The sequence below is a fragment of the Bos indicus x Bos taurus genome, chromosome 5 (assembly GCF_003369695.1).
Source record: "Bos indicus x Bos taurus breed Angus x Brahman F1 hybrid chromosome 5, Bos_hybrid_MaternalHap_v2.0, whole genome shotgun sequence".
NCBI lineage: Eukaryota > Metazoa > Chordata > Mammalia > Artiodactyla > Bovidae > Bos > Bos indicus x Bos taurus.
The window spans coordinates 77,237,542-77,802,554 of record NC_040080.1 but is presented as its reverse complement, the minus strand read 5'-3'; the positions used below and the strand labels follow the sequence as shown (position 1 = coordinate 77,802,554).

The 565,013-nt window shown below is 40.0% G+C and overlaps 2 protein-coding genes and 1 pseudogene across 8 annotated transcripts; all 3 read left to right on the top strand.

Annotated features, from left to right (window-relative positions):
- Positions 1 to 138,050: 138,050 nt before the first annotated feature.
- Positions 138,051 to 412,336, top strand: PTPRR (protein tyrosine phosphatase, receptor type R). Of its 5 annotated transcripts, none has more exons than XM_027542556.1 (14): positions 138,051 to 138,492; positions 163,813 to 164,111; positions 288,133 to 288,246; positions 292,496 to 292,651; positions 300,834 to 300,944; positions 312,903 to 313,165; positions 360,439 to 360,625; positions 363,553 to 363,637; positions 370,683 to 370,762; positions 371,189 to 371,326; positions 384,571 to 384,681; positions 385,994 to 386,151; positions 390,864 to 390,977; positions 411,155 to 412,336. In XM_027542556.1, exons 1-14 carry the CDS (start codon positions 138,435 to 138,437, stop codon positions 411,246 to 411,248), a joined length of 1,968 nt encoding a protein of 655 aa, XP_027398357.1. In that variant the 5' UTR covers positions 138,051 to 138,434; the 3' UTR covers positions 411,249 to 412,336. The 5 variants fall into 5 exon arrangements, with proteins under 5 accessions (XP_027398357.1, XP_027398358.1, XP_027398359.1 ...); XM_027542558.1 differs by lacking the exon at positions 138,051 to 138,492 and adding an exon at positions 178,322 to 178,383 and having other exon boundaries at positions 164,025 to 164,111; XM_027542557.1 differs by lacking the exon at positions 288,133 to 288,246.
- Positions 216,995 to 217,114, top strand: LOC113893880 (annotated as a pseudogene).
- Positions 412,337 to 412,939: 603 nt separating the features above from the next.
- PTPRB (protein tyrosine phosphatase, receptor type B) lies at positions 412,940 to 543,396 on the top strand. Of its 3 annotated transcripts, XM_027542553.1 has the most exons (34): positions 412,940 to 413,068; positions 414,309 to 414,704; positions 424,944 to 425,194; positions 449,101 to 449,374; positions 462,444 to 462,719; positions 463,400 to 463,651; positions 465,233 to 465,496; positions 468,726 to 468,995; positions 470,372 to 470,632; positions 475,369 to 475,635; positions 479,577 to 479,840; positions 484,323 to 484,586; positions 485,120 to 485,383; positions 486,192 to 486,455; positions 489,859 to 490,128; positions 493,806 to 494,069; positions 497,522 to 497,785; positions 498,760 to 499,041; positions 503,057 to 503,335; positions 503,877 to 504,026; positions 506,576 to 506,819; positions 512,159 to 512,265; positions 515,533 to 515,632; positions 516,972 to 517,055; positions 517,156 to 517,173; positions 517,294 to 517,375; positions 517,978 to 518,068; positions 518,782 to 518,858; positions 521,370 to 521,504; positions 523,621 to 523,743; positions 524,150 to 524,313; positions 525,846 to 525,981; positions 535,715 to 535,835; positions 538,026 to 539,450. In XM_027542553.1, exons 1-34 carry the CDS (start codon positions 413,014 to 413,016, stop codon positions 538,046 to 538,048), a joined length of 6,636 nt encoding a protein of 2,211 aa, XP_027398354.1. In that variant the 5' UTR covers positions 412,940 to 413,013; the 3' UTR covers positions 538,049 to 539,450. The 3 variants fall into 3 exon arrangements, with proteins under 3 accessions (XP_027398354.1, XP_027398355.1, XP_027398356.1); XM_027542554.1 differs by lacking the exons at positions 412,940 to 413,068; positions 414,309 to 414,704; positions 424,944 to 425,194 and adding an exon at positions 448,502 to 448,696 and having other exon boundaries at positions 538,026 to 543,396; XM_027542555.1 differs by lacking the exons at positions 412,940 to 413,068; positions 414,309 to 414,704; positions 424,944 to 425,194 and adding an exon at positions 448,777 to 449,008 and having other exon boundaries at positions 538,026 to 543,396.
- The last annotated feature ends 21,617 nt before the right edge of the window (positions 543,397 to 565,013 follow it).

Here is a 565,013-nt window from a genome sequence, read left to right as displayed (position 1 = left end):
AACAGACTAGTTCCAAATTGGGAAAGGAGTACATCAAGGCTGTATATTGTCAACCTGCTTATTCAACTTATATGCGGAGTACATCATGTGAAATGCTGGGCTGATTCAACCACTTGAATCAGGATTGCCGGGAGAAATGGCAATAACCTCAGATATGCACATGACACCACCCTTATGGCAGAAAACGAAGAGGAACTAAAGAGCCTCTTGATGAAGGTGAAAGAGGAGAGTAAAAAAGCTGGCTTAAAACTCAACAGTCAAAAAATGAAGATCATGGCATCCAGTCCCATCACTTCACAGCAAATAGATGGGGAAACAGTGGAAACAGTGACTATTTTCTTGTGCTCCAAAATCACTGTAGATGGTGACTGCAGTCATGAAATTAAAAGACGCTTACTCCTTGAAAGAAAAATTATGACCAACCTAGACAGTGTATTAAAAAGCAGAGACATTACTTTGCCAACAAAGGTCCATATAATCAAATCTATGGTTTTCCCAGTAGTAATGTGTGGATGTGAGAGTTGGACAATAAAGAAGGCTGAGTACCAAATAATAGATGCTTTTGATCTGTGGTGTTGGAGAAAACTCTAGAGAGTCTCTTGGACTGCAAGAAATCAAACCAGTCAATCCTAAAGGTAATCAAGCCTGAATGTCATTGGAAAGACTGATACTGAAGCTGAAGCTCCAGTACTTTGGTCACCTGATGCATAGAGCTGATTGATTAGAAAAGACCCTGATGAAGGGCGATCCCATAATGGTGAAGGAATAGGACAGGGAGATACTTTCTCCCCTACAAATTCATAAAAAGATTATTTGAATGCAGAGCGACTTCCATAAAACAACTTCTGAACACTGTCGGAGGACACCAGGCACCCAGAAAGGCAGCCCAGTTGCCTCAAAAGGAGGTAGGACAAAATATAAAAGATGAAAATAGAGACAAAGGATTTAGGGATAGAGGGCTTATCCTGGGGAGGGAGTCATGAAGGAGAAGTTTCCATGCAATAGGAAACCCTCTCACAGGCATGTCAGTGGAGAGATTTGGAATCTCAGAGGGGCTACATAACTGGAAAAATAAAAAACCACAGAGTATGTGCCTAACTGCAACTACCAGTGGAGAAGCAGCTCAGACACTCGCATCCACCAGCAGTGAGTGAGGGCTGGGCAGAGAGGCGTGGGCTGCATCATTGGTCTTTAGGGTAAGGATCAGGCTTGAATGCCCTGAGGACAATCTGATGGGGCTAATGTGACATAATAACCCAAACCATAGGATCACCAGAGACACAAAGAAAAAGAACCTTTCTGGCAAAAGGCTCTAACACCACATGGTGACCCCTGGCATGCTCACAGAAGAAAGACTTGTGCCCTACCAAATACCAAAGGAGAGCAAGCCAGCTACCATTTAGGGCCCTCTCTCCCTAGAGGCAGAGAGGCAGAAGTGCAGCAGCCAGAGCCAGAAGGCAAGGGGCTGCTCCAATTTCAGCCCCAGAGACTGCATTTTCCACCAAACTGTGAGCAGGCTGCCAGTTGCTAAGCACATCTTCCTGGGATCCTGGAAGGCTCACATCTGCCAGGAATATCACAGCCTTAGATCAGCTCCTCAGAGGAGACACACACCACACCTGGGGCTGTGCCCTCATGGCACACCCAGGAAACTGAGCAGCCAAGAATAGGGAGATGCATAAGACTTCACAGCCCACCTGGGACAGTGCGCTCATCAAGCACCCAGTTGCCTGAGCAGCTTGGACCTGGGAAGGGCGAAAATTGCCCAGCCCATCTAGATCTGTGCTCTTGTGGAGCACCTGAGAACCTGAGTGACTCAGACCTGGGAAATGCACAAAACTCAGGGCTCACTTGGGACAGTACCCTTGCAGAGCACCCTGGAGCCTGAGCAGGGTGGACCTGGGAAGCACACACCACCTTGGACTGTAGCAAACCCACTATAGTACCACACATGCCCGTGGTATTTGTTTGCAGAGTCCATCTCCACAGCACAACTGAACAAGTGAGCCTAAATAAGGGGCCACATTTGTCCCCTCTTGTGAGGGCAGAAATTAGACACTGAAGATACTTGCAAACAGAGGAATCCAAAATAAACAAATAAGGGTGAACTGCCCTGGAAGTGCGGAGAAGGCGATGGCACCCCACTCCAGTACTCTTGCCTGGAAAATCCCATGGATGGAGGAGCCTGGTAGGCTGCAGTCCATGGGGTCGCTAAGAGTCGGACACGACTGAGTGACTTCACCTTTCACTTTTATGCATTGGAGAAGGAAATGGCAACCCACCCCAGTGTTCTTACCTGGAGAATCCCAGGGATGGCGGAGCCTGGTGGCCTGCCCTCTATGGGGTCGCACAGAATCGGATACGACTGAAGCGACTTAGCAGCAGCAGTAGCAGCCCTGGAAGTGACAGGTGCAACAGATTAAAACCCTGCAGATAATGCTGGGATTATGCATTTAAGGGGCAACTATAGAACTTTAGAACAAGTACAAGCCAGAACAAGGGACTATCTGCCGCTGAATTGACCCCACGCTTCCCACAACAGCTCCAAGAGAAATTCCTAGATATATTTTTGCTATTATCACTTTTTAATTTTTAAAAAATTTTAATGCTTTATTACGCCTTTAACTTTCATGTTTATAACCTACTATTGCAAGGAGATCCAACCAGTCTATCCTATAGGAAATCAGTCCTGAATATTCATTAGAAGGACTGACGCTGAAGCTGAAACTCCAATTCTTTGGCCACCTGATGCCAAGAACTGACTTATTTGAAAAGACCCTGATGCTGGGAAATATTGAAGGCGGGAGCAGAAAAGGACAACAGAGGATGAAATGGTTGGATGGCATCACTGACTTCATGGACCTGAATTTGAGTAAACTCCAGGAGTTGGTGACAGACAAGAAAGCCTAGCATGCTGCAGTCCATGAGGTCACAAAGAGTCAGACACGACTGAGCAACTGAATAGAACTGATTACCTTTCTTAAAAAATAACCTTATTTAAAAAAAAAAATCCAAATATTTTTATTAATCTTTGTGACCAATTTTGTTTTGTATTTTTATATTGTATTTTTGAGAGTCTAACCTCTATTCTAGGTTTTTAATCTTTGCTTTTTGATATTTATTATCAATTTTGTACCTTTAAAAATCTAATCTTCAGTAACCATTTTCACATAAGGATTTGATTACTAACTTGATTGTTCTCTTCCCTTTTGACACTCCATTTTCTCTTCCTGGTCACCTCTGTCTCCCCCCTCCCTCTTCTCTTCTCTTCTCTTCTCTATGAATCTCTCTGGGTGTTCCTGGCTGTGAAGAGTTCTTTCACCATTAACCTAGGGGTTTTATCTTCAGTGCTGTATAGATGGAGAAGTCTCAAGGCTACTGTAAAAGGAGGACCAAAGCCCAGAGGCAAGAGGCTCACTCCAGAATTTTAGAACATCAGACAACTCCTGTCTATAGGGAGCATTAATAGACAAGAGCCCAAGCAAAAGTCTCCATACCTACACTGAAACCAAGCTCCTCCCAAGAGACAGCAAGTTCCAATGAAAGACACACCATACTAATTCTCCAGTAAAACAGGAACACAACCCTGAACATTAAAAGATGGGCTTCCCAAAGCCATATCAAAACCATATACAACCAAAAGTCACTACTGGACACTTCACTGCACTCCAGGGAGAAGAGATCCAGCTCCACCCACAAGAACACAGGCACAAGTTCCCCCAACTAGGAAACCTTGAGAAGCCACTGGTCCAACCCCAACCATAAGAGGCAGACTCCACAAAGAAGAGGAACCACAACCTTCTAGCCTGTAGAAAGGACACCTCAAACACAGCAATCTAATCAAAATGAAAAGGCAGAGAAATATCCAGTAGCTCAAGGAATATGATACGTCAGTTCAGTTCTGTTCAGTCACTCAGTCACGTCCAACTCTTTGCAACCCCATGAACTACAGCACACCAGGCCTCCCTGTCCATCACTAACTCCTGGAGTTTACCCAAACTCAAGTCCTTTGAGTAGGTGATGCCATCCAGCCATCTCATCCTCTGTCGTCCCCTTCTCCTTCTGCTCCCAATCCTTCCCAGCATCAGAGTCTTTTCCAATGAGTCAACTCTTCGCATGAGGTGGCCAAAGCATTGGAGTTTCAGCTTTAGCATCATTCCTTCCAAAGAACACCTAGGACTGATCTCCTTTAGGATGGACTGGTTGGATCTCCTTGCAGTCTAGGGGACTCTCAAGAGTCTTCTCCAACACCACAGTTCAGAAAGAATCAATTCTTCAACACTCAGCTTTCTTTAAAGTCAAACTCTCACATCCATACATGACTACTGGAAAAACCTTGACTAGATGGACCTTTGTTGACAAAGTAATGTTTCTGCTTTTTAATATGCTGTCTAGGTTGGTCATAACTTTCCTTCCAAGGAGTAAGCATCTTTTAATTTCATGACTGCAATCACCATCTGCAGTGATTTTGGAACCCAAAAAAATAAACTCAGCCACTGTTTCCCCATCTATTTGCCATGAACTGATGGGACCAGATGCCATGATTTTAGTTTTCTGAACGTTGAGCTTTAAGCCTACTCTTTCACTCTCCTCTTTCCCTTTCATCAATAGGCTCTTTAGTTCTTCACTTTGTGCCATAAGGGTGGTGTCATCTGCATATCTGAGGTTATTGATATTTCTCTCAGCAATCTTGATTCCAGCTTGTGCTTCATCCAGCCCAGCATTTCTCATGATGTACTCTGCTGCTAAGTCGCTTCAGTCGTGTCCAACTCTGTGCGACCCCGTAGACGGCAGCCCACCAGGCTCCACCATCCCTGGGATTCTCCAGGCAAGAACACTGGAGTGGGTTGCCATTTCCTTCTCCAATGCAGGAAAGTGAAAAGTGAAAGTGAAGTCGCTCAGTCGTGTCCGACTCTTAGCGACCCCATGGACTGCAGTCTACCAGACTCCTCTGTCCACGGGATTTTCCAGGCAAGAGTACTGGAGTGGGTTGCCATGATGTACTCTGCGTATAAGTTAAATAAGCAGTGTGACAATATACAGCCTTGACGTACTCCTTTTCCTATTTGGAACCAGTCCGTCGTTCCATGTCCAGTTCTAACTGTTGCTTCCTGACCTGCATACAGGTTTCTTAAGAGGCAGGTCAGGTGGCCTGGTATTCCCATCTCTTTCAGAATTTTCCACAGTTTATTATGATCCACACAGTCAAAGGTTTTGGCATAGTCAATAAAGCAGAAATAGATGTTTTTCTAGAACTCTCTTGCTTTTTCAATGATCCAGCAAATGTTGATAATTTGATCTCTGGTTCCTCTGCCTTTTCTAAAACCAGCTTGAACATCTGGAAGTTCATGGTTCAAACCCACCAAACCAAACAAAATAGGGGGAGATAAGGAGTCCACCTGAAAAATAATTCAGAATAATGATAGTATAGATGACCCAAAGTCCTGAAAATAAAATGGAGTTACAGATAAATAGACTAGAGACCAGGATTGAGAAGATGCAATAAATGGACCTAGAAGAAGTAAAGATGAGTCAGTCAATAATGAACAATGAAATAACTGAGATTAAAAACGCTCTGGAGGGAGCCAACAGTAGAATAACTGAGGCAAAAGAGAGGATAATGAGCTGGAAGATAGAATGGTGGAAATAAAGGAAGCAGAGAAGAAAAAAGAGTAAAAAGAAATGAAGACAATCTCACAGACGTCTGGGACAATTTTAAACACCTCAACGTTTGAAACATAGGTGTCCCAGAAAAAGAAGACAAAAAGAAAAGCCATAAGAAAATACTGGAGGAGATAATAATCAAAAACTTCCCTAAAATGGGGAAGGAAATAGCCACCCAAGTCCAATAAACCGAGAGAGTCCCAAACAGGATAAACCCAAGGTGAAACACCCCAAGACACATATTAATCAATCTAACAAAAATTAAACACAAAGAACAATTATTAAAAGCCACAAGGGAAGAGCAGCAAACAATACACAAGGGGATCCCCATAAGGATAACAGCTGATCTTTCAATAGAAATTCTTCAAGCCAGAGGGAATAGCGAGACACGCATGAAGTGATAAAAGAAAAAAACCTAAAACCAAGATTACTATAACTAGCAAGGATCTCATTCAGATATGAAGGAGAAATCAAAAGCTTTACAGACAAGCAAAATCTGAGAGAATTCAGCGCTACCAAACCAACTCTCAACAAATGCTAACGGATCTTCTCTAGACAGGAAACACAGAAAGGGGTTATAAAAATGAATCCAAAGCAACAAAGTAAATGGTAATGGGTTCATTCAGTTCAGTTCAGTTCAGTCACTCAGTCGTGTCCGACTCTTTGCGACCCCATGAATCTCAGTACGCCAGGCCTCCCTGTCCATCACCAACTCCCAGAGTTCACTCAAACTCACGTCCATCGAGTCGGTGATGCCATCCAGCCATCTCATCCTCTGTCGTCCCCTTCTCCTCCTGCCCTGAATCCCTCCCAGCATCAACGTCTTTTCCAATAAGTCAACTCTTCACATGAGGTGGCCAAAGTACTAGAGTTTCAGCTTTAGCATCATTCCTTCCAAAGAACACCCAGGACTGATTTCCTTTAGAATGGACTGGTTGGATCTCCTTGCAGTCCAAGGGACTCTCAAACTTATCAATAATTACCTTAAGTATAAATGTGTTAAATGCTCCAACCAAAAGACAAATTCTGACCAAATGGATACAAAAAAAGACCCCTATATATGCTCTCTACAAGTGACCCACCTTAAACCTAGGGACACATACAGACTGAAAAATAGGGGCAAAAAAAGGATATTTCATGCAAATAGAGACAGAAAGTAGGAATAGCAATATTCATATCAGATAAAATAGACTTTGAAATGACCATGACAAGAGACAAAGTAGGACACCACATAATAATCAAAGAAACAATCAAAGAAGATGTAACAATTATGGATGCAACATATATGCACCCAACTTAGGAGCGCCTCAATATGTAGTGAAATGAAAGTGGCTCAGTCGTGCCTGACTCTTTGTGACCCCATGGACTATTCAGTCAATGTAATTCTCTAGGCCAGAGTAGTGGAGTGGGCAGCCTTTCCCTTCTCCAGGGGGTCTTCCCAACCCAAGGATTGAACCCAGGTCTCGCTCGTTGCAGGCAGGTTCTTTACCAGCTGAGCCACAAGAGAAGCCCCATATGTAATGCAAATGTGAACAAGTATGAAAGGGGAAATTAACAGTAACAATAATAGTGGGGGACTTCAATACCACACTCACACCAACAGAGCAGAAAATTAGCAAAGAAACACAAGCTTTAATTAGTACAGTGGACCAGTTAGACCTAATTAATATCTATAGGGCATTTCAGCCAAAAACAATGGATTGCACCTTTTTCTCAAATGCACACAGAACATTCTCCAGGATAGATCCCATCCTGGGCCACAAATCTAGCCCTAGTAAATAAAAAATAAAAATAAAAACTGAAATCATTTCAAGCATCTTTTCTGATCACAATGCAGTAAGATTAGATATCAACTACAGGGGGAAAACTGTAAAGAAAACATACATTTGCAGACTAAACAACATGCTTCTGAATAACCAACAGATCACAGAAGAAATCAAAAAAGAAATCAAAATATGAATAGAAACAAGTGAAAATGAAAACACAATAACCCAAAACCTATGGGATTCAGTAAAAGCGATGCTAAGAGAGAGCTTTATAGCAACACAAGCCTACCTCAAGAAATAAGAGAATCTTTAAATGACCAACCTAACCTTACACCTAAAGCAACTAGACAAGGAAGAACAGAAAAACCTCAAAGTTAGTAGAAGGAAAGAAATCATAAAAATCAATGCAGAAATAAGTGAAAAAGAAACAAAGGAGGCTATAGCAAAGATAAACAAAACTAAAAGCTGCTTCTTTGAGAATAGGAATAAAATAGACAAACCGTTAGCCTGACTCATCAAGGAAAAAAGGGAGAAGAATCAGATCAATAAAATTAGAAATGAAAATGGCAGAATCACAACAGACAACACAGAAATACAAAAGATCATAAGAGACAACTATGAGCAACTATATGCCAGTAAAATGGACAACTTGGAAGAAATGGACAAATTCTTTGAAAAGTATAACATTCCAAAAATGAACCAGGAATAAATACATAATCTGAACAGACCAATCACAAGCAAGGAAATCAAAACTGTAATCAAAAATCTTCCAACAAGAGAATAAGATGGCAGAGGAGTAGGTGGACATGGGGTAGGTGGACATGGAATACATCTCTCTCCACGGATACATCAGGAATGTGCATTCAGACACAGAAGTGCATGCATGGAGAACACCAGTTGAGAGCGAACAGGAGTACCTGATCATCGGGAAAGAATATATAGAACCAAGCAAAACTCGGTAGGATGAAGGGACTAGGGGGAAAAACAGGAGCGTTGCTAGAACTGGACCTGCCCTCAGAGGACTGGGGAACTGAAGGAGGGGTCGGATCCCTACATTGGGACAATTGTCTGAGTCAGAGGAGAAACATTTAAGGCTAAGAGTAAAACAGCTGATCTGTGGCAGCCTAAATGGAATGAGAATTAGACAGACCTTGCCACAATCATACATACCCTGGACAGGGATGCAGGTCCCCTAGAAGGTGCAGTGGCTGGGAGCTGGAGCTTAGGGATTGTGGAGCAATCCCAGGGTGAGGGATGCTGTTGACTGCAGAGAGCCAGACCAAGGGGACATGAGGGAAGAGATGTGGTGGAAAATGCCTGTGGAGGAAAGCCAGGCAGCCATGGAAGCAAGGTGATACTGCTGAGTCATGTGTATGGGGTGAAGCCATCACCATAACCTCTCTCTTCCCACATGCCAGCACCTGGTGGCTGAACAATAGAGAGGCTGGCCCACCAAACGCCTGACACACTGAACTACAGAGTAGGACCCACCCAGACAGCCCCTTTAGGTACCCGAGGCACTGATCTACAGAGTAGGAAGTCAGCCAGAGGGGCCCCTCCATGTGCCTGACGTGATGAACAGCAGAGAAGGACCCCAGGCGAGGGAGCCCTCTAAGTGCCTGAACAGGCGGAGCTACGGAGAAAGACTAGCCAAAGAGGCTAAGTCATGTCTGACGCTTTTGTGACCCCATGGACTATAGCCCATCAGGCTCCTCTGTCCTTGGGATTTCCCAGGCAAGATACTGGAGTGGGTTGTCATTTCCTTCTCCAGGGGATCTTTCAGACCCAGGGATTGAACCCAGATCTCCTGAATTGTAGGCAGATTCTTTACCATTGAGCCACCCAGGAAGTGCATTCATAACATACCACAATTTGCTGGATTTTTTAAACCAATGATTATTGGAGTTATTTTAAGCTTTAGAATATAATGAAGAAAACTTTAAGGCTAATACTGTATATGACTTTTGATAGAAATATGCATCTATTTCTTTACTTGGGGCTTCCCTGCTGGCTAAAAGATAAAAAAATTCACAAGCCAATGCAGGAGACCCGAGTTCAATCCCTGGGTTGGGAAGATCCCCTAGAGGAGGAAATGGCATTCCATTCCAGTATTCTTTCCTGGGAAATCCCATGGTGGGCTACAGTCCATGGAGTCACAGAGTTGGACATGACTTAGTGACTAGACAGCAACAATTTTTATAATTGGCCTAAAATTATAATAAAATAGCTAAGCTACACTTCTTTTGCTAAATGTTCTCATGGTTTACATTGTTTTGCATTTTATTATTCAGTCTTTTGTATCTTTGCTTGCCAGGGTCCAGCCCCGGTGGATCCAGGGAATTCAAAGCGGGGACGGCGTAGGCGTCAATCAGGAAACAATAGCTTAATTAAATATTAACTAGAAATATTAAGAATGGTTAAGTAAGGATAGCTCAGTAGGAAAATTCAGTGGAGAAAAGAGGCTGAATAACTTGGTTTACGTGGAAAGCCAGTAAAATCCCAAGACCAGGAATTTGCATCACCTACATAGGCCACAAGCGTCCTCCCGTTCTCCCGAAGCAGAGGAGACACTAAGGCCTCCGCAGTCAGATCTTAAAAGCCCAGGCATAATTAGTAGGCTTGACGAGCCTCCACGTTCCAGATGGGAATTCAGCCAGAAGGTGAGAGAAAGAACGACATGGGGAGACCAAGCTTCGGTGAACAAGGCCCGCACTTTATTTTCCAAAGTAGTTTTTATACCTTAAGTTGTGCATAGAGGATAATGGGGGAAGGGGTAGAGTCATGCAAGGTCAGCAGTCCTTGATCCCTATCGAAGCCAAGCTTTCAAACTTATCATATGCAAAAGTTTAGGTGATTTACATCATCTTCTGGGCAGGAGGCCCGTTAACATTTTAAGATCCTTTCTTCAGAAAACTTATTTTTCTCTAAAGGTGATTATTCTAAAGTCAGGCGCCACCCTCCGAAAGCATATCAAAAAGTTGCATTCCTATAGGGCAAAGGTGTGGTGGGCTATAACAAGAAAAGAATTAACTAATGGGTCCAAGGTTACAAACATTAAAGCTACTACTTACATTCTTATACACCAATTATATTAATCAATACACTCCCAGGGACACAGTAGGTAAGGGATATGGAAATTTAGCAGCAAACATTGGCCCAACAAGTGAAAAACCCTTCACCAATACAATTTCTAATCAATCTTTTAACTGCTCAAAGGAATCTGCATTTTAGACAGTTTAGAACATCTCACGCCTCTCACAGTTGGGAGGCTGTGAACAATCACATGTGGCCGGAAGAACCTGTTCAGGCAGGCTAGAGGACTTCCAAAGGAGTTTGTAGGTTGAAACACTCTTGTCACGCCCAGGAACTTTATTAACTGGAGCTGTAAGTTAACTCTTTTTCAGAGAGAGGTGGTGGGGGACAGCCCCCCATAAAGTCAGAGGTGTAGGTGAGAGCACAAAGCAGTAAAGTAGGCAGACTCTGGTTTTGGGGATAGATGCTTGAGAATTTCCAGGGGGACTCCTGAAGCTCGATCCTGCCTTTGCGTATGCCAAGCCTCCTTCCTCATGACCTTTGCCACGGGCAGAGTTCCTCATACTGGCTCCTGGCATTTCCTTATATTTAAATTTTCTCTTTTAATATCAGTATCTACTTGGGTTTAAATTTGTGCTATTCTCAGTACAGGCTTTGAATTTTCAGTGGGGAGGCCTGCCTGGGTTAGTGCTGTGGATAGGTAATTCTTTCTAATTCTGAGATTAGGGAGTCCTCCTGCCGGAAGTCACTTTCTCCGGTGGGACTGATAATGTTATCAGTTATAAGGGTACACTTTGGGTTTCCAGATAAATACATTATGCTCAGTGAAGTTAAATTTCAGATATAAAACAAATGATGTTTTAGTATAAAGATGTTCCAAATATTTCATGGGACATGCTATGCTAAGTCACTTCAGTCGTGTCTGACTCTGTGCGACCCCATAGACGGCAGCCCACCAGGCTCCCCCGTCCCTGGGATTCTCCAGGCAAGAACACTGGAGTGGGTTGCCATTCCCTTCTCCAATGCATGAAAGTGAAAAGTGAAAGCGAAGTCGCTCAGTCGTGTCCGACTCTTAGCAACCCCATGGACTGCAGCCTACCAGGCTCTTCCGTCCATGGGATTTTCCAGGCAAACTTATACTAAAGCATTATTTAATATTTATCTGAAATCCAAATTTACATGAGTGCCCTGTACTTTCACTTGATAAATCTGGCAACCTTAGGTATTTAGCCTGACAAACATATGTCTGTGTTTTGCCCATACTAATTATTGTAATTACTGATGTATTTAGATTAATATCTGCCATCTTACTACTTTTTAACATTTGTTCCACTCATGTGTATAATTTTCTGTTTTTATCCTTACTTGACTTGCTTTGAAGTGAAAGTAGCTCAGATGTATCTGACTCTTAGTGACCCCGTGGACTGTAGTCCACTGGGCTTCTCTGTCCACAGAATTCTCCAGGCAAGAATACTAGAGTAAGTTGTCATGCCCTCCTCCAGGGAATTTTCCAGACCTAAGGACTGAACCCAGGTCTCCTGAATTGTAGGCAGATTCTTTACCATCTGTCACCAGGATTTGCTTTAGATTAATCAAATATTTTTATTATTTCATAATAAAATTACCAATCTAATAGTCTCTTAGTTATATATTTTTTACTATTCTCTTAGTGTTCCTAGAGACTATGTTTCCTGATTTATTAGACTCTAAAGAAATTAGTATATATATGATATCCCTGCTAATGTCAGAACATAGACTCTTTTAACTTTGAACTTTTGTGATTTACTTGAAATGTACTGTAAGTCTACATATATGCTAAACTCCACAATAAACTGTGTTTATTTTGTAAAATTAACATTGTATTTACCCACAAATCTTTTCCATTTTTCTCTATAATTTTATGCATTTCTGTGTTTCCATCTGGGGCAATTTTCCTTTTGCCTTAAGAATTCTCTTTATTTTTTTCTTTATTGAGTCTGCTGATAAGCTTTTTTGTTCGTTTTTTCTCAATTTTTGTTTTTCTGGAAAGGTCTTTTTATAATCACTTGTGGAGGGAGTTTTCTCTGTGCAAAAATGTTTAGGTTAACATTTTGTTGCTATTCTCCTTAAAGTGGTCATTTTATTGTCTTCTTACTTCCATTATTAAGAAAATAATTATCTAGAACTTATAGTTTATTTTTAAAAGTGATATGCCTCATTTACCACGTAGAAACATATTCTTTCCTTTGGTATTCAGCAATTTTACTGTGATGTTCTTAGGTGTGGTTTTCTTTGTATTTATTTTGTATGGGTCCATAGAGCTTCTTAAAATTGTGGATCAATATTTTTGATAAATTGGGGGAAATTATTATTTATTATCCATTTAAATATTGCTTCTGCATCATCCTTTCTCCCATTCTGGGATTTTTATTTACATGCCCTATACTGTGCCTCAGCTGGTAAAGAATCTGCTTGCAATGTGGGAGACCTGGGTTCGATCCCTGGGTTAGGAAGATCCCCTGAAGAAGGGAAAGGTTACCCACTCCAGTATTCTGGCCTGGAGAATTCCGTGGACTGTATAGTCCATGGGGTCACAAAGAGTTGGACATGACTGAGTGACTTTTATTTCATACATTATTATGCAATTTTTAAGTATACTCCATTTTTCTCTATGTACTTCTGCTGAATATTTTCTATTAATCTATTTTCAATTTTATTAATCTTCTCATGAGTCTAATTTCCTGTTAAATGTATCCATTACATTCACAATTTTGATTATTGTACTTTGTCTTTCCATTCAATTAGATTTTATAAATTTCAGTTGCTCCGTGAAAGCTTCCAGCATCTTCTCTATTGTTCGAGCATATTAACCACAGTTACTTTAAAGTTATCTGATAACTTTAAAACCTGGCATGTTGTATTTTTTGCTTAGTATCTTGACCTTACTTTTTATTTCATTGAAGTTTTCACTTTTCTCTTTTCATGCACTGGAGAAGGAAATGGCAACCCACCCCAGTATTCTTGCCTGGAGAATCCCAGGGACGACGGAGCCTGGTGGGCTGCCGTCTATGTGGTCGCACACAGTCAGACACGACTGAAGCGACTTAGCATAGCATAGCATAGCATAGTTAATTTACAACGTTATGTTGAAACTGAACTGAACCGAACTGGTTGCTCGAGAAAAGAGGTGGACATAAAAATGCTGCCTCCTTGTGGACATTCCCTGTAACTACAACATGACCACCAAGGCTCACTGCCGCCTCTAGAACTCTGTTAATGACAGCTATTCTCAGGTAATGTCCTGGAATGGGAACTGCAGAAATATATTCCAAATACAACTGACTTTCAGGAAGCTAATTGCCAAAAGTAAGTTTTTTTCAAACCCTTTAAGGAGAAAAAAGAACTCAAACATTCACCACAGGACAAGATGCTCAGCATTCCTAATTGCTGTAGGAATGTCAACAAAATGACAATGAGATATCAAAACCCACCAGTCACAATGGACACACTCACAACAATTGTCTGTGGCAACAGCCAGTGTAATGGACAGTCTCTGAATGCCTGGGGTGGGGGGGAATGGTCAAGGGGAACAAAGCCTAGAATTTGCATTCCCACACTGAGGCCTATATAAAACCATCAATGAAAAGGCACATGAACCCCAAGGAACACTAGTACAGAACTATATCCAATAGCTAAGACACACAACCAGCAAAATCTCCACCGAGAGATTAAAGCTCAGACTAGATGTGGTACAAGTATACAGTGAGCTATTTCTCACTCATAAAAAGCTGCCACTGAAATCAGGGAATTATGACACTGGTAGCCACAGGGATGAACCTTGAAGGATCATACACTAAGCATAGTCAGTCAGGCAGATGAAGACTATAGTATGTGAAGTACCTTCCAGGCAAAGTAAAAATAGACATACAAGGCAACAAATTTACAATCCAAAAAGAGATTCTGAAAATTCAAAGTCAAACAAAGGGTTCCCCATCCCCAAAAAAGTGAAAGGCCAACCCACTCCAGTGTTCTTGCCTGGAGAATCCCAGGGACCGGGGAGCCTGGTGGGCTGCTGTCTATGGGGAAGCACAGAGTCGGACACAACTGAAGCAATTTAGCAGCAGCAGCAGCAGAATGAATTAGGATCTCCAGACTAACATAAACATAGAAACCTGTATCTGTAATAGATAACCCATAAGAATTATCCTCTTCCTTTCTTCCTTCCACATATATACAAAAATCTGTATCGCTACCTATACACAGAAATCTGTATCTCTAAGAGATAATCTACAACAATTATTTTGTTCCTTTCTCCATTGTATACACAGAAAAGTGTATCTGAGATAAATAATTCACAAGGACCTGATGCTTAGCACTCTGTTAAACCTTCTATGGGCAAAAAGTCCAAAAAAAAGGCTATCCCGTGGATAAATGATACCTGAATTTGGTGCCTATACACTGAGCACAATATTGCAGATCAGTTATACTCCAACATAACATCAGCATAATGTTAAGGACAAAAAAGCGGTCCCTACTCTATTCCAACCTCCCTGACTTGGGCTGTCTTCCCATTCCTGGAGTCTGGGCAGGCTTGGGTCCCATGGCTGCACTTGGGTAGTGTCAACATGTCAGGCTAGGTGCACTTAGTTGAGCTCCCTCTTAAACCTGTACTGTCTGATTACCTCTCTGGGACCAGAGTACCTAATGCACCCAAAGGACGGTGCCCCGACCCTCTGGCCTTAAGGACCTTGGGGGAAAGTCACCCATCCTCAGTCCCCAGCTCAAGCCTCCTTCCTGCCAGTGCATCCTCCTAGGCACCTGAGCACCCTAAGTTGGGTGCTGTGGCCCCAGTTGGAATGCACCTGCAAATAAGGTGTGAAACTTTATGGGGAAGAAATATGAAGACACAAACCTAGGCACATTCCACTCTATTTCGCAGCCAGGAAGCTGACTTTCCCTAAGGCTCTGGTTGCCCCAGTAACCAAAGCTGGTCATGAAGAATTGCTGCTGACTTGTGGACATTTCCTGTAACTACAATTTAACCACGACAGCTTACTTCAGTTCAGTTTAGTCACTCAGTCACTCTTTGGGACCCCATGGACTGCAGCATGCCAGGACATCCCCTGTTTGGGTGGCAGTTACTGGGGCACAGTGGGCTGTGGGCCTTTAGAACACACCAGAGAGTAACCCTGGGCAGAGTTCCTCAGTTGTTTCTGTCATGCCGGGCATGGGTTGGAAAAGAATTTCCCAAAAGGAGACAGAATGAAAGAAGGATAAAGTTTATTAGAATGGGAGACGCTATTAGAACAGCAGGCCAGCTCAAGGGAGAACTGATGTGAATGGGGGGTCCTGAGTCCACTTTTATACCCAGGGTACAGGAGTGGGACAGGGGTCTTGTGGGTCATTTGCTGATTGGATGAGCCACGTATACTGGGTGGGGGGAAAGAGTAAGGCAAATACCTCCTCCCTATGGGGTAGGAGGGGAGACAGGTTATACTGCTCAGGAGGACCTGAAATCCATTAATTGTTACAACATGGGGGAGGGAAGGATGATAGGGTCTGGTTTTTCTGTTCCTGCATTCCAAGACCCTCCTTGGTTTTATCGGCTCTTTCATCCCTCTCTTTATTTTTAGGGCCAATTCTTTGGCCCCTTTAGATACCCTGCTCATGTCTAACTATCTACTTATTTCCCTTCTCAGGCATTTGGGAACCCAGTCGCAGGGGAAAAGGGGCGATGACCACTCTGGCTTCTTCAGATTGTACAGAGGCCTTGTGGGGCTCTGGGTTGGTTCACTTTGCCTGCTCTCTGTCAGGGTGAATTTACAGAGGGAGATGGGAGTGCATGGAATGATAAGATGGCTTGTTTCAGCATTGTCTGGGTGTTGGCCAGGGAATATTCCTGTCATACTACCACTTGGAGATTTGTTGTATTCTAGAAGAAACAAACTTAACAAGAAAGTTAAAGGTAGATGGGCCAAAGATTAATAGAAGTAGAAAAGCTGCTGAGCAGCTAGTCAGGAGAATCAGAACTAGACATGGATTTGTGACATTAGTGTTTCTCTAGGTATGAGAAGATGCAAGAATTTGGGCTCAAAAATCTTTACCTGAAAACATCTGATTATCTGAAGGCCAGTTCTCATGGGTTTCCTCCAGAGCACAGAGTGCCTTGTTTCTGATCTCCACCCTGAACTCCTTTCAGGGGATGTTGAAGGTCAGCAGCTTGCAGTGGTCAGGATGTAATCCTTGTAGAGGCAGCCGGCAAATGCCAACTTCCAGTCAGCAGGGTCCTTTCAGAGCCACTTACTTGACCATGTTTGGGGGCATTTCATGGCCATTGTGTCCCGCGGTGCTGGGAAGGCTCATTCCCAGGTTTAACGAAGATTCCATTGACAGGCCACTCAGTGTACGGTTATTGGACCAGGCCTTGTGAGTAGCAAAAGTCTCTGGACCATACCTGTCTTAATAGCCTCTTGGTCCAGGAAAACATTCCCTCTTGTTGCTTCTTCCCATATCTAGAGTTACATTATTACAATCATTAATGTCATATGGAACAATCATTAACCTCATAAAATGCATATCAGCATTTTATCAGAGGCTCAGTCACACATTTGGTAATGTAAGAAACAATCTTCTGAAACAAGTGACATAGAAAATAATACAGCGAACAGCTATTAGTAAGGTCACAAGCAAGAATTATAAGTCAAGACCTTTCATTGGGTAGAGCCCAATATACCCCAGGTCATCTGACTTTGTTTGTTAAATAGCTATGCTATGCTATGCTAAATCACTTCAGTCGTGTCCGACTCTGTGCGACCCCATAGATGGCAGCCCACCAGGCTCCCCCATCCCTGGGATTCTCCAGGCAAGAACACTGGAGTGGGCTGCCATTTCCTTCTCCAATGCATGAAAGTGAAATAGCCTGGTGTTAATCTCCCGGTTGTACATCATGGAACATCTGACCTTTATTCAAAGATTGGTTATTGAGATAAGCTTTAGAAACAAACTTAGAGTGTCCTTTTTAATAACTTAATTAAGTCTTTTAGCAGTATAACATAACAACAAGGAACTAGCTCAGAAGTGAGCCTTAGTAAACGCTAGACCTTAATAATACTAGAAACTCAGTTTAACAATTAACAAAACTTAGTATTCAGTGAGACATGACATTTTTCATTATGAGGGCATTAACTCTGTAGCCAGGGAAGGCTTTAACTCATCAAATAAAAATGAGGTTTGTCAGGGAGCTGTGAAAAGCCCAGCAGTCTTAGATTTCCCATAGACTTGATTCTTTGATTTACAGCTATTGTTCACCTATTTTTAATTCCCTGATTTAGTAGTAGAAGACTGTTGGCATGTTTTAAGGACATCAGGATAGCAAAAGTCTAAGCATGAGAGCTTATTTTTGTAGAAGCAGAATGAACTACATGTACCATAATCTTAAATAATGCTTCTTTACTTTACCAAAGTAACAAAAGATTTTAAAAACAAATATAAGTCACTTAAAGCCAAAGAAATTCATAATCTGTTGTTGAAAACGTCATTCTAAGAAAGCTTTGTTCTCTTAAGAGTGAGTAGACTAAATTCCAGTCTATTACCAGTTTACCAGACAACAAACGAATGAAACAAATGAAAATTTGTTTATCGCTTAATCTTAGAAAAGTCTTTTCCATAAATCTTGAAGTAGCAAAATTCTTGAAAAGGCATCAGAGTGAAACCATAGAAGGCGTGATTAAAATCCTACTAAACTGGTAATCTGGTCATTGCTGTGACTTGTAACACTTTAACATGATAACTAGAATTATAACTGACAACATTTTATCAGGGCATATCAGATCTATATGAATTTCACATAATTTTAGGATATCTATATTAGTAACATCAACCATACAGTATAACCTGAAATGTTTCACCCCTTCAATAGTACTTCCCATGTAATTTAACATGTCCAATGAACCCAGGTAGTTTAACAGCTCTTTGGGATGTCCCCGGGGCCCTCTGAAGCATCCCAAAGTTAGCTAGAAGTCAAGTTATTTAGAAAGTTTCGTTGATAAATATCAAAAGGGTTTACAACACTCAGTCAGATAGAATCTCATAGATCAGTGTGAGACTATATATTCACTTAGCCAAAGCAACAAAGATTTCAAAGGTAAACACAGAACAGATTACTTCAGAGGTAAAGAAACTTAAAATCCATTATCAAAGGCAGTTCAATGTCTCAAGAAAGCTTGTACTGATGCACAAAACTCTTCCCTTGGGGTGCACTTTCCATAGAACCTTCTCATCACTTTCTGTACCCATTACTTTGTTCTCGCATCCCGAAACAGCCACCTGTAAGTCAGACCTACTTCTTTTTCCCTTTATAAAATGTAATTTCATTCCTCATACCTTCTTTACTAAAAAAAACACATCGTATTTTCCTTAAGCAACCAAAAACTGACCTTTATATTAGCATTCTATAGATTGGTGAACATAAATACGTGATAATTTCTAAAAACACATTTGCTTTCTTATAGAGAACATCTCAGGATGGTATCAAACGTTATTCTTTAATAGTCCAAAATCTTTAGTTTCTTTGTAAGAGGAAGTTCAGTTCAGTTCAGTCCAGTCACTCAGTTGTATCCACCTCTTTGCAACCCCATGAATCGCAGCACGCCAGGCCTCCCTGTCCATCACCAACTCCCGGAGTTCACTCAAACTCACATCCATCAAGTCAGTGATGTCATCCAGCCATCTCATCCTCTGTCGTCCCCTTCTCCTTCTGCCCCTAATCCTTCCCAGCATCAGAGTCTTTTCCAGTGAGTCAACTCTTCGCATGAGGTGGCCAAAGCATTGGAGTTTCAGCTTTAGCATCATTCCTTCCAAAGAACACCCAGGGCTGATCTCCTTCAGAATGGACTGGTTGGATCTCCTTGCAGTCCAAGGGACTCTCAAGAGTCTTCTCCAACACCACAGTTCAAAAGCATCAATTCTTTGGCGCTCAGCTTTCTTCACAGTCCAACTCTCACATCCATACATCACCACAGGAAAAACCATAACCTTGACTAGATGGACCTTTGTTGGCAAAGTAATGGCTCTGCTTTTGAATATGCTATCTAGGTTGGTCATAACTTTCCTTTCAAGGAGTAAGCGTCTTTTAATTTCATGGCTGCAGTCACCATCTGCAGTGATTTTGGAGCCCAGAAAAATAAAGTCACCCACTGTTTCCACTGTTTTCCCACCTATTTGCCATCAAGTGATGGAACTAGATGCCATGATCTTAGTTTTCTGAATGTTGAGCTTTAAATCAACTTTTTCACTCTCCTCTTTCACTTTCATCAAGAGGCTTTTTAGTTCCTCTTCACTTTCTGCCATAAGGGTGGTGTCATCTGCATATCTGAGGTTATTGCTATTTCTCCTGGCAATCTTGATTCCAGCTTGTGCTTCTTCCAGCCCAGTGTTTCTCATGATGTACTCTGCATAGAAGTTAAATAAGCAGGGTGACAATATACAGCCTTGACATACTCCTTTTCCTATTTGGAATCAGTCTGTTGTTCCAGGTCAGTTCTAACTCTTGCTTCCGGACCTGCATACAGGTTTCTCAAGAGGCAGGTCATGTGGTCTGGTATTCCCATCTCTTTCAGAATTTTCCACAGTTTATTGTGATCCACACAGTCAAAGGCTTTGGCATAGTCAATAAAGCAGAAGTAGATGTTTTTCTGGAACTCTCTTGCTTTTTCCATGATCCAGCGGATGTTGGCAATTTCATCTCTGGTTCCTCTGCCTTTTCTAAAACCAGCTTGAACATCTGGAAGTTCACGGTTCACATACTGCTGAAGCCTGGCTTGGAGAATTGTGAGCATTACTTTACTAGCGTGTGAGATGAGTGCAATTGTGTGGTAGTTTGAGCATTCTTTGGCATTGCCTTTCTTTGGGATTGGAATGAAAACTGACCTTTTCCAGTCCTGTGGCCACTGGTGAGTTTTCCAAATTTGCTGGCATATTGAGTGCAGCACTTCCACAGCATCATCTTTCAGGATTTGAAATAGCTCAACTGGAATTCCATCACCTCCACTACCTTTGTTCATAGTGATGCTTTCTAAGGCCCACTTGACTTCACATTCCAGGATGTCTGGCTCTAGGTGAGTGATCACACCATCGTGAGTGTTTAGTAATTAATGTTTCAAAATCTTATTTTATTTGGAAATGACCTAGCTATTCAATAAACTTCTGTCACTTAGTTTAGCACAACTCTAGAAATTCAGGTTACCAAAATCTAGAGAGACTGTTTTAGACTGACATTTCTAAAATATAATTATTCTTAATAGAGTTTATCTAAAAGCTCATATCTTATTCATATTTTTTTTGAAGTTTCTTCACTCAAGGTACTTTCCTTGCTGACAAACTTGTAACAGATATAACAATATAACAACATTTAACTTATAATAAACCTAGGCACAATGAAAATATGCTTAATGTTAATGACTCTTAGACATGTCTATATTAGATTAGCGAACAAACATTAATACTAGATATTTAATATCGAATATTTCCCAGTTCATGTGAATTTGATATTCATTTAAGTTAATTTCTCTTGTATTTAGAATTGTTTGATTTGTAAGTGCTAACTTTTCTTCAGGCCAATTAAATTAGAACTCATTTACAACTTCATCAATATTTTAAAAAGAAAAAAAAAAAAAAAGCCAAAGACACACACTGAGACATACATAAATCCAGACAGATAGAGATCTCATAGTTTTCCACTTGAGATTTAAAATGTTTCTTTGACTCCCCATGCCGCCCCCAACCCTTTTTTTTTTAAGTTCTAATTTGCCCAAGGCTGAGGTCTCAGGCAAAGTGGACTGTGTATTTCTGGGACATGGAAAGGATTAACTTCAAGCTTTCCTTTAGGCAGGCTTTTAAATAACCTAGTTGTTTTTACTTGCATATGCAAAAAGAACTGGTTTTGAAGCACAGAGGAGAGTTTTTGATCTTTCAGGCTTTTGAATATAGAAGAAAGACCAGGACCAAAGGGAAGCTCAGAATCCTTTCCTAGAGATCATGTGGCTATGAAAGGTCTAGTAAGGGTCGTCTAGGAAATCTGATGGAGAGAGACAGAGGGGGACAGGAAATAGGGAAGCAACAGAAAGACACATGCAGCATGAGTCCCTCAAGTCCAGATTCTGACTGAGGACCATAAAGGACTCAATGTAAGGCAATGCCCTGGTTTTGGCAAAAGCATTTGGCAGGGGGAGGGGGGGGAATCCCCAAGTTAGTATTGTGGCCAGGAAATTTTCCAGTTTCTGGGAATATAGAGGCTCTGGGATGTACCAGAACCCATCCTTAGCCTATATGCCAAAGAATGGGGGTACTGAGAGTCACTGACTGGCAAAAAGGTGTCCCTTTTTGTCTCAGTGACATCTCCGTGCAACTAACGGCACAAAATGGCCAACCATCCCAACAGTCACATCCAACAGTGACAGGTGACCCCTGAGAACCGTGCAGCTAAGGCACCATGGGCAGAGAAAGACAGAGATTCCCAGGAGCAACCAGGGAACCTGACTCACCATTTGGCGATTCCCTGAAACATGGAAGGCACTCTTGGGATAGCTCAGAGGCAACATCTAGGCTCCTATACATCAATCCGGATGGAAAGGGAAAGAAATGAAAGTGACAGGGAAGAAGGCTGAGGAATCCACCTTACAATCCTATTGGGGAGGCGGTGGCCAGGGCCTGATGGTCTCTGTTTTGCTTCAACCACTATGCGCCTGACATGGTGCATGGAAGTTGTCTTGCTGGGGGTGGATGCCCTTGTGGCCTGATCCGTTCATATCCCCTTATCCTCACATGGGAGTCTTCATGTGGCAGGCTCCCTAATGGTTTTTAAGTGCCTGACCCATACGCACATAATATTTGTTGGCCTAGTTCTCAGTTGGAAAGAAGACAAAGGAGACACCCTCACCTGTTCAGGCAGCAGCTACTGGGGCGCAGCGAGCAGTGGGGCCTTTGGAATACACCAGAGGGTAACTCTGACCAGTTGCTTCCACAGCACTTGCCTATTTGCAGAGGGTCCCTATGAAAAAGGAGAAGCAAGGAGGTGGGGGAAGAGACCCCAAGTTCCCTGTACAGGCCACCAAAAATGTCGTGGTCCGGGTGCAGGTTGGAAAAGAATTCCCAAACATGAGACAGAATGAAAGAAGAATAGTTTATTAGAGTGGGAGACACTGTTAGAACAGCAGGCCAGCTCAAGGGAGAACCAACGTTGACCTTAGTCCACTTTTATACCCAGGGTACAAGGAGTGGGATAGGGGTTTTGCGGGTCATTTGCTGATTGCATGAGGCATGTATACTGGGTGGAGGGAAGAATAAGGCAAATACCTCCTCCCTATGGGGTAGGAGGGGAAACAGATTATATTGCTCAGGAGGATCAGAAACCCATTAATAGTTACAACATGGGGGAGGGAAGGATGATAAGGGTCTGGTTTTTCTGTTCCTGTATTTCAAGACCCTCCTTGGTTTTATCTGCTCTTTCGTCCCTGGGTCACCAGTTTCCACAGTCACTCACCGTCACAGAGGGTTTGAGGAGAAAGAAATGAGAAAACTGTAGAGGAAGCCTTAGAGTAAGCAGTTAGTTCCAGATGTCTGCCCATTACCAAAGTAACCAGAATAAACCAAAACCTAGCCAGCCATAAAGTCACATTAACATGACTTTCCAGTCCCATTAAACCAGTAACCTTTCTCCAAACTGCCTTATAAACCGAGTTTCCCTTCACAGGGAGAACACCCCTAACTGAAGTCAAAGCCCCCACATGGAAGCCAAAGCTCCCCAGATTGGACAAAGTCAAAAAAGGCCCCAGTGGGACTGTGATATCAAGTTGTTCTGGGGAAAATGTTATTTGAGCGTTTGATTCACAAAGGAGAGTAGTATCTATCACAGAGTCAATCAACTTGTTCCCCACTGTCAAAGTTATCCAGGGCTCCTGTAGGGGAAATTAGAATTGGATGCCTCATGTTCAAGGGAGCCTGCAGGCCTGTTCATTATCAGAGTGTTCCTCATCTTTGTGTAGCACTTCTGACTGCCAGATTAATTGTGAGCAATTGCACTTCTGATCTTAACATATCTAATATGCACCCCAAAGATCTTTCCTTCTAGATAGATGAAATATTTCCCATGTTTATAAACTTTGTAACACAAAAGACACAGACAAATTCCAACAAAGACACCAGCAAACAGATTCCAGCACTAATGCATCCAGATGAACCGATTCCCAGAGATGGTAAATAAATCTACCCCGTAAAATAAATAAACTAATTCCAACTAGGCTACCCACCCCCACAAGAACTAGCTCCCAAATGAACCGGTTCCAACTGGACCAGTTCCCAAAACAGGGAAATAAATTTACCCTACAAATGAGCTAATTCCTACTAGGGAAGGATTGCCTCACAAGGACTAGTTCCCAATGAACAGGTTCAGGATTGAGTCCAATAACACCTCCCCTCTTCGAATGGGTAGCCCAACCAATTTGACTTATCCTGTAAAAGAAAAAAGGGGAAAAAATGTTCCCGGTGTGCATACTGGGTGACTTACCCTCCAAAATCAAGCCCCTTGGCTTTTAACACAAAAGGACACACAAAACAAGCAAACTGGCTTGAACCAGCTATGGAGTTGGATAGACTTACCCTAGAAACTCCGGGAGTTGGTGATGGACAGGGAAGCCTGGTGTGCTGCAGTCCATGGGGTCATAAAGAGTCGAACACAACTGAGCGACTGAACTGAACTGACTACAAGCAAAACTGAGTCCGTTGACTCTAGAAGTTTGTCAGTTCCTTGCCTCAACTGCCAAGAACTGGAGGCAGCCGGTACCAATTCAGGAAATCTCGAAGCAAAGAACCTCAGGACGACAAATTGTCCCAGAAGCTGCTAGAGTCTTGCCCCAATATTCCCTCATCAGGGCTGGCTAGACAAGAGCCGCAAGGCTCCTGGCTGGCTAAGCCAAATTGTTACTGAGTCCAAGCACACTTTGCTCACCATAAAATAGGCTAATGAATCCAAGAGATGAACTGTTGAAGCAAGGAAGAGACTTTAATCAGGGAGCCAGCAGACAGAGAAGATGGCAAAATAACCATCTTACTGGGGCCTCGATGCTAAGTTCTTTTATAGGTCAGAGAGAAGCGACAGGAGCTAAAGTCAAAATGCTGAATAGAGAGGGAAATGCAGTGGGGAAGTAAAATAAAAGGGTCTTCAGTCTTGGAATGGAGAAGGCAATGGCACCCGACTCCGGTACCTCTGCCTGAAAAGTCCCATGGGCAGAGGAGCCTGGTGGGCTGCAGTCCATGGGGTCGTTAAGAGTCAGACACGACTGAGCGACTTCACTTTCACTTTTCACTTTCATGCATTGGAGAAGGAAATGGCAACCCACCCCAGTGTTCTTGCCTGGAGAATCCCAGGGACGGGGGAGCCTGGTGGGCTGCCGTCGATGGGGTCGCACAGAGTTGGACACGACTGAGGCGACTTAGCAGCAGCAGCAGCAGTCTTGCAAAACATCTCCAAGGTAATGTCCAGCCTTCAGAAGGAGTGTGTTAATTTCTTCTACTCACAGATGAGCAGGGACAAACTATCTCTCCAAGAGCTGAACAAAGGCACTTTAGTTACAGTCAAGCAGAGGGCAGGGTCCTCCAGGCAAGCCATTGAGTATGATTACAATAATAAAAGCAAGTCAAAGAAACAGTTTCCATCATGGAGTCAGAATTGGCTTCCTCCCTACAACACCTTGGCGTACTCCTTTTCCAGTTTTGAACCAGCCCGTTTCATGTCTGGTTCTAACTGTTGCTTCTTGATCTGCATAGAGGTTTCCCAGAAGGCAGGTAACCGTAGTCTGGTATTTCACCTTTCTTTCTTCCTGTGAGAGATCTCATGGCTTCATTTAAAAGCTTAGTTATGAATTAGGAATTACCATATAAACTCACTAGTTTATAAGCAGTTGGTATACATTAAGGTTGCATGTTCAGATGACTGAGGCCAGCTATCTGTAAGCTTGGGTGAGGAACATTTTAGTCTTTTACATTTAAAAATGTCACTTTTATCCTGGGTTGCAGGTCCTTGAGGCCTATATTTATATTCTGGTTTAGACATTTACAAGACAAAGACACTGTTTACTTTTTCAAAGAGCAGTTCTGCTGCCTAGAGTTACTAAAATCAGGGACAAGATTTTTAATCAAACTGAAATTTACTTAAGGAAGTTCTATGTTCTATAACTTCAGAGTTAAATTATCATGCCTTCAAAGTTTGTATAAGGCATTCAGTACAAGTCTTTTTGAATTTATAAACTGAGCCAAAGCAAAATTCCTATTTTTTATATAAGAGGCTCTGGGATCCCGAGTCAGGTAGAACTAAGGAAGTCGGGTCCTTTTTGCCTAACTGTTCCAAAATTATTGCTGGACAGATATCTCAGTATAAATTTTTCTAGCCCATTAAATATATAACTTAAAACTAGGATAAATAGAACACACACACTTATTTGGCTTTTACTATTGGGGACCAGTAAGGAGCCTCTCTTGGCTCATTAACTTTAGGTAGTGTAGTAATGTCAAATCTTGTTTTAATCACATAATGCCCATTCTATTTATCCCATACCAAATAAACATACAAAATTTTGTTTATTTATTAGTGGAGTTTTTGTTTTTGTTTTTGTTTTTTACTTTACCTGTTTGCAATAATTGCTAGATTTTCCTTCCAAATTCTTCCTGTTGATATTTTTAATTGTTCTTAATCACACCTGTAAGAGACATTCAGGAGAACATCACAATGATACTTCCTAAACCAGTGTCTCTCCTTCTCAGGTTAATTTGACTTTTGCTTTATCAGTCAGTTCAGTTCAGTTGCTCAGTCATATCCAACTCTTTTTGACCCCATGGACTGCACCATACCAGGCTTCCCTGTCCATCAGCAACTCCTGGAGTTTGCTTAAACTCATGCCCATTGAGTCAGTGATGCCATCCAACCATCTCATCCTCTGTCATCCCCTTCTCCTCCTGCCTTCAACCTTCCCTAGCATCGGGGTCTTTTTAAATGAGTACGTTCTTTGAATCAGGTAGCCAAAGTTAGAGTTTCAGCTTTAGCATCAGTCCTTCCAATGAATATTCAGGACTGATTTCCTTTAGGATCAACTGGCTTGATCTATTTGCAGTCCAAGGGACTGTCAAGAGTCTTCTCCAACACCACAGTTCAAAAGCATCAAGTCTTCAGTGCTCAGCTTTCTTTATGGTCCAACTCTCACACTCATACATGACTACAGGAAAAACCATAGCTTTGACTAGACAGACCTTTGTCAGCAAAGTATGTCTCTGCTTTTTAATATACCGTCTAGGTTTGTCATAGCTTTTCTTCCAAGGAGCAAGCATCTGTTGGTATCGTGGCTGCAGTCACCATCTGCAGTGATTTTGGAGCCTAAGAAAATAAAGTCGGTCACTGTTTCCATTGCTTCCCCATCTATTTTCCATGAAGTGATGGAACGGGATGTTCGTTTTCTGAATGTAAGGTTTTGTTTCTTTTTTTAAGTTACTTTTAGTTAAAACTGTTACATATGTTAACATTCGTGTGTTCCAGTCTTCTTTTCTTTTTTTTTTAATTTTATTTTATTTTTAAACTTTACAATATTGTATTAGTTTTGCCAAACATCAAAATGAATCTGCCACAGGTATACCTGTGTTCCCCATCCTGAACCCTCCTCCCTCCTCCCTCCCCATACCCTCCCTCTGGGTCGTCCCAGTGCACCAGCCCCAAGCATCCAGTATCGTGCATCGAACCTGGACTGGCAACTCGTTTCATACATGATATTATACATGTTTCAATGCCATTCTCCCAAAACTCCCCACCCTCTCCCTCTCCCACAGAGTCCATAAGACTGATCTATACATCAGTGTCTCTTTTGCTGTCTCGTACACAGGGTTGCTGTTACCATCTTTCTCTCTTACACTGTTGGTGGGAATGCAAACTAATACAGCCACTATGGAGAACAGTGTGGAGATTCCTTAAAAACCTGGAAACAGAACTGCCTTATGATCCAGCAATCCCACTGCTGGGCATACACACTGAGGAAACCAGAAGGGAAAGAGACACGTGTACCCCAATGTTCATTGAAGCACTGTTTATAATAGTCAGGACATGGAAGCAACCTAGATGCCCATCAGCAGATGAATGGATAAGAAAGCTGTGGTACATATACACAATGGAGTATTACTCAGCCATTAAAAAGAATACATTTGAATCAGTTCTAATGAGATGGATGAAACTGAAATCTTTTTTTCTTTTTAAGTGTTTATTAGTATATGCATTCAGAGAAGGCAATGGCACCCCACTCCAGTACTCTTGCCTGGAAAATCCCATGGATGGAGGAGCCTGGTAGGCTGCAGTCCATGGGGTCGCTAAGAGTCGGACACGACTGAGAGACTTCACTTTCACGCATTGGAGAAGGAAATGGCAACCCACTCCAGTGTTCTTGCCTGGAGAATCCCAGGAAAGGGCGAGCCTGGTGGGCTGACATCTATGGAGTCGCACAGGGTCGGACACGACTGAAGAGACTTAGCAGCTATCACCTTCATCAAGAGGCTCTTTAGTTCCTCTTCACTTTCTGCTGTAAGGGTGGTGTCATCTGCAAATCTGAGGTTATTGATATATCTCTCGGCTATCTTGATTCCAGCTTGTGCTTCACCCAGGCTGGCATTTCACATGATGTACTCTGCATATGAGTTAAATAAGCAGGGTGACAATATACAGTCTTGTCATACTCCTTTCCCAATTTTGAATCAGTATGTTGTTACATGCCTGGTTCTAACTGTTGCTTCATGACCTGCATACAGGTTTCTCAGGAGGCAGGTAAGGTGGCCTGGTGTTCCCATCTCTTTCAGAATTTTCCTTAAAGACTTTGAGCTTCCCTGATTGCTCAGCTGGTAAAGAATCTGCCTGCAATGCAGGAGACCTGGGTTCAACCCCTGGGTTGGGAAGATCCCCTGAAGAAGGGAACTGCTCCCCACTCAGTATTCTAACCTGGAGAATTCCATGGATTGTATAGTCCATGGGATCGCAAAGAGTCACACATGACTGAACAATTTTCACTGAAGTATTTTCCACAGTTTGTTGTGATCCACACAGTCAAAGGCTTTACGTAGTCGATGAAGCAGAAGTAGATGCTTTTCTGGAAATCTCTTGCTTTTTCTATGATATAGAGTATGTTGGCAATTTGATCTCTGGTTCTTCTGCCTTTTCTAAATCCAGCTTGAACTTCTGGAAGTTCTCAGTTCACATACTGTTGAAGCTTAGCTTGGAGAATTGTGAGCATTACTTTGCTAGCATGTGAGATGAGTGCAACTGTGCCATGATATGAACATTCTTTGGCATTGCCTTTCTTTGGGATTGGAGTGAATATTGACCTTTTCTAGTCCTGAGGCTGCGTGGATCATAACGAACTGTGGAAAATTCTTCAAGAGATGAAAATACCAGACCACCTTACTTGGCTCCTGCGAAACTTGTATGCAGGTCAAGAAAGGACAGTCAAAACTGGAAATGGAACAATGAACTTGTTCAAAATTGGGAAAGGAGTATGTCAAGGCTGTATAATGTTACCCTGCTTATTTAACTTATAGCAGGGTACATCATGCAAAATGTCAGGCTGGATGAAGCACAAGCTGGAATCAAAATTGCTGGGAGAAATATCAATAACCTCAGATATGCAGATGACACCACCCTTATGGTAGAAAGCAAAGAAAAACTAAAGAGCCTCTTGATGAAAGTGAAAGAGGAGAGTGAAAAAGTTGGCTTAAAACTCAACATTCTAAAAACAAAGATCATGACATCCAGTTCCATCACTTCATGGCAAATAGATGGGGAAACAATGGAAACAGTGAGAGACTTTTTTTTCTTGGGCTCCAAAATCACTGCAGATGGTGACTGCAGCCACGATACTAACAGATACTTGCTCCTTGGAAGAAAAGCTATGACAAAACTAGACAGCATATTAAAAAGCAGAGACATTACTTTGCCAACAAAGGTCTGTCTAGTCAAAGCTATGGTTTTTCCAGTAGACACGTATGGTTGTGAGAGTTGGACCATAAAGAAAGCTGAGTGATGAAGAACTGAGGCTTTTGAACTGTGGTGTTGGAGAAGACTCTTGAGAGTCCCTTGAACTGCAAGGAGATCAAGCCAGCCGATCCTAAAGGAAATCAAATCTGAATGTTCACTGGAAGGACTGATGCTGAACTTGAAGATCCAATACTGTGGCTACCTGATGCAAAGGGCTGACTCATTAGAAAAGATTCTGATGCTGGGAAAGATTGAAGGCAGGAGGAGAAGGGGACGACAGAGGGTGAGATTGTTGGATGGCATCACCCATTTAATAGATACGAGTCTGAGCAAACTCTGGGAGATAGTGAAGGAAAGGGAAGCCTGGTGTGCTGTAGTCCATGGAGTTGCAAAGAGTTAGTCGTGACTGATTGACTGCACAGCAACGACAAAGTTAATGACCCGTGAGGGACACCCTACTGGCCTTTAACATTAAAAGCTAAACAACTCTGTTTTATTTACCCCAGTTCCATCTATTTAAGGGACTAGAAAACTTTACACTGAGATATCTGACCAATTATTTTGGGACAGTTAGGCCAAAGGGCCTGACTTCCGGTTCTTTACCTGACTCTGGGGATAGGATATCCTGCATAAAAGTAGGTAAAATAGACAGGGAACAACGACAAGAACAACAAAGCCTTTTAAACTCTCTCCTATCTCCTATCTCCAATCAAAGGTTGGTGATTGGATCCTTATGAAAACTAAAGCTAAAGGTAAAGAATTTGGTGGAATTTAGATAGAAGTATATAAATTGGTATATTTAAATAGGCTTTATATAAGGTGATTACTGCTCTTAATAAATTATATTTTGGGAAAGACAAGGCATATAGATTGCCACTAAGGAAATATTAACTAAAGGTGCTGAGGATACCAATAGTTCCCTGTAAACTGGGAATTAACATGCAAGGGTTAATTTTAAAAAATAGTGGTTTTGCTTTGGTTTAATTTATAAACTCAGAAAAGTCTTTGCTAAATGCCTTATACAAACCTTTGAAGACATGATAAATTAAAACTCTTAAGTTCTGAAACAGAATTTCATAAATTAAATTTCAGTTTTATTAAAAATCTTACCACTGATTTTAATAACTTTAGGTGACAGAACTGTTCTTTGGAAAGCTAAACTGTCTTTGTCTTGCAAGTATGTAAACCAGAATATGAATACAAGCCTCTAAGAGCTGAGACTAAAGCAAATTAAACAGGTAAGTCCTGGGAAACCAAGAAAAAAAATGGCAGCTTTAAATCAAAACTGCTGAGAATGCTCCCTCAGCCAAACCTTACAGATAGTAAGTCTTAACCATCTGAACAAGCAACTTGAAGGTATTTCAACTGTTTGTTAACTAGTAAGTTTATATCAATATTGTAATACCTGGTTCATATCTAAGCTTTTAGTAAGTCATGAGATCTCGTAAATCTCTGCAAATTGTAGCTCATGTACATCATAGCTACCATATAAAGAACACAACAATCGGGGGAATAACAGTAGGTAAGGTATTATTTTGGGGTTTCCCAGGTGGCACAAGTGGTAAAGAACCCACCTGCCCAAACAGGAGAAAAGAGATATGGTTTCGATCCCTGGGTTGTGAAGATCCCTGGGGAACACACAGTACAGCAGTTTGGTTTGCCACACTAGTAAAATCCTGTGTTAACTACACAAGCCTCTGAGCTTCCATCTCACCCTCTAGAAAATGTGATTAATAGTGTCTACATCATAGATACGAAATTTGAAAGGGAGAACTACACAGAAAGCACACTGTGCTGTCTGGGAAGAGTATATACTCACTAATGCTAGTGCTAAGTGGCTTCAGTCATGCCCAACTCCCTGCTACCCTACGGGCTGAAGGCCACCAGGCTCCTCTGGCCATGGAATTGTCCAGGCAAGAACACTGGAGTGAGTAGCCATTCCTTTCTCCAGGGAATCTTCCTGACCCAGGGATTGAACCTGTGTTTCTTAAGTCTCTGGCATTGGCAGGCAAGTTCTTTACCACTAACGTCACCTGGAAGCCCAGATGCCCACTAAGTCATAATATAATTTGAATTCGGTTTTTTTTTTTTTCCTTTAGGAGCAAGAAAACATATTGAACCACTATTTCTAATAGATGGCTCACAAGTTCATTTTTAAAAACTTAAAGAAGTTCAAGAGGCTGCCTTTATCATCATTTTTATTTTTCACTCAGAAATCATGTTATTTCAGACCAATGGGATCAATACAGTAGCAGCACCATAACTAGAAGCACAGAGTTGAGCGCCTCATTTCCATAATGGCCATATTGACCCCCTACACTCAGGGCCACCAGGAAGAGCATGCCAAAGGGGGTGAGGTGGGTTGCTTGGGCAGAAAGAACTCTGACTGAGGCCTCCAGTCCCATCTAGTTTATATTAGTATTCTTCAGACACATCACCATTTTCTGTAAGCCTTATGTGGAAAAGGATGAAAGATGAGAGTTTCCATTGCAATTCTGCCTTTGACCAGTGGGACAGTATATGCATATTTGGAGAGAGAAGCCAGGATAGACTGATTATGAGGAATTGACCAACACAGGTATGAAGGCTTAGAAGCACCATGATGTGCCATCTGATTCTGGACAGCCAGGGAACTATAGAGCCGATGATGTAAATCCCAGTCTGAGAACAGAAGATGACATGAGATGAGCCAGCTCATCAGAGGAGGGAATCCTCCTTCTTCCATCTTGTTATAGTCAACCCCTCAATTGATTGGACCATCCCCACCCACAAGGAGTGAGGGAGGTTTACCAAGTCCACCAACTCAAACACCAGTCTCCTCTAGAAGCACATCGAAATAATGTTCAATCTGGGTAACGCATGGCCATCAGTTGCCCCATAAGATGAACCATCACAACTGCACATTGTTGATGGAAGTGTAAAATGGTACAATCACTTGGAATATTTGTTCTGCAGTTTGTCATAAGATAGGCTCAGCAACCCTACTCTTAGATATGTCCTCAAGGCATGTGAAAATATAAGCCCATAAGAAGACTATTACAAGAGTTTTTGATTCACAACACTTCAAACTGTTCAAAACACTGCAAATAGTTCAAAACTGGGAACAATTCCAATTCCATCAAACAGTGAGTGTATCTACAAAGTGTGATACAGTCGCATAGTAAAACACTGTGTGTGTAACAAAAAGTAACAGTAACAAGAAGGAATAACTGCACTCAGTAGCTGAGATGAACCTCAAAACCACTGCACTGCATAAAAAACAAAAAAAAAAAAAAAAAAAAACAGACCTGGAGCAAACTCTCTGCCCCAAACTGTGTGTCACTCTCTACCTAAATGACCACTGGAGTGTCTGCAGGTGCATGCCCTCAGCCCAGAGCCTGGACCAGAAAGGCTGGTGGTGGAAGGGTCCCAGCACCCGTGTCCTGATACAGGATCTCCTCCATTACTGTCACATTCATCCTTCAAGGGCTTGCCTAAAGCATCTCTACTTCCCACCCTGCCCCCACCCACACCCCCTGTGATGGCTGACAGGCAAAGGGGACACTTCAGGGGGTGGATGGGGGAAGCAAAACCGGGAAAGCAGAGAGGAGGCAGAGGAACCCAGGGAGATAAGTGAGGACGGAGTCACGCAGTGCTGGCAGTCACTGGAATCTGGAAGGGGAGAAGGAAGCATTGTTCCAGGCTGGAATTTCAAACTCTTGTTCCCAGAGGGCTTGCGACAAGGACTAAGCTGCTTTCTTGCTTTACTCTATCTTCAGTGAGGGGAGGTGAAGGGCAGGGCTCTGGGCAGGGAAGGCAGCTCCAACCAGCCTTGCAGATTTGGAGGCATGGGGGGCTCGGGGCGGGGCGTGGGGGGGTGGGTAGGGGAGGCTGGAGAAGGCCCTCCATCTCAACGTTTCAGGGTCACACTCAGGCTTCTAGGGGCCAGCAGGTGATACCCCGAGATGTGAGGGCCCCTGAGGTGGGGGGGGGGGGGTGTCTGTGCTCTTCCCTCCCTCCTTCCCCCTCCCCTCCTGTCCTCTAGCAGAACAGTTCAAAATTTGGGGATCTCAAACTGGGAAGGAATGTCAAAGAAGGGACAAAGAAAGAAGGCCGGGTGATCCAGAAGGCTCTTTCTTGCTCTCCAAGTCGTGGTCCTGCCCAAAACAAGCTCTGATTCTTGGCAGGGTGGGTGCAGGGTTCATCGGTACCTTGCAGATATGTAGTCTGGAAGGTGCCATGGCTCGAGGAGCCCCAAGAAACGGCCAGCACCCCACTGCTGTGTGTAGATACATCCCTTTTTCTGTCGCTGTGGCCTGAGGGTCTCTGCTGGTGAAAAGCAAGCATCAACCCTGCGCCGACCCCCTACCCTGCATCCAGTAATAAGCCAGCACACCTCAGAATTGGGCAGTCAACACCTTCACCTTGTCATCCGGGGACCCACTAGGAAGATCCGGGTCGGGGTGGCAGGGAGGGTCGGGTCTGGGCTCTGGGAATTCTATGCTGAGCCTTCTGAGCCGCGGAGCAGGAGAGGGGAGGAGAGGGAGGAGCCTGCAGTGGACAGAGGGGCTCAGCCCAACCCGACCTACCGCATTCCCTGCTTCAGCTCCCTGAGGTTTCTGGAGCTGTGACCCCACGCCCCCTCGTCAGGATGCTTCCTTTGCCCAAGGTCATTCCCACCCTCTCAGGGAAGATGGCAACCCTGACCAATCCATTGGGCTGTTCCCCCACCCCTGACCGCTGCCTTTCCCTCTCAGCAGGACGCTGATTCCCACTGTATCTAGAACTGCGGAAACGGGGTGACCGCCCGGTGTCCACTTCCATTCACACCAGAAGGACGTGAACGCCTCTCTGGGCAGGAAGAGTCCCCACTCCTGCCCAGGGACACCTCGGCTACTTTGTAGTCTCTGCTGCCACAACCCGCAGACCCACCTCCCCGACTTCCAGACCCTCGACAGGGCGCCTGCAGGCGGCCACCTCTGCTCCTGGGACCCTTCACGCGAATTTTGCACAAATTCTGGTCTGTGTCTGCAGAACTCCAGCTGAGATGCGCGCGCTTCCACTTCCCAGACCTCTCCCCGCTGGCTGTGGTCACGCAGCTGTGACCCAGGGGACAGAAGTGTATCTGCTCCAGGGCCTTCCCCAGAACCCCCCAATCCTGTGGGGTTTCCTTGGTGCTGGGAGCGCCTTTGTTCTAATGAAGTGGCTTCAGGACACGGGGCGGCGCGGGGGGTCGGGGTGGGGGGGTGGGCAGGGGGCGGAGGGAGGCGCTCCAAAATTACTGAGCCGGGATTAGAGGAAAGAGGCTGGAGGCTGAGTTCGTGATGGATCGTGACTGTGCCTACGTGATGAAGCCTCCATCAAAGCCCAAAAACTACGGGGTTCAAAGAGCTTCCAGGAGCGTGGGCATAGCCCAGCTCCTCCCGGCGGCGGAAGCTCCTGTTCGCTCCCCCCTCCCCACCAGACACTCCCAGACCTCACCCTCTGCGCCTAGTCATCTGACTGTCTGTATCCTTTAACCTCATCTTTTCTTGTATTAGGTAACAAACCGGTAAACGTAAGTACTGTTCCCTGAGTTCCATGGTTCCCAGAGCAAAATACTGAACCCAGGGAAGGGAGGATCCCGGGTCAGTCAGAAGTGGCAGAGAGGTCTGGGCTAGTGTGAGGAGTTGGACATCTGTGGGACCCAGCTCGTAACCACAGTGTCCCTCTCTTCATCCTAATTGTAATCCTCCAAAAATAACCCTGCTGCTGCTGCTAAGTCGCTTCAGTCGTGTCCGACTCTGTGCGACCCCATAGACGGCAGCCCATTGGGCTCCCCAGTCCCTGGCATTCTCCAGGCAAGAACACTGGAGTGGGTTGCCATTTCCTTCTCCAATGCATGAAAGTGAAAAGTGAAAGGGAAGTCGCTCAGTCTTGTCGGACTCTTAGCGACCCCATGGACTGCAACCTACCAGGCTCCTCTGTCCATGGGATTTTCCAGTCAAGAGTACTGGAGTGGGCTGCCATTGCCTTCTCCAAAAATAACCCTAGTCTTTATTTAAAAGGAGATGTTTGCTCTGGAGAATGAGAAGGTGGTGAATTCTGACAACACCAAGTGCTAGCAAGACTAGGGCAGGGGCGGTGACTGGAATTCTCGTGTTGATTTTGCTGGTGCAGATAGAACATTTTATCAGGAACATCATCTGTAGTCTCATAAATTAAGCGTGTAATCTGATCCAGCAACTCCACTAGGTATTTATCCCGACTGCATAAAACGTGCATCTACAAGACTTGTACAAGGAGTATTCTAGGCAGCTTTATTCAAAACAGCACCTACGGAGAGACACCCCAACAGCAGGTAACTAAATAAACAAATCCTGTTACATCTATGCAGTGCAATGCTGTTGCTGCTGTTTAGTCGCTCAGTCGTGTCTGACTATTGCAACCCCATGGACTGGAGCCTGCCAAGGCTCCTCTGTCCATAGGATTTCCCAGGCAAGAATACTGGAGTGGGTTACCATGCCTTCCTCTGCTACCTGGTATTTTAAAAAGAACAACGTTGATAAATCTGAAAGAAATAAAATACCTAGACTTTCTATTCCCATGTATGTGAAGTTCTTGAACAGGCAAAAATAATCTTCAGTGAAGCCTAGGATGAGACGCAAGATCTGGGAGGAGCCCTGAGGTCATTTGGCTGTTGGAGATTTTGGCTTGGCAGCTGGGGAGCATTTGTGTTTTTCTAAACTCATCTCACTGTGCAATTAAAAGGGACCCATTCATTTGATAGTATGCGTATTGTCCCTCAAAAGAGTCTTCCCCCCCACCCAAGGGAGTTGGATATCCAGGTAAAGAAGCAGAATTTGAAGTAAGTTTTGACATGATCGAAAAATACTGTGAATGTCCAAGTCCATCATTCCTTTGGGTTCTTTCAGACTCTCAAGGTTCTCCTCTGTCTTCTTTAATTGAACTTACTTGGGCGGGGGGTGGGGGGGGAGCAGCAACATTTAATATAAAATTTAATAATTTGACAGAGCTTCCCTGGTGGCTCAGAGGTTAAAGTGTCTACCTGCAAAGTGGGAGATCTGGGTTCCATCCCTGGGTCGGGAAGATCCCCTGGAGAAGGAAATGGCAACCCACTCCAGTATTCTTGCCTGGAGAATCCCATGGACAGAGGAGCCTGGTAGGCTACAGTCCACGGGGTCGTAAAGAGTCGGGCATGACTGAGCGACTTCACTTTCTTTCACTTTCACTTTAAATAATTTCATGTTTATTTCTACTCTTTTCAATTATTTTCACTTTGGTCTACTTGTGTGTATAGAAACAGTGTGTTTCATATTATAGTTCTAAATGCATGGTATTATAGCTTTGTTAGGTTTTGTGAGCTTGCCTGGATAGAAGGCAACAATCAGAGCAATACTGTCACAGATATTAACTTCATCTAAGGCTCAGGATGTGAAGTTCTGTGTCAGGAGCCACTCTCAGGTTAGGGACACTCAGTCCATCAGATTCTCCCCGATACGGTTCCAGTCCTCTGGCAAGCCCTCAGTAGCAATAGATTCAGTTTTCTTCCTACATCCAAAACCAGACCTTTAATTAGCTTTTATAATTTTTTACCTTTTTGGATTTCACTTAATTGTCCCCAGATTTAATCTGACTGAATTCTTCAATAAGCAGGCAACAAAGAATCTATTCTCAAAAACAAAGAGCCCCGCCATTTCTAGCTCCTGGCCCCTAGTGGGTCAACTACAGCCAAGATTTGAAAGCATTTGTGGAAAAGCTATGATTCAGTGTGTGCTCGCTATATTGTTGTTTTCCGGTTTCCTTCCCAAGTGAAACTTAGGACAAGACCACCGTGTTGAAGATGATGAATAAAATGAAGACACTAATTTGAGGTGGGGAAATGATACCACTTTCTAAACTCTGAAACATTTCTTTCCTTTATTTGTACTACTATTTATTACTTGTATCACTATTTATTGCTTGTAGCACTATTATTTTCACCGAGGACTTGCTGAGAGATTCCATTTTGCCAGACACTGCAGCAAAGTGAAGCGGATTCCTATTTCATTTCTGCTGAAACTGGCCTCCAGTCCACTTCCCCAGTCTGCTCCCTTCTCCCTTCATGAAGCCTTAGTTTCTAGAGCATGGTCCAGCCCTTCTCCCTAAATCCACACTTATGGAGTCTCTTCCCTATACAAGGTTCATCACTGTCCTTCTTGCAGTCCACAAAGTGGAAGTACAGGGCTTGGTGAGTGGAGCTCTTGGATTTCAGCTGCCACAAGTTCCCTGTGTAGTCATCAATCTGCACATCCGAACAGGCCAGACCTGTGCCCTCAGGGCTCCCATCTAACTCCAGACTTAAGTCTTATCTGCTTTGTAGCCCCCACAGCCTGGCGGTTTCTTCTTCCTCTAAACTCCTTTGAGTCAGGTTGCTTACTTACATGACACTCTAAAAAACATTTTAAACTTTGCTTGTATGAGTTTTAAAGCCACTCTTGTTCCTGAGATTCTGATCCTCAAAAATGCTGGCTGTCAATTTAAAATAAAAGATTAAGTCCAGGTATATTCAGTACTGGATTCAGTTGGTATATTCAGTTCCAACTCATTCAGTACTCCTCCGAGGTTGGATTATAAAGAAAGCTGAGCACCAAAGAATTGATGCTTTTGAACTGCAGTGTTGGAGGAGGCTCTTGAGAGTCCTTTGGACTCCAAGGAGATCAAACCAGTTCATCCTAAAGGAAATCAGTCCTGAATATTCATTGGAAGGACTGATGCTGAAGCTGAAACTCTAATACTTTGGCCACCTGATGCAAAGACCTGATTCATTTGAAAAGACCCTGATGCTGGGAAAGATTGAGGGCAGGAGAAGAAGGGGACAACAGAGGATGAGATAGATGGTTGGATTGCTTCACCAACTGGATGGACATGAGTTTGAGCAAGCTCTGGGAGTTGGTGATGGACAGGGAATCCTGGCTTGCTGAAGTCCATAAGGTCGCAAAGAGTCAGACACTAGTGAGGGACAGAACTGAACTCATCGGAGGCTTTGCTCCGGGTTGCCATAGAAGAAGGCAGGCAGGAGACACAGTCTGTTTCCTCACAGAGTCTGTTAGTAGTGAGGCCAGGTCTCAACCTCACAAACCAATGTCTCTTGGTGGCTCTAGTCCCTTGATCAATGCCATGTCTAACACCTCCTTGGGGGCTCACCTGCCTGGTTTGGGGTGAGATGGTTGAGCCTGGATAGAATCACTGATCCTTTAGCTGGGTCTGCACAGACCTGGAGACCTTGTGACGTTTGGAGGCCTGGAGCCTAGTTGCTCCTGCGCACAAGGACCACTAGGCACCTTTTTATAGTCGGGATTCCGGGCCTCCCCCGGCTACCTGTGCCTCCCAGGTTCCCCATGCCCCCCAGGTTCCCCACGCCCTGAGTCCCCACCCCCATGCTCTGCCTTCACACATCCATGCTCCCCCACGCCCTGCCATCCCCGGGTCCACATCCCCCCGCTCTGCGTTCCCACGTCCACACAGCTCTTGTCAGCTGTCAGTCACCTGTTTCCGGTCACTTCTCTGGGTTTCACTGAGTGAGGTGTTTTGGAAGCTTGTCATCCTTTCTCGTCGTCCAGTTGTGAATAGCCCCTTTCCGTGCTTCACCTGTTTGTTTATGTCGAACAAAACTAACTTGGTGATTCATTTGGTGATAAATTTGGAAGCGGGCTGAGAAGGAGGGGGTACAGGAGACTTCGGCCAAGGACTTGGCCCCTCACGGGGACCGAGAGGCCTAGTCTGAGCCTTGGGTCTCTCTGCTCCAGGGCCGCCCCCCGGATCCCTACCCTGTACCCTGACCTCCTGTGCTCGTTTTCGTTTTGTGGCAGAAAAGCAGTTTTGGGGTTCTGGTAGGAAGACGTCTTCTGGGTGTGTAGCCTAGTTAAAGAGACGCTCCTGTGCCAAGTCGTCTGATGGTCCTGACAGGGGCAGGGCTGGAGGCCGCCTGGAGGGGTTTGGAGACAACTGGGGAAGGTCTGGCGGCTGAGGGGCTTCCTGGGGGCTCAGGGGTAAAGAACCTGTCTGCCAATGTAGGAGAGGCAAGAGACCCAGGTTCGATCCCTGGGTCGGGAAGATCCCCTGGAGAAGGAAATAGCAACTCACTCCAGTATCCTTGCCTGGAGAATCCCCATGGACAGAGGAGCCTGGCGGGCTACAGTCCGTGGGGTCGCGAAGAGCGGGACACGACTGAGTGAGCACACCGCCGCTGAGGCGCTGGGGCTGGAGGCCCAGGCACTGGTGTTTGGTCTCCTGTGTTCACGTCTACGTCTGACTGTCCTAACTGTTGAGAATTGGCTTCTGGATTATTGGTGATAAAAAATGGCCCCAGATACTGTTTCTGTGCAAGAAACAGTTATCCAAAATGGTAATAAACTGAATACGCCCCTCAACTCTGAAAGAGATAAAGTTTAGTCAGGCGGTCCAAGGCCCTTTAAGGCGGAGGTGAACATTCTGGCTCATACTTTCCTTAAGCCTTGTGCACCAATGGATCTTGCCCTAGAAGTGGCTTTTCTTTAGGAGCTGGTGATCACACAGCTTAATGTCTTACTCATGGAAATGCTTATCTTAGGCTCTATATTAGTAATTATAATTGTAACAAATCTTGCCTGGGAATCTCTTTCTCAAGACTTGTACCCATGATTACACAACAGTATATCTTGCCCAGAGACATTGCCCGGAACCCGTTCTCCCTGGCTAATGTTGTGCCAAAGTTATCTCAGGATGTATATCTTGCGAAAGGGTCTGGTGGAACTCCTACAACCCTGAGGTATTCTTTTCATCTATTCTCAGTAGCCAGTTGAGAAGTATGTAATGCCCTGCTTAACTAGTGAGGGTGGATATCCTCCTACCCACTTCTGATGTCTATGTCATAAGCTTCTTCTGTCGCTTTCACTTTAAATAAAAATCTGCACAAAGCTCTAAGTGACTGAGACCTGACTTTGGTTCCAGAGTTAAATCTTCTCCTTTGGAGACCATGAATCCGGTGGCACCAAACACCTTAAGCCATCAACTCTAAGAAAACTATACAAATTAAGAAAATACACTTTAATCTGAGTGAGGTTGTCTAGAGTACAGAAGTGTGTGGATGAAAGGGCTGATGTGGAGAACTTCTTTTATTAATCTTTGTATTTGTGGATAACTGTTGAACAGTTGAAATAATACGGAGATCCTGTATGCCCTTTACCCAATTTCCCTCATAACACCCGTGAAAACCTGTAGTTAAACATAGTAACTAGCATATTGACCCTGATACAGTCACATGCTGTTGCTTCAGTCATGTCTGACTCTTTGCAACCCCATGGACTGCAGTCCGCCAGGCTCCTTTGTCCATGGGTTCTCCAGGCAAGAATACTGGAGTAGATTGCCATGCACTTCTGTGGATCTTCCTGATACAGGGATCAAATCTGTGTCTTTTTTTTTTTTTTTAGGTTCATAGTATATATATATATATTTTTTTTTAAACTTTACATAATTGTATTAGTTTTGCCAAATATCAAAATGAATCCATCACAGGTATACATGTGCTCCCCATCCTGAACCCTCCTCCCTCCTCCCTCCCCATACCATCCCTCTGGGTCATCCCAGTGCACTAGCCCCAAGCATCCAGTATCGTGCATTGAACCTGGACTGGCATCTCGTTTCATACATGATATTTTACATGTTTCAATGCCATTCTCCCAAATCTTCCCACCCTCTCCCTCTCCCAGAGTCCATAAGACTGTTCCATACATCAGCGTCACTTTTGCTGTCTCGTACACAGGGTTATTGTTATCATCTTTCTAAATTCCATATATATGCGTTAGTATACTGTATTGGTGTTTTTCCTTCTGGCTTACTTCACTCTGTATAATAAATCTGTGTCATTTATGTCTCCTGCATTGGCAGACAGGTTCTTTACCACTAGCTCTACCATGCAGTCACATACAGAATATTTCAGTGCCCGCAAAGATCTTCTTTCTTGGCTGCCTTTTAACAGCTACACTTGCTTTCCTCCTGTCCCTCCTGCTACCTCATTCATCCTTATCTCCATTTCTGTAATTTCCCCATTTCACAGATGCTGTTTATAAGCAATCATATGGTATGTAACCTTTGGCTTTTTTCACTCAGAATAATTCTTTGGAGATTCATACAGATTGAGGGCTTCATTAGTCTTTTCATTTTCATTGCTAAGTAGTGTATCATTGTATGGACGTATTACAGTTTATTTACCTGATGAATGACATCTGCATTGTTTCCTGTTTTGTGTTATAATAAATAAAATTTCTGTAAGAAAAACAAAATTTGATACTGGGGACTGAGCTTCTTGGTGACCACGGCAAGGACCCTTACACTTCATTGCTGTGACCACTGGAAACAAAGCTTTGCAAGGTTCCCCCTTGTGATTCCCTTACACACACACAGACACACACACACACCCCATCCTTTAGACTCCAACACACACACACACACACACACACATACACACACCATCTTTTAGACTCCAACAGCCTGGAAATGGATTCTTAAGTTACAATACAACTTTTCAACCAGATTTATGTTGTAAACGGGAAGGTGAAATGCTTTTTTAAAGTCTCCTATGTTATATCAGAATAAACCTGTGCCAAGAAGATGTAAAGTCTCACAGGGAAGGAAAGAAACCTATTTCACTTGGTCCTAATGAAAAAGAGAATGACTTTCTCTCAGTCAAACCCACCTGGGCACCCAACTGGGCCAGAAAGCTACCCAAACTCACGTGGAGCAACATCCATTAAGGCAGGTTCCTCTTGGGGGTGTGAATGTGAGGTGGATGGGATGGATCTGAGTCCACACTTCTGCAACTTTGGATTTATTTGGAAGAACAGTATGCCAACTTACAGAGATGACCCCAAGGGAATAGAAAACATTTTTTGAATCTTTTTTTCCCTCTTGCAACCTGCAACCTGACCTGGGCAGTTGTTCAAAGTGTATTAAACACCTTTCTCACTTCAGAAGAACATAGAATAGTGCAGGATGAAGCTCAAAAGGAGGCAGATGGGCTTCTTACAGAAATGCCTGGTGACCCAGCTTAGACTGCAGCAAGTGTAGCTGTGTTAACAGCAGATCCCAGTTGGGATATGAATGCTGGGGACAGCCTGAAATGTGAACATGATAGAGATTGCATTGTTGCAGGGCTGTGAAGAGGGGGGCAAAACAAAGAAGCCTTAATGAACTACAGATGGTAAAACAGAAACCAAAAGAGGAGCCTTCAGAATTTCTGGGCAGGGTCTGTAAAGCCTACTGGCAGTACAGATACAGACGATGAGGACCCAGAGAATTTCAAATGGTCCCTATGATTCTCATTGGTCAGAACAACTCTGACAAGCGGAAGAAGCTGCGAAAGATGGGAGGAGCTTTAAGGATGTCAATGTCCCAACTTGTTGGAATAGCCCTCAGTTTGTAATTGCAGGGACAAGTTTCAGGAGAAAAGGAAACCACGAAGGATAAAACAGGCCATTGTGCTGGTGGCTGCCTGAACCCAGGGAAGAGTAGACCAAATCAAGGCCCTAGTGAGGGGCTTGGCAAAAGGTAGGAAGCCTCAAACCCCAACTTGAAGGGGGCACCCAATAGTGGGACCACACTAACGTGCATACTGCAAGCAGGAGGGACCCTGGAATAGTGTCCCACACTGAGACTCTTAAAGAAAGTAAGCAGGCAGCATACCCAGTGCCCCAGGTAACTACAATGACAGTGACCAAGGGTGATGCTGCCTAGTCATCACTGCTTCCCACATGGAGCCCTGGGTGACTTGGCAGAGGGAAATCACTACTTGGGAGTCGGGGAACTGATTTTAAATACCCAGCTTTCTAAACTTTCTTTTGAGACTGTTAGTAGCAAGGGCTGTCAGAGGACCCCAGGGAAAAGCTTTTCTCCAGTAGGGGAAGAGCCCTTGATGGCTTTCTCTCTATGCCTGATGGCCGCACTTCTCCTCTGAGGTGAGACTGACCGAACTAAGTGTCAGGGTAGCCTCTGCACCTGGATGCTGGGTGGACGTTAAAGCACCACCAGAGCAGTTCTGTGAGTGGCAGGCTCTACCGCAGTGGTTCTGGGAGAGAAACTCCAGAGGATGAGTCTGGGGGATGGGCAAATGGGGGTACTGGGAAGACGGAAACGACCACAGCTGTACAGGTCAGGCTCTGCAGGGGGCAGGCATCTAGATTTTATGCGGTATCCGTGAAAAGGAGGAAGCAAAGCTGGGGGTTGACTCCTAACAGCCTTCCTTCATTGTGACCCATATGCTCCTGCTGGTCACTTTGTGATTGGCTGGTCCACAGCTGAGTGTTTGTACCTAACTGAAGAACACTCAATAGGTTATAGGAATACTTTGCTGTCCCTAACCAGTACTCTGCTCATGACTTTGTCCAGGGATTCCTGTCAGGTGACTGTTTTGGACTTGAAGGAGGCCTTTTCTGCACACTCTTGAGTTTTGAATCCCAAGTCTACTTTCGAGTGGGAAGATGGAGATAAAGGAGTTAGACTACATTACTACTGGACAGTGCTTCCTTGGGGACTTACACACTCACAATACTTGAAGAAGTCCTGGCCAGACTCAGGAGACCTTGAACTAAACAGGGAGGCCCTGCTCCAGGACATGGACGATGCTCTGATCACCAGTGAGACAGAGGACACCTGAGACTAGGATATAGGTCTGACTTCAGATTTCATGGCTGAATGAGGCTGTAAGGTGTCCAGGAAGAAGGCAGACTCTCAGCCCTTATTAAATATTTGGGGTTTTGAACTCAAGGACAGAGAGCTGCCCACTGACCCGGGAGGTGGAGCTCTAACCAGGATTGCAGTTGCCACCAGAAGACACTGTTGGGGTCCTGGGAGTGAACAGGCTCTACCACATCTGGACCCCCAACTTCAGATTCACAGAAAACCCTTCTAGTGATGCTTTTAAAGGAGGAGACAGGGAACCTCTAGGCTGGAATCATGGAAGATGACCATCCAGAAGGCTGGCTCCATCCCTGCTGGGCCCTCAGGAGAACTGGAATGGCAGATGGAAACCATGCTGCAGAAGAACCTCGACCAAAGTTGCCCAAACCTTGCTGGTTCCAGCCCCGCCCCTGGCATTGGCTGCTCCCAGGGCGGGGCAGCTCTAATAGATCTCAGGTTGCTTTTCAGAAGCTACAAGAGGAGAAAAAAAAAAGCTGAGAGAAAGAAACCAAAGTGAGTGGGTTTGCTGCAGTGGTGCTTTGTTCACGTCAGACCGTTCAGACGGCAACGTAATGACTTGCTAGGTTATGAGGAGGATGTGTTATTTTGGGAGTCCTTTGTTTCTAACCTCCCAGACTTCATCCTGCTTTGGTAGAAATAGGGATTGATGAGGATTTCTGTTGCTTTGGTAGAAGAGGGTAATCTCTCTGGCAAGGGTTCTGTCTTCTAAAACCTGTTTCTGGACCAGATTGTGGTGACCCCTTGGTTGTGCTGGTCAACTTTCTGACCACAGCTAACTTCACTGACTTCAGATGTAACCTATCAATTGGTCTGATCACCTGTTTCCTCCTTTCCCTGGATAAAACCCCTAAACATCCTGAATATTAGCCATGGCTGGCATTCTGTGTGCCACTTGAGGGTACATCTATGCAGTTTCAGTTACCAGCTTTGGGCCTGTGCCTTCCTTGACAGCTGGTGCACAGGAAGTATTTGTTTGTTGGGGTCAGTTTTAACATGAAACCAGAAGTAAGAAAATACACTCAGAAGAGTGCTGAGCAGTTTGACTCTTCAAGCCCTTGTTGGGTCTACTCCCCTTACAGCAGAAAGTAGCCAGAGCTGTCCTCACCCCTCTCCCCCAGACTGAGGCACAATCATAAGATGAGGGGAGGAGACTGAACCTATTCTACCTGCCATCCCTAATCAAGGTTGTGAAGGCTTGCATGTCCTCCAAGCAGTTTGGAATCTAATCAGTAAGCTTTTTACTTGAGTTGTCCTGTAGGAACTTGGAGGCGGCTCTGTGGAGTTTGGGCTGAGTTGGTTGACATGGGATAGGACCACCAACCCCTCACCTGGGTCTGCATGTGTGCTGGTGACCTTGTGAACATGCAGAATCCTGGAGCCTAGTCACGCCCATGCACAAGGATGGTTAGGCACCTTTTTAATCACGGTGCCCATGGGCCACTGTCCCATCAGTACCCCAGCCCCGTGCCTCCTGGGAGGCAGACCTGAGATTTGTTCTCCAGTCTCCTCGCTTGGCTGCCTCATGATAAGCCCTCTTTGCTGGTGACCTTGGCATCCCAGCGTCTTGGCTGGCTGTGCACAAGGAAGAACACACCTGCTCTATTAGCAGTGACAGTACTTCATTGTGATGTGTTGTCTAGGAGGGAGTCTGCACGCTCCATCCCCAGAAAGCCTCTGATGGGCAACCCGGTGCAGCTGGGCTCAGCATCCTCAGACACCAGGCCTTGCCAATCAGTCCTGAAGACCATGTAACTCGTTATCAGAAGTGGCTAGTCTTCCAGGTGTTCAGAACTTGGAGGCAGGTCTGTCTTCCCTCCTGGCTACAGCACTTCCTGAGTGGGGGTGGAAGGTCAGGGAAGCCCAGGGCAGCCGGAATTCTGTGTCCAGGATCCAGGGGGTGTGGACAAGTGTCAGTAGTGCTTTTCCAGACCCAGCTGTACAGAAAGGGTGGGATCTGAACTTGAAGGACAAGGGCCGAGTCCTCTGACCACTGTGGGAAATGCCCACAGTGTTTGAGGGGTCAAGCGGTGAGGGGCTGTCCTGCAGTGAGAGTGGATGCTCCTCAGGGGAACCTGGGTCAGTGAGCAAATGTCTCTCACGAGCAGCTGCTGCCCACACTGGGGGTTTGCCATGGATGTAGACACCATCTGCTCTGTGCTCTGCAGATGCTGTGTTTCTTACCAATTGAAGGTTCGTGGCAAGCCTGCATTGAGCAAATATGGTGCCAGTTTTCCAACAGCATTTGCTCACTTTGTCATATTTTAGTTACATCTTGGAGTATTTCAGACTTCATTATTTGATTTGTGATCAGTCATCTCACTGTTCTGACTTGGAAAGCTCAGGTGCTGGTTAGCATTTTTTAGCAGTGAGGTATTACGGTGTGTGCACTGTTCAGATTTAAGTCTATATACATAACAGACCAAAATGTAGTGTCAGCAAGCTGTATATGCACTGGACACCAACCAGGTCACATGACTCACATTCTGTGATCAAGTCCTGGTGATAGACTTGAACCCAAGTTCTCTCCCATGTTTGCTTGTCATTCGCCTCAGCGGGAGCCTGTGGAGTTCTGTGAGCAGGACTGGGGGTTCAGGCATACTGTGGAGCCCCCTCCACTGTGGAGAATGGACAGTCTGGGCCAGTGTGATGGTGACAAGTGGGCTGGAGCAGGGGAAGGTCACAGTCTCCCACCGACCAGACTCTAGTCGGGCTCCTCTGAGTGGCTCCCAGCAACGTCCTGACTCCTCAGGCTTCGGGGTCTGTCTCTTTATTGTCCAATTTTAGCAAGATTCCTGTTTAGTCAAATTAGCCAGAGCTCCCCAGCCTCAACATTGACCACACTGCTCATCCACCTTCCCCCACTCATGAGGTCTGATCCCCTGCCTGCCCCCAGCATGAATCCTGTACGTCGGTTTAGTGGGGTCTTTCTGTTACAGTCTGACGGTGTATCTCCCCAAAACTCAGGTTGAATCCAATTGTCCAGGGTGATGGTGTTGGCTTTAGGTGGGGTAATGAGGTCATGAGGGTGGAACCCCCCATGAATGGGATCAGAGTGCCCCCAGCCCTTCGGCCACTTGTGGACAGAGGGAGATGGCACCATGTGTGAACTGGGAAGGGGTCTCAGCAGACATCGAGTCTGTGGCGCCTTGATCCTGGACATCTGTCCTCCAGACTCTGAGGACTCAGCTTATGGTTCTGTTGTTACAGGAGCCGGACAGACACTCCCACACCTGCTATTTCCTCTCATCGACTTCCTGTTGGTGGCCCCACCCTGCTCCTGGCTGTCACCCTCAGAGTGGGAGGTGAGTCTGACTTCACCTCCACATCAAAGTCCACAGCAAGAATGAATCCCTCTTGCCTGGATTTTCTACTGTCCTGACAAGCACTGGAGGGTGGACAAGGATGGGATCCAAGGATGGGATCCAAGGATGGGATCCAAGGATGGAGGGGCGGCTGCCATGCGTCCAATCTGGCAGCATCCTCACATGTGTGCTGTCAGACTGGTTGCCTCCTGACTTCACAGAGGAGAGCGTGGGGCTGAGATTTGCTGGGCTCTGTCCATGCTTGTCTCGGTTTTCATTTGTGCTGCTGCATTACTTCAGTTGTGTCCGACTCTGTGTGGCCCCGTAGACGGCAGCCCACCAGGCTCCTCTGTCCCTGGGATTCTCCAGGCAAGAATACTGGAGTGGGTTGCCATTTCCTTCTCCAATGCATGCATGCATGCTAAGTTGCTTTAGTTGTGTCCAACTCTGTGCGACTAGTAACCATTAAAATATAGTAAACCCATTATATTTTGGCATAACATTTCCTGTCTTATGAGAACTGCTTTCTAAAACCAACCATTCACTGATCTGTTCCTCTGCTTCAATCTGTTGATGTCTTCTACTGTATTGATTTCAGTTATATTCTTCACCTCTGGTGGGTTTTTAACATTTTTGTTTAAAACTTCTGTCTTCTTACTCAGTTAATCTATTCTTCTCCTTAGTTCTTCAGTCAGCTTTATGATCATCATCCTCAGGTAGATTCCCTGTCTTCACGTCACTTCTACAAAGAAGAACTGATTTCTTCATTTGGAACACATTCCTCTATCTCCTCATGTTGCCTAAATTACTCCCCTTTGTGTCTGTGATGTTTGGTTCAGTTTCCCAAACTTGGGAAAGTGGCCCCTGTAGGAGACACCCTACATGTCCAAGAAGCACACTCCCCTCTTGCAGCCAGAGCTGTCTGCTCTAGGGTTCCCCCCGAGGGCTGCATTGGTCCTGTGAATAGTGTTCACAGGCTGAATACTATGGGTGGTCTGGTAGACGTGGCTGGCTGTCCCATCCATTTGGTTGCCAGGCCCTGCCTTGCACAGAGGTTGCTAGATTCTGGTTGGAGGGGAAGGTCCTGAGAAAGTGGCTGCAGAATCACAGGGGGTCCCCAGGGCTAGTGCTCGCTCACACCGATGAGATGAGTCGGGGTCCAGGTGGTGACACCAGGTCCTGGGGCTAATGCTGACCCACTGGAAGAAAGGGTCTGGATGAGGGCCCATGGATCCAGTGGCTCATGTTAGACTGCTGATGGGTTAAGAACAGGCATCCTGAAGCTTGTGTTGGCCTGCTGGTGAGTGGGCTGGCTCCTGTCACAGCTGGCTGTGGCTGTCCTGGGGCTGGTGTCTGGTCCACTGTGGGTGAGGATGGATTCAAGGCTAGAGCAGGCTTGCTGATGGGCAGGACTTGGTCTGGGGTCTCTGGATACTGGGCTCTGGGTGTCCATGGTCTAGGGACTGTGCGCTGCATGTGTATGGGGTCAAGTCCTGGGGCCTGTGGTTGGGATGGCCAAGGCCATCTATGGGTGGGGTTAAGGGGGTGGAATTTAAAGCAGCCTGTCTAGTGGGTGGGGTCCCTGCTCAGTTGGTTGCTGAGCCTGAGGATACCAGTCATGGTGCCCACAGGCTGTTGGATAGGGGCAGGGCTGGGTCCTGAGGCTGACCAGCTAGAGGGAGGATCCCACAGCAGTGCTGGCCAGCATGAGTCCTTGTGGTACAGTGAGATCCCAAATGGCTATTGCCAGTGGCTGTAAATCCAGGGCAACCAGTCTCCTGAAAGTAAGCCCCACTGGACTTCAAAACCAAATTGTGTAGGGTCTTGTATTCCTATTATAAGACCCAAATTTTGGGGAGCCTGATGGGGACCCAGACCTCCTGCTCCTTGGGGAGAACTTCTGCAACTGTAACTATTCTCCCACATGTGGATGACCCACTCTGGGTTCAGTTCAGTAGCTCAGCAGCTCCTGTCAGGCTCTTTGCAATGCTATAGACTGCAGCACACCAGTCACTGTCTCCCAGAGTTTGCTTAAACTCATATCTATTGAATGGGTGCTGCCATCCAACCATCTCATCCTCTGTCATGCCCTTCTCCTGCTTTCAATCTTTCCCAGCATCAGGATCTTTTCTAATGAATCAGCCCTTTGCATCAGGTGGCCACAGCAATTGGAATTTCAACTTCAGCATCAGTCCTTCTAATGAATATTCAGGACTGATTTCCTTTAGGATTGACTGGTTTGATCTCCTTGCTGTCCAATGGACTCTCAAGAGTCTTCTACAACACCACAGTTCAAAAGCATTAATTCTTCAATGCTCAGCTTTCTTTAGGGTCCAACTCTCACATCCATACATGACTACTGGAAAAACCATAGCTTTGACTAGACAGAACTTTGTTGGTAAAATAATGTCTCTGCTTTTTAATACACTATTTATGTTTGTCATAGCTTTTCTTCCGAGAAGCAAGCGTCTGTTAGTACCGTGGCTACAGTCACCATCTGCAGTGATTTTGGAACCCAAGAAAATAAAGTCTCTCACCGTTTCCTTGTTTCCCCATCTATTTGCCATGAAGTGATGGGACCAGATGTCATGATCTTCATTTTTGAATGTAGAATTTTAAGCCAACTTTATCACTCTCCTCTTTCACTTTCATCAAACGGTCTTTAGTTCCTGTTAGCTTTCTGCCATAAGGGTGGTGTCATCTGCATATCTGAGGTTAGTGATATTTCTCCTGGCAATCTTGATTCCAGCTTGTGCTTCGTCCAGCCTATCATTTCACATGATGTACTCTGCATAGAAGTTAAATAAGCAAGGTGAGAATATGCAGCCTTGACATACTCCTTTCCCAATTTGGAACCAGTCCCTTGTTCCATGTTTGGTTCTAACTGTTGCTTCTTGACCTGCATACAGATTTCTCAGGAGGCAGGTAAGGTGGTCTGGTATTCCCATCTCTTTCAGAATTTTCCACAGTTTGTTGTGATCCACATGGTCAAAGGCTCTAGCATAGTCAATGAAGCAGAAGTAGATGCTTTTCTGGAATTTTCTTGCTTTTACTATGATCCAGTGCATGTTGGTAATTTGATCTCTGTTTCCTCTGCATTTTCTAAATGCAGCTTGAACATCTGTAAGTTCTTGGTTCATGTACTGTTGAAACCTAGCTTGGAGAATTTTGAGCATTACTTTGCTAGCATCTGAGATGAGTGCAGTTGTGTGGTAGTTTGAACATTCTTTGGCATTGCCTTTCTTTGGGACTGGAATGAAAACTGATGTTTTCCAGTCCAGTGGCCATTGCTGAGTTTTCCAAATTTGCTGGCATACTGAGTGCAGCACTTTAGCAGCAGCATCTTTTAGGATTAGTAATAGCCCAGCTGGAATTCCATCACCTCCACTAGCTTTGTTCATAGTGATGCTTCCTAAAAGGCCCACTTGACTTCACATTCAAGGATTTCTTGTTGTAGGTGAATAATCACACCATTGCAGTTATCTGGGTCATGAAGATCTTTTTTGTATAGTTCTTCTGTGTATTCTTGTCACCGCTTCTTAATATCTTCTGCTCTGTTAGGTCCATACCATTTCTGTCCTTTATTGTGCCCATCTTTTCATGAAATGTTTCCTTGGTATCTCTAATTTTCTTGAAGAGATCTCTAGTCTTTCCCATTTTATTATTTTCCTCTGTTTCTTTGCATTGATCACTTAGGAAGGCTTTCTTATCTCCTTGCTGTTCTTTGGGTTGGTGATACCATATAGTATTTGTCTTTCTCTGACTTGTTTCTCTAAGCATAATATTATCTAGCTCCATCCATGTTGCTGCATGGCATTATTTCATTTTATTTTAGTCTTTTTTTCCATTGTGTGTATGTGCCATATCTTCTTTACCCATTCTTATGATAATGGACACTTAGGTGCCTTCCATATCTTGGCTATTGTAAATAGTGCAGCTATGGACAATGTGTGCACGTATATTTTCAGATTAGTGTTTGTTTGTTTTTTTTTATTTTGAAATGAGCCCAGGAGTAGAAATGCTGAATCATGTGGCAGTTGCATTTTGGGCTTTTTAAGGAATCTCTGTGCTGTTTTACATAGTGGCTACACCATTTTACATTCTCATAAAAAGAGTACAAGAGTTCCCTATTCTCTACATCTTCCTTAACATTTATTATTTGGACATTTTTCAATGGTGGCCGTTCTAACTAATTTGGGATAATACCTCATTGTAGTTTTGATTTGCATTTCTCTGTTAATTACCAGTCTTGAGCCTCTCTGCATGTGCCTCTTTGACATCTGTGTGTCTTCTTTGGAAAAAGTGTCTATTGGAGTCTTCTGCCCATTTTTTGGATTGGATTTTTATTTTTTTGGTATGCAGTTGTACCAAAACTGTTAGTGCATTTTAGATATCAACCTTTTGCTGGCCGTGCCATTTGCAAATAGTCCTTGCTATTCAGCATTTTTTCTTTGTTGATGGCTTTTGTGCAAAAGCTTTTATGTGTAATTTAGTATCATTTTTTTATTAGTTTGTTTTGTTTAATTTCTTTTGCATTAAGCAAATGAATCAAGAAGTAGTGCCACCATTTATGTCGGAGATTCCTGTATTCTCTTATGTGAGTTCTATGGTTTTATATCGTACATTTAGATTTTCAAATAATTTTGAGTTTAGAATGTTCTGTCACCTCACATAGTAGAATAATCTTTCTTTAACATGTGGCCTTTCAGCTTTCCCAGCACCACTTGAAGAGATGGTCTTTTCTCCACTGTGTAGTCTTGCCTCCTTTGTAGATTAATTGACTGTAGGTATGCCCGTTTATTCCTGGGCTCTATAGTCTGTGACATTGCTATATGTGTGTTTTCCTACCAATACAACACTGGTTTGATTACCGAGCTTCATAGTATAGGCAGAAGTCTGGGAGTATCATACTTCCAGCTTTGCTCTCTTTAACATTGCTTTGGGAATTTGGAGTGTTTTTTAGTTCTCTGTCAGTTTTGGGATTTTTTTTCTAGTTCTGTGGATAATATTCTTACAGTTTGATAAGGATTGACTTAAATGTATAGATTGATTTAGGTATTATGGCCATTTTAATATTCTTCCAGTCCAAGAGCATGGGGTATCTTTCCATTTCTTTTGATTTGATTCCATATCTTTTAACAATGTTTTATATTGTTTTTCGGAGAAGGCAATGGCACCCCACTCCAGTACTCTTGCCTGAAAAATCCCATGGACGGAGGAGCCTGGTAGGCTGCAGTCCATGGGATTGCTAAGAGTTGGACACGACTGAGCGACTTCACTTTCACTTTTCACTTTCATGCATTGGAGAAGGAAATGGCAACCCATTCCAGTGTTCTTGCCTGGAGAATCCCAGGAAAGGGGGAGCCTGGTGGGCTGACATCTATGGGGTCGCACAGAGTCGGACACGACTGAAGAGACTTAGCAGCAGCAGCAGCATATTGTTTTTAGCATATAGTCTTTTCACTGCCTTGTTTAAGTTTATTCATAGGGTATTTTTCTCAATGCGATTTTAAACGGGATTGGTGGTGATTGTTGGTTTTTTTTAACTTTTGCATTCGGATATTTCATTATTAGTATATAGGAATGCAACTTATTTCTGCATATTAACAAGCCTTCTGAATTCATTAATTGTCATAGTTTTTAGGTGGAGACTTTAGGGTTCTTGATACAGTGTCATCTGAACCTTTGCACCTCTTTGCTTCCAGCTGGATACCATTTACTTCTTACTGCATCTGATTTGCTCTGGCTAGGGCTTCCAGTACTGTGTTGAATAGAGCTGGTGACAGTAGGCATTCTTGTCTTGTTCCTGAATTTTGCAGAAAGGTTTTTAGCTTTTCACCATTGACCAGTATGTTGACTGTGGGTTTGCTTTAGTAACCTTTTTTATGTTGAGACATGTTCCCTCTATACCCACTTTGTTGAGAGGTTTTAGCCTGGATGGATGGTGAATTTTATCAAAAGCTATTCTGCATCTATTGAAATGAAGATGAGGTTTCAGTCTTTCTTTTTGTTAGTATAGTTATCACACTGTTTTTGTTTTCATTTTGCATATGTTGAACCATCCCTGAAGCCCTCAAATGAATCCAGTTTGAGAGTGGTATTTGATCCTTTTTGTGTATTATTGGATTTGGTTTGCTAATATTTTGTTGAGGATTTTTGCATGTATGTTTGTCAAAGGTGTTGGTCTGTAATTTTCTTATTTTGTAGTGTCTTTGTGTCAGGATGATGGTGGCTTCATGGAATGAATTTGGGAGTATTCCTTCTTTAGTTACTTGGAAGAGTTTCAGAAGGATAGATGGAAGTCCTTTGTGTGCCTGGTAGAATTCCCTTGTGAACTAGACTAGGTTAGATTTTCTTTGCTGGGAGATTTTTGTGAGGTTTTTTTTTGCTTTTTGTTTTTTTAATTACAGATTGAGTCACTTCGGGTGATCAGGTCAGATGGTCCAATTCTGCTTGACTCAGTTTTTGCATTTTTACATTTTCTAAGTTGTCCAATTTGTTGGTCTATTCAAAGAATATGATTTTTTTCTTTTTTTGGATTTTCATGGTACCTGTTATGTACCCTTTCATTTCTCTTTTTGGGGGGATCCTTCTCTTTTTTGTGAGTCTGGCTAAAAATTTTTATCAGTTTTAACTCTTAAAATACTGCATGCTTTCTTTGATCTTTTATTTTCTCTCTGGTCTTCATTTCATTCCTCTGTTCATGTTGTGTTGTTTTTTCTTTTGCTAATTCTTTTAATTGGTAAGTTAACTTGTTTAAGTGTTTGTTGTTGTTGTTGTTTTTTCCATGAAAGTCTGTATTGCTATGAACTTCCCTCTTAGAACTAATTTGGCAGAGTCCAGTAAATTACATAGAGTTGTGCTTTCCCCTTCATGTGTCTGAGGTATTTCAGTTCTTTTTTGATCTCACTGTTGACACATTTATTCTTTTCAGCAGCATGTTTAGTCTCCAGGTGTTTGTTCTTTTTTCAGTTTTTTTCTTCAGTTGATGTAACAGTCAAAAAAATGCTTGATATAAGTTCTATCCCCTTATATTTGTTGAGGCTTATTTCTTGACCTAGTAGATGATTTATCCTGGGAAATATTCCATGTGCACTTCAAAAAAAAATTGAAATTCTGCTTTGTTAGATGATATGACCTGTGGATATCAAGTAAGTCCAACTGATCTATTGTATCATTTAAGACTGTGATTGACTTATTAATTTTTTTATTCTCTTATCTGTTTGTTTTTGTGTCACTGGGCTGTTAGTCTCCACCTACTATCAATATCTGTCTTCATGTCTATTCACATTTGCTTTATGTATGTTGTTGATGTTTAGTTGCTAAGTTGTGTCTGACTCTTTGCAACCCCATGGACTGTAGCCTGCCAGTCTTCTCTGTCCATGGGATTTCCCAGGTAGGAATACTGGAATGGGTTGCTATTTCCTTCTCCAGGGGATCTTCCCAACCCAGGGATCAAACCAGCATCTCCCGAATTGGCAGACAGGTTCTTTACCACCTAGCCACTGCTGCTGCTGCTGCTGCTCAGTCGCTTCAGTCGTGTCCGACTCTATGCGACCCCATAGATGGCAGCCCACCAGGCTCCTCCGTCCCTGGGATTCTCCAGGCAAGAACTCTGGAGTGGGTTGCCATTTCCTTCTCCAGTGCATGAAAGTGAAAAGTCAAAGTGAAGTCGTTCAGTCGTGTCCGACCCTTAGTGACCCCATGGACTGCCACCTACTAGGCTCCTCCGTCCATGGGATTTTCCAGGCAAGAGTACTAGAGTGGGTTGCCATTGCCTTCTCTGACCTAGCCACTAGGGAAGCCCTTTTATATGTTATATGATCTTATATTAGATGTGTCTATAGTAACAAACATTCTCTTCTTGCACTGATTCTTCAATCATTATATAATGCTCTTTTTTTCTTTTTTGTTCTTTGATTTAAAGTCTGTTTTGTCTGATAGGAGTATTGTTACTCCTGCTTTCTTGGTTCCACTGGATGAAATCTTTTTCTATTGCTTTCTGTCTCTGTGTCTTTCACCATGAAATGAGTCTCTCATGGGCAGCCTATTGAAGAGTCTTGTTTTTTTCAGTTCAGTCAGCCACTCTATGTCTTTTTGCTTTTCAAAGCTATTTTTTAGCCACTAAAGAGCATATAGCTATTTACTGACAGTAATTAACTCAGTGTACATAAAATGACTAAATTCCACAACTCTTGCTAGTTGTAACAGCAGAATGTGTTGAATAATGTTGATTCCAATTGTGCATGCATTGATGCATATTTTAGGTAGGATTGGCTTACCTGGAAATAAACTATTGCTGCTGAAGGTAAAAGAACATTATTAACCCAGGTCTCTTGCATTGCAGGCAGATTCTTTACCATCTGAGCCACCAGGGAAGCCCAAAGAATATAAAACAGCATCAATGTTTGGGCTTCTCAGGTGGCGCTAGTGGTAAGGAACCTACCTGCCAGTGCAGGAGACCCAAGAGATGTGGGTCCAATCCCTGGGTCAGGAAGATCCCCTGGAAAAGGGAAAGGCAACCCACTCAGTGTTCTTGGCTAGAGAATCCCATGTACAGAAGCCCTGGTGGGCTACAGTCCATAGGGTCACAAAGAGTCGGACATGACTGAAGAGTCTTAACACACAATGTCAAAGTTAAAAGAATATAATGATTTGGGAATTTGGGGGCAGTTTTTCTTTTTCATTTAATTTTTTATATTCGGGTATAGTTTATTATCAATGTTATGTTAGTTCAGGTGTAGAGCAAAGCATTCAGGTATACATACACATATATCCATCTCTTTCAGATTTGTTCCTTGTATAGATAATTACAGAGTATTGAGTAGAGTTCCCTGTGCTACACGGTAGGTCCTTGTTAATTATCTATTTTATATATAGTAGTTTATATGTATGTTAATCTCAAACTCCTAATTTATCCCTCCCCTGCCTGCCTTGCCCATTGGGAACCACTAGTTTGTTTCCAAAATCTGTGGAAAATCCCATGCACAGAGGAGCCTGGCAGGCCAGAGTTCATGGGGTCACAAAGAGTCAGACACAGCTTAGCAACTAAACAACAGAAACAATTACAACCTTATTTACTGCTAAATGATATTTTTAGAGTAAGTAAGAATCTATATTTCAATTAATTTTCTAAACACCTTGGATTTTGACCAAAATTAATTATTCATTTAAGTGGGCAGTAAATTTTCTAGTTGCCATTGGACAAAAATCAAAGTATATTTTAAAATACACATTAATCTGTGTATTTTAGTTTAAAGGACTGCTCTTTTAAGGAAATTTAATATATTATCTTAATAGTATGTCAGTATGTTTATTTTAAAGCTATGATTTCTAAATTTCTATACATAATTACATACATGCTTGCAGAGGAGAGTAGATAGATAATAAATAGATGATAGACAGATGATAAATAGATGATAGGCAGAGACAGAGTAGGAGGAGAGAGCCAGCACGGGCTGAGGGTCAGGAGGAGAGAGAAATGACAACACCAAGGCTTCACTGTGCTGTAAGCTGCAGAGAGCAGAATGTCAGTGATCTATAAATCTCCTGTATTCTCAATTTGAAGTAGTAAACTAACTTTATAGCCATTTCCAACTCTTTTGCTCTATTTCCTTAGACACACATTTTTAGGCTACAATGGACTTACTAATGGACTAAATCCCATTTCACCACATGTCTGCCATGAGCCTGAAACACCAGCCAACACAGACTTTGTGAGCCATTGACCCTCCCTCCTTTGGCTACACCGTGGTATACACCTGCCATCTGGGATTCTTCCTCTGAGGTGGATTTGAGCACAGGACGTGTAAAGCAGACATGAAATGGACAGGGAAGTCCCCTGTCTGCAAAACTAAGTCACTGTTGAGAAGTGAGATTGGATCCCTGCAGAGCAGGATGAGTGTCATTTGCCCACCAGGCTCATGTCCAGGTGGAAGACCCCCAAGTAGTAACCTCTTGAAGGTGCTTTTGTCCGGCAATCCCCCACCAGCTCAAATCAGTGCTTGCTGTGTGTGAACTGTGTGTGAATATGTGTGCAATCTGTGTTGGATGCAGAGGAGGCACAGGCTAACAAGAGGTGCAGATCTCATTATTTGTAAATTACATTTTAAATCAAAGAGAATCCCACTATGAGTTAAAAGGAAAATAAAATACAGTATGTCTTTGGAAAAATGTGTTTTTTAATGAAAGTAGGCAAATATCACCAGTGTTGGTGAATATACAACATAGGCCTGTTATTTTTGAGACCATAGCTATTTAGTGGTAGAATATAAGTTTGTGTCCTTGACATTGGTTCTGCTTTTTAAATTTACAAATCTATGAACACCAGAATGATGCACTAATGACTAACGAAGTTGTGTATTTACAAATAAAAGTAACACCAAGTCAGAGCTGACAGCATCACACCTTCAGCTTCTCCACCAAACCACGCTTATACCTGATGGTTAAGCAGCAGAAACAGACATGACAGAGTGTGACACAACCCATGCCTTTAGTGGTAGCTTCTTAGAGCTTCTTTTAGTTCTCACTTCTCAATTATGAAAGAAAGGATTCTCCTTCTGTGAGTTAGAATGCAAAGATGGGCTCAATAAAGGACAGAAATGGTAGGGACCTAACAAAAGCAGAAGATATTAAGAAGAGGTGGCAAGAATACACAGAAGAACTGTACAAAAAAGATCTTCATGATCCAGATAATCACGATGGTGTGATCACTCACCTAGAGACAGACATCCTGGAATGTGAAGTCAAGTGGGCCTTTGGAAGAATCACTATGAACAAAGCTAGTGGAGGTGATGGAATTCCAGTTGAGCTATTCCAAATCCTGAAAGATGATGCTGTGAAAGTGCTGCAGTCAATATGCCAGCAAATTTGGAAAACTCAGCAGTGGCCACAGGACTGGAAAAGGTCCGTTTTCATTCCAATCCCAAAGAAAGGCAATGCCAAAGAATGCTCAAACTACCGCACAATTGCACTCATCTCACACGCTAGTAAAGTAACGCTCAAAATTTTCCAAGCCAGGCTTCAGCAATATGTGAACCGTGAACTTCCAGATGTTCAAGCTGGTTTTAGAAAAGGCAGAGGAACCAGAGATCAAATTGCCAACATCTGCTGGATCATCAAAAAAGCAAGAGAGTTCCAGAAAAACATCTATTTCTGCTTTATTGACTATGCCAAAGCCTTTGACTGTGTGGACTACAATAAACTGTGGAAAATTCTGAAAGAGATGGGAATACCCGACCACCTGACCTGCCTCTTGTGAAATCTGTATGCAGGTCAGGAAGCAACAGTTAGAACTGGACATGGAACAACAGACTGGTTCCAAATAGGAAAAGGAGTTCGTCAAGGCTGTATATTGTCACCCTGCTTACTTAACATCTATGCAGAGTACATCATGAGAAACGTGGGGCTGGAGGAAGCACAAGCTGGAATCAAGATTGTTGGGAGAAATATCAATAACCTCAGATATGCAGATGACACCACCCTTATGGCAGAAAGTGAAAAGGAACTAAAAGCCCCTTGATGAAAGTGAAACAGGAAAGTGAAAAACCTGGCTTAAAGCTCAACATTCAGAAAATGAAGATCATGGCATCTGGTCCCAGCTTTGTCCTCATCACCTTGTGGTCACAAGTGCATTTGCTAAAAAACACACTTAAGGAGACAAGCATCTTTCTTTCTACCTGCTGCTGCTGCTAAGTCACTTCAGTAGTGTCTGACTCTGTGCAACCCCATAGACGGCAGCCCACCAGGCTCCCCCATCCCTGGGATTCTCCAGGCAAGAATACTGGAGTGGGTTGCCATTTCCTTCTCCAATGCATGAAAGTGAAAAGTGAAAGTGAAGTCACTCAGTCGTGTCTGACTCTTAGCAATCCCATGGACTGCAGCCCACCAGGCTCCTCCATCCATGGGATTTTCCAGGCAAGAGTGCTGGAGTGGGGTGCCATCGCCTTCTCCATTCTTTCTATCTAGGAAGTCCAAAAATACAATCTGACCAGTTCCACTCACAGTGGATCTCAACCAGTTAAACACTTTACAAATATCATGAGACGATTTAAAGCAGAGAGAAATTGAGTGCATTCACTGATGTAGATTTACATCAGTTTCCCTGTAAATTGTTATAGCAATATTGTAAAAAAAAAAAAAAAAAAAAAGCAGGATTTTATATATGTTAGCAGAAACGTGAAAAAGTTTAATTTTTTTTGTACCCAGTGAAAAGAGAGAATAGCTCAATAATCTTTGTAAGAAATCCCATCCCAGATGAATTGTAATGTTTTTCGTTTTTTTTTTTTTGCTTCATCACATTTTCACCATCTGAAAAATTTGCGCAAATTATGATTACCAAAAAACTTAAATTTCAGAAACTTTTGAAAATGTAGAGAAAAAAAAATGGAGGCAGGGATAATCAAGGACTTTGTATGGTTTTATACTGAAAAATACATTTTAAATATCTACAGCAAACACATTTTTATTTATTTATTTTTGTTTGTTTTGATAATCCCTTTATTATGGGAGTCTGGAACCAAACCCACAATATCTCTGAGGTATACAACTTCTGATTAGAAAATTATATTTGTGTTAGAAGTTGTAGAAAAGATAGAAAAATACAAAGATGAAAATTAATTTTACTCAGCATCCAAATCTCTAAATATAATCTTTCTTGTCTCCTTCCACATATGTGTGTGTGTGTGTGTGTGTTACCTCTGTATATTTTCTTTTTTTTTTTTTCTTTAATAGAAAATTATTTAATTAGTATACATGTGTTCCCCATCCTGAACCCTCCTCCCTCCTCCCTCCCCACACCATCCCTCTGGGTCGTCCCAGTGCACCAGCCCCAAGCATCCAGCATCGTGCGTTGAACCTGGACTGGCATCCCGTTTCATACATGACGTTTCACATGTTTCAATGCCATTCTCCCAAATCTTCCCACCTTCTCCCTCTCCCACAGAGTCCATAAGACTGTTGTATACATCAGTGTCTCTTTTGCTGTCTCGTATACAGGGTTATCATTACCATCTTTCTAAATTCCATATATATGTGTTAGTATACTGTATTGGTGTTTTTCCTTCTGGCTTACTTCACTCTGTATAATAGGCTCCAGTTTCATCCACCTCATTAGAACTGATTCAAATGTATTCTTTTTAATGGCTGAGTAATACTCCATTGTGTATATGTACCACAGCTTTCTTATCCATTCATCTGCTGATGGGCATCTAGGTTGCTTCCATGTCCTGGCTATTATAAACAGTGCTGCGATGAACATTGGGGTACACGTGTCTCTTTCCCTTCTGGTTTCCTCAGTGTGTATGCCCAGCAGTGGGATTGCTGGATCATAAGGCAGTTCTATTTCCAGTTTTGAACTGTAATGTTTTAAGAAGGTTTTTTGCCTTTTGTTTTTGACATTTAGTCTAGCTTTCTTACCAATTCTGGACTATTTCTTATAAGGGGGATTAGAGTAGAGCAGAAGAGCTAGATGAGAGATTGGCTTTACTTACAAAATAAAGACCTAGAAAAAATAAAGCACCTTTGTTTCTATAAGCTGGGTCTGTGCAGACAGAGTGGTGCTATGAAATGCAGGCTTTCTGAGGGCAGAAGCCCTGGCAGATGTCAGCTCCTCTGAGCCTCCTAAGTCTTCCCACAGTAAGTGGTCTTGGATATTGAGTGAAGGAGTGGTAGTGATTTTCCAGGTCAGCCTGACTGATGAGATCTTACCTAGTATCCGCAGTCCCATATCACCATGCACCCTGGCCCTGCTGGATCTGGTAACACAGGTGCGCTGGGTCCACCCCAGTGACAGATGTGTGTCTGCATCTCACAGCAACCTGCAACCTACCTGCTCCTGGCTTGGCTCACCTGACTCCTATAAACTGCTGTGAGGCGACACGGAGACAGGTCATCTTTGTCGTCACCATCACTGTCATGATGTCTTACTGAGCAATACTATGCCTCTGTGTATTAAAATATCTAAGTGTAATTGTTTGTGTGCTAATATTCATCTCTTTCCCCCTCATAGTTCCTTCAGATGTATTTTTCATCCTTTCAGTGTGGAAGGGATATTATGAATATTTAGGGAAAAGACTACCCGCAATCTTAACTCTCAACTGTTTCAACTCAACGAGGAGCAAGGAGAACCTGACCTTCACTGAAGCCTCCCAGTGGGAGCTGAAGTTGACAGGTAGGCACCCAGTGGTCTCCCTCACCAGACCCTCCCTCAGTCTTCTGACCAAGGGGGCGCCAATGCCGGGCCAGGTGCTGGCCGACGTCACCCGGGCTTTACACCTGCTCCCTCTCACTAGGTCATCTCAGTGACCGGAGCAGGACGGTCCTGTTTCCTCACTTTGAAAGTTACGAAACCAGTACAGAAAAGTGAATTAATTTGTTCCAGATTACACACAAATCATGTTACATAATGTAAGATTTTCGTCCATATATTCACATCTCCAAAATTCAGTTTTGATATCCTCTCTCTGTCTTTCATTAAAGCTGTTTGCTCCTGGTGAGCTTTTATTGATGTGTCTCAATTTAGAAAAGCAATTAAAAAAAAAAAGCACCAGCTCTGGTTTATTTTTAAGCAACAGACGCTATTTTAAGTGCTTTATATGTATTGTCCTTTTCCTTCTTACATCAATCTTATGATTTAAGTATTATTATTAAACATATTTTTTTTTACTGGTTAAAAAAGAGAGACACCCTGGAAAACTAAGCAGCTTTCCTAAGTGACAGGACAGGAGTAAGATTTGAGTTCTGGGCTCAGAATCTCAGCAGTTAGAATCTGGAACCCACACTCTCAACCCACAGGACACAGAATCACCTTGAGACTGAATCTACTGCCTTCTGTTTTTTTTTTGTTTTGTTTTGGTTTTTTAATTATCTCACTTTTTGTAACAATGTATGCTTTTTTATAGACTAACTCCTAAAGGGTTCAGCCTCTGAGTTATCCACAAGCCCCTGCCCTAGTTCTGAACATAAAGGTCCCCAGGGCCCTTTATGACTAGGCAGATGCATGGTTTAGCTCGAGCAAGTATGAGAGCTGCCCAGGACTCCTCCCATCCCTCATTTCTCACTTTCCTGCTTCTCTGTCCGGGGAAACATCTAAAAGCCGTGCACGTACTCTAGGTTTAGGAAAAGAAAAATAATTCATACTCACAGTTTTTTAACAGGTCCTTATTCATGAATTTATGCTCTAGGGTCCCCAAAATTGCCCTGCACCTTGACCCTGTGAATGTGTAAATGAGACAGACCAGGTGCTCAGATCTCATCCTGTGTCGGAATAAGCTGAGACTTTATAAAATATTCATATTTCTTAAGCTTACCTAGGTCCTTTGGATAATATGTCTCTTCATGGAGTTAGGATTTATTTCCCCCAAAGGAAATGCTCTCCAGTGTGACTTTGATGCAATTAGGTTTGGATTTGGGAAAGAGGTTGGATCAAGAGTTGTTCAGATTGAGTCCCAGTGGACAGAAGTCCCCCTGCCATGTACAGCCTGATTGGGAAGGATCTTAGAGGAGGAAGCGGAAGTCCTGCTCATGGAGGACCAGCCAGGACCTGGTGTCCTGTGGGGTGCTGTAATTTAATCACCATAAAAATCTTCTGAATACATGTATCTTATCTCTACTGATACACAGCCTGACCCCCTGGACAAAACCATTCAGCAGTCATTCTGAGGACCTTAGTCCACCATGCCATTCACTTCATTTTAATAAGTGCAGCTCATCTGTATACGTAGCTATATTTGGGGCTATTTTTATGGTCTCTCTCTTTTTTTATATTGAGAAATACTTGTTTTAAATTTTATAAGAATTTTGTACAAACTCTCCACGTTTTTGACATAGCTGTCTTTATGACAGCTTTTTAGTTATTCATCTTTTTTTTAGTTATTCAGTATTTGTATAGATTAGTCTCCATTTAATATTATTATAAATATTTTGTATATTCCCCTGTGCTATATAATATATCCTTGTAGCTTGTTTATTTCATACACAGTAGTTTAATCTCCTAGGCTATGTCTGTTTTTCTTTCCTACAGTACATACCCCTGTCCTCAGAAGTGAGTAAAAACTGAATAAAAACATTGGACTTAAAAAATTAATATAACTGAACATATATTACTTTTGTTCCTTCTGTAGAATAAAAATGTTGAATTGAGTGAAGTAGGTGGTACTTACTCGAGACAGATGAGGACTTCAGTAAGAGGTGATTTTAGGAAAAAAGGACTGCAACTAAACTTTAGAAATAAAAACATTAATCTCTGTTATTGAAAACACTGTCCTCTCTGTATCATATTCCACAAAATGGGCCAAGTGCCTACTTCCCTGATCATGACCTTTCCTATGATGTAAGAATAACCCCTGATCCTTTCCTAGGTGTTTACGAGGAGGAGGAGGCCCACTTACTTCTGAAAGCTTTTCAGATTAAAGGCCCAGTGGGTATCTTCGTCAGCACCTTTGAGTTCAACAGCTGGGGACTGGCTGGTTATGTGAGTACTTCCTGGAGGGTTATCTAATCATCATGTCTGCACATGAGGAGGGTACCAACAGAGAGATTCCTTCTAAGGCACCCTGGGTCCTGTCTGCACCATGAAAACTCAGGGCCCTCGTCCTGGCCTCTCAGCCACATCACCCCTTCATCATCTGATGAAAGAAAGCCATCTCTGAGACGAGGAAGAAACTATCCAGGAACGACAGTCTGTTCCTTCTGGACACACAAGAGCTTAGGTGCAGACCACACCGCACTGTTAGAGTGGGGCCAGACTCTTCGCAAGGCCATGGTAACCACCCTGCATACGCTGAGAAAGGGAGATTCCAGATGTCCCTTCATAGTCTCTTTGCAAGTTAACCCTTTGCTTCTGTGCTAATTCATCATCAAACTTGAGCATAAAGGGCCTCACGTGATACTCAAGAGACAGTAGCTGTGACACAGTGAGTTTTACATAATGTAGGCTCTGAAGTAATTCATACGTGTGTCCCCCCTTTACAAAGGATACTCAACCTATAAATTTAGTGTTAAATTTACTACTGTTTTTCAGATCAAAATGAGACAGAGTTTGTTAGTTGAAGTTCAAGTCTGTATTTTTCAATTTTAACTGTAAATGGAAAACTCCAAAGAACAACCAATTTTTAAAAGAATTAACCATTAATGTCTGGGGCTTCCCAAGTGGTGCTAGTGGTAAAGAACCCACCTGCCACTGCAGGAGACATAAGATACGTGGGTTCGATCCTGGATCAGGAAGATCCCCTGGAGGAGGGCATGCATGAACACATGGATTCACTCCAGTGTTCTTGCCTAGAGAATCCCCATGGACAGAGGAGCCCAGCAGGCTACAGTCCACGCGGTCGCAGAGTCGGACACAACTGAGGCAAGTTGGCATTAGTGTCTAACTAGGAGAAATTATATTTATATTATGATAAAGGAAGAGGTTATGATTAATCATTGTTTTCTTCCTTTTCATGTGTATCAAGTATCATCTGGACTTGAAAGGGGAGGGTTTACTTTGGGAAATTCAAGCTGGAAAGGCATTGTATGCTGTACTTATATGATTTTGCAAAGCAAATATCAGGTTGGTCTGCAGATGACTGAGCTGAGCGTGATGGAAAGGACGTGACACAAAAGAAACAGAAACAAAAATATGAGAGAGACTCGTGTATTTTACAACTGGCCGAAAAAATTCCCCTTCACTGGAAAGCAAATTGGAAAATATCAGCTGGCATAAATGCACTAAATATGCCAGACACAGAATTAATATCCTTAATTTACAAAGAGATATTATGAAAAATGGGAAAAAGCAAAGTGGAAACTCAAAGAATAAACTACATTACCCTAAGAATATAATTAATTATAAGTAATTAAAAATGGGCTAATAAATTATGAAAAGATCTTAACTTGAAAAATATGTATTATGACAACAAAGATCATTTTAAGCTATGAGAATATTGAAGTTTCTTAAAAATGATTTGGGGTGGATTAGAAAAAGCACCTGAGTGTTCATTTTTGGTGAGTGTGTGAGTAGATATGTACAATTTGACAACATTCTTTTATCAACAATTGTACCTCTGAAATGTTTCATCAGACAAGTGTGATCATTATTTTTTGCATATTCAGGTAAATGTATAGCAGGACTATTTTCAACAGTTGAAATTAGAAACAACCTGGGTATCTTACATCTATCATAAATGAATTGCTTCTTATATCAATCTTATACAATGTGTTACATTAAATAGAAGACAGTTAATTCAGTATATGTCATTAGAGAACAAAGTTTGCATAATGATGTAGAAAGGTCTTCATGACGTATATATGAGAAAGAAGTTTGTTCTAGATAGAAGAGACGGATGTGTCTGCCTGCCTTCTTTCTGTCTTTCTCAAGCGCTAGACAAGAAAAATGTCTGAAAAAAAAAACCCTAGATGTGATGTTTACATCATCCACTTCCTAGTTTTGTGATCCAGGAGGAATTAAAACATTCTTGAGCCTATTTATTCATCTGAAATGTCAGTAGCGTTCCTGGTTGCTGTGAAGATTGAGAGTCAATGTGAGGGTTTGCTTTGTGCTAAAGCTCTTCTCACAGACGTCTTTACTCATGTTGGGACTAACACAGATGAGAAGAGGCATCTCTCATGGAGATGAGATGATGAGCACCACGTTTTGTAATGAGACGAGCACCACGTTTTTCTTGAATAGTATCGGCTACTTCCTACTTTACTTACAGAATGCTGCTCACATACGAATTGTACACACAGGAGTACTGCTACGTACAGTTTAACGCTGAGCAGCCTCTCATGAGTGTGTTACTTGGTGATGGGTGTCACTGATGTACTCATCTCACAAAACTTTATCAATATCCTGAGGGATTCCAAAGGAAATATATACCACCCTGGATAACAATCACACTTGAAAAACAAAAAACTTGACCGAAAAAGATAAGTAATCGTAAAATATTCTAAACCCACCTTTCCAAACTAAGACCTGTACATAGAAGAGTTTCAAATTACAATGTCAGCCATGGCCAAGATGGTGCTTTCAATGGGGTTATATTATTTTGAGATAATGAAAACAGGCCAGATCTAATGTTGGTGAAGTTTTCTCTTGCTCTGAGCCAAATCCTGTGGTTATCTGCCCTCCTTTCTCCGACGCACAGTCTCTAGTAATTCCATCTAAGGACACCCCAACCAGCCTTGCACTGTACTCTGTGAATGTCGGAGTTTACTGATCCAGTCAGCCTGACTGGAACCATCACTCTGCTGTTGAGAATTTTCTTTGCACTGCCCCATTTCTTTTTAATCTAACAAAATAACAGCTTGCTTTAACAAGTAGTCTTTCTTCTCATGTGATAATGAGCTTACTGTCAGGGAAAACAATCTGCCTCACAAAATAATTTGAATCACAAGCAAGTCTCCCATTCAACTAAGGAGAAAAGGCTATGTGTAAGTAATGCTTCAACAACAGCCATTCATTTCTGAGTCATGGCTACACTCTGTTTTTATGGATATAAATAAACAACCTCTTAATTGTCTCCAGTCAGTAAATAAACTGTAAAAAACAAAACAAAACAAAAAACACTCAGTAGATAAATAGAAACTTTGTGCTCCAGGTTCCCAGGCTGAAAGAGGGAAAAGTTCCTATTTCAGGCTGGCAACTGTGGGCTGAAAGGTGAACATTGGGTCATTTCACATTATACTATTCCTGAAAACTGTACTTCTTGAGGGAAATTTATGTACATATTCGCATCTAAGTCAAAGTTGTCAGAAACACAGAGAAAACTGCCATAGGAAATCACATTTAAGTTCCATCTAAAATAAGACACAAATGGATTTACCTATGAAACAGGAAAAGACTCACAAATCCAGAAACTAACAGATGCCTGTGGGGATTTGGTTGTGGGTGTTGCCAGGTTGAAGCAGAAACGAAGAAATGAAAATCACTGTGTATAATGTAAGAAAAATAATAGGATATTGTATGCAGCAGAGAGAAATATAGCCATGATTTTTCAATATCCTTAAATGGTATATATTCCATGAAAATACTGATCACTCTGTTGTATCCCAAAGCAAACAGAGTAATGTGAATCAACTGTAGCTCAACTGAAAAAGAAAGAGTGGATGGATGGCTACAAACACAAGAAATAATCAAGGATGAAGGTTCGCAAAATAAAAATGGGAAAAGTTTAGGAATAAAAACTCCCATCAAGAAATTAATTTGGATGGGATTACCTAAAATCTCCATTGGTTCATCCACTAGAAAGCACAGCATGGAGGATCTTCAGAAAAAGAAGCATGGAAGTGCCGGAGGAAGCAGCAGTCACGCCTGGGCACACAGTAGGGGAAAGACACATTTTTTAAGAAAAGGGCACCCATGCCATCCCTGCAGGACCAGTTTCCAAAGGAAGGACACTGCTGCAACCTAAGTGCACAAGAACATGGAAATGAATAAAGAAAATGGGTTCTATATACACAGTGGTAAATGAATCAGCCGTAGGAAGAACCAAACAGTGCCAAGTTCAGGCACAGGCAAGAAGGTAGAGATGATCATAGCAAGTGAAGTGAGGGAGACAGGGAGCGACAAAGAGAATATGATGTCACTTGTAGGTGGCATCTAATAAGGGTTACATAGGCGTTCTTTGAGCCAAGATAAACCGTTCACAGACTTAGAAGAAACTTGTCTCCCTTACTGTTAGCAGAGAAGAAAGGTGTTGGGCACATACAAATAAGGTACTTGTGTGACATGTGCACACTACTACTTAGAAAATAAGCCCCAAAGACCTACTGGGTAACACTAGAAATGATACTCCACTTTCTGTCATAATCTGTACAGGAACAGTTCCTGAAATACAGCATGTACACATCAATGTGTGCGGGAATCAAGTGACTATGGATTAAAAAAAAAAATCCACTGCCTTGTAATTCACCTATATACTCAAGTTCAAATAACTAGGTAAACACAGCAAATATAGAAACATATGCTGACTCTATTCCCCTCATCCCATGGCTCTCATTTCTCTGGAGACTGAGCAGGCTTGGGTCCCAAGGCTGGATTGTTTTTGGGCTCTGGGTCCGGGAAGGATGTGGCAGGCAGTGTGACCCCACGATGTCCCTGGGGTGCCTCTTGCCCTCTGCGGGAGCCTTCAATCTCTACCTACAGGCAAAGTATATGAAGAGATTTGAGTTAACGTAGACACACATATGGGTATGCAATAGATGATCCAAAACGACCTACTGAGTAGCAGGTGGAAGTTTATTGAATAGTGGAATAGGTGGAAGTTTATTCAATAGTTTATTGAATACCTAGAAGGGAACAAGAACTTGAAAGAGAATAGATAAATGTTCATCCATGAATGTATCAACTTCCTGTACACCTGAAGCACACGTAAGATCAGAAATCACTTCTATTCCAATATAAAATCACACTGAAATGACGGCCGGGGGCGGGGAAACTTGTGGGACTGGGTAATGTTGCCGCCTTGTGGCCATTTTCTGTAACAACAGCTTGAAAACCTGTGCGGATGAGCATTGAGTATTCTCAAGGCCAAAAGGTCTGCAAGTCAAAAACTGCTGATCTGAACAAACGACGTGAAGGAGTCCTTGGGCCTAGAAAAGAAAACAGAGGGTCTCAAAAGCCTTTGTTGAATCATCTAACTTCGGAAAAAACAAAACCGAACTTTAATCAGGCCCTCCCTGATGCTCGGGGCCTGTTACATCTACCTGGGACTTATCACCCTCTGCCCAAAACCTCCCACCCGCTGTTCAACTACAAATGCCATCTCAACTAAAGATTACCCCAAACTTCCCACCTGGCTAACGTTTCCCTTATCGCTTCCACAAACCCACCTTTGAATATGAAGTTTCCCTGATCCCTCTCGCACTCAGCCTGGTTGTCGCCCCTCCTTACCTGAATAAAGGTATCCTACCTCCATTGAGGTCGTCTCTCCTTTTCTGCCTCAGTCGAAACTGTTCTCACAGGGGTGGTTATCAGAAAAGAATTTAAAACAGGGCTAAGTTACAGGAAGCTGCATTAAGAGGTAACATGAACTCACCCTTGAAAAGAAAGCACATGAAAAGAAGTCAGTTTCGCTAAATAAGAGAAATGCAAATCGAAAGAAACCACAGGAAGGAATCATATCACAGCCCTCAGAATGGCCATTGTCAGAAACTTGATAAACACTAAAGAATGGAGAAGGTGTGGACAAAAGGGAATATTCCTCCCCTGATGCTGTCCTCTTTCACTTTCATTAAGAGACTCTTTAGTTCCTGTTTGCTTTTTGCCATAAGAGTGGTCTCATCTACATATCTGAGGTTATATATACTTCTCCCAGCAATCTTGATTCTAGCTTGTGCTTCATCCACCCTGGCATATTGCATTATGTACTCTGCATAGAAGTTAAATAAGCAGGATGACATATACAGTCTTGATGCACTCCTTTCCCAATTTGGAACCAGTCTATTGTTCCATGTCTGGTTTTAACTGTTGCTTCTTGATCTGCATACAGGTTTCTCTGAAGCCAGGTAAGTTGGTATGGTAGTCCCATCTCTTTAAGAATGTTCCACAGTTTGTTGCAATTCCCTCAGTCAAAGGTTTTGGTGTAGTCAATAAAGCAAATGTTTTTCTGGAACTCTCTTGCTTTTTTTATGATCCAGTGGATGTTGGCAATTTGATCTCGGGTTCCTCTGCGTTTTCTCAATCCAGCTTGAACATCTGGAAGTTCTCGAATCACGTAGTGTTGCTTCGAAAATTTTGAGTATTACTTTGCTAGCATGTGAGAGGAGTGCAATTGTGCGATAGTTCGAACATTCTTTTGCATTGCCTTTCCTTGGGATTGAAATGAAAACTGACCTTTTCCAGTCCTGTGGCCACTGCTGAATTTTCCAAATTTGCTGGCATATTGAGTGCAGCACTTCCACAGCATCATCTTTAGGACTTGAAATAGCTCAGCTGGAATTTCATCACGTCCACTAGCTTTGTTCATGATGATGCTTCCTAAGGCCCACTTAACTTCAGACTCCAGGGTGTCTGACTCTAGGTGAGTGATCACATCATTGTGGTTATCTGGGTCATTAGGATTTTTTTGTATAATTCTTGTGTATTCTGTGTATTCTTGCCACCTCTTCTTAATATCTTCTGCTTCTGTTAGGTCCATAACATTTCTATCCTTTATTGTGCCCATCTTTGCATGAAATGCTCCCTTGGTATCTCTAATTTTCTTGATGAGATCTCTAGTCTTTCCCATTCTATTGTTTTCTTCTATTTCTTTGCATTGCAAGAAAGTCTCTACTTTCCTTTTCTCCTTTGCCTTTTGCATCTCTTCTTTTCTCAGCTTTTTGTAAGCCCCCCCTCAGACAATCATTTTGCCTTTTTGCATTTCTTTTTCTTGGGGATGGTCTTGATCACTGCCTCCTGTACAATGTCACAAACTTCCATCCATATGTCTTCAGACACTCTATCAGATCTAGTCCCTTGGATCTGTTTGTCACTTCCACCATATAATCATTAGGGATTTGATTTAGGTCATACCTGAATGGTCTAGTGGCTTTCCCTATTTTCTTCAATTCATGTCTGAATTTGGCAATAAAGAATTTAAGTCTGAATTTGGCAATAAGGAGTTCATGATCTGAGCCACAGTCAGCTCCCAGTCTTGTTTTTGCTCTCTGTATAGAGCTTCTCCATCTTTGGCTGCAAAGAATATAATCAATCTGATTTCAGTGTTGACCATCTGGTGATGTCCATGTGTAGAATCATCTGTGTTGTTGGAAGAGGGTGTTTGCTATGACCAGTGTATTCTCTTGGCAAAGCTCTGGCAGCCTTTGCCCTGATTCATTTTCTACTCTAAGGCCAAACTTGCCTGTTACTCCAAGTATCTTCACTTCCTACTTTTGCATTCCAGGCCCCTATGATGAAAACGGCATTGTTTTATGGTGTTAGTTCTAGAAGGTCTTGTAGGTCATCATAGAACTGTTCAAGTTCAGCTTCTACGGCATTAGTGATTGGGGCATAGACTTGGATTACTGTGATATTGAATGGTTTGCCTTGGAAATGAACAGAGATCATTCTGTCATTTTTGAGATTGCACCCAAGTACTGCATTTGGAACTCTTATTGACTATTCTTGCCCACAGAGGTAGATATAATGGTCATCTGAATTAAATTTGCTCATTCCAGTCCATTTTAGTTCACTGATTCCTGTAATGTCGATGTTCACTCTTGCCTTCTCCTGTTTGACCATTTCCAATTTATCTTGATTCATGGACCTAACATTCCAAGTTCCTATGCAATATTGGTCTTTACAGAGAGGACTTTACTTCCATCACCAGTCACATCCACAACTGTGTGTTTTTTCTGCCATGATCTTAGTTTTTCTTATTAGTTTTAAGCCAGCTCTTTCACTTTCCTCCTTCACCCTCATCAAAAGGCTCTTTAGTTTCTCTTCACTTTCTGTCATTAGAGTGGTGTCATCTGCATATCTGAGGTTATTGACGTTTGTCCCATCTACCTTGATTCTAGCTTGTAACTCATCCAGCCTGGCATTTTTCATGATGTGCTCAGAGTATAGATTAAATCATCAGGGTGACAGCAGACTTTCTCAATCTTGAACCAATCAGTTGTTCCATACAGGGTTCTAACTGTTGCTTCTGGACCCACATACAGGTTTCTCAGGAGACAGTTAAGATGGTCTGGTATTCCCATCTCTTTAAGAGCTTTCCAGTTTATTATGGTCCACACAGTCAAAGGCTTTGATATAGTTGATGAAACAGAGGTAAATGTTTTTCTGGAATTCCCTAGTTTTCTCTATAATCCAGTAAATGTTGGCAATTTGATATCTGGTTCCTCTTCCTTTTCTAAATCCAGCTTGGCCATCTGGAAGTTCTTGGTTCACATAATTCTGGAGCCTAGCATGCAAGATTTTAAGCATGATCATACTAGCATGAGAGATGAGTGCAACTGTCCGATGGTTAGCACATTCATTAGTATTACCCTTCTTGGGAATCGGGATGAGGATTGATCTTTTCCAGTCCTGTGGCCATTGCTGGGTCTTCCAGATTTGCTCGCATATTGAATGCAACACGTTGATGGCATCCTTCTTTGGGGTTTTTAATAGTTCTACTGGAATTCCATCACATCCACTAGGTTTATTAGCAGCATGTGCTTCCTCAGGCCCACTGGACTTCACTCTCCAGAACATCTGGCTCTGTGTGGCTGACCACACCATGTGGTTCATTTGGATCTTTTTTTATGCAGTGCTTCTGTGTATTCTTTCCAGCTATTCTTAATCTCTTCTGTATTTTTACTAGGTCTCTACCATTTATGTCCCTTATTGTGCCCATCTTTGGGCAAAATGTTTCCTTGATATCTCCAATTTTCCTGAAGAGATCTCTGGTCTTTTTCCTTCTGCTGTTTTCTTCTAGTTTTATATACTGTTCATTGAAGAAGGCCTTCTTGTCTCTCGGTGCTGTGCTTTGGAAATCTGCATTTAGTTGGATATGCCTCTCCCTTTTTTCCTTGCTTTTCACTTCTCTTCCATCTTTAGCTATTTGTAAGTCCTCCTTGGATAACTACTTTGCCTTCTTGCTTTTCTTTTTCTTTGGGATGGTTTTGTTCTCTGCCTCCTGTACAATGTTGTGGACCTCCAGCTATAGTTCTTCAGGCACACTGTTAACTACAGCTAGTCCGTTGAATCTATTTGATACCTCCACTGCATATTCATAGGGGATCTGATTTAAGTCAGACATGGATGCCCTAGTGGGTTTCTCCACTTTCTTTAGTTTAAGCCTGAATTTTGATATGAGAAGCTGATGATTTGAGCCACAGTCAACTCCAGGTCTTGTTTTTCCTGACTGTGTACTGATTCTCCATCTTCAGCTACAAAGAATGCAATCAGTTTGATTTGGGAATTGGCCATTTGGTGTCGTTGCATGTGTCTGGTGCTAGAAGTAAAGTATGGATTAGGGGGTAGGAGGAGAAGGGGACGAAAGAGGATGGGATGGCTGGATGGCATCACCGACTCGATGGACATGAGTTTGTGTAAACTGCGGGAGTTGGTGATGGACAGGGAGGCCTGGCGTGCTGCAATTCATGGGGTCGCAAAGAGTTGGACACAACTGAGCAACTGAACTGAACTCATGATGCTGCAAAGGACAATATTGCATAGGGACCTGGAATGTTAGGTCCATGAATCAAGGTAAACTGTGTCAACTACAAACTGGCACTTACCAAGAGCATTGCCAATGAGTGAACAGCAAAGGCGTTTGCCACCTGCTTCTATGGAGATTGAACCCCATGCTGCTATAGCTGCTGCCCTTCAACAACCCAAGAGGGTGTTCAGGGTGGAGTGAGGCACTCTGTGCTCCAGGGAATCTGGTGGGGCAGGTCTTTAGATAGTTGGATGATTTTAGGAACAGATTTTATGATCTCCATCCCTGCATCTTCTCATATCTAGAGAAGCACTAAATCCCTTCATGGTGACATCATGTCCTCATGACTAACAAAAACTCTTTTGTAAAATGAATGCTTCACGATACTGAATTTCCCCTTCACCAAAGCCTTATATATTGACCTTCCCCCGCTGCCGCTTTGGAGCAGTCTGTCACAGCTATCTGAGATGCTGCCTCCCAGTCTGCAGCCCTCATTTTGCCCCAAATAAAACTTAACTCACAACTCTCAAGTTGTACATCTTTTTTAGTCAAAAACTAGAAGTGGTCAAACAGGAGATGGCAAGAGTGAAAATTGACATTTTAGGAATCAGTGAACTAAAATGGACCAGGATGGGTGAATTTAATTCAGAAGACGATTATGTCTACTACTGTAGACAAGAATCCCTCAGAAGAAATGGAGTTGCCCTCATAGTCAACAAGAGTCTGAAATGCCAGATTACCTGCCTCCTGAGAAACCTGCATGCAGGTCAAGAAGTAACAGTTATAACTGAACATGGAAAAACAGACCGATTCCAAAGTGGGAAAAGAGTATATCAAAGCTGTATATTGTCACCCTGCTTATTTAACATATATGCAGAGTACATCATGTGAAATACCAGACTGGATGAAGCACAAGCCAGAATCCAGATTGCTGGGAGAAATATCTATAACCTCAGATATGCAGATGACACCACCCTATGGCAGAAAGCAAAGAGGAACTAAATAACTTCTTGATGAAAGTGAAAGAGGAGTGTGAAAATGTTGGCTTAAAACTCAGTATTCAGAACACTAAGATCATGGCATCCGGTCCTATCACCTCATGGCAAATACATGGGGAAACAATGGAAACAGCGAGAGACTTTGTTTTCTTGGGCTCCCAAATCACTGCAGATGGTGACTGCAGCCATGAAATTAAAAGATGCTTGCTCCTTGGAAGAAAAGTTATGACCAACCTAGACAGCATATTAAAAAGCAGAGACATTACTTTGCCAACAAAGGTCTGTCTAGTCAAAGCTACGGTTTTTCCACCAGTCATGTATGGATGTGAGAGTTGGACTATAAAGAAAGCTGAGTGCCAAAGAATTGATGCTTTTGAACTGTGTGTGGTATTAGAGAAGATTCTTGAGAGTTCCTTGGAGCAAGGAGATCAAACCAGTCAATCCTAAAGGTAAGTAATCCTGAATATTCATTGGAAAGACTGATGCGGAAGCTGAATCTCCAATACTTAGGCCACCTGATGCAAAGAATGGACTCAAAAAAGACTCTGATGCTGGGAGAGATTGAAGGCAGGAGGAGAAGGGGATGACAGAGGATGAGATGTTTGGATGGTACCACCGACTAGATGGACAAGAATTTGACCAAGCTCCAGGAGTTTGCGATGGACAGGGAAGCCTGGTGTACTGCAGTCCATGGGGTCACAGAGAGTCAGACCCGACTGAGTGACTGAGCAACTGAACTGAACTGAACTGAACTGAGGGTGGGCTTGCTCCATGAGAACTCATTCCCAATGAATCAGTTCAGGATGGAGTCCAACAACACCTCTCCTCTGCAAATGGGTACCCAAACCAAATTGGCTTGTCCTGTAAAGGAAAAGCCCAGATTGAGGAGGAAAAAAATGTTCTTGGTGTGCATACCAGAGCGACTTACCCTCCAGAATTGAGCCCATAGGCTCTTAACACAGAAGGACACACAAAACAAATGAACTGGCTGAACTGTCTATCGAACTGGGTAGACTTACCTTACAATCCAAGTCTGACTCTAGAAGTCGGTCTGTTCCTTGTCTCGACTGCCAAGCGCTGGGGGCAGCTGGTGCTTCTTCAGGGAACCTTGAAGGAAAGAACATCAGGACAACAAGTGGTCCCACCAGCTTCTGGGTCTTGCCCCAACATTCCCTGTTCGGGGCCAAATAGCCACAAGTAACAATGCTTCTGGCAGGCTAAGCCAAATTTTTACTGAGTCCAAGCTCACTCAGATCACTGCATGACAGGGCAATGGATTCGTTGAGAGATGGGGTGTTGAGGCAGGAAGAGACTTTAATTAGGGAGCCAGCTGACTGAGAAGAAGGCAGGCTAGTGCCCCAAAATAACCATCTTGTCAGGGCCTGGTTGCCAGGTCCTTTATAGGAACAGAGATGGCAGGGAGGTGAGGTAACAAAGAAAAAAGACTATCCAGTCTTTGCAAATGTCCCCTAGAATGGCAAGCCTCAAGCAGGGGAATGTGTTAGTTTCACTCCTCCAGTCATTCACAGGAGGGCGGCTCAGGTTGCAGGCCATTTTGTTTGCTTACAGTAACAAAAAGGGTTAGAGTCACAGAAGCAGATGCAGTGTCAATTTAAAATTAACCCTTCCGGGTTACAATTCCAATAGCAAACACGCACAACCAGAAAAATCTCCAATGAGAGGTTAAAAGCTGGAACAAGACGTGGTACATATATACAGTAGACTATTTCTCACTTGTTAAAAACAGCTACTGAAATTACGGAATTAAGACACTGTTAGCCATAGGGACGGACCTTGAAGGATCATAGGCAAAGGGAAGTCAGGCAGAGGAAGACTATGGTATAGGGTGTACCTTCCCAGCAGAATAAAATTAGACATACAAGGCCAAAATTTTACAACCCAAAAAGAGACTCAGAGAATTCAAAGATAAACAAAGGATTCCAGGGGAATAAAATATGTGAATGGCCTTGAATGAATTAGGACGTCCTTACCCTCATAGACAAGAAACATGAATCTGTAATGGATAATCCACAAGGAATATTCTTTTCTCTCCTTCCATCTGTTAGGTAGGTAGAATAGGGAAAAGGAGTCCAAAATGGTGATGGCTAAAAGATAAGGAAGGGAAAAGCCCACGAAAATAGAACAAAGGAAGGTCCGAGGACCAGAGTGAGGACCTCAAGTAGAACAAACAGCACTCCTGGCTGGCCCAGTTACATAAGGCAGCCCAGGGAGAGATAAACATATAAAATGAGGAGCCAAAGCTAGCTGTCTCTCTCTCTTTCCCCCACGCGCTGGGGCGCTCTTCTCTTCTCATCTTTGGGTCGACGTGCCCTCATGCCTCGAAGATGGATTTTCCTGCTATCTTCTAAATAAAATAGAGCTGTAACACTGAGCTGTAACACTGTTTTGTCTAAGAGCCATAACATGGTCCATTTGAGACCCGAGAGCTATAACATGATCTATCCAAGACCTGAGAGCTGTGACAGGCCGAGGGGGCTTTAATGTCCATCACTCCAAATCTTTGTTGTGACATGATAAGGAACCGAGGAGCATACACTCACGTGACACATCCTTGCACAGATACACAGAAATCTGTAACTCTAAGAGATAACCCACAATAATTATCTCCTAAGTTTTTTCTATCAGTTCAGTTCAGTCTCTCAGTTGTGTCTGACTCTTTGTGACCCCATGGACTGCAGCATGCTAGGCCTCCCTGTCCATTACCAACTCCTGGAGTTTACTCAAACTCATGTCCATGGAGTCGGTGATGCCATCCAACCATCTCGTTCTCTGTCATCCCCTTCTCCTCCCACCTTCAATCTTTCCCAGCATCAGGGTCTTTTCAAATGAGTGCTCAAACTACTGCACAATTGCACTCATCTCACACACTAGTAAAGTAATGCTCAAAATTCTCCAAGCCAGGCTTCAACAGTACATGAACTGTGAAATTCCAGATGTTCAAGCTGGATTTAGAAAAGGCAGAGGAACCAGAGATCAAATTGCCAACATCTGCGGCATCATGGAAAAAACAATTGAGTTCCAGAAAAACATTTCTTTCTGCTTTATTGACTATGCCAAAGCCTTTGACTATGTGGATCACAATAAACTGTGGAAAATTCTTCAAGAGATGGGAATACCAGACTACCTGACCTGCTTCTTGAGAAACCTATATGCAGGTCAGGAAGCAACAGTTAGAACTGGACATGGAACAACAGACTAGTTCCAAATAGGAAAAGAGAATATACATCAAGGCTGTATATTGTCACCCTGCTTATTTAACGTATATTCAGAGTACATCATGAGAAACGCTGGGCTGGAGGAAGCACAAGCTGGAATCAAGATTGCTGGGAGAAATATCAATAATATCAGATATGCAGATGACACCACCCTTATGGCAGAAAGCAAGAACTAAAGAGCCTCTTGATGAAAGTGAAAGAGGAGAGTTAAAAAGTTGGCTTAAAACTCAACATTCAGAAAACTAAGATCATGGCATCCGGTCCCATTACTTCATGGCAAATAGAAGGGGACAGTGGAAACAGTGGCTGACTTTATTTTGGGGAGCTCCAAAATCACTGCAGATGGTGACTGCAGCCATGAAATTAAAAGATGCTTACTCTTTGAAAGAAAAGTTATGACCAACCTAGACGGCATATTAAAAAACAGAGACATTATTTTGCCAACAAAGGTCCATTTAGTCAAGGCTATGGTTTTTCCAGCAGTCATGTATGGATGTGAGAGCTGGACTATAAAGAAAGCTGAGCACTGAAGAATTGATGCTTTTGAACTGTGGTGTTGAAGAAGACTCTTGAGAGTCCCTTGGACTGCAAGGAGATCCAACCAGTCCATCCTAAAGGAAATCAGTCTTGAATATTCACTGGAGGACTGATGTTGAAGCTGAAACTCCAATACTTTAGCCACCTGATTAGAAAAACTGACTCATTTGAAAAGTTTTTTCTATGTATACACAGAAAAGTATAACTGAGATAGATAATTCAGAAGGACCTGATGTTCAGCACTCTTCTTATCCTTCTATGGCAAAAAAAAAAGAGAGAGAGAGAGAGGCCACACCATAAATACTTATGCCTGCATCAGGAGGCTGTATGCTGACAATAACCACAAGATTTCACATTCAGTGTACTGCACTGCAGCATCAAAAAGATGGTAAGGAAAGGAGAGAAAAGCAGTGCCTACTCTCTCATCTCTGACCTCCCTGGCTTGGGATGCTATCACTTCCCTGGAGCCTGGACAGGCTTGGGTCCCACTGCTAAATTGGAGTGATTGACACCACCCGGCAGGGTGCTCTTGGTTGACTCTTTTAAAGGTCTACTGTCTCCTACGTTCTGGCTGGGACCAGAGTCCCGCATGGCATCAAGGCCTCAAGCGATTTGAAAGCACATTTCAGCTAGCCTCAATCTCTCCTAATGCTGGGGATCCCCGCTCAAGCCTCGTTCCTGAGTGCAGCCTCCTAGCACTAGCACCTAAGCACCATCAGCAGCATACTGTGGTCCTGGAAAGATTCGCCAGGGCAGGCTGTTTGTGTGATGCTTCAGGGGGAAAGATTACTGAGACTCAAGCCCTTTCAGGTTAGCTCATGAGCACTCATCCCTATTTCGTTGCCAAGAAGCAAACTTTCCCTAAGGTTTTGGTCACCCCAGGAACCAAAGGTAGGCCTGAATAATACTGCCGCCTTGTAGACATTTTCTGGAACTGCATTTTCTCCAGCGTTCACTGGCAACTCAAATCACGAGGGCTGGATTTCTGTTGATGACAGAAATTAACATTACCCACCTCAGGAAATGTCCTGCGGCAGGTAACGGAAAAATTCCAAACACAGCTGGCTTTCAGTAACCCAACTGTCAAAGGCAAGTTCTCCTGACAAGCTTTTAGGGAAAAAAGAAAAAAAAAAAAAGCCAGAACAAAATCAAACCTCCACAACAGGACAAGATACTAAGGATCCCCAATTGCTGGAGGAATGCCATTCAAAACTACAATGGGAAATCAAATCCCACCCGTCACAGAAGTCATCATCAGCAATCTACAGCCACTAAATGTGGGAGAGAGCCGGAGGAAAAAGAATCCCCCTAAGCTGTCTCTGGGACAGTCAGATTGGCAACAGTCAGTATAATGGACAGTTTCTAAATGCCTGAAAAAAGACTCTCAGATTAAAACTAGGGTCTGACATTCCCACACCTTGGCCTATATCCAATGAGAAAACCATTGATCAAAAGGCTCGGACACCCCAACAAAGCTTCAGCACTGCTTCTTATAACCGAGACACACTACCAGCAAAATCTCCACTGAGGGATTAAAGCTGAAACAAGGTCTGGTACATATATACAGTAGACTATTTTTCACTCATAAAAAGCCATCACTGAAATTAGGTAATTATGACAGTAGTAGCCACAGGGATGGTCCTTGAAGGATCACACACTAAGGGAAGTCTGTCAGGTAGAGGAAGACCATGGTGTATGAGGTACCTTCCAGGCAAAATAGAAGAAGACATACAAGGCAACAAACTTACAACCCAAAATGAGACTCTGAGAACTCAAAGTTCAAGGGAGGGTTCCAGAGAAACATAAGTGAGGGCCCGGGAATGAACTAGGATGTCCATGCCTACATACCGGAGAAGGCAATGGCACCCCACTCCAGTACTCTTGCCTGGAAAATCCCATGGACTGAGGAGCCTGGTAGGCTGCAGTCCATGGGGTCACGAAGAGTCAGACACGACTGAGCGACTTCACTTTCACTTTTCACTTTCCTGCACTGGAGAAGGAAATGGCAACCCACTCCAGTTCTTGCCTGGAGAATCCCAGGGACAGAAGAGCCTGGAGGGCTGTCATCTCTGGGGTCGCACAGAGTCTGACACGACTGAAGCGACTTAGCAGCAGCAGCATGCCTACATACACAAGAAATCTGTATTGTAATATATAATCAACAGTGACTGTCCCCTTCCATCCTTTCTATCTTCCATATATAGGCAGCAATCTGTATCTCTAAAGACAGAAATCTGTATCTCTAAGAGATAATTCACAAAAATTATCTCCTAAATTCCTTTCTTTATGTACACAGAAAAGTGTATCTGAGATATATAATTCACAAGGACCTGGTGCTTGGCACTCTTCTCGACCTCCTATGGTAAAAAGTTCAAAAATGCAATAGAGATACACCATGAATATATTATACCTGAATCCGGCGGCTGCACGCTGAGGACAAGCACAACACTGCGAATGTACTATCCTCCAACATAGCATCGGCATGATGTTAAAGAAAAAGAAAAGCAGTGCCTGCTTTATTCCCTCCCATCTCCCTGACTTGGGGTGTGATCCATCCTGGAGCCTGCGCAGGCTTGGGTCTCCAGGCTAGACTGCTATGTTTTTGAGACAGCCTGGCAGGGTGTTCGTTGAACCCTTTTTAAGCCTATATAGTCCGCTGTGCTCTGGCTGGGACCAGAGACCCGAGTGGGATCAAGTCCTTGGAGACCTTGGGGGCAGTAGTCACCTAACCTCCACGTCTGCTGATGCTGAAGTTCCCAGCTCAAGCCTCCTTTCTGAGAGTGCAGACTCCCTAGGCACTGAAGCATAGTCAGCAAGGTGCTGTGGCTCCGGTTGGGATTAGTCTGGAAGCCGTCTGTGGGTGTGTGTGTGTGTGTGTGTGATGCTTTAGGGGAAATAAGTAGTGCGACACAAGCCCTTAAATGTTCGCTGAGGTACATTCCACTCTATTTCACAACCCTGGAAGCCGACTTTCCCTAATGCGCTGTTTGCCCCAGGAACCAGAGTAAGCATCAAAAGTGCTGCCACCTTGTGGAACTTTTCTGTAACTACAACTTAACCAAAGGCTCCTCCAATTCACAAGGGGGCGGGGGTGCTGTCAGTGACAGCTTGCCTCAAGAAAGATCCTGAGGTAAATATTAGAGAAATAAATTGCAAACACGCCCAACTTGCAAGATGACAATAGAAACGTAAAATTTCCACATATGCCTAACTAAAAGAAAAAGAAAGAAAAAATACCCTAACCACCATAAGACAAGATGCTCAGCATCCCTAATTATTGCAGTAAGAATGCTAATCAAAACAACAAGAAATCAAATTCCACCAGTCAGAATGGCCATTCTCACAAGTCTACAAATGATATATGTGGGAGAGAGCAGAGAGGAACAGGAAACCCCCCACATGGTTGGCGGAAGGATCTACTGGCAACAGCCACTAGAACTGACAGCCTCTGCGCAGCAGGAAAAACAAAATTTAAGAGAGCTAACCCTAGGATCTGACATTCCCACATCTAGGCCTATATCCTGAGAAACCCCTTATTCAAAAATTCACATCACCCCAACATTCACTTCAGCACTACTTAAGAGCCAAGACAAAGACCCCGCAAAATGTCCACTGATAAATTAGCTTTAAAAAGGCCTGGTACTTATAGACAATAGATGGTTATTCAGCCATGAAAAACTGGCAATGAAATTATGAGATCATTCCACTTGTAGCGATAGAAATGGACGCTGGAGGATCACATACTAACTGAAAGCAGCCAGACAGAGGAAGACAAGAGCACATAACGGCCCTTCTAGGCAAAATTTTAAAAAAGATAAAAAGGAACTAAATTACAACACAAAAATTGACTCAGAATTCAAACACAAGAATTTTTTAAAAATAAAAAAGGAAAGGCCAAGGAATTAATTAAAATGTTAGGAGTAATACGTACACAGAAATTTGTGTCTATACTAGATACTCCGCCAGGACCTGATGATCAGCACAGGGAACTATGATGACCTTCAGCAGAAACCTCTATGGCGAAAGAATATAAACAACAGATATGCTGTATGTATATGTCAAAAATGAATCAGGCAACTGTACACGGACGGCAAACAGAAAACCGCAAAATTAATATACTCCAACATAGCATAGGCATGGAATTAAAGAAAATAAAAGCATCGCTTTGTTTATTCCCTCCAACCTTCCTGATTTGCACTGCTATTCCATCCCTGGAGCCTGAGTAGGCTTGGGTCCCATCACTGGATTGGGGTGGAGTCGAGACCACCAAGCAATGAGCCCTTAATTGAGACCCCCTCTTAAACCTCTTCTGTCTGGTTTTCCTGACTGAGACCAGAGTCCCTAGTGCTCCCCAATAATGGGGACCCAAACCTCTATCTTCCAGGATCTTGGAAATGTTACCTAGCCCCCAGGACCTCTGGGGCTGGGATTCCCAACTCAAGCTTCCTTTTTGAGAGTGCAGCCTCCTAGGCCCCTCAGCAGGGTGCTGTGGACCTGGTTGGAATGAATCTGGAGGGAAGGGGTGATGAAGTTTTAGGGGGAAGAAGTGAGACACAATCCCTTAATTTGTTGCTCAGGCACAGTCCACTCCAATTCACAGCCCAGGAAGCCAGGTTGCCCCGATTCTGGTTGCCTAAGGAGAAGGCAACGGCACCCCACTCCAGTACTCTTGCCTGGAAAATCCCATGGACGGAGGAGCCTGCAATCCATGGGGTCGCTAAGAGTCGGGCACGACTGAGCGATTTCACTTTCACTTTTCACTTTCATGCATTGGAGAAGGAAATGGCAACCCACTCCAGTATTCTTGCCTGGAGAATCCCAGTGACAGAGGAGCCTAGTGGGCTGCTGTCTATGGGGTCGCACAGAGTCGGACACGACTGAAGCGACTTAGCAGCAGCAAGGAACCAGAGGTGGCCCGGGGAAAGTGCTGCCATCTTGTGGACACTTTCTGTAACTACAACTGCACCTCCAGCGCTTGCCGCTGGGGCTGCTGCTGCTGCTGCCAGCGCTTACTGGCACCTCTATCCTCAAGCGTTGGGGTCTGTTAAGGACAGCTGTCCTCAGGACATGACCTGGGGCAGGAATTGCAGAAATAAATTCCAAACACAACCGGCTTTCAGGAAGCCAACTTCCACAGGTAAATTTTCCTCAAACTGTTCACGGAAAAAAACAAAGACCCAAACTTCCACCACAGGACAAGATGCTCAGCATCCCTAATTACTGCAGGAACGCCAATCAAAATGAAGACAAGAAATCAAGTCCCATCACTCCCATCAGAGCATCCTCAGTTCAGTTCAGTTGCTCAGTCGTGTCCGACTCTTTGCGAGCCCATGAATTGCAGCACGCCAGGCCTCCCTGTCCATCACCAACTCCTGGAGTTCACTCAGACTCACGTCCATGGAGTCAGTGATGCCATCCAGCCATCTCATCCTCTGTCGTCCCCTTTTCCTCCTGCCCCCAATCCCTCCCAGAATCAGAGTCTTTTCCAATGAGTCAACTCTTTGCATGAGGTGGCCAAAGTACTGGAGTTTCAGCTTCAGCATCATTCCCTCCAAAGAAATCCCAGGGCTGATCTCCTTCAGAATGGACTGGTTGGATCTTCTTGCAGTCCAAGGAGCTCTCTAGAGTCTTCTCCAACACCACAGTTCAAAAGCATCAATTCTTTGGCGCTCAGCCTTCTTCACAGTCCAACTCTCACATCCATACCTCAGGAGGCTACACACACTAAGGGCAGGAGAGCCTGAGGAAAGGGAACGCCCCTACACAGCAGGTGGGAAGGCACACTGACAACACCCAGTATAATGGACAGTCTCTAAATGCCTAAAAGTATACTATCAAGACAGGCTAGGTCTAGAATCTGACATGCCCACATCTGGGCCTAGATCCCAAGGAATCCATCATTCAAAGAGGTACATGCGCCCAGACTAGCACTGAGACAGCAAAATCTTTATCGACAGATTAAGCTTAAACAAGATGTGCTACATATATACGATGGACTTATTAGCCATAAAAACCAAAACTGAAGTAAGGAAATTATGTCACTGGTAGCCACAGGGATAGATCTAGAAGGATCATACCCTAAAGGAATTCAGCCAGACAAAGGAAGGTAATAACACAAAATGCCCCTTCTAGGCAAAATCAAAAAAGTGAAACAAAAGAAAGACTTCACAACCTGAAGACAGGCTGAGAATTCAAATTCAGACCAAGAGTTCAAGAAAAAAGTGAAGGGCCTGGGTTGAATTAGGAGGTTGGGACAAATATATACACAGAAATCTGTATCTGTAATAGTAATCCACAAGAATTATCAGCTTCCTTCCTTCCTTCCTCCCTTCTGCATACACGCAGAAATCTCTCTCACCTATCAACAGAAATGTGCATCTCTAAGAAATACTACACACAGACTATTTTCTTCCTTCCTTCCTCATATACACAGAACACTGTATGTGAGATAGATAACCTGCAAGGACCAGATGCTCAGCACATTTCTTGACCTTCTGCAATAAATTCTATGGGTAAAGAACCCAAAAAAGATTAGATATACTCCGTGGATACGTCATACCTGAATCAGCCAACTGTACACTGACGAGCACAGGGTGGCAGATGGCCTCTACTCCTACACAGCATCGGCATGAAGTCAAAGCAAAGGAGAGAAAATCAAACCAACTTTATTCCTTCCAACCTCCCACATTTGGGCTTCTATGGCATCCCGGGAGCCTGAGTAGGCTGGAGTCCCAAGCTGGACTGGGGTGGGGTCCAGACAGCCTGACAGGGTGCCCTTCATTGAGCCCCTTTTTAGTTTTATTATTATTTCTGAGCCCCTTGAAAATCACTGTCTCCTTGTCTTGGCTGGGACCAGAGTCCCGAGTGGGATCACAGCCTGGAGGACTGTGGAGGCAATAGTCACCCAGCCTGCACATCTCCTGGGCTGGAGCTCCCAGTTCAAGCCTCCTTCCTGAGAGTGCAGCCTCCTAGCACCTAAGTACCTTCAGCTGGGTTCTGTGGCCTCATTTGGGATTAGTCTGGGGGTCAGGTGTGTGAAGCTTTAGGGGGAAGAAGCAGTGAGACACAAGGCTGCAGGTATTTTGCTCTGGCACATTCCACTCCAATTCACAGCCCAGGAAGCCCACTTTCCCTAAGCTCTGGTTGTCTGAGGAACCAGAGGCAGGCAAGAGAAAGTGCTGCCACCGCCTTGTGGAGACAAGGCACACCACCTGTGCTTACTGGAACTTCTACTTCAAATGTCCTTGTTGTTCAGTCGCTCAGTCGTGTCCGACTCTTTGGAACCCCATGGACTGCAGCACCCCAGGCTTCCCTGTCCTTCACCATCTCCCAGAGCTTGTGCAAACTCGTGTCCATTGAGTCAGTAATGCCATCCAACCAACTCACCCTCTGTCGTCCCCTTCTCCTCCTGCCTTCAATCTTCCACAGCATCAGGATCTTTTCCAATGAGTCCGTTATTTGCATCAGATGGCCAAAGTATTGGAGTTTCAGCTTCAGCGTCAGTCCTTCCAATGAATATTCAGGACTGATTTCTTTTAGGATTGACTGTTTGGATCGCCTTGCAATCCAAGGGACTCTCAAGAGTCCTGAGAATGGGGACACCTTTTCTCTCAGACCTTTCTCCTCGCTTTCCCTTGCTCTTGTCTAATCTCCCTATGCGGCCGCAATGGGAAATTCTCAGTCCCTGTCCTCAAAATCTAGTCCTCTAGGATGCCTTCTCCAAAACCTAAAAGCCTTGGGCTTCCAAGGGGAGTTTCGACCAAAAAGACTTATTTACTAATCTAACACTGTCAGACCACAGTACAGATTTGATAATAGGTCCCAGTGGCCAGAAAACAGAACTCTCGATTTCTAATACTCTACAGGACCTCAATAACTTCTGCCGTCCAAACAGCAAGTGGTCAGAGATCCCTCATGTCCTGTGAATCCTGTTCTACGTCTCAAATACTCTTAGCCCACTCTGGGTGACATATTCCTAACACAGTATCTCCTGATCTCTGTTCAGACTTTTCTTCTTCTTTCGACCCTTCGGATCACAGCCCACCCCCTATCGCTCCCAATCCCCTTGCCGCCGCTCCAGATCTAGTTCGACAACCTCCACCTTATGTCCCCTCTTCCCTGTCTCCTCCTCTAGAGCAGGCCGCTGCTGCTCCCAACCCCAGCCCTAAGACCTCAGCCCCACCCTTTACCCCAAGGGTCCCAAGGCTTTACCCCAAGCTCCCTAGAGCCCCTCCCCATACCAGCTCAGAACAACTTTAAAACAGGAAACTTCGCAGCAGGACTGCGCTCCTTTTCCTGCTCCGCTTCCTAAGGGAAGCAGCCGGAGCAGGAGGCATTGTCCGGGTTCATGTCCCATTCTCCCTCACCGATCTATCTTAAATCGAAAAGCAGCTTGATTCCTTCTCTTCAGACCCTAATTATCTAAAAGAACTCAAGTACCTCATCCAGTCTTACAACTTAACCTGGCATGATATTTACATCATATTTTCCTCCACTCTTCTCTGAGAAGAGAAGGAACGAGTATGGCAAGCCTCGCAGGTGCATGCTGATGAGATACACAGGACTGATGACACTAAGCCCATGGGGCCACGGCTGTCCCCCTAGATGATGCCAACTGGGATTATAAGGGAGGGAGACCTGGAACGGCAGTCCATAATCATATGGTTGCTTGCCTCATTGTGGGCCTTCAAAGGCAGGACATGAAGCCATCAACTTTGATAAGCTCCGGCTAATAATTCAAGGACTAGATGAAAACTGCGCACAATTTTTAACCAGGTTATCAGAAGCCCTACAAAAATATACAAGATTAGACCCCACTTCAACAGAGGGCACCGTTGTCCTTAACACCCATTTTATCTCCCAGTACTCCCCAGATATCCGAAAGAAACTAAAAAAGGTAGAAGAAGGCCCTCAAACCCCTCAACGAGACCTTTTAAATTTAGCCTTTAAAAATAAAATAAAATTTAAAAAAATAAAATAGTTCAGCAAACGTAAAAAAAAAAAAATTTTCTATAACTAGGAAGAGCAGGCAAATCTAGAGAAGGACCAAGGAGATCAGGCTAATGCCATCTTTGGCTAAGAGCCACTGTCCTACATGGCTCCACATTTCCATCAACAAAGACAGGAAGCAGGTTCGATGCAGGATACAGGAGGCTTGGGGCTGGTGCACTGGGATGACCCAGAGGGATGGCATGGGGAGGGAGGTGGGAGGGGAGTTCAGGATGGGAACATGTGTACACCTGTGGCGGATGCATGTTGATGTATGGCAAAACCAATACAGTATTGTAAAGTAAAAAAAAATTAATTAATTAAAAAAAAACAAACAGACAGGAAGCCACCTGGGCCCTGCTTCAAATGCAGCAAAGAAGGTCACTGGGCCCGCTCATGCCTAAAGCTGAGGCCCCCACCAGGTCTGTGTCCCAGCTCTGGCATAAAGCGACATTGGAAGGTCAACTGCCCAAATCTCCCTCTAGGGTTCTGGACATCCTTTCCGGGTCCTGAGCAGGAGTCCTCTGACCCAGCTCTGCCCAGCCTTCTCGGACTTGCTGCTGAAAACTGAAGGTGCCCAGGGCCCCAGGCCTTGATGCTCATCACCTCTACAGAGTCCAGGGTAACTCTCACCATGGCAGTTAAGCCAATCTCTTTTCTCATCAACCACGGGGGCCACTGCTATGCCTGCCCACTCTGGAAAAACCAAGGTCTCTCAGGTCTCTGTTATGGGGGTTGATGGTTTAATATCTACACTACAAATAACCGAGCCTCTACTTTGCACACTTCAAGATACCCCATTTTCCCATTCTTTTCTCCTACTCCCCAAATGCCCCACTCCTATTCTTGGAGAGACCTTCTCTCAAAATTCAAAGCCTCTATTACTATCACAAACCCACCTTCTGATCTGTAGCCTGGCTACTGCTCCTCAATCTCAACTTCTCTTCCCCCATCCCATTGCCTCCTCATCCATAAACCCCATAGTTTGGGATACAGACAACCCATCTGTCACCTCTCAACATGCTCCAGTTCATATCCTCCCCAAAAAGGCCTCTAAATCCCCCAATCAACCACAGTACTCAGTCTCCCAAAAACTCAAGGGTTAAAGCCTATCGTCACTAAACTCCTACATCAGAGCCTCTTGCACCCAAGCCACTCTCCCTATAACACCCCTATCTTACCCATCAAAAAGCCAAATGGCTCCTATCAACTGGTTCAGGACCTGGGACTTATCAATGCAGCTTTTATCCCCATACACCCAGTAGCTCCAAATCCCTATACTCTTCTCTCTCTCATTCCCTCTTCCACTGCCCACTTCACTGTTCTATACCTCAAAGATGCCTTCTTTACCATTCCTTTACACCCAAACTCTCAAGACCTCTTTGCCTTTATCTGTACTGATCCAGACAATCATTGCACCCAACATCTGACAGGGACAGTCCTCCCACAAGATTTTCGTGGTAGCCCTCATTTCTTTGGCCAGGCTCTAGCATCAGACCTAACCTCTCCTGACCTTACTCTGAGTACTGTCCTCCAATATGTGGATGAGCTCCTCCTTTGTAGTCCTTCGTTTATACACTCTCAACAGCACATTATACAACTCCTCAATTTTCTAGCCGATTGAGGCTATCGAGTGTCTCCCACCAAGGTCCAGCTCTCTCTTCCTAGAGTCACCCATCTTAGAGTCATTTTATTACCAATCAAAAGATATACTACTACCGATAGAAAGCCCCTTATATCCACCCTACCAATCCCAACATCAAAAACAGAGATCCTCTCCTTCTTGGGGTTAGCTGGATATCTAAGCCTCTGGATTCCTAATTTCACCCTCTTGGCACAACCCCTATATCAAGCCACCCAAGGAGATCTTTCAGAATCCCTAGAGCTAAAATCAAATATCCATTCAGCCTTTAAGACCCTTAAGCAAACTATTCTCTCGGCTCCAGCTCTCACACTTCCTGACCTTTCTTGCCCCTTTATACTCTACACTACTGAGAGAGACAAAATCGCCCTAGGAGTTTTGGGACAAAATCAGGGCCCTCCTTCACCCCTGTCACTTATCTATCAAAGCAACTAGATACCACAATTCAAGGATGGCCAGCCTGCCTACACACTCTGGCAGCAGCTGCACTCCTCACTCAGGAAAGTAAAAAGCTTACTTTTGGAGCATCCACAGTCATTCTTTCATTACATGACTTTAGGGACTTACTTTCTCACAAATCCATGACCCTTCTATCTCTTTCACTCATCCAACTAATTCATGTCACCCTTCTTGAATCTCCTGAGTTCTGCTTTGAATGCTGTCCTGCTCTCAACTCCACCACCCTTATCCCTAATTCTTCTGAGCCTCCCCAACCCATACTTGCAAAGACGCATTAGAAGACCTGATGCCCCATTTCTCCCACATTTCCTAACCCCCTTTAAATAACCCTGACTTTACTTAGTATATTGATGGCAGTGCCTCTATGACATCAAAAGGAAAATGGTAGCTGGATGTGCAATTGTCTCTGATACCGAAATTATTGAATCCCAACCTCTTCCCTTGGGAACCTCTTCCCAAAAGGTGAAACTTTACCAGAATAATAAACAACCCAAACAAAAAGTGGGGAAAAGACCTAAACAGACTCTTCTCCAAAGAAGACATACAGATGGCTAACAAACACATGAAAAGATGCTCAACATCACTCATATTAGAGACATGCAAATCAAAATTATAATGAGATATCTCCTCACACCAGTCAGAATGGCCATCATCAAAAAGTCTACAAACGATAAATGCTGGAGAGGTTGTGGAGAAAAGGAAATGCTCTTGCACTGTTGGTGGGAATGTAAATTGATATAGCCACTATGGAAGACGGTATGGAGATTCCTTAAAAAACTAGGAATAAAACCACCATATGACCCAGCAATCCCACTCCTAGGCATATACCCTGAGGAGACCAAAACTGAAAAAGACACATATATCCCATTGTTCATTGCAGCACTATTTACAATAGCTAGAACATGGAAGCAACCTAGATGTCCATCAACAGATGGATGGATAAAGAAGTTTTGGTACATATATACAATGGAATATTACTCAGCCATAAAAAGGAACATATTTGAGTCAGTTCTAATGAGGTGGATGAAACTAGAACCTATTATACAGAGTGAAGCGAGTCAGAAAGAGAAAGATAAATACCGTATTCTAATGCATATATATGGAATCTAGAAAAATGGTACTGAAGAATTTATTTACAGGGCAACAATGGAGAAGCAGACATAGAGATTAGACATGGACATTGGGAAAGGGGAGGAGAAGGTGAGGTATATGAAGAGTATCTTGGAAACTTACATTACCATATGTAAAATAGATAGCCAACGGGGATTTACTGTATGGCTCAGGAAACTCAAACTGGGGCTCTGTATCAACCTAGAGGGGTGAGATGGGGAGGGAGATGGGAGGGAGGTTCAAAAGGGAGGGGATATATATATACCTATGGCTGATTCATGTTGAGGTTTGACAGAAAACAACAAAATTCTGTAAAGCAATTATCCTTCAATAAAAAGTAAATAAAAATTTTAAAAGACAGAATTTATTGCACTAACTAGAGCCCTTACCCTCACAGCTAATAAGAGAGCAAACACATACACTGATTCTCAATATGCTTTCCACATCATACATTTCCATCCTGCCATCTGGAAGGAATGAGGCCTCCTATCTACTAAAGGCTCTCCCATAACTAACACTCCCGCTTATACTCTAGCTTTTAAAGGCAGCTAACATGCCAACTGAAGTAGGCATCATACATTGCCAAGGTCACCAGGTGGCCTCAGATCTCATTTCACGGGGCAACAATACCACAGACAGAGAAGCAAAACAAGCCTCATTCCAATTATCAGCACAACAACTTATAGTAATCCCCAACATAAAGCCCCTTCACCTCCCCGAAGAAAACACATGATTATTACCAAAGGGAGCACAACCAGAAGGAGACTGTTTACAAAAACAGGGTGTTATATCCTTCCCCAATCTCAGGTCACACAGATGCTTACGGACATTCATCAGGCCCTACACATACGCACTAAACCTTTGTCATCTCTTAAGACCTCTTATGGCATCACCACTTGATGGACATGAGTTTGAGCAAGCTCTGAGAGTTGGCGATGGACAGGGAAGCCTGGTGTGCTGCAGTCCATGGGGTTGCAGAGTCAGACATGACTGAGCAACTGAACTGAACTGAAGACCTCTTATCACCTACCCTAACCTTCTTTCACTCCTACAACAAATCACTGCCTTTTGCATTATCTGCTCCTCAGTCTCCCCTCAGAGAGCCCTAAAGCCTATTGCTTCATTTCCAACACATCAGGCTCGAGGGCATATCCCAGAAGAGAACTGGCCAATTGACTTCACTCATGAAAATTAAAACTCATGCTCACTTTCAGAGACACTTTCTCAGGGTGGATTGAGGCTTTTCCTACGAGATCAGAAACTGCCCCAGAAACTAAGCAACACAGTTTCTCATAGGAGCAACCATCCCTCGCTTTGGCCTCTCACTCTCTCTCCAATCGGATAATGGGCTAGCTTTTATCTTCCAAATCACTTAACAAGTAATCCAATCCCTTGGCATAACCTGGAAACTACATATTCCTTACAGACCCTCCCTATCCAACTAATTCATAATCGACCTAAATAGGCGATTCAATTCATTCCTCTGTTAATAACTATAGGAATAGCGGCTGGATTGGAACAGGGACAGCAGGACTCACAACTTCTTTAAATTATGACCAAAGGCTTTCTAAAGATCTCACCGAGAGCTAGAAGAAATAGCTACCAGCCTTATCACTATCCAGAGCCAGATAGATTCCCTGGCAGTTGTGGTCCTCCAACATAGAAGAGGATTAGACCTTCTCATGGCAGAATAAGGGGGCCTGTGTCTATTTTTGGAGGAAGCTTGCTGCCTCTAGGCCAACAAATCAGGCACTGTAAAGGATGAGAGTGAAAGTTGCTCAGTCATGTCCTTCTCTTTGCGACCCCATGGACTATACAATGCATGGAATTCTCCAGGCCACAATACTGGACTGGGTAGCCTTTCCCATCTCCAGCGGGTCTTCCCAACCCAGGGATCAAACCCAGGTCTCCTACATTGCAGGCAGATTCTTTACCAGCTGAGCCGCCAGGCTGTAAAGGATGCAGCCAGAAATCTGACAAACAGGGCCTCAAGAATACATCAACACCCCAGTAATTCATGGGAAAACTGGTTAAGCAATTGGAATTGGATGCCTTGGGTCCTACTTCTTCTAGGCCTTCTTCTTCTACTTACCCTTATTTTAATTTTTAGCCCATGTTTCATGCATCTTTTTTCAAAATTTCTTCAGGACCGCTTATGAGCCTTCCCCAACTGAACTATCCATGAGCTACTTCTAACTCGCTCAAATTAACAAAAACTTTGACCCCACACAAATCCCCTTGACCCACGTTCCAGGCTTTTCTCATCTCACCTCCATGACACCCCTGTTCCATGGGAAGCAGTTACAAAAGATTGACCTTCAGCCCTTATCCCAGATCAAAAAGGCTGAATGATAAGGGTCTACATATGGGCTGATGGTAGATATGGCTCACGATGTTGACCTCGCAAACAAAGAATAAAATCGCAGTGACCCTTGAGACTGACCAAATTGCCCAAACAGCATTCTGTTTTCCTGCTGATACCTACCTTCTCAAGGCTACAAGACCACTGGATTCCAGACTTCCACCTATGTGACCACAGGACTCAACTACAGGCTAAAAATCAACCTCCTTTCAGGGAATTTTTCATTGGTGGGGTGTAAGAAAGACTCTGTCAGAAAGGGAGGACAATGGTTCTCCTTAAGGGTCAGTTACCTTCTCGATTCCCTCCCATAATTTCCCTTTTCTTTGCCTGACTGCAAGCTTACTCTCTTTCCTCTCTCTGCACTTGCCTTACGGTAGCCACAGGGACAGATCTAGAATACTCATACACTAAGGGAACTCAGCCAGACAGAGCAAGACAATAACTCAAGATGTCCCTTCTAGGCAAAATAAAAAGAAAGTGAAAAAAGAACTAATTTACAACCCAAAGAGATTTTATTGAGTCCCAGATTGTTCTGCTCACCACAAAGTGATGTCTCCGCTTTTTAATATGCTGTCTAGGTTAGACACAGCTTTTCTTCTAAGGAGCAAGCATCTTTTAAATTCATGGTTGCAGTCACCATCTGCAGTGATTTGGGAACCCAAGAAAGTGAAATCTGTCACTCCTTCCACTTTTCCCCCTTCTATTTGCCATGAAGAGATGGGACCAGAGTGATCACACCATCGTGATTATCTGGGTCGTGAAGATCTTTTTTGTACATTTCTTTTGTGTATTCTTGCCATTTCTTCTTAATACCTTCTGCTTCTGTTAGGTCCCTACCATTTCTGTCCTTTAAAGAGCCCATCTTTGAATGAAATGTTCCCTTGGTATCTCTGATTTTCTTGAAGAGATCTCTAGTCTTCCCCATTCTATTGTTTTCCTCTATTTCTTTACATTGATTGCTGAGGAAGGCTTTCTTATCTCTCCTTGCTATTCTTTAGAACTCTTCATTCAAATGGGTATATCTTTCCTTTTCTCCTTTGCTTTTTGCTTCTCTTCTTTTCTTAGCTATTTGTAAGCCCTCCTCAGAGAGCCATTTTGCTTTTTTGAATTTCTTTTTCTGGGGGATGGTCTTGATTTCTGTCTCCTGTACAACGTCTCACACCTCCATCCATAGTTCATCAGGCACTCTGTTTATCAGATCTAGTCCCTTAAATCTATTTCTCACTTTCACTGTATAGTCATAAGGGATTTGATTTAGGTCATACTTGCAAAGAGTCGGACACGACTGAGCAACTGAACTGAATGGTCTAGTGGTTTTCCCCACTTTCTTCAATTTAAGTCTGAATTTGGCAGTAGAAGTTCATGATCTGAGCCACAGTCAGCTCCCGATCTTTTTTTTTTTTTTTTTTGCTAACTATATAGAGCTTCTCCATCTTTGGCTGCAAAGAATATAATGAATCTGATTTCAGTGTTGACCATCTAGTGATGTCCATGTGTAGAGTCTTCTCTTGTGTTGTTGGAAGAGGGTGTTTACTATGACCAGTGAGTTCTGCTTGGCAGAACTCTATTAGCCTTTGCCCTGCTTCGTTCTGTACTCCAAGGCCAAATTTGTGTGTTACTCCACGTGTTTCTTGACTTCCTACTTTTGCATTCCAGTTCCCTATAATGAAAAGGACATCTTTTGGGAGTGTTAATTCTAGAAGGTTTTGTAGGTCTTCATAGAGCCATTCAACTTCAGCTTCTTCAGCATTACTGGTTGGGGCATTGACTTGGATTAGCATGATAATGAATGGTTTGCCTTGGAAACAGAGATCATTCTGTCGTTTTTGAGATTGCATCCAAGTACTGCATTTTGGACTCTTTTGTTGACTATGATGTCTACTCCATTTCTTATAAGGGATTCCTGCCCACAGTAGTAGATATAATGGTCATCTGAGTTAAATTCACCCATTCCAGTCCATCTTAGTTCGCTGATTCCTACAATGTCCATGTTCACTCTTGCCATCTCCTGTTTGACGACTTCCAATTTGCCTTGATTCATAGACCTAACATTCCAGTTTCCTATGCAATATTGCTCTTTATAGCATCGAACCTTGCTTCTATCACCCGTCCCATCCACAGCTGGGTGTTGTTTTTGCTTTGGCTCCATCCCTTCATTCTTTCTGAAGAATGAAAGAGTCCTCACACTCACCTAGAGCCAGACATCCTGGAATGTGAAGTCAAGTGGGCCTTAGGAAACATCACTATGAACAAAGCTAGTGGAGGTGATGGAATTCCAGTTGAGCTATTTCAAATCCTAAAAGATGATGCTGTGAAAGTGCTGCACTCAATATGCCAGCAAATTGGAAAACTCAGCAGTGGCCACAGGAATGGAAAAGGTCAGTTTTCATTCCAATCCCAAAGAAAGGCAATGCCAAAGAATGCTCAAACTACCACACAATTGCACTCATCTCACACGCTAGTAAAGAAATGCTCAAAATTCTCCAAGCCAGGCTTCAACAATACATGAACGATGAGCTTCCAGATATTCAAGTTGGTTTTAGAAAAGGCAGAGGAACCAGAGATCAAATTGCCAACATCTGCTGGATCATCAAAAAAGCAAGAGTTCCAGAAAAACATTTATTTCTGCTTATTGACTATGCCAAAGCCTTTGACTGTGTGGATCACAATAAACTGTGGAAAATTCTGAAGGAGATAGGAATACCAGAGCACCTGACCTGACTCTTGAGAAACCTGTATGCAGGTCAGGAAGCAACAGTTAGAACTGGACATGGAACAACAGACTGGTTCCAAATAGGAAAAGGAGTATGTCAAAGCTATATATTGTTACCCTGCTTATTTAACTTATATGCAGAGTATATTATGAGAAATGCTGGGCTGGAGGAAGAACAAGCTGGAATCAAGATTGCTGGGAAAAATATCAATAACCTCAGATATGCAGATGACACCACCCTTATGGCTGAAAGTGAAGAAGAACTAAAGAGCCTCTTGATGAAAGTGAAAGAGGAGAGTGAAAAAGTTGGCTTAAAGTTCAACATTCAGAAAACTAAAATCATGGCATCTAGTCCCATCACTTCATGGGAAATAGATGGAGAAACAGTGGAAAACAGTGGCAGACTTTATTTTTAGGGGGGTTCAAAAATCACTAAAGATGGTGATTGCAGCCATGAAATTAAAAGACACTTACTCCTTGGAAGGAAAGTTTTGACCAATCTGGATAGCATGTTAAAAAGCAGTGACATTACAAAGGTCAACAAAGGTCCATCTAGTCAAGGCTATGGTTTTTCCAGTGGTCATGTATGGATGTGAGAGTTGGACTATACAGAAAGCTGAGTGCCGAAGAATTGATGCTTTTGAACTGTGGTGTTGGGGAAGATCTTGAGAGTCCCTTGGACTGCAAAGAGATCCAACCAGTCCCTCCTAAAGGAGATCAGTCCTGGGTGTTCATTGGAAGGACTGATGTTGAAGCTGAAACTCCAATATTTAGCCACTTGATGCAAAGAGCTGACTCATTGGAAAATACCCTGATGCTGGGAAAGATTGAGGGCAGGAGGAGAAGGGGAAGACAGAGGATTAGATGGTTGGATGGCATCACCAACACAATGGACATGGATTTGGGTAGACTCTGGCAGTTGGTGATGGACAGGGAGGCCTGGCGTGCTGCGGTTCACAGGATCGTGAAGAGTCGGACACGACTGAGTGAATGAACTGAACTGAACAGATGGGACCAGACGCCATGATCCTGGTTTTTTGAATGTTGAGTTTTAAGCCAGCTTTTTCACTCTCCTCTTTCACCTTCATCAAGAGGCTCTTTAGTTTCTCTTCACTTTCTCAAGTGAGTGGCTTATCTTTAGGAATGCAACCAGTGCGATTTATCACATTAAAGATCAGAGGGGGGAACCACTGTAATTTCTATCAAGAATTACACTTGAACCAGAGTAATTAGGCTACAAAGAAGAGATGAAAGTCGTAGGAATTGAAAAGTAAGAAATACAAAGCCATCATGTATTGTATACAATATGATGATGTCAAAAATCCAAACCATTTTTAAAATAAATTTGAATTTAAGATGATCACTGATTATAGGCCAGTGATCCATTGTGTTCCTTTATAAAAATAAAAAGAAACTGAAAAGAAAATAATTTAAAATATAATTTACCAAAAGTGTGTAAAAGACCAAACACTTAGGAATAAATCTAGTACAAGTTAGACTGCAAACTACAAAATACTATTTTGCACTAAGAAAATTAAAGGGGAAACATTTAAAGACATAAATAGAGGATATATCAGATTTGTGGATTAAAATTTTCAATATTGTAAAGCTATCAGCTGTACCCAGATTCATCCATAGACTTAATCTTAATTAAAATCCCTGTAGAATACTCCAGTAATTTTTTTTAAATCCCAGTAGAAGTTGTTGTGGAAATTATCAAGATGGCTGTAAAATCATATGGCAAGTCAAAGGGTTTAGCATGTTCAAGCAAGAACAAAGCTGGAGAATTTACATCATCATCTATGGAGAATTTTTATTATAAGATGATTAACACAGTAGGAAATTGGGAGAGAAAGCCCAACTAAGGGAACAGAATTGAGAATTTAGAAGGAAATACACACATACAGAGAATTACCTGATTTATGATAACAGAGACAGTGTAATGGAATGACTTTTTAATGATGGTTCTGGGTTGATTGGCTCACTATAGGGGAACAAAATGCCTTGAAACCCAGCATAAAAAAAATCAATGTCCAATGTATTCCAGGTGTAAAAATGAAACATGGAATCATATGACTAACATCCTGGGAATATTAAATATGCCATAAACATTGTTGTATTACATTGCTTCTCCATTTTTGTTTATGAAGTGTGCATGGGTGCTCAGTCGTGTCTCTTTGAGGTACTTACTAACTACTTGTTAACTGCATGAAACAGTGGTTTAACTCAAAATATGAATTGAAGGATTACATTCTTTCTTTGTAGAAAATATTTATAACTCCAACTATAACATTATAAGTCTTTTTGCTATAGACATCTTTTCTGTGTGGTATTTAATGAGGTAAGCCATCCATTGATGTAACACATGCAAAAGATAGGCATTCTACTTTAAATTACATATTAATCACATTAGAATGGTTTAAGAGAAAAATGTTAATGCCTTTACAAATGTTGCCATTTTTATACGTTTCTGTACACTTAAGAGGAATTCAGGAATGCTGTATTTTCCCCATCTAGAAAGGTCTGCATTCTCTTATCCCTGTACGGTATCCAAGAAATCTATCAAGGTTATCCTTTCCTGAATAACATCAAGGAAATGATTTTTGCTTCCTTCCTGAACTTCTGTACTCTCTGTACTTATTGGTCACTTATTAAACACTGCCTCTCTTTGTTAGAAAATTAAAGTGTTAGTCTCTCAGTCATGGCCAACTCTTTGCGACCCCATGGACTATACCCCGCCAGGTTTCTCTGCCCATGAGATTTTCCAGGCAACAATACTGGAGTAGCTTGCCATTCCCTTCTCCAGGAGATCTTCCCAATCCAGGGATCAAACCTGGATCTCCCACACTGCAGGCAGATTCTTTATCAACTGAGATACCAAGTGTAGTATAAAGCTGTGTGGCTCCACATGAATTTTAAACCCTTTTGCTGGAGATAGAAATCACACCTATTTACCAATAATCTAACATAGCATAATTTAATTAACTAGTTACAAAGACTGATCAAGATTGAGCTCTCTAATATATAATATATGAAACAAATCTTCAAATATTAAGAATAATATCTCTTGAAGATATAATAAAAGTTATAATTAACGTCCAAGTAATGGAATTCACAAGGAAGTCTGGGGTTGAAGAACAAAAACAAAACCTATTCAAGGAAGTCTGGGTTTAAAGAACAAAAATAAAATCTATTCAAAAACAAAGGTCTTGTAGGTCTAGAAGGTCTTGTAGGTCTTCGTAGAACAGTTGAATTTCAGCTTCTTTGGCATTTGTGGTTGGGGTATAAATAAAACTGCTTATAAACCTTCAGAGATGGTAGAATGCTAAAATATTGTGAAAAATCAAACCTATTCCACTTAGTTCCCAACATATTCAGAAAAGGCAAAGAGGAGATCCAATAGTTTTCATCAACCAGTCAGTTGCTAAGCAACTCATCACTAAGATGGATGTAAAGTGCCTTGATAATGATAATGGGCATCAGGGGATGTCCTTGCAGTAGTCCAGTTACACAATCATAGGGAAATACAAAAATAAAGAAGGATAAAGCCAGGTAGCCCTCAGACGCTAACCTCAAACAACTGACCTTTGAAAAGGTCTTCTGTCATAACATAAACATAAGTACTAAACACTTGACCATTTCACAGCAGATATTCTTCATTACAGAAGTACTTCATGAGTCACAAGAGTACTACGAAAATAATCTGATTAATGATGTGCTTAAAATAAAAGAAAAATCTTCATTTTCATCTTCATTTTCATCTTTTCAATTTATGTTGTAACGTAGTATGCTTAAAATTAAATCCCAAGTTCTTAAGTTATTATCACTGTCATTTTCACTGCTGATGAGTAAAATTTCATTTACAATTAAAAAAAAAGTTCTAAAAAGTACTAGTTGCATGGGAAGTTTCTTGAAAATGCACCAGGTACCTTTTATTAACTAGTGGCAATTAAATTTTTTATAATTAGACAGTCATGCAGAGAAATAAGAGCATACTGAAATTAAAGAGGATAATAAAATAGTAGAGGTAAAATAAAGTCCTAATTGTTGAAAATCTCAAAAATGACAGAATGATTTCTGTTCATTTCCAAGGCACACCATTCAATATCACAGTAATTTAAGTCTGTGCCCCAATCACTAATGCCGAAGAAGCTGAACTTGAACAGTTCTATGAAGACCTACAAGAACTTATAGAACTAAAACCAAAAAAAGATGCCCTTTTCATTATAGGAAACTTGAAGGGCAAAGTAGGAAGTCAAGGGATACCTGGAGTAAAAGGCAAATTTGGCCCTGGAGTACAAAACGAAGCAAGTCAAAGGCTAACAGAGTTTTGCCGAGAGAACACACTGTTCATAGCAACACCCTCTTCCAACAACACAAGAGAAGACTCTATACATGGACGTCCCCAGATGATTAATACTAAAATCAGGTTGATCATATATTTTGCAGCCAAAGATGGAGAAGCTCTATACAGTCAGCGAAAACAAGACCAGAAGCTGACTGTGGCTCAGATCATGAACTCCTTATTGCCAAATTCAGACTTAAATTGAGGAAAGTGGGGAAAACCACTAAACTATTCAGGTATGACCTAAGTCAAATCCCTTATGATTATATGGTGGAAGTGACACATAGATTCAAAGGATTAGATCTGATAGAGTACCTGAAGAACTAAAGACGAAGGTTCGTGACATTGTACAGTAGGCAGGGATCAAGACCATCCCCAAGAAAAAGAAATGCAAAAAGGCCAAACCGTTGTCTGAGGAGGCCTTATAAATAGCTGTGAAAAGAAGAGAAGCAAAAAGCAAAGGAGAAAAGGAAAAGTATACCCATTTGAGTGCAGAGTTCCAAAGAATAGCAAGGAGAGATAAGAAAGCCTTCTTCAGTGATCAATGCAAAGAAACAGGAGAGAATAATAGAATGGGAAAGACTAGCGATCTCTTCAAGAAATCTGGAGATACCAAGGGAACATTTCATGCAAAGATGGGCTCAATAAAGGAGAGAAATGGTATGGACCTAACAGAAGCAGAAGATATTAAGAAGAGAAGGCAAGAATACACAGAACAACTGTACAAAAAAGATCTTCATGACCCAGATAATGATATTGGTGTGATCACTCACCTAGAGCCAGACATCCTGGAATGTGAAGTCAAGTGGGCCTTAGGAAACATCACTATGAACAAAGCTAGTGGAGATGATGGAATTCCAGTTGGACTATTTCAAATTCTAAAACATGATGCTGTGAAAGTGTTGCACTCAATACGCCAGCAAATTTGGAAAACTCAGCAGTGGCCACAGGACTGGAAAAGGTCAGTTTTCATTCCAATCCCAAGGAAAGGCAATGCCAAAGAATGTTCAAACTACTGCACAATTGCACTCACGTCACACACTAGTAAAGTAATGCTCAGAATCCTCCAAGCCAGGCTTCAACAGCACATGAACCATGAACTTCCATATGTTCAAGCTGGATTAGAAAAGGCAGAAGAACCAGAGATCAAATTGCCAACATCTATTGGATCACTGAGAAAGCAAGAGAGTTTCAGAAAAACATCTACTTCTGCTTTATTGACTATGCAAAGCCTTTGACTGTGTGGATCACAACAAACTGGACATGTCTTCAAACAAAAAAATCCATCTCTTCAAGAGATGGAATACCAGACCACCTGACCTGCCTCCTGAGAAATCTGTATGCAGGTCAGGAAGCAACAGTTAGAACTGGACATGGAACAACAGACTGGTTCCAAATTGGGAAAGGAATAAGTCAACACTGTATATTGTCATGCTGTGTATTTAACTTATATGCAGAGTACATCATGAAAAACGCTGGGCTGGAAGAAGCACAAGCTGGAATCAAGATTTCTGGGAAAAATATCAGTAACTTCAGATATGCAGATGACACCACCCTTATGGCAGAAACCAAAGAAGAACTAAAGAGCTTCTTGATGAAAGTGAAAGAGGAGAGTGAAAAAGTTGGCTTAAAGCTCAACATTCAGAACACTAAGATCATGGCATCTGATCCCATCACTTCATGGCAAATAGATGGGGAAACAATGGAAATAGTGACAGACTTTATTTTCTTGGGCTCCCAAATCACTGCAGATGGTGACTGCAGCCATGAAATTAAAATATGCTTGCTTCTTGGAAGAAAAGTTATGACCAACCTAGACAGCATATTAAAAAGCAGAGACATTACTTTGCCAACAAAGGTCCATCTAGTCAAAGCTGTGGTTTCCATTAATCATGTATGGATGTGAGAGTTGGGCTATAAAGAAAGCTGAGTGCCAAAGAACTGATGCTTTTGAATTGTGGTGTCGGAGAAGATTCTTAAGAGTCCCTTGGACTGCAAGGAGATCAAACCAGTCAATCCTAAAGGAGATCAGTCCTGAATATTCATTGGAAGGACTGATGCTGAAGCTGAAACTCCAATACTTTGGCACCTGTTGCGAAGAGCAGATTCATTTGAAAAGACCCTGTTGCTGGGAAAGATTAAGGCAGGAAGAAAAGGGGACGACAGAGGATGAGATGATTGGATGCCATCACCAACTCGATGGACATGAGTTTGAGCAAGCTCTGTGAGCTGTATGCGCCTTTCCTCTTGATCATAAATTCTCAGGAGCTACAGATAACGACCCTCTACAAACTGATGACAGTAGATAATCTTGTGATTTTCCTGTTGGCTCAGACGGTAAAGAATCTGCTGCAATGCAGGAGACCCAGGTTCGATCCCTGGGCTAGGAAGATCCCATGGAGGAGGGTATGATAACTCACACCAGTAATCTTGCCCTGAGAATCCCATGGACAGAGGAGCCTACTGGGCTACAGTCCATAATCTGGTTGTGTGAGCACACACCATTAATGTCATGAGCTGTTTCTGCTTTCAGGTTCAGCCCAGAGTGTTCTACATGTGAGTGTCTTATGTATAACAGAGCAGACTTCAAAGGGAAATGAATGGTACTCTTCAATTTTCTTCCTCTCAGGGTAATTTTAAAATTATGTTCCCTCTGTTTCATTTATGTCCTCAAAGTAAGTTAGACCCTCTTACTACTGACAAGACTTGCCAAGAGCTACACAAAACAAGGTTGAAAAAAGTTGGGACTAAAAGAAAGTGCAATATTTTTTGACTAAATATCTTTCACTGAACGTTTTCTAAAAGTTACATTTGTATCTCAATTTCTGAAGATAAATTTTATAATTTAACAAAAACCTAAATTAAAAGTAAAATGTCTTTGATAAATTAACTATATGAACCCTTGAAATGCATAAAAGTGATAAGCTAGTTCATGGTGCTGATTGAATTCACATGTCAACTGTCAGGTGCGGTGTGAGTGGCTCTGAGCTGAGAGCTCTGTTGTTTTTCAGTCATTCAGTCATGTTCGACTCTTTGTGACCCCATGGACAGTAGCCCCCCAGGGTCCTCTGTCCATGGGGTTCTCTAGGCAAGAATACTGGAGTGGGTTGCCATTCTCTTTTCCAGGGTATCTTCCCGACCCAGGGATTAAACCCACATCTCCTACATTGGCAGGCAGGTTCTTTACCATTGAGCTACCTGGGAAGCTCCTCCCACTCACCCCAACTCCTTTAAGCCAAGGTTACTGGCCTGCTGTTTATTCTGTGGAAGCTGAAATAGAAACCACAGCCAGCTCCCTGCCCCTCCTCAGCACAGACCAAGTAGGCAGCTCACCCCTCCCACCATCATGCCTCACCGAGCATCCTCTGGCCAGTATTTTTCCAATGGAATCACTGAACAGGCCATTTTCATATATTCTGTGTAGATTAAGTACAAAGAGCATTGTGTACCTTCATTAAAATAGAAACCTAATTGTTCCGACATAACAAACAGAAATGAAGTGTTATTATTAACAAATAAAAAGACCAACACCTTTGGCAGTTGCCAAGGGTTTTCACAGATGTCTACCTTCAAAGAGTCAGTTCTTTCTCCTTTTCCACTCCATTTAATCAATCGGAAAAGGCAAGTCTGCTTTTTTTAAAAGCCACATTTCCCAATAGGAAGTCAAAAGCCCAGGAAACAACTATGGAAAATGGGGCAGAGCAAAATGCAACAGCCATTCATGCTGTTTAAAGTTTTCCTGAACATCCGGAACACGATAGATCAGTTTACAACAAAGCTGCTAAGGGAATACATGGACAAAAATGGAAAATGTACATATCAGCAACTCCAGATGACATGGTTTTGAAGATTAACTGATAGCCAAGAGAATAAAAACAATGGGTCAAATGACAAGCTAAAGGGAAAAGGGAAGTCACTGAGTCGTGTCTGACTCTTCGCGACTGCATGGACTGCAGCCTACCAGGCTCCTCCGTCCATGGGATTTTCCAGGCAAGAGTACTGGAGTGGGATGCCATTGCCTTCTCCATTTGTATATATAGCCCCAGGTAATTTTAATTTCAGAACTACTGGTATAGAAAATATTAATAAGATTCTTTTCAACTCTAAGATACCAAGATTTTAACTAAGTGGATGTCTAATAATTGCTAATGCTTTAGAAGTCAAACAAAAACCAGGGGAAGTAGAAAACACAGGTTCAAAAAAAGAATCAATGTGGCAAAACAGAAAACAAGTTTATCGTTGCCAGAGAATGGGGTGGGGCAGACAATGATAAATTGGGAGACTGGGATGGCATATACACACTACTGTATATAAAACAGGTAACTAATAAGAGCTTGTTGTATAACACAGGGAACTCTACTCAATACTCTGTGATGGCCTATATGGGAAAAATTTTTTTTAAAAAAGAGTGGGTATATGTATACATACAACTGATTCAATTTGCTATATACCTAAAACTAATACAACATTGTAAACCAACTGTACTCTGTTAAAAAATTTTTAAAAAAGGAAACGCGTACTTTTGGAATGACTATTAAATGCTTCCCCGCTAAAAAGAAAACAAATGAGAAATCCTGCTATACCTCTTTGAATAACTTGGAAAAGAAGCAAATAAGCAATAAAGGCCCAAGGGCCTTTAGTATGTTCAGCTATGCAACTTGTAAATAAGGAATCTTACAGTTAATACTGTTCACATATTAAAGCACTTAATATAATGGACAACATTGCTGATCTATCGATGTATATAATTATTGGGCGTTAGAAATTGGTCATATCAAAGTTTCTGGAAAAAATTTAAATATGACCTTTTTTCTTGAGGTAGAAAATAAATTTATGGATTTTTAATGTCTGGAACCTCATGGGAAATAATAAATAATAAGATGCATGTTTAAGGAATGTCACTCCAGATAATTACCAACGCCTTTCTTTAAAAAAAATGATCTATCATAAAATGATGATATGAAACCTTTACTAATTGAGTATTGTATTCTACTGGAAATTAGGCAGCTCAGGTCACTTGCTGCTCATTATTATGCAAATTTTGCAAGTAACTTAACCTCAGATCAGATCAGATCAGATCAGTCGCTCAGTCGTGTCTGACTCTTTGCGACCCCGAGAATCGCAGCAGGCCAGGCCTCCCTGTCCATCACCAACTCCCAGAGTTCACTGAGACTCACGTCCATCGAGTCAGTGATGCCATCAAGCCATCTCATCCTCTGTCATCCCCTTCTCCTCCTGCCCCCAATCCCTCCCAGCATCAGAGTCTTTTCCAATGAGTCAACTCTTTGCATGAGGTGACCAAACCTCAGTGAACCTCAATTTCCTCATCTATAAATGGGGATGATAAAAGTATTTGCTCCATAGCGTTACGTCAGGGAATAGCATTGGCAGAGTGCCTAGATCATGTCTTGTTAGCATGAAACACTGGGTAAAGTCAAACTTTATGGACTTTGGTGTTATGGTTTTAAATATTGGCTTAAATATTGAAATGAGACTGTTATAATATCAGTAGTTATCAGGAAATTTATAGAATCTGACCCAAGATTCTATGAAGAGTTCTTTTACCTAGTGGGAAGGTTAGGTTCAGCATAGGATAGTGGAGGGCAGCTACGAGAACAAAGAAATCTATTTCATCACAATACTTCAATGGACTTAAATTCTTCAGTCAACTTCTTACAAATCTGTTAAATTAATAAATGCTTTAAATAATATCAACTTATCAAGTTATTCAGTACCCCAAAGAATAAAACAGGTGCCTTAGAGAAAACTTAAGCTGTTCTTTAAAGAATATGTTCCAATTATACTTTATATGTTTCTGTTCTTTAAAAAGAAATGCTTAATTTTTTCATCTAGAGCATTGCATAATGACAGATGGGCATTTTTTTTCTGTAATTATTCTGATACAGTATGAATAACCAACAGGTACAGAAATTAGTTTCACTCAAAGGGAAGAAATTTAAATTGTGGTAAGAAGAATGAACATTTTGTTAATTTCCATTTTCTATTGAAAATAAGAACAAAAAAGTGAAAGCATCCAAAAAATTGCCATTGTGTCTTCTGCCACAGAGATAATTCTTTGAAAATTCTGTCTTGATAGCACTTATTCAACAGCATTCTCAGAACTTTGCACAGTAAATTCTCTGGAATATGGAAGCAAGGGAATGACAGTAATTTGCTGTACCATTATGTAAGACTCCCACTGTTAACAACAGTTTCTCTTCCCTTTCTTACTGGCAGAGAGTATATTGTGAGTTTTACTCACGATCCCAGTAATGCTTAGCCTACACAACCCTATTTCTTTGTAAACTCTGAGGAATAAACACCCTATTGACCCCCTCACATCAAGACTTCCTGCAAGAAAATCTAATGAAAAATAAACCATTGATTATTCTTTTAGTGTTATGCCAGTATCTCTGGTTCGGAGAAGACAATGGCACCCCACTCCAGCACTCTTTCCTGGAAAATCCCATGGACGGAGGAGCCTGGTGGGCCACAGTCCATGGGGTCCCCAAGAGTCGGACACGACTGAGCGACTTCACTTTCACTTTTCGCTTTCATGCACTGGAGAAGGAAATGGCAACCCACTCCAGTGTTCTTGCCTGGAGAATCCCAGGGACGGGGGAGCCTGGTGGGCTGCTGTCTATGGGGTCGCACAGAGTCAAACACGACTGAAGCGACTTAGCAGCAGCAGCAGTATCTCTGGTTATCTGTTTACAAAGTACATTGGCTAGTGGATTATGTCTTTCAGACTGTTTTTCTGAATGGCTTAATGGTTCAATCTGGCCTCGTTGAGGTGGATTCAAATCAAAGAAAATGTGAATTCAGATTACCATCTTTGTAAGTTTTTACATTCTCCAGAAATCGACTTTACGTTAGTGCTGATAGCATGTCTCGTTGCAGGGCAATTTCATGCATTCAAAACAAATTCTTAACCTTTGTCATAAAAATATGAAGGGCTACTTATAAAACAAGTTAGCTTCGCTTAAGATCCTAAAGCTGGGATGAAACCATAATCAACCAGTCCTCAGAACTGATCTGAAAAAGGTAAGATCCTAATGGGTAAATAATTTTGTTAAGCTTCTAGGAATAAGAGATGCAGAAACTTCTGACACCACAGGAGCTTCTCAGTCTTAAGAAATCTAGATTTAGAAACATGGAAAAAAATCTGGTACCTGGTATCCATTAGTAAGTAAAGCATTCTAGGATGAAGTCTAGCCTAGATTAGGAACAGAATAGATACACATTAGCGACACATGAATGCATGCTAAGTTGCTTCAGTTCAGTTCAGTTCATTTGCTCAGTTGTGTCCAACTCTTTGCAACCCCATGAATTGCAGCACGTCAGGCCTCCCTGTCCATCACCAACTCCTGGAGTTCACTCAGACTCACGTCCATGGAATCAGTGATGCCATCCAGCCATCTCATCCTCTGTCGTCCCCTTCTCCTCCTGCCCCCAATCCCTCCCAGCATCAGAGTCTTTTCCAATGAGTCAACTCTTCGCATGAGGTGGCCAAAATACTGAAGTTTCAGCTTTAGCATCATTCCTTCCTAAGGAATCCCAGGGCTGATCTCCTTCAGAATGGGCTGGCTGGAACTCCTTGCAGTCCAAGGGACTCTCAAGAGTCTTCTCCAACACCACAGTTCAAAAGCATCAATTTTTCGGTGCTCAGCTTTCTTCACAGTCCAACTCTCACATCCATACACAACCACAGGAAAAACCATAGCCTTGACTAGACGGACCTTTATTGGCAAAGTAATGTCTCTGCTTTTGAATATGCTATCTAGGTTGGTCATAACTTTTCTTCCAAGGAGTAAGTGTCTTTTAATTTCATGGCTGCAGTCTGACACTGTTTCCACTGTTTCCCCATCTATTTCCCATGAAGTGATGGGACCAGATGCCATGATCTTTGTTTTCTGAATGTTGAGCTTTAAGCCAACTTTTTCACTCTCCACTTTCACTTTCATCAAGAGGCTTTTTTAGTTCCTCTTCACTTTCTGCCATAAGGGTAGTGTCATCTGCATATCTGAGGTGATTGATATTTCTCCTGGCAATCTTGATTCCAGCTTGTGCTTCTTCCAGCCCAGCGTTTCTCATGATGTACTCTGCATAGAAGTTAAATAAGCAGGGTGACAATATACAGCCTTGATGTACTCCTTTCCCTATTTGGAACCAGTCAGTTGTTCCATGTCCAGTTCTAACTGTTGTTTCCTGACCTGCATATAGGTTTCTCAAGAGGCAGGTCAGGTGGTCTGGTATTCCCATCTCTTTCAGAATTTTCCACAGTTGATTGTGATCCACACAGTTGCTTCAGTTGTGTCCAACTCTGTGGGACCCAATGGACTGCAGCTTGCCAGGCTCCTCTGTCCATGGAATTCTCCAGACAAGAATACTGGAGTGGATTGCCATGCCCTCCTCCAGGGGATCTTCCTGACCCAGAGGGCAAACCTGCATCCCTTACATCTAACCTGCATTGGCAGGCAAATTCTTTACCACTAACACCACCTGGGAAACCCATGCTTTAGTGAATGAGATAGCAATTCTATGTGTTATACATAGATTACATACACAGAGTAGCATGCATTCAGTTACTCATTCATTCAACAAATATTCATTGACTTTATATCAAATGCCTTTCTCTCTATGCTGCATTAGGGCAATGCCAAGATATTCACCTTTGCACAATGCCTATACTTAAGAACTTAATAGTTGAGGAAAATAAAGACTCTGATGTACCTGATTTTAGTGTATCATTAAGTGCTGAAAAAAGTTACACAAAAAGAACTCTGGGGTAAACCATCTTGTGGGTCTCCATTCATAATAGCAAGGGATTGAGTCAGATAATCTCTTTTCTTTCAGCTCTCAAAATTCCATGATTTTGTTTTACATATACAAATAATCTGTAAGGCTGCAAACCCATTTTAAATCATAAAAATTCTTTGTCCCAATTTGTTAATCATAGAATATGCCTTGTTTTTTTTCAATGTCATAAAGATAATGCTTTGTAAAGCATTCCTCAATATCTTGTTATAAAGTCTGTTTGTATTCTTAATTATAGTTACTGTTTTACATAAGACTGTTTATTTTAATTTTGATATATGCTGATATGACTTCCCTCATAACTCAGTTGGTAAAGAATCTGACTGTAATGCTGGAGACCTAGGTTCTATTCCCGGGTTGGGAAGATCCCCTGGAGAAGGAAATGGCAACCCACTCCAGTATTCTTATCTGGAGAATTCCATGGACAGAGGAGCCTGGTGCTTATATTGTTATCACTTTTAAAACCGATTGGTCCATTTAAAAATTGAAACTGAGAAATGTGTAGATATCACTGATCTTCCACAATTTTGGTTGAGCTTCCAGAGGGTGGGGTGGGGTGGGCAGGGTGGGGAGGCAGCATTGGAGGGCTCTTTCATTTCAGTTCAGTTCAGAGAATATCTAGTCTGGGTACTATAATAGGACTTGATATATAGTGACAATCTGAAAGATAATTATTTCAAAATGATAAGATACCTGTATGGCTAGTTCAGTTCAGTTCAGTTCAGTTGCTCAGTTGTGTCCGATTCTTTGTGACCCCATGAACCACAGCAGCCAGGCCTCCCTGTCCATCACCAACTGGCGGAGTCCACCCAAACCCATGTCCATTGAGTCAGTAATGCCATCCAACCATCTCATCCTCTGTCGTTCCCTTCTCCTCCTGCCCTCAATCTTTCTCAGCATCAGGGTCTTTTCCAATGAGTCAGCTCTTAGCATCAGGTGGCCAAAGTATTGGAAGCTTCAGTTTCAACATCAGTCTTTCCATTGAATACCCAGGACTGATCTCCTTTAGGATGGACTGGTTGGTATGGCTAGTAAGTCATTCTAAAAAACTACCTGCCCTTAGAGATTCTTGGTTCTAAGTTGAATCATTGCCTATGGGTACGTAGGTAAATAGACAAGAATCTGCCTGCCAATGCAGGACATGCTGCATTGTGTGGGTTCGATCCCTGGGTCGGGAAGATCCCCTGGAGTACGAAATGGCAACTCACTCCAGTATTCTTTCCTGGAAAATGCTATGGACAGAGGAGCCTGGTGGGCTACAGCCCCTGGCGTCATAAAGAGTCGGACAGGACTGAGCATGCACATAGATAACAATCACAAACTCTATTGAGACCCTCCTGTGTGCCAGAGAATTTGTCCACTGTGGATCATCAGGCTAACTATGTGTAAGCAAACTGCCAAGAGTGCTGCAGCATCCCACCGTGGGATGGTTTTTCAGCTTCCTCCAGAATTGATCCTGATTGATACCAATTTGCCTGTTCTGTCCTCCTGCTATTTGCACTCATCTGTGTAGTTCTGATTCCCATTTGGCCTTGGATCTTGGCTTCTCATGATTGGCTCAAGATCTCCTGCTGCTTTTAGACAAATTTCTGGCTCAAAATTTGCTGGTCATTTCCTCTCAAGGATGATTCTGGCATTTGTTCTTGTGACCTAAGTATTGCAAGCCACGGATAAAAGACACTATTGACATCTGCTGCTGTGCCAGGAAACAGAGAACCCTGGAGAAAGCCCTCCAGAAGGAGCTAGACTCCAGACGTATTTGAATCACTTTTTTATACAAAGTGGGTCCCTGTTATCTTTCTACAGCCATTCTCCTACTCAACACAGCATGTTCTGCAGTGAAACACTGATTGTTATCCTCCTCATCTCCTCTCTATTCTTGTACTTCTGAGTCTTTGTGTATTAAAATGTTTTCAATACGGTCTTCTCAGTCTAGGGGTTTGTACATGTCTTTCAAAGTCAGCTCAAGTGTCATTTCCTCTTGGAAGCATTCTGACTTTGCCACACCAAGTGTGAGGTGATCCTCAATGGTGACTCCGCATCAGCTGAGTCCCTGTTCAGTAACTGTTTGACTTCCCTGAGTGCTGTCACCTTATGCAGCATCATGTTCATCTCTGAATCCTCAGTGCCCAGGACAGGGACTGGAACAAAATACATGCTTCATTAAGTGTGGGTTGCGTGTGTGAACGCATTCTTAACAATGGCTCCTTGATTGCTAAATGCCACCTTCTTGGGATAGTATCACCTTGTGGAATAGTGTCAGGTTCAGAAATGTTTCATCTTTTCCATTTAAAATTGAATTATATTTTCCTGCTGCTGCCTGCTTTTTTCAGGCTTTCATTAAGAATAAATAGTGAATATTTGGATTTTCCCTCATGGTGCTTCGGGGATTTTTGTTGTTGTTTTGTTATAAACACTTGTTTTGGCATTTGTCTCTTCTGGTGGATTACCAGCATGCATCCAGTCCATACCTTTTTATACGAGGAAAGTATTTTTCAAAGTATCCAAGGACTGTATCATGATTGTTTACCCATTATTTTGACAATACCTTCTTTCTACCAACTAACTTTATCATATCTTCCACTGGAGCCCTTCAAACTTAATGTACTCCATTATTGTTGGAGATTTATAGTTTACTCTTAAAATCAGCCATCCTCATACATTAGCTTGGGGTTTCTCAATTTTGTTCAGGTGGCAGAACGCCTGGAAAAATGATGCATGTTGATGTAATGAACTCTTACTTAAAGGAGAAGCACTTTAAGTTACAGAAAATGTGGCTATATTCTATATACATGAAGTAAAAGTCACAACACTGAATGCACGTATCCTTGGAAAAGAATGAGGTTAGTGAACTATAATAATAAATAATTATTGCAGTAATTTATTTTTTCTTTCTTTCTTTCTTGTGGAAAAAAAATGCAAATATTCTACATTTTTCTATGTGAAGACTTAATACTTATGGCAGACCAGAATTTCTCCCTGGATGGAAGGTAGTTTGTGTCTTTCAGGGGGTGTTAATTACTCTGTATCTTATGAAGTGCCTTTTAAAACTATGTTTCTATAAAACACATATTTCTCCACTAAATTGAGTATAGACTTGATGTATAAATATATAGATATAGAATATATATATTTTATAATATTTTTTCTAATTTAAAATAAAGTTAATGAATATTATTTAGTCCATTTTTTGTTTTTCCCTCATTATTATTCTTTACTTAAAAAAATCTTTTTTATTGGAGTATAGTTGCTTTACAATGTTGTATTAGTTTTTTCTCTACAGCAAAGTGAATCAGCTATATGTAGATGTATATCCCATCTTCTTCGGATGTCCTCATTTAGGCCATCACAGAGTGCTGAGTTCCCTATGCTACACAGTAGGTTTTCATTAGTTATCTATTTTATACATAGTATCAACAACATACATATGTCAATCCCAATCTCCCAATTCATCCCACCTCCCATCCTTCCTTGGTGCCATATACTTGTTCTCTATATTTGTGTATGCGTTTCTGCTTTGTAAATAAAATCATCTGTACCAGTTTTTTTCAGATTGCACATATCCATTAATATAATTATTTTTCTTTCTGACTTACTTCACTTTGTATGGCAGTTTCTAGGTCCATCTACATCTTTATAAATAACCCAATTTTGTTCCTTTTCATGGCTGAGTAATATTCCATTGTGTGTATAAATATATATGTCTCGATTATTCATTCTCCTGTTGGACCTCTAGGTTGTCTCCATGTCCTTCAGTTTTTGATTCTTTGCATGTCACCTGCTAGTAAAGGACAAAATGAATTTACAAGTAGTGAATCAGTGTAAATTCAAACTCCATAATAATAATAATCCTGTAACCACTCTTAATCATCTGTTCTATATAAATTAAGCTGCATATTGGATTTTATTTATATTCATTATATAATGTAGTTCTCCTACTAACAACAGAGAATTCCACTTTGCAAATGAGGAAACTGAGATTATAGAGAATAAATAACTCATTTAATGACTCTTGAAGTTTCTGCTGCTTCTTTATTGTTCTCTTGCCCTGAATTTCACATATTCTTTGGGAATTCTATTGAAGTGAACAGAAAAGAATATTCTAATCAAATCTTTTTATGATATTAGTGTGATGGAAAAAATTAACCCAGAACTTTAGGCAGCGTTTCATAAAGCTTTCATTTTGTTTCTATTTTGATGGGGAGGGGCTCATTCTTACTTTTATAAGGTAGCAAGATAGAAATTGAATACCTTTAACAATGGTCTGCTGCAACCAGGATTCTGTAGCATTAGAAGGTTTTCTCTGTGAATTTTCATTTGACCTACCTTTTCTTAAACTCTGAATCCATCACTGGTGTGGTGCTGACTTGAGTGGCTTTGTTCTAACATACAAAGCCTGAATAAAAAGCAAATACATTCAGAAATATATAAATTGGAACTCAGTTCACGGAATAATATATTTTCCCTCTTTGAAAGAAAAATACAGTTCTCTGGATTTATAGCCACCAAAGAGTTTTATTGACACATTAATTTCTGAACATCATTTAGATAAATCACTGAGTCCTGCCAGTCCCGTCTTACGATTTGTGATGCTTTTCAGTGTGTCTGGGTCCAGAAATCAATGACTGCTTTGTGCTTATCAACATATGCCATTCTTCATCTATGACAGACAGAGCATGGGAAATAGACTGTTGTTAATTTTTAATAGGATTCACAAATAACATCCCTTTGGGGGTACAGAAAAGAGTATAGCTGTGCAGAGACTTTAAGATACATTAAAAACTCACATCAAATATACATCAAGACACAGTATTAAGGTCCTCACAGGTATAGTCAAAACAGCCATCCAGAAGAGCATCAGTTTGCTTAAAATGTCTCAGGGAGAGTACACCCATCACGTACAACTCACCATCTGTGACTTTCCATTAATTGCGATGGCATGACCTCTTTGGTAAGTGTACCTCCACAGGCCTGCTCTCTGCTTTCCCAGCATGACTGGAAAGGTTGCAGTTGTGAACAAATGCTCCTACTTCTTCTTCATTCTGTGATGCCTTATGATTTAGTGCACCCTTAGTGACTTACAGACAGTCTCATTTTTATGAAGCTATTTATGAGAAATAGGAACTGTGTGATGGCAAGGTATAACAGGAGGTGAAAGTGAAAGTTGCTCAGTCACGTCCAACTCTTTGTGACCCCATGAACCATATAGTCCATGGAATTCTCCAGGCCAGAATACTGGAGTGGGTAGCCTTTCCCTTCTCCAGTGTATCTTCCCAGCCCAGGGATTGAACCCAGGTCTCCCACATCGCAGGTGGATTCTTTACCAGCCGAGCCACAAGGGAAACCCAAGAATACTGGAGTGGGTAGCCTATCCCTTATTCAGCAGATCTTCCTGACCCAGGAATTGAACTGGGGTCTCCTGCATTGCAGGAAGATTCTTTACTAACCGAGCTATGAGGGAATCCCAGGTATAACAGAGAAATGTCACAAACGCTCACATTGAGCAACAAAATCTTACTGCCTAATGATGTTGTTGTCATTGTTTAGTCCAACCCCATGGAATATGACTGCCTGGTGATATTGGTTTTTGTTAGTGATGCTGTCTAAGACTTGACATTCATCTTACATTAATGCCAGGTAACGTTTCCCTCATTAACTCTCTTCTCCTTAATATTGATGTTACTCAGACTTCATTGTCTTATCCATTGCTTTTTGGTCTTCACATACTGCTCATCAGTTACCTGATTCAGTATGATGTCTTTATCCTTTACCTGTATGCTTTCGCCTTCAGCTTTAGCCTCTTCCCTGTGATTCAGTCATAGAAGTCTAAATATAGGCTGTACATTTGCACTTGACAGGACCCATTATCTCTGCTCTCTCTACTCTTGTTTTCCTGGTGGGTGCTCTGATCCTCTCCAGGAGCACAGAAGTCATTTTTGACTCATCTCTCTCCTATATATCTGTCCTTCAATCCTTCATCAGGTGATAACAATTATATCTTCAGATGTTTTTTAGAATGTGCACCTTTTCTGTTCCACTGTATATCTACTTCTACTAACCAAGTAGAGGCTTTTATCATCTCTTCCTATACAATTTCAGTGGCTTCCTGTTTTCTTTTACTCCAGTCGTGCTCCAAGTCTGTAATCAATCCCTCTCACAACCGAAGTGATGTCCTTACAGTGTACACCTTAGAACATCACTCCAGCCCTCAAGACATCTACAAACTCTCCATTGACTGTGGGATGAAGTTTAAGTTCCTTAGTACATACATGCTCAGTTGCTTAGTCATGTTCAACTCTTTGTGACCCCCATGGACTGTAACCTGCCAGGCAAATCCATGGACTGTAGCCCACCAGGCTCCGCTGTCCCTGGAATTTTCCAGGCAAGAACAGTGGAGTGAGTTGCCATTTCCTCCTCCAGAGGATCTTCCTGACCCAGAGATTAAACCCAAGCCTTTTGTGTCTCCTGCATAAGCAGGTGGATTCTTTACCACTGCACCATCTGGTGAGAGTGGCATGTAAATAATTATATGTCTTGATCCAATCTTCCTCCACATGCAATTTCTTTTCACTTTTAAGCTCATATTTCATACTCTAATTAACAAGATTTATATTCCTTTAACGTTTTGTGTGTTCATTTGCTTTGATCCATTTAAGAAGGATGTCCATCTTTCTTTTCTTGGCTATTACTTACTCATCTTTCAAGGTATTATTTTCTTCTGGGAGTCATACATTAACCCAAGGTTGGAATAAGTGGTCCTCCATGCTCACAAAAATATCAAGTACACATCTGTATTATCCTTAGTACTTATGACAATATCCTATATGTCGTCTTACCCTAATATAAGCTTGTTAGGAGCTACCTGCTTATTTTATTCTTTGACTTCATTCTTCTAGCCAAGTGACTAGCATAGTGCCTGACAACTGTTAAGAGCTCAGTGTTTCCTGATGTGAACCGAGAGGTATTTTGAACATCATTATGGACACAGGAATCAAGACTTAAATTCTGAGGTTTTTCATAATTACATGTCATTATTCAATTTTCAAAGTGTTTAGTGGATTTATTTCTGATACTTTTTAGGGTAAGGATACAGAAGGAGGGTGAAGCATGGTTCTTAATCTGAAGGAACATACTAGTGCAACCAGTATACCAGGGGTATAAGATATTTCATAGTCTTTATTTAATTGCCTATATTGCATGTTTCACAAAATTCACATATATATTTTGTGAATTTGTATACATTAATATCATGTATAATGTATACATTCAGAAGATAGGTATGATTATTAATTATATACCAGGCATTAAGACAGGCACTGAGAATTTTACAGCTATAAGACATGATCCTTACCCTCAAAGAGTTTACAGTCTAGTTTGGGATTAAACTGAGCAGCGATCACTGATTCATAAGGCAGTGTGATGAGGGTTTTATGTGCACCAGGAACATGCATGAATAAAAGAGTGCACTTGCCCTTGATTTGAGGGGTTCACTCAAGAACTAGTATAGTGAATGGTGTATGCAGTTCAGGGGGGATCAAAAAGAATTAAGGAAGGAAGGGGTGACTATATGTTGAGAAGTGGGTAAAGATTTCATGCACAATATGGAAACTGAGTTGGATGTTAAGGGATTGGTTAGGTGGTGACTATGATCTGACTCATCAGACACCATTAAAATTACTCAGCATAGATAGGGTATAATTGTAATCAAATAGCAATATATATTTTTCTTTCCTCTCTTATTTTGAGAAGGGAAAAACCCAAGTAATTTCTTGTTATGCTATGCCTATCATATGGTTATTTCCTTTCACTCATAGTCAAGTTGCATAAATGAAATTCATCTATAAAAATCATGCATGATATTTAAAGAATAGTTGAAACAATATTTCAAAGTTCATTATGGGGAAATACTGTAACCTGCCTCTGGCAAATTTTGTGCAGCAATCCACCTTATATATGAGAATTTTGGGAAGAGATTATCTTTATGATCCTTTAACAATAGGTGGGATAAGATGGGGAAATAAAGAAAACACTCAACATATCAGCAATGGAACATCAGCACCTACTTGGATTTATATTTCTTGGTTAGACTTTTCCTGGATTGTGGTTTTTTAGAACTTTGTAAAACATCACATCAGCAAATCTCAAAGAATCATAAGACATGAGTTCATTTTCCATCTGATCAGTGAAAATAGCATTTTAATCTTGAAACTTACAAAGCATTGAGGATCTCCAGTTTCAAGAATTTCAAAAATCAGTCCCTAAAGCATAAATCCAAATATCAAAATGCTAAACGGTCCTTTTACTCATTTAACAAGTTTTTTAAACCAAAACTCAAGATAAAACTTTCCTCAGAAACCTTCCTCAAGTAATGTGTAGTGTAACGCCCAACAAATGCTTACTTGTGAAGTGTTCCCAAATGACCAGTAGATTATTGCATCACACACTGAAGATCACAGTGGCTGCCAGTGGTCAGGTACATTAACCTCAGGGCAAGGCTCATGCTACTCTTTTTTCTTCCAGCTTTATTGAGATATAATTGGCTGCCAATGGTCAGGTGCATTAACCTCAAGGCAAGGCTCATGCTACTCTTTTTTCTTCCAGCTTTATTGAGATATAATTGGCTGCCAATGGTCAGGTACATTAACCTCAAGGCAGGGCTCATGCTACTCTTTTTTTCTTCCAGCTTTATTGACATATAATTGCCCTACAGCACTGTGTAATTTTAAGGTATATACAACATAATTACTAGACTTACATACATCATGAAATGATTATCACAATAAGTTGCTAAACATCCAACATCTCATACAGATACAAAAATTAAAGGAACAGAAAAAAATTTCCTTATGATTAAAAACTCTTAGGATTTACTCTCTTAACCACTTTCCTATATTAACACACAACAGTATTAATCATATTGTACACTACATCACTAGTACTTATTTATTTTTTAACTGGAGGTTTGTACCATTTACCTGCTTTCGTTCAATTCCCCCTCCTCCCTACTTCCCACAGGTGGAAACCACAAATCAGATCTCATTTTTTGTCAGTTTGTTTATGAAGCCCACTTGAACTACATCCTATGTTAGCTTATGTCACACAACATAGTGGTTCAATATTTCTATGCATTTTAAAGTAATCGCCATGATAAGTCTAATTATGACCGGTCAACATATAAAGATATTATATTAAATAAATATAACTACTGACTATAATCCCCACACTGTACATTTCATGTATGTGGCTCTTTTATTTAACAACCTGAAGTTTGTATCTCTTTATCTCCCTCCTCTGTTTCTTTTCTTCTCTTACTCCCTGCCCTTCTGATAAATACCTGTTTGTTCTCTGCATCTATAATTCTATTTCTGTTTTGTTATGTTTCTTCATTTTTTTGTTTTTAGATTCCACATATAAGTGAAATTATACAGTGTTTATTTTTCTCTGTCTGACTTATTTTAATTAGCCTAACAGGTCCATCCATGTTTTATCACAAATGACAAGATTTCATTCTTTTTCATGGCTGAATAGTGTTCCATTATACACACCACATCCTTATCCATTCATCTATTGATAGACACTTAGATTGCTTACATATCTTGGCTATTGTGAATGATGCTGCAGTGAACATTTGGGGTGCATATATCTTTTTGGATTAGTGTCTTTGTTTTCTTTGTATAAATATCCAGGAATAAGATTGCTAAATCATATGGTACTGCTATTTTTTAACTTTCTGAGGAATCTCCATATGTTTTACATAACAGTGGTACCAAATTTACATTTCCACCAACAGTGCATGAAGGTTCTCTTTCTTTTCTCCATACTTTCACCAACACTTTTTATTTGTTGTCTTCTTGATAATAGCCATTCTTACACATGTGAGGTGATGTCTCATTGTGGTTTTGATTTGCATATCTCTGATAATTAATGATGTTGAACATCTTTTCATGTGCCTGTTGGCCATCTGTATGTCTTCTTTGGAAAAATGTCTGTTCAGGTCCTCTGCCCATTTTTAAATCCAATTTTTTAATTTATTTTGAGTTGTATGAATTCTTTGTATATTTTGGATATTAACCACTTATTGGATATACTTTTTATGTAAGGTGATTACCCTGCTTTGAATGGTTCTTCTCTTCTGGAAACAAAGTGACATTTTGTTGATCCATATCTTCTTGCTTATGGGTCTCCCAGTGACAAGAAACACACATATTTATGAAATAGCTGACAAAGGCAAATGATGTGTTTGTGGTGATAGAACAGAGAGAAACAAACTGGCAAGCACAGACAGTGAGAAGGGCATCAGAAAATCAAGTCCTGATTCACCAAAAGCGAGATCAGCATTTTGGTATATTTTATAGACATGGAATTTCACTCTTTTTAATAAAACAGGAATGGTAAAATTATGGAAGAAATACAGTTTAATATTGAGCATTTCCATCCCCCAAATAAACATTCCCAGTTATTTGCTCTAGATTTTGAAAAGGTCTTTGGCCTCTTTTAGCCAAACACACATAACTATGATTGCGTGCCTGCTAAGTCACTTCAGTCATGTCTAACTCTTTGCAACCCTATGGGCTGTAGTCCACCAGGCTCCTCTGTCCATGGGATTCTCCAGGCAAGAATACTGGAATGGGTTGCCACGCCCTCCTCCCGGGAATCTTCCCTTCCCAGACATCAAATCCATGTCTCTCGAGTCTTCTGCATTGGCAGAAGACACTAGCGCCACCTAGGAAGCCCACTATGATTGCAGTTATAACTAATTTTAGAAGCCATTTCGGGCCTACTAAATAAGCAGAAGGTAATGATTAACTGAGTTCACTTTTATATGCTTGTTCAGTGTATTTAGAGTTGTTGAGGACAATTCAAGAAGAGAAACAGTTCCTGATTCAGCTGCCTAATACTGAGTGAACTGTGCCTGATTTCATGCTAGTACTTATGTAACAATGCACTGCTGATGATATGAACTAGTGGTAAACCATGGTGATTGCACTGAGCTGTACCTATATGTTGCACTTTTGTAAAACAGCATTTGGATAGAGGCAAAGACCTTTTGTTTTAGTAGAAGTTATAATCACTAACATCATCATTATTATATTTTCTACCAAGTTACAATGCCTATTATGACAAATACCTATGTATATATCTTTATATATATATATTCATATATGTATAGTGCTTCTGCTTTATAAGATATTTTTAAGATATCTGCTTTATAAGATAGAAGACAAAGATCATGTTCTCATTCTGACAGAATGATTGATTAAACTAAATTCTTCCTAATCCTTCTGATAGAAAATGCCTGGAAGTGATGAAAAAATTGTGACAAATAAATTTAAAGTACTACCAAATTTAAAATAAAGAAAGAAGTATCCCCAAAGAACAAAACTCAATGGGGAAATGGAAGTCAATGTACTAAGTACAACTTGACATTGGGAAAGAAGTTTAGAATGATGGTGGATATGGTGGTACGGAGTAGGAGGGAGATTAGGAATGTTATTATATTCTGCAGTTGGGCTTTAATTCCCAATATAGACAAATAATAAACCTTGAGTGAGACAATGAGTTGAAAAGTGAGAGATTGCTACATGTGTTTGGAACCACTGAAGGACTGTCATAAATACACAATGTAAAGATTCTGAGTTATGTTTCTGGTTTGATCCAGGTGTTACTGGACCACTGCTCTCACCGGTACTATTAACAGTGAAAAAAGATGCAAAAGAAGTTGAATTTACAGCACCGAAGAAAAGATAAAACAAGGTATATTGTGGAAGAGAGGTGACATTTTGAAGGGAATGGCATAGACAGCATAAAGTACTCACTTTTGTAGCAGTTAGCAAAGAAGGCACCATGAACTCCATTAAGAAACATGCAGTTCTTCTGGAACAAAGAACTACTGAGTGGAGTTTGCTGCTATAAAGTTACAGTAGAAAAACAGATACAATCTAAAGAACTGAGAGAAAAAAAATATGAGCAGAACTTCAGGAAAAGTGAAAGTCGTTCAGTCGTACCCAACTCTTTGTGACCCCACGGATTAAACAGTCCATGGAATTATCCAGCCCAGAACAATGGAGTGGTTAGCCTTTCCCTTCTCCAGGGGATCTTCGCAACCCAAGGATCGAAGCCAAGTCTCTGGCATTGCAGGAGGATTCTTTACCAGCTGATTCTTTATCAGGTGGATTCTCTATCAGGGAAATGTGGGGTCAAAATCAAAAGTACGAATATTCATATATTTGGAATTGCAGAGAGAAAATGGGTGCAGACAGTGTATATTAACAAATAATTGCTAAATTTTTCCTAAATGTGGACAAAATTATAAATTTATAGATTCAAGAAGCTCACTGTCTCCAAATATTATAAACTAAAACAAATGAAAAAACCTTTGCCAAGAACCATCATTGCTAAAATTCAAAAGTAAAGAAAATAATCTTGAAAGCAAGAAAAAAAAACAACCCACATTACTTAGAAGATTAACCATGAGCAGTTTTTTGTACATCAATTAAGCATCAGTAAAGCTGGGAGACAGAATGTGGTCCACTGGAGAAGGGAATGTCAAACCACTTCAGTTTTCTTGCCTTGAGAACCCCATGAACAGTATGAAAAGGCAAAATGATAGGATACTGAAAGGGGAACTCCCCAGGTCAGTAGGTGCCCAATATGCTACTGGAGATTAGAGGAGAAATAACTCCAGAAAGAATGAAGGGATGGAGCCAAAGCAAAAACAATACCCAGTTGTGGATGTGACTGGTGATAGAAGCAAGGTCTGATGCTGTAAAGAGCAATATTGCATAGGAACCTGGAATGTCAGGTCCATGAATCAAGGCAAACTGGAAGTGGTCAAACAGGAGATGGCAAGAGTGAACACCAACATTCTAGGAATCAGCGAACTAAAATGGACCGGAATGGGTGAATTTAACTCAGATGACCATTACATCTACTACTGTGGGCAGGAATCCCTTAGAAGAAATGGAGTAGCCATCATGGCCAACAAGAGTCTGAAATGCAGTACATGGATGCAATCTCAAAAACGACAGAATGATCTCTCTTAGTTTCCAAGGCAAACCATTCAATATCACGGTAATCCAAGCCTATGCCCTGACCAGCAACGCTGAAGAAGCTAAAGTTGAATGGCTCTATGAAGACCTACAAGACCTTTTAGAACTAATATGATGTCCTTTTCATTATAGGAGACTGGAATGCAAAAGTAGAAGCTCAAGAAACGCCTGGAGTAACAGGCAAATTTGGCCTTGGAATACAGAATGAAGCAGGGAAAAGGCTAATAGAGTTTTGCCAAGAGAATGCAGTGGTCATAGCAAACACCCTCTTCCAACAGCACAAGAGAAGACTCTATACAGGGGCATCACCAGATGGTCAACACCAAAATCAGATTGATTATATTCTTTGCAGCCAAAAATGGAGAATCTCTATACAATCAGCAAAACAAGACTGGGAGCTGACTGTGGCTCAGATCATGAAGTTCTTATTGCCAAATTCAGACCGAAATTGAAGAAAGTGGAGAAAACCACTAGACTATTCAGGTATGACTTAAATCAAATCCCTTATGATTATATAGTGGAAGTGAGAAATAGATTTAAGGGCCTAGATCTGATAGATAGAGTGCCTGATGAACTATGGAATGAGGTTCGTGACATTGTTTAGGAGACAGGGATCAAGACCATCCCCATGGAAAAGAAATTCAAAAAAGCAAAATGGCTGCCTGGGGAGGCCTTACAAAGAGCTGTGACAAGAAGAGAAGTGAAAAGCAAAGGAGAAAAGGAAAGATATACCCATCTGAATGCAGAGTTCCAAAGAACAACAAGGAGTGACAAGAAAGCCTTCCTCAGTGATCAATGCAAAGAAATAGAGGAAAACAACAGAATGTGAAAGACTAGAGATCTCTTCAGAAAATTAGATATATCAAGGGAATATTTCATGCAAAGATGGGCTCGATAAAGGACAGAAATGGTATGGACCTAACAGAAACAGAAGATATTAAGAAGAGGTGGCAAGAATACACAGAAGAACTGTACAAAAAAGAGTGTCATGACCAATACAATCACAATGGTGTGATCACTCACTCAGAGCCTGATGTCCTGGAATGTGAAGTCAAGTGGGCCTTAGAAAGCATCACTATGAACAAAGCTAGTGGAGGTGATGGAATTCCAGTTGAGCTATTTCAAATCCTGATATATGATGCTATGAAAGTGCTGCACTCAATATGCCAGCAAATTTGGAAAACTCAGCAGTGGCCACAGGACTGGAAAAGGTCAGTTTTCATTCCAATCCCAAAGAAAGGCAATGCCAAAGAATGCTCAAACTACTGCACAATTGCACTCATCTCACACAGTAGTAAAGTAATGTTCAAAATTCTCCAAGCCAGGCTTCAGCAATATGTGAACCGTGAACTTCCAGATGTTCAAGCTGGATTTAGAAAAGGCAGAGGAACCAGAGATCAAATTGCCAACATCTGCTGGATCATTGAAAAAGCAAGAGAGTTCCAGAAAAACATCTATTTCTGCTTTATTGACTATGCCAAAGCCTTTGACTGTGTGGATCACAATAAACTGGAAAATTCTTCAAGAGATGGGAATACCAGACCACCTGACCTACCTCTTGAGAAACCTATATGCAGGTCAGGAAGCAACAGTTAGAACTGGACATGGAACAACAGACTGGTTCCAAATAGGAAAAGGAGTACGTCAAGGCTGTATATTGTCACCCTGCTTATTTAACTTCAATGCAGAGTATGTCATGAAAAACGCTGGACTGGAAGAAGCACAAGCTGGAATCAAGATTTCAGGAAGAAATACCAATAACCTCAGATATGCAGATGACACCACCCTTATGGCAGAAAATAAAGAGGAACTAAAGAGCCTCTTGATGAAAATGAAAGTGGAGAGTGAAAAAGCTGGCTTAAAGCTCAACATTCAGAACACTAAGAGCATCTGGTCCCGTCCCTTCATGGCAGACAGATGGGGAAACAGTGGAAACAGTGGCTGACTTTATTTTTTGGGCTCCAAAACCACAGCAGATGGTGATTGCAGCCATGAAATTAAAAGACACGCTCCTTGGAAGGAAAGTTATGACCAACCTGGATAGCACATTGAAAAGCAGAGATATTACTTTGCCAACAAAGGTCCATCTAGTCAAGGCTATGGTTTTTCCAGTGGTCATGTATGGATGTGAGAGTTGGACTGTGAAGAAAGCTGAGAGCTGAAGAATTGATGCTTTTGAACTGTGGTGTTGGAGAAGACTCTTGAGAGTCCCTTGGACTGCAAGGAGATCCAACCAGTCCATTCTGAAGGAGATCAGCCCTGGGATTTCTTTGGAAGGAATGATGCTAAAGCTGAAACTCCAGTACTTTGGCCACCTCATGCGAAGAGTTGACTCATTGGAAAAGACTCTGATGCTGGGAGGGATTAGGGGAGGAGGAGAAGGGGACGACAGAGGATGAGATGGCTGGATGGCATCACTGACTCGATGGACATGAATTTGCGTGAACTCCAGAGTTAGTGATGGACAGGGAAGCCTGGCGTGCTGTAATTCATGGGGTCGCAAAGAATCGGACACGACTGAGTAACTGAACTGAACTCAACTGAACTGAAAGCAGGATAAATGGTATGTATCTGGGTAAATATAAAGGAATGTATTTTTTAAGATCTTTAAAACATGTATTACTGTTAAAAGCAAAAATTATCATGTTTATAATGGATTTCAATATATATAAAAGTAATACATATGAGAATTAGAAGGGCAGGTTTAAGGAACCTATATGGGTATAAATCTTCTTCTGTACTTAAAATAGCAGCAGAATAATAACTTTAAGTAGGTTGTGAATGGAAGGTATGTGCATTTTACTACCTAGAGTAAGTATTGAAGAAATGATACAAAGAGATTAGCCAAAAGACCAGTGCTGTTGTTGAGTTGCTAATTCATGTCCAACTCTTTGTGACTCTATGGCCCGCCAGACTCCTTTGTCCATGAGATTTCCCAGACAAGAATACTGGAGTGGGTTGCCATTTCCTTCTCCAGGGGATATTCTCAACCCAGGGATTAAATCCATGTCTCCTGCATTGTGAATTCTTTAATGCTGAGCCACCAGGGAAACTCTAAAAGGCCAACAGGTAAATTTAAAAGGAGTTTATATTTTAAAAATTTAAATAGAATATTAAAAATAGTTCAGTAATCCAGAAGGAAGAAGGGAAAGAGGCTTAGGCTCAGGTCAGTCGCTCAGTCGAGTCTGACTCTTTGTGACCCCATGAACTGCAGGCCTCCCTGTCCATCACCAACTCCTGGAGTCCACCCAAACCCATGTGCATTGAGTCAGTGATGCCATTCAACCATCTCATCCTCTGTTGTCCCCTTCTCCTCCTGCCCCCAATCCCTCCCAGCATCAGGGTCTTTTCCAATGAGTCAACTCTTCGCATGAGGTGGCCAAAGTACTGGAGTTTCAGCTTTAGCATCAGTCCTTTCAGACCCAGGACTGATCTCATTTAGGATGGACTGGTTGGATCTCCTTGCAGTCCAAGGGACTCTCAAGAGTCTTCTCCAACACTGCAGTTCAAGAGCATCAATTCTTCAGCACTCAGCTTTATTTATAGTCCAACTCTCACATCCATACATGACCACAGGAAAAACCATAGCCTTGACTAGACAGATCTTTGTGGACAAAGTAATATCTCTGCTTTTTAATATGCAATCTAGGTTGGTCATAACTTTCCTTCCAAGGAGTAAGTGTGTTTTAATTTCATGGCTGCATTCACCATCTGCAGTGATTTTGGAGCCCAGAAAAATAAAATCTGACACTGTTTCCACTGTTTCCCCATCTATTTGCCGTGAAGTGATGGGACAAGATGCCATGATCTTAGTTTTCTGAATGTTGAGCTTTAAGCCAACTTTTTCGCTCTCCTCTTTCACTTTCATGAAGAGGCTCTTTAGTTTTTCTTCACTTTCTGCCATAAGGGTGGTGTCATCTGCGTCTCTGAGTTTACTGATAATTCTCCTGGCAATCTTCATTCCAGTTTGTGCTTCCTCCACTCAGCATTTCTCATGGTGTACTCTGCATATAAGTAAATAAGCAGGGTGACAATATACAGCCTTGACGTACTCCTTTTCCTATGTGGAACCAGTCTGTTGTTCCATGTCCAGTTCTAACTGTTGCTTCCTGACCTGCATACAGGTTTCTCAAGAGGTAGGTCAGGCGGTCTGGTATTCCCATCTCTTTCAGAATTTTCCACAGTTTATTGTGATCCACACAGTCAAAGGCTTTGGCATAGTCAATAAAGCAGAAATAGATGTTTTTCTGGAACTCTCTTGCTTTTTGAATGATCCAGCAGATGTTGGCAATTTGATCTCTGGTTCCTCTGCCTTTTCTAAAACCACCTCCAAGGTAAGGAGCAGCATCTGAGCTTTTCTGGAGCAGCTGTGAGGAGATACCCCATATCCAAGGTAAGTAATGGATATATCTTTTGGATATATATCCCATATCCAAGTAAGATGGTACGCACTGAGAGAGGGCATCAGAGAGCAGACAGACGGAAACCACAGTCACAGACACCAGGCAAATCTGATCACAGGGACCACAGCCTTGTCTAACTCAATGAAACTAAGCCATACTCTGTGGGGCCACCCAAGACGGATGGGTCATGGTGGAGAGGTCTGACAGAATGTGGTCCACTGGAAAAGGGAATGGCAAACCACTTCAGTATTCTTGCTTTGAGAACCCCATTAACAGTATGAAAAGGCAAAAAAGATAGGACACTGAAAGATGAACTCCCCAGATCGATAGGTGCCCAATATGCTACTGGCAATCAGTGGAGAAATAACTCCAGAAAGAATGAAGGGATGGAGCCAAAGCAAAAAGCAAAAACAACACTCAGCTATGGATGGGACTGTTGATAGAAGTAAGGTTTGATGCTGTAAAGAGCAATATTGCGTAGGAACCTGGAATGTTAGGTCCATGAATCAAGGCGAATTGGAAGTGGTCAAACAGGAGATGGCAAGAGTGAACACCAACATTCTAGGAATCACTGAACTAAAATGGACCGGAATGGGTGAATTTAACTCAGATGACCATTATATCTACTAACTACTGTGGGCAGGAATCCCTTAGATGAAATGGAGTAGCCATCATGGTCAACAAAAGAGTCCGAAATGCAGTACTTGGATGCAATCTCAAAAACGACAGAATGATCTCTGTTCGTTTCCAAAGCAAACCATTCAATATCACGGTAATCCAAGCCTCTGCCCCAACCAGCAACGCTGAAGAAGCTGAAGTTGAACAGTTCTATGAAGACCTACAAGACCTTCTAGAACTAACACCCAAAAAAGATGTCCTTTTCATTATAGAGGACTGGAATACAAAAGTAGGAAGTCAAGAAACACCTGGAGTTAACAGGCAGATTTGGCCTTGGAATACGGAATGAAGCAGGGCAAAGGCTAATAGAGAATTCTACCAAAAGAACGCACTGGTCATAGCAAATACCCTCTTCCAACAACACAGGAGAAGACTCTACACATGGACATCACCAGATGGTCAACACTGAAATCAGATTGATTATATTCTTTGCAGCCAAAGATGGAGAAGCTCTATACAGTCAGCAAAAACAAGACCGGGAGCTGACGGGCTCAGATCATGAAGTTCTTATTGCCAAATTCAGACTGAAATTGAAGAAAGTGGAGAAAACCACTAGACCATTCAGGTATGACCTAAATCAAATCCCTTATGGCTATACAGTGGAAGTGAGAAATAGATTTAAGGTTCTAGATCTGATAGAGAGAGTGCCTGATGAACAATGGCCAGAGGTTCGTGACCTTGTACAGGAGACAGGAATCAAGACCATCCCCAAGAAAAAGAAATGCAAAAAAGCAAAATGGCTGTCTGAGGAGGCCTTAAAAATAGCTGTGAAAAGAAGGGAAGGGAAAAGCAAAGGAGAAAAGGAAAGATATGCCCATCTGAATGCAGAGTTCCAAAGAATAGCAAGGAGAGATAAGAAAGTCTTCTTTAGCAATCAATGCAAAGAAATAGAGGAAAACAATAGAATGGGAAAGACTAGAGATCTCTTCAAGAAAATTAGAGATACCAAGGGAACATTTCATGCAAAGATGGGCTCAATAAAAGACAGAGAGAGTGGGACCTAACAGAAGCAGAAGATAAGAGGAAGCAAGATAAGAAGAGGTAGCAAGAATACACAGAAGAACTGTACAAAAAAGATCTTCATGACCCAGATAATTACAATGGTGTGGTTACTCACCTAGAGCCAGACATCCTGGAATGTGAAGTCAAGTGGGCCTTAGGAAACATCACTATGAACAAAGCTAGTGGAGGTGATGGAAAGAGGCCTAGAGAAACATAAAAAGAGAGGAGAAACAAAAAATGAAAAATAAAATGGTAGTGCTAACTGCCAAGAAAAGATGTTTTAAAAATCAGATACTATTTAATATGTATTGATTTGGCAAAATAATTGGCAAGTATGACACTTATGTGTGGGTGTAGCAAAACTGTGGCTATAGCAAAATTGATTCTCATACATTGCTATTGTGAATGCAAATTACTATCAACGCGACATAGTGATAACCTGTACATGAGCAATTTAACTTTTATGTGTGTGCTTTAGAGAAACTATGGTAAACATGCTTGAAAAACATGTGCAAAGATTTACTGAAACATTTTTAAAAACTCATTTTTTAATAGAGGGAAAAATGCAAAAATATAGTTTTATAGAATTTAATTCTGACAAAATATTCAATGTAATTCTGACAGAATATAGTTCTGACAAAACATGATGCACTGGAGAAGGTAATACAAACCATTTCAGTATTCCTGCCTCAAGAACTCCATGAACAGTATAGAATGTAATGCCAGTTAATTAACATTAAAATTTTAAAAATGCTGCCTATTGTTTATGGATACTACAGTAAGTTTAAAGCTCTGATTAGGAACCACAAAATCATGAGTGTCATCACATTTGAGCAGGAAGGTAATAAGCGTGAGAAGGTAGCTATACTGTTCAGATTTTTAAAAGAAACCAGAAGCAAAAATAATTTTTTGAAATAAAGGAAATACACAATTACTTATAGCGCCTATTTATACAATTCACTTTACAGGCCTTTTTACCCCATAGTACTTTTTGTTATGATAATTTCAGTGTCAGTTGATTGAGTTATCCAGGGATAATGAAAAAAGGAACAAATACTGATCATTCATCTCCTGCTTTATTCATCATTCTTAGGAAAGGCAGTAGTCTGATTGGAATGTACACATTTTGATTCCTCCTAATTTGCTAGGGGTTGAGGTAGGACTCACAATCTGTGATGTCCCATTCCTGACACCTGGTTTTGACACTTTAGAATTTCCTTTTTTACTGGGGCAGTGGCTTAACCAGTGCTAGCACTGCCATGGCTGTGTTAGAAGTATTATAACTTTCAATCTCCTGTACATGTTTCCAAATATTTTACAGGTTAAGCAAGCATCATTTCTTACTCTCTAAGCAGCTCACAATAATTGAGGAAGAACTCTAAAAACTGAGAAGTCAAAAATGGAATGTCATAGTGCAATGCTATGCAACAATTAAAAATAATCACGTGGTAATATGCTCCCACGATACTATTAGGGAAAAAAACAGTGTCCAAATCCATAGTTTGATGCTACTGATGTAGAAATTTTGTTAAAGTTAGTAATAATTATAAACACATGGATGCATAGATTCATATTTCCCCAGGGTGGGAGTGGAAGGGAACTCTATGTACCAAAATGTTACCTCTGTTTATCACTACTTAATGAAATCTATCAGAGAAGGCAATGGCAACCCACTCCAGTACTCTTGCCTGGCAAATCCTGTGGACCGAGGGGCTGGTAGGCTGCAGTCCCTGGGGTCGCTGGGAGTCGGATACAACTGAGCGACTTCATTTTCACTTTTCACTTTCATGCATTGGAGAAGGAAATGGCAACCCACTCCAGTGTTCTTGCCCGGAGAATCCCAGGGACGGGGGAGCCTGGTGGGCTGCGGTCTCTGGGGTCACACAGAGTCAGACACGACTGAAGCGACTTAGCAGCAGCAGCAATGAAATCTATGACTACACCTTTTTCTTTCTTTCTGTATTGTCTATTGTTCAATGGATGCTTTTACTTTCATAATTTAGAATGTTCAACTCTAAAGACAATTAATTTAAACTTTATTTAAATTTAAATAAATTTCAGAAATTTGGTAAATTTCAGAAGTATGGCATCTGTTTTTACCCACTTCCTACAAATAGTGTGTTTAAAGTTAGAGTGCTATCTGCTGCTGCTGCTGCTGCTGCTGCTAAGTCTCTTCAGTCGTGTCCGACTCTGTGCGACCCCATAGATGGCAGCCCACCAGGCTCTGCCGTCCCTGGGATTCTCCAGGCAAGAACACTGGAGTGGGTTGCCATTTCCTTCTCCATTGCGTGAAAGTGAAAAGTGAAAGTGAAGTCGCTAAGTCTCGACTGACTCGTAGCGACCCCATGGAATGCAGCCCACCAGGTTCTTCCATCCATGGGATTTTCTAGGCAAGAGTACTAGAGTGGCTTGCCATTGCCTTCTCCGGAGTGCTATCTAATTGTGGCTAATTCAAAGATAAATTTAGTTTTATTTCCACATTTGTTACTGAGGGCTTCCCACGTGGTGCCAGAAGAAAAGAATCCACCTGCCAATACAAGAGACACAAGAGATCCAAGTTCAAACCCTGAGTCAGGAAGATCTTCTGGAGAAGGAAATGGCAACGCATCCCAGTATTCTTGTTTGGAGAATCCCATGGACAGAGGAGACTGGCAGGGTACAGTCATGGGGTCGCAAAGAGTCAGACACAACTGAGCGCCTGATCACAGCACGTCTGTTATTGAATTTGGTTTTGAAAGGAGTATACTTTTCAATCTTTGTGATTATCAATTTAGAACAGATCAAATATAAAATTTGATTTAAGTTCTGCAGTCAAAATCTAGGCTAGATTATTTACTTTCTTTTCTAAAGCACAGTACTTCTAAGATCAGAGGATACAGATGATTTCTTTCAAGAGAGGTTATTTATATTTTTCTCCTTTTGTATTGACCACGAAGTAGTATTTGGATGAACCCTTGTCATATGGACTTGAATGAAAAAGATATTTTATTAAAATGTAAAGTGAGGTTACCTTGTATTCTATCTATCCCAAACAACAAAAAATCAAAATTAAGCTACTCTAAGAAACAGGACATTTGCAAAATCTTTATTCTCCAGCATTTGGATAGTATTTAGCTCAAGTATTTTGATACCATTTGCCAAGGAAGAAGCTGAGAACACAAAAATGCTTGCTAGGGTATTTTTCTCTTTTTTTTTCTGCTTAGATTTCTCATCCATAATACATTGGATTGATTCTTTTGTTGGTAGTCTAATATAAGGGTAGTTCACAAATTTTTTTCACTAAGTCTCTTAGGATAAAGTATCAACATATGCATTTCTAATTAATACATTTCTAATTAGAAATGCACCCACATTTCTAACTAATAAGATGTTTATTTTACACTAATAGCATGAAATAAAGAGTGGAATTTCATATGATCATGTCCATTGGGTAGTTGCAGTCTCTTGAGTTTTTGTTATTTGCAGAGTTATATTACTGTAATTTGAAATCAATGCAACTAGAATTAATTTAAAAATTCTTATGGAGAAATTTTCATTTCATTTAATTTTGCATTTTTCTTACTGTATTTCTCTTTACATACATAGTATATTTTAAGGCATGCTGGAAAATTTTTTTGACCCAGTGTGGTTTTCCAGGTTGGTTAAGATATCTATGGAATTACAGAGCCTTTCACTAGTCCCTCCTCCTGGAAAGTTCTTTAACCAGTTATCTGTTTTGATGACTCTTTCACCAACTTCAAGTCTCAGCTTCAATCTTTTCTCAGCTTCACCATGTGGCTTATCTTGAATATCCTATTAATTTGGTAAACTCCTTGTACTCATTTTGACCTCACCCTCACTCTCCTAATTTCCCATACTTCAATCTACATTTTCCTTCCCCTCAAGCACTTATCAACTTTCACCATATTATATAATTTACTTCTTTCTTATATTTACTGTTAAATGTGTAATTCTTCCACCTAGAATGCAAGCATTTTGAGGGCGGGAATCTTTGTCTTTGGGGCTTAATAATATATCCTAAGAACTAAAAACACCAGGATCATCACAGGTACTCAATGTGTGTTTTCTTTAAATTATTTGAAGTCAAATGAGGTATCAGTGAAATATCAGCAGATTATTTCATTGGGGAATGAATGTGATGCAGCCTATCCCATTGTAACTTGACTTTAAATACTGTTTCCTAGTATATTCACTGAGCAATGATCCTGGCACACTTGGATTCTGTTGAATAAGTCAAAATCATGGCCATGGACAGATGTCTGACTGCTTATTTGAGGACACTAATGATCATATTACAGTCAGTTTTACCAAGCTTTCCTCTAATTCTCCCCTCCATGTGTGGAGGTGTAGGTTTTTTACAAAGGAATATTTTAATCTAAAAATGTTTCTCAACACTAAATCTTAGACTGATAAATTACCATCTTCTCTTCTGTAGGCATACAGCTGCAAGAATGAGGGGAATAAGGAACTATAAGACAGAGAGAACCATGGCTTTTCATTTCTAAGAGTGAGCAATCAATGAGAAAGGCATGGAGGCCCATGCTTGGGAGATATTCTTTCACATCATCTTACAGTTATGGGAGAAAATGATTAACAGGGATGGAGTCGGATTAAATGATTTAACCAAGCCATAGCTACATTCCTTGAATCTTCTTAGTGTCTTGGGCTTTTGGGTGAATGAATTGTTCCAAAATGGCCTCATTCAAGGAAATCTTAAAGAATGATCAAACAATGTAGAAAATGTATTTGACTGGCCCCAAGTAGCGGGTCTAAGCTGACACTGGGGGTTCTCACATCTGTGTGCTGCTCACGATGATGGATGGGTAAGTGCATCCTGATTAGTGTCTTGGGATGGACAGAGAGCTAATGCAGAGAGTCAGCAGTTTATAAATCTATTACCGACATCTTGGCTGAATCTGACCTTTGTTTGCAGTGCCAGAGTAGATGACAGTACAATACTCTGGTACCAAGGGCTAGCTCCCAGGAAAGCTTATACTTCATCTTGAATAAAATTTTAATGATGAACCAATAGCAGAATCTATCAGTACTTATAGCCTTTCTACTGTGACTTTTTGTATTATACTGGAGTGGGTAGCCATTCCTTCCTCCAAAGGAATCTTCCCAACTCAGGGATCAAACTCAGGTCTCATGCATTGCAAGCAGATTCTTTACCAGCTGAGCCACAAGGGAAGCCCATATTATACTAAGACAGCTATAGATGACTATATATCTTATTTTGGGTATCTAATTTTTTCTTACAATACATATTGCTGTCTTTATGTATTTGTATATGTGTGTGTATCAAACATTTGAAATAGCTAAAACTCAAAAAAACTAGAGCTCTGTTAAGATGTAACATTTAATTGTCATTAATCCTCTTGATGAAATCTGTTTCTTGAGATGTTCCCAACTCAGGGATCAAACCCAAGTCTCCTGTATTACAAGCAGATTCTTTACCATCTGAGCCACCACGGAAACCCCTTGAAAATACTACATTTTCCATTTAAGTTTTGAAGTTAATTCTTTCCATTAATCAGGGAATCAGTACAACAGAGTTGTTAAAGCCTGGTACTAGGGTCACCAGTCCTGAATTTTAATCCCAGCCATATCACTTACTAGCTGGATGACCATGGGTAAATTACTAGCCTTACTGAGTTTTGGTTTCTTCTTTCCTCAAAGAGGAGAATAACATCTCCCAGAGCTCTTGTGAGAGTGTGAAAATATGTATTTTGTAAATTTTAGTCATTTAGTCTTCATTCCTGGTGCCCTTTCTATCTCGCTATTTTCTTCACTGTGTGCTTACACAAAAGGGTAGATTGTTCTGCTTTTTCATAGTTGGAAAACTATTTTTAAAAATGAATGGTGAAGCCACTCATCTGAATGTACCTTTGCCCCAAAATTTCTACTTCCTTCTCTTGGATTCTGAGCCGTTCTACTCTGAATACAGCTTAATTCACCTCCAGTCCTTTAATTTGTAGAAATAAATTATTACTCTTCTTTTCCCCTCTCATCTATAGATATCTCTCAGGCAAAGGAAACAAACTTTGTGGCTGAAAAAATGACCATAAAGCATGGGGCAGGGTAAACACATTACAGATTTCAATAACATGTTGGTCACTGTCACATGTCACTCCTGTACACATTCAGAAGTTCCTTGAATTCATTTCACTACTTCATGTCTCTTTTCCCAGCTCACACAATCCCACAACCTCTCTCTTCATATAGAACAGTTAGAACTTATTTATCCAGCGAGACTCGGCTTATTTATTGTTTTCCACTAATAGTTTCTTGCCTGCTACACATCCTTGCCTCCACTTCCCCCCTTCAAGGAGAGATAATCTCTCTCCTACTCTACTTTACTGTAAGCATACTTCTTACGAGTTCTTCTAAGCGTGATTGTATGTGTTGTCTATCTTTGTTCACTAGATGCTAGACCTTAGAGTCCACCGCCACAGCATTGCCTCATCCGTTTGTAAACAATCTCCTACGGGGGTTTCTCTCTACAGAGCTTTACTGCCAGGTGTAGGATCAGTGTCTTCTGCTGTGGCCCTGATCTAATTCTAATGAGTCGACTACAACTGCCACTATTTACATTGATTATATGTGAAGTAGTATATTGTAGTGGTTTGGTAACAAATAATCTGATTGTACATCCTAAGTCTACCATTTGTCTTTTGGTTGATTACCTCCTACTTGAGTTTGGGCAAGGTGCTTCTCTGATGTTTGTCTATGTGTGCTCAGTCGTGTCTGATTCTTTGCAACCCCATGGACTGTAGCCCGCCAGGCTCCTCTGTCTACGGAATTTCTCGGGCAAGAATACTGGAGTGGGTTGCCATTTCCTACTCCAGGGGATCTTCCCAACCCAGGGGTCAAACCCATGTCTCCTGCATTGACAGGTGGGTTCTTAACCACAGAGCCACAAACGAAGCCCTACCATCTCTAAACTGAGATGATGATAATACCTCCTTGTAGGGATATTGTAAAGTTTAAGTGGGAAATCCATATGCTTAGAATGCAGCCTGGTACATAGACGCACTAATCAAGGTTAACGCTCATATTTAAATAATAATCATAATCTAAATAATTTAAAGAAGAAACTTTTACAGTCAGTAGATCCAATTTCTTTAAAGTGTCCTAGGGAAAGATGGCCAGCATGAATGGTTTTCATCCATTTATAGACATGTTAATGTGGAGGCTCATAGTGGTTATATTCAGTTTGAGGGCATGTTCTGAAAGGCTTCTTTCCTGTATAAATTCTTCCTGATTCTCACCTCATAGGAAACAGAGATGGTGCATTTTCTGGTGAAAAGATTTCACATGATAGTAATTTTCTGTTTCTCTTTCAAAATGTAAATGATTTCCTTTAGGACACAGTTCTGTAATCCAGTATTATTAATAATTTGCCTGGCTCTCTCATAGTAATTTCTGTACTTCTTTAAGTTGGAGCTAATTTTCTGAAACTGGGTGTACTTTACTAGCACAGGCTCTTCTCTAAAACACCAAATTGCCTTTACTGGTGTTAGATCACCAAGTCAAGGGAAAGCAGCGTCTGTGAACTCACAGAGAATATGTCTCAAAGAATTAAGGGGTTGACTTTTCATTGATCGGCTGATTTACTTATTATACTCTGACTTCACATGTCACGGGATCAGATCTCTTGAAAGTATATTAGGTCAACTCACCAAGGAATATGAAATTTTTTCTCCTTTATCTTTTTCAAGTAAATTAATAATTACTGTCCAGTCACCAAAATTACATCTCACTTGAGGTTACTTTTACTGTACTGAACTATTCTAGTGGTATATCTTGAATTAGAAACTGGAAATTTTGCTGTGAAGGGAATTTTCATGCACAGTTTAATAATTCAGCTACCTCCACCCCTGGGCAAAATAAATAGCTAGCTGAATGCTTGTTGGCAAAGTCACAGCGAATTATATTATTTGAAACTCTAAATATCCCCCCAAATAAATGTTGGAATTATCTGTGGGAAAGCAAAGGGTTCAGGGCATTACAGTAATATTGCTTCCTTACTGTACGTGCATTTTCTTCTTGGAGATCTATGGAGTTTGGTAATTTTTTTTATTGGAATAATAGAAGTACACCCATTGTACTCGGGCTGCAATTACTCCCCCTGACTCTCAGCCCTGCAGCAATTCTAGGACCTGATGTTGGATGGGAAGAGTTACTCCTCTGATTTTTAAACATAGATAAATAAGTTATCTCAAATATCTAGTAAGAATTCCAAAGAGTTGGGATAACTGTCACTATTGAATTTTATCAACTAGTTGTTTTTAATTAATTCATTTTTGAGCATTTATTTTGTGTGAGGCACTATTAGAGTCAGTTGGCATACATTAGTGAATACAATTGTCAAAGATAACTGCCATTGTAGAGGTTGGATTCCATTGTGGGAAGGGGGTGGGGTTAAGGAAAGAGATAATGAATGATAGATGCCATTAGTAATTCTTTTGGTATGTTAGAAACCGATATATGCTATGGGAAAGGAGACAGGGGAAAAGTGAATCCGGAGTAAGGAAAGAGGTTGCAGCCTAGGGAGGTTTGGGGTGAAACAGTTATACCACAGAAATGGTACGTAACACACCCATGTGGGGAAGTGGTGGAGTGGGGAGAGTAAAGCTGCATAGAGCTCGATTTTCAGCACAGAAGTCCTGACAAGGTATCAAAAATACATTTCATTCTCTGCCTTTTTACAACTAATGGAGTGAATTCCTGGCCTCATCTGTCAGTGCTAGAGATGAAATAAATTATAAAGGAAATGATACTGCCCAGGCTCAGATCCTATGACATCCTGTCTAATTGAAACTCTTGTGGGTAGCATGTTTCCCATTAGTTGTCCCAGTTCACAGGGGATGGAGGAAGAAGGCATTGAAGAGATACGCAGTTCAATTCAACAAGCACTTATTCATACATCTTATTTACCCAGAATGACTTTATTCAATTTCAGTGATACAAAGATGCAGACGTTCTTAAGGCCCCTCAGCTGGGTTGTAAGATGAACCACAGATGAATGAATATAAAAGAAAAATATGTGATGTTGCTAAGCAAAGGTTGTGTATACATTCACATGTGGAAGAGAAATACTGTAATCTGGAGTTAGCCCAGGGCTTTCTGGAAAAATGAGATCAAGGTTAGACCTTAGCAAGCTTGAGTGTGGTAATGAAGCAAGTGGGAGTAATCCAGGAAGGGCCACAGTATCCCAAGACACAGAGGTAGAAAAGTCAGAGCTCCTGGATTAATTAAGGGAGAGAAATCTGGCCAAGGGACTTCATGACCAGGAGTAATGAGCCCCTGGACTAATAGAAGGATTTCCACACTCAATGTCCTCAATGAGGGGGATCAACACCTATATTAGACAGACTGCTACAGCCTTCCTAGGGACTCAGACTTGGACAGGAGGAGCCCAGTTACAGTGGTGATTCCATTACATTTTACCTTAGTAAAGTGGAGACAAAGGATAATTATCTCCAAAAAACAAAAAGATTTCTTCTCTTCTGTTACATGGATATATCCTACTAGTCTCTAAGTATGGCCTAACTTAGGTCACTACGGTGGTCATAGGCTTTGAGCTTGAGTCTGGAGAAAGTTTAAAAACAGGGACCCCGCTGAAGACACGGGAGAGGGGGATCGTGTTAGAAAGAAGGCACCCCCAGGATGCGTGTTCACTACTTATACTCAGCAGGCTGCCTCATGACCTCTCCCCCTGGCAACCCTGCTCAGCGGAAGACACCTGTACTCTGTTCCCATGGGCAGCCTGGAGAGGTTGGCACTTGGAGGCCCAGAGAACGTCAGCTCCCATCTATGAGCTATGTCCACGTGTAAACCAAGATTTGGGGAAGGGACAGGGTGAGTTGGGAGGCTGACACTTTCTTAGGCCGTCTCCTCTGGTTCCTCAGGTCGGGCCCTCATCTGGTCCCACTCCCAGGTTTTGGACAGATATTGGATCCCTGATGACAGCCTCAACATGCTTCCCCCACACCCCCGCGCGGTAGAGCCTGCTCCCCTCGCAGCAACCGCTAAGACCCGGAGGAGTGGAATTCCACTTTGAAACTCTGTGCGTGCGGCGCGAGGGCCAGCACCGGGCATGCTCAGTCGCCGCGACGCGGTGGGGCTGCTGCTCGCACAGCTCTGGCCCCGGGCTCCAGGGCTGGCTCCCTCCACCTCCTCCCCCGCTCCCCCCGCCCCGCGGCTGCGGAGCTTCCAGAAGGCCGAGCTGTAGCGGCTCCCCGCGATCTCGGCCCCCGCCCAGCGCCGCCCGGCTTGCCGCCGCCTCCCACTCCTCTTTCTCCCCTCCTCTCTTAAGGTGGAGAATCTGGTGCTTGCTTCTGTTCGCGCCACACACCGCTCTGCCAGCCCCAGCCCAGGACCTGCGAATGCCTCCCGGAGACCAGAGGACTCTCGGCGGGGGCTCTTTCCAACACCTCTTTGCCTGAAGTGGGATCGTGGCGGAGTTGCTCCTCCGCCGCTCAATGCAAACACTATGCGGAGAGCGGTCGGCTTCCCTGCGCTGTGCCTGCTTCTTAGTCTTCACGCTGCAGGTAAGGGGTTGCCCGGCAGAGCTGTGGATGCGCTAGGAGACTGCACATGCTCCAGGACTCTAGGGAAAGCTGGCTTCGCGAGGAAACCCTTAGAAAGGCAAAGCAGGACAGTGCTGAAACGGTAGGGGCGAGGGAGTCCTGCACCTGTTGGAAGACTGAGGCCGAAAACTTAAGCTAAAATCAGCCCTTGATTTTTCCTGACCTCGTATGAACATTTTCAATGCGAATACAGGTTTGCTTCTTCCACCCCTCCCCTCCATCTAGACTCCCAGATTTTGTTTCTAAGCTCCGCACTTGACTGCCCGTTTTTCAGGAGGGCAGACAAGACTCCCTACTGGATGTAATATTTTCTACTGCAGCGGCTACTTCCGTAAGGTCTCTCGGTTTAGCGAGAGCTTACAGGGATCCATTGGCTGTAACCTGATGGACCACATCTCTGCCCCAAAGATCGAAATACACGGTTCCCATTAGCGATGCCACTCCAGGATCCTTTGGCCCCAGCTCTTGTCAGTCGAATATTCTAAACCAGTAAGACGGACGAAAGCTTTAAAATAGGACCCTCTCGTCTCTTTCAGCATCATGGTCAGGTTCCGAGGGCACCAGACAGAAAACCAATCACAGTTTCAAAGCTAACAACCGCAGGGTAGGCACTGTCCCTGGGACGGGTTTGATGAGGTATAGAAAGGAATGACAGTGAGACTGGTTCCCAAATATAAATATAGTTGATATCAGAACCAGTATCAGGTTTCGTTTGGAAGCAAACCTTGGGAAGTACCTGGGGAATTTTACATAAAATGTCGCTATACACCCTGCTTTTTGGATACAAGCAGCCTCGATCTGATGCAGGGACTTGCTGGACTGAATCCTTTATCATTTTTACACACACATGAACCAAAATAAAATATGGTAGAGAGATTTTGGGAGCCCTACTGCGACAGCAGTTGTCCGTGCAGTATCCCTGTAGCAATCAAAGACCAGGTATTTTCCCCGAGGTTGCCTGTCATCCGATCACACGCATTCATTCATTTTTCCAAGCAATATTTTATTGAGTATATACTACAGTCCGGAGATAGTGTGTAAAGAGAATGGATACAAAATTGAAATTTTAGGGTATCTTTTAAAAAGAGTGTGGGTGAGTCCTTTTCTGTGTAGGCAATAGTGAGAGTGAAAGATGGTACCTCCGTATTTCTAGCTAATGCTATTTTAATGTATTGTGAATCTCTTGAACAAGTAATGTATAAGAACATTCAGGCTATAATTAAGTACCCATGTTAATTGTTATAATTATGATGTTATATTGTGGAATTTTCAGTAGTTCTTTAGCACTTTGAAAACTAGGATGTAGCTATGACATGGTCATTAAATTATTTGCAAACAGTTATAGTAAATCCTTTTATTACTGCATACAATTCTTTAATGTCAAAATATGAAATGAAAACATACACATTGGGTTGAATTTTATTTACATTATTGTTTTATTATACCCCTGACACAAATAGCTATTACCAAAAATATCCTCAGTTCCTATCAAATTTAGGAATGATTTGAACTGATCTATGAAAAATATTAGTGTTGTTATTTTTAAAACTAATATATAACATTTCTAAAGATAACATTTAATGTATCTTGAGTAATTATAACTTAAAAGCTATAAATAACCTTAAAACTAAGCAGGTGGAAAACATTTATAAATTTGTTGTAGGTGAACATTTGGGATGAGGAAATAGAGGACTTCTGTTCATCAAAAGAGAAACCTAAAAGTCTGTAGCCCTAGATTATACCTGGAGCTCTGCCAAAGGGTGTATTACCAAGACAAACCAATCCAACTCTACTTTGACTTCTTAATTTGAAGAAAAAAAAAAAAAAAGGAAGATGATTAATCAATTGAATTTAGTCACAAGGCATTGAAGGCTGTCTCCAGATTTAAGTTGCAAGATGCCATATAGAAATTAATTACATTCATATTTTTAATGTAGTGCTTTTAATAGGTGTTTTTTTCACAGCAGATTGCAAGTTTAATATTGTGGTTGTCTTGCCAGTTTCATTTTGAATGCATCTTAATTTAAACAGCAATTTGTGGGTCACAAGCTGTCATCAGATTAAAATTCATCACAGTTATCTAAATAACATTGTTAGGACTTTTCATTAGAACTTAGACGAATCAGCTTTCTCGATCTCAGCTCCTGTAGATTTGGGTAATAAAAAAGTGAGTGAGTAGAAGGACAAAGATCAAGAAGTCAGTGATAGTCTCTACTTGTTGAATGTCTCATTTGGCTTCTCTTACAGAAGGCTCTCTTCTCAGGAGGAAAGTGGGCTTTATAAAGAAGGAGAATGAATTCTATGTAGTCAAGCCTCTTTGGCTGAAAAGCTAATTGATCTGTTTGGTTGTGCCCCGGGTACCAGCCACTACTTTATGCTGGCAGAACTGATGATAGGTTAGACCTCTTTCAGGATGGGAGAAATTGGCTGCCAGGATGTGAGTGCTCTTCGTAGCTATACTAGAAACCGTTAACTTCCATAGTCATTCTCCTAATGGTAAAGTAGCAAACTGTTTTCACCTTGAGTGCCCTCTCCAACTGTTGGGTCATGATCGCCTGAGTCACTATGCAAGAAAAAAAAAAAAAAATTCTGACCAACCCTGAGTTCTGATGACTTAACAGGGACAAGTATTGCAATCTGTTTGCAACATCTATGGGAGCAAAAAGAGGAAGAGGGGTACAATGCTGTGTAATTAACATCTCTAGGTAAGATAACTGTAATGAATTACTGAGCATGGAGTTTATCAGAGAACCCGGACTTAACTCTATCCATGGCAGCTGATTTTCATAGACCTTCTTAACAGAAAAAGTGATAGTTATTGTTCATCCAGCTGCTTACTATACAGGGGAGAAAACTATGATTCAGTAAATAGTAGATATTATTACTTTAAAGTGCCAGTTAACAGTATAGTCAGGGTAAAAACCCCATGTTTCCAGGCCTGTGATTGCATTCTATATAAAATCCTACACTCTTTGGGAGGCCACCATTGAGATAGTGGTGCCAGATTCTTTTTCCCTAATTGTCCTCATTCCTTACACCTCTGTGAAGCAACATAACGTATCAACTTGACTAGAAAAGACAACTACAAGCTACCCAATGATTTGGATGGTAACATAATTATGTGGAAGAGCCACAGATAGCTTATTTCCTTCAGTGTTTCTTCTCTTTCTTTGCCCAAAGAACTATGGGAGATGATATTTATTGATAATATTTTAGTTACAAAGGAGTAAAAGTCTTGGGATATCTTGAAGATTCTCATGGGAAAGCTTTCTTTTACCTAGTGCATGTCTTGCTAAAAAAACACAAGTTGATTTCAATGCATTATTCTCTCTTCAAGCTCTGGAAATGGTTCTTTCAAATTTCTGTATGGTTCTTACTACCTGATTTTCTGGGCACAGGGACTACCTTCAATGTATATTCTGACGATGCTTCTTCATTCTCAGAGAAGTGCCTAGTCAGTTTCTCTAGTCTTTGAGAAGCAAGAGTTCCTGTGATGAAACTAAGAGGATCAGGGAAGTCATTGGCAGAAACACCATCCTCAAAAGAAAGGATAGGAACTTCCCTGGTGGCCCGGTGGTTAAGAATCTGCCTTGCAATACAATGAACATGGGTTCAGTCCCTGGTTGGTGAACTGAGATTCCACATGCCATGAAGCGACTAAGCCATGCACTGCAACTACTGAAGCCCGTGTGCTCTAGAGCCCCTGTACTGCAGCTAAGACCCAATGCAGCCAAAATAAACGAATAAAATATTTTTTAAAAAGAAAGGGTAGACAGATAGGAAAATGATATTTTAAGATATCTTTTCTCAATGAAGAGTCCCTTAGAGTTCCAGAATCAGTTTTTCACTCAATATAGTTCTTATACTGGCAAGGGGTCTGCTCTATCCTTTCCCATATTACCTCTCTGATATCTCTCTGCTTTCCTCTTTTTTGTCTCTCTCCAGCTACAATGGTCTCCTCCCTATTCCAAGAAGACAACAAGTGCTTGCCCATCCTCCCGAAAAGTTTTATTTCTTTGCCTGAACTATCCTTTCTCCATATTTCCATGGCTTAATCCCTCAATTTTCAGTCTTTGTTCAAAGATCACTTTCTCAGTGAAGCCCTCATTGACTATCCTAATTAATATTTCATCACCCCTGAAATCTTCCAATACCCTTCCTTGGTTACATTTTATTATTAATTTTATTGAAGTATAGTTGATTTACAATGGTGTGTTAATTTCTGCTTTATAGCAAAGTTACTCAGTAACTCATACAGATACTCTTTTTCATATTCTTTTCCATTCTGGTTTATCACAGGATATTTAATATATACAGTTAAAGTTCCCTGTGCTATATAGTAGGACCTTGGTGTTTCCCCATTTTATACATACTAGTTTGCATCTGCTAATTCCAAGCTCTCAATCCTCTCCCCCACATTCCTTCCCCCTTGGCAACAACAGATCCGTTCTCTATGTCTCTTTCTGTTTCCTACATATGTTCATTTGTGTCCTATTTTAGATTCCACATATAACCCCTGATAGCTCAGTTGGTAAAGAATCTGCCTGCAATGCAGGAGACTCAGGTTCAATTCCTGGGTCAGGAAGGTCCGCTGGAGAATGGATAGGCTACCCACTCTAGTATTCCTGGGCTTACCTTGTGACTCAGCTGGTGAAGAATCTGCCTGCAATGCGGGAGACCTGGGTTTGATCCCTGGGTTGGGAAGATACCCTGGAGAAGGGAAAGGCTACCCACTCCAGTATTCTGGCCTGGAGAATTCCATGGACTGTATAGTTCATGGAGTCACAAAGAGTGGACACAACTGAGCGACTTTCACTTTCACTTTTCATAAGTGCTATCAGGTTTTTTTCTATTTTGTTTACTGCTATTTCTATAGCAGATCCTGCCCATCCTAGCACTGGGAGAGGAGCAGTGCCTGGCATAAAAGCTGCTGAAGATTAGATAAATACATTGAATAAATAAAAACAACACAGTAATATTTCTAGTCTCCTCTTTATGCATTTAATTTCTTCTTGGCACTCATGCAAGGCACCTAGTCAACTTAGCCACTTCCAGAATGGATTTCAGCAGAGCTCATTTACCCAAAAATTAAGTTGCTCCCCAGAAGTCTCACATACCCAAGGGACATACAATCTCAAGCAGACATTGCTACTTTGGGAAATGAAGAGCAACTGGGGATGGGCTTTAACTATTGATGAACTCAGTGGCAAAGTCCTTCCAACTGATTGCCAGATGCTGAAAGAGCCCAAATGCCTTGTTGGTTGGCTATATTTTTAATTCTTTGTAAAGTGCTTTATACCTATGGGAATGACTATGGTAATGTCTGCATCTTTAGCATATAAGAAGATAGATGTATGTATATTTGAGACCACACATTCCTAGAACCATGGAGACTGCTTATTCTATTAGAAATCACACCCTGACTAGCACCTTGTAAAAATTCTGGGTTGTATTATCCACAACCCAGATAATGATAAATGTATTATCTATCATTCAAATTTCTTCTCTGTTTCTCATCTACTTTTCTACCAACTTTAATCTTTTTTTTCTTAATTTTAAATTTATTTATTGATTGATTGAAGGACAATTGTTTTACAGGATTGTGTTGGTTTCAGCTGAACATCAACATGAGTAAGTCATAGATAAACATATGTCCCCTCCCTCCTTCCCATCTTCCCTATCCCACCCTTCTAGGTTGTTACAGAGCCCCAGTTGAGTTCCCTGAGTCATACAGCAAATTCCCCAACTCTAATTATGATTCAACATAGTTAAGGTAGTAATTTATCTTTTCCTTATCAATGAATATTGAGATTAGATTAAATCTAATTTTGAAAATTCTTCTCATTGATTCCCATGGATAGCCACTGGTTTCCTCAATAGCTTCTCTCTTATCTAACTAGTCATTTCTCAGTTGCACTTTTAGGTCTTTCTCTGAGCATTCTTTAATAGGTTAGTGCTCTGTAGACTTTATGTGTCCTAGGTCTTTTTTCCTCTCTTATCCCTGTATACTTTCTCTGTGGATGTTTATATTCAGGCCTACATAGCAAAGTTGAAATTCATATTTCTATCTCAGATATCTCTCCTGCTCTCCAGTCCTATCACTACAATTACCTAGGAGTCATTGGAGATCCCACAAGTATCAGGAATCTGGCTGTTAATGCTCAGCACTTCCCATAACAACTTCTTTTATTTCTATATATTCTATCATTGTGAATAACATGAGAGTCCCCCACAGTCACCCAAGCCTGGTAAAACTGGAAAAAAGCATACTCGGTCACATTCTCACTTTGTATTCTCTAATACAGCCATTTCCTTTTCCCTTAGGGTAAACTCAAACTCATTAGCATGGGGAAGTCTTTTACTATCAGGTATTTCCCAACTCCATCCTTATTTCCTATCATCATGTTCTGCTTTGCCCACTGTTATACTAAAAGCAAATTTCATTGATTGGTTTGCCATGCCTCTCATCCTTTTCACATACTGTTCTATTTATTTTAAGTATCCAACTCTGCTTCGTTTTCTAGATAATTTTTCTCCAACTTTAAATCATAGTTGAGCATTGCCTACTTTGAGAACCCTTCCTTGAACCCCATCTCATCCAACTAGCTTTCCTAGGTTTTCCTTTGAGGCCCTGTGTATTTCACTATTACTGCTCTTAACCTGAGTTTTTTTTGAGGACAATAAGAGAATTGTAGCTTTTATCTCTGTATACTAATAACATATTAATAGAACTGTGCTTGTTATCCAGTATACCATCAATAAATGTTGCATTCAATAAATATATTCAGGATGTATTTGGCAAAATAAATTTTGATTAATTTATATTTACAAAGAGATTATATCTCACTTTCATGATCATAAAGAGTAGAATTGACTTTACTACTGCCCTTTCAATCCAATATATATTTACTGGTTACAAAGCAGTGGAAATGGGACAGAATAGCTTTCATTTAAACATATTCTGTTTAAGGTAAGTTTGTGTACTGTGAGCATGATGCTTATTCTAGTGGTGTGTGTTGAACTCCTCCTAGATGGATAGACATTCCTATATGATTTTCTAGTACTACTTTAGGATGGGAGTGAGATGAATGAGTTTATTTTAAAGAGATAAAATAATTAGACAAGATACATAACATGATAGCTGTGCATTAAAGAATGAACCCAGAACCCCTAACTCTGATTACTGATCAGCTATCTTGAAATAACAAACATGAGCCAACTACACATTTAAAATCAGGTGGGAGTTTGAGGTAGTGTATTCAATAAGCAGAAATAAAAAATAATCCAACCTTCCTTTGCTCCCCCTACCAAAATCCAAACCATCACAGAAAATTTCTGAGTATTGGATGGTTTTATACAATTTTTCTCTTTTTTATGTATAGATAAAATCTTTATTAAACCTTTATGGGAGCTATGCTTTTACTTGAAGAATGGAGAGTGGTTGATGAATAATAAAAAGTCACTTCTTCTGAGATGATGGGGTCACACATCAAAAACTCATTTATTGCCATTATTATTAGTGATAACATGGTTATGTTTCATGGTAAGTATATTGTTAAATCTCTTAAAAGCTATTTGTTAAGTCTAGTTCAAAAGGTAGAGAAAGCCATTTTTCCCTTTAAAGATCCTACTTGGCCATAAATGCATTCTTCATCTTCAAAGCACTTAAAATGCTGACACACTTAGAGTAGCTTTGATATTTCTCAACACAAAGGATTTTAATAGCTTGAAACATTTTAATGGTAAAATATTATTTTAAGATCAGGTTTCCTAATTCCTGCTCACCAAATAATGTAGCTATAAGTGTCTACTATTGAGATATTTGCCACAGAATGACAATTAGCAAATTTATGTTGTGGATAGTAGCACTTTCCATTTAGACAATTTTCTACTTATAATGACAATCTGGACTTTTCTCATTGATTTCATTTTATTAAGTTGTTGATATCCATGAAAATTTCAACCACAGGGACCAACAACAGAACAAAACTGTTTACCTGAAACAGCAGTCTAGATCAATGTGTCTAATTACACTGAAGTAGATGCTAAGTTCTGGAGAAGGCAATGGCAACCCACTCCAGTACTCTTGCCTGGAAAATTCCATGGACGGAGGAGCCTGGTAGGCTGCAGTCCATGGGGGTCGAGAAGAGTCGGACACGACTGAGTGACTTCACTTTCACTTTCATTTGTTGGAGAAGGAAATGGCAACCCACTCCAGTGTTCTTACCTGGAGAATCCCAGGGATGGGGGAGCCTGGTGGGTTGCCATCTTTGGGGTCGCACAGAATCAGACACGACTGAAGCGACTTAGCAGCAGCAGCAGCAGCAGATACTAAGTTCAGTAGGGGCATAAACTATTTTCTGTCTTAGTTCGGACGTGAAGCAATGTCCATTTACTGGCTATGCAGAAGGGCTTAAGACAGCCTAAACTAGTGTTTCTTTGAAAAAGAGCAGTGAATGAGCACAGAGTAAGATTATCTCACAGTGATTTACTGGCCTATACAGCAACGTGTACAGAGTAAAACTCTTCTGCCATATCACTACAGTAGTGATTCAATTCCTGACTGAGACTGGAGGGGAAAATAGGCGATGTGTATAACTACACAAAGTCAGCTCCCAGTACTGGGATACTTTCACTTACCTGGGGAAGAGGCTCAATACAAACTATGCCAAACATTATATCATGATGAGTTAGTCCGCAAGGCCATCAATCTATAAATATAAATTTATAGTTTGTGATTTTAAAGTAATTCACTTTCTTGGTCTCTTGTTGATTTAAGACAGTATTTTTATTCTCCCTGGAAGAAAATGAAATAGCTTAAGCAGAAAAGTAAAGAGAAAATTGAAATAAAGGAGAAAATGCCATATTTTTAGATAATGCTTAGCAGTGTACTGTAGCAGTTAAGAGCATGTATATGGTGATCAGTTTCAAATGCAGTCATGGTCACTTACTGTCTCTATGGTGGTTTAGTCCCTATTTTGTGTCTGACTCTTGCGACTCCATGGACTACATTTCCCAAGGCTCTGCCCGTGAGATTTCCCAGGCAAAAATATTGAAGTGGATTGTCATTTCCTTCTCCAGGGAGGATAGGATCTTCCTGACCCAGGATTTGAACCTGGGTCTCCTGCATTATAGGCAGATTCTTTACCAACTGAGCTATGAGGGAATCCCTACTATCTCTCTATAACTTGGAGTAAATTGCTTGATCTTTCCACATCTCAATTTCTTCTTTTAAAAATGGAGACCATGTATTATAGAGTTGTTGTTGTGTGTTAAATAGGATAATGTAAAATAGACTGTGCTGTCTTAGTAAGTGCCATGTAAGTGTTAGGTATTATTTGACTAGGGGTGGGAGAGGTCAGATGCTAAATGATCAACCAGTATCTTGGAGCAATTTCTCATTCTTTTTGTATTTGAGCCAATGCTAGAGAAGCATACATGCCCAAGAGAGATTCTGCATTCCAACCTCTTTTTCAGTTGAATCTTATCTGCATAGTTCCTCTCTCTTTGGTCTGAGCCTACTAATGGGCAGGTTTGTGATGGATTTTGAAGCTTCAAAGCATCCACCTATTTCTTCTGGCCACTGAGAGGCTGAAGAGAGCCTGGCCAGGCCCAGGATGTCAGATCTCATTCTCCTAGTCCCTCTTCTACACCCCACACCAAACCCCTCAATAAAATAGTTTAACATACTTCTCCTCCAAATTCACCTCTCCCCTAAGTCTCTCTCCTAATGCCTTACCTATAAGCATCTAAATGTATTATCTATCTATCATGTCTTCAGCAAATCCTTATTTAAGTGAATATATTAGTAAAATGCAAATTTTGGGGGGCTTACCTCATGGTAATTGAAAATAGATAACCTTTTCACCTTTTCCTAAACACCATAGGTCTGAAATATCTAGTTCTTATTGCACTGTGTTGCTTAGCAGATAGCCCAGACTTGTCCTAGAAGCTGCCTCCCTAACTAGCCTCACTAGGCACAGATGCAGAATGAGAAGTTCAGACGTGTGACCAAGGCTGAAACTCATAGCTCTAAGAACCTCTTTTAGGACTGCTGCTCTAGTCTTTTAGGACTGCTGCTCAGAAGACTTCTCCTCTTCTGACTGACTGACACTCTCCTGCTTGCTATTTGTAGCCTATGGAACTTCTAGATCACTGGGCTCTAGTCCACATGGAAGGCTGCCCATGGTTCACTGGGCACTGGAGAAGATAGGAGTGTTTGAATGTAAAAGGAAAGCAAGCAGGGACATGGAGGTGGGAAGACCTTTTATTGGGGATTATCAAGCACAGCCTTCACCTGTTCAAGGGACGACTCATCACTCCCTAATACCCCGACCTTGCTACCCAGACCCACTTGATCTCAGGATTCTATCCTGCTGATTTTATCTCAGGTGACCTACCATGTATAGCTCCAGTCTGGCTCCCTGGGAGAGCTGCAACCCATCAGAAAAATCAGAATTCAACTATGAAAACTTTTTCATGGTGCTAACCTCCGATATGCAAAGTTAGGTTCGTGGTGGGTTGGCTGTTTCAGTACCTCTGAACACTCCATGGCAGTTAAGAAGCTCCCTAGGGGAATTCTCACAGGTGCTCACAGGTCTGGTCCAGTTGGGCAGGGCTCTTGGCATTCCTGGGTCCCTCTGTATCTACAGAGCATCAAGATTCCCCATCAGGTGTCCACTGGTCCTTTCTGAGTGACTTATTTCTTCAAAATGGGAGTGGCTGATTCTTAGAGAGCTTGGATTATAACATTTATCAGGCTGTTTGTAATTCCTAAATCTGAACATTATCTGAAGCTATGAAAATATAACAAAAGGGTCTCCTCTCTAGATAAACATTGGATTTATAGGGAAGAGACAAATAGATTTCATTATAAGAAAAGAAGGGAAATACAAATGACTATTTCCTAAATTCCTGTGATGTGCTAAGTGTGAAAGTGTTAGTTGCTCAGTCATATCCAACTCTGTGTGGCCTCATGGACTGCAGCCCAGCAGGCTCCTTTGTCTGTGGAATTCTCCAGGCAAGAATACTGGAGTGGGTAGCCATTCTCTTCTATTGAAACCAGGTCTCCTGAATTGCAGGCAGATTCTTTACTGTCTGAGCCACCAGGTCTATTTAATCCCTATGACGTACCAATATCTATCCCAAATGCTTTCTATAGTATAATCATCTCACCCTTTAGGATAGAAAGTTTGTTTGAAACGGTATGCTTGTACTACAGAAACAGCAAAAATATACTCTAACTCATGTAGCAGAGTAAAAATAAAAAAGTTAAGCTCTAGAATCTGACTTCCTGGGCTGGAATCCCATCTCTGCTATTTACTGTTTAAATTCTCTGTGCTTCCCTTTTCTTATCAGAATAAAAGGCTAATACCATGGTAACTACCTCATAGGGTGGTTTAAGGATTTAAGGAGCTAATTCATAAGGCCCACAGCATGGGGCTGGAACACTGCATATATTCAATGGCAATAGTTGTGAGAATTATCATATTAGCATGTGAAAACTTTCATTGGTCCTGTATTTCAGGTTCCATACTTGAAAAGGAAAAAGTGTGCACACTGACTATTGCCCATTAAAAAGAAATTCACTCTGAAGCCTTCTTTTGTGAAGAGTTCTTGCCATGAAAATCTAATTTTTGTACCTCCATTAAAAAGAAAATACTAATAGAACTTTTGCCTTATGAATTAAAAATTGCTCATAACTAGTAAGCTTGTGTTGGAAGCAATGAATGCTGTTTGCCAAACTGGAGAACATAAGAGAAAAATAACTCCATAGCCACCAGAGGTGCTGCAATTATGGGCAACCTCCCTTCTGGTAAAGACCTTAAGTCTTAGGTTTGGGGTAGAATTGGTAGTATCACCCCTCCTGCTGTCTCACTCTACAATCTATCTGAATTCACAACATCCAACAGGAGCCAAAATATCCCACTTCTAATGTTGAACCTTCTGCGTGTCCACGGACACCTTGCAAGCTCTGTGCATTGCATGGTTTCCATACTCCACTGTAAGAGCCTTGCCCACACCTTTGAGGTGTGTATGTGGGAGGGGAGGGAGTAGGCTTCATGAAATCAGATATGCATTCTGTGGATCAGGCAACCCACCTCCCCTAGCGTTAAGTTCTGCTGAGTCGACCATAAATTCACCATGGGTACAGAGTCTGTGCCTCCAAACCAGTCCTGCCCTGAGCCTGAAGCAAAAGTGCTTTGGGTCTCCCATACTTCAGCCTAAGGCATCAGCCCCCGCTGCTGGCAGCCCCTTCCCTGCTCCCCCCACCCTGCCCTTGACGTCTTGAAGCTCACTCTCTGGAGCTCTGTGCTCAGGCTGAATCTCAACCTCCTGCCTTCTCCTTCCTCTCCACCCCAATTAAAGAGTGTTCTTTTTACTTCCCATTGCAAGAGAGGTCTCTCCTCCACTAGCACTATTTTAGGAAAGATGTGACACAGTGATCTACTCCTGATAAAAATAACTGTTAATTGTGTGGTCTTTCCCTAGCAAATGTTCATTTTTTTTCAAAGAACAGTGAAAAAAAAAAAAAAACAGTGTCTTCTGAGGAAGCAGTACCTTTGACCAGTGGTGTTAATTTCAAGTGATGGATGAAGGGACCAGGACAGGATGGAGTAGAGGTGTTGACCTGAAGGACCTACCAAGTGCCCTGTGCTCCTCAAATCCCTAAATACAGGCAGAGGAACACAGGACAAGATTTCTTCAAGTGGCCACCATGGACCTCCTTCCTTACTCTCTATAGTATCATTACTGGGGCTTCCCAGGTATAGCTAGTGGTAAAGAACCTGCCTGCCAATGCAGGAGACTTAAGAGACACAGGTTTGATTCCTGAGTCAGGAAGATCTCCTGGAGGAGGGCATGGCAAGCCACTCCAGTATTCTTGCCTGGAGAGTCCCATGGACAGAGGAGCCTGGTGGGCTATAGTCAGTGGGGTCATAAAGAGTTGGACACGACTGAGTGACTGAGCACAGCATACCATACTGTCATTACTATGAAAATATTGTAATTTTTATATGTTCTAATATTCATTTTGCTATTTTTAATATAATTCTTAATCTACTATGAGAATTATCCTTAAAACAGATATTTTTCTTTTTCTTGCAACTGAAGTACACCTTTCAAGTCATTTGGAGAATTCTACTATAAAAAAGATGATAATAGTTTATAATCTCTATAAATAGCAATATTTTAAATGCTTGCATAACAATGAGGCATAAAAGTTATATTTTACAAGTATATTTAGAGCTTTATCACTCTACAAATGCATATGGAACTCAATTTCTATGATTTCTGCAGAGGCTAGTGTTACTTAGCTTTCTAGCTGTATGATCATTTTCCCCACTTCTGCATTTCCCAAGAGGGCATATCTTGATGAAGATCTTCTCTTAACTGCTGTGTAGAGTTGAAGAGATAGTAGCTTTCACTCTTGTCAACCTCTCCTCCAAGCATCTTTCAACTCAGTTCTTGAGGAACTGGGGAGCATCTGACTGCTTCTCTTGAGCCAATATAAATCTCACTTCCTCCAGCAGAGTCCGAGGCCGTGGTCTTAACCTCACTTCTTTATGACTTCTGTCTAGTCACACTGCCCCAAAGGGTGCTGTCCTAATTGCATTAAATTTCACTCTGTAATACTAATTTATCAGATGAAACATATGGCTACTAAAGCTGGGCAAAACCCAGGAAGCATGAAGTCCTTTCATTATAATTTTACCACGGGCACATGGCACACAGTGGATGTTTGCTGAAATGACTGTCTATTTCTGTGGCTTCCAGATAGAGTTTTCTGTCATGGAGCTCAACTTTGGATGGAAGAGATAAATAGGAAGAATGGAGGGACTCCCAGAGTAGTTACAGTGGGCTCTAAGTGGGAGTAGGAACCACATTAGTTCTAACAGGATATTTGAGGAAATATGAAGGAGTGTTTATACCAAAGAGCATGCAGAAAAAGTTGCAAGATGCCTTAATAAAAATCTTTCCTTATTGTTGTAAGATTCAGGCCCTTTCCTACATAGAAAAAAATAGAAGCAGTTCTATAAAAGTAAGACGAGTTACTGTGGTGTTTTTTTTTAATTTTTATTATTGATATACTAGGTATATCACTGGTCAAACACTTGAAACATTTAAATAATATTAGAAGAAGACATAGAGCTTCCTCATGGAACTATGTTTTTATATCTTAGAGACTAGGGCATATACTAAATTTTAGGAAAAAACATTTCTGGAAGGGAGTGTTCTTTTGGTAACAAGCTCTTTTACTGAAAGGGAGGGCCTTTTGGTAAATCATGGTAATCATGGGAGGGCCCATGATTGTTTAAAATTTTTATATATATATATAATTCAATTAAAATTTATAATTGTTATCTTTTGGAAACAATGGCTCAGTGGGTAAAGAATCTGCCTGCAATGCAGGAGACTCGGTATACACGAGTCTCCACCCCTGAATCAGGAAAATCACCTGCAAAAGGAAATGGCAATTCACTCTAATATTTTCACCTGGGAAATCCCATGGACAGAGGAATCTGGAGGGCTCCTCCATGGGGCTGCAAAGAGTCAGACACGACTAATAATGCAGCACGCACACATTATTTTACTTTTTATGATTCATTTACTGGTCTGAAGATGAACTTTTTTTTTAATCAAATTGATTATTTGGTATCAGGATACAAAACAAGTGTGTGCACATATAAATATATGCATACATAATATAACACGTGTTGTAAGAACATAACTAAGACACAAACTGAATTTTGCAAAATTAGCTTTATGTTAATATATATAGACAGAGCCACAATGGAATTTTCAAAACACTAATATACCTTGCTAATAAGACATGAGTGAGTGCCTGTTATACCTGGAAGGTTATCCTAATGCACCTCAGTTGCCGCATCTTGGGAAGGCTGTGTTTGTTCACCAGGAAGATTCAGTGTTGGTACTGTGGGTGCTTCTAACTGGAGATTAGTGCCATGGTGACTTCACGGGTTAGCATTAACAGTAGTGAGTAGTATTACAGAACAACTGGAAGAATTGTTTTAATGTTAAACTCCTTCCATCCAAGGATAGCACTTCTGAAAATCCTCCTTTAAGTTCCCAAAGAGTCCTAGATTGTTCTTATGGAAAAACTTACCTCTTTAGAGAAAAATCAGTGCCATGTGAAATCTAACTGAATTGAGGCTCGCTTTAAAGAATGTACTGTACTCTCTTGTAAAGTACATTTCTAATCTGGTTGTAGACCTGTAATACAAGAACCACCTTCATTTTCTGATGAGAAAACAGGCTCAGAGAGGTTGAGGACCGTAACTCAAGTTCCGATAGACGGGGTGTGGTGGGTGTTAAAGATACAATCTAGGTCTCTAATCTCTTAAACCACTGCTTTTTTTTTTTTTTTTTTAAAGCATGTTTCTTTCCTTTCTCAGTTCTACTAATTGGCATTTTCTAAGTAAACTTTTACTGGTACTTATGTATTTTTAACTTTTCCTGAGAGGCATTTACAAATCAAATGAGAACCTTGTCATAGCTCATGTAGAAATTCCCAAGGGACTTCCTTGATGTTATCTATTTGCATCTCCTTTCTAGAGAAGAAAGTGCTGGCAATCTTTGAAAAACAACAATTGTCCTTTTACAAAATAATCAGAAAACAAAGTTGCCCTTTTTTGATTGTTCACTTTTTCAGGTCTCTTTGGTGACCACTGTTTCATCCTTTGTTCCTTTCCCAAGTCACTGACACTGATTTAAACAGCTGCAATACATAGGACTTACTCTGAGAGGGTGTATGTGAGGCCATTCTACCTTATGCATCCAGAGTTACCAAAGTTGAATTAGAAATAATGAATCATAATGTACATAATCATAATATCACATTGTGATTTTACATATTTTCTCTTTCCTTTGTTATACATCTCTTCAGAGATTATCAGGGTCATATCCAGAATGAAATTTCAATTGTGGAATTTTATGACCATCAAAATTGGTTATTGTCCTGTAAATGTCATTCTATGATAAACGTACTTTTATTTTAAATGCAGTTAAGTATCTTCGACAAGCTAGTCACTATTCTGTGAGGGAGCTCTGTCCCTTAGAAATTGAAAAAATTGTCACTGAGCTCTCAGTGAAGATGAGGAATCCTATTACTCATCTCATATCTACTTTCTTTTTCATTCCTTACAAGAAGTTTCTTCAGTCCTTCTCAGTTCTCCTGGGATCTCCAATCTTTGCTCTCTTATCCTCTCTCTGTTATGAGATAGCTTCATCTCCTTCACGGAGAAAATAGAAACTGTCAGAAGAAAACTAACTCAACTTCCACTGCCAAATCCATTAACATCCTTCATCTTCCTGCCTCTCCTGTATCCCCATATTATAATGGAAGAAATACCTCCCTCCAATCCAAGGCTCATCCTTCTGACTACTCTGGATCCCAACTCCTCCAGTCTTCTGGGGAGGCTCAGTCTATTGATTATTCCATCTGTTTTTTCTTTTAGTGGTATTTCCAACCACTCCTTCTCAACTAGCTCTTTCCCTTTATGGATTAAATGTACTCAGACCTCTCCTATAGTGGAAAAAAAAAAAAAAATCCCTCAACCCTACTTTCCCTTCCTGTTAATACACTGCTACTCTCTTATCACACTGAAGTTTGTTGTAAGAGTTGTTATACATATTATTTCTCATTTATCTCCCACTTGATCCTCAATCCAATTACATCTAGCTTTCTTCCCCGTCAACTCTGAAATTACTTTCTGTACATTTATCAATCATTTGTGAATGAGATAGATAAACATTTAGTGATGAGAAAAGATGTTTTGATACAGTATTGAGTGAAAAGGTAGCTTACAAAGCATAATATAGCATAATCTATTGCCTTTATTTGGAATATAGTGCAATGAATTTTAACTTATCTATAGATTCATGTAATCATATCGTATACAGAAAAGTTCTGTCACTCCAAAGAACTCCTTCATTCTACTCCCCCTGCTTCTCAACTGATAACCTAATAATCATTGATCTAGTTTTTTCTTTTCAGTATTAGTTTTTGCTTTTCAAGAATGTTCTATAAATGGACTTTCTGCAAGTGTCTTCCTTTCCTCAGCCTAATGCCTTTGAGAGTAATCCAAATTGTTTTGCAGATCAATACTTCATTTTTTTAAAATTGATGAGCGATGTTCCATTGTATAGATGTATCAGTTTGCTTTCCATTCATCAATCGAAGGACATTTGAGTTTATTCCACTTTAGAGCAATTATGCATAGAGTTGCTGCAAAAGTTTGTTTACTATCTGAGTATCATTAGTATTTTTGATTTTAGCAATTCTAAGAGGTATGTAGTGTTATCATATCACAGTTTTAATATGCATTTCATTACTGGGGTAATATTCATGTGCCTCTTTGCCATTCATGTATCTTTGATTTTGTGTCTGTTCAAATCTTTAGCCTAGTTTTAAATTGGTTTGTTTTGTTTTCCTACTGTTAAATTTCTTGAGTTCTTTATTTTTTCTTATTACAAGTCCCTTGTTGGATATGTGATTTGCAATTACTTTTTGCCACTCTTTAGCTTGCTGTTTCATTCTCTTAACAGTGTCTTAAACAGAGCAAAAGTTTTTCTGTTTCAATCCAGTCCAATTGATCAATTCTTTTTCTCTTATGGATTGTGATTTTGGTGACATCTTTAAGAATTTTCTGCCTAACCCTAGTTATAAAGATTTTCTCCTGTATTTTATTCTAGAAGTTTTATAGTTGTATATTATATATTTGGATCTGTGAACTTTATTAAGATCATTTCTATGAAGTTTGTATAGAGATTCATTTTGTTACAAATGGATGTCTGATTGTTCCAATATGATTTTGAAAAAAACTATCCTTTATTGTTTTTACATCTTTATAAAAAAATCAAATGGTGACATTTTCTCTGGATCTGTTTTAATTAATTAATTAATTAATTTTAATTGGAGACTAATTACTTTACATTCTTGTGGTGGTTTTTGCCATGCATCAATCTGTTTTTGAACTCTGTTTTGTCTCATTATCTACCTCTTTCTTTGCTAATACTCCACTATATTGATTACTGTAGCTTTATCGCAAGTCCTAGAATAGGAGAGTAGTATTCTGTCACCGTTATTCTTCATTTAAAATTGTTTATTCTACTTTAGAATCAATCTATTATATGTGTAGAATTTTGCTTGAATTTTTATTGTCATTGGGGATAATGAAATCTTCATTATATAAAGACTTCCAATTCATGAACACAGTATGTCTATTCAGTTCTTCTTGTTTTACTTTCTCAGCGTTTTGTAATTTTCAGTATATATATTTTGTACATATTTTGTTAGAATTATACCTGAGTATTTTATTTTTTGTAACTGTTGTAAATATTTTTTAAAATTCAGTTTTCAGTTGTACATTGCTAGCTTGTAGAAATGCCATTGATTTCATAGGTTAATATTACAGTCTATTCACTTGCTAAACTCACCTGTTGTATCAAAATTTTGATGAGTTCCTTAGGATTTTATACATAGACAATCATCCTTTCCACAAATAGAACAATTTTATTTTTTCTTCTCCACTATGTGTGCCTTTTACTTCTTTTCTTTGTTTACTGGCAATAAATAGGACTTTCATTCAGTAGAGTGTTGTATAAGAGTGATGAGTGTCATTGTCTTGTTCTCTATTCTTAAGAGAAGGAAGATAAACCTATTGTTAGCTGTGAGTTTTTGTGTAGGTGTCTTTTACAAGTTTGAAGAAGTTCCCTTCTATTTCTGGTTTGCTTTTTTTTTTCACTGTAAGTTGATATGAATTTTGTCAAATGCTCTTTCTGCATCACTTGGTATGATAATATGATTTTCCTTCATTAGACTGTCAATATGATGGATTAGGTTGATTGCTTTTTAAATATTAAAGCAGCCTTACATTCCCAGTATAAGCCTTACTTGGTTACGTATTATCTTTTATATTTCTGCATTCAATTTGCTAATATGCTCTTGAGGATTTTTACATATATATTCACAACCAATATTTGGTCTTTAGTTTTCTTTTTTAGTAGGGTCTCTTTCTGGTTTTGTTATCAGAGTAATTTTGGCCTCATAAAGTGCTTTGAGGAATGTTCCTTTTTCTTCTATTTTCTGGGAGAGGTTATGTATAAATGAAGTTAATTTTGTCTTTAAGTGTTTCAATTTGCCAGTGAAACCATTTGATCTTGAAGATTTCTTTTCTATAAGAAAACTTAAGTAGAAATTCAATTTCTTTTATAATTTTAGGACAATTTAGGTAACATATTTCATCTTGTGTGAGTTCCATTATTTTCTAGGGTTTCAGTTGGTCATTTCATCTAAGTTGTTAAATGTAGATGCAAAGAGTTGTACACATTTATTTTCTCATTATCCTTTTCATGTCTGCTGGGTATATAGTGATATTCTTTCTTTCATCTGATGTTGGCAATCTGTGTCTTCTCTGTTTGTCAGTCTTGCTAGAAATTTATCAATTTATTGATGTTTTCAAAGAATAAACTTTTGTTTCATTGATTTTCTTTATTGTTTCCTATTTTCAATATAATTATTTCTCATTTTAACTTCTTAATTTATTTTCCTCTACATTCTTTACATTTATTTTGCTCTTTTTTTTTCTGGTTTCCTAAAGTAGAGGCTTAGATTATTGATTTGAGACCTCTCTTCTTTTCTAATACAAACATTTATGCTGTAAGCTTTCCTCTAGGCACTGCTTCAACTGCATCTCACAAAGTATGGTGTTGTATTTTCTCCTGGAGCTATCCTTGTCTATACTCTGGTGTACACTGTGGGTTGGCTAGAGAATACTGGAGGCAGGGAGAAATGGTAAACTTACTGCTGGTGTTGTGCAATTTTGAATTCTGTTCTTCATCCCTAATCGCTCTGCTACTGTTTACTTCCCAGAGTCCTCAGAAAGCTGTTTTATGCATTTTGTTTAGATTTTATAGCTCTGTTTATTATAGTTAACAAGGCAGAGTGAGTCTTACCGAGACTCAGAATCTTCCTTAACCTTTTAAGTCCTTAAAAATTACTTTATTTTTGTTTAAAGACTCAACAGTGGAAGATGGTTAGCTTTGTATTTCTAATGCTATACCCAGAGCTTTTCCATGTTGAGTCTGATGCTCTGAATATCCAGGGTCAGCTGTCCATTGATGAATTTTAGGTCAATAAATCCTATGCAAGTGTTCAGAGTTGTTTCAACTCTCAGACTGTCAGTGACACTGGACACTGCCAATCACAGACTCCTTGGTACACTCTTTCCACGACTTCCATACTTCCACAATCTCTAATTTTTCTTCTTCTCCCGCCAAACATTCCTTTAATGTGGCTTCTTCTGGATCTTTGCTGTAGACTCATAGTTTTTCTCATTCCACAAGGCAGACTCATCATTCTGGCACTCACTTTTCCTTGAGTATGCTTATGGTTTTTCAGTATTTATCTTTAGTCCAGCACTTTCTCCTGGGTTCCATATAAATGTAATTTCTTTCTAGATGTTTCTGTTTCTATATATTGTAGGCACTACAGAATCACATTTCCCTGTCTCAATAAAGGACACCCCTATACATTGAATTGCCAACTAGAAATAGAAATATTCTTAAATATCCACTGTTAGTTCCTTCCTACAACATTAACTCAATTACTGAATTTATTCCTTTTTATTTTTGCATCAATCCCCATATCTTAAGGCTTCCGGAATTCACCTCTGCTTTGTCTTCCTACTGCCTGCCACCTTGTCTGGGCTATTCTACTGTCTTCTAAAATATTTTACCCAGTTCATTTGCACTTACTTTTGCTTCCTCCCAGTCCATTTTATTGTACAGCCAGAGTGATCTCTGAGAAATATAAATTTTACATTATCACTTTCCTCTCTCAATTTTATAAAATGTTCAATTGCCTAATGTTTCATTTCTTAAATGCTATTAAAGGTATTTTGCAATGTACCATGTTATCCTCAAAAATCACTCAGTCTCTTGGCATTAGTTTCCTATCACTGCATAACAAACTGCTATAAAATTTAGCAAATTAAAACAATACATATTTAGTATTTCTTAGTTTCTGTGAGGCAGAAATTTGGCCATGGCTTACTGGAGACTTCCGCTTCAAGGTCTCTCATTAGGCTTCAGTTAAAGTGTTGGCCTGAGCTAGGCTCCTAGGTGAAGGCTCACCTGAGGATAGATTTGCTTCCAAGCTTATTTACATGATTGCTGACAGGATTCAGTTCCTTAATTGTTGTTGCAACTGAGAGCCTCAGTTCTTCCTTGGATTTTGGCTAGAAGCCTCCTTCTTCACGTGGACCTCTCCAACAACTTGCTTCATCAAAGTCAAAAGGAGTCTCCTGGCAGCACAGAAGTCATCTTTTTTTAGCCGAATCACAGAAAGGACATCCCATCACAGGCGAGGTCTCACTCACTCTTAATGAGCATGAATGCCAGTAGGTATGGGTCTTAGAGTCCCAAAGGAACCTTCTTTTTCTAATTTCCTCTCTTAATTTCTCTGTGCTGCTTTCTGAATTATTACCTAAACTTTTCCAACTTACCAATTCTCTATTCAGTGGTGTCTAGTCTACTGTTTAACCCACATATTGCATTTCTTCAGTTACGATATTTTTCATTTCTATGATTTTCACTTGAATTGAAACATGCCAATTCTCTTTTCCTCAAATCCCTTATTCTTGTTTTCTTTTCTATTTGGATGTTTTAATTAACTTATTTTGAAGCCCCCTTCAATTTTCTCTTTCGTTTTTTTTTCTTAGTTAAGAATCTACCCACTTCTCCATCTTCTGACCATCTGTCATGGCAGTAATCCCTATGTGCTTTGTAATTTTTTTATGTCTATAAGTATGTCTTCAGTGGGACTTACCTTACTTGGAAACACATGGAAATTCCATTTATATTCAAGTTTCTAGAGACATCACTGTAAGATTGATTTTTCAGTTGCTCCTAAGACCTTATAATACATACAGGTTCTAAAACATTTTCTTTCTTAATCTTCTAGGAACTACTCTTCCTTAGTTTTCCTCCTTCTTTACTACCATTCCTTCTCATTTGTCATTATTGGCTCTATTTCATTCAGCTTCTTGACTCTAAATATTGTAATTCTACCATGAGCACTGTCCTATATACTCTTCTCTTTTCAAGGAATCTCCAGTCACTTGGCTTTAAATTTTATCCATACTGGATGATTCACAAATCTGTCTCTCTCCAACCATGAAGTATATACTTATTAAATTTCTAATTCAACATCTCCACTTTGATCTTTAATAGGCAACTGAGTCTTAAAATTTCTGAAATGTTTACCTGAATATATTCATAATGTTGAAGTGAAGAGGTAACATTTGAAGACAAAAAAATAAAACTTATCCCAAAGTTAGGACCACTAACTCAGTGGTCCTCAACTTCAGAGTTGGAATGTGAGAAAATTTTGATTAGAAATCCAGATTTGTAAGCTACCTTTGCAAAGAGTCTGCTATGGTATTTCTCAGCTAAGATATGGGGATCTGAGTCTTAATATCCCAGGTAATTTTGATGCAGGGATCTAAGCACAACACTTTGAAAAACTTTTTCTTTCCTAATGTCTTTGGTAGGGTTCCTAATAGTGATGCCAACTTGGTTCTCATTACTCAGGGACAAGGCAGGACTGAGTCTTTTCACATATACAACTGGATAGGGCTGGAAATTCTAGTTGTGTTTCAATTGCACTTAAAATTAGATTTTTTTCATCTTTCTCTGTAGGCCTATTTTCATACAAGAGACCTTATTAGTTGGACTCACCTTTTCTATTTTTTGGGGATTGATATCACATGTTGTATGTTTAGCCACCCAGTCATGTCCAACTCTTTGCGACCCTTTGCACCATAGCCTGCCAGGCTCCTCTGTCCATGGGATTTTTCAGGCAAGAATGCTGGAGTGGGTTGCCATTTCCTTCTCAAGATTGAACCTGCATCTCCTGTGTCTTGTGCATTGCAGGTGGATTCTTTACCCACTGAGTCATCGGGGAAGCCTGATATCATATAAAAAGAAAGATTGAAGATAAATGTCTCAGGTCTTCATTAATTTTTCCCCTTCTCATAAATCCGTGTTTTCTGATCTTCTGAGCTACTTCGTTTTCTTAGTGAAACTCTTTGCCATCCCCTACCATGTTTTTTTTTTTTTTTTTCCTTTTTCCTCTTCTCAAATCTTGCAAGGACTTCCAGTCTTTTTTGCATGTTAATTTTTTAATTAACATGCCTATTTCTATAGCACTATCTTGTCAGATAGGGTTATAATCCCTCTTTTTGGTAGGAGAACCAATCCCTCAGGTGAGAAACGTAAATTCATTCAAGTGTGCAATATGCATTTCTGAAACAAGGGACCATCTTTAAGTGAGGCATGTTTACAAAGTCAGCTAAGATAAAAATAGTATCTCCATTCTGTTTCTTAACCTTAAGGTGACCACTCCGTTGTTGCTCTTTACAATGTCAGACTCAGTCCTCTAAGAGGGGAGGGAGGAAACTGTTCACCTATAGTATAGAAATACTGTGGGACAGTGGCCCCAGCCTTTTTGGCGCCAGGGATCAGTTTCGTGGAAGAGAGTTTTTCCATGGACAGGCCTGACAGGGGATGGTTTGGGGATGATTCAAGTGCATTACAGTTATTGTGTACTTTATTTCTATTATTGTTACATCAGCTCTACTTTATATCATCAGATATTAGACCCTGGAGGCTGGGGGCCCCTACTGTAGGACACTACAATATAATTTATTAAATCACTTTTAGTAAAATTTAAACAAACATTTGTGGTCAGAAAGTTAATATATCTCTAAAACATTTTATCACCATTCTCCATTAATAAAACACAGCAAGAATATTAACAGTGGAGGACCATATTCATTTATATATGTTCCTAATGACAGTGTCATTTCCAAATCTGAGGAATTCCTACTTCATTCAGAGAAACAAAGTTTATAGTTATTTCAAGGTCACACTATCTAATCATCATTGTTGGTGAATGGTTACAGTAAATTGATTTCTTTTTCTAAAAAGTTACAGTCTATTCAGCATACTGAAGATTGAAGACATGAGGACTAGTTTCTATTACTGTCTCAGAATTCACATAGAATTTAATTGTGATTGGAATGATCTAAAAGCCTAAAGGCACTGGGACCCAATGGTCTCCAAACAATTACATTATGGTGAATGCAGTTGAGCTTACTGAAAAAAAATAACCTGTCTTCTTATCCCTAAGTGAGAGTTGAGAGCATATTGGTAAAATAACATTACTGAAAGTGCTGTAAATATATGCTGGTCACAGAGGCTTGATGGGGGGGAAAGCTATAAAAACTAGAAATTTCTCTACTATAAATATTTGGTAAGAATTCAAGGCACCCCAAAATTCTTATAAAAAGAGGGAAGTCATCTTCTGGGGAGAGCATTTTTACAGCTTATTGTTGCCATAGGCATCCTGAGGGAAAATCTGTGGTGCCTAGGTTGCCAGGTACAACGTGGATGGCATTATTATGTTTTGATCTGTTCAATCAGCTTGTCGTCTTATATAGAAGACCTTATTTGCTTTTCTAATTGGCATGTGACCTAGTGATACTCTTTAGACTTACATGTATATGTTATCTGTTTCCTTCTGTGGCCAATGATAAAAAGAATAAAAGAGCTATTCAAGTCAATGGATATTTACCTAACAGACAAAATAAAAGAGAATGTATTACTTTATCGGGATGGCTAAGTAAGAAGGGGAGAATGGATATTATACAACTGGGAGTTGCTACCACAATGAGTATACTCAGCCTTCTGCCCTTAGTCAGCTTCAAATAGTATAGAAGTATTAAAAATTACACATAATTGATTATAAAATATCAGCAGGATAAAAGAAGTATGAAATAAGAATTGTATGAAATGCTATTGATTAAAGGGAGGAAAGCTTGAATATGATATAAAGGGTTGTCATTTGAGGAATAGGTAGGACATCCAGGAAGAGTTGATCAACAAGGTGTTAGAGCCATGCATTTAGATAAAGGAGGAAATTCCTGACTAAAAGATGCATTAGAATATCTGAAATATAGGACTTTTTCAAACTATACCCACTTCTGTGTACCCAAAATCTCTGACATGCCTCCATGCCACCAAGTGTGTTCTCTTTATTGGGGATAATGGAGTAGGGATGAAAATGGAGAGTAACTGATCTAAATCCTTCACAAGTCTTAAAGCTTTCTAAGAACAGGTAATTCTCTTTATCAGATAATCTATTCAGCTCAGTGAAGAAGGTCTTTGATTTTTGCTTCTTCTTCTTCCCCCTTTCAGGATGCCTTGCAAAAAATAATGATCACTTCTTGGCAATTCGTCAGAAGAAGAGTGGGAAGCCAGCATTCATTTATCACCACTCACAAGACATTGAGAAGAGCCTGGATATAGCTCCACAAAAGATACACAAACATAACTACCATTCCTCTTCTGAAGCTCAAATAGGCAGACACCACCAAATTGTTAATTCAGCATTTCCTAAACCCGCATATGACCCATCTCTCAATCTGTTGGCCATGGCTGGTCAAGACCTTGAAGTGGAAAACCGCCCAGTCCCAGCAGCAAATGTGATTGTGGTGGTAAGTACTGCATTTAACTGATGCTGATGCTTTCCTCTGTGGTTGATGCTTTCAAACAAATGAAACCTAATGGTGACAAGTTATCACTGGATCTCAATGACTATTTACCATAGCATTTCTTATTCTCTGGTGTTTCCTTTTTGTTAATTGATTATTATCTGTTGGCTTCCTCTTGAATGTAGGCCCATAAAATAAGAAACTCTGTCTGTATCTTCTCTGCACAGCCCAATGCAAGGTGCACAGTAGGTGCTTAATAATTTGAACAAAAAATTGTATCAGGAAGTCTTTACTTATGTTGATTCATATCCTGCAGTTTTGGATCATATCCTGCGCTTAGCCTCCTGCCTTCTGTGGTAATTTGCTCTAAGTAGATTGGCTTGAGTCTCAGTTTATATATATAAATTGTTGTTGTTGCTTAGTTGTTAAGTCATGTCCGACTCTTTTGCGACCCCATGGACTGTAGCCCACCATGCTCCTCTGTCCATAGGATTTTCCAGGCAATACTGGAGTGGGTTGCTGTTTCCTTCTCCAGGGGGTCTTCCCAACTTAGGGATCAAATCTGCATCTCATGCATTGGTAGGTGGATTCCACCACTGAGCCACCAGGAAAGCCCATATATATACATAGTATTTATTAAAGATAATCTGGTCACTTGATTCAAATGGTAAGAAATGAAGGGACCCTGAAAGGGAAGAAGTGATGATGAAGGAGGGGAATTCTCTAACTGGAGTAGATAAAGTGGTTGGGAAGTAATTGATGGATAATATTCCTAATATCAGTGAACAAGCATCACCTTTTATTAATCAAGGTGATGTAGTGGGTCCATTGTTTGCATTCTTAGGATTTGTAACCTAGACCAGAGGGTCCCAATTTCTGGAAGTATCATAAACTTATGCTAAGGTTGACAGAGCATTTGGACTACAGTCCCTCTCAAATTTAAAATTACAATAGGAGGATTCACATTAAAACTACAAAGCAGTAGCTAAATGAGTGTTGATCACATTTCTGTCTCCAAATATAACCAAGTATGTTGACTTTTAAGATGATTCAATGAAACCATGTTTGCATTTTGGCAACCTCTCTATAAGCCTAATGTAATGAAAATTAATAACCTTTTTTTCCTTTTCTTTACTTTTTTATCTACCACATATATGACAACTAAGTATGGAGAATCAAAGATCCATTCATTGATGTTTTCAACTAGCATGCACTTAATATTTATTATGATCCAGCCATCATTTCAAGTATCTAGAAATACCCATCATTTGAGGTATCTACAAATGAAATGGAGTCTTTTGTTTTGGTTGGGAAATGTGTGGGAGGAATGTTGGTAACCAAAAAAAAATCATAAATTGAGAACATAATATGAGCTTTTGTTAAGGAAAAATATGTGGGTCATTTTGCTGCTTGAAAAACTCAGACAAATTTTCTGCATTTACATGAGTAACAGATGTTCTGAAGGTAAAAGCCATGCACTGTGTCTATTGAGTGAAGACAAATGATATTAATGTTGCTGTATCTCTACATGATTGTGCTAATGCTTGGACTCAGGAGAGATATTTCCTCTAGTGACCATCATACACTCATTGTTATCAACTCTTAAGGTCATTATGAATTACAGATCAAGAGGTTTGTTCTATCTTCTGATGTCATGTACTGTCGAGTTAATTTAATATTATGGAGGATAAAAGGCATCAATGAGGAATTCTGGCAGGTCATTTCACTTTTAGTCCATCTGTGGTTTAGAGATTCATGAAGAAGCTGTGCTTTTTCTTTGGGGTGATGATGACATGGAGGCAATAGGCAATTTTGCTGCATTAGCCTTCACTAACCTCTCTTGGTCTAGACTCTAACCATTCTGTGGCTCTGATAGCTGGCAACAACAATTACTAGTGCTAATGTTTCCTGTAATCCGCTTACATTACTTATGCACATGATGATTTACTAGGAAAACCAGGGAAGTTGGGTTATTTTTACATAAATCAATAATTTTCAGCTTGCTCAAAAAGCAGAGTGTCAACATTTAATCAACTATCAGCTGGTTTGATGGTTCATTCTATACAGAAAGGAGAGTTAGGAATGGAACATACGTAGTGAAAGGGAGATATTTCAGCTGCTAAATGACTTTGGTGGAGTAATTGGTATGTGTTTGCACACGTGTGTGTGTGTGTATGTGTATAGAAAATATTGCAGTGATACCAAATAATTATTTTGTGGCTTAATTTATACCAAAATGAGTAGTATCAATAAGTATTCATTTCCTGAATTGGGGAAAATTATTGCAGTCTTTTTCAGCCAGGGTAAAAACCTACTCCCAACTTCCAAAATATACATGTAAATAACTTTTAAGACTTCCTAGCTTAGAGGAGAGATCACTTGTTTCTTTCTCTCTCACTTATTCCTGACGTCTTTAAGACCATGAATTTTAAAATAAAAAATTTAACAAGGACTTGAAAGTTGCATGTATCCTTCTTATTTTCCTGATTCCTGTTGTTGGCACAAAGCATTTCAGAAAACATTCATCCCCAAATGATTTTTTTTCCTTTTTTTCTTTCCTTTATAATCAGGAAAATCTGTAGTTTATTTATTCCAGGGAGAGGACAGCACAATTAAAATGTTTATCCTAAAGCATGCTAACTATGTTCCAGAAGCTCAATTAAGAAGCTGTTCTGATTTTTGTACAAAGAAGAAATATGAATATCCTCAAGGTCAAGGCTGTGGTAGGAGTTTAAAAAAAAAAAATGTCTCTAGCCAAACATGTGCTGAGAATTCCATCAATATACATCAGGTCACAAGGCTACCATGTTAAGAAAGAGGGAAGTCAGGGTGTGAGGGAAAATGGAAGCGTAGAAGACGATGCAAGCTTTTCCAGTTCAGCAAGTTCAGCGTAGATTGCTGAGTGAAGAAGGCTTTAGCTTGGGCAAAATATGAGAAGACTAGGGAATAGGAAGGTTTTGGAATATAAAGGGTGAGGATTATATAGTAAGATTATAGCTTACTCCACAGAATGGATTTGAGAGAAGGAAAAGGGATAGGAGGAGGAGGAAGAGAAGGGGATGAAGAAGGAAAGGGAAGGAGAGAGGACAGGAGAGGAAGGAGGGGAGAAAAGGAGGGAAGAAAGGAGGGGAGGGAGGGAAAGGAGAAGGAGAAGAAAGTAGAAGATATAGCAGCAGTTCTTAGGGCAGTGGGAAGACTTTTGTGAGCACATAAGACCATGGAGAGTCTCCAGGAGCCCAAGATGGTCTCTATGGGATTCCTAGACTCCCAAAGCTTCTTGTCTCACTCACCACTCACCCAGACCATTACCCAGACTATCAACTAAATTAAGTTACTTACTTACTTCATCCGTGAACGGTTTGTGGCCAGCTAATAAAATAAGGCACATTATCTCAAACTAAAACCATATGCCTCACCTGTAGAACATCCCTAAAAACCCACCATCTGTTTACAAGAGGGGAGGTTACCTGAAAAAACATTGGGACACTATTAACAAGTAAAGGCAGAATAGATGCCAGAGAGCAGCTAAATGTATGCAAAAGCAGAAGATCTGGACTTCAGTTTTTATTAAGATGTGATAGTGCCTTCAAGAAATAATGAGGATATGACAGCTTACAACTTGTCCTCAAGAATATGATTCTTGTACCAAAAAATATATGACTAAAGTCATACTGACAGTAGCCCAAACAAGCAGCAAATACACTCTGATATAGGATAAAATTAAATAAAGGTGCTTGGGCTATGTCCTAACACTCAGACTTTTTGCCTATGAGGACTATGATTTAGCGCAATCTTTTGGACCCAGGATATTTTATCCCAAGAAAGTTCTGAACTTATGAAAACCACTCTAGCGTGTATACTTCTTGGTGCATGTATGCATGCTTGGTCTCTCAGTAGTGTCCAAGTCTTTTGCGACCCCATGAACTGTAGCCTGTCAGGCTCCTCTCTCCATGGAATTCTCCAGGCAAGAGTACTGGAGTGGGTTGCCATTTCCTCCACCAGGGAATCTTCCTAACCCAGGGATCAAACCCGTGTCTCTTGGGTCTCTGGGGTTGGCAGTTAGATTCCTTACCACTAGCACCATCTGAGAAGCCCATACTTCTTGATGTTGCTACTGCTGCTGCTAAGTCGCTTCAATCATGTCCGACTCTGTGCGACCCCATAGACAGCAGCCCACCAGGCTCCTCCGTCCCTGGGATTCTCCAGGCAAGAACACTGGAGTGGGTTACCATTTCCTTCTCCATACTTCTTGATAGTGACTGCTTATATGGTGGGAACCAAGATGGCTGCATTCATGCGTAGGCTAAGTGATTGCAGACAGTGGAGTGATGGTCATTGTGGGCAAGCTCACGGAAGGTGGGAAGCAAATGCAGGCTTTGAGAAAATTACGAATTACTGTGTGTCAAGCATATTCAGGATCTGACAGTAAGTACCAAGTCCAAAATATTAAATAGATGCAAGAAATAAGCCTAATGCAATGTAATGTCTTCCAATGCAGTCCTGAGAACTAGTCCCAAGTTCCTAAAGAAGATGAATATAAAAAACCTCAAAGAAAAATCTCTACCATTGTTTTTTAATGTTGAGCTTTTGTTACTTTATTTTTAATTGAGGGATAATTGCATTACAATATTATGTTGGTTTCTGCCATACATCAACATTAATCAGCCATAGATATACATATGTCCCCTCCATCTTGAGCCTCCCTCCCACCTCCCACCCTATCCCACTCTTCTAGTTTGTTACAGAGCCCTGGTTTGAGTTCCTTGAGTCATACAGCATATTTTTACCAACTTTCTATTTTATATATGGTAGTGCTGTGTTGTGCTGTGTGTGCTCAGTGGTGTCCAACTCTTTGCACCCCATGGACTGTAGCTGACCAGGCTCCTTTGTCCATGGAATTTTTCAGGCAAGAATACTGGAGTGGGTTGCCATTTCCTTCTCCAGGTGATCTTCCCAGACAAGGGATCGAACCCATGTCTCCTACATTTCCTGCATTGGCCAGCAGATTCTTTACCAATGAGCCACTGGGAAGGCCAAAATGTAGTTACATATAGTTAATATAGTATGTTTTATATTATGTGACTTTTAATGAAATAAATTTTTTTTAAAAAATGGGTTGCTAGGTCTTATCCACCTTTTAATGGATAAAACTACAGAGGGCTTGAAATCACTGGAGACTGTTTTGGAGCTTGGGTGCCACAATCTTCAAAGCAAAACTGGAGTATCTTTTTATTACGCTATTGCTTATTACGTACTTCTACCTGTAAACTTCTGGGAACATGACATATAAACTTCAGGAAAGGTAGCTGTGTGCTAAAACCATATTACTGCAGAAATTGCATCATATATTGTAAAAGGGGAAGAAACTGTGTCAATAAAGAATCTTTGAGCCTTAAGAAAACCCTTATGATTGGTGGCAATTTACAGGCAAAAAAATCAAAACCCTAAATCAATGTTTCTCCAAGTTATACAATAACTAAAAGGTGCTACAGGCAAAATTCAAATTTGTCTGACTTTAAAACTCAAACATTTTCATTTTTAACAGAAGTTATTTGGTTTGCTTACTCCTTGGAAGGAAAGTTATGACCAACCTAGATAGCATATTCAAAAGCAGAGACATTACTCTGCCAACAAAGTTTCGTCTAGTCAAGGCTATGGTTTTTCCTGTGGTCATGTATGGATGTGAGAGTTGGACTGTGAAGAAGGCTGAGCACTGAAGAATTGATGCTTTTGAACTGTGGTGTTGGAGAAGACTCTTGAGAGTCCCTTGGACCGCAAGGAGATCCAACCAGTCCATTCTGAAGGAGATCAGCCCTGGGATTTCTTTGGAAGGAATGATGCTAAAGCTGAAACTCCAGTACTTTGGCCACCTCATGCGAAGAGTTGACTCATTGGAAAAGACTCTGATGCTGGGAGGGATTGGGGACAGGAGGAGAAGGGGACGACAGAGGATGAGATGGCTGGATGGCATCACTGACTCAATGGATGTGAGTCTGAGTGAACTCCGGGAGTTGGTGATGGACAGGGAGGCCTGGCATGCTGTGATTCATGGGGTCGCAAAGAGTCGGACACGACTGAGCGACTGATATGATCTGATCTGATCTGATTTGGTTTGCTTTGGGAAAGTACTGTAAATTTTCCTAACAGAGATTGTGACTTTATGAATTACATTTTATGTAAGCTAATGATAATGTTAATTTTTATACTCCGAAAATACATTCATTGATAGCTAGATGTTCATGTTGGAGCCAGAGGTTAAAAGGTAAAAGATCCACTCCACAGATAATAATATAAAATGAATTATAATGTGACATTAGATTTTAAGAAAGTTTAGTAAAAGAAATTCTGCAGTCTACTTCAGATATTTAGTTAACTTTTTATTCTTTTCTGAAACAAAAGCCTTCATATTAAACTATAAGATCTTCTTACATAATCACCTTTCTTTTAAAATCCCAAACATTTGCATTTTGGAAAGCTTTGTGCCTAGATTTTCCAGATATTATTGTACCCCTGCAAAATCATCTTGAAGTAGAAATTCCATTCTCAAGGTTGGCACCCTGACAGTCACAGCTGTCACCATCTGTTGCTTTTCTCCATTTCTAGCTACTAAAGCAGCAAGGAGAATGCTGGAACACACTTTGGAAATGATAGAGGTCAAGCTTAGGCAACGTCTATGTGAAATTTCAACACTGGGCCACTCAGTACATCTGTTTGTTTTGGATCATTTAGACCCAACATTAGAATGATGGGAAGTCTTACAGGAACTGATTTAATTATCATACTAATTGGACATTGGATATTTAGTAATGTTTTTGTTTTAACTCCAGAAGTAATGTATTTTCATAGTGTTTCAAAATATTTAGAAATATAGAGAAGGAAAAAAGAGGAAGTAAAAATAATCCTTAGCAGATAACAGTGTTGTCTTGATATATGTATCTATCTATATGATCTTTTCAATATATATGGATATATATCTTTTTTATCAAATATGCAATCAAGATTGAGGGCAGAAAGAGAAGGGGACGACAGAGGATGAGATAGATAGATGGCATCACTGACTCAATGGATGTGAGTCTGAGTGAACTCCAGGAGTTGGTGATGGACAGGGAAGCCTGGCGTGCTGTGATTCATGGGGTCACAAAGAGTTGGACACGACTGAGCGACTGAACTGAACTGAAGATTTTGTCAAATTTTTTTGCTTAGTTTATATTGCATAAACTATGAAATTCCATCGTATATCTTCATATTATTAACTATACAGCATTATTTTTGTTGTTGTTGTTGTTCAGTCACTCAGTTATGTCTGACTCTTCGCAACTCCATGGACTGCAGCACGCCAGGCTTCCCTGTCATTCATTATCTCCCAGAGCTTACTCAACCTCTTGTCCATTGGGTTGATTATGCCATCCAATCATCTCATCCTCTGTTGTCCCCTTCTCTTCCTGCCCTCAATCTTTCCCAGCATCCGGGCCTGCTAAAAATTCCATTGTGTAATAGATTTCACAGTTTTTATGTATTGATGTATATCCCCAATACATTCAGTAAGTTAAGACAAAAGGAGAGATAAATGTTGAGTATATCAAATATAGTACTTGTTTCCATTGCAACTGCCTCCTTAATAATCTTGAGAGAATTTTCAGAGTTTATCTTAAGGGAAACTGCTTTCTTTATGAACTCTATATGTAATTGTAATATAGGATCGATTTTTTTCCACTTGGCCAAATTATGTGTTACATAGACCTTAAATCTTAAGCAAGGGAAATATTTAAAGCAGTCAATGAAGTTAGCAGGACAAAAAAAAAAGGATCTCCTGTTAAGAGCATATTAAAAAATATTCTGTTTCAGGAGTTTTCATTGAGGAAGATGGAAAGTGCTGAGTCTCATTGTGTTGAAACCTAAAAACTCTTTTCGTCAGTCCAAAATTTTCAGTAATGTAAAAACAAATAGAATCTGCAGATGAACAAAGAGATTTATATTTTCTTTTGAGCAAATATTTACTTGTCAGGTCTCTCTCTAAGAATTGCCCTTTGGTTTTCCAGTTGTTAAGAACTGTGCTCTTGCACTCTCTGGGAGTGACTTAGTCCTTTTTTCTTTCTTTCTTTGTTTCTCTCTAATTATAAATGCCTATATATCATGCTTATTTGTGTGTTTGTTTTGTTTGTTTTACTGTACAATGCTTTATTTAAAATCTAACTGCTGATAGATAATTCAACTGGGCTTTCTGGGCATCTGGCCTTGCCAGTGAATAATGAGATTGGCCCCATTTAGCAAATGAGTTAGTTCTTTGACCATGATCCCTGTAACTCAGACGGTAGAAGCAATTTGTTCCTTTCTCTTGTTTTAAGAAAACATAAGAGTTAAAAGTCTCTGGAAGGTTGTCTCCTTGAGCAACATTATGAAGCTTACTCATTGGTAACTCTTATCTTTAACAACTGAGCACAGCACAGCTGCTGCTTCATTCTGTGGGTGACCACATGGCCACCAGGGAATCAGTGGTCATTGTCCCCTGCCCTTTGATCCATTCCCCCCTCCCCACAAACCACATGTTTTCATGAACCAGGACTGAAATGAAAAATCCCACTTTTTTTTTAGATTTTTTTTTTAATGTGGACCATTTCCAAAGTTTTTATTGAATTTGTTACAATATTGCTTCTGTTGCTTATGTTCTGGTTTTTTGGCCAAGAGGCATGTGTAATCCTAGCTCCCCAACCAAGGATTGAACCCCCCCAACACACATACCTCACACTGGAAGGCACTAGACCACTAGACCGCTAGGAAAGTGTCGTAAATCCCACTTTTAACATCAAAATGCAAAGGAAAAAAATCTTTCTCTGTTACTCCTCTACTCTTCACATTCTCAGTACTCTGATTATGATATTTCTGGCCACCAAAACCGAGAAGAGGGCAGGTTTTCCACACCAAGCAATTCTGCAACACCAGCTGGGTGTCCTCCAGTTTAATTCAATTCAGACACTCTGTACTTGGAGAGAGCATCAGATCCCACAGGCTAAGGGCTTAGTCCTATAAAAGTTCAGGTGCCAATCACAAATCCAGGTTGTTACCTGTGTTTTGATCAACTGTCTGTGAATTTTCCTTTGAACCCTTTATTGGGTCTGATCAGTTTGCTGGAGTGGCTCATAGAGCTCCGTATGACATTTTACTTAGCAGATTACCAGTTTATTATAAAAAGATATAACTTGCGAAAAGGCAACTGGAAAGATACAAAGGGCAAGGTATGTGGGAAGAAATGCAGAGCTTCCCTGCCCTCTCTGGGTGCACTGTTCTCCAAGCACCAATCTCTCTGAACACTTTTCTTTGGGGTTTCTATAGAGACTTACGTAAGCATGACTGACTAATTCATTGGTCATGGGTAATTGATTGAACCTCCTAGCCTCTCTCCCTACCCCAGAGGTTTGGGAATTGGACTGAAAGTTCTATCCTTCTCTCCCTGAGGTTATTTCTTCTGGAACCTGCCTTTATCTTTGGAGGGATGGGTGGTCTAAAAGTAACCTCACTAATGTAAACCCAGGTGTGGTTTATATGAATAACAAAATATACACATTTCACATTTATAACTTGAGTTAGTTCAGGAACTAGAGACAAAACTAAATAGTGTAACAAAAGACGTTTCTGCTGCTCTTATATAGGGAACTGTAAGGGTGCCAGGAACTGTGGATGAAGACCAAATTACTTTTTCTTATTATAAATCACAATGTCACATCACCTTAGCCATTTATCATTGCACTTTCATCTTGTGCTTTATACATTTTTCCAGATTTTCTTTTTGAAGAGTGAAAGTACAACCCAGCCAGTATTCATATCCCAAGTTGTTCTTTCCTTACCTATCTGCTGTATTTGGACCATATGAATCCAGAAAAATAAACCAAGAGGAAATCATCAGCTTTACATCTTTCAATTTAGCCTGTGTTTTCATATAATTTAGTCATTTAACTGAAACAGTAAGTTAGCAACAGAAACTTCAATGAAATAAGAAGAAAAAGACCCACTTTTGAGGGCTAGGACAGATGTTCACAGTTCCTAAGACTGCAGGAAAGACGTGTTTGTGAGATTTGTCTGCCCTTTTTTTTCTGGAAATGGCAGTCATACGATACAAATTCCAAGAGAGCTGGAGAGAACACTGAGATATACATCAAGATAATCATGGCTAAGAGTCTTAATCCCAGATTTCCTGGATTGCATTTATGAATGTCATTCAATTATTTTGAATATCTTGGGGTTCTGTATGTTTGTGTGTCTGTAGTTCAAAAAGGCCTCTGATTTTCTCATGCTTTCATTATTGACCTAGGGAAGCTGCACGGTTTAAGAATTTGTCTATTTTTCCTGCCTGAAAGCATGGCAACTAGAATTAAGTCTTTAACCAGAACAAGTTATTATAACATGTTGGTTTATTGTGCTTTAACCCATCAAGTTGCTTAGAGCTGGTCTGTATTTTAAATAGAAAGTATTGAGCAACAAATGGCAAAATTTGTATGAAATGGGCCTCTGTGCAAATTCTTTGAATTTAGACTTTTAGAAATCAGTGGTCTTTGTTTTATGGGCAAATAAATGTTTCAAAATTTCTTCATGTATGACAGGTGATGGTATCATCTTTGTACTTAACTGTAATTTTTAAAATTATAAGATCAAATTAATTAAATCAAATCTATAATAAGCTGGATTATGAAAAACAGCCAGTTACAGAAAGCGATATATTTCTCATAACTATTATAGTATAGTTAAGTCATGGAGACAAGAGAAGAGTAGGCAGTATCTGGAAGGAAATGAGAATAAGCAGGGGTAACTGGATCCTCAGACATGCAAAAGGTTTGAATGAACACCTAATGCTTGCTCCTTGAAATATTCATTCATTCAAAAAAATCACTGAGTGCCTCCTATGTCCTAGGCAGGAAAGTAGGCTCTGGAAATGCAAGAGTTGACAAGGTAAACAGTATCATTACAGCTGTGTAGCTCGCATTCTGATATGAGAAAAACAATAAAAACCAGTGAGCAATTGAACATATTTCAGATGGTGATAAATGCAGTGAATAAAACAAAATGAAGTTATGTGGCAGGGACAGAGTGGTGGGACTAGACTGGACTGGACGTTTAGGGGTTCTAGTGTATATCCAGAAATACTTAGGGATTGGATCAAAGTATAGCTCCCAAATGGAAGCTGCATGTTAGAAGCATAACTTTGGAGTCAGCAGAATGGGGTTGGAATCCCAAATTAGGTACTTACTAATTGTATTTCCTTTGGTGACTAAACATCTCTGTATTTCACTTTCCTCATCTGTAAAAAATCGATACTAACAATACCCATCTTATGGAATTCATGTGGGAATTGAATGAGATAAAACATTCAAAGCACTTTGCATCATGTCTGACACATAGTAAGATGCTTCATTCACCTAGAGCCAGACATCATGGAGTGTGAAGTCAAGCGGGCCTTAGGAAGCATCAGTACAAACAAAGCTAGTATAAGTGATGGAATTCCAGCTAAGCTATTTCAAATCCTAAAAGATGATGCTGTTAAGGTGCTGCACTCAATATGCCAGCAAATATGGAAAACTCAGCAGTGGACACAAGATCGGAAAAGGTATTTGGGATTTCATTCCAATCCCAAAGAAGGGCAATGCCAAAGAATGTTCAAACTACCACACAATTCTACTCATTTCACATGCTAGCAGAGTAATGCTCAAAATTCTCCAAGTGAGGCTTGAACAGTACGTGTGAACCAAGAACTTCCAGATGTTCAAGCTGGATTTAGAAAGGGCAGAGGAACCAGAGATCAATTGCCAACATCTGTTGGATCATAGAAAAAGCAAGAGAATTCCAGAAAAAACACCTACTTCTGTTTCATTGACTACACCAAAGCCTTGACTGTGTGGATTACAAGAAACTGTGGAAAATTCTTGGAGAGATGGGAAGAACAGACCACTTTACCAATCTCCTGCAAAACCTGTATGCAGGTCAAGAAGCAACAGTTAATACTGGACATGGAACAACAGACTGGTTCCAAATTGGGGAAAGAAGTATGTCAAGACTGTATATTGTCACCCTGCTTATTTAACTGTTATGTAGAATACATCATGCGAGATGCCAGGGTGGATGAAGCATAAATTGGAATCAAGATTGCCAGGAGAAATACCAGTACTCTCAGATATACAGATGACACAACCCTTATGGCAGAAAGCGAAGAGGAACTAGAGCCTCTTGATGAAGGTGAAAGAGAAGAGTGAAAAAGCTGGCTTAAAACTCAACATTCAAAGATCATGGCATCTGGTCCCATTACTTCATGGCAAGTGGATGGGGAAACAATAGAAACAGTGAAACACTTTATTTTCTTGGTCTCCAAAATCACTGCAGATGGTGACTGCAGCCATGAAATTAAAAGACGCTTGCTCCTTGGAAGAAAAGCATTGACAAATCTAGACAGCATATTAAAAAGCAGAGACGTTACTTTGCCAATAACAGTCCGTCTAGTCAATGCTATGGTTTTTTCAGTAGTCATGTATGGATGTGAGAGTTGGGCCATAAAGAAGGCTGAGCACTGAAGAATCGATGCTTTTAACTGTGGTGTTAGAGAAGATTCTTGAGAGTGCCTTGGACCGGAAGGAGATCAAACCAGTCAATCCTAAAGGAAATCAACCCTGCATAGTCATTGGAGAGACTGATGCTGAGGCTGAAACCCCAATACTTTGGCCACCTGATGTGAAAATCTGACTCCTTAGAAACGACCCTGATGCTGGGAAACATTGAAGGCAGGAGGAGGAGGGAATGACAGAGGATGAGATGGTTGGATGGCATCACCGACTCAATGGACATGAGTTTGAGCAAGTCGGAGATGGTGAAGGACAGGGAAGTCTGGCATTCTGCAGTCCATGGGGTTGCCAAGAGTCAGACATGACTGAGTGACTGAGCAGCAACAACACAGCAAATTGTTAGCACTGGGCTTCTCAGGTGGTGCTAGTGGTAAAGACCCACCTGCCAGTGAAGGAGACATGAGACATAAGTGATCGCAAGTTCAGTCCCTTGATTGGGAAGATACCCTGGAGGAGGGCATGGCAAACCACTCCAGTATTCTTGCCTGGAGAATCCCAAGGACAGAGGAGCCTCTCAGGCTACAGTCCATAGGGTCACAGTTAGACATGACTGAAGTGACTTAACATATATACATTATTAGCATTATATAAAACAGTGGAGAAATACAGTTTTCTAGTCAGTACCAAGAACACTTGTATTGCTCCTGAGCCCTTGGTTGGCTTATATCATTTAAATACTGTGAATCATATTTCCCTCTTTCTCTTGACAGCTGGAAAGCTGAGGGCCAAATTTGTGGTCCACCTCTAGCAAATAGAACTTTATTGAGTGCCTTATTTATTTTGTGAACTAACCTCATTCTTGGCTGGATGTTTACTTTTTCTCACTCGTTTTCTAATCCAATTTCCTCATTTCCTTAGTTTTTATTCAATTTTATTTTGTGTTATTTGTGTTTTTGTAAGCTGCCATAAATCTTTTGTGTAATATATTCTCTCTAAACAAATAGTCACTACAAGGAAATAGCCAATCAGTATGGACCAGTTGAGTCTGAATGTTACATGTTCTCCCTTACAGGCAGAATTTGTTTAACCCTTCGGCTTGAAAATATAAGGAAATATAATTTATGTTAAAAATTATAATATGCATAATGGTCTGTTTGGCTCACTGCTCAGCAGGCCCTTAGCCTCAGCCCAATCCAATATCATGGGCCAATATTCATTCTTATCATGAGTGGCTTGAGCCAGTAGGAACACAATGCTTTTACTTTTTATTTTTTTAACTTTTCATTTTATACTAGAATGTAGTTGGTTAACAATGTTGTGTTTATTTTAAAGATGTCCAACAAAGTGATTCAGTTATATATATACATGTATCTATTCTTTTTCACATTCTTTCCCCATTTAGGTTGTTACATAATACTGAGCAGAGTTCCCTGGGCTATCCTTGTTGGTTATCCATTTTTAATATAGCATGACATGTGTACATGTCAATCGCAAACTCCCTGATTCTCCCTTCCTCCCTTAGAAGGAGATGTCCTATGTTTACATGACTGTTCTGCCACTGACCGCCATTGAGATCTTGGGCAAGTCAATGAACATTTCTGAGTCTCTGATTTTTCATTTTAATGGCAATTTTAATATGTGACCTGGCTACCTTCTTCTGCTTTTTTCCAGGACCAGTGAATGTATTGTGTAAAGCATAACACATTGTCATCGTGTCTGCTGTTGCAATCATGGTAATGATAGTGATGGGATGATGATAATCAGTAGGTTGTCAGTTTTGTTGCTGATCTACTCTGATCTTGGGGTAAAATCCCAGTACTGTAATGGGCTTCTTGCCTTGCTATACAAACCTAGAAGGTATCCCTCACACAGTAGTTGAAGCCAACAGCATCACCCAAAGCTGTGCATCACACAGCCCACCCAGCCACATGTGGTTACCCTACCTTAACTTCCATTGCTAATTACCTAAGTTCTTGACATTATCTTCCTTCCCCGAGTGTCTGCTTTGTTCAGTCAACTGGTACTTCAGTTCCTCTGAGCCTGGAAACCTGTCATTTTACTAGGTTTGTCTTTCAACTCCAGTCTCTCAGCCAGCCCACACCTCTCTCCTGCTGGTAGCTTTTCATGTTGCCGTGGGCCATGTCTTATGAAACTCCCACCTTCTATTCTTATCTGCAGAAAGCCTAACCATCTTTTCTGTCAGCCAGAATGTGCTAACACCTGCTCCACATTCACCTCTCATCACCTGCTCCCAGATGCAGTGACTTCTTTTTGCCTAGAATTTTCTGAAGAAAATAATGTATTAATTGCCTTCAGGATCTTAACATTTGCTGTATTATCAGTAGTTTCTGTTATAGAAAAGATTTTTTTAAAGGTGTTATTAATCCAAATGCAGAATGATTTATTGACAAATTAATAATTTATTAATAACCTCATAATTTATTCCCAATTTATTAGGGAAGAACAGGTAATAAGGACTCCATACATATAAACACATACTCTAGGTAACTGAAAGTTACCTTTATAATTATTAAGGATGTGAATTTTTAAAATTTATATTATGCATTTCTCTATTTTTAATGGGTATATGGTGCTTTTAATTACTTTTTAAAAAACTAGGTCATACTCTACAATTTGTTTTTCTTAACAGTAGCAGGTCACAGATATACCTCAAAGCCTTTAGATATAAATTTGACTAATTAGAATAAATATTCTAGCTAGAAGAAAAATTCTAAATAATTCTAAAGTTTGAAAGTTGCATCTACCATATTTTCTTAAACTATGCCTCAGATTCAGTGTACAACCAGTTGTTCTTTATATGTTTTGTATTTGCTGCAGCAAAATTGCTGCAATAAATGTCTTTAATATACACTCTTAGAGAAAAAAGAATATATAATATGTATGTGTGTATATAATATATTTATTATAATATGTATATAATACATGTGTTCTTATATATATAGTATATATTTAAATATATTTTGTTCATTTATATATATGTGTGAGATTTTCAAAAGAGAGATTGTTACAAGAGTATTTTAGTTAATATATTATCAAATTATTATTTTCTGAATAATTGTAGCAATTTACCCTCTGACTAGTAATGTATCTTGACTGATTCAAAATCTCTCTGGTAGCAGTTGGTTGCTGAATTTTTTTAATTTTTGCTGACCAGTAGGGGAAAGAATTGCACCTCATGGTTGCTTTGCTTACATTAGCATTTCCATGACAGTGTAAAATATTGAGCATCTCTCATGTGTATTGATTATTTGGATTGCCTCTCATGCAATTGCTTATTTGTAACTTGTGTATCAAGTTAATTATCTTTTTCTTAACAATTTGTAGAAGCTCTGTTTATTGGAATATAATCCCTTTGTCTGCCATATGGGTTGCACAGATTTCCTTCTAGACTCTCATTTCTCTTTTTTATGATGTTTTTTGCTGTACAAATTTTTAATTGTTTTGCATTCAAACATTTATGTTGGCCTTCTTTAAAAAATAACTTTCTTGTGGCTTTTTCTTTTCCACTTAAGAATATATCATGGTCATTTTTACAAGGCAGGTTTAATTTGTTAATTTACCTTTCCCTAGTTTCTTTGTATGGAATAACCTTATGCATGCATAGTTCTGTCTAAATGAGAAATCATTTCATTTTTTATTGTAATCATTCTTATTTAGGATTTTTGTGTCTTCCTTCTCCTCTCCTCCTTCTTTTCACCCACTTCGTCTCCTGTTGAACCTTCTTTTTCTCCTGGTCATTCATTCTAAGAACTTAGTGGGTATCCTCTTATTAATTTTTTATACTCATAGAATTCACACACACATACATATGCATGCACATACACGGTCAACACATATATGTACATGTAGACATATACCTATGTTGAAATTTTTGTCATTTTATGTTCCACAAAAATGGTATAATGTTATAAATATTTCTTTGCTCTTTTTTCCCTTCTTTCCCACTGATAATTCATGAAAAACTTTTCTACTCCATGGTCATACTACTTCATGATGTGGTTATACCATAATTTATTCAGTCCTTCCTCTAGTCATAGTAATTCACATTGTTTCCACCTTTGTTTTTGGCCCTATGAATAATGTTATAAAAAGATCTTTGTACATATGCTTCTACACCCTAGCCCTTTTATTTCTACAGACTAGATTCCCAAAAGTGATATTGCCAGGCTGAAGTAATGTACAGCAAGATTTGTTTCCCAAAAGACAATAGTAATTTGCATTTCTACCCATAAGTACACAAGTACCATCTTTCATCCTTATCAACAACAGTGTTACCAGTCTTAATTCTTGTGACTGACAGGTATAAATTTATATCTCATTATTACTTCTGGTTTCTTAAAGAAGCTATCAAGTATAACTTGCCCTTTCTGGATGACTCCAGATCCTTTGACTTCCTTTATTACATGGTGTGGTATGGTAGCTTTGTGAGTTTCCTGATTCCTCTTTGAATGTCTTGGAGTCACTGCCTGTGCCTGCTTCTAGGGGTCACGCCTCCACCCCACCTACTGGGTTGTCTCTGATATGTTTGAAAAGTTTGATTTAAAACCAAAAGACGGTATTTGCCTGTAATATTTAAACATCAGTCAATAAACTCTCAGTGAAGACCCAAAGAATACCATTTATGAATTTAGTTTGATACTTCATAATCATTCAATTCTTAAGAAAAATTTATTTTCCAAAAAGTTAGTTAATGAGGGTCAGTTAAAAAGCTTGGATTCCATGATTTTAAATTGCTGGACACCATTGTCAGTCTGCTTAGAGTATTAATAAACTCAGAACCTGCTTATCACCTAGCAAGAAAAATGTGTAACCTCAGGTCACCAGCTTAGAGAAGGATGATCACCTCCATCATGACATACTGACAGCTTCTTTAATGACAAATTCTGTTTGTCACTCACTCTTCCTGCATCCTGCCACTGCATCACTGAAATTTATAGACTCTGGTCTTTATATGTTCTGAATGTTCCTGTCTGGGAACATTTATTTTCTTTCCTATCATGTCCCTGGGATAGTCTCATGGTAAAATTGTAGCCTAGATAAATGACCTCCCCCGCCCGCCCCCCACCATGGAAGATAGCAAAGATGGCTCACAAAAGGAGAGAGAAGGCATGCTGGGAGTCACGGTCCTATACACCCAGCAGTCTCCCATGGAATGGAGTCTTTGTCAAAAGATTCCAAACATTTTGGTTCCATAGGTTCATGCATAGTTAGAAAATCCTTAAGCTGTCCTAAAGACTTTTCTTTTTTTCATCGATCATTTCAATTCTTTTTGCTTTGATTTTGGAGTCAATAAAACTGACTTCTGTTCAAGACTAGACCTCTCATCCAGCTTAACTACAGGATGCGATTACTCCAAAGAAAATGGTTTTAAGAATTCTAGTTCCCAAGAAATTTATTTAAAAAAAAAAAACACAACAAAAAGGATTCTGGCTCCTATGCAATCAGCAATCACTTCCCTTTGTAAATGAAATCACTAGACACCCAGCTGTCCCAGGCTTCTTGATTGGCATGCATTCGCTCATGGTTCCATCACACTTAGCAAGAGGGAGTAAAATCTCAAAACTCCACAAGTTGGCAGCCTAACCCAGTGAAGTCTGAGTTGTTTCAACCACTTGATCTTTAAATTTACACAAGTACTAGTAGAGGAAGTAGTCTTACACACTACCTACCTGTCTAACACACTTATTTCACAGATAGGCCAGAAATATGAGATGTCTTGCTGGAGACTTAAAGCTCATCAAGGACTAAAGCATCTTGAACCAGATCATCTGAATCTCAATTTCTCTCATGAAAAATTATGACATTAATGTCTGTTCTGTTTCCTTCACAAGGATTTTGGTGATGAGCAAATGAATCAATACGTATGAAAACACTTTGAAATAATTGTGTTATGCACAAATGTCAGATATCAAAAATTGTCTTATTTTTATTCTTTATTGATTTATTTTTTGGCCACATCATGTGGCATGTGGGATCTTCATTTCTTGACCAGGGATCAAACTCGCATCTCCTGCAGTGAAAGCAGAGTCTTAACCACTGGATTGCCAGGAAGATTCCCACAAAATTGTTTTAAAGTTGAGTGCTGAATTCCTTGTAGTAGGAATTTCTGGATGGATTATAATAGCCACCATTTATTGAGATGCTATCTATGAATGGGCCCTCTACCAAACTTGAGATTTTTATTGTCACACCTCTAGGGTTCCCCAGGTTGTGCTAGCAGTAAAGAATCTGCCTACCAACGTAGGACAAGCAAGAGACACGGGTTCAGTCCCTAGGTTGGGAAGATCCCCTGGAATAGCAGTATACTTGCCTGGAAAATTCCAAGGGCAGAGGAGCCTGGCAGGCTACAGTTCATTGGGCTACAAAGAATTGGACACGAATGAAACCCTCTTCCCCCCGACACACACACATTGTCATACCGCTTCCCTTGCCCAAAAGGAATGGGATAGTTGATTTGTTAACATCAGGCTGTTTCTGCCATCATTTTTTCTGAAAGATATTTAAGATGGGCAATATATCATGGAGAAAAGAGTCAAATTCAGGCAGATCTTTTCCAGTGTCTATGCACTGAACCCACCTGTCTCCATGAAGCCTATTTTATGTGCCACTATATGACCTACAGAAATAAGAGTAAATATTTTACAAACACAAAATAAAAATATTTATGTCTGAACATAGTTTTACTTATACCCACATTTTAAATAATCTTAAAGAAATAAATCTAACTTAAAAAAATTAAATATCACTCCAGTCAATTCTGTTTATGGTCCTTATGAAACAGCTATATAAATTCAAATTTTTAAAAATCAGATTATTCAACTTATATCCATTGTTTTTCGTTCAGAAAGATGAAGTCTGTGTTTTCAAAAATAAGTGCAAAAGTGCCACTCTGAAAGCTCTGTTGTTACCTCTCTGAACTCTTTCAGGCTTCTCTACTGACCACTATTATTGTCTTTATGAAAATGAAGCCAAGGTGGTGATAGAAGGTGATAAAATAATCCCTCCTCCAAAATATATACAGTAGCATCTATCACAATCTACACTTCCACCAGTAGAAAAAAAAATTCTTTAATGCACTGAATTCCCAGGATATCTGGGGTAAATAAAGTCTTGATATTTTAGCATTATGTAGGTAACTGAGATATTCCCCATATACATTTTCTAGATAGCACCACCAAATAATTTATTTATGCAGCACACTTTATTGATCCTGACTTGATGATGTATACTGCTGTACATGTGGGGCTGTGGAATCCTAGCCTTGACCTCGAGGAACAAATGAGGCTTCAAATACATAATCTCGTCCACAAGAGAGTGACCTAGGCTTGGAATATTCTTTTGTTGTTCTTCAGTCACTCACTCATGTCTGACTCTTTGTGACCCCATGGACTGCAGCATGGTTAGGCTAAAATGGGCCTTCGGTTGGGGAGGTCTGAGGAATCAGAATAGGAAGTACAGGTGTGGACACCTAAGAGGAGTGATGGTGATTTCTTGTAGGGGTGGCTCTGAAAACAAGTAGCCTTCTTTTCCTTTAGACTGAGTTTGTTACTGTTGACTTTTTAAGCAAACATCCCTTAGCCACCGGGGTCATGTGCTCCAAGTCTGTGAACTGAAGTCAGCCTACAGAGGAGTCTGTTGGTTCCAGGGTTTTGATGGAAACCCCAGGGCAGAGCTTTCAAGCAGGATCTGCTGCTCAGTCTGCACCGAGTCCTGCAGATGGCAGGTCCCTCATCCTTAACACCTTGGGTTTGCTGCTTGCCTTCTAAAATCTTTTGGGTTTGTAACATTGATTTTAGATTTCCAGATCCACTGAACCTCTGTATCCCAAGTGTTTGTTGTATTTTTAATCTGTTCCAAAATTTGTTCACGTCCTTTACCTGTTTTTTTCCAGCATCAAATCTGTGAGTGCATCCTGCTTTACATATCCTCTGCTCAGTTAATGCAATAAAACTGTGAAAACCTTGCTGGAAATGTCACTGTGAATCTTTGCAAAGCCTAAAGGCTGCTGAATGCCATAAGCATGTAGTCTGAAGCTGCAATAATTAAATCCTTCTTTAACAGGTGCTAGTAACACACTGTGTGTATTGGACATGATGGTTGTCAGGATGGCTTAAGGACAGTGGACTTTTCTAGAAGCCTCTCATGCTTCTAATATTCTAGTGACAGGAGGTTGTACTATAAGTGTACTATGTTCACAGTGATGGCAGTATCTGTTATCCCTGTCTTTGAGAGAATAGAGTATGAAGACCAGAATTAAAGTTTTTTGTTGTTTCTATTGAGCTGCTAGTTGACTAAGGATATGTAGAAAACTCAACGTTGTGATCATGATGAATCTAGAGAATATAGGGTAACAATAAAGGAACAACCATGTATTGGGCTCCCACTATTTGTAAGGCCATGGTAGAGGCTTTTCATCCCTCTCAGTTCAGTTCAGTCACTCAGTTGTGTCTGACTGTTTGTGACCCCATGAATCACAGCACACCAGGCCTCCCTGTCCATTACCAACTCCCGGAGTTCACTGAGACTCACGTCCATCGAGTCAGTGATGCCATCCAGCCATCTCATCCTCTGTCGTCCCCTTCTCCTCCTGCCCCCAATCCCTCCCAGCATCAGAGTCTTTTCCAATGAGTCAACTCTTTGCATGAGGTGGCCAAAGTACTGGAGTTTCAGCTTTAGCATCATTCCTTTCAAAAAACACCCAGGGCTGATCTTCAGAATGGACTGGTTGGATCTCCTTGCAGTCCAAGGGACTCTCAAGAGTCTTCTCCAACACCACAGTTCAAAAGCATCAATTCTTCGGTGCTCAGCCTTCTTCACAGTCCAACTCTCACATCCATACAGGACCACAGGAAAAACCATAGCCTTGACTAGATGGACCTTCATTGGCAAAGTAATGTCTCTGCTTTTGAATATGCTATCTAGGTTGGTCATAACTTTCCTTCCAAGGAGTAAGCATCTTTTAATCTCATGGCTGCAGTCACCATCTGCAGTGATTTTTGAGCCCAAAAAATAAAGTCTGACACTGTTTCATCCCTCTAGTTCTTCCTAATTCTGTGTCATATTATTAATCTTATTTTACAGATAATGGCATCAAGGCTCACAGAAGTTGTCACACAGAACGTATCTCGTTTGACTTTTAAAGATAGTGTTCTTTCCACCATGTGGCTCTGGGTTTCCTCTCATCTGGGGCTTTGGGAAAGGTCTTATCAGGATTGGAGATGACTGGTAACTATCTTCCTTAGGCTTTAGCAAGAGAATTATTTGTGCAAGGAAAATCAAGGGCTTTCTAATAGATAGTAGGTTCCCTTAGTGCTAGGAAGCTCTGAAATTCATGACCTGGATCTGTGAAAAATTCCATCTCTAATTCTCCCACAGCATTCTCTTCGGTCCAGAAGAGAATGCCTGACTCCTTGGGAAGTTCCATGTTGCTGTATTAGCTGCCTACGGGTGCTGCAATAAATCGCCAAAAACAGTGGCTTAGAACAACACTCTTGTATTATCATATAATTCTGGAGGTCAGAAGTCTAAAATCAGTCTTACTGGGGTAAAGTCAAGGAGTCTACAGGGCTGGTTCCTTCTAGAGGAAGCTCTAGGGGAGAAATAGTTCCTTGCCTTTTCCAGCTTGACTGATGACCTTCTTCTAGCAATGGTATCTTTCTGACCCAGCCATCCATCATCTCATCTCCTGCACTTTCCTGCCTGTCTCTTATAGAGCTCTTGTAATTACACTGATCTCATCTGGAAAATCCAGAATAATTTCCCATCTCAAAATATTCAACTTAATCATATCTGCAAATAACCTTTTGCTCTGTAAAGTCACATTCATAGGATGAAGATGTTGGCATCACCAGAGGTCCATTATTCAGCATACCACAGCCGCTATTCCTGGTGATTGCTCCACTGGTAATGATATCCCACTTTGGACAGCTCAGGACTGCCCCAGCATCTCGCAAGACACAGAATTCAGAGTTGCCCTTGTGCATACCTACTCAAGGCAAGAATGTGAGTGGCGAAGCCAATTTGGGCTTCTTGCTGTCAAACAGGACTTGCAATTTGGCAACCTCAATCTGGATGAAGCTCATAGATAAATTTTGAATATGCATTTTTTTCTTAAGTTGGGTGTTCTTTACAAAAACTGGCATTTTGAGTGTTTAAAAATTGGGAGATCTGGCATCACAGTGCCATGTTTTCAAATGGCTGTGTAATGGCTTACACTTTTCCACTTTAGACAGAGTATGTCTCTCCCATTTATCTTAGTCCCTGTCACTGTCTGATGATGAATTACACTGGCCTTTTCACTCATTTATTTTAACCACTTGGACTGTGCAGTTTGAGTATCTGAATGTACAATAACGATTCTCAAACCACAGCATTAACATACATATCAGAGAACTTCTGTTCAGTAATTTAAGGCAGGGAAGTAACTTTATTTGTACTAGAACACTTTGTGTTAATTCCTGGGTATCCATGCAAGGTAGAGAATGATCCTTGTCCTACAACACCATCCTGACATTTGCAGATTGGTTGGATCCTCCCTTTGGATGTTTATTTTTTCAGCCTAACATGCAGCCTTTGATCCACCAACACCTGGGCCAAGCATTCCTAATCATCAGTTTAATATTTCCATTTCATTGGAGGCAAAATTTTCTACCTGTTACTGGGAAAAGTGACCCTTGCTTTCTTCTTCCTAATACTGTTTCATAAGTATATCAGTTTCTTAAAATTTAGAATCTACTTTATTCCACAAAAAGACTGTCATTCTCTTTATGTCCACAGTCTCAGAGAGTGGCTGGTGTATAATGAGTTATTTAGAAATATTTACTGAATGAATTAATAAATGATGATAATGAGTGACATTGATAATGATAGCTAACATTTATGTGAACTTAGTTATGAATGAATGTTTATATCTTTAATGAGTTTAAATCTTTAATATCTTTAATGAGCATCTTTAAATGAGTTAGCAATTGCAGTCCTGATAGAGACAAGTTCACTGTGAGTGCATGCCCTCCCACAGGCCCTGGAAAAGCTACCTTATTTATCATATGATGCTCTGTTCCTGGCTACAGATGATGGGACCACAGAAAGATTTCTAAGCCAAGGATTCCCTATCCTTAACCTGACCAGGAACCTATGACATGGCCAATTGCAAAGAGCATTCCCAAGAAATCAACCTAGCCCTCTAGGGTGTTTTTAAGAACTCAAATCAAGAGAAACAGTCTCTCTACAGTTGGCAGCAGATGCTGGAGCAAATGGATCATGCTGGGATTAGGGACAGACTCCCAGTCAGGCTACATGCAAGATGATTAGGCAGAAATAATGCAGCCACTGAGAGATGGAGGAGAATCTCAGTGCCTGCTTTTCTAGCTCCCAGTTAACATTTTACTGAGGCTTAGCTATTTTGGGAGGGCTCTGAAATTACCTGTTGTACCCTTACAACTTTGCTTCATCTGTCTTTAACCCAGAGAGACTATCATTAAAATACTTGCCCAGAATGTTGCCTTAATCTGGGATCCTAGCATGACAGCAGAATTTAATGAAGGAGGGATTGTCGAATAGCAGTGTGGCCAAAGTGAAGATCAAAGGAAACCAAGAATTCTGACAGCTTCAGGTGCTACAAACTCCCAGCGAGCAGAACTGGGACTCAACAGTTTTTAGTGTTGAATGTTTTTCAATATGTGAATGTGCCTGAATCCTTCCATTCTAAATGGGAAAAAAAGTAATAAAAACACCTGGAGATACTTCACGCTATTATAAAGCAAAAAGAAATGATAGCAATCGGTTCATTAGATTCATTGGACTGAAAAGGATGTCAAATAAAAAGAAACTGTTAATATTTAATTGGGCATTTTAGGAATTAGCTTGCTAAATTTGTAAAGATTGCCTTCTTGGTTTTTTAAATATGCTTCCTGGAATAACTACCTTCAAAGTGGGTATAATCTTTATGCAATAGCCTTGGCATTAAATTTTTATGAATTAAAAACCATGCTAGGGGATTAAAGTAGAATAATAGATGTAACATTACATGAGAGTAGGACACTCATAAATCATTTATGACTTCCTTGCTCATCAGGACTTGACTTTTTGAATCTTAATTGAAAACTGGCATGGATTTATTGTTGAAAAAAAGTAAATTGGTAATTCTGATAGCAGACAACTTTCATTAGGGAGTTAATTAATTTTAGGAGGCTGAGAGCCTGGTTTTTTAAACATACACAGTCGTGTTGAGTCGTGGGACTTTATTTAATTATAGTCATCTTCTGGTCAGTGCACATTTTTTATCTTTTATTTTCATTCTGATCAATGCTAGTAAGATACAGCATAAGCTATTGTGAGCTATAATTGTATAGAAAAACAAAAAAATAGTGTTAGGCCCCAAGTAATCTTAGATGTGCACATGTGCTCAGTTGTGTCCAACTCTTTGTGACCCCATGGACTGTAGCCCACCAGCTCCCCCTTTCATAGAGTTTTCTAGGCAAGACTACTGGAGTGGGTTCCATGTCATGCCCCAGGGAATCTTCCCAACCCAGGGATTGAACCCATGTCTCTTGCATCTCCTACACTGGCAGGCAGATTCTTTACCACTAGTGCCACCTGGGAAGCCCAGGCCCTAAGTAGGGCACAGGTCAATTGGTAGACAAAAAGACATCTTCTGTAGCAATCTTAACACTAGACCAGTCCTCATGCCATCATATTTCTATCTTCCTTTTATGTTTACTTACTCATCAATTGCTGTGATAAAGTTGAACATTTTTTAGATCCCAAATGAGATACTATTATAAAAGATCAATTAATTGATTTTTTAGAAAGAAAAGATCAATTAATTTCTCTTTTAATTAATTGATTAATTAAAATAATTTTATTAAGAAATAATACAATCCTTTGATAAATAAAGCAACAGATAGACTGGCTGGTATACTTTATTGTTCTGAAGTTAATTATGTAATTTCTTTAGTTTTTACCCTTTGAATTCCCTAACCATCTTAGTTCCCTTCTTTAATACAAATGATTATTCTACTAGTTATTGCACACTGAACAATGCTAGTTGTAATACTGTTGTAACACTAGTTGTAATACTGTAATAATGTAATCTGTGAAAAAGGCATCACTCTCTTCATTTTACAGATGAAGAAACTGAGGCTCATGTATGTCACCAAAACGTAACTTTCCCAGGGCTGTGAAGTTCTGAAAAAGACTGCTTTTTTAGTAAGCCCTGGAGAGTTTTCAAGCACTTATAAATTTTTGCACGCTGCTTCACCTCTCCCATGGGGACTATGGACAATCGCCCTACTTTCTCCATCACTAATCATGAACTTTGTCATGCTGACTGGATTGGTGTGGGAAAGAAAGGTCTGATCATGAGCAATCCTGATTTATTTGCCTTGTGCCCCCACTCTCTGGCCAGATGTCATTCTGTTTAAAATTCTTCCCTAAAAGAGCATGACAGTCTGAGGATCACCCTATTCTGAATTTAAGTTTACAGCCTGGTTTTGAAATCCAAATTTTATTCCTTAAGAACTAGATTTGGAAGGCAGTAGCCAATTAAAGCCACCTGTTTATGGGCATAGTGATGTGTTTGGAGGAGTTCTTGTACAATGAGAGATTGATGGCCCTTCAACAGGATCATAACTCCTGTAGGCAGAGGACCATAATTTGCTTACCCAACCCCAGACTAAACAAAGGTCTCTGTGTGACCTAAAGGGGTTCAGTGTAACCCAGAACATAGCCCAGACTGAGATCAATCCCAGTCATTCCACAAGGCCTTGGGAGATCTGCATGGATGCCATTGGAATTCAATCTCCGCAAGGATATTTGGAGCAGAGCAGCCCAGCCTTATGGTTTTATAGATTTCACAGCCTGACTGATGACCTCTATAAAAGCTTATCCTATTTTCCATTTGCCAGGCAGTTTCTCAAGCTCAACTTTAAAGACACTATATGAAAATATTTGAGAATTTCAAAATTAAATACTTATCAATTCCAGGAATGGGAAAGACTGACCACATGTGAAAATAATTTTACAGAAACCCATGGCAAGGAAATGGTTTAACGGTAATGTTAACAAATGCCCTCAGAGACTCTGCTGTGAGATCTCTTTCAGTCTTTCTTTCTAGCTGGCATTTTCTCCTCATGTGGATATCTCACCTTTCATTTCCTACTAGGCCAAGAGGAGCTTCTTGTATGGAACTTTCTTAGTTTGCTGTAGTCTTGTCCTAAATCCTACCACATCAGAGCTTCATTTATTTGATGAATATTTATAAAGCATTTTTATGTGCCAAGATGAATACACTGACCCCCCTGTCTTGTCCCCCTGAAAGTAGGAAATAAATCTCTCCTGTGAAAGGTACCCGTCTTCACCAGGAGATAGAAATACATTCTTATCACCAGACAGATAGACAGTTCAAGGTCCAGAAGGCTGTGTTAATGAACTTCACCTAGATTCTTCATTAATGAGTACCCAAGCCTAAGTTTCTTTATCTTGTCAGTTCTTGACAAATGTATTATTCCTTTGTCTTAAATGTATAAAAGCTGCCTGCTTTGGCCATTTCTCTGTGTCTCATATTTTTACATATGAAATTAAAGTGTGATTTTTCTCCTATTAATCTGCCTTATGGCAATTTAATCTCTAGACTAGCCAGAAGAACCTAGAGGGGTAGAGGAATCATTTTTCCCAACAAGATTCTAATACAGAAAGGAAAGCAATCATGAGAGGTGAAGAGATTAAGACTGAATCAAGAGAAAGGGGCTAGTGCAGCATTTCTGAGAAGCCAGCGCTCTCGGCAGAGGGTTTGTTCCTCTGTAGAAGAAAGAACCGGAAAAGGCAATGGCAACCCACTCCAGTACTATTGCCTGGAAAATCCCATGGACGGAGAAGCCTGGTAGGCTGCAGTCGATGGGGTCTCGAAGGTTGGACATGACTGAGCGACTTCACTTTCACTTTTCACTTTCAAGCATTGGAGAAGGAAATGGCAACCCACTCCAGTGTTCTTGCCTGGAGAACCTGGTGGGCTGCCGTCTGTGGGGTCACACAGAGTTGGACGCAACTGAAGCAACTTAACAGCATCAGCAGAAGAAAGAACATGATTTTGATTAGAACCACTATAAAAGACCAAGGAGAGCCCACAATGGACGATAGGGCACCAGTGTGGTAGGATAGTGGGATTCTGGGCGAGTTCTTCTGATTTAATATCACTGATGAGAAGAGAACTTTTGAGAACAACAAAAGAATTTAGAAATAGTCTTTCTGGAAAATTGGAGTAAGAATTAACTAGGAAACTAGAGTAAAAGAACAGAGCAGTTTGTAGGACCACTCCTGTGAAATGAGAGAGGGTAATAAGGCAAGATTGGCTAAGAAGAGCCTCAGACTGAAGTGCAGCTCTGAGAAAGGCTCAGCCAGGCTGATGGGGAATGAGCACCTGTAGAAAAGATTGTCTAGAGAGTGCCGTGTTGGACAGGTAGGGCCTGGCTTTTTTGCTCCTGCTGAGCTCAGTGGTTGATTGGGAGTGGTAAGGCAAGAAAATATCCTCAGCATGAACCTCTGGTGAAAGCACAGCAGCTGGAGACGGTCAGCAACAGGTTTTCTCTTGAAGGGAGATCTGAGCAGCACACCCCACAGCTGCCGTGAGGTAAGTAAATGCCACCAACCTCTGGCTCCTTCTGGTCCCTCTTCTGTGCCCCATTGGCTTTTTTTTTTTTTTTAGTTTAATTTAATTTTATTTTTAAACTTTACAATATTGTATTAGTTTTGCCAAACATTGAAATGAATCCGCCACAGGTATACATGTGCTCCCCATCCTGAACCCTCCTCCCTCCTCCCTCCCCATACCATCCCTCTGGGTCGTCCCAGTGCACTAGCCCCAAGCATCCAGTATCGTGCATTGAACCTGGACTGGCATCTCGTTTCATACATGATATTTTACATGTTTCAATGCCATTCTCCCAAATCTTCCCACCCTCTGCCTCTCCCACAGAGTCCATAAGACTGTTCCATACATCAGTGTCTCTTTTGCTGTCTCGTACACAGGGTTATTGTTACCATCTTTCTAAATTCCATATATATGCATTAGTATACTGTATTGGTGTTTTTCTTTCTGGCTTACTTCACTCTGTATAATAGGCTCCAGTTTCATCCACCTCATTAGAACTGATTCAAATGTATTCTCTTTAATGGCTGAGTAATACTCCATTGTGTATATGTACCACAGCTTTCTTATCCATTCATCTGCTGATGGACATCTAGGTTGCTTCCATGTCCTGGCTATTATAAACAGTGCTGCGATGAACATTGGGGTACACGTGTCTCTTTCCCTTCTGGTTTCCTCAGTGTGTATGCCCAGCAGTGGGATTGCTGGGTCATAAGGCAGTTCTATTTCCAGTTTTTTAAGGAATCTCCACACTGTTCTCCATAGTGGCTGTACTAGTTTGCATTCCCACCAGCAGTGTAAGAGGGTTCCCTTTTCTCCACACCCTCTCCAGCATTTATTGCTTGTAGACTTTTGGATCACAGCCATTCTGACTGGTGTGAAATGGTACCTCATAGTGCTTTTGATTTGCATTTCTCTGATAATGAGTGATGTTGAGCATCTTTTCATGTGTTTGTTAGTCATCTGTATGTTTTCTTTGGAGAAATGTCTATTTAGTTCTTTGGCCCATTTTTTGATTGGGTCATTTATTTTTCTGGAGTTGAGCTGTAGGAGTTGCTTGTATATTTTTGAGATTAGTTGTTTGTCAGTTGCTTCATTTGCTATTATTTTCTCCCATTCTGAAGGCTGTCTTTTCACCTTGCTAATAGTTTCCTTTGATGTGCAGAAGCTTTTAAGGTTAATTAGGTCCCATTTGTTTATTTTTGCTTTTATTTCCAATATTCTGGGAGGTGGGTCATAGAGGATCCTGCTGTGATGTATTTCAGAGAGTGTTTTGCCTATGTTCTCCTCTAGGATTTTTATAGTTTCTGGTCTTACATTGAGATCTTTAATCCATTTTGAGTTTATTTTTGTGTATGGTGTTAGAAAGTGTTCTAGTTTCATTCTTTTACAAGTGGTTGACCAGATTTCCCAGCACCACTTGTTAAAGAGATTGTCTTTAATCCATTGTATATTCTTGCCTCCTTTGTCAAAGATAAGGTGTGCATATGTGCGTGGATTTATCTCTGGGCTTTCTATTTTGTTCCATTGATCTATATTTCTGTCTTTGTGCCAGTACCATACTGTCTTGATAACTGTGGCTTTGTAGTAGAGCCTGAAGTCAGGTAGGTTGATTCCTCCAGTTCCATTCTTCTTTCTCAAGATCGCTTTGGCTATTCGAGGTTTTTTGTATTTCCATACAAATTGTGGAATTATTTGTTCTAGCTCTGTGAAGAATACTGTTGGTAGCTTGATAGGGATTGCATTGAATCTATAAATTGCTTTGGGTAGTATACTCATTTTCACTATATTGATTCTTCCAATCCATGAACATGGTATATTTCTCCATCTATTAGTGTCCTCTTTGATTTCTTTCACCAGTGTTTTATAGTTTTCTATATATAGGTCTTTAGTTTCTTTAGGTAGATATATTCCTAAGTATTTTATTCTTTCTGTTGCAATGGTGAATGGAATTGTTTCCTTAATTTCTCTTTCTGTTTTCTCATCATTAGTGTATAGGAATGCAAACTCATTCTATGAGGCCACCATCACCCTAATACCAAAACCTGACAAAGATCCCACAAAAAAAGAAAACTACAGGCCAATATCACTGATGAACATAGATGCAAAAATCCTTAACAAAATTCTAGCAATGAGAATCCAACAACACATTAAAAAGATCATACACCATGACCAAGTGGGCGTTATCCCAGGAACGCAAGGATTCTTCAGTATCTGCAAATCAATCAATGTAATACACCACGTTAACAAATTGAAAAATAAAAACCATATGATTATCTCAATAGATGTAGAGAAAGCCTTTGACAAAATTCAACATCCATTTATGATAAAAACTCTCCAGAAAGCAGGAATAGAAGGAACATACCTCAACATAATAAAAGCTATATATGACAAGCCCACAGCAAACATTATCCTCAATGGTGAAAAATTGAAAGCATTTCCTCTAAAGTCAGGAACAAGACAAGGGTGCCCACTTTCACCATTACTATTCAACATAGTTTTGGAAGTTTTGGCCACAGCAATCAGAGCTGAAAAAGAAATGAATCCAAATTGGAAAAGAAGAAGTAAAACTCTCACTCTTTGCAGATGACATGATCCTCTACATAGAAAACCCTAAAGACTCCACCAGAAAATTACTAGAACTAATCAATGATTATAGTAAAGTTGCAGGATATAAAATCAACACACAGAAATACCACTGGCTTTTGTCTAGCAGCCTATTGTCAAAAAACAGTGTTCTTGCTTTATAGGTTTTGAGTAGATTTTTTCCCTGTCTCCCTAATTTAAGTCTTATCAATTTAACTAGACTTTGATGTGTTCCCAAACTTTCGGTGACTCAGACAGAAAAGAATCTGCCTGCAATGCAGGAGACATGGGCTCGATCCCTGGGTTGGGAAGATCCCCTGGAGGAGGACATAGCAACCCACTCCAGTATTCTTGCCTGGAGAATCCAGTGGACAGAAAATCCTGGTGGGCTGTCATCCATAGGATTGCAAAGAGTCAGACACGACTAAGGCAACCTAATACACATGCACATCTCCCTATTCAATATCATTTTCACTCAAGATGTATGGGTGTATATGTGTGTGTTCAGTCACTCAGTCAGGATAGAGTTTCAGTAGGAAGGTGAAAAATCTGGGAGATGGATGATGGTGAGAGTTGCTCGACAAATATCTGTACATAGAGCCCCTGAAAATGTACAGTTTGTTTAGTCGCTGAGTTATGTCTGATTCTTTTGTGACCCTGTGGACTGTAGCCCACAAGGCTTCTCTGTCCATGGGACTTCCAGTGCAAGAATACTGGAGTAGGTTGCCATTTCCTTCTCCAGGGGATCTTCGTGACCCACAGATCAAACCTGTGTCTCCTGTGTTGGCAGGCAGATTTTTTACCACTGTGCCACCTAGGGAAAGCCAAGATAACAAATTCCTATTTGCTAATGGCTCTCCAAATGTATGTCTCCACAGCAGATTCTTCTCTACAGCCCCAGAATGAACCACTGCTTACAATTATTTGATCATTCGACTCCTTCATTGAAATCTCCCTTCAGATGTTACACAAGCACCTCAAAGGTCGTCAGTCCCATGTATTTCTAAAATCATATCCCTTGTATTTCTCCCATTTTCCTATTATTCCCTGTTTTGATTTTTTAAAAAAATCCACTCAGTTGCCCAAAACATAGTATAGAATGACAGTAGATTCTTTCTCTCCTCCCCACCTTGCTTGCTAACTCCATCTCACATTGAACACCAACCCTAAGTAATTCCAATCCATATATGCTTTGCCATCCTAACTGCAATTTTAATGGTTAAGGACTTATAATTTTCTGCTCATTTAGAGCTATAACCTTCAAACTGGCATTCCTGACTTCAGATATGATCTCTGTTATTGCTGAAGAGATTATTCTCATGGGCAATCTGTTCATATTATTCAAAAGTCTTCAGTAGTTCACCATCAAATACTGCTTATATACCTCATGTAGCTTTCTACCATTTCGGCTCTGAAAACGTATCCAGTTCCATCCCCTCTAAGTCTCACGTTCCTGTGCTCTACTTGAACTGAACTACTCATGGGGAGAAGCCATCACGCTCCTTTTTACCTGCCCTTTTGTATACATGGCTGCATCTACCAGCCTGGAAAATGCCTTCTCACTCTTCATACCCCAGGCAGGTTGATGTCCTTTCTCTGTGCTCCTGTTCTTTCTTTCATGCACCTTCACTGTAGCCGTTGCAATTGGCCTGCCGTTGCTGGCAAAGCCAACAATGTCTGTCTCCTCACCATGCTGCTGCTGCCGCTGCTAAGTCACTTCAGTCGTGTCCGACTCTGTGCGACCCCATAGACGGCAGCCCACCAGGCTCCTCTGTCCATGGGGTTTTCCAGGCAAGAGTACTGGAGTGGGGTGCCATTGCCTTCTCCGTCTCCTCACCATAAATGACACTAATTACATGCAAAGGTTATATCTTTTAATCAATATATTCCCAGAGCCTGGGCCTTTAAGTGACTCATGATACTTCAGTTTCAATGAGCACATGAATATGAATGAATTCAAAGAATTGAGTCTTGAAAATAATGTTTTAAAAGTATGTCCTTTCTTAAATTGTTTTAAAATAGTTACCTGAAGAGATAGCAGATAAAAAATATTGAGAGTGAAAAATACTGTGGGTTATGGATGAAATTTTTCCTCTTTTTACTGAAGTACACAGATTTCATTCTACTACAAGCAACTTCAGAGGATTATCTCCAACTGCCTGTCATAGCTTCGGTTGTATCAAGTATTTCCAGTGCAAGTAGGACATGGAAGTGTCTTAAAACACATTGTTCTATGAAGGTTTCCACAGGCAGTGCTTTGTTGTTGTTTAAGTGGAATTTGGCCTGAAATCCTTAAAAAAAAAAAAAAAAAAAAAACTATATTCATACAGTACTTAACAGTTGCCAAACCATTTTCACACCCTGATTTTACTTGATATTTAAAGTATCTCAATGAAGTAGTCAGGAAAAAACTGATCATCTCTTTATAGATAACAGATGCTCGGAGAGGCAATGAGGCTTACTCAAGACTGACCGTTACTGGAGCTGGAATGCACGACTTCTGGTTGCTAAACCCATGTTCCTCCTCTCCAGCCTTGCAGCCTTCTTGGTGGTTTCTGTCTGCAGAGCAGATAGAGCTGTGGGCTGTTAGTCACTCCCCAGATCAGTTTGCATTCCTACAGTGTTTCTCATGGCCCCAATGTTACTGGTCACTGTCGACTGTGGATGTTATAGAAGTTACTTCATTTCAAAAGTGCTTTTCCTCAACAGCTTTCCCAGCTGCCCTAGTTAAGGTTGGCACTGCCAGCTCCAGTTACACTAGCAAACCCCTTTACTGATATTACATAATGATTATTGCTCTTGGGTTGGTGTCTAAACTGCAACCCTACATTTGATGGTTTTATAGTTTCATCTTCCTGAATGTAAAAACAATCATCACAACAATTTTTTTTAAAGTTTAAACTGAAATTCTTTAATTCTGCAGAGGGCTAGAATATTTTTTATAGCCCTCATGGAAGAATTTATTAGCCCACATTTCTCTACACAAGGCTAAGTTTAACAGCAGATGTGTTTTGTTTGGATTTTACAGTGCTTTAAAACACAGTTAGAATTTGGAAGATTTTAGGCAGAGTATGTACCTTTCAGTTTTTCCCTGGGCCCCCATCCTAAATCCTTTATTTTAAGTTTCTGGCCCCAGAAGTAGTCTGAGTTTGCACCCCATCTGTATTAATATACATCATGGTTTAAAAATAACAGCTAATATTTATGTACTGTATATCTATGTACTGTTTTTTTCAATATTTTACAAATATTAGTTTGTTTAATTTTCACAAGAGACTCTTGACATGTAGATAACTCTTAGCTGTAGGTGCTATCTCACCATCTGCATTTTATAAATAAGAGCATAGAGGCACCAAGAGTTAAGTAACTTGCCCAGTCATATAGTCATCAAGGGGCAGGGCTGAAACTCAGACCAGGCACTCTGGATCCAGAGGCGAGCCCTACACTCAAGGGTCCAGATACAATGTCAGCTTTTGTATGATTCATAAAAGGAAAAACAGAAAACAAATCATTGGTTGGTAGTCCTTACCAAAGAAATGTGAGCTAAGGAGCTTGAATAAATGAGCTGAGAGTGCTTTGTCTGCATATGCAGCAGTGAGCATATGCTTGCTTCTGTGGACATTGAAGACTCTGAGGGTCTCGTGAAGATACATCTACTACAGTCAAAAAGATGTAAAGGGCACTTGGCACAGAGTGGACCCATGAAATTGAAACGCAGTGTGTGTCCTTGTGCTACTCTGATTTTGTATAAATGTAGATTGCCAGATTACATTGGTAGGAGCAGCTGGTTTTGCTCTGCATTTTCCTTGTTAGTAATTCCACTTCTCTTTGCAAGCTTGTAATATCACTCAGTATCACACAGAGGTTGAATGAGATTCCTAAGAAATCCTTACCAGTCAAGCTGGGGAATTGTATGTAATCAAGGCAAGGGAAGGGGAGGGTAAGTAATTCCTTCCCAATATATGGCTACAAAATAATTATCACTAATCACCAGTATGCAATTTTGTTAATAGAATGGAAAAGAACAGAAATGATTCAGATGTTTCCAAGTTTTAAGATTTGATAGAACTCTTAATTCCAGTAGTGATAATAATGACATTTTAGCTACTGGAATTTTAGAGGTTTATTGTTGAATCACTCTGAAAAGACAGAGATGGAGAGAGAGAGAGTGAGCACTGTATTTTACTTTCTGATATACAAAAGTGAAGGATAGAAACACTTGTAAACTTGGAATGTTATGCTTGTTATCATCCCCCCTTGTTGGTCTATAGTAAATTTTGTTCATAAACCTATGTGATCAATATGTTTCATATTTGGTAAGGGCATTGCTGGCTGACTTGACTTTGGTCCTGTAACAAGCCTGATAGCCAAGAACTGTCATGCAATGTTAGAAACAGAAGCCAGGGATTGGATAGAATGCCATCTTGTTCTGGGGTGAGCACAATGGACGACAGAGTCCTGTACAAGAAGCAAAAGCATAACTGGGTTTGGTGCAATGTCGTAAGTCAGGTCAGACACCAAAACTTAGTAAAGGTGGGTGAGAAGCCCAGTGTGTGCGCTTAGTCACCCAGTGATGTCCAGCTCTTTGTGACCCTATGGACTGTAACCCTCCAGGCTCCTCTGTCCATGGGGCTCTCCAGGCAAGACTACTGGAGTGGGTAGCCATTCCCTTCTCTGGAAGATCTTCCTAACCCAGGGAGTGAACCTAGGTCTCCTGAATTGCAGGTGAATTCTTTACTGTCTGAGCTACTGGGGAATTTATATGGGAAGGCCAAAGACACAGACAAATTAGAAGGAGAAGAATGTGGTCTGGCAAGGAGGCAAGGCAGTATTGCTTAATAGAAGTTAAAAGTCTATATTTTGGAGTCAATTCTGAATTCCTACTTTTCTTATCATGTGTTTTAGTTGCTCAGTTGTGTCCAACTCTTTGTGACCCCATAGACTGTAGCCCTCCAGGCTCCTCTGTCAATGAGACTCTCCAGGCAAGAACAGTGGAGTAGGTTGTCATTTCCTTCTCCAGGGATCTTTCCAACCCAGGGATCAAACCCAGGTCTCCCGCACTGCAGGCAGATTCTCTACCATCTGAGCCCAGGTTTCCCTACTTTTCTTATTAGTTGTCTGCCTATTTGTAAGCAGAATGTGCAGTGGGTGGGTACTAGATTCTGTGGTTGGATTGCTGAAGTTTGAATCCTGTTTCTTTACTACCAACCGTGTGACATTGTTACCAACCCAGGTTCTTGGACTCTTTATGCAGCAGAAATTGATAAGAGGCCAGATGAGAAATTCAGGCAAGGCTTTACTGGGACTCGTGCTATAGCACGAGGGAGGGAATCAAGTAACAGGTGCCCTCGCTCACTTCCTCACAGGGGGCAAACAAGACCCTTAGAGGGGGTGAGGGTAAGGGTGATAGGCAGTCAGATAGGAGGGTTGGCTTAAGTGGTCTGCCCATCACCTTCCTGGTACTGTGTGCAGCAATCATGCATGGTACCAGACTTTTACTTCTGGAACCTGAGAAGAAGCAGGTGGATTTTGGCCCTTTTGTGTCTTATTGTTCGTACTTTGCCCCCACTGTACATGCAAGCAGTTGCTTTTAGTCCCTTATAATTTCTTTGTATTTTGTTGCTCCAAGAGATGTTTGTCCAGGCCCCAGTGATTCAGTAAAGGGTGCCAGGTCCCAGGACCCAGCCTGTCTCAGATGAGTAGGTTATTTAATCACTGGATGTTTCAGCTGTGAATCTGGGAATTAGAGAAGACCCTTCTTCTTCAGAGGCTTCTCTGGTGGCTCAGACGGTAAAGAGTCTACCTGCAGTGCAGGAGACCTGGGTTCGATCCCTGAGTCAGGTAGATCCCCTGGAGAAGGAAATGGCAACCCACTCCAGTATCCTTGCCTGGAAAACCCCATGGATGGAGGAGCCTAGCAGGCTACAGTCCATGGGGTCACAAAGAGTCAGACATGACTGGGTGACTTCAGTTTTCTTCCTCATATGGTGGGTGTGAGCCTAGCAGGCTACAGTCCATGGGGTCACAAAGAGTCAGACATGACTGGGTGACTTCAGTTTTCTTCCTCATAAGGTGGATGTGTTAATATATGAATAATCTTTAGTGCAGTCATTGCAGATAGTAAGCACAAATAATTGTTACTATCATTATTAATAATCTTTTTTTGTTTCTGCATCTCCTTTATAAAATGAAAGTCATAACACACCGCAGAGCGCTGTAGCAAGGAATAAATGAGATAAGGCGTGGAGGCAGCAGGCTCCAGAACAGTGGTCAGGAATTGTTATCAGGTCCATAGAGGATGTGTTTGCCAAGGTAATATCCCATGAGGACAGAAGATCCTACCAGTAAATCAGATAAATCATAAAGCATGTACTCCAAGCCTAGCATCTGACAGCAGCCACTTTCCTGCCTCTCTCATCCTGTAAAACAATATCAGAAAATTGAAGAGTGCTAAATGGAAGGGAATTTAAAGTCCTAAATTCAGTCTGTGCTTTGTATGAACAAAGGGACAGAAGCCCAGAAAGATAAGGTAATTTGCAGTGACACAACTAGCTTGTTATAAAACTGCTCCTTGAATTTACTTATAATACTTAGACTCCTAGTCTAATATCTATTCCACTCCGCCACACTGACTCTGCCTCTTCTCAATTCTCACAACCTAACTGGCACTTCCTCTGGGGCTGACTTGAGTTCCATGAAGGACCTTAACTTATCTTCAATATGGAGTGAGCCTCTCCTGAGTAGGTCCCCAATTTCTGCTTAACAAATGCTAAGTATTTCTGATGGTAATCACGTGTCCGACTCTGTGCAACCCCACAGACGGCAGCCCACCAGGCTCCCCCGTCCCTGGGATTCTCCAGGCAAGAACACTGGAGTGGGTTGCCATTTCCTTCTCCAATGCATGAAAGTGAAAAGTGAAAGTGAAGTTGCTCAGTCGTGTCCAACTCTTAGCAACCCCACGGACTGCACCTTACCAGGCTCCTCCGTCCATGGGATTTTCCAGGCAAGAGTACTGGAGTGGGGTGCCATTGCCTTCTCCATTAAAGGAAATAATATACTATTAATCAGGAAAGCATTATGCTAGCAACAGGAAAGCTATGTTATGTTAACTATGTTATTTTTAAACACACTGTTAATTTCAAATTTCTCTTTGGTATTTTTTCTTCCTGTAATAGGTAATGCCTTATTTGTTTGTTTGTTCTTTTTATATCTTTCACGTACCACATAAAACATCTTGAGTTCACATTGGTTAACTTAATATCTGTTGAATGAATAATTTGATTAGAGGGTTTGTCTTAAGTCTGACAACTCATTTTGATTTTTTTTTCAACCCCTTACATTTTTCTGATTCTCATTTTTGATTGAATTTTTCAACCCCTTACATTTTTCTGATTCTCAGGTTTGCCAGGTAGTTTTGGATACCGATTTGAAAAACCTAAGTATCCGCACACTCTTCAACTCTTTACCCCTTCACATTCACACACTCAGACATTGCCTATGGTCCTTCTAGAGCCTTCTGTCTTTCTTCAGAGGATTGAGTACAACAAGTAATTTTGGCAGGGGGCAGGGAGGTAGTGGGGCGCACCACAAAGCATGGAGGATCTTACTTCCCAGACCAGGGATTGAACCTGTGCCCCCTGCAGTGTAAATGCGCAGTCTTAACCACTGGACCAGCAACCAACTTTTAGATCTAAACAAAAATAGTATTCCCACAACAATGAGACTAAAAGCTGATGGTCAGGCACAAAATATTTGAAAAAATAATGAAGAGAAAGTAAAAATTAGAATTGAAAAAAAAGAAAATGTTAACGTACTCAAACATTTAATTCTCTCAAATGGCTTCTTTTTTCTTCTCTATTCTGTCTATAATAATAAAATGGTGTTTCATCAATTTTAAGACATACTTTTTTACAAAACATTTCAACATCTCTAACATTATGATGTGTTTCCAACGTGATGGCATCGTGCATTTTATAATAAACACTTTTTCTATCAGGTTACACAAAAAATATGTCATTGTATGATGGAGGGCATTTTTAACATGATGAAATACAGCAATAACAGTATCATTGCTATTTTGTGCTGGTCATCTTCTGAGTATTTGATACATATTAACTTCTTTAATCCTCACAAATACCTCCAGAGTGGGCTGTCTTATTATTCCTCTTTTTAGATTAGAGAAACAAGAGCAGATTAGAGTTAAGTAGTTGCCTATAAAGTTCCACATCTAGTCAGTAATGGATCTGGAATGTGAACCCAGACTCCTTCCCAAGACTGCATTCTTAACCTCTCTACCTGCTACATTTTTCTGGCTTTTCTTATAGGACTTTGAATGCTCTTCTTGTTTCCATCTCCTTGATTGTCTTTTAGAATACTTACATATTTTTGTAAAATAACTATACTATCCATTTTCATTCTCACTGGTATTTAAAATTAATTAATTAATTTGTACTTTTGTGTCTGCGTGTTTTTCCAAAGGGCCATTAATAGAGTTATGATAGATACACTAGTTAAAAGAGCCATCTCTGGGACTGGAAACTACCTGAGTTCAAACACTGGCTTGGCCACCTACCAGCTTGCTTACCTTAGACAAATTACCTAACCTCTGTTTCCTCATTTTAAAAAATAAGTATTTAATGTTTTTAGAAATTCCACTTTATAAGGTTATTTTGAGTATTAAATCAAATGACTTATATGTATTTAGGACATAATACATATAATGTTGGGCATAATGAATGCCCAACAAATGTTAAATGATTTTTATAACTTTTATGAAATCAATATATGAGACTGGAGTAAAAAGGGAGGGAATGAGGTTAAAATATGTTAGGAAGAAATACTCAGAAAAATTAGTAGTTTACTAACTTATTCATGTATTCTACAAAATACATTTGAGGTTGTATTTTGTCCAAAGCAACAAAGGGACAGTATCTTCCTTCCTATATCTGAAGATCTATAGAAGGAAGATACCTTGCCAAATACATTTGTGTTCTGCACAGAGCCTGGCACTGAAAGTAAATGAGTGAATGAGTGAGTGAGGGAATGAATGGATAGGAAGGAGAGGTACATCAATTCTTATTCCCCAAAAAAGTATAGAGTCATAGAGTTCTGAGTGCTCAAGGAAGGGTGAAATCACTCCCAGGTAAGATGGATGTGAAGAGATTCACTCACCATATATTTAAGTGCCTTCAGTATTCTCTCTTGTGGATACAGAGAATAGAATGTCAGGGGCTTCCCCGGTGGTGCTAGTGGTAAAGAACCTGCCTGCCAATGCAGGAGACATAAGAGACAGGGGTTCGATCCCTAGGTCAGGAAGATCCCCTGGAGGAAGGTAGGGCAAGCCACTCCAATATTCTTGCCTGGAGAATCCCATGGACAGAGGAGTCTGGTAGGCTATAATCTATGGGGTCACAAAGATCCAGACAACTTAGCACATAGCACACCACTCTCAAGAGTGATGCTCCTAGCACTGCCTTATTTATGTGTAGATATTACTGATGAAAAATATCACTAAAGAATTGGGTAGTCATTTTAGTTAGTAGAATTGGATTCATTTTATTAATTCAGGCAAGCTGCCTCTAAATTGCTGCTATCTTGTTCTTTCTTGAATGGTTACAAAATTACCTTATTCCCATAGAGAAATGTATTACTCTATTTGAATATTTAAATTAATTTCAAATTTATGAGAGCAAAAAAATCACATGAATAGCTCGGTAAAGACAAATTAAACAATTGTATTTATAGTTTAGACAATTGGGTATTTTCTGTTTGTGTGTATGCCATTTCTTCTGCGGAATGACTAAGCTTAAAAACACAAATCTTAATTGGTAGCCAAGAAGATTACATGCTTATGTTTTACAAGAACAAGCAACTCGTCCTGAAAAAGCCTAATTTGAATTGATGAAAGAAAAATTACTAAAAAGGCATTAATTCGATAAATATTAAAGGACTAGATGAAACAATTATCTTACCCAAATCACCTGATTATAAATAGTTGTTGCTACAAAGGAAATCAGTCCTGAATATTCATTGGAAGGACTGATGTTGAAGCTGAAACTCCAATACTTTGGCCACCTGATGTGAAGAACTGACTCATTTGAAAAGACCCTGATGCTGGGAAAGATTGAAGGTGGAAAGAGAAGGGGACAACAGAGGATGCGATGGTTGGATGGCATCACCAACTCAATGGACATGAGTTTGAATAAACTCCAGGGGTTGGTGATGGACAGGGAGGCCTGGCATGCTGCAGCCCATGGGGTCACAAAGACATGACTGAGCGACTGAACTGAACTTGTAAACAGTATATTTATATAGATAGATTGATCATTTTTTTCCATGGAAAAAATCAATGGAAATGTCAAAAACAGTTAAAATATGAATATGAAATTAAAACCTCTCTTCTTTTGCTTATTTCATCCACCAGATGTCCCTCTTCTTAAATGTGGTGATGTGTTACTACACAAATAAGTGTCAATGCTATGTTAATGAAAATAACTGGTAGTTGAGTTGAATAAAATCCACAGACAATCCCAAAGGCTTATTCTGGCAACTGCAAAATGGCAAAGCCTTAGCAACTAAGTCTAAATGCTCTTTCCAGACAGAGTTTCTCTCTATACTGTCATTGCTAAGAGGCTATCTGGCCTGTTCTTAAGAATCTACTTCAGTGGGGAGCCACTCCTATCCAAAGCAGTGGGTTTAACTCTGGTCAGCTCTGCCTGTTAGGAAATTCTTTCTTACTTTGATCAAAAATTTCCTTCTTATACTTATCAACTACTGTTTGAATTTCTACCTTTGGAAATTTTATGTCATAACTAATACATGTATTCCAATAACATGTATCTAAATAATTAAGTAGCTATTAAATAATATCTGTGTATTCTTTTCTTCAGGCTAAGTATGTTATGTCCCCAAAATTCATTGATGAGTTAGTTGTTTAGAATTAGAGGCATATTTTCATATAAGCACAAAATTATGGATGGTGATCATGGTTGTGGACTAGGTCACAAAATTTTATTTAACTTATACCAAGATGAAATAGTCAGAAGTTATCTTTATTCAGTAAATATTTGTGAAATACCTGATTAAGAATTCCCAATGAGGGTTATTTAATGTTAATTATATTTATTGAATGGACACTACACAGAAATTTATTTGAAAATTATTTTCTCAGATTCAAATAATAATTCTAAGCATCTACAACATATTCTGCCCCAGTGTTTTGATGTAGCTGTAAATAATCTGAATTGTAAATGATTATTTTACATTATTCAAACTAAGAGTAACTAAATAGCATTCAAAGTACATTTCCATTCTTAAATTATCAGACAAGTCTCTAATCTGATCATTACAATTTAATATCCATTAATCTGCATGAACACAGATGAGCATATAAATATCCAGAGGGAATAGTACTGAGAGAAGGAAATTTGATCACAGAACCGGGTAATTATTGCAAATGGAGATTACTCAGCGCCAGTACAGCTGTCTACACACTAAATCATTATATTTTATTTTTAAGAGTTGTTTGATGGTTGCTGTAGTCAACATCTGAACTCTGTTAATTTTAAAGACATTTTCCCCCATTATATGTAATATGAGTGGGCATTTCTTGTAACTCATTTAATGACCCCATGACACATATACATTTTTAGTTCTAGGTAATAATAGTTTATGATCACACTCATTTGAAATAATTTTCTCTTCAGAATCTCAGTGAAAGGATGGAGTACTCCAAAAATCAACTGACTGCAAATTATCTTCACTGAAAATCATTATGTTTATGCAAATCAAGTAACACAAATTACATGTTCCGACTATTTCTAAACTGTTCTTGGGGAAAAAAAAAATAGAACAAATACTTCTTAAAATGAAAATCCAGCCAAATTTCCCAGTTCTGCTGAGTCTTTCTAGGCTCTCGAGACGTCCATCCGGTACTTGAAGCCACAGAGTTTGAAATTCAGAAATTCTCAGCTTCCAAGCATTATGGTTGTGGGAGGTTTAGATCTAAAGCCCATTACTGACAAATCCTGTTAATTGGTGTTTCATCTCTTGGTGAGGCAGGAACAGGGAGGCAGATTCATAAGCTTATTCTAGAAAATCATAGAAAAGATAGGCCACCAGACAGTTCATCAGTGATGTTGACTCCACAGGGCAAGATGCCAAGATTAAGTGAATTGCTTTCTTTTCTTTCTCTACTTTCCATTTTTCTCTTAGCTCCCTAGGCTCTATTCATGTGGTCATTTATAGAACTACTAGGCACAAAGCCTAGGAGAAGGAAATGGCAACCCACTCCAGTATTCTTGCCTGGAGAATCCCATGGATGAAGGAGCTTGGTGGGCTATAGTCCACGGGTCGCAAAGAGTCGGACATGACTGAGAGACTTCACTTTCACTAGGCACAAAGCGCAGCACTGGATTTCATACTTTTCTTGGGCATTTTAGCCAGTGAAGACCTAAGATTCATGGTGTGGTTGGGGTAGTCCTTAAAGGAAATAGTGCACTTTTAAGGTTAATGGGAAAATATTAGCATTATGTGTGTGGGTGTGTGTGTTAAAGATAATTAAAGTAGAATACAGATCATCCTCAAGGGATACAGAAAAGCATGCTAAATGTCATTGCTCTAAGCCCATAGATGAATCCTTTCTAAATTGTCCTGCTGTGATTCTGACTTTTCAGTCTCCTCTTTTAGATGATGTGTTATAAATATATATTCAGATTCTGTCCAGTGCAATCCCTATGATTCAGTTTTGTTTCTTTCCTTTTTTTTCCCCTTTGACTTGTTTTTCTAACCAAGATAAGTGCTTCCAATGTTTCCACTCATTTTTATTGTGAGCTCTGTGTTTGGGGGGAAATTTCCTGTGCACACCTACAAGTTGCTTTCTCTCTGCACCTTTCTATTCCTTCAACTTTCACCTCCCAGTGAAATTTTCCTAGAAGAAGGAAATGAGCTTCCTGAGCTTTCATGATCTGCTTTCATGATTTTCAGAACTTTAAATGAGAGCCTGAACCAAATGCACTCATTCCAGCTGGGCCCTTACTGCTCTTTCATATACTATCCTCACTTTTATGGGGGGCCACGCCATGCAGCACATGGGGTCTCAGTTCCCCGACCAAGGATTGAACCCGTACTCCCTGCATTGAAAGTGTGGAGTCTTAGCCACTGGAACACCAGGAAAGTCTCTAATATCCTCACTTTTACCTCTTGACCTTTGCTTTTCCAATTCCCTCCAGCTGTCTTCCCTAACTTCCCCAGTCTTCCTTCTTCACTGTCCAATTCAGATCCAACCTCCTTTTTGAAACTTTGTCTGATTCCAGTAGCCCACAAAGTCTTCTATTTTTTTCTTCTTTTTATTATGCTTGAAAAAATGTAACTCAGAGTTTTGTCCTCTGTGTATTGATTGTTGTTCTTTTTTATGTTATTGTTGTGGTCTTACCCTCAACTAAATTCTACTTCCCTAAAAGTGTACAACATGATTTATGCTGCTGCTGCTGCTGCTAAGTCGCTTCAGTCGTGTCCGACTCTGTGCGACCCCATAGATGGCAGCCCACCAGCCTCCCCCGTCCCTGGGATTCTCCAGGCAAGAACACTGGAGTGGGTTGCCATTCCCTTCTCCAATGCATGAAAGTGAAAAGTGAAAGTGAAGTCACTCAGTCATGTCCGACTCATCGCAACCCCATGGACTGCAGCCTACCAGGCTCCTCTGTCCATGGGATTTTCTAGGCAAGAGTACTAGAGTATACCCTACTCTAGTATGCCATCGCATTCTCCGAACATGATTTATACTTATCTGGTATTTTCCTACCATAGCTAGTAGGAAACATAGGTATATATTGTACATATAAACTGTATTTACTTTTTATTTTGCATAAATATTTGTCTACTAGTTACTCTTTCCACAGGATTTGAATGAAAATTTTTTAAATCAACTAAAATTATCATGTAATTCAAGTCCAAATCTAGTATGAACCTTCTTATGTAATGTAATCAAAACTGATAATTGGTTAACTAATTTAGTTCAACTGCAGTAGATAATGATAAAAACGATGTACCTTTTAGTCTTATTTTATTTTATTTAGTTTCAACTTTATAACCTTAGACCATTTTTTATTATGAATATACTAATTAGGGTACAATGTCATCTTATAAAAACCATGCTCAAATTTTATATCTAATTTCCAATTTTAGTGTTTTTAAAAATGGAATGAAAACCCCATTTGCAAAAATAAACTCAAAATGGATTAAACACCTACCTAAATGTAAGACTGGATACTACAATAAAACTCCTAGAGAAAAACATAGGCAGAATACTCTTTGACATAAATCACAACAATACTTTTTTGGCTCCATCTCCTAGAGTAGAGTAACTAAAAACAAAAATAAACAAATGGGACTGAATTAAAGTTAAAAGCTTTTGCACAGCGAAGGAAACTATAAACAAAACGAGAAGACAACCTACAGAATGAGAGAAAATATTTGCAAATAATGTGACCAACAAGGGCTTAATTTCCAAAATACAAATAGCTTATACACCTTAATATCAGAAAAACAAATAACCCCCAAAATGGGCAGAAGACCTAAATAGACATTTCTCCAAAAAAGACACACGGATAGCCAATAGGCACATGAAAAGATGCTCAACAACACTAATTAGAAAGATGCAAATCAAAACGACAGTGAGGTACCCTTCACGTTGGTCAGAATGGCCATCGTCACAAAGTCTACAAATAAGAAATGCTGGAGTGGGTGTGGAGAAGAGGAAACTCTCTTACTGTTGGTGGCAATGTAAATTAGTGCAACTACTATGTGAAAGAGTATTGAGATTCCTTAAATTTTTTTTAAAAAGTTACCATATGATCCAGCAACCCCACTTCTGGGCATATATCCAGAAAAGAAGAAAACTTTAATTCAGAAGGATACATGTACTTCTATGCTCATAGCAGCACTATTTACAATAGCCAAGACATGGAGCAACCTAAATGTCCATCAACAGGTGAATGGATAAAGAAGATGTGGTACATATATTCAGTGGGATATTACTCAGCCATTGAGAAAAAAGAAATAATGCCATTTGAAGCAACATGGATGGACCTAGAGATTATCATACTAAATAAAGTAAGCCAGGGAAAGACAAATACTGTATGATATCACTTATATATGTAATATTTAAAAATTATATAAATTTTATATAAATAATATATTTATTATTATTTATATATAATATATATTATATAAATATATTATATATTTATATAATATATATATTTACATATATATTATATATTTTTTAATATATTATATAAATTATTTACAAAACAGAAATAGACTCACAGATACAGACAACAAAGTTGTGGTTACTAAAGGGAAAAGAAAGTGAAGGGATAAATTGAAAATTTGAGGTTAAGGATACACACTACTCTATTTACTATTATACATAAAATACATAAACAAGGACCTACTGTATAGTACAGGGGATTATATTTAATATCTTGTAATAGCCTGTAATGGAAAACAATCTAAAAAAGATCGTATCTCTCTATCTACCTAGTAACTATCTGTGACTGAATCACTTTGCTGTATAACTGAAACATAATAAATCAATTATGCTTCAAATAAAAAGGAGTGAGAACCTTAAAGATGTAATGTGAGTACAGAATCCTTCTAGAATTCTATAATTTTTCCTATTGTAGTACAATTGTCTAACCTAAACCTAATTCGACAGGGATTCTTTTTAGCAACATATGTGTCTTGAATCTTTCAAAGATTTCAGCGTAGTTTTCATAGAAATAACAGCTATCTGGGTTTCAGTGCTCATTTTAACCATCCTACATAAGAGTTCCTAAATTACAGCAGTAACAAGAATAAATGCATTTGGCATATACAGGTTTGGAAACACACCCAACTGACTTTTAGTGAGCAGACAATGAGTTGGTGTAGAATCACACAGATCTGCTGGAACCGAATCCACTTATCACCAGCATCTAGCAGACCTTGAGATTTGCTCCATATATTTTACAGAGCAATTGGGGAGTTTCTTGAAGAGCACTTAATTATGGAGATAATGTTTGAGAGCTTTTGTGAACACATAATATTCACATTGCCTTTTTAGACATTCATGTTCACCTCCAGAGAGGCCTAGCACTCAATTAACGTTCAATAAACATTAGCCATTCCATGTTTCATTAGAAAGTTAAATATTTTTAAATGTGTTAAGTCAATAAAAACTTTTATAGACTGTTTCAATTCTGTTCAGTTTCTCAGTCATGTCCGACTCCTTGCGACCCCTGACTGCAGCACTCCAAGCTTTGCTGTCCATCACCAACTCCCAGAGCTCGCTCAAACTCATGTCCATCAAGTCAGTGATGCCATTCAACCATCTCATCCTCTGTCGTCCCCTTTTCCTCCAGCCTTCAGGCTTTCCCAGCATCAGGGTCTTTTCCAATGAGTCAGTTCTTTGCATCAGGTGGCCAAAGTATTGGAGTTTCAGCTTCAGCATCAGTGCTTCCAATGAATATTCAGGACTGATTTCCTTTAGGATGGACTGGTTGGATCTCCTTGCAGTCTAAGGGACTCTCAAGAGTCTTCTCCAACACCACAGTACAAAAGCATCAATTCTTCAGTGTTCAGCTTTCTTTATGGTCCAATTCTCATATCCATACATGACTACTGGAAAAACCATAGCTTTGACTATATGGATCTTTGTCAGTAAAGTAATGTCTCTGCTTTTTATTTATTTTTTTAAATTTTATTTTATTTTTAAACTTTACATAATTGTATTAGTTTTGCCAAATATCAAAATGAATCCATCACAGGTATACATGTGCTCCCCATCCTGAACCCTCCTTCCTCCTCCCTCCCCATACCATCCCTCTGGGTCGTCCCAGTGCACTAGCCCCAAGCATCCAGTATCGTGCATTGAACCTGGACTGGCATCTCGTTTCATACATGATATTTTACATGTTTCAATGCCATTCTCCCAAATCTTCCCACCCTCTCCCTCTCCCACAGAGTCCATAAGACTGTTCCATACATCAGTGTCTCTTTTGCTGTCTCGTACACAGGGTTATTGTTACCATCTTTCTAAATTCCATATATATGCGTTAGTATACTGTATTGGTGTTTTTCCTTCTGGCTTACTTCACTCTGTATAATAGGCTCCAGTTTCATCCACCTCATTAGAACTGATTCAAATGTATTCTTTTTAATGGCTGAGTAATACTCCATTGTGTATATGTACCACAGCTTTCTTATCCATTCATCTGCTAATGGACATCTAGGTTGCTTCCATGTCCTGGCTATTATAAACAGTGCTGCGATGAACAGTGGGGTACACGTGTCTCTTTCCCTTCTGGTTTCCTCAGTGTGTATGCCCAGCAGTGGGATTGCTGGGTCATAAGGCAGTTCTATTTCCAGTTTTTTAAGGAATCTCCACACTGTTCTCCATAGTGGCTGTACTAGTTTGCATTCCCACCAGCAGTGTAAGAGGGTTCCCTTTTCTCCACACCCTCTCCAACATTTATATTTGTAGACTTTTGGATCGCAGCCATTCTGACTGGTGTGAAATGGTACCTCATAGTGGTCTTGATTTGCATTTCTCTGATAATGAGTGATGTTGAGCATCTTTTCATGTGTTTGTTAGCCATCTGTATGTCTTCTTTGGAGAAATGTCTATTTAGTTCTTTGGCCCATTTTTTGATTGGGTCATTTATTTTTCTGGAGTTGAGCTGTAGGAGTTGCTTGTATATTTTTGAGATTAGTTGTTTGTCAGTTGCTTCATTCGCTATTATTTTCTCCCATTCTGAAGGCTGTCTTTTCACCTTGCTGATAGTTTCCTTTGATGTGCAGAAGCTTTTAAGGTTAATTAGGTCCCATTTGTTTGTTTTTGCTTTTATTTCCGATATTCTGGGAGGTGGGTCCTAGAGGATCCTGCTGTGATGTATGTCAGAGAGTGTTTTGCCTATGTTCTCCTCTAGGAGTTTTATAGTTTCTGGTCTTACGTTGAGATCTTTAATCCATTTTGAGTTTATTTTTGTGTATGGTGTTAGAAAGCCCTTTGTTCTAGTTTCATTCTTTTACAAGTGGTTGACCAGTTTTCCCAGCACCACTTGTTAAAGAGATTGTCTTTAATCCATTGTATATTCTTGCCTCCTTTGTCAAAGATAAGGTGTCCATATGTGCGTGGATTTATCTCTGGGCTTTCTATTTTGTTCCATTGATCTATATTTCTGTCTTTGTGCCAGTACCATACTGTCTTGATAACTGTGGCTTTGTAGTAGAGCCTGAAGTCGGTAGGTTGATTCCTCCAGTTCCATTCTTCTTTCTCAAGATCGCTTTGGCTATTCGAGGTTTTTTGTATTTCCATACAAATTGTGAAATTAGTTGTTCTAGCTCTGTGAAGAATACTGTTGGTAGCTTGATAGGGATTGCATTAAATCTATAAATTGCTTTGGGTAGTATACTCATTTTCACTATATTGATTCTTCCAATCCATGAACATGGTATATTTCTCCATCTATTAGTGTCCTCTTTGATTTCTTTCACCAGTGTTTTATAGTTTTCTATATATAGGTCTTTAGTTTCTTTAGGTAGATATATTCCTAAGTATTTTATTCTTTCCATTGCAATGGTGAATGGAATTGTTTCCTTAATTTCTCTTTCTGTTTTCTCATTATTAGTGTATAGGAATGCAAGGGATTTCTGTGTGTTGATTTTATATCCTGCAACTTTACTATATTCATTGATTAGTTCTAGTAATTTTCTGGTGGAGTCTTTAGGGTTTTCTATGTAGAGGATCATGTCATCTGCAAATAGTGAGAGTTTTACTTCTTCTTTTCCAATTTGGATTCCTTTTATTTCTTTTTCTGCTCTGATTGCTGTGGCCAAAACTTCCAAAACTATGTTGAATAGTAATGGTGAAAGTGGGCACCTTTGTCTTGTTCCTGACTTTAGAGGAAATGCTTTCAATTTTTCACCATTGAGGATAATGTTTGCTGTGGGTTTGTCATATATAGCTTTTATTATGTTGAGGTATGTTCCTTCTATTCTGCTTTTTGGAGAGTTTTTATCATAAATGGGTGTCGAATTTTGTCAAAGGCTTTCTCTGCATCTATTGAGATAATCATATGGTTTTTATTTTTCAATTTGTTAATGTGGTGTATTACATTGATTGATTTGCGGATATTGAAGAATCCTTGCGTTCCTGGGATAAAGCCCACTTGGTCATGGTTTATGATCTTTTTAACGTGTTGTTGGATTCTTATTGCTAGAATTTTGTTAAGGATTTTTGCATCTATGTTCATCAGTGATATTGGCCTGTAGTTTTCTTTTTTTGTGGGATCTTTGTCAGGTTTTGGTATTAGGGTGATGGTGGCCTCATAGAATGAGTTTGGAAGTTTACCTTCCTCTATAAAATTGACAAACCATTAGCCAGACTCATCAAGAAACAAAGGGAGAAAAATCAAATCAATAAAATTAGAAATGAAAATGGAGAGATCACAACAGACAACACAGAAATACTAAGGATCATAAGAGACTACTATCAACAATTATATGCCAATAAAATGGACAACGTGGAAGAAATGGACAAATTCTTAGAAAAGTACAACTTTCCAAAACTCAACCAGGAAGAAATAGAAAATCTTAACAGACCCGTCACAAGCACGGAAATTGAAACTGTAATCAAAAATCTTCCAGCAAACAAAAGCCCAGGTCCAGATGGCTTCACAGCTGAATTCTACCAAAAATTTAGAGAAGAGCTAACACCTATCCTGCTCAAACTCTTCCAGAAAAATGTCTCTGCTTTTTAATATGCTGTCTAGGTTTGTTATAGCTTTTCTTCCAAGGAGCAAGTGTCATGGCTGCAGTCACCATTGACAATGATTTTGGAGCCCCAAAAATAGACCGTTTAGCTTGCAATATACATTTCTGGGGTAAGATAACCATAACTGAAAAGCGTTAAGACTATAACAGTAGTGAGACTGCAGGACATGTAAAGGCCTAGTTTATTCCTTATATTCCTTAATTCAACAATAAAGACAGTATTTTTTTAATAACTCAAACACATTAATTTTTTTGCCAGCCTCTGACCTCAGTATAACAGTCAATTATTCAAAGACAGAAAATTGTCATATTTTAATACAAGTATTTCATCTTTTTTCATTAATTTTGTGAGTGATTTCTTTTACCTCCTGAAGTAAAATATGTTTTCCAAACTTAATCGAACAAATTTCTTTAAATATTTAAGTAGAGTATATATACAAAACTTTTTCTAGAATTAGTTCTAGTTCTTTAAACAAACTGAAAGAACAGTAAAATTATAAGGCAGAAGACAGAATATTTCAAGCAAAATAGATTTAAAAATCTGCCATCAAAGGCTAAATAATAGCCCTCCAAAAGATATCTGCACCAAATCTCTGAAATCTGTGAATGCTAGCTAATTTAGAAAAGTGGTCTTTTCAGATGTGATTAAGAATCTCAACTTGAGATAATCCTGGACTACCCTGATAGGCCTAAATCCAATGATAAGTGTCCTTGTAAGAGAAAGACAGAGGTAGGTTTGAGCCAGACAGAAGAGAAGACACAGAGAAGAGAAGGCAGTGTGACCACAGAGGCAAAGATAAGAGTAATCAGGCTACAAGTCAAGGAATGCATACAACTGCCAGTAGCTGGAGGAGGCAAAGAATAGATCATTGCATAGAACTTTTGGAGGGACTGCAGTCAGACCAACCCCTTAATTTCAGAATGCTGAACTCCAAAACTATGTGAGAATACATTTCTGTTGTTTTAAGCTACCAAGTTTGTGGTTCCTTGTTACAATAGCTACAGGAAATTAATATTCATAAAATAAATCCAGTAAGCATGTCATCTAATCCAACACTGGGAACAACTCAAGATTAAATAGATACTAAGGTCTTCATTAGATGAAGATTTCCCAAAGAATGGTATTTGAGCAATTCAATGATTTTACAGATCTGGTTATGTTCATTATAATCTGTTGTGCTCCTTATAGAAAATTATAGGGAAAAGGTAAAATATATTCATATAAAAAAGCAAAATTCAGAAGTCTTACATAAAAAGTGGTAGCAGTTGTTTACAAATACAACGTATTTTCATTTCCGTAGGAATTTCTTTGCTGTGCTTTTAAAGAGGAAATTTGGCTCTAAGTTCCTTCAGGGGAAATATTAACATTGTATTTTGTTTTTGAAAACTTGTAAAATTAAATTTGAAGCTAGGAGACTTGAGTATTGATAAAGAAAATTGCAATGCTAATACTAATAGAGCACCAGGGGAATGTTAACAGAAAGGCTTATCCGCAGAGTATTAGTAAATTGTTTTATAAATACTATGTGCCCATGCATATACTCTCATTAATAAAATGTTAATTGGATTTTAAATTTATGGTGAAAACTAATGCTGTGAGCAATTAAATGAGTAAGTAGTAATCTGGTATCAGAACTTTTTATTAAATTGGGAGGAAAGTTGTCTTTTATTCAGCTTACATGAAACATTTGGAATGTGAATATTTTACATTTGAATATTTTAAGATATTATTGTGTTGTGTAAAAATCAGAATTATTTTACACTTTCAATCCTTACCTTATTTTCAATAGGCTTTCAACTCCATGACTAAGGTTTTCTTACTTTACCCAATCTTAAGCATCACATCATGCAATTATGTCCTAGTTTTCAGCTTTTCCTATGGACTCTGGTACTCAGAATCAGAGTCATGTTGCAAGAGTTACCTTGTAGAGATACTAATAATTTGGGGGAGATCACCCAAGTCATGGTTGAGAGAATCAGCCAAGGGATGAGGGATATTCAGTTTGTGATGCAAATGGAGATAAGTCTATGGCCCAAATGGCAACCCACTGCAGTATTCTTGCCTGGAGAATACTGTGGTCAGAGAAGCCTGGTGGGCTGCTGTCCGTGGGGTCACACAGAGTCAGACATGACTGAAGTGACTTAGCATACATGCATACATTGAAGAAGGAAATGGCAACCCACTTCAGTATTCTTGCCTGGAGAATTCCAGGGACGGAGGAGCCTGGTGGGCTACCATCTGTAGGGTCGCACAGAGTCAGACACGACTGAAGCAACTTAGCAACAGCAGCATACCACCCTGAACGCGCCTTGTCTCCTCTGATCTTGGAAGCTAAGCAGGGTCGGTCTGGTTAGTACTTGGATGGGAGACCACCTGGGAATACCAGATGCTGTAGGCTTATGGAGAAGAAAATGGCAACCCACTCCAGTATTCTTGCCTGGAAAATCCCATGGACAGAGGATCCTGGTAGGCTACAGTCCATGGATAGTGTTCCACTATCTTCTGCCATTTTTGAGGTGGCTCAGAGGGTAAAACATCTGCCTGCAATGTGGGAGACCTGGGTTCGATCCCCGGGTCGGGAAGATCCCCTGGAGAAGGAAATGGCAATCTACTCTGGTACTCTTGCCTGGAAAATCCCATGGACGGAGAAGTCTGGTAGGCTACAGTCCATGGGGTCTCAAAGAGACGGACACAATTGAGCAACTTCATTTTGGGCTTCCCTGGTGGCTCAGAGGTTAAAGCATCTGCCTGCAATGAGGGAGACCTGGGTTGGATCCCTGGGTTGGGATGATCCCCTGGAGAAGGAAGTGGCAACCCACTCCTGGAAAATCCCATGGACAGAGGAGCCTGGTGGGCTACAGTCCACGGGGTAGCAAAGAGTCGGACATGACTGAGCGACTTCACTTTCTTTCTTCTAAGAAATATGGAAAATTATGTGATACCTCTACAGGAAATTGAATTACCCGTATCATATTAATAAGTTTAACATTAGATCTTCTTGTCATCCAGCATATTGAGGCACTGCATCTTAACTCTACTGCTGATTCACAGGTAGTTCAGGTGAAGGGTGGCTGTAGCTGTTTATGCATTATGATATTTTGTTGGTACATTGCAGTCTGAGTCCAATTGAGCTGAGATAGAATTTCCACTGAATGGCTCTTCTGTGGCAGAGAAAAGGCTCAGTACAGGGATTTCTCTAAAACCAACCAAAGAAGGCTTAGTTACTGAGAGTACAAAAGAAATTGATTGTAAGGGTCTCTTATCTCTGAGGTAAAGCCAATTGTAAAAATTAGAGATAAGAAGATAATCTGACCATATTGATCATAGTATATTTGTATGCATAGTGACTTCGTGGTATCTCTGTTAAATCTAACCCCTGTTCTGATAATTCTGGTGGAGGAATTATGCTGGAATTAGATTAACCTTAATCTCCTGCTATGTAGCAGAAGTGAAAAGTGAAGGTGTTAGTCGGTTAGTCGCTTGGTCATATCCAACTCTTTGGGACCCCCATGGACCGTAGTCCATCAGGCTCCTCTGTCCATGGAATTCTTCAGGCAAGGATACTGGGGTAGCCATTCCTTTCTCTAGGGGATCTTCCCAACCAGGGATCAAACCCGTTCTCTACATTGCAGGCAGATTCTTTACCATCTGAGCCACCAGGGAAGATATGTGGTGAAGGATATTCAAATGCAGACACGAGGACAATGCCTGCCTCCCCCACAAGGCCTCAAACATTCTTAAGGGGGGAGGAATTTGCAGTGGGTTCTCCCCACAGTTTTCGACGATGACCCATGTTTCACTGTCCTGTGTGCTGTCACACCAATTGTTCAGAATCATGTAAATCTCTATCCTGTGTTGGAAAGACTCTAGTGGATGAAGCAGCTGGCTACAATCAAAGATTCAGAAATTAGTCCATTTAACTCAGAAATGCTTATGGTAAACAGAATAATACCTCAAAAAGTCCATGTCCTAATTCCTGGAACCTGTGTATGTGTTACTGTACATGGCAAAGGGGAAATAAAGTTGCAGATGGAATCAAGTTTGCTAATAAACTGACCTCAAGATGAGGAGACTATCCTGGCCAATGAAATCACAAGGGTCCTTAAAGTGGAGAAGAAGCAATGTGAGAGTGTTACAGTGTGAGGAGGACTCAGTGTGCTATTGGCACCCTTGAAAATGAAAGGAGGAAACCACAAGACAAGGAACATGACATCCTCTAGAAATGGGAAAAGGCAAAAGAAATGAGTTCACCCCAGCCCTAGCACCTGCAGAAAAGAATGTGGTCTGGTAGACACATTTTAGCCCAGTGAAACCCATGTCAGATCTCTGACCTACAAAGCTATACAATAAATTTATATTATTTCAGGCATGAAATTTCAGTAATTTGTTATGGCAATAGTATTACATGAATTCAGTGGCATTCAGGAACAAACAGAAAATCAGAATCCAGTGACTGTAGTTACTTAATTCACATTTCAGAATCCAAAGACTTGATCACTTTTTATGGGACAACAGACAAGCCAATAAGAGGGCATTAATATTGCAGGATGGCATAGGCATGTTGGTTTTGAACTGGTAGTAGTTTATATCTGCTTCTAGGAAAGATATTTTAAGTACCAATAAGAGTACCAACCAGTGTCCCAGTGGAGGGAAGCCAAACTCTATGCCTTGCTCACATATGAGCACAATCAATCAGTCATCAAGTGGGTAAGCTCAGAACCATATCATAACCAGGTTCTTTCTACCTATCACAAGGTTGATAATTCAGTAATCACTTCTTTTACTCGCTAACTGTCCATGGTACTCTAATATCATTAAAAGAAAGGAGTTTGCAGACCATAAAATGATATCTCATGGAATGTTTTATCCCCCTGACTTAGATACCCCAAATCAATATCGACACAATTATGCTAGAGTATAATAGTTTAAAAATAGCCTGTATAGCTTCAGAGATGAAGCATGTGTTGCAATTACATATTCCTAAGGTTTTTCCCCGTAATCTTTAGCAATTTAAGCCATTTGACTTGTGGTAATCATGTTCAGTGATCAATGATGTATCAAATGTCTTTTAGACATATATGTTCACACACACAGAATAAAGAGGAGTAAAAAAAGTTTGAGTGAATTAGGATATCAGTTCAGTGGTTTTACTTTTCTTTCCTATAGAAATCTAGCCTGATAGGTATATCAAGTGGGCAGAAAAGTTCTGATCTATGAGCTCATCTGAAAAATTGATGCTTTTGAACTGTGGGGCTGGAGAAGACTCTTGAGAGTCCTTTGGACTGCAAAGAGATCAAACCAGTCAATCCTAAAGGAAATCAACCCCGAATATTCATTGGAAGGACTGATGCTGAAGTTGAAGCTCCAATACTTGGCCCCCTAATGTGAAGATCCAGTGCATTAGAATAGACCCTGATGCTGGGAAAGATTGAGGACAAGAGGAGAAGGGGAAGACAGAGGATGAGATGGTTGGATAGCATCTTCAACTCAAGGGATGTGAGTTTGAGCAAACTCTGGGAGATGGTGAAGGACAGGGAAGCCTGGCGTCCTGCAGTCCATGGGGTCCCAAAGAGTTGGACACGACTTAGTGACTGAACAACAACAACAAATGAGCTTATCTGAGACCCACGTTGTGTCTTTCTTGCCATCCCACCCTACTTTAAGAGATAATTCTATACATTCACATCACAGTGTCATAGCATCTTCAGCATCACAGTATCCACATTCTGGTCCATAAGCAGGGAATGAAGCAGAGGACAGACAGCTTCTGTTCAAAGGTATGCAGAAAGGTGCAGACTCTACTACTGACTTCTCATTAGCTAGAGTTGAGTCACATAGCAAAGCTGCAAAAGAGGCTGGGAAATGTAATCTGTAGACAGGTGGCTACATGTTCAGCTAAAATGTGAAGGATCCTATTAGTTAAGGCAAATGGAGAGTCTGGATATTGGGTGACTAATCAGCAGTCCCAGTGCAGAGAGCTAGAACAATCCCTACCAGTCAAACTAGATTTGGCCCAGACCTTTGTATGTGTATCTTCACCTTATTCCTGTGCTAATGTGCCTGGTTTTGATCTGTTTTTGGCTGCCTGTTTCTCCCTTTGTATTCCTTTATGTATTTCTGTTTGCGTGTTGTCACTTTACTTGCCTTTGCTACCAGTTTACAGTCATTTTCCACTATATTCTTGGGATATCATTTTTGGTTTATGGTTGCCTACATTCTGTCTTTAAGTGGTTGCCTTTCTGGCCAACCAAATAATCTAGGATCTCAAATAGCCCAGAATTCTTCTCTTTCACTCCCAGATAATCTCAACCAATAATGTGTGACATAAATCACTTTTACGCAGACAGCATCCACAAGCTTTATCCTTTGCCAGAATGCATTAAGAAAGAATGACGTCAACAGGTTTTATGTTTTATTGACCTTTAGAGTAGATAAAACTTGTGCTAAATAGTTAGTAGCTCTACTTAAACAAATTAGATTGATTTGAGACCAAATCTACATTAGGTAGTCAATATGCAACCTCATTTACAATAACACATCAATCATAATGTAGGATTAGCAGTCATGTGGATGAACCTCTGAAGCTACCACCTTCCATGGATTACTTATTCTCGATATTTTTAAGATGTTTTGTTGGTATCTTGAAATTTTTTGTTTCTTTTTTAAAGGAATTTTGAGAAAATGAGGCCCAGACTCTAGGAACATAGTGAAGAAGGGGCATTTCCAAGTCAATAGCTTTCTTTGTAATAGTCAGCAAAAGAAATATATAAATTGAACTTATAATGGAGAAGTCATAATATTCCATCAAATTAAGGCAAATAAAGTAACTGATCAGTGCTTAAAGACATCGAAAGTAACTGATCATGAAGGCAGTCAATGACTTCAGCAATGTAAAAGATAAAAAATAGAACACTCAGAGATTACATAGCCCAGCATCTTTTGTCTTACTGATTGAAAGACATATCCAAGTGGGGGGATTTTCACTTGAGAAAGCCAGAACTGGAACCAGGTATAAATGCTTGGGCAAAATACAGTGTCTTGGATTTCTGACTGACCTACATTTAGCGCTACATCTCTTTTTATCTCTTCTTACCTTTTTCTTTTCTTTTCTTTTTTTTTTTTTTTACTAACAAAGTTGCTTTACTTTGGAAAATGCTGAAGGAAATAAATTAAATACTCTGGTCATTTGGCTAACCAGTTCCACAAATTCCACATACGAGATGAGTTTGTACCAAGTCAGAGGAAACAAAAATACATGCATATTCATATACAAGAGTGGGCTTCTCTGGTCACTCATAATCTGCCAGCAATGTAGGAGACCTGGGTTCAATCCCTGGCTTATGAAGATCTCCTGAAGAAGGGAATAGCAACCCACTCCAGTATTCTTGCCTGGAGAATTCCATAGACAGAGGAGCCTGATGGGCTATAGTCCATTGGGTTGCAAAGAGTCAGACACAACTGAGTGACTAACACACATACAAGAGTAGAAAGAGAATTTTTAAACGTTAAAGACTTTCAGAAGTTCACAGATTGAAAGTCTTTTAGTAGTACAAAATTAAATGAACACCAATATGTTTTTTAAAGGTAGTGAAAAAAATAGTTCCAGGTCAATCTACTGACATCAGGTTGTGGTGAAGGGAAGTGCAGTGTTTATTACAGGGCACCATGCGAGGAATTTGGGCCTGTTAAGCACTAGTTACCTGGACTCCTTGCTTGGTGTGCTGCAATAAATGCTGTACTTTTCTTCACCATAACCCAGTGTCGGTAGGTTGGCTTTACTGCACACAGGCAAGCAGACTCCAGTTTGGTGTGGTAACAGTATCACTAGCTTTTGTTCTAGCATTGATCAAACTTACATATGAGCTTTTAGAAGGTGAATTGGATCTAATTCTTGGAAAATTTACTTTTCTGAATGAAAGAGGCCTGAAAGCAATAGGATTTCCTAAGTGAGTGGAGAAAAGTAGGGGAAAGAGGCCCCACATGTCTTCACTCAGGCTCCTCCTCTCTGTCTCCAGATTCACAGTGGGCAGAGCTCCCAGTTTCTGGCTTGTTTACCCAGGAGTAGTTAGCCAGATTCATAGGCTACTTCAGCCAAGGGTCTGTGGCCAGCTTCTCCAGGATGGTGCACAGTTCAGGGGCAGCCTTGTCTTTGACTACAAGCCAATGCTGTTTTCTCCAAGTCATCCCTGCAACTAACTATTGACATATGTTTGACTATAAATTAACTTTTAGCATCAATTACTTCCAGTAAGAGATGCTAAAGAAATATTTTCTAGCTAGGAAGCAAGTAATCAGGATAGATACCTTGTATGCAGAATGACAAATGTAATTTTCCTCCTTTAAAAATGTTCTTTTCCTATGGTTTACTTTTAAGGATTACCTGGGAGTAAATTCATTCTATTAGTTAACAACTGTACATCAAAGACCTGCTGGGTCCTAGGCATGATTCCAACCACTGAAGGAGCAGCAATGAATGAAAGAAAGGAAAACCCTACCCTGATCAGTCTTACATTCCCATCACTTGAGTTCTTGTGGTTTGAATCACTCAAATAGTTAGGTCTCTACTAGGTGCCAACATCAAACTAATTTGAGAAAATGAGCTAATTCTGCACTTTACACTACCCATGTGATTTTGTCAGTTGAAAAGACTGAACAAAGATCTTCATGTATCAAAACTTTCAGTTAGATGGCCCTAGAGATTTGAGGATATGCAGAGAGAGATGGTTCAGAACATCGTCATTCAGTGGGGCTTTGCTACATACATCTATAAGCTTGTCACGATAAAAATGGGGCAAAAGCTTGCAGCCCTACAAAACTTTAAAACATTTTTTAAATAAAATAGATTTTAAAAAATTATAAAAGATAATATCAGTAAATGTAAATATATTTTTTTAGAAATACATTTCAAAAATAGTTACCATATTCTAAAGGCCGCCAAGGTGCTATGGAAGTACTGGAGTCCCACAGTAATAGCACGGGGACATCTGGCGCCCCAGTGTCAGGTGATAATTTGCAGTTAACTTTAGCCCACGCTCCATGACGCTGGCATCTGTGGCAGAAGACAAGGTTTCTGTTCCCCACAATGTGCCCACAATTTCTGAATGCAGACTCAAAAGTCAATAACTGCCTGAGTTTCTAGAAAGCCTGCTGATGGAGTCAAAGCCAAAATCATTGTACATCCTTTTCCTGGTGTGATAACATTTGTAGCTGCAGTGACTGTTTGAAGAAGAAATGCATGGGAGGGATTGAGCAGTCCCAGGAAAGCTTCTTCCATGTATTGAGTCTGTCCTGTCTGGGGCCTTTTCAGGGACCATTCTAGATGTCACATTTGTTCCATCAGGGGTTTTCCATTGGATTGCTACATGCAAAGTGAGCTCGCCACTTGGCAGCTTAGATATCCAAACCACTGCAATGTGTAGGGGCAGGGAAGCATTGCTTTCTCCTGCCTACTGAGGCTTTTTGGTTGTAGGATCCAAATCTTCAAGGGTACATGTGATGTGAGTAAGAGTATTGTCTTCATTGATTGTCTTCCTTAAACCCCTAAGACATCATCCTCAACTCCCCACCTTAAAGGCTGTTGTGCTCCAGCTTCTGATCCCAAGGTATTTCCTGTCTCACCCTCCACTCCCAGGACTTCAGGCAGTCTTTACAGTGATGTCTCCCCAGAAATTGTCTCCAGCCCACCTGAATACCTCACAGCATATCATACAGAACTTGTCAAAACCTGAACTTGTTACCTCCACTTCCCCACACCATGAATCCACCATGCTTACTCTTGTCCCCATATTTCCAGCCTCAGGGAATGACAGGAGTCACTCCCCACTCATTTTTCCAACCTAGAAACTTGACTGGCAGCCTGTGTCCTTGCTTCTCCCTCGTTACCACTCTGACCTCATCACCACTTCCTGCTGCTTCTCTTCCTACGAATTCTTAAGTCCATATGTCCTCTGCATCCCTGTGTATGTTAGATCCTCGACATGTTTCCCAGAAATGGTGTGGCATCCTCCTGACTTCTGCTCCAACCCCAGTTTTCTCCTCAACTCATCCTCTTAACCACTCAAATATAAAGGTGAATCTGCACCATATAACCACTAACATCCTTCCATATATTCTCATCACCTGCAGGATAAAATCCACGTGACTTTCCAGCCCACTTTCCATTATTGCCTAGCATGCACTACTCCCTAGTACATGAAATTGCTTTAATTTCAGACATACCACATTCTCTCAAATTCTCTCTGCCTATAAAGTCCTTTCCCCATAATATTTTTCAGCTTCAGGTAACACTGAAAAATCAGAGGCTTTCCAGACTCACAGACTTAGAGAATGAACTTATGGTTACCATCAGAGTGGGGATAGTTAAAGGGTTTGGGATGGACATGTACACACTGCTATATTAAAATGGATAACCAACAAGGTCCTACTGTATAGCACAGGGAACTTGGCTCAATGTTATGTGGCAGACTGGATGGGTGGGAAGTTTGGGGGAGAATGGATACATGTATTTGTATGGCTAGGTCACTCTGCTCTTCACCTGAAACTATCACTACACTGTTAATTGGCTATAATATAAAATTAAAACTTTAACAACAAGAAAAAAATAGAAAAAATTTAAAAATAAAAATCAGAGATTTTCACAGTTTTAAAAATCTGAGTTTTAAACTTCTCTAGAAAAATCATCTCTGGCAGCATGGAGTCTGCTTTTGCACACAGCAACAATTGGCCAGAGCTCCAAGCTGCTGGCCCTGTAGCTAGAACCTCAACTCTGTTTCTGACTACTACTCTCCAGCCCTGCTCACTTTATTCATTGTTTTTACTTGTCTGCTCACTGTTGGCATTTGAATTTCCAACCCCTGATCTACAGAAATGCAAAAGCTTATGAATTCATTTACCAATGAATCATAAAGCTTCCAGCATATGGGACAGTTGCCTTGCCATGACTTAAATAAACAGTGTTGCTGTAGTGAGCAAGACATTCTGCCCTCTTATTCTATTCCAGGCATTGAGAATAGAAAATTTGGTAAGATAAGGTTATCCTGGCATGCCTATTACATTTTGTTTTATTACACTTTGCAGATACTCAAGTTTTTTTTCTTTACAAATTGAAAGTTTGTCGCAACCCAGCATTAAGCAAGCCCATCAGTGCCAGTTTTCCAACAGCATTGGCTCATTTTGTGTCTCTGTGTCACATTTTGGTAATTTTCACAATACTTCAAACCCTCCACCAGCAAAATGATTGTGACTTGTGGAAGGTTCAGATGATGGTTAGCTGCTGCTGCTGCTAAGTCGTGACAGTCATGTCCAACTCTGTGCGACCCCATAGACGACAGCCCAACAGGCTCCCCCGTCCCTGGGATTCTCCAGGCAAGAACACTGGAGTGGGTTGCCATTTCCTTCTCCAGTGCATGAAAGTGAAAAGTGAAAGTGAAGTCGCTCAGTCGTGTCTGACTCTTAGCGACCCCATGGACTATAGCCTACCAGGCTCTTCCGTCCATGGGATTTTCCAGGCAAAAGTACTGGAGTGGGGTGCCATTGCCTTCTCCGATGATGGTTAGCATTTTTTAGCAATAAAGTATTTTATTCATTGAGGTAGGCATATTGTTTTTTAAAACATAATGCTATTGCACACTTAATAGGCTACAGTATAACATAAATACAACTTTTATATGCACTGGGAAACCAAAAAATCCATGGGACTCACTGCATTTCAATGCTTATTTTATCATGGTAGCCTCAAACCAAACCCAGAATATCTCTGAGATCTGCCTGTATCTATTTAGGTCTTGGAGGAGACGCTAAATTTGGGCAAGAAAGATTTTGTTTCAGAATGTGAGCATTAAAACTAAAATGTTGGTGAGCAAGAGCAGGCAGAGTCAGGTTTGAATGGCATTAGGGTGCTACTAGAAGAAACGTTGGGATTTAAGTGGGAAGATCCATGTTGGAAGACTTCCTGATCGTTAAGACTTTAAGAGATCTAGGAGGAGCAATGAGGTGTCAGGAACTATAAATATGACCTGAGAAAAGAAATGCTTTCTTAAGAAACAGAAAGCTTCATGTGGCTACATGCAGGTGAGCCAAAAAGCAGGCCTGAAGTGACAGCTTGCCATCTGTCCTCCGAGAGCCAGCTTTGCAGAACACCAGCCAAAACGAAAATGGTACCACTTGTGTGGGTTGCTCTATTTTGTAGCATTTGTAACAACAGAATTCTTCACCCAGAGTGAAGCCAGAGCATTCCGCAGCTGAAGGGAGGGTTGGGAAACCCTCATTTCCTCTGATTCCATCTTCTCCATGGGTGGGCTCAGAGAACCTCCTTTCACTTTTCTCTGCAGTTTGGCTCCTTGTAACAGAGAATGCCAAAATAATATCTGAAAGAGCTCAACTGAGACTTTACCTAGGCTATTGATTGGTGATTATTAGCCCATTAAGTCTGCTGGGTCCAAAAAAATGAGATAGTGCCTTCTGGTGAATTGCCAACAGAACACATATAAACCTACTCCTATCCCCCAATTCACAAATTTAAAATGAAGAATTAATTAATATATTCAACATTTATCATTTTCAGCTTTACACAGTGGGGTTAAAAGTGTGGGCTTTCTTAATTCGAATCACTATTCATTAGGGGAACTCGAGGTTAAAGTGATTTAACCTGTCTGTGCCAGTCACCTTTTCCTCATCTGTAAAGTGGGGATAATAACAGTAACTTTTTCTTAGAGTTATGAGAACTTAAAAAAGCTAAAACAGGTGAAGTCTAAAAAGAGGCTAGGTGTGGATTAGCTATTATCAACACTGTATATATTAGACACTGTGCTAGGTACTGAATATCTTTCACAGAGCTTAGCCTAGTGGCTGGCTATGTGTAAAATGTTTCATAGTTACTTTGATTCGCCATTCCAGACAGTGCATTTGGATACAAAAGAGACCTTAGAACCCCTGATGACAGCTTTTTCTCTCTGGCAAAGTGATCATATCCTTGCACAAAGATGACCTCTGGCAGAAGCACAGAATGTTGACAGCCTGGTCAGGTGAGAGATCAGTGATTGCCTTTCAGATTCAGAGGTGCCAGTTTGGCAAAGTTGCTATCCATAGATGTTACAGTTTTAAAAGATAACAGAAGCTGCTCGAGCAGCTGTAGTAGACTGAACTACCCTTCAGGAGATTCCTTGCTCTTCCCTGGGAGAGTATTGGTGGCAGACTTGGCCATGCAACTTGCTTTAGGTGATATAATCCACTTCTGCTCTAAAGCTTTAGAGCCTTTGTACTGTAAACTGTGCTCTTTTTCTTGCTTCTGAGATTATGGAAGCATGTCACATGAAGCCTCCTTCAGCCTGGGTCTCTGAAATGTTATAATGAGCATCCTTTGTACATGGGGTGCATCTTTTGTACATGAGGTGCATGAGTGATAATAGTTCTTTATCAATAAAGCTCCTGAACATGTGGAGCCCTTTGTTACTGAATCATCACCTATCCTACTTTAACTAATACATCATCCACAGTTATATCCAGTTGCTATGATGGCCAGAATACCCTACTGCATAGATCTTTTAACCTCAGGACCTCATGCTCCTCTGTTTTTCATTTTATGTCTTTGGTGGCTCCATTGGTACCTCCAGTCTTGCTGTTCCCTTGGAGGGAACACAGAGTGGGACAATGAGCACTAGACCCGAACCCAAATTCTGAGACCAAGGTCCAGCCCCTCCACTGTCTAACTTTGTGGTCTTCAGCAAATCAATTCATCAATCTGAGCCTTAATTTTATTTGCTTAAATAGGAGGAGTAAAATATCTGCTAATTGTAACACAACTTTGTTCTCCAGAAGCACATTATAAGTTTTATGATAATATACAAAATCATTTTTAGTTCTTAAGAAGTCATGGGTGAGACTTCTCTGGGGTCCAGTGGCTAGGACTTGCCACTTCCACGGCAGGTGACATAGGTTTGATCCCTGACTGGGAAGCAAAATTCCCACATGCATACAATACAGCTGGAAAAAATAAAATTCACACCAATTTTATACAATTTTTTTTAATTAAAGAAAAGAAATCATGGATAGGCCTGATCACCATCAACCCATGAACCTCTCAGTCAATACCAATTGACTGATAAGGGTGACCACAGAAAGCAGGGCACCTTAGAAGATTGGTTTATGAGTGAGAGGTCAAGGTCCTCATCTGTGTCCTTACTCAAAACACACTTCTCTGTCCAAAAGTGCCATTCAGAAAAGGGAGACTTGATGACAACTTTTCATAGTTTTTTGAGACACATTTTCTTATGCCATGTAATACTGCAATTGTCTTTGAAATGCAATATGTGAGGGAGAAAAGCTTAGACTCAACCATCGATATACACCGAATTCAGATTTAAAGAGAATGGAAATAAATGTATATATACCCAAGTTGTTCTCTTAGATGCTTACGTCACCACACACAGTGGTTTGTAATAGCCTGAGGGTTTCCCCCAGCCCTGCATGACTCAGAGCAAAGTAAGAGCAGGGGAAGTTAGAATGTTCTTACCTATCATTCTTTCTCAAGATGACTCCTTCTCAATCTTCCTTCTAAGTAATCTTACTTGACTGCACAATCTGATTTAGATTAATTCATTCTATAATGTACTGTGACTATAATGTAATGTGACTATAATGTACCAGTTCTAGACACTATATACAGAATAGACAAGTCCCCGCCTGCATGGAACTTACATGCCTGAGGGGAGCTGACGTTCTGTGTTTCTATAGCTCCTGACACTTGTCTCCATCTGTCTCCATGTGCGACAGTTGTTGGTTTGGACTACAAGATCCTTGAAGATATGGGGAACACAAATCTCATTAGACTTTGTGTCTTCAGGGTCCCCAGCCCTGGTGCCTGGAATACAGAAGGAATCCAAAAATGTTTCTTTCACATGAGTAAATATCAGGAGTTAGAAGAGCTAGCTTTCAAGTTCCCAAAAAATATGAAAAATGAAGGATTTAGTCACAGTGCACAATCAATAGTTATCCTTAACTGGTTTGTTTTGTGAAAATTTATAACAAGATTAATGTTGCTTTTGGTGCCACTGTGCATTTGTTGACAGACTTAGAGGAGATCAAAGTGAATAAATGCAGAAAGCTAGCTACATTCTTCTAGGTTATAAAAATTGTTATGAAGTACTTTGCAAACAGTAAGTGTCAGAAAGTACTTCAGTTCAGTTGCTCAGTCATGTCTGACTCTTTGCGACCCCATGAACTGCAGCATGCCAGGCCTCCCTGTCCATCACCAACTCCTGGAGCTTACCCAAACCCATGTCTATTGAGTCGGTGATACCATCCAACCATCCCATCCTCTGTCATCCCCTTCTCCTCCTGCCCTCAATCTTTCCCAGCATCAGGGTCTTTTCCAGTGAGTCAGCTCTTCGCATCAGGTGGCCAAAGGATTGGAGTTCCAGCTTCAACATCAGTCCTTCCAATGAACACCCAGGACTGGTCTCCTTTAGGAGGGACTGGTTGGATCTCCTTGCAGTCCAAGGGACTCTCAGGAGTCGTCTCCAACACCACAGTTCAAAAGCATCAATTCTTCGGTGCTCAGCTTTCTTTATAGTCCAACTCTCACATCCATGCATGACCACTGGAAAAACCATAACCTTGACTAGACAGACCTTTGTTGACAAAGTAATGTCTCTGCTTTTTAATATGCTGTCTAGGTTGGTCATAACTTTCCTTCCAAGGAGTAAGCGTCTTTTAATTTCATGGCTGCAATCACTATCTGTAGTGATTTTGGAGCCCAGAAAAATAAAGTCTGACACTGTTTCCACTGTTTCCCCATCTGTTTCCCATGAAGTGATGAGACCGGATGCCATGATCTTAGTTTTCTGAATGTTGAGCTTTAAGCCAACTTTTTCACTCTCCTCTTTCACTTTCATCAAGAGGCTTTTTAGTTCCTCTTCTTTGTGCCATAAGGGTGGTGTCATCTGCATATCTGAGGTTATTGATATTTCTCCCAGCAATCTTGATTCCAGCTTGTGCTTCCTCCAGCCCAACGTTTCTCATGATTTATTGTGCATATAAGTTAAATAAGCAGGGTGACAAAAAGTACTACAGACTAAGAAATAACACCAAGGTGGTCAAAGCTAAGCATGGGAATGCAACCATGTGAGCAATCTGTCCTGTGTACAGCCAGTGGTGTATGGGTGTTATGCAGAGAGAAAAAGAAAACCAAAGTGCATATTTGAAAGCACTTTCTTCTCCTGAGAGAGAGTCACTTAGAGATAAGCTGTGAGTACTGCAACAGTTATACAGCAAACTCTGTGGGCTTAAGAAATGTTTTCCCCAAAAGGCACTATTAGTTCAGAGTTGAGAACTGTAAAGACAAGAGGAAAAATGGGAGGGACTTCCCTGATGGTCCAGTGGCTAAGGCTTCCCAGTCCCAATGCAGGGACTGGGGTTCGATCCCTGGTCAGGGACCTAGATCCCACATGCCATAACTAAGAGTTCTCATGCTGCAACTAAAGATCCTACATGTCACAACTAGGACCCAGCACAGACAGATAAACAAATAAATAAATTTTTTTTTTTTTTAAAGAGTAAGAAAGGGAGAAAAGAATGGACAAAGGATGTGGAGACAGAAATGACCTTGTTAGTGATAGTCACATGCTAGGCTACTCTTACCCTCTTCATTTACTTCTGTGGCATATTATGTACCTTACAATGTGTTTAATTACCAAAGGAAAAGAGATACACCTTTATTTAGTCATTTATTATGCAAATATTTATCAGTATCTGCTCTTTTATCTTTGTTTCTTAGGTACCTATTTTGAATCGGATACTATCTTAGATGCTGGACAGAAAAGGACCCTGTCCCTACTGAAACTAACATTGTGATAGGGAAAACAGATAATCAACAAGTAACTATGTAAATAAGATGATCATAGGCCATGATAAGGGCCATGGAGGTGATATTAGAGGGCCATACCCAAGAAGGTGTCTGGAGTGGGGTGCGTTAGTGCTAGTTTAGAAATGGCTACAGAGGAAGACATCCTAAAGAGCTGACGATGAATCAAGGTCTGAAGTATGAGAAGAAGCTCACCATGAAAAGCTTCAAATAGCAAAACATTCTAGCCAGGGGAGAGAACAAGTGCCAAAGCCCTGAGGCAGGAATAGACTTGGCAAGTTCACAAAATAAAAAGCAGACCAGTATGACTAGAAGGTGGTGATGAAAGGGTAGAGGAGGTAGAGATCAGATCCTACCCGGCCTTGAGAGGTGTGGCAAGGATTTTAAGATTTTCTTTTGGACCTAATGAGAGTCATTGGAGAGTGTTTGGCCGAGAATTGAACATGATCTGGAGCAAAGAACTAGTGAACTCAAAGTGTTACACAAACCAAATAACACTGCCTTCACTGCTTTAAGGCAGCCCAGGCCTCTTCTCTCCATTAGCACTAAACCAAGGCCCATGCACCCACGTTTTAGATGGTTGGTGACTGATTCTGACCCTGTAGAATTATGAGGCATATATTTGAAATTGGGTGCAATTTTGTTAGTAACAAGATAATGCTCATTTCTTTAAGCATTCATGTGATCAGTCTATGTTGACTGTATTTTTTCTCAAATCAAAATTTTCGGCACATGAATTGACAAGTTTAAAGTATGCTTTTTTTTCAATAGCTGAGTAATATTCCATTGTATATATGTACCATATCTTCTTTATCCATTCATCTGTTGAAGGATATCTAGGTTATTTCCAAGTGCTAGCTATTGTAAATAGGTGCTGCCATGAACATTGGGGTGCATATGTCTTTTTCAATTATTATACACAGTGAAGTAAGTCAGAAAGAGCAAAACAACTATCATACATGAATGCGTTTATATGGAATCTAGAAAGATGATACTGATGAACGTACCTGCAAGGCAGCATAGGAGACAGAGACATAAAGAACAGACTTGTGGACACAGTGGGGGAAGGAGAGGGTGGGACCACTTGAGAGCAGAACTTTGAGACATATATATTACCATATGTAAAACAGATAGCCATTGAGAACTGGCTTTACGATGCAGGGAACTCAAATCCAGTACTCTTGGACAGCCTAGAGGAGGTAGATGGAGTGGGAGGTGGAAGGGAGGTTCAAGACGGAGGGGACATATGTCTATATATCTATACCTATTGCTGATTCATGTTGCTGTATGGCAGCAATCAACACAATATTGTAAAGTAATTATCCTCCAATTAAAAAAATGATGTAAGTTTTGGAGACACTACATTTTGGAACGATCCCCAGTGTTCTCCCTACTGGCTACAAGTAAAAATAAAGCCTTCCTTCTCCCGCAAAAAAATAAAAATAAAAAAATAAAATAAAACGTGCTTTTGAGATCAAGAGGACAGAATATGTTAAATCGGAATCGTTTGTGGAAAACTTATTGTGCCTAGCCATATACATCTTGTTATGCGAAATAAAAAGACTGGATTCTTAGCTCTTTGTGATTTGTGGAAGGTGTTTCTCAAGTGTTATTAAACAGAAATTTCAAGGAGTTCCCAGGCAGGAGTCAGGGAGCAGATGACACAGAAGGGCTCATTAGTGCGAGCTGTTCTTGGTGTTAGCACCACCCCTATGCTGGTGTGAGAGAAGGGGGATGAGTGCCCAGCCCTTCCCACCCTCTTCTCACCTTCTCCTTTATCCCTGCTCCATTTGCACCTCACTCCTTCTCTTCCACACCCTATTAGCACTACTATTCCATTTCCAGATGAATTGATAGAAAGGTGTTACCAAAATTTCAGCCTCTTTCTCAATAGTAACCTAGTATTTTGATACCACTGACAGTTTCTCTCTCCTGCCAATTCCTTCTCTCCTTCATCACCTCCTTCCTCTTCTTTTCACCTCATCTCTCCCACTCCTTCTTTTCTAGTAGGGATTCATCCAGGACTTCAGAAAGTCTCAGATGAAAAATATTTAAAATCCTTTCTGGTAGGAAAATAGTTTCTGAAGAACAAGATTGATCATTAATATTTTTAAATCAAGGGATATATACTTATAAAAGCTTATTATTTAAGAAAAAGAAATGAATGATATCTTTTCTATATTGAAAAAGAGCTGGGATTGCTAAAGTATCAACTATAAAGGTTATTTTGGGGGGACCTTTTGTGTGCCAAGCACAGTGTGAGACGATGAGGGAGATATACACACACTGCCTGCCCTCCAGAACAAATATCCAACAGGGCAATGGGACCCCACGAGGGCCCACAAGGCAGGAGAGGCTGTAACAAGGTCTTTTACAGGGGTGTGGTTTTCCACGGTAGGACCGAGAATAAATGGGAGGTTTATTCCAATGGAGGTCTGATAGGGAAGGGATTTGATGAAAGACCAAATAACACTACCTTCCACTGCTTTATGGAGAAAAATGACAACCCACTCCAGTATTCTTGCCTGGAGAATCTCATGAGCAGAGGAGCCTGGCAGGTTACAGTTCATGGGATGGCAAGAGTCGGACACGGCTTAGTGACTAAACCAACCACTGCTTTAAGGCGGTGCCAGGCTTCTTCTCTCCATTAGCACTGAACCAAGGCCCATGCATCCACATTTTAGATGGTCAGTGGCTGATTCTGACTCTGTAGAATTGTGAGGCATATATTTGGTACTGGATACAATTTTGTTAGCAACAGGATGATACAGTGATTTGTGAGTGAGCACTCTTAAACCAGGCTGTCTGGAGTGGACTGGCTGTCTAGAGTGAGTGCTGCCTCCATCATTTACTGTCTAGGTGCATTTAACCAAGTAACTTAGCCTTTCTGTTCCATTTCCTTGGCTGTAAAGTAGAGTAATAATATTGTTCATATTGTGTGCTAAGTCACTTCAGTTGTGTCTGCCTCTTTGCAACCCTATGGGTTGTGGCCTGCCAGACTCCTCTGTCCATTGGATGCTCCTGGCAAGAATACTGGAGTAGGTTGCCATGCCCTCCTCCAGGGGATCTTCCTGACCCAGGGATCACACCTGCATCTCTTATATTTCCTGCATTGGCAGGTGGGTTCTTTACCGTCAGTACCACCTTTGAAGCTCATTGTTCATATAAATTCCATGAAAGGACTTATTACAATATTTGATACACCATTAGTCCTTGATGGGTCTTGTATATATGAGAACTAAATGCATACAATGCACTTAGAATAGTTGAAGAAAACTTAATAAACACTGAATGATGCTAGTGAGTGTTAATTCTAGTGGCCTACTGTTAGGGCTTTGAGTGAGAGCCATCTTTGGTCCTGAGGGAGTGGTGCTTTTTCATCTTTACTTGTGCACAGACGCCCCCTCGTGGAGGCAGAGCCAAATATTTGCGGCCAGTTCCTCTCTCCAGTTCTAGGAGGACATGAAAATAGTAAGACTCAGCAGCTGACATCACCAGCCACACTGCCACCCGTGGCTTCTCCCAGGCCAGGCCACCACTGAGATCAGGGGAGAGCCTACCCTAGGGGAAAGCCATCCATTTGGGAACCAATCATTGTGTGGAAACCAGGCTCAGTCATATACATGGGAGAGTACTTAAAACAGTATGTTCATTTTTTGAGATGAAAGAAAGTGAAAGTGTTAGTAGCTCAGTCATGTCTGACTCTGCAACCCCATGGACCGTAGCCCACCAGGCCCTGCTGTCCATGAAATTTTCCAGGAACGAATACTGGTGATGATAGCCATTCCTTTCTCCAGGGGATCTTCCTGACCTAGGGATTATTTTTGAGATAATCAAATACAGTTTTACATAATACCCTTCATGGTTGCTTTTAGCCATGAAGGTTTCCCAATGGAAACATTAAAGTTTATTGTATGATCATCCCTTACCTTTTTTAAAGATTTAAATTACTCAAAGGTATGTATTCCATCAAATGAAAAAAAAATCTTTGCTGAGTAACTACTATATGCCTGGCACAGATGAGACCTTGGGGCACCAGAGAAAATAAAATACAGCCCCTGGCTCAAGAGACTCATCAGACAGTACCGCAGAGAATGCTGAGTAGTGAGTTAGGACTAAGCTGGAAAATACATTGTGGCTCAGATGGTAAAGAATCTGGCTGCAATGCAGGAGACCCAGGTTTGATTTCTGGGTCGAGAAGATCCCCTGGAGAAGGAAATGGCAACCCACTCCAGTATTCTTGCCTCGAGAATCCCATGGACAGAGGAGCCTGGCGGGCTACAGTCCATGGGATCACAAGAGTCGGACACGACTTAGTGACTAAACCACCACCAGGGACGCTATGAGGATGCAGGGGAAGGACATGGAACCGAGGAGTTGCTTGCAAAGGGCAGTTCTGTCTGGTATTGGAAGCTCCAGGGGTGCTAAGGGTTACCGAGGACACTTGTGGAGGGAGGTGGCGTTAGCTTCTCGCCTGTAGAGGAGTGCACTGCTGTGTTGCCTCCACTGCTTGTCTCTCCACAGAGCCCTGCCCCTCATCCACATGGCCACCTAGACAGTGGAACTGGGGCCCACAGGCTGAATACTACATCCAACTCCTGACAGGACAGCAGGGCCAGCCCTTTTCTGGCTAGCCCTGCCTTCACTGGCCCTCTCTCAGGGGCTGCTGGCCTGGCCTGCTGGCCTCTGAGACCTCTGAGTGGTGTTATCTGAGCTGGGCAAGGCCCTGGCGCCGGATAGGCAGCCGCCACCTCCCTTAGGTGGGGTCAGGCCTCTCTGATCCTCTCCTGGAGATCCTGGCCTTCACCGTTGCCAGTGGGAACTAGAGGGAGGGAGATGAAGCTTCAAGCCAAACAGAGCTCGGAGGGAAGTATGGTAAGTGTAAGTTGTGGAAAAAAAAACAAAACTACCAACAGAAAATAAATACGGGATGCTGTGGGAGTATGAAGGGAGGAGCTGATTACTCTGCACTGGGTCAGAACTAGGTCAGGACAGTTTTCCTGCAAATCCCTTTTTCTATTTTCTTTGAGATACTGTGGTCCGTGAGCTGCACTCTACTCAGTTGCTAAGCCATGTCCCAATGGACCTCTTTGAGCCCAACAGGCTCGTGGAATTATCCAGATAAGAATACGGGATTGAGTTGCCATTTCCTCCTCCAGGGGATCTTCCTGACCCGGGATCGAGCCCTCATCTCCTGCATCTAAGGCGGATTCTTTACCACTGGTGCCACCTGCCTACTCCAGTATTCTTGCCTAGAGAATCCTGTGAACAGGGGTGCCTGGTGGTCTGCTGTCCATAGGGCCGCACAGAGTTGGACGTGACAGAAGCGACTTAGCAGCAGCAGCGCCACCTGGGAAACCTTATGAGGCTGCAGGCTTTAGCTTGAGTGACAAGTGACAGCAAGGTCCAGGTTTCCAGACAGTGGTTTGCATCCCTCATCTGCCCTGTTGGTGGGTCGGTTTTAGAATGTGTTTCAGTACCTCACCATCCTTTTCTTTTGTCATATGCAATTACAGCATCACCTCTGCTGTCCCATTCTTTTTCTAGCTTAACAAATAGTCTTAAACGCTGGGTAATTCTATAGCATCAGCCATGTTATTTCAAAAACAAAACAACACCAACTCCTTATGTGTGTGTGTGTGTGGTTTTGCCAGTGGTATACGCAGGGGAGGGAAAATTAGGGTAAAAAGGAAGTGAGCTCAAAACGTTTTTACTTTATTATTTTTTTGAATTGGGCTTTAGGGGAAATCCTTTAAACCCAAGGATAAAAAAAAAACACACACCCACAAAATTGGCCTAAAGAAGGATCAAGCCCCATGACCTTAATTTTATTGATATTATGCTCTAATCAGCCAATGAATTAAGAAATGAGAGAACATTTCAGTCAATTACAGTCACATGAAATCGGTGCCTTTTTCATGGTGGCAGTTTTCTAAAGGCCAAAAGAGCATTTTTAAAATGCTTTTTTTTCCAGAGACTATTTATTGGCAATCCTGCCTCGGTATTGATGGAGGAAGTCATTAAATTTCCTTCCTCTGTGTCATTCAGATGGGCTCTGAAAGGAGGGAGGAGCTAGTTATATAATCGTGAACTGGAAGAAAAGAGGCACCACACTTGGCTTCTAATTGCATGCAGAATCCTGGCATCTCTTGCTTCATCCTCAGTTACATCCCCACCATGTGTCTGATACCAGAGACATGAAATTATGAATTGGCTCAGCCTTTACAGTGCATGACACATGTTTTTCATGAGCATTAAAATTCATTTTTTTTTAACTGAGAGAAAATTAAACCTAGGTTCTGGCACTAATCTCTACTTGTCTTTCTCCTGGCAGCAGGAATTGTTTATTTCTGTGATGTAAAAAAGCATAACTCTTGTTTGTTTGTTTTGCAAACTCCATGCATTTTCTAGGGAAACATTTGCTGTCTTTACCACTCACTTGTATGGATACCAATGGATAATTCAAGTCTGTTCAAGTTTTATGCCACTTCCTGGGCTCCAGGGTTATACTGTCACCTTGTCAAAAGCAGCCTTACCAATGTATTTTCTGCAGTGCTCAGCACCATGCCTTGTATACAGTGATGCTCAATGAATGCTTATTAAATAAGTGAGAGCTTTCTGGAATGTAAATATTGATTTTTCTATTAATTTTTGATACATTAACCACAGAAATCAGATATGTCAATAAATACTTTACTCAATAAATCTACAGATTTTCCCTTAGTATTCTCCCCTCATCAAGTAAGCTCCAGCCTCACTAGTCTTCATGATCATTCTTAAGTATACCAAATTTATTCTTGAGTCAGGATTAAAGCATTGAAAGAAGCAGTGATCTCTTTCAACATATTTTTCATGTATATGAGCAATGTTGACAAGTATTGAAATGTCTCTTAAAAGATAAAAATCTCCTCCTTTGATGGAAATAGTCTAGTATGGATAATGCCTGGTATCTTGCTTAATCTTTTTGAACTGACTTTTTTTTTTTTTGGACTGTTAAAGAAAAAATTCTTCTGACACTTGGTAGAGCAGTTAAGGAAGACTCTATTTGGGACTACTGTGATACATGGCAAGACTATTGCCATAGGGGAGAGAAACCAGGCTCAACTCCACATACAGCCAAGACAACTGAGGATTTATGGCCACCAAGCACAGAGAGGAGTCAGTGGATAGAATGTTACTACTAGGAGACATCAAAGATAGAGGGACTCTTGCTAAACCTATTTAACAGGATTCTTGCTGAAGATGTTGTGGGGGTGAAAAAATGGATCAGATGCTGAGGGTGATGATGTATCAAGGGTGGGAATTCTCTCTAAACCGACACAACAGGATTCTCGCTAAAACTGGATGTGGCAGGCTAAGGACAGAGCCCAAGAATGAGGCCTAGCTGTAAAAGAGCCCAGAGGAGCTATGATGTAGAAAGTGTGCACATTTATGTTCTTGGACTGTTTAATTCTAATGCCACTGTACAATCTGACAGAAAGCAGACTATGAAGAGGCCGCAGGAACTCTCAACCATCCTTTCCTTTCTGGGTCTCTGAACTCTGTTTACTCCAGGACTCCACCCAGTTCTTCCATCCTATTCCCTTAAGTGACCTGCACCTCCCCTATTAAACTGCCTTGGGCTTAAAATTCTCTTCTAAGATCATAAAGAGGAAAAGATTTGAATGTTCTTACCAGGGAATGATTACTTAAAGGTCTACATCCTATAAAACATTGGCATTATGTAGTAGAAACCTCGAGCAATGTGAAATAAATTGAAGTGACATTTTTGAACAATTCAAGTTTTCCAGGAACCCCTCTTATCGCAGCTCATTGGTGTATCTGCTTGGATGGTGACACTACTTGTGACCTTGACCATAAATACTTCGCTAAAATTATTGAAAATACTTTTCAGAAAGTATTGGCCAATGCCAAGTTTTTTTCCTGCATATTCTTTATCCTATTTCATTCTTCCTTTTCTGTGGAATACTGTGCTCTCCTTGAAGTCAGGGTTCATGCCTCTTCATTTGTGTATTCACTACATAAAGGAGATCTTGTTCAATACGTGTTTGTATAATTAAATCAAATTACAAGCTTGGATAAAGCCCTATCACATCTCATGTTCAAAAGTGGAGGATAGGCAACTAATCTAAAATTGGTCTTTGTTTTACCAATCAGATCAATGAGGTATTATATTATTATTATTATATTTTAATGAAAATGTCTTTAATACACATATATTAAATTCATTTAATATGTTACTTTTGGGGTGGGGCTTCCCAGGTGGCAATAGTGGTAGAGAACCCACCGGCCAATGCAGGAAACGAAAGAGACTCAGATTCGATCTCTGAGTCAGGAAGATCCCCTGGAGGAGGGCATGGCAGCCCACTCCAGTATTCTTGCCTGGAGAATCCCATGGACGGAGGAGCCTAGTGAGCTACAACCCATAGGGTCGCAAAGGGTCAAACACAGCCAAAGCAACTTAGCATGCCAGCACACCCGCACTTTTGGGGTGACGACATAGATTCTTGGTAAAGTCTTCCAAAGGCAAGATGAAACAGGCAGCATGAGGGCTATGAAGCCACTATAACTCCAATCACTGTAAGATATAAGTAGAGAAACTTCAAAATCTTAAATCATAGCAACCCCATTATGTACCAGTCCCTTCTAGATGATCAGTTTCAGTCTTCTGTAACTATTCATTTATGAATCATTTCAGATTTCTTGAAAAGTATAACAGTGCTCTCGTATAGTTTCTCTCTTCACTTAGTTTCCCCCGTTGTTAATATTTACATTGACTTTATCATGCTCTCTCTCGCTTCTCTTTCCTCCCTCTCTCTCTGCCTTACCCTCTCCTTTCTCTTTCTAGGTAGATAAACAAAGATATGTGTGTGATTCAAATATATTCTTTGAATCTATCTCCTTTGTTAGAGAACATGGTATTCTATGAACAGCCTGGCCGCCTTTAAATCAATCTGGCATTTGAACTGGCATTTCCTTTGAAATCCTCCTCAGTCTTTCCTCAGTCTAGCAGGCATCACTGTGTACCAAAATAATAGAAGAATGATGTCTGATGGTTATTTCTTTGAGCAAACAATTCATGCTAGTTTCAGTTGTAGATACCAAGTTAAAAAGATATTAAACTTTTTGGAGCCATTTTAGAATATGTTGCAGTCATGTTGAGCTCTTTAACCCTAAATAGTTCAGTATATGGTCTCTAAGAATAAGAACATTATCTTTCTTAATCATAGCCTAATTCTTAAAAGCAGGGGAAATAACATTAATACTATTACCTAATATATCATCTTATTCATTGCTAAATAGGTCTGTAATGTTCTTTATAGCAAAGAAAGAAAGATGAAAGGAGGGAAGAAAGGGAGGAGGGAAGGAAGGAAGGGAGGTGGGAAGGAAGAAAGGAAGGAAGGAAAAGAAAGAAAAGAGGAAAGAAAGAAAAAGAAAGGAAGGAATCTTCAGACTAGTGGGCTTTTTATTGCTTTCCTTGGAAAACTAGGGCAGAGGGTCAACACATCTTTCATTTTTGCTTTTTTCATATACTTTAAGCTTTTAAAATACATTTTAAACTATTTTTAAAGACCAGTACATATGCTAAATTTGACACTTTGCAGCCCACAATCGCATTAACATGCGCGGCCTGCTGGGCTCTTTTTGTGTAGATGTTAAAGTTTCTCCTGCTAAATCTGTTGAATTAAAGACATCCCGACATTCATTCATCCATGGTTCATCCACCCACTTAGCAGTGCCAGTAGTATTGAGGATCTACCAAAGACCTGTGCTGGATGAGATAAGCTGTTAGTCTGTGATCATTCATAGCTACTTGTCTACGAGTACTGCAAAATCCATAGAAATAAATCCAGAAGCTGAGACTGATAAAATGCTACAACTATCCATAATCCTTCACTTCAAATCAAATAGTTCCATCGGTTTCATGATTGATTTTGTCAAAATCAAATGTTAGAATTTTTAAATTGGAAAATAAACAGTTTTTATTTTAATATGTTTAAAAATATTTATATTATCCTTACCTTTTTATTTGGGGGGTTTAAATATGCATTTGTATGAAAAAAAGGGTAATGGTTCTAATACTGTTTAAACATAACTTGTCTAGGCCTGAGTTTCCAAATATTTTTTGTCACACATCCATAAGTTTAAGAATTAATATATTCCCTGAGATATGTTTATTTATATAATAGAGCTTTCCTGGTGGCTCAGCAGTAAAGAATCCACCTGCAATGCAGGAGATTTGGGTTCAGTCTGGATCGGGAAGACCACCTGGAGGAAGGCATGGCAGTCCACTCCAGTATTCTTGTGTGGAGAATCCCATGGACAGAGGAGCCTGGCGGGCTGTAGTCCATGGGGTCACAAAGTCAGACACAACTGAAGCAACTTTCACACATGCACATTTACATAATAAGTGTATACTAGTGTAGTAGTGTTGTATATATATTATACAACTTACCCAAAAAACAAAATTCTAAGAAAAAAACCAAGTAAAATGGATATAAATGAAATTCCTAGTAACCTCTTCCTTGACTCTGTTGGCTCATCTTGTTGATCCAGTTGACTCCACTGGGCCCCTCACTCGTCCTTGTACTGTACTTTTCCGTACTTTGAGGCTGGACTCTTTCCTGCTTTATTATCTATTCTTGACTATCATTTTTATGGTGATGACTAGTACTGCACTGTAGAAGTCTGTTTAAAGGTCATTTTTCTTGAGGAATGCTAATTCATTTTCACATTTGTATATCACCTCTATAAAGGTCATTTTTTTAGGGTATGCTCATTCATGTCATACTTGTTCGTAAATATTTGTTCTCTCCCACATGACTATTACATTTTTACTTGTAATAAAATTTTAGATAAGAAGCTTCAGGAAACATTTGTGCTAGAGATAAAGAATGATAAATTAAAGAAGTGACTGAGCAGAAAACTATTTTTACCACAAGCAATACCACCCACCTCATGCGCCTAGAGAATGATTTCACACATTAAGAAGTTATAGATAACTCAGGAAAAGAGCACTTCTTCTAAATTAGCAATAATTCCATGTTCAGTGCAATATGTGATAAGGAAATGAAGAAGAAACAGCTAAAACCGACATGTGTGTCTGTCAAACAATTTTAAAATTGTTTTAACCATAACACTTGGAAAGAAATTAGATTACTAGATCTCTGAGGACAGGGCTAGTGTTCATTTTTATGTATCCTTAATGTACTTTTGCAAAAACAGATCTCAAATGTTTGTTGAATGAATGTTAGTGGATTAATAAGCGACAACATTTCCGCAGCTTCAGTACCAATAATTTTGGTCAGAATTAGCAACCTGAACTGCTTAGCTCATACAAATTACCAGAATTTCTATGTTCCCCTTGAAGTCTTAATTTTCATGATGCTAAATCTGTATAAAATATATAGAGAATGGGGTTAAAAGCAAATTAGACCAGGCAGAAGAATAGATTAGCAGACTTAAGGCCATAGCAATAGAAACTATCCAAAATGCAACACACAGAGAAAAAAAAATTGAAAAAAAAATGAATAGAGCCTCAATTAGGTGTGGGACACCTTCAGGTGGTTTGATATTTAATTATTGGTTTGATATTTATTTATTGGAGTCCCTAGGGAGAGTCAGAAAAATATTCAAGGAATACATATATTTCATACCAGACACTGTAATTTTTTTCTCTAGAAGTGAGATTTGCCTCTTTTTTATACCTTCAGTTTCTGTCCTCAGAATGTTCATGCTGTCCTCTACCTGACTGTTGTTGAGTCACTAAGTCAAGTCTGACTCTTTGCAACTCTGTGAACTGTAACTAGCCAAGCTCTTCTGTCCATGGAGTTTTCCAGTCAAGGATATTGGAGAGCACCTCCTAAAATCATCCCATGAGGGCTATGCATTTGGGGAGGAAGGGACCAAAATATTCAGTCCATAACACTGCACACTAAACAGACCTTTCCTCTCAGGCTAGTGTTTTCATCCTAAGAATGTCTCCGGCAAATGGCAATTAGACATAAACCATGCCTACCACATGGGATGGCCCATCTTGGTCAAATAGGGAGTGCAGTGAGGAGTTTTGTCTCTTGTTATGTAAGGATGTACAAAATATATTTGGTTTTGCCTCTGTCTATAAAGTCTAAAATATTTACTATGTGAACTTTAATAGGGAAAGTTTGTGGACCTTGATCCAAGACTAATCTTGCCCCACCGCTGAGGTAATACCATTCTAAATACTCTGTCCAGTTCTCAGTGTATTTTAAGGTTTTGCTGCTCTAGCTGGTGGAAACAGGAACTATTCCCATCCTGTGTGAGCTCTGAAAACTATTCCTCCTATGTTTTTATGGTGGTTTTTCCTTCTGCCTCAGGAAGTTTCATCCTTTCTGAGGTTCCACAAAAAATTAAAAATAGAGCTATCATATGATCCACCAATTCCACTTCTGAATCTGAAAAAAACGAAAACACTAATTTGCAAAGATATATGCATCCCATGTTTACTGAATCAGTATTTGTGATACCTGAACCATGGAAACAACTTATGTGGGTATTAGTAGTTATATGAGTAAAGACATTGTGGTATATGTATATATTATTCACCATAAACAAGAATGAAATCTGTCATTTGCAACAACATGGATGGATCTCAAGGGCTTCATGCTAAATGAAATAAGTCAAAGAAAGAAAATACTCTATAATCTCTCATATAAGAAACTTAAAAAAAAGAAAATAATAAAACACTAAGGTTATAGATACAAAGAACAGACTGATGGTTGCCAGAGAGGAGACGATGGGGTGGAATAAATGGGTGAATTGAGTGTGTATGTGTTTTAGTTTAAATAAATTGAGTAAAAATTTAAGTGCTCCAAATTATATCAAAGAATAGGCTGAAATTCTTTCTCCCAGATTCTAAAATTTAAAATTAATTTGTACCCAAATAATGATTTTTAGAAAGAAAAACATCTAAATAATGAAGCAATTAAACTAGGGGTTGATTTATATATGTATAACTGGATTGCTTTGCTCAGTTCAGTTCAGTCACTCAGTCGTGTCCAACTCTTTGCAACCCCATGAACTGCAGCATGACAGGACTCCTTGTCCATCACCAACTACCGGAGTTCACTCAAACTCATGTCCATCGAGTAGGTGATGACATCCAGCCATCTCATCCTCCGTCGTCCCCTTCTCCTCCTGCCTCCAATCCCTCCCAGCATCAGAGTCTTTTCCAATGAGTCAACTCTTTGCATGAGGTGGCCAAAGTACTGGAGTTTCAGCTTCAGCATCACTTCTTCCAAAGAACACCCAGGACTGATCTCCTTTAGGATGGACTGGTTGGATCTCCTTGCAGTCCAAGGGACTCTCAAGAGTCTTCTCCAACACCACAGTTCAAAAGCATCAATTCTTCGGCGCTCAGCCTTCTTCACAGTCCAACTCTCACATCCATACAGGACCACTGGAAAAACCATAACCTTGACTAGATGCACCTTTGTTGGCAAAGTAGTATCTCTGCTTTTGAATATGCTATTTAGGTTGGTCATAACTTTCCTTCCAAGGAGGAAACGTCTTTTAATTTCATGGCTGCAATCACCATCTGCAGTGATTTTGAAGCCCAGAAAAATAAAGTCTGACACTGTTTCCACTGTTTCCCCATCTATTTCGCATGAAGTGATGGGACTAGATGCCATGATCTTCATTTTCTGAACGTTGAGCTTTAAGCCAACTTTTTCACTCTGCTCTTTCACTTTCATCAAGAGGCTTTTTAGTTCCTCTTCACTTTCTGCCATAAGTGTGGTGTCATCTGCATATCTGAGGTTATCGATATTTCTCCCAGCAATCTTGATTCCAGCTTGTGCTTCTTGCAGCCCAGCGTTTCTCATGATGTACTCTGCATAGAAGTTAAATAAGCCGGGTGACAATACACAGCCTTGATATACTCTTTTTCCTATTTGGAACCAGTCTGTTGTTCCATGTTCAGTTCTAACTGTTGCTTCCTGACCTACATATAGGTTTCTCAAGAGACAGGTCAGGTGGTATTCCCATCTCTTTCAGAATTTTCCAGTTTATTGTGATCCACACAGTCAAAGGCTTTGGCATAGTCAATAAAGCAGAAATAGATGTTTTTCTGGATGTTTTGCTTTGCTATACAGCAGAAATTAACAAAATATTGTAAATCAACAATATTCAATAAAATATTTTAAAAAAACTAAGACTGCAGCCAAGAAATTAAAAGACCCTTACTCCTTGGAAGGAAAGTTATGACCAACCTAGATAGCATATTCAAAAGCAGAGACATTACTTTGCCAACAAAGGTCTGTCTAGTCAAGGCTATGGTTTTTCCTGTGGTCATGTATGGATGTGAGAGTTGGACTGTGAAGAAGGCTGAGCGCCGAAGAATTGATGCTTTTGAACTGTGGTGTTGGAGAAGACTCTTGAGAGTCCCTTGGACTGCAAGGAGATCCAACCAGTCCATTCTAAAGGAGATCAGCCCTGGGATTTCTTTGGAAGGAATGATGCTGAAGCTGAAACTCCAGTACTTTGGCCACCTCATGCGAAGAGTTGACTCATTGGAAAAGACTCTGATGCTGGGAGGGATTGGGGGCAAGAGGAGAAGGGGACGACAGAGGATGAGATGGCTGGATGGCATCACTGACTCGATGGACGTGAGTCTGAGTGAACTCCGGGAGTTGGTGATGGACAGGGAGGCCTGGCGTGCTGCGATTCATGAGGTCGCAAAGAGTCGGACACGACTGAGGGACTGATCTGATCTGAAGGGCTGATTTTATAGATCCAGAAAGTAGGTGGTGTAACTTTCTCATTGCTGACTCTATTCAGGGAATTTTTTAATCTGTCCATGATCTGAAAATGCATCTGCAATAATAATGGAGAAACCATTTAGCTCTAGTTTCATCCATGAGAAGGGCACTTTCTGAAAAGTATGCTTTTCTTACCCCTAACATAATATCCTTTGGACATATACACATACCAAACTGCTTCTCAAGCTGCCAACTCATTGTGATAGACTGCCAAGAGAAAGCCTATTTTCTTCTTGTCATTAATAGTTAATTGTTAGTGCGGTTTCTCAGACGGGAGATGTGGGTTACAGAAATCATATCCATCCTTTCTAAAAGTGCTGCGATATTATTAGAGGTGATCATGTAGCAGAAAATAAACCTGTTCCTTGGAGGATTAAATGGAGTGGGCTTGCAGATTTTTCTTTCTCCTCTCCTCTGAAGCACTTTAGAGAGTCACTCATTTTCACAAGTAGTCTGCCTGGGATACTAAATCAATGTTAATGTTCCATGAAAGCTCTCCTGTTCCAGAATGATTTGCATTGGTATATATCTAGAGCTTGCCTTTTGAGGGGTAACATGCGTACCCATAGTAATGCTTCATGCATCACTGAAGCATCTTATTTACCCTCTCTGCTGCCAGGGTCTCTTATACAATTATACTGACATTTGGAACATCATTTTACAATACTGTGAGCCAACTTTTCTAATATATCACCTCTGGGATTCTGTGGCTTCCGTAATTGGGGAAAAGAATAAAAGAAAAAGTGACCAAAAAAGGTTAACCAATTAAGAGACGGAGAATTTTAAACTATCCTTAAAACACAGTAGAGAGATCACTTTGATGATCCCTCACTGGACAATGTATCTTATTAGAGGATCTTGATTAAAATAAATTGAGCTGAAAAGCTAAAATGAAATAATGCCTAAAATAGGAAAATCTTGATGTAAATATTAGTCAATGCTAGATGAACCTGTTGAAATTTTGCTATATTTGCTGCTTTGCAATGAGGCAAATACAGGTTTTTTAAAAAATCAGCTAAAATCTCTGTAGGGCAATGTAATGGATAATGTTCTAGGAGCAGAGTCGGGCCCTATGTCCACTACTTATCGCTATCTGACCTTGGGCAAGTCATTCACCTCTACTTCATCTGTAGTTTCCTCATTGGCAGGGGGACATGGTAATGAAACCTGTTCAATAGGAGTGTTGAGAAACTTCAGTGAACTAGTGCCTGCAAAAGTGAAAGTGAAAGTTGCTGTCATGTCCAGTTCTTTGAACCCCGTGGACTGTAGCCCACCAGGCTCCTCTGTCCATGGAATTCTCCAGGCAAGAACTCTGCAGTGGGTAGCCATTCCCTTCTCAAGGGAATCTTCCCAACCCAGGGATCGAACCCAGATCTCCCTCATTGCAGGCGAATTCTTTACCATCTGAGCCATCAGGGAAGCAATGCCTGCAAAGCGTTCCATGAATGCTAATATTGTTATTAATAATCAAAAATATTGAGCACAATCTACACTTGCTTCAATTATCTGGAAATATACAATGAAAATGGCTTGAAGACAAGAATTACCTAGGCTGACAAGCTAATATTTCTGTCATGTTTTGCATGGAGGCCAACCTCTACCTGAATTTTGCAATAATTTGCAGAAAGCTAAGAGGAATTAAAGAGCCTCTTGATGAAAGTGAAAGAGGAGAGTGAAAAAGTTGGCTTAAAGCTCAACATTCAGAAAATGAAGATCATGGCATCTGGTCCCATCACTTCATGGCAAATAAATGGGAAACAATGGAAACAGTGACAGACTTCATTTTCTTGGGTTCCAAAATCACTGCAGATGGTGACTGCAATCATGAAATTAAAAGACGCTTGCTCCTTGGAAGAAAAGCTATGACAAACCTAGACAGCATATTAAAAAGCAGAGACATTACTTTGCCAACCAAGGTCTGTCTAGTCAAGGCTATGGTTTTTCCAGTAGTCATGTATGGATGTGAAAGCTGGACTATAAAGAAAGCTGAGTGCTGAAGAAGACTTGATGCTTTTCAACTGTGATGTTGGAGAAGACTCTTGAGAGTCCCTTGAACTGCAAGGAGATCAAACCAGGCCATCCTAAAGGAAATCAGTCCTTAATATTCATTGGAAGGACTGATGCGGAAGCTGAAACTCTGGTACTTTGGCCACCTGATACGAAGAACTGACTCATTAGAAAAGACCCTGATGCTGGGAAAGATTGGGGGCAGGAAGAGAAGGGGACGGCAGAAGATAAGATGGTTGGATGGTATCACCGACTCGATGGACATGAGTTTGAGCAAGCTCTGGGAATTGGTGATGGACAGGGAAGCCTGGCATGCTGCAGTCTATGGAGTCGCAAAGAGTTGGGCATGACTGAACGACTCAATTGAACTGAACCTCTGCCTAACAATGTTGTTCAAATGGGAATACTTTATAACAGCATAGCATATGCTTTTGAATGTTTTCTAGGTAGATTCCACCCCCACCAAAAAAAAAAAAAACCATAGAAGTATATTAGAAAATGCATACTTTCAGTTATTCAGTCAGTCAAACTATATATATATATAATTTCTGTTTTCATTTTTCCTTTAAAGCTGCCTGAAGAATTTCACATTTGGGGGCAGAGTCACTGAACTTCTGACATAAAAACCAACCAAAATTAAATTGAAGATATCATATTTTGTAGGCACTTGCCAGTTCATACTAATGTCCCATGAAATTATTATTTCAGAGTAGAGCCTCTCATTATCAGTTTTGCATTGGTTCCAAAATGGTAGTTGTGTCCATCAAATGCAAATATCTCCCATCTATGCTGAAGATACCCTTTTCATCTTGTGCTTTTATTGATGTGAGGTTTAAATATAGTGAATCTTCATCTCCCCATCCTACTGTCTCTGACATATCTTAATAATACCGGGCACATTGACTTTTTTAAAGATGCCTCATTGCACATTCACTAACATCATTACCCTTTAGAAGAATAATACTAGTTAAAACTGACAAGATATGCAGTCATAGAATTGCCAGAGTGCATTTCAATTAAGTTTGATTTTCTTACCCATAAGGTCTTAAATCTAATTGGCTCAAAGAGCTTTTGTCTTTCTGTGAAAGACAGACACATAATTATGTTATTCGTTAAGGGAAAAGAAATATGCCTGGCACTGAGATTTCCATTGTCATTTAAATGATAAGTACTTTGTAACCACAAGACATTCTCATTAGACTTGAGAAAGTACTTAAATCCCAAATACATTGATCAGAGAAATGTTTTCTCAGCAACCATTTCCAGGCAACATGCATTTTGTATAGAGTATAGAGTTCATATTAATTCTACATAAGAACAGCATTGTTGCATTAAGTCAACATTCAAGAAAACAATCCCTTAAAATGTATACTCAAGTAATTGTTGAAAAGTTAGATGATTATTCTAAAAGATGTTTATGTATTTTACCACTAATTTTTGTGCATACTTGGAAATGAAGGGAAAAGACCTCCATGGAAGTAATGATATTATATCCCTAATGACTAAATTTTTTAGTATTACTACTCAAAATTAGAAAATATACTGGGCAGTTCTCTCTTTGAAATTTAAAAACTGTTACAAAATAAATTCTAGGGACAGCGTGTGCTTTGAATCATCCCATTCAACCACAGAAATTGTTCATTAATTTTAGATGATATTTTTATTGGAACAGAATCTGAAAATAACTTCAGCATGGATCCTTGGGGTTTAATGAATGTAGCAGATGCTTACCTGGATGTATGTATAGGGGAATACTGCAAACAAGAAGGAATTCCATTAAGAATGCCTCAGCAGCAAAAAACAAAACATTCAGCTTAACAGAGGCTCACACAATAAATCATTTTAGTTTCTCACATGTAAGAAGTTTATGGATAAGCAGTCTTGGTCAGACACAAAGGTTTAACAATGTCCCATCCCTTCACTTTGCCTTCCATGGCATATGTTCTGGCCTTGTGCTTCCCACCTCATGATTATAAGGTAACTGCCCCATCTCTGAGTATCACATCAATGTTCAAAGCATGAGGAGGACACAGAGAGCTCCCCTCTGGTGCCTCAGTCTTTTATAAGGAAGCATAAGGTTACTTGTTATGCAACCTGATTGTGTATCAGAAATATGCTCACTTAGCTGTACAGAAGACTCAGATACGAGCACTTAGTTTTTCCAGTCCCTCTGTGGGAAGTGGTAGGGGAGAAAGAAGAGACTTGAGAATTGCTGCTGGGTCAGTTTCCCTATAATGTCCCCACATAGACCAACTAGACACAGCAGACAGAAATCAGCTATAAGGAGAAGAAAAGAGCAATTTCTGATTTGGAGTAAGGATAATGTGAAAGTAGTACCTAGACCGGGACTTTTAGGATAAATAAGATTTGGTAAAGGAGTTGCAGGCTACAGAACAATTCAAAATAGAGTAAACAAAGGAAAGGGAAGAAGTACAAAATGACATGACATGTATGGGCTTTGAGCAAAAAGTATGGATCTAGGGATGTGTAAATGTGCTGATTGGGAAGTTGTATGCTAAGAATTTACAAAGGGATTTTAAGATTCATTTATAAACTACCAAATAGTTTAACTTTCAATGGTTTCCCAGAACTACAAAATCAAAATCACTCAAACTGCATAGCCTGCCAGTAAGGCTCTCAGTTATTTGGACCTAACCTGCTTAGGTAGTACATTCTTTCCTTCCACTATAGCTGCATATATGAAGATATCTTTGGTCAAACTGGATTTCTTATCACATCCACCTGCTGCCCCCAAACAACATGCTCTTTCTATACCCATTAGTCTCCTGCTACAGATTCTACTGAAATCTTCTGTTCACCCCTTTCCAGACTGAAGTTCTACTCCTCAAGTCCCCTCCCATCAAGAGGTGTAGTGGGATCATCTCCAGTCACCTTAACTATATTAAGTCCCTCTTTTGCACTCTTGTGTGTTTGTGTTAGTCACTCAGTTGTGTCCAACTCTTTGCAACCTCATGTGCTATAGCCTGTCATTTGTCCATAGAATTCTCCAGGCAAAAATACTGGAGTTGGTTGTCATTGCCTCTGCCAGGAATCTTCCCTACCCCAGGAACAAACCTGGGTCTCCTGCATTGCAAGCAGATTCTTTACCATCTGAACCACCAGGGAAGCCCACTATTTTAAATGTTGTTGACCTGTATTGGAAAGGATAAAGTAAGAGAGACCCAATCTCCTAGACTACACGCAAAGACTGGCAAGAATGATGACTTCAACTCAATTCAGATTTGCTTTCATTTCAGAGAACTCCCAAGCAGGCAGTCAAGCAGATCAGGGATAGACACAGGATTAGGAAGCAAGTGAGTGGCCATAGCTCCCCAGTTTCTCCCTAAACCTTCATGAAATCATGTGTGTAGTTGTTGGTCAACTCAAGCCTTTTGGGGTAAGAAACTTACCAGATCTGAGGAGGCCAGAACTACAGGTTCAATGCCTTTTATATGCTTAGCCAGGGGAGGGACCACAACAGCATCAGGATTTATTTATTATGTAAATAAATTTTGGCTTCAGACCAATTACAGTCCACATTCTATTTCTGGCCAGAACCTACACACACTATCTTACCACATATTTTTCTAACATTGGAGTTAACTGTGTATATCTGTTACACCTTGTATGTGTGTATCTATTACACATGTTTACTTGTTATTGTTCAGTCACTCATTTGTGCCCGGCTCTTTGTGATCCATGGACTGGAGCAAGCCAGACTTCCCTGTCCTTCATTATCTCCTGGAGTTTGCTCAAATTCATGTCCATTGAATTGATGATGCCATCCAACCATCTCGTATTCTGTCCCCCACTTCTTCTGCCTTCAGTCTTTCCCATCATCAGGGTCTTTTCCAATGAGTCAGCTCTTCTCGAAAGGTGGCCAAAGCTGAGCTTCAGATTCAGCATCAGTCCTTCCAAGGAATATTCGAGGCTGATTTCCTTTAGAATTGACTGCTTTGATCTCCTTGCAGTCCAAAGGACTCTCAAGAGTCTTCTCCAACACCACTGTTTAAAAGTATCATTTATTTGGCCCTCAGTCTTCTTTCTGGTCTGACTCTCACACCTTTACATGACTACTGGAAAAACCATAGCTTTGACTATACTGACCTTTGTCAGCAAAGTAATGTCTCTGCTTTTTAATACACGGTCTAGGTTTGTCATAGCTTTTCTTCCAAGGAGCAAGTGTCTTTTAATTTCATGCCTGCAGTCAACATCCACAATGATTTTGGAGCCCAAGAAAATAAAGTCTCACTGTTTCCATTTTTGGCCCGTCTGGTCACCATTTATTACACATATGTATATCCATTACAGGGGGTGCCTGGTGTGCTGCAGTCCATGGGGGTCACAAAGAGCTGGACACGACTTAGTGAATGAGCAACAAATATCTACTACACATGGAGAAGGAAACGGCAACCCACGCCAGTATTCTTGCCTGGGAAATCCCATGGACAGAGGAGCCTGGCAGGCTACAGTCCATGGGGTTGCAAAAGAGTCAGACATGACTTAACCACTGAACAGCAGTTACACACTGCAACGTGAAGGTTAAGAGCACAAGCGCTAGAGTCAAATTACCAGAATTTAAATCTCATCTCTTAGTGGCTTTATTTTAGGGAAAATATGATCTTAATTTTTTTCTTTATACTAATTTTTAATTATTTTACAATGACAAAAAAGCTTTCTTCTTGTGAATGCAATCATCTTGAAATGTCAGTTTTGGCAAACACAGCGCGATGGCCCGTGGTTCCCCACCTGTTCACACATCCATCAGGGCTGTCAACAGTCTGTCTTCGGATGTGGAGGTGGTGGGTGGTATGGTGAAAGCAAAGACCCAAAAAGCAGACTGATTCTAATCCCATTCCTGTTGTTAATTTTCCATGTGGCCTTGAGCAAACTTTCAACTGTCAAGACATACTGATAATCATATCATATTGCTATTAAGTGTAGGTAAATTTACTTTTTTTCTAAGTAGCTAACATCAAGGGTCTTCAGATGCTAAAATAAAATAGCTCTAACCCACCTAACTATAAAGAGCCTACTGCTAATTACAGACCCAGATTTTGAGTTAGCACACACACACACACACACACACACACACACATACAGTGCCAGGTCCAGGGGCAGGCATGTGAGGCACTCTAGGCACAAAATGTAAGGAGACACTCATTCTTGGGGTCATGCAAGCTGACCGTCTGATTCTAAACCCATTTCTAATCCCCAAAATGCCCAATGCTTGACCTCAACTCAGCCCTGACTGTGAATGCCTCCTTATATTTTGTACCTTAAGTGCCTCTTACCCTAGTTTTGGCCATGCATGTAAGTGTACACACACACATACACACACACACACACACACACACACACACTTTAATAGTAGTCAGAAAGAAGGATGAAAAATTTTTCTCTAGAATGCTTGCAGTTCTATGAAGCTTATCAAATATGTAGAAACAACTTAATTGCACTTAGAGAAAAGAAACTACCCTGTTTTCTGATAGATGATAAGGAATGGTAGAAAAACCTCTTTACTCAGACAGTATCCTGTCCTTTTTTTCCTTCCACGTGATTCTCATTCTGTTTCTTCACAGCCATTATTGTCTGCTTGGCATGACTCCAGAATTCCCACATTAGAATCCATAGGAATAGTATTTGTTTTGTTTTGTTTTGTTTTCTTTCTGGCCACACCCCACAGCATGCAGGCTCTTAGATCCCTGACAAGGGATCAAATCCATGGTCCCTACAGTAGAAGTATGGAGTCTTAACCACTGGACCATGAGGGAAGTCCCGATAGGAATTGGGTTAAAAGTATCTATCCAGTCATCCAGTGAATCTTCCAGAGATCTTACCATGAGGTTCAAGTTTCGCATGTGTGGAAAGAAATACATGTTGGCCTCTGTCTACTTTAATTTATATACTGCCTTTTCTTGGGCTTCCATTTAGATTTAGTCTCCAGCTCTGGACATTTGAACCTGCTTTACTGACTATGCTGAAGCCTTTGACTGTCTGGATCACAATAAACTGTGGAAAATTCTTCAAGAGATGGGAACACCAGACCACCTGACCTGCCTATTGAGAAACCTATATGCAGATCAGGAAGCAACAGTTAGAACTGAACATGGAACAACAGACTGGTTCCAAATAGGAAAAGGAGTACGTCAAGGCTGTATATTGTCACCCTGCTTATTTAACTTATATGCAGAGTACATCATGAGAAACGCTGAGCTGGAAGAAGCACAAGCTGGAATCAAGATTGCCGGAAGGAATGTCAATAACCTGAGATATAGAGATGACACCACCCTTATGGCAGAAAGTGAAGAAGAACTAAAAAAACCTCTTGATGAAAGTGAATGAAGAGAGTGAAAAATTTGGCTTAAAGCTAAACATTCAAAAAACTAAGATCATGGCATCCGGTTCCATTACTTCATTACAAATAGATGGGGAAACAGTGTCAGACTTTATTTTTTGGAGCTCCCAAATCACTGCAGATGGTTATTGCAGCCATGAAATTAAAAGACGCTTATTCCTTGGAAGAAAAGTTATGACCAACCTAGATAGCATATTGAAAAGCAGAGATATTACTTTGCCAAGAAAGGTCCGTCTAGTCAAGGCTATGGTTTTTCCAGTGGTCATGTATGGATGTGAGAGTTGGACTGTGAAGAAAGCTGAGCACCAAAGAGTTGATGCTTTTGAACTGTGGTGTTGGAGAAGACTCTTGAGAGTCCCTTGGACTGCAAGGAGATCCAACCAGTCCATCCTAAAGGAGATCAGTCCTGGGTGTTCATTGGAAGGACTGATGCTGAAGCTGAAACTCCAGTACTTTGGCCACCTCATGCAAAGAGTTGATTCATTGGAAAAGACCCTGATGCTGGGAGGGATTGGGGTAGGAGGAGAAGGGAACAACAGAGGATGAGATGGCTGGATGGCATCACCGACTCGATGGACATGAGTTTTGGTAAACTCTGGGAGTTGGTGACGGACAAGGAGGTCTGGCGTGCTGCAATTCATGGGGTCTCAAAGAGTCAAACATGACTGAGAGACTGAACTGAACTGAACTGATTGACCTGGAAACTTCAAAGAATGCTTCTTTTGGATATTGCTTCATTATTCTTATCTCTGTGATCTGAAACTGCTAACTCCCCATGCCCAGAGTAATTATTTGAATTCTGTTTGTCAGAAGGTACATTTGCACAGTACTGAGTGACTGTAAGGACAAAGCAGCAGTTTAACATGACCATACTCCTTGGCACACAGGCAGACAGCAAGTGCTTCTGTGACAAAACTTCAACATGACCCCAAATCAAAAACTTACTTTTATAAGATATGATAGATATCCTTTCTAAATGTTTAGTTTGGAGACAAAATTAACAGTTTAGCCTTATGAAATTAGATTTTACTCTGTGTAGCTAAGTAATATAAACCAAATCTGCATGATGCTAATTCACCCAAACATTAATTCATTCGTATGAGTTGAAGTAGGTCATTTTGCCATATGTAGTTACATTTATATTTTCTATTTCAGGCTTTTTTTTTTTTTGTAAAATAATACATTTCCATGCCTTATTTCTTAACTATTATCTAACAGGTATTTACAAAATGAATAACAGTACATGTGAAACTAATTGCAAATTCACTGCCCAGTCATTGCTGTTGACATGCAAATCCACTTTAAGTGTTGTGTCATATACCTAATTCCTATAAATATACATCAGTTCACAAAATATGGCTTCTTCTACACAACTCTTCAGTATAATTTGCTTATCATTGCTTAATGGAGTAAATGAAACAATATTTTGTCCATCATGAAGAGACATCTGTGAGAATATTATTCTTGGTAAAACTGTATCAATTTAACAAATAATGCTTGCAAAAGTTGATGTTGCTTGTATTTTGTGAGTAATTCAATAGTTGTTTAGTATTATTTAGTTCATTTCAGAGAGAAGCTCATGTAACCTAATATTTTTTCTTTCCTGTCAGAAAACAAAACTAAAGTAAAGGGCGACAGTTATTTTGGTTGTATAAGTATTCTGTTCAGCATTATGGGTTAAAGACAAACTGACTCTTACAGGTTTTTGATAAATATTCTCTCGGTTTGGTAACCACAATCTACTTTGCTACACCCCCACACCATCTGTTTTTATCCTCATAGTCTATAGGATGACAGCCAAAATTTTCTACAAACTCCAGGAGGATGTGCAAGAAAAAGTTCAATCATAAGAAATCTGAAAAAAACTGTTTTATATCATTGAGTGTCATTGTTATTATATGGGTGTGTTAGTGGTGGGTTCTCTGGAAAAAAACCAAACCAATAGGAAGCATATCTAGATTTATTATAAAGAATTATCTCACATGGTTATGAAGGCCAGGAAGTTCAAAAATCTGAAGTCAGCAATCCGAGACCTAGAGGAGTTGATGGTAGTTCCAGAATGAATGCGACGTCCTAAGAACAAGGAAAACCAATGGTGTAAGTTCTAAACGTCCAAGTCCAGGTCCTAAAGCAGAAGATGACCAATGTCCTAGCTTGAAGCTTATAAGCAGAAAGAGCAAATGCTCTCTTACTCAGCCTTTCTGTTGTATTCAGGACTGCACTGGATTGGATGAGGCCCATCCATGTGGGAAAGAGCAATCTGCTTTACTCAGTCCACACATGCCATGTTAATCTCATCCAGAAACATCCTTACAGACATACCCAGGGTAACAGTCAACCAAATATCTGGGTACCTTGTGACCAAATCAAAATAACATGTAAAATTAACCATCACAATGGGTGATCTAAAAGTATAGAGTCAACTCTATCCATTTAAACCTAAGAAAACTGAACTCCAGAGATATAAAGTGACAAAGTGACTATCCAACTCATATAATTAGTGGGAGATCCAGGATTATAACCTAAGTCTTTATATTTTATAATATATAGTATATATAAACTATATATATATATGTATTCATTCAACTCTCATTCAACTATACCACAGTAGTTCTTTTTAAAAATTGCCTTTCAAACTAATTTAAATATAGTCTATGTTAATGAATCCCATCTGTGTGTGTGTGTGTGTGTGTGTGTGTGTGTGGAGAGGGAGAATATGCATGACTTAATAACTATGTGATCTTTGGGAAATCATTAATACTCTTGAGCCTCAGTTTCCTCATTAGTAAATGAGGACAATAATTGTACCTACCTCATGAGTTTATTGCAAAGATTAACTAGGTCACTGTATTAAGGGTAAGCACTTCTAGTTACTGGAACATAGCAAGTGCCACCTAACCATTAGCTATTATTGGTAATGTTGATATAAAACCTTGTATTGTCGAATTTTGCCTTATTCCTCCCCTTAGCACCATCCTTCTCTGCCCTAATCACTAGGCCTAGTATGTCAGCTAGTTCCTGTTTCTCTATGATACTGTATCTCATTCGTAAGCACTCAAGGATTTCACAAGCAAACTGGACAGCCACAGCACGGAAAGAATAGCATGTCTGAAAAGTACTGGGCAAGGGGAAACTGGTTTAGACAACTTTGAAGAGGGAGGCAGTGTTCAGGTATTTTATTATTCCTGTTCTTCTGTTGCTGAAGCCGAAGCTCCAATACTTTGGCCACCTGATGTGAAGAGCCAACTCATTGGAAAAGACCCTGATGCTGGAAAAGATTGAAAGCAAAAGGAGAAGGGGGCAGCAGAGGATGAGTTTGTGAGATAGCATCACCGACTCGGTGGACATGAATTTGAGCAAACTCCAGGAGATAGTGAAGGACAGAGGAGCCTGGCATGCTGCAGTCCATTGGGGTTGCAAAGAATTGGACACAACTTACTGACTGAACAACAACAGCAATTCTTTATTAGGTTTTGGATTTTTGCTTTAGCAAAAACAGCCAAACCAATGTGTGTAACCATATTTGCTGAAGTTTCCAAATGTGCAGTTTAGCAGCATATTCTAATCTGGGGATCATTTTCCAAATACTTGCTATACCTCCAAGTGGGTGGGTAACCTGGGCATTTAGAGAAATAAGAACTTATTAGGCTTTCCTTTATTTTGTTTGTATTGATGTGACCCTCAGCTTCTTCTTAATCACATGTTACAATGTTATTTACAATGAGCTGCTTGTTAAAAGGACTGGCTGAGTGATCTGATGAGCTGCTCTCTGAGATTTTGCCTCATGACAAAGTGCTCGTGACGTCAGTTATTTGGGGTGCTGTAAATTTACATACGAGGGCTTGAACTGGGTTTATTTTATGAAAACCTACCTCTTTTTTAAAATGACTTACATGTAAAATATTTGAATTTTTTTTTCTTGTCAACAAGGATATTTTCCAATGTTTATTTCTGACAAAGAGTTGACTTCTGGTTACTTAGCAAAATGTTAAGATATTTATGAAACCTATACATATCCAGGAGAACATGTGTTAATATATCCATGGTATGAAAAAATTAGTGCTATATCATCCCTAGTGTGGAGAAGGCAATGGCACCCCACTCCAGTACTCTTGCCTGGAAAATCCCATGGATGGAGGAGCCTGGTAGGCTCCAGTCCATGGGGTCGCTAAGAGTCAGACACAACTGAGCGACTTCACTTTGACTTTTCACTTTCATGCACTGGAGAAGGAAATGGCAACCCACTCCAGTGTTCTTGCCTGGAGAATCCCAGGGACGGGGGAGCCTGGTGGGCTGCCATCTGTGGGGTCGCACAGAGTCGGACACGACTGAAGCGACTTAGCAGCAGCAGCATCCCTAATGACAAAGAAATATAAATATCACACCTGGACATTGTTTATTAAAAGAAGTGCATATTTAATTTCTTCAATGGCTCTCAACTTCTTTCATACATGATCTTACTGAGATTCAATATACGAAGATAAACTTTTATTTTAGAGGGACTAAATTTGTGATGCTTGACCTCAGTCACAATCTTTAACTTCTGGTAAGGAATTAAGAACAACAATTATAAATAATACCTGGTGTGCTGTGTCTAGATTTGTGTGTGTTTTATTTAATGCAGGTGCATATAACATGGACTTCCCAGCTGGCTCAGTGATGGAGAATCCACCTGCAAATGCAGGAGACACAGGAGACATGAATCTAGGTTAGGAATATCCCCTGGAGGAGGAAATGGCAACCCGTATTCTTGCCTGGAAAATTCCATGAACAGAGGAGCCTGGTGGGCTACAGTCCATAGCGTCACAAAGCGTCAGACACAATTGAGTGACTGAGCATGCATGCATACACATATAACATATATGATGTGCATAATATTCACTACATATAGACACAGACTACATGGCTAAGTTGTGTAATAGGGTCTATAAGTACACTGGAGTGCTCTTTGAAGATAAAATTAGTGTTCAGGTGTGGTTAGAATGATAAATGGACCCTACACTTTTATTCTCCTGATTGAAAGTTTCAGTTCAGTTCAGTTGCTCAGTCGTCTCTGACTCTTTGTGACCCCATGAATCGCAGCATGCCAGGCCTCCCTGTCCATCACCAACTCGCAGAGTTCACTCAAACTCACGTCCATTGAGTCAGTGATGCCATCCAGCCATCTCATCCTTTGTTGTCCCCTTCTCTTCCTGCCCCCGATCCCTCCCAGCATCAGGGTCTTTTGCAATGAGTCAACTCTTCACATAACATGGCCAAAGTATTGGAGTTTAAGCCTTAACATCAGTCCTTCCAATGAACATCCAGGACAGATCTCCTTTAGGATGGACGGGTTGGATCTCCTTGCAGTCCAAGGGACTCTCAAGAGTCTTCTCCAACACCACAGTTCAAAAGCATCAATTCTTTGGTGCTCAGTTTGCTTCACAGTCCAACTTTCACATCCATACAGGACTACTGGAAAAACCATAGCCTTGACTAGACGGACCTTTGTTGGCAAAGTAATATCTCTGCTTTTCAATATGCTGTCTAGGTTGGTCATGATTTTCCTTCCAAGGAGTAAGCATCTTTTAATTTCATGGCTGCAATCACCATCTGCAGTGATTTTGGAGCTCCAAAAAATAAAGTCTGACACTGTTTCCACTGTTTCCACTGTTTCCCCATCTATTTCCCATGAAGTGATGGGACCAGATGCCATGATCTTTGTTTTCTGAATGTTGAGCTTTAAGCCAACTTTTTCAGTCTCCTCTTTCACTTTCATCAAGAGGCTCTTTAGTTCTTCTTCACTTTCTGCCAGAAGTGTGGTGTCATCTGCATATCTGAGGTTATTGATATTTCTCCCTGCAATCTCGATTCCAGCTTGTGCTTCTTCCAGCCCAGCATTTCTCATGATGTACTCTGCATATAAGTTAAATAAACAGGGTGAAAATATACAGCCTTGATATACTCCTTTTCCTATTTGGAACCAGTCTGTTGTCCCATGTCCAGTTCTAACTGTTGCTTCCTGACCTGCATATAGGTTTCTCAAGAAGCAGGTCAGGTGGTCTGGTATTCCCATCTCTTTCAGAATTTTCCACAGTTTGTTGTGATCCACACAGTCAAAGGCTTTGGCATAGTCAGTAAAGCAGAAGTAGATGTTTTTCTGGAACTCTCTTGCCTTTTCGATGATCCAGCAGATGTTGGCAATTTGATCTCTGGTTCCTCTGCCTTTTCTATAACCAGCTTGAACATCTGGAAGTTCACAGTTCATGTATTGCTGAAGCCTGGCTTGGAGAATTTTGAGCATTACTTTACTAGCGTGTGCTGCTGCTGCTGCTAAGTCGCTTCAGTCATGTCCAACTCTGTGCGACCCCATAGACAGCGTGTGAGATGACTGCAATTGTGCGGTAGTTTGAGCATTCTTTGGCATTGCCTTGAAAGGTTAGGTGCCCTTAAAAGATGCTCTTGGAGCCTTTTATGGTTTCTATACCAAGGTCTTTAGATAACTGTTTGTTATTTTTTATTTCCTTTCACTCTTTGGTATCTACTGTTTGCTTCCATTTGTCTGCTTAACAAAAAAAATTGTTGAGTACCTACTTATGTGCAAGGAACTATGATGGACACTGGGTTGAACACAGCCAATCTGACTTACTCCTCAAATTTCTAACATTCAGACAAATATATAAAGTGAATACATAAGTGTAGTCATTAGAGATTAGAGTAAGACCTATGAAAGAAACACAGAGACTGTGTTGAGGATGAGAATGAAGGGCCTCTCTAGATAAGATGATGAAAATAGCCACCATGAAGATGGGCACTTGAACCAGACCTGAAAGAGAGTAACTCAGAATTTCAAGATTTGGCAGAACAACATTATAAACAGAAGGAAGAGCCAGTAAAAAAACATTTGCAAAGCAGAGAGAATGCCAGTGTGGTGGGCGCATTGAAAAAAGAGGAAGATGAGATTAGTGAAGTGAGTTGAAGACAGTGTAGGGCTTGGTAGGCCAAGGTATGAAGTTGGAACTTTCTTCTAAAAAGAATGGGAAAGAAGCCCTAAAGAATTTTTGTATGGAATAGATGTGATCTTATTTAGAGTTTTAAAGATCTTTCCTGATGCTCTGTGAAGAATGAATTGGAAAGAAGCAAAAATGGGAACAGGGATATTATGTCAGTGTACTAACATACAGATAATGGAAGTTTAAACTTGGTGCTGACAATAGAGATAGATCAAAATGGGAAGCTTTCTTGTGTATCTGGAGGCAGAATGGAGAGATCTTGAGGACAGTGTGTGTGGTGGGTAAGAAAGTATTCACAGGTTCTTCAAGTTGTTACCTTGTGCAATTGGATGGTTAGTAGTTCCAGTTACTAAGATGGGAAAGTTTGAAGAATAACAGGCTTAAGAACAGTCAGAATCTGAAATTCGGGATATTACGTTTCAGATTCCTTTTGGATATGCAGATGGAGACACTGGGTAGCAGTTAGATATCGGAGTCTGTAGAACTCAGGGTAACGAGCTGGGCCAGAGATAGGCATTTGGTAAATGTCAACACATCAAGTGGAGAAGGCAGTGGCACCCTACTCCAGTACTCCTGCCTGGAAAATCCCATGGATGGAGGAGCCTAGTAGACTGCAATCCCTGGGGTCACGAAAAGTCAGACACGATTGAGCGACTTCACTTTTACTTTTCACTTTCATGCACTGGAGAAGGAAATGGCAACCCACTCCAGTGTTCTTGCCTGGAGAATTCCAGGGACAGCAGAGTCTGTTGGGCTGCCGTCTATGGGGTCACACAGAGTCGGACATGACTGAAGCGACTTAGCAGCAGCAGCAGCACATCAAGAGCGTGCAAAGCCTAGGGCTAGATAATAGTTCCTAAAGGAAGAGTAAGATAGAAAATAGAAGGTGTCCAGGAAGGAACCCTAAGGTTCATCATCATTTAGAAGCTGGGCAGAAGAAAAGTCAGCAAAGAAAATGAGAAGGAAAATCATTGATGTTGAAGAAAAGTTGAGAGAATACGATGCCACAGAAGCTAAGAGAAGAAAGTTTCAAGAAGGAAAGAATAGTCAACTGTGCCAAAAAGCTTCTGAAAATTAGCTTAGGATATATAAGTGTCTATTAGACCTGACAATGTGGAGGTCGTTGATGATCTTAACAAGACTGGGTTTTTTCAGTTGTTGGGGTCAGGGTTAGATGAGAGTGTTTGAAGAATGAAATAGAGATAATAATGGGGCAAAGACTACAGAAGATTTGCTTGAAAGTATTGGGTTGGCTGAAAGATTCGTTCAGGTTTTTCCATAAGATCTTATAGAAAAACCCAAACAAACCTTTTGGCTAACCAATGTTTCATGTGATGGGGAACAGAGAAATGGGACAAGCAGTAGAGAAAGATATGGACTCTATGAAGATTTAATTTTCAGGATACATATTTATATATATGTATCTTATACACATTTATATGTTTATAGGAAAAGTCCAGTACTGAGAAAGGAACTGATAACGCAGAAGATGGAAGAGGAAAAAAATTCTCAAGAACACAGCAGGGGATGAGAGCATAAGTGGAGGGATTTGCCTTTGGAGCAGGAAAGGACTGCGGGGGACGGAGATGGAGCCTTAGTGACCATCGGATGTCCAGCGTATCCAGTGCTTGGCATATGTTAGAGGGTCAGTAAATACTTACTGAGTGAACCAAGTAAACATCCGCCCTAAGACTGGGAAACCAAATGGGCAGCAGACGCAAAGACAAAGTGGAGAGAAAGAAAGCAAAGAGGACATGACACGTTCATAGTCCTTCATCAGTTATTGCTTATTTTATAGTATGTTCTTTATGATTCAGGTTAGACAACTTAGCCAAAAATTTTAAGAATTAAACTAAAATTTTTAAAAGTGGAGACTCAGCCTATGTAGTGTTTAGCTACTTTAGTTCTTAGTGTACTTAGTGCCTAGTATGATCCCCTAACAATGTGAATTCTCAAATGCAAGAGGTGTGTTCTACCTCAGTAATTCATTTCCAGATGCGTGGCAAGAGCCTAACAAATTTGTTGTTCTGCATGCAGTTTCCCTTAGTTTTCATGATTGTCTTCAGCACTGATAAAATTACAGATCATATTGAACAAAAACATATTCATAAATCACATAACCATTTTTACTTTGGAGGTACAAATTGGCACTTCATAAGATCTAATTCATAGTCACAGAGTCAATGTTTTTCACAAGCCTAAGAAAACTGTCATAAAAAAATCTGTATACTCTGATGAGGTTCAAATAAACATATTTTTATTGTGCCTATGTCGGGATGTTCAGATGAACTAGAAGACAGATCATTTGTAATTACAATTTTTCTAAACACATTTTGAAATACAGGACTCAATAAAATATTTTTGGATATTTGTTGTTTAGCAGTTGCCATCCTCAAAATACATGGCAACCAGCAGTAGTCAAAAACAACACTATAAAGAAAGCACATCAAATAAGATACATTTAGTACTTCAGATTTTTGTTTTCTTTTTATATTAGGAATGATTCTTTTGATGTTAATAAATCATGATACTTTGTCAGTGCATTCGGAGTAAAGGAAATAGTAAATTTTGAGGTTCTCATTTTAGTTCTCTAATTTAACATAATGCAAACAAATTATATATACACTCTAATGAAGTGTATGGATAATAAATGATGTGGCTATATTTTTACCATATGATAAAAACAAAATTGAAAAATAATATAGTCAGAAGAATTCTGATGAGTTAATCACAAATATCAGGCTTCCCTCATAGCACAGTTGGTAAAGAAATCTGCTTGCAATGCAGGAAACCTGGGTTCGATCCCTGGGTTGGGAAGATCCCCTGGAGAAGGAAACAGCTACCCACTCCAGTATTCTTGCCTGAAGAATCCTATGGACAGAGGAACCTGGCAGGCTACAGTCCATGGAATTGCAAGAGTTGGATACAACTTGGCAACTAAACTTACCACCAATCACAAATGAGAATTTAGTCTCATACATTCAGTGGATGAGAATTTAGTTGAATTTATTCTGGAGTTACTGTGAAATTTTCATTTGTGGTCTGTTAGAAAATCATCAAAGATTTATCTCATCTCTTATTATTCTGTTGGAAGCTATTCCAACATACTGATTATTTGCTTGAACTTTCTAGAGACTTTGAGTAGTTCATTATAATAGTTGTCATATTTAGAAACAATTTCAGCCTGGAAAATAAGTTTAATTTAATTTATATATTTGGGGAGTGTAACAAAAGAACCCCTGAGGAAATATCACTTAAACTGAGATCCAAATGATGAAAAAGAGTGAAGTAATTGAAAAGTGACAGAGAATTGCATGTTGGAGTTTGTGGCAAAGCAAAAATGTCTGAAGAAACCTGTATTGCCCTCGCCTTACCAGCACAGTGATAAGACCTGCATTATAACAGTGATAACAGAGATTACGGATATTGTACTTGCTGCTTGCCCCACCTTACACCTAAACTCTGACTACCACCTTAACTCCAATTTCTTCAGTTCTCCCACTTTCATATTTACTGAGACTCCCCAGAAGACATCAACGTTTTCTCATAAGTACAGTTCTTTTGGTTTTGCATAACACATGCAGGACAGATGTCTGCTGCCCTCACTCCTGGGGTCATCTGCTCTGGGGTTTCCTGGGCCTCCAAGTAGCCATAGCTGTTGGCAGTGGTGATATCTGCCTGTGTCTATATCGGGACTTCCTCTACTGATGCTGATGCCATTGATAGCTGCACTGAGGACGCTGTTGTCGGATTGCTACTGATACTTAAGGCCCCGTGTCTCTTGACTGAGGATGCGTGTGACCTGATTCGCTACATGAGCCCTCCGTGGGCTGAAGCTCTGTTCTGTGTGACACCAAAGGAAGGGGATTTCTATACTGCCTCTCTTCTACCATGCTTGTGTGTTCCTTGGTAATGTATGTGCCCAAAATGATGTTCTGTTTTGTTGTTGTTCAGTCACTAAGTCGTGTCTGACTCTTTGTGACTCCATGGACTGCAGCACACCAGGCTTCCCTGTCCTTCACCATCTCCCAGAGCTTCCTCAGACTCATGTCCATTGAGTCAGTGATTCCATCCAACCATTTCATTTTTTCAAGCTTAATTTCCCCAGAGTTCTGGAACAAGTCTGCCTAAATTCTTCTCTCCTCCTCTTTCATTTCACCCAAGTCCATTGCCCTTAAATCCCTCTCTTGAGACCCAACCCCCCTTCCCCAACTAAATGTTTTTTTTTTTCCCAAGAAGCTTCTTAAGCTCTCATGTAAATAAAGAAGACACACAGTTATTTCTAACTCTTCAGTTTTCTCATTAAGCCAGATTTTCCTGAATCCTCAGATGCACACATCATTATTTGAAGCTGTGGTTCCTCTCATGTTAGTTCTATATTTTTGGCAACTAAGTTCCTTGACCAACATCTTCTAGAAAAGATTTTTCAATAATATGATTACATGTGGATTTTTAAAATTACATGTGTGCTCCCAGAATCCTCATTTGGTGCCTATGAAGTGATCTAAAGACAATATATCTGGTTAAATTAGTCACCCTCTCCTCCCTCATCTCTCCACTTTTAAATCTTTCATTAGTAAGGAAATGTGATTATCTTGTGAGATATTAGAGGAGTTAGTATGTGTATAAAACCCAGTATAAACTATAATCTTAATAAGAGATATAGCAAGAAAGTTAACAAAGAGACAAATCATCATTTTCCATAAGCAGAATTGATCTACCTTTGCTTGAGTCCTGTAGAACAGCCCCATGACATAATAATAGAACAACTGAGGTTAGAGTAGGAGGAAGTCCTGGCTATGAGCTCTGATTCTGCTACTTTTTGTTCATCATTTAAGTTTTTTGAATTTTAGTATCCTTACCTGTGAAATAAAGACAAAAATATCTGCTCAGCTTAAAAATAGCAAAGTAATTAATAGTAATATTTATTGAATGCCTACTGGGTTCCAGACAACATGATAATCATAGAAGCTTTATCTCAATTGGTCCCCTTAACATCCCTCTAGGATGGGTACATGGAACATAAAACGCTGCATATGAATGTTTATAGCAACTTTATTCATATTTGCCAAAACTTGGAAGCTAACTTGGAAGATATCCTTCAGTGGGTGAATGGATAAATGAAATTTGGTACATCCAGACAATTAAATACCATTTAAGCCTCCCCTAAATATAATTGCCGGCAATGCAGGAGACCCTGGTTCGATTCCTGGATCGGGAAGATCCCCTAGAGAAGCGATAGGCTACCCACTCTAGTATTCTTGGGCCTCCCTGGTAGCTCAGATGGTAAAGAATGAGCCTGCAATTTGGGAGATCTGGTATCAATCCCTGGGTTGGGAAGATCCCCTGAAGGAGGGCATGGAACCCATTCCAGTGTTCTTGCCTGGAGAATCCTCATGGACAGAGCAGCCTCCATGGGGTCACAAAGAGTCAGACACAACTGAGCGACTAAGCACACACACACAGCACAGTGCTAAAAGGAAATAAACCAGCAAGTCACGAAGAGACATGGAGGAAATTTAAATTCATATTACTAAATGAAATAAGCCAATCTGAAAAGGCTACAGACTATGATTCTAACTATATGAGATTCTGGAAAACGAAAAATATGGAGACAGTAAAAAGATCAGTGGTTAGGAATATGATAAGGATGAATGGATGAAGAACAGAGGATTTTTATAGCAGGAAAAATACTCTGTGATACTATAATAGTGATTTCATGTCATTATTCATTTGTCAAAACTCATAGAATGTACAACACCAAGAATGAACCCTAATGTAAACTATGGACTTTAGATGATAGTGATGTGTCAGTGACCTGACTGACCTGCCTCCTGAGAAATCTGTATACAGGTCACGAAGCAACAGTTAAAACTGGACGTGGAACAACAGACTGGTTCCAAAGTACATCAAGGCTGTATTTATCACCCTGCTTATTTAACTTACATGCAGAGTACATCATGCAAAATGCCAGTCTGGATGAAGCACAAGCTGGAATCAAGATTACCAGGAGAAATATCAATAATCTCAAATACACAGGTGACACCACCCTTATGGCAGAAAGTGAAGAAGAACTAAAGAGGCTCTTGATGAAAGTGAAAGAGGAGAGTGAAAAAGTTGGCATAAAACTCAACATTCAGAAAACTAAGATCATGGCATCTGGTTCCATCACTTCATGGCAAATAGATGCGGAAACAATGGAAACAGTAACAGACTTTATTTTAGGGGGACTCCAAAATCATTTCAGATGGTGACTGCAGCCATGAAATTAAAAGACGCTTGTTCCTTGGAAGAAAAGGTATGATCAAACTAGACAGCATATTTAAAAGCAGAGATATTACTTTGCCAACAAAGGTCCATCTAGTCAAAGCTGTGGTTTTTCCAGTAGTCATGTATGGATGCGAGAGTTGGACTATAAAGAAAGCTGAGCCACAAAAAATTGATACTTTTGAACTGTTGTGTTGGAGAAGATTCTTGAGAGTCCCTTGGACTGCTAGGAGATCCAACCAGTCAGTCCTAAAGGAAATCAGTCCTGAATATTCACTGGAAAGACTGATGCTGAAGCTGAAACTCCAATACTTTGGCCACTTGATGGGAAGAACCGACTCATTGGAAAAGACCCTGATCCTGGGAAAGATTGAAGGCTGGAGGAGAAGGGGAAGAAGGGGAAGACAGAGGATGAGATGGTTGGATGGTATCACCAACTCTATGGAAATGAGTTTGAGCAAGCTCCAGGAGTTGGTAATGGACAGGGAAGCCTGGCGTGCTGCAGTCCATGGGGTCTCAAAGAGTCAGACACAGCTGAGCGACTGAACTGAACTGAACTGATGTGGTCAATGTAGGTTTATCAGTTGACAATCAGTGTACTATTCTGGGGTTCATGTTCGGGGGAGAAATGTTTTTAATTGGGGAAGCTAGGGATGTGTGTGGGAGTAGGAGATATATGGAAAATCTTCACCCCAATTTTGCTATGAACCTAAAGCTGCTCTGAAAAATAGTCTTAAAAGTACTGACCTTGATAGTAGTTAAGTCACTACAGCAAAGTCTTCTGGTTATTAAGTGGAAGAGCTATGCTTCAGATTCAGACCCTCTAACTCTGAATTGCTGTACTTATCTGGTGTGCTGTGCTGAATACGAGATAATGTTCAAATGTACATGAATGATATTAACTCTGAAATCCCTGTGGTTTTTTTCCTCTGAGATATGTGGCTGAAGCTAGTCATTTCTCAAAAAGAGCAACTGCATTTTCTGTAACCGTCACTGATGTCATTTCCCAACTACACATGGTGATTTTATATTTTAAAAATCTTGGGGATTAAGGATTTCAGTGGGTTCAGGGGAGGGAAGGCCTATTAAAAAATCTTGGGAATTAGTGCAACATTATAACTTTTTTGTTCAAAAACCATTATTCACAATTATTTTAATGTCTTTGTATCACTTTACAAATCTTAACGTACTTACGTAGTTCTAAAACATACATACTTTGCATTTAGGGCTTCCCTGGTGGCTCAATGGTAAAGAATCCACCTCCAATGCTAGAGATGCGGGTTCGATCCCTGGGTCAGGAAGATCTCCTGAAGAAGGAAATGGCAACCCATTCCGGTATTGTTGTCTGTGAAATCCCTTGGACAGGAGCCTGGTCCTTGGGTCCATGGGGTTGCAAAGGAGTTGAACATGACTTAATGACTAAACAACAAGAACATTTTGCATTTATGCTTATCTAATCTTAAATTATGAATCCGCTTTATTCATTCAAAAGATATTTATTGAGCTTCTGCCATAAGCTAGGCATTGTCTAGACTGTATGGTTAATCAGGAAGCAAAATAGCTATCTTGATTAATATTTCCTAGTTGGGAGAGAGTATTATATATCAATGATGAAAAGTGTTGCAAAATAAAAAGTAAGACAGGATAAGGAGGCACAAGTAACAGGCAAGATGATATTTTAAAATAGTCTGATTTAGGGAAAGCATCTCTGAAAAGGTAGTGTTTGAGTAGAGACCTAAGTAAAATGAGGGTGTGAGTCCTACATATATCTCAGGAAAAGAGTTTCTAACAGTGAGACAACAATGCAAAAGCTGTGAGCGGAGGAGGAGTTCTCTGTGTTGGGAGATCAGCAAGGAGATAAGAATGTCTAGGGTAAGATAAAAGGAAGAGTAGTAGAAGACGGTAGCTGGGGTGGAACAGATGGGGATGGAGGAGGGGAGGAAGGTTGCTATTAGGGAGATCAAGAAGGAACTCTAGACGGTTTTTATTTTTCCTCACAAATTTTTGGATGTATAATTGAAAAACTGCACTGCATAAGTTTAAGGTGTGCAACATGATAATTTGACTTACATACATCATTAAATGCTTGCCATAAGTTTAGTGAACACCCATCATTTCATATAGGTACAAAGTGAAAGAAATAGGGAAAAAATGTCTTCCTTGCAATGAGAACTAAGATTTACTCTCTTAACTTTTGCATATAACATACAACACTGTTAATTATGTTCACTATGTTGTATATTACACCCCTATATTATCTTATAACTGGAAGTTGGTACCTTTTTACTACCTTTATTGAATTCCCCCTCCCCCTGCCCTCACCTCTGATAACCGCAAACTCAATCTCTTTTTTCATGAGTTTATTTGTTTTTTAAGTGTAGTTGACCAACAACACTATGACAGTTTGTGGTACACAGTATAGTGAAAATCGCTCAATTGTGTCCAACTTTTGCGACCCCATGAATTGCTAGAGGCATCAGAGGGCAGACACACAAACCATAATCACGGAAAACTAGTCAATCTAATCACACGGACCACAGCCTTGTCTAACTAAATGAAACTAAGCCATGCCATGTGGGGCCACCCAAGACGGGCGGGTCGTGGTGGAGAGGTCTGACAGAATGTGGTCCACTGGAGAAGGGAATGGCAAACCACTTCAGTATTCTTGCCTCAAGAACCCAATGAAGACAAATTAGAAAGACACAAAAGAGGGTGAGCTAATGATGCAGAAACTAGAAAGAGAATTATGCAATAATTACCTCCCATCGAGGTACCATAATATATTTATCCTTTTGAAGTGTTCATTTAAGTTGCTTCTGATTTTTTACTATAATACTGCAAAGAGGGCTTCGCCGGTGGCTCAGCAATAAAGTATCTGCCTGCAATGCAGGAGTTCCAAGAGACACAGGTTCACTCTCTGGGTTGCAAAGATCCCCTGAAGCAGAAAATGGCAACCCATTCCATTATTCTTGCCTGGAAAATCCCACGGACAGAGGAGCCTGAGGGCCCTACTCCATGGGGTTGCAAAGAGTTAAACACAACTGAGGGCACACACACACATACTGCAAAGAAAATCTTTGTGTCTGTTTCTTTTTTATTCATGGAAATCATTTCCTTAAGATAAATATGCAGGGAGGGAATTACTGGATCAAAGATCATGAGCATTTTTAAGAACCCTGATGGTGCCCCATTGCTTTAAAAAATCAATTTCCTGTTCTACTCATAATGTATAAATGGTTAAGATTTATTTCAATCTTGCTTGCATTATCTTGTGGCCATAGCTCATGGAATCCCCATACTGTTGCAACAGCATTTTTTCTAACAAACTGTTAGCTTCTTAAAGACAGAGATCATACCTTAAAATTATCTTCATTCCCTCCTATTTTTTAAACCAAATATTTCACTTATAAGAATAAAAACAATCATTTATCTGATATCCCTCTGCATAAAGGTCTGCATGTGGTATAATGGGAAAAAATAATCAGTTATGGAATCAGACCAACCTATATTTGAACACCACATTCATTACTTGGTTTTTTTTTTTAAATCACTTTAATTTCCCTATCAATTAAAAGATTAATAACAATGCCTGGTCTCTAAGTCCTGGTGAGAGCTGAAATGAGATATCTATGAAGTCCCTCACACAAGTAGGAAATTTTACAGAAAACAGTGGAACTTTTAGAAGAACTTTCTCATGAAAATACCTTGTGAACATATATATATTTTTTAAGGGCAGAAAAAAATAAAAACCTTCATATAGCTTGTCTGTAGTCCGTAGAGTTCTCATATTATAGTTTTGCTAAGGGTCATGAAAAAAAAATCCCTATGCATTTCATTCTTATAAACTGTTGAAACAGAAAGCACCTGAGGTATCTCTTGGGAATGTACAGGCTGCTACAGTAGGCCTGGGATCTGCAATGTCTCGAAATAGCGCCAGGCAGTTACCTCCAGGTGACTAAATGGGGCTTCCTCTCAGTACACCAGGTTAGAAAGCTTTGTGATTAGTCCGGCTCTCCGAGGTGAGGAAATAACACAAAGAGGAGTACAAATGGAAACCGAACTTAACACAGCATCAGGCCGATTTCCAAACAGGTAAGAGAATCTTTTGTGACACTAACAGTGCTAGGTTAAGAGGTTGAATATTGAGATTTCTGTCTGTAGCTGTTCTTGTGCGTGCATATGAGTGAGTCAGCAGAGAATCTTTGTGATACCTAGGGAAATAGCTTTAGCCTCAAAGTTTGAAATTAAAAGAAAATCCTATGCAATTATTCAATATCTCTCAACAGTAAATACCTTACCACCATTACAAGAAGTTTCTTATAAAAAATTTGTATCCAGACCAACAAGGACCTACTGTATAGCACAGGGAACTCTGCTCAGTGTTGTGTGGCAGCCTGGATGGGAGGAGAATTTGGGGGAGAATGGATACATGTATATGTATGGCTAAGTCCCTTTGGTGTCCACCTGAAACTCACAATGTTGTTAAATATCAAATAAAAAGTTAAAAAAATTATTAAGCTAAAAGCCTTTTCCCCAGTTTTAGAAAATATTCTATGGGAAATACATATTTTCTTTATATGAAGTGATATAGAAAATAAAGATGTGTGTTTCCCCCAAAATATTGTGTCTATAATAAAAAGAATGGAATTACAAATACATCCACTTGGAAAATTTTCATAAAAGGTATTGAGTGGGGCAGCTATTTCCTTGGTTTTGCTTGGTGTAGTTCCCACACTGGGGAAAAAGATGACCCCTTGCATTTATGGTAACTAGAAAAGGAAAGGCGAGCTTACAGTGGGTTTAGTCACTAAATCTAGACACGTTATCATACTGCATTCTGGGGACCCTGCCTTTGTGTGCAGACTTCATGAAAAGACTAGTCAGTATCTTCCATTGTAATCGGATGTGGGGGACCAATAAACGACAGTTGGTGACAGGAGATATCCTCTGTCTAATTCCCAACCGGGACCTCAGCTTTGTTGTTTTCTACCAGTAAACCAAGAACCTTATTATGAAAGCCGGGCTGTCCTCATAAGAATTAGGGCTCTCATTAAAAATTATGTATGAATTCATTAGCTAATCTGTACAGAAAGTGCTATCCTCAGGTGAAAAGACTCACAAAATATTTAGTTCACTTAAGTTTATTTCAAAAAAATATGTATCACGTTCCCATTGTATTCTAAGCATTGTACAAAGTTCTGGGTGTACAAGGATTAAAAATAAGAATTTATGTTGAATGTTTAAAGATAATAGAGTGATTTTGGTGTTGGTACAAAATTATGGATTATTCTGATTTTATCTGTGGTCTGTGATGATGAATAACAATGTCAGAAAACAGTACATCTGGTGTTTCCATCCATCTTAATCATAAAATTGGATTAACTTCCTGTCTGATTCAATGTTGCAGAAAACAATCATCAAGACGCCCCAAATATATCGTTTGATTCAAGAAATCAACCTTTATTTGCCACAAAATATAGGGCTGTCAGATTTTTTTAAAGTATGTTTCTAGCGTGAAACATGAGGAGATTATAATGCCGAACGATGGTTTGGCAATCATTTCAAAGAAGGATTTAGGGTTTAGCAGCAAGATTTTAGATTAAAGAGAAATAAAAGTTTTTAGTGATTTTCTTTTAATGTCTTTTAATACGAGGAGGATAACATGTTTAAATCTGCCATTTAATAGAAATTAAAGCTTTAAAGGAGACATGGCTTCTTAATTCTGCACACCAAAATATTGTTCCCTACAGCTTCCACAGTCTTAAATTTATATTTTAAATTGCTAGCGTGAATTATCCAGTTGATAATTGATGCTAGATTGTGTTGTATGAAATATAGAAATCAGCCGTTTCTATATTTAGCTGTAACAAGGAGGAATTAGATATATATAGTTTCCTTTGTTTTTCTGAACAATCCATGTACTTCTATCTAGCAATTTAATAATTAGTTCAGAGATATAGCAATCCTAATAAATATCATGACCCCAATTATGCTTAAAGGAAAAAAAAAGGAGTATCACTAAGAAGATTGAGAAGTAATAACAGGATGAAATTGGCACAGTCATGCTGTGCATTAAAGTTATGCTGCAGACAACATCACTCAGAACCTTTATTTTCCAGAAATGAGATGATTCTCAGCATTCTAATCACCAAAATAACACATTGTGGGAAATTATATGCTTATTATTTTGCCATCTCCTTCCACAGATGATAAAAAAACCACAAGAACACTGAGTAAAACTTATTCCACCTTCTCTCTTTATTCATTTTTAGTTATGCAGAAAATTATTACTTCCCACTGTGTCAGAAAAATCAAGATTCCCGAGAATAAAAGTTTTGAAAGAACACTAAATCATAGATTTTTTATTTGCATCCCAGAACACATGCCAATAAACCTCGCTTTATTTTACCATACTTCTTGGGAAATTGGGTGGTTCACCAGAATAGTGAAAAACAGAATCCTGTTACAGTCATTGAAGTGAAACATAAACTACTTCATGGAGGGAATGGAAATAAAAGTAAATTTATAACATCCTTCCAGGGATGTTAGACCACAAACCACCCTGTTGATCAGACTGATATTTCAGAGCCTGTGTGGTCCTCCCTGCCACTCACAGCTCAAGATTTCACGTGTGAAAAAAGTCAAAAGTCCCCAAAGAATATATTCCTGTTGATTGCACATAAGCCCATAAAAGTAAAAGGGGACAGTCTCCCTATTTAACCCACAGATGGATAAAGCACCCGGGGTCTATAACGATTGATAGTTTCTTCATTTTTTAAGATAATATTTATATGCTTGATGGCTTGGGAAGCATCACTTTCTGACTGGGAAGCAAAGTGCTTGAAGAGTTAAAGGATTATTACTTTGCCTGGAATGTCTATTTCCAAGCATCCCTAAATGCCACTTAGAAATCAGCCTGATCACAATTCTTACTGCATTCAGTGGTCAGATGTCTCCTCCGTCTTTTCAGAAAAGCTGCGTGAATGGAGCGGTCATGGCTGTGATGATTAGAGTTCATCCTGACGGGGTTGAATGTAGAAACCTGAATTAGTCTGACCTCATTTTTCAGGCAACATTCGTCTGAGCATTGGGCTTTTGTCTGTAGAGTTTCTGCCTGGCCTTGATTCTAGCCATTTTCCATTCAAGCTTTTGGTTACTGTGCCTGCCTGTAGCATAAGAGATGCTGAAGGACAGGGAGAAGAAGTAACAACAGAGGGGAGATTGAAAGACAACACAGGAATAAGAATAATGGAGAAGAAATAATAATCAGTACAAGGTAGAAAACATTATCAGGGGAGTTGAATATGGAAATTTCTGTTGACTGGAGCATATAATAATGAGACTTGAAAATTCTGTTAAAAGCAAGTAACTTGCTATTATATTTGTTTACTGTACTCAGAGTAATATCTATTTGTGGATAAATCGTGATTTTTCTCCTGTCTCCAAAGAACTTTGTGTTAAAACTGTATTTTCTTCTATCTTACCCATAGATGTGTCTGTGACTTTACGAGACAGCAAAAGAGACACTGATGTATAGAACAGTCTTATGGACTCTGTTGCAGAGGGAGAGGGTGGGAAGATTTGGGAGAATGGCATTGAAACATGTATAATATCATGTATGAAACGAGTTGCCAGTCCAGGTTCGATGCACGATACTGGATGCTTGGGGCTAGTGCACTGGGACGACCCAGAGGGATGGTATGGGGAGGGAGGAGGGAGGAGAGTTCAGGATGGGGAACACATTGTATACCTGTGGTGGATTCATTTTGATATTTGGCAAAACTAATACAATTTGTAAAGTTTAAAAATAAAATAAAATTAAAAAAAAAAGAAATAGGTCATAAACCTGACCACAACAACAACAACAAAAAAATATTGTTAAGAATTTGCTGAATGACAAAAAAAAAATTTTTTTTTCTAAGTCTAAACAGACACCAAGTCACAAAGTATAGGAATGATAGTATCATAAAAGTATATGAAGTGTTATTTTGTGATTTTTGGAAGCCTCATCTCCTCCATTGACTCAGAAAAGTCAAGACCTTCACCATTTCATGATTTTTTAAAATAGCTTATTATAAAGATTGGGGCTTCCTCCAAATTAAATAGAATTTAAAGTTTTAAGAACAATGTATTAAAATTCTGGAGGGTTCAGGATGGGGAACACATGTATACCTGTGGCAGATTCATTTTGATATTTGGCAAAACTAATACAATTATGTAAAGTTTAAAAATAAAACAAAATGTAAAAAAAAAATTCTTAACTTTATTGCTAAATTATAGGAGGCTTTTTTTTTCTTTTGGCCACAAGGAATATGAAATGAAGGATCTTAGTTCCCCAATAAGTAATTGAACCTGCGCCCCCTTCAGTGAAAGCTCAGAGTCTTAACCACTGGACAATCAGGGAAATTCCAATAGAAGAGTCTTTAAAGGCAAAAGAAAAGATTTTTTTACAAGAATTTTATTAGAGGATGTGAAAAGGAACACTAAGTAAGAGATAATATTAAAATAGAAAAGGGTGATTAATGAAATGAAGAAAAAATTGGTTGTAAAAAGCTTTTCAAATGAGTAGGATAGAGATTCCAATCTAAATCACTAGATTTGACTGTTTCAATATTAATATTTAATTTGTAGTAGTAGAGAGAGAAACAAGAAAAGGATCATGAATATGAATTTGATTCAGTAGCTATAAGGAGTCTTTTATACAATTTGGATCTGAGTTGATGGTTCACACAACCATGGTTAGAGTGGAGTAGGGAGCGAATGAAAGTAGTGATTCTGAAATCAAAGAACCCTTCTTAAAATGTGCTATTTTAACCTTAAACCTCATGCATGTATTCTTCCAAAATTATGTCACTTTTGCAAAACCAAATTATTTGACCATTGCTTTTTCCTCTGACCTAGATTTCCTAATTGAGTTTTGGCCAAAGTCCTTTGATTGTTAAATCAGTAAATGTAAGCACTGGAAATCCAATCAGGCCACTTCTTAGTATATTAATATTATTACTGTTCCAGGAAATAAGTAGAAGAACTTCATTTAGTCAACAGATTTGCTCCTCATCCATGTGCTGAGTATCCAGAGTAGATCACTTCGTTGTTTTTAACATTGATGTACAGTCAATCCATATTTTTAAGCAAAGTTTATGGAGCACATTTTATCTATCAGTTTTAGCTGTTTTATGTTTGATAACAGGTGATCTTCAAAAGCCCTGTGAAAAGTATGCCATTAACAATCGATTTGACAGATGAGGAAACTGAGGCTCAGAGAGAGTTAGTAATTTGACCAAGGTCACTCAGCCCAGGATATATCAAAGTCTGTCTTACTAACCATGCTCTTAACTATTATATTATACTGTGGCAAAGTTTTCTTATTTGGTATTTGCTTACCTGTGTGCAACTTCCAAACTCACAATTATTTTAAGTCATATTCATTCTCTCTAGCTATTAGAAAACCGAGTACTCCAGAGCTTTTAAATGTGTGAGAACGTAATTCGAGAAGCTCTTGAATATCTCCCTGGTCCACAAGGTCTTTCCTTTCTAAATAAGAATTTAGATACATTTTCTCACTCTCTACCAATTTTCATTTAGCTCCTTCATGAATTGCTTTAACTAATTAGCTAATCAGATGTTTTAGCAGCCCATAGCTCTAACAGAGTCTAGGATGTGAGAAACTCATGAAGCTGGCACTGTAATTGTTTTCAAAATCTCACAAAACATTACTCTGCCTAAAAGTAGCATTGGCATGTCATGTGTTAAAAGAGGTAGCTCATCACAGTGTAGAGATCTTAATAAGAAAGATTAAGTCACATGATGCATGATTGCTGTAGTATAAAGGTCAAAATTCTTACCACCTGAAGGGAAAAGATTTTTCTATTTACCATCTTGTCTTCTTTGTTCTCAAAAAGAAACTGGCCTTGGTGTTTTGCCTGTTTTTTTCAGTATCCAATCATATCTTAACATCCCAGCTTCCCTACCAAAGTCTCAGTATACACTCATAACACACTAACTTTAGTTTATGAGTATCAAATTGTACTAACCCTTAAAAACTCATTAAGGGACCCTTTAGGACAAAAGAGGGCTTCCCTGATGGTTCAGCAGTAAAGAATCTGCCTGCAGTTCAGGAGATGCAAGAGACTCGGGTTCTATCCCTGAGTCGGGAAGATCCCCTGAAGGAGAAAATGGCAACCCACTCCAGTATTCTAGCCTGAAGAGCCCATGGACAGAGGAGCCCAGTGGGCTATAGTCCAAAGAATTGCAAAGAGTTGGACATAACCGAGCAACTGAACACAGATACCTAGGACAAAAGAAAGTCTGTGGGATTGTACCCCAGTGGTCCCACACTTTCAAATAAGTTCCAGTGAGGATTCACTTGGCCTCCCAATGGACCGTGGACCACATTTTGAGATTCATTACTTGAAGGTCACCAATTATTTCTCATCAACAAATCCAAGAACCTTTCCTTGGTCTGCATTTTTCTTAACCTTCAGCAGCATCCAGCAGTATTGACAAACCTCTTTCACAAACTGCTCTTGACTCCACAGCACCATATACTTGATTTTCCTTGAACCCTGCCACCCCTGTAAATATCCATGCTGAAATCAAGGCCAACTAACAAAAACAGTGGTTGAGCCTTTTTGCCTTTTGTGGGTGTGGGCAACGGGGTGCAATGTAATGTCTAGCTTTGGTGCACCATGTATTGGTGTTTGAGGGGGACAAGAAATAGCATCTCCCTTCTCCTGCCTGAGGAAGACAGAGGAAACAGACCTGTGAAGATACAAAATGTAATTTTATTGCTGATGGAGCTGCTGGACTGTGAGTTAGGAGCATGACAGTATACTTCCCTGCCTGCCTCTCCTTCTGTAGCAGATTCACCCACCAGCCACAAGAGTACTGGGCAACTGGGGCCTCTGGAAGGGACAGAGTCTTCCCAACTCACTTTACTATTTGCAAAGAGTATACCAGGTTGTATTTACAGGTAAGCAGACCCCAAAAGGAAGTACAGAGCTACATATGCCCCAGTGTCTCATTCCAAGTGCACCAATTACATATCACTTACCCTCCCCTGGGGAGACTGAGGAGGGGAGGAACCAGGAATATTATATATTTGAGATGCCACCATACAGAATAAAACATCAGGGTTGGGGAATAGTGTTTCCTCCTAACATTATGGGAAGAGAAAAGGCATAGAGACATGGCAGTTATAGCATCACGTTAAAATGGATACATATTTGTATGAGTATATATTAGATATATAATATATATTAGATTACATATTAGATATGCACATATATATGTGATATATGTGCATATTACATTATATTACCTACATGTTAGAAAAAAGCTAACACTAAAACACCACAAGCTTTATTTCAGGGTGATGGAATAAACTATTATGAATAATATTTATTTCTTTTTCCTAGTTCTTTTAAGTTTCTAATCTCCTATCATGAGCATATTTAGTTTTTATAATTAGAAAGATAAAATTTAAAACTCTTCAAATTAGTCACAAGAAATATACACACTGATTAAGTGCTGTTTACAAACAGTATAACACACAACTCAGGAAGCTGATATTGATTTTGTGCGTTAGAAACAAGTTTCAAAGAATTGGTTAGATGAAATAAACTGATTCTTCCCCCTCCTGAATGGTGCAGTAGTCAAAGTGTGTGTGCGTGTGTGCGTGTGTGTGTGTGTGTGTGCGTGCGTGTGTGCTTGTGCGCGTGTGCACGTGAAAATCAAAGCCCACCAGGCTCCGCTCTCCATGGGATTCTCTAGGCAAGACTACTGGAGTGGGTTGCCATTTCCTACTCCAGGGGATCTTACCGATCCGGGAATCGATTCTGTCTCTAATGTCTCCTGTTTGGGCAGGTGGGTTCTTTACCACTAGCACCACCTGGGAAGCCCCGACATTGAAGCCCCACCCAATTACAGTTTTCGACCTTTGAACAATGTGAAGATTAGCTGAACCGACCCCAGTGTTCAGTTGCAAATCCAAATGTAACTTTACAGTCGGCCCTCCATACCTGAGGTTCTGCATCCTTGGATTCAACCAACCCTTGCTTTGTGTAGTGCTGTGGTGCATATCCAGTGAAAGAAATGAGTGTCTAAGTGGACCCATAACTTTCAAGTGAGTACTACTCATGGGCCAAGCATAGTAACTACACAATGTTGAGTGTGATGGGTTACATATTCCTTCACTTCACAAAGAGTTATTAAACACCTACCAAGTGCCAGGCACTATTCCAGGTCCTGAGGATATAACAGAGAACCAGAAAGGCAAGTTTCCACGAGGGCAGTGCTCACGTTTTAGTGAATGCATGCATACTAGGTCGCTTCACTCATGTCCAACTCTGCGACTTTATGGACGGCAGCCCGCCAAGCTCCTCTGTTCATGGGATTCTCCAGGCAAGATTACTGGAGCGGGTTGCCATGCCTCCTCCAGGCTCATTTTAGTGAAGGGAGGTATATAATAAGCAAACAAACAAACAAAAAAAGAAGCAAGAAACTACAAGATAGTGAGGAATGCTATCCGGAAAATAAAGCAAGGTGATGTGATAGGGATTGGCCAGGTGGGACAACCCCTCTGAGGAGACGACACTTAACTGAGAGCAGAAAGATCAGAAGGACCCACCATATAGTGCTGTTGAATGACTATCCAGTGGGCAGGCAGATGCCATGGCCATGATGCGGGAATGAGCACAGCTTGTTGAGGAGCTGGAAAAAAGGGTGGAGTGACTTGAGGGAGAGATATGAGATGAAATTTAGAAGGAACGGGAGCCAAATAAAGTAAAGCCTGGTAAGCCATGTAATTGAATTTAATTCTAAATGTAATAGAAAGTCATTGGAGGATGTTAAAAAAGAAAGGAAGCTGAGCTCTTTGGGAAAAAATAGATTTAAAAATGGATAGAGAAGATTAGGAAACTATAAACGAAATTTTGTGCCGTTTCCTGTCTGAAACAGTTAAGAGAGAACGTATCTTATCTGAAGCATCGCAAAGAATACACTGACAGAACTCAGAAGATAAATGAAGATAATAATAAAACATACTTTACAGAATCAAAATCACACTAGAAACCAAATAATTAGATTAGATTCTATTGAAAACACATAAAAACACAGAATAGACCTGAGAAATTTTCGATGAACTAAAGATAAAGAAGTGGTAAGAGAAAACAAGTACATAAAGTGGTTAAAAAGAAAGAATATAAAATTGTATAATTAGTATCCTTAAAGTTGAACCAAAAAATATTTAGAAGAAAGATCATTCGGATGTGTAATAGGAAGAAATACTTCTGAAACAAGACATCTGGGATGTGTAGACATCAAGAGCATACTATGTTGCAAAAACTATCAAATCAAAGAAACATCCTGGTGAAACTTTTTAACTTTAAAAAATAAAGATTACTATGAGATTGCAGGCAGAAAAGCAAATTATCTACAAGACAGGCTGGCCTCAGGCCAGAGCATTTTTCACAGCAATTTTCAATGCCAAGAGGCATTGGAATAACAGCAGCAGAGTTCAAAGGCAAGAAATAAAAATGGGGATTGAATCAAGAAGTTAATATTCAGCCAAGTTGTAATTTATTGTTAAAGGCACCATAACTACATTTTCAAACACATAACATGGGAGGAAACATAGCGCTTATGAAGCCTGCTTTAAAGAACCTACTTGATAATGAAATACGGCTAAGTAAGAGATACATCAAAATAAAGAATTCAGGAATGGTATGCCCTTCTAAAAAAGAGCTGATAATGATCTTGACTATGAATATGTAACTAACACTATAGAGCCTTAAAATTTTTAATTACAGAATATATTCGTTAGTGTAAATAATGCTAAAACAATCCCAAGGGCTTCCCTGGTGGCTCAGATGGTAAAGGGTCTGCCTACAATGCAGAAGACTGGGGTTTGATCCCTGGATCGGGAAGATCCCCTGGAGAAGGAAATGGCAATCCACTCCAGTACTATTGCCTGGAAAATCCCATGGACAGAGGAGCCTGGTAGGCTACAGTCCATGGGGTCGCAAAGAGTTGGACACGACTGAGCGACTTCACTTCACTAATGCAATAGAAGTTTGTTTTTAACTCATGTTGCTGTTTAACAAGTGTTGGATGGGACCCCTGCTTCATGCAGTGATCAGGTCCTATGCATCTTCTTTTGTATGGCTCCATAATTTTATTACAGTCTTCAGAGTCATGCTGGACCCATACAGCTTATAGACAGGGAAGAGAGAGGGTAGAGAAGACTGCCTCAGACTGAAAATGTCACTTCACTTTAATTTACATTAATTGGTGAGCACTATTGCATGGCTCCACCGAGATATAAATGGGCTAAGATACCAGGAGGAAACAATAGGTTTAGTGAGTAGTCTCTATTACATAAAAACATAAATATCATCAAATATAACAATACAAAAATAATAATGTAATTATAAAAACTGGAAAATGGTAATTGATGGGAAGAGATGTACATTTCCTCACTTTTCATAGCAGCAATTAATAAATATTTGTTGAAGTTTTCAAATCAAGAAATAAAGATTTAAATATATTATCATGCAATATGTATATTATGAACATAGGCACCTGAAGAAAAAAAATTTAGAATGACCAAAAAAGAAAAAAAAAAAAACCACTTAACAAAGGACAGAAAACTAAGGAGGTATAGAAACAAATTTTAAAAGATAGCATAACATAAAACACATTTAGATCTACTAAGCCACTTCAGTCGTGTCCAACTCTATGCAACCCCATAGACGGCAGCCCACCAGGCTCCCTTGTTCCTGGGATTCTCCAGGCAAGAACACTGGAGTGGGTTGCCATTTCCTTCTCCAATGCAGGAAAGTGAAAAGTGAAAGTGAAGTCGCTCAGTCATGTCTGAGTCTTTGCAACCCCATGGACTGCAGCCTACCAGGCTCCTCCATCCATGGGATTTTCCAGGCAAGAGTACTGGAGTGGGGTGCCATTTAGATCTATTAAAATAATAAAGTCAAAAAGATCAGCTAAACTATAGTAAGAAATTATTAGGTGAGACTCAAAATATTATATTTAATGACAATATATATTGTAAATACAGAAGTATATTTGGATATATTTAATAAATTAAATATATGTTAAGTGGAATAAAGCAAGCTATGGACAATATGTGTATTTTAACCATATTTGTATTTAATAATAATAAACATGGTATATAATAAATATACATTATTTTACATTCTATACACATAGAAAATATTTGCAAGAGTACACAAGAAATAGCAATGTTGTGTCTGAGGATTGGAATGAAAAGTTAGGAGAAAGAAAGCATGCTTCCATTTTTTACTCTATATCTTTCTGTAACTTAAAATTTTTGTAATATGAATTTTTATTATTAAAATGTAAACAAAAATAACTAAAGTTCAACATAGAATACTGTCAGAGAACTGAAAGATGCAAGCAAAGGGAAGGGAAAGAGAGGTCATGGAAATCCGGCAGCATTATATTTTATTAAATATGGAAAGAGAAGTAAATTTGGTTGTGGATGAGGAGAGGGAAAAAGTTAAGTTCAGTTTGAGTAACCTTGTGTTTGACGCATAAATGGAACAATCAGGTGGAAGGCTGCAGGTGTAGGACTCTAAGAAAGGTGGGAGCATGAAATATGGAAATAAAAATGGTTAGTGTGTAAGTGACAGTAGAGGACAGCTCAGGGAGTTAGAAGAAGGGGTTGAGTGATGGTATAAATTCCTCCAATAGGTCAGGGTTTTCTTCTCTGTTCAGAGACAGAGAAACTTTTGCTTTTGTTCTTGGGAATCACTTGACATTCCAACTGCTGGTCAAAAAGGGAAAACTCCTTGCCAAGAATGAGCTTAGAGATCCTGCGGAGCAGTGAGCACACATTAAAGTTAGAAAGGGGAGAGTGGAGTCTTCCTGACAGGCTTGGTCCTAAAGGAAGCTGGGATCATTTGTGGCTGTTGGGAATTGAAACTGGACTTCTTTGAGGGCTTTGAGGACATCTCTTTGGCCCTCCTCTCCCTATTAGGGTCATCGGAGAAGGAAATGGCAACCCACTCCAGCGTTCTTGCCTGGAGAATCCCAGGGACGCAGAGCCTGGTGGGCTGCCGTCTGTGGGGTCGCACAGATTCGGACACGACTGAAGCGACTTAGCAGCAGCAGCAGCAGCAGGTGTGCTCCTGACTCTTACTGGGGGTGATCAGATGACAGACCAAGCTGCCTAATAGCTTCAAGAGGTGACGAACATTTAGAAAACCGACCCCCCCAGGCAAAAATAATTCAACTGCCCTTTAAATATAAATAACTAAAAGCCAGCCACATACTTACAACTTAAACATAATGCTGGTACATAAATTCAGGTGCTGCATTTTAATCAGTTTCCTCAAATTGATTTATATCTAAGACTCATAGGCTTCATATGCTTTAGTAGACTGTCTAGTGACCAAAGAAAGAAAGTCATATTACACAGGGGTATTTCCTTTGTGGGAAGAAGTAGACCTGGGGGAGGGGACATGGGTCCCAGATCAAAGGAACTGACTCAGGAATCTCTTTGCAAGGCGGAAGCCCAATAAATTTAATACAAATAGAGCTTGAAATCTTTGAATTTTTACCATGTTCAATTTTTTATATGTTTAGATATTAATAATATCAATAATAATACTCAGTTGTTTGGGATAGTAACTCTATTTGCATCATTCATTACTGTGAAATGGCTTAACATTTGCACTTGAAAAGAGCATGGTAATTTCTTTTAAACTTAAAATTTTCAGTCATTTGTATGTTAAATAATAGAAATGACCAAATGGGTTTAGAATAAGACTGAAATATATCTTGCACTGTTATATGGTAACTTTGAAGTTGTGACACTGTTATTGTCATGGAAATTTATATTCTGTCATAGCTGTTATGATCTAACAGAATAGGATGAGAAAAAGCTGTGTGTTTCTAGCATCTCTCCAGAAGGAAGAAGTAACATATATTCTCTTATTATAAGAAGTCATATTTCTTTTCCCTGAAATAAAATTTTCATTTTGCCTAGAACCCTTTCTTTTCCTCAAATTGTAATTGTATATAATGTCAGGCATGTATTAGGCTTTCCGATACATCTTTATTGTTGTTGTTTATACTGTATTTTAGCATTACTGTTTCATGGTGAATAGTCAGAAATACATGCATGTGCTCTGAGATCAGTTCAGCTTTTCACAGGCAAGCAGAGAACTGAGGTAAATTATTCAAATATTTGATCCAATGAACCAGATGATTGGAGTTTTAACCAGTTACTTCAACTCACTTCTTCATTTTAGTTAGGGAGTCTAAAATTTCTGTTTCAAAGGCACAGTTTTACCTTCTTGGAACGTTGCCATCTTGAGTGATTTTAAATCTTGAGTTCCCATTTCACATCCATTTGCCATTTCAATCTGAGAAACTTTAATACTGTTTCCACAGTTACAAGCCTCAAGTTAATCATGGCCCTGGGAATTGAGCTCTCAAGTGTGTACCCAACCCCCTTGGCTTGCAGTTCTCAGCATAGACTGTTGGCTCCAAATCATGCCCATGGGAATCAAGGGCTGTGCCTGCTTGCTCACCCTGCCTGACAAACACTGTTGGTGAGCCAGAAGTCGGTGGTTCCTCATCAGTGTTTGCAGTAACAGAGGAACCCATCTCTGGGCTTTCCAAAGGAAGGGGAGTAAACAGTCTCCAATACAAGGTCCAATATCTATTGGCAGCTTCCACAGCTTTGCAGAGCTGAAAGTAAGCTGTTAGATAAAAGGAAGTCTCTGTTTCTCAGAGCCACCAGATGGATTTAGTTTTTCTAATCTTTTGGATTTTCCATAAAGCATGTTTTCATAAAATATAAAGTGTGCTTAAAAGTATTAGTTTTTTCTCATTACTGCATTTCTATATCCTACTCATCCTTCAGTTTTACTTTCTGCATCAAAGTGTGTGCATTCAGTCACTCAGTCATGTCCGACTCTTTGTGACCCCATGGACTGTAGCCTGCCAGGCTTCTCTGTCCATAGGATTCTCCAGGCAAGAATACTGTAGTGGGTTGCCATTTCCTCCTCCATGGGATCTTTCCCACCCAGGGATCAGACCCGCATCTCTTGTGTCTCCTGCATTGGCAGGTGGATTCTTTACTACTGTGCCACCTGGGAAGCCACTGCATCAAAGTATATTTTTGTATATAGGAAACATTTTTAAACCATAGAAAAGCACAGAGAATAACATAACAAACAACTGTGAATCATTGAATGGCTTTCGTTTGATTTTTTTTTAAGTGTTACTGATGGCATTAATGTAGCTTTCCTGCATACTCCCAGCAAAATTCTCCTTTTCCCCTCCCCAGAAGCAAGTTGTACCTTATAGTTGGGGTTTTGGATAGAGTTTTTCAATAGTTCTTCCCTTTTCTGGATTTCTGGTTTTTTTCCAGGAGTCTTCCAGCTACCTAACATGACCAAGCTCTATGGCCCCTGCCCCTATGCATGTGTTAAAAGACTCTAAGGTGCAAAAGCAGTACAGACTTCAGCTGGGTGTACATTTTGATTGGAAACCATTATACTTCTTCTGACCTCACCCACTCCCTTTGATTTCTGTGTATGTGTGTGCGTGTATGCTCAGCTGTGTCTGACTATTTGCAACCCCATAGACTATAACCTGATGTGAAGAGCTAACTCATTTGAAAAGACCCTGATGCTGGGAAAGATTGAGGGCAGGAGGAGATGGGGACGACAGAGGATGAGATGGCTGGATGGCATCATCCATTGAGTAATGGACATGGGTTTGGGTGGACTCCGGGGGTTGGTGATGGACAGGGAGGCCTGGCGTGCTGCAGTTCATGGGGTCGCAAAGAGTTAGACACGACTGAGCAACTGAACTGAACTGAACTGAGACTATAACCTACCAGGCTCCTCTGTCCATGGAATTCTCCAGGCAAAAATACTAGAATGGGTTGCCATTTCCACCTCCAAGGATCTTACTGACCCAGAGATTGAATCTACGTCTCCTGCATCTCCCGCATTGGGCAGGCACGGTCTTTACCACTGCACCACCTGTAGCAATGAGTATTTGGTCCAGTTTCCAATCACTTATTTTGTACCAACTTTATGTATAGAGAAGTTACTATTTCCTAACAAAGCTATAAATTATTGAAGCAGTATTAATTCTTCTTCCACAGCAAACTGGGAGAAGGTCCTCTAAGAGTTCTTACACTCCAGTAGATCACACTTAAAGCCAATCGCTTAGTCACAAAAGTGTGTACATAGACCTGCACCTCACTTTATAGAACAGATGGTATTGCAGTCATCTAACAGTTACCATTAATCTTCTATGGTCAAATCAGGGAATTAAGCGTTATAAAATAAGAAATGCCTAAAGGTTTAGTTTCCCCACTTTGCAAAGCATCTATTTCAAGTGATTATGATGCATTTTTGAAAATACATAGTTAACTAATTTTGAATGTATTAACAGCACCCATGGCTTAAATTAAGGATGTAGTATTAATTGCATACCTTGGTTTACATTTTAGGAATTTTTAAATAGTTAGTTGTCTTTTTCCAAAGCTATTTGAAAATTAAGAGTGCTTGCCCAAGCAATTGAATAAGAATTATTTACCTTAGACTGAATTATCAGTTCCATTGATTTCTTTACCAGAGTTTGAAAACGCATCATTGCAGCTCATTCTTTTGCCTTGCACTGGCGGCAAATTGCTCTATAGAGAAACTGCCAAGTCTGGTGTTATGGAACTTACACAGAATCTTCCTCTCTGTGACTGTGTGTGAACACAAATTAAAGATGTCCTCTGGCTTGGATTACTGAAATGTACTTGGCTGCATGTTCCATTCTATCATCTGGACTTAAAGCAAAATAAATCAGTACACGTTTCAGTGAAATTCTTTGTGAATTGATCATTCATATGAACTCTTGATTATAACTAGACAAATCGCATTGTTATACAATGTACCATCTTCTTAACTAACACCATTTAAAATTTCACGTAAAATGTCCCTATAATTTTATCTCCATTAAAAATGAAATAAAGCACCACGACTGTGAATTTCTTAGAGTCACAGGAATTTTTGTGGTCAGTCATCCATCAGGAACTGAATGTTGAAAATCAAAGATTTACTATAATTTGAATTTTTTATTTTCCAGACACTGCAAATGGATGTAAACAGGCTGAACATAACCTTGCTTCGGATATTTCGCCAAGGAGTAGCTGCAGCTTTAGGACTCTTACCCCAGCAAGTGCATATCAATCGCCTCATTGTAAGATACCTACATTTTGCATTTCCAGAGTATAAGCTTTGATCTTTATTGCAGGGCTCAAGAATAATGAACAATAATAAAGAACACCCATGCTGTAGTTTTATGGCCCATGAACCAAATCTGGCATAACACTTGTTTTTGTCAAAGAAGTTTTATTGTAACAAACCATACCCATTTGTTTACATATTGTCTAAGGTTTCTTTCATGCTACAATGGCAGAGCTGAGTATTTGTAACAGATCGTCTGTCTAAATTGAAAGTTAAAATATTTGTTATCTGGTCCATTAAAAAAAATGTTTGTCAACTTTCTCATAGTTCAGCACTAGCTACCCTGGTAGGTATAAATAGAAAGGCCCTGAATACCTGTCTCACCAACCTGACACTCCTCCCAAAATATTCTCCCTAAGACAGAAATGTTTTCTATCAGGTAAGACTCTGTCTCCAGACAGCATCTATTAAAATCCCTTTAGGTATAAGAGGATGAAGGATAGTGAACACATAGGCAGAGGATTTTGAATAAAGAGTGAGTAAGAACCATCCTTAAGGACAGCAGTCCAAGGAAAATGCAAGCATAGTCTTGAAAAGTCAAGGGAAAACTTGGATGGGTAATTGAAGTGGGACGAAGTAAGCCCAAAGGATCTTTTCCATTAGGCCCACTTTAGACCTATCAATCACCCATATCCTTTCCTTTCCTCCTCTCCTCAGTATTTAGGGACCTTGATATCATCCAACTACATGTTCCCATCTGTACTTGAAGGTGGGTGTGAGCAAACGCAAAGAAAGGCAGATTAAAATATTATGATTTTCTCTTTGTAAAAAGCATATTATCAAAGCTTCCTGTGAAAAGGGACTTTGGAATAATCTTTTACAGTTTTAAAGTTGTTCTTCATTTCTGCTGCCTTAGAAACTCAAGCAAGGACTTCTCATTCTCCTTGCCCTAAATTCTTAGGCTCCTGCTCGGGCTCAGTTTTATACTGCATCAATATCTGCATTTCCACGTATGGAGAAGAATTTGCTTTTAATTTTGGTTTAGAATTGTTATTTCTTTTCCTTTTTCCTGTGTGCCAGGTGAATTACTTTCATCCCCATAATAACTTTTATTCTGTGAGTCAGCTAATCTCTGGGACTAAGACTTTTTAAAAAACAAAGTTTTTAACAATGCCATAGAAGAAGAAATACAGCATTTCCCATTATCTTGAAAGAAGTTATTTGTATCCAGAGTGTACCTTACTCAAGTGAGAAGTGAGGTATTATAGATGTCTTAGATCTAGATTTTATATATATATATGTACTTAGATATCTTAGATATACTTTTATATGTGTAGATTTAAAGAGTATAATGGCTCTTTGAAAGGATAAAAGAGGGGTTTGCCACACCTAGAGAGGGATATGCATATCTTCAGAGAATGTTAGCAGCATTTATGCATGTCTGTGTCTAAGAGTAGTTTTTGTAATAGTTTGAGTTATGATGGAAGAGGGTGTTTGCTATGACCAGTGCATTCTCTTGGCAAAACTCTATTAGTCTTTGCCCTGCTTCATTCCGTATTCCAAGGCCAAATTTGCCTGTTACTCCAGGTGTTTCTTGACTTCCTACTTTTGCATTCCAGTCCCCTAGAATGAAAAGGACATCTTTTTTGGGTGTTAGTTCTAAAAGGTCTTGTAGGTCTTCATAGAACCGTTCAACTTCAGCTTCTTCAGTGTTACTGATTGGGGCATAGACTTGGATTACTGTGATATTGAACGGTTTGCCTTGGAAATGAACAGAGATCATTCTGTCATTTTTGAGATTGCATCCAAGTACTGCATTTCGGACTGTTTTGTTGACCATGATGGCTACTCCATTTCTTCTAAGGGATTCCTGCCCACAGTAGTAGATATAATGGTCATCTGAGTTAAATTCACCCATTCCAATCCATTTTAGTGCGTTGATTCCTAGAATGTCGACATTCACTCTTGCCATCTCCTTTTTGACCAATTCCAATTTGCCTTGATTCACGGACCTGACATTCCAGGTTCCTATGCAATATTGCTCTTTACAGCATCAGAACTTGCTTCTATCACCAGTCACATCCACAGCTGGGTATTGTTTTTGCTTTGGCTCCATCCCTTCATTCTTTCTGGAGTTATTTCTCCACTGATCTCCAGTAGCATATTGGGCACCTACTGACCTGGGGAGTTCTTTCAGTATCCTATCATTTTGCCTTTTCATACTGTTCATGGGGTTCTCAAGGCAAGAATACTGAAGTGGTTTGCCATTCCCTTCTCCAGTGGACCACATTCTGTCAGCCCTCTCCACCATGACCTGCCCATCTTGGGTGGCCCCATGGGCATGGCTTAGTTTCATTGAGTTAGACAAGGCTGTGGTCCTAGTGTGATTAGATTGACTAGTTTTCTGTGAGTATGGTTTCAGTGTGTCTGCCCTCTGATGCCCTCTTGCAATATCTACCATCTTACTTGGGTTTCTCTTACCTTGGGCGTGGGGTATCTCTTCATGGCTGTTCCAGCAAAGCGCAGCCACTGCTCCTTACCTTGGACGAGGGGTATCTGCTCACCGCCGCCCCTCCTGACCTTGAACATGGAATAGCTCCTCTAGGCCCTCCTGCACCTGTGCAGTCACCGCTCCTTGGACATGGGGTTGCTCCTCCCAGCCACCGCCCCTGGCCTCGTGCACTGGGTAGCTCCTCCCAGCCGCCGCCCCTGATGCTTCTGAACTGTGGTGTTGGAGAAGACTCTTGAGAGTCCCTTGGACTGCAAGGAGATCCAACCAGTCCATTCTGAAGTAGATCAGCCCTGGGTGTTCTTTGGAAGGAATGATGCTAAAGCTGAAACTCCAGTACTTTGGCCACCTCATATGAAGAGTTGACTCATTGGAAAATACTCTGATGCTGGGAGGGATTGGGGGCAGGAGGAGAAGGGGACGACAGAGGATGAGATGGCTGGATGGCATCACTGACTCGATGGACGTGAGTCTGAGTGATCTCTGGGAGTTGGTGATGGACAGGGAGGTCTGGAGTGCTGCGATTCATGGGGTCGACTGAACTGAACTGAGTTATGATGGCACCTGAGGAAGCACAGTATAGTGATTAAGAGCAAGTGCTGTGGAGATAGACCCAGAATTCTATTTCATTTCCAGTTTGGCCATGTCCCAGCTCTATGACCTAAGGCAGGTTCCTTAGGTTCTTTCATTTACAACATGAAATGACCATAATACCTCTGTCCTGGAGGTAACAGCTTTAAGGCACAGGGGAACATGACAAGTACAAAACAAGGGTCTCTCCCTACTGTCGTTGCTATTAGATCATAAACTATTTGAATTATTATCCACATCTTTCACATCAGCATTATGTGATATCCAGTTGTTTTCTGTTGTTTCTGCAAACACAGAAACATTTTTTCCTGGATTGCTAGCTGTCCTCCATTTTATACCTGACTGAACGTCTGATAAATTGCATTCAAAGAAAATATTCTTTAAAAAAAAGAAAGTTTTCTAGCAAGATAAAACCCTGTGTACTGAAAAGAAAAGCTAACCACAATTTTCTTTGTAAGTGTTTTGTGTAAGTTGTGAAAGAGAATCTATCAGTGACAGCATCATTTTGTGTAGCGTTTGTTTTTTATGGGTGTGTGGCACATCAGCCATTTATGGTAAGAAGTCCTCTCACCCTGCCTCAGCAAATGAGGTCAGACTAATAGGAAAGTAACATGATATCATTGCATAACACATGCATTTCTACCGAACAATAGATCTTTAGAGTGTGACATATTTAAGGTGAAAAACAGGATCAGGGAAGTAAGTTCAAAGACAGCATCACCTTCCTTAGTTAGTTCAGTCTTCACATTAATGCAAGTTATAAGATGGGGTGATGATGTCAAATAATTGGACTGTTAAATCAGATTTTGCTTAGTTCATTCAATTTTAAAATACTTCTTTAAACACAATTTCTCAGGAAACATCTGAACAATGTATCTCAAAAATTATAGTATCGAATAGAAAATAAACCAGCATCTAGTGAAATATAAAATTAGAAAACTAGACATGTTAACTCATTGAAAGAAGGCCATTTGAAGATTTGGGACTTTGGGCTGGTAATTTTAAGTGTACAAGAGAATACTTAATAAAAGTGATCTCCAAGATACCATTTAGGACTCTAAGGTTCTGGTTTTCTTTAATATTTCTAGAGGAAAAGCAAAAAATATTTTCCAAATTTGCTTCACATGTCTACTAACATATACAAATAATCTGCTTTTACTAGGAAAAGAAGAACAGTGTTGAACTATTTGTGTCTCCCATAAATCGGAAAGCAGGATTTTCTGATGCTCTGCCATCTGAAGAAGTGCTGCGTTCACTCAATATCAATGTTTTGCATCAGAGTTTATCCCAGTTTGGAATTACAGATGTCTCCCCTGAGGTAGGTTGTTGCGTGGAATATTTCATTTAAAATTTGCACAGTTAGTGTGACACAACCCAATTCTAGGAGACTTTGAGATGAAAGCTGTTGATTGTGTGTTAACTGATAATATAAAAATCTCCCTGAGGGTCAAAATTCTCTTCGCTCTGTGTATTTTTATTCCTTAAGGAAGTTCATTTTCATATCAAAGTTTCACTTTTTGACACTTTCTTCTCCAGTCTTTATGGCCTTATAATTTATTTTGACTTATTCAACAAAATGTCCAGAAGAAAAGTCATTTAGATATATTTGTCAATTGATTGCTTATTACTGAGCTGTTCCAAAAAACACCCTGATATCTTTCCTCCTCGACAGTTTTGCTTCTCATTGTTTTTGCCATCAAATGGTCAATTTTTCCCCACTATTAAGTGAAAGTCACTCAGTTGTGTCTGACTCTTTGCGACCCCTTGGAATTCTAAATAAAATAAATTTATTTATTTTAGGCTGTGCTGGGTCTTTGTTACTGGACATGGGCTTTCTCTAGTTGCAATGCCTGGACCTGTCATTGCGGTGGCTTCTCTTTTTGGGGAACACAGGCTCTACGTACATGGGCTTCAGCAGCTGTGGCTTATGGGCTCTAGAGCGCAGGCTCGGTAGTTGCCGTGCACAGGCTTAGTTGCCCCAAAGTATACGGATCTTCTCAGACCAGGGGTCAAACCTTTGTGCCTTACACTGGCAGTCAGATTCTTAACTACTGAACTACCAGGGAAGCCCACATGTATGTGAAAGTGAAGTGAAAGTCATTCAGTCGTGTCCAACTCTTTGCAACCCCATGGACTGTATAGTCCATGGAATTCTCTAGGCTGGAATACTGGAGTGGGCAGCCTTTCCCTTCAGGTCTCCCGCATTGCAGGCAGATTCTTTACCAGCTGAGTCACAAGGGAAGCCCAGGAATACTGGAGTGGGTGGCCTATCCCTTCTCCAGTGGATCTTCCCAACCCAGGAATCGAACCGGGGTCTCCTGCATTGCAGGCGGATTTTTTACCAACTATCAGGGAAGCCTACCTTGAAATTAATATGAAATGTGGTTTTTCAATTGGTGAGAAACCCAGTCTTTAGAACTATGAATATTTCCTTTACAGTGTTTTCTAAATTTGGCACTTTTCAGATTTCCCCTACCACCTCCACCATTTTCATTCCTAAATAAACCCAGTCTCATTTTTACTTCACCTTGCTGTGTCCCACTCTTAACAAACTTGCTAGAATAAACATCATCCCAAATAAACATAATTAAATTCACAGAATCATAGAATTAGACCTTGAGAGAACACATGTGGACATTTCAAAGATACAGAGAGTAAGGCCCATAGAAATTAAGTGATTTCATCAAGATGACAAAGCAAGTGAAGTATTAAGCAGTATTTAGCATCTAGACATCTTATTCCTAGTCTATCTCCCTTGGCAGTGAAGCATACCCCCTCTCATTATACCAAATGTCAGGTGTGGTATAAAAAGCTTTGTTACAAGATTGAGTTTGAATCCCAAAGCCAGCATTTAAAATGTGTGTGTGTGACCTTGGGTAATTTAGTCTCTGTGAAATTCAGTCTGTCTTTACCTAGCATCAGCCTCTCTGAGACTCAGATTCTTCATATCCTACATGAGTATAGAGAAAGAAAAAAGAAAGAAAGAAAGGAGGGAGGAGGAAGAAAGGAAAAGGAAACAAAAGAAAACAGAAAAGAAAAAATTGGGTATAGTCCTCATCTTATAAACTTGAAATAAGAATAAAATTTTAAAATATAAGAAAGTACATGGAAGTCATCACACAGTAGATACTGAACAAATATAATTTGAATGCAGAATGAAAATGTATTTCATCACTGAACCATGACTGTAACAACAACCTCCAGCTGGTCTCCCTGCATTTAGTGTTGTTTTCTTCCCTGCTCTCTCCACCACCAACCCCAACACATACACACACACACACACACACACACACACACACAGTGTTTTCTTTCTTGCCACCAGACTAATCATCCTAAAAGCAAATCCGGCCATGCCCTCCTAATGTCCTGATTCTCTGTCGGCTTCCTAAATCCTGCGGGATCAAGTCTGAATTTCTTACTGTGATATATGGTTCTTTGTGTACAGAGCTTTATTATTGTTGAACAACACTCTTTTTGGTTTACGCTTCAGCAAATCCAAACTTAATAGGCACCAGGACACCGCACACCATTTCTTCTCTCCATGGGCTTGTGTGCATGTTGATACGTCTACACATATTTCATGTTTCAAGATCAGTCTACTGTATGGTGCAGCCTTCCCTTGTGCCTCCACAGGCACAGCTGCTGGCTTTGTGTTCTCATTGCGTTTAGTACCAAGACATATCCCCTGTTGGCCTGCAGGGCCATCTCTACACTGTTGTTCCTTGAGAGCATGTGCCATTTCATCTTCTGTGTGTATCCAGTGCCTTCATTCAGGGCCTGGCGTACAGTGGGTGTAAAAATAGCCAAGAACTGGGCTAGGTGGTGTCCAAAGTCAGAAAAATAAATGCATAAGCAAACAAACACACAAATAAAATATGATTTTTGCTTTTGGTGAGTTCTATTCATAACGGGTTGACAAGCAGATAAGGAGAATACAGGGCTACAAAAACATAACCGTACTGTGCTGTGGGGGTTTTTAGAAAGAAGAAGACACTTCATACTTCAGAGAGACCAGGAGAAGGAATCAACATGAGCTCAAACACCCAGACCCCTCCCCAGCCCTCGCACGTGACCCTGAAGAGGCTCCCTTTTATACATCAAACCAAACTCCATGCCCGTAGTCCAGGCCGCTCACAGACTGACTTGTACACATTTTGCTCTGAACAACTCATCTCTAAAATTTAAAAAAGACCATTAGATTAATTTATACCACTACCCATCCTGGGTTGGAAAGATCCCCTAGAGTAGGACATGGCATCCTGCTCCAGTGTTCTTGCCTGGAGAATCCTGTGGACAGAGGAGTCTGGTGGGCTACAGTCCATGGGGTTGCAAAGAGTCAGACACGACTGAGCACGCGCGCGCACCCACACACACACACACACACACACACACACCCATAAGCTTTCAGTGAATAAGTGTGTTTCTTTTTGGTGCTTTATTCTGCATTTAAATGACATTCTGAAGGCTTTAGGAATATGGCAGCTTAGTGAGTCATCTAGATTTCTGAACCAAGGGAAGCTCACCATACCAAAAATTAGTTAAAGTCAAATATTTGAGGTGCAACACACCTCAGGCTGGTGAAGGCAAGCAGTCTAGCCTGAATGCCTGTCACAGAACTGTCAACTGTTAGTAGACCTCAAGCCTGTACTGCATTTGAATAATGAAAGTGTATTTGATGATCAAAATATGATATTGTCTGAAAGAATTGTGGGAGTCTAACAATCTAGGAAATCTAGAATATGGGAATTTTTATATTACAGGAGACTAGGATGTGTTTTAATTGGATATAAGGAACATTTCATCAAGGACTGGGGGATTGTTGCAGCCTTTTCTTCTGGCACTTCTAGAATGGGCCCAATGATACCCTCTGACCAGAAGCTCTAACTGCAGCCAGGAGAGAGCCATCTTCAGTGTTCACAGGCCCTTGCTGGGAGCTTCAGACACAAACAGTCCAAGAGGCTCTGCAAGAGCATTTGTTGATAGTTCTTTAAGCTGATAGGTATTCTGCGAATTTCCCCACTTCTTTATTCATCGTTGTGGTTCAAGTGTAATAAACAGCTTAAGCCTCAACCCATTCTTTCACGTTTCTAATCCCCAAATTATAGCCCTGTTATGGTAACGTGGTTACTACCAGAACAAAAAAAAGGAATACTGGTATTTGGGGTTTTCATCCTTTGCATTGATTACAGAACATGATGAATGCTGTCTTGAAGCATCCATTTTTACACTTTTATTAATTACTTCCAGGGAAGGATGTGTTTTTTTGTTGTTGCCATTTATTTATTTGTTTGATTTTATTTAAATCAGAAATGACCCTTGGGAAACATAGACAAATATCAAATAGAATTCCTCTCACTTATTCATCTGTGTTTATTTCGAATTTAAGTTTCTTGAGTGACAAAGACATTTTTCTTTTATATATTTTCATATGATACTTATAACATTGTAGGACCTCAAGTATTGTTTAAAGATGTTCATAAAGATTGAAAACCAGACTTACTCTTTCCTAATAAGTTAAATAAAATTAAATTCAGGGAAATAAAATTAAATTCATTATTTTAGTTTCTATTTTTAAATGTGTTTATAAATTAATTAACTGTCTATTGAAGCAGTACATTCTGCATTGATAGTGAAAAAAATGATTTAAGATTTTGTTGTTATTCAATTGCAAATTACCCTAGTTTCACATGTCTTATATTTCAAAGGAGAATGTTATCTTCTTTAAATAAAAAGTCAAGGTAATGACTGATACCTTCTTGGAATGTTTATAAAGAGAAAAAATCATACCAAATAAATACAAAACCTAATTCATGAGTTTGGTGATTGTTCCTTTAAACATTAGCCAGTTGTCTAAACAGTTATATAGTCCTAGCCATACAGTGACAAGAAGGAATACAATCAGTGTTAACATGGGTCAGATCATGCATACCAAATTGTTTACCTTGTGCATGATATGGTGGAAGTTTGGCATTTATCTAACAAAACCATATTGTTATATGATCAGTTCAGTTCAGTCGCTCAGTCATGTCTGACTCTTTGTGACCCCATGGACTGCAGCATGCTAGGCTTCCCTGTCCATCACCAACTCCCAGAGCTTGTTCAAACTCATGTCCATCGAGTTGGTGATGTCATCCAACCATCTCATCCTCTGTCATACCCTTCTCCTCCTGTCTTCAATCTTTCCCAATTGGGGTCTTTTCTAATGAGTCAGTTCTTCACATCAGATGGCCAAAATATTCAGCTTCAGCTTTAGCATCAGTCCTTCCAATGAATATTCAGGACTGATTTCCTTTAGGATTGACTGGTTGGATCTCCTTGCAGTCCAAGGTAATCTCAAGAGTCTTCTCCAACACCACAATTCAAAAGCATCAATTCTTCAGCGCTCAGCTTTCTTTATGGTCCAACTCTCACATCCATACATTACTACTGGAAAAACCATAGCTTTGACTAGATGGACCTTTGTTGGCAAAGTAATGTCTCTGCTTTTTAATACGCTGTCTAGATTGGTCATAACTTTTCTTCCAAGGAGCAAGCATCTTTTAATTTCATGGCTGCAGTCACCATCTGCAGTGATTTTGGAGCCCAAGAAAATAAAGTCTGCCACTGTTTCCATTGTTTCCCCATCTGTTTGCCAGGAAGTGATGAAGTATTATATGATACATCTCATTAATCTGCCTAAGTCAATTAATTAACCAGCTAATTTGTAACATTTCCATTTTATTCTTACTCTGTATGCTTCACCTTTTTAAAAAGATATAGCTTTTAAAGTCTCTGTATTATCTCTCCTAGCAATGGAGATATTTCCCAGTATTTGGGGTCAGAATTGTTTGTTTTTTTTTAAAAAAAAGGAAATTATAATGCATCAAATTATTAAACAGGATGTAGAGAAGTCATTGCTGTCAGTATAGGAAACCGCCCACTTTTTAAATAATCAAACCAAACAAAACCCAGCAGCTTCTTCCACTGCCACAGAGTTAAAGGGAAAGTGATATGGTTGTGAAATAAGACGTGAAGATAATACAGTATGTTGGTGTGACCTGGCCATGGAGCCTTTGAATCATTGAACCCTCAGTCCCCTGTCAAAATGTAAAAGGCATCACAGTAACCTTATACAAAGGTTAGACTGGAGATTTTGTGAATTACAATCTTATGATTTGTGGGATCTTAACTACAAACTTTTGCATTTACTACCCTGCCCTTATCAAGGTTTTTAGATCTCTGTACAAATATAGTAGTGCTCAGTAGGACCAGCATGACTCAAAGGAAATCTGTTTACCAAGAAAGTGCAGTGACTAAGTTCTAGGAGTTCAAAACATGTGTCTTTCTAACTAGGGGTAGGGGGATGGGAGGTGGGAAGTTCATTCCTCCATCATTACTGCTTTGGTTAAAAGAGAAATCATAATTGATTTGTCTTAAGCAGAAAAGAACATGTTGATGTTCCAGGAGGTGTTGAACTATAGCAGGAAAAAAATGAACCAAATCAGGTTAGGAACACAAAATCTCTCTCCACCCACCTAACCACTCCTTTTTAATCCAAATTTTATATGAACTAAAGCTCAAATCCTCACACTTAAATTTGACAAGTTTATGCTGCCTACTTGAAGGCTTAAGTGCTTTGCTTTTATAGCAAGCAATAGATGCTATTTAGTTGCCAAAAAAAAGCTTATTTCCATATTTATACTTGATTTCTACAAGAGTTTTCTTTTCTATTAGTTTCTAGCTATGTTTACAAAGACATTGGAATAAAATATGGTCTGGCTAAGACAAGTTGTCACTTGAACCCAAGATTTCCTTTTTAGGAGGACATATGAGTTTCTACTTATCTGACAAATAAGCATTTTCAGATTCTCCATCAATTTACCACTCATGTATTTTAAAAACATGCATTAATCATTTCTTGCATCTATAAATTTGTCTCTGTCTTAAAGAAGGCAAGGTATTACATTGAATTTAAGTATATTTTACAAGCAAAAGAAAGGGAAATTAAGCTACTTCAAGCAATAGAAGTCTTCCTCACATAGTTATCACCACAACTGAACTCAAAGATCCTTTCTGTTCTGTTTTGTTCAACTTGCCACCAAGACTCACTTGAGTTTCAGGACAGAAGTTTTTCATAAAATATTTTTCAAAAGGCAAATATTTCTTTTTGTCTAATTTACAAATGTGGAATGCATTTTTTAAGTCTTGAAAAATAATTAACAATGATTTCAAAATTCAGACACCTACAAGAACAGGTTTTGCTGAAGACTTTTTTTTTGAGACAATTACTATTTCTTTCTCAGGATTCTATAGGTTGACTAGGATCAGCTGGGTGGCTCTTCTTTTCCACATAGTATAGGCTGAAGTCATCACAGTGGTTGCATTAAGTTGGGAATTCATCTGCCTCTGGAATGCTCAAGATGACCTCTCATTCTCCAGAGCCACTCTCTTTGTGGTTTTTAATCATTCACTATCCTATTGTTTAGGGCTTTCTTAATCACTGGAGACAGTTCAACTAAAGGGAAAAAAAAATCAGACTTCAACAAAATGTAATTTTAGATGAGTGGGAGCATTCAACTTGATTTAGCTTTATATGTTTTTCCTATTTGTGGACCATTTGGTTTCCAGCTAAATTTTCTTTAACCTAAATCTGTAAATTTCACTGAATTATAAAACTTATATAAAATTATAATTTATATAAATTATAAAACTCCATTGCATTATAAGATGTGATATTAGTAGATGCATTTTTTAAAAGAATAGGTAAAATTAAACTAAATCACTCATTGACATTTTATTCATGCTATTTCTCTACCCTTTCACCCCTCAAATAGTAAGCTAAGTTAATAAACAAACAAACAAATAAAACTATTTTCCTTTTATTACCTACCAAATAATTTTAGATATTTTGATGCTCCCTGTTGATTTCAGTAAAATATAAAGTCCTAACAATTTATATGGCTAAAGTGGTACATTCATCAGATTTTGACAAAATAGACTGGATTTTTAAAAAAAGATTTCATAAAAAAAGGAAGGAAATGATCTCGACATTGTTGCTGTTTATTAATGCATCATGAGACTGCACCTGTTTCACTTTTGTTTAAAAGTTGAGAGCAGTATTACAGCACATAAATCAGGGTGTTGGTGTTGTGGGAGGAGTCTGAAAACAGAGTAAGGAAAGCTTCAGAAACAATTTCCTCAACACAGAAAAGAGCAGAACTCTCTCACCTACGAACCAGGTAGTTTCTGAGAGAGAGCGCGAGGGACATTAACAAAGGCTGGGGCCCAGTATGCCATGCTGGGCATGCTTGCTCCTATACAGGAGATAAAATAGTCTTAATGTATGAGAACAGCAATCTGATGTCTCAGATCAGTTTGAGAAGCAGCTCTGGCAGCGGGGGATGTAGGTGTGTTCTACTACACTGGATGGAATCAAGCTAAAAATATGTTTAGTGTCTGATAAGAACGCCAGTCTCCTCAAGCTCTCATTTAACGTCGGACTTTCTGTTTTGCTTTCAAAGAAAAACGTTTTACAAGGGCAGCATGAAGCGGACAAAATCTGGAGCAAAGAAGGATTTTATGCTGTTGTCATTTTTCTCAGCATCTTTGTTATTATAGTAACGTGTTTGATGGTAAGTTTGTTTCTTTATATATTTCATCTTTTACTGAGCCCACCATTTGATATTACTGGATACACTGCCATTAAAAAGAATGTTGGAAAGACTGGGAATAGAAGCAAGGCTCTGATCCTGCTAGGTTGCAAATATTTCACATCTAACAGCAGAGTGAGAGCTAAAGGAAAACCTATGGAATTATGGATTCTGACCTGCAGAATAAGGCTATAATTGCACTGAGGCTTTTAGTAACTTGATCAACCCTGAGAATGAAGTTTCAGAAACTGATTTGCCGAGGTCACTGAAACCCTCAAAGTCATTTAAATCTCATGGGTGCACTTTGGGCTTGCTTTATTTCTTCTTTTATATCATCTTTATGCAACTTGGGAAAAATTTTTAAAGAAATATGTCTTAGGGGTAAATTTACTTCTTAATGAGAAAAATTAAGGTTTTCTTATTTTTAATGCACCTTGAAAGCACTTGATGAAATTCCAGTCATGAAAAGGAGATGATTATAGGCTACAAGGCTAAACAATCCATAATCAACTAATTCTTAGGTGAAAGAATAATGTAAAGTATAAAAGCATACACTGCAAATAGCTCTGTAAATGACAAGTTATAGATATGAAGCCTTTAAGAGTATATTTCAAAATTTTTAAAATAGAACTCCAAATAAACTTAAACACACTAAAACAGGCAGTGCTTCTTGGTGTTGAATGAATTAACAGTTACCTTTCTGACATAATGATAAAATATTCTGTTCTTTTGAAAATTCTGTGATATAACTTAAAATATTTGAAGTTTATAAATGGGTTTTAATATCTTTTTTCCTATGTGCTACATTATTCTTAATTTTGCACATTTCTAAAAGCATTCCCTCCTTAGTTTTTAAATGCCCCCTGCAAAAGACATCACTCCAATTATGCTTGCGGCAGTCAACAGTGTTGCTGAGTGTCTTAATGGGTTTTGTTTATTTGTGCTCCTTGTCCTGGGAAGGGGTTTATATTAGAAAGATTAAGGCTCAGTTTGGAAAGATAGAGGCTGAGTGGGTCTCAACTTCAAGGATATAAAACATTAAGGCCTTAAATAGGCTAAAGATTGGCATATTTCCTAGAATCTAAGCTTTAGAAAGTAGCAAGTTTCCAGTCACCCTAGAGTTCCCATCATCATGAATTCAGCGGCATCTTCTATGGGTCAGGCAGTCAGAAAGAAAATTTCTAAAAATTGTGACATGATCAACAAAAGAATAATTTAAGAGTAAGAATGCAGATTTTTATAGCTAAATAGTGGAGGTTATGGGTAAAAAAATTTAATGAAATTTGGAGGTTTTATGGAAATTTTGACAGACACCTCTGGACATTTTTTAGGTAGTATATGATATGGTTCTTGTTATGGTTACTTGAGTTTTAAAATATGTGGTTCTTTTTTTCTTTTTGTAATAGAGGAAATCTCAAGTGTTGTCCTCTGTCTTATAAGTCACAATTACAGTGTTTTTCTGCTTGGAACATTGGAAGGAAGAGGAAAATAGAAAGGGATACAGAGAGATTCAAGTGGAGATTGTATCATGTCTGACTCTTTGTGACCCCATGGACTGTAGCCCTGATAGATCAGTTGGTAAAGAATCCACCTGCAATGTAGGAGACCTCAGTTAAATTCCTGGGTCAGGAAGAACCCCTGGAGAAGGGATAGGCTACCCACTCCAGTATTCTGGGCTTCCCTTGTGTCTCAGCTGGTAAAGAATCTACCTGCAATGCAGGAGACCTGGGTTCGATTCCTGGGTTGGGAAGATCCTCTGGAGAAGGGAAAGGCTACCCACTCCAGTATTCTGGCCTGGAGAATTCTGTGGACTGTATAGTCCTTGGGGTCACAAAGAGTTGGACACAACTGAGTGACTCACTTCATTTCACTTCACTTCGGACTGTCGCCCATCAGGTTCCTCTGTCCATGGGATTTTTAAGGCAAGAATACTGGAGTGGGTTGCCATTTCCTTCTCCAGGATCTTCCCTATCCTGGGATCGAACCTGCATCTCCTGCACTGGCAGGCAGATTCTTTACCACTGTGCCGTCTGGGAAGCCGCCTTGTACAGCAAGTAAATACTTAAGATCCAGAAGAGCAAAGGCAAGGATGAAAGGAAGAAAGTGGGAAAGCAGATTCCTTAGCAGCTCGTGAGCACTAGAAGGCTGAGGGAGTCAGAGCAGAGGTTGCTATTAACTTGTTAGATATGCTCCAAATTCTGTATCTATAGCTCAGAGTGGATCCCCATGTATCCAACATGATTGGATAAATCCCCACCCTACATATTGGTCTCCAGTAGCAATAGAACCTGTAGTCACCACACATTAAACTACCTGGAGCCAGGGAACAACTGACCCTTCTTTTCCCAAAAGCTGCAAAGCATCCATGTAAAATCCAAAAATCTAAGTCTGCTCCAATGTTGCTGGAAGAAACCGAGAATGAAATGTTTCAAAAGTGTGTAGGCGATTGCTCCCTTCAGGGCTGGCAGGTAGATTCATCAATTCATTTAATCCAGAAATTCCTGCAGTGGGTTCACTGTGAGCCTGTTGGACCTTTGGGCAAAGGAAGGAACAAAACAGATAAGGTCCCTGTGCTCATGGTGCCTATTCTCCAGAAGAAGACAGAGACAATAATTTACTGTTTTAAAAAATTAAATAGTGTTCATATTCTATGATTCCTAGTATATGACATTCTGGCAGAGGCAAAACTATAGAGACAGTAAAAAGATCAGTGGTTGTCAGAAGTTGTGGGGGAGAGATGAGTAGTTCAGACTTTTAGGGTAATGAAACTTTTCTGTGCGATACTTTTACAGTAATGCATACATGACATTATGGATTTGTCAAAACCCATGGAACGTACAGCATCAAGAGTGAGTGAGCCCTAATCTACGTTCTAGACTTCAGTTAATGATAACATAGCAATGTTGAGTTAATTAGTAACAAGTATGCCACACGAATGCAAGATGTTAGTAATAAGGGAAGTTGTTGAGGGAGGTGGGGGAGGGGGCAATATGAGAGCTCTGCTCTCTGCTCAATTTCTAATAAACCTAACACCACTTCTTAAAAACAAAGTTTGCTTATTTTGTAAAGAATCAAAAGCATTAAGTGCCATGAAGAGTTTATGGTGAGATAATAGTGAATGAGTGGAGCAGAGCAATCAAAGACAACTGAGGTATCTGAAAAAGTAGGGACAGGGCCTCCCTGGCAAAGGATGTGACAGGTGGAGGATGGAATGGAGCAGCTGACGCTGAGGCAGGAGTCCTCTCTGGCTTCCAGGAGAAGGGCAGAAGCTGTTTCAGGCAGAGCTTTGATGTGATCTGATTTGTGAATTTAAAAGATCAGAGTCTCTGCTGGTGGAGAGCGGTTGGGGATAGAACTTGGGGTGAAGTGTTGGAGCAGCTATTGGATTAGCCTGATGAGAAATATGATGGTGGCCCTGAGTTAGGGGGTGGGGGTAGAGATGGAGAGGAGTGAAGGATTGGGATTTATTTGTAGGTGGAATTGAAAAGACTTGCTATGTACTGATTCTCTGGGAGGAAGAAAGAGAAAAACGAAGGATGACTCTCAGGTTATTTGACTGATAATCCGGATGGTTGTGTTTCCATTTCCTGGGAGAGGAATCCATTCAAGATGGGGAGTAGTGAGACAGAAGAAACACTTTTGATTTGTATCCCAATAGATTTTGAATAAATGAAAGAAAGTAGTAGAATGATATGTTTCAAACAGGATCTTCCATTTTACTGTGAAAGGGTCAATTTAAAAAATAGAAGGGGAATCAGCAGTATAGAAAGGAATTAATATTGATAGAAAAATAACTAGTACCTGTTACACAGGAATATGATGAAGTTAAGTTTATCTGATACAACTTAACCACTGACAAGTTCACATGGAGGACTGGTCAAATGTGATTCTCTAAAATAAGCTTATCTTTGTACATGTTCAAGTGTTTTTGATAATGATCTTGATTTAAAGTCAGTTTTTTCCTCGGATCTCTCTGTAATAGTTACACTCTCACTCTTGTGACTTTCAAACAAATATATTCTGGTTTCTGTTTCCCATAATTTTGTTGATTCCATGGCAAAGGAAAAGATATAACTCAGAAATTTCCCTCTGGCATTAATTATATTTATGAAAGATCAAATGCCATTATTTGTGTCCAAGCCTTCCTCATATCATAGAAATGAAAAGCATGTGGTTTTGTTATGAAATTATATAGGTAAATTACTGTCACGGAGGATTACATGCTCTGTAACAATAACATAAGGCTTGGCAAAATTTTTGAAATATGGCATATTGTTTACTTTCCTTAAAATTAAAAAAAAAAAAAGTATGTTGCCAGGCATAAAATTAGACACGCATGACATTTTCAAATGTGTGACTTATTTAGCACCTCTCAAATGTGAACGCAGAGTGGGTGGCGCAGCAAATAGACAAATACAATTTTCCAGGGAAAAACGTGTGGGCAACTTCCAATCCATTCAGTCTGTTTTAGGTGGAGGAATATATTACTGAGAAGAATTAAAACTGGAATAAATAATAGAAAGAATGTGGTTTATCACCTGCATTACATCTCCAGTGCACTTAGAAGTTTATTAACAAGTGCAGAAGTATTTATGGAATTAGGTAGAGCTGTCTACAGACCAGATTGCTACTGGAAAGCAATTTGATTTTATTTGTTTTTGGCTGTGCTGGATCTTCCTTGCCACATGAAGGCTTTCTCTAGTTGTGGCGAGCTAGGGCTGCTCTGCATGCTGGTGCACCGGCTTCTCATTCCATGGCTCCTCTTGTTGCAGAACACAGGTTCCAGGTGCTCCGGCTTCAGTAGTTGCAGCACATATGCTCAGTAGTGGTGGTGCACAGACTTAGCTGCTCTGCAGCATGTGGGATCTTCCTGGACCAGAGACTGAACCCACGTCCCCCGTGTTGGCAGGTGGATTCCTGTCCACTGCACCACCAGGGAAGTCCTGGAAAGCAGTTTTAGAAAACACATAAAAAGTAGATGTTTGGGTCAATAAAATCTCTGCCCGTAGAAGAGCCATCAATATGTCATTCAAAATGTTTGTCTAGTCATGGTCTTGGTAGTGGACAAAGCAAACTCTCTATTGGACTACCTAATGTAGCCTGAACATCACAAGGAAAATTCATGTCAAAGGTGAACATATACAGCCACACTTTTCTAATATGTTATAGGTAATTCCTAGTGGTTCAGGAAATGGGACTAGATTCCGAGCTGGAATGCTTTGGTTACAGAACCACTTTCCAAAGTAGACATATCTCTCAAAGTAATTTTCTGTTTTTTTCTGTATTAATAGAAACCATTCAGCTCAAAATACAACCCTCTCAATAATAACAAAAATAATATAACAACTATAATAACTAGTTTCTTCCAGGCAGTACTAAATGTACTGCCTGGTACTAAACAATATATTTTTAACACACTTCATTGACATACAAAAATCTGTACATGTTTAATGTAAACAATTTGACGAGTTTGGAGACAAGCATACACCCATGAAACCATCACCATAATCTATGTCATAAATATATCTATCAGCTCCAGTAGTTTCTCTTTTCCTCTTTATTATGATTTGTGCTGTGATAAGCACACTTAACACAGTATCTGTCCTCTTAGCAAATTTTAAGTATACAGTACAATAATTTATTAATTATAGACTTTATATATATACACAATGTATTTTAGTTTCCTAATTTTACTGACAAGGAAACCAAGATCAGAGAAGATAAGTGACTTGACCAAGAACAAGCAGTATGTGGGTGTCTGAGAGCAGAGGTGGGAATTCAAATCCAAGTCTATTTGGATTAAAAGTCTGGGTTCTTTCCCGTGATTTTATATGTAAAGGGATCACACTGTAGTTTCTTCAAATCCTGTCACTCTGTCTTGTGAACATCTATTTCTGGCCACGAAGGAGTCTAGAAATCAATGACAATGTCTGTGTTAATTAGAGACATTCAACTCAGGCAGACGTAATAAATGTGCACTACCATACCTGCTGTCGACACAGCTCTATTTTACACCTAGTGCCTTGTACTGGACATCATTTTTACACATCTGTCTCTTCTGGAAGCCTGTGAATCCCCAGAAGCGAGGACTGTGTGCTATCTTTGCCCCCACAGTGTTGTTCCTGCAATGTAGTAACAAGCGATTCACATTTTATTCAACTAAAAGAAATGAATGAACTGTTTCAGAACTAACTGTAAACTACTGCAAAGGAGAAGTGCTATGACTGTTAGTTGGTGGCATCCTCTTGAGATCTGAACATATTTTAATCCAAACAGATGTTTTTTGTGTTAGTCACCTATGAGTTTTATTGAAATGTATTTGATGTCTGACATTGCATAAGTTTAAGCTGTACAACTGAATAAGATTTTTAAAATGAAAATTATAAGCTGCAAAATAACTTTATAGGATTATTTTAAGCTTCCTCTCATTTGTTTCTCTGGTTTCTCTGGTTCTCTTCCTCCTGTTATTTTTTTGCTCCTGCAATAGTTTTGATTTTTACAGATTCTTTCATTCAATATTCCATTCTCTTTCTTTTTTCAAATGATCAAATGAGTGTGTTGATAATCCCAAGATTTAAACAGAAAGTTCTTAAAGGGAAAGTTATATTGACTTGCCACTCCAACAGCAAGCTTTTAGGTAGAGTTTGGAAACAAAGTCCATTCATATAGAGAAACATACATATGGTATATTCCAGATCTCGATCTGCACAGAGAAAAATTTCTGACAACACTTTTTCAGAGGCTTTGGGAAAAAGATGGGGAAGAAGATCTGTGGGGATTTAAAAGACACTGTAGTGGAGAATGATTATAGGAATACATCAGGAAGCCTGGATTCTAAACTTCATTTCTAACTTGCCATAAGTCACTCAACCACGGATTTAAATGTGAAGTGACTGACTATACCAGGTGATTTTTAAGGTCCCTTATACCAGTTTCTCGACAGCAGCACTGCTGACATGTTGGCCTGGATAATTCTATCAGGAATGGGGGTTGTCCTGTCCATTGCAGGGTACTTAGCATTCTCTCCAGCCTCTGCCCGCTGGAGGCCAGTGTCCCCCTGCACACACCCTAGTGCACACTGTATGTGTGTGCATGCTAAGTTGCTTCAGTTGTGTCTGACTTTTTGCAACCCCCTTGACTGCAGCCCACCTGGCTCCTCTGCCCATGGGATTCTCCAGGCAAGAATATGGAGTGGGTTGCCATGCCCTCCTCCAGGGGATCTTTCTAACCAAGGATTGAACCCGTGTCTCATGTCTCCTGCATTGGCAGACAGGTTCTTTACCACTAGCATCATCTGGGAAGGCCAGTACCATGACCAAAAGACATTTCCAGATGTGGCCAAATCTCCCAGGAGGGCAAAATTCCTGCTGGGAAGTGTTGGGAAACACTTCTGTAGAGCTTAATTCCATGACAACTGCTCTATAGGCCAAGTACCAACCTCTCCAGTTCTTTTCACATTTTGTCAGACAGACCAGCTCTCTCTGTTGAATATTTAAACAGTTCTTAGGAGTATTGTATATTCTCCAGGTTCTGCTTCCCCTAATTAAAGATGTAGAAATCAGCTTTTACACATACTGCATAGATATAGATTTAAAAAGTGACCTCTAACCGGAGATGAAGTAAAGAGATGATTGTAAAATATGTGGCGAGGTTCACCACCAAGAACATAAGCTCATGAGTGGTATAGAAGGACTTTGAATCAGAGCTAATTTTCCACTAACACCTGTCAGTGGAACTAGGGAGAAGGCTGACATTTTCTTGGCTTTCTCATTTCCATTTTTAAAATATTTATTTATTTATTTGCCTGTGCTAAGTCTTTGTTGCAGCACATGGGATCTTTAGTTGTGGTATATGAGATTTAGTTCCCTGACCAGGGATTGAACCTGGGCCCCCAGCATTGGGAGCTCAGAGTCTTAGCCACTGGCCCACCAGGGAAGTCTCTCTCATTTCCATTTTTGAAATATGCTTCTCCAAAACTCTAATGTAAACAGACAAGTGAATGTTTTGATTTATGTATTATAAGTGAAGTGAAGTCACTCAGTCATATCCGACTCTTTGCGGATGGATGGAGGAGCCATGGGATTTTCCAGGCAAGAGTACTGGAGTAGGTTGCCATTTCCTTCTCCAATATGTATTATAGTTGACTGTGAAAAAGCTTAGAATATACAATATATGCATTATCCTTGATTAAATAGATTTTTGTAAATATATGTCTGTTTCTTTTCTCATTCAGGAAAATAATTTACTATTAAAAAATGAAAAACTGTCTCAAATTCTAATTTCTTCATCTTCAGTAATTACGTATTTATCTTAATACATACATGTCATCTAATTGATATTGTTCTATTGTGGGTTTTGTTTGTGCAGAATGTTGACAAAGTGCTTTTTGAAGGTTATAGAAACTGAAAAGAAGCAGCAAGTCGAAAAACATCTCCCCATCCTTAGGCATTATCTTCAGTATTTTCTATCCTACAGAAAGTAGTTACATGCCACTTAATATTGAACATCATTTTTCCTTATGCAATAATATTTGTCACAGGAATATTTAGAACCCATTGTTTCAAAAATTCAAGATTTAGCTTTACCGTTCCATAGTCAACTTTTATACCACCAGTATAAAAGTTACCACGTTATACAAAAGTGAACTGACATAAAAGGCAAGAAGGACTCTCCTTAATTTCCTGGCAGTTTGATTTATAATATGCATTTCTAGTTATACCTCATCTGTGCATAGTCCTTTTCCTTAAAAGAACTTTATTTTTTAATATTTCTATTTATTTATTTATTTGGCTGTACAGGGTCTTCATTGCAGGATGTGGGATCTTTAGTTGCAGCTGGATGGCATCACTGACTCAATGGACGTGAGTCTCAGTGAACTCTGGGAGTTGGTGATGGACAGGGAGGCCTGGCATGCTGCGATTCATGGGGTCGCAAAGAGTCGGACACGACTGAGCGACTGATCTGATCTGACCTGTGAACACTTAGGTGCAGCATATGGGATCTAGTTCCCTGACTAAGGATCGAATCTAGGTCCCTGGCATTGTGGGTGTGGAGTCTTAGTGACTGGACCAACAGGGAAGTCCCAGAGAGAACTTTCAGTGAACAAAGATGTACTCCTAGATTTGGTGATGTTCAAACCCATTGCTAGAATCACATGGGAAGCAGATGTGATTTCAGAGTTGATCTTTAAGAACGATGGTGTGGCAAAGAGCATGCACATAAGGGGTGGGAAGTGATCAGTCCTTTGAAGCAGAGGGGCCTTGAGTTTGGCTCTCCCACAACTAACTGCTGGCTTTGGAGCAGCCACATTAGTTAGCTAAACTTCATTTTCTTTCATGTATAATTAGGTCAGAAGGACCTCTATTTTATATATATAAATATATAAAACCTGTATATATGTTATTGACACACTGATAATGTTGCATTTAAGAGTTGAATATTGTGAACATGTAAATTATCTCATTTAATATTCACCAAAGCTTTATGGGATACTATTGTAATCCTCATTTTATTAGTGAGTGATGACCCTCAGGTTGGGAGGGATCAAGAAATGAATGTGCCCACTACACACAGCTGCAAGATACAACAGAGAGAGAAACATCAGGAATAAAGACTTTAAGTAAATCTTCCAAATTAATGTTGTGACTTGGGAGTAAAATGTTTGAGTCCCAATTCTCAGGTTCTAATATCATAGAGGTCTGCTCTAGATGTGAATCTCTACCATAATTTTGTGCAGTGAGGCTGGGACGGTGGTGACCTTTTCTTCCTTTTGCCCCAAGCACACAGGTGGGTGGGACAGCTGAGGTTCCGGACTCCTTGGAGGAGCCTGTAGCCAGAGAAAGAAGGAGGTCTTTCTTTCCTAAACTCCTAACGTCCTAACTTCCGTTCCCTCTGTATCCCTAACTAAAACTATATTCATCCATACTTTTTTCTTTGCCCTCTTTCAACTTATTTCTTGTTATTACAATCTGAGATGTTGGAACTAAATAAATTTATTTTTCACTCTACATTTAAATAATTCCAGGGCTCCCTTTCATATTACAGTTTCTATTTCTTCAGTTCTTCATTTGGAGTCATCTCTCTCATGACTCTGAGTAAAGTTTTTTCAGGAAGGGTAGACAGGTAATACATCTTATGAAACCTTGTGTCTTTGAGAAATTGCTCCTGCTGGCTTTATTCACATGAATATCAGTTTATCTAGGTATGGGATTCATATGTCCTCTGTAATATGCATTTTTTCTCAAAGTCATAAAAATTGCTCCGTTTTCTTCTCACATTCACTCTTCTTTCAATCGACATACTTTAAAAAAAAACTAAGAACTTTTTTCATTCCATATCCCTAAATTCCATAGAAACAGGATACAGACTATTTTGTCTATTTTGTACTTCACACAAGGCACTGAAAAATAGTTTTGGATGACTTGCTTCTCTCTCTTATTCTGGTTTATTATTTACCATAACTCTTCTCTGAAGTCCATATCCCATCTTTTCTCTTGTTTTCATCTTCATCTGTTTCTCCTTTGCTATAGATTCCATGCAGACTCTCAGCTTTGTCATATCTAACTGATTGTATTTTCTGCATTCTCAGTTCTGTTCTTTATTGCTTAAAAGAAGATTTACACCCTGCTCCTGAGTTTTCAGTTCTTTGAATTCTTTTCTTCTTAATTTCAGTCTAATACCTTCTCATCTTAGATTGTTGTGTTTTTGTTTCATCCTGATTCTTTTTTTTATAACTGAAGTAGAGGAGTTATCATCAAGAAAGGAGAAAAAACTATGAAGCCATTATACTGTACATCTTAAACTTTAAACGTATACAATGTTATATGTCAATTATATCTCAGTAAAACTGAAAAAAGACTATATGAAAACACATAAAATATAAAATTAATATTTTTAAAAGAAAAGAAAAAAAAGGGGAAAGGGGCTTATAAAAAGGAAAGCCTGAGGACAGGAAGGACAAACCTTGATCTCTTCACAAGTTGGTCCACTGGCGTGTCCCAGCAAAGTCAGTCCTATTCTTTTAAAAGTTTTAAAACTTTCTGAATTGAGTTAGCCATTCCAGAAAGGACTCTGAGAATGAAGAAACATGACACTTTGGCTTTTTTTCAACACACATTAAAAATTTTAAGGAGCAAGAAGTAAACAAGAAAATTCTCATTGTCCAAATTATTCTTTAACATGGGCCCTAAATTTTAATTTTTTCAAGTATTTACTAGATACTCAAATTAATGTGACTAATGCATTTCTTACATTAAGAACTTGTGGCTTATTGCATTGCTATGCTTTAATTAATACTTTATGAGACTTTCTTCTTACACATTGTAGTGGTTGCAGATCTCTATTTCTATAGAAGTCATAAGTCTCTATATCATGGCTATTCTTTCTATAAGTTTTCCATGTCAGTTGTTTTAAATTAGAGTTTACATGTGATCAAACTGACATCTGATACTTTTATAAAATTAGCCATATTTGTTTTTGAGTTCTATTTGAAAAGCAGACTCATGTACATATATGTTTAATATGTTTGTACTCCTTGTGAGGGCATGTTTGCTCAGTTACTTCAGTCGTGTCTAACACTTTGCAACCTTGTGGACTGTAGTCCACCAGGTTCCACTGTCCATAGGATTCTCCAGGGAAGAATACTGGCACGGGCTGCCATTTCTTCCTCCAGGGGATCTTTCTGACCCAGGGATTGAACTCAAGTCTTCTGCATTACAGGTGGATTTTTAAACACTTGAGCCACCAGAGAAGCCCTTTGCACTCCATAACTGGAAACAAACTGTATCTTTTTGAAGAAAATCCTCAATAGTATAAAACTGAGAAATTTTCCTAGGAAGCTTTGCTCACTTACTTTGGTTTGTCTTCTAAGTTGGGATGGAGATCATATTCTGTTGTTGAACACGAAAAACTGATGGAAATTTTTTGTATCTCCTTCCATAGATTCTTTACAGATTAAAAGAAAAATTTCAGCTTTCCCTGAGACAAGATAAAGAGAAAAATCAGGAGATCCACCTATCACCCATTGTATTACAGCCTGCACATTCTGAGGACAAGACAGCCAACAGCATGGTCCAGCCTGAACAGGCTCCAAAGGTACTGAGTGTGGTTGTGGACCCTCAAGGCCGATACACTCCTGAGATCAAAGCTACCACCTCTGTCTGCCCTTCTCCTTTCAAAATGAAGCCCATAGGACTTCAGGAGAGGTAAGAACTTTTTCTAGATTCCCCTGACAGGTTGCTTTTTTTTTTTAAAGAGTATTCCTAACTGAGAAGGATAGAACTAGACACGATTGGCATACTGGGTAGAATCGTTCATCACCAAATGAACACTAGGAGGAAGTGGTTTTTGTTGTCCCCTAAAAGAGTCTAGCTGTGTTATCAATAATCTTTCAGTCCCATCTGATTTTGATAAGACTTGGGTCTGGTGTAGACCCAAGTCGAGTCTTCTTCAACTACAGGAGAGCTTCTATAATCATTTATTGAGTGCTTTTTTTTTTTTTTTCCTTGTTTTTTTTTTTAAATTTTATTTTATTTTTAAACTTTACAAATTGTATTAGTTTTGCCAAATAACAGTATCATGTTTAATTGTCATCAAAACTCTAGTAGATAGAAGGTATGGGAATAAGAATATTTATTAGACATAGTAGAGTATTTCCCACCAAAGACCACATTCTTGTAAGAAGGTAGAAAGAGTCTATACCACAAGTTAATTTTTATAAAGTTTTGCCTCTGCTTCCCTTGAGCCAAACAAACAGTAAATATCCCAAGCTTCATGACATTATTTTTGATGTTTACCTGCCTTTGTGATATACTTGTACTGGTACGTTCCCATTTAAAGCAAATTTAAATAGGAAAACTAAAATATGCAAAATATTTAAATAAGGGGCTAATTCTTTGCTTCCTCAAAATTTTAAGTAAAGCTTTCCCGTGGTATGTCTTAAAATAAGAAGCTTTGTGCTTACATTTGAAATATGATTGATATTATATCCAACACTGCACATCAGGGTAGTGGGGAACTGAGAGCGTCTTAAGGTTCTTTCTCCCAGGTTCGTCCTCTGCTTATTTCCCTGGGTCTCCATTTTCTATCACTGTCCTTGTTGTTGCCTTAGGTTTTTAGATCATGTATGTAAATTTTGATTGTATTTTTTTATCACATGTGCACACATACACCCCACATTTCAGAAAATATATTTTGGGGCTTTAAGAATTGCAAAAGACCAAGTGGGTAATTCAAATTTCTTTGAAAATATTATCAAAGAACAATAAATGAAGTGAAAAGAAAGGAGTTTGTTGCAGTTATCTCCAACGTCCTATAAGAGTACTTTGACTCCATGATGGAAGGGAAATGGAGAACAATCAAGTCATTCTTCCTACCTCCTCCCCCAGAAGCCTTGGTTTCCTTATGAATCTACTTGGGTCTACATGGACCATTCTCTTACTTAGATGCCACCAAATTGCTGTCTGGGCTGCAATCTTAAAGGGCAGACAAGATGAACTTTCTCCCTAAGGCCAACCGGAAGAATGACTCCAGACCCAGCTCAGCCATTTCTGGATTGAGTGATTTCTGTCTATCTGGGTCTTGCTTTCTTCTTCTGCAATATGAAGGAGCTAAACTTGACTTTTTCATTTCCTTCAGGCTCTTTTATGCTTGTTACCTAAATTAGTTTCAGGCCTTTATGTTTGCTTCAAAGAGAAACCTTGAAGAAGGTGTCTGAGCAGCAGTGGTGTAGAAAGGACAGGGTGGCAGAAAAGATCTGGTCAGATGAAAGTGATAAGGGGGTCACAAAGATGATTTAAAGTTGATAATAAAACTGACTGAAAATCAGACTAATTTTTATTAGCATCATGCACCACCAGTTCTGAGCAAGGTCAGCAGTTTAGTCCTCTGGGGAGAATCTATTTCCAGTATCCTGCCCTTTGTTGGCTACTTCTGGGCATGTTTGAATTTCAAGGGGCAGAAGGTTAAGTATCCATTAATTCATTGAAATGAAGTGAATGTTTAAGAAAGGATTGCACAGTGATGGTGTCTTGCTCCTCTTTGTGGTCTACTTGGGGGACTCTGGAGAGTAAGTGTGTGATCCGTATTAAGTGGATTCCCTGCCTCCTGGTCTACAGACTTTCCTGCATCCCCACTCATTGCCTTCCACTTCCTGCCTTGAGCAGGAAAAAACTCTTCTCTCCACAAGGGCTCCAGCTCCTCCCTCCCCACCCTGATAACTTACTCTATCAAATTTCTTCGTCTATGTTCAATGGCAACCTTTTTGCTGATGCAATGCCCTCAGCATGAAAATGGTTCTCTTTTGTATCAAAGAAACTCCCTTCATCCAGTCCCTCCTCTGATTTTTGTCTTTTCTTCCTTTCTCAGATGTGTCTTAAATAAGCAGTTTATTTGGTGCCTCTATGATCTTCTTTAAGTCTCCATCCTCACTGTTTCTCTCACATCTTCTTGCCAAGTATGTCAGTGGTCTAACCACCGAAGTCAGAGCACATGTTTTGTTTCTTTTTACATCCAACATTAACACCCACTTCCTGTTTGAAACTCTCTCTTCCTTTGGCTTCCAAGACATTAGTTTTCCAGTTCTTGAGTGGCTTCTTTTAGGCACTGATAAACTTTCTCCCCATAACTTCAGAGTTTCATCAGAGAGGTAGATTGAGCTGAAGATACTTCTTTAGGAATCAACCATGTAAAAGGTAGTAAGAGAAAAAGAGGAAGATGGTCTTGGATTACCTGTGTGTGGTTGAACTACCCAGAAAAGAGACAAGTGGTCCTGGGGTGAGGAGTGGAGGTAAGGAATAGGCAAGGAATATGGAGAAGGCAATTCAAGCATCGCTTTCTCTTGAAAGTCATTACCTCCTTCTGCTTCTTCCTCTCACCCACCTTCCAACCCAGATTCAGTTCCTTCTCCCCCATGCCCCTCTATCCTAGTCCCATAATCTTGTATGCATACAGTATTTATAAACTTCTTAGGTAAAATTTTTAATAATCTGTCTTACCCCATAAACTCTAAGCTTCTTTAGAGCACATATATGCTTTATTTGTCTCTTCCATATAAAACATAATTCCTAAAAAGCAAGAGCTCCTGTAAATAAATGCTGTAATGAATGTGTGAATGTTATATTGAATAAGCCTCAGGTTAACAGCCAGTTCTTGTAGGGAAACACCTTATTTATTCCATCATCCCTATTCTCATCCTGTGTTTCTACCATAATTCCCTTGCCAAGATGTCATAGTAATGAGGGTTTTAAGAGTGGTAAAAGATGAGAGATATACAGTGTTCCATATAGAAGAAACTTTTCTGAGAATTTTAAGCCTTAAAAGATAATTTATGTTTATATGTTCTAATGGTGCCTTTAAAACAGCCTTGTGTTTTATAGCCTTCCATCTCCTGATCCCAGAGTGAAATAATAATCCTCTGTTTATTGCATGAAAGTCTGGCTTCATTAAAATCACCGTGAGATCATAAAAGCTGCATTATGAGTCATTTGTCCCCAAAAATCTTTTGGGTCATACCATATAAATCTCTCATCCCTTAGGGGGAGAATCTATCCCTCTGACATAATTGATAATAGAATATAATTTTAAATTAAAAATAAATAAAGGAAAATATAGAGACTAACTGAATATGCTTGACTGAGTACAAAGGGTATACCCTGAAAATTATGCAGATTAAAGAATTTTAAGGGGACAGAGCAGTCCCCTTGTTTTCCTCTATTTCCAACTAGTCACCAGGTCATATGGATCCTTACTACTTGGATTTCCTCATTTTCAATTCCTCTCTTTGTAGCCATCACCCTGGAACTAGCTCTCATTACTTTATATTTACATTATTATGTCCTATGATTATAAAAATGGCATTAGGACTAATGGGATTATATATTTCACGTATATGACTTTATTTCATCATTTCTGTCTGATCTAATACTCTTCCCTCCCTCAGTTCATACTATACACTCTTCAGATTTATCTTGCTATAACAATACTTACATTATGTTACATTGCTGTGAATGAATCCTCAATAGCTCCCCTTTGCCTGCAGGATAAGGCACAGACCACCTTGATGAGCCTTAGAGGTCCTGTACTATCTGGCTCTGAATGTTCTATTCACCACAATGCCCCCAAGTAAACCCTGCAGTCTGTTCTCAGTGGGCCGTGTCCCTGTCTATGTGTGCGGCTTTGTTCAGCTGGTTCCTCCTCATCCTCCTTACTGCTATCTCTAGTCTCCAGGTCCCAACACGAAACTTACCTTCTACCTTTGGCCATGACCCCTACTGAAGCCCACAGTGTTTTTTAACACCTCTGCATTCTCACATGTACCACACTTCTAGCAGCGATTTTAATTAAAGAATCATTCAGAAAAGGACTGAAATGGGTTTTTGATAGATTGTCCTGTCCCCTCACCAGCTTGTGAGAGTCTTAACGACAGGTACAGGCTCAAGATATTTCTGTGTGTTTCATATTCCCGTGTGTTCCGTGGTTCCTGTAAGCACAATATATTGTAAACACTTGAAAACTATTATGGAGTTAATTAAGTAATGCTCCTTTACATATGAGGATCTCAAATATTTATTTTAAAAATTCCATAAAAACAGATAGTCTAATGATAAACTATGAGCTGGGTCTCTGTGCTAATACTACTTGACATTTACTAAAAAAGTGACTCAAAAGGTTAATTAAATCCTTTTGGTACAGTTTTCCCAATCTACAAAATAGGTATGATAGTATCTGTTCGACCTTTTTTCAAAGGATACCATAAAATTAACGATCAATATAGGGACCTTCCCTGGTGGTCCAGCAGTCACACCGTTTCCACTGCAGGGGGCGTGGGTTCAATACCTGATTGGGGAACCAAGATCCCATGTGCAATGTACTGCAGACAATTTATTTTTTTAATTTTAAAAAATTTTTTGAATAAAATTTAAAAAACCCAATCAATACAAAATGATATTCTTCTTTTAAGAAGGAAAATTAAATCTAGTACTGTTTTCATTTTTCATTCTCCGATCTCATTCCATAAGCCTGTATTAAGTGAGTTTTATTTTTGAACTTAAGAATGTTGAAACTTCTTTTAAATTGATTTGATACAGTTGAACCTGCTATCCGACATCATAAATATTTTTAACTGTTGCTTGACCTACAGGTTTTCTCATCCTGTTTATAAATTTGGATATTTAATACTATTTAATAATTATTAATATCAAATTAAATCAATTTTCATCTAACAAAGAAATTCATTTCCCACTTGAGTCCATGAATCTGAGAGCTACATTCAGGTGCTTGCTCCACACCTTCTACATGTATAACTTGCTTGTTCACCAGTGATGAGAATAGCACATGCTGTGCAAAGGTCTTGTGACAGTTAAGCCAGACAACCAATGTCACAGGCTGGCTCAGCAGGAGGCCACGGTTAGCTCCTATTCCTTCTTCCTTTGTCCCACTCCTGTCCTCCTCAAATTCTTCTCTTGTCCCTCTCAAGGAAACTGTATTTTATAGCTGGTTTTTGCCAGCTTCCAAATGCCCAGTAAACAAGAGATCACACTCAGACCTTAGAATGGTACACTTTCTTCTGTATGAAGACAGAGAACTTGTAAATAGAAGTTTCTGAAGATTTCCCCTTTAGGCTATTGTGTGACTAATGGAGCCAATTTTATAGGAAGGAAATCAACAGGTAGATTCACATTATTTCCTCATTTTTCTCATCTGATTTTCTATTAGAAATAAAAAGCGAGCAAAGGCAATTAGAAAACTGTCCAGAAAGGAAGGATGGACTCATTATAACAAGGCACTCTCACTCCTGACTTAAATTTGCCTCAGAAATGAGTGAATAGGCGTATGGCATTAATGAAGGTTTTCTTCCTATCATAATCAAAGTCTCCCCAGACCTCCCAGGGTCACTGATACCCAATGACATTCATTCTCTAACTTTTCTTACACTGTACCACAGCATAGTTTGTTCTGGTGTCCATAAATACTGTGCAAATGATGAAAAAGCACCCGGGTATGTGAGTTTAAAGGTTTTGTTAGGGGTTGCAACCTGGCTGAGCCTGGGAGATTTCTTTCAGAGCTGGAAAGATATCTGCAGTGGAGGAAGCAATGGAAATGCAGGCATCAACAAGAGAATGCTGAGTATTCTACACCTAAACTCAAAGCCTTTGTTTACTGTCATTTCCTTGGGGCAAGGGAAATGTCTTGACTTCCATTCCCCTGCCCTCCCTTACAGAGAGACATTTCAGTGCTCAAAAATTTTAACTTAGGAGAGCTGTGCAGTGTTTAGTTGCTCAGCCGACTCTTTGTGACCAGTCCATAAGGACTGTAACCTGCCAGTTTCCTCTGTCCATGGGGATTCTCCAGGCCAAGAATACTGGAGTGGATTGACATGCCCTCCTTCAGGGCGTCTTCCCAACCCAGGGATTGAACCCAGGTCTCCAGCATTGCAGGCAGATTCTTTGCCACAAGGGAAGCCCAAGAATACTAGAGTGGGTAGCCTATCCCTTTCTCCAGCAGATCTTCCCGACCCAGGAGTCAAACCTGGGTCTTCTGCATTGCCAGAGGATTTTTTTTTACCAGCTGAGCTACCAGGGAAGCCCTTAACTTAGGAGATACATACTTAATTGTTTCTCAACTGATCTCCCTTTGGAGATATAAAGTAAAGGAAAAAGTGTAGAATGTGTACAACTGAGCATCAGGGTACAAAGCATAAAAAATACTCTAGAAATTAATATCTGTATTCACCAAATGGACCCATGGGTGAAAGAGGGATTGAACTCCCTCATTTTCTGTTTAGTGAAACTGAGACCCAGAATCTCCTTTCTTAGTTGTTTCTTAGGTGTTAGATGAGGTTCCTTCCCAGGTAGCGCTAGTGGTAAAGAACCCGCTTACCCAGTGCAGGAGACATAAAGGACGCGAGTTCAATCCCTTGGTTGGGAAGATCCCCTGGAGGAGGGCACGGCAAACTCACTCCAGTATTCTGGCCTGGAGAATCTCCATGGATGGAGGATCCTAGAAGGCTTTATGGTCCATAGGGTCGTAAAGAGTCAGACATGATTGAAGTGACTTAGCTATGCCCTAAAAGCAGCCTGAGACAAGGATTCTTGTCCCAAGTGATTTAGAGAAAGCTTCTGGGAGAAGCCTAAAGATAAGTAGGGGAAGCAAAGAGATGATTTCCATTGACGTCTGGCCTCAGCCTGATCACACAGGGAAAGCTGGAACGTGAGACGTTCCACCTTGAGGGCATCTGTACCCCCATGTCAGTCAGCCATTGACTTCAGGCCACCTGAGGATGGTGGAGGCATTACTCCCCAGGTACTGCGGGACTAGGCCACTCCCACAGCCGGGGGCGATTCTCCAGAGAAGTGGCAGCTGCGTGCCATCCTCGGTCAATACTCCCAGCAGCGGGGGAGGAGAAGGTGCAGGCACCGGTCTAGTAAAGGTGATCTGAGTGGGGAACCAAAAGCGTTACTCCACTCACCAAAGGTGATGACACCAGTTATAACAGAGCCAAGTTTATATTCCAGATTTCCTTGATCTTTCCAGGCTGTTGTGCACATACCATAAAGCCTCCTTCAAATAAACACTATTTGTTCTAGTGGAATTTAGAACCCGGCACCATGGAACACTGTTTATCAACCACGATTCATTGGCTCAGCCTGACAATATGAGGATAATAATATAACAAACAACCCTTTAGAGATCAATCCTACTGAACTCCAAGTAACGTCAATGAAATTAACTCAGTGAGATGTAGTGACCCTTTATATGCACTTTCTCATTTAATCCTCACAAGGGACTTATTATCCCCTCCTTACAATCAGGAAACAGAATTTACATTATTGCCAAAATAGCAAAATAGTAAATTTCTAGGGATGAGAAAATGACAAACAGAATTCGAACCCATGCAGTCTGGCTCCAGAGAACGTTCTTCCAACTGGTACTATATTGTGGGGGCGGGGGGAAGAAATTTGGGAGGTGTGGCACATTCCTGTCTTTTATGGAAAATATGTGAAAAATATATTATAAATCAGTATGTTTATAGAGTGTCATGCTGTTATTCCTCTTAACAAATTTCATGCTTGGCTTTTGGAATGCTTTTTGGTTTCTAAATCAAGTAGAATTCAGCTTTATTGTGTATGCATGTATATATATATTTATTGGCTGTGCCTTGGCAGTTTAAACATGGGACCTAATCACTGGACCACCAGGGAATTCCTCTAGATATCGGTTTTATGAAATTAAGTTTCAAAATGTTCAAGGCAGATAACGATCTCATGGCCCATCTAGAAACTCACTGTCAGCCGCAGGTTTTTCTCGCATCTGGTTGCTCCCACTCCAGAAGCCTGGTGGTAATCCAACATGAAGGACCAAGATGGTGGCAAACACAAATATAGTAAAGAAGGCAGTCTGAAAGGGAGACATGAGGCAGCAGCTCAGAAAATTCAAGTCAAAACTGCTCTCAAGGGTTGTGGCAGGGAGGTCTCTATTGTTCAAACAGCCTGAATAATAACTAAGTCCATGTCACCAGCCACTGTGCCTGCATGGGAAGAGAAGTTGAATAACGAAAGGTAGCATACTGACCACTCACCTACCACATGCTGCCTACCACCAGGCTAATGTATTGATTTCATCTCCTCCACTCTTCACAGCATCCCATGAGGCAGGTACTATTTTTATTCCTTCTTGCAGGCAAGCTAACAGAGAGAGATTGAATATCATGCACAATGTCACAAAGAAATAAAGATGGAGTGGAAGGGTTAAATCTGAACAGTCTGGCTCCAAAATCTGCACATATCCACTCTGTTCTACATCCTCCTAGATAATGCAGATGATAACACTTTAAACTTCTCTTATTTTATAATCATATCCTTACAAAATGTTTTTATGAGGATGTCCATGTTTGGGGAGGCTTTGGAAACATGCTGCAGCCCTTCATTAATGAGGAACATCAAGCAGGTTTTTTCTTTATTTGTAGGATAGGCACAATCACATTTTTCTAAAGGGGAATGAGATTCTGAAGGGTTAGAACAAAGCTTTATATGGTTCTTTATTATTTTTTTAAAAAAACACTGGAATTGAAAGGATGGAGGCGAAAGTTTTTAAATCTGCCTTAAATTTTTTATGGTAAATGAGGCAAGTTAATAGTGGTAAATGAAAGAAATGACAGTGGCTACAACCCAGGAAGAGTAGAACAGAAATCAAGATATATTTTTAAGTAATTAAATGTAGCAATGTTCTGCCTAAAAAGGTTAAAATTGGCCATCACTTATTGCGAGCACAGACCTAGCTTCTCTCCAAGCAGACTGAAATGTTTGAGCCTGTGTGAATAAGTCCCGAGAGTGCAGACGTGGAAGTAGCTCTACTGACAATCACTATAATAGCTCCTTTCCCCTCTCCACCTTCCTTTCTTCCCCACTCATGGCCCTTGGCAGAGTAACAGAGTAAGTCCCACTGGGTCCTCTTACTGCCCTTTCTTCCACCAGACCACCCTTCCCACAGGTTGCCTCATCCTGAGATTCAAGTAAAAAGGGCTTCTCAGAACATCATCCCACCCCATTCTTCAACATCTATGAACTTGAAACCTGATCCTGACACTGGCTTCCAGCTTTACGAGGTGATCTCTGTGTCCACTCACACTATGGGGTACAAATTTCAGCAGGCTTCTGGGAAGTCTTAAGGCCATTCTGTAGCGTCTGACCTATTTTTTAAAGAGAATTATGTGCTTCCCCCAAACAGCATGATGATAGCATTTCAACAGAGTTCTTGTCCTGACCTTCAAGGAGAGGTTGTGTGGTATAATTGTTTGAGGTTCATATTGACCAATTCCTCTTTCCATGATTAAACTAGAATTTCACTGTGGAGAGTTCTAAATGCACTGCTTTTTAAAAAAAATTTATTTTATATTGGAGTATAGTTGATTAACAGTGTTGGCTAGTTTCAGGTGTACAGCAAAGTGATTCAGTTATACATATACATGTATCTATTCTTTTTAACCCTCTTTAGGGCTTCCTTTATGATTCATTTGGCAAAGAATCTGCCTGCAATGCAGGAGACATGGGTCCCATCTTTGAGTCAGGAAGATCCCCTGGAGAAGGAAATGGCAACCCATTCCATTATTCTTTCCTGGAGTATTCCATGGACAGAGTAGCCTGGCAGGCTGCAGTCCATGGGGTCACAAGAGTCAGACATGACTGAGTGACTAAACCACCAGCACTACCTTTCAAATTGCTTTCCATTTAGGTGATTACAGAATATTGAGCAGAGATCCATGTCCTATACAGTAGGTCTTTGCTGCTTCTCTATTTATGTATAGAGAACTCTCAATCTATCCCTTTCCCCTACCTTTCTCCCTTGGTAACTGTAAGTTTGTTCTCTAAGCCTGTGAGTCTGCTTCTGATTTGCCTGATAAGACAAATAAGCTCATTTGTCTTATTTTTTTTAGATTCCCCATACAAGAGATAACATGATATTTGTCTTTCTTTAAAGTCAGATTTCTAGTCTTTGCTAGCAGACCATGTTACAGATCTTGGTGTACAGGTTGACAGAATTAGGTAAAATAGCCCTTTTTGGAGAAGTGTTTTAATCAAGGCAGGCACAGACAATTCCCAGAGTATTTGGCTTCCTATTTTGAGAGAGTCCAGCTCTGAATCTCGGTTACTGTGTCAGGAGATTTTAGCTTATAGGCAAAGTCGTTAGCTTTTGGAGTTATTTGAAATGTGTCATAAAGCTACAGCTCGGGGTCCTACTCTCTGCATTTAAAGGACTGTATGAATATTTGTTTTCCTGTAAGGTGATGTTCTACTCTGTTCTTATCAGATTTTCCAGCTCTTGATACATGACCTCTTTTAGAAACACACTGAAAAATCACAGATCACTCACAGGAGATGACTTTAGCAAAATTATTTTTCAACCGATGGATTGGTTTGGTTTTTCACCTGTAAGTATATTACAGACATAAAAGTGTCATTTCCATTTAGCAATTCATCATGATTTGTTGTTCAATCGCTCAGTCATATCCAGCTCTTTGCCACCCCATGGACTGTAGCACACCAGGCTTCCCTGTCCTGTACCATCTCCCAAAATTTGGTCAAACTAATGTCCATTGAGTTACTGATGCCATCCAACCACGTCATCCTCTGTCATCCCCTTCTCCTCCTGCCTTCAATCTTTCCCAGGATCAGGGTCTTTTCCAATGAGTTGGCTCTTTGCGTCAGGTGGCCAAGGTATTGAGGCTTCAGCTTCAGCATCAGTCCTTTCAATGAACATTCAGGGTTGATTTATTTAGGATTGATTGGTTTGATCTCCTTGTAATCCAAGGGACTCTCAAGAGTCTTCTCCAACGTCGTAGTTCAAAAGCATCAGTTCTTAGCTCTCACATCCATACATGATTACTGGATTATCTGGGTATAATTTAAACAGGGTAGCAAGGCTCTGTTTTCTGATAGGTTCTGAAGTCCTCCCAGTCCATCTGATTGTATTGATAGTACTATGGGGAAATAGTGCCCTCCAGTGGATAACTGCATGTTGAAGCAATTATTAGTCTCATCTAGTCTCTAAGAGTTGGGCAGGACTGAGCGACTTCACTTTCACTTTTCACTTTCATGCATTGGAGAAGGAAATGGCAACCCACTACAATGTTCTTGCCTGGAGAATCCCACGGACAGAGGAGCCCAGTGGGCTGCCGTCTATGGGGTCGCACAGAGTTGGACACGACTGAAGCGACTTAGCAGCAGCAGCGGCAGGGAAAGGAAGCTGGCTCTTGTTTTTGTTAAAAAAAAAAAAAATCCATAATGACTTCAATGTCCTCTCTGTCAGATGAAGCCTAATCTTTTTTGGCAGATACTTTAGAAAAAGGTCTCTGTAACTTGAGAGCAAATTGGTGTGAACGTTCTCAAATATGATATGCTTTCTAAAAATGCTTAGCTTCTAATCATTTTCATTTCTCATTAAATCCACAAGTAATTTTAAAGACAATGTGTCAGATGGAATTATTATTGCCTACTATGTCTTATAATACATGAATTCTTATATTTAGGAGCCATTTCCCTCCCCTAAATCAGAGGTTTGAATATAAGCCTCAGTATTTCTTCCCTTTTCCAGCTTTTTCACCCTGCCTGCCTCACTCCTCATTCCCCCCCACCCCCTTTTTCCTCTGGATTCTGATTTCCCTACTTGGTGGTGTCGATAGCACAATGCCTGATACATACTACACGTTCCTTAAATATTTGTTAAGTCTCAATATGGAAAGGGCTTTCCTGGTGGCTCAGATGGTAAAGAACCCACCTGCCCAATACAGGAGACGCAAGAGACTCAGGTTCAGTCCTTGGGTTGGGAAGATCTCCTGGAGAAGGGACTGACTACCTACTCCAGTATACTTGCCTGGAAAATTCCATGGACAGAGGAGTCTGGCGGACTACAGTCCACAGGGTCGAAAAGAGTCAGACACAACAGAGCATGCATGCACAATGTGGAAAAAGAAATAAGTTCTTAAAATTAGGTTTATTCTATGGAAAGAAATACTTCAAAAAAAAATAATAACAGATGATCCCCATCATTGCTCCATTGCTTCCAGACAGAAGTCCTCTCTGATTTCTGGCCTCATGAACCACCACGAGGGGCTGAGAGACTCCCCTTGTCTGTCCTGGATCTCACACTGCATCACAGGGCACGAACAGACACTTATAAAAACCCTCATTCTCCTGCTCTGAGTATGGTTTCCTGACTCATTAGTTTCACTCTTGTTACATTTTATTTGCTGTTGAATTTTGGTCCCTGAGTTAGCATCTTGTTACTAAATATTCAAAATAATATTCTTCTCCTGATAGAATCTTTAGTCTACCCACAGATTCTAAAAGACAAATTGGAATTTTAAACCCACTTGAAGCAATAACGTGAGTAGAAATGATTAAGTGCTAAAGGACCTATGAGAGTGAATACATTAAAAGTACAGCAAAGACCTGCTATATAGCCTGAAGGAATAGACCTCAAACCTGTATCCTTGGCCACATTAGTCTCTGACAGACACTCAACACTGCATCCTTTTTCCAGTCTGTCTTTTTTTCAATCATTCTCTTTCTCATTCCTCAGGGCACCTTTTATAGATCTGTACTGTCCTCCTTCCCCACTCCAGTACTCTTGCCTGGAAAATCCCATGGGCAGAGGAGCCTGGTAGGCTGCAGTCCATGGGGTTGCAAAGAGTCGGACACAACTGAGTGACTTCATTTTCACTTTCATGCATTGGAGAAGGAAATGGCAACCCACTCCAGTGTTCTTGCCTGGAGAATCCCAGGGACGGGGGAGTTTGGTGGGCTGCTGTCTATGGGGTCGCACAGAGTCGGACATGACTGAAGCGACTTAGCAGCAGCAGCAGCAGCAACTGTCCTCCTTAAATTCCCTTCCTTCTTCCCTCACTCTATCCGTAGAAAAAAATAAAGACCTCTGGGAACAAAATATCTTTAAACATACCACACACACACACACAGAGACCCATATCAAATCTCCTAAGAGCTCATTCATCTGTTTCCTTACTTCCTAGTTTCACAGGTAGTAGGGGTTCTTTAAATATTGGTTACATGATCCAATGTTAGCATTATTCATGTTTCAGCTGTGAAATGTCCCTTTAGTTCTAGAAAGCCCCAGCAGTCGCCATTTCATTCTTGGTGCTTACTTTCTCCAACCACTTATGGTGACCAATGAGCTTTTTCAATTTTTTTTTTTTTAGGCCTATCTGCTCCTGTTTAATGAAGAGTCTTATAAAATTAAAAAGATTCTATCCCAAACTTGTTATTGTAGCATAAATATGCATCAAAACACTTGAACAAGAAACATTATGCAGTTGAATGAGTCTACATTTGTGAAGTAACGGGTTACAAATCTGAGGGCTCAGATCACAAGATTGAAAGTTTTTCCAGGAGAGGCAAGATTTCTTCATCTTTGAATATTCTGTACAGCTTGGATGGGTGACTATCCTTATCCTCGTCTTTACTTTCTTATTGCACATTTTAAAATGCCAACCTTCTTTTTTAAAAGTAATCATAGGCATTTTGCAGAAGGAGGTGACCCTTATGATCTCAACCATGGTGATAATGGCTTGATTTGCCATCACTGTTTTGTAGAAGACAGTTTATTTCTTGAACCAGCCTTTAAAGTGTATTATCTTTTAAAATGTTTTATTGCCCACTCCATCCTCATAATTCATGGAGGGTTAAATATATCATGGGCAGAAACTAATAGGAAAAAGCTCTTATTTTAGCCAAAATTTGTACAAGAGAAGGACTTAGGTAACTGGAGCAGTTTAGAATAGAGTAAATTTCCTTCCAGTTGAATGGGTGAGAATTCAAGAATGCAAGTGATAAAGCCTTATGCATATGTAAGGTATGGGGGCAGATTTTATGTATTTTGTGATTTGGGCAGATTGAGTCCAAGAGCTTGGTTGGTACGTATTCTGGAAGAATGCACACAGAGATATTATTAGAGCGATTGGTTCCTCCATCAAATGTGAAATCCTTGACAGCCATGCTCTCAGCAAATGTGTGAGTAATGCCCCCAAATAGTCTAATTTCTGTTTTAAAAACCCTTCCATATATGACCTGTAGGGGGAGCACTGAAACAACAATATACTTACAGAGTGAAAATGTACTCCTCGGTGTATAATAGAAATTCCCAAGCAGTATTCTGCAGCTATACAGATCAAGGTGGGGAGGGTGTCTCATGAAATCTTGACTATGGTGTCAATAAGAGTCATTCCGAAATATGTTTGTTATGGGTTATCCTGCCCTGAGGTGGGAGCATATGCCCAAAGTCAATTGGCATTAGAACGTCAAAACCCTAAAAATATTAATAATAAGTAAAGTAATAAAACATGGCTTACACATGATTATATGACCCCACACATTATCATCCTTCAAAATACTACACTGTGTCGTTTAGTGAATGAAGCTGTAGGCTCCTTGGGATAAGGATGATGTCTTACATCATTAATACTTGTATTGCTTATCAAGGTACCTGGGGCACATTAGACCTTAACAAGGGCTGACTCCTCCCTCTCAGGTGATGCAGTTGGTAAAAATCTCCCTGCCAATGTGGGAGATATAAGAGATGTGGGTTCCATCCCTGGTTGGGGAAGATCCTCTGGAGAAGGAGACGGCAACCATCTCCAGTATTCTTGCCTGGGAAAACCCATGGACAGAGGAGCCTGGCGGGCTACAGTCCATGTGGTTACAGAATCAGACGCGAATAAGCACACATGCGCTGAGCTGTGCTGTAATGCACCCCTCTCTCATCTCCACTCGCTGTTGGTGGCGGTAGTCATGTGGTAGGCATGGTGGTAGTCTGGAAGTAGGTGGTGATAATAGTAGAACTAGGGCATTCTTGAAAAATCAAAAATACCACATTTTAGAGTGGTAAACCTTAGAACAGTGGTTCCCAAACATAATTTTACATCGTATTCCCCTAAGGGCTTGCCAGGTAGCACTAGTGGTAAAAACCTGCCTCTCAATGCAGAGGACATAGAGACATGGGTCAGGATCCCCTGGAGGAGGGTATGGCAAGGCACTCCAGTATTCTTGCCTGGAGAATCCCATGGACAGAGGAGCCTTGCAGGCTACAGTCCCTAAGATCCCCTGGAAAAGGCAATGGCAACCCACTCCAGTATTCTTACCTGGAGAATCCCATGGACAGAGAAGCTGGCAGGCTACAGTCCATGGGGTCACAAAGAGTCAGACACGACTGAAGTGACTCGGCATGCAGTGTGCACACAGAGATGTTTATAATGAATATAAATCCAAAAATAACTCCTAGAAAAACTGTTGCTTACTCTCAGATACATTTTTCATTGGCCACTTGGAAACCTGATTGCAGTTAAAAAAAAAAAAAGTGATAATTTCTCTTAGAAGTTCTTTTGTGAAGTTTTCTTTTGTACTTCTTTATGATTAATTTTAATACATTATGTATCATTTATGCTGAGAAGTTAAATATTCTGATTTTTATCATTATAACCCATTCTAAAATTGACATTTTATCTTATCATTATAATTAAAGTCTTTAATCACCTTTTCTCAAAAGTAATTCAGTTTTTTAATGTTCAGCAAATACTCCTCTCCAGGAGGACTTTTATATCAATAAATGTCTGAGTGTTTTAATCTTCTGAGAAAGGAAAAATTAAGACTGGGACCCAGAACTCAATATCACCCAGCATGGGGCCCTTACAAGTTTATGAGACAGTTTCAAGATTTCTTCTTTACTATATTGCCACCTGAAGCCTTTTGTATGATCAAATATACAGCAATAAACATGTGGCATCTTTAACACCAGGTAGGAATTTTAATATATATATTATTTCTACCAAAAACCAATCCCACCCTGCCAACTCTTCCCCATGATCTTCCCTATATGTACCAAAATTTTGAAAAAAAAAATTTGAAAAGAGGAAATGGAAATAGTAGGAAAGAACCTTATTTTTTAAATGCAAGCTATCCCACAATGACAATAGTAATAACAGTTAACATTATATTGAGTGTTTACTACATTCCTGGCACTGTTCCAAATGCTTTACGTGTGTAGCTTAAATACAAAACAGTCCTGCAGTTATTACCCCTGTTTAACAGGAGGAACATGGACCCAAGAAGTTTTATCACTTGCTCAAGCTGGTCGTGGGAACCATAAAAAGAATATAGGTGATCTGGCCTCAGACTCCAAGCTGTCAACTGTTGTACATACATTTCTAGGGCATTAAATTTCTACCTAGATTTGAAGCCTGATTTTTGTGTTATAGTGTCTTGCTCACAACAGACACAACACATAGATATTTGTTGCATCGAATTGGATTTCTGATGAAATGTTCCTGAATTCAACTGACCAAAATACAAGCAAAAAGATAGAGTAGACCTTTTGAAAAAGAAGTGGAAGGATGAGGAGGGGGAGAGGAAAGCAGGGAGGGGTAGTGGGTTGGGGAAAGAGAAGAAGCAAGAGGAGGAGGAAGGGTGAGGGCATCGTTCCTTACTGGGCTTCAGCGTGGGTCCCCTGGACAGTGTCTAAAAGTTATGTTGAAAACATCACCTGTCTTCATGATCAGTCTCTGATATGAGTCTACACAAGAAGCAATACTATTTAATTATGATTTTCTTATTTAGGCTTAGGTCCTAGAAGACCCTCCCTTAGCAAAGAGAGATAAACTCATTGAGTTTGCCTTCAACCACAGTTTTGTTGGAGTCCTGAATGGTGAATCCATTCATCCTAGAACTTAAGAGATAGTCCAGAAATAAAGTCATCATTTGGCTCATCTGTCTCAGAGTCAGATGTTTAACCCTTTAATACTTAAAGTTTCAGGACAGTTGGTAAGGGAAACAATAAATAAAGTATTGCTATGTCATTATTATAAAAATAATCACTTTGTTCTGATTGTTTTCCATTCTTTCCCACCATTTTCTCTATTCTATTAAAATGGTTTGTACCACAAGGACAGTTGTCAGTTTATATAAACTCACCCAACTTAGCTGTTGGTACATTTTTTTTTTTAACCAGTATTCAATTCCCAAATCAAGAACTGGGGAATCTGAAAATATTTAGTGACAGAAGCATAAAAATGTAATACATTGAAAAGATTTAGATTTCCTGACTAAAATTTAGAGCTTTTCCTAGATTTAGTGGATAATTTTACTCCATTGTCCTTTATTTATTCTTAGCATAGCTTGAGGGGATTGTTGTCAGGATAATTGTTCAAAACTGAGCTATGGGCCAACCCAAGGGCATTCTCCTGGGAGCAGTTAAGCTAAAACATACAAAAGAACTCTCCTCCTATCAAAATTATCTCTTCTTAAAGATAAATGAGGAAAGGTTTGACATGAGATAAAGATAAAAGCAAAATAAATCAGTGACTAAATGTCTTATGTGATCTGAGGACATAGTTAGATGGCAAATACATTACGTCTCCCAGTCTCTTCATGCTGGCTTTATAACGGGATAATATATAAGATGTCTTTTGTACACAGTTGACAACCTTCCTTTCTCAGAAAGATAGGGTTGACCATGAGGCTGTGCAAAATGTTGGTAGATATGAGAAATCAATGTTTATCCAACTCATTAATTTTTTTCAATTTTTAATGTACTATACAAATAATATGTTCTTACTGCAGAAGTGTTGAAAGCATATTTAAGCCAAAACAAAAGCATAGCAGTTATTTCATGGTCAGTTCCACCACCAGAGGGAACCACCATGAACACTTTTTATATATCCCTCTAGACTTACATGCACACATACACATCCTCACACACACCAGACCTCTACTAATCGCTGGTAACTGTAAGAACAAGCATCAGCCATAGTTTTAACAGTAGCAGTAGCAGTGTTAACTACCAAAGGTGAGCTAGCAATATCAGTAACAGGAGAATCCATAACCACAGTAGTTGTAAATGCAGAGAAAGCTGTGATGATTGTAGCAGCTGTCTTGGCAATGGAAATGGCATCAGTAGCAGCACAGTAGCATAATATTAATAATATCAGCTAAGAGTTACGTAGCACTTACCATGTACTGAGCACTGTTCTAAGTGTTTCACATGCTATGCTATGCTAAGTCACTTCAGTCGTGTCCGACTCTGTGTGACCCCATAGACGGCAGCCACCAGGCTCCCCCGTCCCTGGGACTCTCCAGGCAAGAACACTGGAGTGGGTTGCCATTTCCTTCTCCAATGCATGAAAGTGAAAAGTGAAAGTGAAGTCGCTCAGTCGTGTCCGACTCCTAGCGACCCCATGGACTGCAGCCCACCAGGCTCCTCCATCCATGGGACTGTCCAGGCAAAAGTACTGGAGTGGGGTGCCATTGCCTTCTCAGAAGTGTTTCACATAGACTGTCTCAATTAACTTCCACAATAACCTGATGAAGTAAATGTATTACTGTATCCCCATTTTTACAGATGAGAAAACTAATGTACATTCCAGTTAGTAACTTGGCCAAGATCACACAGTCTTCATTTAATCTTAGCCAGAAGGCCAAGAAGAGATCAAGATCACCCAGTCTTAAGGGACAGAACCTGAATTTGATCCCCAGCCAGTCTGACCCTGTAACCCACTTTAACCAGGATGCTGGTAGTAATAACATGAATTCTAAGATATAGTATGAGTAGTATTTTACAATTTACCTATTTATTTATATTATGAATGGATGAATTTTGAGAATGATCCTGAAATTGGAAAAATAGAAGAGGAAGATATGAACTAGCTTCCCAAAAAACATCTCTTTCAACTAAAATGATCATTTCTTACAATTTTCAAAGTAAAGTGTCTTTCAAAGATAATATATTTTGCAAACATTTCTGCCCCCTTTTCCATTAGCCCTCAACAATCTGTCCCTATCCTTTTGGGTGCCTGTCTAACATTTTAGAGTCTCTGATGGCAATTTCTTAAAAATAGAAAGCAAATGAACCATACTGCCTAATTTGTTATATCCTCAGTTTATAGATGAGTCTCCATATATTTAGATATATGGAGATATATGGAGTATTTATGTTTAATAAGTATTTGTGAGTAAATGAATAAAGCAATAAGAAATAAAATTTTAGAATACACACTAGAGGCAAACAGAACTTTATTGGACCAAACACATACAAATGCAATAAGAATAATATTTAATGCTGATGGCAACAGCAGCCAAGGGAATAAGAAAAACTTACACACAAGCAGAAAAGGTAAATGACGTTGATGCTTTGGTTCTGAATTGACTCTGTTTCACCTTCCATAATTCCAGATTTTGGACATTTAAGTTACAAATAATATTAATATTTAATCTGCCTGTACACTTGGACTGTCCTTATAGAAAAGATTTCCTTTGCTCCCTGAAAGCTATAAATATAAGTCAAGATAGAGTCAAAACTGAAGCAAAAATTGACTTTGGTGCATTAGTAAAATTTTATCTTTTGTATGATGAGAAATATTTAATCTTGGGCAAAATATATGGCCCCTAACATAAGTTTTCATTTTTGTGTGCTTTTTAATGGTTTCAAGCTGCCAGCAATGGCAAAACTGGAAGTCAATGTACTTCAAATATAAAGTAACTTAAAAGAAAAAACAATCCCCTCAAAAGTCATCTTAGGACTTTTCTGCTCAGAGTTTCAAGCTGAAGTTTCAGTGATATGACTTGATTTAATTTCCAAGACTCTTATCTGTAGTTTATTCTTGTTACTGCAGTTGCTACTGGTTTTTAACTTTGTACACAGGAAACCAGTGCCAATCAATTTTGTTCCCAAGGTGACAGGAAGCCCTGGTTGGTCAGATGTTGATTGTGCTTGCTGTTCATGCTCCACCCATCATATTTTCTTCCCTTTTGGCTGAACTTAAGACAAATTAATCAGTGATCAACATCTGGCAGACAGTTTTGGTGTCTTCTCGGTGATTTGTTTGTTGACCTGCATGGTTAAAAAGTAAAAATCCAGTGCATAAAACCTGCAGACTCTAAAGAGAAATGCTGGCAAGAATCCCTTGTAAGGGCATGCATAGAAGGCCCATCTTTTGGCTTTTTCATTGACAATGTGAATTTTCTCAAGTAATGAAACATCTGCTGAATAAATATTTCACCTTTTTTGTGATGGTCAGCTGCTTACCTCACCCTATTGTAAATTCCAGAGATGAAATGTGGAACAGGGAACAAGGAAGGACTCGGAGAATGGTAAGCTTTTTAGCAGGTCTCCGCTGTTGGTGATCAACCACCTGCATCTTTCCTCCATAGTAAGTCCTGTTCCATATAAACATACCCCTTATCACTAAGTACACTGAAAGCAAACGTTGGTACCCAGAACATGACAAATAACAGAACTCACAATTAGAAGCTAGGTGTAAAATCAAGCCCAGTGACCTTCCCATCACTCAAAGCCTGTCTTCTTTGCAACTTCTTCTTTCAAACTCACAGTTTATGATTCTATGAAAAGAAAAATTGTCAACTGTCTACTTGCTTTGCAAACTGCTTTTTCGAAATCATTAAAGATGGCGATACTAAAATGGATGTCAGATATTATCATGTCTAGTGATAGTAAACATTTCTCATGAGAAATGTACAAGAAATTCTTTTTTTTTTTTTTCCTGTGCAGGAAAATGAAGGAAGGTAAAATGCAGGAAGGTGAGATTAAGATAAACCTAAAAAGGGCAGGTATGCTGGACCGGATAGGCATTTCCTGTTCCTAAAATGTCTTGTGTTCTTACACAGGAAAAGCATTCTTATCCACCCGAGGCATTTGCAAGTCCTAGCCACAAGACCTAAAAGTACCCTGGCTTGTGGTGGTAAGAAAGCAGGAAAGAAGTGGGTGGGAGAGGAAGTGTCCGTGGTAGGTCCATAACCAGGACAAGTTTCCCAAAAGGTAGAAATACATCCATGTCTCCTTTGAGAACAAATTCTGCTAGTTTGTGCTTTCCTAATACTTCCATACCGAAAATTGGATACCTTTAAAATTGGGGTTGGTTCAGGCAATTGAGTCACCACAGAATTGGTAAGCCTGCCCGTTGCGAGTTCACTCCCCTTCCTAACCCTCCCACTTCAATGTCTTCCAACTCCCCTCCCAAAGATTACTTTCCTGATGCATTAGCAGGAGGAGTTTCGATCCACTTGTTTTACTTTTTCACTAAAATATCTTCCTTAGAGAGGGTAGGTCTATGAAATAAAGTTGAAGGGCTAGAAATATTTTGCAGTGTTTTGAATTCTAACCATTTTGCAGAGTCATAATCCTGGTTTTTTACCAATAACCAAATAGAAGGAAAACTCAAGAAATTAAGTATTTTAAAGCACTTGCCAAGGCCCTGTAAGAAAGCTGGTTTTTGTTGTTTAGTTGGTAAGTCATGTCAACTCTTTGTGACCCCATAGACTGTAGCCTGCCAGGCTCTTCTGTCCTTGGGATTTTCCAGGCAAAAATACTGGAGTGGGTTGCCATTTCCTTCTCCAGGGGATCAAACCCAGGTCTCCTGCATTGGCAGGTAGATTTTTTTTTTTTTTTAACCACTGAGCCACCGGGAAAGCCCCAGCTGGTAGAGACCCCTAATAGAATCCTGTGGCAAACCTAAAATGCATTTGAAAAGCATTTGCAATTCTCTCCCCTTTTGATTTGCATGACGGTCTAGTTGAACAGGAGCAAACTGCTGTATACCTGGTCTTCTTTCCATCTGCATTTCCAACAGCAGTGGAAAGGAGTGTGCCCAAGGGCGGAGGGTGGCTGCCCACAATAGTGTCGGGTGCCCCTCCTCAGATGCTAGATCAGGATAGAGGAGTGTCTATTCCTGGGCAGCAGTATCACCATGTACAATGCCAGCTGACTTTGACCATAATCGAAACTGTTCCCTTGGCTCTTTAGCATCATTTCTAACCTACTAAACTGGGAGCTTTAGGATGTTTGGCGTAGTGTGCATAAGTAAGAGCTTTTGTAAGGCATCCAAACAACAGAGATAGCGATGGGTAAATATCTGCAAATGCATTTCTTTTGGGAATTTATGGCAAGTGTGTTTTTCTGGATGATCCTGTTTACGTAACACATGCATTTTAAGTAACGAAACCTCTCTTGGCTTGCTTAGAATAGAAGTCCTGTTGTGGAGTGGCTCTCTGTATAGGCAAACCCTAGCTAGTGAAGAACGCTACCTGAGCTTTCACCTGAACCAAGACAGAAAAAGTTGTTGTGGCAAAGATAAGGGGGTGGGAGAAGTAAGATCACTTACTGGGTACATTTATGTATAGGATAACATTTCATGGTCTAATGTTAATATCAATTTAAAAAATATCCCAGAAACTAGAAAAGCCTGGATATGGCTCCGTCAATACCTCAGATTTGTTGAGCAGCTGCTACGTACTATGTACGTACAGGATGCCTCTCGACCATGTAATATCATTTCCTTCTCATGACTGTCTTAGAGAGGTGGGTTTTATGGTCTCAGTTTTAACTGAAACATCTGCATGTGCATGCTAAGTCACTTCAGTCATGTCCCGCTCTTTGTGACCCTATGGGCTGTAGCCTTCCAGGCTCCTCTGTCCACGGGATTCTCCAGACAAGAATACTGGAGTGCGTTGCCTTGCCCTCCTCCAGAGGATCTTCCTGACCCAGGGATCAAACCTGTGTCTCTTGCATCTCCTGCATTGGCATGCGGTTTCTTTACCACACGTGACACTTGGAAAGTCCTGAGATGCAGACACATAATAAATGTCATAGAGCCCACAAGCTGCAGAAATGGGACTGAGCCCAGGTCTGTGCACCACCACCAAAGCTCATGCTCTTTTTTATCACCTACCTCCCCTGATGCTCCAGGTATCCCATAATTCTGTTTTTGCCTTTTCTGTATTCATGGTTGGACTGTATTCAGTTTTGTCAGTGGAGAAATATAAACATTCTGAATCATTTGTTCCTCCCAGCCTTCATAAATGCATCCCACTTGGAGAAGAGCTGGTAGTGCCTCTTTCCACCCCTAGGTGGCACCTGTGTGCCACCAACAGACAGAAGAACATTCTGGGTCAATAGCAGGTTGACCTGCTCTTGCTTTTGTTCAAAGGACATTTAAGCAGATCATTTCTCTGTCTTCAAAAATCCTGCTTGAGGAATATGTAGCATTTTTTATGATTTTATTTTATTTTATTAAAGTATAGTTTATTTACAATATATGTTGCCATTTTAAGATTTAAAGCTAAATCAAATAAACAAGGAGAGGACCAGATCCTCTCTTTAGGATCATCCGACCCTAAAGCTTATGGAGTCTCAGCAGTCTTCCTTCCCAGAGGTACCTTATCACCTACTGTAGAAGGCAGTCCCTGAATTTGTTCAGACAGCAGATGCACTCAATAGGGTTGCCCAGCTACACTGTCCATGACCTTTAAAAGATTCTGGTTTGGAATTAACTGGAAGGGATTTTATTTCTTCTTCATTAGCAGTGATAAAGATGTGTGTTGTATGGAAGCAATAGAACGTGGATGCCTGTGCCTTTGAATTTTCTATTTTGAAAAAGAGAGGATGTGTTGCTCTCTCACACGACCCATCCAACAAAACAGTAATGCGATTAAATCTGGAAGATTTTCATGATTCATTAGGATTTGCATTTAAAAGGGATTTCTGCGATAAAAGCACAATTTCACTGTAGAAATGATCTGCAGGAAAAGATGGGGGTGGGAAGCCTTGAGAAGTTTGCATTTGTGAACCCTGGATTCCCGTAATGCAACAGGCCTTATCGAGGGCAGCCCAGGAGTGAATTGGCAGTACATTAGAAAGCATGATTATAAGAGGGAAAGCTGAAATGGCCTTCATGTCAGCTGTTTTCCTCCACAGGATACTGGGTGATTCCTGTCCTAAGCAGATACTGATTACTTAAAGCTTAGCCCAAGAGTTCTTGTCACAAATGATTTCCGTAGTGTATTTTGACTTGCTGAGGTCTGAAGAACTTTTGGAATTTGTTAGGTGTGGACCTGAACTCCAGGAACAGATTGTCTTAAGTCCCTCATTTTTATCTCATGACTGGTTTTCTGTCCTCATTTGACATGGAGAATTATTGATGGAAAATGCATACATTGATAATTCAGACAAATTACAGTTAAAAAAAAAGTTCAAAGGACTTCACATTTTTAAACAATATATCAAACAAATGCAAACTGTTATAAATGTTTTAATCTACAAAATTATATATTCTTTTACTTCCCCATTATAATTGCATTTCTTATATTTCATAAATATTTCACTTCATCTATCATACTGAAATTCGAACTCAAATATTTAAATTGCTGAAGACTATTTTTAGAGTGAATAAATTTTCTTTTCATGAAAAACAAAGAATTAATGTGCCATCCATCTTTTCAAAATATTCTACCAAATATTCAACCCAAAATGGTAAGATACAAAAAGGGTGTATGTTTGTATATAAAGCAGTGGACCATTTGTCTTTTTTATATAACTCTTTCTTAGCAGTGTTAAGGCTTATAGTACTTTATAGTTCTAAATGTCCAACAGACAAGAATTCCAAATACTACAAATAATATAAATTCGAGTCAAAATAACAGATTTTCTAGAACTCATTCTATTCTGAGTCAAATAATTTGTGGGACATTTCAAGTACTTATAGCTGTGTGGGATTTTTAAAAAGAAGATTTTATTATTCATTTCTTAGCATGGATCCCTATTGATATCAGAAATCAAGAAGCATTATTACAGGTAAATCAAGTTTTATATTATTAGGTTACAAACTTTATATTACCATTATTACATTTTATAATTGTTTAGAATACCAGCAAAAGCAAATTCTACTTTTTTTCCCTTTAAAATCAATGAAAAACATTATGATAAGTACAAAAAACATTTTGTTTCTAGCCAGTCTTAAAAATCTCCCAGTACTTAATTCTTATTTCCCTTCCCACATCTATAGATCTGACGTGCACGGAAGGGATCAATGGATGCAGACAAGGAACAGAAATTGGGTCAATTATGTTCTGCCCTGGTGGTGTAGGCAGGCCTTCTATATATGTAAGATATGTCCTATATTGTAAAGTTTTTGTTCTGGGATCTTGTAGTAACTTTGTCAGGACACCCTAAATGTCAGTATCCATTTTTTTTTTCATTAAACTACAAAAATTTGACAGTTAGAGCTATTTTTCAAATCTAATGGGCATCCTGTGTTTTCTTATTTGCTAAATCTGGTGACTTTATACCTTGTTATCCCTTGTTAAACATCTTTTAATGAGCAGACTCATTCATATGTTTCTTAAGTCCTCTCTAACCATTAGAAATGACCATTTTCAGAATAAAGTGTCACTGATGTAGGACCATTTAGCATGCTCAGATGACAGAGTTAGTTGGTATTTAAAGTCATTCGAGTCTTTTGCCATACTTGATCTATAGTAGACACATATTAGCTATACCTCTCATAATTGTTCCTACAAACACATTTGCACAAATAAACATATAGTTCAAGATTGTCCATTTTAATATTGTTATTAATAGCAAAAAGAATTTGAGATATCTATCATTAGATGTTCATCAATAAATCTATACCATTATAAATTTATTATTTGTGAAATCCACATTGTTACTCTAGTTGGATAAGCTTTCTAATATATAATGGAAAATGGAAGAAAAATTGAAAAGCTATATGGAATTTTATGATTCAATTTATATTAAAAACCATACATGTGTTTATCTTTGTAAATGCATTGATAATTTCAGAAATCGTGTATAAGAACCTAAATAAGGGAGAGCTCTGAAAAGTAAATCCAAAAATTAGGAGATGGGAAGAACCAAGGAGGAAGGGACTTTTTTTCTCTTATTTGAAAACTTTACTGTAAGTACACATTAATTTTATCAATATTTTAAAAATTAAAACAAATAAGTTATTGCTTTCTTTGAATTAATAGATATGTAAAGCACAGATAGTCTGTGCATGCTAAGCTGTTTCAGTCGTGTTTGATTCTGTGGAACCCCATGGACTGCAGCCTGACAGACTCCTGTCCATGGGGATTCTCCCGGCAGGAATCTAATTCAACATAAAATGAGTGTGAGTAAACAGTAACCACATTAAAAATAATGTAAGTAGACACAGCCTTTAAGACCCAGAAAATAGCTTTGAGTGTCTACCTAAGAAAAAGCGAGCAATGACAAAATAAATTTCAGTCTATACCGCGTAGTGCTTGTGGCTCAGACGCTCAGTCGTGTCCAACTATTTGAGACCTATGAACTGTAGCCAGCCAGGCTCCTTTGTCCCTGGGCTTCTTCTGCAAAAATACTGGAATGGGTTGCCATTTCCTCCTCCAGGGGATCTTCCCGACTCAGGGATCAAACCCATGTCTCTTATGTCTCCAGCATTGGCAAGTGGATTCTTTATCACTACTGCCACTTGGGAAGCCCCATGCCAAGTAGACACAGTTATAAGTTAACATCCCTCATGTGATTCTTGATATTACACTGGCTTCTTTATTAGGATATATTTCATTTACAGATGTATACAATACTACAATATGAACACCTATGAACATCAAACTTAGTTAATAAATCATTGTATTATAAATATCTAGGAATGCTGGTTGCTTTTAACTTATCTAATTCCTCTCTGTATCCCTCAAAGACAATCAGTATTCTAGACTTGGTGTTTAATCATTCCTGTAGTGATTCTAATGCTTTTACTTAATATATATATACCTCATATAAAGCATAATGTATGGTGTATATTATAGATAATATGTAAATATGTAAACAATGTGTAATATAATTTTGCATAAACTCTATCTATAAAATGGTGCCAAAGTATATATTCTTTTGCTTTACTGCATCTCAAATATCTGAATGTAAGAACTAAAACTGTAAAGCTCCTAGAAGAAAATATAGGTGTAAGTCTTTGTTACCTTGGATTAAGCAGTGATTTCTCAGTTATGACTCCAAAAACACACCCACCAAAGGAAAAAAATATGTAGCTTGAACTTCATCAAAATAAAAGTGTTTGTGTTTCAAAGGAGACGTTATAAGTCAGGGTTCTCCAGAGAAACAGAACCAATAGGATGTGTGTGTGTGTGTGTGTGTGTGTGTGTGTGTGTGTGTGAGTACATATACAGGTGGGCTTCCCAAGTGGCGCTAGTGGTAAAGAACTCACTTGACAATGCAGAAGACATAAGAGATGACAGTTTGATCCGTGGGTTGGGCAGATCCCAAGGTAACCAGATCCCCTGGAGGAGGGCAACCCACTCTAGTACTCTTGCCTGGAGAATCCCATGGACAGAGGTGCCTGGGGTCTCAAAGAGTCAGACATGACTGAAGCGACTTAGCACCCAGGCATGCATACATACACATGTATTTATATAAAGAGATTTACTGTAAAGAATTGGCTCATGTGATTATAGAGCTGGCAAGTCCCTAGACCTGTGGGGTGAGCTGGCACACTGCAGACCCAGAGAGCTGATGTAGTTCCAGTATGTAGGCTGGCAGATTTGCAACCCAGGAAGTGTCAGGGTTTCAGTTCAAGTTCGCAGGCAGGAAAACATTGATGTTCTAGTGCAAGGGCTGTCAGACAAGAAGAATCCTCTATTAACCGGGGAAGATAACCTGTTTGTTTTATTCATGCCTTCAGTTGATTAGATAAGGCCCACTTACATTATGGACTTCCCTGGTTGCTCAGACAGTAAAGCATCTGTCTACAATGTGGGATACCCAGGTTCGAGCCCTGGTTTGGGAAGATCCCCTGGAGAAGGAAATGGCAATCCATTCCAGTACTATTGCCTGGAAAATCCCATGGATAGAGGAGCCTGGTAGGCTACAGTCTGTGGGGTCGCAAAGAGTCGGACGTGACTGAGCGACTTCACTTTCACTTTCACTTTCACTTTCACTTTCACTTTACATTATGGATGGCTATTTGCTTTACTCAGACAACTGATTTAAATGTTAGTCTTACCCTAGAACACTTAGAATGGTGATTGACCAAGTATCTAGACATTCCCTGGCACAGTCGAGCTGACACATGAAATTAATCAGCACAGATACTGTCATACAAGTGAAAAAACAATTCAAAAAATAGAAGAAAATATTTGCAAATCATATATCTGATAAGGGGCTCATATCTAAAATACATAAACAACTTTTCAACCCAAAACTAAAAAAAAATCCAATTTAAAAATGGGCAAAGGACTTGAATAGACATTTCTCCCTAGAAGATATGTAAATCACCAATAAGCACATAAGTAGATACTCAGTATCATTAATCTTTAAGGAAATGCAGTTAAAACCAAATGAGAGACCACTACATACCTACTTCAGTTCAGTTCAATTTCTTAGTCACGTCTGACTCTTTGTGACCCCATGAACCACAGCATGCCAGGCCTCCCTGTCCATCACCAACTTGCAGAGTCTACCCAAACTCATGTCCATTGAGTTGGTGATGCCATACAGTCATCTGATCCTCTGTTGTCCCCTTCCCCTCCCGCCCTCAATCTTTCCCAGCATCAGGGTCTTTTCAAATGAGTCAGCTCTTCGCATCAAGTGTCCAAAGTATTGGAGTTTCAACTTCAACATCAGTCCTTCCAATGAACACCCAGGACTGATCTCCTTTAGGATGGACCGGTTGGATCTCCTTGTAGTCCAAGGGACTCTCAAGAGTCTTCTCCAACACCACAGTTCAAAAGCATCAATTCTTTTGGCGCTCAGCTTTCTTTATAGTCCAACTCTCACATTCATACATGACCACTGGAAAAACCATAGCCTTGACTAGACAGACCTTTGTTGGCAAAGTAATGTCTCTGCTTTTTAATATGCTGTCTAGGTTAGTCATAACTTTCCTTCCAAGGAGTAAGCGTCTTTTAATTTCATGGCTGCAATCACCATCTGCAGTGATTTTGGAGCCCCCCAAAATAAAGTCTGACACTGTTTCCACTGTTTCCCCATCTATTTCCCATGAAGTGATGGGACCAGATGCCATGATCTTTGTTTTCTGAATGTTGAGTTTTAAGCCAACTTTTTCACTCTCCTCTTTCACTTTCATCAAGTCGCTCTTTAGTTCTGCACTTTGTGCCATAAGAGTGGTGTCATCTGCATATCTGAGGTTATTGATATTTCTCCCAGCAATCTTGACTCCAGCTTGTGCTTCATCTAGCCTAGCATTTCTTATGATGTACTCTGCATATAAGTTAAATAAGCAGGGTGACAATATATAGCCTTGACATACTCCTTTTCATATTTGGAACCAGTCTGTTGTTCCATGTCCAGTTCTAACTGTTGCTAACATACCCGCTAGGATGGCTTTAATCAAAACCATAGACAGTAACAAGTATTGGAAAGTGGGCAAATTAGAACTCTCATATATTGCTGGTGCAAATGTAAAATGATGCAGCCACTTTGGAAAAACAGTTGACAGTTTCTCAGAAAGTTAAACCTAGACTTACCATATGACCAAGAAATGCCACTCCTACGTGTATACCCAGGAGAAATGAAAGCATATGGCCACACACCAAAAAAATTTTGAATGTGCCTAGCAGAATTATCCAAAATAGCCAGAAGTGGAAACTATCCAAATGTCCATAAACTGATAAATAAATAAATACCATGTAGCCATATAATAGAATATACTGTGCCATAAAAAGTCATGAAGTACTGATAGTTACTATCAATACAGTATGGATGAACCTTGAAACATTTTGCTAAGTGAAAACAGTCAGATACAAAAGTCCATATGTTGTATGATTCCATTTATAAGAAATATCCAAAATAGGCAAATTTCATAGACACAGAAAGTAGATTAGTGGTTTCCAGGGACTTCGGAAAAGGAAGAATGGGGAGTAAATGCTAAGTGCATAGAGGTCCTTTTGTGGCTGAGGAAAACATTATACACTTGACCACTGAACAACACAGATTTCAATTGCACAGGTCCACTTACACATGGATTTTATTTTCAATAAATACACGGATTCTCCTGTGTTGTTCAAGGGACAGCTGAAAAATTGATTTTTGTGCTATTTACACAACACACAAACTATACTAAAAACTACTGAACTGTACTCTAAACAAGTTAACTTTCATACTTGAAGTTTGAAAAGTATACCTCAATAAAAAAGGAGAAAATATATAACTTTAATTTTATATCAAAGTGTTGGTTATTTCTAGAAAATTAGTTGGATGGTGCTTCTGACATTTTTTCACTTTATTTGAATTGGTTGAAATGTGCTAATTTAGAACATTTTTATTTATGGAAAAGGAAAGGGATGTATTTCCTACCACAAGTATAAAAGTATCCTTTACATGACAAATTTCAGTTCACTCTTAAAAATGTGTATGGCATTTTGCATTCCAGAAATATTTATTTTTTACCAGTCCATCTGCTCCTTGAACATCATGAAGATAATAAAGCACAGTATCCAAAGAACTCTTTACTTCGTCTGATATGCATGATATCTCTTCTTGGGTGAATGGCTATTCTGTTTTTAGGCTTTTGCACTTACTCCATCTGACAGTAGATAAGAGAAGGCCCAGAAATAAAAATGAATTATTATGAGTGGCATCAGATCAACAAATCCCAGTTACCTGAAGGGGAAAGGCTTATTTGAAGTTTTAGCAACATGGTTCAATCACTGTTTTTCAGTCGCTCAGTCGTGTTTGACTCTTTGCAATCCCGTGGTCTGTAGCACACCAGGCTTCCCTGGCCTTCACCAAGTCCTGGAGCCTGCTCATACTCATGTCCATTGAGTTGGTGATGCCATCCAACCATCTCATCCTCTGTTATCCCCTTCTCTTCCTGCCTTCAATCTTTCCCAGCATCGGGGACTTTTCTAGTGAGTCAGTTCTTCACATCAGGTGGCCAAAGTATTGGAGCTTCAGCTTCAGCATCAGTCCTTTCAATGAATATTCAGGACTGATTTCCTTTAAGATTGACTGGTTGATCTCCTTGCTGTCCAAGGGACTCTCAAGAGTCTTCTCCAACACCACAGTTCAAAAGCATCAATTCTTCAGCACTCAGCTTTCTTCACAGTCCAACTCTCACATCCGTACATGACCACTGGTAAAACCACAGCTTTGACTAGACAGGCCTTTGTCAGCGAAGTAATGTCTCTGCTTTTAAATATGCTCCAGGTTTGTCATAGCTTTTCTTCCAAGGAGCCAGCATCTTTTAATTTCATGGCTGCAGTCACAATCTGCAGTGATTTTGGAGCTCCCCCCCCCAAATAAAGTCTGTCCCTGTTTCCATTGTTTCCCCATCTATTTGCCATGAAGTGATGGGACCAGATGCCATGATCTTCATGTTTTGAATGTTGAGTTTTAAGTCAGCTTTTCCACTGTCTTCTTTCACTTTCATTAAGAGGCTTTTCAGTTCCTCTTTGCCTTCTGCCATAAGGGTGGTGTCATCTGCATCTCTGAGGTTATTGGTATTTCTCCCAGCAATCTTAATTCCAGCTTGTGCGTCATCCAGTCCAGCATTTTACATGATGTAGTCTACATATAAGTTCAATAAGCAAGGTCACAATATACAGCCTTGACAAACTCCTTTCCCAATTTGGAACCAGTCCATTGTTCCATGTCCGGTTCTAACTGTTTATTCTTGACCTGCATACAGATTTCTCAGGAGGCAGGTAGGGTGGTCTGGTATTTCCATCTCTTTAAGAATTTTCCACAGTTTGTTGTGATCCACCCAGTCAAAGGCTTTGGTGTAGTCAGTAAAGCAGATGTTTTGGGAATTCTCTTGCTTTTTCTATGATCCAACAGATGTTGGCAATTTGATCTCTGGGTCCTCTTCCTTCTCTAAATCCAGTTTGAACATCTCAGTTCACATACTGTTGAAGCTTAGCTTGGAGAATTTTGAGCATTACTTTGCTAGCGTGTGAAATGAGTGCAAATTGTGTGGTAGTTTACACATTCTTTGGCATTGCCCTTCTTTGGGATTGAAATGAAAACTGACCTTTCCCAGTCCTGTGGCCACTGCTGAGTTTTCCAAATTTGCTGGCATATTGAGTGCAGCACTTTTTCAGCATCCTCTTTTAGGATTTTAAATAGCTCAGCTGGAATTCCATCACCTCCACTGGCTTTGTTCATATTGGTGAACAAAGGCCCACTTGACTTCACACTCAAGATGTCTGGCTTTAGGTGGGTGATCACACCATCATGGTTATCTGGTCATTAAAGTCTTTTTTGTATAGTTTTTTATTGTTAGCAACATTGTTCAATAATTAATTTTATTTTTGGAGGTTTTTTTAAGATCTTTTTTTTTGATGTGGACCATTTTTCAAGTCTTTATTGAATTTGTTACAATGCTTGTTTATGTTCTGGTTTTTGGCCATGAGGCCTGCAAGATCTTAGCTCTCCGACCAGGGATAGAACCTCTATCCCCCGCATTGGAAGGCAAAGTCTTAACCACTGGATTACCAGGGAAATCCCAGTTCAGTAATTTATATTTAAACATCTATCCTTATACTAGGCATGACTGATACCATAACTGTGTATTTACATTGGCAAGGATGAGATCATCGTGATCAAGTGCGACTCCTCTTCATTTCTCACTAACACAATGCTTCCAGGTAATCGAGGTGTTCCTTCCACCTGAGAAATGGTGACACTTTAGATACAGTCCATGGCCCCAGAGTAACCCTGCAAAGTCATTTACTCTTTTCTGGCCAAGAGGAAACAACTCCCTACTCCGAAATTCCAAGGTGAAAGGCCAGTGATTTTAGATGGCCACCGTCATCCTGGTTTATTCCTAGAACATTTGAACTGACCAAAGCCCATGACTGCATTGCTGGGTGGTGCACTTTTAAATGAACACTGAACAAACACAGGAATATATATTTAAATAAATTACTGTTCCTGGATAAACATTTGGGGAAGCTCTGGAGGCAGTAGATTTTCATAATTTTGACTGAGTTCACTTTAGGTAAAAAAAGACCATGACGGGTTCCAGTGAATGGTTTAAAACATCTGCTTCTTACATCAAATAACTGAGAAGGACTTCTGGAAGCTTTCAGATAGGCTTTAAATTTAATTACTTTTTCAATATATCTAATTCCTTCCATTAAATGTGAAGCTTTTCTTTGTGAAATTTCAATTTTACAAATGTTCTCCTCCAGTGATTAAAAAGAATTTCAAGGGTTTGGCATAAAGTAATGTGTTCTTAAATAAATATTTTCTGCCCCTAAAACTTCCTATACATGATACTATTCCATAACAGACAGCAAAATATTTGAATATTCTATGTAAGTTTCTTTCCTGAGATGTACTATCAACATTCACTCTAGGGGACTTCCATGGTGGCTCAGTGGTAAGGAATTCACCTGGCAATGCAGGAGATGTGGGTGTGATCCCTGGTCCAGGAAGAGTCCACATGCCACTGTGCAACTAAGCCCGTGTGCCACAACTACTGAGCCCGTGTGCCACAACTACTGAGCCTGTGTGCCACAACTACTGAGCCCGTGTGCCACAACTACTGAAGCACAAGTGCCCTAGAGCCCATGCTCCACAACAAGAGAAGCCAGCGCAACGAGAAGCCAGTATGCTGCAACTAGAGGGTAGCCCTCACTCTCGCAACTCGAGGAAAGCCCATGCAGCAACAAAGACCCAGAACAGCCAAAAGTAAAATAAATTAATTAATTTTTTAATTAGAAAAAAAGTATTCACTCTAGCTGCAGTCAGAAGTGAAAATACAGTCTTACTACATTTTTGCAGTTAGATTCTCTTACACACAGACTTAGCAGTGTCAGATATGTTGGTTTATAGTTTTATTTCATAGTGTACCACTGAGGTATACAATTATGCCTTCATCACTACTTAGAACTTAAAAAGTAGTCTTCAACTAGAAAGCAGCTAATTTCCATCAGGATTGTAGAGTTTGGTTTTTAAAACTTAGGTTGAACCACCAGATGTTTTTTAAAAAAAAAGCTGAAGATACTAAGAAGTTGTATATTTTTTGATGATTGGCATTTCAGCTGGGCTGTATAGATCACTGGAATCATGTGGGTCATTTGAGATCTTGAAAGTAAGTGAATCTATTTAATTCAGTTGTAATGTTCTTTACTGAAAGAGTTCTTTGGTAATTGGTTGCTTTAAAGCGACACAGGGTTATCAATTGTACTATGTTACTTAGAAACCATCATTGTGTGAGTGTGTTGTGTGTGTATGTTTTTGTACATAAATCTGCTAAAATTCAAAGAAAGATATTTCATTTCAAAAAGGATGGTTTATTCATTGAGGCTTATTAATGTTTCCTCAGCATCATCTTTTTCTTAATATATGAGCTTGGAAAAACTAAACTTGGGAACTAAAATTAGAGCTACCATCATTTTGTTCTTTTGTTAAAAGGGAAACAGCCTCCTCACCATGAGTGACAGTCAAAACAATAACAAATGCCAAAAAAAAAGAGTAAAAAAAATTAATCATACTTGGATACAAGACAAAGCACTACTTTTTTTTTTCTTTTCTACCAACAAAATCACCATAGCACATTAGGATATTAATGCTCAGACTTCATTGATATTCATTAAGACTCAAACTAAATATCTACTGTAATATTTACTGTACCTAGATAAGCTTGGCTTCTCCATTCTAAATTTTCAAACTCCTGTCTAACATGATTCCCCACCTCCTTTGTTTTCAGGGAGTTGGAAAAGCCAGGGGCGCACAGTAACCACACATAGCATTATCCTCACCAATTCACTTGCAATATTTACACAGGCATATGACAAACATGTTGTGTTCCATATGTTTAAGACTAGATACAGAGGGAAGAGTAAAGTCAAATTCTTTGCCCTCAAGGAATTCACACTTCAGGGGAAATCCTTTCCAGGGAATATAATATGACTAGAGACATTTTGGGGAAAAAATTTGTTAAGAGGATTCCAAGGAAACAGACCATAGCATTTGGGCAATTGGTTCTGAAAGAGGTGGAGCAAACCCATTTCAGGCACAGAAAGCAGAGTTGTAGGTTGATTGACCTGCCTGGACCGCGGATCTAGATAAGGATGCGAGAGGAGACGAGACTGGGGAAACGCACAGGGAATAAATGAGAAAGCATTTTATGTCCAAGGGCAGCTATGTGTGGGTTTTATTATCATATTTTCAGGGTATCAAATATCATTTTGATGAAATCTGGAAGAAAATATGTTGGATTAGGAGATTTTAGTTAAGAAAGTTTGCTAGGAATCTACTACATAGATCAGAGCAAGCTATGAAGAGGGTCTGAGCTAATTCAATTAGCTCAGTGAGTGTGAGCTAATTGAGTGAGTGTGAGTCAGTCTTCACGCTTCTTCCATGTTCCTTCTATCCAGTGTTCCTATTTATGCAACCTCAGAGATTTTGAGTTAATTTTTAAGGCTTCTTGACCTAAAATATAATCATGAAGTGAAGTGAAGTGAAAGTTGCTCAGTCATGTCCAACTGTTTGTGACCCCATGGACTGTATAGTCTATGGGATTCTCTAGGCCAAAATACTGGAGTGGGTAGCCATTCCCTTCTCCAGGGGGTCTTCCCAACCCAGGGATCGAACCCAGATCTCCAACCTTGCAAGTGGATTCTTTACCAGCTGAGCCACCAAGGAAGCCCATGGAAATACACAAACATTAGATTTAAAGATGTTCATTTGCAGTCCAGTCTATAATGGTGAAAAACTGAAAACAACTTCTTGTCCAAAAACAAGGTATTGGTTAGAGAGAGAGAAGTCACTCAGTCGTGCCTGACTCTTTGCAACCCCATGGACTGTAGCCTACCAGGCTCCTCCTTCCATGGGATTTTTCAGGCAAGAGTACTGAAGTGGGTTGCCATTTCCTTCTTCAGGGGAATCTTCCCGACCCAGGGATTGAACCCTGGACTCCCACATTGCAGGCAGACGCTTTACCGTCTGAGCCACCAGGGAAGCCTCTGGAATTGGTTAAGTAAATTATTATACATCCATCCAGTGGAGTACTATGGAGTCTTTGCAATTAGTGCTCAAGTAAATTTGAAAACACAAGACATTCAAAATATGTTTAGTTAAATAAAAAGCAAGTCATAATGAATATGTAGACAAAAAAATCTAGACTTTTTCATGCATTTTACATGTATAAAACTTAAAGGACGGATACTTAAAATGTTATTAACAATTACTCTTAGTGTTGGTATTATAGGATAGTTTCCTTTTTGTTATTTATATTTTTAATTTTTATAGTGATTATGCATTATTTTTGAATCTGAAAAAAGTTATTAATTTTAGTTTTAAGGATAGGAGGTAAGAATTTTAAGGGCTTGCAGAATGAAAAATGGTCCCAACTTAGGTGACCACTGACTTTGCATATGTAATGCTGCTACTGACTTTCCATCACTAACCAGCTTCCTGAGCTTACCTTCTTCAAACGTTAATCAGTGTATGCCGTTTAGCTCCCAGGCAGTCATGGCATGGAGTGCAATAAGAATTCCCATGTTACCATTTTTAAGTATTATAGTCATTCATATATTATGTGCCAGTTAGTAGGCTAGAAAGGTTTGTATATTTTTGCTTCTTTACCGTTTATCTTGTGAACCAATCCCATGTGTTTTATTATTATCCCCATTTGCAAATGAAGGAGTCTGAGGCTGAAAAAGCTTAAGTGAAGTGCAGAGCACAGATTGAAACTCAGATTCCAAGGTCAGTGCTCAAAGAACAATGTAACGAGTTCAATTTATTTTTTTTTACTGATTGTTTTGATTTTTACTTTTTATAATAATAAAAAAGGGTGTAGCAAACTTTGCCTCATGCTGTACATATGTAAAAGGTCAGATATCATTGTATGAATTAAAAATATTTATTTAATCCCTCAAAAAGAACAAGAATGTTCTACCTAGTGAAATAGGTGCTTTCAAGCAGGGAAATCAATCATTTCTCACACCAAAAAATACTCTCTACATTATAAGATTTTTCTTTTTACTTCAGAGCAAAAGTGATTTGTCATCTTCTTCGGTCTGGTGTCTTTCATACTTAACATATGTCTTTCCTGTGGGGAATTTTATTATAAATGGTCACAATACCTAGTCATTCATTTCAGCTTGTAGATATTAGTAATACTGTATTTAAGTCACCATTTAATTTTCCAAGAGCTTTGAATTTAATTCACAGTTTAAATTGGGTCAGGAAGATCCCCTGGAGAAGGAAATGGCAACCCACTCCAGTATTCTTGCCTGGAGAATCCCATGGACAGAGAAGCGTGGTGGGTTACAGTCTATGGGGCCGCAAAGAGTCAGACACGACTAAGTGACTTCACTTTCACTTTAAATTAGCATTCCATATCCTCTTTTGTTTTTAATTGCCTTCACAATCCAGGATGGGGGTTTTGAAGGTAAAGAGATGGAGGGAAACAGCAAACTATTCATTTAATATCATAACCCGTGGAACTTAAAAATCATAGAATCTGGAGTTTCAGAGAACTGTGGAGGCCAGTCAATCTAAAGGAATTCTATTTCTTTATTTCCATGTTTTTCCTTTGTTATTCAAATGAGTTAAAACTTTTTTTTTCATCTTTATTAGAAATCTTCTTGAAAACTAAATATGTGGACAAATTTGATGAGCAAAATGAACTAAGAAAAATCAAGTTGGTGGTCATGGATCTTAAGATCACCTTTACAATCAAGCACAGTTTATTAGATTTGTGATCACTGTGATTATAACACATGACGAACAGATTGGCCTGAAGGTCTCAGACTCGAAACATTTCAGGTTTGGAGAAGACTTCAGTGTTCAACTTCTTGCTTCTCACCAAGTTGAATTAGGTGTATATACTGATAAAGACAGCTCTGAAAAAAATCTTGCTTATTTTTGACAGGACCAAGAAAAAAAATAAGATTGAGAAAGCTCTCAAAGAGGTATTTACCTTCATTCTGTACTAAGTTCTTATAATCTTTTGATGCATATTTTTCCGTTCCCATTTCAAGTACTTTGAGATAAGCAGCTGCCACCATTTCCCACTGAAACATAATTTCGTAATCTAGTAGTTTCAGAAGTACATCTTCCTGGGCTCCACCATTTCCCACTGAAACATAATTTCGTAATCTAGTAGTTTCAGAAGTACATCTTCCTGGGCTCCAGGCAAAAGGATCACTGTCTCTTTTTGTTCTCTTCCTCCCGTTTCCATTCTTTACTGGGTATGAAATGAGGGGCCGTGCTTGAAGTTTAGTGTTCTTGGTGGTCGCAATACTCTTTTTAGAGCAGCCATATGTGAGGGGTAGAGTCATGGTCACAACACTGGAAACTAGCTTTTCTGCCTAAATCCAGCTTCTAAAATCCATCATATTGCCCCAACTACCAGGAAAATAAATGCCTAGTTTCTGAGTTAGTCCAACAATCAACTTCTTATATTTTTAGCTTGTATTTTCTTTTCACCTCTTGGTCATTAGGAGCAGCAAGGCAAAAATTGAAAAATCTCAACAGAGTTGTTTATATTCTCTTGTTGAAATGAATGTGTAGCTCTGGTCCATAATATTTATACAAGTTTTCCTTTTTACTTAATTGTAATTAACATGCTGTTTATTGCATTCCTTTTACCTTTCCTTAAGAATTTGCTTTTTCCTTCAATTGTTTGCATTGGTATCTTTTGAATTTCCTCCCTCTTATTTATTTTTTGGCATAAATAAAAATTGGTGCTACAGTGGGAGCTTGATAAAGCTTTTTATTATGTTCCCTTTTGTCCAAGAGCAATCATGAGACATAGAAAAGGTCTAAACAGTTTGTCCAGAGTTATGTTACAAAAAAAGAGACAAAGTTTTTAATAAGACTTTGTGTTCTTAGTTTTCCGCATCAGTTTTTATTAAAGGACCAGATTTCCTTCAGTTATTTCTGTTGATTCTGTTGATTTTTTTTTCTCTAAATCCTTTAGACTTTTTTTCCTGTCCCTTAATTTAAATTTTCTTTTAATTTCTTATATCTGTTTTGTCTTCTTTTTGAAATGTCTTTCTGATTCTGGCCTCATGTCTTACCATTTGGCTTATGGATCCTGTGGAACAGATGTACATTCTCTAATTCAGTAAAGTGGTATTTTCTCTCTCCTCCAGATCATTAGTCAGGGATAGCTAGTTAAAAGGCTTCCCAGGCGGCTCAGTGGTAAGGAATCCACTTGTCAATGTAGGAGATACAAGAGATGCGGGTTCAGTCCTTGGGTCAGAAAGATCCTGTGGAGGAGAAGATGACAACCCACTCTAGTTCTCTCGCCTGGGAAATCCCATGGACAGAGGAGCCTGGCAGGCTACTGACCATGGAGTTGCAAAACAGTTGGACATGACTTAGGGACTCAGCACACAGCTGGGTAAAAACCTAATATTTGCATATTTATAAAACACATCCTTTCTCCAGATTGTTTAGTAAATTTTGTTAAAAACATTGGTAACCTATTTGAGGGGGGAAAATCATAGGTTATTCTCACCTTTACCACACTTCAAAATCAATTACAAATAGATTAAATGGTTAACTTTTTAAAAAACAATCCAAACTCCCAGGAGAAGAATTTCTATGGATTTTAAATCAGTGCAAGAAAATACAAAAGAAAAGGGTAGCATCTTTTCCTCTTTAACTTGTTTTAATATTTAATTTATAAAATTTAATGTTGGACTAGATGTAAACGTACTTTTAAAAAATCCTTTGTAGTTTATGGTAACAATAAGCTGTGTATATGCAACAGATATGTCTGAGAAATAATTAATATCTTATATCATCGAAATCTGTAAGTACATTAATGCCAGATTATAGATTTAAGAAGAGCATGAACAGACAGTTGTCCAAGGTAAGGACCAATAAATGAACAATAGTCATATGAAAATGTGTTTATCCTCATCTCTAACCAAAGAAATAAAAATTAAAACAATGTCACTGCCCATACTGCCTATAAAATTGCAAAATTGAAACATCAGTTTAAATATTAGTGACATTTATGTGACTGAGTCATTTTAGTTTCTTTTTTTAAAACCCCTAAATTTTAAATTTTCTACAATGAACATGTGTTAATTTTACAATAGAAAAATTAAAATAGATATGTATGCATATTTAATCTCTTCTCTCCAACCCAAGACATGACTAAGAAGTGTACACATTTTTAAGTTGATTCTATTGATTTTATTTCTTAATTCCTCTATATTTCAGTTGACCTAAATATTGTTTATTCCTCAAAAATAAGAATTAACCAAAGTAGAGATTTTTCCAAGCTCGTGACATCCTCTGGCAGTATTTTATGGCCAGGGTACAAGACCCCTCATGATAAGGCCTGTGTTTTATGAAAAGTGTTGTCTATAAGGTCAACAGCCTGTGCCAGTTTGACTCCATAATTAAACTTTGAGACATGTCTGAGATATTGAGGTAAAATGTTCTGGAACTGCTTAGGGTTCAGGGGAAACAGATTTACCATAATAAAATGAAAAAAAGAAACAGGTTATCAAGAAAGATGTATTTTGCTATAATGACTAAGTATAGATTCTATCTATTGGTTTCAAAATGTTAAAGTTAACCCCAGTAAAACAATTTTTGAGTTTTTGTGGTGACCTCTTAAAATGAATCCCTTAGAGAAGTATTAGAAGGTGAGAGTTATATAGAACTTTATTCATTACGACCCAAATTAAACACTGGCCAAGCATCTCTTTTTATAAGCAGTTTACTTAAGCTATCTGATTAACCCTTATAATAATCCTCTGAAGTTGGTACACTGAATTGTTTATTTCACAAAAGAGAAGGAAATTGAGATGTATAAAGTCTAGCCAGACCAAAGTCCACCAGAAGCTCATGGGAGAAGCAGGATTTGAGCCCAGACAAGCATGACTGTAAAGATTGAATTTGTGACTTGAAAATTATACTGTTTCCACAATATACATCAATAATCCTATCTTTGGGCTTCCCCCAGTGGTTCAGTAGTAAAGAATCCACCAGCAATGCAAGAGCCATAGGAGATGTGGGTTTGATCCCCGGGTCAAGAAAATCCCCTGGAGGAGGGCAAGGCAACCCACTCCAGTATTTTTGCCTGGAGAATCCCATGGACAGAGGAGTCTGGCTGGCTACAGTCCATAATGTCACAAAGAGTCGAACACCACTAAAGCGACTTAGCAGCAGCAATCCTAACTTTACTACCAACAACCGACCCCAACTCTACATCGGGCACTGCACAGACTAGCATAAAGTGCCCACCTTACCTTGCTTTTGTGTGGCAAAGCAGAAAGAGCTTGGATTCTATGTTCTAACATGGGTTGAATCTTTAGTCTGCTATCGTGTTCCTATTAGTTATTTCTTCACCTATGAAACGAGGGAAAATAAGACCTCAGAGAGCTGCTCTGAAAGTTGAGATATCATATGTGAAAGTGCTTAGAACAGTGCTTGGCAAGTAGTAGATGTTTAATAAATAGTATTTGTTTCCTTTCTTCCTTCCCTTGCCAAACAAAAGTCATTCTTCCTGACCAAGTCAGTTTGTATGAAAATGCTTTCTTGGCTCTCAGTTTATCACAGAATCCTTACAAAAATTTTTTTAATTTATTTATTTTTAATAGAAGGATGACTTGTTTACAATATTGTGTTGGTTTCTGCCATACATCAACATGAATCAGCCGTAGTATACAAATTTTACACATTAGATCAAAAGCACCTAAAACAAGGATCCCAAAGACTTTTAATCCTCCAGGTTTAGGCAGAGTATGCCGCGAGAAGCCAAAACAGAAGCTGATATAACTCGATGCTCTGAATTCTCTCTTTTCTGGATTCGGGCAGTCTTTTTATACTCTTGTTTCTATGACTCTTGCTTCTGTTTCAGCTCTCCTACATGACCCTGCCCCCCAGTTCCAAAATACATCTTACACAACAGAACTCTAGCTCAGACTGCTGATATATGATTTCTCAAAGATGCCTTATCATTTCCTGCTCCCACACTTTTGTTTTCCTGCCAGACTCTGTCTCTGAAATAACTGTCTACTCAAAATTTATCTTTTATCTTTAAGACCAAACTCAATTCATTCTCGTTCATACATCTGCTCTGATCACTCTTGATGGAAGAGACCTTGCTTTCTACTAAGCCATCATCTAATAGCACTGAGTGTTCCTCAGTTGGCAGGTTGCAGATACTTCTGTGTTTTAGTGCTGAAAATGGACTGAACAGAATAGTGGTTTTAAATGGCGTCTGATTAGAAGTCCCTTAAGCCACCTCTCCCAGCTTCTTACTCAACTATCTGTGTAACCAGCAAAGCCAAATTCTTACCAATACAGTAAAATCTAAGGCCAATAGGCAAACTATTATCAGAATTAGGAACTTCTGCAATTTAAAGGCCAAAAGAACTGGACTGAGAAACTTTAAAAACCACTTTCCCACTAGAAATAGATTAAAATTCTTGGCCTGAATGTAGAACCACCCTTTGTTCCTCCTCAACTACTTATCTCCTACTCAGAAACACAGGAGGTCTGTCAGTCACCACTGCCAGGCACCAAAAAGGAAAACCTGGTGGGAGCACCATCCCTCTTCTCAGGTAGGTGATTATTTTATGGGGTGGCCATTATGCTATCCCCTAATGCCTAATACAATGATTCAGAAGAGTTAAAAATAATAACAGGAACTACAAAAGTTTTTTTAGGAACATGCTCAAAAAAGGCAGGTAGTCAATATTAAATTTTGAAGTCGGATGTGGGGGTTGGGGCAGTGTGAATTGGATCAGTTCAGTTCAGTCTCTCAGTCATGTCCAACTCTTTGTGACCCCATGGACTACAGCACACTAGGCTTCCCTGTCAACCACCAACTCCCAGAGCTTGTTCAAACTCATGTCTATTGAGTCAGTGATGCCATCCAACCACCTCATCCTCTGTTGTCTCCTTCTCCTTTCAGTTATAACATAAACATATACTAGGGATGTGATGTAAAATATGATGACTGTTAACACTGGTCTATGGTATATTTGAGGGCTTCCCTGGTGGCTCAGAGGTTAAAGTGTCTGCCTCCAATGTGGGAGACCTGGGTTCAATCCCTGGGTGGGGAAGATCCCCTGGAGAAGGAAAGGGTAACCCATTCCAGTATTCTTGCCCGGAGAATCCCATGGACAGAGAAGCCTGGTAGGCTACAGTCCACGGAGTCGCAAGGAGTCAGACACGACTGAGAGACTTCACTTCACTTTTCACTATGGTATATTTGAAAGCTTTTAAGAGAGTAGATCCAAGAGTTCCCATCACCAGGAAAAAACTTTTTTTGGTGTCTATTCGAGATAATGGATGTTAACTAAGCTTATTATTAATCATTTTCTAATATATGTAAGTCAAATCATTATGCAATATGCCTTAAACTTATATTAATACAATGCTATGAGAAGGGGACGGCAGGGGATGAGATGATTGGATGGCATCACCGATTCAACGGACACAGGTTTGGGTGGACTCCAGGAGTTGGTGATGGACAGGGAGGCCTGGCATGCTGCGGTTCATGGGGTCGCAAAGAGTTGGACACGACTGAGTGACTGAACTGAGCTGAACTGATGTATCAATTGTGTCTCAATAAAACTGGGGGGAAAAGTCAGATGTGAGGCTAGACATAAAATTAATGAGAAATTATTTATTTAATGTTGATAAACTTAGAGTGAAACTATATTTATGAATCTCTTCAAACAACATGGGCTTCCCTGGTGGCTCAGAGATTAAAGCGTCTGCCTCCAATGCGGGAGACCTGGGTTTAATCCCTGGGTTGGGAAGATCTCCTGGAGAAGGAAATGGTAACCCACTCCAGTATTCTTGCCCGGAGAATCCCATGGACAGAGAAGCCTGGTAGGCTACAGTCCATGAGGTCACAAAGAGTTGCAAACGACTGAACAACTTCACTTCAAACAACATAATAGCTGAAACATATAAAGTAAAAATTATTAGAAATATAACAAGAAATAACAAACACAATTCTGTGAAAGACTCACTATCTATTTCAGGCTATGAGAAATCCAGTAGGAAAAAAGTAAGAAAAAAAATAGATTGAAATAGTATTTTTAATAATATATCAGAATATAATATATAATGTGATAGATATGTATATATGTACATAGATATGATATGTAGACATATTTATCAATAGATCCATGGATAGTAGCCAAACCAGCTGCCGGCAAAAGCATGTATGAAATATTTAGAAAATTTTATTATAGTTTTTGTCTCAAAGAAAACATCAAGAAATTCCAATAATTAGAAATCTAGTCCATTCTGATTTCTATGTACATTTCATGTACTAGATATTAATAAGGAAAATGAGTGGGCAAACAGCTAAATTACCCTCGAGTTAAAGCAAGAATTAAAGCTACAACTACAAACCATTTAGAAATTAATGAAAATGACAGCATTATATATCAAAATGTAGAATGACACCAAAGCTGCAACTGGAAGCAGATTCGTAAGAGGAAAGAACTGATATATTTTTTGTTTAATGAATTTTTTGTTGTGTGTTCTAATAATTTTCTATTTCTTAAAATTAAGCCCTAACCACTTCAGTGTTTGTTGATGTAGTACTTCATACATGTTAAACACAATTTAAAGGAATTAATATGCTAGACTGAGCCAGACTTGCCTGTGAGTGTCCAGGAGTCGCTGGCAGAGACGTGGGTCAGCAGTGGCCTACTGCGGGGTCAGGGGCACTGAATACAGTGGTATGACTGAAGACTGAACTGAACGTGAACCGAACTATCTGCTTGTATTCTCTTTGCTTGGGTTTATTTGGGCTCGTATATGCCAGCTTTCCATTTTCCTGGGACAGTAACCACTTGGCACCAAATTTGATCACCTGACACACACCTCAGTCCCCTTTAAATTTAAAAATTCTTTAAATTGACCCTCAGTCAGTTCAGTTGCTCATTCGTGTCTGACTCTTTGTGATCCTGTGGACTGCAGCATGCAAGCCTTCCCTGTCCATCACCAGTCCCCAGAACTTGCTCAAACTCAAGTCCATCAAGTTGGTGATGCCATCCAACCATCTCATTCTCTGTCGTCCCCTTCTCCTCCTGCCCTCAATCTTTCCCAGTCTCAGGGTCTTTTCCAAAGATTCAGTTCTTCACATCAGGAGGCCAAAGTATTGGACCTTCAGCTTCAGCATCAGTCCTTGCAATGAATATTCAGGATTAATTTCCTTTAGGATTGACTGGTTTGATCTCCTTGCAGTGCAAGGGACTCTCAAGAGTCACCTCCAACAATACAGTTCAGAAGCATCACTTCTTCGGTGTTCAGCTTTCTTTATTGTCCACCTCTCACATCCATACATGACTACTGGAAAAACCATAGCTTGGACTAAATGGACCTTTGTCGGGAAAGTAATGTCTTTGCTTTTTAATATGCTGTCTAGGTTGGTCATAGCTTTTATTCCAAAGAGCAGACGTCCTTTAATTTCATGGCTGCAGTCACCATCTGCAGTGATTTTGGAGCCCAAGAAAATAAAGTCTGTCATTGTTTCCGTTGTTTCCCCATCTATTTGCCATGAAGTGATGGGACCAGATGCTATGATCTTCATTTTTTGAATGTTGAGCTTTAAGTCAGCTTTTTCAGTCTCTTTCACCTTCATCAAGAGGCTCTTTAGTTTCTCTTCACTTCCTGCCATAAGGGTGGTGTCATCTGCATATCTGAGGTTATTGACATTTCTCCCAGCAATCTTAATTCCAGCCTTCGCTTCCTCCAGCCCAGCATTTCACATGATGTAGTCTACATATAAGTTAAATAAGCAGGGTGACAATATACAGCCTTGATAATATACCTCCTTTCCCAATTTGGAACCAGACCATTGTTCCGTGTTCTAACTGTTGCTGGTTCTAACTGTTGCTTGTTGACCTGCATACAGATTTCTCAGGAGGCAGGTAAGGTGGTCTAGTATTTGCATCTCCTTAAGAATTTTCCACAGTTGTTGTGATACACACAGTCAAAGGCTTTGGCATAGTCAATAAAGCAGAAATAGATGTTTTTCTGGAATTTTCTTGCTTTTTCTATGTTCCAACAGATATTGGCAATTTGATCTCTGGTCCCTCTGCCTTTTCGAAATACATCACGTATTGCTAAAGCCTGGCTTGGAGAATTTTGAGCATTACTTTGCCAGTGTCTGAGATGAGTGCAACTGTGTAGTAGTTTGAACATTCTTTGGCATTGCCTTTCTTTAGGATTGGAAAGAAAACTGACATTTTCCAGTCCTGTGGCCACTGTTGAGTTTTCCAAATTTGCTGGCATATTGAGTGCAGCACTTCAATGTGCTATTTGACCCTCAACACATGCTATTTGATAGTTACTCCTTGATTCCATACAGCTGCTGTTATTAGTAAGAGGCACTCACACCTTCTGTTCAGGACACAGGGAGCCTTTATAGGTTGGAAGAACCACACCTTGCCTCCCAACAAGAGGGAAATCACGGAGAGAGGTTCAATTGTAATTTAGCATAAGGGTCTGTGGTCTTCTTGTTGTAAGTTTATCACAGGATTAAATACATACATATGTAAGTACATACATATATGCATAGATACATATAGGACAAAACATATACATATGTATACAGAATGAAAAAGTTATCTTTTAAGAATTTACCAGAAACTATAAAAAAATACATTTTGAACTTTTAAATTCTATTTTAATGGCAATCATTTGAACTAAAATAAAGAGATTGTTTTTCTCCTCTGAGCTTCCTGTGTTTAATAAAATCATAAAGTATAGTATATTGATGTCAAAAATATTAGCTAGGGTGGGTACAGAATTTTTATACTGGACTCTCAGATACACAGATAAAGTAGGTTTGTGTCACATCTTAGTCCTCAATTCAAATGCTATGTTTACTTTTCCTAAATTTTTCACTTAATTTGTTAGCCATCTTATTCATTTATTAGCCATCTTATTACTTCCATAGCAGCTATATCCCTTAATAAACTATAGTTCATTTTCTCAGTTCAGAGTGGTTTCTCCAACAACAAAACTGTCCATTTGCTGTAGAGAAACTACAGTAATTGCTATCATCAATTATGGTACCCTAAAAGAAGGTCCTTATTTCTATCATAGTTCTCGTTGAATTATGTGTATATACAGGAAGACAAACTGATCTGCTGAAAACAATCCATACAGTGTTTAAACCTAATAACATTTTCCTCCAATGTAGGCGAGGGTCCAACGTATCTCTTACATTGGACATGAGTAGCTTGGGCAATGTTGAACCCTTTGTGGCCATACCAACCCCACGGGAGAAGGTAGCCATGGAGTACCTGCAATCAGCCAGCCGAATTCTCACAAGGTCGCAGCTGAGGGACGTCGTGGCAAGTTCACACTTACTCCAAAGTGAATTCATGGTAAGCCTGCTGTTGGTTATTCACTCTTCAGGAGGCATTTTGATATTCTAGCCACTAGAGGCACATTCTAAATGACACTGTCAGCTCATAGTAAAATGGTTACAGTTCTAAAGGTTACCAGTGCAAAGATTTCAGGTCCACCCTGCATCTCATCAACTACTGGTGCGTGTTCAAACTAGGACGTGATACCTAAATTAAGGCAGAGGGTATAGAAGCTGGCCAGGCAAAGAAGTGGCATGAAGGAGCTGACCATTCCAGGATGACAGAGCAGGCTTGCTTGTCACTATTTGGGGAATTAAATTGTTCAGTTTGACAGGAGCATTAAAATTAAGGTGGGAAGTAACAAAAATTGAGCCTCAGACATAAAACAAATCTAAGACTTAATATGTTACTAAAGGTTTGGATTTATCTTGTGTTTAAAAAAGATTACTATCCAGTTAGGGAGTTTGGGATCGAGAGATACACACTGCTGTATTTTAAATGGAGAGCCAACAAGGACCTGCTGTATAGCACAGGGAACTCTGCTCCATGTTATGTGACAGCCTGGATGAGAGGGAGCTTAGGGGAAAATGGGTACATGTATATGTATGGCTGAGTCCCTTTGCTGTCCACCTGAAACTATCCCGACATTGTTAATAGGCTATACTCCAATATAAAATAAAAAGTTTTAAAAAATTACTATTGGCAGTAGAGTCTGCATTAGAAAGAGGTATTTTGGAGACTCTAGAGATTATCCTGTGAAGCTGTGATTAGTCAAAACTAAAGAAGTAGCAGTGAAAATTGGAAGGGTCTATAGGAGTCTATATTGGAGTCTATTGGAGAAGGAAATGGCAACCCACTCCAGTATTCTTGCCTGGAGAATCCCATAGATGGAGGAGCTTTGTGGGCTACAGTCCACGGGTTGCAAAGAGTTGGACATGACAGAGCGACTTCACTATAGGAGTTTACAAGAAGTGGCCTTAATGAGGTAAGTCTGCCAAGAAAAAGGGAAGGTAGGAACGACACTCCCATTTTTAGACTTAGCAACAGGGTACATATAGTTTCTTTTAATGAAATAAGAAACACAAAAGGAAGACTAAATGTAGGCTAAAAATAATGGTGAGTTTCATATAGCTAAAGATGATGATGACCCATCATTGTTGCTGGTGATAATACATAAAACACATTTTATCCAGAGAGCATGGAGACACATTAGACCTTCTTAAGTTGTCCAACTGTTTCCCAAGGGGAATATCCATTTTATAGAACCACTTGCATCTTAAAGCAGATGTACATTTTAAGCCATATCCGTTGGGTATAATAAATTGAACACTGAGGTGTTAGTCAGGTGTTTGCAACCACCCTTTCCTGAGCCAGCCATAGGTTTGATCTATTACTTTCATCACCTGTTAAGTATCCAAAGTAAAGTACTAAGCATGCAGTTGTAAAATTAGACTTTGTAGCATGTATTCTCTCTATGTATGAAGAAAATGAAACCTGGGGGATTAAACAAGCCAATCAATGGTCATGTAAGTGGCCAAAGGTTTGTTTCTCGAACTGCAGATAGCTCTTTGTTCAATAAGACAAGCCTTTAACATGGACTACTTCCCTGAAAGGGAAGATGAGGTCAGCAAGGAATAGAGAGAGAATGCTGGAAGATGATAAATTGTGTGTGTCAGAAAACAAGAAAGAATGGGAAGAATAGAGCTAATCACAGCTTTGCCAAAACAGACTAACCTGTTTGAAATTACTAAGCATGAACAAGTGGTTTCTATTGAACAGTCAACAATTTTGCTTACTTTGGTAACTTGAAACTGTGAACTTATTTAGTTGGCGCAAAGAACAAGAATAAATTATAAATATCTAAAATAATGCAAGTTTCAGAAATGATGTTTTTAAAGGAAGCTACTCCTCTCTATGGACCGAGTCTTAAATTCATAGTATAGTCAGGCTTTTCTTGAATTTTCAGATCGCCTGAAAACAAGGACAGTTTAAATACATTTGTAGATAAGTTCTTTCATTTCAATGAATCCTAGGCTGTCAAGTTTTATTTTCTTTTGAGAAAGTGTAGGTAACAAAAATATTGTTTTATGTGATCCAGGGATAAAAGGTATTTTAATTCACATTTATCTAAGCAATCCTTTGCAGAATTTTAAGTTAGAGAACATACCATTTTGTATAATCAGCTCCTTAAATATTTGTTTAGAACCTTTTGAAAACTTTGGCTTACTGTTTCCTTTGTTCCAGTCAGCATCAGATGCTCACCTTTTAGGTCTAATATATAGAGTGACTCCTGCTCTAATTGTTCCCTCCTCTATCATTTGGCATATATTCTGACTTAATAAATATATTTGTATTCTTGTTAATTGCTAGAAGACAGTGTCTAAATGCCCTTCACTACAAATATTGCACTTACAAACAGAAATGGGACAGTAAAATTAAAAACCATTTCTTAATACAAAAATGCATCATATCATTATTACTTAGATCAACAAAAATTCCCTTTATATTTACCATTTGAGGGGAAGTTTTTCATAATCCTAAAAGAGTCACAATTAATGTTAAGACAGAATCTATCATAATAAAAAAATTTAGTATTAAATCTACAGATTGGAAGAAATCTAAATACACTGTTGAAAAAAATTTCAGCCACCTGTTTATAAATTCCCAGCAATTATGTCAGAACAGGATTCTTAAAACCTAACCAAACTTTTCTATGTCTCTTTAAAAACTACATATCGAATAATACTATCTAACACACAAAGCCAGCTTGTCAGGGTGCAGCTGATGTGTTTAGGAAAGGAAGGGTGTTGGCAAATCAGAGGTGTTAGTCTGTTTTTTTATAAATGACTTTGAAGTCCAATAGAGCTCTGGATCAGATGGCCCCCCGTGAAGATTTTCTTTGTGGCAGCATTAGATACAGTATTTGATATCACTTATTTTTTCAGGAAATACCAATGAACTTTGTGGATCCCAAAGAAATTGACATTCCACGTCATGGAACCAAAAATCGCTATAAGACCATTTTGCCAAGTAAGTTTCTTGAATTAAATAGTTTATGTTGTACCCCTCCCTCAACATTTCCCATCCTCACAACTTCCATATACACACCAAATTTGGAATTGCAAACACAGCTCAAGACTAATAATCATTAAAGTGGAATTCCCTGGAGGTGGAGTGGTTAGGAGTCAGTGCTTTCACTGCTAAGGCCAGGTTTAATCCCTGGTCGGGGAACTAAGATCCTGCGAGTGGTGCAGCCAAAAAAAGAAAAAAACTAATAATCATTAGAATGGGCTAAGGTTAATAATTTTATCTTGTATTACTCTTATTACATTTCTCACAATTCCAGTAGACACATGGTTCTAAACTTTACATTATGGTCAATTAATTTTCACAAAGGGTGTCAAATAATTCAGGGGAAAAGAATAGTCTTTTCAATAAATGATGCTGAGACAACTGGATAGCCACCTGCAAAAAATAAAATGCCTCACACAACATACAAAAATTAATTCAAAATAAGATCAAAATGGATATTCGAAATGTAAGAACCAAAACTATAAAACTTTTCACATAAAACAGATGTAAATCCTCATGACCTTGAATTTGTCAATGGTTTCTTAGATACGACACCAAAAGTATAAGCAACAAAAGGAAAAAATAAATTGAACTTGATCAAAATTAAAAAGTTTTGTGCTTCTAAGGGTACCATCAAAAAACTAAAAAGATGACACTGACACAAAATGGCAGGAAAATTTATAAATTATACACTTAATAAAGGATTTGTATCTATAATAAATAAAGAACTATTAGAACTCAATTATAAAAAGACTAATAACTCAATTTTAAAATGAGCAAAGGACTTGAATAGACATTTTTCCATAAAAGATATACAAATAGCCAACAAACATATGAAAAGATGCTCGACACCATTAGGCATCAGGGAAATCAAAACCGCAGTGAGATACCACTTCATATCCACATGATTATAATTTTAAAAAAGACAGTAGAAAGAGTTGGCCAGGATGTAGAGAAATTGGAAACGTCATACTTTGATGGTAGGTACAGCTACTGAAGAACAGTCTGCTAATTCCTCAAAAGGTAAAACCTAAAGTTACTGTATGATTCAGATATTTTACTCCTAGGTATATATGTAAGAAAAATAAAAACATGTGTCCACACAAAAGCTGTACACAAATGTTTGTAACAGTATTAGTCATAATAGCTCGAAGGGTAGAAACAACCAAAATATTCATCACCTAATGAATAGATAAATAAAATGTTGTATATTCACATAATATAGTATTATTCAGCAATAAAAAGCAATGCGGTACTAATGCATGCTATGACTTGGATGAGCCCTGAACACATATACTAAGTGAGAGAAGCCATCACAGCCTCATATTGCATGAGGCCATTCATATGCAGTGTCCAGTTAGGCAAATCTGTAGAGATAGAAACTATAGTTGCTGTCAAGTGTTGGGAGGCATGAGAAAAGGAAAGAAAAGGGTATTGAGTTTGTTTGGGAGGTAATGAAAATGTTGCCTTTGCTAGAAATATTTATCTCGCATCCTTACAGAAAAGTCTATAGGGCTGCCTACAGAGCCAAACTGTTGGGGCTCATATCCAGCTGCAGCACTTACTCTATGGCCTTGGGTAAATTCCTTAACTTCATCTGTGAGATAAAAGTAGTAATATCCACCTCACAGGGCTGTTGTAAAGCCCAGTGCTTTGCACATGATTAAGTGCTCAGCGTTACTCTCATAACTCAGAAAGGTATTATTGTTCCTTTCTTACAGAGGATTTGTAGATATTAAAGAAGCAAGATTCAAACCCAAACACATCTGCCCACATGCCTTTCATCACTGATGGCTGTACAACTTTGTGAATTAAACAAAAATAAACTCTGTGATGGTACACCTCACACAAGTGAATTGTATGGTATATGAATTATGTCTCAAAAAAATGCTTTTACAGAAAGACTTCATTATGCATAGCAATCACCTGAGTCCTTGTTAAAAATGTGGCATCCTGTGCTCCACCCTGGGGATTCTGTTTAAATGGGTTCTGTTGGGCCCAGAAATCTATACTTCTACCAAACAGGTGATTCTGATGTAGGTGATACCAGGACCACACTTTGAGAAACACTGCTTAGACTATTTTAAAATTAAATTTAACTCTGTGAAATTTCGGAGAAGGCAATGGCAACCCACTCCAGTACTCTTGCCTGGAAAATCCCATGGACGGAGGAGCGGTAGGCTGCAGCCAATTGGGTTGCTAAGTCAGACACTGCTGAGCGACTTCACTTGCACTTTTCACTTTCCTGCATTGGAGAAGGAAATGGCAACCCACTCCAGTGTTCTTGCCTGGAGAATCCCAGGGATGGGGGAGCCTGGTGGGCTGCCATCTATGGGGTTGCACAGAGTCGGACACGACTGAAGTGACCTAGCAACAACAACCGTGAAATTTTTCGATGTCAAGCAGTGAGCTAAATGCCAGGAACCAGGAAAGAATAAGGAAAATCATATAATATCAAAGAGGTCATGGACCAGAGAAGATACATGTAAATGAGTAATTATGTCCAATGTAAGAGTCCATGGAGTTGCAAAGGACATGACTTAGCAACTAAACAACAACAACAGCCAGAATAGAAATGTTGCCCAAGTGCTGTAGGAGGATGGAGTAATTAATTTTGCCTAGAAAGACAAAAATACTTTGGAGAGGAAGCAATATTGTCAATACCTAAACAAACAGATGGAGTTGGGATCTTGACAAAACCCATAGACATCTCAGGGCAATAACTCTGGAAAGATGGAGCCCCAAAGGTTTGTTTCAAAGTATTAACATGGAAATAGTAGAGTCTTCATAATTCAGTTAATTATTTCCTTCATAAACCTCCAAATTCTCCATATTTATGCTAATAGAGCAAGAATTACCATTAATAGTGTTCATGGAATTCCCCTTCTGTTAGAGTTGGAAACACATTGTAATAGTTACTTCACAGTAACATATTTTTAACTGGTCTTTATAGTTAAACCTGTTTACCTAAGATACAGTTATTGTTGAAAGATATTTTGTTAACTATAATTGGCTAAAGGGAATGAAAGTGCTGTGTGTTACATCTAGTATCTCTTTCTCAGGCTTTTTCATCTCAAATTTACCAAACATAAGTAAGTAGGGCATAAACATGCATTGCAATTATTATACTTAACCACCTAATCTCAGAAGGACTTGGAAATTATTAGGACTGTTTTACAGTTCAGGCTTCTCTGTTTCCTGCCCAGATGCTATCAGACAACTGCTTCATAGTCCTGTGTCAGCTTTTCCATTCCCAGAACTGGGTGGGTCACTTGAACCAGGGCACCTGTGCTGACAAATGATGTTGCAAATGACGGATTTTCTGTTGAAAATGTCTGTAGCCTGAATACCCCACCCAACCCCCTGTCATGCAAGATATAATCTAGTAAATATAGCATGGACAAGTCACATCATTGGTTGGAAAATCATCAGAAAAGATGGGAATGAATATGAAAATCTGCTATTTATGGTTTATTTTAGACTGTATGATGGGATAAGTTTGAAACATTGCATAAAATAATTTTTAAATGAATAAGCTTTTAAATATTATAATTGTTTTTATTTTTTAACCTACAATAAACTCTTAAGTTTAAAAGCTTCCAGCTTGTGCATATTAGTGAGACTGCATAATTTGGAGGATGCTTTGCAGCAGAAATATGGATGGCCAAGAACTAATTAAAATGTAGCTTTTTTTTGTTCTATGTACAATGTCAGCCTGGCTCTGAATATTCTTAAGTGGCAGATTAAAGTGCTTATGTCAAATTTATATCAAATTATTTTATAATATAAACAAATATTAGTGATGAGAATATCTTTATGTCTTAATTGCAAGAGCAATGGGAAAAAAACTGATATCAGTGTGAAATTTTTTGTACAACAAAGAATTTTTATGTATACTTTGTCCATGCAGTTTATTTATACAACTATAGAACAATATAAATCAAATTTTAAAGTCCTAGTTACTCTGGTCTTCACTTTTTATTTAAAAATGTAAAGTCTAGTAATGTTTCCTACTTACATTATGTTTTCTCTTTTATTTTATTATGTGCCTAAAACAGAGTAGATATGCAAATCAGTGAACCACTCATTAAGGCAACAAGTTGTATGACTCAAGCAGAATGTTGGAGTTAGACTTGATTTCCTATCCTGGCGAAAATATTTACAATTTATGGCAGGCTACTTCATTTTTCTGTGCCAGCCTTTCTTTGCCCTTAAAAATAGTAATAGTCATACTACCCTATAAGGCTGTTGAAAGAATTACATAATCATATGTGGAAAATGGCTTGGAAAGTTCCAACAAATAGTAAACCCTCAGCAAATGTTCGTTTCTCCTTTCTTTATCTTCCTAGTGAATTCATCATTAATCCCAGAAACAATTCCAGACAATAAGAACACTGACTATGGGAACATTTACAGTTTCAGAAACAGAGTACTAAAGAGCCCTGTTTTCACATAATAACCATCACTGCATTGGCAAAATCACCACTGTCCACAAAAGCTCTCTACAATGAGGGAAATGTTCCCTATCTCCCATGGGTGCTGAGTGCTCAGTCACTTCAGTCTTCTGACTCTTTTGTGGCCCCGTGGACTGTAGCCTGCCAGGCTCCTCTGTCCATGGGATTCTCCAGGCAAGAATACTGGAGTGGGTTGCCATTTCCTTCTCCAGGGGATCTTCCTGACCCAGGGATGGAATCTGTGTCTCTTAGGTCTCCTGCATTGGCAGGTGGGTTCCTTAACTCTAGCGCCACCTGGCAAGCCTGTGTCTCCCATGAGATAGTCATTAGCTGCATGTGGCAATAAGCATTTGAAGTAAAGTGAGTGCACCCAAGGAACTGACTTTTGTTAAAAAAGAAAGCAGCTTATTTTTATTTTTTAATATTTATTTAATTTGACTATGCTGCATCTTGGGTTGCAACCTGTGAGCGCTTTAGTTGCAGTATGTGGGATCTAGTCCCCTGATCAAGGATAGAACCTGGGTGGCCTGCATTGGGAGCGCGGAGTCTTAGCCACTGGAGCACCAGGGAAGTCCCAAGGAACTGACTTTTAAATTTTGCTTTGTTTTAATTAACTTGAATTTACCTACACTTGGCTAGTGGCTACCATATTGGACAAAGCAGGCCTAGATTCTTCTCTCTCTTCCACAACAACCTTGAAGATGATTCCCAATCACCTTGAAGGTGTGACCAGTCCCTGCCCTTCCGTCCGTTTCCCACATCTCCTGAATTCATCTCTGAGAACTGTCCTATTCCTCTCATCTCTGCCTTTGTCCATGACTAGCAGTGATACACTTTTCCCTTATCTAATAGCTTCCTCTCTGACTTCAAACCTTAAACACATTTCTTCCTGAAGAGGAAATCTTCAGACCAGTATGTTGTTCAGTTGCTGTCATGTCCAACTCTTTGCAGCCTCAAGAACTGCAGCACGCCAGGCTCCTCTGTCATCTGTCTCCTCGAGTTCGCTCAAATTCACGTGCACTGAGTCAGCCCAGTATAACCTTTGACAAAATCTGATGTGATTCTAATCAAAATATCAGGATCCATGTATCATTTTGTCTATTAAATAGAAGACCTAAGATCGCCAGAGGTAAAGAGATGGAGAAGAGGGCAGACTTTCATGTGCTCTGTACACCAGACCTATGTGTGTGTAATACTTTGTAGAGAGGAAAAAAGAAACAAGAAGGAAAGAAGAAAGAAGAAGAGAGGGAAGGAGGGAGGAAGGAAAAGGGTGTAAGGAAGAAGGGAAGGGAGAAAAGAATGAAAGGAAGAAAGCAAAGGAAATAAAAAGAGAAGAGCAGGAGAGAGGAGCAAATGTGATCAGTGTCCAATGTAACATTGAATTCATGCACTGCATGAATAAAATTATAACAGTAAAGATGAAAGCAATAATACATGATGACAGTAATGACAAAATTTTGCTTTTTAATACTTAGCTTTTTATTAGACTACACTAGCTTTAAAAAGGCTTCAGTTCATTTTCATTTTCTCCTATTCATCATATATTATATTCTTGGTTTTTTTTAAGTATTTCAAGATCTCTAAATATTTGGAAATACTGTAAATTATCAGTTTTCAACATAAATTTAGTTTAGCTTGACAAGAAACCTGCTTCTAAGCAATTTTGGGGTTGAGTTCCCAGTAAATAATATACATCATAGGCATTATAAAAACTGAAGGAAGTGGGCCTCTTTTCAAGTGTGAGTGGTTTAGGCCATTCGTGGAAACTTTTAATAATCAGTGGATACTGAAAAGAAATTGAAGTTTCTCGTCCCCTTTGCTATGAAAAGAGAAAAATCTAGAAGAAAAGCATTATTTTAACTCTTTATAATTGAAGTTAATTCAATATTAAACCCACTCTGAGCCACATATCAAGTAAAAATCACAAAAGATATAAAAGTTAATTAAAGACAGTCTTTGTTCTCAAGGGGCTCATTACAATCCATTGAGGGCAAGAAAGAATTGAAGCACTTAAAATACAAGATGTTAAATACTAAAATAAAGTTCAAGCAGCCTGAGCAAAGAAGAGAATGCCTAATTCTGCCAGGAAGACAAGGGAGGGCTTCAGGAAGAAAGTATCTCTTGAACTGAGCCCTGAAGAATGAGGACAACTTACCCATGCAGAGACGGCAAGGAAACAATATGTGCAAAAGCACAGAATCTGCAAGAATGTGGAGTAGTTGGGAGATTGCCCTCGACCCTTGTGACTAGAGTACGTACACACAGAAAACTGATGATAGATACATGCGTGCTCAGTCATGTCTCTTTGTAACCCTATGGACTGTACCCTGCCAGGCTCCTCTGTCCATGGGATTCTCCAGGCAAGAATACTGGAGTGGGTTGCCCTTCCCTTCTCCAGGGGATCTTCCTGACCCAGGGGTGGAACCTAGGTCTCCTGCATTGCAGGCAGATTCTTTACCATCTGAGCCACCAGGGAAGCCCCACTGACATTCTAAGAAACTTAAAAGAGTAAATCTGGCTAACCTATTCTTTCTTGTTTTCTTCATTAGATCCCCTCAGTAGAGTATGTTTAAGACCAAAAAATGTAACTGATTCTTTGAGCACTTACATCAATGCTAATTATATTAGGGTAAGTAAATAAACCTAAATTTCTTTCTGATAAGCATGTTGATTTACTGTCTGGAATTGTTGGGGTTTTTTTTTCACCCCTCAGAATAGATTAATTTTGTTTTAACTTGGTTACCAGCAAGTTTTGTTTTGCTCACTTGGTCATAATCCATGTCGGTAGGTCTTCCTTTCCTGTGTGTCTGTGGCCACAGTGCTCCCTCTGAGGTGCTCTGGGGAGGACTGCACTTGACAACCCTCAGTACCATGTGCTATGCTCGACTTGTTGAGAGAATAACCACTAGAATGGTGGTGCTTGAATCAATGAAGCCGTGAAAGTATGTAGCTTTTGGACCTGCAGAATTGTTTTGTTTTGAAGATATTTCACCTAAACTTTCAGTGCAAGGCATGGACTTCAGAGCCAACATTTTTTCTTTTTTTCTCAAACTAGGGCTACAGTGGCAAAGAGAAAGCATTCATCGCCACACAGGGCCCCATGATCAACACCGTGAATGATTTCTGGCAGATGGTTTGGCAGGAGGACAGTCCCGTGATTGTTATGATCACAAAACTCAAGGAGAAAAATGAGGTATGACCTTTTTCCAAGTGCAGAACATTGTATTTTTTTCTGTTACTCTAGAACAGAGATTGTTTAAGGACAATTACCATATACTTCCTAACAAATTTAAGATGTTAAGACACTTAAAAGCTAGGTCAGTTTATGCTCCCCCAAAATGGTAATTGGTGTCCTATGAATGATAGCTTTCTTTCAGTGAAATCAATGTGCTTGGCATACACCATTCACATTTGTATCCATGTATCTATGTAAGGAAATGAGGGGCCCTGAATCATCACTCTGATTTATAACAGGGAAATAAAAAATTGTTCATTTACATCATGAGCAATTTTTGAGCACCTACTAAGTGACAGATACTATTCTATTTACTTATTTATTTATGGCTGTGCTGGGTCTTCATTGCTGTGCAGGCTTTTCTCTGGTTGTGGAGAGCAGGGGCTACTCTATAGTTGCGGTTTGCGGGCTTCTCAGCATGGACAGAGGAGCCTGGTGGGCTACAATCTGTGGGATCGCAGAGTCGGACAGGACTGAGCGACTAACGCACACACACACACACATGCACACACTGTGGGGGTGTCTCATGTGGTGGAGCAGGGGCTCTAGGGTGCTCGGGCTTCAGTAGTTGCAACTTGAGGGCTCAAGAGCGCAGACTCAACAGTTGTGGTAGACAGGCTTGGTTGCTTCACAGCGTGTGGGATCTCCCTGGACCAGGGACTGAATCCACATCTCCTACATCGGCAGGTGAGTTCTTTACCACTTAGCCACCAGGAAAGCCCCAGATACTATTTTAGTTGCTGGCACTTTATTAGTAAACAAACACAAAGATTCCTGCCCTTGGTAGATTTTAACTTTCTAGTGAGGGGGAGACAGACAAAAAGCAAGAAGCAGAATTTCATAAGAGTATAGCATATTAGAAGGGATAGATGCTGTAGGAAAAAACAATAGAGTGGGATAAGGGGACTGGGTGTCTGAGATGCAGGGAGCAGTAGGAGAAGAGCAAGCTGCAGTATTATACAGGGGGATACACCTCACTGAGAAAGTGAAATTTGGAGAAAGATTTGAAGTTAACCAAACCAAACAACTTTCTCAATATTTTCATAAAACAAAATCCAAGAAAGAGACAAAATTAGACCCCACATGCATACTAGTAAACTTTTCTAAGGATCTAGCTTATAGAATATGCTTTCTGTATTTTGCATCATAAAAATAAAACTGTGTAATTCCCAAAGAGTGCTATCCTAGGCACTGCCTACATTTCATGACATCTTATTGAGATAATTTACAGTCTGATTTTAGCCAGCATTTGTCTTTGTTTTCTGATCAAAATGACTATGCCTGCATCTCACCCTGACAATAAGAATTTAAGAAAATGGAAATTTCCCTTTTACTCCTTTGGTGAGTTGCAACCACCAACCATAGTATAACCATGCTGCTAATGCAGAAAACTCAGGTACACAAACAGCAACTTAAAGTTCTTTTAAAGTTTTGTTGTTTTCTTCCATTTTTGCTACAATAGACAAAGAATTTTTTTCTGAAATTTATCCTGGGAAAAAAAGTATATTTTTGGCCAGTAGATGAAGTTGTATACTACATTAGCTATATGCTTACTAAATAAATGCATTTCTATGAATCTTATATGAAAGCCTAAAGTAGCATAATAAAATAATCCTTAATATTCTTAGCTATTTCACCCAATATCAACTTGTCAGCATAATAAGCCACTGACAAGTCCTGCACAGTTGTTTAATATCTGTGACAATTTACCTTCATGGCAGGAAAAAAAATTCTTCAAGTTTTAAAGGTATATTCTCTGTGTATTTATACACATGCATGTATACATAGAACTTATGTTAATATGGCAAGCTAAATAATCTGAAAAACCAGTCATACTGAGTGAAATACGATATGGCATGCATAGCAGAGCTTGGGGGAGAAAGTAAATTCTAGTAGTAAAAAACTGAATAAAATTCATAAAACCAGAGAATTATAGGTTATTTGTGTTTTCATGACAATATAAGAACTGGAGACAAAGCCTTGGGCTTGCAGGAGCTAGGACTTAGAACTGAGACCTTCCACGAAGTGAGCACCTGCAAGGGCTATACCTTCAGTGAAAGGGTGAACCACAGAAATAAACCTGCCTACCAAAATAGGATTATAACAGGAATTAATCTATCAAAGTCTGGCCTTCTCATGGGATCAACAGTAAGGTACTCTTGAGTATTCAGAATTCAAAAACCAGGAAGCACCAAGTGGTAAGTAATTAATACAAAATAGTATTTTTTAATGTATATAAATCATTTATAAACTAGTTTATATTCATTTAATTAAAAAATTAAAAGTAATACTGCATTGGTAAGGCACTTTACAAAAACAAAGTCTTCTGCTATCTGCACAGCAAACACTACACAGAATTTCAAAGGAAAAAGCCCAGCAAATATAAACCCAGAAGTCAAACTTCTGAGAAACACATGTAAATAACCAACATAAGTAAAAAGCAGAAACAACGAATAGTAGAAATAGACCTATAAGAAATTGAAACAATAGAAACTGTAAATATAGGCTTTTTTATAATTAAACATACAAAATATAAAATTAAAAACTTGACAAAAGAACAATTTACTATCAAAAAAGACTAGGAAGATTTAAAAACAAACCAAAGGGGCCTAGAAATAAATATTATACACATTAAAATGAAAAAACTTCATAAGTTGATTGGCAAGCTGGACACAGTTGAATAAATAATTACTGGATTAAAAAGCAGAGCTAAGGAAATTACCTAGAAGATCAAAATGACCAAAAATGTGAAATAGAATTTCAGAGGACAATATTTAGATGTCTAATATATGTCTAATGGATATTTTAGAAGAAAAGGGAGAATATAAAAAAAGAAGTAATATTTGAGGAAATACTGGCTAGGTATTTTCCAAAATTGGTGAAAGACTTGATCTCTCACAGTAAATCCTAGACTGGATAAATAAAATAAATCCACAGCTAGACACATCTGTGGAACTGAAAAACACTGCAGAGATTGTTTTAACAACCAGAATGACTAACAATTGGCTTCTCAGTAGTAACAGCAGAAGCCAAAACTCGGTAGAATAATACCCACAAAGGAATGAGAGGAAATCACAGACACCTTAGAACTCACACAAGATTTAGCAATGCTTCCTGGATCTGAATAGACTGAACTACACCTGCCCACTTTGGTTGGAATTACCATTTTCTGAATAGATTGTCACGATGTATTTTCTCTAAGAACATTCATACCTTTATTAATTCTATTTCTTTTATTAAAAGTAAAATCATACAAAATTGGCATAGAAAAAGCACTGTGATTTATGCGATTACATAAACATAAGGATGTAAATGTTTTGAAACAAGTTTTTTTTCCACTGAAAACATTATTTGTTGCATATTTATTAAGGATAAATACTTGGCAAAACATATATCCCACAAGGATCATAGGTTTAGTAACTGTGTAAGATAAATTATAATTTTTGTTGTCCTGAGCATTTCATTCCTCAAATGTTATGATATATTTGTTTCCTTAGACAAAAAGACAGAGATACGCCAATGGTGCTGTAACTTGTTCTTGAGTCAGGTTTCATCAGGACAGGACAGAAGAAGCCAAGATTGTTGGTTAGTGAGTAAGGATTCCCTAGAAGTTAAGTAGGATGTGACATATTTTAAAGGCCAACAGAGATAATATGAATAATTGGTGAATATGCCAAAGCCCTAACAGACAGTATTCTTCCCTTCTGTCCCCAAGACCAGAGTTTGTCATTATAAGAGAACTGCTGTATGAGATAAATATGTATTTCAAAGTGACAATGAGTTGGTTAACTGACTATGCTCAGACATCTCTGTTCTGAATGTGAATGTGCAAATAGAGCCCGTCTTGTTCTTTCCTTTTCAAGTGCATTAAACCTGAAGCTAATCTGTGGGCTTCCCAGGTGGCACCGTTGCTGAAGAACCCACCTGCCAATGCAGAAGATAGACAGGGTTGGATTTCCTGGGTCAGGAGGAGTCCCTGGGTCGAGAAGATCCCCTGGAGAAGGAAATGGCAACCCACTCCAGTATTCTTGCCTGGAGAATCCCATGGACAGAGCAGCCTGGTGGGCTACAGTCCATAGGGTCACAAAGAGTCAGACACAACTGAAGCAACTTAGCATGCAAACCTGTTGGTACCATTCTCAAAATTCTTGTTCTCTATAGGAGAGTCAAGTAGATCTGTTGAAAGCCAGAATTTTTGAAAAAATAATGTCCACATAAAGGATGACTGAGGTTTTTATTTTTCACTTTGGCTGCATAATTCAGAAATGGAAAAGGTATTATTTTTTCTTACCATTTTTAGCCTCTTGCCTTTTTAAGTGTCTGAGATATATATTCTGGAAATATCAAAGTAAATATTGATACATTATGTTACACTTCTGTGTGCAATTTGCTACATGTATTTTCCCATGGCCAGTCATAATTCCAAATATTGCAATAAAGATTTTGACTTCTGTTATTATTGATTACTCATTAAATTAAAATGAAAATTCCTTTCCATCCAGATTCTCTAAAGATGTACAAAGAATACTATGGAAGAAACTTTAATGTTTTACAAATCAAAATGATACTGAAAAGTCTGGCTCAAAAGAAATAGGCAGTAGACTTCACACTGCCAGGAAGATGCTGTTTACCAAAAATGTGCCAACTTTCAATTGTGTTAAGCGTCATTGTTTGAAATAGACAAAAATCATTTCCTCCAAAAATATGTGAGGGTGGAGTTATCTTTAGAAATTCCCAGGCTTTGTATTTTCATGAACCTTTCTACTTTCTAATAAATAAATAAAAGAATAATTGCCAGCTCTTATTAAATCATCACAATATTCTCATAGTTACTTTATTAAATAAGAATAGGCAAAAAATTTTAAAATAAAGCTGACAAATTAGTTCTCATCTATGGTGTGAAAGGAGAAGCCACTTTTATTGTTGGTAAGTTTGATTTCTTCATTTACGTAAATCTCATGAAGGAATTCCTCTTGAAAGAAATAAAACATTGAAAACACAGTGTTCAAACTTTTAACATGAACTATTGCTTAACTAGAGAAGACACAGCAGCTAAAACCTGAAAAGCTAGAGTAGGATGAGTCTAAACAGGACAAGAAGCATTTCTATATTTCCAAAGTCCTCAGACTAGCTCAGACTTTCTGCTAAGAAAGAAGTGGCTATGAATGTCGGTCATATTATGTGTACAGTGGAAACTATTTTCCACAGACTGCCATTTGTTGAATGTATATAGTACACACAGTTCATATGTTAATTCAGTTCATTTTCACTCTATCTATACAAAGCAAGATTTACTATACCTATGTTATGGATGAGAAATGAAGGTCAGAGTTTAAATCATTTGCCTATAGTCTCAAAGTTAGTAAGTGATGGAGTCCCAATTTTAGTCCAGGTTTATTTGATTCCAAAGCTCACATACTCATTATGCCCCAACATAATAAATGGGCTAAAGAAGGATGTAAAGTAAAGTAAAGTGGTAGTTGCTCAGTCGTGTCTGACTCATTGTGATCCCATGACTGTAGCTCACCAGGCTCTTCTGTCCATGGGATTCTCCAGGCAGGAATACTGGAGTGGGTTGCCATGCCCTTCTCCAGAGGATCTTCCCAAGCCAGGGATCAAATCCAGGTCTCCTACATTGCGGGCAGATACTTTACCATCTGAGCTAAGTGGGAAGCTCATAAATAAAGATGCAAGACATTAAAAGACAAAGTACCCGTTGTTGGCTTCAAGAAGGAATAAGACACCGAACTATCGTTCACGAAGTGAGAGCATTACTTGGTGATCTGGCCTAATGAAATACTTCTCTCGAGTACTTAATACTACCATATTCTGTCTTAAAATTTACATCTTTCATCTGAGTTCACCTATGTGACTTAAATACTTAAAAAACGCATTTTGCCCATTGACCTATTCAGCACTTTGCAAGCGGTTTAACCTCAAAAAGCAAAATAAAGAAATTGTATTTTAAGTATTCCCCAATTTCATTTTCTTCCTTTCTCTAGCTGATAAAATTATGGATAAGATTTATTTTAATTACATTTCTTTGTCCAAATAGCTCTTATGTGCCTTACAGTTTTTCAGCAGGGACCTGCAGAGGAAGTAGGTGCACGAGGAACATAAACCTGGCAAAGCAACAACACAGAGGCAGACACGACACCACAGAGCATGCTGAGCACTTTGATGTGGCCTGAGCATAGTAGGGAGCGAAGGGAGATGGGCCTGGAATGGTACATTTTGCTGAAGACTATAGAGAATGAAAGAGGGTTCTGTAGTCTTTGTATATTCTGCTTTTAACATTATGAGTGTTCTCCGTATCATTAATAACTCATCAAAAACATGATTTTTAAATGACTGCTAGAATTTCACTGTATGGTTGCTAAAATGTATGTAATCATTTCCTTATTAATAGATAAAGTCATTTCCAATCTTTTTATCCACATCTTTCATTATTAATTTATAATTTTAGATGTGAAATGACCTAAGTGATAAGAACTTTTGAAAAAATATATTCCCAATGTTAGAAATACATCTAACAGTGTCATCATCTTTGAGCTTCCCTGTAGCTCAGGTGGTAAAGAATAGGCCTGCAATGAGGAGACCCAGGTTTGATCCCTGGATTGGGAAGATCCCTTGGAGAAGGGAATGGCAAACCCACTGCAGTGTTCTTGCCTGGAGAATCCCATGGACAGAGGAGCCTGGCGGGCTAAGTTCCATAGGGTCGCAAGGAGTCGGACAGGACTAAAGTGACTAAGCACTCCAATATTTTTGCTTGGAGAATTCCATGGACAGACACTACACTATTACCATTACCTTTAGCATCTAGAATTCTCCAGCTAACCTTGATGACTTTCAGTACTTAGTTCTTCTTTATAAAACATCCAGTGGTGTGTGTGTATTCATTCAACAGATATTTATCCACTATCAACCATCAAGCACCAGTGTAGGCACTTGGATTATATCTTTATTGACAAAATAGTCAAAGATCCCTCCTTTCATGGAGCTACAATCTAAAAGAGTAGACACGGTAAACAAGAAACAAAAATTTTAAATATTAGATATAGGTACAGTGTTAGGTCTTATGAGGAGTGGAGAAAACATATGGTAGAGTAAGAGAGATGGAAGACAGTTTACACCAAGATCAGGAGAGCATTTTAAAATTTATATATGGCAGCCTATAAGAATCTTATGAATTTATGCAAGTAATGACTTAAGTCAAATCACAGCTACTATAGATGACTTTATTTAATTAAATACATCCAAAACAAGTGCTTCTTTACAATATAAATATTAATCAAGTATATCCCATGTTTACCTTCAGTTTCATTATGAAATCTGATGGGTATTCAGGTGGAAATGATTGATTTGTAAGTAAATTATAGTTAAAAATAAAGTAGATCTTTTTAAGCTGTACATTTAAAGAGAAAATAAATTTTCCTGATAAAACACTAGTAATTAAATTTAATTATACTATGTTATATTCTAAATCCATAAAATAAAAATACATCTTCTCAACTATTTAAAATTAGCTAAAAAAATTAGAGTTAGATAATCTAGAAAGTTCATCAAATATACCTAGAAAGTGTAGAAACTGGGCTGTTTGATCTTCCAAGTAACTAATGTTTATTGAACACTAACAGTGTGCTTAGAAATTAATCTTTACAATAAGCTTATTTGTAAAACTCAGTGAAAGAACACACTGAGGTCCAGGGCAGTTAAGCAACCTGCCCAGGCTAAACAGCCAGCGATCTGACTCCCAACTCCTCCTTCTCACCTCTCTACATACCCTCCTCAAGTCTTCTTCCTAGTTAAGGTGGGAAGGGAGAAAGTTCTAATCCAAGCAGTGATTGCGGCCAGAGAGCAGTACCTGGGATTGCTTACAGTCCTGGTTTAAAATCTCTAACCTTTCTAAGAAGGAAAGAGGGGACGGATAAAGCATTTTGACTTAAAAAGTGTAAGGTCTGTTCATTCAAAGTAGTGGACAATTTGAAAGTGTGGATTGAAACTGTGATGGGGGAGTCATGCTCAAGTTAGAGGTCAGTCTGTGAAGTGTGGGGTGGACAAGAGGATTCACTCTGTACCAAGCATGAAAATAAATGAGCAAAGTCCCATAGTCAGAGTGTCTGTCAACAAGGTCAGGGAGGGTCATGTTGAAGGACAGTGGAGACCCATTGACCGGTATTCAGCTGTTCTGGACGATCAGAATTAGATATTTGGTTTCTAGAGAAGCAGCCTGACCCAGCACTGCCCAGCACTGCCCAGCAGCCTCAGCTTATTTCCTGAATGACCGGGGGCTGGACAGTTATGCTGCACAAGCAATTAAGAGTGGCCAGGAATTCTGAGGCTGACAGTCCCTAAGAAATATTACTCACCTGTTCTTTCAAACATGCTTACATTCGAGGTATAATTCGGCACCCTAATTTGTAATTCAGCTGTTCTCCATTCAATTGCTGTAACTTGGTTTATTTCTAACTATAGTTAGAAGCCCTCTTATTTGACACATATAATCCAAAAACGTCAGAGTGGAGACTCAAACACAGCAAAAAGCTCTTTTATTTTGTCTTAAAACAGGTACAGTTGTTCCTATTCAGATTTGTTCATTATTTTATTATGGGACAGTCTTTTATTATTTTTAATATTGGTTCCAGGTCATGTAGTTTGTGTAATTCCTGCCCTTTATATATCATTAAAATGTCCCATTTCAGTTTCTTTAAAATGAGAGAACATAGAAAAGTTTATAAAACCATATGAATGCAGAATTCTGTCTGTATTTCCAAACTTTGCCCTTTTCTAAGTCTCACCTGTACCTGATTTGCATGCAGTTTTCTTTACTGATCCACTTCCCCCACCCCCCATGAAAACCTAATTAACTCACACAATTATTTCATGGAAAAGTTCTTTTTTTCTTCTTACCCTCATGTTTCATGAATTTATGTAAAGTTTCATTAAATGAATGCAGCTGTCCTTAAGAGGTTTGGATACAAATACCACTTAGAAACATACAGCTCAGCAGACAGTGACAGAAGTACTGGACTTAGTAAGAGAGTGGATGGAGGGCATTCAGTGTTCCATTGAGTATCAGTGTATTTCACAGAGGGAAGGGAGAGTATTGGTTAATGGTAATGAAAAGAGTTGGTTATTGGAGCAGAAATCCAAACACCAAAGCTTGGATTTATAAAGTGATATTTGCTCAAAGGGTCTTGGCTCCAAGAGAATGTTCTCAGAGACCCCTACCAAAACACCTGAGCTTCAGTATTCTCAGCTGTAAAATTATTTAAAAAATTATAACAATAACAATATCTACTCTCTTTTCTACTTAACACAAATGATCATGGAAGGGATTCAATGATATATTTTGGTAAAGATGCTTTTAATATTAAATTCCTGCATCTATGTTAGTAATATTAGGTGGAATACTAAGAATTAGAGTAACTAAAACCATAATAATTTTAGACAATCTGATCCATTCTCTTTTACGCAAATATAACCCAACTGCAACTAAGTATCTCTTTGTTTATTTAGAGCCATTTCTTTTGTGATGATACATCTTTAGCTCATAAAGCAAAAATTTCTTTGATTTTAAATGCATAGAATTTTTTAAAAAAGTAACTTAAAAATAGATTTTCTTTTCAGGCAGCTAATATACTAGCTAGACTTGCTTCTTCTTTATACACAAATAACCCTAGTGTGGTGAGAGTGAGAGGGATGATCAAAGGAAAAAAAAATAGATTACAAAAATATGGGTTTGCGTTGCTTTGCACTGCATTCTACTTTTGCTGTAAACCGCTGATGATGAAAAATTGGTTGATGTCCAGGATCTTTACAGTCAAGGTTCACTAATTACTTGTTTGTACAAGAGACACATAACCTTCTGGAAACCTCTTTGTCCTCCAAATTATGAATTCTTGGAATTAATAGACAATTTTACTGAAAGAACTGGCCCAGCTAACAGAATAGTGATGATTTGGGGTTATATTCTGCTACATAGCGTGCTATTTCGAATTACACACAATTAGTGTGATTTCACAATATTATCTTTAAGAGAGCACTTTCCTTCCTTGCATTTTTCTTTTTCATATCATTGTTAACACCACAATGAAGAAACCGTAAAAAGCTACTCACAAAAATAATTCAAATGTGAACTGATGCCCTTAGAAACAACCACATTTGCAGCTCTCGCTCACCTCATATTCAAAAGCACCCACACTTATCTGGTCTCTTTTTCTACATCCTCCTTAAAGAGGGGAAAAATGTATTCAGTGTGTAAAAATAAGCTATTGTATCTCAGAAAGGAGATGGGATGCTAATTAAGGGTTGTTTGAACGAACAAGTCACATTACATTGTCTACTGGGAGCCGGCTGCCAATTGCATTTTTGGTAAAGAGTCAAGAAAAACATTCGAGAGGGCCCCGGCAAGCTCAGGAGAGAAGCAAGCAGTGCTTCCATTTATCAAGTAGGTGCACAAGCCTGGATTGTATTGTTAAGAGTCAGGGTACAAGCTGAGAGCTCCTGCCTGGCAGTTTTTCTTACCAGTTTCAAGAGCCACCTTCTTATTGAGGGGCCTGCTACTCAGGCCAGATCCTGGACAATGGGGCACATACGCCTGACTGCTGGGCCACTGAATGCCTCTTTCTTTGTTCAATACCTTTTGCAAGATTCTTTGTCGCTCTTCTTGGATTCATCCAGGAGGCATGGGTTTTAAGTCACACAATAGTTCGGGTCTTGCAGCGAAATAATTGATGCTCCATTGAAAGCAACCAGGCAATTTGGTTAGTATGATTATCTTTAACAAATTGGGGAAATTTCAGACATTTGGCAATTCGTAAATGAGGAGGGAAAGAAATTGGTTTATTTTTTAAAGATTGCTATTTTTTTTTTAATTTATTAAAATATAGTTGATTTACAGTGCTGTGTTGGTTTCAGGTATACAATAAGGTGATTCAGTTATACAGATATATGTATGATTCTTTTTTAGATTCTTTTCCATTAGAAGGTATTACAAGATTTTGAGTATAATTCCCTGTGCTGAAGGTTTCTCTTTTTTTAAATGTTAATGTTATATTAGCCAGACTAAGCCTGATAGCCTGATTGCTTGATAGTCTTGGGGGTGGGATAGCATGGAAATAGAGGTGAAAATGATTTACTTTGTTTGGAAAAGGACCAGAATGTAGAGTAGGCAAATGTGTTTTTATTGTAGTGGATGAAAAACAGTGATTCCACTAGATGAAGTGACTTCCTTGTGGCTCTGTCACATAGAGCATTTGGTGCTTAGCATGATAGAGCCCCAGAGGTGTGTTTCTGATATGTTACATGTCTTTTCCTTTAGTTCTGTAATTCTGTAATTTTTTTGCTGTTGCTCTTTTAAATCTACAAGAACTTAACTATTTTATTAAATATAGTTAAGAAAATATAACTTAACTTTGACATAGACATAAAAAAACAAGCGTCCTGAGGACTGAAAGGTCCCTAACCGAAGGCAATAAGTGAAAGAATTTCTTTATCAATATGCATGTGTGTTTGAAAGAAAATGATGAATTCTAGTTAAACAATATTTCTAAAATTAAATTACTTCCCTGGGCACTGAAGATAAAGCATTAACTTTCACACTTTTATTCTTAGACATTAAAATATGTGGTAAAAAAGTAGTAGTTCTTTTGTGTTTGTTTAAAAGGCAAAAGAATAAATAATATGCATTTATATGTATGTTTGAAACTCATTTTGTAGTTTTTTAAATAATGTGATGATATCATAAAAATAATATATTTGATGCATGATCTAATGCATATTTAAGTAATGATCTAATCACTTTAGATCAAAAACCCATCCCATAATCCAGTATTGTAAAATATAATAACAATAATAATATCAAGTTTTGAATGCTTACTGTAGGCCTGGCTTTGTCCTAAGTGCTTTCCATGTATTAAATCTTGAGGAAGCTGAGGCCAGAGAGAGTTTTTGTTCCCTGTTTATGGACTCACAGATAAATGGTAGCACCAAAATTTGGTCCCAGGCTCTTTGACTCCAAAGCTTGCACCTTATCCATCATATTATGTTTTCTTGCTTGCAATATAATTGTTATTACTTCTATTAAACCCTTCAAAGAGGATCCTTCATAAAAATTTTAAAAATAATTTTGCTACACATTTATTTCAATGGATCCTGTAGGTGAAAAGGCAACTGGTCCTGGCAAATACAATACCACAGATATATTAATGGCCATTATGTCTACTTTACATACAGGGGAGACTGCATTCTGTGGCATCTAACACATTACAGATACTCTTACTAGAGACTTTAGTTTGATGGAGCAGGAAATGTGTGAAAAAGTGAAAGTGTTAGTCACTCAGCTGTGTCCCACTCGTTGCGACCCCATGGACTGTAGCCAACCAGGCTCCTCTGTCCATGGAATTCTCCAGGTAAGAATACTGGAGTGGGTAGCCATTCCCTTCTCCAGGGGATCTTCTCGATCCAGGGATTGAACCCTTGTCTTCTGCACTGCAGGCAGATTCTTGATCATCTGAGCCACCAGGGAAGCCCCAAGGAAATGTGACTTGCCTCAATCATGGGGGAGAACATTTTATTTTCACCTTGTTCATCTCATGATAAACTCTAATATTTGGATCTCCTAATTCTTAATTCAGTTCTGAATTAGCCCTTAATTTCTCTGTGGGGATTTGAGAAATTTTGCCTTAATTATTTTTTTGTATGGGATTAACAGCAATAGTGCTGGTTAAAAAAAAAAAAAAAACTTGATTGAGGTATAATTTATACTATACATACTATGGGCTTCCCAGGTGGCACTAGTGGTAAACAAACAAACAAACCTTCCTGCCAATGAAGGAGACAGAAGAAACGTGGGTTCTATCCCTGGGTCGGGAATATCCCCTAGAGGAGGAAATGGCAACCCACTTCAGTATTCTTGCCTGGAAAATCCCATGGGCAGAGGAGCCTGGTGGGTTACAAAGAGTTGGGCTGCATAGAGTTGAACACAACTGAGTGCCACATGCATATATATATATACTATAAAGTTTATCCATTTAAAATGTATAGTTCGGTGGTTTTAGCTCATTTACAGAATGTTTAAAATTGATACTTGATTTATTTTATTTAACTAAATAGAAACTTTTGAGATGCTTGAATGACAAATGCTTCCAGGCCAATGAAAACCGTTAATATTTGCCGTGTTCTTCTTTCCCCTCCTCCAGAAATGTGTGCTTTATTGGCCAGAAAAGAGAGGAATATATGGAAAAGTTGAGGTTCTGGTTATCAGTGTAAATGAATGCGATAACTATACTGTTCGAAACCTTGTCTTAAAGGTAAGAATATGGAGCTGTAGCTGTCTACAAAGTGGAAGGTGTTAGAGGATTGCATTTTTATTTTGAACTTTTTTGTCCTAAGAACTGCAGATTCAATTTAAACAAGTTAAATAACGTCAAGATCAAGAAGAAATTCTAATTACTCCCTTATGTATTTTGTTGTCAGCTACTATCACTCTGTGGAATAATTAATTTAAGTAGACATTAAAGAAATCCACTAAGTAGGGTGCTATGGTCTTCTAATTTGCATATATATAACACCTCTGATTTAACCTTTTGAACACCTTTAACTAAAGGACTAAAGGCTTGTGCTGGAGATGTTACCATGATTTCTTTTTTTAATGTCACTTTGTCTCAGCAGATTTAAGTAAGGCCTGGAAACTGTGAAAGGGAAAATCTGCACTTGTGGGTGGTTGTGGGAGGCAAGAAAAGCCTGAAGTGTTGTTGAGATCTTCCAAAACTTGGAGTTACAGTCATTTATAGGGACTTTCCCAGACCAGATTATGTCATAGAAAATTTATCTTATTTAAATTTTGGACAGCAAATGCTGAGGGATGTTGCCATGGTATTGTTGCTATTGTTTTTACTTCTAGAGAGCAAGCATCCCAAAGATTCCAGTCCTATCTAGAACCCCACTGCTGGGACAGAATCATCACAAAGAAGAAGAAAGTTGAGACAGAGCTGCATTGATGGGTTTTAATGGGAAATTCATGATAGGAAGGCACTTAGAGAAATCTGTTCTTCAACATGTATTCTCTAGTGCCTAGTCTACGCCAGGCCCCAACCTGGTTTTGAGATGATGTGCATGGACCCTCCCTTGTCACTCCTTTACTACAGGGATTCCTCACTACTGTTAAAAACTGGTATTTAGGGTGAGTGTAGAATCATTAGAGTGGGTATAAAATTAAGCATTCTTATACTGGTCAATATGTTTATAATAATCTGTCTGGAGCATTCAAAGAACAGGAAACACACTATATCCCAATTCTTGGCCATTTATTCATCTACCATTATGTTCGTGATCATAAATTACAAACATATCTAGCATATATATGTTTTCTATATTAAATATATATCATGTATATATTTCTCATTTAATTGAAGCAAGACTGTCAGATTTTGACATCAGCATATTTACAGTAAATTTTTCTCAGGTTGAAAGAATATTCTTCAAAAGTCTCCTAGATTTTATGGCCACCTAGAAGTGAGGAGCAAGCAAGATGGCAGTGATAGAAAGCGTTTAGTATTGTGGTTTGGATGCCTTTTAGTTCCACAAGTAAATGAAGCGCTTGGTGGCTATTTCTATTTTCAGCAAGGAAGTCACACCCAACGTGTGAAACATTACTGGTACACCTCATGGCCCGATCACAAGACTCCAGACAGTGCCCAGCCCCTTCTGCAGCTCATGCTGGATGTGGAAGAAGACAGACTTGCCTCCGCGGGCCGAGGGCCTGTGGTGGTTCACTGCAGGTAAGGGATGAGCCGTCCTTGCTGCCTCAGCAACGGTCTATTCTTTGTAAAGTCATACAGCAGGTGGCAGTTGGGTTTGACTTCCTGGTTCTGACTTTGCTGGCAAATTGAATAGATACTGAAACTAATTAGCCTCCCCCTTGATTCTTGACCACAGTGATACTTGTCAGAAATGAAGTGCCATGATTAGCATGTTTTTAGCCGTGGTACAGTGGAGAAAATTTCACTTATGAATCACTCAGGGAACAGGAGACTTATTCATTCAGTCCTCGACCTTGAAATGTAGGTGGATTCATTTAGTCTCATTAGGCTCATGTGTGCTAGGAAGGACATATGATTTTTTTAATTATCAACAGCTTTTTTCTTGTTTTGAGATGCCCCTGAACTTTTCTAGGATTGTATCTTGATAACATTTATTATTATTATGTCGAATTTGGTGAAAACCAGTCAACTGTTCTAAAAGTTCCCTCATGAAAAACAGATGGAAATAAATTTATGAAACGTTAAATGGCAAGTGGTAATTCACCAAGAGGAAAACAAAGTGCTGTTACCAGAACATGGGGTCCTGGAGGCTGGGCTGACAAGAGGCACCAATGATCAGTGGTTCCCTTGACTCGTGTCCAGTTTAAAGATCTTATCCTTTAACTTGTACCTCTTCCCTCTGTTTTCCTGCTAGTGTGCCCAAAGCAAAGTACACATTTTAAACTTATTTATATAACTGGTCATTTATTCTCCATACTTTCTCAAAAAAATTTGCATTACTTTATTGATCCCCTTATGTCTTATAAGATAGACTTTGGTGATATTTTTAGTAAACAAAGTATATTACTTTAAATTATGATTTTAGCCTTCTTTTGAACCTTTGTGGTTTAATTAAGAGTAAAATTTACTGTATGTCTATTTGCCCAACATGTCATTATCTAGTTTCTAACTTTAGGCCTTATCCTAAACGTTACTTACTTTAGAGCTGGAACTGTCCCCCACCCAAAATCATAAAACAGTCAGGATATCTAAAATGAACTAACCATTTCCCCTCTAAAACCAGCTCCCCTTCTGATTGCTATTTCTAAGAATGAGACCGTCTTTTTTCCAGCCACTCAACATCAAATGTTGACAGTTATCTTTGGCCCTTTTCTCAATTCCAGCCTCAGTATCTAATCAGTCACCAGATTGGCTTTCCCTTCAAAGCTTCTCCCATAATCATCACTTCCTGCCCAACCACCCAAGTTCAGGCCCTTATGACCTCATCCATGTATTTTAGAATTCAGCTAATTGCACATACACACCCCACTTCCCCATGCTCCACCCCCACTACAGTCTATTCTGTGCACTCCTCGTGGATGATGTGCCTAAAACCCTCTTTCATCACACAGAGTCTCTGCTCAAAGCTTCACACAGGCTTCCCATTGCCCAGAGCAAAATTTCTTAATCTTGGATTTGTGGATTAGCTACAGGGGCCAGTGAACTTGAAATGACTTGAACAGATTTGAGTACATTAAGTTAAGTGAATTTTCTGGGGAGTGAAAACTCATTGTTTTTAACATATTCTCAAAAAAAAAAGAGTACCATTCTTTTAGAGGATGAAGTCCAAAGTTCTTAGCTTTCCATAATCCTTTATAGACCCCACTGTACCAACCTAGATAGCATACTGAAAAGCAGAGACATTACTTTGCCAACAAAGGTCCATCTAGTCAAGGCTATGGTTTTTCCTGTGGTCATGTATGGATGTGAGAGTTGGACTGTGAAGAAAGCTGAGTGCTGAAGAATTGATGCTTTTGAACTGTGGTGTTGGAGAAGACTCCTGAGAGTCCCTTGGATTGCAAGGAGATCCAACAGTCCATTCTAAAGGAGATCAGCCCTGGGTATTCTTTGGAAGGAATGATGCTAAAGCTGAAACTCCAGTACTTTGGCCACCTCATGCGAAGAGTTGACTCATTGGAAAAGACCCTGATGCTGGGAGGGATTGGGGCAGGAGGAAAAGGGGACGACAGAGGATGAGATGGCTGGATGGCATCACTGACTCAATGGAGGTGAGTTTGAGTGAACCCGGGAGATGGTGATGGACAGGGAGGCCTGGTGTGCTGTGATTCAGGGGGTCACAAAGAGTCGGACATAACTGAGCGACTGAACTGAACTGAACTGTACCTTCCCAGCCTTCTTTCCCACTATTTCTCTAATGTAACTTTCTCTTTCTAGCCAAACTAGTCTACTCATTGTCACACATCTTATTTTCTGTTCTGCTGCAAAATTTTCCCTATACCAGTATCACCTATGGAACATTCTCTCACATTGATGATAACCAAAATGCATGCCATTCACAAGGTACAGTTCAAGTACTATCTCTTTACTGACACAAAGTCTCTATAGACACTTACACTAAAAGGGGTGCATTCCCCTTCTGAATTCCTCTGCACTCATACTCAACAGGAAACAAGTGCCAAGTCTGAGAAATAAGTGCTATTTGAGTGCTGCTGTTGTTGTTCACTCGCTAAGTTGTGTCCAACTCTTTGTGACCCCCATGGACTGTAGCCTGCCAGGCTCCTCTGTAATGAGATTTCCCCGGAAAGAACACTGGCATGGGTTGCCATTTCCTTCTCCAGGCCATGTCCCCAACCCAGGAAACAAACCCACATCTCCTGCATTGCCAGGAGGGTTCTTTATCACTGAGTCATCAGGGAAGCCCATATTTGAGTGCTGAAAGGGGAGCTATTCACTCAAACTGTGAGATTTGAAGAAAGTCTCTAAAAGTTGGAATAATGCTGAGCAGGATCTTGAAAAAAGGACCAATGTTTGTGGTTTTAAAAGGTGGTAGGGTGGGCATTTCTGACTGGAGAAATATCATTAACTCAAAAAGGAAATTTCAAAAAGAAAAGGGTTTTATTTTTTTTTTTTTTTTGCAAAGATTCAAATGAAAACAGTGGCACAAAGGGTACAAGGTCAACAGCAGAAAGACAAAAAGCTTGAAAGTTCGTGCAGTCATACTACGTAAGGCGTGAATACCATGGAAGCGTGCTTAGACATTGTACTGTGACCATCTGCAGTTTTTGCTGGTGCTCGTGTATGTTCAGTCATGTCCAACTCACTGTGACCCTTTGGGCTATAGCCCACCAGACTCCACTGTCCGTGGAATTTTCCAGGCAAGAATACTGGGGTGGATTGCCATTTCCTGCTCCAGAGGATCTTCCTGACCCAGGGATCGAAACTGTGTCTCCGGCATCACCTGCATTGGCAGGTGGATTCTTTACCACCGAGCCACCTGGGAAACTCCTACAGTTTTTGAGTATTGAGTAATATGATCAGGTTCCTGTTTCAGAAAGATGAACCTAGCAACTGTGTATATCATGAATTAGCCTTGAGCCTTGAGACTGGGAAACCATGATGAGATCATCGTTAATCATGAAGTAAGATTTCAAAAACGTGAGCACAGTTTATAGAAAGAAAAGCATGGATCCCAAAAGCTCAGTGGAGGTGGAAAACATAAGAATTGGTAACAGACTGGATGTGGGAAGTGAGAGAGGGGGAGATGTTGAAGATGGATCCAAGATTTCTAGGCTGGAAAACTTGTGGCTGCTTGGTAATGCCATTGAGGAAAAAGATAATTAATTCTGTTTTAGATACATTGAATTTAGAGACACTGAACTGCAGCAAGTGTAAAATAGCAACAGCAGAAGTGCCAGCTAGGAGGTGGAATGCTAATCTAGAGTTTAGGAGGAACTTGGGGAACTTATGTGTAGATTTGGGAGAAATTTACATAAAGATGGTTGAAATTGCTGAAAGAGAGAAAGAGACAGACAGAGAAAGTTTGTAAAGTTGATAACTTGCCATCTAAAGAGATTCACGAGTAAACCTTCCATGACAGGTAATATTTCTGTTCAGCTGTTACCTTGATTTAAAAAAAAAAAAAAAAGACTTGGAAATATGTGCATTTAGCCACAGCCTCTCTCCTAAACTAAACTGAATCTTCAGCTATTCACTAACATCTTTCACATCAGTATGTGTATGTGCTTGTCGCTCAGTCTTTTCCAACTCTTTGCGACCCCATGGACTATAGCTCACCAGCCTCTTCTGTGGAATTGGCCAGGCAAGAATACTGGTGTGGGTTGCCATTCTCTTCTCCAGGGGATCTTCCTGACCTAGGGATTGAACCCAGGTCTCCCGCATTGCAGACAGATTCTTTACCCTCTGAGGCACCAGGGAAGCCCCAGCCACATTATTATATCCAGGACCAAAGCCCCCACTCTCTTCCTCAAATCAGACCTCATTCCAGAACTCCCACTGCATCTCCATGACACTGCTATTCTTCCAGTCCTCCAGGCGAGTCACCTTTGACTTTTTGATTTTCTCACTGTTCAGCTCCACTCCTCCATGCTCACTTTTGTGATGTATGTAGGTCTTTCCCCTCCTTGCTACTGCCCATACCTTACTGAATTTCAGGCCCTAATTCTTCTTTGTAGAACAGCTGGTACCTTTTTCACTATTCTTTCCACCCACCACCTCCCTCCATCCCATTCATCCTACTTCTCAGATCTAAAAGGAAGAATGCTGTTACAGCACTTAGCAGAGGGCCAGGTTTGTACACTCAGTACACGAGAGCTGCTGCTGTTATCATAATTATTATTATTGATCCTAATGGTTGTTTTCAATGTTAAGGGAATATATTTTATCTCTGCTATTTTTCCTGCACCTTTTAATTCACTGTCTGTTCTTTTCAGTGCAGGGATAGGCAGGACGGGGTGTTTTATTGCTACATCCATTGGCTGTCGACAGTTGAGAGAAGAAGGAGTTGTGGATGCGCTGAGCATCGTCTGCCAGCTGCGTGTGGACAGGTGAGTGTTGGCGGGATGTAACAAGAAACACTTCAGAGCAGCAGCAGCATCACAACCTGATTTAATCACATGCCTACTCTATAAAGATTTGTGTAAAATGCTTAAGAATGTACATTATATTAAAAAGTCATCAAAGAAAGTGTTATTTGCAACACTGACCCTCAGGAACTCAAAACCAAGAGCTTGTGCTTAACCCTCCTTGTCTCTGATGCAGGTTGTTTATAGTGGTAGCTCTTAGACTTCCACCTCTGTTCCTTCACAGGGACTTTGCATTTTCATTTGAATTCACTGAGTCCTTCACTTTAGGATCTTGCTCCTTTAGAATGAGGCATATGCCATACTACCAAGAGTCATCTTTTTTCTCCACTCATCCTTTTTTAATTGTGAAAAATGCACATGACAAAATTTACCATCTTAACCATTTTTAATAGCACAATTCAGAGTGTTAAGTATTTTCTCCAAACTCTTTTCATCTTGCCAAGCTCTGTACCCATTTTCTTGGTAACCACCATTCACCTTCTGACTCTTTGAATTTGACTACTCTAGGGGCCTCATATAAGTGGAATCATACGGTGTTTGTTACTGGCTTATTTCATTTAGCATGGTATCTCCAAGATTCATCCATATTGTAGCATGTGTCATAATTTCCTTCCTTTTTAAGGCTGAATAATATTCCACTGTATGTATATACGGTATTTTCTTTATCCAGCTACCTGTTCATGGACTCTTAAGTTGCTGCCACCTTTTGGCTGCTGTGAATAATGCTGCTTGAACATGGGTATATAAATAGCTACTTGAGATTCTTTAGGGTATATACTCAGAAATGAGATGGCTAGAGCATACGGTCATATTTTTAATTTTTCAAGGAATGCCACACTGGTTTCCATAGAAGCTGCACCATTTACATTCCCATCAACAGCATACAGGGATTCCAACTTGTGTGTGCGTTGTTTTGTAGTAGTAGTCATCCTAATGGGTGTGTGGTGAAAGAGTCATTTTCAGGTATAGGTGATTTGATAACTTTTGTGATGGTCTCTGTTTATGCACTGAAAACAGAGCAAACAAGCAATTTCTTTTCTTGCTCGCTGCAAAACTAAACCTGGGGAAATGAATAGTTGAGGGAATGACAGGTGAGTGACAGAGAAAGTGAACAGATGATCACTGAAAACAGGCACAGAGAGGAAGATGCTTGCAATCACATGAGCAGAGGACCTGCCTGCTCTGGAGTTCACTGTGCTGTTGTGGGAGAAGAGTTGTCCCCAGAGCTCAGCTGTGGGTTCTCTTCATTCATACGGCAAGTGTGTATCAACTTCAACAATGCCTTCTAACTGCAAGGCATTGTTCTGGATGCTGCAAGTACTGAAACAACATGAGTGAGGCGCTGCTCTCCTAGAGTTTACATGCTAACAGTGAGAGAGAAGAGATAATAAACAGCAAAGAAATAAACAGGATAACTTCAGATAGATAAATGCTGTGAAGTAATAAAACACGAGAGTCACAGAAGCTGAGCCTCCTGGAATTTAGCCCTATGACCTAGAGTTTCCTAAAAGTGAGACCACAAAAGTCACATTTTAAGAGTCACGCAATAAATATTTATTGAGCTGCTACTCTGTACTAGGTCCTGCAATTTCAATACAGACAAAAGAATTACTCTGAAAATTCAATGAGAAAATAGATATAAAGTCACATAGGAAGCCTTCCAATAGATGTTCACTTTGTTACTGTCATCTTCATTATTACTAAAATCATCAATAAAGCCTCTCTGATCTCTAAAAATTAAACATTCAAATTCCCTTTCAGGATGAGGTTTTCCTTCCTCATTGCTATCCTTCTTTCTTTCCTTTTAAATAATCATTTCTCCATCTTTGTAAGTGTATCTTCCCTCTATTTTTCCTCTTAACTCTGACTGGCTTTAATAAGCCAGTTACCCATGGTGATTACAATTATAGACTCTGTAAACAAACTGCCTGGTTTTGCATCCTGGCTCCCACCATTGCCTGGTTGTGTGCCCTTGGGCAAGTTACAGGACTTCTCCTTGCCTTGATTTTCTCATCTGGAAAATGGAAGTAATAATAATATCTAATTCTTATGTTTTTATAAGGATTAAAAGGTAATCTGTAAAGTGGCTGGCACATAAGCATGTAACCAAGGTTAGCCACAGTTATTATCAATAGATACAGCGAGAACCTGGGCATGCATCTGTAAAATGGAAATAATAATATATACCCCACAGGGTTGTGGTAAGAGTAAGATGAGATTACACCTGTGATGTACTGAGTAGAACACTTAGTCTAGGTTTCTTTTTTTTTTTTTTTTGAATTCTTACTGAATTTGTTATAATATTGTTTCTGTTATTTACGTTCTGGTTTTTTGGCTGTGAGGCATGTGGAATCTTAACTCCCTGACCAGGGATTGAACCCACACACTCTGCATTGGAAGTCTTAACCAGCAGACCACCAGGGAAGTCCCCTAGTCAGGTTTCTTCCCCTCTCTCTACCCTCTTCCCCACTTCTGCCTTTCCATGTGTGCTAAGTTGCTTCAGTCGCGACTTTCAGTCAAAGAGTCGTGACTCTTTGTGACCCCATGGACTGTAGCCCACCAGGCTCCTCTGTCCATAGGATTCAGGCAAGAATACTGGATTGAGTTGCCATGCCCTCATCCAGGAGATCTTTCCAACACAGAGGTAGAACCCGAGTCTCTCCTGTCTTTACCACTAGCGCCACCTGGGAAGCCTCACATGTAATTGCTTCCAAAAATGTTTGTGCGTTAGATCAGCTCCAATTCTCTGTCCCCTCCTCTTATATTTACTGTCTCAGTTTCCTGAAGCCGCCTTGTTTCTATCCACTACTACCCACCCTAACTGGAATAGGATTCATCAGACTCTGGGACCTACCTTCACCAAGAAGAGGGACCCTACATTAGAGAGTGAGGGACAGCACCCACTCAGCCTGGAGCTGCTCCTGCAGTGACCTTAATCTCTTCTGCTTTGTGCTTCTGTAAATAAGGCTCCTTCATGGGACCCACAGATCCCTAGGGACTCCAGTTCATATCCACGCACTGGATCTGACTTTATTTGAAACAACACCTTGAAAAAAGGGGGCTTGGTTTGTTCATTGTTTAGGCTCTTATGCCTCTTAGATCTTGTCTAGTCACCCACCCCTATATCGCTCCTCCCCTACCTGCTTCTGTAGCCTGACATCCACCTTGGTTTCTACTTCCCAGTCACTTTACTCTGTCAAGTCTACCAAATTGTCCTCTAACTTTGAAGAAAATCACAAATACATTTTTTAAACCATATCACAAGGCCTCCTCTCATCGACTCCTTCCTTCCTAAAGCAAATAGGCAGAAAATTTAGCCTTGGCCTGCCATCAATACCAAGGTCTTCCCACAAGGCTTGTATTTTGCTCCAGGTAGGAGTTTCAAAACATTCCACTTCTCTGCTGATCTATACTCTATAGGTTCCCTACCCCTTGGATTTGAATTACTGCCAATACATGTCTCAAAATCATACTAACTGATTTATTCATCAAGATCCCTTCTACATAAATCCTAAACAGCTGCTTCTGTTGTTTATGAAGCAGATCATCTCCTTGAAATTTTCCTTGGAAAGTCTTTTCTTTGCCTTCCTTCCTTCACAGGATTAACATTAGTTGGTTCAGTCGCTCAGTCATGTCCAACTCTTTGTGATCCCATGAACACCAGGCTTCCTGTCCATCACCCAGCTCCCAGAGCTTGCTCAAACTCCTTTCCATTGAGTCAGTGATGCCATCCAACCATCTCATCCTTTGTTGCTCCCTTCACTTCCTGCCTTCCATCTTTCCCAGCATCAGGGCCTTTTCCAGTGAGTCAGTTCTTCACATCAGGTGGCCAAAGTATTGGAGCTTCAGCATCAGTCCTTCCAATGAATATTTAGGACTGATTTCCTTCAAGATTGACTGGTTTGATCTCCTTTCAGTCCAAGGGACTCTCAAGGGTCTTCTCCAACACCACAGTACAAAAGCATCAATTCTTTGTCACTCAGCTTTTTTTATAGTCCAACTCTTACATACATACATGACTACTGAAAAAACCATAGCTTTGACTAGATGGACCTTTGTTGGAAAAGTAATGTCTCTGCTTTTTAATATGCTATCTAGGTTTTTTAAAGCTTTTCTTCCAAGGAGTAAATGTCTTTTAATTTCATGGCTGCAATCATCATCTGCAGTGATTTTGGAGCCCAAGAAAATGAAGTCTGTCACTGTTTCCATTGTTTTCCTATCTATTTGCCATGAAGTGATGGGACCAGATGTTATGATCTTACTCTTTTTGATGTTGAGTTTTAAGCCAACTTTTTCACTCTCCTCTTTCACTTTCATCAAGAGGTTCTTTAGTTCTTCTTCACTTTCTGCCATAGGGTGGTGTCATCTGCATATCTGAGGTTATTGATATTTCTCCCGGCAATCTTGATTCCAGCTTGTGCTTCCTCCAGCCCAGCATTTCGCATGATGTACTCTACATATAAGTTAAATAAGCAGGGTGACAATGTACAGCCTTGACAATATACCTCCTTTCCCAATTTGGAACCAGTCTGTTTTTCCATGTCTGGTTCTAACTGTTGCTTCTTGACTTACATACAGATTTTTAAGCAGGCAAGTAAGGTGGTCTGGTATTCCTATCTCTTGAAGACTTTTTTTACAGTTTATTGTGATCCACACAATCAAAGGCTTTAGTGAAGTCAATGAAGCAGAAGTAGATGTTTTTCTGGAATTCTTTTGCTTTTTCTATGTTCAAATGGGTGTTGGCAATTTGATCTCTGGTTCTCTGCCTTTTCTAAATCCAGCTTGAACATCTGGAAGTTCTCAGATTCACATACTGTTGAAGCCTAGCTTGGAGAATTTTGAGCATTACTTTGCTAGCATGTGAAAAAAATTAGCATTACTTTGCTAGCATGTGAAATGAGTACAGTTTGCACTTCCTTAGTTGTTATAAAAAGCAAAATAGAAAACCTCACTCCTTTCTTTGACCCCCATCCAACTTCTTCCAATACTTCTTGTGTCTTGCTTCATTATTTCATCCATTTATTGTCATATTTCTTTTCAAAATTCCCAATTTATAGGTGACTGCTGCTGTTGACCACGTTTTAACCTTATGCCAGTAAATGGAAAACTGGCTTTAGAAAATCTGAATGTCTGCCCTCCTGCTCTTCCAGCTTATTGTTCTTCATCAGTTCTTCAAACCTGTCTGCAATCCTGGTCTCTGTGGTCATCCTTACCTTCAGTTTGGAGTGTGTCTTCAGACATTCCCAAATGTGCTATTAATTACAGAGATTTATTTAAGCATGGCCATTCCACCATGGTCTTCAAAGCACATCTCATTTAACTTCAAAAATGAACCCAAGAGTCAGAAAAGAGATACTCTTTAGCCTCATTTTTTAAAAATAAGTAAACAAAAAATTCAAGATATAAAATATCTTGTCTGATAACATTTAGCTAAGAAAACTGACAAAGTAGACCTCTTTGGCATCTGAGACTTCTGATTTCTAACTCAAGGTATGACTCTTGATTAAAAGTAAATACATTTTTGGAATATGTTTATTGCAAAATTCTAGACAAAAACATAGCTCTTTGAAAATTCTTCGTCAATGAAAAATGCAGTGACACCACAATTTTTAAAACAGTGGTTAACATGAAGGACAGCTGTTTCATGAATAGAGTGATATTTTCAGCAGTTGTCTTAATATAATATGAGGAACATAGAGATGTTGCCTCATTCCAAAATATCTATCTATAGACGGTGCCTAAAATATCTCTGTGTGGCAAATGTCTAAAACACTACTATTAGAGAGACAATCTTTTTGTCTAAAGAGCTATTCTTTTCAAGTTTCTGGAGCCTAGAGTTGAGAGGTGAGAAGTGTGTATGTATTAGTCACTCAGTCATGTTCAACTCTCTGAGACCCCATGGACTATAGCCCACCAGCCTCCTCTGTCCATGGGGTTCTCCAGACAAGAATACTGAAGTGAGTAGCCATTCCCTTCTCCAAGGGATAGTCCCAATTCAAGGATTGAACCCGTGTCTCTTGCATCGCAGGCAGATTCTTTAGCTTCTGAGCCACCAGGGAAACCCCTATATCTTCCTGGCTATTAGCACATTAAACAGGGTGACCTAGCCTTTTCCAGCTTAGGGTATGTTAGCTAGACAGTGTAAGTCCACACATCAGGAAGGCATTCAGAACTGAGGTTTTGATGAAGGGGAATTGAAGAGAGGGCCCCAGAAGAGGCTCTGCCATTGAAGAGACTGCCAGACAGCTCTGTGCACTGCGAAGGTGAGAGGCAGAAGACACCTCTGGCAAGAGCAGCTACCTGATTTGCGGGGACCAGTACAAATGAAAATGTGGAGCCCTATCTTAAAAAATGATTAAGTCTTTCAAGATGGTGACAGCAGAGCATGAAATCAATACAGGGTCTTCCCCAGCACAGGGAGAGAGGCTGATGTGACTGAACGTGTCAAACCGATGGAGTCGTCCCTGTCAAGGGATATTTCAGGGTGGGTGTTTGTAAGTGGGTGTGAATTCTATGTGCTGTGGAACATTCACCCCAGGTCTCTGCTCCGAGCAGTCCCCCTGAATCACACACGCGTTCATGTGTTTGACAAAGATTTACTGAACGTTACTGCTGAACATGCATCAGGTGCCTGGGGAGCATGCATGCATGCCGAGTCACCTCAGTCGTGTCCAACTCTTTGTGACCCTGTGGACTGTAGCCCGCCAGGCTCCACTTGCCTGTCCATGGGATTCTCCCAGCAAAAATACTGGAGTGGGTTGCCATGTCCTTCTCCAGGGGATCTTCCCCACCCAGGGATCAAATCTGTATCTCTTACATCTCCTGCATTGGCAGGTGGATTCTTTACCACTAGCACCACCTGGGAAGCCCCTGCTTTGGGTAGAGAAAGATGGATTTCTTAACAGACTTTTCCAGACTGTGGTTCTCAGGGCCTCTTTTTTTTGGTAAAGGTTTTTTAAAATTATTTATTTTATTTTTGGCTGCACTTGGCCTTCGTTGCTGCTCCAGGACTCTCTCTAGTTGTGGTGGCTGGGCTTCTCATTGTGGTGACTTCTCTTCCTGCAGAGCACAGGCGTTAGGTGTGCGGACTTCAGTAGCTGCAGCACACAAGCTCAGTAGTTGTGGTGCACAGGCTTCATTGCCCTGAGGCATGTGAAATCTTTCTGGACCAGGGATCGAACCATGTCCCCTGTATTGGCAGGCAGATTCTTAACCACTGGACCACCAGGGAAGTCCCTCAGGGCACATTTTAATGATTAGTTAAACTCTGAGAACCTGCTGCATGTCAGATTAGCTACAGTACAGATTAGCCTATATTCAGGCAAAAAATAAATAAATAAATAAAAGTTTCTCAATTTTGAGGAAAAAAATCTGTATACTATGTTTCTTAGAACCCGTCTCCACCTGGATAGTCACAAAAAGTATTAGTGTTAAAGGATACAAAGCATCCCCCAGCATGGTAATCCATTTCACTTACTTGAAGCACTCTTTCACATTTATTTGACCACATGACACTTTCCGAGACTATCTAAATGAAAGGGAAAGAAGTTATAAAGTAATAAATATAAGCTGTTCTTTCCAAAGTTTGGTGCCAAAGAGAAAACTAGAGATGGCAGAGGAATGTGAGCCTGGGAGGAGACCATTAAAAAGGTGAAAGGGAAGGGCTGCTGCTGCTGCTAAGTCGCTTCAGTCGTGTCCGACTCTGTGCAACCCCACGGACGGCAGCCCCCCAGGCTCCCCCGTTCCTGGGATTCTCCAGGCAAGAACACTGGAGTGGGTTGCCATTTCCTTCTCCAATGCATGAAAGTAAAAGTGAAGTCACTCAGTCGTGTCCGACTCTTAGGGACCCCATGGACTGCAGCCTACCAGGCTCCTCCGTCCATGGGATTTTCCAGGCAAGAGTACTGGAGTGGGGTGCCATTGCCTTCTCCGAAGGAAAGGGCAGGACTCACTAATTGGAGCATCTAGCTTAGTATAATAAGGGCTACGAAAGACGGAGTTAATGTATCATAAAGTTAATATTTTGAACTCTTCAGAGTTCAAGCTCCACCAGATTTTTCCTATCCTCTCATACCCTTTTTAACAGCAGCCTCTATCCACTAGTGATCCAAAGCTGGACACTACATCTTCTTTATAGTTTATCCCCCACCACTTTTACCTGCCTCCTCTGAGAAGCCCAAGGCCTGGCTAACAGCAAAGAAAAACAGTGATTTGGATACTGGAGATGGGTTACATGACTGATAAATCAAGAGTCTGAGCATTGAGTAGGATCAAAAACCTAATCCAAAGAAAACAAAAAACAAATGACAATGCTTGATCATTGTTGTCCAAGATAACATAAACCGGCAATTTGTACTCAGATCACAAGTCTGCATTTTAGCAATAAATTCAAATGGTCTGATTTAGAAATGAGTGTGTTATGCTGAATGGATGCTTCCAGTGTAACAACAGTGACAAAGCCATTTGGTGGATTCCTCATTCTCTGGCAAGACATTATTTTTATTGGCTTTTGGGCAACATCTATTAATAGATGCTATAGTTCTCCCTGAAGATTCATGAGTCTGTGATTCTCCTATTAATAATACTTTTGAGCATATTTTGAACTAAAATAGGATTTCTTTTTTTCCAAATGGGAGTTCAAATTCAGTGCTGGGCACCCACAGGTGTTTTATTTAGAAGTGCATTCATGGATCATTCCTTCATTGCCACTGTGTTCATTTTGATTAAAAGATGAAGTCGGTAACAGGCAACTGGGACAGAGCACTGGCTGGTGCATCTCAGGGTTTCCCGGGTAGCACAGTGGCAAAGAATCTGCCAAGGCAGGAAGACACAAGAGACAGGGGTTCTATCCCTGATTTGGGAAGATCCCCTACAGTAGGAAATGGCAACCCGCTTAGTATTCTTGCCTGGGAAATCCATGGACAGGTGAGGCTGATGGGCTACAGTCCTTGGGGTTGCAAAGAGTCAGGCACGACTGAGGGACTGCGCATTTGTGCGCGCGCATGCACACACACACACACACACACACACTGGTGAGACTGGGAAGCAGGCAACAACTAGAGAAAGAGAAAGGGATTGCTGGAGCAGATGTCAAGGAGCCTGAAGCTTGTCCTAGCTCTGCCCCTAATTTCCTGTGTGACCACTTGTCACTCTAGGCCTCTGAGTCTCCATATGTAGAAGGAGAAGTGGTGTGTCAGAGGTATCCAACCTGTTTCTGGTCCAAAGATCTCTTTTTAAGAGTAGAATATTTCATGGACCTCAACCTGATGGTTATACTTTGAATCCCATAGTGCTTTAAATTATCCTATTTTATTATTTGCTGCTGCTGCTGCTAAGTCGCTTCAGTCGCGTCCGACTCTGTGTGACCCCATAGATGGAAGCCCACCAGGCTCCCCCGTCCCTGGGATTCTCCAGGCAAGAACACTGGAGTGGGTTAGAAAGCCCTTATTATCTTATTTAGATATCACTAAATTGTTGTGACAATACCACCTAATTAAAAATTCCAGTTGCTGTTAAAGCTAAACCAACCAGATTTCACCATATTTAGAGCCTGCTATAAGAGATTCATTTAGACTTGTTTATACCATGTTTTGGGCTTCCCTGGTAGCTTAGCTGGTAAAGAATCTGCCTGCAATGCAGGAGACGCCAGTTGAGTTCCCGGGTTGGGAAGATTCCCTGGAGAAGGGATAGGCTACTCACTCCAGTATTCTTGGACTTCCCTTGTGGCTCAGCTGGTAAAGAATCTGCCTATAATGCAGGAGACCTGGGTTCTGTTCCTGGGTCAGGAAGATCCTGTGAAGAAGGGAGGAGCTGCCCACTCCAGTATTCTGGCCTGGAGAATTCCATGGACTATATAGTCCATGGGATCACAAAGAGTCAGATATAACTGAGCAGCTTTCACTTCATACAATGTTTTTGTGGTATGAGATAGTGAGGAAGGTCATTTACACATTGAGTATGAGAGATATTTGTCCTTTAAAAGAAATAATAATACATAGTAATAAAATGGCCTAGGATACTCAGAGACCGCCTCATATGCATATGGAGAATGACTAAGGAGCCATATGTGACCATCAGAAGACATCTAGGCAGGGAGGGAAGGAATGTGCTCCATTGCAGGCTGACGTCAGGCAATTTTTTCCTCATTGTATTTCTTTTCATCCCACTTGGCACCTCTGAACTCTGGAAGAACTTGAAAACAGAGTTTGGGAAGTGAAACACATAAAATAATTTGTGATCTCAAAGCCTTTTTTTTTTCTTCTTCCCCTTCTCCCCCCTTTTTTCCTTCCCCAGAAACAGGAAACAATCTGTCTAATCCTCCCTTTTGAGAGTCAGTAGTGAAATCTGCAGTTGTCTTTGTACATCCTTACCTTGGGGACCTTAAATTGTAATGACATCCAAAGTCCTTACTTGCGGCTTCCCAGACAGGATAGAAAAATGCTTCCAGTGTGCGTCATATCATTGTTTAAATGTTTTGATTAATCACTTTAGTTTGATGGTTTTTTTTAAACTATAACAACCTAAAAGGAGGAATACATATGCCATCAGTTTCCTTTGCTAATATGTGTCCCCAGAAAATTCTTTGTTTCCAAAACTTGGTTAAAATAATTCCAAAGCTAAAATTTCCACCTCTTGGTATATTTTTTTTTTAACTAACTTTTGTCTTGCATTGAGCCATATCCTTTTACAATCCCGACTCATCACAGAGATCCCCTTAATTAGTGAATTTCAACAATCTCATTGGAAGATCAGGAATTGGACACTTTAGTTTACTTATTTTAAGAACACTTGAAGATAAAGCTTAAAAATTGGTTTGGATTTCCTTGACATCACAGTTCCTAGGCCGTAACAAGATGTCCTCTTGTAAAACAGATTACGCTAACTGAATCTTCCAAGTGGTTGTCAGGACAACCTTTTCCTTCTTCTCAGCTAGGATTCAACTGAGTGTTAACCTGGATGTTCAGAAGAAAATTGACCAGCTTTAAGGAAAAAAAAAAATATGGGGAACTCAAGATCTGCTAGGGCATTAAATTATCATTTGACTTGTGTCATTTCAAGGACTGAGAATGTAAACTAAATGTTTTGATTGATTCTGACCAGGTATTTTGGGAATGTGGACATACTCTGTAGAGAAAATGTCCACATTCAAAATACCTGGTCAGAATCAATCAAAACATTTAGTTTACATTCTCAGTCCTTGAAATGACATGGTGTTTAGACATGGAGAAAACGTCTGTCCAAGATACCCCGAGTTCAGCTCCAAACGTTAGCTGTATTTGACTCATGCCCAAGCTATCGGAGCTTTACCCAGGAGGCACATTATCATCCACACCTTTCGTTCTAAATTTACTGTACCAAACTTTACCAAAAGAATTCCAGATTCGAAAATAATAAAAAGCCAAGGAGCGTCAGTTCCATTGTTAGCCCAGAAATGAGTCACTGCTGCAGAATTTCTTCTGTCTACTGATTAGACCGGATACGCGCTGGGCGGTGCAGCAGGAAAGGCTTGTTGCTCTTTGTATGTGTGAGTTAATAGTCACAAAAGGTCACAATTTTAACATGTTAAAAACCAAATCTCTCTCCTGGGCATCTGGCAGGGTTTTTTTTTTTTTTTCCAACACAACCTCCCAGGAGCAAAGGGGAAAAAAATATATAGTTTTTTCCCTTCTAACCTGAGATTACTCTCTGCTGACATGGCTACGTGCTTTTGTGCACGGAGACCAAGATGACATGGATTTTTGTGTTTGGCGGGGCTGATGTGACTTGAGTTATCTGACATTTCTGGAAGAGCAGTTGGTCTGAGTTCTTTCTGGCCTGGCCAAGCACACTGTTCATATTCTGTGGCCACAAAGAAATCAGAGCCTTGCACCCAACACCATTTTTGCAATAGAAGTGACTTTCTTCCAAAGCATGAAATGGGGCATAATTAGAGTGAAAAGATAGTTTGTCTAAACCAACATACTTCTGAGGGTGAAAAGGAGGCTTTATTAATAATTAGACCAGGACAGCAGGAGTAAACTGGGTCTGTCCCAAGCAAACCAGGTGCATGATCACCCTAAGGGTTTGTGTTAACCAAGCATTTACCAAAAGAATATGAAATAGAATATGTGACATTTATTTAATACTCGCTGAGTGATGGCCACTGTGTCCACTAAAAAATACAGTCACAACCTGAAAGTAGATAGTTATTTTATTATGTGGGAATGTTTAGGACTCCCAGCCCCACAGAGACAGAATCTCAGTAGCTCTGAGAAAACTGTTCCAAGAAGGTAGAAGGGGGAGTCAGGCTATATACAAGTTTACAACAAAGGGAGCAGGTAGTCCGAACATCAAAGATCAGATATCAAGTTAAGGAATTTAGCAATTTATGTATAAGAAGATGCAAGCCTCTGCTGCTAAGTTACTTCAGTCATGTCTGACTCTTTGTGACCCTGGGGACCGTAACCCACTAGGCTCCTCTGTCCATGGGATTCTCCAGGCAAGAATTGTGAAGTGGGTTGCCATGCCCTCCAGTGGATCTTCCTGGCCCAGGGATTGAACCCACATCTCTTATATCTACCTGCAAGCCTCTGGGCTCACTGAATTCATTCCTTTATTATGCACCTCAGCTATCTGGGGCCAAATCCTGTTTCCTTGTTCATCTTAAGGAGTGGTAGATAGCTGCTTCTTGCATTCCCCCCAGCTCCTCAGTGGGGCAGGGAGTGAGGTGGGGGGATTGGCTAGGTCACAGTTTTAGGAGCCCTCATTCACATTTAGCTTCCTTGGTGGCTCAAAAGGTAAAGAATCTGGTTCAATCCCTGGTTTGGGAAGATCCCCTGGAGAAGGGAATGCAACCTACTCCAGTATTCTGGCCTGGAAAATTCCATGGACAGAGGAGCCTGGTGGACTACAGTCCATGAGGTCGACTAACACTTTCACTTTCATTCACATTTGGAGGCCAGAAATTGCTGTTGGCTATGATATTTCTTGTTTATTTATATGGCAGGAGATGTTTTCATTTCACAACTGTGCTAAGCATTCTATGGATTATCTCATTTAAACCTTGCAAATTTTGAAGCCTATTAGGTAAACACTCTTTGCCATGCCAGGGGTTTTTAAACTTTTGGGGGGGAAACAAAACATTAGGAAGACAAAATCTTCCACAAAACACTGATAAGGAAAACCAATAACAATAATTTTAAGAAGAAAGAGTAAAGAGAAATGCTTTGGTCAAAACTGGAATTAGGAACCAGTCTAAGGACACCCTCCTTCCCCACACAGACACTGTGGTAGAACCTGGGCTCCTGGGAATTCTGTGAATAGCCTTTGGCTAGACGTTGACAGGCTCTGACTCATTTAATCCTCACGATCTTAATGAGGTTTGTCGTTAACTTCATTTTACAGGTCAGGGAAATTCAGCTGTGATAGAATAAGTGATTTGTTCAAAAGTGTGTAGCTGGTAGGTTCAAAAGCAAGGATTCAAACTTGAATCTGTCTGACTCCAGGCTTCCTTCTTTCTACTAGGTCATCTACCTCCACTGTAGGTGACTTCACTAGAAGGTGACTTCTAGGCTGGTTCATATTTAAAAACATATTTGAATTTTTCCATCTAGGCTTACCCACTCCAGTATTCTTGCAGAAAAAATCCCATGGACGGACCTGGTGGGCTGCAGTCCAAAGGATCACAAAAAATTGGACATGACTGAGCAACTAAGCACATCTAGGCTTGCCCAGGCTGAGCAGTTTGTCAGAGCAGTCTTCTGCCCGATGTGCTCTTAGTTCTGTAAGGTCCTCAGAGGACTCATTCCATAGCCTATCATCCAGCCCTGTTTGACCAGATAGCACCAAAGAATAGCTAACACTATGATATCTTCAAGTGCTTAGCTATAGAGTAATAAATATTTTTAAATGGACTGTTCATTTATATCTCACAACAGTACTATAAAGCAGGTATGGTTAGATGATTATCTCATCATTTTGCAGTTGAGAAAACAGTGCAGCAAAGATTATGTAATAAGGGTAAAGCAGCTAATAAGTGGTGGAGACAATTTGTCTTGACAACAGTGTATGATGTCTTTTTACCTCTTAACGCTCTTTGGCCCCTACTGGTAATGAACCTGATGCTCTGGCATCTCAAGTTTTTTCAAACTCACAATGACTCTCATGGTTAACTGGGTTGCCTTGCCCTGCTTTTATATGCACTTACTCATTTTTGATAATCTAATTCCCATTTGGCAATAGGTATTGTACCTTAATGTGTTATACCCCCAGGAAAAGATTTGTATATAAACAGGATACTCCAAGGAGAGATAGTGCTTTAAATACAGTATGTTGGGTAATGGTGGTGATTTTGGCATGCTGCCTGACTGATGACAGCCTTTCTCCACTGAAGCATCATCTTGATCACCATGGAACTTTAAAAATCTTAACCTTGGTTGAGTTTTTAACTATGATCTGTTGGAGATCAAGGATTATTTAGTGCCTTGATAATTGAGTTTGCTTATGCCTTTTATGTGGTGTTGGAGAAGATGCTTGAGAGTCCTTTGGACTGCAAGGAGATTCAACCAGTCCATCCTAAAGGAACTCGGTCGTGGATACTCATTGGAAGGACTGATGCTGAAGCTGAAACTCAATACGTTGGCCACCTGATGCAAAGAACCGACTCACTGGAAAAGACCTTGATACTGGGAAAGGTTTCAGGTGGAAGGAGAAGGGGATGACAGAGGATGGGGTGGTTGGTTGGCATCACCGACAGGATAGACATGAGTTTGAGTAGGCTCCAGGAGTTGATGATGGACAGGGAAGCCTGGCGTGCTGCCATCCATGGGGTCACAGAGTCAGACATGACTGAGCAACTGAACTGACTGATGCCTTTTAATGTAATAAAAAGAAAATGTTGGATGATGCCTTTTAAAGTAATAAAAAGAGAATTCCTGCTTCTTACCTTTAAGAACCAGCTTTCTCAGAAACTTTACATCAGTAATATAGATCCAGACCTCAGCAAGTCCTTGGAGCCCTGTCTGACCCAAAAGGTCCCTGCAATCTGAGTCAGAGTTCTCCTGGAGGCTGAATTAGTACAGGGCTGTCTTAAGGGTTCATGATTAATCTTGCTATGTTCATTTATTCCATAAATATATTTTGTTTTAGGCACTATGGTCAGCCTATAAAAGACTGTATTTGTCCCATATCAGGATAAATAAAACCTGCAGGTTAAATTATTAGAATTTAAGTTCTTACAAAGATCAGCAGTGTTCTACATACCAATATATGTAATTGGAAATAATATTTTAAAAGATGATTGTAATGAGTTCCTGATTTTGAGTCAACTTCCAGTTAATGCATTCTGTGATGCCTGTTCCCTTCTTTTAGCCTAGAGCTTATATGTTTTCATACTACATGAGACAGCCTGGCCTCAGTAACCGACTTGACAAGTATTTACTTCAGACTAGTAAATGTTTTCCACTTTTGCAAATATGCATAAACTGTAACATCATGCCTGCTCTCAAAGGACCTAAAACCTAGTTAGAAATAATTTTGAAATGGAATTAGTATATCACATGATATAAAATTACTTGTAGTCAAGACCCTGTCTTAGCCCTGTCTTTTTCTACCCCTTTATAAATGACAGATAAAAAGACACAAGGCATGCTTGTTAACTATCTGGGAGACACCAGATAGTTAGGGGATGAGAAATAAAGGCTAATATACTGAATGATAGAAATGGTGATGTCAGTAAATAAGAACTTTGTGCTGAAACCAACAAGTTGAATAGGAATAAACAAAGTTCTGCACTAAGTTTGAAAAAAATAAGTACAGAATGAAAGAGAGCTGTGATTTCCACATTCAAAAATCATCCTGTGGGCTTTTTCTTTAACCCAAACCTTAACTCAATATCCTAAAATACTTGCCGAGCACCAGGCACTCGGTAGGCACTGCAGGATCTTTCTACCCAGTGCACCTGCAGAAGCAGACTCTTTGGCTTATAACATGCAGCTAGAGAAGGAAATATTCCCACTGACTTGATCTCATCTAGAGTAGACACAACACTCTAAGAAGGTCATACTTGATAAAACAACCTATGGAAAGAGGAGGCTAGACTGGGGAGTGACAGGGAAACCAGGCTGCATAGAAATATTGAGTGACCACAGGATGTTTAGTCTAGAGAAGAAAAGATTACAGGACTTTGATGGTTGTTTTCCAACACTTAGAGAGCTATTGTGTGACTCTTAAGAGGAACCTTAAGGCTTTTAGGGTTATTTCAGTTTGACCAGTGGGGCGGGTGAAAGTTAAAGAGGAGCAGATTCATTCTGATGTCTTCAAAAGTTTTCCTGCCAACTTTGGCAAAGGCTAACTACTCCCTGGCAGAAACTAGCTGACCATCTACCATGTAGACCTCTCCCTCCTGGAAAGGCGACATTTTGTTGGCAGTTGGAATGCATGCCCTCTGAGGATCCCTCAGATGGAGAATCTTTCCCTTTTATTTTTCAAAACAAGTGAGAAGTAACCTCACTTTTCATACACCTCCCTTAAGCCTTGATATCCACAAGAGTTTTGTTAGTTTGCAGGTAATGAATTTGCTTCCACATCTTGTCCACATTCACTGGCAGAAACAACATTTGACTTAGTTAACAGAATGTGATAGTAAGTATACTCCAAGCATTAAAATTACGCTGCTGACTTTTCTGGGGTAAGATGGTGATTAAACCTAGTCTTCACCTTCATTCATTCAACAGTTGGACATGTAGATACCAATGTTCACCGGAACATATAAGAAGGGGAAAATCTTGTCTCAAAGTGAGGTAAATGGTGAGAGGAAACTCACAGACCAGAGTCCAGGAGACTGAGCACTTGTAAGGCTCTATAGACTGTCTGCAGCTTAAGGAGGGAGCCTAATGAGCTGTGCAGATGCCAAAGGAAGGGAGGTACCTCTCAACTCCCTAGAGCGGCCTCAATATTTCCTGTGGCTGGCTCTCCCAAGCCTCACAGTCAAAACCAGCATCTTCCGGACACCTGCTGTTTTGGGGTGTGCCCAGATGTCATCGTCCAGCTGAGAAAAGTCATCACCTCAGCTGGCCACTCCTGTTGTCGACTTAGGATCAAGGAACACTTTGACCAGAGAGCTGCCTTTAGTACAACAAAATGTGCAGTTCTATAGAAAAGCAATGATGATATATTTCTGCCAATGAGTTGCAGTTGCCAAAAAAATCATGTATTTACCTCTCTATTACCAAGTACATCATTTGGGCATCCCATTGATAAAGCGAGAGAGTTCCAGAAAAATCTATTTCTGCTTTATTGACTATGCCAAAGCCTTTAACTGTGTGGATTGTAATAAACTGTGGAAAATTCTGAAGGAGATGGGAATACCAGACCACCTGACCTGCCTCTTGAGAAACCTGTGTGCAGAACAGGAAGCAACAGTTAGAACTGGACATGGAACAACAGACTGGTTCCAAATAGGAAAAGGAGTACGTCAAGGCTATATATTGTCACCCTGCTTATTTAACTTATATGCAGAGTACATCATGAGAAACGCTGGGCTGGAGGAAGCACAAGCAGGAATCAAGATTGCTGGGAGAAATATCAATAACCTCAGATATGCAGATGACACCACCCTATGGCAGAAAGTGAAGAAGAACTAAAGAGCCTCTTGATGAAAGTGAAAGAAGAGAGTGAAAAAGTTGGCTTAAAACTCAACATTCAGAAAACTAAGATCATGGCATCTGGTCCCATCACTTCATGGCAAATAGATGGGGAAACATTGGAAACAGTGGCTGACTTTATTTTTCTGGGTTCCAAAATCACTGCAGATGGTGATTGCAGCCATGAAATAAAAAGACACTTACTTCTTGGAAGAAAAGTTATGACCAACCTAGACAGCATATTGAAAAGCAAAGACATTACTTTGCCAACAAAAGTCCGTCTAGTCAAGGCTATGGTTTTTCCAGTGGTTGTGTATGGATGTGAGAGTTGGACTATAAAGAAAGCTGAGTGCCGAAGAATTGATGCTTTTGAACTATGGTGTTGGAGAAGACTCTTAAGAGTCCCTTGGACTGCAAGGAGATCCAACCAGTCTATCCTAAAGGAGCTCAGTCCTGAATATTCATTGGAAGGACTGATGTTGAAGCTGAAACTCCAATACTTTGGCCACCTGATGCAAAGAGCTGATTCACTGGAAAAGACCCTGATGCTGTGAAAGATTGAGGGCAGGAGGAGAAGGGGACGACAGAGGATAAGATGGTTGCATGGCATCACCAACTCAATGGACATAGCTTTGGGTGGACTCCAGGAGTTGGTGATGGACAGGGAGGCCTGAGGTGCTACAGTTCACGGGGTTATAAAGAGTCAAACATGACTGAGCGACTGAACTGAACTGAACTGATTGACCTGTTTAGTGTTAGTTCTGAAGGATGAAGTGTTTCTAACTTAACACTATTGTTTAAGAGAGTGAAATCTTACTGCTTTTAATACCTTGTAAGCTTATATTTATAGAAGTGGGCAAGTAAACCTAGATATAAGCCCAATTTTAGTTATTACCATTAACTAGAAGTCACATTATAGTGAGGCAATATACCTCATTTTTAAAGTTGAAGTGCTGAAAGTCCTCAACACAATTATTTTGAATGGTAACAACAGCCACTAGGAAGAATTAATAAGTTTAAAATTGGTTGTAGTATTGGTTACAGAGTTATGTAGACTTTATAAGACTTCACATAGTTACTAATAGGGATGCAGTTACTCAGTGAGCAGGAAAAATAACATTTATACAACTATAGTAGCTTTGCTAGGTAAAGGAACCATTATAAAAAAAATTCAATATACCTCCTTTATGTATAAATGTATAAGGAGCAGTGTTATTACTTCTCATGAAGTTAGGGACCTTCTAATTAGTGATTAGACCTTCACTAATCTTAAACATATGGTACACGGGATAACTAGTGATGATAGTGAAGGGGGAAAAAGCAAGAACCAATTCTCTTTTTCCAACTCATTTAAGGATCTCCTGCTATTGTATTTAAATACCCAGCACACCACACCCAAAAGCTGTTTCCCCATTAGTTCAGTTCAGTTCAGTTCAGTTGCTCAGTCGTGTCCAACTCTTTGCAACCCCTTGAATTGCAGCACACCAGGCCTCCCTGTCCATCACCAACTCCCGAAGTTTACCCAAACTCATGTCCATCGAGTCAGTGATGTCATCCAGCCATCTCAGCCTCTGTCGTCCCCTTCTCCTCCTGCCCCCAATCCCTCCCAGCATCAGAGTCTTTTCCAGTGAGTCAACTCTTTGCACAAGGTGGCCAAAGTACTGGAGTTTCAGCGTTAGCATCATTCCTTCCAAAGAACACCCAGGACTGATCTCCTTCAGAATGGACTGGTTCGATCTCCTTGCAGTCCAAGGGGCTCTCAAGAGTCTTCTCCAACACCACAGTTCAAAAGCATCAATTCTTTGGTGCTCAGCTTTCATCACAGTCCAACTCTCACATCCATACATGACCACTGGAAAAACCATAGCCTTGACTAGACGGACATAACATACTCAAATAAACCATTGCAAGGTAGTTCTTTTAACTTGTAGAAAGAGCAACATTTTACAGTTCAGTTTTGTTCAGTAAACCTACATCAATCAAATCCAAGTGCATAAATCCGTATAACATATGAAGAATGATAAGGCACCCTAGAAGTAATACTAACACTCCAAATAGAAGTGAATTTATTTAACCCTAGCAATAATCCTGTGAGAATAATCCCGTTATTCTCCTACTTTAATAGCCGATGAAACTGAGACAAAAGCATTTTAAGGAACTTGCCCAAGATCAATTTGCCCTCGCTAAGACTAGGCATCAGAGGGATTTGAACTCAGACAGTCTGGTTCCAAAGTCCAAGTACTTAACCACAAGGCTGTACTGCCTCCCCAGTAATGATGTTGGTTAAATTAATCAAATGCCTACTGTGTAGCAGACACTGTGTTAATCCCTTCATATATATTAGCATATTAAAATCATCTATCAGGTCATCTGGACATAGGAAAGAGGGACAACAAAAGAATTACCATGCCAACTGTTCTGTGTGTCTTTGGCACAGCACTTTCACTTGAGTGTGGTCTCTGCGTTACTTGAGATGCTGGGATGTTAGCAATAAGTTGTATTATCTCTTCCTTGCAGGGGTGGAATGGTCCAAACCAGCGAGCAGTATGAATTTGTGCATCACGCTCTGTGCCTGTACGAGAGCAGACTTTCAGCAGAAACTGTCCAGTGATTCTCTGAAGACTTACCAGACCTTTGATCTCTAGGGGTGATTAGCTGATTACCCACTCAAGGCTTCTGGAAGGAGCTTCCCGCAGTGGAAGGGAAGAGAAGCCATGAAGCCAAGTCGGGGCATGGATTGTGGAAGATGGCAACATATTCAAGTCCTCCAGCCTCTTGTGTATATGAATGCACTTGTAAGCATCCCTTAAATTATTTTGAAGGTCCTCTGCTGATGGAGGTATGGTCGATTTCTCACACTGCTAAGGAGGAATTTGTTTTGTCTGTATTGACTATCTGCCACACAGAATATATGTATGAAATATATGTCATCAGATGATACCTTGAAGAGCTGCTGAAGAAATTATTATTGTGTGTTTAGATGCTTTAATGTTTGCAAAATCTGTCTTGTGAATGGACTGTCAGTTGTTAAACTATTCCTGTTTTAAGTGCTAATTCCTTCTCAGTTACCAGAATCTTGCCGCTAAAGTTGCAAGTGATTGATGATGGATTTTTAACAAATAAGTCTGTGTTTTTGAAAAAAAATCAAAAGCAGTAACTATTTTATATGGAAATGTGTCTTGAAATATTACCTATTAAATGTGTATTTATCAGTACCTCCTATCAAACAATTACAGAGCACAATGATTGTCATTGGGTATATATGTATTTACTCTCTACTATTGAACATAGAGGTGGTTTCTGCTCCAGAATTCTATCCACTGTATTTCTACATTGTGAGTCATTTTACTTTCAAAGGGAAAAACAAATTTGTAGCAACTATGATGTATTAAGAATTTTAAATACTTGTCTCTCTTTTACTAAGAAAGAATTTTTGAATACAATGTCTACCTAAAATCTCTCTCCCAGTAAAAGGCAGATGCCTTTGAGATTGATGTAACCTGTCCCATTTCCAGTGGTTCTTTAAAAGGATGCTGCCATGGATATCCTTAAATCTCTGAAACGATTTAATCCTCAAGAGACAAAGTTTTAAAAAACAATCTACACTCAGCAAACACTAGATGTTCTGCTCACATATGAATTTTTAATGCAGCTATGTTGACTTTGTTTCCTACTGCCAATAAACTACTCTTAATACTACATGTTGAGTAAGGCATATGCTTTTTTTTCTTATTTGGAAAGAGACCATTATCTTTTAGGGAAAGCCTGCAGTCAACAGTGTGATGGGTGTAATTTTAGTCTGCCTCTCCCCAGTAGAGATGGCGATTTCAAAACGTAGTATTGTCATCACTTGAGTGATAATGATCTAGAACTGCCATCATTATGTGGTTTTCCTCGATAGACTTCCAGCTATCATTATACACACAGTACATGTTTATGTCTTCATATCCCTTGTCACAGACCCTCATAAATTACATGGTTGGTGTTTGTTCGGCAGAATCACATCACCTGAAGAGATGTAATGCTGTAGGAACATTGAATTACCTAAGATTACAATTCTTTTCTTCCTTCTTGAGCTTAGTCGTGTGGCAAAGGGATGGTAGACGAAAACTTACACATTTTATTCTGCTCCTGGGGGCTGGAATTTTTTTCGACATTAAAAAAAAAGAGAAGTAATCATAATCCCTTCTTTCTAAGGAAACAGACAAAAGGACAACTGGTGTAAAACTTCCCCCAAACAATTCAATAGGAGGAAGTGCTCGTCACTGACTTTTCCCCCCACCATGAAGGCACATTTCCTTCCTAGTCTTTGCTTCTCTTATCTGGGAGAATTTTTTTTTCCCCCAAGCAAAGCATGAACAGTCGTTAAGTGGAAAATGGAGGCTGAATTTTACATGGCGATTCTTACCTGCTTCATCTTCGTGAACTCAGGTGAGTGGGTCTGCCTCAAGTTTCCTGAGGCATTTCTTCAAATAGCCAGCAAAGGAGTCTCTGTCCTTAGAAAAGTGTGTGAAACAAAGCGGAAATGGAGCCAGGTCTCCATGGCAGTTTAGCCAGAGACGATGAGGAGGGGGAATAAAAGGAGCCTGTGATGCCCACACTGTTGAGATTTCTCCCCAAAAGAAAATAAATGGCCTCTTCTGGTGTCCTCCAAATGCCTCAGGCAGCTCCTGAAATGGCATCTGAATAGTAGAGACTAAAGCAACCCCAAGGTGGGGAAAACGTATTATTACGCAACTGTCTGTGGCATCTTTCTGCTTTTTCTCTGTCAAGTTATAGTTTGGTTTCCTTTGTGTTAAATAAAGAAAACATAAGAAATATAATTAAAGGGAGTTGAGGAACTGTGGTGGGTTTTATTTGGAAGTTGTTATTTGGAACGTCTGAATATTTTAATAGAATGGCTGAGAAAATTAAGTAAAAGCACCTTGAAGATGGTTTTTGAGCCTGAATATTTCACTTTTTAATCTGATGTTTAACAACTGGGTATTCAGTTTTCTCTTATTAGCATTTGAAGGAAGACTGCAGATACTGTCACAAAATAGAAAAATACTTCTTTATAGTATTATAAAAATTTAATTTGTGATAATCAATACTTTAATTACTTACTATTAGCTAGGAGAATGTGCTTAGAAGAATGGAAAATTTTGTTTTATTTTGGGATAAATGTACCTAATTTTCAAAAACTGTATTCAAACTCATCCATTTGTATACAAACACTTATTGCAGTGGTAACTTAAGAATTGGAAAATGGAGTGTTTCTTTAGAGTGGAGAATGGAGGTGAGGTGGAAGGAATGAAATGGTTAAAATGGGAATTGGATTTTATATAACTTTAGCATTTAAATATTTGGGCTAAAATATCTCACCGTATTCTTTGGATGGTTTAGTTTCTTTTCCAAGCTTCCTTTCATTATTTCAATGGGGGCATATTTTCTTCCCTAAACCATGTGAAAGGAAAAGAAAAGAAGCTAAGTGTGACATTTTTGCATTGTTTGTTTTGGGATTTTTAAATCACATGTGTTGAATCTGGAACTATTCACTTTAAATGATAGCAATTGCAAAAGATAAGTAAACCTTGTGTTTTGACCAGGCTGATTTGTGGGTGGGTTGCTTTGTTTTCTGGTGGGTTTTATGGTTTGTTGCATAGCACTTGATGAGCTTCTCATCTTCCAGAGGGGTTTCAGATTGTCCATGTCCAGAAACAGCAATGTCTTTTCAAAAATGGGAGAGTGGTCATGGACTTGTGCAATAGGACAAACCAGAACCAGCAGTGGATGTGGACTGAGGATGGAAAGCTCCTTCATGTTAAATCTGCTCTATGCCTGGGCATCTCCAATTCCTCTGGTGGCCCTGGCCGAGCCGCCATCTTTGCCCCCTGCTCCCAGGCTCCTCGATGGACTTGCTATGAGAAGGAAGGGTTCCTTGAGGTGGAAAATGCCTCTCTCTTTCTCAAGAAACAAGGCGTCAGGGTAGTGGTCAAGAAGGGCAGAAAGTACCTCCATAGCTGGATGAAAATAGATGTCAACGAGGAGGGAAAACCAGTCAATGAAAGCCTCTGCTCTAAAAAAGGTGAGTTCTTCCTTTCAGAATTGATTCTGAAAGTTCTGTTAAATATCTTGCTGTTTTGCATTTAAGGGAAGTCCACATGCTCCAACAAAATTCCAGTGAAAGATTCATAAGCTAATGGAAATGGATTGTGTGGTACACACCAACTTGGAAAACTTCATTATCTTCGTTAAAATAAGCCCAACTTTCCTTTTTCTGTCTATCTCTCATGCTTCCTTCCTTTTTTTTCCTTGCTTCTTTTATTAATTCAACAAATATTTCTTGAGCTTCTCTTTTGTGTCAAACATTAAGCACTTTGGCTAAATACTAGTAGACGTGGGAATGTAAATGTCTATACCATACACAGGTAATGACTAAAGGCAATGATAAGGAAATTAATAATTTTGCTGATGTAGACACTTCTGTTCTCGGATTATGAGGAGCTATTAGAACATCAAAATGGTGCTTTATAAGACTGGGAAGATAATAAGTTATGCTTTTGTAAATCTCTTGTACTAATGTTAGAGGTAGATTTTTTTGGAGGTAGTATCTTTGAAATGTTAAGAACCAATGTGCAGCTATAGAATCTTCTAATTTGTTGATCATTGATGAATATAACCTAGATGATGAACATATAAAAACTTGTATACACATGCATAAATTTCTGGTACGACATACAGTTCAGTCCTAGACTAGGAATATTTATTTGTCGATACAGCTTAATTTTCTATTTTACTTAATCATCTTATTGCTTATTTACTCCTTTATTAGAGGTTTGCTTTAGGAAGTCATGGAGGATAAAAGAATTGCTACATACTAGCTATAAATAACTGGAGAATTTTCTAGAAATGAAGCCCTTCCTTAAGATTAAAATTTGTCAAGGTAAAGTGAATTGTCCCAAATAATTAAATAGCAGAGGTATAGATTAGAACCCAGGGTTTTTGTTTGTTTGTTTGTTTTACCTTTCTTTTGTATTAGAGTATAGCAGATTAGCAAACAGCATTGTGATAGTTTCAGCTGAACATTGAAGGGACTCAGCCATAGATACACATGTATCCATTCTCCCCCAAACTCCCCTCTATCCAGACTGCCATATAACACTGAGCAGAGTTCCATGTGCTATACAGTATGACTTTGTTGAGAACCTGTTTCTTGATTCCTTGTCCAATATATGTTCCATTTTATAGTAGTTTCCACATGCTCATCCATAGGATTCTTGCCCAATTGGCTACATTCAGAATCACCTGGTAGAGAGGAGTAAAATGAATTATTGCCATCATTTCTTCCTTTACTGTTGTTTCCAAGATTTGATTCCAAGAAATCTATATTTGGGCATGATACTGGATGCTTTTTAAAAATTTCCCCAAATAATTTTAATTCATAGCCTCATTTCAGGATCAGCATCCACTGTACATTTAACTCTTTTTATTAGGTCTTTATTTTTGAGACTTATATGAGTTTTTTCACACACTGATCTTTGAACAATTTTACGTCACTCTAAGAGTCGGACACAACTGAGTGACTTCACTTTCATTTTTCACTTTCATGCGTTGGAGAAGGAAATGGCAACCCACTCCAGTGTTCTTGCCTTGAGAATCCCAGAGATGGGGGAGCCTAGTGGGCTGCTGTCTATGGGGTTGCACAGAGTTGGACATGACTGAAGTGACTTAGCAGCAGCATTTACTTTAAGTAGGTGCCAATTAAATGGGCTCTTCTATAGTACAAGAAGAATCTCTGTTCTTATAAAGACTTCTGATACGAGAATAAGATAAAAAAATATAAAATTTAATTATGAAATTCAACTTTATCAGGGAGAATACATCACATAGCACCATCCAAACTGTTCCTTTCCTGTAGTTCATCTACCTAGGCCTATCCTAAACAACACAGAAACATTGTAAATATTTCAGTTGTATGGTGTATGGTTATACCCAAGCAGGGAGATTCCTCCCCAACTCCCAATCAAACCTTAGAAAAATGTTCTTTCATTAGAACTTTTAAAAAGCACATATGAATTCAAAAGATATGGATTATTCAAGATAAAAGATAATTCATGGAAAAACTATTTCTTTCAACCTTCACACAAAACATGTCTAATGATATACATTTCAAAAGTAAAGTAGATATAATAGACTACTTGCAGGTAACCACTGAACATGCCATATCCAAAATGCCTGATAATGTGTGTTGGGGGGAGAAAATGGACCTCTAGAAAAAGCAGAGTTAAAATTTGAACAATTCCAATACAAAAAAGTATCTTATATTTGAATATACATAGGTGCAACATATACTTTTGCCAACAGACTTTTTCCTTCTCTAACTGCAGAGAATGATATTGGTTGACCCATAGCATGAACACTCACTGATTTTCTAGAGAGTTCATTGTGAAATGTTAAATTTCATGTAGATGTTTGTAATGAATGAACTCCAAATGCCTTTTCTTAAGAGTTAATAAATACTATACTTTTAAGTGGGCTTCCCTAGTGGCTCAGATGGTAAAGCGTCTGTCTGCAACGCAGGAGACCCGGGTTTGATCCCTGGGTTGGGAAGATCCCCTGGAGAAGGAAATGGCAGCCCACTCCAATATTCTTGCCTGGAAAATCCCATGGATCGTGGAGCCTGGTAGGCTACCGTCCATGGGGTCACAAAGAGTCGGACACAATGCATGTTGTTCATGTAGAGGATATATTGTTTTTATTAGGCTCATCAGTAAAAGCATACTTGTGAAGGTCAAAACCTGGGCTATATATTTCATATTTGTTTCATAGAAGAAACATTCGTAATACCATTCAAATATTTAAGTAATAGTTCTCTACTACTACTAGGTGCCATAACTTGCGCTAGTAACTGAAGTACCCTACACCAGTGATTTACACCCAGGCTTTACATCAGAATACAATAAACGTGAAATAGTATTAATATTCTGGCTTCATCCTCTAGGTCAACTAACTCAGGAATTATATTTTTAAATACTTCCAATATGCAGCCAAACCTGAGAATCAGTAAATATGTCTTGCTCCTTAGGATAATGGGAAGGCAAATAAGGAAATAGTTATAATGAGTGTGAGTAGAAAAAAAATATCCCTTCCTCCAATATATATTCTTGCCAGTGTGTCACATTAAATGATAGTTTTTTTTAACTCGATACTTCTTAAATTTTTTAAACATTTCTTTGAATGTCCACTGAATTTTGTCATAATTTAACTGTGCTTCATTTTCACTAAGATGTCTTTTTTCTTCTTCCTCTCTTTTACTCAAGCCCCTCTATAATAGGATGAATCAAATAGGTTCCCAAAGTGGGTCGAAATTTGATTCAAAAGTTAATAAGAAGGTTTTTAATAGAAGAACCTGTACTAGGGTCAGATTTCCTCAAATAATCAGTGCTACTGCAATGATTTTTATTAGGAGAGGAATGTAAAATTAACCTATCTTTTCAAATTTTCATATAATTTATATTTCTGTAAAACCCCTTAAAACAACCATTTAATGAAACAAATAGAATAGAGTTTGTGATTGAAAGTTGCACAGTCCTGTCACTCTTTGCGACCCCATGGACTATAGAGTCCATGGAATTCTCCAGGCCAGAATACTGGAGTGGGTAGCCTTTCCCTTCTCCAGGGGATCTTCCCAACCCAGGGATTGAAGCCAGGTCTCCCACATTGCAGGCAGCTTCTTTACCAGCTGAGCCACAGGGGAAGCCCAGAATAGCGTTTAATGGGACATAATTCGTGGGAATTCAATTAAAAAGAATATATAGGTTATGTAGAACCAGGATCACCAGGATCATAGTAGATTACCAAGTTAAATAAAAGATGGGTTTAGATTTTTTACCATTCCCTCTGAATTTTAAGTTTACCCTTAAAGAATATACTACACAAATTCATTTTGGATCCCCTCCCCCAACAAAAAACATAATGTATATGGTAGACAGACTCTTATTTTTAAAAAAACTTTTAAGATCAATTTTTAAAATTAGAGCCTTATAGCTATTATTCTGAGTAGGGAGTAATAAAAAGCATTGCTTCCAAAATGCCAATATATCTGGCTGAAATGACAAAATTTCCTTTTCCCTATATATTCTTTTGTCAGTCAGTTGCCAGATATCCAGCTACCTGGAAACCATCTTACCTTTAGCAATGTGTCAATAAAACAAGTGATTGACAGATTCAAATATTTCCTCCAGATAGCCACATCTTTGGAGTCACTGTATTGAGTATAGCTTTTAGAAATATTTTGTGTATTGTTTCTCAGTCTCCATAAATTCACACAAGGCAGTCATCAATAAGGCAATAAGGAAAAACCAAATTTTATTCTATTCCCAAGCATATAGCAATTTTATATAATGACACATTTGATTTTTTTAAGATTATTATTGCTTTAAGAGTAAAAATGCATTCTGAGGTCCAAATTTCTAATTTACAAACTCTTGAAACATGGCACTCCTAAGGGCTTCCTGCTAGGAAAAATCTTTTAAGCTAAAGGGAAAATTATATCAGCCTACACTTTGGGGGAGGGGTACTTGTACATTTCTAGGAAAGTTCACTTAAAATTCAGTTAAACATTTTTTTTCTCCATGACTAAGTTGTTTGTATATACAGGAGATGCAAAAGAAAAAAAGTTAGAAAGACTCAACTATTATGCTATAAACCTCTTCAGAGCAGGAATCATAACTTAGAAATCTTTATCTCCTTTAAAGGTAATCTTGGTTCCCATGGTCAACAAGTGCTGGCTAAATGTGTTTCAACTTCTAAAAGGTGTTAAATATCAGAATTACAGTGATTCCCAGGTGGCTCTTCTGTGGTAGAGAATCCAGGAGACAAGCATTTGATCCCTGGGTTGGGAAGATCTCCTGGAGGAGGAAATGGTAACCCACTCCAGTACTCTTGCCTGGAAAGTCCCAGGGATGGGGTCGCAAAGAGTTGGACACAACTGAGTGACTGAGTATGCACATCAGAATAATAGGGAACAATTAAGGAAAGCTAAGGACTATTTTTATACCACTATTGAAGTCCTGATTATTGGTTTTCTCTTCTTCCCAAATCAAGCAGAATTTTTAAACCCACCAAGCCATTAACAGTTACAGTACTATCTATTCCAACAGGAAAAGTCTTATCCCCACAAACAGACAACACAGGTTATGGGGACCGAATTATTGACATTTTATGGACCTACACAATATGGAAAATAACCCATTCATTGGGCCCCCTCTTTTACATGAGAAACAGAGAAATCTTCTCAAAGGATATTACATATTTGCAAGCATATCTAAGCAAATAATCCTTAAGACAGGAAAATAAAAACATTCTAAACTTGAAAAGGGGTTCCACAACACCAGCACCAATCTATTGACTGTAGACCATACTCAAATAGTTCTAGGACTTCCAAATGAAGAGTACAAAATTCTGTCTATGGTTTGGATACCTATTCCAAGGAACTCCAAGTCTCCTTACAAGTATAAACACCCAGGATAACTGTCTAAAATTGTTACTTTCACTAAGATGTTTCATATTGTATGAAGAGTAACATTGTATATGTCAGCCAACCAATCAACATTTATTGCGGATCTGCTACAGATTCATTCATTCAGATTTCATTTTTTTGTCTGAGGATAAGCAAATTTTTCCAGACATATTTTCAAGTGTCCCTGATATGGCTGAGTTAGTAAAATTACTACGAGATCTCACTGCTGAAGTAAATCATACTGTTGGCTGGCTTGATATACCTGCTAGTTAAAGTAATTGTTTAATTGTAGTCATATGGGTGAGGGAATAAAATCCATAAGCATTGTAATAGGTAAGCAATCATATATGCTCTTGGGGCACTGAGTTTTAGCAGCTATTTCCTCTGGTGATTGGTAGTAGTGCTTGTAAATACAGACAGCTTGATGGGAAATGAACAAACCAAAACAGAAAGTGTCTTTGTATACACAGACTCTGACCAAATTGGCTGTCACAGACATTTTAGAGTTTCCTCCTTGCATCATTATAACAACATGGACTTTGCAATTAACCATTTATTTACATGATCATTGAAAATTGTCTGGTCATTGAGTATTAATATATGCTTTCTATGATCACTGAAAAACATCTAACATAGCATCCGGAGTTGCTCAACGATTTTCAGCCTGTGACACATCATTAAACTTATCAGGGCACACCCAAGGCTGCATATGACTTTCATGGGCCCTGTGCACATATCTTTGTGGGTTCCTTCCTCCACTTGGAAAAAAAATAAAATAAATTAATAGATTATCTTGGTCCTAGCATTCTCATTTATTCACAATGTGTGAAAAAAATTTAACATTTTATTTGACCCTGAACGTGAAGAGATAACCCACGCCCAAGGTAAGAGAAACCCAAGTAAGACGGTAGGTGTTGCAAGAGGGCATTAGAGGGCAAACACACTGAAACCATACTCACAGAAAACTAGTCAATCTAATCACACTAGGACCACAGCCTTGTCTAACTAAATGAAACTAAGCCATGCCCGTGGGGCAACCCAAGACGGGCGGGTCATGGTGGAGAGATCTGACAGAATGTGGTCCACTGGAGAAGGGAATGGCAAACCACTTCTCTTGCCTTGAGAACCCCATGAACAGTATGAAAAGGCAAAATGATAGGATACTGAAAGAGAAACTCCCGAGGTCAGTAGGTGCCCAATATGCTACTGGAGATCAGTGGAGAAATAACTCCAGAAAGAACGAAGGGATGGAGTCAAAGCACTGACTTGATGGACGTGAGTCTGAGTGAACTCAGGGAGTTGGTGATGGACAGGGAGGCCTGGTGTGCTGCGATTCATGGGGTCGCAAAGAGTCAGACACAACTGAGCGACTGATCTGATCTGATCTGAACGTTCTTTGTTAAAAATTATTTTCAAAGAAATTAAATCATTTCATGAACCCTAAAAATCATGAGCCCTAGGCAATGTTTGTGTTGTGCCTAACAGATGAGCCAGCCCTGGGCACACCAAGTTATTCACCCACTTTCCACCTGCTTTTGCCCTAACCTTGTTGAGGCTCTGGCTGAGCATGTCTCCCCCAAAGCCTCGTAGCCATGAACTAATAAACCATTCTTCTCCCTCCATCCTTCTACACCACAATTTCATCCTTTTCCAATGTTTGTGTGTGCATTTTTCCAAAAGAAAACGTGGGACATTAGGATAAACCAGGCTCATCGTCATATAACAAACCATAGTACAGTAGTTGAGTAGTAATTGGCTATTGAAAAGCATTTCTTTGATTGGCTAAACTTTCATTTTTTAATCTAAATTTTTTTACTATGCTATGCTTTGATGTTTTACTATCCTATGTCTTGGTATCAATTTCCATTTATTAATTTTACTTTTTCCTAATCTTGCATCTTTTTTAAGTTTCTTAAAAAAAATTAACCCCTGATTATGCCTTCTTGGTTGTTATGCCTCCTATTGTTTGTAAATTCTCCATCTTTGGTACTCTTTTCAAAAATTTTTCACTTTCTAACTCACTTTTTCAAATTTTAGGCATGTGTATTTTTAAATGTATTCTTTATTTCATTGACTACATTCTCTGAAATTTTAATTATTCATTTTAACATTTCTAATAATTATTCAGAATATTATAATGCCCAGATCTTTCACTTTATTCTAGTCAAATCTGATTTAATAGATCTTTTATATTAATTTAAATATTTATGTATAAATATATATATACAAATCATCATTTTTCTAAGGTATCTTCTGTTTCATTTATCTCTTTTCCAGATTGCTTTCCCACTTTTAAAGGGCATATTACATTTGGCATCTTCCTACAGAATAGAAAGTATCAATATAGTTTAAATTTTATATCTCCAAAATGAGTTTTATTCAAGTTTTTGCTTTCAATATGCTTGAACAGTTTTTTAATCATTTAAAAGAGGGAAACTAACAAATTGTGTATTGTCTCCACTATCATTATACAAAAATTCCATTTCTATTATTGATTATCTCTAAGGCAATCATAGATGAATTAATAAACTAAAATGCATATTGCTTTTTAAAGAAATGTATTTGAAATATGGTCTTGATATGACACAGTCATTGCAAATCATTTTATAGGTGAGCTCTAAGTGCTAAGCTTTGTTTTTTCTACATTAAGTACTAAACTTCTTAGATTGGACCTAGGATGGTCCGCCTTATTTTGAATTGTGTTCTAAGAGGAATTGTGTATAATGTGGAAACAATGTAATAGCAATGGTACAATAAAGCTTTTTAAAAATAGCTTCAACATATTGTTCCATTGTGTAGGAACTTTTCCTTGCATTTGTCAAAACACATCTTGTTCTTTCATAAACTGTAAAATATATATACCTTTAAAAGAACATCAGAAGAATTGTAGAACCCAAAACACACAGAGATCTACTAATTTTCGTATAATTTCATAACACCCATTTCAACAAAGAGTTCAGGCAATGGAAAGGTGAAATTATTTTAATCACCTTATATATTTCTATGATGGATTTTTCTTTCTTTTCATCTACTTCATAATTCTTCAATTCCCACATAAGACATGATTAGAATTCAGCTTTGGCTCATATTGTACATGTGGATAAAATTATATATTTAGATGTATATTACACCTGAGAAATGTAGTAGAAATGCAGGTGCTAGATCCCACACCAGATATACTAGATCATAATTTGGGGGTAGGGAGTGGGGCAGTAAGGCTTCAATATTCCAACAAGCTCCAAAGGAGATTGTGATGCCTAACAAAGTTTGTTTTGAAATTCACAAAATTTGGAAATTAAATGTTAAGACTAAAGTTTCCTTCCTGTTTTTTAAATAGCACAAGTTAAAACATAGACACAAAATGAAGGGGTACCAGACTTGAATATTCTGTAGGTTCTTTCTTTGGAAAAAGGTGGTGTCCTAAACTGGAAAATGAACTTGTTTGGTTTAGAGTGTTTTAAAAATACATTTAGAAGGTTAATTACAGACAGTTACAGAAGAGTAGAATTTTTTCCATAAGATATCCCAAAGCTACTTGCAATGGTGATAAGCTATGTTATTTGCAAAAGAAATTTCAAGAGTGCTTTGATCATTTACCTAACTTGGGGAAAGTCTTGTTTCATCCATTGAATTAATTCTATAAACTGACTAAAAAAAATAGTTCTCAAGAAGAGAACTTACCAACAGCTTAGTGAAGAAGAGTAAACATAGGTTGACATGTGAAGACACATAATTACATGCTAGGTATATGGAAGCTTGTCTCTGCCCTCACCTCACCATTAAATCTTTTTTTTTCTGAAGATATGAGAGCTAAAATTGTCTTAGGTAGTAATCAACTCAGGGGATTGACATTGGCCAAAGCTCGAAATAGCCAAAATACTAATCTCCACGTATAGAATTTTTTGCATCCCAACAATAGATTAGTATCTGTGTAAAAGGACATTCTAGCACCTAAATCAATTAAGAATGCAGAATTAAGACTGCTTCTTGTAGTCTGTTGTAAAGGCATATTACTAATAGTACAGTTGGATCTGTCCTATAGAAGACATCCCAGGAATGAGTACATCTCTAGATATGCCAAGCACAATGGCAGTGATAGTTAGTGGCACCGAATTCAGGAAGATAAAAGCAGACAGAAATCAGGGAGAATGTCCAAACATTTATCAAAGCTTTAGTAGATGTACAGGTAGGGTTGCTGGATAAAATATACCATACCCAGTTACATTTGAATTTCAGATAAATGACAATTTTTAGTAAAAGCATATTCCTAACATACAATATAATATAATCTTTGTAATGTTGTATATTGGGGATATATTAAATACACTGAGTCTTTGGTCATTTATGTGAAATAGTAATTTAACTGGGCATGACATATTTTTGTTTGCTATATCTGGCAACCGCATATACAGGGTACCCTGAACAATCCTCCACATCTCAAGGAAAAGATGCTTAATGGTCATGGTTATTTTATTAACATTTAAGAGAACAGCTGATATTTACATCTTGCTAAATTATAAAAAGACCTTTTCCATCTTGAGCCTCTTTTTGTGCTTATCCCTGATAGCACAGTTTCCATAATTCTCCCTGCACCTTGTAAATTGGATAGATGGATCAAAGATAGGTGACACAGACAGGGCAAATGAGTATGGTCACACTCAAACTATCTTCTATTTTTCCTGTAACTGAAATTTATCTACATGCCTATTGTTAAAGTGGTCTTTTTCTAAGAAAAACTGTTTTTATATGAAGACTGTATAGAACATGAGGGTAATTTTAGCACCTGTCCTTTCTTTACCTCAGCTGGCCCGGGAACTGAAGTCTCAGTAAGGAGCATTAGAAACACAGCTCCTCCCCAGACCCCCACTACTTTTAATGCACTTCCATATAGCCTGGGACACCTTATTAGAAATACCACCGAGGCCTTCACCAGAAGTACTCCGGAAAACTACAGCCAGAACAGCAGCCCGAGTCAGCACCTCAGTCTATGGATGGCTGGAATGACATCTTGGGTTCCCTGGACTACTCCACCCTTCTCCAGCACCACGGAAGAGGTAAGTGAGGAGAAAGGAGTGCATGGAGTGTGTCTTGGGAAGGCCTTAGAAAGCCCATTGCTTGAAAAGACTGGCTTTGCTGGAAATAATGCTACTTAAGTGGGTGATGAGGCACTCTGTGTCTTTGTTGTTAATTGTACATGAAGGCATTTTGCATAATGAGAAAATCTTGGAGGTAGAATTTAAATGGCTACACCTTTATAAGCTGAAGATAATTATAACTCCTGTAGACTGGCCACATTTCTGAACTGAAGTCAGGGTTCATAGTCTTACAAGAATTAAAATCAGGAAGTAAAAATTACAGTCAGTAACTTGCAGGTCCCCCTGCATATAGGTCACAATCATTTATGCTTATAAGGGAGGGGAGAGAGTCACAAAGCAATGCAAGGTTTAGGAATCATTATAACAGATTTGTGAAGATGGACAAGGATAAGCTGAGTCATACAAAATTCTACATCAGCATCCACAAGACAGGGAAAAGGCTGAGAAGCAGCCAGGACACGGCTGTAGAATCTGTTCACATAGCGTTTCTGTTTCAGGTGTTCACCCCTTTGGTTTTGCTTTCCATTCAGGGTTTTAGGCCATCATTTTAGACAATAGCTGTAATTAAAGCACATTTTAAAAGCTAAGGTTTCATTTGGCAGTATTTAGCTGTTTCATAATAAGCAACCTGAGGGCTTCCCAGGGAGTGCAACAGTAAAGAATCCACCTGCCAATGCAAGAGATGTAGAGACCGCTGGTTCAATCCCTGGGTTGGGAGGATTCTCTGCAGGAGGAAATGGCAACCCATTCCAGTATTCTTGGCTGGAAAATTCCATAGACAGAGGAGGCTGGCTGCCAATAGTCTGTGGCATTGCAAAGAGTCAGACATGACTGAGTACATCCACACACACAAAAGCAACCCAAGTAATTTAAAGGAAGTAAAAGCTCAACTCTATGCATGTGACTTAACCATTTTAGTGCTCTGTTTTCTTTTGCATTGTGCAGAAATTAAAATTGCACATGACTCCTGGCTAGTGAACCCATACCTCATTATTGATTGCAAAACAAATAGAGCCAGTGCTATAAATCTGCCCTCCAACCTATTTCTTGCCTTGTCTCTGAAGAGTTCAGAAGGCCTCACGACTTTCCTGGACACTCTTTAATCAATTTAAAGCTCAATATTCACTATCAGCCTATTAGCAAAAATACCATTTCAAGAAATAACCCAAACTCTAAATTCAATTGAAATGTTAGCTTCTCCCTTCCATCACCCCACCAAGCTTGGTCTTGAAATAGGGGAAAATGGAATGTGTTCAAATTCTCTCACATCTCACCAGCTATATACCCACCTCTCCACGCTTGATCTTCATGGTTTCAGATATATCTGGGCTTGGAAAGTGGGAAGGAAAGACAGGAAAAAGGAGCAGGAGAGCTGTTACTTAATGATGTCATCATGAACTGGCCCTGTGGTCTCCCTAAATCTCCAAGCCCTGAGCCCTTTCAACCACTGATGTCAGGGAGAGTTTCACCACTTGCTTGTGAAATTGAACACTTCTTGGTGGAGCACCTTCTCATTCTGGCTGAATGTACCTTGACTAAAACTGCATTCTAACACCAGTTTATAAGAGGATTCTTATAGCTGAGCTTAAATATTTATATTTACTTTTTTTTGTACTGATGTGTGTATTTTGTGTATAGGTTGCTGTTGTTCAGTCCCTAAGTCATGTCTGACTCTTCTGAGACCCCATGGACTGTGGCACTCCAGGCTTCCCTGTCCTTCTCCATCTCCCAGAGTTTATTCAAACTCATGTCCACTGAGTCCGTGATGCTATCTAACCATCTCTTCATCTGACACCCACTTCTTCTTTTGCCTTCAATCTTTCCTAGCATCCAATGAGTCAGCTCTTCACATCAGGTGGCCAAAGTATTGGAGCTTCAGCTTCAGCATCAGTCATTCCAATGAAGAATCAGGGTTGATCTCCTTTAGGATTGACTGGTTTGATCTCTTTGCAGTTCAAGGGACCCTCTAGAATCTTCTTCAGCACGACAGTTCGAAAACATCGATTCTTCAGTGGTTACCTTTCTTTATGGTCTAACTCTCACATCCATACATGACTACTGGAAAAACCATAGCTTTGACCATACGAATCTTTGTCAGTAAAGTGATGTCTTTGCTTTTTAATACACCGTCTAGTTTTGTCATAGCTTTCATTCCAAGGTACAGTGTCTTTCAATTTCATGGCTGCAGTCACTGTCCACAGTGATTTTGGAGCCCAAGAAAATAAAATCTGTCACTGCTTCCACTTTTTTCCCTTTCTATATGTCATGAAATGATGGGACCAGATGCCATGATCTTAGTTTTTTTAATGTTGAGTTTTAAGCCAGCTTTTCACTCTCCCCTTTCACCCTCATCAAGAGGCTCTGCGTGTGTGTGTGTGTGTGTGTGTGTGTGTGTGTGTATTGATATCAGTATATATGTACTAATTTTTATCAGTATATATATAGGCTTTTTCCAGTAGCCATGTATGGATGTGAGAGTTGGACTATAAAGAAAGCCGAGTGTCAAAGAACTGATGCTTTTGAACTATGGTGTTGGAGAAGACTCTTGAGAGTCCCTTGGACTGCAAGGAGATCAAACCAGTCAATCCTAAAGAAAATCAGTCCTGAATATTCATTGGAAGGACTGATGCTGAAACTGAAACTCCAATACTTTGGCCTCCTGATGTGAAGAACTGGCTCATTGGAAAAGACCCTGATTCTGGGAAAGATTGAAGGCAGGACGAGAAGGGGACAACAGAGGATGATATGGTTGAATGGCATCGCCGACGCTATGGACATGAGTTTGAGTAAGCTCCGGGAGTTGGTGATGGACAGGGAAGCCTGGCGTGCTGCAGCCCATGGGGTCACAAAGAGTCAGACGTGACTGTGCGACTGAACTTACTCAGAACTTATAGGCTTCCCAGGTGGCTCAAATGGTAAAGAATCTGCCTGCAGTACAGGAGACGCAGGTTAGATCCCTGGGTCAGGAAGAACCCCTGATGAAGGGAAGGGCAACCTAATCCGGTATTCCTGCCTGGAGAATTTCATGGACAGAGGAGCTTAGAGAGCTAAATTCATGGGGTTACAAACGAGTTAGACACAACTTAGTGGCTAGACAACAACAACAGCAAGCATATATGTATATATAGAGAGAGAGACAGAGAGAGAGACAGAAAGATCAGTACCAAAAAAAAACCACAAAACTGCATCAAATAAAAAGCATGCCAAATAAAAACTATAATCAATAGAAACATATCTGCCTGAACACTATAATGCTGTATTTTAGCAAAAAAGAATATTGCCTCATTTTTGCCCAAGTTTTACCATTGTGAACAAACATATAGGAAGCTCCTAGATGTGGCTGGGCTCTACCGGGATGGATCAAGGACAGCCAGCTCTAGAGTTCGAGGAGCAGCCCAGTCCTGTGTTACAGACCTCATGTGGTCCAGCCCAGAGCTGGGTTTGCAGCCTTGGATTGTGATAAATACTCTGTTGGGTTTTTTTGTCTTTTGAGTTTTAATTTTTTCTAAGAGGAGATTCATGCTAAGGTTTATATGAGCTCCCAGATGAAGCATCAAGTGTTGGAAGTTTGTGTGAATCTTGTTCAATATGTTTCTATTATGATATATATATATATATATATATATATATATATATACATACACACAGAGAGAGAGAGAGACAATTTTATTCAGGGACTAATTATATACACATACATATTTTTTTCCTTTGTAATTTCTCCTGTTTTATCTCTTAATCACTCTTCAACTCCCCACCCTCATCCACCAAAAAAAAAAAAAAAATGACAGTCCAGTGACTTTGGAAAATGTTCATGTATTCAACAAATAATAATATTTCTTGAGAACTTAACTAGTATCAAAGCACAGTGGTTAAGAACTCAGGCTTTGAAGTCAAAGGCCTGAATTCCTCTTGCTAGCTAGTGACCAGCTTCAGTTTCCTCATCTATTAAAATGAACCTCTACCTCTTAGGGCTGTTGTGAGGACTGGGAGAGACAAGGCCTATAAAATGCTTAACACAGTACCTGATCCTTAGTAAGCGCTTAAGAAGTAATAGCTGTGGTTGCTGTATTTACTGGGAATCAAAGGTGAATGACAGGTTGTTGCCCTGAAGAAACTCACCATCTGCTGAGGTGCTGAGGGGGATGGAGATTACTTGGGTTTGGGTGGAATACAAAAGAGAGGTTCTTGACCTTGTGGAGGTTTTAAGTAATATCTTCTGGTGGACAGAATATCTGATTTGAGCTTCACAGAGTACAGGAATTAACCCAATAACAGGTGGGGAGGAGGGAGGGAGGGATGGACATGGAAGAGCTGAGATGGGACAGGATGGAAAGTTGGACATAATTTCAACTTTCACCCAAGATTAGTATTTTAAAGAAACTTGGGGATTATTATTGCTTCAGTCCAATCATGGATTCCATACTAATTCATTGAGCATCTACTATCTGCCAGACTTTGGGGGGAGTATGAAACCAAAGATGGTGTTACAGAGGCACATAGAGAGCATGATGTAGTCAAAATCATTGAGCACAGGATCAGTACTCTGTTGTTATTCAGTCGCTAAGTGACTCTTTGTGACCCCATGGACTGTAGCACACCAGACTTTCCTGCCCTTCACTATCTGCTGGAGCTTGCTCAAACTCATGTCCATCCTGAGTTGGTAATGTTAACTAACCATCTCATCCTCTGCTGCCCCCTAATGAATAAATGACTTAGACAGTATAAGAAAGTGAAAGTGAAGTAGCTTGTGTCCGACTCTTAGCGACCCCATGGACTGCAGCCCACCAGGCTCCTCCGTCCATGGGATTTTCCAGGCAAGAGTACTGGAGACAGTATAAGAGCTCTGTAATAATTTTCACATGTGTGGAAGTTGGATGTATATTGATGAACATCTCACATTTTTAAAGCAGTCTTCATCCAGAAACAGACACTAGTTCCTACTTGTTATTTTAATTAGTGACATGCTTAGATTATCTGTCATTCCTTTTGTTTCCATACATATGTAGCCACCAGGTAGCAGTTAGCACACTTGACCTGAAGGAGATCTAGCAAAGAAAGAACAAGAACTGAAATATGAGATTTTTTGCTTGGAAAGGCAATGACATCACTATAACTCCCATTTATGAAGTGACCATATGTTCTAGATCTACAAGCAAAGGACGAGTTGGGATTAGAACACAGGACTGGGAATGGAGGGTAGGGTGTCACAGAAAACTTAAAATGAGAAAGTGGGATGTTTTTGTGTTTTTTCTTCCATCAAGAGTTCCTTTGAGTAATGAGGAAGGAAATATGAAGAGATGCTATACTATCTGCAATGAAGAGAGTCCAGGGGATAACAAGTAATAGCTAAAATTTGTGTGCCAGCAACTATGCTAAGCACTTCCATATATTCTGGGAGGTGGGTACTTGTATTTATTTTCCATCACTGTGTAACAAACAACCCCAAAATTTAGTAGATTAAAACAATGAGAGCTTACTATTTATCATGGTTTTGTTAGTTGGAGGGTGGGGTGGAGGCGTCCTTTGCTGGTTTCACCCAGGCTCACTCTTGCAGTTGCCTTCAGCATGGGGACTCAGATGACTTGGAAGCTTCACAGTAGCCTCTTCCATGGCTAGCATTTTGAACTAGCTGCATGCTTCAGAGAAGGCAATGGCACCCCACTCCAGTACTCTTGTCTGGAAAATCCCATGGATGGAGGAGCCAGGTGGGCTGCAGTCCATGGGGTCGCTAAGAGTCGGACACAACTGAGCGACTTCACTTTCACTTTTTACTTTCACGCATTGGAGAAGGAAATGGCAACCCATTCCAGTGTTCTTGCCTGGAGAATCCCAGGGACGGGGGAGCCTGGTAGGCTGTCGTCTATGGGGTCGCACAGAGTCGGACACGACTGAAGTGACTTAGCAGCAGCAGCAGCAGCGTGCTTGCTTCTCTACCTGGCCACTCAACCTCCATTAGATGATACCAGCTTCTTTACCGGATGGTTTTGGAAAGCTTTGCAAGAGAGGAAAGGTGGAAGCTACAAGCCTACTGAGGCCTAAGCTCTGTGACCACACATTACTTCTGCCACATTCAATCAGTCAATGGAATCCTGAGCCAGGCCAGACTGACGAGGCAGATAGGTAGAAATCACTTCTTAATGGGAAAGAGCTGCAAAGTCTCCTTGAAAAGGGGCATACGTATTGGGTGAGATGAATCTGTGGTCATTAAACAATCTACCATAGTATTTATTGGGCTTCCCTGGTGGTTCAGATGGTAAAGCATCTGCCTGTAATGCGGGAGACCCGGGTTCAATCCCCAGGTTGGGAAGATCCCTTGGAGAAGGCAATGGCAAGCCATTTGATATTCTTTCCTGGAGAATTCTATGGACAGAAGGGCCTGCTGGGCTATGGTCTATGGGATTGCAGAGAGTCGGACATGACTGAGTGACTTCACTTTCACTTTTCACTCTCATGCATTGGAGAAGGAAATGGCAACCCATTCCAGTGTTCTTGCCTGGAGAATCCCAGGGACGGGGGAGCCTGGTGGGCTGCCATCTATGGGGTCCCACAGAGTTGGACATGACTGAAGTGACTTAGCAGCAGCAGCAGCAGCTTAAAGAGGCAAGGACTCACCCAAGGTCACATGGTTAAATAGTAGCAGAGCAAAGAGGAGAGAAGACACACACACATACACTCCTGCCCATCTAGTCACCTTATTCTCTTGCATAGAGCTCCTATTTATGAAGATAAAGGCCAAGAAAGAAATGATTTGAAGCCCTACATCACTCACTGATGCTCCTGCAACTGCTACTGCTAAGTCACGTCAGTCATGTCCGACTCTGTGCGACCCCATAGATGGCAGCCCACCAGGCTCCTCCGTCCCTGGGATTCTCCAGGCAAGAACACTGGAGTGGGTTGCCATTTCCTTCTCCAGTGCATGAAAGTGGAAAGTGAAAGAGAAGTCGCTTAGTCGTGTCCAACTCCTAGCGACCCCATGGACTGCAGCCTACCAGGCTCCTCCATCCATGGGATTTTCCAGGCAAGAATACTGGAGTGGGATGCCATTGCCTTCAAGCTGTCCTAAATTGGCTCTTTTCAGAGCAGATTTTTCCCTACCTTTGTCCTTTTCCTTCTCTTTCCTCACATCCTCTTATGTCAGTTTGGAGGACTATGAACCTGAGCCAGTACTTGGCTTCAAGACTCCCTTTCTCTCATCCTGGACATGAATTAAGGGAATCAACCTGTATTACGTGCCTACAGTATTTCCTGGAAAATAGTGTTCAATTAATATTAGCTATTGCTATTATTGTTACCATTACAGTATTATGTGATTGTGCATATGTGTTTTTGTGTGTGTCTTTACAAGGAAAAAGTTGGTGGAATAAGAAGCTTGCCTATGGTATGAGTCAAGAAATATCTAGCTCAGTGGTACTCAAAGTATGGAGCCCAGATCCAGAACTCGATAGGCATGCAGTGACTATGGCCCTACCATAGACCAACTGAATCAGAATCTCTGAGTGTAGGGCCCAGCGATCTTTGTTTTAACAAACCCTCCATGTGACTACATGGAGGTACTTTTAAATTCCAGAACAACTGATCTAGATAAATCTCATCCTTCATCCACAATATCTCTCTAGTGGACTCACTAAATGCCTTATTTTCCCACCATTGACGGCACTTTTGTGCATGTGTTATGACGGGGTGAAAGGAAAGTGAAAGTAAAGTGTTAGTCGATCAGTTGTGTCCGACCCTTTGCGATCCTATGGACTGTAGCCCACCAGGCTCCTCTATAGGATTCTCCAGGCAACAATACTGGAGTGGGTAGCCATTCCCTTCTCCAGGGGATCTTCCTGACCCAGGGATCAAACCCAACCCAGGGATTGAAACCGACCCAGGGATTGAACCTGGGTCTCCTGAATTGCAGGCAGATTCTTAACCATCTGAGCCACCTGGGAAGTCAGTGGGTGGGAGGGGATGGTGCCATAAAAGTTAAATAATCAAGTAGCAGAATTAATGCATCTAATTTCAGTCTTCTGCTGTAACTTAGCAAAGTGTACAGTCTTGAAGGAAGGGGGCCCAGGATGGATAAGTAGAACCTGAGAAGATACTGAACTGCTGCTGGACTCCAGGTTCTTTGTGTTCATTAAAAAAAAAAAGGCATTTCCAGGCACATGGTTCTATCGGGCATGCATGAGGCTCCATATTGGAACATTGGCTGGATTTCAGCCCCTGCACATACCTTCATCCAGGCACCCCTGTGTGCCACATCCACAGAGATATACTCTGTCCTTGTACACAAGCCCAGTTGTAGATCAGGCCAGAGGTGGGTGTCAGAGGTTCACCCTTCGTGTATTAGCCATTTCCTATGGGCAAGGAGAGACAGGCAGGAGTGGAGGTAGCAGGAAGTCGATCTTCTGGGGCCCTGAGCATGGGGTGCAGGCGGAAATTACATGTGCAGAAATGGCCTCCAAAGGAAGAGAAGACAGGCCACGGAATTGTGTGTCTCTTCAAACTCTGAGCAGAGTTCATTTATCATTTGAGTCATGGGCTCTCAAGAAAGGACTGATCTGGATCATCTCTCAGCCATGTGACCTTGGGGGAGATGGTTTGAAAAAGTGGTAAAGAGCCAGGGCTTTTGTGTCAGAGAAACCTGGTTTAAATCCAAGTGGTATCAACTAGTAGTTGCTCAAGTCATACTTGCTTCCTCTTTAAAATAAGGATAATTAAGGTACTCTATCTGCCACATAAAACAGCTGTGAAGATTGCAATCTAATTAAGAAAAGTGCTTAGTGCATTGTCTATACACAGTATGTATTCAGTAATGTTGACTAATTTAGAAATTAACACTAGCTTCTTGTTTTTGTCTCATTTTTGCTACCCTGCCTATGTCACAGGGTTGTGGTAAGAACCAGATGAGCAAGCATTATCACGTGACAATGCTTTCAAAGGAATGAAGTATTGAACATGCATTAAAAATGTTACTGGCTGGTTCTACTAAACACCCATCAGTTTTGTTTGGAGACACACCCCCTTCTTCCCCTCACCGCCATCCTGCCCTGGCCAGGCCTGCAAGAGGGCCCACGTTTCCTCAGTTCATGAATAGCCATTGTGGTGCTGGTGCAGGTTTAATGGCTCTGTGCTTCCTTTCATTTGGCCCTCAGAGACATCACCGCCCAACATGAGTCTCCAAGTAATTGAGGAGACAAATGCAAAAAAAAAAACAAAAAAACCCACCCCTAGCAAGTCTGGGGTCAACTCCTTTATCATGTTACATAAACACAGGGATGTCTCCCCAGTGCCCACTGCTCTGTGGCCAGAACTAAAAATGGGACAGCATTCCCCCTTTCTGAGACAAACACCTAGAAGCAGAAGTGCAAACACAGCAGTAAAAAGAAACATTCCAAACCATCCCCTAATGATTCCTTGGGATCAAGAGAAGATTTTAGATTGTCTAGAGTGAATAGGATAAAAGATAAACAGATGATAAGACTGGTCATAGCACAAAGAGTTCATGCAAGGGGGTGCAATATTGCGGGAGGGATGTGTCCTTGACAACCCTAATTTATAATTGGCATCATTTAAGTCTAATTCTGACAAAGGGCTGTAGTTCTCTCAGATTGCCCACTAACGTGGACTATTATGTGCCAATAGCATAATATAGTTCATGATTCACTCGACCCTCTCTGGCTTTAAAATCTCTAGGATTTTTCTCTCCTTTCATTTTCTTTTAATTATAGGGGATTTGCCTGACTCTCCATTTGGTGCACCAAAAGGCTGTGTTCATATATTGTCACAATATGAGTCACATGCACATAAAATGCAACCCATAAAACAGAGCGTGTGCATTGACATGGGCTCTTTCACCTCCCAGTATTTGTCTAACATGGGTTCCCTTTGGCAGATGAGGTGGAGCCCAGGTGAGGGTTGATGCAGAGGGGAGAGAATGTAGCAAAGGAAGGAAAATGAGATTGAAGGAGAAGCCAGGATGTGCAAATTGAGATAGGAAGTCTGTGGCTCTCAGTCCTGGTCTTACACACATCAGAATCACCTAGGAAGCTTTTTTAAAGATACAGATTCCCAAATTCTCCCTCAGACCTATTGAATTAGAATTTACCAATATAGGACCTCAGCATCAGAGTGTAAAAATCTTCTCATGGATTCTAATGTGCAGTTATATTTGTGATCCATTGGGAAATAATTGAATAATTAATCTGTTAGAGAAAAAACACTGAACCCAAGAGAAGAGGAACAGTTCTGTTGACAAGATACCTATAACTTGAATCTAATCATAAGGAAGCATCAAACAATTGCAAATGGAGGGAAATACATACTATAGAGATAACTGACTTATATCATTCAATGAGGTCAATGTCATAAGGATGGTTTTAAAGACAGGAAATGTACCAGATTATGGAAGATTAAGAGACTTGACAACTAAATATAACACAGAATCCTGGGTTGGGATCCTTGTTAGAGAAAAAAATAGCAACAACAAATGCCAAAAAGAATGCTTGAGTCAATTGGTGAAATTGAAATATGGATTATAGATTAAAGCATTATATCAATTTTGCATTTCTTAAATTTAATGTCTTTATTGATATTAAACAATTCATTCAGGAGATATGCAGTCTACTCTGAAATTGTGGCAGAATGTTAGAAAAAGATAAATGGGTCTTGGTAAGGATATGTCATAGCACTCACTCTTATAATTCTTACAGCTTACCCATAAGTTTGAAATTATTTCAAAACAAAAAAAGTTTAAAAAATAAAAGGAGTGATTTGCTTCAGGGCTTGTATAGGGCAGAATCCAAGGGATGCTCTTGAGTTAGGGGTAAACCAGTGGCTCAGACCTAAGAAGATCTGTCCATCTTCTTCAAGGACCAGGAGGAGAGAGGGTTGGGTGGGGGGAGAGGATAGCAAACATCATGAGAAATGATGATGAATTTGCAAGAAAGAACAGTAAATCCAGGGGTCAGAACTTGTGGGTGAGCCAGCTGATAAGTATGAAGATAAAGATGCTCTGGAAAAGACTGCTAAGTTCTTTAAATCTCTACAATTTACCCCAGTTACATACTGGTTTTACTCACATGGTTCACTCACAGGATAACAGCTTTGAAAACCAATTATTATGAAATATGGCAAAAAGTCACTGAAAGGGGAAACTCTATGAATTCTAGGGAATGTCTCTGAAGGGAAAATTTTCTTGATTCTTCCCACTCTTTGGGTGAGCTGGCAACAGAATCCTACCACTGCTAAATCCAGACGAGGTCACCACTGGGGTACTGTCTGTTTGGGAAGTACACAGGAGGTACCTGTTTTCTCATCAGAGCTCTTTTTATCTGGATCTCAAGTAGACCTGGGTCGATGAGCACACACTGCCAATGCATCTTTATCAGGTGCTTGCCCTTCATCTGTATCTGTGAACATTTACACTTGCGCCTCTTTGCACGAGGCTGTAATTCCAGCCCAGGACGGCAGAGTTGAAGAGAGAATGCCACGATAGATGATTTGCTAAGAGTTTTGATCTTGGTGGTCTGAAACCAATGACCTCTGGATAATTCCAGAAGAATTAGATCTTTCGTGGAGTCAAAGGTTGCTTAGGCACTAATTTATCTGAAGGTTTAGGTACTAGGTATTCTTGAATTCTATCATGCTGAGGGTTCCACAAACCTCAACAAAAGAGTCCGAAATGAATTACTTGGATGCAATCTCAAAAACAACAGAAAGATCTCTGTTCATTTCCAAGGTAAACCATTGAATATCACAGTAATCCTAGTCTATGCCCCTTGAAGGTGAAGTTGAAGGTGAAGTCGAACAGTTCTAGGAAGACCTACAAGACCTTCTAGAATTAACACCCCAAAAAAGATGTCCTTTTCATACAGGAGACTGGAATGCAAAAGTAGGGAGTCAAGAAATACCTGGAGTAACAGGCAAATTTGGCCTTGGAGTACAGAATAAAGTGGGGCAAAGGCTAATACAGTTTTGCCAAGAGAATGCACTGATCATAGCAACTCTTCCAACAACACAAGAGAAAACTCTACACAGGAACATCACCAAAATCAGATTGATTATATTCTTTGCAGGCAAAGATGGAGAAGCTCTATACACTCAGCAAAAACAAGTCCAGGAGATGACTGTGGCTCAGATCATGAACTCCTTATTGCCAAATTCAGATTTAAATTGAAGGAAGTATGGAAAACAACTAGACCATTCAGGTATGACCTAAATCAAATCCCTTACAATTATACAGTGGAAGTGAGAAATAGATTCAAGGGACTAGATCTGAGAGACAAGGTGCCTGAATAACTATGGACAGAGCTTCGTGACATTGTACAGGAGGCAAGGATCAAGATCATTCCCAAGAAAAAGAAATGCTAAAGGGCAAAATGGTTATCTGAGGAGGCTTTACAAATAGCTGTGGAAAGAAGAGAAGCAAAAGGCAAAGGAGAAAAGAAAGATATACCCATTTGAATGCAGAGTTCCAAAGAACAGCAAGGAGAGATAAGAAAGCCTTCCTCAGGGATCAGTACAAAGAAATAGAGGAAAACAATAGAATGGGAAAGACTAGAGATCTCTTCAAGAAAATCAGAGACACCAAGGGAACATTTCATGCAAAGATGGGCACAATAAAGGACAGAAATGGTATGGACCTAACAGAAGCAGAAGATATTAAGAGGAGGTAGCAAGAATACACAAAAGAGCCATACAAAAAAGATCTTCATGACCCAGATAATCACAATGGTGTAATCACTCACCTAGAGCCAAACGTCATGGAATGCAAAGTCAAGTGGGCCTTAGGAAGCATCACTATGAACAAAACTAGTGGAGGTAATGAAATTCCAGTTGAGCTATTTCAAACTACCACACAATTGCACTCATCTCACACGCTAGTAAAGTAATGTTCAGAATTCTCCAAGCCAGGCTCCAGCAATACGTGAACCATGAACTTCCAGATGCTCAAGCTTGTTTTAGAAAAGGCAGAAGAACCAGAAATAAAATTACCAACATCCAATGGATCATCAAAAAAGCAAGAGAGTTCCAGAAAAACATTTATTTCTGCTTTATTGACTATGCCAAAGCCTTTGACTGTGTGGCACAATAAACTGGAAAATTCTGAAAGAGATGGGAATACCAGACCACCTGACCTGCCTCTTGAGAAACTTGTATGCAGGACAGTTAGAACTGGACATGGAACAACAGACTGGTTCCAAATAGGAAAAGGAGTACGTCAAGGCTGTATGTTGTCACACTGCTTATTTAACTTATATGCAGATTATATCATGAGAAATGCTGGGCTGGAGGAAGCACAGGCTGGAATCAAGATTGCCAGGAGAAATATCAATAACCTCAGATATGCAGATGACACCACTCTTATGGCAGAAAGTGAAGAAGAACTAAAGAGCCTCTTGATGAAGGTGAAAGAGAGAGTGAAAAAGTTGGCTTAAAGCTCAACATTCAGAAAACGAAGATCATGGCATCCGGTCCCATCACTTCATGGCAAATAGATGGGGAAACATTGGAAACAGTGGCTGACTTTATTTTTCTGGGCTCCAAGAATTACTGCAGATGGTGATTGCAGCTATGAAATTAAAAGATCCTTGGAAGGAACATTATGACCAACCTAGACAGCATATTGAAAAGCAGAGATATTACTTTATCAACAAAGGTCCATCTAGTCAAGGCTATGGTTTTTCCAATGGTCATGTATGGATGTGAGAGTTGGACTATAAAGAAATCTGAGTGCCAAAGAATCAATGGTTTTGAACTGTGGTGTTAGAGAAGACTCTTGAGAGTCCCTTGGACTACAAGGAGATCCAACCAGTCCATCTTAAAAGAGATCAGTCCTGGGTGTTCATTGGAAGGACTGATGCTGAATCTGAAACTCCAATACTTTGGCCACCTGATGTGAAGAGCTGACTCATTTGAAAAGACCCTGATGCTGGAAAAGATTGAAGGCAGGAGGAGAAGGGGACGACAGGATGAGATAGCTGGATGGCATCATTGACTCAATGGACATGGGTTTGGGTGAACTCCGGGAGTTGGTGATGGACAGGGAGGCCTGGCGTGCTGCGGTTCATGGGGTCTCAAAGAGTTGGACACGACTGAGCAACTGAACTGAACTGAACTGAAAAGATGATGCTGTAAAAGTGCTGCATTCAATATGCCAGCAAATTTGGAAAACTCAGCAGTGGCCACAGGACTGGAAAAGATCAGTTTTCATTCCAATCCCAATGAAAGGCAATGCCAAAGAATGCTCAAACTACCGCACAATTGCCCTCATCTCACATGCTAGCAAAGTGATACTCAAAATTCTCCAAGCCAGGCTTCAACAGTATGTGAACTGTGAACTTCCAGATGTTCAAGCTGGATTTAGAAAAGGCAGAGGAACCAGAGATCAAATTGCCAGCATTTGTTGGATCATCGAAAAAGAAAGAGAGTTCCAGAAAAACATCTACTTCTGCTGTATTGACTATGCCAAAGCCTTTGACTGTGTGGATCACAATAAACTGTGGAAAATTCTTCAAGAGATGGGAATACCAGACAACCTTACCTGCCTCCTGAGAAATCTGTACGCAGGTCAGGAAGCAACAGTTAGAACTGGACATGGAACAACAGACTGGTTCCAAATTGGGAAAGGAGTATGTCAAGGCTGTATATTGTCACCCTGCTTATTTAACTTATATGCAGAGTACACCATGAGAAACACTGGGCTGGAAGAAGCGTAAGCTGGAACCAAGATTGCCAGGAGAAATATCAATAACCTCAGATATGCAGATGACACCACCCTTAAGGCAGAAAGTGAAGAGGAACTAAAAAGCCTCTTGATGAAGGTGAAAGAGCAGAGTGAAAAGCCTGGCTTAAAACTCAGCCTTCAAAAAATGAAGATCATGGCATCTGATCCCATCACTTCATAGCAAATAGATGGAGAAACAATGGAAATAGTGACAGACTTTGTTTTGGGGGGCTCCAAAATCACTGAAGATGGTGACTGCAACCAGGAAATCAAAAGACGCTTGCTCCTTGGAAGAAAAGTTATGACCAACCTAGACAGCATATTAAAAAGCAGAGACATTACTTTGCCAACAAAGGTCCAGTTAGTCAAGGCTATGGTTTTTCCAGTAGTCATGTATGGATATGAGAGTTGGACTATAAAGAAAGCTGAGCACCAAAGAATTAATGCTTTTGAACTGTGGTGTTGGAAAAGACTCTTGAGAGTCCTTTGGACTGCAAGGAGATCCAACCAGTCCATCCTAAGGAAATCATCCCTGAATATTCATGGGAAGGACTGATGCTAAAGCTGAAACTCCAGTATTTTGGCCACCTGATGTGAAGAACTGACTCATTTTAAAAGACCCTGATGCTGGGAAAGAGTGAAGGCAGGAAGAGAAGGGGACGACAGAGGTGGAGATGGTTGGATGGCATCACCAACTCAATGGACATGAGTTTGAGTAAATTCTGGAAGTTGGTGATATACAGAGAGGCCTGGTGTGCTACAGTCCGTGGGATCACAAAGAGTTGGACACAACTGAGCAACTGAACTGAACTGAGGGTTCCACATCTGCATTGGAACAACTGAAGAATACAATTATTTAAAGATTCCCCAATACTTAGCTGTGTCCTTGTTGAGTGGTGAGGTATGAATATTTACTGTTAGCTAAATGAACAGTCATTGAGTCCTAGAACATGGGCATGGGAAGATAACAAAGAGCCAAGACTTCGTCCTTCAAGAGTTTTCTAATGTAGCTGATGGTTTTATCATTGTATTTTTGAAAAACATGGTAAGACCCTTTGATTTTTCACTATGGTCACTGTCAGCTCCAACATTCAGAGGACTCTAAGATGCCCTGTGTCTGCCTCATCCAATAGAGAAGGGTGGAATGGGAAAGCTATATGGAAGAGGTGGGCAGGATCGGGGCCCAGCAAGCCTCCATTTTTTAATTTTTTTAAATGAAAAGTCAAAATTCAGACTTTTTACCATGAAAAATCTATTTTTCTCAAAATTATCTGCTTATGCCATTAAAAAAAAAATTAAGATCACACTATAAAAGCAAAAAAGGAATATGTGCTGACTAGAGTCCTCTGTTTACAACCTCCAGAGAATTCTTGGGAAATAATGTTCTAACATGATGTGTGTTCAGTTGCTCAGTTGTGTCCAACTCTTTGCAACCCCAAGGACTGCTGCCCACCAGGCTTCTCTGTCCATGTAGTTTTTCAGGCAAGAATATCCGAGCAAGTTGCCATTTCCTACTCCAGGGGATCTTCCCGACCCAGGGGTCAAAACTGTATCTCTTGCATCTCCTGTATTGGCAGACAGATTTTTTTACCACTGTGCCACCTGGGAAGCCCCCATACTACACTTGATCTTAGTCAACAGTCTAATATGATACACAGAAAAAAAGAATCTTTACCCTCCAATCATCCCTTTCTAAGGGCAACGAGATGTGTGATTTTTGCTTTTGTTCTCCTTTTCCTTAAAGCCAGTGTTAGCCATCTTTTGTTTATTTACTATCCTAGGGCTTGGATAGTCGTGAGAATCATGACCTAGCTCCTGACAGTGGAATGTATAGCAGTCACACCCATATAGACATCCCCACTGGCCACATTAACCTCTTGCTTTGGTGCATATGTGAGCCAATTCATTTGCTCGGGTGGGGGTGACAGCACGTGAAACGTGGGAATGAAGATGCAACAGAATCGCTTGAGACTGGAAAAGTGATTCGTTTACAGTCACATCTGGTTTTAAGTCATTCTGTGTACAGTTATAAAGCTCTGACAAAAGCTATGCAAAGCCCATTTCCTCCAGATTAAAATTAAAAAGTGGGGGAAGGGAAGAGGGTGAGAAATTTATGTAGAGAAAAAAAATACCAGGAAACCTTAGAGATGTGTCTGGGAGAGATGGTGGGGCTGCTGCTAGTGACACATCCGGCACTCCCACCCCTCCCTTCCAGGATTTAAAAAAAATCTTGGCACGGCCAACAGTCAGAGCAGCCAGTGAATGTCTTTTGTGTCGATCTACTGGAGAGTTCCTCTTGGGTATGGGATTGACAGAGAGGGTAGTTTATTATTATTTGGATGTGCTCAGAAAGACATTCTCATTCATGGACTTTGTCATTCTCTAGCATTGCTGGGTGCTCAGCATCCATGATTTATTGCTTTCATATACTATTATTACTACTCACACTGTCTAACACTTGTGCCCTTTAGCCAGGGAAGTGCTATTCATATAACATGTACCTTCTCATTTAGTCCACCCCCTCATTAAACCACCTCCAAATGTTTGTATTTGTTTCCATTTTCCTGGAGACCTATGACCTAGTAAGGTTACGATCTAGGAAGCTAGAAAGCTTCCTTGAAATGTATCCCAAAATAGTATCTCTAAATACAAAAGTCACGGTCCTTTTTAGAAAACTGCTTATCAAAATTATCTTACCTTAAATTTTTATAAATCCCTTTTAAAATGCATGACACCTGTGGCAGGTTAAAATTGTATTCACTTCTGCTGTCATTTACTTATAGAGCCAGTCCAAATTTAAACAGAGAAAAGGATTTGCCATCCTGTAATTGTTTTTAATTGACACATTCCCTAATTGCTAGGCTTTTTTCTTTTTAAAAATCTCTGAGGAAACAGACATAAGAGCTGCATAAAAAAGGCATCAGAATTGGCATGTCATCTATTGTTTGCTGCATGTTGATCATTTTCCCTTTAGCATCTGTACTTTATGGAGAAGTGTTAAATATCAAAATGTACATATAATACATATTGTAAATATACTATATAAAATATATACTATGTTATATATTATGTCACCACTTTACTTGACAACTTCTAAAACTGTTCAAAACCTTTTAAATCATCAATGTATTTCTTGTAACTGGAGAGCTCAGTGAAATTTAAAAGAATGAAGTATCATTAACTTTCTTTAATATAAAATGATCTGGTTCAGGATTCAGGGTTTGGGACTGACAATCTAAGACTTCTTACTGGAATTTGGATAGCTTTTTCTCACCAACTAAAGCAGGAAAGCTTGTTAAACACCACACACACATTATTGAGCTCCACCAGAACATTTCAAATTCTTCAGATTGTGGTAGAGCCGTAAGATTTTATGTTTCTAGCAAGTTCTCAGATGATGCTGATTCTAGCCTTTGAGAACCACTGTCCTAATCCCAGGGACGGGGGAGCCTGGTGGGCTGCCGTCTATGGGGTCGCACAGAGTCGGACACGACTGACGCGACTTAGCAGCAGCAGCAGCAGTCCTAAAGATTACTCCTTCCTTCCCCTTTCTTCTTTTTCTCCATTTTCCCTCCCACTCATCTTTTCCCACCTCTTTCTCTTCAAAATCAATCTTCTCTTCTTCTCTCCTCTCACCCTCTCTCCCTTTCAAGATGATCTCTGAGGTATACAGCAGGAACATGTCTAGAAGGGCTTGTTTAAAGTATTTATTCAGATGACATTATTTATTGAGCAGCTACAAAGACTCACTCATTCATTCATTCATCTATGCATTCAAAAAATACTTGTTGAAACTCCACCATACTGCCAAGTTCTGTGCAGAGAAGCAAGACAGACAAAGACTCTGCCCACAAGGAATTCTCTGCATAGCCAGAGAAGACAGATAGTATACAAATGTATAAATAATTAGATTATTACCAAGTGTCATTAATGTGCAGAATTAAATAAATGGATTGCTGAGATGACGATTGATAACAGCACACTTAACCCCAGGAGGTCAGAAAGGGTCTGGCCCCACAGGGATGTGTTTAGGCTGAGATCTAAAGACTGAGAAGATAGCTAAGCAGAGGCTGTGGGCAGGAGTGGTCCAAGAGAAAACTGCAAGCACAAAGGCCCTGGAGCAGAAAAGAGTCAGCTCCTTAGGGTGTCTCCATAACTTATACAAGTCTTGGCACACAGTAGGTGCTCAGTCAGTATTTGCTAAATGAATGAGTAAATGGATTATTAGATCCAGGGTGCTAGAGCATAAGAGCCAAGCAAGAGAGAGGCATGCGGTGAGCAGAGGCCAGGTCATGAAAGACCTTTTAGGTCATGAGTGAGAAGTTTGAATTAACCAATCAGATTTACCAATCCACTCTCCCTGCATCCCCTCAAACTTCTCTGCACCCTGCTCAAACTTGGATGTAAAGTAACAATTCTCAAAACCTGGCCCCGGGACCCCTGATGATCAGTTGTATCATTCAACATGTATGTTCATAACATGAAAAGAATCATGCTATCATCTATGAATTCATAATTAATGAATGTCACTTAGAGAAATTATTCATTAATTGTTATGACTATTTGTTTAAAAGGCAGTTGTTTAACCATCAGTTTGATTTTAGATACATATCTAATAAAAAAAAACAGCCCCACCCTTCCCATGCAGTCTGGAAAAGATTTCATAGTGGCAAAGAGAAGTTATCCTTGAAAAGTTACAGAGGCTGACTCTAAATTTCTGGAACGCAGTAACTTATAAAGCAAATGCAGTGGCATTAAACAGGATTTGTTGTTGTTTAGTCGCTAAGTCCTGTCTGATTCTTTGTGACCCTATGGACTTCAGCATGCCAGGCTCTGTCCTTCACTAGTGAAAGTGAAGTCGCTCAGTCGTGTCCGACTCTTTGCAACCCCGTGGACTGTAGCCCACCAGGCTCCTCCTCCATGGGATTCTCCAGGCAAGAATACTGGAGTGGGTTGCCATTTCCTTCTCCAGGGAATTAAACAGGATAAATAGGTTCAAAAGAAGTTGAGGAATTCCAAACAACGATGAGAACAAAGAACAAAATGAATTATTTTATTTATACTTTGTACAGTAGTTTCAAATAAACTCCTTTTGTAAAAGATGTTATCTGGCAGATTTTCCCAGTCCCTTACTGCCTTGAATCTACTACACATCTCTCTAATTTTTCATATTCATACAAGTGTTTCTAAAAGGAAAATCAGCCTTTAAAATGTAATCAGTAAAAACCTGAGTTTAAACTTTCTCTCATTTCATAATATATTCATTCTTATGGGTTATTTAGGACCCACTAATTAATTGGGGGCTTTGCCATGAGCCTTAAGATTCTCAACAAAACAAAATAGTAATTATATATCTTTGGAAAAAAAAAATCTCTGACTCCTAGTCCTTCATAGATTGCTGTAATTCTTCATACACATTGGTATCAAAATAGATAAAAGACACACAATCTTAAATGTACAATGTCTCTCTGATAGATCAATAATAAAATCATTGTACTTAAAAAAATTGCTCCTCCTTTTCCTAATTCCTATCCCCAGGGTTATTATTAGCAGGTCACTATTAATTATAGACTTTAGAAGCATTTGAAGAGTGTGGTGGGGATATTTTGTTATTGCCTTGTTTGACTAGTCCTCTTCACTTCTTTTTGTGTGTGTAGTTGCCTCTATTATAAGGCAGTATATTGCATTATATTCAGACAGTATATTATATATAAAAAATACAATTTTGAAGTTAACTGATAGGGTACAGTAAGTTGGTAATGTAATATTAAAAAAAAAAAAGAATGAGAAAGCTTGGAGAACAGAAAAAATAAGATTTAATGAAGTTTTGTGCAAAGGAAAGAGGAGTATTTAGTAAATTAGAGTGGAAAGATTCCAAACTGGGGGGCCAATCTATGAGAAAAAAAATGCAAAAACCTCACTGAAAAAGACAGAGAAGGATGGCCAGCAGAAGTTAGGTAAGTGGATCCTACGCAAAGGATGAACTTAAAAAAGAGTGAAGTGTGTGATTTAGATGCAGTCTGTTACTAGGTTAACTGGCACTTGGACAGCACATTAAAGTTTGCAAAGGTGCTTTAAAATATGTAATCTTATTCTTCATAATCTCTCTGGGAAGTATTTAGAGTAGGCATTATTCCAGTTTTACAGACAAGGAAATCACATTGCTTTCTGAAAACACCAGAAAGGGAAATGGTGATGTTAAAAAAGAATAAAGCTGAAAAAGACTCCTGTAAAGGTCAAAGGCAGCTTGTAGGTTTACAGTATCTAAAGCGGAGAGAAGAGGAGTGTCTCTGATGATGCTGAAAGGCATGCTAGGCTGTGAATAGCCATTGAATTTGAGGGGTAAAATATGGAGGGTAAAGCGTTCTTTATTAAGACCAGTGACCTGGGCAAATAAATAAGAAAGATTCCATTTTCCTTAAAATACATACATATTTTAGGTTTGACCTTCTTTGAGTATTTGTGACTTGAAAAGGAGATTTGAGATCTCTAGTCTAGCTGCTGGAGAAGGAAATGGCATTCCACTCTAGTACTCTTGCCTGGAAAATCCCATGGATGGAGGAGCCTGGTAGGCTACAGTCTATCGGGTGTCGAAGAGTTGGACAGGACTGAATAACTTCACTTTCACTTTTCACTTTCATGCGTTGGAGAAGGAAATGGCAACCCACTCCAGTGTTCTTGCCTGGAGAATCCCAGGGACGGAGGAGCCTGGTGGGCTGCCGTCTATGGGGTCTCACAGAGTCGGACACGACTGAAGCGACTTAGCAGCAGCAGCAGCAGTGTAGCTGCAGAGTAACAACCCATAGAATCTTCCAAGGAGTAGAAACTTCATTTTTTCATTAATTAAACAAAACAAAACATGATTTCTGAAAGAACTGAAATAATTTTCACTTCTTTACTTTTTTTCCTCAAAGTAGATACATTTGATATAGTATTCAATAATATACCTTTATGTATAATCTATTTGAAAGAGAAAAGAATGTCATCTTTCCAATTAATGTAGCTCTACCATTCTGTTTTGAAAATCTCCTCTCTTAGCAATTGAGAAGGCAATGGCAACCCACTCCAGTACTTTTGCCTGGAAAATCCCATGGACCGAGGAGCCTGGTAGGCTGCAGTCCATGGGGTCGCTAGAGTCGGACACTACTGAGTGACTTCACTTTCCCTTTTCATTTTCATGCATTGGAGAAGGAAATGGCAACCCACTCCAGTGTTCTTGCCTGGAGAATCCCAGGGACGCGGAAGCCTGGTGGGCTGCCGTCTATGGGGTCGCACAGAGTCGGACACGACTGAAGCGACTTAGCAGCAGCAGCAGCAATTGTCAGAGATGGCACCCAAAGAAAAGTAACCAAACATTAGAAGCTTGTTGCAATACTTTGCTACTATCACCTCAGTCCTGTCCGACTCTTTGGGACCCCATGAACTATAAATCCCCAGGCTCCTCTGTCCATGGGATTTCCCAGGCAAGAATACTGAAGTGGACTGCCATTTGCTCTTCATTTATTGGGAACTTTTAAAATTTTCAGATACATGATTACTCAGGTACTGAGGCAACTGCTAAAAGTTAGCACAAAGTTAGTGCTTGAAACTAAGTGAATTTTGCTTTTTTGTAATATATGGGGAGCTGGGCCATTAAAGGTATTTCCCTCAAATCAGAGTTCATATTGCTTTCTTATATTCAATTATAGATGAAAACGACTTTAACTACTGAACCGTCAGTAATGAAACTGCTTTGCTTGTGGGCTGAACAAATGGTGGTGATTATGTATGTTCTTGGTTAGGACTATTTGCATAACATCTGGGGAGGGCACAGACCTCTACACAAGAGAAAGGGGAAAGTGAATGGCAGGAAAAAATGAAGGCCAAGTTGACAATGGACACCACCATTTTAGGGTCTTTCTCTTGGTGGTGTCAGGGGGATGCGCCTTGAGACAAATGAATGCTTTGAGGTGAGAAAGGCAGTAGCACTCTAATAAAAAGCTTTAGGAAAGCGTGAGGCGACCTAGGAAAATCTGCTGTGGTCAAGTTTAATCCTGGGAAAAGAGACCCTGGAGAAAGCAGATGAGGAAGATAGGAAGGAAGACAGGGAGGGGAGGCGCAGGGTGTGGGGGGAGGAAGAGGGCGGGGTGGGGAGCTGGAAAGTGAGAGGGGGCAGTCCAGATTGTGTGAAGACGGTGGGGTTGAGGACCACAGGGTGGGAAAAAAGTGAAATTCGCGCAGAAGGAGGCAGACCTCCGCGGACGCGGCCGGGACCCCTGGAGGGGGAGGCGGCGGCGAGGGGCGGCGCGGGTAGCTTGGCCCACCTCGTGCCCCCTTGGCAGCCTCAAGCCTTTGCTCCGCGGGGCTCCCTCCCTCGCCGGAGCATTGTTCCTTTGCCGGGAGACGAGGAAATTGCCTTTTGATTGCGGAAGTCCGCGGCCGGGGCCCGGGGCGAGGCAGCGCGGGTCAGAATGGCAGCGTGGGAAGGGCGGCGCGCTGCCGGCCCCAGCCGCCTCTCGCGTCGGCAGCCCGCCCGGGGCGGCAGCAGCAGCAGCGGCTGCGGCGGCCCCCGCGCGTCCCCAGCCCGGAGGCCGGCGCTCTGCGCCCGCGGGGCGCGCTAAGCGCGCACAACAAGTGGTCCGGGCTCCGCCGGCCGTCGGGCCGCGCGGCGCGTCCCATCCCCGCAGTAGAGTTTGGGGGAACCGCCGAGCGCCATGCGGAGCCATGGAGCCGGGCTGGCCCTGTGGACTGCGCTGAGCCTGCTGCAGGTGAGGGGCCGCGAAGAGGTCCCCGCGGGCGGCCGCGCCCCTCCCCTCCGAGGACCAGATTCTCACTCCGCTCTCTGGTCTCCTGGGCTGCATTTTGGAGAGGGAGGTGGCAGAATTTCTTCCTCTGCTTGGGGAACGGTGATCCTCTTCTGAGTCCCCAGCCAGACTGACAACTCGTGCCACAGAAGGCAAAAAGCCACCTTCTCTCTCCAGCTGCTCGGGAGAAAAAGCAGTTAGGGGAAAAGTGGCCACGCACTTCTTTTCTCTTGACTGGAGGGCGAAAGGATGCATGGGCTGAGGCTGGGGCCAGGGGTGAGTGCAGGCAGCTTGGGGAGCTTGCTACGGACTCATCCCTGAGCAGGGATAGATGGTGGGCTTCAGCTATTGTTCTGGTTCCTTTGCAGACTGGACTGGGGGAGCCAGTGAGATGCAACTTCACCTTGACAGAGTCCAGGGTCTCCAGCCGGTCCGTGTCTCTCCAGTGGAGAACTTTGGCGTTCCCCTGTAACTTTAACCTCACCTACAGCAGTGACACGTCGGGGGTCGCGTGGTGCCACCCTGTACGGATAGACAACACCACCTATGGATGTAACTCCGAGGATTTACAAGCGGGAACCATCTATAATTTCACTATTATGTCTCTGGATGGAGAAAAGAAAACTATGGTCTTGCAAACAGGTAAAAAGTGACAGGTGCAGCTGGAAGTCCAGGCCACTCCTGGCTGAGACCTACCTTTTCAAGCCAATGCTTCCTTTGAGTTCCAGGCATACAAAATAATGATAATAAAGGTAAAAACATCTGTAAGATTATTGACAAAGATTTCTACTCTCCTCAGATCTGGCAAGAAACAGCTTGGCTGACTTTCAGAGATGTCCCTAGTGCTGAAAACAGCGGACTAGCCACTTAAACAGGGAGAGCAGCAGAGAGAATAAGTGGGCTGTGGAGGGAATTTGTTAAAGTGGTGGGGTTTGAACTTCCAACACAAGAGTCAAGTCCTGGAATAATTTTAAGTCAGTGTTTTTAGAATAAATAACGGAAGTGCAATGATTAGGGATATGACTTTCCTCAACGTAGTTTTATTTTTGGAACCAGGACATGAAAATCATCAGGGATAGAATCATTCTTAGGGGGAAATTAGAAAAAGTCCCTCGAAATGAAGATATGAAATTTTTAATTTTTTTATCACTTGAGTAACTAAAACCATACAATATCAAAGAACATCTTTTGGTTACTCTGCAACCTAAATCAATCATTTTCTGTTCACTTTTGGTTAAACCTTCCATGCATGGTAAGAGTGTCTTTCCTGCCTCGGTTTTCTTATCTGTAAAATGAGAGTGTTAGACTTGGTCATTGAGGTCCAGGTTCCAACCAACAGCTTACTTAGGCGGGGGCTGTTGTGCGTGTTACCTCATTAATCCCCAGAGTCATCCCCATATATGCTGTAAATCCGCTAATGACTTCCATGTTTTATGACCTTATTAGTCTTCCTTTTAACATTATCTTTATTTGTTGCCATAGAGAAGCCTGACTTTCATCCAGAAAGTCAAATTTAACTGAAAAATTCCGGAAGTTAAATTTAGAAATGTGTTGTGCTTGCTAGTCTTTCACTTTCAGCCTGAACCAAGATCACTTCTTCAGCTATAGTTCTTTGAGAGGTGTGAGAATGGTGAGTTATCAGGGCTGTCACAACAGAGTCAGGAAATGTAAACAGATTCATATGATAAGCCAATTAATTATTCTCTTATTAAGAATGCCCAGTTACTTCAGATGAAAGATAATTTCTGAGATTTGCAAGAACCTGAATTGAAAAGAGGCACCACTTGTTAAGAACACAGTTGTGTTCTTATATAGAATCAAAGAGAGTCCAAAATCATTGACATAATAATAACATTTTACAGAAGTTTTAGTGGCCGGGTTTTTTAGTTATAAAGTTCTTAATTTCTTGGTATATGAAGGTAGTTCCATAAACACTCAGATTGCTAATATTTATGACAGAACTTCTAGATGTGTTGTTTACATTTGATAAGGTGTCTGTATTGAATGGAGCAGAATGATTTTTAGAAACAGATGAGCCTTCAGAAGCTTAAGGGAGAAAAAATGAAGACATTAAGCAAGAATACATTGATTTAACCCAGAGGTTTTACTTTTTTGAAAAACAAAATTGATAAAAATGAACTCACTGTGGTGTCACTAGTTAGAATAAGTTTAGAGTTAATTAGTGCGTGTGTTTCAAGTCCAGAGACATTTGTGAAATGTAAGAAATATTTGCATTTTATTGACTATGTTGAATTAAAAAAAAGACAATCAGCATTCACAGTTGTTAGCATTCAGTGTCTCATCATTTTCCTTAAGGATTCATCTTTTACAGTACTACAAATAGACTTTTCACCACAAATTTTATGAGCTCCGTGCCAAATGTGAAGAATGAAATTTGATCAACAGTGATGTTTGTATAATGATAAGTTTTTCATAGTTATTTGTATGATGGTATAACCTTACTTAGGATTCTCTATATTTAAAAATAATTTACTTAACTAAATATTTTTTAATTAAGATATTTTTACAAATGTTTCAGAATATTTTTGGTTGATTATTTATTTTTTGTCAGCACTTTTTGTGCTTCCTATATTTTAAGGACATATGTGAGTTTTTATTCTAAGTTTAGAGAAAGTACTGGTATCCCTCTAGTATCAATTGGTAAGCTACAGAGATGAATGCCACAAATCATATTTTATTGTTATAAAAGCAGGATCAACTAGTCACATAATATTGAGTCTGAGATATAACTTCAGACCAAAAAAGTCATTCAGATATGTTGTCCTTTTCTTATTCCGTTATGCCTGTGTTATCATTACAGAGTAAAATAGAGTGAGAGCAAGGCATGATATGGCTGGAGATATAGCAGTTGCTTAGATTATCTCTGTGTCATTCCAAGTGGGATTTGTCTGGTTATTTTTCCTGGTAAATTATCTAAAAATAGTTATTTTAGTAATGTAGACATGACCTTAAAATAAAATTTAACTAAATAGGAACTATTTCAGCAACAGTCAGTTTTCACTCCAGATTTAAAATCAGAATTGGAAAACCTATGTGGATTCAAATTCAGTTCAACAAACATTTATCAGGCACAGATACTGTAGGGAATTAGGCCAGGTAGTGATTAATAAAGATGACAAAGCATGGTCTCTGTCCTTGTAGTCTTCCATAGAGGTGAGAGAAGTTCAGGATAAGGGTGGTGACAGAGCCTTACCACTTCTTCCCGTTGAATACCCTGCTCTGCTTCTCTTGGATGTATTTGGTCATAAACGATCAATGCAAGAACTGTAATAATTTGAAAGCCAAATTATCTAGTTGTAAATTATTAGAAACAGATTATAAATTTGAAAACCTCAACACTTCTGTTAATACTCTGTCCTCGGAATACAGATCAGAGACTGCAAACTGGTAGCCCCTGGGGTGTTGAAACAGTACGTGAGCCAAACAAAATCTACTATTTAGGCTCCTTGACACCCCCAGGGGCCACCAGTGCACAGCCTCTGATATAGACTCTGAGGACCCAGTGTTCACAAAAGTGTGGAGGTTTTCAATATTTGTTATCTGCATAATTTATTTCGATAGATCTTGTTTGGTTCATGTAATGTTTGTGAAAAATTCAGATTATTTCACCAGCATTAAGCTGAAAATTCACATAAATACCAGATATATTGATTACCTTAAAATATTGGAAGATTTGGCAAAACTTGATCATTCTGCCTGGACCTCTCTAAAGCTGAATTGTGGCTTTTCTCCTTTCAGGTACCAGTTGCCCCGAATCCCCTGGACTGGGGATTATTTATTTCCTTACCTTAAAGTATCCTAAGGACATTAGTGTTTGCTTACATGAACCTGTAGAGTTTTCATTTAGAAATTTGGGGGAATTTTTATCTTTCCACGAATAAGAAGTAGTTCTTCAGGACCTAAAATGGCATCTAGCCCATGGTAGGTGTTCAGTAAATATTGATTAATTGGATGGAAAGATGGATTGATGAATGGAGAGATGAATGGGTGGACCTATGAATGAATAAATAGATGATAGACAAATATTAATAAATGAAATTAATACTTTAGGGGGAAAATGTATGTAAAGAAAGTGAAAGTGAAGTTGCTCAGTTGCATCTGACCCTTTGTGACCCCATGGACTGTAGCCTACCAGGCTCCTCTGTCCATGGGATTTTCCAGGCAAGCGTACTGGAGTGGGTTGCCATTTCCTTCTCCAGGGGATCTTCCCAACTCAGGGATTGAAGCCAGGTCTCCCACATCACAGGCAGAGGCTTTACCGTCTGAGCCACCAGGAAAGCTGAATGTATGTAAAAATATGGTCTATTTTCCTTGGGTTATAGGTAAGTTATGGAGCCCAGGGAAGTAATCTGATGGTAGGGAACTTTACCGATAGGAAGAATATCTTTGTGTCATATACTTTCTTGTTAGTCACTGTCAGGTTCTTATCAATCAGCCTAGTGTGCTTTAGTCCTGTCCAACTCTTTGTGACCCTGTGGACTGTAGCCTACCAGGCTCCTCTGTCCATGGGATTCTCCTGGCAAGAATACTGGAGTGGGTTTCCATGCCCTCCTACAGGGGATCTTCCCAACCCAGGGATCGAACCTGAGTCTCTTAACATCTCTTGCATTGGCAAGTGGATTCTTTACCACTAACGCCACCTGGGAAGCCCTGCTAATCAGCCTAGAACAAAAAGGCAAAAGAATTAGCTCTTTAACGTTAGCTCCTGTGTTTTTAACTTTTAAAAAACTTTAATTACCTAATTACTATGTCAGTTATTATTTCCACCTCAACATGTTTTATTAGTTTACCAGGGCTTCCATAACAAAATACCACAGACTGGGTGGCTTTAACAATAAATGTATTTTCTCATGGCTCTAGAGCCTAGAAGTCCCAGATCAAGTTGTCAGCAAGTTTCTTCTAAGGCTCCTCTGACTGTCTTGCAGATGACCACCTCACTATGTCCTTACTTGGTCCTTCATCTGTGTCGTCTATGATCTAATCTCCTCTTCTTATAAGGACACCGGTCATATTAGAGTAGGAAGCACCTTAAAGACCCCATTTTAATCAATTACCCCTTTAGAGATCTTATCTTCAAATACAGTCACATTATGAAGTATTGGTAGTTAGGGCTTTAACATATGAATTTTAGAGAGATGCAATTCAGTTCATAACACTCACGTAGCTCTAAACACAGGTCATTATTTTTCAGCACTGTCTGTAACCTATGGCATCAACATCTGTTGCAGGGTTTGTTATAAAAGCATATTGTTGGCTTCTACCTCATATGTGATGAATTTAAAAGTAGAGGGTGGGAAGATTTGGGAGAATGACATTGAAACATGTAAAATATCATGTAAGAAACAAGTTGCCAGTCCAGGTTCGATGCACGATATTGGATGCTTGGGGCTAGTGCACTGGGACGACCCAGAGGGATGGTATGGGGAGGGAGGAGGGAGGAGGGATCAGGATGGGGAACACATGTATACCTGTGGCGGATTCATTTTGATATTTGGCAAAACTAATACAATTATGTAAAGTTTAAAAATAAAATTAAAAAAATAAATAAATAAAAGTAGAGCCTAGGGCATCTGATTTTAAACAAATATCAAAGTGAATCATTGCATACTGAAGTTCAAGAGATAATGATATAGTTTTTCTATTATTCATTGGCATTAAGATTTTGGTAACCATTTCCTCTTATGCCTGGTTAATTCTATAATGCTTAGAAGTATTTATTGTCTTTCCCAAGAAGAAAATAATACTCTAATATTTGTCTTGTACTCCTGTAGTATTTAAAATACTTTCATCTACCTTGTTTCATAAGTAAAAGTATAAAATATATATATTTAACTGATTGTTTATATATATGTTACATATATTGTTTATATATATATTTAATACATTTAAACATATATTGTTTAATTATATCCACATGGCAATCCTGTGGAGGGAGTGTCATGAGGCACAGGTTACATAGTGATTTAGAGATGAGTTCTGAAAGCAGCTGCCTCCATTCCTTACTAACCAAGTTGCCTTGGCCTAGTTATTAACCTTTTCTAATCTCTAAAATCGTGACAATAATAAAAGTAATGCTCACTTCATAGGGTGTGAGGTTTTGAGGTTTTGATTCAGACATGAATTCTACAACCGGTTTTGTTACATACTAAGTGTGAAATGTTTCCTGTTGTTACTTTCAGGTTGGAGACGAGATTGATATTCATAAGAATTAACTAATCACAAATCCATACTGTTAACAAACATAGACCTCGAACCCTGACTTACTGGCCCCAACTCCTACTCCTATTCTTTCTATTACTCTGTAGAATGGATATAATTTTTAAGTTGGCTTTTGTTCTTTCAAATTACCTGTGATAGTTTGTTGTTACTTTTCAACTCAACCTTTAAAGAGAAGAAAATATATTACAAAATACTTTAAATCTATAGATACTTAGCCTACTCAAGGGTAGAATAATGATTAAAAGTGTGTTAGTGTGATGAAATAATATTGATTTTGATTGTGTTGTACTTCTGGTGATGGGCTTCAGTATTTAGGAATCAGCGATTTGCAAGGTATTTATTTCAGGAATTTTAAGGTCAAGTTGAGTTCCATATATGAAATGGACCAACCTAGTTCTCTGAATGTGACTTTGTGTGTGTTTGGAAGCTTCTGCCATTAGTCTGACTTCTGTAGGTGGGCATGGCATTCTGCACATTACCAAAAAGTAAAATCTAATTTGTCCAGACGAAATGGAAGAAAATTTATTATGTCTTCCATTCCCAGACACCAGTTCCCTGGAATCCCCCTGGGGGATAGAGGATAATGCTGACTACTTTCTAACATTGTAGGAGAAGTCAAGGCCATTCTATATGTAGGAATGTATATAAACAAAGATGAATCTATGCAACTGAAATTAACATGGTAGATACACATACAGATTTCCAGGGATTGGGGGTTTTGCTTTTGTTCTTATTCCTTCTAGACGGAAGAACCCAAATACATAAAAAATAAGCAGAATAGTATTATGAATGACCATGTACTTACACATTACCTACTGTTAACAGTTACTAACTGACAGACAATCTTGTTTCATCTATATCCCCGCTCACTCCCTAACCATGTATCATATCAACACAGCCCAAGTCATTATTTAATTTCATTTATAAATATTTCAGTATGCATTTCTGAATGATAAGCATTATTTTTAACATAACCACAGTATCAATATCAGACCTAACATTAACTGTAATTCCTTGGTACTGAGATGTCCAGGTTCAGAAGCACACATCAAGCAACAGCACATGAATTTCTACATAAGAGAGACTTCTGGGCAGCAGTCTGTTTGGAAGAGGAGGCCAAAGGACTTCCCTTTATACTGCATTTATATAATATTGAGAAAATCTCAATTGGTTTTGCTTTTCTGGCACACTGCGTGGTGTGCAGGATCTTAGTTCCCCGACCAGGGATCAAACCCAGGGCCCCAGCAATGAAAATACTGACTCTTAACCGTTGGACCAGCAGGGAATTCCCAAGAAAACCTCCACTGTTAACATCAAAGAGAAGAGTGGGACTGCTGAAGGATATCCTGGGCCTGAGGGTATTAAAGTCTCTATCAGCTGTCAGGGTCCCCTCAGTGTTGACACAGTTCTCTAATACTCGACGGAAATGAGCTTTTCAGTGCTGTAGTTCTTGCCTGGAGAATCCCAGGGACGGCGGAGCCTGGTGGGCTGCTGTCTATTGGGTCGCACAGAGTCGGACACGACTGACTTGACTTAGCAGCAGCAGCAGCTGAAGCTTAAACTGCCCTCTCACTCTGCAATGGCCTCTCTTTGATTTCTAAATCCTGCTTGACCTTCCAACTTGCTCAAGTTCATTTCCTTCATGAAGCCCACCTCTGAGATCTTCATCCTTGAATGTCATTCCCCTTGTGCATTTTCAGCATTGACACTGACCTGTATTACCCTGAACAGCAAGAACAGTAGCAGTGCTCACACCAAGTGGCATTTTCTGAGGCCTCACCACATGCCTGGGCTATACTTAACACTTTGCCTCCATTACCTCTTAACACTGCAACTCTGTAAAGCAGGTGTCCCATTTTACAGATGAGGAGACTTAGCCTCGATGCAGTTAAGTGACTTGCCTAAAGTCACTGTTTAAAGTGACATCGTTGGGATTTGAACACAGGTATAGTGTGACATCAAAGTCAGCCTCCCTGATAAGTCACCTCTGTGTTTACTTTTTTCACAAGTCCTATGTGCCTGAGTAAACTGTAGACTCTCAGAGGCCAAATATGGTGACCTGTAAAATAATATGGTATCCCTCACTGTTGTTAATCATGATGCAGTGATTGTCTAACCTGATTTAATTTCAAGGCTGTTAAAACTTTGAAAGTTCTTTGCTACCTGAACTTTATGTCTAATGTATAAAGTTGATAAATGAAATGTATTATTAGCATAATATGGTATACATCATCTTATAAATCAGAAAGCTGACTATAGTCAAACTGCAACAAAGTAAAATAAAATCATTGTTGTTTAGTCACTAAGTCTTGTCCGACTCTTTTGCAACCCCTTGTGCTGTAGCCCAGCAGACTCCATTGGATTTCCCAGGCAAGAACACTGGAGTGGGTTTCCATTTCCTTCTCCAGTGGATCTTCCTGATCCAGGGATTGAACCCATGTTGCCTGCACAGGCAGGCGGATTCTTTACCACAAAGCTACCAGGGAAGCCCTTTGAAAGAGATTTGCCTCTCTATGCATGTGTGCTAAGTCACTTCGGTCGTGTCAGACTGTTTGCGACCCTATGGACCGTAGCCCGCCAGGCTCCTTTGTCCACGAGATTCTCCAAGCAAGAATATTGGAGTGGGTTGCCATGCTCTCCTCCAGGGGATCTTCCTGACCCAGGGATCAAATCTGAGTCTCTTATGTCTCCTGCATTGGAAGGTGGGTTCTTTACCACTACTGCAACCTGGGAAGCTCTTCCTCTTTATAAATGTATTTAACTACAGATTGTGAGAGCAGTGGCTTTCTCATTTTCTTCTTCTGCCCATTTTCAAAAACCCATACCAAGGAATGGTTTGTGGCTTTTGCCTCACCCTGACTGTGTTTCCATGATAAAATTCCCAATTAGTTTATATGAATAGTTGATGTTCACACCGTTTTATGTAGAGGGCTACTAAATGCAGCTTCTGGTCTCCTAGCCACCCTGCTTTTAACTAGAATAGTATCATAATTCCTGTAAAGGTACAGAAGTTGACTCTGTAATCACATAAAATCACATAGATCTCTTGGACTGAAGTTAGTGCTGAAACGTAAGGTGTGTGTTGGAGAGGTGGGTGGAGGATAGTATCCTGCTTGAGGAGACCTTGAGTTTCTGTGGAGAAATTCAGACTTCATCTCATGAAGAATTCTTGGTGCTTCCTAGGAAATCAGGATGGCAGATGGGAGAGATATACAAAGCAATTATTTGGCAATAGTGGGAGAAAGACAGAAAATAAGAAAGACACTTGGAGTAATCCGACACAACACAAGGAACACCAGGTTAAGAGAGTAGGAGATAAAAAGGAATAGACAAGAAAAATAATTTTAAAAAATCGATAGAATGTTCCTGGATGTGGAATTAGATTTAGCTTTTATTAATGTTGTTATTCATTTATCTGTATTACAGTGTCCAAACCATCATCAAAGCTTCATCAAATGAAGCTTCTATAAATTTGTCTATTATTTTTCTTAGACATCTGGTTTGATTTTTTGTTATACTGACCATGAGACTCATGGTCATCATTTTCCACCCTGGAACAAGTAAGGTGTGATACAAAAGAACTCACTGGGAGCCAGATGTTAGAAGCTCAGCTGAATTACCTGTGTAATGTAAACGAGTCACTTAATGCCTCTTATCGTCTTCTCCAAAGCACATTGTAAATGACCAGATCCTACGCATGTATACTCTGTGCTATATGATTTCAAAAAAAGCTTTTGAAACTAACTTATGAATTGTCTGCTCTCTTGTTATAAGGCTAAGTTTATTTCCAAAATACATACTAACATTTTGAATTCTAAACACTCCTCAAATTCTTATAGCAATAGATAATAATGCTTTAATGGCTATACAAAAGAATTTTTAAAATATTACTTCCATTTTATACATGTGGGTTTTTCTCTATCCTTAAGTCAATTAAAAAAAAAAAGGAAGAATCTGTTTTGGTTCAGGAATTTGACTAAACTTTATCAGAAAAAGCAAATCGACAGCAAACCTACTTATGAAATTCTAGGGCTTCCTGATAATGAAATTTACTGAAACTGAGCAGCTGAATACTGCAGAATTTGCATTTGGCACTCCACATTTCAGGTCTGTCCGGAAGCAAGAAATACAAACAAAGACATCTTAATTTTATGGCTAATGATAAATTTTGATATATTGGTTGAGATTAAATTATTGATTTATGGTTTCCAATAGTTCTCATAGCTTAATAATACTTCACTGGTTACTGTATGTATGAGAGCTGTGGATGGAAAAACAAGAAAGGCTATAAATGCACACATGTGTACATTGGTAACTTTTAGCCATCAGCATAAATTATATAAGTCAAGTAGGGTTTTCTAATTACATATGATCTTCATATGATAATATTACAGACATATGACTAAATTTTCAAATAGCATTAAAACTCTCTTTCATATGTCTATCTAGGTATCTAGATAGATACCTATCTACATAGGTAGATGATATATAGATGGATAGGTAGATAGATGGACAGACAGAGAAATCGTTGAAATTAGCATCCTGATGGAAGTACCTAATTTGTTTCTAATCAAATATTGAAAACTTTAAAAAATTTAATACAGCAGAATTTTCCTTGGTCTTAGACTGAAATGTCTGAAAACTATTGCACTCCTGCTGCATGCGTAGCAATAGTGGATGTCTGCCAGCAAAGGCCTTTATCACAGCATAAATGGGGTTTTAAGTGTTTGTTTCCAGTGCAGGTTCTTGCAGCCCAGGCACTTCCCAATCTCATTGTTCCTTTGTTCTAGCGGATGTACAAAGGGTTGACTGTTTTGTTTTCTGGCTCAGAGAGATTAGATAAAGCCTGCATTTCTGAACTTCACCCTCTAGGCACGCAACCTTAAAATTCATTTTTTATAGCTTTTATTTTGCAAATTATGTATGTTTAGATCATAAGGATCATAACGTCACTTTCTTTAACCTTTACCTGGCTGCGCTGTGCATGTAGGTGACAGTATTGATTCCATTTGAACAATCACTGGAAAGCATCTCTTTCTCTTGTTCTTGTCCTTAAAATGCCTCTTCAGCAAAAACGCATCACCTCAGTTGGCTATGACAAGGTTGCTCTTGAGTTTCTCGGGTTATGAGAACCTCATGATAACAAGGAAACTTTCTGTGAGGGGAAATTGTGTTCTTTCCTTTTATTATGGCGTCTATAATTGTAGACTGTTATGTAGGATAGAAAATTTAAATAATATTGCCACACATACACACAGACACAAACCCATACTGTTTTTCCTCAAGAACCCATAAATGAGAATCATCTTGGGAATTTTTTTATTTATTTTATCTTAAGGGTTAGAAAGTTAGTTCATGAGAATAAATTGATAAGATTTTTCCAAGTTTTTTTTTTCTTAAGAAAAGCGATTAATGCCATTATCAGTTTAGTCTCTAAAAAATATGGTATTCCAGTTTTGCCTCCATTCTGTCAGTGATTCGGAGGAAATTTCTTTTTTATGATCTCACAGACAGAATACGTTGTATATCAGGTGAAGTCTCTGATATATCTTGTTACTCCTCCAAACATTTAAGAATATAGGTACTGTTGTTATGTTCACCAGACAGGGGGAGAAATGGAGGCTTAGAAGGTTAAGTAACTTCCAGAGGGTCTCATGACTGATACATGAGGGAGCCAAAATTTGAATTGAGTTCTGACTCCAAAGCCCACTCTCTCTGCCACTACTTATATAACGAGATTGTCCCAACTAGAAGAGGAATAATAGTAATAGTAATAATAGCAAACATTGAACACCACATGCCAGACACTTTTGTAAGTTCTCTAGATAAAATACTCAATTTCATCTTCATAACAGATCTACTGAAAAGATAGTATTGTTATCAGCATTGCATAGAGGACACGGCTGAGGCACAGGGACGTTACAGAATTGCTATACAGCTACAAAGCGGGAGACCCGATTCAGGACTCTAGAGTCTACACTGTTTAGGTGAACCTGTGCTGCTAGGGTATAAACCACAGAACCGTGTCCTCCTAGCTCACCTGTGCTGTGGAGTCCCAAAGTTTGCTGCCTTGACTTAGCTGTATTTAGCCTATGTGTGGCATCTATGGGGAATATAGAGTAAGATTACCTTGTTCCTATTTATATTTATGCTAATAACAAGTGAAGACTTTCTTAAAACATATACTGTTCTAGGAAGATGCTAGAATTTCTTATTTCGTGAGTAAAATATAATTTACCAGATTGTAGATAAGAATTGAGATCACTATGCCATGCCACTAAAACAGTTAACCTGACTCTTGAAATTTAGTCTCCAGTATCTGGGGCTCATTTCTTAAAACAAAAGCCAGGTTGGATTTCTGAAAACTATGTATATGTTACTGTCAACATTTCTTCTCCCCATATTCAGGGTGAGGAGAGCCTCGTTGCTCAGATGGTCCCACAGCATCATCTGCTCTCTAATCTTATTGACTTAGTTCCTAACCTGGAGATGTAACAGTCATCCTAGTTCAAGTTCTACAGTGAAGATTCAGGACACAGGAAACAGGACTCCTCAAACTGACCCATGGCTTTGAGAATTGAAACTAAGTGCATAGCCAGGTGCAGGGCTAACCCATTCCCGTCTGCTCTAAGAGTTTTGGCAGCTCCAAAATGTCCCAGAACTCAAGTTTAAAAAAATCTAGGGACATAAGGAATCCCAATTTCTAAAAATATTTATTTGGCTGAGTTGGGTCTTAATTATAGCACACAGGATCTTCACTGCATAATGCGGTATCTTTCCTTGCGGTGCACAGACTCCCTAGTTGTGGGGCATGGGCTTAGTTGGTCCAGGACATGTGGGATCTTAGTTCCCCGACCAGGGATTAAACCCACATCCCCTGCATTACAAGCAGATTCTTAACCACTGGACTACCAGGGAAGTCCCAGGGAATCCCTGTTGTTGGGAGTATTCATTTTGGTGAACATACCTAACCTTGGCTTCATTATCAGGTTTGTATCTTTTGTGGCTTTCTGATACCTAAGAACAACCCAAAGTTTTGTAAATGTAACCCCCTAAGCCCCACAACCTAAAAAAGAGAACATTTAGCAGACATTTTAAAATTATTTCTTAATATCTTTATTTTCTGCTGAGATTTTCAGTATTTATCCAGGAAGAGCCTGGATGTTTGTCAGTGTTTGAAAAATGCAAAACCTGCAAGCCAAAGAAAATGTAACCTTGCTTGGATCTCCAAGCTCAGAGATGTCGTAACAAAAAAGTTTTATTAGAGAAAAAGGAGTTTATATGACTAATAGCTAAGGTAGATTCCTTTTTTAAGTACAGTGGTTTGGAAGTAGTGTAAAATGCCCATTCATATCATGGGCAGCAGAGTTCTGAAAGCGTTGAAGGAAACTGAGTCTGGATTGTAGCAAGGTAAGAGTGCATCTGCAAAAGTCCTCAAGCCACCTTCTCTTTTTTGGTTTTTGCCCCACAGATCCTTTACCTCCTGCTAGGTTTGAAGTCAGTAAAGAGAAAACTACTACCACCAGTCTGCATGTTTGGTGGACTCCTTCCTCGGGAAAAGTCACCTGGTATGAGGTACAGTTACTTGATGATAACCAAAAGATACAGACGGCCCAAATTCAAGAAAGAGCTTCACGGAATGAATACACATTTTTCAACCTCACTGCTGGTAATAAATATAATATTGCCATCACAGCTGTTTCTGGGGATAAACGTTCCTCTACAATGTATGCCAATGGATCAACAGGTAAGATTCGTTTACATGTAGTTGGGTATTTAATAGTCTATACTCCTTTTGAAGTTATATTAGATTCAGGAAAAAGGAGTAAGAATGCTGTGAGATCAACAATAGACAGACAGACAGACAGACAACGAAACTGTTTGATAATAGAGGAAAGACTGGACTGGCAACAAGGAGGTGGGATTGGGCTGCCCCCTTGCCAGGTGATTTTGAGCAAGTTGTGGAACTTCTCTGGGACCGGAACTTTCTCCAGTCTTTGCTTGTGCCCATGCTTCCCAGTATCAGTGGCACATTACCATTTCCTTCCATAACGCACTGTCTTACCATTCACTCTCCACTGATTTTCTCTCCTGCTTTATTGCTCTTTCAATTTTTCATCTTCTATAGTTCTTTCTTTTCTCTTTTCCTTTTACTGCTATGCCACATCATACTTCATTGGCAAAATCTACCTTGATACCTGTTAAATGGGGGAGATAGACAGGTAAACTATGATGTAGCTTTAGGCTGTGGGATTTGAAAAGAGCGTTAATCCAGATCCCAGTAAAATGTCGAGGGTGCTATTTTCATTAGTTATTACACAAATTACAGAGAAGCAAAAATGAATGTGTGGTTTCAAATTAAATGTGTCTATATATTTTATAAGGAAATTATGAATAACACTTCGGAAATGCATTTTATCCCACTAGTGCCATCCCCAGTGAAAGATATTGGTGTTTTGGCGAAAACTAATTCGCTTCTGATTTCCTGGTCACGTGGCTCTGGGAACGTGGAACGATACCAGCTGATGCTAATGGATAAAGGGATTCTAGTTCATAGTATTGCCGTGGACACTACTTTCTACACTTTTCATGGACTGACACCTGGTCACCTCTATAATGTCACCATTGTTAGCGAGGCTGCAGGGCTGCAAAACTACAGATGGAAATCAGCCAGGACAAGTAAGTTTCCCTAGCTTTTCTGTACAGTAATAAGCTCAATTCAAGGAAATGTTTAATAAACAAGGTTTATTATTTGAATAGTGGTAGTATAGGACAAATTAAAATCCATAAATTATAAAGGACCTTAATATGTATCCATATTTCTACTTAGAGAAAGAGGGATTCCCTTTTATTCTAAACTTTAGGCTAGCCCTTGGCAGCGTTATGAAATAGCAGAATTAATCATGGATATAGTCTCAGCTTCTCTTTTTGTTTAAGGATTTTTACTTCTCTTAAACCAGCATTACTGCCTTTGTGACATCACTCACAATGAACCAGGATTACTGTTCTCAGTGCTATACAAACACCTACTCCTGTGAACCAGCCATTTTCCAAACCTTCTCTTCTATGAAGCATCTACTGAGACCCAATTCTATAGCTGTTCTCATAGGCTGACATAGCAAGAAAGCTAATCTGTGCTATGCTAAATCTTAATGAATCGTGTATATACACACATACTCATTCGTTCTTTTAATCAGTATTTGTAAGGTGCAAACAATATACTCAACATTGTAGATACAACAGTGTCCAAGAAAGACAATGTCTTTGCCTTCATGGAGCTTCCATCCAAGTGAATTCTAATGCTTCTAGTCAGTCTACTGTATTAATAAATCCCCTCCTTTGGGAAGCTATGTAAGTTTAAGAGAAACTCTAAAATATGTAGTGCCTTAGACATTATTCTAGGGAGAGAGTTCCTGAAACTATAGGAGGTTGGTAGGAAAGATATTTGAAGACATCTATATATTTACATATTTTTATATAACACTTAAAAAATATGTATATATATATATAGTAGCAAAAAAGTACCATATATCTTATTATTTATGTATATCAAGAGCAATTACATTTCTAATTGGCCTGTGCAAAAACAGTGTGCTATATCCATTATTTTAGTGAAACATGATTAATTTATATTGTACCATTAGTGAGGCTCAAAATTATAGCATAGGCAAAAGTTAGAAAAAATATTCACCAAAGTGTCTCTTCTTTGTAATCATTTCCTTTGATGAAATAATAGCACAACTCTTAAGCTTTAGCTTTATCATGCTTTAATATGAAAAAGAAAGTACTTGCACAAAAATTTACGATACCCAATCAATCAACCAGTCTATTTATTATGTACTTGTTGTTATTAAATACATGAAAAAAGATGGGTAGAAATTAGGCAGATGACTGACTTCTTTCAGGAGTCCACTTAAAGAATTTCAGAACTGGAAAAGACCATTTTAAGTTTTTTTGACCCAAGCCATCATTAAGCTAAGGGCCCCTAGGCTTAGTGATATAGAGCTGTCCAGGGTTGCCCAGCCAAACTATGGACAAATTTGAGCCAGAATCTAGGCTCCTGACTGCCATGTTTGTGCTCTCTCCACTAGCCAGACAACCTTTCTTGGGTTTTGTAGTATTTTTTTTTTTAACGTCGTGAAGTCATTTTCTTCAGAGCAGAGACTGTGGCTTATAGAGATTAAAATACAGGTCAGAATGTGGCCATAAGACTGATATGACATCCTGAATTAAAATCTCTTTCCTGTTCTTCCTAATTAGCCCCCATGGAAGTCTCAAATCTGAAGGTGACGAATGAAGGCACTATGACTTCTCTAAAAGTCAAGTGGCAAAGGCCTTCCGGAAATGTGGATTTCTACAACATTACCCTGTCTTACCAAGGGACCATCAAACAATCCAGAACATTAGCATCCCAGATTACTGAAAGTCAATTTAAAGACTTGGCCCCTGGACGACTTTATCAAGTCACCGTCAGCTGTGTGTCTGGTGAATTATCTGCTCACAGGACAGCAGTGGGCAGAACGGGTGAGTCTAAGGCTCCACAAATTCCTTAGTTGCTCAAATCACTCTCTGATCCATCTTAGAATGGGATAAAATAATTCAGTTCAGTCGCTCAGTCATGAGCACTCCAGGCCTCCCTGTCCATCACCAATTCCCGCAGTCTACTCAAACTCATGTCCATTGAGTCGGTGATGCCATACAACCATCTCATCCTCTGTTGTCCCCTTCTCCTCTCACCTTCAATGTTTCCCAGCATCAGAGTCTTTTCAAATGAGTCAGCTCTTCGCGTCAGGTGGCCAAAATATTGGAATTTCAATTTCAACATCAGTCCTTCCAATGGACATTCAGGACTGATTTCCTTTGGGATAGACTGGTTGGATCTCCTTGTAGCCCAAGGGACTCTCAAGAGTCTTCTCCAACACCACAGTTCAAAAGCATCAATTCTTTAGCACTCAGCTTTCTTTATAGTCCAACTCTCACATCCATACATGACTACTGGAAAAACCATAGCCTTGACTAGACAGACCTTTGTTGGCAAAGTAATATCTCTGCTTTTCAGTATGCTGTCTAGGTTGGTCATAACTTTCCTTCCAAGGAGCAAGCGTTTTTTTAATTTCATGGCTGTAGTCACCATCTGCAGTGATTTTGGAGCCCCCCAAAATAAAGTCTGACACTGTTTCCCCATCTATTTGCCATGAAGTGATGGGACCAGATACCATGATCTTAGTTTTCTGAATGTTGAGCTTTAAGCCAACTTTTTCACTCTCCTCTTTCACTTTCATCAAGAGGCTCTTTAGTTCTTCTTCAGTTTCTGCCATGAGGGTGGTGTCATCTGCATATCTGAGGTTATTGATATTTCTCCCGGCAATCTTGATTCAGCTTGTGCTTCCTCCAGCCCAGCGTTTCTCATGATGTACTCTGCATATAAGTTAAACAAGCATGGTGACAACATACAGCCTTGATGTACTCCTTTTCTTATTTGGAACCAGTCTGTTGTTCCATGTCCAGTTCTAACTGTTGCTTCCTGACCTGCATACAGATTTCTCAAAATAAGTTAGAAGGAAAATTTTTTCCCACCTTGGGAAGTATAGTCTACATAATTCCTACATAGACTGAGAGTGTCTATGAGTGAGGACCCCCTGTGCAGAGTCAAGCAGAGGGTTGATTGCATTCATATGAGTTTTTTAAGCAAATGGATTTGGGTTCATTTCTGAACAATCTGTATTACTGGCTCTGCCCTGTGCTCTTTCATGTCACACTACTTAAGTAGCATAAATGAATTAGAACTGATACTAATCAATAAAATATTTCTGATCAACTCTTATAATGAGGGCTTTGTTGTTGTTTATTGTTCAGTCACTCAGTTATGTCCAACTCTTTGTGACCCCATGCTTACCAGGTTTCCCTGTCCTTCGCTATATCCTGGAGCTTGCTCAAATTCACGTCCATTAAGCTGGTGATACCATTCAGCCATCTTGTCCTCTGTCGTCCCCTTCTCCTCCTGCCTTCAATCTTTCCCCGCATCAGGGTCTTAACCATGTTTCCCATAAATTATTTTATTATGCCACCAAACATTTATTCAGTGCCTTTCTTGTATAAATTATAGTATCATGCACTTTCAGAGTTATTAAGATGGTAGAGTTCAGCAAACTACATCCTTCAACCAAATATGGTCTGTGACCTTTTTTTGTGCAACCCCAAACTGAGTGGTCCTTACATTTTAAAGAGGCTTTAAAAAGAAAGAAAGAAAACAAAAGAAAAATAGAAATATATGGCCTGACAAATCTGAAATATCAATATTTACTTTGCTAACTCTTATTTTTAAAGAAGTTACATTTTAATCACATGAATGTAGAATATGCACACAATTTTTTAAAAATATTACATTTTAATGATGTAATTATATTGATGTTTCCATGGATCAGGCACTGACTGAACACTTTACAGCATTATTTCATTCAGTTTTCACCAAAATCACTAGAGGTCTTATTGTTATCACCAGTTTATAGATAATTCAGAGAGGTCAAATAACTTGTCCATAGTCATCCAACCAGTAAGTGGTGGGGTTTAAACCAGACTGTCTGATTCCAGGGTCCATTGTCTGTGTTGTTGGAGATGCCAGGTAAAAACCATAAATATGGTCAGAAAGAAATGAGAAGCTCTCTTTCAGAAGATCAGTAAAGATTTTGGGGAGGCAATAACCTTTAACTGGGACTTTTAAAATATGAAGCTCTTGCCAAGTTAAGAGGGAAAAGAGGGAAGGGCATTTGAGGTATGCTGCTGCTGCTGCTGCTGCTAAGTCGCTTCAGTCGTGTCCAACTCTGTGTGACCCCATAGACGGCAGCCCACCAGGCTTCCCCGTCCCTGGGATTCTCCAGGCAAGAACACTGGAGTGGGTTGCCATTTCCTTCTCCAATGCGTGAAAGTGAAAAGTGAAAGTGAAGTTGTTCAGTCGTGTCCGACTCTTATCGACCCCTTGGACTGCAGCCTACCAGGCTCCTCCGTTCATGGGATTTTCCAGGCAAGAGTGCTGGAGTGGGGTGCCATTGCCTTCTCCTTTTGAGGTATAGGGAATAATAAAAACAAAGACACAGTGGCAGAGGAGCCCAGGCGATCTAAGGTCTAAGGATGAGAAACTGGAGGCCAGCGTTCAAGAGTGGGGAATGAGGGAGGAGCCCTGCATGGAGACTTCAGAATGAAGACTGTCAAGATCTGGGCTCTGATTTAGGAGAGCTACAAACTCTGCATCAAAGACTTGATGTTTTATTCTGGTTATCTATATTTATCCAAGGTTAATGGAGAAACTTGAATGTTTTGAGCAAAGGAATAATAAGATCAGAGTTATATTGCTAGAAGATTAATCTTTTCAATTGGAAAAGAAAGAAAAGTTTTGTGACCACTGTCTTCCAAAAGATACCACATCCATCAATGTCACTGTCATTAGAAGCAACATCAATATTGTCTCTAGGGCTGTTGTATAATTAAAAAAAAAAAAAAAACAGAGCATTTGTATCACCAGGTTATTAATAGTGTTACAAAAGATCGCATTACTGATATATTGCTAAAATGATTTTAGCAAACATTTCTCACATGTCAGATGGCTCCAAATTACTCATTTGCAATTCACAAACATCAGGAGGAGATAGAAATGTTTTGAATTGCTAGTATTAGATTTCTTATCTACTGTTGCCCATGAAAAGTGAACAAGTATCCTTACCTTAGTATCTCCTTGTGACATCATTTCACTATTTAGTTCCACAGAAAGTTGGGGACCTGGAGGCAAATAGCAATGGTTCTACGAAGTCCCTGGTAGTAAGCTGGTCGCCCCCTGCTGGAGACTGGGAGCAGTATCGTATCCTGCTCTGGAATGATTCTTCGGTGCTACTCAACATCACCGTGGGAAAGGAGGAAACACACTATGTCATAGATGACGTGGGGCTTATACCGGGAAGACGGTATGAGATAGAAGTCACTGTGGAGAGTGGAAATCTGAAGAATTCTACGCGTTGCCAAGGCAGGACAGGTAAGCAAATATTATGGTGTTAATGACTGACAGAACCTTAATTTGGACCTTCGTCCAAGTAACTCAGGTAACCATCAATATCTTACCCCAGCATTCCCTAGATTTGAGACATTTTAGGCTGGTAGACTGAAATAGGTTGGTAATGTTTAATTTTGTCAAATTAGAACAATAGAAATCACTTCCGCTAGTAAGTCCATTGTTGTATAAAAGAAAGACCTTTTTTAACATCAAAAGAATAAGGAAACAATCTGGGTGAATCCTCCCCACAAAGTAGATATTTGATAACTATTTCTTGGTAGTTAGTGTTAAGAGAACCACTGGCTTGACCCACTGCTGACTAATGGGGGAGTTTCAGGTACCCCAGAAGAGTTGTTAAAGCAATGAGGGATATATTCAGATTTTAGGGCAGAGGAGAGTTTCTGAGACATGGATTTCGGTGTTCTTGCTGTCACCATTACACTGTAATTCCATGGGCAAGTCACAACCTCTCTGAGTCCATTTCCTCAATTCTCAAATAAGAAAGTTGACCTCTAAGCTCAACATTTCTATGCAAATCCCTGTGACATGGAATATGCCACACATAGAGTGAAATTCAAATATATTCTCTCCTAGTCTTGCCTGATAATAAGGAAATAACTACACTGATGCAGTGTTCTTAGAAGAATGTCAAAGAAAAGGACCAAGACATGTCTTTAGCTTGCCAACTGTGTCTTCCAGTCATCTCTTCATTTTCCAACTGTTAATATCTCCTGGATGATGATCAAAAATAAATGACCCAGTAATTTCCAAGAGTACTCTTTTGAATCCTTATTTCTGGTTATGTTACACAAACAATGTTTTTTGTGATTAGCTTTCTTTTTTTTTTTTCTTTTTTTTGCTAAATGCTTATAAGTATTCAGAAAAGAAATGTTCGACTAGAACACTTCTGTGGATGGAAGGGAGCAGGTCTCTAAAGAATACTCAAATGTATCCGAGTAAATCAATGACTCAGACATTGCTGTTGTTCAGTTGCTGAGGCGTGTCTGACTCTTTTCTACCCCACGGACTGCAGCACACCACGCACTGTCCTTCACCATCTCCCAGAGCTTGCTCAGACTCATGTCCATTGAGTCAGTGATGCCATCCAATCGTCTCATCCTCTGTCGTCCCCTTCTCCTCCTGCCCTCAATCTTTCCCAGCATCAGGGTCTTTTCTAATGAGTCGGTTCTTCATATCAGATGGCCAAACTATTGGAGCTTCAGCACCAGTCCCTCCAATGAATATTCAGGATTGATTTCCTTTAGGATTGACTGGTTTGATCTCCTTGCAGTTTAAGGGACTCTCAAGAGTCTCCTCCAGCATCCAAATGACCCAAATGTCTACTGCTTTTTCCTCAGTCCCCCTGGCTGTCCTTCACCTTCGTGTCAAACATGCCAATGAAACCTCGCTGAGCGTCATGTGGCAGACTCCTGCAGCAGAATGGGAGAGATACATCGTCTCACTCATCGACAGAGACCTCTTATTCATCCATAAGTTGCTTCCCAGAGATGCCAGAGAATTCACTTTTACTAACCTGGTGCCTGGACGAAAATACATAGCTACAGTTACCAGTATTAGTGGAGACCTCAAAAATTCATCTTTAACAAAAGGAAGAACAGGTAATATTTTAAAATAAATTTTAGACTTTAAAAGTATCCTGTCTGCTGAATTATGTAGCATTCATCTTATAAATGTTCATTAAGAGCCTATTCAGTACTGGGCATACTGGGCATTGTGTGTGTGTGTATATATATATACATATATATACACATACATTCATGTTTCATGTTTTCCATATATTTGCTCTCTGGGCTATAGTCTGGATAATTTCCTCAGATCTTACTTTTAGTTTATTAATTCTTTTTTTCGTTTTATCTGATCTGTTTGAAAGTCCACCCACTGAGTTTTAAATTTCAATTGTTATGTTCTTCACTTTTAAATATTTTCTTTGGTTGTCTTTCAAATCTGTTTTGTATTCTGTTGCTCTTTCCATTATCCCCCCTCTATTTCTTTAAGTAAATTAATGGCTTTTATTTTCAATCTATGTCTGATTAGTGCAATATCTGAAATCATCAGTTCAGTCCTGTTGTTTATTGAGTTGCCTGCCTTTGCCCATGGTGTTTACTTCTTCAAATGTTTGGGATAATTTACTTTAAACTCATATATCTTGGATTTTTATTTTGTGGGAATTTTTTTGAGATAGGTTTCAGAAGGAATTTTCTTTTCTTGAGATTCTTTCAGGTGCACAGGATTTTTAGCAACTCAGACATTTAATCGTAATTATCAGCCTGAGGTTTTTGATCACCCAGGTTTTATGAAGTTGGGTTGCAAACTCACTGAAAATGTGATGAATTCTCAGTGGAAGTTTTTTTCTCCCAATAATAAGGAGGCTGAAGTATATGGGGAACAGGAAGGAAATATTTATTTCACTTACATTTAGAATGCAAGCTTTCAGGATTCAGTATTATGCAGAGTCACCTATGAGGTTCCTCACCCTGGAAAAGTCCTATTCATAGTTCCAGCAAAGCTATAAAATCAAAGCTTAGATTTATATTTGAAAGGTGCCCTCATGATGAAAGTCTGCTTCAGCTATCCAGTTACCTCTCTCACCTTATTATGGGTTTCTGAGAATTCATTACATCCTTGACAGCTCATTCATATATTTACATTTTTATGTTTTGTCCAGCATGTGCATTTGTGCTTATTGAGGGCATTTTCATGGTTTGTGCCAGAAATGAAAGTGTTTTTGTAGTGATTTCCCTTGCTGTGCAAGAGCTTTTAAGTTTAATCACGTCTCATTTGTTTTTACTATTATTTCTCTTACATTTAGGGGACAAATCAAGAAAAATATTATTACAATTTATGTCAAGAGTGTTCTGCCTATGTTCTCTTCTAGAAGTTTTATGATTTCCAATCTTACATTTAGGTCTTTAATCAATTTTGAGTTTATTTTTGTGTGTAGTGTGATGAAATGTTCTAATCTCATTTTTGTACATGTAGCTGTCTAGTTATCCCAGCACCACTTGTTGAAAAGAATATCTTTTCTTCATTGTATATTCTTGCCTCCTTTGCCATAGATTAAATAGCCATAAGTGTGTGGATTTAGTTCTGGGCTGTCTGTTCTCTTCTATTGATCTATGTGTTAGTATAATCTGAACTGTGGCTTGATATCTCCAGCTTTGTTCTTTTTTTCTCAAGATTGCTTTGATAATTCATGGTTTTTGTGATTCCATGTGAATTTTAGGATTTTTTTTTCTAGCTTTGTAAAAAATGTCTTGGATATTTTGGTAGTAATTGCTTTAAATCTATAGATTACTTTGGGTAGTATGGCCATTTTAAACATTATTAATTCTTCTAGTCCAAGAGCATGGGATGTCTTTCCATTTCTTTGTATCATCTTCAGTTTCCTTCATCAATGTTTTTATAGTTTTCAGACTTTATATTTCACCTCCTTGATTAAGTTTATTCTTTGATATTTTATCCTTTTTGATTTGTGGTTGTCATGGGATTCACATATACTGACCTATAATTATATCTACTTGGTTTAGACTGGTAGTTATTTAAGTTCTCATGCATTCTGAAAGACCTACATTTTTTACTTTCCTACCCCACATTTTGTGGGTTTGATACCATATTTTACATCTTTTGCTTATCCCTTAATTGTATATTGTTATTATAGTCGCATTTACAATTTTTTGTCTTTTAATGTATGTACTGGTTTATTTAAGTGGTTGATCCTTCATTCTTATTATATATTTGCCTTTTCTAGTGGGAGTTTTTCATTTCCTATAGATTCTTACTTCTTTTCTATTTAGAGAAGACCCCTCAACTTTTCTTTTAGGGTATATGTAGTATTGATGAACTTTTAGTTTTTGCTTGTCTTTAGTTTTTGCTAATCTCTACTTGTATTTTAACTGATAATCATCCAATCTTAGGTTGGATGTTTTTCCCTTTCAGCACTTTGAATGTATCATGCCACTGCCTTCCGGCCTGGAATATTTCTGCTCAGAAATCAGCTGACAGCCTTATAGGGATTCCATTGTGTATGCGTCTTTGTTTTTCTCTTGTTGCCTTTAGAATTTTCTCTTTAGCTTTTGCCATTTTAATTATGCTATATCTTGTGGCTTTATTTGGGTTCATCTTATTTGGGACCTTCTGTGCTTCCTGAACCTGCATATCTGTTTCTTTCTTCATGCTTGAGAAGTCTTCAGATGTAATTTCATCAAATACATTTTCAATCCTCTTTTCTCTCTCTTCACCTCTGGGACCCCTATAATGCAAGTATTGGAACACTTAATGTTATCCCAGACATCTTTTAAATTGCTTTCATTTTTTAAAATGTGTTTTTCTTTCTTTGTTCTGATTGAGTTAGTTTACATTATTCTGTCTTCTAGATCACTTATGTGTTCCACTAAGTCTGCTCCTCATTCCTGCTTAGTGTGTTTTTGTTTTTTTTTTTTTCTTTTATTTCAGCTATTGAGTTATTCATTTCTGGTTGGATCTATTTTCTGGTTCCTTGTTAAAATGTTCACTGTTTAGATGAACTTTTTCCCTAATTCAGTTAACATTTTTATTACCAATGTTTTTAATTCTTTGCCTGGTAAATTGTTGATTTCTGTTTCATTCATTTTGGGGGGGATGTACTTTTTCTTTTCAGTTGAGAGTAGTCCTCTGCTTTTTCACTGTGCTCTCTGTCCTCTTGTTCTACCATCTTGATCTCCCCCTCTGGCTTGTCTTTTCCTTAATTTATTAGTGTGTCTTGCAAAACATGAGTTTTTAACTTTGGTGTCCAATTTGTCAATTTTTTATTTTATGAATATGCTTTTGGTGTCATATCTAAGAAGTCTTTGTCTGACACAAGGTCATCAAAATTTTCTCCTAGAAGTTTCATAGTTTCAGGTTATAAATTTAGGTGTATTATCAATTTTGAATTTTTGTATATATGTGAGATATGAGGCAAGGTTTCTTTCTTTGCACATGAATAGCCAGTAGTTCTAATCCTCTTCGTTGAAAAAGACTCTCCTTTCTTTACTGAATTGCCCTTGCATCTTTAAAAAAACATCAGTCTACATGGTCTATTTCTGGATCCTCAATTTTTTTCCATTAGTCTGTTTACTTTTTTTCCAACATCACACTGTCTTCATTACTGTAGCTTTCTAGAAGTCTTGAAATCAGATGATGTTAGTCTTTCAACTTTATTTTTGTTTTTCAAAATTATTTTGGCATATAATTTCTTTGCTTTCACATGTAATTTAGAATTAGAATTGAATCTTTCAACCCATGTACAGTAAACTATTTTACTTAATATGTTTATATTTTAATCAAAAAGTCAGTGATTTCTGAGAAAGGTTGTGCCAAGATTCAAATCCCTTTGCTTATCTATCATAATTCTGGGAAGAGGCACAAAGGAAATGTTGATCAAGTGCCAACTTCAAGGTCTGTGTAAAAAGATTTGTTAATGGACAGGTTAAAAATCACAATGGTTGTTAATTAGGTAAGGGGCACAGGCTCACAGGTGAGACAGATCAGGCCTTGGACCCCAGAATGACTCTTTCCTATCACTGTTGTATAGGCCAATTACATTTTTTGATAATTGATTCAGTTGTTATCATTATTATTATTATTATTTGATACTATATCTTATATTGTTGTAGCATTTTCATGTATAATAGGGCTTCCCTTGTGGCTCAGCTGGGAAAGAATCTACCTGTAATGCGAGAGACCTGCATTCAATCCCTCAGTTGCAAAGATCCCCTGGAGAAGGGAAAGGCTACCCACTCCAGTATTCTGGCCTGGAGAATTCTGGACTGTACGGTCCATGGGGTTGCAGAGTCAGATATGACTGAGCGACTTTCACTCACTCAAACATGTATAATAAGAATGGGCCTCTTGAGAATGTGCCAGTAAAGAATTACCAGTTTCCTACACTATAATCTAATCATCAGATTGAAGGGATTTCCCAGTACCACCCCATAACAACCATCCAGTAAATAATGTGACTTTCAGTTCTCATTGAGTAGGGACAGGTGAAATCCCATTAGGTAAGCAATTTTCAAAAATAGCACCCTTTATTATTTAAAATTTAAAATAAAAAATACTTAATAGGCATACATCTTATCCTTGGATATGAAATAATTTTGATTTTCCACATAAGCAGCTTTTTCAGAATGGTGGAGTCTCTCTAGGGGACTAGTTCTCCATATGTCACAGGAAATAAAGCTGACTGTCTATATCAAAGTATATGTATATATTTTAGCATTTTCAAAACTGCCTCCGTTTTTTACTCCTTTTTGTCACACTTCCTTAGGGTAATGAAGTGTCATCTGTTTTTTCTTCCCTCTCTGCTCTGTTTTAGTGCCTGCCCAAGTGACTGGTTTGCGTGTGGCCAACCAAGGGACAACAAACAGTCTGTTTACTAACTGGACCCAGGCCTTGGGAGACGTAGAATTCTACCAAGTCTTACTGATCCATGAAAATGTGGTCATCAAAAATGAAAGTGTCTCCAGTGAGACTAGCGGATACAGCTTCCACTCCCTCAAATCAGGCAGCCTCTACTCCGTGGTGGTAACAACAGTAAGCGGAGGGATCTCTTCCCGACAAGTGGTGGTGGAGGGAAGGACAGGTAAGAAGAGTGTGACCTACAGATACCTGAGCACATGGTACCTCCAGAGTATATCCTAGAAGCCTTAAAACATCCTAAAGACAGACCCAACTCAGACCTTCCTAAAAGCCAAGTTTCAATGCTATTTAGATGGTACATGGTGATCTCCCAGGAATGGAAATTGGAGGATGAGTGAGAGAGGAGAGAATGAATACTAAATTTTCTAAAATCTCCAATACTTGTGTCAGAACTCCTAGAAAACCTTAATGATGACACAACAGTCATTTGCTGCCTAAGTTTATTCCTTCATCCAGCTGATTTTCTTTGAAATTTTTATGTCAGATTAAGGTAAGCAAGTCATAAACTTTAAAAAAAAAAAAAACCATATCTTCCATTCTCTTTCTTATTCTTAGTTTTAAGACAGAAAAAACAATGATCTCCAACTTCTATGGTTGAAAGTTAATAAAATTCCCTAATCCCATATATTTTCATGGGCAACATTAAACTGTGTTTAATACTGTATGCCCAGAGAAGGCAATGGCACCCCACTCCAGTACTCTTGCCTGGAAAATCCCATGGATGGAGGAGCCTGGTGGGCTGCAGTCCACGGGGTCGTGAAGAGTCGGACACGACTGAGCGACTTCACTTTCACTTTTCACTTGCATGCATTGGAGAAGGAAATGGCAATCCACTCCAGTGTTCTTGCCTGGAGAGTCCCAGGGACGGGGGAGCCTGGTGGGCTGCCGTCTATGGGGTCACACAGAGTTGGACAGGACTGAAGTGACTTAGCAGCAGCAGCAGCAGCAGTAATACTGTATGCCACCTACAGTAAACAGTGTTCCTTGACCTTAAAGAGCTCATAGTCAAATAGGGCAGAGAGCTAAGTAAGCAAATAAGTATCTTATGGCAATATGTGTCAGACAGAGGTGTAGCACCAAAGAAAGGAATATAATTTTCTACACAACACAAAGAAAGAATGTAAATACAATATAAAATGTATGTTCTAGTTTCTTAGAAAGGAAAACAGTTAAATAAATCCAATAGAAGCTTTAATAATTATTAGTGACCTCAGATCAGGTCAGTGACTTTGCCTATTTAATTTCATATGATTATAAGAAGTTGGATGTCAGGCTCATCCCTCTATATTCCCAATGCTCAGATTCTGAGTATCAGCAGCCTATATCCACAGTTATGTCCTTTTCTAAAATCATGAATCTCATCTGCTTATTGAATCCAAGGACCATTAACTTCATTAACTCTCCCAAAAGATCAACTAAGTTGCTGAAAAGATATTTCTTGTCTAGGTAGAAACTCACTGATGTCTGCTCATTTCTGTCATTCTGTGGCAACTGATGCTGTTCTTCCTGATATCTTCGTTCTTCTCGTTTAGTGATTCTTGGCACTATCCATCAGTGTAGCATAATTGGATTGGGGGACCCAAAAGATTAGTTTGGGATCAAGAGGCCTAGATTCTGGCCCTAAGTCTCCATTAACTTATCTCTCTAAGCTTCATTTTCTCTTCCATCCCCAGTAATTCATGCCAACACCAGGTATCAGAGTGGGGAAGGAGAAATAAGTTGAGGAGAAGAGTTGAGAAGGAATTTGCATCCATTTCCCATTGAGTTGCAGTCGCATTAGTCAGATTACGCTGACTTATTTCCTGCTTATACAACTATACAATGTAGGTGTTCCTGATTGGACAACTCTTTTGGTTGGTTCTTCTCCAAGCAGTAATTTAGGGACCCAGGGTCCTACCATCTGTGATTCTTCCTTCCTCTAGATCCTCGGAGGTCTCTTCATTTCTCCAGAGGATGGAGGTTATAGGGAGGAGAAAGACTACCAAAGCTGGAAGTAAACACATCACTTCCACCCACATTCCTTTAACGGGAACATTTGTATGACTACACTGCACTGCAGGGAGTGGCTGGGCAATCTAGTCTAGCTGTGTGTCCAAGAGGAAAAGGAAATGGTTTGGTGAGCAAGTAGTCAGACTCTGCTACATAGGTTAATTCCATCTTAAAATACCCCAAGAGCTACCCAGCTTATTGTGCTATACTAAAATAGTTTGGTGTCTGAGATCACTTGATAAACAGGACTTGTAATTATTTTATACTGTATTTTAATGGCAACAGAGGTATCAGTATTTGGCCAACATTATATAATAGAAGTATGCAAAAAATAGACAAGAAATTCTTTGAAAAATGATTGTAAAGTTTTGAGCAGAGGACAAGATATGAATAAATATAAGCATCAGTTATTTTATTCAAACACATTGAGTGCAGACATTATAATGAAAAAGAAGAAAAATGGAATATTACTATGGAAACACAATAATGAGAATTTTGAAAGGTGCTTTGGTTAGTATATTTTGAACATGGTAGATTGTAAAAATAATTCAGTGGCTAAAGCCTTGATAATCATTACCATCTACTCAAATTGCTGAAGTATTAGTCAAGGTTGAAATAATTCATTTATACTTCTACAAATTTTAAACATATATATATATAAAAGCTCCCAGCTTAGATAATGTGGCAAAATATTTAAAATTTAAAATATTAAATGTATTTAACAAATCTAGTTATAACCTGAAAAAATGCTAATTCTAAAGAAAAATAAATTTTATATCTGTCTTTTAATTTTTTATATGTCTTCTTAAACATGAATTTATATTTTGGTAATATTTTTGATAATTATATCTTTTCTAATAAAATGTTAGTAGTTGCAAATTTTTCCAGCAGTTTTGAAAAACAAGCATAGTTATTTTGAGAGCTACCAAGGGATGTGAAAAAGAAGGAAGGGAAGAAGGAGGGAAGTCATCAATACACAAATAATATGGCTAAAAGTTCAATTTATATCTAGGAAATGTCCATATACATGGAACAGCATCAGCAGAATTATTCAATAGAATGCTGTTTATATCTTCAGTGATAGATAAGTGCTTATATAGATGTAAAAAATACTGGGGCTTAAATCACAAAGTCAGAGCATATTAGATAAGAAGGATTCTCCTAGGTCATCTAGCCAAATCCCAACAATTATATGTGATGTACAGATTTTATGAAATTATATGAAAATATTTACCTGAAGTCAGTCAACCAATGATGAAAACTGCAGTGGAGTTCATATATACTATAATATTTTATTCTGATATTCACTACTGACAGTACTATTTGTTGTGCACTTATTTCTAATACAGGGAATAACTATTATTCAGCATCACAATGATTAATTTCCAGACTGTACTAGTAGCTGGGGAACTCCTGGAAGGCATCCGCATCTTTCCTATTTTTGTACGATTATGGTGGACACCAGAGAAGTCATTATCTCCATGACAGGTCTTTGGGCCCGCAAGTCTGGTCTCCAGACTAGTTGCTTACGGAATAGATGTTTAAGTTTATTTCTCACCACTAGAGGGCAGAAAATGCTTTGCAAAGAGAAATACACCCCTTTCACTTGCGTTCATGATTAGACACCCCAGAAATAAATAACTTAATCACAAGAAGATCAAAGCTATCCAATGTCTGAGACTTTTAGAAAAGCCATTGTATCTTGAGTACCTTTCCCCTCAAACTTCTTTTCTTTATCAATGGGTTTGGATTCAAGCTCATACATTTAAGATGTTAATGTTTGTTCCCTGTCCTACAAAGGAAACCTCCTGACACACTCACATATAAATGCCTCCACTTAAAATACTCTGCAAACAGTCACACCATGAAAATTCAATAGCAGTATCCTTATATTAATGAGGCATCCAAAATAGTTCTTGCGTTTTCATTTTGGTTAGCCTTCTGAGGTAAGAACTCTGAGCTTCCCAAAGCTAACGTGAAATCCTTACACTTCCCTGACACTTCCTAGGTAATCAGATCTTCTGAGTCCATGCCGTTTGTGCTGACTGCAGTAAATGATTCACAATTTGACTGTACTTTTCTTTTTAAATATTCTTCCCCTCTTTAAAATCCCAGTCCCTTCCAGTGTGAGTGGAGTAACGGTAAACAACTCTGGCCGCAGTGACTACCTCAGCATATCCTGGCTGCCAGCTCCTGGAGACGTGGATAGCTACGTGGTGACACTCTCCCATGACGGCAGGGTGGTTCAGTCCCTTGTGATCGCCAAGTCTGTCGGTGAATGTTCCTTCAGCTCCCTCACCCCAGGCCGCCTCTACAACGTGACCATAACTACGAGGAGTGGCAAATATGAAAGTCATTCCTTCAGCCAAGAGCGGACAGGTGAGGCTTTCATGAGATACAGACTCTGTTAGAACCAGCTGCCTACGTGGTTCAGGGCATCAGGCATGCATGTGTGTGTGCTACGTCGTTTCAGTCATGTCCAACTCTTTGTGAGTCCATTGACTGTAGCCCACCAGGCTCCTCTGTCCATGGGATTCTCCAGACAAGAATACTGGAGTGGGTTGCCATGCCCTCTTCCAGGGAATCTTCCCAACCCAGGGATTGAACCCACATCTCTTACGTCTCCTGCACTGGCAGATGGGTTCTTTACCACTAGCACCACCTGGGAAGCTCCTCAGGACGTCATAGATCTGCAGCAATTCTGTAAGGACGGGATTAAAGACTGCTGAGATCACAACACTGTTGCAGAGTCCTCATATTTTGACCCAACAAGTTCCTTATGTGAGCAGATGATACCTTCAGAATAAGATGAACACAATTTTTGTGGCTAGAGTTCATAGTATAGAAGGCAATGGCACCCCACTCCAGTATTCTTGCCTGGAGAATCCCATGGGTGGAGGAGCCTGGTGGGCTGCAGTCCATGGGGTCACAAAGAGTCGGACACTTACTGACTGACTTCACTTTCACTTTTTACTTTCATGCATTGGAGAAGGAAATGGCAACCCATTCCAGTGTTTTTGCCTGGAGAATCCCAGGGATGGCGGAGTCTGGTGGGCTGCCATCTATGGGATCGCACAGAGTTGGACACAACTAAAGCAACTTAGCAGCAGCAGCAGCAGCAAGTACTTCTGTTTAGGGAGTACTTTTCGGTTGCTAGACCCTGGCTTTATATATGTTCACTAATTTAATCCTTATAAAGTCCTTATTGAGGTGGTTGTTATTATTCCCATCTTACAGGTTGTGATAAGTGTTGAACCAAAGTCCAAGGTAACTTGCCCAGTTATTTAACTTGTTAAACAGCCGGGGCATTTCACATCCTGGATTTTAAACTCAGTTCTGAATGACCCAAGAGCCTATAATGTTCTCTGTCCTGAAATTCTTCCTGAAATGTCTGTTGGTCAAGACCACTGTTCATCCTTTTTTAGTGGAGGTGAAAATTTGAAACTTTATAGTTCTGCGGCTAGAAGCAAAATCTTAGGAAAGGCATTGAAGCCCTGGTCTTCAATGTGCTATAAAGAACTAAATTTAGACAGCTACCATTTTCCCAATTTACTTATACCTCCTGGGACTTACATCTGTGAGTACTGCTTAAGGTGCTGTTAATGTTCTGTCAAATCTTTCCTGCTGAGCTATGGGTTGATATTTACATTTTAAAATGTCAGTTTTCCATGAGGATCTGGGACAACTAATATCATTTAATGCCCCAGCACAAGATCTGAAGCCTAGTAGTAGGCACTCAGTGAATGTTTGAAGAATGAATAATCAGAAATCACTTAGACTGGAGGTTTTTACCTAGTGTTTCATTAGGTAGACTTTTGGAAAGTAGTACCCCCAAAATTTTCTGTGAAGTTGTTGGGGACAGGGGAAGTATGTGCATTTCTTTGGAAAGAGAGTGGATGGCTTTTTATCAGAGTCTTACAATTTCTATAACCTCAAAAAGTTAAGAACCACCAATTCACATTGTTGCAGCATGCTAGCTGCTAGCATTGAAGGTGTCCAGAGAGTAGTCTAATTCCATCTCATTTGAGATAAAGCCCCAGAAAGAAACTGTGGCTTCCTAAAGGTCACATGGCTGACCAGTACCCAAGCTCAACCATACTCAAGGGCTGTTTCCATTACATCATGTTCTTTCTGAAAGCACTAGTCAGAGATATAAAGAGATAGTCCTTACCCTCAAATGATTTAAAGTTTAATTATGCTGATAGCACAATACTGTCTTAGATCTGAAAAGCAGATTTCTATTTACAAAGCAGCCTCATGTCAGCATTTTATGTTGATTTAACTTGGAGCCTAAAAATTGCCAGAAATTAAAGGATATGTCATCCAGTCACTCACCCTTTTCTTTCCCTTGGCGTTAATTCATGACTGTTCCCTGTCCACATGACTTTCATATTGCAAGGTCTTGTGCTCAGATTGTTTTTAAATGCAAGAGAAGTGAGTCTTTATTCAAAGCACCCTTTTGATTCTTTACCAGCATGAACTTGGATTTGGCGCATGACTAATCAAGGCAGACCATTGCCCCTGACAAATCAGTTTAACTGGAGTGTCGTGTCTGAGTTGTTGCCTTGTTGATTTTGGCTGATTGTCTCAATGCCCTTTTCCTTTTCTAATGCTCTTGTTCTACATTTCTGGTCATAATGTCAGTATTTCTAATTCTGTACCACATCATCTCACCACGCATCAAGGCAACTCTCACAAATTACCCTCAGTTCCACCTGGAGAGCCCCTTTTTGACTTAGCGTGGTATTCAGCCAAGTTTTTCTCCCTGGAAGAGTTGCTTTGTCTTTAGTAAATTGCCCTGATCATCAACCTTTCTTAGCTCATACAATGGAGAAGGCAGTGGCACCCCACTCCAGTATTCTTGCCTGGAAAATCCCATGGATGGAGGAGCCTAGTGGGCTACAGTCCATGGGGTTGTGAAGAGTCAGACACGACTGAGCGACTTCACTTTCACTTTTCACTTTCACGCATTGGAGAAGGAAATGGCAACCCACTCCAGTGTTCTTGCCTGGAGAATCCCAGGGACGGGGGAGCCTGGTAGGCTGCCGTCTATGGGGTCACACACAGTCAGACACGACTGAAGCGACTTAGCAGCAGCAGCAGCCCATACAAACAGCGTCACTCTGGAATGTATTCTCTGTAAGTCTGTGATGACTAAATTCTAGCAACATGCTGATTGGTTCCAGGTAAACATCTTGGGGAAAAAAGCATACCTGCTCTTGCTCCACATCTGGATTGTGATATATTCCAGTATAAAGCCCAGCACACATAAGCCAACAAAGGATAGTAGTGCACCTTGTCGATGTGAGAAGGATCATGAAAAATGTAGCTTAGATACCAAAATATTAAAGTTTCTGGATCATTTCACACTTGGGGAAATGTGGGAGAGAAAACCTGGACATAGGCTTAGCATGTGATCAGAGCAGAAATCCCTTGACATACACCAAACACAGAGATTGCCGAGATCCAGAGAACACGGTGGCATTGAGATAGAGCTTAGCACCCTGGATCCGACTGAGTTCATATCTCGTCTCAGTTCTCCTTCTCATTAATATTTATAAAACCCAGTTATGCCAAATAGTAATTCATCTTGGACCTACTTTTGAATTAAAATACAGCCCCAAATTTAAAAATAGAATATCCGTGATATCATGCTCTAAGTAAGAATTGGCTTATTTTACAGTGCTCCTGTTAACAAGCATTCATGGATTGATTGATCAATTGAGAGGAAAACTATAGGTTCATAGAATTGTTTATTTATATAGTTATGGGGAATGTCAGGTGCACAAAATTGAATTAATCGTAATTCTTGGCTCAGGGTCCTATGTGTCAGTTGCCATTTTGTCAGTTTTGTGTTTTAGGCATTTAATTAATAATTTTTAATAATTCAATATGTACATCAGAAAGCACTATCCAGAACAAAAGCTAGGGACTTAATAATCTACATCAGATCATGAGATTCCCTCCTCACTAATCCATCCCACAATAGCCATCATCTTGACTCCTATTTTTCTCTCTTGCCTTCCTTGTTGCAATTTTATTATTTATATAATCCTAAAATTATATATTTTTTAAATTTTCAGTTGTTTTGATATAAAATAGGTATTTTCATGCAATCTGTAATCTTCTGGGACTTAGATTTTTTTCACTTAATATTAAATTCATCCATATGTTGTGTTTTGCTATTAAGGGCAAGAAATCCAGATTTTTGTGTTTTGAGTTAAGAATAACTAATTATGACTTCCATATACTGTTTCACTGTGTTTATTTACCAGTTCATTCATTCAGTCTTCTGTGAATGAGCACCCTCTCTCACACTGGGTTTTATCAGGTTTTTAAATTTTGTCAACCACATGTATGTAAAATGGTACTTTACCACGGCCCTAACTAGCATTTCCTTGATCACCAATGATACTGAACATACTTTCATGTATCAATTACCACATGTCCTTCCTCTTCTTCCACTTTGTTTTGGATTGTTTATACTCATGTTGGTAACTTATTGTCATATATTGAGTTGCCAAGGTATGCTGGAATTATTAATGTTATCACCGTCATTCACATTAATCATCAGTTATTACATTTAATGTTCCATCTTGTACATGACACTTTGTATAGGCTAACAATAGGATTAGAATTCATTCATCAGGTTCTGTATAAAAAGATCCATTTAATCACTCCAAATAGTGTAACCATCTTTCCTCTCCAGAAATTTGTGATCTGAAGGTCTAAGATTTTTTCTTTTAAATGCACACAGTAAAAATCTACTCACTTTCCTTTATCATCTAAGATTGTCATCTGTGATCAGTGGCTCCCTCAGAATCATCCTATATCTAGCTGTTTTATGTTCTCTTTTTTCAGTGCCTAACAAGGTCCAGGGAGTCAGTATCAGCAACTCGGCCAGGAGTGACTATTTAAAGGTATCCTGGGTACATGCCTCTGGAGACTTTGATCACTATGAAGTCACCATTAAAAACAAAAACAACTTCATTCAAACAAAAAGCGTTCCCAAGTCTGAAAATGAGTGTGTATTTGTTAAGCTAGTCCCTGGACGGTTGTACAGTGTTACTGTTAGTACAAAAAGTGGACAGTATGAAGCCAGTGAACAAGGGAATGGAAGAACAAGTAAGTGGAAAGATTGCAAAATGTGATGGTTGGTTGGGACTTTAAAGGTCATTGAGTATATAATTTATCTGAACCTTGCATTTTATCTACTTACTGATCAGTAAATTATATTCCCAGTTAGTCTCACTTGGAACTAACATCATTCAGCCAAGCCAGGACCTTGTAATCACAGAATATTTATTGACAGATAAAAGCAAGCATAGTGGACAAGCAGGAAGGCCAAATTTCACATTTTTCTTCCCTGTCCTCCTGCATCATGCATTTAAAGTTCTAGACATCTTATTTTATCTTATGATTGAAATCATAACTCATTTTATAATTATATCCTACCAACACTTAGCATATAAGATTTATGTAAGGAAAAAAATTACAATTTTAATAGTGGCTTCCAATTTTTCTTGTTTAATTATGCGTGAAGTTGCTGACGTGGTTTATTTGGGGAAGAGAGATGTTTGCCAGTTCTGTGAATGTGATTCATAAATTATTGTGGAGTAAACTCTAATCAGTCACTTTCTCGAAATGTCTTCTTGTAGTCCCAGAGGCTGTTAAGGATCTCACACTGAAGAACAGGAGCACTGAGGACCTTTGGGTGACATGGACAAGAGCTGATGGGGATGTCGACCAGTACGAGATCCAGCTGCTCTTCAACGATATGAAAGTATTTCCTCCTTTTCACCTTGTCAGCACTGCAACTGAGTATCAATTCACCTCCCTCACACCAGGGCGCAAGTATAAAATTCTTGTCTTGACGATTAGTGGAGATGTCCAGCAGTCGGCCTTCATCGAGGGCTTCACAGGTAATTGGAAATTCAGCTCTCGAACCTGACTAGATAGAGCAGTGTATTTAGCATGTTGGGTAGCCAAGTATTTTGGTTGAGGATTTGAAGGGCTAAGGGGTGAGGAAGGAGTGGCAAGAAAGGAGTTTATCTCGATAGTGACAATGATGTTGTCCAAGCTGGTTTAACAAAACTGAAGTATAACGTAGGGAAGAAGAAAAAGTTTCTGGAAAAAAAAGCATTGAACTGATGTGAATAGCTGTTGCTGTGAGTCATACAAATTAAGTAGAAATAACTGGGTTGGTTGGTTGGTCAGTCGGTTGGTTGGTTGTGTATTCCTTCTTTGGAATGCTATTGGGGGTGTTGCAATAACAGCTAACATTTATTGTGAGTTTACTGTGAACTGGACCCACAGCAAAGAACTTTATGTGTAAATTTTGTTCAGTCCTAACAATTTCATGGACTGGTTACTATAATTATCACTGCTGTTTTTCTGATAAGGAAATTGAAACTTACAGGGGTTGAGTAATTTGCCTATAGTCCTACAGCTAGTAAATAAGGAAACCAAGACTTGGGCCAAGACAGTCTCACCCTCTGTATAACTGGCATTTTTCATTTCCACTCACTGGCCCTAACGTCCCTCTAAATTTCCCCTATCAACTTTGGTTCAAGCAGAAAAGTCAGAGAAAAATGGTAGACTGATAGCAATTTTTTCATATGTATTCTTTCAGTAGATGCCAAAAGGTAGGAAGCATGAAAATTTTAGTTGAAAATTTCCACAACTCATTCTGTAAGTGATTTTTTTTTTACATTTACTGTCTTTTCTTAGTTCCTAGTGTGGTCAAAAATATTCACGTTTCTCCCAGTGGGGCGACAGATAGCCTGACAGTGAACTGGACTCCTGGTGGGGGTGATGTGGATTCCTATGTGGTGTCAGCATTCAGGCAGAATCAAATGGTCGAGTCTCAGACTGTCCTCAAGCACATCTCTGAGCACACGTTCCAGAGGCTGGAGGCTGGCGAGCAGTACCGGATTGTGATCGCTTCTGTCAGCGGGTCCCAGAAGAACCAGATCGATGTGCTTGGGCGGACAAGTAAGTGTCCACCTGGAAAAGGGCCAGGTAGTTCTCCAGGGCCGTTCACAGATGGACAATATCCAAATTCAAAACCACAAAATTTATACGGTTCAATGTGGTTTCAAGAGCTTTTCTCTGGTTTCAAGAGCTTTTCTCATATTTTTTCTTTGCATTTTCCTTTTTCAATAGAGATGTTCAAAGCAAATGAAAGGTAATTAGAAACCAAATCATATGAATAGATTTTTTTTCTCACTCAAGGAATATAAATAGCTGATTTTCTAACCTATGCATTTTTCAAAAGTTTACTCCTTTCTATAAATTCTTTAAAGAAAAATACACTTATGTCATCTATTTCATTTGTGATAAATTAATAATATTCTGTTTATTTATTATTAATGCATGCTAAGTCACTTCAGTCGTGTCCAACTCTTTGCGACCCCATGAGCCATAGCCTGCCAGGCTCCTCTGTCCATGGCATTCTCAGGCAAGAACACTGGGGTGGGTTGCCATATCCTCCTCCAGGGGATCTTCCTGACCCAGGGATTGAACATCTCTTACATCTCCTGCCTTGGCAGGCAGATATATTAATCAGTTCAATTCAGTCACTCAGTCGTGTCCACCTCTTTGCAACTCCATGGACTGCAGCACACCAGGCCTCCCTGTCATCACTAACTCCTGGAGCCTGCTCAGATTTGTGTCCATCAAGTTGGTGATATAATCCAACCATCCCATTCTCTGTCATCCCCTTCTTCTCCTCCTTCCTTCAGTCTTTCCCAGCATCAGGGTCTTTTCCAATGAGTCAGTTCTTCGCATCAGGTGGGCAAAGTATTGGAGTTTCAGCTTCAACATCAGTCCTTCTGATGATATTCAGGACTGATTTCCTTTAGGAATGATTGGTTTGATCTCCTTGCAGTCCAAGGGACTCTCAAGAGTCTTCTCCAACACCACAGTTCAAAAGCATCAATTCTTTGGCACTCAGCTTTCTTTATTGTCCAACTCTCACATCTATACATGACTACTAGCAAAACCATAGCTTTGACCAGGCGGAACTTTGTCGGCAAAATAATGTCTCTGCTTTTTAATATGCTGTCTAGGTTTGTCATAGCTTTTCTTCCAAGGAGTAAGCATCTTTTAATTTCATGGTTGCAGTCACCATCTGCATTTATATTAATAACACTATTCATATAGTGCTTTCAAAACAAAAATAAGCTAGAAGCACCCTGTAAATACCAGGCATCTAAAACGATCCTTAGGGACTTTCCCGGTGGTCCAGTGTTTAAGACTTCACCTGCCAATGCAGGGGTGCAGATTTGATCCCTGGTCAGGGAGCTAAGATCCCACATACTTTAGAGCCAAAAAACCAAAACATAAAACAGAAGCAATATTGTAACAAATTCAGTAAAGACTTTAAAATGGTCCAGTCCACATCAAAAAAAAAAAAATCTTAAAAAAAAAAATAATAATGATCTTTAGCCACACTACAAAGTAGAGATCATTATCTTCATTTTATAGATGAGGACAGTAAGGCTCAGAAAGTTTATGAAACATTATCAAGGATACATGTAATAAGACCTAGAACTATAATTCACATCTAAGTGTCTCTGACTCCAAAGTTCATGGTCTCTCTACCACGACACAATATGTGCTAGGTATCTTCTACCCTCATGACCATTTATTTAGTTGTGGGGCCTGGGCCTCTGTACTGTGCCCTGCCTGTCTCTATTTCATATGTATCTCCAACTATATGTCAAGCACTATGTTAGAAAATGGAAACTTAACAGCATGATAGAGCCCTTGACCAAAGAAGTCTACAGTCTAGAGAAGGAAGCAGAGAAATGAAAAGGCAATTACAGTACAACACAATACTTGTTCAAATAAAAGTAAAAATGGGATATTATAGAAGCAAACAAAAAGAGTCAGGGGGACTTGCCTGGTGGTCCAATGGCTAAGACTCCATGCTCCCAATACAGGGGGCCTGGGTTCAATTCCTGGTCAGGGAACTAGATCCTACATGCCACTACATGCCACAGCTAAAGATCCTGCATACTGCAACTCAGACCTGGCACAGCCAAATAAATAAATAAACATTTTGGGGAAAAGAGAGTCAGGGAAGGCTTCCAGGAGAAAGTAACATTTAAAAAGATACTAGGAGATTATCCTGGTGAAGTATGTTGATCTGGTTCAAGCAGAAAAGTGAAGGCCTGGAGGGAAGAGGATGCATGGCACATTTGAGGAGCTACACACCATTATTTCTAGAATAAAGATGTGAGCCATGTGGCCAAGTAGGTAGATGGACCTAATTGCCAAGGGCCTCATTGTTAAAGTTATAGAATTACAGAGAGCAATGAAGGGCCTTCAGCATTGTGTGCTATGAGAATCTGCCAAACACTGCAGTTTGGAGCAGTGGGACATGAGGAAACTCTGGTCAAGAGACACTTGCAGTGCTGTGAGTGAGAAAGGACAGTGTCCTAGGCTAGTGCAGTAGAGGAGGAGAGAAATGGAGAGACCCAAGAGATGTAAGATTTAAGGTTCAGGAATGACAGGACTCATGCTTGATTATGTAGAAGGCTGAGGGTGACACGTCAAGTTTCTGACTTGGACCAAGAGATAGAAACAAAGAGCACTAAGGAGGTGGTGGAAGGGTGATGAGGAGTTCGATTTGGGCATCTTGAGAGTTGGGAGTCTGTGGAACATCCAGAGAGGAATGTCATTTGCAATACTAGAAGAGAGATCTGAACTGAGTTTAAATCTGGGAGTTATCACCATATGGGTGACAATTCAAATCATGGGAGTGGATGAGATCTCTTGAGGAGATGGGGTAGAATGAGAAAAATATATAATCATAGAACACTAAATATTATTGATAAACAATACTATCTGGCCTTTCACATCAGAAGCCATAGGACAAAGACTGTTATATGCTAGTGCTTAGGTCAAGGCTTGAAGCTTTGACCTGAGTTAATCTTGGGAAGGAAAGTCTAAACTATATTCAGTCATCCAAACTATATTCATTGAATGTAAGTTTGTGCAGCATTCCTCCACTTCATAAATACTTAGATACGTATCACTCTGCATATCTCTTAGTGTCACTCTCACTAATTTTTCTACTTGTTTGACTTCAAGATCCTTTCTAAATCAGAGGGGGTAAAAATAGAGAATCTAAGCAGTTATATGGATAATTCAGGTCAAGAAATACTGGGTTGGCCCCAAAAGTCCATTCCATAGGGTGTTACAGAAAAAGCTGAACAAGCTTTTTGGCCAGACCAACACTTTGTCTGAAGGGCACATGAAGAGTGTCAATGCAACCATGAGGTATCATCTTCCATCTGCAGTTGATTTAGGGAAGTTTTTCTCAATTGATTACTTTGCCCTAAGTGATGGAAACTGCTTCTCTCTAATTTTTTTTTTTTTTTTTTTGCAGTCCCAGCGTCTGTTCAGGGAATAACTGCAGACAATGTATACAGTAGTCATTCCTTAATAGTAAGTTGGCAAAAAGCTGTTGGCATGGCAGAAAGATATGATATCCTACTTCTGAGTGAAAATGGAATCCTCCTAAGTAACACATCAGAGGCAGCCACCACGAAGCAGCACAAGTTTGAAGACCTAACACCAGGAAAGAAGTACAAGATACAGATCCTGACTGTCAGCGGAGGCCTCTTTAGCAAGGAAGCCCAAACAGAAGGCCGAACAGGTAATTCGCACAGCTTACTGTTTTGTGCAAGATACAGCCTTGTCTGCCATTCCTTAAGAACCACAGACTCAAAGGGATGAAGTAACCTTGGGAGATGAAGTCTATTTCTTGGTACAGAAGGAACATGCACGGTGATCTTCCACTTCCACACCAGCTGGCCTGTTCACACAGCCTTCAGCTCACCACACTCCAATTCAAGATTCTTCATCAAAACTGGCTCTGTTCATTTCTTACTGTTGCTGTAATATATTGTCACTAACTTTGTAGCTCAAATAACACAAATACATCATCTTACAGTTCTGTAGATCAAAATCGGAAAATAAGCCTCATGGCGTCAAAATCAAGGTGTCAGGTCACAGAAGGGTTGTGTTTCTATTCTAGAGACTTTATGGGAAGAATCTATTCCTTGCCTTTTCAATTCTAGAGGTCACTCACATTTCTTCCAGGAGTGACTTCACTCCAACTTCTCTGCTCTTCCACCTCCTTCTTCCATCTTTTACAGACTCTTGTGATTCCATTGGTCACCACCTGGACAATCCTGAATAATCTTGTCACCTCAAGATCCTTGACTCAATCACACTTGCAAAGTCCGTTTTGTCACAGAAAGTAACATATTCACAGGTCCCGGAGATCAGGACATGGATGTCTTTGGGGGCCATTATTCAGACAGCACCACTGGTCTAATGATTATTTATTAAGTACCTAGTTCTGAAAGGACTTTCCTGGTAGCTCAGAGGGTAAAGAATCTGCCTGCAATGCAGGAGAGCTGAATTCGATCCCTGGGATGGGAAGATCCCCTGGAGAAGGGAATGGCTACCCACTCTAGTATTCTTGCCTGGAGAATCCCATGGACAGAGGACCCTGGTGTGCTACAGTCCATGGGGTCACAAAGAGTCGGACATGACTAAGCAACTTTCACTTTTCACTGAGAAGAAAATTAAAGCAGGAAAGTGGGTTAGCAAGTGTTAGAAGCTTAACATTTTAGATAGTACAGTCCTGAAAGGTTTTGTTGAGAGGGTGACAGTTGAGTAAAAATTTAAAAAAAAAAAATTGAGAAAGAGGATGGTATAGACATTTGGGGAAGAGTATCCCCAAGTAGCACCACCACCTGGGAAGCCCAGGCAGTGGTGCTGCTGCTGCTGCTAAGTCACTTCAGTCGTGTCCGACTCTGTGGGATCCCATAGACAGCAGCCCACCAGGCTCCCCCGTCCCTGAGATTCTCCAGGCAAGAACACTGGAGTGGGTTGCCATTTCCTTCTCCAATGCATGAAAGTGAAAAGTGAAAGGGAAGTCACTCAGTCATGTCCAACTCTTTGCAACCCCGTAAACTGCAGCCCACCAGGCTCCTCCATCAATGGGATTTTCCAGGCAAGGTACTGGAGTGGGGTGCCACTGCCTTCACTTGCATTGGCAGGTGGGTTCTTTACCTCTGGCAGGTGGTGCTAGAGGTAAAGAACCCACCTGCCAATGCAAGTTAGATGTAAGAGCTGCCGGTTCAATCCCTGAGTTGGGAAGATCCCCTGGAGAAGGGAATGGCAATCCACTCCAGTATTCTTGCCTAGAGAATCCCATGGACAAAGGAGCCTGGCAGGCTATAGTTCATAGAGTCACACAGAGTTGGACATGACCGAGCTACTTAGCCCATCCCCAAGTAGAGCAAACAGCAAGGCAAAGATCCTGAGGCAGGAGGGTGGAGGCCAGTTGGAGGAACAGTGATGAGGCCACTGTTGGCAGACAGTGAGTGACAGCAGAGTGGGAGGAGGTGGTTAGAGCGGTGACTGGGATCCTAAGCTGATGGCAGTCATAGAAACAATAAGGGTCCAAAGCTAAACTAACTCAGGGGCCTGAGGAAGAGTAGTAGATACAATGAAGAAATAGTCCTGTGTTAGATAAGATGGCACCGAGTGGCTGAGTGGAGTGTAAGAGGAGGAACAGAAGAAGATTCTAGAGTTTCTCCATGGGGTATCGGGTGGAAGATGATTCTGTTAACTGAGATAAGAGAAGCTGGAAGAGAGAGTATCAGGGAAGAAGACACAGGGCTCAGTTCCGGACTGAGTTTGAGATGTCTGGATGATGTGTAGACAGAGGTGAGCAGTAGGTCATTGAAAATAGAGATCCACCTCAGAAAAGTGAGCTGAGGATAAAGACTGGGATAAAAATTCTAGTTAAATTCTCCATGTTTTAGTCTGTTCAGGATTCTGTACTGAGCATATCATAAACTAAATGGTTTGAACAACAGACATTCATGCTCACAGTTCTGGAGGCTGGAAGGTCAAGGTCAAGACTCCAACAGATTCGGTGTCTGGTGAGGGCCCATTTTCTGGCTTACACCTCCTCACTGTGTCCTCATGTGGCGGGGAGGACAAGAGCACCCTCTGAGGTCTTTTTCATAAGGCACTGATCCCACTCACAAGGTCTCTACCCTTAAGACCTAATTATCTCCCACTGGCTACACCCGCTAGGTTTCAACGTATGAATTTGGTGGGGGGAGGGAGGAGCACAAACTTGCAGACCATAGCAATCTATAAAGTGACTGGGATTGATTGCTGAGCTAATATTATGGATTATGAAGGGGACAGAGGATGATACCATGGGAAATACCAACTTTTAAGGATCTGGCATACTGCTACTGCTACTGCTAAGTCGCTTCAGTCGTGTCCGACTCTGTGCGACCCTATAGATGGTAGCCACCAGGCTCCCCCGTCCCTGGGATTCTCCAGGCAAGAACACTGGAGTGGGTTGCCATTTCCTTCTCCAATGATCTGGCATAAGGAGAGGGGAAAAGCGAAAGAGCCCAAGAAAGTGTATGGAGTGGAGAACCCAAGAGAAACTGAGACAGGTGTCCTGTCTTATTTCCACTGGCATCTTAAGACTTCTTGGGTGTCAGGCAGCATCTGTGCCAACAGTCTGGAAGCAGGTTGTTTCTGGTGGCACTCGATCACCTTGCCAGCAGGTAGCATGGAAGGGCAAAGGGGTTGCAAAATCCTAATGTAAATCTTTTTATATATTTATATAGTTTTGGCTTTTCGTCTTCCTTCTCTTTCCCATTGTTGTTGTTCAGTCATGTGCAACTCTTTGTGACCTCATGGACTGTAGCGCACCAGGCTCCTCTGTCCTCTACTATCTCTTTCCTATATCTCTAATAGAATTTTCTTCCTGCTTGATTTTCCTTTCCTTGTCCGCTCACTCTCTCCTCCACTCTGCCCTTCCCTCCAATGGTCGCTTTTTAGCTCTCAGATGGCACTCAGAGATAGTTTTTTTTTTGTCTCTGATCTAGCTCTTAGTATGGGAAAAACATTTAGTTACACAGGTCAGACTAACATTTATTTTATAAATGTAATAAAATATATAAATATATTTAAATTATATTATATATTATAAATATATATTTATATAAATATGAATATTAAAAATGTCTTCAAATATAGTATTCCATTAGTGTTTTTTTTCCTGTCCTCTTGAGGTTTTGTTTTTTAACATTAACAGTTCTAGCATCAATAATTCACAATATTCAGATTTATTTGCTTTGGGGTCTCCATGAAGTCAAGTGTTTTCAAAAGCAGGGACCACGTGTTTTGAGCTTCTTGTTGGACTGTGGCCATCCAGACGTCAGTCTGGGGCTGTGTCAGAAATGTGCCAAAACTCAGTCTCACTCTGTTGCTTCCTGATTTTTCTAGTCCCAGCAGCTGTCACCAATCTGAGGATCACAGAGAACTCCACCCGACACCTGTCCTTTAGCTGGACCGCCTCAGAGGGGGAGCTCAACTCCTACAACATCTTTCTGTACAACCCAGATCGAACTCTTAAGGATCGAGCTCTAGTTGACCCGCAAGTCCAGAGCTTCTCCTTCCAGAACTTGCTACAAGGTCGAATGTACAGAATGGTGATTGTAACTCACAGTGGGGAGCTGTCGAATGAGTCTTTCATATTTGGGAGAACAGGTAAGACCTGGACTCAATCTGTAATGAACTGCAGGGAAATTGTCACAGTACTCACTGGCTTTTCCTTGATTTGATTTTAGTTTCCTACTCTACCCAGGGTGTAGCTTTATATGAAATTTGTGACCTTTATATGAAATTTCTAACCCTAAATCAGACATTTGATTTATATGTCAAAATAGTTTCTGCATTGGTTTCTGCTTTGTTTCCACCATGTGTTTACCTCATAAGAGTTTGGTGGAAAAATGAATCTGGCTCCTCCACTTGCCAGCAAACCACTACAAGAGGGTTATAATACATCGGGTTCAACTCAAACTGTGCCTTTCAGCTTTCTACAAGAAATAGATGGAGTGGGGAGCAGGTGCAAAGGAGGGCAGCTACAAACGGGACAAAAAGCAGTGACCACTGTGAATCAGAAACACAGCACTAGATGCAGTGAACACAAGAGTTCCGGGAAAATGCAAAAGAAGCATCTCTGGCTTTCACATAAGAAACTGAATCTACTCTTTCTCCATTGTTGTTGTTCAGTGGCTCAGTCATGTCCAACTCTTTGTGACTCCATGGACCGCAGCATACCTGGCTTCCCTGTCCTTCACCGTCTCCCAGAGCTTGCTCAAACTCATGTCCATTGAGTTGATGATGCCATCCAGCCATCTCATTCTCTGTTGTCCCCCTTCTCCTCCTTCCTTCAATCTGGGAAAAGATTGGCTGTTTGCATCAGGTAGCCAAAGTACTGGAGCTTCAGCTTCAGCATCAGTCCTTCCAAAGAATATTCAGGATTGATTTCCTTTACGATTGACTGGTTTGATACCCTTGCAGTCCAAGTGACTCTCAAGTGTCTTCTCCAACACCACAGTTCAAAAGCATCAATTCTTCCACGCTCAGCCTTCTTTATAGTCCAACTCACATTCATACATGATCGCTGGAAAAACCATAGTTTTGACTATACTGATCTTTGTCAGCAAAGTAATGTATCTACTTTTTAATATGCTGTCTAGGTTTGTCACAGCTTTTATTCCAAGAAGCAAGCATCTTTTAATTTCATGGCTGCAGTCACCATCTGTAGTGATTTTGGAGCCCAAGAAAATAAAGTCTCTCACTGTTTCCATTGTTTCCCCATCTATTTGCCATGAAGTGATGGGACTAGATGCCATGATCTTAGTTTTTTGAATGCTGAGTTTTAAACCAGCTTTTTCACTCTCCTGTTTTACCTTCATTAAGAGGCTCTTCAGTTCCTCTTCACTTTCTGTCATAAGGACGGTGTCATCTGCATATCTGAGGTTATTGATATTTCTCCCAGCAGTCTTGATTCCAGCTTGTGCTTCATCCAGCCTGGCATTTCACATGAAGTACTCTGCATATAAGTTAAATAAGCAGGGTGACAATATACAGCCTTGACATACTCCTTTCCCAATATGCAACCAGTTCATTGTCCCGTGTCCAGTTCTAACTGTTGCTTCTTGACCTGCATACAGGTTTCACAGGAGGCAGGTAAGGTTGTCTGGTATTCCCATCTCCTTAAGAATTTTACACAGTTTGTTGTGATCCACATAGTCAAAGGCTTTAGCGTAATCAATGAAGCAGAAATAGATGTTTTTCTGGAATTCTCTTGCTTTTTCTATGATCCAGTAGATGTTGGCAATTTGATCTCTGGTTCCTCTGCCTTTTCTAAATCCAGCTTGAACATCTAGATGTTCGTGGTTCACATATTGTTGAAGCCTAGCTTGGAGAATTTTGAGCATTACTTTGTTGGCATGTGAAATGAGTGCAATTGTGTGATAGTTTGAACATTCTTTGGCATTGCTCTTTTTGGGGATTGGAATGAAAACTGACCTTTTCCAGTCCTGTGGCCACTTATGAGTTTTCCAAATTTACTGACATTGAGTGCAGCACTTCCACAGCATCATCTTTTAGGATTTGAAATATCTCAGCTGGAATTCCATCACCTCCACTAGCTTTGTTCATAGTGATGATTCCTAAGGCCCACTTGACTTTGCACTACAAGATGTTTGGCTCTAGGTGAGTGATCACACCATCATGGTTATCTGAGTCATTAAGATCTTTTTTGTATAGTTCTGTGTATTCTTGCTACCTCTTTTGAGTCTATTGTCTCATTTTTCTATTCAACTCTCATTCTCAATTGATAATCATTTTTGAGCACTCTTGTGTGCCAGGCACTGAGCTCACTTCTGGACTAGGACAGCAGACAAGACTTACATGGGTCCCTGACTTCATAGGGGTCTTCCTTACCAAAGAGGGAGAAGGGGCAGGATGGCAGATTTTAAAGGAAGATGATTCTGGAATGCCTTCAATCCTCTGAAGGAAATATGCAGTACATTGTGATGGAGAGTGACTAGGCAAGACTAGACTTAGAGACCATTTTATACAGAGAAGGCTTCCAGCTGAGACCTCAAGGTGGGAGGAACCATGGGAAGAGCTCATTCTAGGCACTCAATAGGATTTCTCAGTCTGTCTTCTGAGGGAATGAAAAAGAGCAGCAGGAACTTCCTGGTGGTCCGGTGGTTAGCAATCTGCCTGCCCGTGCAGAAGACATAGGTTCGATCCCTGGTCTGGGAAGATTCCACATGCCATGGGGCAACTAAACCCATGCACCACAACTGCTGAGGCCCACACACCCTAGAGACAGTGCCCTGCAACAAGAGAAGTTGCCGCCATGAGAAGCTCAAGCACTGCAGAGAAAGTGCATGTGTAGCGACAAAGACCCAGCATAGCCCAAAATAAATAAATAAATAAATAATTTTAAAAAAATAGCAGCAGATGAGCCATAAGTAGAATTGCCTAGGTGTTACTCTTTTCAGGGCCATCTGCCTATGCACATGTTCCCTGATCTGCCCATTAATATTTAAAGTTCCTCCAAAAAGGAACAACAGTCTTCACTCTCCAAGGAATCATGAAACTTACATACCCATGGGACAGGTACCAGTCTGACTAACTTACGCTGTGGTAGAAATGACTGTCAACACTTCTTTTCCTAATTGAGGTTCCGTCAGGATAGGTTTTTGGGAAGAAAGAACTGAGAGCCTAAAAGAGGATGGAGAGGAAGTAAAGTGGCCCAAAGAAGGGTATTATGGGATGGTGGCCATGAGTAAGATGAGCCAGACGGGAAGAGGCAGGAACCTTTCATGAATACTTTCAGGGTCTTTGGTAAGCTAAGTTATAAACTATTTGACCTGTCTTAATTAATCATTTCTGAAAATTTATATGTTTATCAGAGGACATGTAGCAAGCATATATTAATAGAAGTCATCTCCTATTGTGCTTTTCTTAATTTGATTTTAATTTGTGCCAGGTCTCTAGACCACATGCTCTTAAACTCAGGTGACCTGAAATAGAAGCAAGATCTGACTCTACAATAGGTGCTGCTCATCATTACACCCAGCATAGCTCCTGTGTTCATCTGTTTGTTTTCAGTAAAGGTTTTCCCTCTGTTTCAGTCCCAGCCACTGTGAGTAACCTCAAAGGATCCAATCAGAACATGACAGACAGCCTCTGGTTCAGCTGGAGTCCAGCCCCTGGGGACTTTGACTTTTATGAACTGATTCTCTATAACCCCAATGGCACAAAGAAGGAAAACTGGAAAGACAAGGACCTGACACAGTGGCGTTTTCATGGCCTCGTTCCTGGAAGGAAGTACACTCTATGTGTGATAACTCACAGTGGAGATCTCAGCAACAAGGCCACGGGGGAGAGCAGAACAGGTAAGAAGCTCAGTTACCATTGGCCAAGCACTGGCAGGAAATAGCTTCCACAGGCATGTTTTAATTGTGATTTTATTAACAAGAAATAAAATCAGTGATGTGCTTTGTGCTCACCCCTGAACTTGAGAAGGGTCTATGGGAGAGTGAATAAAGGAGATAGACTTTGGGTAAAAAACAGCTGGGTAGTTGACATAGCTCCTCCACTTACCTATGTGAAACTGGGCAGGTCACTGAGCACCTCTAAGCCTCAGCTTTCTTATCTGTAAAATGGGGATGGTCATATATATCATCATTAAATTACTATGAGCAATGGTTTTTTTTGTTTTGTTTTGTTTTTTGGCTGTGCTAGGTCTTTGTTGCTGCACTCAGGCTTTCTCTAGTTGTGGTATGAAGGCTTCTCAGCTTCTCATTGCGGGGGCTTCTCTTGTTGTAGAGCACTGACTCTAGGGCCCACTGGCCTCAGGGCTTAGTTGCTTCTCAGCATGTGGAATCTTTGCTGACCAGCGACCGAACCTGTGTCCGCCTGCATTGGCAGGTGGATTCTTAATAACTGGGGAAGTCCAGCAGAGCTTTCTAAATATTTCTTGGGCACACACAGATAACATTATATCTGTGTGCCACCCTGGAGTCAATGAACAAGGCTCTCTCAATTGGATGTAATTGTTAACTCCAGCCTTCACTTTCACTTTCACACTTATAAACCATTCAGGGCACACCCATGCTCCATAGCACCCTGGTTAAAAAAAAAAAAAAAAAAAAAACTGATTATAAAAATTAAACAAAATGTACATAAAACATTTGAGGACAGTATCTTACACATAGTAAAGACTATAAATGGAAGCTTTTATTATTATGGTATCATATTACCTCTTCCTACGAAGTACACTAAAAGTATGTCTGATGTCACTCAGCTATCTTATTTGTGTATGGTGCAGAAATAATTGCATGATTTTTTCACTTTCTCGTACATATAGCTCCAAGTCCTCCCAGTCTTATGTCATTTGCTGATGTTACAAACACATCATTGGCCATCACATGGAAAGGGCCACCAGACTGGACAGACTATGATGACTTTGAGCTGCAGTGGTTCCCCAGAGATGCCATCACAGTCTTCAACCCCTACAGCAACAGAAAATCAGAAGGACGCATCGTGCATGGTCTTCGTCCAGGGAGATCTTATCAATTTAGTGTCAAGACTGTCAGTGGTGATTCCTGGAAAACCTACAGCAAACCAATTTTTGGATCTGTGAGGACAAGTATGACATGTTTTGCTACTCTTGGTTCTCAGATGAAATGGGGAGGAAGTATGTGTTCCAGCATCTTATTGCATTGGGGCTTGGTTTAAATCCACATTTTTACCTAGAATTGGTTAGATTTGAATTCAGACAGAAGTTCTACATAGATTTATTCATTTATTCAGCTTTAACAAGAATAAATCATCTCTACCTTCATGGAGCTTACAACTCAGTGGGAGGTACTATCATTAAAAAGACATTTTGGGTGTGATGAAGCATTTGGCCCTGGAAAAGCACATAGCAAAGACATCTAACCCAATACAAGGGAACTTCCTAGAAGGAGAAGCATCCAAATCAAAACTTAAGGAAAGAATAAGACTTGCAGGTGGAGATGACGAAAGAAGTAAAGAATATTACAGGTAGAGAGAACAGAGATTCAAAAACCAGGCAGGAGACAGAAATAGAAAGGAGTTCAGTTGACCAGAAGATAAAAGGTGAGGATTAGGAAAATCAGGTCATGAAATGTCTTGTGAGTCATGGTAATGACTTTGAACCTCAATCCATTGGAGCCACTGAAGGCTTTTTGGCTGAGATATAATAGATTTGCATTTTATAAAAGTCACTGTGGGGGTGGTACAAAGAATGGATTGAAAGGGGCAAACTAGAAGCAGAGGGACTAGTTACAGCATAATGCTGTAAATTCTAAGGATGAAAATACCTCAGTGATAAAATATATATCAGTTTCTTCCCCAAGGCATTTTGAGATAAGTACCACAAATAAAGAAACAGAAGTTTTTGGTATAGGAATCTCAATCCAAATATTTATTGCTCAATGATACCCAGTAAATGTAGATTCAGAGATCAGGCCAGAGAGTTATTGGTTATTGATAAAATACAAAGCTGAAAATTAGAAATTTAAGCCAGTAGCTATTTTGTTAATTCAACAAACATTAATGCTACAGTAGTTTTAACTTGTGTTTTATATTTTATCCAAAGAGTAGTTTGGGATCAGATAACTGCATGTTGAGAGAAACATGTGAAAAAGAACTAAAACTTTACATTTATAGCAAGATCAGGAGGAGTTTTCAGTGGCTTACTGTCGGCTGTGGAATTGAATCCCAGGTGTTCAGACTAAGAACTCCAGTTGAGGCTGGTCTGGAGAGTTATATCCGGTCCTAGATGCTAGAATGTAAGAGAGGGATTTACCAAATGGGGCTTCCTCAAGAGGAGAGCAGCCAACACCAAGAGGGACTTGATAATGAGTTTTAGGGAGAATGGCAGAGTGAACTTTGAGGATTGCATTAGTTAGAATCAGGTTTGGCTGTGGGTAACAGAAAACCCAAGATAACAGAGGATTAAACAAAACAGACATTGAGAATTCTCATGTAAAATCTTTCCAGTGCCCCATTTCTTACAAAAACATTCCAGCCATGATAAAAACACTGTGCATGGCTCCACCAGCCATGCCTCCTAACCCCACCCTTGATGCCCGGGTTCATGCTTGTCTCTGCCTAAAATGCCTCTTTCCCAGTATCTTGGTGAAGTGTCATCTCTACCAGAAAGGCTTTGCTGAGTCCTGCCCAGCACTAATGCCAGCAACAGGAAGTTGTCTCTTACCCCACAGAGCATCCTCTTCCTCATCTCATTTCTACCTTGTATTATGTTTAGGACTCATCTCACTTTCCGAGAGGTTACAGCTAATATCTTTTTCATTTCTATACTGTTCACAGACACAGAAGGGCACTTTGTATGCAGTAGATACTCATTTCTTAGTGAATTGGAGACCTGACCTGAGTCTTGGTAGACAAGCAGGATTTAGAGGAAGAGATCGAATTGAAACAAATTTCCATATACTTCCATACTTGGTGTAAATTATCAGAATGATGGATTAGGCTGGATGTTTTAAAAGACTTTCTCCAAAGCTGAAAGAGAGATGTCTTTAGATCTCAACTGTGACTTGGTTTGAAGGGAGTTCAAAGTTGTTTGCCTCAAAGGCCAATTCTTCCTCTATTCTGAAAAATTCTCGGTTTGATTGTTTTTTCCTTAAATCATCCTCATCTGACCTGCTGTGACTCAGCTCACATTTGTAGACTTTGATTGTTGTTGCTCAGTCACTAAGTTGTGTCCAACTCTTTGTGATCCCACGGCCTGCAGCACGCTAAGACCTCTGTCCTTCATTATCTCTCAGAGTTTGCTCAGACTCACATCCTTTGAGTCAGTGATGCTGTCTAACCATCTCATCCTCTGCTGCTTCCTTCTCTTGCCTTCAACATTTCCCAACATCAGGGTCTTTTCCAGTGAGTCAGCTCTTTGCATCAGGTGGCCAAAGTATTGGAGCTTCAGCATCAGTGAATATTCAGGGTTGATTTCCTTTAGGATTGACTGGTTTGATCTCCTTGCTGTCCAAGGGACTCTCAAGAGTCTTCTCCAGCACCACAGTTCAAAAGCATCAATAAATAGGCCCTGATATGAAACAGGACTTCACTCAGTGGTACACCAATGCTGTGTGTTTATTGAGGACAAGAACTTCTGTAACAAATTAGGAGTCAGGGGAAGGTGGGCTGTCCTCCAAATCAGAGCAATGGGTGTGTCCATGGGAGTGCCAAGTTAGGTCTACACATAGTTCCCAGAAGATCTTATATAACAGGGTAGTCTTTGTTAATAACAGTTTGGTTATTAACCTGCACAGTTACATGACTGGTTTTCTTTCAGACTGAATCTTTCTTTATGGGTGTGTCACTCACAAGAACAGATAAAATCACCTGCCATTCAAGTCCCCACTGAGTCAGGCACTGTGTCAGGCAGAAGAAAGTGGATGACCATAAGCACAGGGCCGTGAAACAGGGGCGTGGAAGAGTCTGGTGTATGCGGGGAAGCACAGGGGTTTCAGTGCCTGGAGTATGGCATGTGAGTGGAGAAGGGCAGGCAAAAGTGGAAGAGAGGGACAGAAGCCAGACATAGAAGGTAGCAAGGCAGCAATGCCATTTCTTACTGTCCTTATTGTAAGAACTAACATCTGGACTTCCCTGGTGGTCCAGTGGTTGGGAGTCCACCTGCCAACACAGGGCACATGGGTTTGATCCCTGATCTGGGAAGACCCCACACAAGGTGGAGCAGCTAAGCCTGTGCACTGTAACTGCTGACCCAGTGTGAGAGAAGCCACCGCAATGAGAAGCCTGTGCAGCACAACTAAAAAGTAGCCCTCACTTGCTTCAAGGAGAGAAAGCCCGTGTGCAGCAAAGAAAACCCAGTGCAGCCCAAAATAAAAGATATTCTTAAAAAAGAACTAGAATTTATTGAGCAATTACCATGCAAGCCCCTGTGCTAGGTGTCTGTGCACATTTGAACTCATTGAGTCATTCCAGCAAGCACATGAAGTGTTTGTTCTTTAGTTGCTAAGCCACGTCTGACTCTTTTGCAACCCTACGGCCTGTAGCCCACCAGGTTCCTCCATCCATGGGATTTCCCAAGTAAGAATATTAGAGTGGTTGCCATTTCCTTCTCCAGAGAATCTTCCTGACTCAGGCATTGAACTCGCATGTCCTGCATTGGCAAGCAGATTCTTTACCACTGAGCCATGGTGGAAGCTCAACCACATGAAGTAGATAGTCTTAACTTCCCCACTTTACAGATGAGCCACAGAAATGTTAAATCACTTGCCCAGGATTGCATCGCTGATAAACAGAATTTGAATTCAGGCAGATCGAGCTGCACTATTAACCTCTAGGCTACTCTGCCCCACCTTCTGTCTGACTCCTGCCTTCTATCTGATGCTTGGTTTCAGTGTCCCTGTTTACATTTCTGTTTGCAATCACACTGGCACCTGGTGGTTTTTTCTAAAGGGACAGCATTTTAACTTTCAGTGTTTCTCAAAGTGAGGAGGCCTAGTAGGCAGAAATTGCCTTGGAGACCTATGAAAAGCAGTTCACATGAAGATCGAGAGTTATTTATTTAGATCTCTGAGCTAGCTGGAGTCAAAGGAACTAAAAACGTGTCTCCCAGAGTTGTGAAGTGTCTCTCCCTCTCTTTTATTTAGAGCCAGACAAGATACAGAACCTGCATTGCCGGCCTCAGAACTCTACAGCCATTGCCTGTTCTTGGATCCCTCCCGATTCTGACTTTGATGGGTACAGCATTGAGTGCCGGAAAATGGACACTCAAGAAGTTGAGTTCTCCAGAAAGCTGGAGAAAGAAAAATCTCTGCTTAACATCATGATGTTAGTGCCTCATAAGAGGTACCTGGTGTCTATCAAGGTGCAGTCGGCCGGCATGACCAGCGAGGTGGTTGAAGACAGCACCATCACCATGATAGACCGTAAGTGTCCCTGGAGGTGTGTGCCTTCCTCTGCGCTCCCATCACCCTTGTTCACATGTGTATGGCTCATTTCCACATTAGCGAGTCCTGCTGTCACTTGAAGAGGACTAAAAGGCTCTGAGAAGTATAAACATTTCTCTGTGTAAAGCATCCTGGCAGTAAACAAGTTAAATGGTCTTAAAGAACCTGAATGAATTAGTGTTTAAATACATCTCTTTGCCTGATGTAGAAAGAGCCATAATAGAGCTTTTAAGGAATTTGATGCTAAAACTTCAGGAAATCCTGCTGAGGAGCTAGCTGCCTCTTTCATTATGTTTAATGTGCTACCGGCAAGTCACTTCCTCTGCCTGCTTCCCTTCAGGAGAGGAGGAGGTTTTCTTGATTCCAAGCATTAGAGACACACACACACACACACACACACACACACACACAACACACGTGCAGCCTGATGTAGGTGAGTGAAGACCTTCATCTCACTAATATTTTATATTCAAAAGCATAATTGTGACCCTTCTTGGTTCCTTTCCCATCCTTCTTCCAGGCCCCCCTCCTCCACCTCCACATATTCGTGTGAATAAAAAGGATGTACTAATTAGCAAATCTTCCATCAACTTTACTTTCAACTGCAGCTGGTTCAGCGACACCAATGGAGCTGTGAAATACTTCACAGTGGTGGTGAGAGAGGCTGATGGTAAGTGATCATGAATTAACTCCAAAACACAGGATTACTTTCTCCAAAGTCAGCTGTGGGAGCTCCTTCTGTGACAAGTTTTTAAAAGAAGAAAACTTAATTTTTATATCATTTCACTGTATCTCTGCTGGATGCAGCGAGATGTAACAAGAAAAAGAAAACCTACTGGAAGCCTATTATTTGCAGGATTTAATTATTAAATGGGTAATAATAGCAACTATATCAACAATCACAATAACCATCATTTACTTGTTGCTGTTGCAGGCACTGTTGGAAATGCATTGCGTTTGCTGACTCATTCAGTCTTTACTACTCATTCAGTCCCATTCAGCTCCATTATTCTGCCATTAAGCAGCAACGTGCTTTGTCTGTCTTCCCCACTCCCTGTCTCAAATCCCTCTACCAATCATATACTCCCAAGCCACTCACCAATTCACAAAAATGCTCAAATGCTTGAAAGAGGGAAAAACTGAGCATGAAAAGCATCCCTCCTTTCTGTACTGAATTTTCAATATGTTTCATTATCGAGTCTACTAAAGTATTCAGTGTTACCTAACTCTTATGTAACAGGCAAATTCTAGGGGATTCTTATAATAACATTCCATTCAACCAAGTAAGAGCTCTAGTGCTTATGACATCAGCATCTATCAGATCATCCTCAGGAGTTTGTATCTGGGGACACACATTTCCATATGTGTTTTTGCCACTGAGGTCCTGTGTGTTATTTCTCCACAACAGATGTTTGTGTCTGGAATGATATTAATATATCCTGCATGTCATATATTTTTCATAATTGTTTAAGATGCTGCACTGGAGTTTCTCAAGCTTCCCTGACTATTTTAACTCATTGGTGGGCAATGGGAAGGTTTAAACCTGCCATGACAAATGTTGGAGCTAAATGGTATTTTTAGTCTCGCTAGGTACTTTTAGGGCTTCTCAGTTGGCACTAGTGGTAAAGAACTTACCTGCCAATACAGGAAATGTAAGAGACATGGGTTCAATCCCTGGGTTGGGAAGATCCCCTGGAGGAGGGCATGGCAACCCACTCCAGTCTAGAGAATCCCATGAACAGAGGATCTGGGCAGGCTACAGTCCATAGGGTTGCAGAGAGTCAGACACGACTAAAGTGATTCAGCACATGTGTACTTTTGTATTTTATTTAATTGTACTAAAGCCGGTTATGCATAATTAATTCAATAATTTCAAGGGTCAGTGTTGCATCCCAGATTTCCTCACACATAGTAGTTGGAGATAAGTAGGTGAACTGTGAAGAGATTTTAAATTTAAGTAGGCTGCAATGAAGATAGTGTTTTGCTACCTAAATATTTCAGCAGCCAAAAAAAAAAAAAAACACCCCAAAATTTAGCCTTGTGTTCTCCAGCCAGGTGGGTTTCAATGACTGATGTCCATGGAGATGGGCTGTGCTCCCCTGGTGATCTAAGATAACAAACCGGCTCACATTAATGTCATTTATAGCATATATACTCTCCTTCAAGGCAACCTTCCTTTTAACTACATCCAACAAGATGATATTTCCAAGAGCCACTCATTTTGAGCAAATTTTATCAAACAAGAATCCAGGACGCAAAGAACCCCCACCATATCACTCCTTAGAGTTCACTGTACATGGTATCCAATCTCTATAATAGTTTTCTTCCTAATTATGCTTTCCTCTGGCCAACATCAAAGTGAGTTTGCCCTGCCAAAACACACAGCAGCTGGGTGGACAGGAGATGAGTTCTGGGAAGTGTTCTGCACAAGGGCCCAGAATTGAGCCAGGATTAAATTGTACTCAAGATAACAGAGCAGGACAAGGAGTAGTTCAGACTGGGCGTGGCGCAGGAAGCATGCATGTAAGGCGACTGCTCTGGCCTCAGGCCTGATTTCTCTTATCTTTTCCCCGTTTCCCAGGTCACAGGGATTTCCTTATTCGCTCAGCTACAATGGTTATTGGCAAGTAGAGAGCTTGTTGAGTGGGTTGACTTTCACGATGGGGAGTACCCAACTTTCTGGAGTTGTGGCACGTGACCATCTGATGCATGAGCCCCCCTTTCATATATGCATATTTTATTTCCTAGAAAAATGATAATGTGCTGCTGCTCTTTAGTAGTTCAGTTGTATCTGACTGTTTTGTGACCCCATGGACTGTAGCCCACCAGGCTCCTCTGTCCATTGGATTTTTCAGGCAAGAATATTGGAGTAGGTTGCCATTTCCTCCTTCAGGGGGTCTTTCTGACCCAAGAATTGAACCTGTGTCTTCTGCATTGCAGTCATATTCTCTACCACTGAGCCACCCAGGAAGCCCCTGTGTTTGGCATATGCATATATAAAATGTTGTATATACACTATTTATGTTTAATTTTTTATTTATTTTAGAAAAAGTGAATTAGATTAATTTCCCTGGGAGAATTTCACAACACCCTTGGGGATCACAGAGTCTGCACTCCAGGAATGACTAGGGATAGTGGGTGGGGAAGGTAACCTCAGAAACTAGTTAGAAATCCCTGAAGTCACAAGTCAGTCCCTCACTGTGGGTGTTCTTCCTCCAGGCAATGATGAGCTGAAGCCAGAGCCACAGCACCCCCTGCCCTCCTACCTGGAATACAGGCACAACGCCTCCATTCGGGTGTATCAGACCGATTATTTTGCCAGCAAATGTGCCGAAAGTCCTGACAGCAACTCTAAGAGTTTCAACATTAAGCTTGGAGCAGAGATGGAGAGCCTGGGTGGAAAATGTGATCCTAATCAGCAAAAATTTTGTGACGGGCCGCTGAAGCCGCGCACGGCCTACAGGTTAGATGTATTACCATCATTTCACCAGTAGGGACGTGCTCCATCACCGGGCGCTCAGCTGTCGGGGCGTCTGATGCACATGAGTTCCTGTATATTAATAACCTATGTTACAAGAGTGCTCTGCATTTTACTGGCTAATTTATAAAGGTTGTATTCCTGCCTCCATTCACAGGGAATGGATAAAGAGGGCCTTTGGCCTTGTGCAAAAGCTCCATTCATTATGTGAAGAACTGAAGATTCTTAATAGGTTGTTCTTTCTCCTAAAACTTCTCTAGGATGAATCAGGTGATTTATTTACCATGTTAACACCTATGAAAATGTCCAAGTAGAAAGATTAAGTTTAGGGAGACTCAAGAAATATGAGATTTTTTTTTCCCACTTTTAGTGAGGACTGGAATTACACTTATTTATTTGCCTGCTAATAGGCATAACAAGATGGATATTCTTTTTGGTCCAGATAGAACTGTTGAAGGGAAAGGCCCCTTAATGAATGGAACCACCCTCTCCTCCCAGTAAGATGGCAGATGAAAAGGAGCAGCTAATTGGTTTGGCCTCAGGGAGTACTCCTGCAGCCAACAGGCCCTTCCAGCTGTAGGAACTAGCCGTGCCCTTCATGTACACCGTGTTCCCAGAAAGCAGAATAAGTATACACAGCATCCCAAACCTGGGTCCCCAAGAGATAGAGAACCTAGGCTGCCATCTTGGAAACAAGGCTGCAGGAATCCAGGATTAGTGCTTTTGCAGATGATATGCCTTCCATTAGGTGTCAGCAGACCTGGTGTCCAGCCAGATGGCAGCCAATCAGGTTCTCTATGGGCCAGTCTCCATTCTGGTTGGTCAGTGCCCGGTTCTTATTAACCCTTACAGGTTTTGAGTATTACCCCTGAACTCAGCAGACACCTTTCTGCCAGCTCCAAAAGGAGACAGTGACATGTGACATCATACCCGAGAGCATTCTTCACCCCTCCCTTGCATCAACACAGTCAAGCCGACATCTTCCCTAAAACCGATGGCTCCCTTTGGACAGGAATTCCGCACAGATGCCTCCACCCAGGACTCACCGCAAAAGTGCTACCGCGCCCCAAGGTTGGCACCTCCAGAGTGAACACACACAAGCTCACTAGCGATGTTTGCTTCAAGAAGAAGCTATATGAGCCTACCTGAAGAAGACGAGATCTCAGAGCAAAGAGAAATATAAAAGAGATCAGAAAGCCAAGATACTTTAGTTCTTATTAGATTCAAGAAATGCCTCAGCCCCTTGGTCAACTGGGCTCCGGGAAATTTGAGGAAATCTCTCGAAGGGCTCTTTTCTCTTTGTGAGTTGGAAAGCTGAGCTGTTTTTGTTTGTTTGCTTTTTGAGAGAGGAGAGAAGATGAGTGATTCCCACATTTAAGAAAGAGAAGAAGAAGCTAGAGAGAGTTCACGCATGGACCAGGGCCCCAGTTACCCAGCACACTCTTTCCTGTCCATCACAGCAGCCAAGGTCCTAGGAAGAGCCCCTGCACTCAGGTTCCAGTGTGGCCACTGCTTAGCTGTGTCACCTTGTAAACAGCATTTCAGTTCTCTGGTCCTCACTTTTCTCATCTGCAAAACATCACAGGACTATCCTGAGGAGTCATATAGATGACAGATCAAACCTAGTCATGTCCCTTCTAGATTAAGTTCCTTCAGTGGCTCCCATTCACTTCTAGGAGCAAGTGAAGATCGCAGAGTAGGGTACACAAAGCCCCAGGCTTCTTGCTCCCATCTGCCCACCAGCTTTGTCCCCCACCATTCGCTCCAAGTATTGATACACTCCACCCATTTACTACTCCTCCCTCCTCAGAGTTCCCTGAAATCTGACGTGTCTCTCTTATACCTCTGAGCCTTTACACATTCTTTTCACTCTATTTGGGAAGCTTTCCACTCTCTTGTCTGACTGATGAATTCCTTCATACACTTGAAAAGCCAGCTCAACCCACAACTAGCCCTGAGCTACCCCTGTTAACCCACACCTGGACAGTGGGGCCCTCAGCTCCACTTCCAGTGCACCCAGTCTCTGTGTCTGCATGCTAAGTCGCTTCAGTCATGTCTGACTCTGTGCAATCCCATGGATTATAGCCCGCCAGGCTCTTCTGTCCATGGGATTTTCCAGGCAAGAATACTGGAGTGGGTTGCCATGCCATCCTCCAGGGGATATTCCCAACCCAGGGATGGAACGCACATCTCTTGCGTCTCCTGCAATGGCAGGTGGCTCAGACGGTAAAGAAATCACCTGCAATGCAGGAAATTCCTAGATTCGATTCCTGGCTTAGAAAGATCCGCTGGAGAAGAGAATGGCAACCAACTCCAGTATTCTTGTCTGGAGAATCCCATGGACAGAGGAACCTAACAGGTTACAGTCCATGGGGTCGCAATGAGTTGGACACTACTGTGTGAGTAACACTTTTACCTTCTTCACTAGACTGCAAAAGCTCACAGACTAAATCATGGAGACAGACATGACATTGGTTACAAAATGATATGGGAAGTACCTGGCACAAAAGAGATGCCATTAAATGTTTATGAGCAAATAAGGGAATGAGCCAAGATGTTCTATGAAAAGTTAAACATTCTGATTATAGCTTAATCAACTCCTGCTGCATTAATGTGTTTTCTAGGATACGGCTTTTCTCTCTATATATTTAGTTCACTCCTGTGAAAAGCATACCAGGCAGATAATACCTGATATGAGCATGGAGAACCATATGCCAAGCAGCCACCTGTGTGGTAGCTGCTGAACCCAGGCTCCGTGCAGGCAGAATTATGCCTGTCTCACAATGATAATCACCATAGTGACCCTCAGTGCTATCAGGCATCTTTTTCCCAGGGAGACTAGGTAGACAGGAAGGAACACGGAAAAAGAAAAATTAGGATTGCCAAGAAATGGAAAATGCTAGGTTTAGCTGATATGCAAGTTTATTATACCAACAAATATTTAACGTCTTCCTGTTCATTGTTGGGTTCCTGTTATCCGGGTATATAATAGTGTTGTTCCATATGGGAAGAGAATGGGTAGATCATGATGGGCGAGAAACAGCGCAGAGGTTGGGGAAGTGCTGATCTGGCTTTGTTTTCTATTCTAAATAGAATAGCAATGTGACCACGATCAGATAATCTGCTTCTGTTGACCTCATTTTCCTCAAACGAAGGAAATTGAACCACATGATCTATAGCTTTGTAGAATTCTGATTCTGGACATATTTAAAGTTGAAAAACTTACCATTACATATCAGTTCATTAAAATAATCTTATATGCATATAGAGAAGACCTGTCTATAAAATATAGCAAAAATGTTGAAGGACCTAAGAGGGCTGTAGGTAAATAAATGCTCTGAAGGTCCAAAAGTCTTCTTGAAGGAGGTATCATTTTGGCTGGCTACTGAAAAGTAGGGAAGGGTTTGCAAACGTGGATATAGGGGCAAAAGGAGATTCACAGTTCAGGAAACAGTCATAGTGCAGAGGCAGAAATACACAAATTGCTTAGAGAAGAACAAACCCAAATAATCCAGTTTCAAAGTGAGGGTCATATCAAGGGGTAGTAAGGAAGACAAAAATGAGAAGATAGGATGGGACAGGATTCCAGATGCGTGCTAAGTACTGGGCTGGGGAATGTGGTTGTGACATCCATTACTGGAAGGGTTCTAAGGGCAGAGTTCCTGTTGATAGCCTAATTTTAAGCCAAGCCTACAGTAACTGCAAGAGCTATAGTAAATGCAATGAGCTTTTGCATTATCTCCTTCCTGGGTTCCTAAAGGCCCTAATTCATCTGGACCCATTCTGTGTTTTGCATTTGCACCTTTGAATCTTAGAATTCCAGAGCAGAACCTGTCAAGGTTGTTACAGCCCCAGTGCTTTTATTTTCACAGATGAGAAAACTGAATCATAAAGAACTTTAGGAACCATTCATCTAATCAGCGATAGTGAGAACTAGACCTCAGACTCCCTGTTTCCCAGCCCAGGCCCTTTTACAGCCCTCCAACAGAAGTCACTGCTGTTAAACCACAATTAAGCCAAGAGAAAGAGATCTGGACTGCTGCTGCTGCTGCTGCTAAGTCGCTTCAGTCGTGTCCGACTCTGTGCAACCCCATAGATGGCAGCCCACCAGGCTCCGCCATCCCTGGGCTAGGAGTCAGAAAATCCTGAGTTTGGTTATCTTTCACCAGCTTTCTTTACGGTCTTGAGTGAGAAATGCAATCTTCCCAAGCTTCAGGTTCCAAATCCCTGAAGTAGTATCATAAGTTTCTGATACTGGAGAGGTTAGAGATGGTCAAATAGAATCATGTCTGTAAAAGTTCTTCACACTTACAAATCACCATACAAATAAAAGAAACTCTTTTCATTGGAGAGACTCTTTTCAACGTCCAAAGCTACGATACACTAGCAACGCCCACCAGCTCCTTCCCTTCCAAGTAGTACATGTTGACTGCTTGTTACTCTCTGGGGACATTGCATAATACCTCCACCAATAGTCTGTTATTCCTGGAAGTACCACTTTTGGCTTGGAAGGTGTCTTTTAGACGTGGAAATTATAGACGAGGTTGATCAATATAATCTTGATGATATTGAGGAGATTATACTTAGACCTAGACATGAGTTAGAAGGAGAGGGGAAAAGGTCAGAACAGTTTGTCCTGGCTGGCTAATGCTGGTAATAATAATGCTTCAGCATTATTACAGGATGTGCCCAGATACTTCTGGGTTAAGCAAATCTAGATTTCTTTTTTAAGGAAAAAAAAGAGACATTCATTCATTCTCATATGATTTAAATTAACCCTAGAAAAAGTTTCCCCCTATAAACCAATCCTGTTACTCTCAGTAAACCTACAGTCTGGAAAACTTCAGGTTAGAATGGGCTCAAGAGGTTGCTCAAGCCAATCTTTAACTTAGTGCCAGGCTGCTATCCTGCAGATCCCCTGAGAGCTGGTTCTCCAGTCTCTGCTTAAACCCCCTCAGTGACTGGGAGCTCACTACCTATGTGGCAGCTCATACTCTAGATGTTAGAAAGTGATTTTTTGTTCCCATGCTGCCCTATGACTTCAGCCTACTAAGCTCAGTTCTGTATTCAAGAATGTAAACCTTGAGATGATAGGGATTATTCTTTGCAGTATATCTGGCTTCTGGACAGAGGAGGCTCAATAAATATCTGATGAATGATGCATGAAGGCACAAAGCCAGGGCCTTCTGATTTCATAATTCATACACTCTCCTACATGCATATCAACCAGATGACCACCCTGTTTCTCCTTGAAAACATTCTCCAGTCAGCCCTACTGTGGTCAGTCACTAATTTGTACTTAAACAAATTGGTTTTCTTTTCAGAATCAGCATTCGGGCTTTCACCCAGCTATTTGATGAGGACCTGAAGGAATTCACAAAACCGCTCTATTCAGACACATTTTTCTCTTTGCCTATCACCACTGAGTCAGGTAAGGCTAACCTTTTCATCCATCTGACATAGTCTGCCAACCACCACATCACCTACAAGGGCCTCTAGTAAGAGGCTAGACCTCAGACTCCCTGCTTCCCAACCCAGAAGAGATCAGGGGACTTGGCTGATGGTGGGAGGATCATTTATTTTTCCTTGGAATGTAATCTTTATAGGATCATGATTTGATGTAGATTAGAGAAATTGTACAACTTCTGTAGCAGAGTGGACTGAAAGGAGTTATCTTGTCAAGAAGGTAGAAAGAGGTACCAGATTTTTTTATCTATTAAAAATGGATTTTTTAAAAAAATAGTGGATGAAGAACATTCAGATCAAGAGTTGACACAGGCCAAAACAGAAGTGGGTATAAAAAGCTTTCAAGTTGTAAATGGGAATGTGTATATGAAATATATACATAGAAATGCATAGGAAAAAAAAAAGACTAGAAGGAACTTTTTTCCTTTTGTTTATTATATGTTGCTTTTACATGATAAAAAAAAATGTTAACTTGGCTTTACATAAATTTCTGAAAGAAACTTTTCTAAACTGTGTTGGAAGGAAAGTCTGAATAACGTTGTTTTTTAGTTGCTAAGTTGTATCCAACTCTTTTGTGATCTCATGGACAGTAGCCCACCAGGCTCATCTGTCCATGGAATTTCCCAGACAAGAATACTGGACTGGGTTGTCATTTCCTTCTCCAGGGGATCTTCCCGAACCAGGAATCGAACCTGTATCTCCTGCATTAGCAGGTGGATTCTTTACTAGGTAGCCACCAGGGAAGCCCCTGAATAATAATAGTAGCTAATATTGACTCTTTGTCCTCTCTGCGGAGCTGCAGTTTTAAGCATTGTGCTTAGAATAATTTATCTAATCCTCACTACGGCCTTTTGTGGTAGATACTATTACCATCCCCCATTTTAAAGGTGAGGATTTGAGATACCAAGAGTTTATGTAACTTGCCCAAGATAGCAGAGCTGGGTTCTAGCACTTTCTGCCTGACCTCTTAACTTCTGCACTGCACTGATTTGGAATAGTTCCAACATGCTGAGAATAGATTTATTTTTTAGCACATTGTTCTTTGGTACCATTATCTGTCCAGCCTTTCCCTGTACCCAGCCTTTCACAGTGCTTGGTCTCAGGAAGTTCTTCTTTAGAGCTAAAACAGTCTCTCATGCTGCATGACAAAAGATGACTCAGCTTCACAAACACTCCCATCTATTTATGCCAAATATAGGATAATCTCCCACTTTTCAGACCAAAAAGGAATCAGAACACAGTTAAGAAGATTTAGATGTGTTTGCTTACAAGTTAATGTTAAGTATGGGATTTGTAAACATTATTCTTCCCTATTTAAATTATTGTTATACAACAAAAATTGAACATAGTCCAGTAAAGAAACATAGTAAACATATATCCAAAAAAAGGAATATTAACCACTTTAAAAGAAAGATGATTATGTTGGTTTGTTAAATCTTGAAAATCAACATTGAATAAACAAATTCAAGTGCTTAAAGTGCACTTCAAAAATGAATTACTGCATAGAACTAAATGTAAGAGCTAAAATGATCCAGCTTTTAAAAGAAAACATAGGAGGAAGTTTTTGTGACCTTGAGTTAGGAAATGGTTTCTTAGCTATGACACCAAAAGCACAAGCAACCACAACAAAACAGATAAATGAGACCTAATTAAAATTAAAAACTCCTGAGCTTCAAAGGACACCATAAAGTGAAACAAGATAACCCACAGAATGGGAGAAACTATTAGCAAATCTTGTATCTGATAAAGGTTAAGTATCCAGAATATATAGAACACTCACCACTCAATAATAAAAAGACAAACAACACAATTTAAAAATGGACAAAGGGTCCAAATAGACATTTTGCCAAAAAAGATACACATAAGTCCAATAAGCTCATGGAAAGATGCTCATCATTAGACATTATCATAACTACAATAATATACCACTTCACACCCACTAGAATGACTATCGTCAAAAAGATAATAACAAGTGTTAGCAAGGATATGAAGAAATCTGAACCCTTATACATCGTTTGTAGAATGTAAAATGATGTAGTTTTTATGGAAAACATTTTGCAGTTTCTCAAAATGTTACACCTTGCTCAGCAATTCCACTCTTTAGTATATACCCATGAAAAATGAAAACAAAAACTTGTATATGGAGATTCATAGCAGCATTATTTAAAATAACCAAAAAAATAGAAATACTCCAAATGTCCATCAATGGCTGAATAGCTAAAAAAATATAGAATGTTATTCAGCATAAAAAGGAATGAAATACTGACACATGCCACAACATGGATGAACCTTGAAAACATGCTAAGTGAAAGAAGCCAATTACAAAAAAGCATATGTTTATTGCTCAATTTATACGAAATGTCCAGAAAAGGCAAATCTATGAAGACAAAGTAGGTTAGTGGTTGCCAGGGTCTAGAGAGAGGGAATGGAGAATGATTGCTAACGGGCATGGGGCTTCTCTTGGGGGTGATAAAAATGTTACAAAATTGAATGTAAAATAATTGAATTGTACAGTTTAAATTGGTGAATAGTATGGAATGTGAATTACATTTCAAAAAACTGTTTTTAAAATGGGCTACCTTCTTATAAACTCCTAGTGACAATATCAGATCATTTAATAAACCTGGAATTTCATTAAAATAATTGAGCAATTCACTGGATTTGCTAATGTCCCAGATGCTGTGTAACAAATGAAATAGCATATTAACCTTGATGGCAAACTCCTGGCCTTTACCTCAAATGCCCCAAGCTGTGCATACAAGCGCAAATGAAGTCCCAATTAATGTATAAGCTGAACATCATTAATTTCAAAAGTATAATGACCAACCCACCATTACGTAGTAGTAGCTCATGTTTCATCTTTTCAGCTGTATACTCCTAAGCTTTAGATAGTAAAAGCCTTGGGCTTCCCTGGTGGCTCAGTGGTAAAGAATCTATCTGACAATGCAGGAGACGCGGGTTTGATCCCTGGGTCAGAAAGATACCATGGAGACAACCCACTCCAGTATTCTTGCCTGGGAAATTGCATGGACAGAGGAGCCTGATGGGTTACAGTCCACGGGAAGTTGGATACAACTTAGTGACTAAATGACAGTAAATGCCTTACTGTGGGCATCATTTGAATTCTTCTATAATAACATCACTAGGGAGACGGGTTCCCCCAGCTGTCTTATTGGTTTTTTAACACTAATTTTCCCACCTGGGTTTCTTGTTGCCCTCTGGATCATTGTAGAGCCTCTGTTTGGAGTTATTGAAGGTGTGAGTGCTGGTCTGTTCTTAATTGGCATGCTCGTTGCTGTTGTTGCCTTATTCATCTGCAGACGGAAAGTCAGGTGAGTACCAAGTTCCCTTTGGTAATTGGATTCAGAATTTTAAAGATGCAACTGAAAATGCTCTTTCTCCTAAAAAGTAAGAAGGGAGAAATCATTTAATTTCTCCAGGTTAAGTCACTTTGTTTCTTAAGAAAAACAAGAAGTGAAGTGAAGTGAAGTTGCTCAGTCGTGTCCGACTCTTTGCGACCCCATGGGCTGTAGCCTACAACGCTCCTCCGTCCATGGGATTATCCAGGCAAGAGTACTGGAGTGGGTTGCCATTTCCTTCTCCAGAGGATCTTCCCAACCCAGGGATCAAACCTGGGTCTCCCGCATTATAGACAGATGCCTTACCATCTGAGCCACCAGGGAAGTCCAAGAAAAACAAGAGTCAAACCCTAAAACCATGACTCACTTTTTTGCATACCATTGCTGAATCTTATCCTTACCAAAGGAATGAGGGGCCATCTGTATCCTCATTTGAATGTGAAATGGCTCCTTTGGCACGGGGTGGGGGTGGGGGGTGGGGGGGAATGTGTATGTGTTCAGTCACCTTGTGAAGACAGAGATGTCTATGAATTATGTTTCCAAATGCTTTTCTGAACTATTCTGAAAAGGATGGGTGCCATCTCAGTTTTGTGGTTCCTATCCGCCATGCTAAGCTAAGAAGGGAGCAAAAAGAACTAAACATATGTGGCCCCAGTGCCAAGCCCTCTTTCCTTAGGGAATTTCTTCTCTTTGGCACATTGTCCTCTCTTTTGCAGTCATGTCTTGCATCTAAGGTTTACTGTGTGTGTGTGTGTGTGTGTGTGTGTGTCTTTTTTTTTTTTTTTTAAGGAAAGCTTTATTGAGAGTGTGGGAAGTGATTATGACCTGTAGCCAAAAACAGAAGACACATCTTCAGCTATTGCAAAGATCTGTTTCTGAGTGGGGAAAATCTGTTTCTTTATGTTCTTCCTTTCTGTTCCCTCCCTCAAAGGGATGTTGGCTGAGTGTAAAATATACATGTACTGAAAAATCCATATTTGTACAAACATGCACACCCTTACCATAAGTGGAAAAATCTGGGCTTCCCTGATGGCTCAGTGGGTAAAGAATCCACTTGGAAGGCAGGAGATGCAGGAGACTTGGGTTCAATCCCTGGGTTGGGAAGATCCCCTGGATAAGGGGATGGCAATCCACTCCAGTATTCTCACCTGAAAAATTCCATGGACAGAGGAGCCTGGCAGGCTACAGTCCGCAGGGTTGCAAAGAGTTGGACACAACTAAGCGACTAAGCAAGCCCAGCCTTACCATAGACGGAGAAATCTGTTTAAATTATTTCATAATTAAATTATCAGTCTTCTCCCTTGTGTTTCAGCCATGGTCGAGAAAGGCCCTCTGCCCGTCTGAGCATTCGTCGGGATCGACCACTGTCAGTCCACTTGAACTTGGGCCAAAAAGGGTGAGCACATTTTCCTTCACTTTATTTATTGAAAGAAGAGTTGATTGTCTTACATGAAATTTGCTAACAAGATCTTTCTACTTTTGGCTTCTCTTCACAGTAACCGGAAAACTTCTTGGTAAGAAAGAGCTCATTAATTACTATATTGTCTGATTTTGAAATATAACTGGGGCTGGGTAAGGCATTTTCCCTGTTCTTCAGTAATTTTCTTCTCTTTCTGTTGTGTTTTTAACCATAGCCCAATAAAAGTAAATCAGTTTGAAGGGCACTTCATGAAGCTGCAGGCTGACTCCAACTATCTTCTATCCAAGGAATATGAGGTACAACTCAGATGCAATGATGTTTTAGCGTCCCTGGTTCTTAGCAGAATTTCCCTTCAGCCCTCACTATGGAATCACATCCCAGTTGGGCTCAGGAGTTAGAATGGCACTTAGGGTCTCACTGAGTGTTCTTTCATGCCCGAATCCATTCCCTGCACAATATACCACCTAGTCTCAGAAGCCAGTTTGATCTCCAGAATAACCAACAAAGTGCTACCCAGATCGGGTGGTAAGAAAGAATTAACAGACTTCAAATGCAAACTGATGCTGTCAGTTAGTTAACCTGGCCTTTTGCTTGCTTGGGAGATAATGTGGTTGGGTAAAAAGTGCCCAGGCTTTGGATTCAGTTCCCAGCTTTGCAACCTGTGTGACCCGAGGCAAATGAATTATCCTGTCTGAGCCTCCTCTGTAAAATGGAGATGAGACTACCTCCTCCAGGGCTGTTGTGGGGATGACAGCCGATGCCCCTGGTCGAATAGGAGACATTCCACAAATGCAGCTAGTGTAACATATTGTTATGTTATTATGTATCTCAAGGACTGTCCAGTTTGCCATATTCTGTTTCACATTATTCACATGCAAACTTATTTTTGACCTAACAGGATTTAAAAGACGTGGGTCGAAACCAATCATGTGACATTGCACTCTTGCCAGAGAACAGAGGGAAAAATCGCTACAACAATATATTGCCCTGTAAGTTGTGTGTTGAAATCTGTAATACCGCCTTCCTCTCGCCATTTCTTTCCTTTTCTGTGATTAAAAATGGGGCTAAAGCAACTTGGTATAGCTAGATATGGAAGACCTGAGGTTCTAAATGTCTTTAAAAACAAATGACTTGGACGTTACTGTACTTCTTTCCAGAGGGTAACCAGCTGAAATTCTGGCTGGGAGAGAGAGACCTCTCATGCTGTTGACATTTCATCACGTGGTCCTGATGCTTCTTCTTGGAGGGTTAAGAGCTGTAACAGGGTTAACAGTAAGGGTCAACCTGGGTTTACTTAAAGTCTCTAGTTAGCAATTATTTCATATATAAAGATATATATTACATATATTATTCTTATTATCCTTACCCAATTGGGTGAAGCAATTGAAGGTAGCTTTTCTGAACTGCATTCGTTACAACAATGAAAAGGAGCTGGCCACTCCATCAGACAAATGTTGTTAGTGTTACAGAGGGAAGCACAGATGGACTTAGAAGAGCATTTGGCTCGTTTGCTTGGATGTTTCTGGGCTACTTGTGCAACTCTGTGTGAGCTTCACCTGCAAAATGGAGCTGAGACTGTCTCCCATGTGGGGTTGTGGTGGGGGTCAGAGCTAGCACACGTCAAATGCAAAGCATTCTGTAAACAGTAGAAAAATCACCCCATGGCTCACTGATACATCTTTCTCAATAAACTTCCTTCCAGATGATTCCTCTCGAGTGAAGCTGTCCAACGTGGACGATGACCCGTGCTCTGACTACATCAATGCCAGCTACATCCCTGTAAGTGAACCCGGGGCCATAGCAATTGGGATGAGGCTTTGACAGGCGGTTATGCTGGAAACACCTCTTCTCCAACACTCCCACTGTTCTCAGGTCTGGAAACATGGACATTTTAGAAGAAACAAAAAAAAAAGGCCATGTCTGATTGCCATAAAATGCAGGCTGTCCTAGTCAATCGCTGCTAAGGCCCAGCTTTCACAATGGCTATAGTCCTGTAGGATAATGGGCCCAGGAGGCATTTTCAAAGGTCATTTCCTCTCTGCAGCCCTTAGTCAAGATTAGAGCTCCCTAAGGAAGCTGAATCTCCACAGCTGAGGCGGCCTAGCTAGGGAAGCCAATTCAAAGTTATTTGGATTTCTGAAAACCACAGACACAACTCAAAGGTTGTGTCACACCTCTGGGCTCAGATTCTGGCTAGCAATTCACCAGCTTCCTACAGCACCTCCAGTGGAAAAGCTCCTGTGGCAGCCTCTAGCCTCTTGCTACTCAGAGAGGGATCCTCAGACCAGCAGCAGGGGGTCATGAGGCAGCTTGTTAGAGATTCAGAATGTCAGGTTCCACCCAGTCCTGCTGAATCAGAAGCTGCATTTTTTTTTCTTCTGGCATCCCCAACCAGAGATCAAACCCACTCCTCCTGCAGTGGAATGCAGAATCTTAACCACTGGGCTGCCAGAGAAGCCCCAATCAGAAGCTGGATTTTAACAAGACCTGCAGATGATGTGGGTAGACCCGTTTGAATCCCATCTGTGCCCTTTGCTGACTCTGGGATCTTGGGCAAGTTCTGTCAATCCTTTGGACCTTCATTTCCTTTTCCAAAAAATATAAGGATAATATTTACCTTAAATAATCCTCCGTTCACTCCACAAACACTATATGTGTGGATGCTAAGTCACTTCACTCGTGTCAGACTCTATGCGACCCTATGGGCTGTAGCTCATCAGGCTCCTCTGTCCATGGATTCTCCAGGCAAGAATACTGGAGTGGCTTGCCATGGCTTCCTGTGACTCCTGCATTGCAGGTAGATTCTTCACTGCTGAGCCACCGGGGAAGCCCTAAACACTATATAATGAAGTGCTAACTGTAAGTTGGACATTGTGCTTTGTACAGAGAGAGGGTCCGATGGAGTCCTGACCCCCTGGGAACTCTCAGCAGAGTTGGGACATCAGAAAATGACAAGGTGATGCCCTTGACAGGATAGAGCGGTTCTTCACCAACATTAATGCACACCTGCATCATCTGCAGGTCTTGTTAAAATCCAGCTTCTGATTGGGGCTTCTCTGGCAGCCCAGTGGTTAAGATTCTGCATTCCACTGCAGGAGGAGTGGGTTTGATCTCTGGTTGGGGAACTAAGTTCCCACATGCCAGAAGAAAAAAAAATGCAGCTTCTGATTCAGCAGGACTGGGTGGAACCTGACATTCTGAATCTCTAACAAGCTGCCTCATGACCCCCTGCTGCTGGTCTGAGGATCCCTCTCTGAGTAGCAAGAGGCTAGAGGTTGCCACAGGAGCTTCTGGGAAAACATTCTCCAGCAGAGATGAAGATAAAGGAAAGTTCAGCAGAGCAGGCAACATGCTGAGACTTGGAGGATAAAGAAGGATTCGCCAGAAGAGAGGCTGTGTTTGGGTCGGCGGGGTGGGGGTGGGGGTAGCAGAGGTGACAGAGCAGAGGCCCGGAAGAATGACAAGAGGAGAAGGAGCTTCAGCTGGGATCTGCAAGTAATACTGTAGTGTTGCTAGAACGCAGAATATGTGGGCGAAAATATCCTAGCTCATAGAGCTATGGTTACGATTCAGTAAGATGTGTGAAAATCCTGACCCACAGCTTGTTATGGGTTTCCCTTGTAGCTCAGTTGGTAAAGAATCTGCCTGCGAGGCAGGAGACCTGGGTTCGATTCCTGTGTTGGGAAGATCCTCTGGAGAAGGAAATGGCAATCCATTCTAGTATTCTCGCCTGGGGAATCCCATGGATAGAGGGGCCTGGCAGGCTATAGTCCATGGGATCACAAAGAGTCAGACATGACTTAGCGACTAAACCACCACCAGAGCTTGTGATAGAGTAGATGCTCAATAAACAGTGGGTTCTCTTCTCTTCTCTTCAGTTTCCCTTGCATAGTATCTCTTACCAACATCCCAAAGCCAAGCATCCAAAATAAGTAAAACTGTTTGTTGAATAGGGCAAGAGCTCAGCAACGTCAGTTCCTCAGACAATCCACATTGTGTATACACACACATAACTGAGGGTGAAGTGTTTTCTAAATGATGGCCCAGGTCCTCCACTGCCTTTAAGAATAAACCCAACCTAATAAAAAAGACCTTGGCTCTTCACAATAGGTCGGTGTTCCGGCCTTTGTCCTTCCTGCTCCCAAGCCTTGCCACGCGTTAGTATCTCTTTTTCAAATCAGGGACCTGGCAAAGACTTACATCTCACCTAATCTACAGAGCTAACCCCTTTGTTTAGAGTTCTGAAGAGGCCCATTGTTTCTGAGTCCCCACATTGTAAATTCATTGCAGGGCAACAACTTCAGGAGAGAATACATCGCAACTCAGGGACCTCTTCCCGGCACCAAGGATGACTTCTGGAAAATGGCGTGGGAACAGAATGTTCACAACATCGTCATGGTGACCCAGTGTGTGGAGAAGGGCCGAGTGAGTACACGGTCTTCCTGTCATACTAACCTTGCTTCCTACCCCTTGGATGGAGTTTGACTCCCCGCCCCATAGAAATGAAACCCCGTAGGGACTTTCCTGGCTGTCCAGTGGTTAAGACCACACCTTCCAGTGTAGGAAAATCTCTGGTCAGGAAGCTAAATTCCCACATACCAAACAGCCAAAAACCCAGAACATATAACAGAAGCTATATTGTGACAAATTCAATAAAGACTTTAAAAATGGTCCTCATCAAAAAAAAAAAAAAAAATCTTAAAAGAAACCCCATGAAAACAAAGTAGGGATCATACAAGAACACTGTTAGTGAATTAAAGCCACCCAGTTATAAAAAGCTCTATAGTAAACCCAGGTGATGCTGTGTTCAGATGCTGAGTCTGAAGTTTCAGTCAAAGATGTTTCCACTGAACAAGGGGGATTATCAGAAGTGTCCAGGACACAGAAGGATTACCTAGCCTCTTGTCAGCACCATCCTCTGTTGTATGGGGAGAGGAGGTATGTTGGCAGAGTCACTGGCTCTACCCCTAGGAGTCCGTCAAGGCTGTATACTGTCACCCTGCTTATTTAACTTATATACAGAGTACATCATGAGAAATGCTGGGCTGGAAGAAGCACAAGCTGGAATCAAGATTGCTGGGAGAAACATCAATAACCTCAGATATGCAGATGACACCACCCTTATGGCAGAAAGTGAAGAGAAACTAAAAAGCCTCTTGATGAAGGTGAAAGAGGAGAGTGAAAAAGTTGGCTTAAAACTCAACATTCAGAAAACGAAGATCGTGGCATCTGGTCCCATCACTTCATGGGAAATAGATGGGGAAATAGTGGAAACAGTATCAGACTTTATTTTTGGGGCTCCAAAATCACTGCAGATGGTGACTACAGCCATGAAATTAAAAGACGCTTACTCCTTGGAAGAACAGTTATGACCAATCTAGATAGCATATTCAAAAGCAGAGACATTACTTTGCCAACAAAGGTCCATCTAGTCAAGGCTATGGTTTTTCCTGTGGTCATGTATGGATGTGAGAGTTGGACTGTGAAGAAAGCTGAGTGCCAAAGAATTGATGCTTTTGAACTGTGGTGTTGGAGAAGACTCTTGAGAGTCCGTTGGACTGCAAGGAGATCCAACCAGTCCATTCTGAAGGAGATCAACCCTGGGATTTCTTTGGAGGAAATGATGCTGAAGCTGAAACTCCAGTACTTTGGCCACCTGATGTAAAGAGTTGACTCATTGGAAAAGACTCTGATGCTGGGAGGGATTGGGGGCAGAAGGGGACAACAGAGGATGAGATGGCTGGATGGCATCACTGACTCGGACGTGAGTTTGAGTGATCTCCGGGAGTTGGTGACAGACAGGGAGGCCTGGAGTGCTGCGATTCATGGGGTCGCAGAGAGTCGGACACGACTGAGCGACTGAACTGAACTGAACTGAACTGAAGGAGTAGTGAATTTTAGGCTGTGTCTGCAGACACAAAATAAAATAGTTATCTGAGTAAATGGTTTATATGGTTATGTTGATGGTTAAAAAGAAAGATTATGTGAAGTGCCCAGTGTCTGTGCTCAACAATTATACATGTTCACAATACTCTTTCTCCTGTCTTCACCTGTGAATGTGATTTTAGCTAAATGTTCTGACTTTTCAAAGATCATCTGGACCATGGCATTGAATCCAGGTTGAAACAACATAAAAACATGGACAAAAAAAGGTCAGGGAGACAGTGCCTTCATCTTCCCAGCTAGATCTTTCTTCAGAAAACAAAACAAAGCAAAAACAAACAGTAAAAGAGCACAAGAAATTGTAAGACGTGGTTTATGTGTCCATGAAATTGAAAGGTTGAGAAAATCAACAAAAACTGAAGCCCCAGAACATGAACCTGAAAGGGAAACGAATCTAAAGGTGGGGGATTTGCCCCTTGATGATGTCTCTCCCTCACTGGGAGCCCATGAGCAGGTGAAGGCAAAGCAAATGGTCAAATTGCTTTAGCAGCTGACCCTGGATTCCAACTCAGGAAGACATTTCCAGGAGGGAAAGTTCAGGTTCATGGTAGAAGCGTGTTTCCAGACTCATTTTTTTTTTCTGCCTGTCTTCCTCTAGGTAAAGTGTGACCATTATTGGCCAGCAGACCAAGATTCCCTCTACTATGGGGACCTCATTCTGCAGATGCTGTCGGAATCCGTGCTGCCCGAGTGGACCATCCGGGAATTTCGGATATGCAGTGTATGTTTCTTCGTTTGACTTCATTGACTAACAAAGTTGGGAAGATGAAGTGTGTGCTAAAGTCGCTTCAGTCATGTCCGACTCTGTGACCCCATTGACTGTAGCCCGCCAGGCTCCTCTGTCCATGGGTATTCTCCAGGCAAGAACACTGGAGTGGGTTGCCATGCCCTCTTCCAGGAGCTTTTCCTGACCCAGGGATCGAACCCACGTCTCTTCTGTCTCCTGCGTTGGCAGGTGGGTTCTTTACCACTAGCGCCGCGTAGGAAGATGAAGAACACCTGTGAATCCGATTTCTGCTGGTGTCCTCTCCTGTAGTTTGGCTGCTAGGAATCCCTGCCTGGGCATGGTTTTCAGGTTTTCAGGTTTGCCCTGAGCCGTTCCCCTTCTTACCCCTCTGCTCTTCCAGGAGGAACAGTTGGATGCACACAGACTCATCCGCCACTTCCACTACACGGTATGGCCAGACCACGGTGTCCCGGAGAGCACCCAGTCCCTGATCCAGTTTGTGAGAACTGTCAGGGACTACATCAACAGGACCCCCGGAGCCGGGCCTACGGTGGTGCACTGCAGGTACTCCCGCCCAGAGCCAGCAGTATGGCAGCCGGGTGTCTAGGCGTGGGGAATGGGGTAGGTGGAGGGTCTGTGTGCCCAACCGGGCTGCTTGGGCCCAGGGGGTGTTCTTACGCCCTCTTCCACCCACGGCTCCCCAACCTCACTCCTTTGCAGTCTCTTCACCTCCCATTTTTCTCGCTGGCTCTCCATCCTTCTCTCCCTCTTGCTTTTTTCCCTACTGTATCCAATGCAAAGCCCTTATGTGACCTCCAGGTCCCTCATCATCGGGCCCCATCTCACCCCTCAATCCAAGTTCCCAGAAACTCCCGTCCCCCTCTAGCTGGGGAGGAGACTGCTCATGCTCATCCCTGCCTCCTGCCATTCTTTCTCCTTGGAATGGCCCCCTCTCTCTCCTCCACCTGTATAAACCATAACCAGCCTTTAGCATCACAGCTCTCAACTTCCCGTGGAGTAGCACTGCCATCTGTGGCAACCCACTTTCGCTCTTAAATTTCTGTTCTCTCTTGACTTCTCTTGGCTTCAGCCTGTACAACCATAAAATCAACCTAACAAGCAGTCTCTCGCTCTCTTTCTCCCTGGGGAGCCTAGTGTTTAGCTAATTAATGTTTGCAGAAACACTTGGATAGCCCTCACTGAACGGCACGAATAAACAAAGAGCAGGGAATTGCTACAGGAAGAGAAATGTCCTGTGCACTTGTTTCCTCTCAACCTGCCCAGCACCCTAGGAGCCCTGCTTTTATATGTCATCGGAACCATGATGCTTTTTATAGGAATGTGAGGCTTTCAAGAGTTTCCTGCCTTCTGAAAATGGCAGGCGTGTTCACCCAATAACACCGAAAACCTGTTTTTCTTTATCTTATAAATACCTGCATCAAAAACCCCCAGGTTATGCCATCACTTTAGGGAGCAATTTGACAATTCCTGGTGATGCTGAAGGTGTTCATACAATATAACCCAGCAGTTCTGCTTCTAGATATCAACCCTCGAGAAATCCCACACGTGTGCACGATGATGCTCACTGCAACACAATTTGTAACAGAGAAAAACTAAAAACAATCTCATTGTCTATCAGTAGGGAACGGTGGTTTATGACCTCTGTAAAACAAATTATGTCTACATGTAACAAATGTAGACAAATCTCAAAAACAATATTGAGTAGAAAAGTTTACATAAGAATACATAAAACTTGTTTAGTACCATTTTAATAAAATTTGGAAACACGTTAAATGAGTATATTGTGTATAGATTTACATGAATGTGGGAAGAGTATGAAAGCATGCTTGAAAATGCTACACAGAAAATCCTTACCCTTGATGGGTGGAGAGGTGGAGGAAGGAAGGAGAAAAGGATGGAAGTTCAGAACCCTGGGTTTCATTTCTTTGAGAGAACACATTGAGAGAAAGAAGTGTCCTATATTCTTCTCTAACTTGGAAGGGAAGGGAAAGGAAAGACTGTGCCAGAGTCACGGGATGCAGTCCAGAAAGTCCAGTTTAGTGAAAAAGGTGGTCTTTCTTCACTCTCTTTTCTAGTGCTGGTGTGGGTAGGACTGGAACCTTTATTGCATTGGATCGAATCCTCCAGCAATTAGACTCCAAAGATTCTGTGGACATTTATGGAGCTGTGCATGACCTAAGACTTCACAGGGTTCACATGGTCCAGACCGAGGTAAGAGTTCAGCTGAAGGACACAGATCACCCTGTCTGTCTCCCTCCGCCCCCAAATGTTCAGGGCTTTAATCTGATAAAGGGAAAGAACTATGACTCATTAAGAGGAGAAAGAGAATTGAATATTGATGTTTTCTAAGACTTTTTATTTTAAAAGAAATTTCAGTGACCTTGAGGATGATGTGTATTCTTATCTTTACTGAACTAGTTGTCCATCTTCTTTAGGTGGGTAGGAAGAAAGATGAATTTTTTTAAAAAAAATCAATATATGAACATGGGGGAAAACCAGCTAGTTCATCTTGAAGATCGTTTTAAGATAGGCTGGTGGTTGAGCACAAGAACTTCAATTAGTGAAAAGGAAGCAGATTCTAATCTCTTCTCTCCTCCAGCCTACCCCAGCTGCACCCCATCTCTGGAGACACTAAAGAGTATACATTAATTGTGGAGGATAAATGCTTGCATTTATATAGTCCTTTGACGTGAATTGTGGAGGATAAATGCTTCCATTAATATAATCCTTTGACATTTACAAGGTATTTCTAAACATGCCATCTCATTAGATTTTCACACACACACACACATAGATAAGAGAGAATTATTTTCCATTTCCAGAATAGAGAATAAATTCAGAGGCTAAAGGACTTTGCACAGCTACAAAGTAGCTGAGCGGGGACTTAACATCTGTTCTAGAGAATCCCAAGTCCCAAGTCCTAATTCCCAAGTGCCCTGGCCCACAGCCTCAGAGTCAACACTGTGTCCCTGCACAGACCAAACCTCCGTCCCTGCATCATGGCCTTACCATGTTTCCCTTCTGTTTCCCAAGTAACTGTGCAAAATCTTCTATTAAAAAAAAAATGCCTGTGCTCAAAAAGGTGAAAAGTTCTGTGTGCTAGTCATGGGACACATGAAAACTGCCGGTGGCCACGCTCCACAGAATGGAGATGTCCCATAGCAAAGGTTCCCCTTGAGCTTTGTTGAGCCCACTGTTCCTAAAACCACCTTGACCCCCACATCCTCTTCTTGTGCAGAACATATTCATATCCTGCAGACCCTCATGTTATGTAACACATTTGGGAGAACACTGTCATCATTGCCTCCTATGGGCAGTGCCCACACCCAGGATCTTCTACCCCCACTGTCCTTTCATTATAATAATTATTGTACTATATTTTAAATATTTTATTATGTATTTTTTTAAAATACATGAAAGTAAGGAAAATAGTATAATGAGTTTCCATACCCAAACCCCAGTTTCTGCAGTCATCAGTATTCTTTGATCTTTTTCAATTCTTAGCCCACACACACTGTTCCCCTACCCCATGACTTATTGGACTGTTTTAAAGGAAATCCTACTTATCACATCATTTCTTCCTTAAATACTGTGTATCTTAAAACATACATATTTAATAATACATATTCCATATATTATTAATAATATATATTTTATTCCATATATGTTTTACAGTTATATATATATTTTAAGTTAAGGACTTGTTCAAAAATCATGACCACAATACCATTATCATGCCTGACAGTTTTAATCATAATCCCTTAATATCATCCAATATCTAGTCAGTGTTTAAATATCCCTAATTATCTCAAAAATTGCTTTTTACACTTGGTTTCTATTAGAATACAAAGTCCATACATCGCATTTAGTTGAAGTCTCTTCTAAATTTCTTTTAATCTATAATAACCTTCCCTCTGATTTGTTTCCTATGCCATTTATTTGTTAAAGAAATCAGTTCATTTGTTCCATAGATTTTCCTACATTCTAAATGTGGCTGACTGCTTTTTCATAATGTATTCTATTTTTCATAATGTAAGGTGATATAATCCTCTATTTTCCATTATTTTTGTCAGCAGTTCATTGGATCTAGAGGCTTAATTAAGTCTCAGATCCTTTTTACCATCACATGCTTCATGGGTGGTACCGAGTACTTCCTGTTGCATCACATCAGGAGGCACTTCCTGTTTGTGTCTCTTCCTTATACTGATGAAACTGACAATGACCATCCACTATAACATTTCCAATCAGCCTTTCACTTAATGGTTTGGGCAGCCACTGATGACCACTGTCTAGTTCTGTTCTTTCATTAAGTGTTGTAGAATTACATCACATTATATAATAATTCTTTTCCTTCAACTTTCTGTACAAGACTACACGTTCCTAGAGGGTAGGAATTTGTTTCCTTTGCTCTAGCCTCAATATTCTTTTAAAATCTATTAAATGAACAAATATCCTACAGTCATGTTGCTAAAAAGTCAAGGCATCAATTTACAAATTTGTTTTCATTTTCAAAAACTCAGTTCAGTTCAGTTCAGTCACTCAATCATGTCCAACTCTTTGCGACCCCATGAACTGCAGCACTTCAGGCCTCCCTGTCCATCACCAGCTCCTGGAGTTCACCCAAACTCATGTCCATCGAGTCGGTGATGCCATCCAGCCATCTCATCCTCTGTCGTTCCCTTCTCCTCCTGCCCCCAATCCCTTCCAGCATCAGAGTCTTTTCCAATGAGTCAACTCTTCGCGTGAGGTGGCCAAAGTATTGGAGTTTCAGCTTTAGCAACAGTCCTTCCAATGAACACCCAGGGCTGATCTTCAGAATGGACTGGTTGGATCTCCTTGCAGTCCAAGGGACTCTCAAGAGTCTTCTCCAACACCACAGTTCAAAAGTATCAATTCTTCAGTGCTCAGCCTTCTTCACAGTCCAACTCTCACATCCATACATGACCACAGGAAAAACCATAGTCTTGACTAGACGGACCTTTGTTGGCAAAGTAATGTCTCTGCTTTTGAATATGCTATCTAGGTTGGTCATAACTTTCCTTCCAAGGAGTAAGCGTCTTTTAATTTCATGGCTGTAGTCACCATCTGCAGTGATTTTGGAGCCCAAAAAAATAAAGTCTGACACTGTTTCCACTGTTTCCCCATCTATTTGCCATGAAGTGATGGGACCAGATGCCATGATCTTCGTTTTCTGAATGTTGAGCTTTAAGCCAACTTTTTCACTCTCCTCTTTCACTTTCATCAAGAGACTTTTTAGTTCCTCTTCACTTTCTGCCATAAGGGTGATGTCATCTGAATATCTGAGGTTGTTGATATTTCTCTTGATTCCAGCTTATGCTTCTTCCAGCCCAGCATTTCTCATGATGTACTCTGCATATATGTTAAATAAGCAGGGTGACAGTATACAGCCCTGACGTACTCCTTTTCCTATTTGAAACCAGTCTGTTGTTCCATGTCCAGTTAAGCCATACTTAATTGTGATTTGGGGAGGAGGAGATCATCACATTATAAATCATCTTAAGAGGTGTTGGGGATAGAGGGCTCAGGCTCCATAGCTATTTTTAGAGGCTTCTTGGGCCATGTATCACTTCTGTACACCTGCCCAGAACTATGGAGATGCATTTTGGCAAAGAACAGGCAACCCCACCCCACTATAAATATCACTGGCTGACATCCAGGGCAGGGGCAACATAATGTACCAAAGCTTTCCCTCTTCTTCCTTGGACATAACTCCTCTTTTACCTATTATTTCCCCTTCCTCCTCCTAAGCTCTCTGGGGATTCTGTGATTCTTATTCTTCAGCCTGACTTTTCAGTGTTCAAGTTCCCAAGAGTCTCTACTCAAGGCCCTACTCTTATTTCTCCCCATCTTCATTCTTCATATTTCTTCCATTCCCATGGCTTCAGGAACCACATACCTGCTCAGATCTCCCAGATCTCATTCTCCTTCCCCAGCATTCACCCAAGTACCTGCTTCATGGACAGTTCCACCAGAAAGTCTTATAGTCATCGCATCTCCAACACAAAACCAAATTCATTATTCATTTTTTTAAAAAAACAAACAACAGAAGCACTTCTGCTGTTTCTTCTTTTAGTTTCAGGTGATTGCCATTCATCTTGACCTTCACTTGTTTGCCCAGGCTGGGGATCTGACTGTTCCCAGAGACACATTCGAGCAATTATTAAGCCCTGTCCATTCTACCCAGCATCTTTCTCCTTGTTCTAGACTCTCTGCCCTTGCCTGGCCCTTTATCACCTCGCAGTGAGCCTTCACAGTAGCCTGCTCATGGCTCTCCTGCCCCCAGCTTCTGCTCAAACAGCTCTTTATCACCACTGCCACCAACAAAGTGCTCTGTCACTGTGTCAGCTCCCTGCATAAAAATTATGGAAAACTCTTCATTGCTTTAAAATGATTTTCAAGTTCTTCAGAACCTGGCTCCAACTTACTTCCCCAGTTTCATGTCATAATGCCACCCACCCCCACTCTCTTAGGGTCTGCCAAAATTAAGGAAGGTTTCCCTCTCTGGTCCAGAATCAGTGATTCTTTTGATCATGTTGAATAAAGATTTCAATAAGATAGAAATTTTCTCTTTCCTTTTTTCTTTATCAAACAAAATCCCAAACAATATCCAGACATTATCTGTCTTGCTTTAAGGCTCTGCTGAAGGTGGGCTCCTTCTACAGTCTCAGACACTCAGTCCCAGTACTGCTTACTTGGACCTGAGAGTGAGGGCAGAGGGGTGCAAGCCACAGCTGAGCTGCTGAGCCCGAGGGTGATGATTCCAGCCAAAGAAAAAGGACATTCTGACATCCCTTGTATTTCTTTTCTGGGTCCACAGAGAGAGTCAGCATCAACTTTATTCTGCTTTATATGGGAGACGAAGGGGTGTGGGCTTCACAGGTTTTGATCAATATATTAAAGAGCAAAGGCCTCTAAACAGGAGACATTAGACAAGGGATTTGTGAGTGTGACCCTCCTCCTTTTAGCCTAACTTGGGGCATGTTTCCTGCCTGATTCTGAGAGAGACATTAAAATGCTCTTGTTAAGGAAAAAGAGCTGATAGTCACCATCTGTCAATGTCATCTGCTTCCCCTGAGGAGGAAACAGTGGAATGTTGTGGGACTCAGTGCACATTTGGGGGATTCTCCTGGGAGTTTCCCATGACTTATGCACCCTACCTTTTAACTACACTAGACCGCTCACAGTTTCCAGAATATATGTACACTTTTGTGTTATTTATATCATTTGGAATGTCCTATTTCTTTGCTCAAATTCTTAACAAATGTCACCTTTTCTTTCTAGATCTATATTTTCCTCCTCCAAAAGTGAACCTGATGGCTTCTTCTCATGTATGAAGCTTTATAAACAATTCTGTCTTATGTTCATCACCTTACTTGTTCACATACCTGCCCTTCTGCTAAACTGTACACTTAGAGATCATGAAAGGCTCTAAGTACAATCCTATAAATATTATCTCATACTACAGATATTGGTGAAATTGAATGGAACTAAGGCTTCACCAGCTTGCTGGACAGAGGGGGGGAAATGAGCTTTTATGATGTGAAATTCATACATTAGACTTCGTCTACTTTTCATTAAGAATAAAGTGCGGAGCACATTAAAAATCTGAAAGGTTTTAGGAGTAATCATTTTCAAAGGGGTATTCTGTTGGGAAAAGAAGAATTTATATTTAAGACAAAGCAAATTAATGAATATTAACTGGTTTCAAAGCCCAGAGTAGATCATTGTTGAAAAACTTATTAATAAGGCATAGCATACGAGAACTCATTCACAGCCAAACTCCAAGGTCCCAAACTCATTTAATATCCCATTAGAATTGAAAATGTGATTTATGCTTTGGATGGGAGGAATGAGGGAAGTGTCAGTCTCTAATCTGGTAGTTTTCAAGATGAAGAAAATGACTGCCTGTACAAACAATCATTTTCAGGAGAGTACCCTTCTCAAGTTTTCAAGATCATAAGATACTCATAACAAGTAAGCTGAGTTTGTGAGCAGAATTGCAGAGAATAGTTATTAATATTAACACAGACGTCACTTCTGATTGGTTTGTTTCTCTGAAACGTTCTAATCTAATGATTATACCAGACCTACATGATGAGTTCCCTTGAGTAGATGACCATGCACCCAGGGATAATGCCTAGTGCCAACACATAAAAATAAATACCTGTCCACTTTTAAAGATCATTGATGAAGACAGATTTATAGTCTCCCTTTGTGTCTCAAACCTTGAAAATACTCTAAAACTGACCACATGGATCACCTTAAACATAGAGTCCAGGGATGTTTTTAGATATCCATCTAATTGACAGCAATACAAAATCTAATACAAATCTTTAATGGTCAAAAGAAGTTAGCTGTAGAAGAGACCCTTGCCTCCTTGTTTTACAGATGCAGAAACTGAGATCCCTGTCTAGTGGTGGTGATAGATCCCTATCCCAACTGGTGGCAGACCGAAAGCCCAGAGTCCTCGTCTGAGGAGTACTGTGTCAGGAGGAGAGCCCAAGGCCGAGCGCTAACATTGCACATTCATTCCCTGATTACACAGCTTGGTTGGTAGTAAGGAAAGGAGCCAGTGCACGTGTTTAGCTGCTTATGGCTGAGCTTCTATGGTCAGTGAAGGTCTCTATGGTGTCCTTTTGGTCACCAAAACACTGACTCTTCCATATTTGTTTCTGTTTCAAAGGTAGTTTCTAAACTGCAGACAAGCTGCACCATGCTCCTGCACCCAAATGGTGATTCAGGGCACTAACAACCAACCCATATCATTGTGCCCTGGTAAATGGCACAGACAGACATCCAGAGGAGACCATTTGCTTTTCCAACCCAGAAGAGTCTGATTAGGCTTCAGAGCAACACAGTCTGTCACTTTCTCACACAAACATAATCATTGGGTTGGCAAAAAAGTTTGTTTGGGTTTTTTCATAACATTTAATGGAAAACCCAAACAAACATTTAGGCCAACCCAATACGTTTTACTTGCTTCCATACAGGTTGAAATGACAATGTGCTGAATTGCTCCATGACTCTTTTTATGAAAATAATCTGATATATGACCAAATTTCCTGGCTTAAAATTTGGCTGAAATCTAATTTTGTCTTGTTCTTTATAACTCACTTTAAGCATTACATTTGGCTAACTTCTTGCTCAAATTCTGACCCAAGGAAACATGTCAAAGCAGATTAGAAATTTGAACTATAAGAATTCTTATCTCTTTAAACAGAACCATTATCAGCAGACTGTGAATAAAAATATTTCAAAATGTCACTGTATTTGTAAAGAATTTAAGCATTTCCAACATCTAAAATTTTTTTTAAAAAACTGCACAAAGGAGAACACAACTTCTCCAAAGAGACAGCAAAAAAAAAAAAAAAAAAGTAGTTCCCAGATAGGTAACAGGTGGGGCTACTCTCACTGTGTAAGCCTTCTTAATGAAGTTGAAAGAGGGAAGTGAAAAGCTGGCTTAAAATTCAACATTCAAAAAACAAAAGATCATGGCATCCGGTCCCCTCACTTCATGGCAAATAGATAGGGAAACAGTGGAAGCAGTGACAGATTTCATTTTCTTGGGCTCCAAAATCACTGTGAATGGTACTGCAACCACAAAATTAAGACACTTACTCCTTGAAAGAAAAGCTATGACAAACCTAGACAGTGTATTAATAAACAGAGACATTACTTTGCTGACAGAAGTCCATATAGTCAAAGCTATGGTTTTTCCAGTAGTCATGTATGGATGTGAGAGTTGGACCATAAAGAAGGCTGAGGACTGAAGAAATGATGTTTTCAAATTGTGGTGCTGGAGAAGACTTTTGAGAGTCCCACAGCAAGGAGATCAAACCAGTCAATCCTAAAGGAAATCAACCCTGAATATTCATTGGAATGACTTGTGCTGAACCTGAAGCTCCAAAACTTTGGTCACCTGATGCTAAGACCTGACTCACTAGAAAAGATCCTGAAGCTGGGAAAGACTTAGGGCAGGAAGAGAAGGGGGCAGCAGAAGATGAGATGGTTGGATAGCATCACTGACTCAATGGACATGAGTTTGAGCAAACTCCAGGAGATGGTGAAGGACAGGGAAGCATGGCATGCTACAATTCAGAAGGTCACAAAGAGTTGGACATGACTTATTGACTGAACAACCACAAAGCCTCTATGGTTTTCTGCAGTAAGCCAACATCTTTGAGATTCTTTAATGACTCAGACTCAGATACTGAGAACCAAGATATGCACATCTATTGTACAACCTCTTTTTTCTCACCACACCACCCCCACCACAAAGAATGAAACAACACGGTATGCAGTGACATTATTTTCACATTCAATAATGCAATGATTTTAGGTTTCATCTAAGAAAATTGATGTAATGAAAAAAGTACGAAGTTTGGGCTCACATACCTGGGTTAAATCCTAGGATCTCATTTCTTAGCTGTGTGACCTTGGAGAAGTTACTTATCTTCTCTTAGTTTCTATTCATATGGATCATTATATCTACTATATGAGGTTGTCAAAGTAATTAAATGAGATAATTCATATAAAATGCATAGCACAGTGTTTGGCATTAATTTTGTATATTCAATAACTATTTGTGGAGGACCTACTATGGTCAGACATAGTTGTTGGCCCTCATAGGACATATTCTAAATATGCATGTACCTAAAAAAGATGAATAAACACTGCCTTTCTGCCCTTTTTCATCCTCTTCTCTGTGGTAAGGGAAAGTAGTCACTCTTCTACATACTAGAAGCCATTCAGTTCAGTTCAGTCACTCAGTTGTGTCCAACTCTTTGCAACCCCATGAATTGCAGCACGCCAGGCCTCCATGTCCATCACCAACTCCCGGAGTTCACCCAAACTCATGTCCATCAAGTTGGTGATGCCATCCAGCCATCTCATCCTCTGTCATCCCTTTCTCCTCCTGCCCCCAATCCGTCCCAGCATCAGTCTTTTCCAATGAGTCAACTCTTTGCATCAGGTGGCCAAAGTATTGGAGTTTCAGCTTTAGCATCAGTCTTTCCAATGAACGACCAGGGCTGATCTCCTTCAGAATGGACTGGTTGGATCTCCTTGCAGTCCAAGGGACTCTCAAGAGTCTTCTCCAACACCACAGTTCAACAGCATCAATTCTTCGGCACTCAGCTTTCTTCACAGTCCAACTCTCACATCCATACATGACCACTGGAAAAACCATAGCCTTGACTAGACGGACCTTTGTTGGCAAAGTAATGTCTCTGCTTTTGAATATGCTATCTAGGTTGGTCATAACTTTCCTTCCAAGGAGTAAGCGTCTTTTAATTTCATGGCTGCAGTCACCATCTGAAGTGATTTTGGAGCCCAAAAAAATAAAGTCTGACAATGTTTCTACTGTTTCCCCATCTATTTGCCATGAAGTGATGGGACCAGATGCCATGATCTTCATTTTCTGAATGTTGAGCTTTAAGCCAACTTTTTCACTCTCCTCTTTCACTTTCATCAAGAGGCTTTTGAGTTCCTCTTCACTTTCTGCCATAAGGGTGGTGTCATCTGCATATCTGAGGTTAGTGAAGGGTTATCATGAAATTTGCTAACCATTATAGAATCCCATTACTGTTGAGGTTTGGAGAGAGTCCCTTGTCTTTCTTTCTTTTTTATAAGTATCTTGTCTTTTGAAAATTTTTTTTAAAAACAATTTTATTGGAGTACAGTTGATTTACAACTGTTGTATTAAATTCAGGTGTATAGCAAAGCAAATCAATTATACGTATAGACATATCCACTGTTTTTTAGATTTCTTCTCATATAGGACATTACAGAGTATTGGGAAGAGTTCCCTATGCTTAATACAGTAGGTCCTTATTAGTTATCTATTTTATATATAGTAGTTTTCCTTAACTTTCTTATGCTTGAGAATTTGCCTTCCTCTGACATGTCTTCTGCTTTTTCGTAGTGTCAGTATGTGTACCTACATCAGTGTGTAAGAGATGTTCTCAGAGCAAGGAAGTTACGGAGTGAACAAGAAAACCCTTTGTTTCCAATCTACGAAAATGTGAATCCAGAGTATCACAGAGGTAGGAGCTTACTGCACTACTTTATAAGTTTATTTAGCAAAATACAGTCTATCTGGAAGCCATTAAAAACCTCAAGCTTTCCCAACACGCATTGATCATTTCTTCTCCCCAAAGGTTTGAGGGAAATGCCCTCAAAAAGTGGCAACAAGGAAGAGAGGCTGAGTGGGGAGGGAACCCCCCTGGTGGAGCACAGGTTTCACGTGGTCTCTCCTCCTAGGCTTGGAGTGCCCTCTGTTCAGGACTCGGCTTAATATTTCTAAGGAATAAGGCTTACTACTAAAGAGGATGCTTTGAAATAGCAACTGGGAGTTCAAATTGTAAAATCCCATTGGAGAAGAACTTGGCCATATGTATTAAGGTCCTTATTATGTTCTTGTCATCCAGTATTTCTATTATCACCCTAAGTACTGAAAAAGCTTTATGTGTGAAGCTTTTCATAGTTAAAGGTCTGAGTGAAAAAAACATAAATGTTCAACAGTGGAGGACTAAGCATACCGTGGTGCATTCACTGAGTAGAACACAATGCAGTCATTAAGAATATTTTTAAGGATATTATAATAGTATAGATTTTCTCATAAATAAGTAAGAAATGCAGAATGTTAAACAAACAAAAACAGCACATAGAGGAGAAAAAAAAAAAGACTGGAGAGAAATATGCATGCTCAGTCACTTGGTCGCGTCCGACTCTTTGTGACCTTGTGGACTGCAGCCCACCAGGCTCCTCTGTCCATGGGATTTTTCAGGCAGGAATACTGGAGTGAGTTGCCCTTTTCTCCTTGAGGAGATTTCCCGATGCAGGGATCGAACCCGTGTCTCCTGCATTGGTAGACAGATTGTTTACCACTGAGCCACCCGGGAAGCCAGAGAAAAAGAAATATATCACAGTATTAAAGAAAATTTCTCTGAGCAGTAAAATAACATATCATTTTTCTTCCATTTTATGCTATTTCTGAATTTTATAGAACAAGCATGTAACGTGTAATTTTTAAAAGAAAAATTCAGTAGAAGAAAATGTATAAACTTTGTAAGGCACTGCTTTGATCAGACAATAATTAATTGACATGTGAAGGGTCTGCTTTTTCCTACTCAGGACCATCATTAAAATCTATTTTATCACACTGGCTAATTGCAAATTTGAAGTTACATTATAATTTATTTCCAGCTAACAAATTACCTCAAAACTTATCAGCTGACCTCTACATTTATTATGTCATAGTTTCTGTAGATCAGGAATTTGGAAGGGGCTTAGCTGAGTGGTCTGGTCCTGGGTCTGTCATAAGTCAAGACATTGGCCAGGGCTATACTCATCTGAATGGCCAGGGCTATACTCATCTGAAGGCTTGACTGGTGCTGGATTTGTTCATTCATGTGGTTGTTAGCGTAAGTTTCAATTTCTTGCCACATGGACCAATGTCTACCCATAGATCTTTTTTTTTTCTTTTGGATAAACATTATTTCAGAGCTCTTTTATCTCCATTTCAAAATGCTCTTCAGTTTTATTTAGTTCTCTGTACCCTCTGTACCCACCCACCTAGCCAATATATTAAATATATATTAAATAGTTATTTAAATATATTAAATAGTTAATAATCTGTAAAACACACATACATGAGAGGGCTGCTATTTAAAGGAATTCTTTGTAAATCAGATAATCCTTTTGTTTTGTAAATAATTACCCCCTAATTTATCAGGAGAGTAAATTAATAGGTTTTGCATGTGAGATTCTTTAAGAAGCCCAGGATGGAGGAAGCTCTGGGGGATCTTGGAGTTTCCTTGTCTTGTTTTGGCTTGTTTAAGGGTCTTTTTTTAGTGTGATCTTGGGTGCGCTTAAAGGAAGCTAATTATGGTATGGTTAGCTTCAGGCATCTGAAAGTTAGGATTCAGGTCCTAGCTCTGGAACTAGCTAGCATTCACAAGCCGTGTAACCCTGAGTGAATTTCTGAACCACTCTGGGCCTGTGAGCTCATCTGGAAAACCAGAGGGTTTGACTGGAATCACTAGTCTTTTCTAGTTCTAGTAATCTACAATCCTGAATGCAGTGACCTGGTCCCCACAGGGATGGTCTCATCGTAAACCATATTGAGTTTCCATCATTTCTGCTAGTCTTTGCCATTCGTCATTTTCATAAATAGAACAAACAACTATGACATACCCCGCTACAGCCTCTAATTCCAGTGTCTTTCCTTTCAGATTCGGGCTATTCAAGGCATTGAGAATGCACCCGAAGATCTCCTGGATCAAAACTATTCACTGTGTGATTTTATTTAAAAAAAAAACAAAACTTGCTTCATGCCCTATGGAGGTGCCAGCTATTTCTGTTGATATTATGTATAATTTATTAATCTGGAGAATTTTAAAGATTTTATGTAATTTAAAGGTAACAGATATTATTGTACATAGTTGTAATTTGTAGTTTCTTCTGTAAATATGTATTTTTCATAATGTTTAATATTAAGCTTTATATAATACTATTTTTCCACACCAAAGTGTTCATGGCTTGTTCTACCTAAACTAATTCAACCTGTATAACAGGACAAGTGGTAAAAAGTGGATGGAGGTGGTTGCAGGGGTGATCCCCTAGGCCATGGTTTTTTACCAGTTTTGATACCTACTGGGCAGGATACAGGGCACGGCTGGAGAGAGCAGAGAGTACAGCTGGTTTGAGGGCATTGCTGGGACCCAAAGATGATCCAAAAGCAATTCATGTGTGTAACAATGTAATAATATAACAATCAAAAGAAAGGGTTGAAGAGATGAGATTAAGTAGCACCAAAGCTGAAGTAGGTGTTTGTGCCTCCTGGTTAGTGTCTCCCCTTTGTCCTGCCAGAGCTCTAAGCCAGCATGGTCAGCTTAGGGGCCACGTAACTTGCAAGGCTAGTCCAGGCTGCTGGGCTGAGGGTTCTGAGAGAGAACGACCAGAACAGAAGTGATGAATGCCTCTTATCCAGAAGTGTGCCACCTGCTCCCCTGACTGGAAACATAGTCAACATGCAAAGCGCCATCTGCAGCCATGGGAGACTGTTCCACTGCATCCACAGTGTGCTCTGTGAGCATGCATCCCACAGTGGGATGTGTGTTTTGGCCAATGGACACACACTCATCTTTGTCTCATTGCTAGGAGGCTGCACTCCTGGAAAAGTCAAAATCACACTGGTCATACTTGGATTTCCCATTAAAAGAAGATTGTGGTGACGTATTATGCTACTGATCAAAGGGCCTAATGTTAATACCTCTAGAGAAATATCTACAAACATCATATATCACTAATTTAAAAAAATACTGAAACAAAAATTCAGCGGTGCCTAGTATAACATTTCTCAGACACTTTTTTTTAGTAAATCATTGAGGTCAAAATATCAAGTAGTCACCTTCAGTTGCATTTGATATAAAAGGCACTCATGCTCTGTCAAGTTGACCCATTTTGACTATCACAAATTTCAGTGAGTCAAAAAGTGAGCATTGCTCTCTCCAAGGTCCAGTTCCAAGGGTCTTCCTGGAGAAAATTTGAAACACACCTGTATGGTATCATCATGGCTACCTGAGAGATGAGTCGGGAATGTTTGCCTTTTTCTCACTGCAAATTTCTCTGTAATAAATTTAAGATTTAGAGATCCAGGTTGTTGGTCTCATAGCTTCATTTGCAGAAAGAGTATGTATCTTTTCAAAATAGACATTTTTTGCTACAAACTGTAGAGCCCCATAAGTACTATAATGGGTATAATTGCCATAGTAAGTGGAAAAAGCATTAAATATACCTAATATAGTTGTAGTAAATTAAGGCTACACCCAAACTGGAAAAATTTCCAGGGCTTCTTGAAGTTTGTGGAAACAGGAAAAACCTTTATAAGAATGAATGGGAAGAGGATTCCAAATCTTCACAAGTGTTATCGTACTCAATGCCTTGTGAAATGACAGTGTTAGAGTCTGATCCTGTTTCAGGAAACCAGACGGCTCTTCTAGAAATGAAAAGGAACAACATACATGTAAGTGTGGCAGAGGTACCACTGGGGAGAAAATAAAGATCAGAGATATATGAGACGATATGTCTATTAGGCATAACTTTCCCTGTATTAATAAGAAAAAGCAATAAATTTTAAAAAACCAGAATTTTAAGCCAACATCACTGGGTACGAAGCACATTCAACTACATAGAAAGAAATTCATTTTTGGCTTCTCACTCATTTAGAAAAATGTAAGTGCCTGCAACTTGCTAGGCACTGTCCTAGAAACTACACATTTCTATTCAATAAAGAGAATACATCACAGTGATAACGGTGGGATTGTTGTTACTATTTTCAATTAAACCTGAAAGAGGGCCTCAGCAAGGCAGTGACATTACCCAGAAGCAGTGCAGTGGCAGCCTTCCTTGGGCCACAAACTGGCAAGCGCTGATTCTGCTTCTCTAGCAAATCTCTGGACCAAAAAGAGAAAGAAAGCAATTCATTGCACAGATCAAGAATTAAAACCATAACAAACCTACACGGCTGTCACAGTACATACCCTGGCATATCTGGGGTGGAATCAGAGTTATGGAAATGGACATGACAAGGGAAAACTGTATGTTCTTTTAGTCTAATGCAGGACAAATTTATTTCTACCCTCCACCTGTCTAATTTTAAATCTCCTTAGCAACAAATATTTCACTGTCTTCCCTCCCACCACCATCAAAGACTAAATACATAATCTAGTTGATCTATTTATTAAATTTAGGAGGAGGAAAAACAGGTTTCCTTGACATTCAGCTCAATTAATTTAATCCCGTCATGTGTTATGACTTGGTAAACCCTCCACTTCCTGTCGCGCTGGGCATCCTGGCTGTGCACCTGTGCAGTACTCTTTAATCATCAAGCCTTCAAAGTGCTTTTGAGCTATCAAATCTTGGAAGGTTCCTGTCTTGCATATTAATAATTATTTATCCAAGTCCTTTATAATTAACTCCTTTAATCTCTACTCATTAAATCAATTTCATACTATTCTGTCTTTTCTGGATAGCAGCCAGTTTTTCAGCTCTTGAGTCAGATTTTTCTAAGGCTCCTCTCCCTGTCTGGGTCTGCACTTGTCCTAAGAAATTCAGCAGCATTTAACACTCCCAAACCCCTCTTTTCACTACACTTCCCCTTCTCCCTTTTGAATATGTTTGCTTTCCCAGTAGAAGGTGATTTTATTTTCCGTTCATCTTATCTCCTCATACCCATTGGTATGTCATAGTCTTTTCTGGCTCCACATTTTAGAAGAGATGATAATGATTTCACTTTTGAACACTAAAATGGCCACAACACACAATATATTGGGGACAGTTTTATTTGGTAGGGTCTTTAATTAATTTTATTATCTCTTGGAAGAAAGCCCAAAATGATATTTGAAAATAATATGAAACCACTAAGCAGATGCCCAGCAATACAAAAATAGGCTTCACATCTTTTACTTCACACTCTGATTCTTCTAGTGTCTCAGGATCCAGGTTCTTGTATTTAAACACTCTCCTTTCTCTTGGAAGAAAATTGTCGACTATGCAGTAAATTCTCATTCACTTAGGCTTCTGGGTCTCTATGGTTGGAATCCTAAAGTCAGATCTGCCAGATCTGAATAACAGCAAGTAGCAGAATCTAAGCACCAACTCTGGGGTGCTCTAGAGTATTAGTTCACACACATGAGCCAGACAAAATCTGACCTGATGGGGAAAAAATTAGGTAATAAGCTGCTTGTTTGATGTAACAGTTCAAGGACTTTCCACGTTCCATTTCATTGGGGAAATGGAAGTAATTGATGACTCACAACAGAGTGGCAAAAAGGAATGGCTGATCCTCCTGGAAGTGGCTATGAGCAAGGCTTCAAAGGTACCTCATTCTAGAAGAGCCAGAGTGGAAAAGGCTATTATCAGCCCAAATGTTCTGTTAAGGTTCAGAGTGTTTTTAATCTGAGATTCCAAATCATATCAAGTATTCAAAGATTATTTCACTCAAGGGAAAATCTATAAACCATGACTGCAGAAAATGAGTGAAATAATACAAAGAAGGAAAAATATTTGAAAAGAGGGTATCTAAGTAGACATCATTAGAAAGAAGAAACAGCATTCCTTTTGTGTCCAGACTGTTTCTTGGGGATGTCATATGCTTAAGATTCATTATCCTTTGAAGGATATCACTTTGACTATGTTGGCCAGATGATGTAGCTGATTAAGCTACATCATTTTGTGAATTTACCAGGTGTTTGACGAAACTGAGTTTGGAATTCTGAACACACTACCTTAGATTCTTTTAGTGGACGGTACCTTTGAAATGTTTGGCCATTTTACTTAAAATGCAGGGTAACATTTAATGCAGCCATGATAATAGCAAAAATCTGTTCTGTTCTAAAAATGTTTCTAGCAATGGAAATGTTTTTGACTAAAAGACTACTCTTGACTTGTAGGGAGGCTCCCTAGGAATAAATATATGACACAAAAATAAGGCATTTTATTTTTGTTTAAAGATTGTCTATATAGATGCATTCATGACATAAGAGAATGGTTGGTGAATGCTCCTAAAATAAAGGCTTATGTAATGGAAATAAAAGCTCTATTAACAGACCTACCAAAAATGATTTTTGTAACCTATATGCCAATGTACATGATCTTATGTAAGATATCAAAAGAAGCTGTTGAAATGGTGAATAATGTCAGACAAAAGTAGTATGTTTCTTCTAGAATATTCACAAGAAAGGTTAGTTATGGCTGTTTTCTGCAGTAAGTAATTTCTTTTAAGAAAAACTATCTTCATCCTAAGAGTAAGCTTTCTGTTATGTTGGAGATGTTGTGTTTTCATAACAGCTTGTGAGTGAGCAAGTAAGCCTTCGCACAGAAAGGAGAATACACAGCTGTGGCTTTCGGAGTGTCATAGAGTTGGGTGGCTTTCCCCTGCAAGCTGAAGTGAGAGTCTCCAGTGGCCTTCGTGAAATCTCCCAATTTCAAACACCCTGACAACCAGGTGCACCAAAGTTCTGGCCTGAAGGGTCCTCAATCTCTAGTTTCCCAGGTAGGACCCATCCGGCTTATCAATTCTGCAAGGATAAGAACCAAGTCTTTGATCTCTTTTATACTCCCACCTAATAGAAATTAGTACACAACTCATAGACATTCAACATATACCTTTTGAGTGGAAATTGCTCCTGGCCCAATACTTTGGGTATTTAGGTAGTCTAATAATGCTAGTGTTCATGGAGCCTCATCTGGCTGTTCCTTGATTTGTGTGAAGCTTAAATAAATAAGGCAAATACATCTAGCAACTGAATGTGTTATATTCTTTAATGGAGCACTTTTTATGTTTTTTATATTATGTATTCTTTCTCTGCAAATCTAGTCATTTAAAATGGCAGTCGATGGTTCTGGTTTCTTCTTATGATAATACCTCTCCACACTGTTGTGTTTTCTAACCAACTCTGTTTAAAGAAAGCACTTCCATAGTCCTTGTATTTAATTTATGTATTTGCTTAATATATTTTCATACTGTAACTGTGGTCAAAAACAATCTATATAGTGTCATAAACACCTTCCCACTAGTGAATAAAACTGCTATTTGTTGAAGGCAAGTGTTCTGTCTTCTATTTGCCTGTATCTCATTTATCAGTTTCTATCATCTGACTGCTCAGGAGAAAGGTCAGAAGTGACTGCTTCTAAATGAGAAAAATCTTGCAAGCCGTTATCATGAAGAACTTGGTTGTTGTAACCTTTGCTCCTGTGAAAGCCTGGTTGGTTACCTAGGGTATCGCGAACATATTGGTTGACTGTCTCCAGCTAAATTCTTGGTTTCAGTTCTCTAATTCGTTGCTAACCAAAATGTCATCTATCACCAACAGTGTCTGTGTATTCTCAGAGGCGCTGCCCCAGCTGGATCCCCTGAGCCCTTCAGAGGTACTTCACACATAAGCGGGTGGTGTGACATTTGGTTAAGAGCTGCTGTGTCTATTTCCAGAATCATTATTTTGCCTTTTTTTTACTTTTTCATATTTCAGTTGAAAAAACTCACTGTCCTTCACAACTCCAGTGTTTCATTTTTCTACAACTTACTTACAGAAATCTTCATTTTTTTAAAAAAAGTACCATAACAGATTTACATGTAAAACCATTAAATCAAATCCATCCTTCGTTTTGAAACAATTTCTGGATTCAAATTGAGTTAGCAAAAATAATTGGACCTCTGAGGCTTGACCTTGTTTTTCCCAAAGTAGCTGTTTGTTTGATGGAATTTACTCCTAAAGGAAAAGGGAATATGACCATATGAAATTATCACTTATTAATTCTGCTGGAGTATCCTCCACAATCATGAAGTGTTAGAACTGAAAGGGCCACTTTAGGATGGACAATGATGGAAACCAAGACTAGGTTTAAGATGATAGAGCAAAATAGGACAACGCTAGAACCAAATCCTATCTTCCTATCACTTGTGGGGGTGGACCTGCCTAAATGTAAATATAGAAAAAAATGAAGAAGAATGATTCTCAGATCCGGGGCATGTAACTGCCATCTTGCACACTGAGACAGAACCCTCAGTGGAACTTTCAACATTTTATGTGATTATTCCTTTAATTTTGTGTTTGGAGACACTCATTTGCCAAACAAATCTCAGACTATGTTTTAGAGTCATACCTTAGCAAAAGTCATCACCATCTTAAAGCTGAAGTACCATTGAACAGAAAAGGAGAAAAACATGCTTTTTAAAAAACATAATACTATTATAAAACATTTTTTATTAAAGCTGATTAAATCAAACCACCTAAAACCCAAAAAATTTCTACCACTAGATTTGGAAAGAATTGGCAAAGCTTTTGATGTTGCCAGTAAAAGGAGCATTCATAATACAAGGATAAAAATTAACTGGTAAAATTCAAGCTTGAGTAATAGAGAAAACCATGCAGGGATGGTTCTGTGTAGGAGTTAACACTTGCCAAAGGCCAGGCTTAACTAAAATATCTCCCCAACCCAACATCTCTGAAAGAATATTGTATCATTATTTTAGAGAACTGTTGATCTAAATAAGGCTTGCCCTTTTTATCCTGGGGTTTATTGTAATGATATAAGAACCTTTGTGTAGAGTATCTTAATATTAAGTTATTTTGCTCTTGGAGCTCTTGACCCCAGGAAGAAACTTGGCATCTATTTCAGTCTTTAAAAAAGAACTAGCAATGAAATATGTTTCCTGTCTCTGTGACCCTGCTGCTAGCTGTTGGTGGCCAAGAAGTTTCTGTGTCTTAGGGTTTGCCAAGGAGCTAAGGTAAATTAAAAAAAAAAAAAAAAGTAAAAACAAAAAGCTGACAAGACAACTATAGAAACAAAGGGCGTTTAAAGAGGAGAAGTTCAGAAGCTTGGGAGCATTCCTAAATCTAACCCCCATCAGAAAATACCACTTGTAGGAGTCAGAAATTAAAGATTCAAGCCATATTTCATTCCTAAAGAACTTTCCAATGACCCCGGATCCAGTCTTCACCCAAGTAGGTACTCCTTCCCCATTCATGACAGATGACAGGTCAGGGAGTGGGAGGGGTAGGGGGGGCAGAAGGGTGGGGTCAACAACTGTCTACCTGCGAAGAATACTACATCAGCAATAAACAAAGATGAACCAGGATAGAAGAGAAGTAACATGAATGAGCCCACACTGGTTGAAAACTGGGAGGAAGACAGCAAAAGTAAAGTGAAAGGTGAGAGCTATGAAGGTGCCATTGGGAGTCTTAGACCCCTTGCAGTAACAGACGATTTTCTCATTTAAGAGGAAGACATTCTAAGTTCTGTTTAAAGTGCTATAGACGGGGACTTCATTTTTTTCGCTTTTGTTTTTGTTCTTTTCTTTGCTGTGCTAGGTCTTCGTTGTGGTGTGCTGGGCTTAGTTGCTCCAGGGCATGGGGGATCTTAGTTCCCTGTTGTTGTTCAGTGGCTCAGTCGTGTCTGATTCCTTGCAGTCCCATTGACTGCAGCACCCCAGCTTTCCCTATCCTTCACCATCTCCCAGAGTTTGCTCAAACTCATGTCCATTGAGTCGGTGATGCCATCCAACCATCTCATCCTCTGTCGTCCCCTTCTCCTCCTGCCCTAAGTCTTTTCTAGCATCAGGGTCTTTTCTAATGAGTCGGACCAGGGATGAAACCCACATTCCCTGAGTTAGAAGGTGAATTCTTAATCACTGGACCATCAGGGAAGTCCCAGAGACTGCATGTTTAATCTTTAGGGTGTTACTTAAAGTTTGACTCCAGTCTATTATCTTAGTGAGTGCCTTCGCCCATCATATGCTATCAGTCAATGATTGTTTCCACTTTATAGATTAGAAAGCAGAGGCACAGAGAAGACCAAGATATTGCTCAAAATTTAGCAGAAGAATAGGAACAATAGCTAATGCATATGATGCACTAACTATAGTATCATCTAATTTGACTCTTCACACAGCCTAGTTATCAGACTTACATTGGAGATAAGGAAACTGAAGTTTAAAGAGAGAGTAATTTGCCCAAGGCCCCACACTACCAGCTACTTAGTTTCCAATCTGAATCTTTTTGACTTCAAAATGTGGCCACTTAACCTCTGTGCCCTGATAGGTCAGTGGTAAAAAATCTGTCTGCCAAGCAGGAGGCTGGGGTTCAATACCTGGGTCAGGAATACCCCCTGAAGAAGGAAACCACTCCAATATTCTTGCCTGGGAAATCCCATGGACAGAGGAGCCTGGTGGCTACAGTCCATGGGGTCAAAAAGAGTAGGACATGACTTGGTGACTAAACAACAAACCTCTCTACCAGAGTATTCCAAAGTTTGGTTCCCAAACCAGCAGCACTGATATCAGCTGGTTACAAATGCAAATTCTCAGACTCACACCCCTGTAATCCTATTGAATCTGAAACTCCGGGGGTGAAGCCCAGCAATGTGTGTATAACAAGCCCCCCAGGTGATTGGACACATGCTGTTCTGTGTGGAGCCTCTTTGCTTTGCAGCTTCTTATTAGTCAAATCTAATTCTAAGAAGAAATTTTGTCAAACCCTGTGTGACAAAGAAGAATAATGTGTAATGTTTTTTACCCCAGCACATAAAAAGCACTTAATAAATGTTAGCAACTATTGTGTCCCAGGTAGCACTCTGTACAGCCTTACCTGTGATATCTCATTTAATTCTTGAAAAAGTAGATAAGGCAGGGACTACAATTATTCCCATTCTACAGATATAGAAACTGAGGCACACAGAGACTGAGAGACTCAGAGTAAACATCTGGACCTAGGTCACAGAGCTGGCGAATGTCAGAGCCTGACACTGAGCAGGGACAGAGTAATTCTGAAGCCTGTGTTCATAACCACTTCCTCCTACACCACAGGTTGGAGAAAATGCTGATTAAGCTCCACAGCTCAAATTCAATGTTGAGCCTCCAGCTCTCACTTCAGCTTCAAAGACTCATTTATGTGCTGCACGTCACTTTCCTCTAGCCTGACCCTGCTGACTCTTGCTCCAAGGATCATGAGTCCATTAGCCTTGACGTTTATGCCCCTCCCAGCTTTGTAGACTGAACGTGATAACACCATCATGGACTCTAAATGCCACCCTATCTGTTCCCTCTGGGGCTCAGGAAAAGCTAGTAAACAATTCTCAGGGTGGAAGTAAATTCTTAGGGCAAAGAGATACTGGCTGTCCCATGTAGAAATGGCAGGTCAACACAGAATGGGAGACACCAAGAACAGGAAGTCACCACAGGGAGGAATCCCCAAACAAGGTGGGAGAAATGGGAAGATGCCTTAAAAGGCAGCTGCAAACTCGCAAAGATTCTAACAACCAGAGGCTACAAAGTTCAGCCCTAGATGACTGCCGAACCAGCGAAGAACAGGAACAGGAAGAAGCAGAACAGGAACAGGCCTCTATGACACTGTTTATTTATTTATTTTATTATTTATTTAGTTTTTGTCTGTGCTGGGCTTCTCTAGTTGCTTCATGGAGGCTTAGTTCCCCCACGGCATGTAGGATCTTACTTCCCCAATACAGGACTGAACCCACATCCCCTGCATTGGAAGGCAGATTCTTAACCACTGAACCACCTATGATACTATTTAGAATAAGCAAGACTGAAAAAGCAAACATGTGAAGAGTGAGAAGGAATGAAAGGGAAGTGAAGACCTCAAAGGTGCCACTTCTACTCCGTCCCCCAAGCCCTAGCCATGAGCAAGGAAGGTGGGACTGAATGCTCACTCATCACCTTCACTTGGGTAAAGATAGCATCAGTCCAACAGACAGAGGTCTGGCAGGAAATGGAAGGCATACTCAACAAAGCAGAGCTCAACAAAGGAACCGATGCCTAAGAAGTGCACAGTGTTCCTGGCTCCACTGGAATTTCCCGGGGCCTCAGCACTCAAGGCCGTGCACACATTTGGTGGGACAACACGCCAAGGGTTTGGGGGTAGAGCAGTACACTGAGACCCACTTAAAAGCTGTGTGACTTTATTAAGCTTCAAGGACCATTTGTCTTCTCCATCCATACCTCCAGAACAGGAAGTCATCAGCAGTTTCTCTGTGTGTTACTGTTTCTATTAACCTTCTAGATAGAAGATAGCTAGCTAGCCCTTCTCTTGATCACTGTCTGTCTGGCTTCATATCTCATCACCCCAGCAAATGCAGAAGGCCTCTGTGTTGTCCCTGTGCCTCTGTCTGGCACCCCAGTCCCCCTTTACACTGCCATCTGAGTGACTGATCTAAAATATGAAAGTGACCATCTGGTGTGATGTGAAAGTCGCTTAGTCATGTCCAACTCTTTGTGACCCCATGGTCTAGTTCATGGAATTCTCCAGACCAGAATACTGGAGTAGGTAGCCATTCCCTTCTCCAGGGGATCTTCCCAACCCAGGGATCAAACCCCGATATCCCATATTGCAGGCAGATTCTTTACCAGCTGAGCCATTAGGGAAGCCCCAAACTGACCATGGTCCTCCTGAAATTGACCAGTGACTCTCAATTATCCACAAGATGCAGTCCAGACTCCTTGGTGGCCATAGAAAGTCTTTGATGACTTGGCCCATGTCTTCTTCCCCAGCTGCAGCCGTAGCCCCTCTTCTCCCTGCAATTTACATTTCATCCATTCAAACCCTTGTGGTTTCTAGGGTGCATGCTGCTGTTCTATACATTTTTGCTCTGATATATTCCTTTTTCTCCTCCCTGAAGTAGTTCTTACGTCTTCTTTGAAACCCAGGACCCAGCACAGGGGGCAAGAAGGTCATTAGCTCAGGCTTCACCCTCACAAAGGGTAGCAAACATAGCCCTTTGATTTATCTATGTGTCTGTATTTGTGTGTGTGTATGTGTGTGTGTAAGTTGCTTCAGTCATATCTGACTCTTTGCTACCCTATGGACTGTAGCTCACCAAGCTCCTCTGTCCATGGGATTCTCCAGGCAAGAATATTAGAGTGGGTTGCCATGCCCTCCTCCACAGAATCTTCCTAACCCAGGGATCAAACTTGCATCTCTTATGTCTCCTGTGTTGCAGGTGGATTCTTTATCTCTGAGCCACTGGGGAAGTCTGACTTGTCTACACATAAAGTTACATGTAGTCACAGAGATGCAGACAGGAATGAGAGATGAAAACAGGCTTCAGATAACTTTCAACTCAGGCCTGTTATTAGATCAATCTGCCTGGAGTGTTTTATAAAGAAATATTTTTAAATAAACCCTTTCATTATTTTGTGATTTAAACAATTTCTATAACTCTCTTTAGACATTTTTTTTAAAACTTAAAAAAAATTTTTTTATTATACCAGAAGTCTCAAAAACTGACAGTGACCTTCTCTTGACCCAGAGATGGCTGTTGACCAGTTCCCAAACTTGTCTCCTGAAACTCAGCTCCAACTCAGGGTTACTTCTGTACCCACAGAAACATTTTCCATTTTTCATGCACAATGGCATATTATGTCAAAATAATTTGTTCTGTCTTCCCTCTGAGACTTCATAGTTTCCAGAACAGGTTCTCTGAGGCACCAAGTGAATGAATATGAGTTTGACTTCAGATGTTATTATAATAGTAATAATAATAATGCAATATGGCTCAACAGGTAAAGAATCTACCTACAATGCAGGAGATGCAACTTCATTCCCTGGGTCAGGAAGGTCCCTTGAAGAGGAAATGGAAACCCACTCCAATATTCTTGCCTGGAAAATCCCATGGACAGAAGAGTCTGGCAGGCCACAGTACCTGGTGTCACAAATAGTTGAACATGACTGAGCATGAGCATGGAATAATTATATAATAGAAAGACACGCATTTCAACAAAGTGCTGGGCATCATTCATTGCTTTCTCACACATTTTAATTGAGTCAGTCCTCCCCAAAAACCCTGTGAGATGAGAAATCAAACCTTAATAATACAGCCAATTAACAGCAGAACCAGGATTCAAACCTTGACAATTTGGCTTCAAAGCTAGTGTCAACCACTCTACTGGCAGTTCTCAAACTTTGGAGTGGTGGCTCAGTGGTAAAGAATCCACCTGTCAAGCAAGAGACATGGGTATTATCCCTGAGTCAGGAAGATCCCCTGGAGAAGGAAATGGCAGCCTACTCCAGTATTCTTGCCTGGGAAATCCCATGGACCTTGGAACCTGATGAGATACAGTTCATGGGGTTGCAAAAGAATCGGAAATGATTTAGCAACTAAACCACCACCAGAATCACCTGGAGAAATATTACTAAAGCACAGTTTAACTGGGTCCTATTAACAGAGATTCTAAATCTATGCATTCATACTATGCTCTGGTGTTATGAAAAATAGTGAAGCAAAAATTTGAAAGCTATTTCATATAATTCTCTGAGGGTACTTTCATCTCATTAAGTAGATAATGATATTTCAGAAATAAGTTTGTAGCTTTTTAACAGAATTCAACTTTAAAAAGGACTTTGCAAAGATTGAGTTTTCATTTGTAGTAATTGGTCTTTTCTCTGGAAGAGCACAGAATTTTGAGACCAATTGGGTTCAAGAACACCTACTGACAAGCTCTGCATTTGCACAACTTCACAATGAGGAAATGAGTTTAGAGAAATAAATAACTGACTCAAGTTGCTGAGCCAGCAAACAACCCCTCCAGAATGGCTGCCCTGAGAACAGGCTGAGCTCAGGACAGAACATTCTCCGATCAACTGTCTGCTGCTGCTGCCGCTGCTAAGTCACTTCAGTCGTGTCTGACTCTATGTGACCCCATAGACGGCAGCCCACCAGGCTCCCCTGTCCCTGGGATTCTCCAGGCAAGAACACTGGAGTGGGTTGCCATTTCCTTCTCCAATGCATGAAAGTAAAAATTGAAAGTGAAGTCGCTCAGTGTCCAACTCCCAGCGACCCCATGGACTGCAGCCTACCAGGCTCCTCCGTCCATGGGATTTTCCAGGCAAGAGTACTGGAGTGGGGTGCCATTGCCTTCTCCAGATCAACTGTCTAGTCACACCATCACCAGCTCAGCCCACTTCCCCATACCCAGTTCTTTCTAGCCAGGTTTATTCCTCTGTAAAAATAAAAGTCCTTTTCTGCCTGGCATTTGTGATGCTTGCAAATCTGATGGATGGAACTCCTCTTGCAAAGGTCCACTTCTCCCATTATAACCATCTCTCCCTTACCCCACTCACCATTGGCAATATTTTTTTTTTTTCAAATAGAGTGCCTCCTCACCTAAGTCTGGATTTGTTTTGAACTTGATTCCAGTCTGGATTTGCTTCAAAATGTGTATGATTTCTCACCTGCATGCAATCTTAGATCCACAGTCATATTTTTATCCTCATTTAGTAGAAAGAATAATGGATACTGAAATATCCACTTTCTAATCCCTGAAACCTGTGAATATGAGTATGTTAGGTTACATGGCAAAGGCAGGGCTTCCCAGGTGGCACTAGTGGTAAAGAACCCGCCTGCAGTGCAGGAGATGCAAGAGACGGGAGTTCAATCCCTGGGTTGGGAAGATCCAGGGAGGAAGAAATGGCAATGCATTCCAGTATTCTTGCCTGGAAAATTCCATGGACAGAGAAGCCTGGTGGGCTACCATCCTTGAGGCTGCAAAGAGTCAGATGTGACTGAGCACATTATCTTAATTTAATTTTCATGGCAAAGGGGAATCAAAGTTGCCAATGGAATTAAGCTGTTAATCAGCTAACCTTGAGATGGAGAGACTGTCTTGGATTCTTTGGGTTGGCCCAACTACAAGAGTTCTTATAAATTGAAGACGGAGGCAAGAGAAAGAGAACCAGAGACAGCAGTGTGAGAAGTTGGCCTAATATTTCTGATTTTGAAGATGAAAGAAAAGGGCCATGAGCCAAGGAATGCAGGTGAGCTCCAGAAGCTGAGAAAAGAAATGGATTATTTCCTAGAGCTTCCAGAAAGAATGCAACCATGCTGACATTTTGGTTTTAGCACAATGAAGCCCATTCTGTGGAGTCTGACCTCAAGAACTGTAAGATAATAAATTTAGGTTGTTTTAAGTCAGTTTTCCAGTAGTCATGTATGGATGTGAAAGATAGACCATGAAGGCTGAGTGCCAAAGAATTGATGTTTTCAAACTGTGGTGTTGGAGGAGACTCTTGAGAGTCCCTTGGACTGCAAGGAGATCAAACCTGTCAATCCTAAAGGAAATCAACCCTAAATATTCATTGGAAGCATTGATGCTGAATTTGAAGCTCCAGTATTTTGGCCACCTGATGCAAAGAGCCAACTCATTGGAAAAGACCCCAATGCTGGGAAAAATTGAGAGCAGGAGAATGGAGCAATAGAGGATAAAATGGTTGGTTGGCATCACCAACTCAATGGGCATGAGTTTGAGAAAATTCTGGGAGAGAGTGAAGGATAGGGAAGCCTAGCATGCTGCCATCCATGGGGTTGCAAAGAGTTGGACATGACTGAGCGACAGAGAGAGAGAAGGCAATGGCACCCCACTTCAGTACTGTTGCCTGGAAAATCCCATGGGCAGAGGAGCCTGGTAGGCTGCAGTCCATGCGGTCGCTAAGAGTTGGACACGGCTGAGTGACTTCACTTTCACCTTTCACTTTCATGCATTGGAGAAGGAAATGGCAACCCACTCCAGTGTTCTTGCCTGGAGAATCCCAGGGACAGGGGAGCCTGGTGGGCTGCCGTCCATGGGGTCGCACAGAGTCGGACACGACTGAATCAACTTAGCAGCAGCAGCAGCAGCAGAGCGACTAAACAACAACAAAGCCACGAAATTCATGAAAATTTGTTACAATAGTGATGGGAAACTAATGTACTCTATATTACAGATAATGGATCTGAGATTTAGAGAGTTTATAAAATTTGTCCAAGGTCATACAACCAGTAAATGAAGAAACTAAAACTGAAGCTCAAGCCTCTATATTCAGAGCCCCTATTTCTACTACTATGATAATTTGTAAAACAAATTCTAATCTCTTTTACATGATGGCTTTTCAAATATTTGGAAGTAGACACCATGTCTTCTCTTAGTCTTCCCTAGGAAAAGCAAAAGTTTCTGTAAGCCTCAGATGACCGTTGGAGGTACCCTGACCCTCCTGGAAAATATGGCGGCCAAGCTGAACAGGGTGCCAGTGAGGCTGAAGCACCAACTTTGTATGTTTCAATTCGTCCTTTGAAAAGTGGCATTTATAACTCATAAAATTTAAGCATTACTCTTTGAGTTAGAAAAATGAGGTGGTAGTTTTCTTTTATTGACAAATTGGCTGTGAACTTAATGTTCCTAAAAAATGAGTCATTTGAATTGGAACATTAATTTATTTGAGCAGCTGGGTCCACATCACTCTGAGAAAATGCCATTGCTCTGTCCCTACACAGATCATCCCATAATGGTCCCAGCACCTGCCTATAGTAGTAATAGTTCAGGCTTCCTTCTTGCCCTCCCACCTGGAATCTCAGATGCTGGAGGTAATAACACCTTTTTAGAAGAGTGCATTTGAGAGTCCACCTTGCCACCTTTGCCCCACTTGGAGACATTAAGTTTTGCCTGCAACTGAGATTTAATAGTACCGCATGTTGTATTAGAGACAAAGTCTGTCCTGTCTCTGTAAGATCCATCCTATAAGAAAAAGTGGGAGGAAGATCAAGCCTTCAGCTCTGAAATAACCAACAGGGCCAATAAGAACTGCAAATACGTCACGGCTGGGGAAGCATAAAGGGACACACTCACCTCCCATAGAGATGCTTAGCTTGAGTCCACGGGAGCCAAATGTAAAGTTCTGAACCAGCTGTTAAACACAGCCATTATTAAAAATTATATAAGTTTGCAACTTTATAAATCATATTAAAAACAAAGGCAAGAAACACTCAAAGCTCATTGCTTCCTCATTATTTTACCACCTTTTACTATTATCCCTTCTCTTCAGGTTATTTCTGCTGCCAGATCTATATGATTGGACAACTGTAAGAGTGTGCCACTGAATAGCTCTCTCAAATTCTGAGTTCAGCAGTGGCACACTGATGGCTTTACAATCAGCCATGGTGGGTGTATTTATTCCACAGATGTCAGTAAATCCTGTGAATGAAGGCATCTATCTCACCCCTGGCTGAGTGTCAAACATTTACCAGCATATCACCTCCCATCAGTACATCTTTCCACCCTGCACCACACAAAACATTGCAACCTGCTCACCTCGTGAAGACATGAAGACATCAGCTACATCATTTCATCCAATAATTATAAAGGGCAAAGTAAACCTCTCTAGGATATTTTTCTTTAAACATTTTTTTTTTTTTGGCTTGGAAGGTTTATTCACACATTTATACATCATCTGTTTCCTCTTTAAATTTCAGAGTAACTTTGGATTTTATAACATGGAGTTAGCATTTAAGGTATGCTATCTCAGAACGGAGAATTATAGGAACTAAGGAGAATTCTACAGTGTTGTTGGTGTTTCTTGGTCTGTGATGTATGGGACAGTATGGAAACCTCCTTGAGTATCCTCCTTTCTATACCACCTTTTATTTCCACAGTTCAGTTCAGTGCAGTTCAGTTCAATCGCTCAGTCATGTCTGACTATTTCTGACCCCATGGACTGCAGCAGCCCAGGCCTCCCTGTCCATCACCAATTCTCAGAGCTTACTCAAACTCATGTTCATTGAATCAGTGAAGCCATCCAACCATCTCATCCTCTGTCGTCCCCTTCTCCCACCTTCAATTTTTTCCAGCATCAAGGTCTTTTCAAATGAGTCAGTTCTTCGCATCAAGTGGCCAAAGGATTGGAGTTTCAGCTCTTGCATCAGTCCTTCCAGTGAATATTCAGGAATGATTTCCTTTATGATGGATTGGTTGGAGAGTCCAAGGGACTCTCAAGAGTCTTCTCCAACACCACAGTTCAAAAGCATCAATTCTTCAGCGCTTCTGCTAAGTCTGCTAAGTCACTTCAGTCGTGTCCGACTCTGTGCAACCCCATAGACAGCAGCCCACCAGGCTCCCCCGTCCCTGGGATTCTCCAGGCAAGAACACTGGAGTGGGTTACCATTTCCTTCTCCAATAGCTTCCCTTATAGTCCAACTCTCACATCCATACATGGCTACTGGAAAAACCAGAGCTTTGACTACATGGACCTTTATTGGCAAAGTAATGTCTCTGCTTTTCAATATGCTGCCTAGGTTGGTCATAACTTTTCTTTCAAGGAGCAAGCATCTTTTAATTTCATGGCTGCAGTCACCATCTGCAATAATTTTGGAGCCCCCAAAAATAAAGTCTGTCACTGTTTCCATTGCTTTCCCATCTATTTGCCATGAAGTGATGGGACCAGATGCCATGATCTTAGTTTTCTGAACGTTGAGTTTTAAGCCAACTTTTTCATTCTCCTTGTTCACTTTCATCAAGAGGCCCTTTAGTTCTTCACTTTCTGCCATAAGTATGGTGTCATCTGCATATCTGAGGTTACTGATATTTCTCCTGACAATCTTGATTCCAGCTTGTGCTTTGTCCAGCCCAGCATTTCTCATGATGTACTCTGCATATAAGTTAAGTAAGCAGGGTGACAATATACAGCCTTGAAGTACTCCTTTTCCTATTTGCAACCAGTCTGTTGCTCCATATCCAGTTCTAACTGTTGCTTCTTGACCTTCATACAGATTTCTCAGGTGGCAGGTCAGGTGATCTGGTATTCCCATCTCTTGAAGAATTTCCCACCATTTGTTGTGATCCACATACTCAAAGGCTTTGGCATAGTCAATAAAGCAGAAGTAGATGTTTTTCTGGAGCTCTCTTACCTTTTTGATGATCCAACAGATGTTGGCAATTTGATCTCTGATTCCTCTGCCTTTTCTAAATCCAGCTTGAACATCTGGAAGTTTACAGTTCACATACTGTTGAAGCCTGGCTTGGAGAATTTTGAGCATTACTTTGCTAGCGTGTGAGATGAGTGCAATTGTGTGGTAGTTTGAGCATTCTTTGGCATTGCCTTTCATTGGGATTGGAATGAAAACTGACCTTTTCCAGTCCTGTGGCCATTGCCGAGTTTTCCAGATTTGCTGGCATATTGAGTGCAGCACTTTCACAGCATCATCTTTCAGGATTTGAAATAGCTCAACTGGAATTCCATCACCTCCACTAGCTTTGTTCATAGTGATGCTTCCTAAGGCCCACTTGACTTCTTCAAAAGATGGGAATACCAGACCACCTGACCTGCCACCTGAGAAATCTATATGCAGATCAAGAAGCAACAGTTAGAACTGGACATGGAACAACAGACTGGTTCCAAATCGGGAAAGGAGTACTTCAAGGCTGTATATTGTCACCCTGCTTACTTAACTTATATGCAGAGTACATCATGAGAAATGCTGGGCTGGACAAAGCACAAGCTGGAATCAAGATTGTCAGGAGAAATATCAGTAACCTCAGATATGCAGATGACACCATACTTATGGCAGAAAGTGAAGAACTAAAGGGCCTCTTGATGAAAGTGAACAAGGAGAATGAAAAAGTTGGCTTAAAACTCAACGTTCAGAAAACTAAGATCATGGCATCTGGTCCCATCACTTCATGGCAAATAGATGGGAAAGCAATGGAAACAGTGACAGACTTTATTTTTGGGGGCTCCAAAATTATTGCAGATGGTGACTGCAGCCATGAAATTAAAAGATGCTTGCTCCTTGAAAGAAAAGTTATGACCAACCTAGGCAGCATATTGAAAAGCAGAGACATTACTTTGCCAATAAAGGTCCATGTAGTCAAAGCTCTGGTTTTTCCAGCAGTCATGTATGGATGTGAGAGTTGGACTACAAGGAAAGCTAAGCACAGAAGAATTGATGCTTTTGAACTGTGGTGTTGGAGACGACTCTTGAGAGTCCCTTGGACTCTCCAACCAATCCATCGTAAAGGAAATCATTCCTGAATATTCACTGGAAGGACTGATGCAAGAGCTGAAACTCCAATCCTTTGGCCACCTGATACAAAGAACTGACTCATTTGAAAAGACCTTGATGCTGGGAAAAATTGAAGGTGGGAGAAGGGGACGACAGAGGATGAGATGCTTGGATGGCTTCGCTGATTCAATGAACATGAGTTTGAGTAAGCTCTGAGAATTGGTGATGGACAGGGAGGCCTGACGTGCTGCAGTCCATGGGGTCGAAAATAGTCGGACACGACTGAGTAACTCAACTGAACTGAAGGTGAAGGTCATGAGATAAATCTTGATTATTGCTCTTAATAAGGGAGCTTTTTTCCCCATTTTGGAGCCAATCCCTGGTATTTTGTAATAGATTTGTTTGGGGGGATGTTGTTTGTTTGTTTGTTTGTTTTGCTAATAAAACTTCTCCAAAGATTTGGCCTTCTACTGCACTATGGAAACAGGATTCTTAGATGTCTGTCTCTCATAATAACCTGGTAGTGCATTTCTATTAACCTTCAAATTAACCCTTTTTATATGCCATTCTACCTCCTTAAGAAACATTAGACCACTTTAGAATTTCTTAGTCTTTTAACCATTTTTGTTTGCTTTTCCCACCATTTTGTTTTGTTATTTCCAAAACATTCTACACCTCCTGCCATTGCTATTAACTTAACACTCCTTTTTCTGCTCAGTTGACAAGTCCTGGTGAGTACAATGAGTTCCACCTTCTCGTTGACTTTGGTTCCAATAAAAGGTCATTGGGAAAAAGGATCATTGGGCTTCCCAGGTGGCGCTAGCGGTAAAGAATCCACCCGCCAGTGCAGGAGACCTAGGAGACGAGGCTTTGATCCCTGGGTTGGGAAAATCCCCTGGAAAAGGAAACGGCACCCCACTCCAGGATTCTTGCCTGGAAAATTTCATGGACAGAGGAGCCTGGCTGGCTGCAGTCCATGGGGCCAAAAAGAGTCGATTGAGACTGATCACAAAGGGTCATTATTTTTAGGAGTGAGTTTAGATCTGTTTTTATATATCCAGCTTAATACTTTTCTTTTCTTTTCTTTTGGAAGGTATGACTTGTCAACAAACAAGGTTAACTCTTAGTTTTCTAGATGAGTTTCTAATCTATTTGTTCAGGGCATGGACTGGTCTTGGACAAATGTTGCTGCTGCTGCTGCTAAGTCACCTCAGTCGTGTCCGACTCTGTGCGACCCCATAGACGGACAGCGGTTAGGTAGTCATAAATTATTCCTTCTGACAAAAGAAGGAAATGAGCAGGATTTCAAGCATTACTATCAAGGAAGAAAATGAGTGAGGGAGAAAATAATAGAATTTCATGAGGTAAGTCTACCTGCTAAGAAATAGAGTGTCTTTTTGCTGCTGCTGCTGCTGCTAAGTTGCTTCAGTCATGTCCGACTCTGTGCAACCCCATAGACAGCAGCCCACCAGGCTCCCCAGTCCCCGGGATTCTTCAGGCAAGAACACTGGAGTGGGTTGCCATTTCCTTCTCCAATGCATGAAAGTGAAAAGTGAAAGTGAAGTCGCTCAGTCATGTCCGACTCCAGCGACCCCATGGACTGCAGCCCACCAGGCTCCTCCATCCATGGGATTTTCCAGGCACAAGTACTGGAGTGGGGTGCCATTGCCTTCTCCAGTCTTTTTAGTAGGCGACAATGATTGTATATCATGAGAAGGAAGGAGGACTTAGTTAGCAGTAGCCTTTACCAATTTCTTTCCTGGTGGCTGACAGTAAAAGCATCTGCCTAGAGTACAGGAGACCTGGGTTCAATCTCTGGGTCAGGAAGATCCCCTGGAGAAGGAAATGGCAACCCACTCCAGTACTCTTGCCTAGAAAATCCCATGGAGGCAGAAGCCTGGTAGGCTACAGTCCATGGGGTCGCAAAGAGTCAGACACAACTGAGTGACTTCACTTTCTTACCAATTTAGCTGCAGTAACTATTAACCTACAACCAGGAAGTAGAACTTTTAACATAGGGTCAAGAGAAAAACTATAGAAAACTTTTCTCTGATAAATAACATGAAACTGAGTGAAAATCATAAAGGTTTGTCCAGATTGTTTATGCATGGTTATGTAGAAAGGCTTAAGATATTAAGCTGACCCAGTGTAAGAAGATGCCAAAAAGCTAATCACTTTATTTTTCTAAAATTTATTTTATTGAAGTATACTTGATTTACAATGCTGTGTTAATTTCTGCAAAGCAATTGAGTTGTATACATATGTGTGTGTGTGTGTGTGTGTCTACCCACATATTCTTTTTCATATTCTTTTCCATCATGGTTTACCACAGGATATTGAATACAGTTCCCTGTATGATACACTAGGACCTTGTTTACCCATCCTATATATAATAGTTTGCATCTGAAAAGCTAATTTTAAAATCACAAAATGCCAGCTCACATTTAGGTTCCAAGGCAGAGACTTGATTCCCAATAACTTGATCAAATCACAAAGAGATCTGGTGATTTTAGAACAGCTGCTAACTAACTGCCTGCAATGGCTATCAGACCTCAGAAAGCCTCTTAATTTACTCTGAATTAAGTCTGAATAATTTTCCTGGAAAATTTTTGAATGGTTTTTAGTCTGTCCAAAATGAAGCTAACTCAGTAAATCCACATTAGGATAGATCTTGTCATAGGTGATATATTTTGTTCTGACAAAATTATAACGTTCCTTCTAACTTAAAGCCCTTTTTGAGTTAAAACTCTTAAGAAGATTAATGAAATTAATTGAGAGAGCTCAACTCATCTTCAGAATCTAATAAGAGGTTAAGAGGTCATCCACGTATTGAGTAATAGAATTGCAAGGAAAGTTAAGATCCAAAATGTAGGGTCTTATGAAAAAAAAAAAAAGCAGGAGGGCACTTCATTAAATCACTGAAGCATAAGTGTCAAGACATATTGCTGAGTTTTCCAGGAAAGGGTGAGTACGATTAACTATTTCAATCTAAACTAAGGAACTACTAAAGAAAGCAGATTTATACTCATAACACAGATTTATAAGTCTAAAATATGTAAACCCATGATAAAATAGCACTTGGGTTGAGTATCACAGGGAAGTAAGGAAAGGCTATTTTATTTATGACTCCGAGGTCCTAAGCAGGTCTATATTCTCACCCACTGAATTTCAGCCTGGTATTGTAGCATCCAGCTGGTGTTCAGGATGTGCTATGGCACCTTGGCATATTAAGTGTCTTGAGATGAAAGAGTCTGAGAAAACAGCAGAAGCAAGAAGGTCACTCTGACCTCCCCTTCACTTGTCCTTCTCCCCTAAAAGCAAGATATAAATTTCCCTTATAAAAGGTACCCTCCCTGTACCAGGAAGAAGGAAAACATTTGGGGAAAAGAAATCTGCACCAACAAACTTTGTTAAGCTAACCCTTATGTTCCTAGTTATCATTCATCGTTTACTACATTTAAGCCAAATCCCCTTGTCTTGTCAATTCTTCACAAATGAATTGTTTCTTTGTCTAAAAGCTATAAAAGCTTCCTACACTAGTCATCTCTCAGGCCTTCATTCCTTTGTGAAGGCTCTCAGGTACATGTAAAAATTTGATAAAATGTGTTAATCTGTCTTGTCAGTTTAATTTTCAGACCCAACCAAGGACCCTAATAGTGTTGAGAAAAACTTTCTTCTCCCAGAGTCCATTATCAAAAATTTCTTGGCAAAACTGTCATTCAATAGTTAAAGAAATTTCAACCTGTGAATTTAAGAGTAGAGGGCTAAATTGGTACTAGTTCCCCCTTCAGAGCATTTTTGGGCTTCCCTAGTAGCTCAGATGGTAAAGAATCTGCCTGCAGTGCAGGAGACCTGGGTTCGATCCCTGGGTTGGGAAGATCCCCTGGAGAAGGGAATGGCTACCCACTCCAGTATTCTTGCCTAGAGAATTCCATGACAGAGGAGCCTGGCGGGCTACAGTCCATAGGGTCACGAAGAAACATGACTGAGTGACTAACACACTCAGAGCATTTTTATTACCTCTTGAGAAACCTGTATGTAGGTCAAGAAGCAACAGTTAGAACTGGATATGGAACAACAGACTGGTTCCAAATAGGAAAAGGAGTCCATCAAGGCTATATATTGTTACCCTGCTTATTTAGCTTATATGCAGAGTACATCATGAGAAACGCTGGGCTGGATGAAGCACAAGCTGGAATCAAGATTGCCGGGAGAAATATCAGTAACCTCAGATATGCAGATGACACCACCCTTGTGGCAGAAAGTGAAGAAGAACTAAAGAGCCTCTTGATGAAAGTGAAAGAGGAGAGTGAAAAAGTTGGCTTAAAGCTCAACATTCAGAAAATGAAGATCATGGCATCTGGCCCCATCACTTCACGGCTAATAGATGGGGAAACAGTGGCTGACTTTATTTTGGCGGGGGGGGTTCCAAAATCACTGCAGATGGTGATTGCAGCCATGAAATTAAAAGACGCATACTCCTTGGAAGGAAAGTTATGACCAACCTAGATAGCATATTCAAAAGCAGAGACATTACTTGGCCAACAAAGATCTGTCTAGTCAAAGCTATGATTTTTCCAGTGGTCATGTATGGATGTGAGAGTTGGACTATAAAGAAAGCTGAGTGCCGAAGAATTGATGCTTTTGAACTGTGGTGTTGGAGGAGACTCTTGAGAGTCCCTTGGACTGCAAGGAAATCCAACCAGTTCATCCTAAAGGAAATCAGTCCTGGGTGTTCATTGGAAGGAGTGATGTTGAAGCTGAAACTCCAATATTTTGGCCACCTGATATGAAGAGCTGACTCATTTGAAAAGACCCTGATGTTGGGAAAGATTGAAGGCAGGAGGAGAAGGGGACGACAGAGGATTAGATGGTTAGATGGCATCCCCGATTTAATGGACAATGGAGTCAGGACAATGGAGTTTGAGTGAACTCTGGGAGTTGGTGATGAAAAGGGAGGCCTGGCGTGCTGCAGTTCATGGGGTCGCAAAGAGTCAGACACTACTGATTGACTGAACTGAACTGAACTGAGCACTATCAAAAAGTTTATTCCTGGGACTTGGTGGCGGTGTGGTGCCAAGTCACTTCAGTCATGTCCAACTCTTTCTGATCCCATGGACTGTAGCCCACTAGGCTCCTCTGTCCAAGGGATTCTCCAGGCAAGAATACTGGAGTGGGTTGCCATCTCCCCCTCCAGGGAATCTTCCAAACGGAGGGATTGAACCTGCTTCTCCTGCATTGCAGGTGGATTCTTTACCACTGAGCCACCAGGGAAGCCCCTCTCTGGTGGTCCAGTGGTTAAAACTCCACCTTCCAATGCAGAGGGTGCTTGTTTGATCCCTGGTCTGGGAAATAAGGTCCTACATGCTGCAGAGTGAGGCCAAAATTTTTTTAATAATAATAAAATTTAAAAATCTATTCCAGTGACTTCTTTGGAAGCTTCTTCATGTTAATCAAAAAACACAGATGATTGAACTTTGCTCATTTTTTGTTCTAAGGTGCCCGTCTAATGAACAATTGTGTTATCAGAAGCTCCCCACTATCATTCTTCTGGACCCCTGCTTCTGAATTTATTCCACTATAACCCTAACCCATGCACTTATCTTTCTAAGTGGTGAGATTTCACCAGGAATAATTTAGAATTACAGTTAAGCTACTTCCTGATTCCTAACTTTCAGGAATGATATGAGATAATAAATACTTGTTGTAATAAGCTTCTTCAGTTTTAGGATAATTTGATAATGAATGGAGTGATTATTCTTCTTTTCATTTGTTTAATGGGTTGCATATAATATTTATATACAAAAACATTAGTGTATCTGTTTTATAACTTTTCATTTAAAGGCTAAAATTGCAACATTTATTTGTTTATTCATTAATTTTAATTTTTCCAGGGTTAATTATGCCCTGGGTACTATGCTAAACGTCTGTGCAGCTTTGATGAAGAACTTAGAAAAATGTTAGACAAGGCATTTAGACGCACATGGAAACCACTTAATAAGAGTTAATTGGGCATTATTATCATTGTTGTTATGGATAGAAAGATCAATACGTTTCTTGTTGGAAAGGACATGGAAACAATGTGTACAAAGGACGTAATGGATCTGGGGAGCACTTATTCATTTATTTAGCATCTTAATGTGTCAGGCACTATGCCAGTCGTGGGGAAAATTATTCCACCAACACTGTTCTTATGGATCTTATCATCTAACGGAAGAGAGAAAGAATAGATAAGTAAACAGGTAAGTATAAGCAGTAATAGGTACCACAAAGGAAGAAAGAAGGATGGAGAGGAAGATGATGACAGGAGAAATCTACTTAAATAGGATTTAGGGAACGCTTCTAGGAAAAATCAATATTTAAGCACAGATCTGATGAGTAAGAAACAGATTTACAAACATGGTGAAAAGCGAGGTCTAAGCTGTGGGACAGGACCGGTACATCTGAACTGTAGAGCATGTGCTAGGAACACTGAGATGTTAGGAAAATGTTGTTACAATGGATTGGTTTATTTCAGTAAATTCTCTGGACAAATTATCTGGGCCAGGAAATGGTTCCTTATCCATATGGTTTGGTAATATTTTGTCGCATTGAAAGTGTTAGTTGCTCAGTTGTGTTGGATTCTTTGCGACCCCATTTACTGTAGCCCAGCAGGCTCCTCTGTCCATGGGATTCTCCAGGTAAGAATACTGGAGTGTGTTGCCATTTCCTTCTCCAGGGGATCTTCCCGACCCAGGGATCGAACCCAGGTCTCCTGCATTGCAGGCAGATTCTTTACCATCTGAGCCACCAGCATTATTTGTCATCATTGCATTGTCTACCCATCACTATGCTTAATAAAGAATGCATTGAAACTATTGCAAATACATTCAGAGCTCAAAACAGGAAAGGGCAGGAGAGAACAGATGTGGGAATCACCAGCTAAGATCATCAGATGAGACCACTCAGAAAAAGGCAATGTATGTCTGCGTCTCTATTCCTGTCTTGGAACTAGGTTTAACTGTACAATTTTCCTAGATTCCACATACACGCGTTAATATACGATACTTGTTTTTTCTCTTTCTGACTTACTTCGCTCTGTATGACAGACTCTAGGAGAGAACAGATGTGTAGACACAGTGAGGGAAGGAGAGGGTGAAATGAATTGGGAGATTAGGCTTGACATATATAGACTATCATGTGAAAAATAGGTAGTGGGAAGCTGCTATGTAGCACAGGGAGCTCAGCTCAATGCTCTGTGATGACCTAGAGGGGTGGGATGGAAAGGAGGCTCAAGAGGGAAGGGGTATATGTATACTATAGCTGATTCACTTTGTTGTACAGCAGAAACTAACACAACAATGTAAAGCAACTATACTCCATAAAAAAAGAGAGAAAGGCAACGTAAATTATATCCCTGTCATAACAAAATTTGTGGCTATGTACTGTTGCCAGGCAGCAAGGAAATAGATATTACAGGATGGAAAATTAGAGACCCTTGTTGTGCTTTGGCTAACCATTAGATAAAACTGGTGCTTGTGATGACTTAAAAGGCAAACCTATAGCTTTGTGGCAAGTAGTTAGAAAAAAGCAGAGTGGAACTTCCCTGGGGTCCAGAGGTTGAGAATCCACCTTGCAATGCAGGGGCCAAGGGTTTGATCCCTGGTCAGGGAAGATCCCACATGCCGCAGGGCAAGTAAGCCTGGGCACCATAACTACTGAGCCTATGCTCTGGAGCCCTCAAGCCACAACTACTAAAGCCCTCGCATTACCACTGGGGTAGCCCCTGCTCTCCGCAACTAGAGAAACCCTGCATGCAGCAACAAAGATCCAGTACAGCCAAAAATAAATCAATCGATAAATATTTAAAACAACAACAGTTAATTAAAAAAAAAAAAAAAAAGCAGAGTGATGATGTG

Coding starts and splice junctions, on each gene's coding strand:
- PTPRB (XM_027542553.1), top strand. CDS start 413,014: ATGGAGGCTGAATTTTACATGGCGATTCTTACCTGCTTCATCTTCGTG. Junction 449,375..462,443: donor AACTATGGTCTTGCAAACAG/GTAAAAAGTGAC, acceptor TTTGCCCCACAG/ATCCTTTACCTCCTGCTAGG. Junction 515,633..516,971: donor ATCTGCAGACGGAAAGTCAG/GTGAGTACCAAG, acceptor CTTGTGTTTCAG/CCATGGTCGAGAAAGGCCCT.
- PTPRR (XM_027542556.1), top strand. CDS start 138,435: ATGCGGAGAGCGGTCGGCTTCCCTGCGCTGTGCCTGCTTCTTAGTCTT. Junction 313,166..360,438: donor CCCATAGGACTTCAGGAGAG/GTAAGAACTTTT, acceptor CCTCCAATGTAG/GCGAGGGTCCAACGTATCTC. Junction 384,682..385,993: donor TTCGAAACCTTGTCTTAAAG/GTAAGAATATGG, acceptor TTCTATTTTCAG/CAAGGAAGTCACACCCAACG.